At 43.8% G+C, this 491,439-nt stretch overlaps 8 protein-coding genes, 1 long non-coding RNA gene, 469 other non-coding genes and 2 pseudogenes across 479 annotated transcripts; 25 read left to right on the top strand and 455 right to left on the bottom strand.

The window, feature by feature from the left end:
• Positions 1-23,976: 23,976 nt before the first annotated feature.
• On the bottom strand, positions 23,977-24,058 carry trnas-gcu (transfer RNA serine (anticodon GCU)). The gene has a single exon. It is a non-coding gene; the product is annotated as a tRNA-Ser (tRNA).
• Positions 24,059-24,593: 535 nt separating this feature from the next.
• trnas-gcu (transfer RNA serine (anticodon GCU)) lies at positions 24,594-24,675 on the bottom strand. Its single transcript has one exon. It is a non-coding gene; the product is annotated as a tRNA-Ser (tRNA).
• A 535-nt stretch (positions 24,676-25,210) lies between these two features.
• On the bottom strand, positions 25,211-25,292 carry trnas-gcu (transfer RNA serine (anticodon GCU)). The gene has a single exon. It is a non-coding gene; the product is annotated as a tRNA-Ser (tRNA).
• Positions 25,293-25,824: 532 nt separating this feature from the next.
• trnas-gcu (transfer RNA serine (anticodon GCU)) lies at positions 25,825-25,906 on the bottom strand. Its single transcript has one exon. It is a non-coding gene; the product is annotated as a tRNA-Ser (tRNA).
• An 809-nt stretch (positions 25,907-26,715) lies between these two features.
• trnas-gcu (transfer RNA serine (anticodon GCU)) lies at positions 26,716-26,797 on the bottom strand. Its single transcript has one exon. It is a non-coding gene; the product is annotated as a tRNA-Ser (tRNA).
• Positions 26,798-27,332: 535 nt separating this feature from the next.
• trnas-gcu (transfer RNA serine (anticodon GCU)) lies at positions 27,333-27,414 on the bottom strand. The gene has a single exon. It is a non-coding gene; the product is annotated as a tRNA-Ser (tRNA).
• Positions 27,415-27,949: 535 nt separating this feature from the next.
• On the bottom strand, positions 27,950-28,031 carry trnas-gcu (transfer RNA serine (anticodon GCU)). The gene has a single exon. It is a non-coding gene; the product is annotated as a tRNA-Ser (tRNA).
• Positions 28,032-28,839: 808 nt separating this feature from the next.
• On the bottom strand, positions 28,840-28,921 carry trnas-gcu (transfer RNA serine (anticodon GCU)). The gene has a single exon. It is a non-coding gene; the product is annotated as a tRNA-Ser (tRNA).
• Positions 28,922-29,729: 808 nt separating this feature from the next.
• trnas-gcu (transfer RNA serine (anticodon GCU)) lies at positions 29,730-29,811 on the bottom strand. Its single transcript has one exon. It is a non-coding gene; the product is annotated as a tRNA-Ser (tRNA).
• A 535-nt stretch (positions 29,812-30,346) lies between these two features.
• Positions 30,347-30,428, bottom strand: trnas-gcu (transfer RNA serine (anticodon GCU)). Its single transcript has one exon. It is a non-coding gene; the product is annotated as a tRNA-Ser (tRNA).
• An 836-nt stretch (positions 30,429-31,264) lies between these two features.
• On the bottom strand, positions 31,265-31,346 carry trnas-gcu (transfer RNA serine (anticodon GCU)). Its single transcript has one exon. It is a non-coding gene; the product is annotated as a tRNA-Ser (tRNA).
• A 535-nt stretch (positions 31,347-31,881) lies between these two features.
• Positions 31,882-31,963, bottom strand: trnas-gcu (transfer RNA serine (anticodon GCU)). Its single transcript has one exon. It is a non-coding gene; the product is annotated as a tRNA-Ser (tRNA).
• Positions 31,964-32,771: 808 nt separating this feature from the next.
• Positions 32,772-32,853, bottom strand: trnas-gcu (transfer RNA serine (anticodon GCU)). The gene has a single exon. It is a non-coding gene; the product is annotated as a tRNA-Ser (tRNA).
• Positions 32,854-33,388: 535 nt separating this feature from the next.
• Positions 33,389-33,470, bottom strand: trnas-gcu (transfer RNA serine (anticodon GCU)). Its single transcript has one exon. It is a non-coding gene; the product is annotated as a tRNA-Ser (tRNA).
• A 535-nt stretch (positions 33,471-34,005) lies between these two features.
• On the bottom strand, positions 34,006-34,087 carry trnas-gcu (transfer RNA serine (anticodon GCU)). Its single transcript has one exon. It is a non-coding gene; the product is annotated as a tRNA-Ser (tRNA).
• An 808-nt stretch (positions 34,088-34,895) lies between these two features.
• Positions 34,896-34,977, bottom strand: trnas-gcu (transfer RNA serine (anticodon GCU)). The gene has a single exon. It is a non-coding gene; the product is annotated as a tRNA-Ser (tRNA).
• An 808-nt stretch (positions 34,978-35,785) lies between these two features.
• trnas-gcu (transfer RNA serine (anticodon GCU)) lies at positions 35,786-35,867 on the bottom strand. Its single transcript has one exon. It is a non-coding gene; the product is annotated as a tRNA-Ser (tRNA).
• A 535-nt stretch (positions 35,868-36,402) lies between these two features.
• On the bottom strand, positions 36,403-36,484 carry trnas-gcu (transfer RNA serine (anticodon GCU)). Its single transcript has one exon. It is a non-coding gene; the product is annotated as a tRNA-Ser (tRNA).
• Positions 36,485-37,019: 535 nt separating this feature from the next.
• On the bottom strand, positions 37,020-37,101 carry trnas-gcu (transfer RNA serine (anticodon GCU)). Its single transcript has one exon. It is a non-coding gene; the product is annotated as a tRNA-Ser (tRNA).
• Positions 37,102-37,937: 836 nt separating this feature from the next.
• On the bottom strand, positions 37,938-38,019 carry trnas-gcu (transfer RNA serine (anticodon GCU)). The gene has a single exon. It is a non-coding gene; the product is annotated as a tRNA-Ser (tRNA).
• A 535-nt stretch (positions 38,020-38,554) lies between these two features.
• trnas-gcu (transfer RNA serine (anticodon GCU)) lies at positions 38,555-38,636 on the bottom strand. Its single transcript has one exon. It is a non-coding gene; the product is annotated as a tRNA-Ser (tRNA).
• An 808-nt stretch (positions 38,637-39,444) lies between these two features.
• Positions 39,445-39,526, bottom strand: trnas-gcu (transfer RNA serine (anticodon GCU)). The gene has a single exon. It is a non-coding gene; the product is annotated as a tRNA-Ser (tRNA).
• A 535-nt stretch (positions 39,527-40,061) lies between these two features.
• Positions 40,062-40,143, bottom strand: trnas-gcu (transfer RNA serine (anticodon GCU)). The gene has a single exon. It is a non-coding gene; the product is annotated as a tRNA-Ser (tRNA).
• Positions 40,144-40,951: 808 nt separating this feature from the next.
• Positions 40,952-41,033, bottom strand: trnas-gcu (transfer RNA serine (anticodon GCU)). Its single transcript has one exon. It is a non-coding gene; the product is annotated as a tRNA-Ser (tRNA).
• A 535-nt stretch (positions 41,034-41,568) lies between these two features.
• trnas-gcu (transfer RNA serine (anticodon GCU)) lies at positions 41,569-41,650 on the bottom strand. Its single transcript has one exon. It is a non-coding gene; the product is annotated as a tRNA-Ser (tRNA).
• A 1,081-nt stretch (positions 41,651-42,731) lies between these two features.
• On the bottom strand, positions 42,732-42,813 carry trnas-gcu (transfer RNA serine (anticodon GCU)). Its single transcript has one exon. It is a non-coding gene; the product is annotated as a tRNA-Ser (tRNA).
• Positions 42,814-43,621: 808 nt separating this feature from the next.
• Positions 43,622-43,703, bottom strand: trnas-gcu (transfer RNA serine (anticodon GCU)). Its single transcript has one exon. It is a non-coding gene; the product is annotated as a tRNA-Ser (tRNA).
• A 535-nt stretch (positions 43,704-44,238) lies between these two features.
• trnas-gcu (transfer RNA serine (anticodon GCU)) lies at positions 44,239-44,320 on the bottom strand. Its single transcript has one exon. It is a non-coding gene; the product is annotated as a tRNA-Ser (tRNA).
• An 808-nt stretch (positions 44,321-45,128) lies between these two features.
• trnas-gcu (transfer RNA serine (anticodon GCU)) lies at positions 45,129-45,210 on the bottom strand. The gene has a single exon. It is a non-coding gene; the product is annotated as a tRNA-Ser (tRNA).
• Positions 45,211-45,745: 535 nt separating this feature from the next.
• Positions 45,746-45,827, bottom strand: trnas-gcu (transfer RNA serine (anticodon GCU)). The gene has a single exon. It is a non-coding gene; the product is annotated as a tRNA-Ser (tRNA).
• A 1,080-nt stretch (positions 45,828-46,907) lies between these two features.
• On the bottom strand, positions 46,908-46,989 carry trnas-gcu (transfer RNA serine (anticodon GCU)). The gene has a single exon. It is a non-coding gene; the product is annotated as a tRNA-Ser (tRNA).
• Positions 46,990-47,797: 808 nt separating this feature from the next.
• trnas-gcu (transfer RNA serine (anticodon GCU)) lies at positions 47,798-47,879 on the bottom strand. Its single transcript has one exon. It is a non-coding gene; the product is annotated as a tRNA-Ser (tRNA).
• Positions 47,880-48,414: 535 nt separating this feature from the next.
• trnas-gcu (transfer RNA serine (anticodon GCU)) lies at positions 48,415-48,496 on the bottom strand. The gene has a single exon. It is a non-coding gene; the product is annotated as a tRNA-Ser (tRNA).
• A 535-nt stretch (positions 48,497-49,031) lies between these two features.
• trnas-gcu (transfer RNA serine (anticodon GCU)) lies at positions 49,032-49,113 on the bottom strand. The gene has a single exon. It is a non-coding gene; the product is annotated as a tRNA-Ser (tRNA).
• Positions 49,114-49,648: 535 nt separating this feature from the next.
• Positions 49,649-49,730, bottom strand: trnas-gcu (transfer RNA serine (anticodon GCU)). The gene has a single exon. It is a non-coding gene; the product is annotated as a tRNA-Ser (tRNA).
• Positions 49,731-50,265: 535 nt separating this feature from the next.
• Positions 50,266-50,347, bottom strand: trnas-gcu (transfer RNA serine (anticodon GCU)). Its single transcript has one exon. It is a non-coding gene; the product is annotated as a tRNA-Ser (tRNA).
• Positions 50,348-50,882: 535 nt separating this feature from the next.
• Positions 50,883-50,964, bottom strand: trnas-gcu (transfer RNA serine (anticodon GCU)). The gene has a single exon. It is a non-coding gene; the product is annotated as a tRNA-Ser (tRNA).
• Positions 50,965-51,499: 535 nt separating this feature from the next.
• Positions 51,500-51,581, bottom strand: trnas-gcu (transfer RNA serine (anticodon GCU)). The gene has a single exon. It is a non-coding gene; the product is annotated as a tRNA-Ser (tRNA).
• An 808-nt stretch (positions 51,582-52,389) lies between these two features.
• trnas-gcu (transfer RNA serine (anticodon GCU)) lies at positions 52,390-52,471 on the bottom strand. Its single transcript has one exon. It is a non-coding gene; the product is annotated as a tRNA-Ser (tRNA).
• Positions 52,472-53,006: 535 nt separating this feature from the next.
• Positions 53,007-53,088, bottom strand: trnas-gcu (transfer RNA serine (anticodon GCU)). Its single transcript has one exon. It is a non-coding gene; the product is annotated as a tRNA-Ser (tRNA).
• A 535-nt stretch (positions 53,089-53,623) lies between these two features.
• Positions 53,624-53,705, bottom strand: trnas-gcu (transfer RNA serine (anticodon GCU)). Its single transcript has one exon. It is a non-coding gene; the product is annotated as a tRNA-Ser (tRNA).
• Positions 53,706-54,240: 535 nt separating this feature from the next.
• Positions 54,241-54,322, bottom strand: trnas-gcu (transfer RNA serine (anticodon GCU)). Its single transcript has one exon. It is a non-coding gene; the product is annotated as a tRNA-Ser (tRNA).
• A 535-nt stretch (positions 54,323-54,857) lies between these two features.
• Positions 54,858-54,939, bottom strand: trnas-gcu (transfer RNA serine (anticodon GCU)). The gene has a single exon. It is a non-coding gene; the product is annotated as a tRNA-Ser (tRNA).
• An 808-nt stretch (positions 54,940-55,747) lies between these two features.
• Positions 55,748-55,829, bottom strand: trnas-gcu (transfer RNA serine (anticodon GCU)). The gene has a single exon. It is a non-coding gene; the product is annotated as a tRNA-Ser (tRNA).
• A 535-nt stretch (positions 55,830-56,364) lies between these two features.
• trnas-gcu (transfer RNA serine (anticodon GCU)) lies at positions 56,365-56,446 on the bottom strand. Its single transcript has one exon. It is a non-coding gene; the product is annotated as a tRNA-Ser (tRNA).
• A 535-nt stretch (positions 56,447-56,981) lies between these two features.
• trnas-gcu (transfer RNA serine (anticodon GCU)) lies at positions 56,982-57,063 on the bottom strand. Its single transcript has one exon. It is a non-coding gene; the product is annotated as a tRNA-Ser (tRNA).
• Positions 57,064-57,871: 808 nt separating this feature from the next.
• On the bottom strand, positions 57,872-57,953 carry trnas-gcu (transfer RNA serine (anticodon GCU)). The gene has a single exon. It is a non-coding gene; the product is annotated as a tRNA-Ser (tRNA).
• Positions 57,954-58,488: 535 nt separating this feature from the next.
• trnas-gcu (transfer RNA serine (anticodon GCU)) lies at positions 58,489-58,570 on the bottom strand. Its single transcript has one exon. It is a non-coding gene; the product is annotated as a tRNA-Ser (tRNA).
• An 808-nt stretch (positions 58,571-59,378) lies between these two features.
• Positions 59,379-59,460, bottom strand: trnas-gcu (transfer RNA serine (anticodon GCU)). The gene has a single exon. It is a non-coding gene; the product is annotated as a tRNA-Ser (tRNA).
• Positions 59,461-60,268: 808 nt separating this feature from the next.
• trnas-gcu (transfer RNA serine (anticodon GCU)) lies at positions 60,269-60,350 on the bottom strand. The gene has a single exon. It is a non-coding gene; the product is annotated as a tRNA-Ser (tRNA).
• Positions 60,351-60,886: 536 nt separating this feature from the next.
• Positions 60,887-60,968, bottom strand: trnas-gcu (transfer RNA serine (anticodon GCU)). Its single transcript has one exon. It is a non-coding gene; the product is annotated as a tRNA-Ser (tRNA).
• An 808-nt stretch (positions 60,969-61,776) lies between these two features.
• Positions 61,777-61,858, bottom strand: trnas-gcu (transfer RNA serine (anticodon GCU)). Its single transcript has one exon. It is a non-coding gene; the product is annotated as a tRNA-Ser (tRNA).
• Positions 61,859-62,394: 536 nt separating this feature from the next.
• trnas-gcu (transfer RNA serine (anticodon GCU)) lies at positions 62,395-62,476 on the bottom strand. The gene has a single exon. It is a non-coding gene; the product is annotated as a tRNA-Ser (tRNA).
• Positions 62,477-63,012: 536 nt separating this feature from the next.
• On the bottom strand, positions 63,013-63,094 carry trnas-gcu (transfer RNA serine (anticodon GCU)). Its single transcript has one exon. It is a non-coding gene; the product is annotated as a tRNA-Ser (tRNA).
• Positions 63,095-63,902: 808 nt separating this feature from the next.
• Positions 63,903-63,984, bottom strand: trnas-gcu (transfer RNA serine (anticodon GCU)). The gene has a single exon. It is a non-coding gene; the product is annotated as a tRNA-Ser (tRNA).
• Positions 63,985-64,519: 535 nt separating this feature from the next.
• trnas-gcu (transfer RNA serine (anticodon GCU)) lies at positions 64,520-64,601 on the bottom strand. Its single transcript has one exon. It is a non-coding gene; the product is annotated as a tRNA-Ser (tRNA).
• Positions 64,602-65,136: 535 nt separating this feature from the next.
• trnas-gcu (transfer RNA serine (anticodon GCU)) lies at positions 65,137-65,218 on the bottom strand. The gene has a single exon. It is a non-coding gene; the product is annotated as a tRNA-Ser (tRNA).
• A 535-nt stretch (positions 65,219-65,753) lies between these two features.
• Positions 65,754-65,835, bottom strand: trnas-gcu (transfer RNA serine (anticodon GCU)). Its single transcript has one exon. It is a non-coding gene; the product is annotated as a tRNA-Ser (tRNA).
• Positions 65,836-66,916: 1,081 nt separating this feature from the next.
• trnas-gcu (transfer RNA serine (anticodon GCU)) lies at positions 66,917-66,998 on the bottom strand. The gene has a single exon. It is a non-coding gene; the product is annotated as a tRNA-Ser (tRNA).
• A 535-nt stretch (positions 66,999-67,533) lies between these two features.
• On the bottom strand, positions 67,534-67,615 carry trnas-gcu (transfer RNA serine (anticodon GCU)). The gene has a single exon. It is a non-coding gene; the product is annotated as a tRNA-Ser (tRNA).
• An 808-nt stretch (positions 67,616-68,423) lies between these two features.
• trnas-gcu (transfer RNA serine (anticodon GCU)) lies at positions 68,424-68,505 on the bottom strand. Its single transcript has one exon. It is a non-coding gene; the product is annotated as a tRNA-Ser (tRNA).
• Positions 68,506-69,040: 535 nt separating this feature from the next.
• On the bottom strand, positions 69,041-69,122 carry trnas-gcu (transfer RNA serine (anticodon GCU)). Its single transcript has one exon. It is a non-coding gene; the product is annotated as a tRNA-Ser (tRNA).
• An 808-nt stretch (positions 69,123-69,930) lies between these two features.
• Positions 69,931-70,012, bottom strand: trnas-gcu (transfer RNA serine (anticodon GCU)). The gene has a single exon. It is a non-coding gene; the product is annotated as a tRNA-Ser (tRNA).
• An 808-nt stretch (positions 70,013-70,820) lies between these two features.
• Positions 70,821-70,902, bottom strand: trnas-gcu (transfer RNA serine (anticodon GCU)). Its single transcript has one exon. It is a non-coding gene; the product is annotated as a tRNA-Ser (tRNA).
• Positions 70,903-71,437: 535 nt separating this feature from the next.
• Positions 71,438-71,519, bottom strand: trnas-gcu (transfer RNA serine (anticodon GCU)). The gene has a single exon. It is a non-coding gene; the product is annotated as a tRNA-Ser (tRNA).
• An 808-nt stretch (positions 71,520-72,327) lies between these two features.
• Positions 72,328-72,409, bottom strand: trnas-gcu (transfer RNA serine (anticodon GCU)). The gene has a single exon. It is a non-coding gene; the product is annotated as a tRNA-Ser (tRNA).
• Positions 72,410-72,944: 535 nt separating this feature from the next.
• Positions 72,945-73,026, bottom strand: trnas-gcu (transfer RNA serine (anticodon GCU)). The gene has a single exon. It is a non-coding gene; the product is annotated as a tRNA-Ser (tRNA).
• Positions 73,027-73,834: 808 nt separating this feature from the next.
• On the bottom strand, positions 73,835-73,916 carry trnas-gcu (transfer RNA serine (anticodon GCU)). Its single transcript has one exon. It is a non-coding gene; the product is annotated as a tRNA-Ser (tRNA).
• A 535-nt stretch (positions 73,917-74,451) lies between these two features.
• On the bottom strand, positions 74,452-74,533 carry trnas-gcu (transfer RNA serine (anticodon GCU)). Its single transcript has one exon. It is a non-coding gene; the product is annotated as a tRNA-Ser (tRNA).
• A 535-nt stretch (positions 74,534-75,068) lies between these two features.
• On the bottom strand, positions 75,069-75,150 carry trnas-gcu (transfer RNA serine (anticodon GCU)). Its single transcript has one exon. It is a non-coding gene; the product is annotated as a tRNA-Ser (tRNA).
• Positions 75,151-75,686: 536 nt separating this feature from the next.
• Positions 75,687-75,768, bottom strand: trnas-gcu (transfer RNA serine (anticodon GCU)). The gene has a single exon. It is a non-coding gene; the product is annotated as a tRNA-Ser (tRNA).
• Positions 75,769-76,576: 808 nt separating this feature from the next.
• trnas-gcu (transfer RNA serine (anticodon GCU)) lies at positions 76,577-76,658 on the bottom strand. Its single transcript has one exon. It is a non-coding gene; the product is annotated as a tRNA-Ser (tRNA).
• Positions 76,659-77,193: 535 nt separating this feature from the next.
• Positions 77,194-77,275, bottom strand: trnas-gcu (transfer RNA serine (anticodon GCU)). Its single transcript has one exon. It is a non-coding gene; the product is annotated as a tRNA-Ser (tRNA).
• Positions 77,276-78,083: 808 nt separating this feature from the next.
• trnas-gcu (transfer RNA serine (anticodon GCU)) lies at positions 78,084-78,165 on the bottom strand. The gene has a single exon. It is a non-coding gene; the product is annotated as a tRNA-Ser (tRNA).
• Positions 78,166-78,700: 535 nt separating this feature from the next.
• trnas-gcu (transfer RNA serine (anticodon GCU)) lies at positions 78,701-78,782 on the bottom strand. The gene has a single exon. It is a non-coding gene; the product is annotated as a tRNA-Ser (tRNA).
• A 535-nt stretch (positions 78,783-79,317) lies between these two features.
• On the bottom strand, positions 79,318-79,399 carry trnas-gcu (transfer RNA serine (anticodon GCU)). The gene has a single exon. It is a non-coding gene; the product is annotated as a tRNA-Ser (tRNA).
• A 536-nt stretch (positions 79,400-79,935) lies between these two features.
• On the bottom strand, positions 79,936-80,017 carry trnas-gcu (transfer RNA serine (anticodon GCU)). Its single transcript has one exon. It is a non-coding gene; the product is annotated as a tRNA-Ser (tRNA).
• Positions 80,018-80,825: 808 nt separating this feature from the next.
• trnas-gcu (transfer RNA serine (anticodon GCU)) lies at positions 80,826-80,907 on the bottom strand. Its single transcript has one exon. It is a non-coding gene; the product is annotated as a tRNA-Ser (tRNA).
• An 807-nt stretch (positions 80,908-81,714) lies between these two features.
• On the bottom strand, positions 81,715-81,796 carry trnas-gcu (transfer RNA serine (anticodon GCU)). Its single transcript has one exon. It is a non-coding gene; the product is annotated as a tRNA-Ser (tRNA).
• Positions 81,797-82,331: 535 nt separating this feature from the next.
• trnas-gcu (transfer RNA serine (anticodon GCU)) lies at positions 82,332-82,413 on the bottom strand. The gene has a single exon. It is a non-coding gene; the product is annotated as a tRNA-Ser (tRNA).
• An 808-nt stretch (positions 82,414-83,221) lies between these two features.
• On the bottom strand, positions 83,222-83,303 carry trnas-gcu (transfer RNA serine (anticodon GCU)). Its single transcript has one exon. It is a non-coding gene; the product is annotated as a tRNA-Ser (tRNA).
• A 535-nt stretch (positions 83,304-83,838) lies between these two features.
• Positions 83,839-83,920, bottom strand: trnas-gcu (transfer RNA serine (anticodon GCU)). The gene has a single exon. It is a non-coding gene; the product is annotated as a tRNA-Ser (tRNA).
• Positions 83,921-84,455: 535 nt separating this feature from the next.
• On the bottom strand, positions 84,456-84,537 carry trnas-gcu (transfer RNA serine (anticodon GCU)). Its single transcript has one exon. It is a non-coding gene; the product is annotated as a tRNA-Ser (tRNA).
• An 808-nt stretch (positions 84,538-85,345) lies between these two features.
• Positions 85,346-85,427, bottom strand: trnas-gcu (transfer RNA serine (anticodon GCU)). The gene has a single exon. It is a non-coding gene; the product is annotated as a tRNA-Ser (tRNA).
• Positions 85,428-85,962: 535 nt separating this feature from the next.
• On the bottom strand, positions 85,963-86,044 carry trnas-gcu (transfer RNA serine (anticodon GCU)). The gene has a single exon. It is a non-coding gene; the product is annotated as a tRNA-Ser (tRNA).
• Positions 86,045-86,852: 808 nt separating this feature from the next.
• On the bottom strand, positions 86,853-86,934 carry trnas-gcu (transfer RNA serine (anticodon GCU)). The gene has a single exon. It is a non-coding gene; the product is annotated as a tRNA-Ser (tRNA).
• A 535-nt stretch (positions 86,935-87,469) lies between these two features.
• On the bottom strand, positions 87,470-87,551 carry trnas-gcu (transfer RNA serine (anticodon GCU)). The gene has a single exon. It is a non-coding gene; the product is annotated as a tRNA-Ser (tRNA).
• A 535-nt stretch (positions 87,552-88,086) lies between these two features.
• On the bottom strand, positions 88,087-88,168 carry trnas-gcu (transfer RNA serine (anticodon GCU)). Its single transcript has one exon. It is a non-coding gene; the product is annotated as a tRNA-Ser (tRNA).
• An 808-nt stretch (positions 88,169-88,976) lies between these two features.
• On the bottom strand, positions 88,977-89,058 carry trnas-gcu (transfer RNA serine (anticodon GCU)). Its single transcript has one exon. It is a non-coding gene; the product is annotated as a tRNA-Ser (tRNA).
• Positions 89,059-89,593: 535 nt separating this feature from the next.
• Positions 89,594-89,675, bottom strand: trnas-gcu (transfer RNA serine (anticodon GCU)). The gene has a single exon. It is a non-coding gene; the product is annotated as a tRNA-Ser (tRNA).
• Positions 89,676-90,210: 535 nt separating this feature from the next.
• Positions 90,211-90,292, bottom strand: trnas-gcu (transfer RNA serine (anticodon GCU)). Its single transcript has one exon. It is a non-coding gene; the product is annotated as a tRNA-Ser (tRNA).
• An 808-nt stretch (positions 90,293-91,100) lies between these two features.
• trnas-gcu (transfer RNA serine (anticodon GCU)) lies at positions 91,101-91,182 on the bottom strand. Its single transcript has one exon. It is a non-coding gene; the product is annotated as a tRNA-Ser (tRNA).
• Positions 91,183-91,717: 535 nt separating this feature from the next.
• trnas-gcu (transfer RNA serine (anticodon GCU)) lies at positions 91,718-91,799 on the bottom strand. The gene has a single exon. It is a non-coding gene; the product is annotated as a tRNA-Ser (tRNA).
• Positions 91,800-92,335: 536 nt separating this feature from the next.
• Positions 92,336-92,417, bottom strand: trnas-gcu (transfer RNA serine (anticodon GCU)). The gene has a single exon. It is a non-coding gene; the product is annotated as a tRNA-Ser (tRNA).
• Positions 92,418-93,225: 808 nt separating this feature from the next.
• On the bottom strand, positions 93,226-93,307 carry trnas-gcu (transfer RNA serine (anticodon GCU)). The gene has a single exon. It is a non-coding gene; the product is annotated as a tRNA-Ser (tRNA).
• A 535-nt stretch (positions 93,308-93,842) lies between these two features.
• trnas-gcu (transfer RNA serine (anticodon GCU)) lies at positions 93,843-93,924 on the bottom strand. Its single transcript has one exon. It is a non-coding gene; the product is annotated as a tRNA-Ser (tRNA).
• An 808-nt stretch (positions 93,925-94,732) lies between these two features.
• On the bottom strand, positions 94,733-94,814 carry trnas-gcu (transfer RNA serine (anticodon GCU)). Its single transcript has one exon. It is a non-coding gene; the product is annotated as a tRNA-Ser (tRNA).
• Positions 94,815-95,349: 535 nt separating this feature from the next.
• Positions 95,350-95,431, bottom strand: trnas-gcu (transfer RNA serine (anticodon GCU)). Its single transcript has one exon. It is a non-coding gene; the product is annotated as a tRNA-Ser (tRNA).
• Positions 95,432-95,966: 535 nt separating this feature from the next.
• trnas-gcu (transfer RNA serine (anticodon GCU)) lies at positions 95,967-96,048 on the bottom strand. The gene has a single exon. It is a non-coding gene; the product is annotated as a tRNA-Ser (tRNA).
• Positions 96,049-96,856: 808 nt separating this feature from the next.
• trnas-gcu (transfer RNA serine (anticodon GCU)) lies at positions 96,857-96,938 on the bottom strand. The gene has a single exon. It is a non-coding gene; the product is annotated as a tRNA-Ser (tRNA).
• A 535-nt stretch (positions 96,939-97,473) lies between these two features.
• Positions 97,474-97,555, bottom strand: trnas-gcu (transfer RNA serine (anticodon GCU)). Its single transcript has one exon. It is a non-coding gene; the product is annotated as a tRNA-Ser (tRNA).
• Positions 97,556-98,361: 806 nt separating this feature from the next.
• trnas-gcu (transfer RNA serine (anticodon GCU)) lies at positions 98,362-98,445 on the bottom strand. Its single transcript has one exon. It is a non-coding gene; the product is annotated as a tRNA-Ser (tRNA).
• A 535-nt stretch (positions 98,446-98,980) lies between these two features.
• trnas-gcu (transfer RNA serine (anticodon GCU)) lies at positions 98,981-99,062 on the bottom strand. Its single transcript has one exon. It is a non-coding gene; the product is annotated as a tRNA-Ser (tRNA).
• A 535-nt stretch (positions 99,063-99,597) lies between these two features.
• Positions 99,598-99,679, bottom strand: trnas-gcu (transfer RNA serine (anticodon GCU)). The gene has a single exon. It is a non-coding gene; the product is annotated as a tRNA-Ser (tRNA).
• Positions 99,680-100,214: 535 nt separating this feature from the next.
• On the bottom strand, positions 100,215-100,296 carry trnas-gcu (transfer RNA serine (anticodon GCU)). The gene has a single exon. It is a non-coding gene; the product is annotated as a tRNA-Ser (tRNA).
• Positions 100,297-100,831: 535 nt separating this feature from the next.
• Positions 100,832-100,913, bottom strand: trnas-gcu (transfer RNA serine (anticodon GCU)). The gene has a single exon. It is a non-coding gene; the product is annotated as a tRNA-Ser (tRNA).
• Positions 100,914-101,721: 808 nt separating this feature from the next.
• Positions 101,722-101,803, bottom strand: trnas-gcu (transfer RNA serine (anticodon GCU)). The gene has a single exon. It is a non-coding gene; the product is annotated as a tRNA-Ser (tRNA).
• Positions 101,804-102,338: 535 nt separating this feature from the next.
• Positions 102,339-102,420, bottom strand: trnas-gcu (transfer RNA serine (anticodon GCU)). Its single transcript has one exon. It is a non-coding gene; the product is annotated as a tRNA-Ser (tRNA).
• Positions 102,421-102,955: 535 nt separating this feature from the next.
• Positions 102,956-103,037, bottom strand: trnas-gcu (transfer RNA serine (anticodon GCU)). Its single transcript has one exon. It is a non-coding gene; the product is annotated as a tRNA-Ser (tRNA).
• Positions 103,038-103,845: 808 nt separating this feature from the next.
• trnas-gcu (transfer RNA serine (anticodon GCU)) lies at positions 103,846-103,927 on the bottom strand. The gene has a single exon. It is a non-coding gene; the product is annotated as a tRNA-Ser (tRNA).
• A 535-nt stretch (positions 103,928-104,462) lies between these two features.
• Positions 104,463-104,544, bottom strand: trnas-gcu (transfer RNA serine (anticodon GCU)). The gene has a single exon. It is a non-coding gene; the product is annotated as a tRNA-Ser (tRNA).
• Positions 104,545-105,352: 808 nt separating this feature from the next.
• On the bottom strand, positions 105,353-105,434 carry trnas-gcu (transfer RNA serine (anticodon GCU)). Its single transcript has one exon. It is a non-coding gene; the product is annotated as a tRNA-Ser (tRNA).
• Positions 105,435-106,242: 808 nt separating this feature from the next.
• trnas-gcu (transfer RNA serine (anticodon GCU)) lies at positions 106,243-106,324 on the bottom strand. The gene has a single exon. It is a non-coding gene; the product is annotated as a tRNA-Ser (tRNA).
• Positions 106,325-106,726: 402 nt separating this feature from the next.
• trnaa-agc (transfer RNA alanine (anticodon AGC)) lies at positions 106,727-106,799 on the top strand. Its single transcript has one exon. It is a non-coding gene; the product is annotated as a tRNA-Ala (tRNA).
• A 333-nt stretch (positions 106,800-107,132) lies between these two features.
• trnas-gcu (transfer RNA serine (anticodon GCU)) lies at positions 107,133-107,214 on the bottom strand. Its single transcript has one exon. It is a non-coding gene; the product is annotated as a tRNA-Ser (tRNA).
• Positions 107,215-107,749: 535 nt separating this feature from the next.
• trnas-gcu (transfer RNA serine (anticodon GCU)) lies at positions 107,750-107,831 on the bottom strand. Its single transcript has one exon. It is a non-coding gene; the product is annotated as a tRNA-Ser (tRNA).
• Positions 107,832-108,366: 535 nt separating this feature from the next.
• On the bottom strand, positions 108,367-108,448 carry trnas-gcu (transfer RNA serine (anticodon GCU)). Its single transcript has one exon. It is a non-coding gene; the product is annotated as a tRNA-Ser (tRNA).
• An 808-nt stretch (positions 108,449-109,256) lies between these two features.
• Positions 109,257-109,338, bottom strand: trnas-gcu (transfer RNA serine (anticodon GCU)). The gene has a single exon. It is a non-coding gene; the product is annotated as a tRNA-Ser (tRNA).
• Positions 109,339-109,873: 535 nt separating this feature from the next.
• On the bottom strand, positions 109,874-109,955 carry trnas-gcu (transfer RNA serine (anticodon GCU)). Its single transcript has one exon. It is a non-coding gene; the product is annotated as a tRNA-Ser (tRNA).
• Positions 109,956-110,490: 535 nt separating this feature from the next.
• trnas-gcu (transfer RNA serine (anticodon GCU)) lies at positions 110,491-110,572 on the bottom strand. Its single transcript has one exon. It is a non-coding gene; the product is annotated as a tRNA-Ser (tRNA).
• Positions 110,573-111,107: 535 nt separating this feature from the next.
• On the bottom strand, positions 111,108-111,189 carry trnas-gcu (transfer RNA serine (anticodon GCU)). Its single transcript has one exon. It is a non-coding gene; the product is annotated as a tRNA-Ser (tRNA).
• An 808-nt stretch (positions 111,190-111,997) lies between these two features.
• On the bottom strand, positions 111,998-112,079 carry trnas-gcu (transfer RNA serine (anticodon GCU)). The gene has a single exon. It is a non-coding gene; the product is annotated as a tRNA-Ser (tRNA).
• A 535-nt stretch (positions 112,080-112,614) lies between these two features.
• trnas-gcu (transfer RNA serine (anticodon GCU)) lies at positions 112,615-112,696 on the bottom strand. The gene has a single exon. It is a non-coding gene; the product is annotated as a tRNA-Ser (tRNA).
• A 535-nt stretch (positions 112,697-113,231) lies between these two features.
• trnas-gcu (transfer RNA serine (anticodon GCU)) lies at positions 113,232-113,313 on the bottom strand. The gene has a single exon. It is a non-coding gene; the product is annotated as a tRNA-Ser (tRNA).
• A 535-nt stretch (positions 113,314-113,848) lies between these two features.
• trnas-gcu (transfer RNA serine (anticodon GCU)) lies at positions 113,849-113,930 on the bottom strand. The gene has a single exon. It is a non-coding gene; the product is annotated as a tRNA-Ser (tRNA).
• Positions 113,931-114,738: 808 nt separating this feature from the next.
• On the bottom strand, positions 114,739-114,820 carry trnas-gcu (transfer RNA serine (anticodon GCU)). The gene has a single exon. It is a non-coding gene; the product is annotated as a tRNA-Ser (tRNA).
• A 535-nt stretch (positions 114,821-115,355) lies between these two features.
• trnas-gcu (transfer RNA serine (anticodon GCU)) lies at positions 115,356-115,437 on the bottom strand. The gene has a single exon. It is a non-coding gene; the product is annotated as a tRNA-Ser (tRNA).
• Positions 115,438-116,245: 808 nt separating this feature from the next.
• trnas-gcu (transfer RNA serine (anticodon GCU)) lies at positions 116,246-116,327 on the bottom strand. Its single transcript has one exon. It is a non-coding gene; the product is annotated as a tRNA-Ser (tRNA).
• Positions 116,328-116,862: 535 nt separating this feature from the next.
• Positions 116,863-116,944, bottom strand: trnas-gcu (transfer RNA serine (anticodon GCU)). Its single transcript has one exon. It is a non-coding gene; the product is annotated as a tRNA-Ser (tRNA).
• Positions 116,945-117,752: 808 nt separating this feature from the next.
• On the bottom strand, positions 117,753-117,834 carry trnas-gcu (transfer RNA serine (anticodon GCU)). The gene has a single exon. It is a non-coding gene; the product is annotated as a tRNA-Ser (tRNA).
• A 535-nt stretch (positions 117,835-118,369) lies between these two features.
• Positions 118,370-118,451, bottom strand: trnas-gcu (transfer RNA serine (anticodon GCU)). Its single transcript has one exon. It is a non-coding gene; the product is annotated as a tRNA-Ser (tRNA).
• Positions 118,452-119,259: 808 nt separating this feature from the next.
• Positions 119,260-119,341, bottom strand: trnas-gcu (transfer RNA serine (anticodon GCU)). Its single transcript has one exon. It is a non-coding gene; the product is annotated as a tRNA-Ser (tRNA).
• Positions 119,342-120,149: 808 nt separating this feature from the next.
• On the bottom strand, positions 120,150-120,231 carry trnas-gcu (transfer RNA serine (anticodon GCU)). The gene has a single exon. It is a non-coding gene; the product is annotated as a tRNA-Ser (tRNA).
• A 402-nt stretch (positions 120,232-120,633) lies between these two features.
• trnaa-agc (transfer RNA alanine (anticodon AGC)) lies at positions 120,634-120,706 on the top strand. Its single transcript has one exon. It is a non-coding gene; the product is annotated as a tRNA-Ala (tRNA).
• Positions 120,707-121,039: 333 nt separating this feature from the next.
• trnas-gcu (transfer RNA serine (anticodon GCU)) lies at positions 121,040-121,121 on the bottom strand. The gene has a single exon. It is a non-coding gene; the product is annotated as a tRNA-Ser (tRNA).
• A 535-nt stretch (positions 121,122-121,656) lies between these two features.
• On the bottom strand, positions 121,657-121,738 carry trnas-gcu (transfer RNA serine (anticodon GCU)). The gene has a single exon. It is a non-coding gene; the product is annotated as a tRNA-Ser (tRNA).
• A 535-nt stretch (positions 121,739-122,273) lies between these two features.
• On the bottom strand, positions 122,274-122,355 carry trnas-gcu (transfer RNA serine (anticodon GCU)). The gene has a single exon. It is a non-coding gene; the product is annotated as a tRNA-Ser (tRNA).
• Positions 122,356-123,163: 808 nt separating this feature from the next.
• Positions 123,164-123,245, bottom strand: trnas-gcu (transfer RNA serine (anticodon GCU)). Its single transcript has one exon. It is a non-coding gene; the product is annotated as a tRNA-Ser (tRNA).
• A 535-nt stretch (positions 123,246-123,780) lies between these two features.
• trnas-gcu (transfer RNA serine (anticodon GCU)) lies at positions 123,781-123,862 on the bottom strand. The gene has a single exon. It is a non-coding gene; the product is annotated as a tRNA-Ser (tRNA).
• Positions 123,863-124,397: 535 nt separating this feature from the next.
• On the bottom strand, positions 124,398-124,479 carry trnas-gcu (transfer RNA serine (anticodon GCU)). Its single transcript has one exon. It is a non-coding gene; the product is annotated as a tRNA-Ser (tRNA).
• Positions 124,480-125,014: 535 nt separating this feature from the next.
• On the bottom strand, positions 125,015-125,096 carry trnas-gcu (transfer RNA serine (anticodon GCU)). Its single transcript has one exon. It is a non-coding gene; the product is annotated as a tRNA-Ser (tRNA).
• An 808-nt stretch (positions 125,097-125,904) lies between these two features.
• trnas-gcu (transfer RNA serine (anticodon GCU)) lies at positions 125,905-125,986 on the bottom strand. Its single transcript has one exon. It is a non-coding gene; the product is annotated as a tRNA-Ser (tRNA).
• A 535-nt stretch (positions 125,987-126,521) lies between these two features.
• trnas-gcu (transfer RNA serine (anticodon GCU)) lies at positions 126,522-126,603 on the bottom strand. The gene has a single exon. It is a non-coding gene; the product is annotated as a tRNA-Ser (tRNA).
• An 808-nt stretch (positions 126,604-127,411) lies between these two features.
• trnas-gcu (transfer RNA serine (anticodon GCU)) lies at positions 127,412-127,493 on the bottom strand. Its single transcript has one exon. It is a non-coding gene; the product is annotated as a tRNA-Ser (tRNA).
• A 402-nt stretch (positions 127,494-127,895) lies between these two features.
• Positions 127,896-127,968, top strand: trnaa-agc (transfer RNA alanine (anticodon AGC)). The gene has a single exon. It is a non-coding gene; the product is annotated as a tRNA-Ala (tRNA).
• A 333-nt stretch (positions 127,969-128,301) lies between these two features.
• trnas-gcu (transfer RNA serine (anticodon GCU)) lies at positions 128,302-128,383 on the bottom strand. The gene has a single exon. It is a non-coding gene; the product is annotated as a tRNA-Ser (tRNA).
• A 535-nt stretch (positions 128,384-128,918) lies between these two features.
• trnas-gcu (transfer RNA serine (anticodon GCU)) lies at positions 128,919-129,000 on the bottom strand. Its single transcript has one exon. It is a non-coding gene; the product is annotated as a tRNA-Ser (tRNA).
• Positions 129,001-129,808: 808 nt separating this feature from the next.
• trnas-gcu (transfer RNA serine (anticodon GCU)) lies at positions 129,809-129,890 on the bottom strand. Its single transcript has one exon. It is a non-coding gene; the product is annotated as a tRNA-Ser (tRNA).
• Positions 129,891-130,425: 535 nt separating this feature from the next.
• On the bottom strand, positions 130,426-130,507 carry trnas-gcu (transfer RNA serine (anticodon GCU)). The gene has a single exon. It is a non-coding gene; the product is annotated as a tRNA-Ser (tRNA).
• A 535-nt stretch (positions 130,508-131,042) lies between these two features.
• On the bottom strand, positions 131,043-131,124 carry trnas-gcu (transfer RNA serine (anticodon GCU)). The gene has a single exon. It is a non-coding gene; the product is annotated as a tRNA-Ser (tRNA).
• Positions 131,125-131,659: 535 nt separating this feature from the next.
• trnas-gcu (transfer RNA serine (anticodon GCU)) lies at positions 131,660-131,741 on the bottom strand. Its single transcript has one exon. It is a non-coding gene; the product is annotated as a tRNA-Ser (tRNA).
• An 808-nt stretch (positions 131,742-132,549) lies between these two features.
• On the bottom strand, positions 132,550-132,631 carry trnas-gcu (transfer RNA serine (anticodon GCU)). Its single transcript has one exon. It is a non-coding gene; the product is annotated as a tRNA-Ser (tRNA).
• Positions 132,632-133,166: 535 nt separating this feature from the next.
• trnas-gcu (transfer RNA serine (anticodon GCU)) lies at positions 133,167-133,248 on the bottom strand. Its single transcript has one exon. It is a non-coding gene; the product is annotated as a tRNA-Ser (tRNA).
• A 535-nt stretch (positions 133,249-133,783) lies between these two features.
• trnas-gcu (transfer RNA serine (anticodon GCU)) lies at positions 133,784-133,865 on the bottom strand. The gene has a single exon. It is a non-coding gene; the product is annotated as a tRNA-Ser (tRNA).
• A 535-nt stretch (positions 133,866-134,400) lies between these two features.
• On the bottom strand, positions 134,401-134,482 carry trnas-gcu (transfer RNA serine (anticodon GCU)). The gene has a single exon. It is a non-coding gene; the product is annotated as a tRNA-Ser (tRNA).
• An 808-nt stretch (positions 134,483-135,290) lies between these two features.
• On the bottom strand, positions 135,291-135,372 carry trnas-gcu (transfer RNA serine (anticodon GCU)). The gene has a single exon. It is a non-coding gene; the product is annotated as a tRNA-Ser (tRNA).
• A 535-nt stretch (positions 135,373-135,907) lies between these two features.
• On the bottom strand, positions 135,908-135,989 carry trnas-gcu (transfer RNA serine (anticodon GCU)). The gene has a single exon. It is a non-coding gene; the product is annotated as a tRNA-Ser (tRNA).
• Positions 135,990-136,797: 808 nt separating this feature from the next.
• trnas-gcu (transfer RNA serine (anticodon GCU)) lies at positions 136,798-136,879 on the bottom strand. Its single transcript has one exon. It is a non-coding gene; the product is annotated as a tRNA-Ser (tRNA).
• A 535-nt stretch (positions 136,880-137,414) lies between these two features.
• trnas-gcu (transfer RNA serine (anticodon GCU)) lies at positions 137,415-137,496 on the bottom strand. The gene has a single exon. It is a non-coding gene; the product is annotated as a tRNA-Ser (tRNA).
• Positions 137,497-138,031: 535 nt separating this feature from the next.
• Positions 138,032-138,113, bottom strand: trnas-gcu (transfer RNA serine (anticodon GCU)). Its single transcript has one exon. It is a non-coding gene; the product is annotated as a tRNA-Ser (tRNA).
• A 535-nt stretch (positions 138,114-138,648) lies between these two features.
• On the bottom strand, positions 138,649-138,730 carry trnas-gcu (transfer RNA serine (anticodon GCU)). The gene has a single exon. It is a non-coding gene; the product is annotated as a tRNA-Ser (tRNA).
• An 808-nt stretch (positions 138,731-139,538) lies between these two features.
• On the bottom strand, positions 139,539-139,620 carry trnas-gcu (transfer RNA serine (anticodon GCU)). Its single transcript has one exon. It is a non-coding gene; the product is annotated as a tRNA-Ser (tRNA).
• A 535-nt stretch (positions 139,621-140,155) lies between these two features.
• On the bottom strand, positions 140,156-140,237 carry trnas-gcu (transfer RNA serine (anticodon GCU)). The gene has a single exon. It is a non-coding gene; the product is annotated as a tRNA-Ser (tRNA).
• Positions 140,238-140,772: 535 nt separating this feature from the next.
• Positions 140,773-140,854, bottom strand: trnas-gcu (transfer RNA serine (anticodon GCU)). Its single transcript has one exon. It is a non-coding gene; the product is annotated as a tRNA-Ser (tRNA).
• Positions 140,855-141,662: 808 nt separating this feature from the next.
• trnas-gcu (transfer RNA serine (anticodon GCU)) lies at positions 141,663-141,744 on the bottom strand. Its single transcript has one exon. It is a non-coding gene; the product is annotated as a tRNA-Ser (tRNA).
• Positions 141,745-142,279: 535 nt separating this feature from the next.
• trnas-gcu (transfer RNA serine (anticodon GCU)) lies at positions 142,280-142,361 on the bottom strand. The gene has a single exon. It is a non-coding gene; the product is annotated as a tRNA-Ser (tRNA).
• A 535-nt stretch (positions 142,362-142,896) lies between these two features.
• Positions 142,897-142,978, bottom strand: trnas-gcu (transfer RNA serine (anticodon GCU)). Its single transcript has one exon. It is a non-coding gene; the product is annotated as a tRNA-Ser (tRNA).
• Positions 142,979-143,513: 535 nt separating this feature from the next.
• Positions 143,514-143,595, bottom strand: trnas-gcu (transfer RNA serine (anticodon GCU)). The gene has a single exon. It is a non-coding gene; the product is annotated as a tRNA-Ser (tRNA).
• Positions 143,596-144,403: 808 nt separating this feature from the next.
• On the bottom strand, positions 144,404-144,485 carry trnas-gcu (transfer RNA serine (anticodon GCU)). The gene has a single exon. It is a non-coding gene; the product is annotated as a tRNA-Ser (tRNA).
• Positions 144,486-145,020: 535 nt separating this feature from the next.
• On the bottom strand, positions 145,021-145,102 carry trnas-gcu (transfer RNA serine (anticodon GCU)). The gene has a single exon. It is a non-coding gene; the product is annotated as a tRNA-Ser (tRNA).
• A 535-nt stretch (positions 145,103-145,637) lies between these two features.
• On the bottom strand, positions 145,638-145,719 carry trnas-gcu (transfer RNA serine (anticodon GCU)). The gene has a single exon. It is a non-coding gene; the product is annotated as a tRNA-Ser (tRNA).
• A 535-nt stretch (positions 145,720-146,254) lies between these two features.
• Positions 146,255-146,336, bottom strand: trnas-gcu (transfer RNA serine (anticodon GCU)). Its single transcript has one exon. It is a non-coding gene; the product is annotated as a tRNA-Ser (tRNA).
• Positions 146,337-146,871: 535 nt separating this feature from the next.
• trnas-gcu (transfer RNA serine (anticodon GCU)) lies at positions 146,872-146,953 on the bottom strand. The gene has a single exon. It is a non-coding gene; the product is annotated as a tRNA-Ser (tRNA).
• A 535-nt stretch (positions 146,954-147,488) lies between these two features.
• trnas-gcu (transfer RNA serine (anticodon GCU)) lies at positions 147,489-147,570 on the bottom strand. The gene has a single exon. It is a non-coding gene; the product is annotated as a tRNA-Ser (tRNA).
• A 535-nt stretch (positions 147,571-148,105) lies between these two features.
• trnas-gcu (transfer RNA serine (anticodon GCU)) lies at positions 148,106-148,187 on the bottom strand. Its single transcript has one exon. It is a non-coding gene; the product is annotated as a tRNA-Ser (tRNA).
• An 808-nt stretch (positions 148,188-148,995) lies between these two features.
• On the bottom strand, positions 148,996-149,077 carry trnas-gcu (transfer RNA serine (anticodon GCU)). The gene has a single exon. It is a non-coding gene; the product is annotated as a tRNA-Ser (tRNA).
• Positions 149,078-149,612: 535 nt separating this feature from the next.
• On the bottom strand, positions 149,613-149,694 carry trnas-gcu (transfer RNA serine (anticodon GCU)). The gene has a single exon. It is a non-coding gene; the product is annotated as a tRNA-Ser (tRNA).
• Positions 149,695-150,502: 808 nt separating this feature from the next.
• Positions 150,503-150,584, bottom strand: trnas-gcu (transfer RNA serine (anticodon GCU)). The gene has a single exon. It is a non-coding gene; the product is annotated as a tRNA-Ser (tRNA).
• Positions 150,585-151,119: 535 nt separating this feature from the next.
• Positions 151,120-151,201, bottom strand: trnas-gcu (transfer RNA serine (anticodon GCU)). The gene has a single exon. It is a non-coding gene; the product is annotated as a tRNA-Ser (tRNA).
• An 808-nt stretch (positions 151,202-152,009) lies between these two features.
• On the bottom strand, positions 152,010-152,091 carry trnas-gcu (transfer RNA serine (anticodon GCU)). The gene has a single exon. It is a non-coding gene; the product is annotated as a tRNA-Ser (tRNA).
• Positions 152,092-152,626: 535 nt separating this feature from the next.
• Positions 152,627-152,708, bottom strand: trnas-gcu (transfer RNA serine (anticodon GCU)). The gene has a single exon. It is a non-coding gene; the product is annotated as a tRNA-Ser (tRNA).
• A 535-nt stretch (positions 152,709-153,243) lies between these two features.
• trnas-gcu (transfer RNA serine (anticodon GCU)) lies at positions 153,244-153,325 on the bottom strand. The gene has a single exon. It is a non-coding gene; the product is annotated as a tRNA-Ser (tRNA).
• A 535-nt stretch (positions 153,326-153,860) lies between these two features.
• Positions 153,861-153,942, bottom strand: trnas-gcu (transfer RNA serine (anticodon GCU)). The gene has a single exon. It is a non-coding gene; the product is annotated as a tRNA-Ser (tRNA).
• An 808-nt stretch (positions 153,943-154,750) lies between these two features.
• On the bottom strand, positions 154,751-154,832 carry trnas-gcu (transfer RNA serine (anticodon GCU)). The gene has a single exon. It is a non-coding gene; the product is annotated as a tRNA-Ser (tRNA).
• A 535-nt stretch (positions 154,833-155,367) lies between these two features.
• trnas-gcu (transfer RNA serine (anticodon GCU)) lies at positions 155,368-155,449 on the bottom strand. Its single transcript has one exon. It is a non-coding gene; the product is annotated as a tRNA-Ser (tRNA).
• Positions 155,450-156,257: 808 nt separating this feature from the next.
• On the bottom strand, positions 156,258-156,339 carry trnas-gcu (transfer RNA serine (anticodon GCU)). Its single transcript has one exon. It is a non-coding gene; the product is annotated as a tRNA-Ser (tRNA).
• Positions 156,340-156,874: 535 nt separating this feature from the next.
• trnas-gcu (transfer RNA serine (anticodon GCU)) lies at positions 156,875-156,956 on the bottom strand. Its single transcript has one exon. It is a non-coding gene; the product is annotated as a tRNA-Ser (tRNA).
• A 535-nt stretch (positions 156,957-157,491) lies between these two features.
• Positions 157,492-157,573, bottom strand: trnas-gcu (transfer RNA serine (anticodon GCU)). Its single transcript has one exon. It is a non-coding gene; the product is annotated as a tRNA-Ser (tRNA).
• Positions 157,574-158,381: 808 nt separating this feature from the next.
• On the bottom strand, positions 158,382-158,463 carry trnas-gcu (transfer RNA serine (anticodon GCU)). The gene has a single exon. It is a non-coding gene; the product is annotated as a tRNA-Ser (tRNA).
• A 402-nt stretch (positions 158,464-158,865) lies between these two features.
• On the top strand, positions 158,866-158,938 carry trnaa-agc (transfer RNA alanine (anticodon AGC)). The gene has a single exon. It is a non-coding gene; the product is annotated as a tRNA-Ala (tRNA).
• Positions 158,939-159,271: 333 nt separating this feature from the next.
• Positions 159,272-159,353, bottom strand: trnas-gcu (transfer RNA serine (anticodon GCU)). Its single transcript has one exon. It is a non-coding gene; the product is annotated as a tRNA-Ser (tRNA).
• Positions 159,354-159,482: 129 nt separating this feature from the next.
• Positions 159,483-159,555, top strand: trnaa-agc (transfer RNA alanine (anticodon AGC)). The gene has a single exon. It is a non-coding gene; the product is annotated as a tRNA-Ala (tRNA).
• A 333-nt stretch (positions 159,556-159,888) lies between these two features.
• On the bottom strand, positions 159,889-159,970 carry trnas-gcu (transfer RNA serine (anticodon GCU)). The gene has a single exon. It is a non-coding gene; the product is annotated as a tRNA-Ser (tRNA).
• Positions 159,971-160,372: 402 nt separating this feature from the next.
• On the top strand, positions 160,373-160,445 carry trnaa-agc (transfer RNA alanine (anticodon AGC)). The gene has a single exon. It is a non-coding gene; the product is annotated as a tRNA-Ala (tRNA).
• Positions 160,446-160,778: 333 nt separating this feature from the next.
• On the bottom strand, positions 160,779-160,860 carry trnas-gcu (transfer RNA serine (anticodon GCU)). Its single transcript has one exon. It is a non-coding gene; the product is annotated as a tRNA-Ser (tRNA).
• Positions 160,861-161,395: 535 nt separating this feature from the next.
• Positions 161,396-161,477, bottom strand: trnas-gcu (transfer RNA serine (anticodon GCU)). The gene has a single exon. It is a non-coding gene; the product is annotated as a tRNA-Ser (tRNA).
• Positions 161,478-162,012: 535 nt separating this feature from the next.
• trnas-gcu (transfer RNA serine (anticodon GCU)) lies at positions 162,013-162,094 on the bottom strand. Its single transcript has one exon. It is a non-coding gene; the product is annotated as a tRNA-Ser (tRNA).
• A 535-nt stretch (positions 162,095-162,629) lies between these two features.
• Positions 162,630-162,711, bottom strand: trnas-gcu (transfer RNA serine (anticodon GCU)). The gene has a single exon. It is a non-coding gene; the product is annotated as a tRNA-Ser (tRNA).
• Positions 162,712-163,519: 808 nt separating this feature from the next.
• On the bottom strand, positions 163,520-163,601 carry trnas-gcu (transfer RNA serine (anticodon GCU)). The gene has a single exon. It is a non-coding gene; the product is annotated as a tRNA-Ser (tRNA).
• A 402-nt stretch (positions 163,602-164,003) lies between these two features.
• On the top strand, positions 164,004-164,076 carry trnaa-agc (transfer RNA alanine (anticodon AGC)). Its single transcript has one exon. It is a non-coding gene; the product is annotated as a tRNA-Ala (tRNA).
• Positions 164,077-164,409: 333 nt separating this feature from the next.
• trnas-gcu (transfer RNA serine (anticodon GCU)) lies at positions 164,410-164,491 on the bottom strand. The gene has a single exon. It is a non-coding gene; the product is annotated as a tRNA-Ser (tRNA).
• Positions 164,492-164,620: 129 nt separating this feature from the next.
• Positions 164,621-164,693, top strand: trnaa-agc (transfer RNA alanine (anticodon AGC)). The gene has a single exon. It is a non-coding gene; the product is annotated as a tRNA-Ala (tRNA).
• A 333-nt stretch (positions 164,694-165,026) lies between these two features.
• On the bottom strand, positions 165,027-165,108 carry trnas-gcu (transfer RNA serine (anticodon GCU)). The gene has a single exon. It is a non-coding gene; the product is annotated as a tRNA-Ser (tRNA).
• A 402-nt stretch (positions 165,109-165,510) lies between these two features.
• trnaa-agc (transfer RNA alanine (anticodon AGC)) lies at positions 165,511-165,583 on the top strand. Its single transcript has one exon. It is a non-coding gene; the product is annotated as a tRNA-Ala (tRNA).
• Positions 165,584-165,916: 333 nt separating this feature from the next.
• trnas-gcu (transfer RNA serine (anticodon GCU)) lies at positions 165,917-165,998 on the bottom strand. Its single transcript has one exon. It is a non-coding gene; the product is annotated as a tRNA-Ser (tRNA).
• A 129-nt stretch (positions 165,999-166,127) lies between these two features.
• Positions 166,128-166,200, top strand: trnaa-agc (transfer RNA alanine (anticodon AGC)). The gene has a single exon. It is a non-coding gene; the product is annotated as a tRNA-Ala (tRNA).
• Positions 166,201-166,533: 333 nt separating this feature from the next.
• Positions 166,534-166,615, bottom strand: trnas-gcu (transfer RNA serine (anticodon GCU)). The gene has a single exon. It is a non-coding gene; the product is annotated as a tRNA-Ser (tRNA).
• A 535-nt stretch (positions 166,616-167,150) lies between these two features.
• Positions 167,151-167,232, bottom strand: trnas-gcu (transfer RNA serine (anticodon GCU)). The gene has a single exon. It is a non-coding gene; the product is annotated as a tRNA-Ser (tRNA).
• A 535-nt stretch (positions 167,233-167,767) lies between these two features.
• trnas-gcu (transfer RNA serine (anticodon GCU)) lies at positions 167,768-167,849 on the bottom strand. Its single transcript has one exon. It is a non-coding gene; the product is annotated as a tRNA-Ser (tRNA).
• Positions 167,850-168,657: 808 nt separating this feature from the next.
• trnas-gcu (transfer RNA serine (anticodon GCU)) lies at positions 168,658-168,739 on the bottom strand. The gene has a single exon. It is a non-coding gene; the product is annotated as a tRNA-Ser (tRNA).
• A 535-nt stretch (positions 168,740-169,274) lies between these two features.
• Positions 169,275-169,356, bottom strand: trnas-gcu (transfer RNA serine (anticodon GCU)). Its single transcript has one exon. It is a non-coding gene; the product is annotated as a tRNA-Ser (tRNA).
• Positions 169,357-169,891: 535 nt separating this feature from the next.
• trnas-gcu (transfer RNA serine (anticodon GCU)) lies at positions 169,892-169,973 on the bottom strand. The gene has a single exon. It is a non-coding gene; the product is annotated as a tRNA-Ser (tRNA).
• Positions 169,974-170,648: 675 nt separating this feature from the next.
• trnaa-agc (transfer RNA alanine (anticodon AGC)) lies at positions 170,649-170,721 on the top strand. The gene has a single exon. It is a non-coding gene; the product is annotated as a tRNA-Ala (tRNA).
• Positions 170,722-171,054: 333 nt separating this feature from the next.
• trnas-gcu (transfer RNA serine (anticodon GCU)) lies at positions 171,055-171,136 on the bottom strand. Its single transcript has one exon. It is a non-coding gene; the product is annotated as a tRNA-Ser (tRNA).
• A 129-nt stretch (positions 171,137-171,265) lies between these two features.
• On the top strand, positions 171,266-171,338 carry trnaa-agc (transfer RNA alanine (anticodon AGC)). Its single transcript has one exon. It is a non-coding gene; the product is annotated as a tRNA-Ala (tRNA).
• A 333-nt stretch (positions 171,339-171,671) lies between these two features.
• trnas-gcu (transfer RNA serine (anticodon GCU)) lies at positions 171,672-171,753 on the bottom strand. The gene has a single exon. It is a non-coding gene; the product is annotated as a tRNA-Ser (tRNA).
• Positions 171,754-172,288: 535 nt separating this feature from the next.
• trnas-gcu (transfer RNA serine (anticodon GCU)) lies at positions 172,289-172,370 on the bottom strand. Its single transcript has one exon. It is a non-coding gene; the product is annotated as a tRNA-Ser (tRNA).
• A 535-nt stretch (positions 172,371-172,905) lies between these two features.
• trnas-gcu (transfer RNA serine (anticodon GCU)) lies at positions 172,906-172,987 on the bottom strand. Its single transcript has one exon. It is a non-coding gene; the product is annotated as a tRNA-Ser (tRNA).
• Positions 172,988-173,795: 808 nt separating this feature from the next.
• trnas-gcu (transfer RNA serine (anticodon GCU)) lies at positions 173,796-173,877 on the bottom strand. The gene has a single exon. It is a non-coding gene; the product is annotated as a tRNA-Ser (tRNA).
• A 535-nt stretch (positions 173,878-174,412) lies between these two features.
• On the bottom strand, positions 174,413-174,494 carry trnas-gcu (transfer RNA serine (anticodon GCU)). The gene has a single exon. It is a non-coding gene; the product is annotated as a tRNA-Ser (tRNA).
• Positions 174,495-175,302: 808 nt separating this feature from the next.
• On the bottom strand, positions 175,303-175,384 carry trnas-gcu (transfer RNA serine (anticodon GCU)). The gene has a single exon. It is a non-coding gene; the product is annotated as a tRNA-Ser (tRNA).
• An 808-nt stretch (positions 175,385-176,192) lies between these two features.
• trnas-gcu (transfer RNA serine (anticodon GCU)) lies at positions 176,193-176,274 on the bottom strand. The gene has a single exon. It is a non-coding gene; the product is annotated as a tRNA-Ser (tRNA).
• Positions 176,275-176,809: 535 nt separating this feature from the next.
• Positions 176,810-176,891, bottom strand: trnas-gcu (transfer RNA serine (anticodon GCU)). The gene has a single exon. It is a non-coding gene; the product is annotated as a tRNA-Ser (tRNA).
• A 535-nt stretch (positions 176,892-177,426) lies between these two features.
• On the bottom strand, positions 177,427-177,508 carry trnas-gcu (transfer RNA serine (anticodon GCU)). Its single transcript has one exon. It is a non-coding gene; the product is annotated as a tRNA-Ser (tRNA).
• Positions 177,509-178,043: 535 nt separating this feature from the next.
• Positions 178,044-178,125, bottom strand: trnas-gcu (transfer RNA serine (anticodon GCU)). The gene has a single exon. It is a non-coding gene; the product is annotated as a tRNA-Ser (tRNA).
• Positions 178,126-178,933: 808 nt separating this feature from the next.
• On the bottom strand, positions 178,934-179,015 carry trnas-gcu (transfer RNA serine (anticodon GCU)). Its single transcript has one exon. It is a non-coding gene; the product is annotated as a tRNA-Ser (tRNA).
• A 129-nt stretch (positions 179,016-179,144) lies between these two features.
• trnaa-agc (transfer RNA alanine (anticodon AGC)) lies at positions 179,145-179,217 on the top strand. The gene has a single exon. It is a non-coding gene; the product is annotated as a tRNA-Ala (tRNA).
• A 333-nt stretch (positions 179,218-179,550) lies between these two features.
• trnas-gcu (transfer RNA serine (anticodon GCU)) lies at positions 179,551-179,632 on the bottom strand. Its single transcript has one exon. It is a non-coding gene; the product is annotated as a tRNA-Ser (tRNA).
• Positions 179,633-180,167: 535 nt separating this feature from the next.
• trnas-gcu (transfer RNA serine (anticodon GCU)) lies at positions 180,168-180,249 on the bottom strand. The gene has a single exon. It is a non-coding gene; the product is annotated as a tRNA-Ser (tRNA).
• A 535-nt stretch (positions 180,250-180,784) lies between these two features.
• Positions 180,785-180,866, bottom strand: trnas-gcu (transfer RNA serine (anticodon GCU)). Its single transcript has one exon. It is a non-coding gene; the product is annotated as a tRNA-Ser (tRNA).
• Positions 180,867-181,674: 808 nt separating this feature from the next.
• trnas-gcu (transfer RNA serine (anticodon GCU)) lies at positions 181,675-181,756 on the bottom strand. The gene has a single exon. It is a non-coding gene; the product is annotated as a tRNA-Ser (tRNA).
• A 535-nt stretch (positions 181,757-182,291) lies between these two features.
• On the bottom strand, positions 182,292-182,373 carry trnas-gcu (transfer RNA serine (anticodon GCU)). The gene has a single exon. It is a non-coding gene; the product is annotated as a tRNA-Ser (tRNA).
• Positions 182,374-182,908: 535 nt separating this feature from the next.
• Positions 182,909-182,990, bottom strand: trnas-gcu (transfer RNA serine (anticodon GCU)). Its single transcript has one exon. It is a non-coding gene; the product is annotated as a tRNA-Ser (tRNA).
• A 535-nt stretch (positions 182,991-183,525) lies between these two features.
• On the bottom strand, positions 183,526-183,607 carry trnas-gcu (transfer RNA serine (anticodon GCU)). Its single transcript has one exon. It is a non-coding gene; the product is annotated as a tRNA-Ser (tRNA).
• Positions 183,608-184,142: 535 nt separating this feature from the next.
• Positions 184,143-184,224, bottom strand: trnas-gcu (transfer RNA serine (anticodon GCU)). Its single transcript has one exon. It is a non-coding gene; the product is annotated as a tRNA-Ser (tRNA).
• Positions 184,225-185,032: 808 nt separating this feature from the next.
• On the bottom strand, positions 185,033-185,114 carry trnas-gcu (transfer RNA serine (anticodon GCU)). Its single transcript has one exon. It is a non-coding gene; the product is annotated as a tRNA-Ser (tRNA).
• Positions 185,115-185,649: 535 nt separating this feature from the next.
• Positions 185,650-185,731, bottom strand: trnas-gcu (transfer RNA serine (anticodon GCU)). The gene has a single exon. It is a non-coding gene; the product is annotated as a tRNA-Ser (tRNA).
• Positions 185,732-186,812: 1,081 nt separating this feature from the next.
• Positions 186,813-186,894, bottom strand: trnas-gcu (transfer RNA serine (anticodon GCU)). The gene has a single exon. It is a non-coding gene; the product is annotated as a tRNA-Ser (tRNA).
• Positions 186,895-187,702: 808 nt separating this feature from the next.
• On the bottom strand, positions 187,703-187,784 carry trnas-gcu (transfer RNA serine (anticodon GCU)). Its single transcript has one exon. It is a non-coding gene; the product is annotated as a tRNA-Ser (tRNA).
• Positions 187,785-188,319: 535 nt separating this feature from the next.
• trnas-gcu (transfer RNA serine (anticodon GCU)) lies at positions 188,320-188,401 on the bottom strand. The gene has a single exon. It is a non-coding gene; the product is annotated as a tRNA-Ser (tRNA).
• Positions 188,402-189,209: 808 nt separating this feature from the next.
• trnas-gcu (transfer RNA serine (anticodon GCU)) lies at positions 189,210-189,291 on the bottom strand. The gene has a single exon. It is a non-coding gene; the product is annotated as a tRNA-Ser (tRNA).
• Positions 189,292-190,099: 808 nt separating this feature from the next.
• trnas-gcu (transfer RNA serine (anticodon GCU)) lies at positions 190,100-190,181 on the bottom strand. Its single transcript has one exon. It is a non-coding gene; the product is annotated as a tRNA-Ser (tRNA).
• A 536-nt stretch (positions 190,182-190,717) lies between these two features.
• On the bottom strand, positions 190,718-190,799 carry trnas-gcu (transfer RNA serine (anticodon GCU)). Its single transcript has one exon. It is a non-coding gene; the product is annotated as a tRNA-Ser (tRNA).
• Positions 190,800-191,335: 536 nt separating this feature from the next.
• On the bottom strand, positions 191,336-191,417 carry trnas-gcu (transfer RNA serine (anticodon GCU)). Its single transcript has one exon. It is a non-coding gene; the product is annotated as a tRNA-Ser (tRNA).
• An 808-nt stretch (positions 191,418-192,225) lies between these two features.
• trnas-gcu (transfer RNA serine (anticodon GCU)) lies at positions 192,226-192,307 on the bottom strand. Its single transcript has one exon. It is a non-coding gene; the product is annotated as a tRNA-Ser (tRNA).
• Positions 192,308-192,843: 536 nt separating this feature from the next.
• trnas-gcu (transfer RNA serine (anticodon GCU)) lies at positions 192,844-192,925 on the bottom strand. Its single transcript has one exon. It is a non-coding gene; the product is annotated as a tRNA-Ser (tRNA).
• A 535-nt stretch (positions 192,926-193,460) lies between these two features.
• On the bottom strand, positions 193,461-193,542 carry trnas-gcu (transfer RNA serine (anticodon GCU)). The gene has a single exon. It is a non-coding gene; the product is annotated as a tRNA-Ser (tRNA).
• A 535-nt stretch (positions 193,543-194,077) lies between these two features.
• trnas-gcu (transfer RNA serine (anticodon GCU)) lies at positions 194,078-194,159 on the bottom strand. Its single transcript has one exon. It is a non-coding gene; the product is annotated as a tRNA-Ser (tRNA).
• A 535-nt stretch (positions 194,160-194,694) lies between these two features.
• trnas-gcu (transfer RNA serine (anticodon GCU)) lies at positions 194,695-194,776 on the bottom strand. The gene has a single exon. It is a non-coding gene; the product is annotated as a tRNA-Ser (tRNA).
• A 534-nt stretch (positions 194,777-195,310) lies between these two features.
• trnas-gcu (transfer RNA serine (anticodon GCU)) lies at positions 195,311-195,392 on the bottom strand. The gene has a single exon. It is a non-coding gene; the product is annotated as a tRNA-Ser (tRNA).
• An 808-nt stretch (positions 195,393-196,200) lies between these two features.
• On the bottom strand, positions 196,201-196,282 carry trnas-gcu (transfer RNA serine (anticodon GCU)). The gene has a single exon. It is a non-coding gene; the product is annotated as a tRNA-Ser (tRNA).
• Positions 196,283-196,817: 535 nt separating this feature from the next.
• trnas-gcu (transfer RNA serine (anticodon GCU)) lies at positions 196,818-196,899 on the bottom strand. Its single transcript has one exon. It is a non-coding gene; the product is annotated as a tRNA-Ser (tRNA).
• An 808-nt stretch (positions 196,900-197,707) lies between these two features.
• trnas-gcu (transfer RNA serine (anticodon GCU)) lies at positions 197,708-197,789 on the bottom strand. The gene has a single exon. It is a non-coding gene; the product is annotated as a tRNA-Ser (tRNA).
• A 535-nt stretch (positions 197,790-198,324) lies between these two features.
• trnas-gcu (transfer RNA serine (anticodon GCU)) lies at positions 198,325-198,406 on the bottom strand. The gene has a single exon. It is a non-coding gene; the product is annotated as a tRNA-Ser (tRNA).
• Positions 198,407-199,214: 808 nt separating this feature from the next.
• trnas-gcu (transfer RNA serine (anticodon GCU)) lies at positions 199,215-199,296 on the bottom strand. The gene has a single exon. It is a non-coding gene; the product is annotated as a tRNA-Ser (tRNA).
• A 535-nt stretch (positions 199,297-199,831) lies between these two features.
• trnas-gcu (transfer RNA serine (anticodon GCU)) lies at positions 199,832-199,913 on the bottom strand. The gene has a single exon. It is a non-coding gene; the product is annotated as a tRNA-Ser (tRNA).
• An 808-nt stretch (positions 199,914-200,721) lies between these two features.
• trnas-gcu (transfer RNA serine (anticodon GCU)) lies at positions 200,722-200,803 on the bottom strand. The gene has a single exon. It is a non-coding gene; the product is annotated as a tRNA-Ser (tRNA).
• A 535-nt stretch (positions 200,804-201,338) lies between these two features.
• On the bottom strand, positions 201,339-201,420 carry trnas-gcu (transfer RNA serine (anticodon GCU)). The gene has a single exon. It is a non-coding gene; the product is annotated as a tRNA-Ser (tRNA).
• An 808-nt stretch (positions 201,421-202,228) lies between these two features.
• Positions 202,229-202,310, bottom strand: trnas-gcu (transfer RNA serine (anticodon GCU)). The gene has a single exon. It is a non-coding gene; the product is annotated as a tRNA-Ser (tRNA).
• A 535-nt stretch (positions 202,311-202,845) lies between these two features.
• Positions 202,846-202,927, bottom strand: trnas-gcu (transfer RNA serine (anticodon GCU)). The gene has a single exon. It is a non-coding gene; the product is annotated as a tRNA-Ser (tRNA).
• Positions 202,928-203,735: 808 nt separating this feature from the next.
• Positions 203,736-203,817, bottom strand: trnas-gcu (transfer RNA serine (anticodon GCU)). The gene has a single exon. It is a non-coding gene; the product is annotated as a tRNA-Ser (tRNA).
• Positions 203,818-204,625: 808 nt separating this feature from the next.
• trnas-gcu (transfer RNA serine (anticodon GCU)) lies at positions 204,626-204,707 on the bottom strand. The gene has a single exon. It is a non-coding gene; the product is annotated as a tRNA-Ser (tRNA).
• Positions 204,708-205,242: 535 nt separating this feature from the next.
• trnas-gcu (transfer RNA serine (anticodon GCU)) lies at positions 205,243-205,324 on the bottom strand. Its single transcript has one exon. It is a non-coding gene; the product is annotated as a tRNA-Ser (tRNA).
• Positions 205,325-205,859: 535 nt separating this feature from the next.
• Positions 205,860-205,941, bottom strand: trnas-gcu (transfer RNA serine (anticodon GCU)). The gene has a single exon. It is a non-coding gene; the product is annotated as a tRNA-Ser (tRNA).
• Positions 205,942-206,476: 535 nt separating this feature from the next.
• trnas-gcu (transfer RNA serine (anticodon GCU)) lies at positions 206,477-206,558 on the bottom strand. The gene has a single exon. It is a non-coding gene; the product is annotated as a tRNA-Ser (tRNA).
• Positions 206,559-207,093: 535 nt separating this feature from the next.
• On the bottom strand, positions 207,094-207,175 carry trnas-gcu (transfer RNA serine (anticodon GCU)). Its single transcript has one exon. It is a non-coding gene; the product is annotated as a tRNA-Ser (tRNA).
• A 1,081-nt stretch (positions 207,176-208,256) lies between these two features.
• Positions 208,257-208,338, bottom strand: trnas-gcu (transfer RNA serine (anticodon GCU)). The gene has a single exon. It is a non-coding gene; the product is annotated as a tRNA-Ser (tRNA).
• Positions 208,339-209,146: 808 nt separating this feature from the next.
• trnas-gcu (transfer RNA serine (anticodon GCU)) lies at positions 209,147-209,228 on the bottom strand. The gene has a single exon. It is a non-coding gene; the product is annotated as a tRNA-Ser (tRNA).
• Positions 209,229-209,763: 535 nt separating this feature from the next.
• trnas-gcu (transfer RNA serine (anticodon GCU)) lies at positions 209,764-209,845 on the bottom strand. The gene has a single exon. It is a non-coding gene; the product is annotated as a tRNA-Ser (tRNA).
• A 1,081-nt stretch (positions 209,846-210,926) lies between these two features.
• On the bottom strand, positions 210,927-211,008 carry trnas-gcu (transfer RNA serine (anticodon GCU)). Its single transcript has one exon. It is a non-coding gene; the product is annotated as a tRNA-Ser (tRNA).
• A 1,081-nt stretch (positions 211,009-212,089) lies between these two features.
• On the bottom strand, positions 212,090-212,171 carry trnas-gcu (transfer RNA serine (anticodon GCU)). Its single transcript has one exon. It is a non-coding gene; the product is annotated as a tRNA-Ser (tRNA).
• Positions 212,172-212,979: 808 nt separating this feature from the next.
• trnas-gcu (transfer RNA serine (anticodon GCU)) lies at positions 212,980-213,061 on the bottom strand. Its single transcript has one exon. It is a non-coding gene; the product is annotated as a tRNA-Ser (tRNA).
• Positions 213,062-213,869: 808 nt separating this feature from the next.
• On the bottom strand, positions 213,870-213,951 carry trnas-gcu (transfer RNA serine (anticodon GCU)). The gene has a single exon. It is a non-coding gene; the product is annotated as a tRNA-Ser (tRNA).
• A 535-nt stretch (positions 213,952-214,486) lies between these two features.
• On the bottom strand, positions 214,487-214,568 carry trnas-gcu (transfer RNA serine (anticodon GCU)). Its single transcript has one exon. It is a non-coding gene; the product is annotated as a tRNA-Ser (tRNA).
• Positions 214,569-215,102: 534 nt separating this feature from the next.
• trnas-gcu (transfer RNA serine (anticodon GCU)) lies at positions 215,103-215,184 on the bottom strand. The gene has a single exon. It is a non-coding gene; the product is annotated as a tRNA-Ser (tRNA).
• A 534-nt stretch (positions 215,185-215,718) lies between these two features.
• Positions 215,719-215,800, bottom strand: trnas-gcu (transfer RNA serine (anticodon GCU)). Its single transcript has one exon. It is a non-coding gene; the product is annotated as a tRNA-Ser (tRNA).
• Positions 215,801-216,335: 535 nt separating this feature from the next.
• trnas-gcu (transfer RNA serine (anticodon GCU)) lies at positions 216,336-216,417 on the bottom strand. Its single transcript has one exon. It is a non-coding gene; the product is annotated as a tRNA-Ser (tRNA).
• Positions 216,418-217,225: 808 nt separating this feature from the next.
• trnas-gcu (transfer RNA serine (anticodon GCU)) lies at positions 217,226-217,307 on the bottom strand. The gene has a single exon. It is a non-coding gene; the product is annotated as a tRNA-Ser (tRNA).
• A 535-nt stretch (positions 217,308-217,842) lies between these two features.
• Positions 217,843-217,924, bottom strand: trnas-gcu (transfer RNA serine (anticodon GCU)). The gene has a single exon. It is a non-coding gene; the product is annotated as a tRNA-Ser (tRNA).
• Positions 217,925-218,458: 534 nt separating this feature from the next.
• Positions 218,459-218,540, bottom strand: trnas-gcu (transfer RNA serine (anticodon GCU)). The gene has a single exon. It is a non-coding gene; the product is annotated as a tRNA-Ser (tRNA).
• Positions 218,541-219,074: 534 nt separating this feature from the next.
• On the bottom strand, positions 219,075-219,156 carry trnas-gcu (transfer RNA serine (anticodon GCU)). The gene has a single exon. It is a non-coding gene; the product is annotated as a tRNA-Ser (tRNA).
• Positions 219,157-219,691: 535 nt separating this feature from the next.
• Positions 219,692-219,773, bottom strand: trnas-gcu (transfer RNA serine (anticodon GCU)). The gene has a single exon. It is a non-coding gene; the product is annotated as a tRNA-Ser (tRNA).
• A 535-nt stretch (positions 219,774-220,308) lies between these two features.
• Positions 220,309-220,390, bottom strand: trnas-gcu (transfer RNA serine (anticodon GCU)). The gene has a single exon. It is a non-coding gene; the product is annotated as a tRNA-Ser (tRNA).
• Positions 220,391-220,836: 446 nt separating this feature from the next.
• trnas-gcu (transfer RNA serine (anticodon GCU)) lies at positions 220,837-220,918 on the bottom strand. The gene has a single exon. It is a non-coding gene; the product is annotated as a tRNA-Ser (tRNA).
• Positions 220,919-221,450: 532 nt separating this feature from the next.
• On the bottom strand, positions 221,451-221,532 carry trnas-gcu (transfer RNA serine (anticodon GCU)). The gene has a single exon. It is a non-coding gene; the product is annotated as a tRNA-Ser (tRNA).
• A 535-nt stretch (positions 221,533-222,067) lies between these two features.
• Positions 222,068-222,149, bottom strand: trnas-gcu (transfer RNA serine (anticodon GCU)). The gene has a single exon. It is a non-coding gene; the product is annotated as a tRNA-Ser (tRNA).
• A 535-nt stretch (positions 222,150-222,684) lies between these two features.
• trnas-gcu (transfer RNA serine (anticodon GCU)) lies at positions 222,685-222,766 on the bottom strand. Its single transcript has one exon. It is a non-coding gene; the product is annotated as a tRNA-Ser (tRNA).
• A 535-nt stretch (positions 222,767-223,301) lies between these two features.
• On the bottom strand, positions 223,302-223,383 carry trnas-gcu (transfer RNA serine (anticodon GCU)). Its single transcript has one exon. It is a non-coding gene; the product is annotated as a tRNA-Ser (tRNA).
• Positions 223,384-223,918: 535 nt separating this feature from the next.
• On the bottom strand, positions 223,919-224,000 carry trnas-gcu (transfer RNA serine (anticodon GCU)). The gene has a single exon. It is a non-coding gene; the product is annotated as a tRNA-Ser (tRNA).
• Positions 224,001-224,446: 446 nt separating this feature from the next.
• trnas-gcu (transfer RNA serine (anticodon GCU)) lies at positions 224,447-224,528 on the bottom strand. Its single transcript has one exon. It is a non-coding gene; the product is annotated as a tRNA-Ser (tRNA).
• Positions 224,529-225,060: 532 nt separating this feature from the next.
• On the bottom strand, positions 225,061-225,142 carry trnas-gcu (transfer RNA serine (anticodon GCU)). The gene has a single exon. It is a non-coding gene; the product is annotated as a tRNA-Ser (tRNA).
• A 535-nt stretch (positions 225,143-225,677) lies between these two features.
• On the bottom strand, positions 225,678-225,759 carry trnas-gcu (transfer RNA serine (anticodon GCU)). Its single transcript has one exon. It is a non-coding gene; the product is annotated as a tRNA-Ser (tRNA).
• Positions 225,760-226,291: 532 nt separating this feature from the next.
• Positions 226,292-226,373, bottom strand: trnas-gcu (transfer RNA serine (anticodon GCU)). The gene has a single exon. It is a non-coding gene; the product is annotated as a tRNA-Ser (tRNA).
• Positions 226,374-226,908: 535 nt separating this feature from the next.
• Positions 226,909-226,990, bottom strand: trnas-gcu (transfer RNA serine (anticodon GCU)). The gene has a single exon. It is a non-coding gene; the product is annotated as a tRNA-Ser (tRNA).
• Positions 226,991-227,525: 535 nt separating this feature from the next.
• trnas-gcu (transfer RNA serine (anticodon GCU)) lies at positions 227,526-227,607 on the bottom strand. The gene has a single exon. It is a non-coding gene; the product is annotated as a tRNA-Ser (tRNA).
• Positions 227,608-228,142: 535 nt separating this feature from the next.
• Positions 228,143-228,224, bottom strand: trnas-gcu (transfer RNA serine (anticodon GCU)). Its single transcript has one exon. It is a non-coding gene; the product is annotated as a tRNA-Ser (tRNA).
• A 535-nt stretch (positions 228,225-228,759) lies between these two features.
• trnas-gcu (transfer RNA serine (anticodon GCU)) lies at positions 228,760-228,841 on the bottom strand. Its single transcript has one exon. It is a non-coding gene; the product is annotated as a tRNA-Ser (tRNA).
• A 535-nt stretch (positions 228,842-229,376) lies between these two features.
• Positions 229,377-229,458, bottom strand: trnas-gcu (transfer RNA serine (anticodon GCU)). The gene has a single exon. It is a non-coding gene; the product is annotated as a tRNA-Ser (tRNA).
• A 535-nt stretch (positions 229,459-229,993) lies between these two features.
• trnas-gcu (transfer RNA serine (anticodon GCU)) lies at positions 229,994-230,075 on the bottom strand. The gene has a single exon. It is a non-coding gene; the product is annotated as a tRNA-Ser (tRNA).
• A 534-nt stretch (positions 230,076-230,609) lies between these two features.
• Positions 230,610-230,691, bottom strand: trnas-gcu (transfer RNA serine (anticodon GCU)). The gene has a single exon. It is a non-coding gene; the product is annotated as a tRNA-Ser (tRNA).
• A 534-nt stretch (positions 230,692-231,225) lies between these two features.
• trnas-gcu (transfer RNA serine (anticodon GCU)) lies at positions 231,226-231,307 on the bottom strand. Its single transcript has one exon. It is a non-coding gene; the product is annotated as a tRNA-Ser (tRNA).
• A 535-nt stretch (positions 231,308-231,842) lies between these two features.
• On the bottom strand, positions 231,843-231,924 carry trnas-gcu (transfer RNA serine (anticodon GCU)). Its single transcript has one exon. It is a non-coding gene; the product is annotated as a tRNA-Ser (tRNA).
• Positions 231,925-232,459: 535 nt separating this feature from the next.
• On the bottom strand, positions 232,460-232,541 carry trnas-gcu (transfer RNA serine (anticodon GCU)). Its single transcript has one exon. It is a non-coding gene; the product is annotated as a tRNA-Ser (tRNA).
• A 446-nt stretch (positions 232,542-232,987) lies between these two features.
• Positions 232,988-233,069, bottom strand: trnas-gcu (transfer RNA serine (anticodon GCU)). The gene has a single exon. It is a non-coding gene; the product is annotated as a tRNA-Ser (tRNA).
• Positions 233,070-233,601: 532 nt separating this feature from the next.
• Positions 233,602-233,682, bottom strand: trnas-gcu (transfer RNA serine (anticodon GCU)). Its single transcript has one exon. It is a non-coding gene; the product is annotated as a tRNA-Ser (tRNA).
• Positions 233,683-234,217: 535 nt separating this feature from the next.
• On the bottom strand, positions 234,218-234,299 carry trnas-gcu (transfer RNA serine (anticodon GCU)). Its single transcript has one exon. It is a non-coding gene; the product is annotated as a tRNA-Ser (tRNA).
• A 532-nt stretch (positions 234,300-234,831) lies between these two features.
• On the bottom strand, positions 234,832-234,913 carry trnas-gcu (transfer RNA serine (anticodon GCU)). The gene has a single exon. It is a non-coding gene; the product is annotated as a tRNA-Ser (tRNA).
• A 535-nt stretch (positions 234,914-235,448) lies between these two features.
• On the bottom strand, positions 235,449-235,530 carry trnas-gcu (transfer RNA serine (anticodon GCU)). Its single transcript has one exon. It is a non-coding gene; the product is annotated as a tRNA-Ser (tRNA).
• A 535-nt stretch (positions 235,531-236,065) lies between these two features.
• Positions 236,066-236,147, bottom strand: trnas-gcu (transfer RNA serine (anticodon GCU)). The gene has a single exon. It is a non-coding gene; the product is annotated as a tRNA-Ser (tRNA).
• A 535-nt stretch (positions 236,148-236,682) lies between these two features.
• Positions 236,683-236,764, bottom strand: trnas-gcu (transfer RNA serine (anticodon GCU)). The gene has a single exon. It is a non-coding gene; the product is annotated as a tRNA-Ser (tRNA).
• Positions 236,765-237,299: 535 nt separating this feature from the next.
• Positions 237,300-237,381, bottom strand: trnas-gcu (transfer RNA serine (anticodon GCU)). The gene has a single exon. It is a non-coding gene; the product is annotated as a tRNA-Ser (tRNA).
• A 446-nt stretch (positions 237,382-237,827) lies between these two features.
• Positions 237,828-237,909, bottom strand: trnas-gcu (transfer RNA serine (anticodon GCU)). Its single transcript has one exon. It is a non-coding gene; the product is annotated as a tRNA-Ser (tRNA).
• A 532-nt stretch (positions 237,910-238,441) lies between these two features.
• Positions 238,442-238,523, bottom strand: trnas-gcu (transfer RNA serine (anticodon GCU)). Its single transcript has one exon. It is a non-coding gene; the product is annotated as a tRNA-Ser (tRNA).
• Positions 238,524-239,058: 535 nt separating this feature from the next.
• Positions 239,059-239,140, bottom strand: trnas-gcu (transfer RNA serine (anticodon GCU)). The gene has a single exon. It is a non-coding gene; the product is annotated as a tRNA-Ser (tRNA).
• A 532-nt stretch (positions 239,141-239,672) lies between these two features.
• Positions 239,673-239,754, bottom strand: trnas-gcu (transfer RNA serine (anticodon GCU)). Its single transcript has one exon. It is a non-coding gene; the product is annotated as a tRNA-Ser (tRNA).
• Positions 239,755-240,289: 535 nt separating this feature from the next.
• On the bottom strand, positions 240,290-240,371 carry trnas-gcu (transfer RNA serine (anticodon GCU)). The gene has a single exon. It is a non-coding gene; the product is annotated as a tRNA-Ser (tRNA).
• A 535-nt stretch (positions 240,372-240,906) lies between these two features.
• On the bottom strand, positions 240,907-240,988 carry trnas-gcu (transfer RNA serine (anticodon GCU)). Its single transcript has one exon. It is a non-coding gene; the product is annotated as a tRNA-Ser (tRNA).
• Positions 240,989-241,523: 535 nt separating this feature from the next.
• Positions 241,524-241,605, bottom strand: trnas-gcu (transfer RNA serine (anticodon GCU)). Its single transcript has one exon. It is a non-coding gene; the product is annotated as a tRNA-Ser (tRNA).
• A 535-nt stretch (positions 241,606-242,140) lies between these two features.
• trnas-gcu (transfer RNA serine (anticodon GCU)) lies at positions 242,141-242,222 on the bottom strand. Its single transcript has one exon. It is a non-coding gene; the product is annotated as a tRNA-Ser (tRNA).
• Positions 242,223-242,668: 446 nt separating this feature from the next.
• On the bottom strand, positions 242,669-242,750 carry trnas-gcu (transfer RNA serine (anticodon GCU)). Its single transcript has one exon. It is a non-coding gene; the product is annotated as a tRNA-Ser (tRNA).
• A 532-nt stretch (positions 242,751-243,282) lies between these two features.
• On the bottom strand, positions 243,283-243,364 carry trnas-gcu (transfer RNA serine (anticodon GCU)). The gene has a single exon. It is a non-coding gene; the product is annotated as a tRNA-Ser (tRNA).
• Positions 243,365-243,899: 535 nt separating this feature from the next.
• Positions 243,900-243,981, bottom strand: trnas-gcu (transfer RNA serine (anticodon GCU)). The gene has a single exon. It is a non-coding gene; the product is annotated as a tRNA-Ser (tRNA).
• Positions 243,982-244,513: 532 nt separating this feature from the next.
• trnas-gcu (transfer RNA serine (anticodon GCU)) lies at positions 244,514-244,595 on the bottom strand. Its single transcript has one exon. It is a non-coding gene; the product is annotated as a tRNA-Ser (tRNA).
• Positions 244,596-245,130: 535 nt separating this feature from the next.
• trnas-gcu (transfer RNA serine (anticodon GCU)) lies at positions 245,131-245,212 on the bottom strand. Its single transcript has one exon. It is a non-coding gene; the product is annotated as a tRNA-Ser (tRNA).
• A 532-nt stretch (positions 245,213-245,744) lies between these two features.
• Positions 245,745-245,826, bottom strand: trnas-gcu (transfer RNA serine (anticodon GCU)). Its single transcript has one exon. It is a non-coding gene; the product is annotated as a tRNA-Ser (tRNA).
• A 535-nt stretch (positions 245,827-246,361) lies between these two features.
• trnas-gcu (transfer RNA serine (anticodon GCU)) lies at positions 246,362-246,443 on the bottom strand. Its single transcript has one exon. It is a non-coding gene; the product is annotated as a tRNA-Ser (tRNA).
• A 532-nt stretch (positions 246,444-246,975) lies between these two features.
• Positions 246,976-247,057, bottom strand: trnas-gcu (transfer RNA serine (anticodon GCU)). The gene has a single exon. It is a non-coding gene; the product is annotated as a tRNA-Ser (tRNA).
• A 535-nt stretch (positions 247,058-247,592) lies between these two features.
• Positions 247,593-247,674, bottom strand: trnas-gcu (transfer RNA serine (anticodon GCU)). Its single transcript has one exon. It is a non-coding gene; the product is annotated as a tRNA-Ser (tRNA).
• Positions 247,675-248,206: 532 nt separating this feature from the next.
• trnas-gcu (transfer RNA serine (anticodon GCU)) lies at positions 248,207-248,288 on the bottom strand. Its single transcript has one exon. It is a non-coding gene; the product is annotated as a tRNA-Ser (tRNA).
• Positions 248,289-248,823: 535 nt separating this feature from the next.
• trnas-gcu (transfer RNA serine (anticodon GCU)) lies at positions 248,824-248,905 on the bottom strand. The gene has a single exon. It is a non-coding gene; the product is annotated as a tRNA-Ser (tRNA).
• Positions 248,906-249,437: 532 nt separating this feature from the next.
• trnas-gcu (transfer RNA serine (anticodon GCU)) lies at positions 249,438-249,519 on the bottom strand. Its single transcript has one exon. It is a non-coding gene; the product is annotated as a tRNA-Ser (tRNA).
• Positions 249,520-250,054: 535 nt separating this feature from the next.
• On the bottom strand, positions 250,055-250,136 carry trnas-gcu (transfer RNA serine (anticodon GCU)). The gene has a single exon. It is a non-coding gene; the product is annotated as a tRNA-Ser (tRNA).
• Positions 250,137-250,668: 532 nt separating this feature from the next.
• trnas-gcu (transfer RNA serine (anticodon GCU)) lies at positions 250,669-250,750 on the bottom strand. The gene has a single exon. It is a non-coding gene; the product is annotated as a tRNA-Ser (tRNA).
• A 535-nt stretch (positions 250,751-251,285) lies between these two features.
• Positions 251,286-251,367, bottom strand: trnas-gcu (transfer RNA serine (anticodon GCU)). The gene has a single exon. It is a non-coding gene; the product is annotated as a tRNA-Ser (tRNA).
• Positions 251,368-251,899: 532 nt separating this feature from the next.
• On the bottom strand, positions 251,900-251,981 carry trnas-gcu (transfer RNA serine (anticodon GCU)). Its single transcript has one exon. It is a non-coding gene; the product is annotated as a tRNA-Ser (tRNA).
• Positions 251,982-252,516: 535 nt separating this feature from the next.
• trnas-gcu (transfer RNA serine (anticodon GCU)) lies at positions 252,517-252,598 on the bottom strand. Its single transcript has one exon. It is a non-coding gene; the product is annotated as a tRNA-Ser (tRNA).
• Positions 252,599-253,133: 535 nt separating this feature from the next.
• Positions 253,134-253,215, bottom strand: trnas-gcu (transfer RNA serine (anticodon GCU)). The gene has a single exon. It is a non-coding gene; the product is annotated as a tRNA-Ser (tRNA).
• Positions 253,216-253,750: 535 nt separating this feature from the next.
• trnas-gcu (transfer RNA serine (anticodon GCU)) lies at positions 253,751-253,832 on the bottom strand. The gene has a single exon. It is a non-coding gene; the product is annotated as a tRNA-Ser (tRNA).
• Positions 253,833-254,367: 535 nt separating this feature from the next.
• On the bottom strand, positions 254,368-254,449 carry trnas-gcu (transfer RNA serine (anticodon GCU)). Its single transcript has one exon. It is a non-coding gene; the product is annotated as a tRNA-Ser (tRNA).
• A 535-nt stretch (positions 254,450-254,984) lies between these two features.
• On the bottom strand, positions 254,985-255,066 carry trnas-gcu (transfer RNA serine (anticodon GCU)). The gene has a single exon. It is a non-coding gene; the product is annotated as a tRNA-Ser (tRNA).
• An 810-nt stretch (positions 255,067-255,876) lies between these two features.
• trnas-gcu (transfer RNA serine (anticodon GCU)) lies at positions 255,877-255,958 on the bottom strand. Its single transcript has one exon. It is a non-coding gene; the product is annotated as a tRNA-Ser (tRNA).
• A 535-nt stretch (positions 255,959-256,493) lies between these two features.
• trnas-gcu (transfer RNA serine (anticodon GCU)) lies at positions 256,494-256,575 on the bottom strand. Its single transcript has one exon. It is a non-coding gene; the product is annotated as a tRNA-Ser (tRNA).
• Positions 256,576-257,383: 808 nt separating this feature from the next.
• trnas-gcu (transfer RNA serine (anticodon GCU)) lies at positions 257,384-257,465 on the bottom strand. The gene has a single exon. It is a non-coding gene; the product is annotated as a tRNA-Ser (tRNA).
• A 535-nt stretch (positions 257,466-258,000) lies between these two features.
• On the bottom strand, positions 258,001-258,082 carry trnas-gcu (transfer RNA serine (anticodon GCU)). The gene has a single exon. It is a non-coding gene; the product is annotated as a tRNA-Ser (tRNA).
• Positions 258,083-258,890: 808 nt separating this feature from the next.
• On the bottom strand, positions 258,891-258,972 carry trnas-gcu (transfer RNA serine (anticodon GCU)). Its single transcript has one exon. It is a non-coding gene; the product is annotated as a tRNA-Ser (tRNA).
• Positions 258,973-259,507: 535 nt separating this feature from the next.
• trnas-gcu (transfer RNA serine (anticodon GCU)) lies at positions 259,508-259,589 on the bottom strand. The gene has a single exon. It is a non-coding gene; the product is annotated as a tRNA-Ser (tRNA).
• An 808-nt stretch (positions 259,590-260,397) lies between these two features.
• trnas-gcu (transfer RNA serine (anticodon GCU)) lies at positions 260,398-260,479 on the bottom strand. Its single transcript has one exon. It is a non-coding gene; the product is annotated as a tRNA-Ser (tRNA).
• Positions 260,480-261,014: 535 nt separating this feature from the next.
• On the bottom strand, positions 261,015-261,096 carry trnas-gcu (transfer RNA serine (anticodon GCU)). Its single transcript has one exon. It is a non-coding gene; the product is annotated as a tRNA-Ser (tRNA).
• An 810-nt stretch (positions 261,097-261,906) lies between these two features.
• On the bottom strand, positions 261,907-261,988 carry trnas-gcu (transfer RNA serine (anticodon GCU)). Its single transcript has one exon. It is a non-coding gene; the product is annotated as a tRNA-Ser (tRNA).
• A 535-nt stretch (positions 261,989-262,523) lies between these two features.
• On the bottom strand, positions 262,524-262,605 carry trnas-gcu (transfer RNA serine (anticodon GCU)). The gene has a single exon. It is a non-coding gene; the product is annotated as a tRNA-Ser (tRNA).
• An 808-nt stretch (positions 262,606-263,413) lies between these two features.
• trnas-gcu (transfer RNA serine (anticodon GCU)) lies at positions 263,414-263,495 on the bottom strand. Its single transcript has one exon. It is a non-coding gene; the product is annotated as a tRNA-Ser (tRNA).
• Positions 263,496-264,030: 535 nt separating this feature from the next.
• trnas-gcu (transfer RNA serine (anticodon GCU)) lies at positions 264,031-264,112 on the bottom strand. The gene has a single exon. It is a non-coding gene; the product is annotated as a tRNA-Ser (tRNA).
• Positions 264,113-264,920: 808 nt separating this feature from the next.
• Positions 264,921-265,002, bottom strand: trnas-gcu (transfer RNA serine (anticodon GCU)). The gene has a single exon. It is a non-coding gene; the product is annotated as a tRNA-Ser (tRNA).
• Positions 265,003-265,537: 535 nt separating this feature from the next.
• On the bottom strand, positions 265,538-265,619 carry trnas-gcu (transfer RNA serine (anticodon GCU)). Its single transcript has one exon. It is a non-coding gene; the product is annotated as a tRNA-Ser (tRNA).
• A 2,704-nt stretch (positions 265,620-268,323) lies between these two features.
• Positions 268,324-268,405, bottom strand: trnas-gcu (transfer RNA serine (anticodon GCU)). Its single transcript has one exon. It is a non-coding gene; the product is annotated as a tRNA-Ser (tRNA).
• A 535-nt stretch (positions 268,406-268,940) lies between these two features.
• trnas-gcu (transfer RNA serine (anticodon GCU)) lies at positions 268,941-269,022 on the bottom strand. Its single transcript has one exon. It is a non-coding gene; the product is annotated as a tRNA-Ser (tRNA).
• Positions 269,023-269,557: 535 nt separating this feature from the next.
• Positions 269,558-269,639, bottom strand: trnas-gcu (transfer RNA serine (anticodon GCU)). Its single transcript has one exon. It is a non-coding gene; the product is annotated as a tRNA-Ser (tRNA).
• An 808-nt stretch (positions 269,640-270,447) lies between these two features.
• Positions 270,448-270,529, bottom strand: trnas-gcu (transfer RNA serine (anticodon GCU)). The gene has a single exon. It is a non-coding gene; the product is annotated as a tRNA-Ser (tRNA).
• Positions 270,530-271,337: 808 nt separating this feature from the next.
• On the bottom strand, positions 271,338-271,419 carry trnas-gcu (transfer RNA serine (anticodon GCU)). Its single transcript has one exon. It is a non-coding gene; the product is annotated as a tRNA-Ser (tRNA).
• Positions 271,420-271,954: 535 nt separating this feature from the next.
• On the bottom strand, positions 271,955-272,036 carry trnas-gcu (transfer RNA serine (anticodon GCU)). The gene has a single exon. It is a non-coding gene; the product is annotated as a tRNA-Ser (tRNA).
• Positions 272,037-272,844: 808 nt separating this feature from the next.
• trnas-gcu (transfer RNA serine (anticodon GCU)) lies at positions 272,845-272,926 on the bottom strand. Its single transcript has one exon. It is a non-coding gene; the product is annotated as a tRNA-Ser (tRNA).
• An 808-nt stretch (positions 272,927-273,734) lies between these two features.
• Positions 273,735-273,816, bottom strand: trnas-gcu (transfer RNA serine (anticodon GCU)). Its single transcript has one exon. It is a non-coding gene; the product is annotated as a tRNA-Ser (tRNA).
• A 535-nt stretch (positions 273,817-274,351) lies between these two features.
• On the bottom strand, positions 274,352-274,433 carry trnas-gcu (transfer RNA serine (anticodon GCU)). Its single transcript has one exon. It is a non-coding gene; the product is annotated as a tRNA-Ser (tRNA).
• Positions 274,434-275,241: 808 nt separating this feature from the next.
• Positions 275,242-275,323, bottom strand: trnas-gcu (transfer RNA serine (anticodon GCU)). Its single transcript has one exon. It is a non-coding gene; the product is annotated as a tRNA-Ser (tRNA).
• A 535-nt stretch (positions 275,324-275,858) lies between these two features.
• Positions 275,859-275,940, bottom strand: trnas-gcu (transfer RNA serine (anticodon GCU)). Its single transcript has one exon. It is a non-coding gene; the product is annotated as a tRNA-Ser (tRNA).
• A 535-nt stretch (positions 275,941-276,475) lies between these two features.
• On the bottom strand, positions 276,476-276,557 carry trnas-gcu (transfer RNA serine (anticodon GCU)). The gene has a single exon. It is a non-coding gene; the product is annotated as a tRNA-Ser (tRNA).
• An 808-nt stretch (positions 276,558-277,365) lies between these two features.
• On the bottom strand, positions 277,366-277,447 carry trnas-gcu (transfer RNA serine (anticodon GCU)). Its single transcript has one exon. It is a non-coding gene; the product is annotated as a tRNA-Ser (tRNA).
• An 808-nt stretch (positions 277,448-278,255) lies between these two features.
• Positions 278,256-278,337, bottom strand: trnas-gcu (transfer RNA serine (anticodon GCU)). Its single transcript has one exon. It is a non-coding gene; the product is annotated as a tRNA-Ser (tRNA).
• Positions 278,338-278,872: 535 nt separating this feature from the next.
• On the bottom strand, positions 278,873-278,954 carry trnas-gcu (transfer RNA serine (anticodon GCU)). The gene has a single exon. It is a non-coding gene; the product is annotated as a tRNA-Ser (tRNA).
• A 535-nt stretch (positions 278,955-279,489) lies between these two features.
• On the bottom strand, positions 279,490-279,571 carry trnas-gcu (transfer RNA serine (anticodon GCU)). Its single transcript has one exon. It is a non-coding gene; the product is annotated as a tRNA-Ser (tRNA).
• An 808-nt stretch (positions 279,572-280,379) lies between these two features.
• Positions 280,380-280,461, bottom strand: trnas-gcu (transfer RNA serine (anticodon GCU)). Its single transcript has one exon. It is a non-coding gene; the product is annotated as a tRNA-Ser (tRNA).
• A 535-nt stretch (positions 280,462-280,996) lies between these two features.
• On the bottom strand, positions 280,997-281,078 carry trnas-gcu (transfer RNA serine (anticodon GCU)). The gene has a single exon. It is a non-coding gene; the product is annotated as a tRNA-Ser (tRNA).
• A 535-nt stretch (positions 281,079-281,613) lies between these two features.
• Positions 281,614-281,695, bottom strand: trnas-gcu (transfer RNA serine (anticodon GCU)). Its single transcript has one exon. It is a non-coding gene; the product is annotated as a tRNA-Ser (tRNA).
• Positions 281,696-282,230: 535 nt separating this feature from the next.
• On the bottom strand, positions 282,231-282,312 carry trnas-gcu (transfer RNA serine (anticodon GCU)). The gene has a single exon. It is a non-coding gene; the product is annotated as a tRNA-Ser (tRNA).
• A 715-nt stretch (positions 282,313-283,027) lies between these two features.
• On the bottom strand, positions 283,028-283,109 carry trnas-gcu (transfer RNA serine (anticodon GCU)). Its single transcript has one exon. It is a non-coding gene; the product is annotated as a tRNA-Ser (tRNA).
• Positions 283,110-283,638: 529 nt separating this feature from the next.
• On the bottom strand, positions 283,639-283,720 carry trnas-gcu (transfer RNA serine (anticodon GCU)). Its single transcript has one exon. It is a non-coding gene; the product is annotated as a tRNA-Ser (tRNA).
• A 535-nt stretch (positions 283,721-284,255) lies between these two features.
• On the bottom strand, positions 284,256-284,337 carry trnas-gcu (transfer RNA serine (anticodon GCU)). Its single transcript has one exon. It is a non-coding gene; the product is annotated as a tRNA-Ser (tRNA).
• Positions 284,338-284,872: 535 nt separating this feature from the next.
• On the bottom strand, positions 284,873-284,954 carry trnas-gcu (transfer RNA serine (anticodon GCU)). Its single transcript has one exon. It is a non-coding gene; the product is annotated as a tRNA-Ser (tRNA).
• Positions 284,955-293,771: 8,817 nt separating this feature from the next.
• On the bottom strand, positions 293,772-293,853 carry trnas-gcu (transfer RNA serine (anticodon GCU)). Its single transcript has one exon. It is a non-coding gene; the product is annotated as a tRNA-Ser (tRNA).
• Positions 293,854-294,382: 529 nt separating this feature from the next.
• On the bottom strand, positions 294,383-294,464 carry trnas-gcu (transfer RNA serine (anticodon GCU)). Its single transcript has one exon. It is a non-coding gene; the product is annotated as a tRNA-Ser (tRNA).
• A 716-nt stretch (positions 294,465-295,180) lies between these two features.
• Positions 295,181-295,262, bottom strand: trnas-gcu (transfer RNA serine (anticodon GCU)). Its single transcript has one exon. It is a non-coding gene; the product is annotated as a tRNA-Ser (tRNA).
• Positions 295,263-295,978: 716 nt separating this feature from the next.
• Positions 295,979-296,060, bottom strand: trnas-gcu (transfer RNA serine (anticodon GCU)). The gene has a single exon. It is a non-coding gene; the product is annotated as a tRNA-Ser (tRNA).
• A 716-nt stretch (positions 296,061-296,776) lies between these two features.
• On the bottom strand, positions 296,777-296,858 carry trnas-gcu (transfer RNA serine (anticodon GCU)). Its single transcript has one exon. It is a non-coding gene; the product is annotated as a tRNA-Ser (tRNA).
• Positions 296,859-297,574: 716 nt separating this feature from the next.
• trnas-gcu (transfer RNA serine (anticodon GCU)) lies at positions 297,575-297,656 on the bottom strand. The gene has a single exon. It is a non-coding gene; the product is annotated as a tRNA-Ser (tRNA).
• A 529-nt stretch (positions 297,657-298,185) lies between these two features.
• On the bottom strand, positions 298,186-298,267 carry trnas-gcu (transfer RNA serine (anticodon GCU)). The gene has a single exon. It is a non-coding gene; the product is annotated as a tRNA-Ser (tRNA).
• A 529-nt stretch (positions 298,268-298,796) lies between these two features.
• On the bottom strand, positions 298,797-298,878 carry trnas-gcu (transfer RNA serine (anticodon GCU)). The gene has a single exon. It is a non-coding gene; the product is annotated as a tRNA-Ser (tRNA).
• A 528-nt stretch (positions 298,879-299,406) lies between these two features.
• Positions 299,407-299,488, bottom strand: trnas-gcu (transfer RNA serine (anticodon GCU)). The gene has a single exon. It is a non-coding gene; the product is annotated as a tRNA-Ser (tRNA).
• Positions 299,489-300,017: 529 nt separating this feature from the next.
• trnas-gcu (transfer RNA serine (anticodon GCU)) lies at positions 300,018-300,099 on the bottom strand. Its single transcript has one exon. It is a non-coding gene; the product is annotated as a tRNA-Ser (tRNA).
• Positions 300,100-300,808: 709 nt separating this feature from the next.
• Positions 300,809-300,890, bottom strand: trnas-gcu (transfer RNA serine (anticodon GCU)). The gene has a single exon. It is a non-coding gene; the product is annotated as a tRNA-Ser (tRNA).
• Positions 300,891-301,419: 529 nt separating this feature from the next.
• On the bottom strand, positions 301,420-301,501 carry trnas-gcu (transfer RNA serine (anticodon GCU)). Its single transcript has one exon. It is a non-coding gene; the product is annotated as a tRNA-Ser (tRNA).
• Positions 301,502-302,216: 715 nt separating this feature from the next.
• On the bottom strand, positions 302,217-302,298 carry trnas-gcu (transfer RNA serine (anticodon GCU)). The gene has a single exon. It is a non-coding gene; the product is annotated as a tRNA-Ser (tRNA).
• Positions 302,299-303,014: 716 nt separating this feature from the next.
• On the bottom strand, positions 303,015-303,096 carry trnas-gcu (transfer RNA serine (anticodon GCU)). The gene has a single exon. It is a non-coding gene; the product is annotated as a tRNA-Ser (tRNA).
• Positions 303,097-303,625: 529 nt separating this feature from the next.
• Positions 303,626-303,707, bottom strand: trnas-gcu (transfer RNA serine (anticodon GCU)). Its single transcript has one exon. It is a non-coding gene; the product is annotated as a tRNA-Ser (tRNA).
• A 529-nt stretch (positions 303,708-304,236) lies between these two features.
• Positions 304,237-304,318, bottom strand: trnas-gcu (transfer RNA serine (anticodon GCU)). The gene has a single exon. It is a non-coding gene; the product is annotated as a tRNA-Ser (tRNA).
• Positions 304,319-304,852: 534 nt separating this feature from the next.
• Positions 304,853-304,934, bottom strand: trnas-gcu (transfer RNA serine (anticodon GCU)). The gene has a single exon. It is a non-coding gene; the product is annotated as a tRNA-Ser (tRNA).
• Positions 304,935-305,463: 529 nt separating this feature from the next.
• On the bottom strand, positions 305,464-305,545 carry trnas-gcu (transfer RNA serine (anticodon GCU)). Its single transcript has one exon. It is a non-coding gene; the product is annotated as a tRNA-Ser (tRNA).
• Positions 305,546-306,073: 528 nt separating this feature from the next.
• Positions 306,074-306,155, bottom strand: trnas-gcu (transfer RNA serine (anticodon GCU)). Its single transcript has one exon. It is a non-coding gene; the product is annotated as a tRNA-Ser (tRNA).
• A 529-nt stretch (positions 306,156-306,684) lies between these two features.
• On the bottom strand, positions 306,685-306,766 carry trnas-gcu (transfer RNA serine (anticodon GCU)). Its single transcript has one exon. It is a non-coding gene; the product is annotated as a tRNA-Ser (tRNA).
• A 709-nt stretch (positions 306,767-307,475) lies between these two features.
• On the bottom strand, positions 307,476-307,557 carry trnas-gcu (transfer RNA serine (anticodon GCU)). Its single transcript has one exon. It is a non-coding gene; the product is annotated as a tRNA-Ser (tRNA).
• A 529-nt stretch (positions 307,558-308,086) lies between these two features.
• trnas-gcu (transfer RNA serine (anticodon GCU)) lies at positions 308,087-308,168 on the bottom strand. Its single transcript has one exon. It is a non-coding gene; the product is annotated as a tRNA-Ser (tRNA).
• Positions 308,169-308,883: 715 nt separating this feature from the next.
• On the bottom strand, positions 308,884-308,965 carry trnas-gcu (transfer RNA serine (anticodon GCU)). Its single transcript has one exon. It is a non-coding gene; the product is annotated as a tRNA-Ser (tRNA).
• A 716-nt stretch (positions 308,966-309,681) lies between these two features.
• trnas-gcu (transfer RNA serine (anticodon GCU)) lies at positions 309,682-309,763 on the bottom strand. Its single transcript has one exon. It is a non-coding gene; the product is annotated as a tRNA-Ser (tRNA).
• Positions 309,764-310,292: 529 nt separating this feature from the next.
• On the bottom strand, positions 310,293-310,374 carry trnas-gcu (transfer RNA serine (anticodon GCU)). The gene has a single exon. It is a non-coding gene; the product is annotated as a tRNA-Ser (tRNA).
• A 529-nt stretch (positions 310,375-310,903) lies between these two features.
• Positions 310,904-310,985, bottom strand: trnas-gcu (transfer RNA serine (anticodon GCU)). The gene has a single exon. It is a non-coding gene; the product is annotated as a tRNA-Ser (tRNA).
• Positions 310,986-311,519: 534 nt separating this feature from the next.
• On the bottom strand, positions 311,520-311,601 carry trnas-gcu (transfer RNA serine (anticodon GCU)). The gene has a single exon. It is a non-coding gene; the product is annotated as a tRNA-Ser (tRNA).
• Positions 311,602-312,130: 529 nt separating this feature from the next.
• On the bottom strand, positions 312,131-312,212 carry trnas-gcu (transfer RNA serine (anticodon GCU)). The gene has a single exon. It is a non-coding gene; the product is annotated as a tRNA-Ser (tRNA).
• A 528-nt stretch (positions 312,213-312,740) lies between these two features.
• On the bottom strand, positions 312,741-312,822 carry trnas-gcu (transfer RNA serine (anticodon GCU)). The gene has a single exon. It is a non-coding gene; the product is annotated as a tRNA-Ser (tRNA).
• A 529-nt stretch (positions 312,823-313,351) lies between these two features.
• Positions 313,352-313,433, bottom strand: trnas-gcu (transfer RNA serine (anticodon GCU)). The gene has a single exon. It is a non-coding gene; the product is annotated as a tRNA-Ser (tRNA).
• Positions 313,434-314,142: 709 nt separating this feature from the next.
• Positions 314,143-314,224, bottom strand: trnas-gcu (transfer RNA serine (anticodon GCU)). Its single transcript has one exon. It is a non-coding gene; the product is annotated as a tRNA-Ser (tRNA).
• A 529-nt stretch (positions 314,225-314,753) lies between these two features.
• trnas-gcu (transfer RNA serine (anticodon GCU)) lies at positions 314,754-314,835 on the bottom strand. The gene has a single exon. It is a non-coding gene; the product is annotated as a tRNA-Ser (tRNA).
• A 715-nt stretch (positions 314,836-315,550) lies between these two features.
• trnas-gcu (transfer RNA serine (anticodon GCU)) lies at positions 315,551-315,632 on the bottom strand. The gene has a single exon. It is a non-coding gene; the product is annotated as a tRNA-Ser (tRNA).
• A 716-nt stretch (positions 315,633-316,348) lies between these two features.
• trnas-gcu (transfer RNA serine (anticodon GCU)) lies at positions 316,349-316,430 on the bottom strand. Its single transcript has one exon. It is a non-coding gene; the product is annotated as a tRNA-Ser (tRNA).
• A 529-nt stretch (positions 316,431-316,959) lies between these two features.
• Positions 316,960-317,041, bottom strand: trnas-gcu (transfer RNA serine (anticodon GCU)). Its single transcript has one exon. It is a non-coding gene; the product is annotated as a tRNA-Ser (tRNA).
• A 529-nt stretch (positions 317,042-317,570) lies between these two features.
• On the bottom strand, positions 317,571-317,652 carry trnas-gcu (transfer RNA serine (anticodon GCU)). The gene has a single exon. It is a non-coding gene; the product is annotated as a tRNA-Ser (tRNA).
• Positions 317,653-318,180: 528 nt separating this feature from the next.
• Positions 318,181-318,262, bottom strand: trnas-gcu (transfer RNA serine (anticodon GCU)). The gene has a single exon. It is a non-coding gene; the product is annotated as a tRNA-Ser (tRNA).
• Positions 318,263-318,790: 528 nt separating this feature from the next.
• On the bottom strand, positions 318,791-318,872 carry trnas-gcu (transfer RNA serine (anticodon GCU)). Its single transcript has one exon. It is a non-coding gene; the product is annotated as a tRNA-Ser (tRNA).
• A 529-nt stretch (positions 318,873-319,401) lies between these two features.
• trnas-gcu (transfer RNA serine (anticodon GCU)) lies at positions 319,402-319,483 on the bottom strand. The gene has a single exon. It is a non-coding gene; the product is annotated as a tRNA-Ser (tRNA).
• A 709-nt stretch (positions 319,484-320,192) lies between these two features.
• Positions 320,193-320,274, bottom strand: trnas-gcu (transfer RNA serine (anticodon GCU)). Its single transcript has one exon. It is a non-coding gene; the product is annotated as a tRNA-Ser (tRNA).
• Positions 320,275-320,803: 529 nt separating this feature from the next.
• trnas-gcu (transfer RNA serine (anticodon GCU)) lies at positions 320,804-320,885 on the bottom strand. Its single transcript has one exon. It is a non-coding gene; the product is annotated as a tRNA-Ser (tRNA).
• A 715-nt stretch (positions 320,886-321,600) lies between these two features.
• Positions 321,601-321,682, bottom strand: trnas-gcu (transfer RNA serine (anticodon GCU)). The gene has a single exon. It is a non-coding gene; the product is annotated as a tRNA-Ser (tRNA).
• A 716-nt stretch (positions 321,683-322,398) lies between these two features.
• Positions 322,399-322,480, bottom strand: trnas-gcu (transfer RNA serine (anticodon GCU)). Its single transcript has one exon. It is a non-coding gene; the product is annotated as a tRNA-Ser (tRNA).
• Positions 322,481-323,009: 529 nt separating this feature from the next.
• Positions 323,010-323,091, bottom strand: trnas-gcu (transfer RNA serine (anticodon GCU)). The gene has a single exon. It is a non-coding gene; the product is annotated as a tRNA-Ser (tRNA).
• A 529-nt stretch (positions 323,092-323,620) lies between these two features.
• On the bottom strand, positions 323,621-323,702 carry trnas-gcu (transfer RNA serine (anticodon GCU)). Its single transcript has one exon. It is a non-coding gene; the product is annotated as a tRNA-Ser (tRNA).
• A 715-nt stretch (positions 323,703-324,417) lies between these two features.
• trnas-gcu (transfer RNA serine (anticodon GCU)) lies at positions 324,418-324,499 on the bottom strand. Its single transcript has one exon. It is a non-coding gene; the product is annotated as a tRNA-Ser (tRNA).
• Positions 324,500-325,028: 529 nt separating this feature from the next.
• On the bottom strand, positions 325,029-325,110 carry trnas-gcu (transfer RNA serine (anticodon GCU)). The gene has a single exon. It is a non-coding gene; the product is annotated as a tRNA-Ser (tRNA).
• A 715-nt stretch (positions 325,111-325,825) lies between these two features.
• On the bottom strand, positions 325,826-325,907 carry trnas-gcu (transfer RNA serine (anticodon GCU)). Its single transcript has one exon. It is a non-coding gene; the product is annotated as a tRNA-Ser (tRNA).
• Positions 325,908-326,436: 529 nt separating this feature from the next.
• trnas-gcu (transfer RNA serine (anticodon GCU)) lies at positions 326,437-326,518 on the bottom strand. The gene has a single exon. It is a non-coding gene; the product is annotated as a tRNA-Ser (tRNA).
• A 529-nt stretch (positions 326,519-327,047) lies between these two features.
• trnas-gcu (transfer RNA serine (anticodon GCU)) lies at positions 327,048-327,129 on the bottom strand. Its single transcript has one exon. It is a non-coding gene; the product is annotated as a tRNA-Ser (tRNA).
• Positions 327,130-327,844: 715 nt separating this feature from the next.
• On the bottom strand, positions 327,845-327,926 carry trnas-gcu (transfer RNA serine (anticodon GCU)). The gene has a single exon. It is a non-coding gene; the product is annotated as a tRNA-Ser (tRNA).
• Positions 327,927-328,455: 529 nt separating this feature from the next.
• Positions 328,456-328,537, bottom strand: trnas-gcu (transfer RNA serine (anticodon GCU)). The gene has a single exon. It is a non-coding gene; the product is annotated as a tRNA-Ser (tRNA).
• A 716-nt stretch (positions 328,538-329,253) lies between these two features.
• On the bottom strand, positions 329,254-329,335 carry trnas-gcu (transfer RNA serine (anticodon GCU)). Its single transcript has one exon. It is a non-coding gene; the product is annotated as a tRNA-Ser (tRNA).
• Positions 329,336-329,864: 529 nt separating this feature from the next.
• On the bottom strand, positions 329,865-329,946 carry trnas-gcu (transfer RNA serine (anticodon GCU)). Its single transcript has one exon. It is a non-coding gene; the product is annotated as a tRNA-Ser (tRNA).
• Positions 329,947-330,661: 715 nt separating this feature from the next.
• On the bottom strand, positions 330,662-330,743 carry trnas-gcu (transfer RNA serine (anticodon GCU)). Its single transcript has one exon. It is a non-coding gene; the product is annotated as a tRNA-Ser (tRNA).
• Positions 330,744-331,272: 529 nt separating this feature from the next.
• Positions 331,273-331,354, bottom strand: trnas-gcu (transfer RNA serine (anticodon GCU)). The gene has a single exon. It is a non-coding gene; the product is annotated as a tRNA-Ser (tRNA).
• Positions 331,355-332,069: 715 nt separating this feature from the next.
• trnas-gcu (transfer RNA serine (anticodon GCU)) lies at positions 332,070-332,151 on the bottom strand. Its single transcript has one exon. It is a non-coding gene; the product is annotated as a tRNA-Ser (tRNA).
• A 529-nt stretch (positions 332,152-332,680) lies between these two features.
• On the bottom strand, positions 332,681-332,762 carry trnas-gcu (transfer RNA serine (anticodon GCU)). The gene has a single exon. It is a non-coding gene; the product is annotated as a tRNA-Ser (tRNA).
• A 715-nt stretch (positions 332,763-333,477) lies between these two features.
• trnas-gcu (transfer RNA serine (anticodon GCU)) lies at positions 333,478-333,559 on the bottom strand. Its single transcript has one exon. It is a non-coding gene; the product is annotated as a tRNA-Ser (tRNA).
• A 529-nt stretch (positions 333,560-334,088) lies between these two features.
• On the bottom strand, positions 334,089-334,170 carry trnas-gcu (transfer RNA serine (anticodon GCU)). The gene has a single exon. It is a non-coding gene; the product is annotated as a tRNA-Ser (tRNA).
• A 715-nt stretch (positions 334,171-334,885) lies between these two features.
• trnas-gcu (transfer RNA serine (anticodon GCU)) lies at positions 334,886-334,967 on the bottom strand. The gene has a single exon. It is a non-coding gene; the product is annotated as a tRNA-Ser (tRNA).
• A 529-nt stretch (positions 334,968-335,496) lies between these two features.
• Positions 335,497-335,578, bottom strand: trnas-gcu (transfer RNA serine (anticodon GCU)). The gene has a single exon. It is a non-coding gene; the product is annotated as a tRNA-Ser (tRNA).
• Positions 335,579-336,107: 529 nt separating this feature from the next.
• Positions 336,108-336,189, bottom strand: trnas-gcu (transfer RNA serine (anticodon GCU)). Its single transcript has one exon. It is a non-coding gene; the product is annotated as a tRNA-Ser (tRNA).
• Positions 336,190-336,718: 529 nt separating this feature from the next.
• On the bottom strand, positions 336,719-336,800 carry trnas-gcu (transfer RNA serine (anticodon GCU)). Its single transcript has one exon. It is a non-coding gene; the product is annotated as a tRNA-Ser (tRNA).
• Positions 336,801-337,516: 716 nt separating this feature from the next.
• On the bottom strand, positions 337,517-337,598 carry trnas-gcu (transfer RNA serine (anticodon GCU)). The gene has a single exon. It is a non-coding gene; the product is annotated as a tRNA-Ser (tRNA).
• A 529-nt stretch (positions 337,599-338,127) lies between these two features.
• trnas-gcu (transfer RNA serine (anticodon GCU)) lies at positions 338,128-338,209 on the bottom strand. The gene has a single exon. It is a non-coding gene; the product is annotated as a tRNA-Ser (tRNA).
• Positions 338,210-338,924: 715 nt separating this feature from the next.
• Positions 338,925-339,006, bottom strand: trnas-gcu (transfer RNA serine (anticodon GCU)). Its single transcript has one exon. It is a non-coding gene; the product is annotated as a tRNA-Ser (tRNA).
• A 716-nt stretch (positions 339,007-339,722) lies between these two features.
• On the bottom strand, positions 339,723-339,804 carry trnas-gcu (transfer RNA serine (anticodon GCU)). Its single transcript has one exon. It is a non-coding gene; the product is annotated as a tRNA-Ser (tRNA).
• A 716-nt stretch (positions 339,805-340,520) lies between these two features.
• trnas-gcu (transfer RNA serine (anticodon GCU)) lies at positions 340,521-340,602 on the bottom strand. Its single transcript has one exon. It is a non-coding gene; the product is annotated as a tRNA-Ser (tRNA).
• Positions 340,603-341,137: 535 nt separating this feature from the next.
• Positions 341,138-341,219, bottom strand: trnas-gcu (transfer RNA serine (anticodon GCU)). Its single transcript has one exon. It is a non-coding gene; the product is annotated as a tRNA-Ser (tRNA).
• Positions 341,220-341,747: 528 nt separating this feature from the next.
• Positions 341,748-341,829, bottom strand: trnas-gcu (transfer RNA serine (anticodon GCU)). The gene has a single exon. It is a non-coding gene; the product is annotated as a tRNA-Ser (tRNA).
• A 529-nt stretch (positions 341,830-342,358) lies between these two features.
• trnas-gcu (transfer RNA serine (anticodon GCU)) lies at positions 342,359-342,440 on the bottom strand. Its single transcript has one exon. It is a non-coding gene; the product is annotated as a tRNA-Ser (tRNA).
• Positions 342,441-343,156: 716 nt separating this feature from the next.
• Positions 343,157-343,238, bottom strand: trnas-gcu (transfer RNA serine (anticodon GCU)). Its single transcript has one exon. It is a non-coding gene; the product is annotated as a tRNA-Ser (tRNA).
• Positions 343,239-343,767: 529 nt separating this feature from the next.
• On the bottom strand, positions 343,768-343,849 carry trnas-gcu (transfer RNA serine (anticodon GCU)). The gene has a single exon. It is a non-coding gene; the product is annotated as a tRNA-Ser (tRNA).
• A 715-nt stretch (positions 343,850-344,564) lies between these two features.
• Positions 344,565-344,646, bottom strand: trnas-gcu (transfer RNA serine (anticodon GCU)). Its single transcript has one exon. It is a non-coding gene; the product is annotated as a tRNA-Ser (tRNA).
• Positions 344,647-345,181: 535 nt separating this feature from the next.
• Positions 345,182-345,263, bottom strand: trnas-gcu (transfer RNA serine (anticodon GCU)). The gene has a single exon. It is a non-coding gene; the product is annotated as a tRNA-Ser (tRNA).
• A 7,614-nt stretch (positions 345,264-352,877) lies between these two features.
• trnas-gcu (transfer RNA serine (anticodon GCU)) lies at positions 352,878-352,959 on the bottom strand. The gene has a single exon. It is a non-coding gene; the product is annotated as a tRNA-Ser (tRNA).
• A 716-nt stretch (positions 352,960-353,675) lies between these two features.
• On the bottom strand, positions 353,676-353,757 carry trnas-gcu (transfer RNA serine (anticodon GCU)). Its single transcript has one exon. It is a non-coding gene; the product is annotated as a tRNA-Ser (tRNA).
• Positions 353,758-354,285: 528 nt separating this feature from the next.
• On the bottom strand, positions 354,286-354,367 carry trnas-gcu (transfer RNA serine (anticodon GCU)). The gene has a single exon. It is a non-coding gene; the product is annotated as a tRNA-Ser (tRNA).
• A 716-nt stretch (positions 354,368-355,083) lies between these two features.
• On the bottom strand, positions 355,084-355,165 carry trnas-gcu (transfer RNA serine (anticodon GCU)). Its single transcript has one exon. It is a non-coding gene; the product is annotated as a tRNA-Ser (tRNA).
• A 528-nt stretch (positions 355,166-355,693) lies between these two features.
• Positions 355,694-355,775, bottom strand: trnas-gcu (transfer RNA serine (anticodon GCU)). The gene has a single exon. It is a non-coding gene; the product is annotated as a tRNA-Ser (tRNA).
• A 716-nt stretch (positions 355,776-356,491) lies between these two features.
• trnas-gcu (transfer RNA serine (anticodon GCU)) lies at positions 356,492-356,573 on the bottom strand. Its single transcript has one exon. It is a non-coding gene; the product is annotated as a tRNA-Ser (tRNA).
• A 529-nt stretch (positions 356,574-357,102) lies between these two features.
• On the bottom strand, positions 357,103-357,184 carry trnas-gcu (transfer RNA serine (anticodon GCU)). The gene has a single exon. It is a non-coding gene; the product is annotated as a tRNA-Ser (tRNA).
• A 715-nt stretch (positions 357,185-357,899) lies between these two features.
• On the bottom strand, positions 357,900-357,981 carry trnas-gcu (transfer RNA serine (anticodon GCU)). Its single transcript has one exon. It is a non-coding gene; the product is annotated as a tRNA-Ser (tRNA).
• Positions 357,982-358,697: 716 nt separating this feature from the next.
• On the bottom strand, positions 358,698-358,779 carry trnas-gcu (transfer RNA serine (anticodon GCU)). Its single transcript has one exon. It is a non-coding gene; the product is annotated as a tRNA-Ser (tRNA).
• A 716-nt stretch (positions 358,780-359,495) lies between these two features.
• On the bottom strand, positions 359,496-359,577 carry trnas-gcu (transfer RNA serine (anticodon GCU)). The gene has a single exon. It is a non-coding gene; the product is annotated as a tRNA-Ser (tRNA).
• A 529-nt stretch (positions 359,578-360,106) lies between these two features.
• trnas-gcu (transfer RNA serine (anticodon GCU)) lies at positions 360,107-360,188 on the bottom strand. The gene has a single exon. It is a non-coding gene; the product is annotated as a tRNA-Ser (tRNA).
• A 529-nt stretch (positions 360,189-360,717) lies between these two features.
• Positions 360,718-360,799, bottom strand: trnas-gcu (transfer RNA serine (anticodon GCU)). The gene has a single exon. It is a non-coding gene; the product is annotated as a tRNA-Ser (tRNA).
• A 716-nt stretch (positions 360,800-361,515) lies between these two features.
• Positions 361,516-361,597, bottom strand: trnas-gcu (transfer RNA serine (anticodon GCU)). The gene has a single exon. It is a non-coding gene; the product is annotated as a tRNA-Ser (tRNA).
• A 529-nt stretch (positions 361,598-362,126) lies between these two features.
• On the bottom strand, positions 362,127-362,208 carry trnas-gcu (transfer RNA serine (anticodon GCU)). The gene has a single exon. It is a non-coding gene; the product is annotated as a tRNA-Ser (tRNA).
• Positions 362,209-362,337: 129 nt separating this feature from the next.
• trnaa-agc (transfer RNA alanine (anticodon AGC)) lies at positions 362,338-362,410 on the top strand. Its single transcript has one exon. It is a non-coding gene; the product is annotated as a tRNA-Ala (tRNA).
• Positions 362,411-363,248: 838 nt separating this feature from the next.
• abcc1 (ATP binding cassette subfamily C member 1 (ABCC1 blood group)) lies at positions 363,249-382,074 on the top strand. Its single transcript, XM_037477460.2, has 31 exons — positions 363,249-363,420; positions 364,136-364,312; positions 364,930-365,058; positions 366,376-366,513; positions 366,590-366,715; positions 366,955-367,016; positions 367,548-367,679; positions 367,919-368,143; positions 368,696-368,873; positions 369,130-369,291; positions 369,830-369,922; positions 370,127-370,330; positions 370,738-370,884; positions 371,318-371,405; positions 371,497-371,566; positions 372,139-372,265; positions 372,838-373,014; positions 373,446-373,613; positions 374,299-374,473; positions 374,587-374,647; positions 374,972-375,095; positions 375,181-375,388; positions 375,724-376,034; positions 376,187-376,386; positions 376,474-376,600; positions 377,053-377,154; positions 377,913-378,059; positions 379,445-379,603; positions 379,888-380,054; positions 380,245-380,439; positions 380,619-382,074. Exons 1-31 carry the CDS (start codon positions 363,373-363,375, stop codon positions 380,725-380,727), a joined length of 4,536 nt encoding a protein of 1,511 aa, XP_037333357.2. The 5' UTR covers positions 363,249-363,372; the 3' UTR covers positions 380,728-382,074.
• A 2,279-nt stretch (positions 382,075-384,353) lies between these two features.
• Positions 384,354-392,391, top strand: scaf1 (SR-related CTD-associated factor 1). The gene is made up of 6 exons (XM_037477461.2): positions 384,354-384,522; positions 385,817-389,320; positions 389,948-390,030; positions 390,338-390,640; positions 391,424-391,552; positions 391,713-392,391. The coding sequence occupies exons 2-6, from the start codon at positions 385,891-385,893 to the stop codon at positions 391,860-391,862; spliced, it is 4,095 nt and encodes a 1,364-aa protein (XP_037333358.2). The 5' UTR covers positions 384,354-384,522; positions 385,817-385,890; the 3' UTR covers positions 391,863-392,391.
• Positions 392,392-393,095: 704 nt separating this feature from the next.
• snrnp70 (small nuclear ribonucleoprotein 70 (U1)) lies at positions 393,096-400,456 on the top strand. The gene is made up of 10 exons (XM_037475501.2): positions 393,096-393,303; positions 393,684-393,837; positions 393,925-393,987; positions 394,782-394,836; positions 394,929-394,993; positions 395,087-395,149; positions 395,273-395,354; positions 398,387-398,488; positions 398,997-399,096; positions 399,184-400,456. The coding sequence occupies exons 2-10, from the start codon at positions 393,691-393,693 to the stop codon at positions 399,974-399,976; spliced, it is 1,470 nt and encodes a 489-aa protein (XP_037331398.2). The 5' UTR covers positions 393,096-393,303; positions 393,684-393,690; the 3' UTR covers positions 399,977-400,456.
• A 192-nt stretch (positions 400,457-400,648) lies between these two features.
• Positions 400,649-404,710, top strand: lin7b (lin-7 homolog B (C. elegans)). The gene is made up of 6 exons (XM_037475502.2): positions 400,649-400,904; positions 401,549-401,667; positions 402,247-402,318; positions 402,770-402,979; positions 403,644-403,807; positions 404,047-404,710. Exons 1-6 carry the CDS (start codon positions 400,832-400,834, stop codon positions 404,066-404,068), a joined length of 660 nt encoding a protein of 219 aa, XP_037331399.1. The 5' UTR covers positions 400,649-400,831; the 3' UTR covers positions 404,069-404,710.
• A 10,751-nt stretch (positions 404,711-415,461) lies between these two features.
• Positions 415,462-420,014, top strand: pyya (peptide YYa). Of its 2 annotated transcripts, none has more exons than XM_037475748.2 (4): positions 415,462-415,569; positions 417,211-417,398; positions 419,564-419,644; positions 419,731-420,014. In XM_037475748.2, the coding sequence occupies exons 2-4, from the start codon at positions 417,217-417,219 to the stop codon at positions 419,753-419,755; spliced, it is 288 nt and encodes a 95-aa protein (XP_037331645.1). In that variant the 5' UTR covers positions 415,462-415,569; positions 417,211-417,216; the 3' UTR covers positions 419,756-420,014. The 2 variants fall into 2 exon arrangements, with proteins under 2 accessions (XP_037331645.1, XP_037331646.1); XM_037475749.2 differs by having other exon boundaries at positions 415,468-415,569; positions 417,188-417,398.
• A 3,003-nt stretch (positions 420,015-423,017) lies between these two features.
• LOC134132980 (piggyBac transposable element-derived protein 4-like) lies at positions 423,018-440,337 on the top strand. The gene is made up of 6 exons (XM_062566159.1): positions 423,018-423,092; positions 437,146-437,490; positions 437,628-437,749; positions 437,833-437,918; positions 438,426-439,079; positions 439,220-440,337. Exons 5-6 carry the CDS (start codon positions 438,887-438,889, stop codon positions 440,320-440,322), a joined length of 1,296 nt encoding a protein of 431 aa, XP_062422143.1. The 5' UTR covers positions 423,018-423,092; positions 437,146-437,490; positions 437,628-437,749; positions 437,833-437,918; positions 438,426-438,886; the 3' UTR covers positions 440,323-440,337.
• Positions 440,338-444,771: 4,434 nt separating this feature from the next.
• LOC134132994 (dihydropyrimidine dehydrogenase [NADP(+)]-like) lies at positions 444,772-445,961 on the top strand. Its single transcript, XM_062566216.1, has 4 exons — positions 444,772-445,001; positions 445,166-445,220; positions 445,671-445,792; positions 445,881-445,961. The coding sequence occupies exons 1-4, from the start codon at positions 444,849-444,851 to the stop codon at positions 445,959-445,961; spliced, it is 411 nt and encodes a 136-aa protein (XP_062422200.1). The 5' UTR covers positions 444,772-444,848.
• A 1,485-nt stretch (positions 445,962-447,446) lies between these two features.
• Positions 447,447-451,500, top strand: LOC134133024 (dihydropyrimidine dehydrogenase [NADP(+)]-like; annotated as a pseudogene).
• A 3,375-nt stretch (positions 451,501-454,875) lies between these two features.
• LOC134133034 (uncharacterized) lies at positions 454,876-455,710 on the top strand. The gene is made up of 3 exons (XR_009957163.1): positions 454,876-454,981; positions 455,432-455,553; positions 455,642-455,710. It is a non-coding gene; the product is annotated as an uncharacterized LOC134133034 (long non-coding RNA).
• A 722-nt stretch (positions 455,711-456,432) lies between these two features.
• LOC134132993 (dihydropyrimidine dehydrogenase [NADP(+)]-like) lies at positions 456,433-459,102 on the top strand. The gene is made up of 4 exons (XM_062566215.1): positions 456,433-458,142; positions 458,307-458,361; positions 458,812-458,933; positions 459,022-459,102. The coding sequence occupies exons 1-4, from the start codon at positions 457,990-457,992 to the stop codon at positions 459,100-459,102; spliced, it is 411 nt and encodes a 136-aa protein (XP_062422199.1). The 5' UTR covers positions 456,433-457,989.
• Positions 459,103-460,587: 1,485 nt separating this feature from the next.
• LOC134133027 (dihydropyrimidine dehydrogenase [NADP(+)]-like) lies at positions 460,588-464,657 on the top strand (annotated as a pseudogene).
• Positions 464,658-491,439: the final 26,782 nt, after the last annotated feature.

Raw genomic sequence — 491,439 nt, 5'->3', positions numbered from 1 at the left:
GACAAGAAGCAGCAAAGTGGCCCGCCGCACCGCAATAAAGGCACAGTCTGTTAGAGAGGCGGCGTAGTTTCTCCTCCGGCTGAAGGCGAATGCCACCCAGCTGCATGGGCTCAGGTTCGGGAGCAAAAGGGGGAAATGACTCTCGAGGTGTCGGGGCAGCAGCGCGGGCTCGTCGCCGTTGTAAGCATCGATCGAGGCAAATTGCCAGTTTGATCAGCGTGTCGAGGTCGGCTGGTGAACCACGAGCGTAAATCTCCTCCTTGAGATCTATGTTCAACCCCTCTAAAAAATGGGCCACTAAGGCGGGTTCGTTCCATTCGCTGGTAGTGGAAAGAGTTCGGAACTCTATAGCGAAGTCGGACCTCTTTCCCTGACGAATGGTGGTCAAGAGACGCGATGCCTCGCGTCCAAAGATTGACTGGTGAAATACTTTTATCATCATCTCCTCCTTGAAGAGGAGGAAGCGTCTGCAACAGGGGCCTCCAGCCTCCCAAACTGAGGTTCCCCATTCACGACCGCGCCCGGTTAGTAAGGAAATCACATAGGCAATGCAGGCTTGGTCTTCAGCATACGTTCGCGGTTGCAGAGAGAAGGCTACCTCATACTGCGTCAGGAATGCTCTGCCTTCCGCTGGCTCTCCAGCATAACATGGGGGGTTATTGATGCGAGGCTCCAGAGAGTTAATGGAGACTCGGAACGGGTCTGGGTGAGGGAAGTCTAAAATAAGGGTTTTTAATGTTCTACAGAAACAGCGAGCAGAGCTCGATGGCACAAAAATAGAACAAAAATGCACTCTCTTGGAGACCAGCTAGGAAATAGGCAGAACAGAAAATAATCCTCTGGATAGAGGAATCCCCTCCTTGAGGAGAGAAGCTCGATCGGAGCCCGTAGGGTGCAACTCACCGCGGCACGACGCTGGAGACTGGACGAGCAAGGCTTGGCTGTGCGCAAAACAGAAGTGGTCAGGGGCTGCTTTACAGGACAAGGGCTAGACATACAATAATCCAACAAGACACAAAGGGAACACATGCTAGATATAGACAGGGTGATTAGACATGACGAGAAACAGGTGTAACAGCAAACGGTGCGGGCACTGATTGAAATGAGCGGCAGGTGGATGGAAAGGCTATGAGAGAAGTGGGTGTGTGCGCTAAGGTGAGACTAATGGGCAAATGAGTGTGTCAATGAATGTATATGGCAGAGGGGAAGAGAGAGAGACCCGGATCCTGACACTCACACACAAAATATCTTAAATATGCAGTGAACCTGTTGATAAAGAGCTGCACACACTATCAGGAGCAAATGTAGATAAAACTGAATACTGAGAATAACATTGCTCACACGCAAAACATCCTAAATATGCAGTGAACCTGTTGCTAAAGAGCTGCACACACTATCAGGAGAAAATGTAGATAAAACAGAATATTGAGAATAACATGTCTCACACACAAAAAATTCTAAGAATGCAGTGAACTCGGGAACAGCGGGAGGCTGTGTATTAAGCTCCCTTTCTTTGCTGTTGCTAAATAGCTTGAAACAGGTCTGTGCATGTATAACTGCACGAAAGAATACTCCTGTCACAAATAAACATTGTCATATTGCTTTGATTAAAGTCTCCAGTCTAGTCCTTGTCTTGCTCGCACGACAGAATGTAATTTTAGGACTTTTTCAGACGAGAAGATAGTTGTTAAAGTAACATTTCTGCAGTTGGTTTGTCAACATTCAGCCTTCGTAACAATCTGCTCGGTGAATGTGGGAGATGTGAGGTGTAGTTAACGGACCGCCAGGCCCTCCAACACCAGGCGGTCAGCCTTATCTCATCCCGCAGAGAGTTTTCTGTGAAATTTTCCGCTGGTTTCACGTCCTCGTAGCGGTTATACATGAGATATAACTATACTATAACTGGGCTGAGTTACTTTTAATGTGGTGTCAGAGATTGACGTTGTTTATCGGTAACGTTACGTCTGTTGGAGTTTAGATTCATAACTTCATATTTAAATGTAACTTCTACGTTTTGTCTGTATCCAGAGTGCAGCTTGTTATTGTCTATCATTGTGCATTCAAACTAATGATGTTTTATTTAAAGAGGAGACCGTCATTGAGACTCTAAACTGGCAGCAGGACTTCAGCTTCAAAGAAACCCTGAAGCTCTGAATTATAATAATAATAATAAAAAATCACATATGAATTTTGTTGTGCTGTCAATTCTAGGACTTATAAATGTGACTCGGAGAGCGGATAAAGTGTAAAAGAATGGGTCGCTTTATTTCAAGCTTAACAAGAGCAATGAATCCCGGCAGTTAAACGTGCACGGTCCTAAGAGTGAATATCCAACCTAGGGCATGAATATTCAGAAAAAGGCGCTTAGACTTGCGCAGGGCTTTTCATGGTTGTTTTTTTATGGAGCCCCATTGGTTAAAGCAAAAGCTGCAGGCGGAGCGTTTTCTAGCTGTACACGGCCTGGTTGGAGCATTGGGTATTCTCCACCCACACTGGCTCGTCCCTCCGACGGCGTTACTGTTGAGCAACTGGTTATTGAGAGTTTTTCTGTTCAGTTGGGAGTGTGTGTGTGTGTGACCTTGAGATTCCTCATCGCTGTGTGTACTGTTATCAACATGTCACGCATGAATGCACTTGCCTCCGTGAACCCTCTCACCCTCCCAGTAGTTTCCCACTTCTCTGGATCTCGGAGTGTATGTATATAAAAGTCAATGTTTATATCGTTAAGCATTAGCTGAGTACATAGTTATCTATTGCTTGGCTCGCAGAATGTTAATACATCAGATAAAAGCATAAAACAAAAGTATAAAATACCCCACAAATTATTGTATATTTCTCTGTAAGAAATGTAATGAGCCGCATACTAAAAACAGCAATACATGAACAAAATCAATATTAGCTGACAAAGTCATTTTCTTGTATTTTATTGTAGAGTGATGGGCTGTTTGTGTTACTTTTATTGGTAAAACGTATGGATTATGATTAGTTTGTACATTAAATATTAATTGAAAACAGTAAATTTAAACTTACGCGTTGACCAGAGCAGCAGTTTTCCCCCATGCCGTTCCTCCGTATTTTGCTGCAGTGGCGGTGTTGCTTGTTTTGTAACTACAGGTTCATACTCACCGTACGCTTGCATTAATATTTCCAGCTCAATAGCCGTGAAGTCAATGGTTTTTGGTTGTTGCCATAGTAAATCGTAGTATCATAGCTCCATTCATGCAGCCTTTATACTTTGGTGGTGCACGCGCTTAACTCTGAGTCGAGCTGATTTTGTCAAGAATAAATAGTGGTAAGTTATAACTTAACAGCATAAGGGTTTGTGGTATTCTATTTCTGAAGGCACTTTAACCAGTGTGTGCAAGTATTGCTGATGTTGATCACTGCATAAACCTTGACTGTTTTTTGCTATTATGCCTATTTCTTGTGATAAATCATATTTGTAGGTTATCCTATCCTTTGTTCCCTTTTTTTAAATGTGTCTGTGTCTTTAGTTTTATTTTTGTATTATGTTTTGTATAAACTATGTGAGAATCATATTGCATCTCTGTAAGTGCAAGTTACAGTTATATTTTTCAATGTTATCATTTTGCTGGCAGTAGAGTGGATCATGCCCTTTCCCAGCTAACACAAGATTGACTTGGGAACTCAAATTAGTGCCCAACACCTGCCCAAAGTTCCAGTTTGTCAAGGCTAATGTCAAGCCATGCTATAATATATAACGTGACTGTCTCCTGACCCCGACAGCTTTTAACTTGTGATTTGTGTTAAAGTAACCTTTCGAGCCAAATACTGTTATGAAATGTAATTATGAAAGTAAAAACTTTTGTAACCAGAGTTGATAAAAGGACGCTAACACAGGCAAATTAGCCATGCACTGCTATAGGCATGACCCGGACAGACGTTGATCATCATGGTAAACATTGGTTAAAGGGTCGCCAAAATTACCATTAATGCTGACATATCCGGGAACCCAATTCTGGCCTTTCACAATAAAATATCCCGCTTCATTACTTCCAAGTAGCGCAATGGCTACAAAATAAGACAGGAAATAAACCGAAACCGTGGAGTCGGGGCGCGAGTCGGGGACACCGAGTTTGGGTCAAGGTCAGGCATCTGGGGGCCACAATCGGCGGAGTCGAACTCAGGTGTCAGGGAGCCGGAACGGGCGGAGTCGGGAAGCCAGAACATCCTGCCTATAGCAAGATAAGCGTAGACAGGATGTTTAGACCAACAATAGAGACGGGATCCCTGCGGTCGTCTTCTACAGGTTCCGCAGGGTCACACAGCAAAGGAAGTGGCTCTTGACTTGCTTTGCTTCCTGCTGGCTCTGTGGGAAATGCTTTTTTTCATATTAGACTCACTGCCAACATTCTTTCCAACATTCTGAAGTGATAAGAACAGGAACACCTCCAACATATTGACCTTTTTGGAAATATTTGCTTGGCTCTCTAGTTTCAGATATTATTTCTCACTGATACTTATTATTAGGTATAGTTTAAGTAGAATGTACTTGTATAGCGATTTATAGTCTTTGATTAGCACTTTAAAACTACAAAGCTACAGGAATAAGTTGAGGTCAAGTGTCATGCTCACAGGCACATCAACATGGACACTAGCAGAGCCGGGTATCAAAGCGCTGATTCTCTGATTGAAGGACACCCCAAGTACAATACATATACAACTTTCGATTTTGCATTTTTTACCTATGATATTGTGTGTTAAATTCCATGTGAGGGTTTGTCTTGAAAAACGATGTTAACATGCGTTTGTCTCAATCTATAGTTTAAAATCGTCTTCGATACAGCATGAGTCAGTTGTAGTGGCGGGCGTGGTTTGGCTCGGCTGCAGAGGGGACAGAGAGGGGGAGTGGCTCAGGGAACGGTGCCATGAGGAGGCGTAATTGGCCTCAGCTGCAGTCAATCTAATGAATTGCATCTCTCCCTGTACTTATAACAGTAGTAGCGAGCCGCTGGGCACCTGAAAGGCAGTCAAGATGAGGGCTCTGGACGCCGGGAGGGCAAATACTGCTGCAACTGATAAATAAAGCTGTTGAAAGCCAACAATCATGATTTACTTAATCTACCTGTAACCCCAGAGAAGCCACGTGCGTTACATCAGTCATAGACCATTTGGAAAGCATGCTTCTATTTATTGATTGGGAAAAAATGGCCACAAGCAAAAGCACAACCAAATGCCGATCTCGAGGCTTCAAAATGGCGGTACAGAACCCAATGGTGACAGACAGTCCATGGTTATGGGAGAAGTACTGAACTTTTTTCTATGAAAAGTAGGTTTCTCATAAATTGACTGTACCTCAGCCACAGTGAATGTGTCCAGCTCACACAACAAACTGCTTAGTTATAAAATAAATCTGTGTGAATAAAACAATAAAAGATCATTCTATGAATAAACTCCTCATTACATCACATTGAACAGTCATTTTCATTTCCTGTAATATGTACAAATTCTAATAATTATTATTACAAATAACCAGTGGCCTGCTGAAGGTCAGATGTTCAAAGGGGATTTTGTGCAAAAGATTGTGTTGGTGTAACGGAACTTTCCTACTTAGAACATACTCCTACATAGCATAGGGTTTTAATGGGTAAGTTCTTTTATTGTTTCTCTACAGGGTTCGTACGGTCATGGAAAACCTGGAAAAGTCGTGGAACTTTGTTATATTTTATGTTCATGTGGTTCATTTATCTGCAGATACGTGACTTCATTTGCATATGAAAATGGCGAGCTTGTTTGATTCTGCATTCATGACATCAGAACATCGAGACACACAAGGAGTGTCAATTTTTCGAATTGGGCATAGATGCCCGCCAAGGATGAACTGGTGGACCTCAGGTCAATTTCTCAGTGACATCACAAAACAAGGTCTTGGTCATAATTTGCGAATTTGTATTTTAACAATTTCACATCAATAGGATAAAATCATTTTTGGACATGGATGTGAACTGCAGTTTAACGTTAGCGTGGCTAAACCATTTCCTAACAATAACAAGTCCCGTCATGGACATCGCCTACTGCACTTGACCATTTACATTATTCACATTTTCAATCATCAGTTTCCTGAAATGGGAAATTTCGGACTACTTTCAAAATTTCAGATGTGACGAATCTCAATATGGAGGGAGAGTGTCTTACTTTTTCTCACAGGCAAAAGCCCAGTTGTTGCGTAACGCCTTTCAGCAGGGCTCTCTTCTTTGATTGCTATTGGATAGCAGCTGACCTGAGAATAACCCCCACTGTTGGCTGTAAATATTTAAGTACGCTGGTAGGAAGAAGGCTTCACGCACAGATTTGGGAATGTTTATACACTGCAGAATGGAGAACTGCACTGCTACAATTTGTTAACACAGACACACACAAAGCAGCTACTAGCACAGGCCTCTGGATCTTGTATCATTCAGAAACCCTTTCACACAAAAGCAGACAAAAACACACATCTGTTCCCACTTGAGCTCTATAGATAGCTCTTTAGATTGAGCCTGAGCCTGTGCTCTCCATACATTACATATTTTTTTCTTCCAGTATTAGCCCCATCTAGTCAACTCATCAGAAATGCTGGAAAGGCAGAATGTGCCTTATTCAGTGTATCGTCCTCCCATGTACACATTTGAGCCAGTCCATGTAGGGGAAGTTTGACCTCCACTACAAATATTATAAGAACCAGACCTGGCCTTCAGTCAGTAAATAGGATGATGAGCTCCCATCTCCCAACTTCTGTGATCCTAATTTCCCATAGCACCCAAGGGGATTTCAGAAGATATAATATTTATATTCACCAAATATTCCTGTTTTTTGTTTTGTCCAAGACAATTTTCCCAATAAGCTCTTAACATACACAACACTATTGTCACGACCGGACAATGGTCCTGAACCCAAATGCACAACTCGTACGACGAGGTTCACCAAAAAAAAATCAAAGTTTGTTAATTAAAAGGGGCAAGAGCCGATGAAATGAAAATCGCTCGTGGGAGAGGAAAAAAACCTACACTAAATCAAAGAACAAAAACAAATCTAGAATATAAACTCTAGCTGAGGCGAGGAGTGACACGGTACCATGACCTGGGACAAGACGAACTGGCACAGGACAAAGGGAGACTCAGACAATATATTACAAACACAGGGTAGGGGCACAGATGGAAACAATCAGGGGCAGGGCAGACAATCAGACAGACACATGAGGAAGGTTAATTTTCCAAATAAAACAAACTCACAAAACAGACACGAGACAGCTTCACTAACATAATTTCCTGGACATGACAACTATAAAAGATGTGGAAATTTTGATTAGTGTAAAACAATCCCATGCCGTAACCTCTGTTCCAGCTGTTTCCCAGACCCACTTATCTTGAATTTGCTCTGCATATATTTCAGTTTAGAAATTGTAACAAAAAGCGAGCCAGTAGCTCCAGAAGTTGTGAAGATTGCTTGACAGCTTCACAACTGCTGTTGTAATAAAACACAATAATCCATATCAGGCAAAAGAAGTGAACGTTTGCTAGGCCGACCAAATAGTTTTTTAAAGTTAGACAGTGTAAGAACAACAATGACTGTTGCCATTAAGTGGATAGAACGCTGCATTCACTTTGTCATCGGATGGTCCCCTTTTCTGAGCTGGGAAGTTGTTCTTCCCATTAGATCTACAGTATACAAATATCTTCCTGCTATTGTGTGCTGATGTGGAAACGCTATGAAGAACATGTGATATGGCCAATACCTCAACAGATGGTCCCATTACCTGAGCTGGTGGGTTTGTTCTTCCCATATATCTATCTAGGGTTACGAGATCAACATGTATATCTCTGTTTCAAATTGTCAACAGGTGCAAATCTTGCCTACAGAAATGAGTTGTATATGAATGTATATACTATTTTGCTTGGTTTGAAATCAATTGTACTGTAAGCATTTTTAATGAATGCAATAAAAAAGATTAACACCACTTTTTTTTATATGCTTATTTCTTTGTCTGCTTGTTCGCATTTTGTATTGGATTGGGTTTGTATGTTCATGTGGAAACCCAACAAACCAGCTGGGATTTGATGTATTTTTACCGTACACCCATTGAATGTTTCGGTTCCCTGGTGCTAAGTAAATGAACAGTTTGTGCATGTTCCCAGATGTATTCAATGTAATTCTTTGCTGAAATGCATTAGCGATCTCGTCCAAAGACATCCTCTTTCCCAGGACCCTCAAATCAGACTCCGCCTGCAAAATATTTAAGCAGTGGAGATAAAAAGGAATCTAAATCCGGAAATATTTTCTGAGATTGATGGGGGATTGTGATTTTATAATGTCTAAATGAATTCATTGTTTTCTTAAATGGATTACATTTACTTTTATGTTTTCCCTACTTTCCATGGTGGAAAGAACCGGGAGAGAACAAAGACACTCAATCCACTGCAGCAGATTTATAACTGTGGTGTTATGAACCTCAGTCTGCTGCTTTCCTCCATCTACTCATTTTACAGAGCAGACTGCAGTGTCTGGTTTTTCTCCTCTGGACTTTTGTAATTTCAGCCTCCCCTTTATGATTTCCATCCAAATAAATGTTTATACATCAGATAATGTCCATTTATACAAACCTTTTGGATCGAGGAGAAAAAGACGTAAAGGCTTATTGAGGTACTTTCTGTGGTGTCAATTTGTAGATTAAGCCCTTGCGAGAAATCAAAATTATCTTAAACTTTATGATTAAGTATTAATACAGAAATCATCAAATGACTCAATTCAACTGAAAATGGACAGATTGTTCCTTTTCCCTCAGAGAAGCGGGAAGATCTGACCAAGCTTCTTCGGGAGAATAGAAGCTTTAATACATTTCAGAGAGGTTTACAGAAGGGAATTTCATTGGGAAACCCAGATGTCGTCAGAAAAAACCCCGTCCGTCCCTTTATGTGACCCAGGCAGTCATGTGCTGACAGACAGAAGGAAAAGTACACATGCGTCCCAGCTGTAAAAACAGAGTTTGCGTCACACGGAGTTCCTGAGAGACTCCTGATGTGCAGATCAACAAATTCTCCCCCAACAACTTACATTCTGACCAGAAGAGGGAGCTGCTTATCACACAGTCCAGCTGACAGTGTTTTACAATCACTTTGATACTATTTTCAGAACCTTGATGTCATTTTTCAAAACGCATAACAGTCTTCACTTGTAACACAGTGTAGCATCCCTTCAACCTTGAATAAACAGACTTGGGTGTGTTTCCTGACTGGTGTGCATAGCACCAACACCGTGAAAACTAAAAAGGGGAAACAACAAAGGAAATTTATCATCACCTGGGTTGACCAGTTGTAAATTGCTCTAAATAATAAAGACGGTCCTGCATGTTGTCAGTTTTGGCTTCTATGCCCTGCTCAAAGGCTTTGATGAAAGATCTGAAATGAAGAGGATTGCCATCAAAAATGGGAATAGTCACAGGTGGTAGGCGGGACATTCTTTGCTGTGCAACAAGCATTTCAGTAATCTGGTTGTGCTTTCTCATTACCTCAGCAAGAGCACTGCTTCCAGCATCAACAAGGTCTTTTGGGGGAATATGCACTGGACTACGTCCTGTTTTAAGTCTAGGTGATGGTTGGGGTAAGCTGCCTGGGGGAAATGATAAAGGAGCCATTTTCAAATTAACAGGGGGTTTCTTTGGTCTTTCCACTGTTCTCAAAAGGTTTTTGCACTGTTGCGAGTGGTACAAACTCAGTAGCGGCTGTGACCAAGCTACTTGATGTTCTTTGAGCTCCAACATCACTCTCTTGCTGGTCTTGCATGGAGGAAAAAACTTGTAATTTTGCATCAGCTACGGCCAAGTCTGTTTTTAAAGCCAACGCCTCTTTGCGTGCTTTTAGCTGATGCTCCTCTAATTCCAGCGCATGCCTTTCCTGCAATGCTTGCGCTTTCACACGTATAGTAGCGCATTCTATCTCGGCCTGCATTTGTGCCAAAGAGGCTCCCGATGTTCTACTTCCTCTGCTGGAGGCTTTGCTGACAGCAGTCGACACTTTACGGGACGCTTTGTCAGGTGTTTTAGCAGAGGATTTGGCATCGCCAACTGCACCATTGCCGTGTGCCTTTAGAGACGAGCCTACTTGGGAAATGCTGTCCTCTGACTGAATATCATCTGGTGTTTCAACACCATCGCTCATCCATGCTTGCGTTTGTTCAATAAACGCCTTCAAATTAATTAACTTTGGCTCATACCAGTAGGTATGGTCAGCTTCTCGCTCATCTTCACTCACTATCAAACTCTGAACTGCAACTTGCAATTCCATAAATTCTTCCAAATAATGATTAAACGTTTCCATGTGCTTACTAACTAATTCTTTTGATTCTCCTGCTTGTGTACAAGTCTCAATTTCATTACGTTTTCTTGTTAGAAAGCTGAGTTTGCCTCTCCGGGTTCCAAGTAACTTAAAAAGTTCACGTTCTTCTTCAATGGTTTTTTCATCGTCCTCCATTTAAAGCTCAATTCTTTTTCCAGCAATTCAAAATTCAAAATTAAATTCACTTCAATGTCCAATTCAAAATTTCCAACTTATATCCACTTTATTTCCTTAAATCAGTGCTTCAAAGTCCAGCCCAACACATTGGGTTATTCTCAAACATTTCACTGCATTACTCACAAGCTTACGATGTATCCAAGTTCATTCCACCTCCATATCCATTGGTCGATCTTCGTCCTACATTCCAAGTAGTTCTCTAGTAATCCATGAAGTTTTTTGACTTAAATGTGGTGGCCTTTCTATCTTTCCAAATTTTTCAATTCCCAGATCCAGTCAAGGCCGTGGGTCTGGTCAGCAGGCAGTGGATTAAGCACACTCTGTACTTTAAAGAATATATCCATTTATTTTGGCTTTACAAAAAGGGTGAACATAAACGAGTTGTAAAATCAAACAATAAAGCAAAGTTAACCTCAGTAAACAAAAAGCTCTAAACTTGTACCGAGACGTGGTCAAAAAACTGTATCCTTTTACCTGCCTATACACCCAACATTTGATTCCAGTTCCATTCAACTTCCCATGGCTGGCCAGGTGACACCACTTTTAATTCATCCAGGTGAGACTAAAACGAGCTGTCCAGGTGCTATGCATTAATGGGCGGTTCAGGTGACAAATCATCCTTAAGCGCAAGGAAATGACACTCAAATAATCAAATAAGGAAACAAATACAATTACGTAACACAAAAATGTTAAATATGAAAGAATGTCCAAAACGGCTACAACAAAGCTTTTGTCTCATTTAAAATTAGAAATGGTATATATAATATTGAGCACTATATATATATATATATATATATATATATATATATAATCAGTCATAAAATAATTAGCTTTATCATTTTAGGAGGAGGAGGAGGTTGGATACAGTAACAAAAATATTAAAATATTTGAATGCGCACACACACCTACCGTTTGTCTTGTTACTCAAACATCAAGAGGCTGATAATCAATGTAGTGGTCCCCGTACAGCAAGCTCCTGACCACACATCAAAGATCTTACAGAACTATACAATAATTCATATGTGGAATTTTTTTATTCATTATTATTATAATTCAGAGCTTCAGGGTTTCTTTGAAGCTGAAGTTTTGCTGCCGATTTAGAGTCTCGATGACGGTCCCTTCATGTCCTTTAATTAAAACATCGTTAGTTTTAATGCACAATGATGGAGAATAAACAAGCTGCACTCTGCGGATACAGACAAGACGTTAAAGTTACATTTAAACATAAAGTTATGAATCTAAACTCTGTCCTCAAACAGACGTAACCGGTGGACAACATCAGTCTCTGACATCACATTAAAACGTATGAAGACTCGTTATAGTACAGTTAAATCTCATGTTTAACCGCTACGGAGACGTGAAAACTGGCGGAGCATTTCACAGAAGACTCGCCGAAAACAGGCTGCTCTGTGCGGGCTGAGATGAGCTGACCGCCCGGTGCTGGAGGGTCTGACGGTCCGTCAACTACACCTCACATCTCCATCCATCAGAAGATTGTTAGAAGGCTGAATGTTGACAAACATTTGCTTTAACAACAAAAGTTGCTTTAACAACTAACTTCAGTCATAAAATTTCATTACGTTACTTAAATAGTAGTATTTTTAAATTTCGACATAAAGTTGTGTTTATTTCCCTCTATCTTTGTTGCCTGTTGCTGAGGTGAAATGCATTCTGGAATATTTGGCTCTCACAAGAAAAGACGAGCCTGCTCCGATGCATGCCCGGTAAAATGGGCGGGGCGAGTCACATCCGGGTATTATGACCGTTCTCCGCCAGATGCGGACTTTAGAATTGGAACAGTACTCGGGCTGCGACTGATGACGTTTCACGAGTCCACGAGAACAAAAGTTCACACAAGAACGCATACTGAGAAAGGGCCACTGTCTTTCTGCCCTTGAGCATCTTGTTAATGATCGCAGGTGCTCTGTTACCAAGGTTACTCAGACACACGCTGCAGTATCTCTCTGTGACTCACATCTGTTCCATATTAGCTGATGGTGCAGTCTGACAGGACCTGAAGGTACTCAGGTATTAAGGCTGGTGCATGGTTCTGCGTCTGCGTCTTTACGCGCAGTTCTATCGACGGACTTATTTCAATTCATGGTTCTAAATGCTTGCATGTGTTGCAAAACAATCCCCTGCCAGAATCCCCTTTTTCACGAAGGCGACCTAGAGAATGATGTCTTTGTGTGTGGAAATCGTTTGTTTATTTATGTATCAGAGACTTTTTTGCCCCATGCATTGCCACTGCTGCTTTTTATTGTCTTTTTTTCATGGTCTCCCTCCATGAATTGGAGGCCACCCGCACATCCTTATAGTGTCTGAGTGTTCATTTTTATGTATTTATGTACATAGCACATAAACACAGATACATCAATAAAACCAACACATAAGACAATCATATTAAAAGCAATTAAAACAGAGTGTACAACTTTCCTAGTAAGTAGATACTTTTAATCGGTCCGCGATTGTTTGCCAGGCTTTTTCTCTGTTATTTTCATGATCAGTTGCTGCTCAGTGGGTGAGAAAAGTGCTGCGTGCGTGCATCAGTGAATCTGTGATTGATACCGTGGTCTACTTAAGAAAGCCGTGGACGTGCACTTATCCCAGTTATGTGCACCTGAATCTACTTAGCGACTCCTTCTCAGCCAGACTTGGCAAACGTGCAACAGATTGAGCCACGACGAGCGGGTCACACTATGTCCAGCGGCGCTTTATCACTTAGCTTCGATTTCTTTATTCTACTTTTGTGCAATACCTCCCAGGACTCACTGTTAGCCTAGTTAGTGGTATTATGTGGGTAAGGTGAGGCAAAATTAAAGGTTTTGAAATAATGTTTTGGTGCCAAACGAAACTGCTGAAAACGTTGGTAAAGCCCACTGAATCAGTTTTGGCAAAGATAAAAATCTTTGTGCCTAGTCATATGATGCACCCAATCCTAGATTACAGTCTCACCTGTGATCAATAATTGATCAATCAAAGAGTGGGTGTGTATAAAAAGAACCCCAGCACACCAGGGGGGTATTTCAGAAAGAAGGTTTGTTGTGTGTGGCCATGACATCACTAATGTTCACTCATAAAACCATTGTCTATCTAATCTTGTCTCTCTTCACTGGCACACTTGCAGGTGGTTTCCCCAGTAATCACCTGCGACAGCAATCTTCTACATAAAGGAGCCAGGCTCTGTGTGCCAGGGGAAAAAAGAGGGATACCGACCAGACAACAGCTCACAATGCTCATTCACTTAGCCTTTTGGTTTAGTTAGCAGTTTCTTTAGTTTGGCCTAGAGATGGCCGGTAGTTGAACTTTTCGTTAGTCAGGTTAGGGATGGTCTTTTACGGTACTATTCTATTGACATTTAACCGTAAGATCGTAGCAGCCTATAGTTATGAATATTTGAGTTTGTTTTGAGACCGCAACATATTGGTGGCTCGTCCGGGATCCGACTTGGTTATTTGCATGGCAGGCCTAAGTTAGTATATATTCCTAATCAGGACATCGCTTCATTGGAGTGTCAGTTTGGCCCTGTTTGCTGGTCTACGTCTCAGGGTTTGGCCCCTCTGCCTTTATTGTATGTCTTTGTTGCCTGAAGCCTATCTTGCTTTTGTGTTTTGTGCTCTTTAAAGTGGAGTTTATTTTGGAGAATTTTGTTAAGCAGCCTTCCCTTGACGTTTTTTCATAAATGCACAAAGGATAACCTAATTGATATTGCTAATCACTACAACATCAAAGTATTGAGCACTAAAGCAAAGATGATAAAGCCTCAGGTATGTACAGCGACTCGTTTTCCTGAGGCCATCTCGTTGCGTTCTATTACAGCTCCAGTTGTTGTTGTTAAATCCTTGGTAAAGTTCTTCTCTGTTTTTGGCCTCCCTCGGGTGGTCCAATCGGACCAGGGTTCTAACTTCACGTTGCAGGTTGTGTGTGTTCGAGCGCTTATCACCCAGAAAGCCAGGGAGCCATAGAGCGATTCCATAGGACGTTAAAATCGTTGGGCACCTACTGCTTTGAGTTTGACAAGGACTGGGACGAGGGCGTCCATCTCCTCCTCTTTGCCGCTTGTTAAGTGGTACAGGAGTCCCTCGGCTTTAGTCCTGCCGAAGTAGTGTTCGCACACACGGTCAGAGGGCCCCTGAGGCTTGTTCCAGAGAAGTGGTTGGGTGACAGTGAACCTCAGAACCTACTTGACTATGTGTCTAAATTCCGTTTTTCAGACTCCATCACGCTTGTGAATTGGCTAAAGAGAATATGACTGTTGCACAGGAAAATATGAAGAGATGGTTTGACAAAGATGCGAAAAGCAGGAGTTTCAGTCCCGGGGATAAGGTCCTAGTTTTGTTGCCCATTCCTGGTTCTGCTTTGCAGGAGCGATATAGTGGCCCTTCCCTGGTTGGAGATCGAGATTACATCATTGACATCCCTATGTGTCCTATTAATATGTTGAAGCCTTATTTTTGCAGGGAGTCTCAGTCTGGTTCCTATCCTTTTGATGGTGTTGAAGCCGGTGTGGCATCTCCAGTGTCCAGTGGAATTGATGATCCCAACATGGTAACGCTGGCACTGTCTAGCAACGTCAGTGTTCCTCCTCCTGACCTTAAGGATGACCAGGATGATATTGTAGGTATCTCCAGTGATATACCTCATGGACAACTTAGGAATTCAGAAAATCTCACTAGACTTTATGATTGTCTTCCAAATTTGTTTCTCATGCAACTCTCTTCTCAGATGTGCCGCATGTACGCATGTGTTACAATATGAAATTGATGTTGGTAGCTCCCCACCAATTAAACAACACGCATATCACGTTAATCCTGACAAAAGGTTCCATCTCCTGAGGCAGGTGGACTATATGCTGGAAAAGGGCATAGCTATACCTAGCACAAGCACTTAGAGTTCACCCTGTGTCTTGGCTGCAAAGTCTGATGGCTCACCGTTTACCGGAAGGTGAACGGGGTCACGAAGCCTGACTGTTATCCTCTGCCTAGGATAGACGACTGTGTTGATAAAATATGCCAAATATGTCTCAAAAGGCTACAGTGACATACCTTGGCAAGATTGTGGGTCGGGGTCAAGTTAAGCCTGTCCATTCTAAAGTGGAAGCAATGCTCTTGTTTCCTCCTCCTGTTACTCGCCATGGTCTAATGCGGTTTTTAGGGATGACGGGATACTAGCGCAGCTTCTGCAAGAACTTTTCTCCCGGGGCATCCTCATTAACAGACTTCAGCCCAAAATTGCGCTACAAATGGTCTGAGAGCTGTCAGCATTCTTTTGATGGTGTGAAACCCTTGCTAAGCAGTCCTCCAATTCTCACTGCACCTGCGTTCGATCGGCCATTTAAGCTTACTGTGGATGCCAGTGATGCGGGTGCGGTCCTACTTCAGGATCGGGCTTGCACTCGGGCTGGGACGGGCGTCGTTGCTGCGGCCCAGCGCGGAGGTCCAGGACGTGGGGGTCGTAGGTGGCGTGGAGGAGGGCGGCCAGCTCCAGCACCTGATCCCCGCGTGCGATGAGGACTGGAGGCTGGACGTTGGTCTCCCACTGCGAGTCCCAAGCGGGGTCTGGAGAGAGCGGCGAGGGCAGTAACCAGAACGCCGCCCGGAGCCTGCTGGTGAGCCGGGGTTGGCGTTACGCCTGGCAGCCAGCTGCACGCTGCGGGGGCCCCCCAAAGCAAGACGAGCTCAGACGCAGGAGTTTCCAGAAGGTGCTCTTTATTCACCACAAAATCAAAAGCCAAAGGACGTGCACCAATGACGTCTAGACATAGACAATGACGCGACAAGGGACAACACGCACACAGGGCTTAAATACACTAGGGAGGTGCAGGTGATTGGACACAGGTGGAAACTATCAGGCAATCACAGGACAAGGCAGGAAGTGAAGTTACCCAGGGACACAAGAGACATGAAAACTACAAAATAAGACATGAAGCAGAACCAAACCGTGACAGCACATACCTCTCCGCCTACGCCTTGTTTGTAGTTTCCAATCTCCGTCAATCCGCTTGCACATGTGGCATCGATGTTGCCTGGATTGAGAATGGCAATGTTGGCAATGTTTATCCAGTTCCAATACTTTTACAGGCTCTATTTTCACTCATAGAGCGCAGTTCTCACTTAATGTAATGGAAATCCTTGCTTCAGGAATCAGGAATCAGGAAACGTTTATTGCCATAATATGTTGTACATACATGGAAATTGTCTTGGCGGAAGGTGCATGAAGACAGTACAATAAAGACGACATAGTGCAAATAAGATAAAAATAAAATAAAAGTATAATCAAATATAAGCTATGGGTTAGTACGCTAAAAACTAAAGCATGGGTTAGTAAGTTAGTGGAGATAAGATACAATTAGGAATAAAAATAAGGATAAAGTGCACCAGCTAAACAAAGTGACGGGTGACAAGTGAAAGTGACACAGTGATGAATGAGCATGGGAGTCAGAGTCAGTCAGGGGGGGCCCGGGCTCTGTTGATGAGCCCGACTGCCGAAGGGAAGAAACTGTTCGTGTGGCAGGAGTTTGCTTTACCTTTAGCCTTCTTACCAACAAATGTATCTCTGCCATCATGCACAGGTTTTTACGCAGACACAAGACACATCTTTGCAGACACAAAGATTTTACAGTGGTTATTGTAGTTGAGGTTTTGCGTTTATTGCCGTTGAGTAGTATAAACAGATGAACATACCGGTTTATTTGACTCTGTGTTCTGGTGAGAACTGTGGCCCTTTCTCATTACCTAATATTGAGCACGATATACTGTATATATATATATCTATATATATATATAGTCATAAAATAACTAGGCAAAATATCGAAATTGATCGGATCAAATTTGTTATACAGTCGAACATCTTTTAAAGCAGATGAAGAGGAGCAGCTGTAGTTTGTGGTGCTGCTGAACTTTACTGGGTTACACTGACAGGTGTACATCTAATTTGTATTCATATTGGATGGAAGAAACACAAAACGTTACTGAGGTGAACATTTAATTCAGGGCTATTGTATTACACACTGCAATATCTTTATAATGGTTTCATAAAGGAGGACGTTGGGTACAGTAACAACAAGTAAACAGTAAATATTTTACTGGATAGTAACACATTCCACACACACCTACCGTTTGTCTTCTTGTTACTCAAACATCAAGGGGTTGATAATCAGTGTAGTGGTCCTCGTACAGTTAAATGCACAAACAACACTATAAATTAAAAGATGTCCCTGAACCTCTTATGTGTCTCTACATTAATAGTAAGTAACTCCACAGACCTTCCGGTAAAAGGAATTGGACCTTTTATTTTTAAACGGTAAAAAGGGGATGTTTCTGTGTTTTGAGTGTGAGCTTGACAGTATGGCTACAGATCTTGTTACGAACAAACGTGAATTTATTCAAAACTGTATTGGCAAAAAGCTCTTACGGTGGTGTTTTTACGCTGACTTTCGAGGATGGTATTGCACGGAATGGAAGAAAATAAACCACCAGCAGTAAGTGCCATGTCTCTTCATATACGGGATCCGTTGCAGCCTCACTGTATTTTATGTATATCATATAATGATCAACAGACTCTGGGACAGGACCCTCACTGGCTGTAACAGTGATCTAGTGAAAAGTAATTAACTAAACAAAACCAAATAAACAACAAAATAGAGACACACAAAACAGGAACAAAAATATAACAAAGCAAAAACAGCAGTTTTCCTAATTCCCCACGTGAACATTGTTCTCTCTCCACCTGGTTTGGGCCTCCCTGGGGCACTGGTGTCACCAATGGCCAACTCCTTATTTATAAAACATGGATAACACTTAAAACATGAATTAATCTTCAGTCTAACGGTTTCCAGCAAAAGCACTGTGGATACTACCTGATGCAACGGTAGATTTTGTATTGCTAAAAAAAGAAGAGCAAGGACAGAGGAGGTACGTTTAATTTGCATACAAAACAGACCCACATTGACAGTTACCACAGTAATGTTCTGTATTTTACTGACGCATCAAATAATTTAGTAAACAAGGTAGGAATGACAGTAATTATTTCCGGCAATTCATTTAAAAAAAGGTAAAATATACATTGGCAGCTGGGGGATTTTTTTGAAAGGTGCAGCCAGCCCCTTCTGCTACATCAGCAATCTCTCCATTCAGCTCACTTCTCCCTCATGCATACTCTTTTTTTTGAGATTTCATCAACCGGAATACTTGTTATCAAGTGTCAATTGATTTTCAACCAACCATATTTTCTCACATATCATTGTGGTGGCGGGCGTGGTCTCTGCTCGGCTGCAGGGGGGAGGCGGCTCGGGGAACGGCGCCAGGTGAGAACTATCATTATCAGGCAGAGGCTGACTGGTGTGGTTGTGCTTAAAACCCCAGTAGGAGAACCATCAGGAGGCGGGCGAGCACGGAGCAAGCAGCACGGAGCGAGCGACGCCTCAGTGAGAGACAACTGGCAGATGAGAAATAATAAAAACGGTCATCTCGTGATTTACTGTGCGGACCTCGTTATTCCCGGAACCCTTCCCCAGAACCCAGACCGGTTACAATCATTTTCTTAACACATTTTCAGCCTGATGTCCTCCTCTTCAACTGGAGTCCCACCATCTAAATCCCCATCATCGTCCCTATCCATTTTCTGATTTGCCTTCCTAACCCAGTCTCAAACTAGTTTTTGCCAAAGGCCAGATCCAAAAAGTCACCATATGCCTCTCGAAATCACCAACCGGTGCGCTCGTTCTGAAAACCTGTCGACACAGACAAGCTCCCGTGCAAACGGCCGCGTGCTCCTGTCCCAAACATCCAGTTCCATTCTTCTTCTAGTTCTTCACGCCGGTTGTCTTCCACTTTGTTGGTGCATTACCACTACCTTCTGCTCATTAGAGTGGATCCAAAACATAGAGAGTGAATGCAACAATATACTTCCAACAGATACATTACATGTCATTTAGCTGACGCTTTTATCCACTTAGCGACTTACGATAAGTGCATTTCCACATAGAGATACAAACTCAGAAGAACAAGTAACAAGAAAGTACAATTTTCATCAAATAAGCAGTTTCGAAATATGTTATAGAAAGTGCCATAATAAGTACAATTTAAGCGCTATGATTTGTTAGTGCTACGGTTTGCTAGTGTTTTAGTCAAGGTAGAGCCTAAAGAGGTGTGTCTTGAGTTTTCGGCGGAAGATGTAGAGGCTCTCTGCAGTCCTGATGTCATCAAAGAGCTCATTCCACCATCTGGGAGCCAGGACAGCAAAGAGTCGCGATCTTGCCGAGTGCTTTTCTCTCAGGGATGAAAGAGCAAGCAGCTTGGCAGATGCAGATCGGAGTGTGCGGGTTGGGATGTAGGGTTTCACCATGTCCTGGATGTAGACTGGTCCCGATCCATTCACAGCATGGTACGTCGAACCAATGTTTTGAACTGGATGCGAGCAGCCACTGGTAACCAATGAAGAGAATGGAGAAGTGGTGTGGTGTCGGAGTATTTCGGAAGGTTGAAGACCAGTCGAGCTGCTGCATTCTGGATGAGCTGAAGTGGTTGAATGGCGGTAGCAGGGAGACCTGCCATGAGAGAGTTACAGTAGTCAAGGCGGGAGATGACAAGAGCCTGAATCAGTACCTGTGCCGCCTTCTGAGTGAGAAGGGGTCGTATTCTCCTGATCTTGTAGAGCGTGTATCTACAGGATCGTGTTGTCGCTGTGATGTTGGCAGTCAGGGAGAGTTGGGAGTCAAGTGTCACACTGAGGTTCCTAGCAATCAGAGGGGGCGTTAACACGGAGTCGCTGAAGTTAACAGTCAGGTCCTGAGTGGAAGAGTTTTCTCCGGGGAAGAAAAGTAGTTTGGTCTTGTCAGGGTTGATCTTCAGGTGATGAGCGGACATCCACTAGTAGATGTCAGTCAGACATGCAGAGATCCTTGCCACCACCTGAGAGTCCGAGTCGGGGAAGGAGAGAATTAGTTGGGTGTCGTCGGCATAGCTGTGATACAAAAAAATCACGCGAGCGAATGACGGAGCCAAGAGAGTTGGTGTAGATTGAGAAGAGGAAGGGACCCAGGACGGAGGCCTGAGGAACTCCAGTAGTAAGAGGACAAGGTTCGGACACTGATCCTCTCCAAGTTACCCGATAGGTGCGGCCGTCAAGGTAGGATGAGAGAAGAGAGAGCGCGGAGCCTGTGACACCAAGTTCCTGAAGGGCGGAGATAAGGATCTGGTGGCTTACTGTGTTTAATGCTGCAGAAAGGTCCAGAAGGATGAGAACGGAGGAGAGAGAGGCAGCTCTAGCAGCGTGGAGAGCAGTTTCTGTGGAATAGCCCGCCTTGAAGCCTGACTGATGGGGGTCAAGGAGGTTGTTACGGTGGACATAGGAGGAGAGTTGGTTAAAGATGGCTCGTTCAATAGTTTTGGACAGAAAGGGAAGAAGAGATACCGGTCTGTAGTTGTTTTCTTCAGATGGTTTGAGGGTGGGTTTCTTCAGGAGTAGGTTAACTCTTGCCTCCTTCAGAGAGTTGGGGAAACAGATAACAGAGCATTGTTAATGAGACAGGTGAGGAAAAGGAAGAAGATCGGGGGCGATTGACTGTAGAATGTGGGATGGAATGGGGTCGAGGGGGCAGGTGGTGTGACGGGCAGAGGTTACCAAGGTAAGAACTTTGTTAGGAGACAGGGGTGTGAAACAGGGAAGCGAGACAAGAAAAGAGACAAGTCCTTGGTCCGATGCAAGTAGAAGATCATTTGTAATTTTCACCAGTCCCGTTTCTGTGCTGTGATGCACTCGCAATCCTGACTGGAAATCCTCGAACAAAGCATTGTTTTGTAGAAAGTCACATAATTAATTTGTGACAGATTTCTCAAGGATCTTAGCGAGGAAGGGAAGATTAGAGATGGGTCTGTAGTTAGCCAACACCTCTGGAGCTAGAGTAGGTTTCTTAAGAAGAGGTTTAATTACAGCTACCTTGAAGGACTGTGGTACATGTCCTGTCAACAAACAAAGACAGATTCATAATATCCAGAAGGGATGTGTTAATTAACAGAAAAACTTCCTTAAGCAGCTTAGTTGGAAGCGGATCCAGGAGACAAGTGGAAGAGTTGGATTTCAAAATTGAAAAGATTGACTGATTGAAAAGTCAGTTCATCAAGGTTGATGGAAGAGAAACCATTCAAGTAGGTATCGGGGCCCACGGCTGCGTCCAAGATTCCTACATCCGAGGACGGGTCAGCACTGGTTGGGGGCAGCAATTTTCTCTTTGATGGTCAGAATCTTATTATTGAAGAAGTTCATAAAGTTTATATTGAAATAATGGAATTCGGTGGGGAGGGCGGGTTGGGAGACAGAATGTTTGTTATTTCAACCAAAAAGAACGGACTTGCGTTCCCGCGAGAATAGACTCGGGAGACAAACTTGGGAGTCCTGACTCACGGGTTCGGGAGAACAGACATTTCTGCAATTGGAACAGCGGCTTACTTTATGACGTCACCACGTTTTAATTTAGTTTTTGACTTAAGTATTTTACTATTAACAAGCTTTTGTTTCATTTAAAATTAGAAATGGTATAATAATGAGCACATATATATATAATTTATAATCAGTCAAATATTTAGCTTCATCATTTTAGGAGGAGGAGGAGGTTGGATACAGTAACAAAAAATAAACAGTAAATATTTTAATGCACATACACCTACCATTTGTCTTGTTTGTTACTCAAACATCAAGAGGCTGATAATCAGTGTAGTGGTCCTCGTACAGCAAGCTGCTGACCACACATCAAAGATCTTACAGAGAACTATACAATAATTCATATGTGGAATTTTTATTATTATAATTCAGAGCTTCTTTGAAACTTAAGTTCTGCTGCTGGTTTAGAGTCTCAATGACGGTCTCCTAATGTCCTTTAATTAAAACATTGTTAGTTTTAATGCACAATGATATAAAATATCAAGCTGAACTCTGTGGATACAGACAAGATGTTAAAGTTCATCAAGTTCATCATAAACATCAGTCTCTGACACCACATTAAAACGTATGAAGACTTGTTATAGTATACCGTAAATCCTCAAATAAAGACCGGGATTCAATAAGTGGCCGGGCTTCAGATAGTAGCCGGCGGCGTGGTCGATACAGACAAAAAGAAGCCGGGCCCAAATACAGGCCGGGGGTAAAAAATTAAAATGTAAAACTAATATTTCATGAATACATGTTCTACTTATGTTTAATGTTATTGGCTAATTTCATGGACTGTTGAAAAAAAGACATTTTACCACGTAGGCCTACTAGGCGAATTTGTTATTGTTCATGAATCCGGCAGCGGGGGGGAGGAGAACCGCACGCAAGTAGCCCAGGATGAGGAGAACGACGAGGAGGAGCTGCTTAATAATGAAATTGTTGTTCTCGATAATGAGGCTGGGGAAGAGGATGTTGAGGGGAACGCCAAATAGCTGTACAAATGTTGCCTCATTACTGGTGAGCTTCGGATGTAGACCTAAGTATTATGTTTAGATGTAGACCTATTTTGCAAGGTCCATTTAGTTCGGAGTTAGTTTGCTCCATTTGACCATAGCTTAATGGCTATGCCCATTCAGATGTTGCTGATGAATTTGGTAGTTGCGTAATATGAAAGACCTAGTCTAAGTCCTGGCCATTTGGTTTAATTTTGGTTGTCTCCTGTTTGTTCTGTGATTACTGTCCTTTGACAAGACCAGATATTTATTGTTACGTTGACACTGCAAATAAAGCGCTATACGCGATAAACTTTTGGCCGAGTGAAAATGTTGACTTGCTTGATTGTAATTGAGAATATTGGAAAATATCTGCAATTAACGATGCATCTTTGACACTATGGTTTATTACTGATTCATTTCAAAATGGTTAGTCTCCAGAAAGTTAATTAGCTAGAGGTCTCCCGGTTTCATTCTACCGGTAGACCTATCGGTGAATGGTTGCAGGAAGTGCTGAACGCATATGCAATGAATGAGATTAGCCTACTGTAATTATGCCAATTATTTTATTTTAATAATACAATTATACAACAGAAGATACCGGTAAGTAAGAAATACAAGCCGGCCCCAAATACAGGCCGGTGCGCTGTGCAGCCTATGTAAATAAAAGCCCCCACCACTATTTGAGGATTTACGGTAGTTATGTAGCAGGTCAAACCAATGGATGGATAGGACAAGGAGATAGTGACAATAATCAGCAAAGGCCCAAACACTCGGCCGCCAAGTCTTACTTTAGACTAGGTTTTTACGAATATTTAGTTGATTTCGACCGTCTTATTGACCAAACAATTTTTCTCAATCACCTTAAAGGTGTTGTAAAAATGTATGTTGATGGGTTGAGAAGAATACTCTGTTACATTACAGGGTTGGCTTTAGATGAGGTCTTGACAATCTGAGCCCTTTGCTCCAACCAAATTGGAACTAGGGCAACAGATGTGAATTTCGTGGTGGTGACTTGTAAATGTATTTGGTCAAAAAGAAGAGGAATGCGACGAGAATGGGATTCGAACCCATGTGTGCAGAGCACAATGGATTAGCAGTCCATCGCCTTAACCACTCGGCCACCTCGTCTTGTTTGGTCTGAGCTTGCGGCATTTTATGGTAATTATCGTAGCATGTTTTCATTGTCCTGGGAGGTTTTAAAAGCAATTAAATGCAGTGTCAGCCTTATGGCAATTCGACCCACGCGCTCTGTGTAGAGGGGGATTAGCTCAAATGGTAGAGCGCTCGCTTAGCATGCGAGAAGTAGCGGGATCGATGCCCGCATCCTCCATTATTCCTAATTTTCAGACAAGGAGATAGTGACAATAATCAGCAAAGGCCAAAACACTCGGCCGCCAAGTCTTACTTTAGACTAGGTTTTTACGAACATTTAGTTGATTTCGACCGTCTTATTGACCAAACAATTTTTCTCAATCACCTTAAAGGTGTTGTAAAAACGTATGTTGATGGGTTGAGAAGAATACTCTGTTACATTACAGGGTTGGCTTTAGATGAGGTGTGGACAATCTGAGCCCTTTGCTCCAACCAAATTGGAACTAGGGCAACAGATGTGAATTTCGTGGTGGTGACTTGTAAATGTATTTGGTCAAAAAGAAGAGGAATGCGACGAGAATGGGATTCGAACCCATGCGTGCAGAGCACAATGGATTAGCAGTCCATCGCCTTAACAACTCGGCCACCTCGTCTTGTTTGGTCTGAGCTTGCGGCATAATTTGATAATTATCGTAGCATGTGTTCATTGTCCTGGGAGGGTTTAAAAGTGTTTAAATGCAGTGTCAGCCTTATGGCAATTCGACCCAAGCGCTCTGTGTAGAGGGGGATTAGGTCAAATGGTAGAGCGCTCGCTTAGCATGCGAGAAGTAGCAGGATCGATGCCCGCATTCTCCATAATTTCTAATTTTTAGACAAGGAGATAGTGGCAATAATCAGCAAAGGCCAAAACACTCGGCCGCCAAGTCTTACTTTAGACTAGGTTTTTACGAACATTTAGTTGATTTCGACCGTCTTATTGACCAAACAATTTTTCTCAATCACCTTAAAGGTGTTGTAAAAACGTATGTTGATGGGTTGAGAAGAATACTCTGTTACATTACAGGGTTGGCTTTAGATGAGGTGTGGACAATCTGAGCCCTTTGCTCCAACCAAATTGGAACTAGGGCAACAGATGTGAATTTCGTGGTGGTGACTTGTAAATGTATTTGGTCAAATAAAAGTGGAATGCGACGAGAATGGGATTCGAACCCATGCGTGCAGAGCACAATGGATTAGCAGTCCATCGCCTTAACCACTCGGCCACCTCGTCTTGTTTGGTCTGAGCTTGCGGCATAATTTGATAATTATCGTAGCATGTTTTTATTGTCCTGGGAGGTTTTAAAAGTGTTAAAATGAAGTGTCAGCCTTATGGCAATTCGACCCAAGCGCTCTGTGTAGAGGGGGATTAGCTCAAATGGTAGAGCGCTCGCTTAGCATGCGAGAAGTAGCGGGATCGATGCCCGCATTCTCCATTATTTCTAATTTTTAGACAAGGAGATAGTGGCAATAATCAGCAAAGGCCAAAACACTCGGCTGCCAAGTCTTACTTTAGACTAGGTTTTTACGAACATTTAGTTGATTTCGACCGTCTTATTGACTAAACAATCTTTCTCAATCAACTTAAAGGTGTTGTAAAAACGTATGTTGATGGGTTGAGAAGAATCCTCTGTTACATTACAGGGTTGGCTTTAGATGAGGTTTTGACAATCTGAGCCCTTTGCTGCAACCAAATTGGAACTAGGGCAACAGATGTGAATTTCGTGGTGGTGACTTGTAAATGTATTTGGTCAAAAAGAAGAATGCGACGAGAATGGGATTCGAACCCATGCGTGCAGAGCACAATGGATTAGCAGTCCATCGCCTTAACCACTCGGCCACCTCGTCTTGTTTGGTCTGAGCTTGCGGCATAATTTGATAATTATCGTAGCATGTGTTCATTGTCCTGGGAGGTTTTAAAAGTGTTAAAATGCAGTGTCAGCCTTATGGCAATACGACCCAAGCGCTCTGTGTAGAGGGGGATTAGCTCAAATGGTAGAGCGCTCGCTTAGCATGCGAGAAGTAGCGGGATCGATGCCCGCATCCTCCATTATTCCTAATTTTTAGACAAGGAGATAGTGACAAGAAATCAGCAAAGGCCAAAACACTCGGCCGCCAAGTCTTGTTTAATAGGAGCTTGCGGCATAATTTGATAATTATCGTAGCATGTTTTTATTGTCCTGGGAGGTTTTAAAAGTGTTAAAATGAAGTGTCAGCCTTATGGCAATTCGACCCAAGCGCTCTGTGTAGAGGGGGATTAGCTCAAATGGTAGAGCGCTCGCTTAGCATGCGAGAAGTAGCGGGATCGATGCCCGCATTCTCCATTATTTCTAATTTTTAGACAAGGAGATAGTGGCAATAATCAGCAAAGGCCAAAACACTCGGCTGCCAAGTCTTACTTTAGACTAGGTTTTTACGAACATTTAGTTGATTTCGACCGTCTTATTGACTAAACAATCTTTCTCAATCAACTTAAAGGTGTTGTAAAAACGTATGTTGATGGGTTGAGAAGAATCCTCTGTTACATTACAGGGTTGGCTTTAGATGAGGTTTTGACAATCTGAGCCCTTTGCTGCAACCAAATTGGAACTAGGGCAACAGATGCGAATTTCGTGGTGGTGACTTGTAAATGTATTTGGTCAAAAAGAAGAGGAATGCGACGAGAATGGGATTCGAACCCATGCGTGCAGAGCACAATGGATTAGCAGTCCATCGCCTTAACAACTCGGCCACCTCGTCTTGTTTGGTCTGAGCTTGCGGCATAATTTGATAATTATCGTAGCATGTGTTCATTGTCCTGGGAGGGTTTAAAAGTGTTTAAATGCAGTGTCAGCCTTATGGCAATTCGACCCAAGCGCTCTGTGTAGAGGGGGATTAGGTCAAATGGTAGAGCGCTCGCTTAGCATGCGAGAAGTAGCAGGATCGATGCCCGCATTCTCCATAATTTCTAATTTTCAGACAAGGAGATAGTGACAATAATCAGCAAAGGCCAAAACACTCGGCCGCCAAGTCTTACTTTAGACTAGGTTTTTACGAACATTTAGTTGATTTCGACCGTCTTATTGACCAAACAATTTTCTTCAATCACCTTAAAGGTGTTGTAAAAACGTATGTTGATGGGTTGAGAAGAATCCTCTGTTACATTACAGGGTTGGCTTTAGATGAGGTCTTGACAATCTGAGCCCTTTGCTCCAACCAAATTGGAACTAGGGCAACAGATGTGAATTTCGTGGTGGTGACTTGTAAATGTATTTGGTCAAATAAAAGTGGAATGCGACGAGAATGGGATTCGAACCCATGCGTGCAGAGCACAATGGATTAGCAGTCCATCGCCTTAACCACTCGGCCACCTCGTCTTGTTTGGTCTGAGCTTGCGGCATAATTTGATAATTATCGTAGCATGTGTTCATTGTCCTGGGAGGGTTTAAAAGTGTTTAAATGCAGTGTCAGCCTTATGGCAATTCGACCCAAGCGCTCTGTGTAGAGGGGGATTAGCTCAAATGGTAGAGCGCTCGCTTAGCATGCGAGAAGTAGCAGGATCGATGCCCGCATTCTCCATAATTTCTAATTTTCAGACAAGGAGATAGTGACAATAATCAGCAAAGGCCAAAACACTCGGCCGCCAAGTCTTACTTTAGACTAGGTTTTTACGAACATTTAGTTGATTTCGACCGTCTTATTGACCAAACAATTTTCTTCAATCACCTTAAAGGTGTTGTAAAAACGTATGTTGATGGGTTGAGAAGAATCCTCTGTTACATTACAGGGTTGGCTTTAGATGAGGTCTTGACAATCTGAGCCCTTTGCTCCAACCAAATTGGAACTAGGGCAACAGATGTGAATTTCGTGGTGGTGACTTGTAAATGTATTTGGTCAAAAAGAAGAGGAATGCGACGAGAATGGGATTCGAACCCATGCGTGCAGAGCACAATGGATTAGCAGTCCATCGCCTTAACCACTCGGCTACCTCGTCTTGTTTGGTCTGAGCTTGCGGCATTTTATGGTAATTATCGTAGCAGGTGTTCATTGTCCTGGGAGGTTTTAAAAGCGTTTAAATGCAGTGTCAGCCTTATAGCAATTCGACCCAAGCGCTCTGTGTAGAGGGGGATTAGCTCAAATGGTAGAGCGCTCGCTTAGCATGCGAGAAGTAGCGGGATCGATGCCCGCATCCTCCATTATTCCTAATTTTTAGACAAGGAGATAGTGACAATAATCAGCAAAGGCCAAAACACTCGGCCGCCAAGTCTTGTTTAATAGGAGCTTGCGGCATAATTTGATAATTATCGTAGCATGTTTTTATTGTCCTGGGAGGTTTTAAAAGTGTTAAAATGAAGTGTCAGCCTTATGGCAATTCGACCCAAGCGCTCTGTGTAGAGGGGGATTAGCTCAAATGGTAGAGCGCTCGCTTAGCATGCGAGAAGTAGCGGGATCGATGCCCGCATTCTCCATTATTTCTAATTTTTAGACAAGGAGATAGTGGCAATAATCAGCAAAGGCCAAAACACTCGGCTGCCAAGTCTTACTTTAGACTAGGTTTTTACGAACATTTAGTTGATTTCGACCGTCTTATTGACTAAACAATCTTTCTCAATCAACTTAAAGGTGTTGTAAAAACGTATGTTGATGGGTTGAGAAGAATCCTCTGTTACATTACAGGGTTGGCTTTAGATGAGGTTTTGACAATCTGAGCCCTTTGCTGCAACCAAATTGGAACTAGGGCAACAGATGTGAATTTCGTGGTGGTGACTTGTAAATGTATTTGGTCAAAAAGAAGAGGAATGCGACGAGAATGGGATTCGAACCCATGCGTGCAGAGCACAATGGATTAGCAGTCCATCGCCTTAACCACTCGGCCACCTCGTCTTGTTTGGTCTGAGCTTGCGGCATAATTTGATAATTATCGTAGCATGTGTTCATTGTCCTGGGAGGTTTTAAAAGTGTTAAAATGCAGTGTCAGCCTTATGGCAATACGACCCAGGCGCTCTGTGTAGAGGGGGATTAGCTCAAATGGTAGAGCGCTCGCTTAGCATGCGAGAAGTAGCGGGATCGATGCCCGCATCCTCCATTATTCCTAATTTTTAGACAAGGAGATAGTGACAATAATCAGCAAAGGCCAAAACACTCGGCCGCCAAGTCTTGTTTAATAGGAGCTTGCGGCATAATTTGATAATTATCGTAGCATGTTTTTATTGTCCTGGGAGGTTTTAAAAGTGTTAAAATGAAGTGTCAGCCTTATGGCAATTCGACCCAAGCGCTCTGTGTAGAGGGGGATTAGCTCAAATGGTAGAGCGCTCGCTTAGCATGCGAGAAGTAGCGGGATCGATGCCCGCATTCTCCATTATTTCTAATTTTTAGACAAGGAGATAGTGGCAATAATCAGCAAAGGCCAAAACACTCGGCTGCCAAGTCTTACTTTAGACTAGGTTTTTACGAACATTTAGTTGATTTCGACCGTCTTATTGACTAAACAATCTTTCTCAATCAACTTAAAGGTGTTGTAAAAACGTATGTTGATGGGTTGAGAAGAATCCTCTGTTACATTACAGGGTTGGCTTTAGATGAGGTTTTGACAATCTGAGCCCTTTGCTGCAACCAAATTGGAACTAGGGCAACAGATGTGAATTTCGTGGTGGTGACTTGTAAATGTATTTGGTCAAAAAGAAGAGGAATGCGACGAGAATGGGATTCGAACCCATGCGTGCAGAGCACAATGGATTAGCAGTCCATCGCCTTAACAACTCGGCCACCTCGTCTTGTTTGGTCTGAGCTTGCGGCATAATTTGATAATTATCGTAGCATGTGTTCATTGTCCTGGGAGGGTTTAAAAGTGTTTAAATGCAGTGTCAGCCTTATGGCAATTCGACCCAAGCGCTCTGTGTAGAGGGGGATTAGCTCAAATGGTAGAGCGCTCGCTTAGCATGCGAGAAGTAGCAGGATCGATGCCCGCATTCTCCATAATTTCTAATTTTCAGACAAGGAGATAGTGACAATAATCAGCAAAGGCCAAAACACTCGGCCGCCAAGTCTTACTTTAGACTAGGTTTTTACGAACATTTAGTTGATTTCGACCGTCTTATTGACCAAACAATTTTCTTCAATCACCTTAAAGGTGTTGTAAAAACGTATGTTGATGGGTTGAGAAGAATCCTCTGTTACATTACAGGGTTGGCTTTAGATGAGGTCTTGACAATCTGAGCCCTTTGCTCCAACCAAATTGGAACTAGGGCAACAGATGTGAATTTCGTGGTGGTGACTTGTAAATGTATTTGGTCAAATAAAAGTGGAATGCGACGAGAATGGGATTCGAACCCATGCGTGCAGAGCACAATGGATTAGCAGTCCATCGCCTTAACCACTCGGCCACCTCGTCTTGTTTGGTCTGAGCTTGCGGCATAATTTGATAATAATCGTAGCATGTGTTCATTGTCCTGGGAGGGTTTAAAAGTGTTTAAATGCAGTGTCAGCCTTATGGCAATTCGACCCAAGCGCTCTGTGTAGAGGGGGATTAGCTCAAATGGTAGAGCGCTCGCTTAGCATGCGAGAAGTAGCGGGATCGATGCCCGCATCCTCCATTATTCCTAATTTTCAGACAAGGAGATAGTGACAATAATCAGCAAAGGCCAAAACACTCGGCCGCCAAGTCTTACTTTAGACTAGGTTTTTACGAACATTTTGTTGATTTCGACCGTCTTATTGACCAAACAATTTTTCTCAATCACCTTAAAGGTGTTGTAAAAATGTATGTTGATGGGTTGAGAAGAATACTCTGTTACATTACAGGGTTGGCTTTAGATGAGGTGTGGACAATCTGAGCCCTTTGCTCCAACCAAATTGGAAGTAGGGCAACAGATGTGAATTTCGTGGTGGTGACTTGTAAATGTATTTGGTCAAATAAAAGTGGAATGCGACGAGAATGGGATTCGAACCCATGCGTGCAGAGCACAATGGATTAGACTAGGTTTTTACGAACATTTAGTTGATTTCGACCGTCTTATTGACCAAACAATTTTCTTCAATCACCTTAAAGGTGTTGTAAAAACGTATGTTGATGGGTTGAGAAGAATCCTCTGTTACATTACAGGGTTGGCTTTAGATGAGGTGTGGACAATCTGAGCCCTTTGCTCCAACCAAATTGGAACTAGGGCAACAGATGTGAATTTCGTGGTGGTGACTTGTAAATGTATTTGGTCAAATAAAAGTGGAATGCGACGAGAATGGGATTCGAACCCATGCGTGCAGAGCACAATGGATTAGCAGTCCATCGCCTTAACCACTCGGCCACCTCGTCTTGTTTGGTCTGAGCTTGCGGCATTTTATGGTAATTATCGTAGCAGGTGTTCATTGTCCTGGGAGGTTTTAAAAGCGTTTAAATGCAGTGTCAGCCTTATAGCAATTCGACCCAAGCGCTCTGTGTAGAGGGGGATTAGCTCAAATGGTAGAGCGCTCGCTTAGCATGCGAGAAGTAGCGGGATCGATGCCCGCATTCTCCATTATTCCTAATTTTTAGACAAGGAGATAGTGACAATAATCAGCAAAGGCCAAAACACTCGGCCGCCAAGTCTTACTTTAGACTAGGTTTTTACGAACATTTAGTTGATTTCGACCGTCTTATTGACCAAACAATTTTTCTCAATCACCTTAAAGGTGTTGTAAAAACGTATGTTGATGGGTTGAGAAGAATACTCTGTTACATTACAGGGTTGGCTTTAGATGAGGTCTTGACAATCTGAGCCCTTTGCTCCAACCAAATTGGAACTAGGGCAACAGATGTGAATTTCGTGGTGGTGACTTGTAAATGTATTTGGTCAAAAAGAAGAGGAATGCGACAAGAATGGGATTCGAACCCATGCGTGCAGAGCACAATGGATTAGCAGTCCATCGCCTTAACAACTCGGCCACCTCGTCTTGTTTGGTCTGAGCTTGAGGCATAATTTGATAATTATCGTAGCATGTGTTCATTGTCCTGGGAGGGTTTAAAAGTGTTTAAATGCAGTGTCAGCCTTATGGCAATTCGACCCAAGCGCTCTGTGTAGAGGGGGATTAGCTCAAATGGTAGAGCGCTCGCTTAGCATGCGAGAAGTAGCGGGATCGATGCCCGCATTCTCCATTATTCCTAATTTTTAGACAAGGAGATAGTGACAATAATCAGCAAAGGCCAAAACACTCGGCCGCCAAGTCTTGTTTAATAGGAGCTTGCGGCATAATTTGATAATTATCGTAGCATGTTTTTATTGTCCTGGGAGGTTTTAAAAGTGTTAAAATGCAGTGTCAGCCTTATGGCAATTCGACCCAAGCGCTCTGTGTAGAGGGGGATTAGCTCAAATGGTAGAGCGCTCGCTTAGCATGCGAGAAGTAGCGGGATCGATGCCCGCATCCTCCATTATTCCTAATTTTCAGACAAGGAGATAGTGACAATAATCAGCAAAGGCCAAAACACTCGGCCGCCAAGTCTTACTTTAGACTAGGTTTTTACAAACATTTAGTTGATTTCGACCGTCTTATTGACCAAACAATGTTTCTCAATCACCTTAAAGGTGTTGTAAAAACGTATGTTGTTATGTTGAGAAGAATACTCTGTTACATTACAGGGTTGGCTTTAGATGAGGTCTTGACAATCTGAGCCCTTTGCTCCAACCAAATTGGAACTAGGGCAACAGATGTGAATTTCGTGGTGGTGACTTGTAAATGTATTTGGTCAAATAAAAGTGGAATGCGACGAGAATGGGATTCGAACCCATGCGTGCAGAGCACAATGGATTAGCAGTCCATCGCCTTAACAACTCGGCCACCTCGTCTTGTTTGGTCTGAGCTTGCGGCATAATTTGATAATTATCGTAGCATGTGTTCATTGTCCTGGGAGGGTTTAAAAGTGTTTAAATGCAGTGTCAGCCTTATGGCAATTCGACCCAAGCGCTCTGTGTAGAGGGGGATTAGGTCAAATGGTAGAGCGCTCGCTTAGCATGCGAGAAGTAGCAGGATCGATGCCCGCATTCTCCATAATTTCTAATTTTCAGACAAGGAGATAGTGACAATAATCAGCAAAGGCCAAAACACTCGGCCGCCAAGTCTTACTTTAGACTAGGTTTTTACGAACATTTAGTTGATTTCGACCGTCTTATTGACCAAACAATTTTCTTCAATCACCTTAAAGGTGTTGTAAAAACGTATGTTGATGGGTTGAGAAGAATCCTCTGTTACATTACAGGGTTGGCTTTAGATGAGGTCTTGACAATCTGAGCCCTTTGCTCCAACCAAATTGGAACTAGGGCAACAGATGTGAATTTCGTGGTGGTGACTTGTAAATGTATTTGGTCAAATAAAAGTGGAATGCGACGAGAATGGGATTCGAACCCATGCGTGCAGAGCACAATGGATTAGCAGTCCATCGCCTTAACCACTCGGCCACCTCGTCTTGTTTGGTCTGAGCTTGCGGCATAATTTGATAATTATCGTAGCATGTGTTCATTGTCCTGGGAGGGTTTAAAAGTGTTTAAATGCAGTGTCAGCCTTATGGCAATTCGACCCAAGCGCTCTGTGTAGAGGGGGATTAGCTCAAATGGTAGAGCGCTCGCTTAGCATGCGAGAAGTAGCAGGATCGATGCCCGCATTCTCCATAATTTCTAATTTTCAGACAAGGAGATAGTGACAATAATCAGCAAAGGCCAAAACACTCGGCCGCCAAGTCTTACTTTAGACTAGGTTTTTACGAACATTTAGTTGATTTCGACCGTCTTATTGACCAAACAATTTTCTTCAATCACCTTAAAGGTGTTGTAAAAACGTATGTTGATGGGTTGAGAAGAATCCTCTGTTACATTACAGGGTTGGCTTTAGATGAGGTCTTGACAATCTGAGCCCTTTGCTCCAACCAAATTGGAACTAGGGCAACAGATGTGAATTTCGTGGTGGTGACTTGTAAATGTATTTGGTCAAAAAGAAGAGGAATGCGACGAGAATGGGATTCGAACCCATGCGTGCAGAGCACAATGGATTAGCAGTCCATCGCCTTAACCACTCGGCTACCTCGTCTTGTTTGGTCTGAGCTTGCGGCATTTTATGGTAATTATCGTAGCAGGTGTTCATTGTCCTGGGAGGTTTTAAAAGCGTTTAAATGCAGTGTCAGCCTTATAGCAATTCGACCCAAGCGCTCTGTGTAGAGGGGGATTAGCTCAAATGGTAGAGCGCTCGCTTAGCATGCGAGAAGTAGCGGGATCGATGCCCGCATCCTCCATTATTCCTAATTTTTAGACAAGGAGATAGTGACAATAATCAGCAAAGGCCAAAACACTCGGCCGCCAAGTCTTGTTTAATAGGAGCTTGCGGCATAATTTGATAATTATCGTAGCATGTTTTTATTGTCCTGGGAGGTTTTAAAAGTGTTAAAATGAAGTGTCAGCCTTATGGCAATTCGACCCAAGCGCTCTGTGTAGAGGGGGATTAGCTCAAATGGTAGAGCGCTCGCTTAGCATGCGAGAAGTAGCGGGATCGATGCCCGCATTCTCCATTATTTCTAATTTTTAGACAAGGAGATAGTGGCAATAATCAGCAAAGGCCAAAACACTCGGCTGCCAAGTCTTACTTTAGACTAGGTTTTTACGAACATTTAGTTGATTTCGACCGTCTTATTGACTAAACAATCTTTCTCAATCAACTTAAAGGTGTTGTAAAAACGTATGTTGATGGGTTGAGAAGAATCCTCTGTTACATTACAGGGTTGGCTTTAGATGAGGTTTTGACAATCTGAGCCCTTTGCTGCAACCAAATTGGAACTAGGGCAACAGATGTGAATTTCGTGGTGGTGACTTGTAAATGTATTTGGTCAAAAAGAAGAGGAATGCGACGAGAATGGGATTCGAACCCATGCGTGCAGAGCACAATGGATTAGCAGTCCATCGCCTTAACCACTCGGCCACCTCGTCTTGTTTGGTCTGAGCTTGCGGCATAATTTGATAATTATCGTAGCATGTGTTCATTGTCCTGGGAGGTTTTAAAAGTGTTAAAATGCAGTGTCAGCCTTATGGCAATACGACCCAGGCGCTCTGTGTAGAGGGGGATTAGCTCAAATGGTAGAGCGCTCGCTTAGCATGCGAGAAGTAGCGGGATCGATGCCCGCATCCTCCATTATTCCTAATTTTTAGACAAGGAGATAGTGACAATAATCAGCAAAGGCCAAAACACTCGGCCGCCAAGTCTTGTTTAATAGGAGCTTGCGGCATAATTTGATAATTATCGTAGCATGTTTTTATTGTCCTGGGAGGTTTTAAAAGTGTTAAAATGAAGTGTCAGCCTTATGGCAATTCGACCCAAGCGCTCTGTGTAGAGGGGGATTAGCTCAAATGGTAGAGCGCTCGCTTAGCATGCGAGAAGTAGCGGGATCGATGCCCGCATTCTCCATTATTTCTAATTTTTAGACAAGGAGATAGTGGCAATAATCAGCAAAGGCCAAAACACTCGGCTGCCAAGTCTTACTTTAGACTAGGTTTTTACGAACATTTAGTTGATTTCGACCGTCTTATTGACTAAACAATCTTTCTCAATCAACTTAAAGGTGTTGTAAAAACGTATGTTGATGGGTTGAGAAGAATCCTCTGTTACATTACAGGGTTGGCTTTAGATGAGGTTTTGACAATCTGAGCCCTTTGCTGCAACCAAATTGGAACTAGGGCAACAGATGTGAATTTCGTGGTGGTGACTTGTAAATGTATTTGGTCAAAAAGAAGAGGAATGCGACGAGAATGGGATTCGAACCCATGCGTGCAGAGCACAATGGATTAGCAGTCCATCGCCTTAACAACTCGGCCACCTCGTCTTGTTTGGTCTGAGCTTGCGGCATAATTTGATAATTATCGTAGCATGTGTTCATTGTCCTGGGAGGGTTTAAAAGTGTTTAAATGCAGTGTCAGCCTTATGGCAATTCGACCCAAGCGCTCTGTGTAGAGGGGGATTAGCTCAAATGGTAGAGCGCTCGCTTAGCATGCGAGAAGTAGCAGGATCGATGCCCGCATTCTCCATAATTTCTAATTTTCAGACAAGGAGATAGTGACAATAATCAGCAAAGGCCAAAACACTCGGCCGCCAAGTCTTACTTTAGACTAGGTTTTTACGAACATTTAGTTGATTTCGACCGTCTTATTGACCAAACAATTTTCTTCAATCACCTTAAAGGTGTTGTAAAAACGTATGTTGATGGGTTGAGAAGAATCCTCTGTTACATTACAGGGTTGGCTTTAGATGAGGTCTTGACAATCTGAGCCCTTTGCTCCAACCAAATTGGAACTAGGGCAACAGATGTGAATTTCGTGGTGGTGACTTGTAAATGTATTTGGTCAAAAAGAAGAGGAATGCGACGAGAATGGGATTCGAACCCATGCGTGCAGAGCACAATGGATTAGCAGTCCATCGCCTTAACAACTCGGCCACCTCGTCTTGTTTGGTCTGAGCTTGCGGCATAATTTGATAATTATCGTAGCATGTGTTCATTGTCCTGGGAGGGTTTAAAAGTGTTTAAATGCAGTGTCAGCCTTATGGCAATTCGACCCAAGCGCTCTGTGTAGAGGGGGATTAGCTCAAATGGTAGAGCGCTCGCTTAGCATGCGAGAAGTAGCAGGATCGATGCCCGCATTCTCCATAATTTCTAATTTTCAGACAAGGAGATAGTGACAATAATCAGCAAAGGCCAAAACACTCGGCCGCCAAGTCTTACTTTAGACTAGGTTTTTACGAACATTTAGTTGATTTCGACCGTCTTATTGACCAAACAATTTTCTTCAATCACCTTAAAGGTGTTGTAAAAACGTATGTTGATGGGTTGAGAAGAATCCTCTGTTACATTACAGGGTTGGCTTTAGATGAGGTCTTGACAATCTGAGCCCTTTGCTCCAACCAAATTGGAACTAGGGCAACAGATGTGAATTTCGTGGTGGTGACTTGTAAATGTATTTGGTCAAATAAAAGTGGAATGCGACGAGAATGGGATTCGAACCCATGCGTGCAGAGCACAATGGATTAGCAGTCCATCGCCTTAACCACTCGGCCACCTCGTCTTGTTTGGTCTGAGCTTGCGGCATAATTTGATAATAATCGTAGCATGTGTTCATTGTCCTGGGAGGGTTTAAAAGTGTTTAAATGCAGTGTCAGCCTTATGGCAATTCGACCCAAGCGCTCTGTGTAGAGGGGGATTAGCTCAAATGGTAGAGCGCTCGCTTAGCATGCGAGAAGTAGCGGGATCGATGCCCGCATCCTCCATTATTCCTAATTTTCAGACAAGGAGATAGTGACAATAATCAGCAAAGGCCAAAACACTCGGCCGCCAAGTCTTACTTTAGACTAGGTTTTTACGAACATTTTGTTGATTTCGACCGTCTTATTGACCAAACAATTTTTCTCAATCACCTTAAAGGTGTTGTAAAAATGTATGTTGATGGGTTGAGAAGAATACTCTGTTACATTACAGGGTTGGCTTTAGATGAGGTGTGGACAATCTGAGCCCTTTGCTCCAACCAAATTGGAAGTAGGGCAACAGATGTGAATTTCGTGGTGGTGACTTGTAAATGTATTTGGTCAAATAAAAGTGGAATGCGACGAGAATGGGATTCGAACCCATGCGTGCAGAGCACAATGGATTAGACTAGGTTTTTACGAACATTTAGTTGATTTCGACCGTCTTATTGACCAAACAATTTTCTTCAATCACCTTAAAGGTGTTGTAAAAACGTATGTTGATGGGTTGAGAAGAATCCTCTGTTACATTACAGGGTTGGCTTTAGATGAGGTGTGGACAATCTGAGCCCTTTGCTCCAACCAAATTGGAACTAGGGCAACAGATGTGAATTTCGTGGTGGTGACTTGTAAATGTATTTGGTCAAATAAAAGTGGAATGCGACGAGAATGGGATTCGAACCCATGCGTGCAGAGCACAATGGATTAGCAGTCCATCGCCTTAACCACTCGGCCACCTCGTCTTGTTTGGTCTGAGCTTGCGGCATTTTATGGTAATTATCGTAGCAGGTGTTCATTGTCCTGGGAGGTTTTAAAAGCGTTTAAATGCAGTGTCAGCCTTATAGCAATTCGACCCAAGCGCTCTGTGTAGAGGGGGATTAGCTCAAATGGTAGAGCGCTCGCTTAGCATGCGAGAAGTAGCGGGATCGATGCCCGCATTCTCCATTATTCCTAATTTTTAGACAAGGAGATAGTGACAATAATCAGCAAAGGCCAAAACACTCGGCCGCCAAGTCTTACTTTAGACTAGGTTTTTACGAACATTTAGTTGATTTCGACCGTCTTATTGACCAAACAATTTTTCTCAATCACCTTAAAGGTGTTGTAAAAACGTATGTTGATGGGTTGAGAAGAATACTCTGTTACATTACAGGGTTGGCTTTAGATGAGGTCTTGACAATCTGAGCCCTTTGCTCCAACCAAATTGGAACTAGGGCAACAGATGTGAATTTCGTGGTGGTGACTTGTAAATGTATTTGGTCAAAAAGAAGAGGAATGCGACAAGAATGGGATTCGAACCCATGCGTGCAGAGCACAATGGATTAGCAGTGCATCGCCTTAACAACTCGGCCACCTCGTCTTGTTTGGTCTGAGCTTGAGGCATAATTTGATAATTATCGTAGCATGTGTTCATTGTCCTGGGAGGGTTTAAAAGTGTTTAAATGCAGTGTCAGCCTTATGGCAATTCGACCCAAGCGCTCTGTGTAGAGGGGGATTAGCTCAAATGGTAGAGCGCTCGCTTAGCATGCGAGAAGTAGCGGGATCGATGCCCGCATTCTCCATTATTCCTAATTTTTATACAAGGAGATAGTGACAATAATCAGCAAAGGCCAAAACACTCGGCCGCCAAGTCTTGTTTAATAGGAGCTTGCGGCATAATTTGATAATTATCGTAGCATGTTTTTATTGTCCTGGGAGGTTTTAAAAGTGTTAAAATGCAGTGTCAGCCTTATGGCAATTCGACCCAAGCGCTCTGTGTAGAGGGGGATTAGCTCAAATGGTAGAGCGCTCGCTTAGCATGCGAGAAGTAGCGGGATCGATGCCCGCATCCTCCATTATTCCTAATTTTCAGACAAGGAGATAGTGACAATAATCAGCAAAGGCCAAAACACTCGGCCGCCAAGTCTTACTTTAGACTAGGTTTTTACAAACATTTAGTTGATTTCGACCGTCTTATTGACCAAACAATGTTTCTCAATCACCTTAAAGGTGTTGTAAAAACGTATGTTGTTATGTTGAGAAGAATACTCTGTTACATTACAGGGTTGGCTTTAGATGAGGTCTTGACAATCTGAGCCCTTTGCTCCAACCAAATTGGAACTAGGGCAACAGATGTGAATTTCGTGGTGGTGACTTGTAAATGTATTTGGTCAAATAAAAGTGGAATGCGACGAGAATGGGATTCGAACCCATGCGTGCAGAGCACAATGGATTAGCAGTCCATCGCCTTAACCACTCGGCCACCTCGTCTTGTTTGGTCTAAGTTTGCGGCATTTTATGGTAATTATCGTAGCATGTTTTCATTGTCCTAGGAGGTTTTAAAAGCGTTTAAATGCAGTGTCAGCCTTATGGCAATTCGACCCAAGCGCTCTGTGTAGAGGGGGATTAGCTCAAATGGTAGAGCGCTCGCTTAGCATGCGAGAAGTAGCGGGATCGATGCCCGCATCCTCCATTATTCCTAATTTTCAGACAAGGAGATAGTGACAATAATCAGCAAAGGCCAAAACACTCGGCCGCCAAGTCTTACTTTAGACTAGGTTTTTACAAACATTTAGTTGATTTCGACCGTCTTATTGACCAAACAATTTTTCTCAATCACCTTAAAGGTGTTGTAAAAACGTATGTTGATGGGTTGAGAAGAATACTCTGTTACATTACAGGGTTGGCTTTAGATGAGGTCTTGACAATCTGAGCCCTTTGCTCCAACCAAATTGGAACTAGGGCAACAGATGTGAATTTCGTGGTGGTGACTTGTAAATGTATTTGGTCAAAAAGAAGAGGAATGCGACAAGAATGGGATTCGAACCCATGCGTGCAGAGCACATTGGATTAGCAGTCCATCGCCTTAACAACTCGGCCACCTCGTCTTGTTTGGTCTGAGCTTGAGGCATAATTTGATAATTATCGTAGCATGTGTTCATTGTCCTGGGAGGGTTTAAAAGTGTTTAAATGCAGTGTCAGCCTTATGGCAATTCGACCCAAGCGCTCTGTGTAGAGGGGGATTAGCTCAAATGGTAGAGCGCTCGCTTAGCATGCGAGAAGTAGCGGGATCGATGCCCGCATTCTCCATTATTCCTAATTTTTAGACAAGGAGATAGTGACAATAATCAGCAAAGGCCAAAACACTCGGCCGCCAAGTCTTGTTTAATAGGAGCTTGCGGCATAATTTGATAATTATCGTAGCATGTTTTTATTGTCCTGGGAGGTTTTAAAAGTGTTAAAATGCAGTGTCAGCCTTATGGCAATTCGACCCAAGCGCTCTGTGTAGAGGGGGATTAGCTCAAATGGTAGAGCGCTCGCTTAGCATGCGAGAAGTAGCGGGATCGATGCCCGCATCCTCCATTATTCCTAATTTTCAGACAAGGAGATAGTGACAATAATCAGCAAAGGCCAAAACACTCGGCCGCCAAGTCTTACTTTAGACTAGGTTTTTACAAACATTTAGTTGATTTCGACCGTCTTATTGACCAAACAATGTTTCTCAATCACCTTAAAGGTGTTGTAAAAACGTATGTTGTTATGTTGAGAAGAATACTCTGTTACATTACAGGGTTGGCTTTAGATGAGGTCTTGACAATCTGAGCCCTTTGCTCCAACCAAATTGGAACTAGGGCAACAGATGTGAATTTCGTGGTGGTGACTTGTAAATGTATTTGGTCAAATAAAAGTGGAATGCGACGAGAATGGGATTCGAACCCATGCGTGCAGAGCACAATGGATTAGCAGTCCATCGCCTTAACCACTCGGCCACCTCGTCTTGTTTGGTCTAATTTTGCGGCATTTTATGGTAATTATCGTAGCATGTTTTCATTGTCCTAGGAGGTTTTAAAAGCGTTTAAATGCAGTGTCAGCCTTATGGCAATTCGACCCCAGCGCTCTGTGTAGAGGGGGATTAGCTCAAATGGTAGAGCGCTCGCTTAGCATGCGAGAAGTAGCGGGATCGAGGCCCGCATCCTCCATTATTCCTAATTTTCAGACAAGGAGATAGTGACAATAATCAGCAAAGGCCAAAACACTCGGCCGCCAAGTCTTACTTTAGACTAGGTTTTTACAAACATTTAGTTGATTTCGACCGTCTTATTGACCAAACAATTTTTCTCAATCACCTTAAAGGTGTTGTAAAAACGTATGTTGATGGGTTGAGAAGAATACTCTGTTACATTACAGGGTTGGCTTTAGATGAGGTCTTGACAATCTGAGCCCTTTGCTCCAACCAAATTGGAACTAGGGCAACAGATGTGAATTTCGTGGTGGTGACTTGTAAATGTATTTGGTCAAAAAGAAGAGGAATGCGACAAGAATGGGATTCGAACCCATGCGTGCAGAGCACAATGGATTAGCAGTCCATCGCCTTAACAACTCGGCCACCTCGTCTTGTTTGGTCTGAGCTTGAGGCATAATTTGATAATTATCGTAGCATGTGTTCATTGTCCTGGGAGGGTTTAAAAGTGTTTAAATGCAGTGTCAGCCTCATGGCAATTCGACCCAAGCGCTCTGTGTAGAGGGGGATTAGCTCAAATGGTAGAGCGCTCGCTTAGCATGCGAGAAGTAGCGGGATCGATGCCCGCATTCTCCATTATTCCTAATTTTTAGACAAGGAGATAGTGACAATAATCAGCAAAGGCCAAAACACTCGGCCGCCAAGTCTTGTTTAATAGGAGCTTGCGGCATAATTTGATAATTATCGTAGCATGTTTTTATTGTCCTGGGAGGTTTTAAAAGTGTTAAAATGCAGTGTCAGCCTTATGGCAATTCGACCCAAGCGCTCTGTGTAGAGGGGGATTAGCTCAAATGGTAGAGCGCTCGCTTAGCATGCGAGAAGTAGCGGGATCGATGCCCGCATTCTCCATTATTCCTAATTTTTAGACAAGGAGATAGTGACAAAAATCAGCAAAGGCCAAAACACTCGGCCGCCAAGTCTTGTTTAATAGGAGCTTGCGGCATAATTTGATAATTATCGTAGCATGTTTTTATTGTCCTGGGAGGTTTTAAAAGTGTTAAAATGCAGTGTCAGCCTTATGGCAATTCGACCCAAGCGCTCTGTGTAGAGGGGGATTAGCTCAAATGGTAGAGCGCTCGCTTAGCATGCGAGAAGTAGCGGGATCGATGCCCGCATCCTCCATTATTCCTAATTTTCAGACAAGGAGATAGTGACAATAATCAGCAAAGGCCAAAACACTCGGCCGCCAAGTCTTACTTTAGACTAGGTTTTTACAAACATTTAGTTGATTTCGACCGTCTTATTGACCAAACAATGTTTCTCAATCACCTTAAAGGTGTTGTAAAAACGTATGTTGTTATGTTGAGAAGAATACTCTGTTACATTACAGGGTTGGCTTTAGATGAGGTCTTGACAATCTGAGCCCTTTGCTCCAACCAAATTGGAACTAGGGCAACAGATGTGAATTTCGTGGTGGTGACTTGTAAATGTATTTGGTCAAAAAGAAGAGGAATGCGACAAGAATGGGATTCGAACCCATGCGTGCAGAGCACAATGGATTAGCAGTCCATCGCCTTAACAACTCGGCCACCTCGTCTTGTTTGGTCTGAGCTTGAGGCATAATTTGATAATTATCGTAGCATGTGTTCATTGTCCTGGGAGGGTTTAAAAGTGTTTAAATGCAGTGTCAGCCTTATGGCAATTCGACCCAAGCGCTCTGTGTAGAGGGGGATTAGCTCAAATGGTAGAGCGCTCGCTTAGCATGCGAGAAGTAGCGGGATCGATGCCCGCATTCTCCATTATTCCTAATTTTTAGACAAGGAGATAGTGACAATAATCAGCAAAGGCCAAAACACTCGGCCGCCAAGTCTTGTTTAATAGGAGCTTGCGGCATAATTTGATAATTATCGTAGCATGTTTTTATTGTCCTGGGAGGTTTTAAAAGTGTTAAAATGCAGTGTCAGCCTTATGGCAATTCGACCCAAGCGCTCTGTGTAGAGGGGGATTAGCTCAAATGGTAGAGCGCTCGCTTAGCATGCGAGAAGTAGCGGGATCGATGCCCGCATCCTCCATTATTCCTAATTTTCAGACAAGGAGATAGTGACAATAATCAGCAAAGGCCAAAACACTCGGCCGCCAAGTCTTACTTTAGACTAGGTTTTTACAAACATTTAGTTGATTTCGACCGTCTTATTGACCAAACAATGTTTCTCAATCACCTTAAAGGTGTTGTAAAAACGTATGTTGTTATGTTGAGAAGAATACTCTGTTACATTACAGGGTTGGCTTTAGATGAGGTCTTGACAATCTGAGCCCTTTGCTCCAACCAAATTGGAACTAGGGCAACAGATGTGAATTTCGTGGTGGTGACTTGTAAATGTATTTGGTCAAATAAAAGTGGAATGCGACGAGAATGGGATTCGAACCCATGCGTGCAGAGCACAATGGATTAGCAGTCCATCGCCTTAACCACTCGGCCACCTCGTCTTGTTTGGTCTAATTTTGCGGCATTTTATGTTAATTATCGTAGCATGTTTTCATTGTCCTAGGAGGTTTTAAAAGCGTTTAAATGCAGTGTCAGCCTTATGGCAATTCGACCCCAGCGCTCTGTGTAGAGGGGGATTAGCTCAAATGGTAGAGCGCTCGCTTAGCATGCGAGAAGTAGCGGGATCGAGGCCCGCATCCTCCATTATTCCTAATTTTCAGACAAGGAGATAGTGACAATAATCAGCAAAGGCCAAAACACTCGGCCGCCAAGTCTTACTTTAGACTAGGTTTTTACAAACATTTAGTTGATTTCGACCGTCTTATTGACCAAACAATTTTTCTCAATCACCTTAAAGGTGTTGTAAAAACGTATGTTGATGGGTTGAGAAGAATACTCTGTTACATTACAGGGTTGGCTTTAGATGAGGTCTTGACAATCTGAGCCCTTTGCTCCAACCAAATTGGAACTAGGGCAACAGATGTGAATTTCGTGGTGGTGACTTGTAAATGTATTTGGTCAAAAAGAAGAGGAATGCGACGAGAATGGGATTCGGACCCATGCGTGCAGAGCACAATGGATTAGCAGTCCATCGCCTTAACCACTCGGCCACCTCGTCTTGTTTGCTCTGAGCTTGCGGCATAATTTGATAATCATCGTAGCATGTGTTCATTGTCCTGGGAGGGTTTAAAAGTGTTTAAATGCAGTGTCAGCCTTATGGCAATTCGACCCAAGCGCTCTGTGTAGAGGGGGATTAGCTCAAATGGTAGAGCGCTCGCTTAGCATGCGAGAAGTAGCGGGATCGATGCCCGCATTCTCCATTATTCCTAATTTTTAGACAAGGAGATAGTGACAATAATCAGCAAAGGCCAAAACACTCGGCCGCCAAGTCTTGTTTAATAGGAGCTTGCGGCATAATTTGATAATTATCGTAGCATGTTTTTATTGTCCTGGGAGGTTTTAAAAGTGTTAAAATGCAGTGTCAGCCTTATGGCAATTCGACCCAAGCGCTCTGTGTAGAGGGGGATTAGCTCAAATGGTAGAGCGCTCGCTTAGCATGCGAGAAGTAGCGGGATCGATGCCCGCATCCTCCATTATTCCTAATTTTCAGACAAGGAGATAGTGACAATAATCAGCAAAGGCCAAAACACTCGGCCGCCAAGTCTTACTTTAGACTAGGTTTTTACAAACATTTAGTTGATTTCGACCGTCTTATTGACCAAACAATGTTTCTCAATCACCTTAAAGGTGTTGTAAAAACGTATGTTGTTATGTTGAGAAGAATACTCTGTTACATTACAGGGTTGGCTTTAGATGAGGTCTTGACAATCTGAGCCCTTTGCTCCAACCAAATTGGAACTAGGGCAACAGATGTGAATTTCGTGGTGGTGACTTGTAAATGTATTTGGTCAAATAAAAGTGGAATGCGACGAGAATGGGATTCGAACCCATGCGTGCAGAGCACAATGGATTAGCAGTCCATCGCCTTAACCACTCGGCCACCTCGTCTTGTTTGGTCTAATTTTGCGGCATTTTATGGTAATTATCGTAGCATGTTTTCATTGTCCTAGGAGGTTTTAAAAGCGTTTAAATGCAGTGTCAGCCTTATGGCAATTCGACCCCAGCGCTCTGTGTAGAGGGGGATTAGCTCAAATGGTAGAGCGCTCGCTTAGCATGCGAGAAGTAGCGGGATCGAGGCCCGCATCCTCCATTATTCCTAATTTTCAGACAAGGAGATAGTGACAATAATCAGCAAAGGCCAAAACACTCGGCCGCCAAGTCTTACTTTAGACTAGGTTTTTACAAACATTTAGTTGATTTCGACCGTCTTATTGACCAAACAATTTTTCTCAATCACCTTAAAGGTGTTGTAAAAACGTATGTTGATGGGTTGAGAAGAATACTCTGTTACATTACAGGGTTGGCTTTAGATGAGGTCTTGACAATCTGAGCCCTTTGCTCCAACCAAATTGGAACTAGGGCAACAGATGTGAATTTCGTGGTGGTGACTTGTAAATGTATTTGGTCAAAAAGAAGAGGAATGCGACAAGAATGGGATTCGAACCCATGCGTGCAGAGCACAATGGATTAGCAGTCCATCGCCTTAACAACTCGGCCACCTCGTCTTGTTTGGTCTGAGCTTGAGGCATAATTTGATAATTATCGTAGCATGTGTTCATTGTCCTGGGAGGGTTTAAAAGTGTTTAAATGCAGTGTCAGCCTCATGGCAATTCGACCCAAGCGCTCTGTGTAGAGGGGGATTAGCTCAAATGGTAGAGCGCTCGCTTAGCATGTGAGAAGTAGCGGGATCGATGCCCGCATTCTCCATTATTCCTAATTTTTAGACAAGGAGATAGTGACAATAATCAGCAAAGGCCAAAACACTCGGCCGCCAAGTCTTGTTTAATAGGAGCTTGCGGCATAATTTGATAATTATCGTAGCATGTTTTTATTGTCCTGGGAGGTTTTAAAAGTGTTAAAATGCAGTGTCAGCCTTATGGCAATTCGACCCAAGCGCTCTGTGTAGAGGGGGATTAGCTCAAATGGTAGAGCGCTCGCTTAGCATGCGAGAAGTAGCGGGATCGATGCCCGCATTCTCCATTATTCCTAATTTTTAGACAAGGAGATAGTGACAAAAATCAGCAAAGGCCAAAACACTCGGCCGCCAAGTCTTGTTTAATAGGAGCTTGCGGCATAATTTGATAATTATCGTAGCATGTTTTTATTGTCCTGGGAGGTTTTAAAAGTGTTAAAATGCAGTGTCAGCCTTATGGCAATTCGACCAAGCGCTCTGTGTAGAGGGGGATTAGCTCAAATGGTAGAGCGCTCGCTTAGCATGCGAGAAGTAGCGGGATCGATGCCCGCATCCTCCATTATTCCTAATTTTCAGACAAGGAGATAGTGACAATAATCAGCAAAGGCCAAAACACTCGGCCGCCAAGTCTTACTTTAGACTAGGTTTTTACAAACATTTAGTTGATTTCGACCGTCTTATTGACCAAACAATGTTTCTCAATCACCTTAAAGGTGTTGTAAAAACGTATGTTGTTATGTTGAGAAGAATACTCTGTTACATTACAGGGTTGGCTTTAGATGAGGTCTTGACAATCTGAGCCCTTTGCTCCAACCAAATTGGAACTAGGGCAACAGATGTGAATTTCGTGGTGGTGACTTGTAAATGTATTTGGTCAAAAAGAAGAGGAATGCGACAAGAATGGGATTCGAACCCATGCGTGCAGAGCACAATGGATTAGCAGTCCATCGCCTTAACAACTCGGCCACCTCGTCTTGTTTGGTCTGAGCTTGAGGCATAATTTGATAATTATCGTAGCATGTGTTCATTGTCCTGGGAGGGTTTAAAAGTGTTTAAATGCAGTGTCAGCCTTATGGCAATTCGACCCAAGCGCTCTGTGTAGAGGGGGATTAGCTCAAATGGTAGAGCGCTCGCTTAGCATGCGAGAAGTAGCGGGATCGATGCCCGCATTCTCCATTATTCCTAATTTTTAGACAAGGAGATAGTGACAATAATCAGCAAAGGCCAAAACACTCGGCCGCCAAGTCTTGTTTAATAGGAGCTTGCGGCATAATTTGATAATTATCGTAGCATGTTTTCATTGTCCTAGGAGGTTTTAAAAGCGTTTAAATGCAGTGTCAGCCTTATGGCAATTCGACCCCAGCGCTCTGTGTAGAGGGGGATTAGCTCAAATGGTAGAGCGCTCGCTTAGCATGCGAGAAGTAGCGGGATCGATGCCCGCATCCTCCATTATTCCTAATTTTCAGACAAGGAGATAGTGACAATAATCAGCAAAGGCCAAAACACTCGGCCGCCAAGTCTTACTTTAGACTAGGTTTTTACAAACATTTAGTTGATTTCGACCGTCTTATTGACCAAACCATGTTTCTCAATCACCTTAAAGGTGTTGTAAAAACGTATGTTGATGGGTTGAGAAGAATACTCTGTTACATTACAGGGTTGGCTTTAGATGAGGTCTTGACAATCTGAGCCCTTTGCTCCAACCAAATTGGAACTAGGGCAACAGATGTGAATTTCGTGGTGGTGACTTGTAAATGTATTTGGTCAAAAAGAAGAGGAATGCGACGAGAATGGGATTCGGACCCATGCGTGCAGAGCACAATGGATTAGCAGTCCATCGCCTTAACCACTCGGCCACCTCGTCTTGTTTGCTCTGAGCTTGCGGCATAATTTGATAATCATCGTAGCATGTGTTCATTGTCCTGGGAGGGTTTAAAAGTGTTTAAATGCAGTGTCAGCCTTATGGCAATTCGACCCAAGCGCTCTGTGTAGAGGGGGATTAGCTCAAATGGTAGAGCGCTCCCTTAGCATGCGAGAAGTAGCGGGATCGATGCCCGCATTCTCCATTATTCCTAATTTTTAGACAAGGAGATAGTGACAATAATCAGCAAAGGCCAAAACACTCGGCTGCCAAGTCTTACTTTAGACTAGGTTTTTACGAACATTTAGTTGATTTCGACCGTCTTATTGACCAAACAATTTTTCTCAATCACCTTAAAGGTGTTGTAAAAATGTATGTTGATGGGTTGAGAAGAATACTCTGTTACATTACAGGGTTGGCTTTAGATGAGGTGTGGACAATCTGAGCCCTTTGCTCCAACCAAATTGGAACTAGGGCAACAGATGTGAATTTCGTGGTGGTGACTTGTAAATGTATTTGGTCAAAAAGAAGAGGAATGCGACGAGAATGGGATTCGAACCCATACGTGCAGAGCACAATGGATTAGCAGTCCATCGCCTTAACCACTCGGCCACCTCGTCTTGTTTGGTCCGAGCTTGCGGCATAATTTGATAATAATCGTAGCATGTGTTCATTGTCCTGGGAGGGTTTAAAAGTGTTTAAATGCAGTGTCAGCCTTATGGCAATTCGACCCACGCGCTCTGCGTAGAGGGGGGTTAGCTCAAATGGTAGAGCGCTCGCTTAGCATGCGAGAAGTAGCGGGATCGATGCCCGCATCCTCCATTATTCCTAATTTTCAGACAAGGAGATAGTGACAATAATCAGCAAAGGCCAAAACACTCGGCCGCCAAGTCTTACTTTAGACTAGGTTTTTACGAACATTTAGTTGATTTCGACCGTCTTATTGACCAAACAATTTTTCTCAATCACCTTAAAGGTGTTGTAAAAATGTATGTTGATGAGTTGAGAAGAATACTCTGTTACATTACAGGGTTGGCTTTAGATGAGGTCTTGACAATCTGAGCCCTTTGCTCCAACCAAATTGGAACTAGGGCAACAGATGTGAATTTCGTGGTGGTGACTTGTAAATGTATTTGGTCAAAAAGAAGAGGAATGCGACGAGAATGGGATTCGAACCCATGCGTGCAGAGCACAATGGATTAGCAGTCCATCGCCTTAACCACTCGGCCACCTCGTCTTGTTTGGTCTGAGCTTGCGGCATTTTATGGTAATTATCGTAGCATGTTTTCATTGTCCTGGGAGGTTTTAAAAGTGTTAAAATGCAGTGTCAGCCTTATGGCAATTCGACCCAAGCGCTCTGTGTAGAGGGGGATTAGCTCAAATGGTAGAGCGCTCGCTTAGCATGCGAGAAGTAGCGGGATAGATGCCCGCATCCTCCATTATTCCTAATTTTCAGACAAGGAGATAGTGACAATAATCAGCAAAGGCCAAAACACTCGGCCGCCAAGTCTTACTTTAGACTAGGTTTTTACAAACATTTAGTTGATTTCGACCGTCTTATTGACCAAACAATTTTTCTCAATCACCTTAAAGGTGTTGTAAAAATGTATGTTGATGGGTTGAGAAGAATACTCTGTTACATTACAGGGTTGGCTTTAGATGAGGTCTTGACAATCTGAGCCCTTTGCTCCAACCAAATTGGAACTAGGGCAACAGATGTGAATTTCGTGGTGGTGACTTGTAAATGTATTTGGTCAAATAAAAGTGGAATGCGACGAGAATGGGATTCGAACCCATGCGTGCAGAGCACAATGGATTAGCAGTCCATCGCCTTAACCACTCGGCCACCTCGTCTTGTTTGGTCTGAGCTTGCGGCATAATTTGATATTAATCGTAGCATGTGTTCATTGTCCTGGGAGGGTTTAAAAGTGTTTAAATGCAGTGTCAGCCTTATGGCAATTCGACCCAAGCGCTCTGTGTAGAGGGGGATTAGCTCAAATGGTAGAGCGCTCGCTTAGCATGCGAGAAGTAGCGGGATCAATGCCAGCATCCTCCATTATTCCTAATTTTTAGACAAGGAGATAGTGACAATAATCAGCAAAGGCCAAAACACTCGGCCGCCAAGTCTTACTTTAGACTAGGTTTTTTCAAACAGTTAGTTGATTTCGACCGTCTTATTGACCAAACAATGTTTCTCAATCACCTTAAAGGTGTTGTAAAAACGTATGTTGATGGGTTGAGAAGAATACTCTGTTACATTACAGGGTTGGCTTTAGATGAGGTCTTGACAATCTGAGCCCTTTGCTCCAACCAAATTGGAACTAGGGCAACAGATGTGAATTTCGTGGTGGTGACTTATAAATGTATTTGGTCAAAAAGAAGAGGAATGCGACGAGAATGGGATTCGAACCCATGCGTGCAGAGCACAATGGATTAGCAGTCCATCGCCTTAACCACTCGGCCACCTCGTCTTGTTTGGTCTGAGCTTGCGGCATAATTTGATATTAATCGTAGCATGTGTTCATTGTCCTGGGAGGGTTTAAAAGTGTTTAAATGCAGTGTCAGCCTTATGGCAATTCGACCCAAGCGCTCTGTGTAGAGGGGGATTAGCTCAAATGGTAGAGCGCTCGCTTAGCATGCGAGAAGTAGCGGGATCAATGCCAGCATCCTCCATTATTCCTAATTTTTAGACAAGGAGATAGTGACAATAATCAGCAAAGGCCAAAACACTCGGCCGCCAAGTCTTACTTTAGACTAGGTTTTTACAAACATTTAGTTGATTTCGACCGTCTTATTGACCAAACAATTTTTCTCAATCACCTTAAAGGTGTTGTAAAAATGTATGTTGATGGGTTGAGAAGAATACTCTGTTACATTACAGGGTTGGCTTTAGATGAGGTCTTGACAATCTGAGCCCTTTGCTCCAACCAAATTGGAACTAGGGCAACAGATGTGAATTTCGTGGTGGTGACTTGTAAATGTATTTGGTCAAATAAAAGTGGAATGCGACGAGAATGGGATTCGAACCCATGCGTGCAGAGCACAATGGATTAGCAGTCCATCGCCTTAACCACTCGGCCACCTCGTCTTGTTTGGTCTGAGCTTGCGGCATAATTTGATATTAATCGTAGCATGTGTTCATTGTCCTGGGAGGGTTTAAAAGTGTTTAAATGCAGTGTCAGCCTTATGGCAATTCGACCCAAGCGCTCTGTGTAGAGGGGGATTAGCTCAAATGGTAGAGCGCTCGCTTAGCATGCGAGAAGTAGCGGGATCGATGCCCGCATCCTCCATTATTCCTAATTTTCAGACAAGGAGATAGTGACAATAATCAGCAAAGGCCAAAACACTCGGCCGCCAAGTCTTACTTTAGACTAGGTTTTTACAAACATTTAGTTGATTTCGACCGTCTTATTGACCAAACAATGTTTCTCAATCACCTTAAAGGTGTTGTAAAAACGTATGTTGTTATGTTGAGAAGAATACTCTGTTACATTACAGGGTTGGCTTTAGATGAGGTCTTGACAATCTGAGCCCTTTGCTCCAACCAAATTGGAACTAGGGCAACAGATGTGAATTTCGTGGTGGTGACTTGTAAATGTATTTGGTCAAAAAGAAGAGGAATGCGACAAGAATGGGATTCGAACCCATGCGTGCAGAGCACAATGGATTAGCAGTCCATCGCCTTAACAACTCGGCCACCTCGTCTTGTTTGGTCTGAGCTTGAGGCATAATTTGATAATTATCGTAGCATGTGTTCATTGTCCTGGGAGGGTTTAAAAGTGTTTAAATGCAGTGTCAGCCTTATGGCAATTCGACCCAAGCGCTCTGTGTAGAGGGGGATTAGCTCAAATGGTAGAGCGCTCGCTTAGCATGCGAGAAGTAGTGGGATCGATGCCCGCATTCTCCATTATTCCTAATTTTTAGACAAGGAGATAGTGACAATAATCAGCAAAGGCCAAAACACTCGGCCGCCAAGTCTTGTTTAATAGGAGCTTGCGGCATAATTTGATAATTATCGTAGCATGTTTTCATTGTCCTAGGAGGTTTTAAAAGCGTTTAAATGCAGTGTCAGCCTTATGGCAATTCGACCCCAGCGCTCTGTGTAGAGGGGGATTAGCTCAAATGGTAGAGCGCTCGCTTAGCATGCGAGAAGTAGCGGGATCGATGCCCGCATCCTCCATTATTCCTAATTTTCAGACAAGGAGATAGTGACAATAATCAGCAAAGGCCAAAACACTCGGCCGCCAAGTCTTACTTTAGACTAGGTTTTTACAAACATTTAGTTGATTTCGACCGTCTTATTGACCAAACCATGTTTCTCAATCACCTTAAAGGTGTTGTAAAAACGTATGTTGATGGGTTGAGAAGAATACTCTGTTACATTACAGGGTTGGCTTTAGATGAGGTCTTGACAATCTGAGCCCTTTGCTCCAACCAAATTGGAACTAGGGCAACAGATGTGAATTTCGTGGTGGTGACTTGTAAATGTATTTGGTCAAAAAGAAGAGGAATGCGACGAGAATGGGATTCGGACCCATGCGTGCAGAGCACAATGGATTAGCAGTCCATCGCCTTAACCACTCGGCCACCTCGTCTTGTTTGCTCTGAGCTTGCGGCATAATTTGATAATCATCGTAGCATGTGTTCATTGTCCTGGGAGGGTTTAAAAGTGTTTAAATGCAGTGTCAGCCTTATGGCAATTCGACCCAAGCGCTCTGTGTAGAGGGGGATTAGCTCAAATGGTAGAGCGCTCCCTTAGCATGCGAGAAGTAGCGGGATCGATGCCCGCATTCTCCATTATTCCTAATTTTTAGACAAGGAGATAGTGACAATAATCAGCAAAGGCCAAAACACTCGGCTGCCAAGTCTTACTTTAGACTAGGTTTTTACGAACATTTAGTTGATTTCGACCGTCTTATTGACCAAACAATTTTTCTCAATCACCTTAAAGGTGTTGTAAAAATGTATGTTGATGGGTTGAGAAGAATACTCTGTTACATTACAGGGTTGGCTTTAGATGAGGTGTGGACAATCTGAGCCCTTTGCTCCAACCAAATTGGAACTAGGGCAACAGATGTGAATTTCGTGGTGGTGACTTGTAAATGTATTTGGTCAAAAAGAAGAGGAATGCGACGAGAATGGGATTCGAACCCATGCGTGCAGAGCACAATGGATTAGCAGTCCATCGCCTTAACCACTCGGCCACCTCGTCTTGTTTGGTCCGAGCTTGCGGCATAATTTGATAATAATCGTAGCATGTGTTCATTGTCCTGGGAGGGTTTAAAAGTGTTTAAATGCAGTGTCAGCCTTATGGCAATTCGACCCACGCGCTCTGCGTAGAGGGGGGTTAGCTCAAATGGTAGAGCGCTCGCTTAGCATGCGAGAAGTAGCGGGATCGATGCCCGCATCCTCCATTATTCCTAATTTTCAGACAAGGAGATAGTGACAATAATCAGCAAAGGCCAAAACACTCGGCCGCCAAGTCTTACTTTAGACTAGGTTTTTACGAACATTTAGTTGATTTCGACCGTCTTATTGACCAAACAATTTTTCTCAATCACCTTAAAGGTGTTGTAAAAATGTATGTTGATGAGTTGAGAAGAATACTCTGTTACATTACAGGGTTGGCTTTAGATGAGGTCTTGACAATCTGAGCCCTTTGCTCCAACCAAATTGGAACTAGGGCAACAGATGTGAATTTCGTGGTGGTGACTTGTAAATGTATTTGGTCAAAAAGAAGAGGAATGCGACGAGAATGGGATTCGAACCCATGCGTGCAGAGCACAATGGATTAGCAGTCCATCGCCTTAACCACTCGGCCACCTCGTCTTGTTTGGTCTGAGCTTGCGGCATTTTATGGTAATTATCGTAGCATGTTTTCATTGTCCTGGGAGGTTTTAAAAGTGTTAAAATGCAGTGTCAGCCTTATGGCAATTCGACCCAAGCGCTCTGTGTAGAGGGGGATTAGCTCAAATGGTAGAGCGCTCGCTTAGCATGCGAGAAGTAGCGGGATAGATGCCCGCATCCTCCATTATTCCTAATTTTCAGACAAGGAGATAGTGACAATAATCAGCAAAGGCCAAAACACTCGGCCGCCAAGTCTTACTTTAGACTAGGTTTTTACAAACATTTAGTTGATTTCGACCGTCTTATTGACCAAACAATTTTTCTCAATCACCTTAAAGGTGTTGTAAAAATGTATGTTGATGGGTTGAGAAGAATACTCTGTTACATTACAGGGTTGGCTTTAGATGAGGTCTTGACAATCTGAGCCCTTTGCTCCAACCAAATTGGAACTAGGGCAACAGATGTGAATTTCGTGGTGGTGACTTGTAAATGTATTTGGTCAAATAAAAGTGGAATGCGACGAGAATGGGATTCGAACCCATGCGTGCAGAGCACAATGGATTAGCAGTCCATCGCCTTAACCACTCGGCCACCTCGTCTTGTTTGGTCTGAGCTTGCGGCATAATTTGATATTAATCGTAGCATGTGTTCATTGTCCTGGGAGGGTTTAAAAGTGTTTAAATGCAGTGTCAGCCTTATGGCAATTCGACCCAAGCGCTCTGTGTAGAGGGGGATTAGCTCAAATGGTAGAGCGCTCGCTTAGCATGCGAGAAGTAGCGGGATCAATGCCAGCATCCTCCATTATTCCTAATTTTTAGACAAGGAGATAGTGACAATAATCAGCAAAGGCCAAAACACTCGGCCGCCAAGTCTTACTTTAGACTAGGTTTTTTCAAACAGTTAGTTGATTTCGACCGTCTTATTGACCAAACAATGTTTCTCAATCACCTTAAAGGTGTTGTAAAAACGTATGTTGATGGGTTGAGAAGAATACTCTGTTACATTACAGGGTTGGCTTTAGATGAGGTCTTGACAATCTGAGCCCTTTGCTCCAACCAAATTGGAACTAGGGCAACAGATGTGAATTTCGTGGTGGTGACTTATAAATGTATTTGGTCAAAAAGAAGAGGAATGCGACGAGAATGGGATTCGAACCCATGCGTGCAGAGCACAATGGATTAGCAGTCCATCGCCTTAACCACTCGGCCACCTCGTCTTGTTTGGTCTGAGCTTGCGGCATTTTATGGTAATTATCGTAGCATGTTTTCATTGTCCTGGGAGGTTTTAAAAGTGTTAAAATGCAGTGTCAGCCTTATGGCAATTCGACCCAAGCGCTCTGTGTAGAGGGGGATTAGCTCAAATGGTAGAGCGCTCGCTTAGCATGCGAGAAGTAGCGGGATCGATGCCCGCATCCTCCATTATTCCTAATTTTCAGACAAGGAGATAGTGACAATAATCAGCAAAGGCCAAAACACTCGGCCGCCAAGTCTTGTTTGGTCTGAGCTTGCGGCATTTTATGGTAATTATCGTAGCAGGTGTTCATTGTCCTGGGAGGTTTTAAAAGCGTTTAAATGCAGTGTCAGCCTTATGGCAATTCGACCCAAGCGCTCTGTGTAGAGGGGGATTAGCTCAAATGGTAGAGCGCTCGCTTAGCATGCGAGAAGTAGCGGGATCGATGCCCGCATCCTCCATTATTCCTAATTTTCAGACAAGGAGATAGTGACAATAACCAGCAAAGGCCAAAACACTCGGCCGCCAAGTCTTACTTTAGACTAGGTTTTTACGAACATTTAGTTGATTTCGACCGTCTTATTGACCAAACAATTTTTCTCAATCACCTTAAAGGTGTTGTAAAAATGTATGTTGATGAGTTGAGAAGAATACTCTGTTACATTACAGGGTTGGCTTTAGATGAGGTCTTGACAATCTGAGCCCTTTGCTCCAACCAAATTGGAACTAGGGCAACAGATGTGAATTTCGTGGTGGTGACTTGTAAATGTATTTGGTCAAAAAGAAGAGGAATGCGACGAGAATGGGATTCGAACCCATGCGTGCAGAGCACAATGGATTAGCAGTCCATCGCCTTAACCACTCGGCCACCTCGTCTTGTTTGGTCTGAGCTTGCGGCATTTTATGGTAATTATCGTAGCATGTTTTCATTGTCCTGGGAGGTTTTAAAAGTGTTAAAATGCAGTGTCAGCCTTATGGCAATTCGACCCAAGCGCTCTGTGTAGAGGGGGATTAGCTCAAATGGTAGAGCGCTCGCTTAGCATGCGAGAAGTAGCGGGATAGATGCCCGCATCCTCCATTATTCCTAATTTTCAGACAAGGAGATAGTGACAATAATCAGCAAAGGCCAAAACACTCGGCCGCCAAGTCTTACTTTAGACTAGGTTTTTACAAACATTTAGTTGATTTCGACCGTCTTATTGACCAAACAATTTTTCTCAATCACCTTAAAGGTGTTGTAAAAATGTATGTTGATGGGTTGAGAAGAATACTCTGTTACATTACAGGGTTGGCTTTAGATGAGGTCTTGACAATCTGAGCCCTTTGCTCCAACCAAATTGGAACTAGGGCAACAGATGTGAATTTCGTGGTGGTGACTTGTAAATGTATTTGGTCAAATAAAAGTGGAATGCGACGAGAATGGGATTCGAACCCATGCGTGCAGAGCACAATGGATTAGCAGTCCATCGCCTTAACCACTCGGCCACCTCGTCTTGTTTGGTCTGAGCTTGCGGCATAATTTGATATTAATCGTAGCATGTGTTCATTGTCCTGGGAGGGTTTAAAAGTGTTTAAATGCAGTGTCAGCCTTATGGCAATTCGACCCAAGCGCTCTGTGTAGAGGGGGATTAGCTCAAATGGTAGAGCGCTCGCTTAGCATGCGAGAAGTAGCGGGATCAATGCCAGCATCCTCCATTATTCCTAATTTTTAGACAAGGAGATAGTGACAATAATCAGCAAAGGCCAAAACACTCGGCCGCCAAGTCTTACTTTAGACTAGGTTTTTTCAAACAGTTAGTTGATTTCGACCGTCTTATTGACCAAACAATGTTTCTCAATCACCTTAAAGGTGTTGTAAAAACGTATGTTGATGGGTTGAGAAGAATACTCTGTTACATTACAGGGTTGGCTTTAGATGAGGTCTTGACAATCTGAGCCCTTTGCTCCAACCAAATTGGAACTAGGGCAACAGATGTGAATTTCGTGGTGGTGACTTATAAATGTATTTGGTCAAAAAGAAGAGGAATGCGACGAGAATGGGATTCGAACCCATGCGTGCAGAGCACAATGGATTAGCAGTCCATCGCCTTAACCACTCGGCCACCTCGTCTTGTTTGGTCTGAGCTTGCGGCATTTTATGGTAATTATCGTAGCATGTTTTCATTGTCCTGGGAGGTTTTAAAAGTGTTAAAATGCAGTGTCAGCCTTATGGCAATTCGACCCAAGCGCTCTGTGTAGAGGGGGATTAGCTCAAATGGTAGAGCGCTCGCTTAGCATGCGAGAAGTAGCGGGATCGATGCCCGCATCCTCCATTATTCCTAATTTTCAGACAAGGAGATAGTGACAATAATCAGCAAAGGCCAAAACACTCGGCCGCCAAGTCTTGTTTGGTCTGAGCTTGCGGCATTTTATGGTAATTATCGTAGCAGGTGTTCATTGTCCTGGGAGGTTTTAAAAGCGTTTAAATGCAGTGTCAGCCTTATGGCAATTCGACCCAAGCGCTCTGTGTAGAGGGGGATTAGCTCAAATGGTAGAGCGCTCGCTTAGCATGCGAGAAGTAGCGGGATCGATGCCCGCATCCTCCATTATTCCTAATTTTCAGACAAGGAGATAGTGACAATAACCAGCAAAGGCCAAAACACTCGGCCGCCAAGTCTTACTTTAGACTAGGTTTTTACGAACATTTAGTTGATTTCGACCGTCTTATTGACCAAACAATTTTTCTCAATCACCTTAAAGGTGTTGTAAAAACGTATGTTGATGGGTTGAGAAGAATACTCTGTTACATTACAGGGTTGGCTTTAGATGAGGTGTGGACAATCTGAGCCCTTTGCTTCAACCAAATTGGAACTAGGGCAACAGATGTGAATTTGGTGGTGGTGACTTGTAAATGTATTTGGTCAAATAAAAGTTGAATGCGACGAGAATGGGATTCGAACCCATGCGTGCAGAGCACAATGGATTAGCAGTCCATCGCCTTAACCACTCGGCCACCTCGTCTTGTTTGGTCTGAGCTTGCGGCATTTTATGGTAATTATCGTAGCATGTTTTCATTGTCCTGGGAGGGTTTAAAAGTGTTTAAATGCAGTGTCAGCCTTATGGCAATTCGACCCACGCGCTCTGCGTAGAGGGGGGTTAGCTCAAATGGTAGAGCGCTCGCTTAGCATGCGAGAAGTAGCGGGATCGATGCCCGCATCCTCCATTATTCCTAATTTTCAGACAAGGAGATAGTGACAATAATCAGCAAAGGCCAAAACACTCGGCCGCCAAGTCTTACTTTAGACTAGGTTTTTACGAACATTTAGTTGATTTCGACCGTCTTATTGACCAAACCATTTTTCTCAATCACCTTAAAGGTGTTGTAAAAATGTATGTTGATGGGTTGAGAAGAATACTCTGTTACATTACAGGGTTGGCTTTAGAAGAGGTGTGGACAATCTGAGCCCTTTGCTCCAACCAAATTGGAACTAGGGCAACAGATGTGAATTTCGTGGTGGTGAATTGTAAATGTATTTGGTCAAATTAAAGTGGAATGCGACGAGAATGGGATTCGAACCCATGCGTGCAGAGCACAATGGATTAGCAGTCCATCGCCTTAACCACTCGGCCACCTCGTCTTGTTTGGTCTGAGCTTGCGGCATAATTTGATAATAATCGTAGCATGTGTTCATTGTCCTGGGAGGGTTTAAAAGTGTTTAAATGCAGTGTCAGCCTTATGGCAATTCGACCCACGCGCTCTGCGTAGAGGGGGGTTAGCTCAAATGGTAGAGCGCTCGCTTAGCATGCGAGAAGTAGCAGGATCGATGCCCGCATCCTCCATTATTCCTAATTTTCAGACAAGGAGATAGTGACAATAATCAGCAAAGGCCAAAACACTCGGCCGCCAAGTCTTGTTTGGTCTGAGCTTGCGGCATTTTATGGTAATTATCGTAGCAGGTGTTCATTGTCCTGGGAGGTTTTAAAAGCGTTTAAATGCAGTGTCAGCCTTATGGCAATTCGACCCAAGCGCTCTGTGTAGAGGGGGATTAGCTCAAATGGTAGAGCGCTCGCTTAGCATGCGAGAAGTAGCGGGATCGATGCCCGCATCCTCCATTATTCCTAATTTTCAGACAAGGAGATAGTGACAATAACCAGCAAAGGCCAAAACACTCGGCCGCCAAGTCTTACTTTAGACTAGGTTTTTACGAACATTTAGTTGATTTCGACCGTCTTATTGACCAAACAATTTTTCTCAATCACCTTAAAGGTGTTGTAAAAATGTATGTTGATGGGTTGAGAAGAATACTCTGTTACATTACAGGGTTGGCTTTAGATGAGGTCTTGACAATCTGAGCCCTTTGCTCCAACCAAATTGGAACTAGGGCAACAGATGTGAATTTCGTGGTGGTGACTTGTAAATGTATTTGGTCAAATAAAAGTGGAATGCGACGAGAATGGGATTCGAACCCATGCGTGCAGAGCACAATGGATTAGCAGTCCATCGCCTTAACCACTCGGCCACCTCGTCTTGTTTGGTCTGAGCTTGCGGCATAATTTGATAATAATCGTAGCATGTGTTCATTGTCCTGGGAGGGTTTAAAAGTGTTTAAATGCAGTGTCAGCCTTATGGCAATTCGACCCACGCGCTCTGCGTAGAGGGGGGTTAGCTCAAATGGTAGAGCGCTCGCTTAGCATGCGAGAAGTAGCGGGATCGATGCCCGCATCCTCCATTATTCCTAATTTTCAGACAAGGAGATAGTGACAATAATCAGCAAAGGCCAAAACACTCGGCCGCCAAGTCTTGTTTGGTCTGAGCTTGCGGCATTTTATGGTAATTATCGTAGCAGGTGTTCATTGTCCTGGGAGGTTTTAAAAGCGTTTAAATGCAGTGTCAGCCTTATGGCAATTCGACCCAAGCGCTCTGTGTAGAGGGGGATTAGCTCAAATGGTAGAGCGCTCGCTTAGCATGCGAGAAGTAGCGGGATCGATGCCCGCATCCTCCATTATTCCTAATTTTCAGACAAGGAGATAGTGACAATAACCAGCAAAGGCCAAAACACTCGGCCGCCAAGTCTTACTTTAGACTAGGTTTTTACGAACATTTAGTTGATTTCGACCGTCTTATTGACCAAACAATTTTTCTCAATCACCTTAAAGGTGTTGTAAAAATGTATGTTGATGGGTTGAGAAGAATACTCTGTTACATTACAGGGTTGGCTTTAGATGAGGTCTTGACAATCTGAGCCCTTTGCTCCAACCAAATTGGAACTAGGGCAACAGATGTGAATTTCGTGGTGGTGACTTGTAAATGTATTTGGTCAAATAAAAGTGGAATGCGACGAGAATGGGATTCGAACCCATGCGTGCAGAGCACAATGGATTAGCAGTCCATCGCCTTAACCACTCGGCCACCTCGTCTTGTTTGGTCTGAGCTTGCGGCATTTTATGGTAATTATCGTAGCATGTTTTCATTGTCCTAGGAGGTTTTAAAAGCGTTTAAATGCATGTGTCAGGCTTATGGCAATTCGACCCAAGCGCTCTGTGTAGAGGGGGATTAGCTCAAATGGTAGAGCGCTCGCTTAGCATGCGAGAAGTAGCGGGATCGATGCCCGCATTCTCCATTATTTCTAATTTTTAGACAAGGAGATAGTGGCAATAATCAGCAAAGGCCAAAACACTCGGCTGCCAAGTCTTACTTTAGACTAGGTTTTTACGAACATTTAGTTGATTTCGACCGTCTTATTGACTAAACAATCTTTCTCAATCAACTTAAAGGTGTTGTAAAAACGTATGTTGATGGGTTGAGAAGAATCCTCTGTTACATTACAGGGTTGGCTTTAGATGAGGTGTGGACAATCTGAGCCCTTTGCTCCAACCAAATTGGAACTAGGGCAACAGATGTGAATTTCGTGGTGGTGACTTGTAAATGTATTTGGTCAAATAAAAGTGGAATGCGACGAGAATGGGATTCGAACCCATGCGTGCAGAGCACAATGGATTAGCAGTCCATCGCCTTAACCACTCGGCCACCTCGTCTTGTTTGGTCTGAGCTTGCGGCATAATTTGATATTAATCGTAGCATGTGTTCATTGTCCTGGGAGGGTTTAAAAGTGTTTAAATGCAGTGTCAGCCTTATGGCAATTCGACCCAAGCGCTCTGTGTAGAGGGGGATTAGCTCAAATGGTAGAGCGCTCGCTTAGCATGCGAGAAGTAGCGGGATCGATGCCCGCATTCTCCATTATTCCTAATTTTTAGACAAGGAGATAGTGACAATAATCAGCAAAGGCCAAAACACTCGGCCGCCAAGTCTTGTTTAATAGGAGCTTGCGGCATAATTTGATAATTATCGTAGCATGTTTTTATTGTCCTGGGAGGTTTTAAAAGTGTTAAAATGCAGTGTCAGCCTTATGGCAATTCGACCCAAGCGCTCTGTGTAGAGGGGGATTAGCTCAAATGGTAGAGCGCTCGCTTAGCATGCGAGAAGTAGCGGGATCGATGCCCGCATCCTCCATTATTCCTAATTTTCAGACAAGGAGATAGTGACAATAATCAGCAAAGGCCAAAACACTCGGCCGCCAAGTCTTACTTTAGACTAGGTTTTTAAAAACATTTAGTTGATTTCGACCGTCTTATTGACCAAACAATGTTTCTCAATCACCTTAAAGGTGTTGTAAAAACGTATGTTGATGGGTTGAGAAAAATACTCTGTTACATTACAGGGTTGGCTTTAGATGAGGTCTTGACAATCTGAGCCCTTTGCTCCAACCAAATTGGAACTAGGGCAACAGATGTGAATTTCGTGGTGGTGACTTGTAAATGTATTTGGTCAAAAAGAAGAGGAATGCGACGAGAATGGGATTCGAACCCATGCGTGCAGAGCACAATGGATTAGCAGTCCATCGCCTTAACCCCTCGGCCACCTCGTCTTGTTTGGTCTGAGCTTGCGGCATTTTATGGTAATTATCGTAGCATGTTTTCATTGTCCTAGGAGGTTTTAAAAGCGTTTAAATGCATGTGTCAGGCTTATGGCAATTCGACCCAAGCGCTCTGTGTAGAGGGGGATTAGCTCAAATGGTAGAGCGCTCGCTTAGCATGCGAGAAGTAGCGGGATCGATGCCCGCATTCTCCATTATTTCTAATTTTTAGACAAGGAGATAGTGGCAATAATCAGCAAAGGCCAAAACACTCGGCTGCCAAGTCTTACTTTAGACTAGGTTTTTACGAACATTTAGTTGATTTCGACCGTCTTATTGACTAAACAATCTTTCTCAATCAACTTAAAGGTGTTGTAAAAACGTATGTTGATGGGTTGAGAAGAATCCTCTGTTACATTACAGGGTTGGCTTTAGATGAGGTGTGGACAATCTGAGCCCTTTGCTCCAACCAAATTGGAACTAGGGCAACAGATGTGAATTTCGTGGTGGTGACTTGTAAATGTATTTGGTCAAATAAAAGTGGAATGCGACGAGAATGGGATTCGAACCCATGCGTGCAGAGCACAATGGATTAGCAGTCCATCGCCTTAACCACTCGGCCACCTCGTCTTGTTTGGTCTGAGCTTGCGGCATTTTATGGTAATTATCGTAGCATGTTTTCATTGTCCTAGGAGGTTTTAAAAGCGTTTAAATGCATGTGTCAGGCTTATGGCAATTCGACCCAAGCGCTCTGTGTAGAGGGGGATTAGCTCAAATGGTAGAGCGCTCGCTTAGCATGCGAGAAGTAGCGGGATCGATGCCCGCATTCTCCATTATTTCTAATTTTTAGACAAGGAGATAGTGGCAATAATCAGCAAAGGCCAAAACACTCGGCTGCCAAGTCTTACTTTAGACTAGGTTTTTACGAACATTTAGTTGATTTCGACCGTCTTATTGACCAAACAATGTTTCTCAATCACCTTAAAGGTGTTGTAAAAACGTATGTTGATGGGTTGAGAAGAATACTCTGTTACATTACAGGGTTGGCTTTAGATGAGGTCTTGACAATCTGAGCCCTTTGCTCCAACCAAATTGGAACTAGGGCAACAGATGTGAATTTCGTGGTGGTGACTTGTAAATGTATTTGGTCAAAAAGAAGAGGAATGCGACGAGAATGGGATTCGAACCCATGCGTGCAGAGCACAATGGATTAGCAGTCCATCGCCTTAACAACTCGGCCACCTCGTCTTGTTTGGTCTGAGCTTGAGGCATAATTTGATAATTATCGTAGCATGTGTTCATTGTCCTGGGAGGGTTTAAAAGTGTTTAAATGCAGTGTCAGCCTTATGGCAATTCGACCCAAGCGCTCTGTGTAGAGGGGGATTAGCTCAAATGGTAGAGCGCTCGCTTAGCATGCGAGAAGTAGCGGGATCGATGCCCGCATTCTCCATTATTCCTAATTTTTAGACAAGGAGATAGTGACAATAATCAGCAAAGGCCAAAACACTCGGCCGCCAAGTCTTGTTTAATAGGAGCTTGCGGCATAATTTGATAATTATCGTAGCATGTTTTTATTGTCCTGGGAGGTTTTAAAAGTGTTAAAATGCAGTGTCAGCCTTATGGCAATTCGACCCAAGCGCTCTGTGTAGAGGGGGATTAGCTCAAATGGTAGAGCGCTCGCTTAGCATGCGAGAAGTAGCGGGATCGATGCCCGCATCCTCCATTATTCCTAATTTTCAGACAAGGAGATAGTGACAATAATCAGCAAAGGCCAAAACACTCGGCCGCCAAGTCTTACTTTAGATTAGGTTTTTACAAACATTTAGTTGATTTCGACCGTCTTATTGACCAAACAATGTTTCTCAATCACCTTAAAGGTGTTGTAAAAACGTATGTTGATGGGTTGAGAAGAATACTCTGTTACATTACAGGGTTGGCTTTAGATGAGGTCTTGACAATCTGAGCCCTTTGCTCCAACCAAATTGGAACTAGGGCAACAGATGTGAATTTCGTGGTGGTGACTTGTAAATGTATTTGGTCAAAAAGAAGAGGAATGCGACGAGAATGGGATTCGAACCCATGCGTGCAGAGCACAATGGATTAGCAGTCCATCGCCTTAACCACTCGGCCACCTCGTCTTGTTTGGTCTGACCTTGCGGCATAATTTGATAATAATCGTAGCATGTGTTCATTGTCCTGGGAGGGTTTAAAAGTGTTTAAATGCAGTGTCAGCCTTATGGCAATTCGACCCACGCGCTCTGTGTAGAGGGGGATTAGCTCAAATGGTAGAGCGCTCGCTTAGCATGCGAGAAGTAGCGGGATCGATGCCCGCATCCTCCATTATTCCTAATTTTCAGACAAGGAGATAGTGACAATAATCAGCAAAGGCCAAAACACTCGGCCGCCAAGTCTTACTTTAGACTAGGTTTTTACGAACATTTAGTTGATTTCGACCGTCTTATTGACCAAACAATTTTTCTCAATCACCTTAAAGGTGTTGTAAAAACGTATGTTGATGGGTTGAGAAGAATACTCTGTTACATTACAGGGTTGGCTTTAGATGAGGTGTGGACAATCTGAGCCCTTTGCTCCAACCAAATTGGAACTAGGGCAACAGATGTGAATTGCGTAGTGGTGACTTGTAAATGTATTTGGTCAAATAAAAGTGGAATGCGACGAGAATGGGATTCGAACCCATGCGTGCAGAGCACAATGGATTAGCAGTCCATCGCCTTAACCACTCGGCCACCTCGTCTTGTTTGGTCTGACCTTGCGGCATAATTTGATAATAATCGTAGCATGTGTTCATTGTCCTGGGAGGGTTTAAAAGTGTTTAAATGCAGTGTCAGCCTTATGGCAATTCGACCCACGCGCTCTGTGTAGAGGGGGATTAGCTCAAATGGTAGAGCGCTCGCTTAGCATGCGAGAAGTAGCGGGATCGATGCCCGCATCCTCCATTATTCCTAATTTTCAGACAAGGAGATAGTGACAATAATCAGCAAAGGCCAAAACACTCGGCCGCCAAGTCTTACTTTAGACTAGGTTTTTACGAACATTTAGTTGATTTCGACCGTCTTATTGACCAAACAATTTTTCTCAATCACCTTAAAGGTGTTGTAAAAACGTATGTTGATGGGTTGAGAAGAATACTCTGTTACATTACAGGGTTGGCTTTAGATGAGGTGTGGACAATCTGAGCCCTTTGCTTCAACCAAATTGGAACTAGGGCAACAGATGTGAATTTCGTGGTGGTGACTTGTAAATGTATTTGGTCAAATAAAAGTGGAATGCGACGAGAATGGGATTCGAACCCATGCGTGCAGAGCACAATGGATTAGCAGTCCATCGCCTTAACCACTCGGCCACCTCGTCTTGTTTGGTCTGAGCTTGCGGCATAATTTGATAATAATCGTAGCATGTGTTCATTGTCCTGGGAGGGTTTAAAAGTGTTTAAATGCAGTGTCAGCCTTATGGCAATTCGACCCACGCGCTCTGCGTAGAGGGGGGTTAGCTCAAATGGTAGAGCGCTCGCTTAGCATGCGAGAAGTAGCGGGATCGATGCCCGCATCCTCCATTATTCCTAATTTTCAGACAAGGAGATAGTGACAATAATCAGCAAAGGCCAAAACACTCGGCCGCCAAGTCTTACTTTAGACTAGGTTTTTACGAACATTTAGTTGATTTCGACCGTCTTATTGACCAAACAATTTTTCTCAATCACCTTAAAGGTGTTGTAAAAATGTATGTTGATGGGTTGAGAAGAATACTCTGTTACATTACAGGGTTGGCTTTAGATGAGGTGTGGACAATCTGAGCCCTTTGCTCCAACCAAATTGGAACTAGGGCAACAGATGTGAATTTCGTGGTGGTGACTTGTAAATGTATTTGGTCAAATAAAAGTGGAATGCGACGAGAATGGGATTCGAACCCATGCGTGCAGAGCACAATGGATTAGCAGTCCATCGCCTTAACAACTCGGCCACCTCGTCTTGTTTGGTCTGAGCTTGAGGCATAATTTGATAATTATCGTAGCATGTGTTCATTGTCCTGGGAGGGTTTAAAAGTGTTTAAATGCAGTGTCAGCCTTATGGCAATTCGACCCAAGCGGTCTGTGTAGAGGGGGATTAGCTCAAATGGTAGAGCGCTCGCTTAGCGTGCGAGAAGTAGCGGGATCGATGCCCGCATTCTCCATTATTCCTAATTTTTAGACAAGGAGATAGTGACAATAATCAGCAAAGGCCAAAACACTCGGCCGCCAAGTCTTGTTCAATAGGAGCTTGCGGCATAATTTGATAATTATCGTAGCATGTTTTTATTGTCCTGGGAGGTTTTAAAAGTGTTAAAATGCAGTGTCAGCCTTATGGCAATTCGACCCAAGCGCTCTGTGTAGAGGGGGATTAGCTCAAATGGTAGAGCGCTCGCTTAGCATGCGAGAAGTAGCGGGATCGATGCCCGCATTCTCCATTATTCCTAATTTTTAGACAAGGAGATAGTGACAATAATCAGCAAAGGCCAAAACACTCGGCCGCCAAGTCTTGTTTAATAGGAGCTTGCGGCATAATTTGATAATTATCGTAGCATGTTTTTATTGTCCTGGGAGGTTTTAAAAGTGTTAAAATGCAGTGTCAGCCTTATGGCAATTCGACCCAAGCGCTCTGTGTAGAGGGGGATTAGCTCAAATGGTAGAGCGCTCGCTTAGCATGCGAGAAGTAGCGGGATCGATGCCCGCATCCTCCATTATTCCTAATTTTCAGACAAGGAGATAGTGACAATAATCAGCAAAGGCCAAAACACTCGGCCGCCAAGTCTTACTTTAGATTAGGTTTTTACAAACATTTAGTTGATTTCGACCGTCTTATTGACCAAACAATGTTTCTCAATCACCTTAAAGGTGTTGTAAAAACGTATGTTGATGGGTTGAGAAGAATACTCTGTTACATTACAGGGTTGGCTTTAGATGAGGTCTTGACAATCTGAGCCCTTTGCTCCAACCAAATTGGAACTAGGGCAACAGATGTGAATTTCGTGGTGGTGACTTGTAAATGTATTTGGTCAAAAAGAAGAGGAATGCAACGAGAATGGGATTCGAACCCATGCGTGCAGAGCACAATGGATTAGCAGTCCATCGCCTTAACCACTCGGCCACCTCGTCTTGTTTGGTCTGACCTTGCGGCATAATTTGATAATAATCGTAGCATGTGTTCATTGTCCTGGGAGGGTTTAAAAGTGTTTAAATGCAGTGTCAGCCTTATGGCAATTCGACCCACGCGCTCTGTGTAGAGGGGGATTAGCTCAAATGGTAGAGCGCTCGCTTAGCATGCGAGAAGTAGCGGGATCGATGCCCGCATCCTCCATTATTCCTAATTTTCAGACAAGGAGATAGTGACAATAATCAGCAAAGGCCAAAACACTCGGCCGCCAAGTCTTACTTTAGACTAGGTTTTTACGAACATTTAGTTGATTTCGACCGTCTTATTGACCAAACAATTTTTCTCAATCACCTTAAAGGTGTTGTAAAAACGTATGTTGATGGGTTGAGAAGAATACTCTGTTACATTACAGGGTTGGCTTTAGATGAGGTGTGGACAATCTGAGCCCTTTGCTCCAACCAAATTGGAACTAGGGCAACAGATGTGAATTGCGTAGTGGTGACTTGTAAATGTATTTGGTCAAATAAAAGTGGAATGCGACGAGAATGGGATTCGAACCCATGCGTGCAGAGCACAATGGATTAGCAGTCCATCGCCTTAACCACTCGGCCACCTCGTCTTGTTTGGTCTGACCTTGCGGCATAATTTGATAATAATCGTAGCATGTGTTCATTGTCCTGGGAGGGTTTAAAAGTGTTTAAATGCAGTGTCAGCCTTATGGCAATTCGACCCACGCGCTCTGTGTAGAGGGGGATTAGCTCAAATGGTAGAGCGCTCGCTTAGCATGCGAGAAGTAGCGGGATCGATGCCCGCATCCTCCATTATTCCTAATTTTCAGACAAGGAGATAGTGACAATAATCAGCAAAGGCCAAAACACTCGGCCGCCAAGTCTTGTTCAATAGGAGCTTGCGGCATAATTTGATAATTATCGTAGCATGTTTTTATTGTCCTGGGAGGTTTTAAAAGTGTTAAAATGCAGTGTCAGCCTTATGGCAATTCGACCCAAGCGCTCTGTGTAGAGGGGGATTAGCTCAAATGGTAGAGCGCTCGCTTAGCATGCGAGAAGTAGCGGGATCGATGCCCGCATCCTCCATTATTCCTAATTTTCAGACAAGGAGATAGTGACAATAATCAGCAAAGGCCAAAACACTCGGCCGCCAAGTCTTACTTTAGATTAGGTTTTTACAAACATTTAGTTGATTTCGACCGTCTTATTGACCAAACAATGTTTCTCAATCACCTTAAAGGTGTTGTAAAAACGTATGTTGATGGGTTGAGAAGAATACTCTGTTACATTACAGGGTTGGCTTTAGATGAGGTCTTGACAATCTGAGCCCTTTGCTCCAACCAAATTGGAACTAGGGCAACAGATGTGAATTTCGTGGTGGTGACTTGTAAATGTATTTGGTCAAAAAGAAGAGGAATGCGACGAGAATGGGATTCGAACCCATGCGTGCAGAGCACAATGGATTAGCAGTCCATCGCCTTAACCACTCGGCCACCTCGTCTTGTTTGGTCTGACCTTGCGGCATAATTTGATAATAATCGTAGCATGTGTTCATTGTCCTGGGAGGGTTTAAAAGTGTTTAAATGCAGTGTCAGCCTTATGGCAATTCGACCCACGCGCTCTGTGTAGAGGGGGATTAGCTCAAATGGTAGAGCGCTCGCTTAGCATGCGAGAAGTAGCGGGATCGATGCCCGCATCCTCCATTATTCCTAATTTTCAGACAAGGAGATAGTGACAATAATCAGCAAAGGCCAAAACACTCGGCCGCCAAGTCTTACTTTAGACTAGGTTTTTACGAACATTTAGTTGATTTCGACCGTCTTATTGACCAAACAATTTTTCTCAATCACCTTAAAGGTGTTGTAAAAATGTATGTTGATGGGTTGAGAAGAATACTCTGTTACATTACAGGGTTGGCTTTAGATGAGGTGTGGACAATCTGAGCCCTTTGCTCCAACCAAATTGGAACTAGGGCAACAGATGTGAATTTCGTGGTGGTGACTTGTAAATGTATTTGGTCAAATAAAAGTGGAATGCGACGAGAATGGGATTCGAACCCATGCGTGCAGAGCACAATGGATTAGCAGTCCATCGCCTTAACAACTCGGCCACCTCGTCTTGTTTGGTCTGACCTTGCGGCATAATTTGATAATAATCGTAGCATGTGTTCATTGTCCTGGGAGGGTTTAAAAGTGTTTAAATGCAGTGTCAGCCTTATGGCAATTCGACCCACGCGCTCTGTGTAGAGGGGGATTAGCTCAAATGGTAGAGCGCTCGCTTAGCATGCGAGAAGTAGCGGGATCGATGCCCGCATCCTCCATTATTCCTAATTTTCAGACAAGGAGATAGTGACAATAATCAGCAAAGGCCAAAACACTCGGCCGCCAAGTCTTGTTCAATAGGAGCTTGCGGCATAATTTGATAATTATCGTAGCATGTTTTTATTGTCCTGGGAGGTTTTAAAAGTGTTAAAATGCAGTGTCAGCCTTATGGCAATTCGACCCAAGCGCTCTGTGTAGAGGGGGATTAGCTCAAATGGTAGAGCGCTCGCTTAGCATGCGAGAAGTAGCGGGATCGATGCCCGCATCCTCCATTATTCCTAATTTTCAGACAAGGAGATAGTGACAATAATCAGCAAAGGCCAAAACACTCGGCCGCCAAGTCTTACTTTAGATTAGGTTTTTACAAACATTTAGTTGATTTCGACCGTCTTATTGACCAAACAATGTTTCTCAATCACCTTAAAGGTGTTGTAAAAACGTATGTTGATGGGTTGAGAAGAATACTCTGTTACATTACAGGGTTGGCTTTAGATGAGGTCTTGACAATCTGAGCCCTTTGCTCCAACCAAATTGGAACTAGGGCAACAGATGTGAATTTCGTGGTGGTGACTTGTAAATGTATTTGGTCAAAAAGAAGTGGAATGCGACGAGAATGGGATTCGAACCCATGCGTGCAGAGCACAATGGATTAGCAGTCCATCGCCTTAACAACTCGGCCACCTCGTCTTGTTTGGTCTGACCTTGCGGCATAATTTGATAATAATCGTAGCATGTGTTCATTGTCCTGGGAGGGTTTAAAAGTGTTTAAATGCAGTGTCAGCCTTATGGCAATTCGACCCACGCGCTCTGTGTAGAGGGGGATTAGCTCAAATGGTAGAGCGCTCGCTTAGCATGCGAGAAGTAGCGGGATCGATGCCCGCATCCTCCATTATTCCTAATTTTCAGACAAGGAGATAGTGACAATAATCAGCAAAGGCCAAAACACTCGGCCGCCAAGTCTTGTTCAATAGGAGCTTGCGGCATAATTTGATAATTATCGTAGCATGTTTTTATTGTCCTGGGAGGTTTTAAAAGTGTTAAAATGCAGTGTCAGCCTTATGGCAATTCGACCCAAGCGCTCTGTGTAGAGGGGGATTAGCTCAAATGGTAGAGCGCTCGCTTAGCATGCGAGAAGTAGCGGGATCGATGCCCGCATCCTCCATTATTCCTAATTTTCAGACAAGGAGATAGTGACAATAATCAGCAAAGGCCAAAACACTCGGCCGCCAAGTCTTACTTTAGATTAGGTTTTTACAAACATTTAGTTGATTTCGACCGTCTTATTGACCAAACAATGTTTCTCAATCACCTTAAAGGTGTTGTAAAAACGTATGTTGATGGGTTGAGAAGAATACTCTGTTACATTACAGGGTTGGCTTTAGATGAGGTCTTGACAATCTGAGCCCTTTGCTCCAACCAAATTGGAACTAGGGCAACAGATGTGAATTTCGTGGTGGTGACTTGTAAATGTATTTGGTCAAAAAGAAGAGGAATGCGACGAGAATGGGATTCGAACCCATGCGTGCAGAGCACAATGGATTAGCAGTCCATCGCCTTAACCACTCGGCCACCTCGTCTTGTTTGGTCTGACCTTGCGGCATAATTTGATAATAATCGTAGCATGTGTTCATTGTCCTGGGAGGGTTTAAAAGTGTTTAAATGCAGTGTCAGCCTTATGGCAATTCGACCCACGCGCTCTGTGTAGAGGGGGATTAGCTCAAATGGTAGAGCGCTCGCTTAGCATGCGAGAAGTAGCGGGATCGATGCCCGCATCCTCCATTATTCCTAATTTTCAGACAAGGAGATAGTGACAATAATCAGCAAAGGCCAAAACACTCGGCCGCCAAGTCTTACTTTAGACTAGGTTTTTACGAACATTTAGTTGATTTCGACCGTCTTATTGACCAAACAATTTTTCTCAATCACCTTAAAGGTGTTGTAAAAATGTATGTTGATGGGTTGAGAAGAATACTCTGTTACATTACAGGGTTGGCTTTAGATGAGGTGTGGACAATCTGAGCCCTTTGCTCCAACCAAATTGGAACTAGGGCAACAGATGTGAATTTCGTGGTGGTGACTTGTAAATGTATTTGGTCAAATAAAAGTGGAATGCGACGAGAATGGGATTCGAACCCATGCGTGCAGAGCACAATGGATTAGCAGTCCATCGCCTTAACAACTCGGCCACCTCGTCTTGTTTGGTCTGAGCTTGAGGCATAATTTGATAATTATCGTAGCATGTGTTCATTGTCCTGGGAGGGTTTAAAAGTGTTTAAATGCAGTGTCAGCCTTATGGCAATTCGACCCAAGCGGTCTGTGTAGAGGGGGATTAGCTCAAATGGTAGAGCGCTCGCTTAGCGTGCGAGAAGTAGCGGGATCGATGCCCGCATTCTCCATTATTCCTAATTTTTAGACAAGGAGATAGTGACAATAATCAGCAAAGGCCAAAACACTCGGCCGCCAAGTCTTGTTCAATAGGAGCTTGCGGCATAATTTGATAATTATCGTAGCATGTTTTTATTGTCCTGGGAGGTTTTAAAAGTGTTAAAATGCAGTGTCAGCCTTATGGCAATTCGACCCAAGCGCTCTGTGTAGAGGGGGATTAGCTCAAATGGTAGAGCGCTCGCTTAGCATGCGAGAAGTAGCGGGATCGATGCCCGCATCCTCCATTATTCCTAATTTTCAGACAAGGAGATAGTGACAATAATCAGCAAAGGCCAAAACACTCGGCCGCCAAGTCTTACTTTAGATTAGGTTTTTACAAACATTTAGTTGATTTCGACCGTCTTATTGACCAAACAATGTTTCTCAATCACCTTAAAGGTGTTGTAAAAACGTATGTTGATGGGTTGAGAAGAATACTCTGTTACATTACAGGGTTGGCTTTAGATGAGGTCTTGACAATCTGAGCCCTTTGCTCCAACCAAATTGGAACTAGGGCAACAGATGTGAATTTCGTGGTGGTGACTTGTAAATGTATTTGGTCAAAAAGAAGAGGAATGCGACGAGAATGGGATTCGAACCCATGCGTGCAGAGCACAATGGATTAGCAGTCCATCGCCTTAACCACTCGGCCACCTCGTCTTGTTTGGTCTGACCTTGCGGCATAATTTGATAATAATCGTAGCATGTGTTCATTGTCCTGGGAGGGTTTAAAAGTGTTTAAATGCAGTGTCAGCCTTATGGCAATTCGACCCACGCGCTCTGTGTAGAGGGGGATTAGCTCAAATGGTAGAGCGCTCGCTTAGCATGCGAGAAGTAGCGGGATCGATGCCCGCATCCTCCATTATTCCTAATTTTCAGACAAGGAGATAGTGACAATAATCAGCAAAGGCCAAAACACTCGGCCGCCAAGTCTTACTTTAGACTAGGTTTTTACGAACATTTAGTTGATTTCGACCGTCTTATTGACCAAACAATTTTTCTCAATCACCTTAAAGGTGTTGTAAAAACGTATGTTGATGGGTTGAGAAGAATACTCTGTTACATTACAGGGTTGGCTTTAGATGAGGTGTGGACAATCTGAGCCCTTTGCTCCAACCAAATTGGAACTAGGGCAACAGATGTGAATTGCGTAGTGGTGACTTGTAAATGTATTTGGTCAAATAAAAGTGGAATGCGACGAGAATGGGATTCGAACCCATGCGTGCAGAGCACAATGGATTAGCAGTCCATCGCCTTAACCACTCGGCCACCTCGTCTTGTTTGGTCTGACCTTGCGGCATAATTTGATAATAATCGTAGCATGTGTTCATTGTCCTGGGAGGGTTTAAAAGTGTTTAAATGCAGTGTCAGCCTTATGGCAATTCGACCCACGCGCTCTGTGTAGAGGGGGATTAGCTCAAATGGTAGAGCGCTCGCTTAGCATGCGAGAAGTAGCGGGATCGATGCCCGCATCCTCCATTATTCCTAATTTTCAGACAAGGAGATAGTGACAATAATCAGCAAAGGCCAAAACACTCGGCCGCCAAGTCTTGTTCAATAGGAGCTTGCGGCATAATTTGATAATTATCGTAGCATGTTTTTATTGTCCTGGGAGGTTTTAAAAGTGTTAAAATGCAGTGTCAGCCTTATGGCAATTCGACCCAAGCGCTCTGTGTAGAGGGGGATTAGCTCAAATGGTAGAGCGCTCGCTTAGCATGCGAGAAGTAGCGGGATCGATGCCCGCATCCTCCATTATTCCTAATTTTCAGACAAGGAGATAGTGACAATAATCAGCAAAGGCCAAAACACTCGGCCGCCAAGTCTTACTTTAGATTAGGTTTTTACAAACATTTAGTTGATTTCGACCGTCTTATTGACCAAACAATGTTTCTCAATCACCTTAAAGGTGTTGTAAAAACGTATGTTGATGGGTTGAGAAGAATACTCTGTTACATTACAGGGTTGGCTTTAGATGAGGTCTTGACAATCTGAGCCCTTTGCTCCAACCAAATTGGAACTAGGGCAACAGATGTGAATTTCGTGGTGGTGACTTGTAAATGTATTTGGTCAAAAAGAAGAGGAATGCGACGAGAATGGGATTCGAACCCATGCGTGCAGAGCACAATGGATTAGCAGTCCATCGCCTTAACCACTCGGCCACCTCGTCTTGTTTGGTCTGACCTTGCGGCATAATTTGATAATAATCGTAGCATGTGTTCATTGTCCTGGGAGGGTTTAAAAGTGTTTAAATGCAGTGTCAGCCTTATGGCAATTCGACCCACGCGCTCTGTGTAGAGGGGGATTAGCTCAAATGGTAGAGCGCTCGCTTAGCATGCGAGAAGTAGCGGGATCGATGCCCGCATCCTCCATTATTCCTAATTTTCAGACAAGGAGATAGTGACAATAATCAGCAAAGGCCAAAACACTCGGCCGCCAAGTCTTACTTTAGACTAGGTTTTTACGAACATTTAGTTGATTTCGACCGTCTTATTGACCAAACAATTTTTCTCAATCACCTTAAAGGTGTTGTAAAAACGTATGTTGATGGGTTGAGAAGAATACTCTGTTACATTACAGGGTTGGCTTTAGATGAGGTGTGGACAATCTGAGCCCTTTGCTCCAACCAAATTGGAACTAGGGCAACAGATGTGAATTGCGTAGTGGTGACTTGTAAATGTATTTGGTCAAATAAAAGTGGAATGCGACGAGAATGGGATTCGAACCCATGCGTGCAGAGCACAATGGATTAGCAGTCCATCGCCTTAACCACTCGGCCACCTCGTCTTGTTTGGTCTGACCTTGCGGCATAATTTAATAATTATCGTAGCATGTTTTTATTGTCCTGGGAGGTTTTAAAAGTGTTAAAATGCAGTGTCAGCCTTATGGCAATTCGACCCAAGCGCTCTGTGTAGAGGGGGATTAGCTCAAATGGTAGAGCGCTCGCTTAGCATGCGAGAAGTAGCGGGATCGATGCCCGCATCCTCCATTATTCCTAATTTTCAGACAAGGAGATAGTGACAATAATCAGCAAAGGCCAAAACACTCGGCCGCCAAGTCTTACTTTAGACTAGGTTTTTACGAACATTTAGTTGATTTCGACCGTCTTATTGACCAAACAATTTTTCTCAATCACCTTAAAGGTGTTGTAAAAATGTATGTTGATGGGTTGAGAAGAATACTCTGTTACATTACAGGGTTGGCTTTAGATGAGGTGTGGACAATCTGAGCCCTTTGCTCCAACCAAATTGGAACTAGGGCAACAGATGTGAATTTCGTGGTGGTGACTTGTAAATGTATTTGGTCAAATAAAAGTGGAATGCGACGAGAATGGGATTCGAACCCATGCGTGCAGAGCACAATGGATTAGCAGTCCATCGCCTTAACCACTCGGCCACCTCGTCTTGTTTGGTCTGAGCTTGCGGCATTTTATGGTAATTATCGTAGCATGTTTTCATTGTCCTAGGAGGTTTTAAAAGCGTTTAAATGCATGTGTCAGGCTTATGGCAATTCGACCCAAGCGCTCTGTGTAGAGGGGGATTAGCTCAAATGGTAGAGCGCTCGCTTAGCATGCGAGAAGTAGCGGGATCGATGCCCGCATTCTCCATTATTTCTAATTTTTAGACAAGGAGATAGTGGCAATAATCAGCAAAGGCCAAAACACTCGGCTGCCAAGTCTTACTTTAGACTAGGTTTTTACGAACATTTAGTTGATTTCGACCGTCTTATTGACCAAACAATGTTTCTCAATCACCTTAAAGGTGTTGTAAAAACGTATGTTGATGGGTTGAGAAGAATACTCTGTTACATTACAGGGTTGGCTTTAGATGAGGTCTTGACAATCTGAGCCCTTTGCTCCAACCAAATTGGAACTAGGGCAACAGATGTGAATTTCGTGGTGGTGACTTGTAAATGTATTTGGTCAAAAAGAAGAGGAATGCGACGAGAATGGGATTCGAACCCATGCGTGCAGAGCACAATGGATTAGCAGTCCATCGCCTTAACAACTCGGCCACCTCGTCTTGTTTGGTCTGAGCTTGAGGCATAATTTGATAATTATCGTAGCATGTGTTCATTGTCCTGGGAGGGTTTAAAAGTGTTTAAATGCAGTGTCAGCCTTATGGCAATTCGACCCAAGCGCTCTGTGTAGAGGGGGATTAGCTCAAATGGTAGAGCGCTCGCTTAGCATGCGAGAAGTAGCGGGATCGATGCCCGCATTCTCCATTATTCCTAATTTTTAGACAAGGAGATAGTGACAATAATCAGCAAAGGCCAAAACACTCGGCCGCCAAGTCTTGTTTAATAGGAGCTTGCGGCATAATTTGATAATTATCGTAGCATGTTTTTATTGTCCTGGGAGGTTTTAAAAGTGTTAAAATGCAGTGTCAGCCTTATGGCAATTCGACCCAAGCGCTCTGTGTAGAGGGGGATTAGCTCAAATGGTAGAGCGCTCGCTTAGCATGCGAGAAGTAGCGGGATCGATGCCCGCATCCTCCATTATTCCTAATTTTCAGACAAGGAGATAGTGACAATAATCAGCAAAGGCCAAAACACTCGGCCGCCAAGTCTTACTTTAGATTAGGTTTTTACAAACATTTAGTTGATTTCGACCGTCTTATTGACCAAACAATGTTTCTCAATCACCTTAAAGGTGTTGTAAAAACGTATGTTGATGGGTTGAGAAGAATACTCTGTTACATTACAGGGTTGGCTTTAGATGAGGTCTTGACAATCTGAGCCCTTTGCTCCAACCAAATTGGAACTAGGGCAACAGATGTGAATTTCGTGGTGGTGACTTGTAAATGTATTTGGTCAAAAAGAAGAGGAATGCGACGAGAATGGGATTCGAACCCATGCGTGCAGAGCACAATGGATTAGCAGTCCATCGCCTTAACCACTCGGCCACCTCGTCTTGTTTGGTCTGACCTTGCGGCATAATTTGATAATAATCGTAGCATGTGTTCATTGTCCTGGGAGGGTTTAAAAGTGTTTAAATGCAGTGTCAGCCTTATGGCAATTCGACCCACGCGCTCTGTGTAGAGGGGGATTAGCTCAAATGGTAGAGCGCTCGCTTAGCATGCGAGAAGTAGCGGGATCGATGCCCGCATCCTCCATTATTCCTAATTTTCAGACAAGGAGATAGTGACAATAATCAGCAAAGGCCAAAACACTCGGCCGCCAAGTCTTACTTTAGACTAGGTTTTTACGAACATTTAGTTGATTTCGACCGTCTTATTGACCAAACAATTTTTCTCAATCACCTTAAAGGTGTTGTAAAAACGTATGTTGATGGGTTGAGAAGAATACTCTGTTACATTACAGGGTTGGCTTTAGATGAGGTGTGGACAATCTGAGCCCTTTGCTCCAACCAAATTGGAACTAGGGCAACAGATGTGAATTGCGTAGTGGTGACTTGTAAATGTATTTGGTCAAATAAAAGTGGAATGCGACGAGAATGGGATTCGAACCCATGCGTGCAGAGCACAATGGATTAGCAGTCCATCGCCTTAACCACTCGGCCACCTCGTCTTGTTTGGTCTGACCTTGCGGCATAATTTGATAATAATCGTAGCATGTGTTCATTGTCCTGGGAGGGTTTAAAAGTGTTTAAATGCAGTGTCAGCCTTATGGCAATTCGACCCACGCGCTCTGTGTAGAGGGGGATTAGCTCAAATGGTAGAGCGCTCGCTTAGCATGCGAGAAGTAGCGGGATCGATGCCCGCATCCTCCATTATTCCTAATTTTCAGACAAGGAGATAGTGACAATAATCAGCAAAGGCCAAAACACTCGGCCGCCAAGTCTTGTTCAATAGGAGCTTGCGGCATAATTTGATAATTATCGTAGCATGTTTTTATTGTCCTGGGAGGTTTTAAAAGTGTTAAAATGCAGTGTCAGCCTTATGGCAATTCGACCCAAGCGCTCTGTGTAGAGGGGGATTAGCTCAAATGGTAGAGCGCTCGCTTAGCATGCGAGAAGTAGCGGGATCGATGCCCGCATCCTCCATTATTCCTAATTTTCAGACAAGGAGATAGTGACAATAATCAGCAAAGGCCAAAACACTCGGCCGCCAAGTCTTACTTTAGATTAGGTTTTTACAAACATTTAGTTGATTTCGACCGTCTTATTGACCAAACAATGTTTCTCAATCACCTTAAAGGTGTTGTAAAAACGTATGTTGATGGGTTGAGAAGAATACTCTGTTACATTACAGGGTTGGCTTTAGATGAGGTCTTGACAATCTGAGCCCTTTGCTCCAACCAAATTGGAACTAGGGCAACAGATGTGAATTTCGTGGTGGTGACTTGTAAATGTATTTGGTCAAAAAGAAGAGGAATGCGACGAGAATGGGATTCGAACCCATGCGTGCAGAGCACAATGGATTAGCAGTCCATCGCCTTAACCACTCGGCCACCTCGTCTTGTTTGGTCTGACCTTGCGGCATAATTTGATAATAATCGTAGCATGTGTTCATTGTCCTGGGAGGGTTTAAAAGTGTTTAAATGCAGTGTCAGCCTTATGGCAATTCGACCCACGCGCTCTGTGTAGAGGGGGATTAGCTCAAATGGTAGAGCGCTCGCTTAGCATGCGAGAAGTAGCGGGATCGATGCCCGCATCCTCCATTATTCCTAATTTTCAGACAAGGAGATAGTGACAATAATCAGCAAAGGCCAAAACACTCGGCCGCCAAGTCTTACTTTAGACTAGGTTTTTACGAACATTTAGTTGATTTCGACCGTCTTATTGACCAAACAATTTTTCTCAATCACCTTAAAGGTGTTGTAAAAACGTATGTTGATGGGTTGAGAAGAATACTCTGTTACATTACAGGGTTGGCTTTAGATGAGGTGTGGACAATCTGAGCCCTTTGCTCCAACCAAATTGGAACTAGGGCAACAGATGTGAATTGCGTAGTGGTGACTTGTAAATGTATTTGGTCAAATAAAAGTGGAATGCGACGAGAATGGGATTCGAACCCATGCGTGCAGAGCACAATGGATTAGCAGTCCATCGCCTTAACCACTCGGCCACCTCGTCTTGTTTGGTCTGACCTTGCGGCATAATTTAATAATTATCGTAGCATGTTTTTATTGTCCTGGGAGGTTTTAAAAGTGTTAAAATGCAGTGTCAGCCTTATGGCAATTCGACCCAAGCGCTCTGTGTAGAGGGGGATTAGCTCAAATGGTAGAGCGCTCGCTTAGCATGCGAGAAGTAGCGGGATCGATGCCCGCATCCTCCATTATTCCTAATTTTCAGACAAGGAGATAGTGACAATAATCAGCAAAGGCCAAAACACTCGGCCGCCAAGTCTTACTTTAGACTAGGTTTTTACGAACATTTAGTTGATTTCGACCGTCTTATTGACCAAACAATTTTTCTCAATCACCTTAAAGGTGTTGTAAAAATGTATGTTGATGGGTTGAGAAGAATACTCTGTTACATTACAGGGTTGGCTTTAGATGAGGTGTGGACAATCTGAGCCCTTTGCTCCAACCAAATTGGAACTAGGGCAACAGATGTGAATTTCGTGGTGGTGACTTGTAAATGTATTTGGTCAAATAAAAGTGGAATGCGACGAGAATGGGATTCGAACCCATGCGTGCAGAGCACAATGGATTAGCAGTCCATCGCCTTAACCACTCGGCCACCTCGTCTTGTTTGGTCTGAGCTTGCGGCATTTTATGGTAATTATCGTAGCATGTTTTCATTGTCCTAGGAGGTTTTAAAAGCGTTTAAATGCATGTGTCAGGCTTATGGCAATTCGACCCAAGCGCTCTGTGTAGAGGGGGATTAGCTCAAATGGTAGAGCGCTCGCTTAGCATGCGAGAAGTAGCGGGATCGATGCCCGCATTCTCCATTATTTCTAATTTTTAGACAAGGAGATAGTGGCAATAATCAGCAAAGGCCAAAACACTCGGCTGCCAAGTCTTACTTTAGACTAGGTTTTTACGAACATTTAGTTGATTTCGACCGTCTTATTGACCAAACAATGTTTCTCAATCACCTTAAAGGTGTTGTAAAAACGTATGTTGATGGGTTGAGAAGAATACTCTGTTACATTACAGGGTTGGCTTTAGATGAGGTCTTGACAATCTGAGCCCTTTGCTCCAACCAAATTGGAACTAGGGCAACAGATGTGAATTTCGTGGTGGTGACTTGTAAATGTATTTGGTCAAAAAGAAGAGGAATGCGACGAGAATGGGATTCGAACCCATGCGTGCAGAGCACAATGGATTAGCAGTCCATCGCCTTAACAACTCGGCCACCTCGTCTTGTTTGGTCTGAGCTTGAGGCATAATTTGATAATTATCGTAGCATGTGTTCATTGTCCTGGGAGGGTTTAAAAGTGTTTAAATGCAGTGTCAGCCTTATGGCAATTCGACCCAAGCGCTCTGTGTAGAGGGGGATTAGCTCAAATGGTAGAGCGCTCGCTTAGCATGCGAGAAGTAGCGGGATCGATGCCCGCATTCTCCATTATTCCTAATTTTTAGACAAGGAGATAGTGACAATAATCAGCAAAGGCCAAAACACTCGGCCGCCAAGTCTTGTTTAATAGGAGCTTGCGGCATAATTTGATAATTATCGTAGCATGTTTTTATTGTCCTGGGAGGTTTTAAAAGTGTTAAAATGCAGTGTCAGCCTTATGGCAATTCGACCCAAGCGCTCTGTGTAGAGGGGGATTAGCTCAAATGGTAGAGCGCTCGCTTAGCATGCGAGAAGTAGCGGGATCGATGCCCGCATCCTCCATTATTCCTAATTTTCAGACAAGGAGATAGTGACAATAATCAGCAAAGGCCAAAACACTCGGCCGCCAAGTCTTACTTTAGATTAGGTTTTTACAAACATTTAGTTGATTTCGACCGTCTTATTGACCAAACAATGTTTCTCAATCACCTTAAAGGTGTTGTAAAAACGTATGTTGATGGGTTGAGAAGAATACTCTGTTACATTACAGGGTTGGCTTTAGATGAGGTGTGGACAATCTGAGCCCTTTGCTCCAACCAAATTGGAACTAGGGCAACAGATGTGAATTGCGTAGTGGTGACTTGTAAATGTATTTGGTCAAAAAGAAGAGGAATGCGACGAGAATGGGATTCGAACCCATGCGTGCAGAGCACAATGGATTAGCAGTCCATCGCCTTAACAACTCGGCCACCTCGTCTTGTTTGGTCTGAGCTTGAGGCATAATTTGATAATTATCGTAGCATGTGTTCATTGTCCTGGGAGGGTTTAAAGTGTTTAAATGCAGTGTCAGCCTTATGGCAATTCGACCCAAGCGCTCTGTGTAGAGGGGGATTAGCTCAAATGGTAGAGCGCTCGCTTAGCATGCGAGAAGTAGCGGGATCGATGCCCGCATTCTCCATTATTCCTAATTTTTAGACAAGGAGATAGTGACAATAATCAGCAAAGGCCAAAACACTCGGCCGCCAAGTCTTGTTTAATAGGAGCTTGCGGCATAATTTGATAATTATCGTAGCATGTTTTTATTGTCCTGGGAGGTTTTAAAAGTGTTAAAATGCAGTGTCAGCCTTATGGCAATTCGACCCAAGCGCTCTGTGTAGAGGGGGATTAGCTCAAATGGTAGAGCGCTCGCTTAGCATGCGAGAAGTAGCGGGATCGATGCCCGCATCCTCCATTATTCCTAATTTTCAGACAAGGAGATAGTGACAATAATCAGCAAAGGCCAAAACACTCGGCCGCCAAGTCTTACTTTAGATTAGGTTTTTACAAACATTTAGTTGATTTCGACCGTCTTATTGACCAAACAATGTTTCTCAATCACCTTAAAGGTGTTGTAAAAACGTATGTTGATGGGTTGAGAAGAATACTCTGTTACATTACAGGGTTGGCTTTAGATGAGGTCTTGACAATCTGAGCCCTTTGCTCCAACCAAATTGGAACTAGGGCAACAGATGTGAATTTCGTGGTGGTGACTTGTAAATGTATTTGGTCAAAAAGAAGAGGAATGCGACGAGAATGGGATTCGAACCCATGCGTGCAGAGCACAATGGATTAGCAGTCCATCGCCTTAACCACTCGGCCACCTCGTCTTGTTTGGTCTGACCTTGCGGCATAATTTGATAATAATCGTAGCATGTGTTCATTGTCCTGGGAGGGTTTAAAAGTGTTTAAATGCAGTGTCAGCCTTATGGCAATTCGACCCACGCGCTCTGTGTAGAGGGGGATTAGCTCAAATGGTAGAGCGCTCGCTTAGCATGCGAGAAGTAGCGGGATCGATGCCCGCATCCTCCATTATTCCTAATTTTCAGACAAGGAGATAGTGACAATAATCAGCAAAGGCCAAAACACTCGGCCGCCAAGTCTTACTTTAGACTAGGTTTTTACGAACATTTAGTTGATTTCGACCGTCTTATTGACCAAACAATTTTTCTCAATCACCTTAAAGGTGTTGTAAAAACGTATGTTGATGGGTTGAGAAGAATACTCTGTTACATTACAGGGTTGGCTTTAGATGAGGTGTGGACAATCTGAGCCCTTTGCTCCAACCAAATTGGAACTAGGGCAACAGATGTGAATTGCGTAGTGGTGACTTGTAAATGTATTTGGTCAAATAAAAGTGGAATGCGACGAGAATGGGATTCGAACCCATGCGTGCAGAGCACAATGGATTAGCAGTCCATCGCCTTAACCACTCGGCCACCTCGTCTTGTTTGGTCTGACCTTGCGGCATAATTTGATAATAATCGTAGCATGTGTTCATTGTCCTGGGAGGGTTTAAAAGTGTTTAAATGCAGTGTCAGCCTTATGGCAATTCGACCCACGCGCTCTGTGTAGAGGGGGATTAGCTCAAATGGTAGAGCGCTCGCTTAGCATGCGAGAAGTAGCGGGATCGATGCCCGCATCCTCCATTATTCCTAATTTTCAGACAAGGAGATAGTGACAATAATCAGCAAAGGCCAAAACACTCGGCCGCCAAGTCTTGTTCAATAGGAGCTTGCGGCATAATTTGATAATTATCGTAGCATGTTTTTATTGTCCTGGGAGGTTTTAAAAGTGTTAAAATGCAGTGTCAGCCTTATGGCAATTCGACCCAAGCGCTCTGTGTAGAGGGGGATTAGCTCAAATGGTAGAGCGCTCGCTTAGCATGCGAGAAGTAGCGGGATCGATGCCCGCATCCTCCATTATTCCTAATTTTCAGACAAGGAGATAGTGACAATAATCAGCAAAGGCCAAAACACTCGGCCGCCAAGTCTTACTTTAGATTAGGTTTTTACAAACATTTAGTTGATTTCGACCGTCTTATTGACCAAACAATGTTTCTCAATCACCTTAAAGGTGTTGTAAAAACGTATGTTGATGGGTTGAGAAGAATACTCTGTTACATTACAGGGTTGGCTTTAGATGAGGTCTTGACAATCTGAGCCCTTTGCTCCAACCAAATTGGAACTAGGGCAACAGATGTGAATTTCGTGGTGGTGACTTGTAAATGTATTTGGTCAAAAAGAAGAGGAATGCGACGAGAATGGGATTCGAACCCATGCGTGCAGAGCACAATGGATTAGCAGTCCATCGCCTTAACCACTCGGCCACCTCGTCTTGTTTGGTCTGACCTTGCGGCATAATTTGATAATAATCGTAGCATGTGTTCATTGTCCTGGGAGGGTTTAAAAGTGTTTAAATGCAGTGTCAGCCTTATGGCAATTCGACCCACGCGCTCTGTGTAGAGGGGGATTAGCTCAAATGGTAGAGCGCTCGCTTAGCATGCGAGAAGTAGCGGGATCGATGCCCGCATCCTCCATTATTCCTAATTTTCAGACAAGGAGATAGTGACAATAATCAGCAAAGGCCAAAACACTCGGCCGCCAAGTCTTACTTTAGACTAGGTTTTTACGAACATTTAGTTGATTTCGACCGTCTTATTGACCAAACAATTTTTCTCAATCACCTTAAAGGTGTTGTAAAAACGTATGTTGATGGGTTGAGAAGAATACTCTGTTACATTACAGGGTTGGCTTTAGATGAGGTGTGGACAATCTGAGCCCTTTGCTCCAACCAAATTGGAACTAGGGCAACAGATGTGAATTGCGTAGTGGTGACTTGTAAATGTATTTGGTCAAATAAAAGTGGAATGCGACGAGAATGGGATTCGAACCCATGCGTGCAGAGCACAATGGATTAGCAGTCCATCGCCTTAACCACTCGGCCACCTCGTCTTGTTTGGTCTGACCTTGCGGCATAATTTGATAATAATCGTAGCATGTGTTCATTGTCCTGGGAGGGTTTAAAAGTGTTTAAATGCAGTGTCAGCCTTATGGCAATTCGACCCACGCGCTCTGCGTAGAGGGGGGTTAGCTCAAATGGTAGAGCGCTCGCTTAGCATGCGAGAAGTAGCGGGATCGATGCCCGCATCCTCCATTATTCCTAATTTTCAGACAAGGAGATAGTGACAATAATCAGCAAAGGCCAAAACACTCGGCCGCCAAGTCTTACTTTAGACTAGGTTTTTACGAACATTTAGTTGATTTCGACCGTCTTATTGACCAAACAATTTTTCTCAATCACCTTAAAGGTGTTGTAAAAATGTATGTTGATGGGTTGAGAAGAATACTCTGTTACATTACAGGGTTGGCTTTAGATGAGGTGTGGACAATCTGAGCCCTTTGCTCCAACCAAATTGGAACTAGGGCAACAGATGTGAATTTCGTGGTGGTGACTTGTAAATGTATTTGGTCAAATAAAAGTGGAATGCGACGAGAATGGGATTCGAACCCATGCGTGCAGAGCACAATGGATTAGCAGTCCATCGCCTTAACAACTCGGCCACCTCGTCTTGTTTGGTCTGAGCTTGAGGCATAATTTGATAATTATCGTAGCATGTGTTCATTGTCCTGGGAGGGTTTAAAAGTGTTTAAATGCAGTGTCAGCCTTATGGCAATTCGACCCAAGCGCTCTGTGTAGAGGGGGATTAGCTCAAATGGTAGAGCGCTCGCTTAGCATGCGAGAAGTAGCGGGATCGATGCCCGCATTCTCCATTATTCCTAATTTTTAGACAAGGAGATAGTGACAATAATCAGCAAAGGCCAAAACACTCGGCCGCCAAGTCTTGTTTAATAGGAGCTTGCGGCATAATTTGATAATTATCGTAGCATGTTTTTATTGTCCTGGGAGGTTTTAAAAGTGTTAAAATGCAGTGTCAGCCTTATGGCAATTCGACCCAAGCGCTCTGTGTAGAGGGGGATTAGCTCAAATGGTAGAGCGCTCGCTTAGCATGCGAGAAGTAGCGGGATCGATGCCCGCATCCTCCATTATTCCTAATTTTCAGACAAGGAGATAGTGACAATAATCAGCAAAGGCCAAAACACTCGGCCGCCAAGTCTTACTTTAGATTAGGTTTTTACAAACATTTAGTTGATTTCGACCGTCTTATTGACCAAACAATGTTTCTCAATCACCTTAAAGGTGTTGTAAAAACGTATGTTGATGGGTTGAGAAGAATACTCTGTTACATTACAGGGTTGGCTTTAGATGAGGTCTTGACAATCTGAGCCCTTTGCTCCAACCAAATTGGAACTAGGGCAACAGATGTGAATTTCGTGGTGGTGACTTGTAAATGTATTTGGTCAAAAAGAAGAGGAATGCGACGAGAATGGGATTCGAACCCATGCGTGCAGAGCACAATGGATTAGCAGTCCATCGCCTTAACCACTCGGCCACCTCGTCTTGTTTGGTCTGACCTTGCGGCATAATTTGATAATAATCGTAGCATGTGTTCATTGTCCTGGGAGGGTTTAAAAGTGTTTAAATGCAGTGTCAGCCTTATGGCAATTCGACCCACGCGCTCTGTGTAGAGGGGGATTAGCTCAAATGGTAGAGCGCTCGCTTAGCATGCGAGAAGTAGCGGGATCGATGCCCGCATCCTCCATTATTCCTAATTTTCAGACAAGGAGATAGTGACAATAATCAGCAAAGGCCAAAACACTCGGCCGCCAAGTCTTACTTTAGACTAGGTTTTTACGAACATTTAGTTGATTTCGACCGTCTTATTGACCAAACAATTTTTCTCAATCACCTTAAAGGTGTTGTAAAAACGTATGTTGATGGGTTGAGAAGAATACTCTGTTACATTACAGGGTTGGCTTTAGATGAGGTGTGGACAATCTGAGCCCTTTGCTCCAACCAAATTGGAACTAGGGCAACAGATGTGAATTGCGTAGTGGTGACTTGTAAATGTATTTGGTCAAATAAAAGTGGAATGCGACGAGAATGGGATTCGAACCCATGCGTGCAGAGCACAATGGATTAGCAGTCCATCGCCTTAACCACTCGGCCACCTCGTCTTGTTTGGTCTGACCTTGCGGCATAATTTGATAATAATCGTAGCATGTGTTCATTGTCCTGGGAGGGTTTAAAAGTGTTTAAATGCAGTGTCAGCCTTATGGCAATTCGACCCACGCGCTCTGTGTAGAGGGGGATTAGCTCAAATGGTAGAGCGCTCGCTTAGCATGCGAGAAGTAGCGGGATCGATGCCCGCATCCTCCATTATTCCTAATTTTCAGACAAGGAGATAGTGACAATAATCAGCAAAGGCCAAAACACTCGGCCGCCAAGTCTTGTTCAATAGGAGCTTGCGGCATAATTTGATAATTATCGTAGCATGTTTTTATTGTCCTGGGAGGTTTTAAAAGTGTTAAAATGCAGTGTCAGCCTTATGGCAATTCGACCCAAGCGCTCTGTGTAGAGGGGGATTAGCTCAAATGGTAGAGCGCTCGCTTAGCATGCGAGAAGTAGCGGGATCGATGCCCGCATCCTCCATTATTCCTAATTTTCAGACAAGGAGATAGTGACAATAATCAGCAAAGGCCAAAACACTCGGCCGCCAAGTCTTACTTTAGATTAGGTTTTTACAAACATTTAGTTGATTTCGACCGTCTTATTGACCAAACAATGTTTCTCAATCACCTTAAAGGTGTTGTAAAAACGTATGTTGATGGGTTGAGAAGAATACTCTGTTACATTACAGGGTTGGCTTTAGATGAGGTCTTGACAATCTGAGCCCTTTGCTCCAACCAAATTGGAACTAGGGCAACAGATGTGAATTTCGTGGTGGTGACTTGTAAATGTATTTGGTCAAAAAGAAGAGGAATGCGACGAGAATGGGATTCGAACCCATGCGTGCAGAGCACAATGGATTAGCAGTCCATCGCCTTAACCACTCGGCCACCTCGTCTTGTTTGGTCTGACCTTGCGGCATAATTTGATAATAATCGTAGCATGTGTTCATTGTCCTGGGAGGGTTTAAAAGTGTTTAAATGCAGTGTCAGCCTTATGGCAATTCGACCCACGCGCTCTGTGTAGAGGGGGATTAGCTCAAATGGTAGAGCGCTCGCTTAGCATGCGAGAAGTAGCGGGATCGATGCCCGCATCCTCCATTATTCCTAATTTTCAGACAAGGAGATAGTGACAATAATCAGCAAAGGCCAAAACACTCGGCCGCCAAGTCTTACTTTAGACTAGGTTTTTACGAACATTTAGTTGATTTCGACCGTCTTATTGACCAAACAATTTTTCTCAATCACCTTAAAGGTGTTGTAAAAACGTATGTTGATGGGTTGAGAAGAATACTCTGTTACATTACAGGGTTGGCTTTAGATGAGGTGTGGACAATCTGAGCCCTTTGCTCCAACCAAATTGGAACTAGGGCAACAGATGTGAATTGCGTAGTGGTGACTTGTAAATGTATTTGGTCAAATAAAAGTGGAATGCGACGAGAATGGGATTCGAACCCATGCGTGCAGAGCACAATGGATTAGCAGTCCATCGCCTTAACCACTCGGCCACCTCGTCTTGTTTGGTCTGACCTTGCGGCATAATTTGATAATAATCGTAGCATGTGTTCATTGTCCTGGGAGGGTTTAAAAGTGTTTAAATGCAGTGTCAGCCTTATGGCAATTCGACCCACGCGCTCTGCGTAGAGGGGGGTTAGCTCAAATGGTAGAGCGCTCGCTTAGCATGCGAGAAGTAGCGGGATCGATGCCCGCATCCTCCATTATTCCTAATTTTCAGACAAGGAGATAGTGACAATAATCAGCAAAGGCCAAAACACTCGGCCGCCAAGTCTTACTTTAGACTAGGTTTTTACGAACATTTAGTTGATTTCGACCGTCTTATTGACCAAACAATTTTTCTCAATCACCTTAAAGGTGTTGTAAAAATGTATGTTGATGGGTTGAGAAGAATACTCTGTTACATTACAGGGTTGGCTTTAGATGAGGTGTGGACAATCTGAGCCCTTTGCTCCAACCAAATTGGAACTAGGGCAACAGATGTGAATTTCGTGGTGGTGACTTGTAAATGTATTTGGTCAAATAAAAGTGGAATGCGACGAGAATGGGATTCGAACCCATGCGTGCAGAGCACAATGGATTAGCAGTCCATCGCCTTAACAACTCGGCCACCTCGTCTTGTTTGGTCTGAGCTTGAGGCATAATTTGATAATTATCGTAGCATGTGTTCATTGTCCTGGGAGGGTTTAAAAGTGTTTAAATGCAGTGTCAGCCTTATGGCAATTCGACCCAAGCGCTCTGTGTAGAGGGGGATTAGCTCAAATGGTAGAGCGCTCGCTTAGCATGCGAGAAGTAGCGGGATCGATGCCCGCATTCTCCATTATTCCTAATTTTTAGACAAGGAGATAGTGACAATAATCAGCAAAGGCCAAAACACTCGGCCGCCAAGTCTTGTTTAATAGGAGCTTGCGGCATAATTTGATAATTATCGTAGCATGTTTTTATTGTCCTGGGAGGTTTTAAAAGTGTTAAAATGCAGTGTCAGCCTTATGGCAATTCGACCCAAGCGCTCTGTGTAGAGGGGGATTAGCTCAAATGGTAGAGCGCTCGCTTAGCATGCGAGAAGTAGCGGGATCGATGCCCGCATCCTCCATTATTCCTAATTTTCAGACAAGGAGATAGTGACAATAATCAGCAAAGGCCAAAACACTCGGCCGCCAAGTCTTACTTTAGATTAGGTTTTTACAAACATTTAGTTGATTTCGACCGTCTTATTGACCAAACAATGTTTCTCAATCACCTTAAAGGTGTTGTAAAAACGTATGTTGATGGGTTGAGAAGAATACTCTGTTACATTACAGGGTTGGCTTTAGATGAGGTCTTGACAATCTGAGCCCTTTGCTCCAACCAAATTGGAACTAGGGCAACAGATGTGAATTTCGTGGTGGTGACTTGTAAATGTATTTGGTCAAAAAGAAGAGGAATGCGACGAGAATGGGATTCGAACCCATGCGTGCAGAGCACAATGGATTAGCAGTCCATCGCCTTAACCACTCGGCCACCTCGTCTTGTTTGGTCTGACCTTGCGGCATAATTTGATAATAATCGTAGCATGTGTTCATTGTCCTGGGAGGGTTTAAAAGTGTTTAAATGCAGTGTCAGCCTTATGGCAATTCGACCCACGCGCTCTGTGTAGAGGGGGATTAGCTCAAATGGTAGAGCGCTCGCTTAGCATGCGAGAAGTAGCGGGATCGATGCCCGCATCCTCCATTATTCCTAATTTTCAGACAAGGAGATAGTGACAATAATCAGCAAAGGCCAAAACACTCGGCCGCCAAGTCTTACTTTAGACTAGGTTTTTACGAACATTTAGTTGATTTCGACCGTCTTATTGACCAAACAATTTTTCTCAATCACCTTAAAGGTGTTGTAAAAACGTATGTTGATGGGTTGAGAAGAATACTCTGTTACATTACAGGGTTGGCTTTAGATGAGGTGTGGACAATCTGAGCCCTTTGCTCCAACCAAATTGGAACTAGGGCAACAGATGTGAATTGCGTAGTGGTGACTTGTAAATGTATTTGGTCAAATAAAAGTGGAATGCGACGAGAATGGGATTCGAACCCATGCGTGCAGAGCACAATGGATTAGCAGTCCATCGCCTTAACCACTCGGCCACCTCGTCTTGTTTGGTCTGACCTTGCGGCATAATTTGATAATAATCGTAGCATGTGTTCATTGTCCTGGAAGGGTTTAAAAGTGTTTAAATGCAGTGTCAGCCTTATGGCAATTCGACCCACGCGCTCTGCGTAGAGGGGGGTTAGCTCAAATGGTAGAGCGCTCGCTTAGCATGCGAGAAGTAGCGGGATCGATGCCCGCATCCTCCATTATTCCTAATTTTCAGACAAGGAGATAGTGACAATAATCAGCAAAGGCCAAAACACTCGGCCGCCAAGTCTTACTTTAGACTAGGTTTTTACGAACATTTAGTTGATTTCGACCGTCTTATTGACCAAACAATTTTTCTCAATCACCTTAAAGGTGTTGTAAAAATGTATGTTGATGGGTTGAGAAGAATACTCTGTTACATTACAGGGTTGGCTTTAGATGAGGTGTGGACAATCTGAGCCCTTTGCTCCAACCAAATTGGAACTAGGGCAACAGATGTGAATTTCGTGGTGGTGACTTGTAAATGTATTTGGTCAAATAAAAGTGGAATGCGACGAGAATGGGATTCGAACCCATGCGTGCAGAGCACAATGGATTAGCAGTCCATCGCCTTAACAACTCGGCCACCTCGTCTTGTTTGGTCTGAGCTTGAGGCATAATTTGATAATTATCGTAGCATGTGTTCATTGTCCTGGGAGGGTTTAAAAGTGTTTAAATGCAGTGTCAGCCTTATGGCAATTCGACCCAAGCGCTCTGTGTAGAGGGGGATTAGCTCAAATGGTAGAGCGCTCGCTTAGCATGCGAGAAGTAGCGGGATCGATGCCCGCATTCTCCATTATTCCTAATTTTTAGACAAGGAGATAGTGACAATAATCAGCAAAGGCCAAAACACTCGGCCGCCAAGTCTTGTTTAATAGGAGCTTGCGGCATAATTTGATAATTATCGTAGCATGTTTTTATTGTCCTGGGAGGTTTTAAAAGTGTTAAAATGCAGTGTCAGCCTTATGGCAATTCGACCCAAGCGCTCTGTGTAGAGGGGGATTAGCTCAAATGGTAGAGCGCTCGCTTAGCATGCGAGAAGTAGCGGGATCGATGCCCGCATCCTCCATTATTCCTAATTTTCAGACAAGGAGATAGTGACAATAATCAGCAAAGGCCAAAACACTCGGCCGCCAAGTCTTACTTTAGACTAGGTTTTTACGAACATTTAGTTGATTTCGACCGTCTTATTGACCAAACAATTTTTCTCAATCACCTTAAAGGTGTTGTAAAAACGTATGTTGATGGGTTGAGAAGAATACTCTGTTACATTACAGGGTTGGCTTTAGATGAGGTGTGGACAATCTGAGCCCTTTGCTCCAACCAAATTGGAACTAGGGCAACAGATGTGAATTGCGTAGTGGTGACTTGTAAATGTATTTGGTCAAATAAAAGTGGAATGCGACGAGAATGGGATTCGAACCCATGCGTGCAGAGCACAATGGATTAGCAGTCCATCGCCTTAACCACTCGGCCACCTCGTCTTGTTTGGTCTGACCTTGCGGCATAATTTAATAATTATCGTAGCATGTTTTTATTGTCCTGGGAGGTTTTAAAAGTGTTAAAATGCAGTGTCAGCCTTATGGCAATTCGACCCAAGCGCTCTGTGTAGAGGGGGATTAGCTCAAATGGTAGAGCGCTCGCTTAGCATGCGAGAAGTAGCGGGATCGATGCCCGCATCCTCCATTATTCCTAATTTTCAGACAAGGAGATAGTGACAATAATCAGCAAAGGCCAAAACACTCGGCCGCCAAGTCTTACTTTAGACTAGGTTTTTACGAACATTTAGTTGATTTCGACCGTCTTATTGACCAAACAATTTTTCTCAATCACCTTAAAGGTGTTGTAAAAATGTATGTTGATGGGTTGAGAAGAATACTCTGTTACATTACAGGGTTGGCTTTAGATGAGGTGTGGACAATCTGAGCCCTTTGCTCCAACCAAATTGGAACTAGGGCAACAGATGTGAATTTCGTGGTGGTGACTTGTAAATGTATTTGGTCAAATAAAAGTGGAATGCGACGAGAATGGGATTCGAACCCATGCGTGCAGAGCACAATGGATTAGCAGTCCATCGCCTTAACCACTCGGCCACCTCGTCTTGTTTGGTCTGAGCTTGCGGCATTTTATGGTAATTATCGTAGCATGTTTTCATTGTCCTAGGAGGTTTTAAAAGCGTTTAAATGCATGTGTCAGGCTTATGGCAATTCGACCCAAGCGCTCTGTGTAGAGGGGGATTAGCTCAAATGGTAGAGCGCTCGCTTAGCATGCGAGAAGTAGCGGGATCGATGCCCGCATTCTCCATTATTTCTAATTTTTAGACAAGGAGATAGTGGCAATAATCAGCAAAGGCCAAAACACTCGGCTGCCAAGTCTTACTTTAGACTAGGTTTTTACGAACATTTAGTTGATTTCGACCGTCTTATTGACCAAACAATGTTTCTCAATCACCTTAAAGGTGTTGTAAAAACGTATGTTGATGGGTTGAGAAGAATACTCTGTTACATTACAGGGTTGGCTTTAGATGAGGTCTTGACAATCTGAGCCCTTTGCTCCAACCAAATTGGAACTAGGGCAACAGATGTGAATTTCGTGGTGGTGACTTGTAAATGTATTTGGTCAAAAAGAAGAGGAATGCGACGAGAATGGGATTCGAACCCATGCGTGCAGAGCACAATGGATTAGCAGTCCATCGCCTTAACAACTCGGCCACCTCGTCTTGTTTGGTCTGAGCTTGAGGCATAATTTGATAATTATCGTAGCATGTGTTCATTGTCCTGGGAGGGTTTAAAAGTGTTTAAATGCAGTGTCAGCCTTATGGCAATTCGACCCAAGCGCTCTGTGTAGAGGGGGATTAGCTCAAATGGTAGAGCGCTCGCTTAGCATGCGAGAAGTAGCGGGATCGATGCCCGCATTCTCCATTATTCCTAATTTTTAGACAAGGAGATAGTGACAATAATCAGCAAAGGCCAAAACACTCGGCCGCCAAGTCTTGTTTAATAGGAGCTTGCGGCATAATTTGATAATTATCGTAGCATGTTTTTATTGTCCTGGGAGGTTTTAAAAGTGTTAAAATGCAGTGTCAGCCTTATGGCAATTCGACCCAAGCACTCTGTGTAGAGGGGGATTAGCTCAAATGGTAGAGCGCTCGCTTAGCATGCGAGAAGTAGTGGGATCGATGCCCGCATCCTCCATTATTCCTAATTTTCAGACAAGGAGATAGTGACAATAATCAGCAAAGGCCAAAACACTCGGCCGCCAAGTCTTACTTTAGATTAGGTTTTTACAAACATTTAGTTGATTTCGACCGTCTTATTGACCAAACAATGTTTCTCAATCACCTTAAAGGTGTTGTAAAAACGTATGTTGATGGGTTGAGAAGAATACTCTGTTACATTACAGGGTTGGCTTTAGATGAGGTCTTGACAATCTGAGCCCTTTGCTCCAACCAAATTGGAACTAGGGCAACAGATGTGAATTTCGTGGTGGTGACTTGTAAATGTATTTGGTCAAAAAGAAGAGGAATGCGACGAGAATGGGATTCGAACCCATGCGTGCAGAGCACAATGGATTAGCAGTCCATCGCCTTAACCACTCGGCCACCTCGTCTTGTTTGGTCTGACCTTGCGGCATAATTTGATAATAATCGTAGCATGTGTTCATTGTCCTGGGAGGGTTTAAAAGTGTTTAAATGCAGTGTCAGCCTTATGGCAATTCGACCCACGCGCTCTGTGTAGAGGGGGATTAGCTCAAATGGTAGAGCGCTCGCTTAGCATGCGAGAAGTAGCGGGATCGATGCCCGCATCCTCCATTATTCCTAATTTTCAGACAAGGAGATAGTGACAATAATCAGCAAAGGCCAAAACACTCGGCCGCCAAGTCTTACTTTAGACTAGGTTTTTACGAACATTTAGTTGATTTCGACCGTCTTATTGACCAAACAATTTTTCTCAATCACCTTAAAGGTGTTGTAAAAACGTATGTTGATGGGTTGAGAAGAATACTCTGTTACATTACAGGGTTGGCTTTAGATGAGGTGTGGACAATCTGAGCCCTTTGCTCCAACCAAATTGGAACTAGGGCAACAGATGTGAATTGCGTAGTGGTGACTTGTAAATGTATTTGGTCAAATAAAAGTGGAATGCGACGAGAATGGGATTCGAACCCATGCGTGCAGAGCACAATGGATTAGCAGTCCATCGCCTTAACCACTCGGCCACCTCGTCTTGTTTGGTCTGACCTTGCGGCATAATTTGATAATAATCGTAGCATGTGTTCATTGTCCTGGGAGGGTTTAAAAGTGTTTAAATGCAGTGTCAGCCTTATGGCAATTCGACCCACGCGCTCTGTGTAGAGGGGGATTAGCTCAAATGGTAGAGCGCTCGCTTAGCATGCGAGAAGTAGCGGGATCGATGCCCGCATCCTCCATTATTCCTAATTTTCAGACAAGGAGATAGTGACAATAATCAGCAAAGGCCAAAACACTCGGCCGCCAAGTCTTGTTCAATAGGAGCTTGCGGCATAATTTGATAATTATCGTAGCATGTTTTTATTGTCCTGGGAGGTTTTAAAAGTGTTAAAATGCAGTGTCAGCCTTATGGCAATTCGACCCAAGCGCTCTGTGTAGAGGGGGATTAGCTCAAATGGTAGAGCGCTCGCTTAGCATGCGAGAAGTAGCGGGATCGATGCCCGCATCCTCCATTATTCCTAATTTTCAGACAAGGAGATAGTGACAATAATCAGCAAAGGCCAAAACACTCGGCCGCCAAGTCTTACTTTAGATTAGGTTTTTACAAACATTTAGTTGATTTCGACCGTCTTATTGACCAAACAATGTTTCTCAATCACCTTAAAGGTGTTGTAAAAACGTATGTTGATGGGTTGAGAAGAATACTCTGTTACATTACAGGGTTGGCTTTAGATGAGGTCTTGACAATCTGAGCCCTTTGCTCCAACCAAATTGGAACTAGGGCAACAGATGTGAATTTCGTGGTGGTGACTTGTAAATGTATTTGGTCAAAAAGAAGAGGAATGCGACGAGAATGGGATTCGAACCCATGCGTGCAGAGCACAATGGATTAGCAGTCCATCGCCTTAACCACTCGGCCACCTCGTCTTGTTTGGTCTGACCTTGCGGCATAATTTGATAATAATCGTAGCATGTGTTCATTGTCCTGGGAGGGTTTAAAAGTGTTTAAATGCAGTGTCAGCCTTATGGCAATTCGACCCACGCGCTCTGTGTAGAGGGGGATTAGCTCAAATGGTAGAGCGCTCGCTTAGCATGCGAGAAGTAGCGGGATCGATGCCCGCATCCTCCATTATTCCTAATTTTCAGACAAGGAGATAGTGACAATAATCAGCAAAGGCCAAAACACTCGGCCGCCAAGTCTTACTTTAGACTAGGTTTTTACGAACATTTAGTTGATTTCGACCGTCTTATTGACCAAACAATTTTTCTCAATCACCTTAAAGGTGTTGTAAAAACGTATGTTGATGGGTTGAGAAGAATACTCTGTTACATTACAGGGTTGGCTTTAGATGAGGTGTGGACAATCTGAGCCCTTTGCTCCAACCAAATTGGAACTAGGGCAACAGATGTGAATTGCGTAGTGGTGACTTGTAAATGTATTTGGTCAAATAAAAGTGGAATGCGACGAGAATGGGATTCGAACCCATGCGTGCAGAGCACAATGGATTAGCAGTCCATCGCCTTAACCACTCGGCCACCTCGTCTTGTTTGGTCTGACCTTGCGGCATAATTTGATAATAATCGTAGCATGTGTTCATTGTCCTGGGAGGGTTTAAAAGTGTTTAAATGCAGTGTCAGCCTTATGGCAATTCGACCCACGCGCTCTGCGTAGAGGGGGGTTAGCTCAAATGGTAGAGCGCTCGCTTAGCATGCGAGAAGTAGCGGGATCGATGCCCGCATCCTCCATTATTCCTAATTTTCAGACAAGGAGATAGTGACAATAATCAGCAAAGGCCAAAACACTCGGCCGCCAAGTCTTACTTTAGACTAGGTTTTTACGAACATTTAGTTGATTTCGACCGTCTTATTGACCAAACAATTTTTCTCAATCACCTTAAAGGTGTTGTAAAAATGTATGTTGATGGGTTGAGAAGAATACTCTGTTACATTACAGGGTTGGCTTTAGATGAGGTGTGGACAATCTGAGCCCTTTGCTCCAACCAAATTGGAACTAGGGCAACAGATGTGAATTTCGTGGTGGTGACTTGTAAATGTATTTGGTCAAATAAAAGTGGAATGCGACGAGAATGGGATTCGAACCCATGCGTGCAGAGCACAATGGATTAGCAGTCCATCGCCTTAACAACTCGGCCACCTCGTCTTGTTTGGTCTGAGCTTGAGGCATAATTTGATAATTATCGTAGCATGTGTTCATTGTCCTGGGAGGGTTTAAAAGTGTTTAAATGCAGTGTCAGCCTTATGGCAATTCGACCCAAGCGCTCTGTGTAGAGGGGGATTAGCTCAAATGGTAGAGCGCTCGCTTAGCATGCGAGAAGTAGCGGGATCGATGCCCGCATTCTCCATTATTCCTAATTTTTAGACAAGGAGATAGTGACAATAATCAGCAAAGGCCAAAACACTCGGCCGCCAAGTCTTGTTTAATAGGAGCTTGCGGCATAATTTGATAATTATCGTAGCATGTTTTTATTGTCCTGGGAGGTTTTAAAAGTGTTAAAATGCAGTGTCAGCCTTATGGCAATTCGACCCAAGCGCTCTGTGTAGAGGGGGATTAGCTCAAATGGTAGAGCGCTCGCTTAGCATGCGAGAAGTAGCGGGATCGATGCCCGCATCCTCCATTATTCCTAATTTTCAGACAAGGAGATAGTGACAATAATCAGCAAAGGCCAAAACACTCGGCCGCCAAGTCTTACTTTAGATTAGGTTTTTACAAACATTTAGTTGATTTCGACCGTCTTATTGACCAAACAATGTTTCTCAATCACCTTAAAGGTGTTGTAAAAACGTATGTTGATGGGTTGAGAAGAATACTCTGTTACATTACAGGGTTGGCTTTAGATGAGGTCTTGACAATCTGAGCCCTTTGCTCCAACCAAATTGGAACTAGGGCAACAGATGTGAATTTCGTGGTGGTGACTTGTAAATGTATTTGGTCAAAAAGAAGAGGAATGCGACGAGAATGGGATTCGAACCCATGCGTGCAGAGCACAATGGATTAGCAGTCCATCGCCTTAACCACTCGGCCACCTCGTCTTGTTTGGTCTGACCTTGCGGCATAATTTGATAATAATCGTAGCATGTGTTCATTGTCCTGGGAGGGTTTAAAAGTGTTTAAATGCAGTGTCAGCCTTATGGCAATTCGACCCACGCGCTCTGTGTAGAGGGGGATTAGCTCAAATGGTAGAGCGCTCGCTTAGCATGCGAGAAGTAGCGGGATCGATGCCCGCATCCTCCATTATTCCTAATTTTCAGACAAGGAGATAGTGACAATAATCAGCAAAGGCCAAAACACTCGGCCGCCAAGTCTTACTTTAGACTAGGTTTTTACGAACATTTAGTTGATTTCGACCGTCTTATTGACCAAACAATTTTTCTCAATCACCTTAAAGGTGTTGTAAAAACGTATGTTGATGGGTTGAGAAGAATACTCTGTTACATTACAGGGTTGGCTTTAGATGAGGTGTGGACAATCTGAGCCCTTTGCTCCAACCAAATTGGAACTAGGGCAACAGATGTGAATTGCGTAGTGGTGACTTGTAAATGTATTTGGTCAAATAAAAGTGGAATGCGACGAGAATGGGATTCGAACCCATGCGTGCAGAGCACAATGGATTAGCAGTCCATCGCCTTAACCACTCGGCCACCTCGTCTTGTTTGGTCTGACCTTGCGGCATAATTTGATAATAATCGTAGCATGTGTTCATTGTCCTGGGAGGGTTTAAAAGTGTTTAAATGCAGTGTCAGCCTTATGGCAATTCGACCCACGCGCTCTGTGTAGAGGGGGATTAGCTCAAATGGTAGAGCGCTCGCTTAGCATGCGAGAAGTAGCGGGATCGATGCCCGCATCCTCCATTATTCCTAATTTTCAGACAAGGAGATAGTGACAATAATCAGCAAAGGCCAAAACACTCGGCCGCCAAGTCTTGTTCAATAGGAGCTTGCGGCATAATTTGATAATTATCGTAGCATGTTTTTATTGTCCTGGGAGGTTTTAAAAGTGTTAAAATGCAGTGTCAGCCTTATGGCAATTCGACCCAAGCGCTCTGTGTAGAGGGGGATTAGCTCAAATGGTAGAGCGCTCGCTTAGCATGCGAGAAGTAGCGGGATCGATGCCCGCATCCTCCATTATTCCTAATTTTCAGACAAGGAGATAGTGACAATAATCAGCAAAGGCCAAAACACTCGGCCGCCAAGTCTTACTTTAGATTAGGTTTTTACAAACATTTAGTTGATTTCGACCGTCTTATTGACCAAACAATGTTTCTCAATCACCTTAAAGGTGTTGTAAAAACGTATGTTGATGGGTTGAGAAGAATACTCTGTTACATTACAGGGTTGGCTTTAGATGAGGTCTTGACAATCTGAGCCCTTTGCTCCAACCAAATTGGAACTAGGGCAACAGATGTGAATTTCGTGGTGGTGACTTGTAAATGTATTTGGTCAAAAAGAAGAGGAATGCTACGAGAATGGGATTCGAACCCATGCGTGCAGAGCACAATGGATTAGCAGTCCATCGCCTTAACCACTCGGCCACCTCGTCTTGTTTGGTCTGACCTTGCGGCATAATTTGATAATAATCGTAGCATGTGTTCATTGTCCTGGGAGGGTTTAAAAGTGTTTAAATGCAGTGTCAGCCTTATGGCAATTCGACCCACGCGCTCTGTGTAGAGGGGGATTAGCTCAAATGGTAGAGCGCTCGCTTAGCATGCGAGAAGTAGCGGGATCGATGCCCGCATCCTCCATTATTCCTAATTTTCAGACAAGGAGATAGTGACAATAATCAGCAAAGGCCAAAACACTCGGCCGCCAAGTCTTACTTTAGACTAGGTTTTTACGAACATTTAGTTGATTTCGACCGTCTTATTGACCAAACAATTTTTCTCAATCACCTTAAAGGTGTTGTAAAAACGTATGTTGATGGGTTGAGAAGAATACTCTGTTACATTACAGGGTTGGCTTTAGATGAGGTGTGGACAATCTGAGCCCTTTGCTCCAACCAAATTGGAACTAGGGCAACAGATGTGAATTGCGTAGTGGTGACTTGTAAATGTATTTGGTCAAATAAAAGTGGAATGCGACGAGAATGGGATTCGAACCCATGCGTGCAGAGCACAATGGATTAGCAGTCCATCGCCTTAACCACTCGGCCACCTCGTCTTGTTTGGTCTGACCTTGCGGCATAATTTGATAATAATCGTAGCATGTGTTCATTGTCCTGGGAGGGTTTAAAAGTGTTTAAATGCAGTGTCAGCCTTATGGCAATTCGACCCACGCGCTCTGCGTAGAGGGGGGTTAGCTCAAATGGTAGAGCGCTCGCTTAGCATGCGAGAAGTAGCGGGATCGATGCCCGCATCCTCCATTATTCCTAATTTTCAGACAAGGAGATAGTGACAATAATCAGCAAAGGCCAAAACACTCGGCCGCCAAGTCTTACTTTAGACTAGGTTTTTACGAACATTTAGTTGATTTCGACCGTCTTATTGACCAAACAATTTTTCTCAATCACCTTAAAGGTGTTGTAAAAATGTATGTTGATGGGTTGAGAAGAATACTCTGTTACATTACAGGGTTGGCTTTAGATGAGGTCTTGACAATCTGAGCCCTTTGCTCCAACCAAATTGGAACTAGGGCAACAGATGTGAATTTCGTGGTGGTGACTTGTAAATGTATTTGGTCAAAAAGAAGAGGAATGCGACGAGAATGGGATTCGAACCCATGCGTGCAGAGCACAATGGATTAGCAGTCCATCGCCTTAACCACTCGGCCACCTCGTCTTGTTTGGTCTGACCTTGCGGCATAATTTGATAATAATCGTAGCATGTGTTCATTGTCCTGGGAGGGTTTAAAAGTGTTTAAATGCAGTGTCAGCCTTATGGCAATTCGACCCACGCGCTCTGTGTAGAGGGGGATTAGCTCAAATGGTAGAGCGCTCGCTTAGCATGCGAGAAGTAGCGGGATCGATGCCCGCATCCTCCATTATTCCTAATTTTCAGACAAGGAGATAGTGACAATAATCAGCAAAGGCCAAAACACTCGGCCGCCAAGTCTTACTTTAGACTAGGTTTTTACGAACATTTAGTTGATTTCGACCGTCTTATTGACCAAACAATTTTTCTCAATCACCTTAAAGGTGTTGTAAAAACGTATGTTGATGGGTTGAGAAGAATACTCTGTTACATTACAGGGTTGGCTTTAGATGAGGTGTGGACAATCTGAGCCCTTTGCTCCAACCAAATTGGAACTAGGGCAACAGATGTGAATTGCGTAGTGGTGACTTGTAAATGTATTTGGTCAAATAAAAGTGGAATGCGACGAGAATGGGATTCGAACCCATGCGTGCAGAGCACAATGGATTAGCAGTCCATCGCCTTAACCACTCGGCCACCTCGTCTTGTTTGGTCTGACCTTGCGGCATAATTTGATAATAATCGTAGCATGTGTTCATTGTCCTGGGAGGGTTTAAAAGTGTTTAAATGCAGTGTCAGCCTTATGGCAATTCGACCCACGCGCTCTGCGTAGAGGGGGGTTAGCTCAAATGGTAGAGCGCTCGCTTAGCATGCGAGAAGTAGCGGGATCGATGCCCGCATCCTCCATTATTCCTAATTTTCAGACAAGGAGATAGTGACAATAATCAGCAAAGGCCAAAACACTCGGCCGCCAAGTCTTACTTTAGACTAGGTTTTTACGAACATTTAGTTGATTTCGACCGTCTTATTGACCAAACAATTTTTCTCAATCACCTTAAAGGTGTTGTAAAAATGTATGTTGATGGGTTGAGAAGAATACTCTGTTACATTACAGGGTTGGCTTTAGATGAGGTGTGGACAATCTGAGCCCTTTGCTCCAACCAAATTGGAACTAGGGCAACAGATGTGAATTTCGTGGTGGTGACTTGTAAATGTATTTGGTCAAATAAAAGTGGAATGCGACGAGAATGGGATTCGAACCCATGCGTGCAGAGCACAATGGATTAGCAGTCCATCGCCTTAACAACTCGGCCACCTCGTCTTGTTTGGTCTGAGCTTGAGGCATAATTTGATAATTATCGTAGCATGTGTTCATTGTCCTGGGAGGGTTTAAAAGTGTTTAAATGCAGTGTCAGCCTTATGGCAATTCGACCCAAGCGCTCTGTGTAGAGGGGGATTAGCTCAAATGGTAGAGCGCTCGCTTAGCATGCGAGAAGTAGCGGGATCGATGCCCGCATTCTCCATTATTCCTAATTTTTAGACAAGGAGATAGTGACAATAATCAGCAAAGGCCAAAACACTCGGCCGCCAAGTCTTGTTTAATAGGAGCTTGCGGCATAATTTGATAATTATCGTAGCATGTTTTTATTGTCCTGGGAGGTTTTAAAAGTGTTAAAATGCAGTGTCAGCCTTATGGCAATTCGACCCAAGCGCTCTGTGTAGAGGGGGATTAGCTCAAATGGTAGAGCGCTCGCTTAGCATGCGAGAAGTAGCGGGATCGATGCCCGCATCCTCCATTATTCCTAATTTTCAGACAAGGAGATAGTGACAATAATCAGCAAAGGCCAAAACACTCGGCCGCCAAGTCTTACTTTAGATTAGGTTTTTACAAACATTTAGTTGATTTCGACCGTCTTATTGACCAAACAATGTTTCTCAATCACCTTAAAGGTGTTGTAAAAACGTATGTTGATGGGTTGAGAAGAATACTCTGTTACATTACAGGGTTGGCTTTAGATGAGGTCTTGACAATCTGAGCCCTTTGCTCCAACCAAATTGGAACTAGGGCAACAGATGTGAATTTCGTGGTGGTGACTTGTAAATGTATTTGGTCAAAAAGAAGAGGAATGCGACGAGAATGGGATTCGAACCCATGCGTGCAGAGCACAATGGATTAGCAGTCCATCGCCTTAACCACTCGGCCACCTCGTCTTGTTTGGTCTGACCTTGCGGCATAATTTGATAATAATCGTAGCATGTGTTCATTGTCCTGGGAGGGTTTAAAAGTGTTTAAATGCAGTGTCAGCCTTATGGCAATTCGACCCACGCGCTCTGTGTAGAGGGGGATTAGCTCAAATGGTAGAGCGCTCGCTTAGCATGCGAGAAGTAGCGGGATCGATGCCCGCATCCTCCATTATTCCTAATTTTCAGACAAGGAGATAGTGACAATAATCAGCAAAGGCCAAAACACTCGGCCGCCAAGTCTTACTTTAGACTAGGTTTTTACGAACATTTAGTTGATTTCGACCGTCTTATTGACCAAACAATTTTTCTCAATCACCTTAAAGGTGTTGTAAAAACGTATGTTGATGGGTTGAGAAGAATACTCTGTTACATTACAGGGTTGGCTTTAGATGAGGTGTGGACAATCTGAGCCCTTTGCTCCAACCAAATTGGAACTAGGGCAACAGATGTGAATTGCGTAGTGGTGACTTGTAAATGTATTTGGTCAAATAAAAGTGGAATGCGACGAGAATGGGATTCGAACCCATGCGTGCAGAGCACAATGGATTAGCAGTCCATCGCCTTAACCACTCGGCCACCTCGTCTTGTTTGGTCTGACCTTGCGGCATAATTTGATAATAATCGTAGCATGTGTTCATTGTCCTGGGAGGGTTTAAAAGTGTTTAAATGCAGTGTCAGCCTTATGGCAATTCGACCCACGCACTCTGCGTAGAGGGGGGTTAGCTCAAATGGTAGAGCGCTCGCTTAGCATGCGAGAAGTAGCGGGATCGATGCCCGCATCCTCCATTATTCCTAATTTTCAGACAAGGAGATAGTGACAATAATCAGCAAAGGCCAAAACACTCGGCCGCCAAGTCTTACTTTAGACTAGGTTTTTACGAACATTTAGTTGATTTCGACCGTCTTATTGACCAAACAATTTTTCTCAATCACCTTAAAGGTGTTGTAAAAATGTATGTTGATGGGTTGAGAAGAATACTCTGTTACATTACAGGGTTGGCTTTAGATGAGGTGTGGACAATCTGAGCCCTTTGCTCCAACCAAATTGGAACTAGGGCAACAGATGTGAATTTCGTGGTGGTGACTTGTAAATGTATTTGGTCAAATAAAAGTGGAATGCGACGAGAATGGGATTCGAACCCATGCGTGCAGAGCACAATGGATTAGCAGTCCATCGCCTTAACAACTCGGCCACCTCGTCTTGTTTGGTCTGAGCTTGAGGCATAATTTGATAATTATCGTAGCATGTGTTCATTGTCCTGGGAGGGTTTAAAAGTGTTTAAATGCAGTGTCAGCCTTATGGCAATTCGACCCAAGCGCTCTGTGTAGAGGGGGATTAGCTCAAATGGTAGAGCGCTCGCTTAGCATGCGAGAAGTAGCGGGATCGATGCCCGCATTCTCCATTATTCCTAATTTTTAGACAAGGAGATAGTGACAATAATCAGCAAAGGCCAAAACACTCGGCCGCCAAGTCTTGTTTAATAGGAGCTTGCGGCATAATTTGATAATTATCGTAGCATGTTTTTATTGTCCTGGGAGGTTTTAAAAGTGTTAAAATGCAGTGTCAGCCTTATGGCAATTCGACCCAAGCGCTCTGTGTAGAGGGGGATTAGCTCAAATGGTAGAGCGCTCGCTTAGCATGCGAGAAGTAGCGGGATCGATGCCCGCATCCTCCATTATTCCTAATTTTCAGACAAGGAGATAGTGACAATAATCAGCAAAGGCCAAAACACTCGGCCGCCAAGTCTTACTTTAGATTAGGTTTTTACAAACATTTAGTTGATTTCGACCGTCTTATTGACCAAACAATGTTTCTCAATCACCTTAAAGGTGTTGTAAAAACGTATGTTGATGGGTTGAGAAGAATACTCTGTTACATTACAGGGTTGGCTTTAGATGAGGTCTTGACAATCTGAGCCCTTTGCTCCAACCAAATTGGAACTAGGGCAACAGATGTGAATTTCGTGGTGGTGACTTGTAAATGTATTTGGTCAAAAAGAAGAGGAATGCAACGAGAATGGGATTCGAACCCATGCGTGCAGAGCACAATGGATTAGCAGTCCATCGCCTTAACCACTCGGCCACCTCGTCTTGTTTGGTCTGACCTTGCGGCATAATTTGATAATAATCGTAGCATGTGTTCATTGTCCTGGGAGGGTTTAAAAGTGTTTAAATGCAGTGTCAGCCTTATGGCAATTCGACCCACGCGCTCTGTGTAGAGGGGGATTAGCTCAAATGGTAGAGCGCTCGCTTAGCATGCGAGAAGTAGCGGGATCGATGCCCGCATCCTCCATTATTCCTAATTTTCAGACAAGGAGATAGTGACAATAATCAGCAAAGGCCAAAACACTCGGCCGCCAAGTCTTACTTTAGACTAGGTTTTTACGAACATTTAGTTGATTTCGACCGTCTTATTGACCAAACAATTTTTCTCAATCACCTTAAAGGTGTTGTAAAAACGTATGTTGATGGGTTGAGAAGAATACTCTGTTACATTACAGGGTTGGCTTTAGATGAGGTGTGGACAATCTGAGCCCTTTGCTCCAACCAAATTGGAACTAGGGCAACAGATGTGAATTGCGTAGTGGTGACTTGTAAATGTATTTGGTCAAATAAAAGTGGAATGCGACGAGAATGGGATTCGAACCCATGCGTGCAGAGCACAATGGATTAGCAGTCCATCGCCTTAACCACTCGGCCACCTCGTCTTGTTTGGTCTGACCTTGCGGCATAATTTGATAATAATCGTAGCATGTGTTCATTGTCCTGGGAGGGTTTAAAAGTGTTTAAATGCAGTGTCAGCCTTATGGCAATTCGACCCAAGCGCTCTGTGTAGAGGGGGATTAGCTCAAATGGTAGAGCGCTCGCTTAGCGTGCGAGAAGTAGCGGGATCGATGCCCGCATTCTCCATTATTCCTAATTTTTAGACAAGGAGATAGTGACAATAATCAGCAAAGGCCAAAACACTCGGCCGCCAAGTCTTGTTCAATAGGAGCTTGCGGCATAATTTGATAATTATCGTAGCATGTTTTTATTGTCCTGGGAGGTTTTAAAAGTGTTAAAATGCAGTGTCAGCCTTATGGCAATTCGACCCAAGCGCTCTGTGTAGAGGGGGATTAGCTCAAATGGTAGAGCGCTCGCTTAGCATGCGAGAAGTAGCGGGATCGATGCCCGCATCCTCCATTATTCCTAATTTTCAGACAAGGAGATAGTGACAATAATCAGCAAAGGCCAAAACACTCGGCCGCCAAGTCTTACTTTAGATTAGGTTTTTACAAACATTTAGTTGATTTCGACCGTCTTATTGACCAAACAATTTTTCTCAATCACCTTAAAGGTGTTGTAAAAACGTATGTTGATGGGTTGAGAAGAATACTCTGTTACATTACAGGGTTGGCTTTAGATGAGGTGTGGACAATCTGAGCCCTTTGCTCCAACCAAATTGGAACTAGGGCAACAGATGTGAATTGCGTAGTGGTGACTTGTAAATGTATTTGGTCAAATTAAAGTGGAATGCGACGAGAATGGGATTCGAACCCATGCGTGCAGAGCACAATGGATTAGCAGTCCATCGCCTTAACCACTCGGCCACCTCGTCTTGTTTGGTCTGAGCTTGCGGCATAATTTGATAATAATCGTAGCATGTGTTCATTGTCCTGGGAGGGTTTAAAAGTGTTTAAATGCAGTGTCAGCCTTATGGCAATTCGACCCACGCGCTCTGCGTAGAGGGGGGTTAGCTCAAATGGTAGAGCGCTCGCTTAGCATGCGAGAAGTAGCGGGATCGATGCCCGCATCCTCCATTATTCCTAATTTTCAGACAAGGAGATAGTGACAATAATCAGCAAAGGCCAAAACACTCGGCCGCCAAGTCTTGTTTGGTCTGAGCTTGCGGCATTTTATGGTAATTATCGTAGCAGGTGTTCATTGTCCTGGGAGGTTTTAAAAGCGTTTAAATGCAGTGTCAGCCTTATGGCAATTCGACCCAAACGCTCTGTGTAGAGGGGGATTAGCTCAAATGGTAGAGCGCTCGCTTAGCATGCGAGAAATAGCGGGATCGATGCCCGCATCCTCCATTATTCCTAATTTTGAGACAAGGAGATAGTGACAATAACCAGCAAAGGCCAAAACACTCGGCCGCCAAGTCTTACTTTAGACTAGGTTTTTACGAACATTTAGTTGATTTCGACCGTCTTATTGACCAAACAATTTTTCTCAATCACCTTAAAGGTGTTGTAAAAATGTATGTTGATGGGTTGAGAAGAATACTCTGTTACATTACAGGGTTGGCTTTAGATGAGGTGTGGACAATCTGAGCCCTTTGCTCCAACCAAATTGGAACTAGGGCAACAGATGTGAATTTCGTGGTGGTGACTTGTAAATGTATTTGGTCAAATAAAAGTGGAATGCGACGAGAATGGGATTCGAACCCATGCGTGCAGAGCACAATGGATTAGCAGTCCATCGCCTTAACAACTCGGCCACCTCGTCTTGTTTGGTCTGAGCTTGAGGCATAATTTGATAATTATCGTAGCATGTGTTCATTGTCCTGGGAGGGTTTAAAAGTGTTTAAATGCAGTGTCAGCCTTATGGCAATTCGACCCAAGCGCTCTGTGTAGAGGGGGATTAGCTCAAATGGTAGAGCGCTCGCTTAGCATGCGAGAAGTAGCGGGATCGATGCCCGCATTCTCCATTATTCCTAATTTTTAGACAAGGAGATAGTGACAATAATCAGCAAAGGCCAAAACACTCGGCCGCCAAGTCTTGTTTAATAGGAGCTTGCGGCATAATTTGATAATTATCGTAGCATGTTTTCATTGTCCTGGGAGGTTTTAAAAGTGTTAAAATGCAGTGTCAGCCTTATGGCAAATCAACCCAAGCGCTCTGTGTAGAGGGGGATTAGCTCAAATGGTAGAGCGCTCGCTTAGCATGCGAGAGGTAGCGGGATCGATGCCCGCATCCTCCATTATTCCTAATTTTCAGACAAGGAGATAGTGACAATAATCAGCAAAGGCCAAAACACTCGGCCGCCAAGTCTTACTTTAGAATAGGTTTTTACAAACATTTAGTTGATTTCGACCGTCTTATTGACCAAACAATTTTTCTCAATCACCTTAAAGGTGTTGTAAAAACGTATGTTGATGGGTTGAGAAGAATACTCTGTTACATTACAGGGTTGGCTTTAGATGAGGTCTTGACAATCTGAGCCCTTTGCTCCAACCAAATTGGAACTAGGGCAACAGATGTGAATTTCGTGGTGGTGACTTGTAAATGTATTTGGTCAAAAAGAAGAGGAATGCGACGAGAATGGGATTCGAACCCATGCGTGCAGAGCACAATGGATTAGCAGTCCATCGCCTTAACCACTCGGCCACCTCGTCTTGTTTGGTCTGAGCTTGTGGCATTTTATGGTAATTATCGTAGCATGTGTTCATTGTCCTGGGAGGGTTTAAAAGTGTTTAAATGCAGTGTCAGCCTTATGGCAATTCGACCCACGCGCTCTGTGTAGAGGGGGATTAGCTCAAATGGTAGAGCGCTCGCTTAGCATGCGAGAAGTAGCGGGATCGATGCCCGCATCCTCCATTATTCCTAATTTTCAGACAAGGAGATAGTGACAATAATCAGCAAAGGCCAAAACACTCGGCCGCCAAGTCTTACTTTAGACTAGGTTTTTACGAACATTTAGTTGATTTCGACCGTCTTATTGACCAAACAATTTTTCTCAATCACCTTAAAGGTGTTGTAAAAACGTATGTTGATGGGTTGAGAAGAATACTCTGTTACATTACAGGGTTGGCTTTAGATGAGGTGTGGACAATCTGAGCCCTTTGCTCCAACCAAATTGGAACTAGGGCAACAGATGTGAATTTCGTGGTGGTGACTTGTAAATGTATTTGGTCAAATAAAAGTGGAATGCGACGAGAATGGGATTCGAACCCATGCGTGCAGAGCACAATGGATTAGCAGTCCATCGCCTTAACCACTCGGCCACCTCGTCTTGTTTGGTCTGAGCTTGCGGCATAATTTGATAATAATCGTAGCATGTGTTCATTGTCCTGGGAGGGTTTAAAAGTGTTTAAATGCAGTGTCAGCCTTATGGCAATTCGACCCACGCGCTCTGCGTAGAGGGGGGTTAGCTCAAATGGTAGAGCGCTCGCTTAGCATGCGAGAAGTAGCGGGATCGATGCCCGCATCCTCCATTATTCCTAATTTTCAGACAAGGAGATAGTGACAATAATCAGCAAAGGCCAAAACACTCGGCCGCCAAGTCTTACTTTAGACTAGGTTTTTACGAACATTTAGTTGATTTCGACCGTCTTATTGACCAAACAATTTTTCTCAATCACCTTAAAGGTGTTGTAAAAATGTATGTTGATGGGTTGAGAAGAATACTCTGTTACATTACAGGGTTGGCTTTAGATGAGGTGTGGACAATCTGAGCCCTTTGCTCCAACCAAATTGGAACTAGGGCAACAGATGTGAATTTCGTGGTGGTGACTTGTAAATGTATTTGGTCAAATAAAAGTGGAATGCGACGAGAATGGGATTCGAACCCATGCGTGCAGAGCACAATGGATTAGCAGTCCATCGCCTTAACAACTCGGCCACCTCGTCTTGTTTGGTCTGAGCTTGAGGCATAATTTGATAATTATCGTAGCATGTGTTCATTGTCCTGGGAGGGTTTAAAAGTGTTTAAATGCAGTGTCAGCCTTATGGCAATTCGACCCAAGCGGTCTGTGTAGAGGGGGATTAGCTCAAATGGTAGAGCGCTCGCTTAGCGTGCGAGAAGTAGCGGGATCGATGCCCGCATTCTCCATTATTCCTAATTTTTAGACAAGGAGATAGTGACAATAATCAGCAAAGGCCAAAACACTCGGCCGCCAAGTCTTGTTCAATAGGAGCTTGCGGCATAATTTGATAATTATCGTAGCATGTTTTTATTGTCCTGGGAGGTTTTAAAAGTGTTAAAATGCAGTGTCAGCCTTATGGCAATTCGACCCAAGCGCTCTGTGTAGAGGGGGATTAGCTCAAATGGTAGAGCGCTCGCTTAGCATGCGAGAAGTAGCGGGATCGATGCCCGCATCCTCCATTATTCCTAATTTTCAGACAAGGAGATAGTGACAATAATCAGCAAAGGCCAAAACACTCGGCCGCCAAGTCTTACTTTAGATTAGGTTTTTACAAACATTTAGTTGATTTCGACCGTCTTATTGACCAAACAATGTTTCTCAATCACCTTAAAGGTGTTGTAAAAACGTATGTTGATGGGTTGAGAAGAATACTCTGTTACATTACAGGGTTGGCTTTAGATGAGGTCTTGACAATCTGAGCCCTTTGCTCCAACCAAATTGGAACTAGGGCAACAGATGTGAATTTCGTGGTGGTGACTTGTAAATGTATTTGGTCAAAAAGAAGAGGAATGCGACGAGAATGGGATTCGAACCCATGCGTGCAGAGCACAATGGATTAGCAGTCCATCGCCTTAACCACTCGGCCACCTCGTCTTGTTTGGTCTGACCTTGCGGCATAATTTGATAATAATCGTAGCATGTGTTCATTGTCCTGGGAGGGTTTAAAAGTGTTTAAATGCAGTGTCAGCCTTATGGCAATTCGACCCACGCGCTCTGTGTAGAGGGGGATTAGCTCAAATGGTAGAGCGCTCGCTTAGCATGCGAGAAGTAGCGGGATCGATGCCCGCATCCTCCATTATTCCTAATTTTCAGACAAGGAGATAGTGACAATAATCAGCAAAGGCCAAAACACTCGGCCGCCAAGTCTTACTTTAGACTAGGTTTTTACGAACATTTAGTTGATTTCGACCGTCTTATTGACCAAACAATTTTTCTCAATCACCTTAAAGGTGTTGTAAAAACGTATGTTGATGGGTTGAGAAGAATACTCTGTTACATTACAGGGTTGGCTTTAGATGAGGTGTGGACAATCTGAGCCCTTTGCTCCAACCAAATTGGAACTAGGGCAACAGATGTGAATTGCGTAGTGGTGACTTGTAAATGTATTTGGTCAAATAAAAGTGGAATGCGACGAGAATGGGATTCGAACCCATGCGTGCAGAGCACAATGGATTAGCAGTCCATCGCCTTAACCACTCGGCCACCTCGTCTTGTTTGGTCTGACCTTGCGGCATAATTTGATAATTATCGTAGCATGTTTTTATTGTCCTGGGAGGTTTTAAAAGTGTTAAAATGCAGTGTCAGCCTTATGGCAATTCGACCCAAGCGCTCTGTGTAGAGGGGGATTAGCTCAAATGGTAGAGCGCTCGCTTAGCATGCGAGAAGTAGCGGGATCGATGCCCGCATCCTCCATTATTCCTAATTTTCAGACAAGGAGATAGTGACAATAATCAGCAAAGGCCAAAACACTCGGCCGCCAAGTCTTACTTTAGACTAGGTTTTTACGAACATTTAGTTGATTTCGACCGTCTTATTGACCAAACAATTTTTCTCAATCACCTTAAAGGTGTTGTAAAAATGTATGTTGATGGGTTGAGAAGAATACTCTGTTACATTACAGGGTTGGCTTTAGATGAGGTGTGGACAATCTGAGCCCTTTGCTCCAACCAAATTGGAACTAGGGCAACAGATGTGAATTTCGTGGTGGTGACTTGTAAATGTATTTGGTCAAATAAAAGTGGAATGCGACGAGAATGGGATTCGAACCCATGCGTGCAGAGCACAATGGATTAGCAGTCCATCGCCTTAACCACTCGGCCACCTCGTCTTGTTTGGTCTGAGCTTGCGGCATAATTTGATAATAATCGTAGCATGTGTTCATTGTCCTGGGAGGGTTTAAAAGTGTTTAAATGCAGTGTCAGCCTTATGGCAATTCGACCCACGCGCTCTGCGTAGAGGGGGGTTAGCTCAAATGGTAGAGCGCTCGCTTAGCATGCGAGAAGTAGCGGGATCGATGCCCGCATCCTCCATTATTCCTAATTTTCAGACAAGGAGATAGTGACAATAATCAGCAAAGGCCAAAACACTCGGCCGCCAAGTCTTACTTTAGACTAGGTTTTTACGAACATTTAGTTGATTTCGACCGTCTTATTGACCAAACAATTTTTCTCAATCACCTTAAAGGTGTTGTAAAAATGTATGTTGATGGGTTGAGAAGAATACTCTGTTACATTACAGGGTTGGCTTTAGATGAGGTGTGGACAATCTGAGCCCTTTGCTCCAACCAAATTGGAACTAGGGCAACAGATGTGAATTTCGTGGTGGTGACTTGTAAATGTATTTGGTCAAATAAAAGTGGAATGCGACGAGAATGGGATTCGAACCCATGCGTGCAGAGCACAATGGATTAGCAGTCCATCGCCTTAACAACTCGGCCACCTCGTCTTGTTTGGTCTGAGCTTGAGGCATAATTTGATAATTATCGTAGCATGTGTTCATTGTCCTGGGAGGGTTTAAAAGTGTTTAAATGCAGTGTCAGCCTTATGGCAATTCGACCCAAGCGGTCTGTGTAGAGGGGGATTAGCTCAAATGGTAGAGCGCTCGCTTAGCGTGCGAGAAGTAGCGGGATCGATGCCCGCATTCTCCATTATTCCTAATTTTTAGACAAGGAGATAGTGACAATAATCAGCAAAGGCCAAAACACTCGGCCGCCAAGTCTTGTTCAATAGGAGCTTGCGGCATAATTTGATAATTATCGTAGCATGTTTTTATTGTCCTGGGAGGTTTTAAAAGTGTTAAAATGCAGTGTCAGCCTTATGGCAATTCGACCCAAGCGCTCTGTGTAGAGGGGGATTAGCTCAAATGGTAGAGCGCTCGCTTAGCATGCGAGAAGTAGCGGGATCGATGCCCGCATCCTCCATTATTCCTAATTTTCAGACAAGGAGATAGTGACAATAATCAGCAAAGGCCAAAACACTCGGCCGCCAAGTCTTACTTTAGATTAGGTTTTTACAAACATTTAGTTGATTTCGACCGTCTTATTGACCAAACAATGTTTCTCAATCACCTTAAAGGTGTTGTAAAAACGTATGTTGATGGGTTGAGAAGAATACTCTGTTACATTACAGGGTTGGCTTTAGATGAGGTCTTGACAATCTGAGCCCTTTGCTCCAACCAAATTGGAACTAGGGCAACAGATGTGAATTTCGTGGTGGTGACTTGTAAATGTATTTGGTCAAAAAGAAGAGGAATGCGACGAGAATGGGATTCGAACCCATGCGTGCAGAGCACAATGGATTAGCAGTCCATCGCCTTAACCACTCGGCCACCTCGTCTTGTTTGGTCTGACCTTGCGGCATAATTTGATAATAATCGTAGCATGTGTTCATTGTCCTGGGAGGGTTTAAAAGTGTTTAAATGCAGTGTCAGCCTTATGGCAATTCGACCCACGCGCTCTGTGTAGAGGGGGATTAGCTCAAATGGTAGAGCGCTCGCTTAGCATGCGAGAAGTAGCGGGATCGATGCCCGCATCCTCCATTATTCCTAATTTTCAGACAAGGAGATAGTGACAATAATCAGCAAAGGCCAAAACACTCGGCCGCCAAGTCTTACTTTAGACTAGGTTTTTACGAACATTTAGTTGATTTCGACCGTCTTATTGACCAAACAATTTTTCTCAATCACCTTAAAGGTGTTGTAAAAACGTATGTTGATGGGTTGAGAAGAATACTCTGTTACATTACAGGGTTGGCTTTAGATGAGGTGTGGACAATCTGAGCCCTTTGCTCCAACCAAATTGGAACTAGGGCAACAGATGTGAATTGCGTAGTGGTGACTTGTAAATGTATTTGGTCAAATAAAAGTGGAATGCGACGAGAATGGGATTCGAACCCATGCGTGCAGAGCACAATGGATTAGCAGTCCATCGCCTTAACCACTCGGCCACCTCGTCTTGTTTGGTCTGACCTTGCGGCATAATTTGATAATTATCGTAGCATGTTTTTATTGTCCTGGGAGGTTTTAAAAGTGTTAAAATGCAGTGTCAGCCTTATGGCAATTCGACCCAAGCGCTCTGTGTAGAGGGGGATTAGCTCAAATGGTAGAGCGCTCGCTTAGCATGCGAGAAGTAGCGGGATCGATGCCCGCATCCTCCATTATTCCTAATTTTCAGACAAGGAGATAGTGACAATAATCAGCAAAGGCCAAAACACTCGGCCGCCAAGTCTTACTTTAGACTAGGTTTTTACGAACATTTAGTTGATTTCGACCGTCTTATTGACCAAACAATTTTTCTCAATCACCTTAAAGGTGTTGTAAAAATGTATGTTGATGGGTTGAGAAGAATACTCTGTTACATTACAGGGTTGGCTTTAGATGAGGTGTGGACAATCTGAGCCCTTTGCTCCAACCAAATTGGAACTAGGGCAACAGATGTGAATTTCGTGGTGGTGACTTGTAAATGTATTTGGTCAAATAAAAGTGGAATGCGACGAGAATGGGATTCGAACCCATGCGTGCAGAGCACAATGGATTAGCAGTCCATCGCCTTAACCACTCGGCCACCTCGTCTTGTTTGGTCTGAGCTTGCGGCATAATTTGATAATAATCGTAGCATGTGTTCATTGTCCTGGGAGGGTTTAAAAGTGTTTAAATGCAGTGTCAGCCTTATGGCAATTCGACCCACGCGCTCTGCGTAGAGGGGGGTTAGCTCAAATGGTAGAGCGCTCGCTTAGCATGCGAGAAGTAGCGGGATCGATGCCCGCATCCTCCATTATTCCTAATTTTCAGACAAGGAGATAGTGACAATAATCAGCAAAGGCCAAAACACTCGGCCGCCAAGTCTTACTTTAGACTAGGTTTTTACGAACATTTAGTTGATTTCGACCGTCTTATTGACCAAACAATTTTTCTCAATCACCTTAAAGGTGTTGTAAAAATGTATGTTGATGGGTTGAGAAGAATACTCTGTTACATTACAGGGTTGGCTTTAGATGAGGTGTGGACAATCTGAGCCCTTTGCTCCAACCAAATTGGAACTAGGGCAACAGATGTGAATTTCGTGGTGGTGACTTGTAAATGTATTTGGTCAAATAAAAGTGGAATGCGACGAGAATGGGATTCGAACCCATGCGTGCAGAGCACAATGGATTAGCAGTCCATCGCCTTAACAACTCGGCCACCTCGTCTTGTTTGGTCTGAGCTTGAGGCATAATTTGATAATTATCGTAGCATGTGTTCATTGTCCTGGGAGGGTTTAAAAGTGTTTAAATGCAGTGTCAGCCTTATGGCAATTCGACCCAAGCGGTCTGTGTAGAGGGGGATTAGCTCAAATGGTAGAGCGCTCGCTTAGCGTGCGAGAAGTAGCGGGATCGATGCCCGCATTCTCCATTATTCCTAATTTTTAGACAAGGAGATAGTGACAATAATCAGCAAAGGCCAAAACACTCGGCCGCCAAGTCTTGTTCAATAGGAGCTTGCGGCATAATTTGATAATTATCGTAGCATGTTTTTATTGTCCTGGGAGGTTTTAAAAGTGTTAAAATGCAGTGTCAGCCTTATGGCAATTCGACCCAAGCGCTCTGTGTAGAGGGGGATTAGCTCAAATGGTAGAGCGCTCGCTTAGCATGCGAGAAGTAGCGGGATCGATGCCCGCATCCTCCTTTATTCCTAATTTTCAGACAAGGAGATAGTGACAATAATCAGCAAAGGCCAAAACACTCGGCCGCCAAGTCTTACTTTAGATTAGGTTTTTACAAACATTTAGTTGATTTCGACCGTCTTATTGACCAAACAATGTTTCTCAATCACCTTAAAGGTGTTGTAAAAACGTATGTTGATGGGTTGAGAAGAATACTCTGTTACATTACAGGGTTGGCTTTAGATGAGGTCTTGACAATCTGAGCCCTTTGCTCCAACCAAATTGGAACTAGGGCAACAGATGTGAATTTCGTGGTGGTGACTTGTAAATGTATTTGGTCAAAAAGAAGAGGAATGCGACGAGAATGGGATTCGAACCCATGCGTGCAGAGCACAATGGATTAGCAGTCCATCGCCTTAACCACTCGGCCACCTCGTCTTGTTTGGTCTGACCTTGCGGCATAATTTGATAATAATCGTAGCATGTGTTCATTGTCCTGGGAGGGTTTAAAAGTGTTTAAATGCAGTGTCAGCCTTATGGCAATTCGACCCACGCGCTCTGTGTAGAGGGGGATTAGCTCAAATGGTAGAGCGCTCGCTTAGCATGCGAGAAGTAGCGGGATCGATGCCCGCATCCTCCATTATTCCTAATTTTCAGACAAGGAGATAGTGACAATAATCAGCAAAGGCCAAAACACTCGGCCGCCAAGTCTTACTTTAGACTAGGTTTTTACGAACATTTAGTTGATTTCGACCGTCTTATTGACCAAACAATTTTTCTCAATCACCTTAAAGGTGTTGTAAAAACGTATGTTGATGGGTTGAGAAGAATACTCTGTTACATTACAGGGTTGGCTTTAGATGAGGTGTGGACAATCTGAGCCCTTTGCTCCAACCAAATTGGAACTAGGGCAACAGATGTGAATTGCGTAGTGGTGACTTGTAAATGTATTTGGTCAAATAAAAGTGGAATGCGACGAGAATGGGATTCGAACCCATGCGTGCAGAGCACAATGGATTAGCAGTCCATCGCCTTAACCACTCGGCCACCTCGTCTTGTTTGGTCTGACCTTGCGGCATAATTTGATAATTATCGTAGCATGTTTTTATTGTCCTGGGAGGTTTTAAAAGTGTTAAAATGCAGTGTCAGCCTTATGGCAATTCGACCCAAGCGGTCTGTGTAGAGGGGGATTAGCTCAAATGGTAGAGCGCTCGCTTAGCGTGCGAGAAGTAGCGGGATCGATGCCCGCATTCTCCATTATTCCTAATTTTTAGACAAGGAGATAGTGACAATAATCAGCAAAGGCCAAAACACTCGGCCGCCAAGTCTTGTTCAATAGGAGCTTGCGGCATAATTTGATAATTATCGTAGCATGTTTTTATTGTCCTGGGAGGTTTTAAAAGTGTTAAAATGCAGTGTCAGCCTTATGGCAATTCGACCCAAGCGCTCTGTGTAGAGGGGGATTAGCTCAAATGGTAGAGCGCTCGCTTAGCATGCGAGAAGTAGCGGGATCGATGCCCGCATCCTCCATTATTCCTAATTTTCAGACAAGGAGATAGTGACAATAATCAGCAAAGGCCAAAACACTCGGCCGCCAAGTCTTACTTTAGATTAGGTTTTTACAAACATTTAGTTGATTTCGACCGTCTTATTGACCAAACAATGTTTCTCAATCACCTTAAAGGTGTTGTAAAAACGTATGTTGATGGGTTGAGAAGAATACTCTGTTACATTACAGGGTTGGCTTTAGATGAGGTCTTGACAATCTGAGCCCTTTGCTCCAACCAAATTGGAACTAGGGCAACAGATGTGAATTTCGTGGTGGTGACTTGTAAATGTATTTGGTCAAAAAGAAGAGGAATGCGACGAGAATGGGATTCGAACCCATGCGTGCAGAGCACAATGGATTAGCAGTCCATCGCCTTAACCACTCGGCCACCTCGTCTTGTTTGGTCTGACCTTGCGGCATAATTTGATAATAATCGTAGCATGTGTTCATTGTCCTGGGAGGGTTTAAAAGTGTTTAAATGCAGTGTCAGCCTTATGGCAATTCGACCCACGCGCTCTGCGTAGAGGGGGGTTAGCTCAAATGGTAGAGCGCTCGCTTAGCATGCGAGAAGTAGCGGGATCGATGCCCGCATCCTCCATTATTCCTAATTTTCAGACAAGGAGATAGTGACAATAATCAGCAAAGGCCAAAACACTCGGCCGCCAAGTCTTACTTTAGACTAGGTTTTTACGAACATTTAGTTGATTTCGACCGTCTTATTGACCAAACAATTTTTCTCAATCACCTTAAAGGTGTTGTAAAAATGTATGTTGATGGGTTGAGAAGAATACTCTGTTACATTACAGGGTTGGCTTTAGATGAGGTGTGGACAATCTGAGCCCTTTGCTCCAACCAAATTGGAACTAGGGCAACAGATGTGAATTTCGTGGTGGTGACTTGTAAATGTATTTGGTCAAATAAAAGTGGAATGCGACGAGAATGGGATTCGAACCCATGCGTGCAGAGCACAATGGATTAGCAGTCCATCGCCTTAACAACTCGGCCACCTCGTCTTGTTTGGTCTGAGCTTGAGGCATAATTTGATAATTATCGTAGCATGTGTTCATTGTCCTGGGAGGGTTTAAAAGTGTTTAAATGCAGTGTCAGCCTTATGGCAATTCGACCCAAGCGCTCTGTGTAGAGGGGGATTAGCTCAAATGGTAGAGCGCTCGCTTAGCATGCGAGAAGTAGCGGGATCGATGCCCGCATTCTCCATTATTCCTAATTTTTAGACAAGGAGATAGTGACAATAATCAGCAAAGGCCAAAACACTCGGCCGCCAAGTCTTGTTTAATAGGAGCTTGCGGCATAATTTGATAATTATCGTAGCATGTTTTTATTGTCCTGGGAGGTTTTAAAAGTGTTAAAATGCAGTGTCAGCCTTATGGCAATTCGACCCAAGCGCTCTGTGTAGAGGGGGATTAGCTCAAATGGTAGAGCGCTCGCTTAGCATGCGAGAAGTAGCGGGATCGATGCCCGCATCCTCCATTATTCCTAATTTTCAGACAAGGAGATAGTGACAATAATCAGCAAAGGCCAAAACACTCGGCCGCCAAGTCTTACTTTAGATTAGGTTTTTACAAACATTTAGTTGATTTCGACCGTCTTATTGACCAAACAATGTTTCTCAATCACCTTAAAGGTGTTGTAAAAACGTATGTTGATGGGTTGAGAAGAATACTCTGTTACATTACAGGGTTGGCTTTAGATGAGGTCTTGACAATCTGAGCCCTTTGCTCCAACCAAATTGGAACTAGGGCAACAGATGTGAATTTCGTGGTGGTGACTTGTAAATGTATTTGGTCAAAAAGAAGAGGAATGCAACGAGAATGGGATTCGAACCCATGCGTGCAGAGCACAATGGATTAGCAGTCCATCGCCTTAACCACTCGGCCACCTCGTCTTGTTTGGTCTGACCTTGCGGCATAATTTGATAATAATCGTAGCATGTGTTCATTGTCCTGGGAGGGTTTAAAAGTGTTTAAATGCAGTGTCAGCCTTATGGCAATTCGACCCACGCGCTCTGTGTAGAGGGGGATTAGCTCAAATGGTAGAGCGCTCGCTTAGCATGCGAGAAGTAGCGGGATCGATGCCCGCATCCTCCATTATTCCTAATTTTCAGACAAGGAGATAGTGACAATAATCAGCAAAGGCCAAAACACTCGGCCGCCAAGTCTTACTTTAGACTAGGTTTTTACGAACATTTAGTTGATTTCGACCGTCTTATTGACCAAACAATTTTTCTCAATCACCTTAAAGGTGTTGTAAAAACGTATGTTGATGGGTTGAGAAGAATACTCTGTTACATTACAGGGTTGGCTTTAGATGAGGTGTGGACAATCTGAGCCCTTTGCTCCAACCAAATTGGAACTAGGGCAACAGATGTGAATTGCGTAGTGGTGACTTGTAAATGTATTTGGTCAAATAAAAGTGGAATGCGACGAGAATGGGATTCGAACCCATGCGTGCAGAGCACAATGGATTAGCAGTCCATCGCCTTAACCACTCGGCCACCTCGTCTTGTTTGGTCTGACCTTGCGGCATAATTTGATAATAATCGTAGCATGTGTTCATTGTCCTGGGAGGGTTTAAAAGTGTTTAAATGCAGTGTCAGCCTTATGGCAATTCGACCCAAGCGCTCTGTGTAGAGGGGGATTAGCTCAAATGGTAGAGCGCTCGCTTAGCGTGCGAGAAGTAGCGGGATCGATGCCCGCATTCTCCATTATTCCTAATTTTTAGACAAGGAGATAGTGACAATAATCAGCAAAGGCCAAAACACTCGGCCGCCAAGTCTTGTTCAATAGGAGCTTGCGGCATAATTTGATAATTATCGTAGCATGTTTTTATTGTCCTGGGAGGTTTTAAAAGTGTTAAAATGCAGTGTCAGCCTTATGGCAATTCGACCCAAGCGCTCTGTGTAGAGGGGGATTAGCTCAAATGGTAGAGCGCTCGCTTAGCATGCGAGAAGTAGCGGGATCGATGCCCGCATCCTCCATTATTCCTAATTTTCAGACAAGGAGATAGTGACAATAATCAGCAAAGGCCAAAACACTCGGCCGCCAAGTCTTACTTTAGATTAGGTTTTTACAAACATTTAGTTGATTTCGACCGTCTTATTGACCAAACAATTTTTCTCAATCACCTTAAAGGTGTTGTAAAAACGTATGTTGATGGGTTGAGAAGAATACTCTGTTACATTACAGGGTTGGCTTTAGATGAGGTGTGGACAATCTGAGCCCTTTGCTCCAACCAAATTGGAACTAGGGCAACAGATGTGAATTGCGTAGTGGTGACTTGTAAATGTATTTGGTCAAATTAAAGTGGAATGCGACGAGAATGGGATTCGAACCCATGCGTGCAGAGCACAATGGATTAGCAGTCCATCGCCTTAACCACTCGGCCACCTCGTCTTGTTTGGTCTGAGCTTGCGGCATAATTTGATAATAATCGTAGCATGTGTTCATTGTCCTGGGAGGGTTTAAAAGTGTTTAAATGCAGTGTCAGCCTTATGGCAATTCGACCCACGCGCTCTGCGTAGAGGGGGGTTAGCTCAAATGGTAGAGCGCTCGCTTAGCATGCGAGAAGTAGCGGGATCGATGCCCGCATCCTCCATTATTCCTAATTTTCAGACAAGGAGATAGTGACAATAATCAGCAAAGGCCAAAACACTCGGCCGCCAAGTCTTGTTTGGTCTGAGCTTGCGGCATTTTATGGTAATTATCGTAGCAGGTGTTCATTGTCCTGGGAGGTTTTAAAAGCGTTTAAATGCAGTGTCAGCCTTATGGCAATTCGACCCAAACGCTCTGTGTAGAGGGGGATTAGCTCAAATGGTAGAGCGCTCGCTTAGCATGCGAGAAATAGCGGGATCGATGCCCGCATCCTCCATTATTCCTAATTTTGAGACAAGGAGATAGTGACAATAACCAGCAAAGGCCAAAACACTCGGCCGCCAAGTCTTACTTTAGACTAGGTTTTTACGAACATTTAGTTGATTTCGACCGTCTTATTGACCAAACAATTTTTCTCAATCACCTTAAAGGTGTTGTAAAAATGTATGTTGATGGGTTGAGAAGAATACTCTGTTACATTACAGGGTTGGCTTTAGATGAGGTGTGGACAATCTGAGCCCTTTGCTCCAACCAAATTGGAACTAGGGCAACAGATGTGAATTTCGTGGTGGTGACTTGTAAATGTATTTGGTCAAATAAAAGTGGAATGCGACGAGAATGGGATTCGAACCCATGCGTGCAGAGCACAATGGATTAGCAGTCCATCGCCTTAACAACTCGGCCACCTCGTCTTGTTTGGTCTGAGCTTGAGGCATAATTTGATAATTATCGTAGCATGTGTTCATTGTCCTGGGAGGGTTTAAAAGTGTTTAAATGCAGTGTCAGCCTTATGGCAATTCGACCCAAGCGCTCTGTGTAGAGGGGGATTAGCTCAAATGGTAGAGCGCTCGCTTAGCATGCGAGAAGTAGCGGGATCGATGCCCGCATTCTCCATTATTCCTAATTTTTAGACAAGGAGATAGTGACAATAATCAGCAAAGGCCAAAACACTCGGCCGCCAAGTCTTGTTTAATAGGAGCTTGCGGCATAATTTGATAATTATCGTAGCATGTTTTCATTGTCCTGGGAGGTTTTAAAAGTGTTAAAATGCAGTGTCAGCCTTATGGCAAATCGACCCAAGCGCTCTGTGTAGAGGGGGATTAGCTCAAATGGTAGAGCGCTCGCTTAGCATGCGAGAGGTAGCGGGATCGATGCCCGCATCCTCCATTATTCCTAATTTTCAGACAAGGAGATAGTGACAATAATCAGCAAAGGCCAAAACACTCGGCCGCCAAGTCTTACTTTAGAATAGGTTTTTACAAACATTTAGTTGATTTCGACCGTCTTATTGACCAAACAATTTTTCTCAATCACCTTAAAGGTGTTGTAAAAACGTATGTTGATGGGTTGAGAAGAATACTCTGTTACATTACAGGGTTGGCTTTAGATGAGGTCTTGACAATCTGAGCCCTTTGCTCCAACCAAATTGGAACTAGGGCAACAGATGTGAATTTCGTGGTGGTGACTTGTAAATGTATTTGGTCAAAAAGAAGAGGAATGCGACGAGAATGGGATTCGAACCCATGCGTGCAGAGCACAATGGATTAGCAGTCCATCGCCTTAACCACTCGGCCACCTCGTCTTGTTTGGTCTGAGCTTGTGGCATTTTATGGTAATTATCGTAGCATGTGTTCATTGTCCTGGGAGGGTTTAAAAGTGTTTAAATGCAGTGTCAGCCTTATGGCAATTCGACCCACGCGCTCTGTGTAGAGGGGGATTAGCTCAAATGGTAGAGCGCTCGCTTAGCATGCGAGAAGTAGCGGGATCGATGCCCGCATCCTCCATTATTCCTAATTTTCAGACAAGGAGATAGTGACAATAATCAGCAAAGGCCAAAACACTCGGCCGCCAAGTCTTACTTTAGACTAGGTTTTTACGAACATTTAGTTGATTTCGACCGTCTTATTGACCAAACAATTTTTCTCAATCACCTTAAAGGTGTTGTAAAAACGTATGTTGATGGGTTGAGAAGAATACTCTGTTACATTACAGGGTTGGCTTTAGATGAGGTGTGGACAATCTGAGCCCTTTGCTTCAACCAAATTGGAACTAGGGCAACAGATGTGAATTTCGTGGTGGTGACTTGTAAATGTATTTGGTCAAATAAAAGTGGAATGCGACGAGAATGGGATTCGAACCCATGCGTGCAGAGCACAATGGATTAGCAGTCCATCGCCTTAACCACTCGGCCACCTCGTCTTGTTTGGTCTGAGCTTGCGGCATAATTTGATAATAATCGTAGCATGTGTTCATTGTCCTGGGAGGGTTTAAAAGTGTTTAAATGCAGTGTCAGCCTTATGGCAATTCGACCCACGCGCTCTGCGTAGAGGGGGGTTAGCTCAAATGGTAGAGCGCTCGCTTAGCATGCGAGAAGTAGCGGGATCGATGCCCGCATCCTCCATTATTCCTAATTTTCAGACAAGGAGATAGTGACAATAATCAGCAAAGGCCAAAACACTCGGCCGCCAAGTCTTACTTTAGACTAGGTTTTTACGAACATTTAGTTGATTTCGACCGTCTTATTGACCAAACAATTTTTCTCAATCACCTTAAAGGTGTTGTAAAAATGTATGTTGATGGGTTGAGAAGAATACTCTGTTACATTACAGGGTTGGCTTTAGATGAGGTGTGGACAATCTGAGCCCTTTGCTCCAACCAAATTGGAACTAGGGCAACAGATGTGAATTTCGTGGTGGTGACTTGTAAATGTATTTGGTCAAATAAAAGTGGAATGCGACGAGAATGGGATTCGAACCCATGCGTGCAGAGCACAATGGATTAGCAGTCCATCGCCTTAACAACTCGGCCACCTCGTCTTGTTTGGTCTGAGCTTGAGGCATAATTTGATAATTATCGTAGCATGTGTTCATTGTCCTGGGAGGGTTTAAAAGTGTTTAAATGCAGTGTCAGCCTTATGGCAATTCGACCCAAGCGGTCTGTGTAGAGGGGGATTAGCTCAAATGGTAGAGCGCTCGCTTAGCGTGCGAGAAGTAGCGGGATCGATGCCCGCATTCTCCATTATTCCTAATTTTTAGACAAGGAGATAGTGACAATAATCAGCAAAGGCCAAAACACTCGGCCGCCAAGTCTTGTTCAATAGGAGCTTGCGGCATAATTTGATAATTATCGTAGCATGTTTTTATTGTCCTGGGAGGTTTTAAAAGTGTTAAAATGCAGTGTCAGCCTTATGGCAATTCGACCCAAGCGCTCTGTGTAGAGGGGGATTAGCTCAAATGGTAGAGCGCTCGCTTAGCATGCGAGAAGTAGCGGGATCGATGCCCGCATCCTCCATTATTCCTAATTTTCAGACAAGGAGATAGTGACAATAATCAGCAAAGGCCAAAACACTCGGCCGCCAAGTCTTACTTTAGATTAGGTTTTTACAAACATTTAGTTGATTTCGACCGTCTTATTGACCAAACAATGTTTCTCAATCACCTTAAAGGTGTTGTAAAAACGTATGTTGATGGGTTGAGAAGAATACTCTGTTACATTACAGGGTTGGCTTTAGATGAGGTCTTGACAATCTGAGCCCTTTGCTCCAACCAAATTGGAACTAGGGCAACAGATGTGAATTTCGTGGTGGTGACTTGTAAATGTATTTGGTCAAAAAGAAGAGGAATGCGACGAGAATGGGATTCGAACCCATGCGTGCAGAGCACAATGGATTAGCAGTCCATCGCCTTAACCACTCGGCCACCTCGTCTTGTTTGGTCTGACCTTGCGGCATAATTTGATAATAATCGTAGCATGTGTTCATTGTCCTGGGAGGGTTTAAAAGTGTTTAAATGCAGTGTCAGCCTTATGGCAATTCGACCCACGCGCTCTGTGTAGAGGGGGATTAGCTCAAATGGTAGAGCGCTCGCTTAGCATGCGAGAAGTAGCGGGATCGATGCCCGCATCCTCCATTATTCCTAATTTTCAGACAAGGAGATAGTGACAATAATCAGCAAAGGCCAAAACACTCGGCCGCCAAGTCTTACTTTAGACTAGGTTTTTACGAACATTTAGTTGATTTCGACCGTCTTATTGACCAAACAATTTTTCTCAATCACCTTAAAGGTGTTGTAAAAACGTATGTTGATGGGTTGAGAAGAATACTCTGTTACATTACAGGGTTGGCTTTAGATGAGGTGTGGACAATCTGAGCCCTTTGCTCCAACCAAATTGGAACTAGGGCAACAGATGTGAATTGCGTAGTGGTGACTTGTAAATGTATTTGGTCAAATAAAAGTGGAATGCGACGAGAATGGGATTCGAACCCATGCGTGCAGAGCACAATGGATTAGCAGTCCATCGCCTTAACCACTCGGCCACCTCGTCTTGTTTGGTCTGACCTTGCGGCATAATTTGATAATTATCGTAGCATGTTTTTATTGTCCTGGGAGGTTTTAAAAGTGTTAAAATGCAGTGTCAGCCTTATGGCAATTCGACCCAAGCGCTCTGTGTAGAGGGGGATTAGCTCAAATGGTAGAGCGCTCGCTTAGCATGCGAGAAGTAGCGGGATCGATGCCCGCATCCTCCATTATTCCTAATTTTCAGACAAGGAGATAGTGACAATAATCAGCAAAGGCCAAAACACTCGGCCGCCAAGTCTTACTTTAGACTAGGTTTTTACGAACATTTAGTTGATTTCGACCGTCTTATTGACCAAACAATTTTTCTCAATCACCTTAAAGGTGTTGTAAAAATGTATGTTGATGGGTTGAGAAGAATACTCTGTTACATTACAGGGTTGGCTTTAGATGAGGTGTGGACAATCTGAGCCCTTTGCTCCAACCAAATTGGAACTAGGGCAACAGATGTGAATTTCGTGGTGGTGACTTGTAAATGTATTTGGTCAAATAAAAGTGGAATGCGACGAGAATGGGATTCGAACCCATGCGTGCAGAGCACAATGGATTAGCAGTCCATCGCCTTAACCACTCGGCCACCTCGTCTTGTTTGGTCTGAGCTTGCGGCATAATTTGATAATAATCGTAGCATGTGTTCATTGTCCTGGGAGGGTTTAAAAGTGTTTAAATGCAGTGTCAGCCTTATGGCAATTCGACCCACGCGCTCTGCGTAGAGGGGGGTTAGCTCAAATGGTAGAGCGCTCGCTTAGCATGCGAGAAGTAGCGGGATCGATGCCCGCATCCTCCATTATTCCTAATTTTCAGACAAGGAGATAGTGACAATAATCAGCAAAGGCCAAAACACTCGGCCGCCAAGTCTTACTTTAGACTAGGTTTTTACGAACATTTAGTTGATTTCGACCGTCTTATTGACCAAACAATTTTTCTCAATCACCTTAAAGGTGTTGTAAAAATGTATGTTGATGGGTTGAGAAGAATACTCTGTTACATTACAGGGTTGGCTTTAGATGAGGTGTGGACAATCTGAGCCCTTTGCTCCAACCAAATTGGAACTAGGGCAACAGATGTGAATTTCGTGGTGGTGACTTGTAAATGTATTTGGTCAAATAAAAGTGGAATGCGACGAGAATGGGATTCGAACCCATGCGTGCAGAGCACAATGGATTAGCAGTCCATCGCCTTAACAACTCGGCCACCTCGTCTTGTTTGGTCTGAGCTTGAGGCATAATTTGATAATTATCGTAGCATGTGTTCATTGTCCTGGGAGGGTTTAAAAGTGTTTAAATGCAGTGTCAGCCTTATGGCAATTCGACCCAAGCGGTCTGTGTAGAGGGGGATTAGCTCAAATGGTAGAGCGCTCGCTTAGCGTGCGAGAAGTAGCGGGATCGATGCCCGCATTCTCCATTATTCCTAATTTTTAGACAAGGAGATAGTGACAATAATCAGCAAAGGCCAAAACACTCGGCCGCCAAGTCTTGTTCAATAGGAGCTTGCGGCATAATTTGATAATTATCGTAGCATGTTTTTATTGTCCTGGGAGGTTTTAAAAGTGTTAAAATGCAGTGTCAGCCTTATGGCAATTCGACCCAAGCGCTCTGTGTAGAGGGGGATTAGCTCAAATGGTAGAGCGCTCGCTTAGCATGCGAGAAGTAGCGGGATCGATGCCCGCATCCTCCATTATTCCTAATTTTCAGACAAGGAGATAGTGACAATAATCAGCAAAGGCCAAAACACTCGGCCGCCAAGTCTTACTTTAGATTAGGTTTTTACAAACATTTAGTTGATTTCGACCGTCTTATTGACCAAACAATGTTTCTCAATCACCTTAAAGGTGTTGTAAAAACGTATGTTGATGGGTTGAGAAGAATACTCTGTTACATTACAGGGTTGGCTTTAGATGAGGTCTTGACAATCTGAGCCCTTTGCTCCAACCAAATTGGAACTAGGGCAACAGATGTGAATTTCGTGGTGGTGACTTGTAAATGTATTTGGTCAAAAAGAAGAGGAATGCGACGAGAATGGGATTCGAACCCATGCGTGCAGAGCACAATGGATTAGCAGTCCATCGCCTTAACCACTCGGCCACCTCGTCTTGTTTGGTCTGACCTTGCGGCATAATTTGATAATAATCGTAGCATGTGTTCATTGTCCTGGGAGGGTTTAAAAGTGTTTAAATGCAGTGTCAGCCTTATGGCAATTCGACCCACGCGCTCTGTGTAGAGGGGGATTAGCTCAAATGGTAGAGCGCTCGCTTAGCATGCGAGAAGTAGCGGGATCGATGCCCGCATCCTCCATTATTCCTAATTTTCAGACAAGGAGATAGTGACAATAATCAGCAAAGGCCAAAACACTCGGCCGCCAAGTCTTACTTTAGACTAGGTTTTTACGAACATTTAGTTGATTTCGACCGTCTTATTGACCAAACAATTTTTCTCAATCACCTTAAAGGTGTTGTAAAAATGTATGTTGATGGGTTGAGAAGAATACTCTGTTACATTACAGGGTTGGCTTTAGATGAGGTGTGGACAATCTGAGCCCTTTGCTCCAACCAAATTGGAACTAGGGCAACAGATGTGAATTTCGTGGTGGTGACTTGTAAATGTATTTGGTCAAATTAAAGTGGAATGCGACGAGAATGGGATTCGAACCCATGCGTGCAGAGCACAATGGATTAGCAGTCCATCGCCTTAACCACTCGGCCACCTCGTCTTGTTTGGTCTGAGCTTGCGGCATAATTTGATAATAATCGTAGCATGTGTTCATTGTCCTGGGAGGGTTTAAAAGTGTTTAAATGCAGTGTCAGCCTTATGGCAATTCGACCCACGCGCTCTGCGTAGAGGGGGGTTAGCTCAAATGGTAGAGCGCTCGCTTAGCATGCGAGAAGTAGCGGGATCGATGCCCGCATCCTCCATTATTCCTAATTTTCAGACAAGGAGATAGTGACAATAATCAGCAAAGGCCAAAACACTCGGCCGCCAAGTCTTGTTTGGTCTGAGCTTGCGGCATTTTATGGTAATTATCGTAGCAGGTGTTCATTGTCCTGGGAGGTTTTAAAAGCGTTTAAATGCAGTGTCAGCCTTATGGCAATTCGACCCAAACGCTCTGTGTAGAGGGGGATTAGCTCAAATGGTAGAGCGCTCGCTTAGCATGCGAGAAGTAGCGGGATCGATGCCCGCATCCTCCATTATTCCTAATTTTGAGACAAGGAGATAGTGACAATAACCAGCAAAGGCCAAAACACTCGGCCGCCAAGTCTTACTTTAGACTAGGTTTTTACGAACATTTAGTGGATTTCGACGGTCTTATTGACCAAACAATTTTTCTCAATCACCTTAAAGGTGTTGTAAAAATGTATGTTGATGGGTTGAGAAGAATACTCTGTTACATTACAGGGTTGGCTTTAGATGAGGTGTGGACAATCTGAGCCCTTTGCTCCAACCAAATTGGAACTAGGGCAACAGATGTGAATTTCGTGGTGGTGACTTGTAAATGTATTTGGTCAAATAAAAGTGGAATGCGACGAGAATGGGATTCGAACCCATGCGTGCAGAGCACAATGGATTAGCAGTCCATCGCCTTAACAACTCGGCCACCTCGTCTTGTTTGGTCTGAGCTTGAGGCATAATTTGATAATTATCGTAGCATGTGTTCATTGTCCTGGGAGGGTTTAAAAGTGTTTAAATGCAGTGTCAGCCTTATGGCAATTCGACCCAAGCGCTCTGTGTAGAGGGGGATTAGCTCAAATGGTAGAGCGCTCGCTTAGCATGCGAGAAGTAGCTGGATCGATGCCCGCATTCTCCATTATTCCTAATTTTTAGACAAGGAGATAGTGACAATAATCAGCAAAGGCCAAAACACTCGGCCGCCAAGTCTTGTTTAATAGGAGCTTGCGGCATAATTTGATAATTATCGTAGCATGTTTTCATTGTCCTGGGAGGTTTTAAAAGTGTTAAAATGCAGTGTCAGCCTTATGGCAAATCGACCCAAGCGCTCTGTGTAGAGGGGGATTAGCTCAAATGGTAGAGCGCTCGCTTAGCATGCGAGAGGTAGCGGGATCGATGCCCGCATCCTCCATTATTCCTAATTTTCAGACAAGGAGATAGTGACAATAATCAGCAAAGGCCAAAACACTCGGCCGCCAAGTCTTACTTTAGAATAGGTTTTTACAAACATTTAGTTGATTTCGACCGTCTTATTGACCAAACAATTTTTCTCAATCACCTTAAAGGTGTTGTAAAAACGTATGTTGATGGGTTGAGAAGAATACTCTGTTACATTACAGGGTTGGCTTTAGATGAGGTCTTGACAATCTGAGCCCTTTGCTCCAACCAAATTGGAACTAGGGCAACAGATGTGAATTTCGTGGTGGTGACTTGTAAATGTATTTGGTCAAAAAGAAGAGGAATGCGACGAGAATGGGATTCGAACCCATGCGTGCAGAGCACAATGGATTAGCAGTCCATCGCCTTAACCACTCGGCCACCTCGTCTTGTTTGGTCTGAGCTTGTGGCATTTTATGGTAATTATCGTAGCATGTTTTCATTGTCCTGGGAGGTTTTAAAAGTGTTAAAATGCAGTGTCAGCCTTATGGCAATTCGACCCATGCGCTCTGCGTAGAGGGGGGTTAGCTCAAATGGTAGAGCGCTCGCTTAGCATGCGAGAAGTAGCGGGATCGATGCCCGCATCCTCCATTATTCCTAATTTTCAGACAAGGAGATAGTGACAATAATCAGCAAAGGCCAAAACACTCGGCCGCCAAGTCTTACTTTAGACTAGGTTTTTACGAACATTTAGTTGATTTCGACCGTCTTATTGACCAAACAATTTTTCTCAATCACCTTAAAGGTGTTGTAAAAATGTATGTTGATGGGTTGAGAAGAATACTCTGTTACATTACAGGGTTGGCTTTAGATGAGGTGTGGACAATCTGAGCCCTTTGCTCCAACCAAATTGGAACTAGGGCAACAGATGTGAATTTCGTGGTGGTGACTTGTAAATGTATTTGGTCAAATAAAAGTGGAATGCGACGAGAATGGGATTCGAACCCATGCGTGCAGAGCACAATGGATTAGCAGTCCATCGCCTTAACAACTCGGCCACCTCGTCTTGTTTGGTCTGAGCTTGAGGCATAATTTGATAATTATCGTAGCATGTGTTCATTGTCCTGGGAGGGTTTAAAAGTGTTTAAATGCAGTGTCAGCCTTATGGCAATTCGACCCAAGCGGTCTGTGTAGAGGGGGATTAGCTCAAATGGTAGAGCGCTCGCTTAGCGTGCGAGAAGTAGCGGGATCGATGCCCGCATTCTCCATTATTCCTAATTTTTAGACAAGGAGATAGTGACAATAATCAGCAAAGGCCAAAACACTCGGCCGCCAAGTCTTGTTCAATAGGAGCTTGCGGCATAATTTGATAATTATCGTAGCATGTTTTTATTGTCCTGGGAGGTTTTAAAAGTGTTAAAATGCAGTGTCAGCCTTATGGCAATTCGACCCAAGCGCTCTGTGTAGAGGGGGATTAGCTCAAATGGTAGAGCGCTCGCTTAGCATGCGAGAAGTAGCGGGATCGATGCCCGCATCCTCCATTATTCCTAATTTTCAGACAAGGAGATAGTGACAATAATCAGCAAAGGCCAAAACACTCGGCCGCCAAGTCTTACTTTAGATTAGGTTTTTACAAACATTTAGTTGATTTCGACCGTCTTATTGACCAAACAATGTTTCTCAATCACCTTAAAGGTGTTGTAAAAACGTATGTTGATGGGTTGAGAAGAATACTCTGTTACATTACAGGGTTGGCTTTAGATGAGGTCTTGACAATCTGAGCCCTTTGCTCCAACCAAATTGGAACTAGGGCAACAGATGTGAATTTCGTGGTGGTGACTTGTAAATGTATTTGGTCAAAAAGAAGAGGAATGCGACGAGAATGGGATTCGAACCCATGCGTGCAGAGCACAATGGATTAGCAGTCCATCGCCTTAACCACTCGGCCACCTCGTCTTGTTTGGTCTGACCTTGCGGCATAATTTGATAATAATCGTAGCATGTGTTCATTGTCCTGGGAGGGTTTAAAAGTGTTTAAATGCAGTGTCAGCCTTATGGCAATTCGACCCACGCGCTCTGTGTAGAGGGGGATTAGCTCAAATGGTAGAGCGCTCGCTTAGCATGCGAGAAGTAGCGGGATCGATGCCCGCATCCTCCATTATTCCTAATTTTCAGACAAGGAGATAGTGACAATAATCAGCAAAGGCCAAAACACTCGGCCGCCAAGTCTTACTTTAGACTAGGTTTTTACGAACATTTAGTTGATTTCGACCGTCTTATTGACCAAACAATTTTTCTCAATCACCTTAAAGGTGTTGTAAAAACGTATGTTGATGGGTTGAGAAGAATACTCTGTTACATTACAGGGTTGGCTTTAGATGAGGTGTGGACAATCTGAGCCCTTTGCTCCAACCAAATTGGAACTAGGGCAACAGATGTGAATTGCGTAGTGGTGACTTGTAAATGTATTTGGTCAAATAAAAGTGGAATGCGACGAGAATGGGATTCGAACCCATGCGTGCAGAGCACAATGGATTAGCAGTCCATCGCCTTAACCACTCGGCCACCTCGTCTTGTTTGGTCTGACCTTGCGGCATAATTTGATAATTATCGTAGCATGTTTTTATTGTCCTGGGAGGTTTTAAAAGTGTTAAAATGCAGTGTCAGCCTTATGGCAATTCGACCCAAGCGCTCTGTGTAGAGGGGGATTAGCTCAAATGGTAGAGCGCTCGCTTAGCATGCGAGAAGTAGCGGGATCGATGCCCGCATCCTCCATTATTCCTAATTTTCAGACAAGGAGATAGTGACAATAATCAGCAAAGGCCAAAACACTCGGCCGCCAAGTCTTACTTTAGACTAGGTTTTTACGAACATTTAGTTGATTTCGACCGTCTTATTGACCAAACAATTTTTCTCAATCACCTTAAAGGTGTTGTAAAAATGTATGTTGATGGGTTGAGAAGAATACTCTGTTACATTACAGGGTTGGCTTTAGATGAGGTGTGGACAATCTGAGCCCTTTGCTCCAACCAAATTGGAACTAGGGCAACAGATGTGAATTTCGTGGTGGTGACTTGTAAATGTATTTGGTCAAATAAAAGTGGAATGCGACGAGAATGGGATTCGAACCCATGCGTGCAGAGCACAATGGATTAGCAGTCCATCGCCTTAACCACTCGGCCACCTCGTCTTGTTTGGTCTGAGCTTGCGGCATAATTTGATAATAATCGTAGCATGTGTTCATTGTCCTGGGAGGGTTTAAAAGTGTTTAAATGCAGTGTCAGCCTTATGGCAATTCGACCCACGCGCTCTGCGTAGAGGGGGGTTAGCTCAAATGGTAGAGCGCTCGCTTAGCATGCGAGAAGTAGCGGGATCGATGCCCGCATCCTCCATTATTCCTAATTTTCAGACAAGGAGATAGTGACAATAATCAGCAAAGGCCAAAACACTCGGCCGCCAAGTCTTACTTTAGACTAGGTTTTTACGAACATTTAGTTGATTTCGACCGTCTTATTGACCAAACAATTTTTCTCAATCACCTTAAAGGTGTTGTAAAAATGTATGTTGATGGGTTGAGAAGAATACTCTGTTACATTACAGGGTTGGCTTTAGATGAGGTGTGGACAATCTGAGCCCTTTGCTCCAACCAAATTGGAACTAGGGCAACAGATGTGAATTTCGTGGTGGTGACTTGTAAATGTATTTGGTCAAATAAAAGTGGAATGCGACGAGAATGGGATTCGAACCCATGCGTGCAGAGCACAATGGATTAGCAGTCCATCGCCTTAACAACTCGGCCACCTCGTCTTGTTTGGTCTGAGCTTGAGGCATAATTTGATAATTATCGTAGCATGTGTTCATTGTCCTGGGAGGGTTTAAAAGTGTTTAAATGCAGTGTCAGCCTTATGGCAATTCGACCCAAGCGGTCTGTGTAGAGGGGGATTAGCTCAAATGGTAGAGCGCTCGCTTAGCGTGCGAGAAGTAGCGGGATCGATGCCCGCATTCTCCATTATTCCTAATTTTTAGACAAGGAGATAGTGACAATAATCAGCAAAGGCCAAAACACTCGGCCGCCAAGTCTTGTTCAATAGGAGCTTGCGGCATAATTTGATAATTATCGTAGCATGTTTTTATTGTCCTGGGAGGTTTTAAAAGTGTTAAAATGCAGTGTCAGCCTTATGGCAATTCGACCCAAGCGCTCTGTGTAGAGGGGGATTAGCTCAAATGGTAGAGCGCTCGCTTAGCATGCGAGAAGTAGCGGGATCGATGCCCGCATCCTCCATTATTCCTAATTTTCAGACAAGGAGATAGTGACAATAATCAGCAAAGGCCAAAACACTCGGCCGCCAAGTCTTACTTTAGATTAGGTTTTTACAAACATTTAGTTGATTTCGACCGTCTTATTGACCAAACAATGTTTCTCAATCACCTTAAAGGTGTTGTAAAAACGTATGTTGATGGGTTGAGAAGAATACTCTGTTACATTACAGGGTTGGCTTTAGATGAGGTCTTGACAATCTGAGCCCTTTGCTCCAACCAAATTGGAACTAGGGCAACAGATGTGAATTTCGTGGTGGTGACTTGTAAATGTATTTGGTCAAAAAGAAGAGGAATGCGACGAGAATGGGATTCGAACCCATGCGTGCAGAGCACAATGGATTAGCAGTCCATCGCCTTAACCACTCGGCCACCTCGTCTTGTTTGGTCTGACCTTGCGGCATAATTTGATAATAATCGTAGCATGTGTTCATTGTCCTGGGAGGGTTTAAAAGTGTTTAAATGCAGTGTCAGCCTTATGGCAATTCGACCCACGCGCTCTGTGTAGAGGGGGATTAGCTCAAATGGTAGAGCGCTCGCTTAGCATGCGAGAAGTAGCGGGATCGATGCCCGCATCCTCCATTATTCCTAATTTTCAGACAAGGAGATAGTGACAATAATCAGCAAAGGCCAAAACACTCGGCCGCCAAGTCTTACTTTAGACTAGGTTTTTACGAACATTTAGTTGATTTCGACCGTCTTATTGACCAAACAATTTTTCTCAATCACCTTAAAGGTGTTGTAAAAACGTATGTTGATGGGTTGAGAAGAATACTCTGTTACATTACAGGGTTGGCTTTAGATGAGGTGTGGACAATCTGAGCCCTTTGCTCCAACCAAATTGGAACTAGGGCAACAGATGTGAATTGCGTAGTGGTGACTTGTAAATGTATTTGGTCAAATAAAAGTGGAATGCGACGAGAATGGGATTCGAACCCATGCGTGCAGAGCACAATGGATTAGCAGTCCATCGCCTTAACCACTCGGCCACCTCGTCTTGTTTGGTCTGACCTTGCGGCATAATTTGATAATTATCGTAGCATGTTTTTATTGTCCTGGGAGGTTTTAAAAGTGTTAAAATGCAGTGTCAGCCTTATGGCAATTCGACCCAAGCGCTCTGTGTAGAGGGGGATTAGCTCAAATGGTAGAGCGCTCGCTTAGCATGCGAGAAGTAGCGGGATCGATGCCCGCATCCTCCATTATTCCTAATTTTCAGACAAGGAGATAGTGACAATAATCAGCAAAGGCCAAAACACTCGGCCGCCAAGTCTTACTTTAGACTAGGTTTTTACGAACATTTAGTTGATTTCGACCGTCTTATTGACCAAACAATTTTTCTCAATCACCTTAAAGGTGTTGTAAAAATGTATGTTGATGGGTTGAGAAGAATACTCTGTTACATTACAGGGTTGGCTTTAGATGAGGTGTGGACAATCTGAGCCCTTTGCTCCAACCAAATTGGAACTAGGGCAACAGATGTGAATTTCGTGGTGGTGACTTGTAAATGTATTTGGTCAAATAAAAGTGGAATGCGACGAGAATGGGATTCGAACCCATGCGTGCAGAGCACAATGGATTAGCAGTCCATCGCCTTAACCACTCGGCCACCTCGTCTTGTTTGGTCTGAGCTTGCGGCATAATTTGATAATAATCGTAGCATGTGTTCATTGTCCTGGGAGGGTTTAAAAGTGTTTAAATGCAGTGTCAGCCTTATGGCAATTCGACCCACGCGCTCTGCGTAGAGGGGGGTTAGCTCAAATGGTAGAGCGCTCGCTTAGCATGCGAGAAGTAGCGGGATCGATGCCCGCATCCTCCATTATTCCTAATTTTCAGACAAGGAGATAGTGACAATAATCAGCAAAGGCCAAAACACTCGGCCGCCAAGTCTTACTTTAGACTAGGTTTTTACGAACATTTAGTTGATTTCGACCGTCTTATTGACCAAACAATTTTTCTCAATCACCTTAAAGGTGTTGTAAAAATGTATGTTGATGGGTTGAGAAGAATACTCTGTTACATTACAGGGTTGGCTTTAGATGAGGTGTGGACAATCTGAGCCCTTTGCTCCAACCAAATTGGAACTAGGGCAACAGATGTGAATTTCGTGGTGGTGACTTGTAAATGTATTTGGTCAAATAAAAGTGGAATGCGACGAGAATGGGATTCGAACCCATGCGTGCAGAGCACAATGGATTAGCAGTCCATCGCCTTAACAACTCGGCCACCTCGTCTTGTTTGGTCTGAGCTTGAGGCATAATTTGATAATTATCGTAGCATGTGTTCATTGTCCTGGGAGGGTTTAAAAGTGTTTAAATGCAGTGTCAGCCTTATGGCAATTCGACCCAAGCGGTCTGTGTAGAGGGGGATTAGCTCAAATGGTAGAGCGCTCGCTTAGCGTGCGAGAAGTAGCGGGATCGATGCCCGCATTCTCCATTATTCCTAATTTTTAGACAAGGAGATAGTGACAATAATCAGCAAAGGCCAAAACACTCGGCCGCCAAGTCTTGTTCAATAGGAGCTTGCGGCATAATTTGATAATTATCGTAGCATGTTTTTATTGTCCTGGGAGGTTTTAAAAGTGTTAAAATGCAGTGTCAGCCTTATGGCAATTCGACCCAAGCGCTCTGTGTAGAGGGGGATTAGCTCAAATGGTAGAGCGCTCGCTTAGCATGCGAGAAGTAGCGGGATCGATGCCCGCATCCTCCTTTATTCCTAATTTTCAGACAAGGAGATAGTGACAATAATCAGCAAAGGCCAAAACACTCGGCCGCCAAGTCTTACTTTAGATTAGGTTTTTACAAACATTTAGTTGATTTCGACCGTCTTATTGACCAAACAATGTTTCTCAATCACCTTAAAGGTGTTGTAAAAACGTATGTTGATGGGTTGAGAAGAATACTCTGTTACATTACAGGGTTGGCTTTAGATGAGGTCTTGACAATCTGAGCCCTTTGCTCCAACCAAATTGGAACTAGGGCAACAGATGTGAATTTCGTGGTGGTGACTTGTAAATGTATTTGGTCAAAAAGAAGAGGAATGCGACGAGAATGGGATTCGAACCCATGCGTGCAGAGCACAATGGATTAGCAGTCCATCGCCTTAACCACTCGGCCACCTCGTCTTGTTTGGTCTGACCTTGCGGCATAATTTGATAATAATCGTAGCATGTGTTCATTGTCCTGGGAGGGTTTAAAAGTGTTTAAATGCAGTGTCAGCCTTATGGCAATTCGACCCACGCGCTCTGTGTAGAGGGGGATTAGCTCAAATGGTAGAGCGCTCGCTTAGCATGCGAGAAGTAGCGGGATCGATGCCCGCATCCTCCATTATTCCTAATTTTCAGACAAGGAGATAGTGACAATAATCAGCAAAGGCCAAAACACTCGGCCGCCAAGTCTTACTTTAGACTAGGTTTTTACGAACATTTAGTTGATTTCGACCGTCTTATTGACCAAACAATTTTTCTCAATCACCTTAAAGGTGTTGTAAAAACGTATGTTGATGGGTTGAGAAGAATACTCTGTTACATTACAGGGTTGGCTTTAGATGAGGTGTGGACAATCTGAGCCCTTTGCTCCAACCAAATTGGAACTAGGGCAACAGATGTGAATTGCGTAGTGGTGACTTGTAAATGTATTTGGTCAAATAAAAGTGGAATGCGACGAGAATGGGATTCGAACCCATGCGTGCAGAGCACAATGGATTAGCAGTCCATCGCCTTAACCACTCGGCCACCTCGTCTTGTTTGGTCTGACCTTGCGGCATAATTTGATAATTATCGTAGCATGTTTTTATTGTCCTGGGAGGTTTTAAAAGTGTTAAAATGCAGTGTCAGCCTTATGGCAATTCGACCCAAGCGGTCTGTGTAGAGGGGGATTAGCTCAAATGGTAGAGCGCTCGCTTAGCGTGCGAGAAGTAGCGGGATCGATGCCCGCATTCTCCATTATTCCTAATTTTTAGACAAGGAGATAGTGACAATAATCAGCAAAGGCCAAAACACTCGGCCGCCAAGTCTTGTTCAATAGGAGCTTGCGGCATAATTTGATAATTATCGTAGCATGTTTTTATTGTCCTGGGAGGTTTTAAAAGTGTTAAAATGCAGTGTCAGCCTTATGGCAATTCGACCCAAGCGCTCTGTGTAGAGGGGGATTAGCTCAAATGGTAGAGCGCTCGCTTAGCATGCGAGAAGTAGCGGGATCGATGCCCGCATCCTCCATTATTCCTAATTTTCAGACAAGGAGATAGTGACAATAATCAGCAAAGGCCAAAACACTCGGCCGCCAAGTCTTACTTTAGATTAGGTTTTTACAAACATTTAGTTGATTTCGACCGTCTTATTGACCAAACAATGTTTCTCAATCACCTTAAAGGTGTTGTAAAAACGTATGTTGATGGGTTGAGAAGAATACTCTGTTACATTACAGGGTTGGCTTTAGATGAGGTCTTGACAATCTGAGCCCTTTGCTCCAACCAAATTGGAACTAGGGCAACAGATGTGAATTTCGTGGTGGTGACTTGTAAATGTATTTGGTCAAAAAGAAGAGGAATGCGACGAGAATGGGATTCGAACCCATGCGTGCAGAGCACAATGGATTAGCAGTCCATCGCCTTAACCACTCGGCCACCTCGTCTTGTTTGGTCTGACCTTGCGGCATAATTTGATAATAATCGTAGCATGTGTTCATTGTCCTGGGAGGGTTTAAAAGTGTTTAAATGCAGTGTCAGCCTTATGGCAATTCGACCCACGCGCTCTGTGTAGAGGGGGATTAGCTCAAATGGTAGAGCGCTCGCTTAGCATGCGAGAAGTAGCGGGATCGATGCCCGCATCCTCCATTATTCCTAATTTTCAGACAAGGAGATAGTGACAATAATCAGCAAAGGCCAAAACACTCGGCCGCCAAGTCTTACTTTAGACTAGGTTTTTACGAACATTTAGTTGATTTCGACCGTCTTATTGACCAAACAATTTTTCTCAATCACCTTAAAGGTGTTGTAAAAACGTATGTTGATGGGTTGAGAAGAATACTCTGTTACATTACAGGGTTGGCTTTAGATGAGGTGTGGACAATCTGAGCCCTTTGCTCCAACCAAATTGGAACTAGGGCAACAGATGTGAATTGCGTAGTGGTGACTTGTAAATGTATTTGGTCAAATAAAAGTGGAATGCGACGAGAATGGGATTCGAACCCATGCGTGCAGAGCACAATGGATTAGCAGTCCATCGCCTTAACCACTCGGCCACCTCGTCTTGTTTGGTCTGACCTTGCGGCATAATTTGATAATTATCGTAGCATGTTTTTATTGTCCTGGGAGGTTTTAAAAGTGTTAAAATGCAGTGTCAGCCTTATGGCAATTCGACCCAAGCGCTCTGTGTAGAGGGGGATTAGCTCAAATGGTAGAGCGCTCGCTTAGCATGCGAGAAGTAGCGGGATCGATGCCCGCATCCTCCATTATTCCTAATTTTCAGACAAGGAGATAGTGACAATAATCAGCAAAGGCCAAAACACTCGGCCGCCAAGTCTTACTTTAGACTAGGTTTTTACGAACATTTAGTTGATTTCGACCGTCTTATTGACCAAACAATTTTTCTCAATCACCTTAAAGGTGTTGTAAAAATGTATGTTGATGGGTTGAGAAGAATACTCTGTTACATTACAGGGTTGGCTTTAGATGAGGTGTGGACAATCTGAGCCCTTTGCTCCAACCAAATTGGAACTAGGGCAACAGATGTGAATTTCGTGGTGGTGACTTGTAAATGTATTTGGTCAAATAAAAGTGGAATGCGACGAGAATGGGATTCGAACCCATGCGTGCAGAGCACAATGGATTAGCAGTCCATCGCCTTAACCACTCGGCCACCTCGTCTTGTTTGGTCTGAGCTTGCGGCATAATTTGATAATAATCGTAGCATGTGTTCATTGTCCTGGGAGGGTTTAAAAGTGTTTAAATGCAGTGTCAGCCTTATGGCAATTCGACCCACGCGCTCTGCGTAGAGGGGGGTTAGCTCAAATGGTAGAGCGCTCGCTTAGCATGCGAGAAGTAGCGGGATCGATGCCCGCATCCTCCATTATTCCTAATTTTCAGACAAGGAGATAGTGACAATAATCAGCAAAGGCCAAAACACTCGGCCGCCAAGTCTTACTTTAGACTAGGTTTTTACGAACATTTAGTTGATTTCGACCGTCTTATTGACCAAACAATTTTTCTCAATCACCTTAAAGGTGTTGTAAAAATGTATGTTGATGGGTTGAGAAGAATACTCTGTTACATTACAGGGTTGGCTTTAGATGAGGTGTGGACAATCTGAGCCCTTTGCTCCAACCAAATTGGAACTAGGGCAACAGATGTGAATTTCGTGGTGGTGACTTGTAAATGTATTTGGTCAAATAAAAGTGGAATGCGACGAGAATGGGATTCGAACCCATGCGTGCAGAGCACAATGGATTAGCAGTCCATCGCCTTAACAACTCGGCCACCTCGTCTTGTTTGGTCTGAGCTTGAGGCATAATTTGATAATTATCGTAGCATGTGTTCATTGTCCTGGGAGGGTTTAAAAGTGTTTAAATGCAGTGTCAGCCTTATGGCAATTCGACCCAAGCGGTCTGTGTAGAGGGGGATTAGCTCAAATGGTAGAGCGCTCGCTTAGCGTGCGAGAAGTAGCGGGATCGATGCCCGCATTCTCCATTATTCCTAATTTTTAGACAAGGAGATAGTGACAATAATCAGCAAAGGCCAAAACACTCGGCCGCCAAGTCTTGTTCAATAGGAGCTTGCGGCATAATTTGATAATTATCGTAGCATGTTTTTATTGTCCTGGGAGGTTTTAAAAGTGTTAAAATGCAGTGTCAGCCTTATGGCAATTCGACCCAAGCGCTCTGTGTAGAGGGGGATTAGCTCAAATGGTAGAGCGCTCGCTTAGCATGCGAGAAGTAGCGGGATCGATGCCCGCATCCTCCTTTATTCCTAATTTTCAGACAAGGAGATAGTGACAATAATCAGCAAAGGCCAAAACACTCGGCCGCCAAGTCTTACTTTAGATTAGGTTTTTACAAACATTTAGTTGATTTCGACCGTCTTATTGACCAAACAATGTTTCTCAATCACCTTAAAGGTGTTGTAAAAACGTATGTTGATGGGTTGAGAAGAATACTCTGTTACATTACAGGGTTGGCTTTAGATGAGGTCTTGACAATCTGAGCCCTTTGCTCCAACCAAATTGGAACTAGGGCAACAGATGTGAATTTCGTGGTGGTGACTTGTAAATGTATTTGGTCAAAAAGAAGAGGAATGCGACGAGAATGGGATTCGAACCCATGCGTGCAGAGCACAATGGATTAGCAGTCCATCGCCTTAACCACTCGGCCACCTCGTCTTGTTTGGTCTGACCTTGCGGCATAATTTGATAATAATCGTAGCATGTGTTCATTGTCCTGGGAGGGTTTAAAAGTGTTTAAATGCAGTGTCAGCCTTATGGCAATTCGACCCACGCGCTCTGTGTAGAGGGGGATTAGCTCAAATGGTAGAGCGCTCGCTTAGCATGCGAGAAGTAGCGGGATCGATGCCCGCATCCTCCATTATTCCTAATTTTCAGACAAGGAGATAGTGACAATAATCAGCAAAGGCCAAAACACTCGGCCGCCAAGTCTTACTTTAGACTAGGTTTTTACGAACATTTAGTTGATTTCGACCGTCTTATTGACCAAACAATTTTTCTCAATCACCTTAAAGGTGTTGTAAAAACGTATGTTGATGGGTTGAGAAGAATACTCTGTTACATTACAGGGTTGGCTTTAGATGAGGTGTGGACAATCTGAGCCCTTTGCTCCAACCAAATTGGAACTAGGGCAACAGATGTGAATTGCGTAGTGGTGACTTGTAAATGTATTTGGTCAAATAAAAGTGGAATGCGACGAGAATGGGATTCGAACCCATGCGTGCAGAGCACAATGGATTAGCAGTCCATCGCCTTAACCACTCGGCCACCTCGTCTTGTTTGGTCTGACCTTGCGGCATAATTTGATAATTATCGTAGCATGTTTTTATTGTCCTGGGAGGTTTTAAAAGTGTTAAAATGCAGTGTCAGCCTTATGGCAATTCGACCCAAGCGCTCTGTGTAGAGGGGGATTAGCTCAAATGGTAGAGCGCTCGCTTAGCATGCGAGAAGTAGCGGGATCGATGCCCGCATCCTCCATTATTCCTAATTTTCAGACAAGGAGATAGTGACAATAATCAGCAAAGGCCAAAACACTCGGCCGCCAAGTCTTACTTTAGACTAGGTTTTTACGAACATTTAGTTGATTTCGACCGTCTTATTGACCAAACAATTTTTCTCAATCACCTTAAAGGTGTTGTAAAAATGTATGTTGATGGGTTGAGAAGAATACTCTGTTACATTACAGGGTTGGCTTTAGATGAGGTGTGGACAATCTGAGCCCTTTGCTCCAACCAAATTGGAACTAGGGCAACAGATGTGAATTTCGTGGTGGTGACTTGTAAATGTATTTGGTCAAATAAAAGTGGAATGCGACGAGAATGGGATTCGAACCCATGCGTGCAGAGCACAATGGATTAGCAGTCCATCGCCTTAACAACTCGGCCACCTCGTCTTGTTTGGTCTGAGCTTGAGGCATAATTTGATAATTATCGTAGCATGTGTTCATTGTCCTGGGAGGGTTTAAAAGTGTTTAAATGCAGTGTCAGCCTTATGGCAATTCGACCCAAGCGGTCTGTGTAGAGGGGGATTAGCTCAAATGGTAGAGCGCTCGCTTAGCGTGCGAGAAGTAGCGGGATCGATGCCCGCATTCTCCATTATTCCTAATTTTTAGACAAGGAGATAGTGACAATAATCAGCAAAGGCCAAAACACTCGGCCGCCAAGTCTTGTTCAATAGGAGCTTGCGGCATAATTTGATAATTATCGTAGCATGTTTTTATTGTCCTGGGAGGTTTTAAAAGTGTTAAAATGCAGTGTCAGCCTTATGGCAATTCGACCCAAGCGCTCTGTGTAGAGGGGGATTAGCTCAAATGGTAGAGCGCTCGCTTAGCATGCGAGAAGTAGCGGGATCGATGCCCGCATCCTCCATTATTCCTAATTTTCAGACAAGGAGATAGTGACAATAATCAGCAAAGGCCAAAACACTCGGCCGCCAAGTCTTACTTTAGATTAGGTTTTTACAAACATTTAGTTGATTTCGACCGTCTTATTGACCAAACAATGTTTCTCAATCACCTTAAAGGTGTTGTAAAAACGTATGTTGATGGGTTGAGAAGAATACTCTGTTACATTACAGGGTTGGCTTTAGATGAGGTCTTGACAATCTGAGCCCTTTGCTCCAACCAAATTGGAACTAGGGCAACAGATGTGAATTTCGTGGTGGTGACTTGTAAATGTATTTGGTCAAAAAGAAGAGGAATGCGACGAGAATGGGATTCGAACCCATGCGTGCAGAGCACAATGGATTAGCAGTCCATCGCCTTAACCACTCGGCCACCTCGTCTTGTTTGGTCTGACCTTGCGGCATAATTTGATAATAATCGTAGCATGTGTTCATTGTCCTGGGAGGGTTTAAAAGTGTTTAAATGCAGTGTCAGCCTTATGGCAATTCGACCCACGCGCTCTGTGTAGAGGGGGATTAGCTCAAATGGTAGAGCGCTCGCTTAGCATGCGAGAAGTAGCGGGATCGATGCCCGCATCCTCCATTATTCCTAATTTTCAGACAAGGAGATAGTGACAATAATCAGCAAAGGCCAAAACACTCGGCCGCCAAGTCTTACTTTAGACTAGGTTTTTACGAACATTTAGTTGATTTCGACCGTCTTATTGACCAAACAATTTTTCTCAATCACCTTAAAGGTGTTGTAAAAACGTATGTTGATGGGTTGAGAAGAATACTCTGTTACATTACAGGGTTGGCTTTAGATGAGGTGTGGACAATCTGAGCCCTTTGCTCCAACCAAATTGGAACTAGGGCAACAGATGTGAATTGCGTAGTGGTGACTTGTAAATGTATTTGGTCAAATAAAAGTGGAATGCGACGAGAATGGGATTCGAACCCATGCGTGCAGAGCACAATGGATTAGCAGTCCATCGCCTTAACCACTCGGCCACCTCGTCTTGTTTGGTCTGACCTTGCGGCATAATTTGATAATTATCGTAGCATGTTTTTATTGTCCTGGGAGGTTTTAAAAGTGTTAAAATGCAGTGTCAGCCTTATGGCAATTCGACCCAAGCGCTCTGTGTAGAGGGGGATTAGCTCAAATGGTAGAGCGCTCGCTTAGCATGCGAGAAGTAGCGGGATCGATGCCCGCATCCTCCATTATTCCTAATTTTCAGACAAGGAGATAGTGACAATAATCAGCAAAGGCCAAAACACTCGGCCGCCAAGTCTTACTTTAGACTAGGTTTTTACGAACATTTAGTTGATTTCGACCGTCTTATTGACCAAACAATTTTTCTCAATCACCTTAAAGGTGTTGTAAAAATGTATGTTGATGGGTTGAGAAGAATACTCTGTTACATTACAGGGTTGGCTTTAGATGAGGTGTGGACAATCTGAGCCCTTTGCTCCAACCAAATTGGAACTAGGGCAACAGATGTGAATTTCGTGGTGGTGACTTGTAAATGTATTTGGTCAAAAAGAAGAGGAATGCGACGAGAATGGGATTCGAACCCATGCGTGCAGAGCACAATGGATTAGCAGTCCATCGCCTTAACCACTCGGCCACCTCGTCTTGTTTGGTCTGACCTTGCGGCATAATTTGATAATAATCGTAGCATGTGTTCATTGTCCTGGGAGGGTTTAAAAGTGTTTAAATGCAGTGTCAGCCTTATGGCAATTCGACCCACGCGCTCTGCGTAGAGGGGGGTTAGCTCAAATGGTAGAGCGCTCGCTTAGCATGCGAGAAGTAGCGGGATCGATGCCCACATCCTCCATTATTCCTAATTTTCAGACAAGGAGATAGTGACAATAATCAGCAAAGGCCAAAACACTCGGCCGCCAAGTCTTACTTTAGACTAGGTTTTTACGAACATTTAGTTGATTTCGACCGTCTTATTGACCAAACAATTTTTCTCAATCACCTTAAAGGTGTTGTAAAAATGTATGTTGATGGGTTGAGAAGAATACTCTGTTACATTACAGGGTTGGCTTTAGATGAGGTGTGGACAATCTGAGCCCTTTGCTCCAACCAAATTGGAACTAGGGCAACAGATGTGAATTTCGTGGTGGTGACTTGTAAATGTATTTGGTCAAATAAAAGTGGAATGCGACGAGAATGGGATTCGAACCCATGCGTGCAGAGCACAATGGATTAGCAGTCCATCGCCTTAACAACTCGGCCACCTCGTCTTGTTTGGTCTGAGCTTGAGGCATAATTTGATAATTATCGTAGCATGTGTTCATTGTCCTGGGAGGGTTTAAAAGTGTTTAAATGCAGTGTCAGCCTTATGGCAATTCGACCCAAGCGGTCTGTGTAGAGGGGGATTAGCTCAAATGGTAGAGCGCTCGCTTAGCGTGCGAGAAGTAGCGGGATCGATGCCCGCATTCTCCATTATTCCTAATTTTTAGACAAGGAGATAGTGACAATAATCAGCAAAGGCCAAAACACTCGGCCGCCAAGTCTTGTTCAATAGGAGCTTGCGGCATAATTTGATAATTATCGTAGCATGTTTTTATTGTCCTGGGAGGTTTTAAAAGTGTTAAAATGCAGTGTCAGCCTTATGGCAATTCGACCCAAGCGCTCTGTGTAGAGGGGGATTAGCTCAAATGGTAGAGCGCTCGCTTAGCATGCGAGAAGTAGCGGGATCGATGCCCGCATCCTCCTTTATTCCTAATTTTCAGACAAGGAGATAGTGACAATAATCAGCAAAGGCCAAAACACTCGGCCGCCAAGTCTTACTTTAGATTAGGTTTTTACAAACATTTAGTTGATTTCGACCGTCTTATTGACCAAACAATGTTTCTCAATCACCTTAAAGGTGTTGTAAAAACGTATGTTGATGGGTTGAGAAGAATACTCTGTTACATTACAGGGTTGGCTTTAGATGAGGTCTTGACAATCTGAGCCCTTTGCTCCAACCAAATTGGAACTAGGGCAACAGATGTGAATTTCGTGGTGGTGACTTGTAAATGTATTTGGTCAAAAAGAAGAGGAATGCGACGAGAATGGGATTCGAACCCATGCGTGCAGAGCACAATGGATTAGCAGTCCATCGCCTTAACCACTCGGCCACCTCGTCTTGTTTGGTCTGACCTTGCGGCATAATTTGATAATAATCGTAGCATGTGTTCATTGTCCTGGGAGGGTTTAAAAGTGTTTAAATGCAGTGTCAGCCTTATGGCAATTCGACCCACGCGCTCTGTGTAGAGGGGGATTAGCTCAAATGGTAGAGCGCTCGCTTAGCATGCGAGAAGTAGCGGGATCGATGCCCGCATCCTCCATTATTCCTAATTTTCAGACAAGGAGATAGTGACAATAATCAGCAAAGGCCAAAACACTCGGCCGCCAAGTCTTACTTTAGACTAGGTTTTTACGAACATTTAGTTGATTTCGACCGTCTTATTGACCAAACAATTTTTCTCAATCACCTTAAAGGTGTTGTAAAAACGTATGTTGATGGGTTGAGAAGAATACTCTGTTACATTACAGGGTTGGCTTTAGATGAGGTGTGGACAATCTGAGCCCTTTGCTCCAACCAAATTGGAACTAGGGCAACAGATGTGAATTGCGTAGTGGTGACTTGTAAATGTATTTGGTCAAATAAAAGTGGAATGCGACGAGAATGGGATTCGAACCCATGCGTGCAGAGCACAATGGATTAGCAGTCCATCGCCTTAACCACTCGGCCACCTCGTCTTGTTTGGTCTGACCTTGCGGCATAATTTGATAATAATCGTAGCATGTGTTCATTGTCCTGGGAGGGTTTAAAAGTGTTTAAATGCAGTGTCAGCCTTATGGCAATTCGACCCACGCGCTCTGTGTAGAGGGGGATTAGCTCAAATGGTAGAGCGCTCGCTTAGCATGCGAGAAGTAGCGGGATCGATGCCCGCATCCTCCATTATTCCTAATTTTCAGACAAGGAGATAGTGACAATAATCAGCAAAGGCCAAAACACTCGGCCGCCAAGTCTTACTTTAGATTAGGTTTTTACAAACATTTAGTTGATTTCGACCGTCTTATTGACCAAACAATGTTTCTCAATCACCTTAAAGGTGTTGTAAAAACGTATGTTGATGGGTTGAGAAGAATACTCTGTTACATTACAGGGTTGGCTTTAGATGAGGTCTTGACAATCTGAGCCCTTTGCTCCAACCAAATTGGAACTAGGGCAACAGATGTGAATTTCGTGGTGGTGACTTGTAAATGTATTTGGTCAAAAAGAAGAGGAATGCGACGAGAATGGGATTCGAACCCATGCGTGCAGAGCACAATGGATTAGCAGTCCATCGCCTTAACCACTCGGCCACCTCGTCTTGTTTGGTCTGACCTTGCGGCATAATTTGATAATAATCGTAGCATGTGTTCATTGTCCTGGGAGGGTTTAAAAGTGTTTAAATGCAGTGTCAGCCTTATGGCAATTCGACCCACGCGCTCTGTGTAGAGGGGGATTAGCTCAAATGGTAGAGCGCTCGCTTAGCATGCGAGAAGTAGCGGGATCGATGCCCGCATCCTCCATTATTCCTAATTTTCAGACAAGGAGATAGTGACAATAATCAGCAAAGGCCAAAACACTCGGCCGCCAAGTCTTACTTTAGACTAGGTTTTTACGAACATTTAGTTGATTTCGACCATCTTATTGACCAAACAATTTTTCTCAATCACCTTAAAGGTGTTGTAAAAACGTATGTTGATGGGTTGAGAAGAATACTCTGTTACATTACAGGGTTGGCTTTAGATGAGGTGTGGACAATCTGAGCCCTTTGCTCCAACCAAATTGGAACTAGGGCAACAGATGTGAATTGCGTAGTGGTGACTTGTAAATGTATTTGGTCAAATAAAAGTGGAATGCGACGAGAATGGGATTCGAACCCATGCGTGCAGAGCACAATGGATTAGCAGTCCATCGCCTTAACCACTCGGCCACCTCGTCTTGTTTGGTCTGACCTTGCGGCATAATTTGATAATTATCGTAGCATGTTTTTATTGTCCTGGGAGGTTTTAAAAGTGTTAAAATGCAGTGTCAGCCTTATGGCAATTCGACCCAAGCGCTCTGTGTAGAGGGGGATTAGCTCAAATGGTAGAGCGCTCGCTTAGCATGCGAGAAGTAGCGGGATCGATGCCCGCATCCTCCATTATTCCTAATTTTCAGACAAGGAGATAGTGACAATAATCAGCAAAGGCCAAAACACTCGGCCGCCAAGTCTTACTTTAGACTAGGTTTTTACGAACATTTAGTTGATTTCGACCGTCTTATTGACCAAACAATTTTTCTCAATCACCTTAAAGGTGTTGTAAAAATGTATGTTGATGGGTTGAGAAGAATACTCTGTTACATTACAGGGTTGGCTTTAGATGAGGTGTGGACAATCTGAGCCCTTTGCTCCAACCAAATTGGAACTAGGGCAACAGATGTGAATTTCGTGGTGGTGACTTGTAAATGTATTTGGTCAAATAAAAGTGGAATGCGACGAGAATGGGATTCGAACCCATGCGTGCAGAGCACAATGGATTAGCAGTCCATCGCCTTAACAACTCGGCCACCTCGTCTTGTTTGGTCTGAGCTTGAGGCATAATTTGATAATTATCGTAGCATGTGTTCATTGTCCTGGGAGGGTTTAAAAGTGTTTAAATGCAGTGTCAGCCTTATGGCAATTCGACCCAAGCGGTCTGTGTAGAGGGGGATTAGCTCAAATGGTAGAGCGCTCGCTTAGCGTGCGAGAAGTAGCGGGATCGATGCCCGCATTCTCCATTATTCCTAATTTTTAGACAAGGAGATAGTGACAATAATCAGCAAAGGCCAAAACACTCGGCCGCCAAGTCTTACTTTAGACTAGGTTTTTACGAACATTTAGTTGATTTCGACCGTCTTATTGACCAAACAATTTTTCTCAATCACCTTAAAGGTGTTGTAAAAATGTATGTTGATGGGTTGAGAAGAATACTCTGTTACATTACAGGGTTGGCTTTAGATGAGGTGTGGACAATCTGAGCCCTTTGCTCCAACCAAATTGGAACTAGGGCAACAGATGTGAATTTCGTGGTGGTGACTTGTAAATGTATTTGGTCAAATAAAAGTGGAATGCGACGAGAATGGGATTCGAACCCATGCGTGCAGAGCACAATGGATTAGCAGTCCATCGCCTTAACCACTCGGCCACCTCGTCTTGTTTGGTCTGAGCTTGCGGCATAATTTGATAATAATCGTAGCATGTGTTCATTGTCCTGGGAGGGTTTAAAAGTGTTTAAATGCAGTGTCAGCCTTATGGCAATTCGACCCACGCGCTCTGCGTAGAGGGGGGTTAGCTCAAATGGTAGAGCGCTCGCTTAGCATGCGAGAAGTAGCGGGATCGATGCCCGCATCCTCCATTATTCCTAATTTTCAGACAAGGAGATAGTGACAATAATCAGCAAAGGCCAAAACACTCGGCCGCCAAGTCTTACTTTAGACTAGGTTTTTACGAACATTTAGTTGATTTCGACCGTCTTATTGACCAAACAATTTTTCTCAATCACCTTAAAGGTGTTGTAAAAATGTATGTTGATGGGTTGAGAAGAATACTCTGTTACATTACAGGGTTGGCTTTAGATGAGGTGTGGACAATCTGAGCCCTTTGCTCCAACCAAATTGGAACTAGGGCAACAGATGTGAATTTCGTGGTGGTGACTTGTAAATGTATTTGGTCAAATAAAAGTGGAATGCGACGAGAATGGGATTCGAACCCATGCGTGCAGAGCACAATGGATTAGCAGTCCATCGCCTTAACAACTCGGCCACCTCGTCTTGTTTGGTCTGAGCTTGAGGCATAATTTGATAATTATCGTAGCATGTGTTCATTGTCCTGGGAGGGTTTAAAAGTGTTTAAATGCAGTGTCAGCCTTATGGCAATTCGACCCAAGCGCTCTGTGTAGAGGGGGATTAGCTCAAATGGTAGAGCGCTCGCTTAGCATGCGAGAAGTAGCGGGATCGATGCCCGCATTCTCCATTATTCCTAATTTTTAGACAAGGAGATAGTGACAATAATCAGCAAAGGCCAAAACACTCGGCCGCCAAGTCTTGTTTAATAGGAGCTTGCGGCATAATTTGATAATTATCGTAGCATGTTTTTATTGTCCTGGGAGGTTTTAAAAGTGTTAAAATGCAGTGTCAGCCTTATGGCAATTCGACCCAAGCGCTCTGTGTAGAGGGGGATTAGCTCAAATGGTAGAGCGCTCGCTTAGCATGCGAGAAGTAGCGGGATCGATGCCCGCATCCTCCATTATTCCTAATTTTCAGACAAGGAGATAGTGACAATAATCAGCAAAGGCCAAAACACTCGGCCGCCAAGTCTTACTTTAGATTAGGTTTTTACAAACATTTAGTTGATTTCGACCGTCTTATTGACCAAACAATGTTTCTCAATCACCTTAAAGGTGTTGTAAAAACGTATGTTGATGGGTTGAGAAGAATACTCTGTTACATTACAGGGTTGGCTTTAGATGAGGTCTTGACAATCTGAGCCCTTTGCTCCAACCAAATTGGAACTAGGGCAACAGATGTGAATTTCGTGGTGGTGACTTGTAAATGTATTTGGTCAAATAAAAGTGGAATGCGACGAGAATGGGATTCGAACCCATGCGTGCAGAGCACAATGGATTAGCAGTCCATCGCCTTAACCACTCGGCCACCTCGTCTTGTTTGGTCTGACCTTGCGGCATAATTTGATAATAATCGTAGCATGTGTTCATTGTCCTGGGAGGGTTTAAAAGTGTTTAAATGCAGTGTCAGCCTTATGGCAATTCGACCCACGCGCTCTGTGTAGAGGGGGATTAGCTCAAATGGTAGAGCGCTCGCTTAGCATGCGAGAAGTAGCGGGATCGATGCCCGCATCCTCCATTATTCCTAATTTTCAGACAAGGAGATAGTGACAATAATCAGCAAAGGCCAAAACACTCGGCCGCCAAGTCTTACTTTAGACTAGGTTTTTACGAACATTTAGTTGATTTCGACCGTCTTATTGACCAAACAATTTTTCTCAATCACCTTAAAGGTGTTGTAAAAACGTATGTTGATGGGTTGAGAAGAATACTCTGTTACATTACAGGGTTGGCTTTAGATGAGGTGTGGACAATCTGAGCCCTTTGCTCCAACCAAATTGGAACTAGGGCAACAGATGTGAATTGCGTAGTGGTGACTTGTAAATGTATTTGGTCAAATAAAAGTGGAATGCGACGAGAATGGGATTCGAACCCATGCGTGCAGAGCACAATGGATTAGCAGTCCATCGCCTTAACCACTCGGCCACCTCGTCTTGTTTGGTCTGACCTTGCGGCATAATTTGATAATAATCGTAGCATGTGTTCATTGTCCTGGGAGGGTTTAAAAGTGTTTAAATGCAGTGTCAGCCTTATGGCAATTCGACCCACGCGCTCTGTGTAGAGGGGGATTAGCTCAAATGGTAGAGCGCTCGCTTAGCATGCGAGAAGTAGCGGGATCGATGCCCGCATCCTCCATTATTCCTAATTTTCAGACAAGGAGATAGTGACAATAATCAGCAAAGGCCAAAACACTCGGCCGCCAAGTCTTGTTTAATAGGAGCTTGCGGCATAATTTGATAATTATCGTAGCATGTTTTTATTGTCCTGGGAGGTTTTAAAAGTGTTAAAATGCAGTGTCAGCCTTATGGCAATTCGACCCAAGCGCTCTGTGTAGAGGGGGATTAGCTCAAATGGTAGAGCGCTCGCTTAGCATGCGAGAAGTAGCGGGATCGATGCCCGCATCCTCCATTATTCCTAATTTTCAGACAAGGAGATAGTGACAATAATCAGCAAAGGCCAAAACACTCGGCCGCCAAGTCTTACTTTAGACTAGGTTTTTACGAACATTTAGTTGATTTCGACCGTCTTATTGACCAAACAATTTTTCTCAATCACCTTAAAGGTGTTGTAAAAACGTATGTTGATGGGTTGAGAAGAATACTCTGTTACATTACAGGGTTGGCTTTAGATGAGGTGTGGACAATCTGAGCCCTTTGCTCCAACCAAATTGGAACTAGGGCAACAGATGTGAATTGCGTAGTGGTGACTTGTAAATGTATTTGGTCAAATAAAAGTGGAATGCGACGAGAATGGGATTCGAACCCATGCGTGCAGAGCACAATGGATTAGCAGTCCATCGCCTTAACCACTCGGCCACCTCGTCTTGTTTGGTCTGACCTTGCGGCATAATTTGATAATAATCGTAGCATGTGTTCATTGTCCTGGGAGGGTTTAAAAGTGTTTAAATGCAGTGTCAGCCTTATGGCAATTCGACCCACGCGCTCTGTGTAGAGGGGGATTAGCTCAAATGGTAGAGCGCTCGCTTAGCATGCGAGAAGTAGCGGGATCGATGCCCGCATCCTCCATTATTCCTAATTTTCAGACAAGGAGATAGTGACAATAATCAGCAAAGGCCAAAACACTCGGCCGCCAAGTCTTACTTTAGACTAGGTTTTTACGAACATTTAGTTGATTTCGACCGTCTTATTGACCAAACAATTTTTCTCAATCACCTTAAAGGTGTTGTAAAAATGTATGTTGATGGGTTGAGAAGAATACTCTGTTACATTACAGGGTTGGCTTTAGATGAGGTGTGGACAATCTGAGCCCTTTGCTCCAACCAAATTGGAACTAGGGCAACAGATGTGAATTTCGTGGTGGTGACTTGTAAATGTATTTGGTCAAATAAAAGTGGAATGCGACGAGAATGGGATTCGAACCCATGCGTGCAGAGCACAATGGATTAGCAGTCCATCGCCTTAACAACTCGGCCACCTCGTCTTGTTTGGTCTGAGCTTGAGGCATAATTTGATAATTATCGTAGCATGTGTTCATTGTCCTGGGAGGGTTTAAAAGTGTTTAAATGCAGTGTCAGCCTTATGGCAATTCGACCCAAGCGGTCTGTGTAGAGGGGGATTAGCTCAAATGGAAGAGCGCTCGCTTAGCGTGCGAGAAGTAGCGGGATCGATGCCCGCATTCTCCATTATTCCTAATTTTTAGACAAGGAGATAGTGACAATAATCAGCAAAGGCCAAAACACTCGGCCGCCAAGTCTTGTTCAATAGGAGCTTGCGGCATAATTTGATAATTATCGTAGCATGTTTTTATTGTCCTGGGAGGTTTTAAAAGTGTTAAAATGCAGTGTCAGCCTTATGGCAATTCGACCCAAGCGCTCTGTGTAGAGGGGGATTAGCTCAAATGGTAGAGCGCTCGCTTAGCATGCGAGAAGTAGCGGGATCGATGCCCGCATCCTCCATTATTCCTAATTTTCAGACAAGGAGATAGTGACAATAATCAGCAAAGGCCAAAACACTCGGCCGCCAAGTCTTACTTTAGATTAGGTTTTTACAAACATTTAGTTGATTTCGACCGTCTTATTGACCAAACAATGTTTCTCAATCACCTTAAAGGTGTTGTAAAAACGTATGTTGATGGGTTGAGAAGAATACTCTGTTACATTACAGGGTTGGCTTTAGATGAGGTCTTGACAATCTGAGCCCTTTGCTCCAACCAAATTGGAACTAGGGCAACAGATGTGAATTTCGTGGTGGTGACTTGTAAATGTATTTGGTCAAAAAGAAGAGGAATGCGACGAGAATGGGATTCGAACCCATGCGTGCAGAGCACAATGGATTAGCAGTCCATCGCCTTAACCACTCGGCCACCTCGTCTTGTTTGGTCTGACCTTGCGGCATAATTTGATAATAATCGTAGCATGTGTTCATTGTCCTGGGAGGGTTTAAAAGTGTTTAAATGCAGTGTCAGCCTTATGGCAATTCGACCCACGCGCTCTGTGTAGAGGGGGATTAGCTCAAATGGTAGAGCGCTCGCTTAGCATGCGAGAAGTAGCGGGATCGATGCCCGCATCCTCCATTATTCCTAATTTTCAGACAAGGAGATAGTGACAATAATCAGCAAAGGCCAAAACACTCGGCCGCCAAGTCTTACTTTAGACTAGGTTTTTACGAACATTTAGTTGATTTCGACCGTCTTATTGACCAAACAATTTTTCTCAATCACCTTAAAGGTGTTGTAAAAACGTATGTTGATGGGTTGAGAAGAATACTCTGTTACATTACAGGGTTGGCTTTAGATGAGGTGTGGACAATCTGAGCCCTTTGCTCCAACCAAATTGGAACTAGGGCAACAGATGTGAATTGCGTAGTGGTGACTTGTAAATGTATTTGGTCAAATAAAAGTGGAATGCGACGAGAATGGGATTCGAACCCATGCGTGCAGAGCACAATGGATTAGCAGTCCATCGCCTTAACCACTCGGCCACCTCGTCTTGTTTGGTCTGACCTTGCGGCATAATTTGATAATTATCGTAGCATGTTTTTATTGTCCTGGGAGGTTTTAAAAGTGTTAAAATGCAGTGTCAGCCTTATGGCAATTCGACCCAAGCGCTCTGTGTAGAGGGGGATTAGCTCAAATGGTAGAGCGCTCGCTTAGCATGCGAGAAGTACCGGGATCGATGCCCGCATCCTCCATTATTCCTAATTTTCAGACAAGGAGATAGTGACAATAATCAGCAAAGGCCAAAACACTCGGCCGCCAAGTCTTACTTTAGACTAGGTTTTTACGAACATTTAGTTGATTTCGACCGTCTTATTGACCAAACAATTTTTCTCAATCACCTTAAAGGTGTTGTAAAAATGTATGTTGATGGGTTGAGAAGAATACTCTGTTACATTACAGGGTTGGCTTTAGATGAGGTGTGGACAATCTGAGCCCTTTGCTCCAACCAAATTGGAACTAGGGCAACAGATGTGAATTTCGTGGTGGTGACTTGTAAATGTATTTGGTCAAATAAAAGTGGAATGCGACGAGAATGGGATTCGAACCCATGCGTGCAGAGCACAATGGATTAGCAGTCCATCGCCTTAACCACTCGGCCACCTCGTCTTGTTTGGTCTGAGCTTGCGGCATAATTTGATAATAATCGTAGCATGTGTTCATTGTCCTGGGAGGGTTTAAAAGTGTTTAAATGCAGTGTCAGCCTTATGGCAATTCGACCCACGCGCTCTGCGTAGAGGGGGGTTAGCTCAAATGGTAGAGCGCTCGCTTAGCATGCGAGAAGTAGCGGGATCGATGCCCGCATCCTCCATTATTCCTAATTTTCAGACAAGGAGATAGTGACAATAATCAGCAAAGGCCAAAACACTCGGCCGCCAAGTCTTACTTTAGACTAGGTTTTTACGAACATTTAGTTGATTTCGACCGTCTTATTGACCAAACAATTTTTCTCAATCACCTTAAAGGTGTTGTAAAAATGTATGTTGATGGGTTGAGAAGAATACTCTGTTACATTACAGGGTTGGCTTTAGATGAGGTGTGGACAATCTGAGCCCTTTGCTCCAACCAAATTGGAACTAGGGCAACAGATGTGAATTTCGTGGTGGTGACTTGTAAATGTATTTGGTCAAATAAAAGTGGAATGCGACGAGAATGGGATTCGAACCCATGCGTGCAGAGCACAATGGATTAGCAGTCCATCGCCTTAACAACTCGGCCACCTCGTCTTGTTTGGTCTGAGCTTGAGGCATAATTTGATAATTATCGTAGCATGTGTTCATTGTCCTGGGAGGGTTTAAAAGTGTTTAAATGCAGTGTCAGCCTTATGGCAATTCGACCCAAGCGCTCTGTGTAGAGGGGGATTAGCTCAAATGGTAGAGCGCTCGCTTAGCATGCGAGAAGTAGCGGGATCGATGCCCGCATTCTCCATTATTCCTAATTTTTAGACAAGGAGATAGTGACAATGATCAGCAAAGGCCAAAACACTCGGCCGCCAAGTCTTGTTTAATAGGAGCTTGCGGCATAATTTGATAATTATCGTAGCATGTTTTTATTGTCCTGGGAGGTTTTAAAAGTGTTAAAATGCAGTGTCAGCCTTATGGCAATTCGACCCAAGCGCTCTGTGTAGAGGGGGATTAGCTCAAATGGTAGAGCGCTCGCTTAGCATGCGAGAAGTAGCGGGATCGATGCCCGCATCCTCCATTATTCCTAATTTTCAGACAAGGAGATAGTGACAATAATCAGCAAAGGCCAAAACACTCGGCCGCCAAGTCTTACTTTAGATTAGGTTTTTACAAACATTTAGTTGATTTCGACCGTCTTATTGACCAAACAATGTTTCTCAATCACCTTAAAGGTGTTGTAAAAACGTATGTTGATGGGTTGAGAAGAATACTCTGTTACATTACAGGGTTGGCTTTAGATGAGGTCTTGACAATCTGAGCCCTTTGCTCCAACCAAATTGGAACTAGGGCAACAGATGTGAATTTCGTGGTGGTGACTTGTAAATGTATTTGGTCAAAAAGAAGAGGAATGCGACGAGAATGGGATTCGAACCCATGCGTGCAGAGCACAATGGATTAGCAGTCCATCGCCTTAACCACTCGGCCACCTCGTCTTGTTTGGTCTGACCTTGCGGCATAATTTGATAATAATCGTAGCATGTGTTCATTGTCCTGGGAGGGTTTAAAAGTGTTTAAATGCAGTGTCAGCCTTATGGCAATTCGACCCACGCGCTCTGTGTAGAGGGGGATTAGCTCAAATGGTAGAGCGCTCGCTTAGCATGCGAGAAGTAGCGGGATCGATGCCCGCATCCTCCATTATTCCTAATTTTCAGACAAGGAGATAGTGACAATAATCAGCAAAGGCCAAAACACTCGGCCGCCAAGTCTTACTTTAGACTAGGTTTTTACGAACATTTAGTTGATTTCGACCGTCTTATTGACCAAACAATTTTTCTCAATCACCTTAAAGGTGTTGTAAAAATGTATGTTGATGGGTTGAGAAGAATACTCTGTTACATTACAGGGTTGGCTTTAGATGAGGTGTGGACAATCTGAGCCCTTTGCTCCAACCAAATTGGAACTAGGGCAACAGATGTGAATTTCGTGGTGGTGACTTGTAAATGTATTTGGTCAAATTAAAGTGGAATGCGACGAGAATGGGATTCGAACCCATGCGTGCAGAGCACAATGGATTAGCAGTCCATCGCCTTAACCACTCGGCCACCTCGTCTTGTTTGGTCTGAGCTTGCGGCATAATTTGATAATAATCGTAGCATGTGTTCATTGTCCTGGGAGGGTTTAAAAGTGTTTAAATGCAGTGTCAGCCTTATGGCAATTCGACCCACGCGCTCTGCGTAGAGGGGGGTTAGCTCAAATGGTAGAGCGCTCGCTTAGCATGCGAGAAGTAGCGGGATCGATGCCCGCATCCTCCATTATTCCTAATTTTCAGACAAGGAGATAGTGACAATAATCAGCAAAGGCCAAAACACTCGGCCGCCAAGTCTTGTTTGGTCTGAGCTTGCGGCATTTTATGGTAATTATCGTAGCAGGTGTTCATTGTCCTGGGAGGTTTTAAAAGCGTTTAAATGCAGTGTCAGCCTTATGGCAATTCGACCCAAGCGCTCTGTGTAGAGGGGGATTAGCTCAAATGGTAGAGCGCTCGCTTAGCATGCGAGAAGTAGCGGGATCGATGCCCGCATCCTCCATTACTCCTAATTTTCAGACAAGGAGATAGTGACAATAATCAGCAAAGGCCAAAACACTCGGCCGCCAAGTCTTACTTTAGACTAGGTTTTTACGAACATTTAGTTGATTTCGACCGTCTTATTGACCAAACAATTTTTCTCAATCACCTTAAAGGTGTTGTAAAAACGTATGTTGATGGGTTGAGAAGAATACTCTGTTACATTACAGGGTTGGCTTTAGATGAGGTGTGGACAATCTGAGCCCTTTGCTCCAACCAAATTGGAACTAGGGCAACAGATGTGAATTGCGTAGTGGTGACTTGTAAATGTATTTGGTCAAATAAAAGTGGAATGCGACGAGAATGGGATTCGAACCCATGCGTGCAGAGCACAATGGATTAGCAGTCCATCGCCTTAACCACTCGGCCACCTCGTCTTGTTTGGTCTGACCTTGCGGCATAATTTGATAATAATCGTAGCATGTGTTCATTGTCCTGGGAGGGTTTAAAAGTGTTTAAATGCAGTGTCAGCCTTATGGCAATTCGACCCACGCGCTCTGTGTAGAGGGGGATTAGCTCAAATGGTAGAGCGCTCGCTTAGCATGCGAGAAGTAGCGGGATCGATGCCCGCATCCTCCATTATTCCTAATTTTCAGACAAGGAGATAGTGACAATAATCAGCAAAGGCCAAAACACTCGGCCGCCAAGTCTTACTTTAGACTAGGTTTTTACGAACATTTAGTTGATTTCGACCGTCTTATTGACCAAACAATTTTTCTCAATCACCTTAAAGGTGTTGTAAAAACGTATGTTGATGGGTTGAGAAGAATACTCTGTTACATTACAGGGTTGGCTTTAGATGAGGTGTGGACAATCTGAGCCCTTTGCTTCAACCAAATTGGAACTAGGGCAACAGATGTGAATTTCGTGGTGGTGACTTGTAAATGTATTTGGTCAAATAAAAGTGGAATGCGACGAGAATGGGATTCGAACCCATGCGTGCAGAGCACAATGGATTAGCAGTCCATCGCCTTAACCACTCGGCCACCTCGTCTTGTTTGGTCTGAGCTTGCGGCATAATTTGATAATAATCGTAGCATGTGTTCATTGTCCTGGGAGGGTTTAAAAGTGTTTAAATGCAGTGTCAGCCTTATGGCAATTCGACCCACGCGCTCTGCGTAGAGGGGGGTTAGCTCAAATGGTAGAGCGCTCGCTTAGCATGCGAGAAGTAGCGGGATCGATGCCCGCATCCTCCATTATTCCTAATTTTCAGACAAGGAGATAGTGACAATAATCAGCAAAGGCCAAAACACTCGGCCGCCAAGTCTTACTTTAGACTAGGTTTTTACGAACATTTAGTTGATTTCGACCGTCTTATTGACCAAACAATTTTTCTCAATCACCTTAAAGGTGTTGTAAAAATGTATGTTGATGGGTTGAGAAGAATACTCTGTTACATTACAGGGTTGGCTTTAGATGAGGTGTGGACAATCTGAGCCCTTTGCTCCAACCAAATTGGAACTAGGGCAACAGATGTGAATTTCGTGGTGGTGACTTGTAAATGTATTTGGTCAAATTAAAGTGGAATGCGACGAGAATGGGATTCGAACCCATGCGTGCAGAGCACAATGGATTAGCAGTCCATCGCCTTAACCACTCGGCCACCTCGTCTTGTTTGGTCTGAGCTTGCGGCATAATTTGATAATAATCGTAGCATGTGTTCATTGTCCTGGGAGGGTTTAAAAGTGTTTAAATGCAGTGTCAGCCTTATGGCAATTCGACCCACGCGCTCTGCGTAGAGGGGGGTTAGCTCAAATGGTAGAGCGCTCGCTTAGCATGCGAGAAGTAGCGGGATCGATGCCCGCATCCTCCATTATTCCTAATTTTCAGACAAGGAGATAGTGACAATAATCAGCAAAGGCCAAAACACTCGGCCGCCAAGTCTTGTTTGGTCTGAGCTTGCGGCATTTTATGGTAATTATCGTAGCAGGTGTTCATTGTCCTGGGAGGTTTTAAAAGCGTTTAAATGCAGTGTCAGCCTTATGGCAATTCGACCCAAACGCTCTGTGTAGAGGGGGATTAGCTCAAATGGTAGAGCGCTCGCTTAGCATGCGAGAAGTAGCGGGATCGATGCCCGCATCCTCCATTATTCCTAATTTTGAGACAAGGAGATAGTGACAATAACCAGCAAAGGCCAAAACACTCGGCCGCCAAGTCTTACTTTAGACTAGGTTTTTACGAACATTTAGTGGATTTCGACGGTCTTATTGACCAAACAATTTTTCTCAATCACCTTAAAGGTGTTGTAAAAATGTATGTTGATGGGTTGAGAAGAATACTCTGTTACATTACAGGGTTGGCTTTAGATGAGGTGTGGACAATCTGAGCCCTTTGCTCCAACCAAATTGGAACTAGGGCAACAGATGTGAATTTCGTGGTGGTGACTTGTAAATGTATTTGGTCAAATAAAAGTGGAATGCGACGAGAATGGGATTCGAACCCATGCGTGCAGAGCACAATGGATTAGCAGTCCATCGCCTTAACAACTCGGCCACCTCGTCTTGTTTGGTCTGAGCTTGAGGCATAATTTGATAATTATCGTAGCATGTGTTCATTGTCCTGGGAGGGTTTAAAAGTGTTTAAATGCAGTGTCAGCCTTATGGCAATTCGACCCAAGCGCTCTGTGTAGAGGGGGATTAGCTCAAATGGTAGAGCGCTCGCTTAGCATGCGAGAAGTAGCTGGATCGATGCCCGCATTCTCCATTATTCCTAATTTTTAGACAAGGAGATAGTGACAATAATCAGCAAAGGCCAAAACACTCGGCCGCCAAGTCTTGTTTAATAGGAGCTTGCGGCATAATTTGATAATTATCGTAGCATGTTTTCATTGTCCTGGGAGGTTTTAAAAGTGTTAAAATGCAGTGTCAGCCTTATGGCAAATCGACCCAAGCGCTCTGTGTAGAGGGGGATTAGCTCAAATGGTAGAGCGCTCGCTTAGCATGCGAGAGGTAGCGGGATCGATGCCCGCATCCTCCATTATTCCTAATTTTCAGACAAGGAGATAGTGACAATAATCAGCAAAGGCCAAAACACTCGGCCGCCAAGTCTTACTTTAGAATAGGTTTTTACAAACATTTAGTTGATTTCGACCGTCTTATTGACCAAACAATTTTTCTCAATCACCTTAAAGGTGTTGTAAAAACGTATGTTGATGGGTTGAGAAGAATACTCTGTTACATTACAGGGTTGGCTTTAGATGAGGTCTTGACAATCTGAGCCCTTTGCTCCAACCAAATTGGAACTAGGGCAACAGATGTGAATTTCGTGGTGGTGACTTGTAAATGTATTTGGTCAAAAAGAAGAGGAATGCGACGAGAATGGGATTCGAACCCATGCGTGCAGAGCACAATGGATTAGCAGTCCATCGCCTTAACCACTCGGCCACCTCGTCTTGTTTGGTCTGAGCTTGTGGCATTTTATGGTAATTATCGTAGCATGTTTTCATTGTCCTGGGAGGTTTTAAAAGTGTTAAAATGCAGTGTCAGCCTTATGGCAATTCGACCCATGCGCTCTGTGTAGAGGGGGATTAGCTCAAATGGTAGAGCGCTCGCTTAGCATGCGAGAGGTAGCGGGATCGATGCCCGCATCCTCCATTATTCCTAATTTTCAGACAAGGAGATAGTGACAATAATCAGCAAAGGCCAAAACACTCGGCCGCCAAGTCTTACTTTAGACTAGGTTTTTACAAACATTTAGTTGATTTCGACCGTCTTATTGACCAAACAATTTTTCTCAATCACCTTAAAGGTGTTGTAAAAACGTATGTTGATGGGTTGAGAAGAATACTCTGTTACATTACAGGGTTGGCTTTAGATGAGGTGTGGACAATCTGAGCCCTTTGCTCCAACCAAATTGGAACTAGGGCAACAGATGTGAATTGCGTAGTGGTGACTTGTAAATGTATTTGGTCAAATAGAAGTGGAATGCGACGAGAATGGGATTCGAACCCATGCGTGCAGAGCACAATGGATTAGCAGTCCATCGCCTTAACCACTCGGCCACCTCGTCTTGTTTGGTCTGACCTTGCGGCATAATTTGATAATAATCGTAGCATGTGTTCATTGTCCTGGGAGGGTTTAAAAGTGTTTAAATGCAGTGTCAGCCTTATGGCAATTCGACCCACGCGCTCTGCGTAGAGGGGGATTAGCTCAAATGGTAGAGCGCTCGCTTAGCATGCGAGAAGTAGCGGGATCGATGCCCGCATCCTCCATTATTCCTAATTTTCAGACAAGGAGATAGTGACAATAATCAGCAAAGGCCAAAACACTCGGCCGCCAAGTCTTGTTTAATAGGAGCTTGCGGCATAATTTGATAATTATCGTAGCATGTTTTCATTGTCCTGGGAGGTTTTAAAAGTGTTAAAATGCAGTGTCAGCCTTATGGCAAATCGACCCAAGCGCTCTGTGTAGAGGGGGATTAGCTCAAATGGTAGAGCGCTCGCTTAGCATGCGAGAGGTAGCGGGATCGATGCCCGCATCCTCCATTATTCCTAATTTTCAGACAAGGAGATAGTGACAATAATCAGCAAAGGCCAAAACACTCGGCCGCCAAGTCTTACTTTAGAATAGGTTTTTACAAACATTTAGTTGATTTCGACCGTCTTATTGACCAAACAATTTTTCTCAATCACCTTAAAGGTGTTGTAAAAACGTATGTTGATGGGTTGAGAAGAATACTCTGTTACATTACAGGGTTGGCTTTAGATGAGGTCTTGACAATCTGAGCCCTTTGCTCCAACCAAATTGGAACTAGGGCAACAGATGTGAATTTCGTGGTGGTGACTTGTAAATGTATTTGGTCAAAAAGAAGAGGAATGCGACGAGAATGGGATTCGAACCCATGCGTGCAGAGCACAATGGATTAGCAGTCCATCGCCTTAACCACTCGGCCACCTCGTCTTGTTTGGTCTGAGCTTGTGGCATTTTATGGTAATTATCGTAGCATGTTTTCATTGTCCTGGGAGGTTTTAAAAGCGTTTAAATGCAGTGTCAGCCTTATGGCAATTCGACCCAAGCGCTCTGTGTAGAGGGGGATTAGCTCAAATGGTAGAGCGCTCGCTTAGCATGCGAGAAGTAGCGGGATCGATGCCCGCATCCTCCATTATTCCTAATTTTCAGACAAGGAGATAGTGACAATAATCAGCAAAGGCCAAAACACTCGGCCGCCAAGTCTTACTTTAGACTAGGTTTTTACGAACATTTAGTTGATTTCGACCGTCTTATTGACCAAACAATTTTTCTCAATCACCTTAAAGGTGTTGTAAAAACGTATGTTGATGGGTTGAGAAGAATACTCTGTTACATTACAGGGTTGGCTTTAGATGAGGTGTGGACAATCTGAGCCCTTTGCTCCAACCAAATTGGAACTAGGGCAACAGATGTGAATTGCGTAGTGGTGACTTGTAAATGTATTTGGTCAAATAAAAGTGGAATGCGACGAGAATGGGATTCGAACCCATGCGTGCAGAGCACAATGGATTAGCAGTCCATCGCCTTAACCACTCGGCCACCTCGTCTTGTTTGGTCTGACCTTGCGGCATAATTTGATAATAATCGTAGCATGTGTTCATTGTCCTGGGAGGGTTTAAAAGTGTTTAAATGCAGTGTCAGCCTTATGGCAATTCGACCCACGCGCTCTGTGTAGAGGGGGATTAGCTCAAATGGTAGAGCGCTCGCTTAGCATGCGAGAAGTAGCGGGATCGATGCCCGCATCCTCCATTATTCCTAATTTTCAGACAAGGAGATAGTGACAATAATCAGCAAAGGCCAAAACACTCGGCCGCCAAGTCTTACTTTAGACTAGGTTTTTACGAACATTTAGTTGATTTCGACCGTCTTATTGACCAAACAATTTTTCTCAATCACCTTAAAGGTGTTGTAAAAACGTATGTTGATGGGTTGAGAAGAATACTCTGTTACATTACAGGGTTGGCTTTAGATGAGGTGTGGACAATCTGAGCCCTTTGCTTCAACCAAATTGGAACTAGGGCAACAGATGTGAATTTCGTGGTGGTGACTTGTAAATGTATTTGGTCAAATAAAAGTGGAATGCGACGAGAATGGGATTCGAACCCATGCGTGCAGAGCACAATGGATTAGCAGTCCATCGCCTTAACCACTCGGCCACCTCGTCTTGTTTGGTCTGAGCTTGCGGCATAATTTGATAATAATCGTAGCATGTGTTCATTGTCCTGGGAGGGTTTAAAAGTGTTTAAATGCAGTGTCAGCCTTATGGCAATTCGACCCACGCGCTCTGCGTAGAGGGGGGTTAGCTCAAATGGTAGAGCGCTCGCTTAGCATGCGAGAAGTAGCGGGATCGATGCCCGCATCCTCCATTATTCCTAATTTTCAGACAAGGAGATAGTGACAATAATCAGCAAAGGCCAAAACACTCGGCCGCCAAGTCTTACTTTAGACTAGGTTTTTACGAACATTTAGTTGATTTCGACCGTCTTATTGACCAAACAATTTTTCTCAATCACCTTAAAGGTGTTGTAAAAATGTATGTTGATGGGTTGAGAAGAATACTCTGTTACATTACAGGGTTGGCTTTAGATGAGGTGTGGACAATCTGAGCCCTTTGCTCCAACCAAATTGGAACTAGGGCAACAGATGTGAATTTCGTGGTGGTGACTTGTAAATGTATTTGGTCAAATTAAAGTGGAATGCGACGAGAATGGGATTCGAACCCATGCGTGCAGAGCACAATGGATTAGCAGTCCATCGCCTTAACCACTCGGCCACCTCGTCTTGTTTGGTCTGAGCTTGCGGCATAATTTGATAATAATCGTAGCATGTGTTCATTGTCCTGGGAGGGTTTAAAAGTGTTTAAATGCAGTGTCAGCCTTATGGCAATTCGACCCACGCGCTCTGCGTAGAGGGGGGTTAGCTCAAATGGTAGAGCGCTCGCTTAGCATGCGAGAAGTAGCGGGATCGATGCCCGCATCCTCCATTATTCCTAATTTTCAGACAAGGAGATAGTGACAATAATCAGCAAAGGCCAAAACACTCGGCCGCCAAGTCTTGTTTGGTCTGAGCTTGCGGCATTTTATGGTAATTATCGTAGCAGGTGTTCATTGTCCTGGGAGGTTTTAAAAGCGTTTAAATGCAGTGTCAGCCTTATGGCAATTCGACCCAAACGCTCTGTGTAGAGGGGGATTAGCTCAAATGGTAGAGCGCTCGCTTAGCATGCGAGAAGTAGCGGGATCGATGCCCGCATCCTCCATTATTCCTAATTTTGAGACAAGGAGATAGTGACAATAACCAGCAAAGGCCAAAACACTCGGCCGCCAAGTCTTACTTTAGACTAGGTTTTTACGAACATTTAGTGGATTTCGACGGTCTTATTGACCAAACAATTTTTCTCAATCACCTTAAAGGTGTTGTAAAAATGTATGTTGATGGGTTGAGAAGAATACTCTGTTACATTACAGGGTTGGCTTTAGATGAGGTGTGGACAATCTGAGCCCTTTGCTCCAACCAAATTGGAACTAGGGCAACAGATGTGAATTTCGTGGTGGTGACTTGTAAATGTATTTGGTCAAATAAAAGTGGAATGCGACGAGAATGGGATTCGAACCCATGCGTGCAGAGCACAATGGATTAGCAGTCCATCGCCTTAACAACTCGGCCACCTCGTCTTGTTTGGTCTGAGCTTGAGGCATAATTTGATAATTATCGTAGCATGTGTTCATTGTCCTGGGAGGGTTTAAAAGTGTTTAAATGCAGTGTCAGCCTTATGGCAATTCGACCCAAGCGCTCTGTGTAGAGGGGGATTAGCTCAAATGGTAGAGCGCTCGCTTAGCATGCGAGAAGTAGCTGGATCGATGCCCGCATTCTCCATTATTCCTAATTTTTAGACAAGGAGATAGTGACAATAATCAGCAAAGGCCAAAACACTCGGCCGCCAAGTCTTGTTTAATAGGAGCTTGCGGCATAATTTGATAATTATCGTAGCATGTTTTCATTGTCCTGGGAGGTTTTAAAAGTGTTAAAATGCAGTGTCAGCCTTATGGCAAATCGACCCAAGCGCTCTGTGTAGAGGGGGATTAGCTCAAATGGTAGAGCGCTCGCTTAGCATGCGAGAGGTAGCGGGATCGATGCCCGCATCCTCCATTATTCCTAATTTTCAGACAAGGAGATAGTGACAATAATCAGCAAAGGCCAAAACACTCGGCCGCCAAGTCTTACTTTAGAATAGGTTTTTACAAACATTTAGTTGATTTCGACCGTCTTATTGACCAAACAATTTTTCTCAATCACCTTAAAGGTGTTGTAAAAACGTATGTTGATGGGTTGAGAAGAATACTCTGTTACATTACAGGGTTGGCTTTAGATGAGGTCTTGACAATCTGAGCCCTTTGCTCCAACCAAATTGGAACTAGGGCAACAGATGTGAATTTCGTGGTGGTGACTTGTAAATGTATTTGGTCAAAAAGAAGAGGAATGCGACGAGAATGGGATTCGAACCCATGCGTGCAGAGCACAATGGATTAGCAGTCCATCGCCTTAACCACTCGGCCACCTCGTCTTGTTTGGTCTGAGCTTGTGGCATTTTATGGTAATTATCGTAGCATGTTTTCATTGTCCTGGGAGGTTTTAAAAGTGTTAAAATGCAGTGTCAGCCTTATGGCAATTCGACCCATGCGCTCTGTGTAGAGGGGGATTAGCTCAAATGGTAGAGCGCTCGCTTAGCATGCGAGAGGTAGCGGGATCGATGCCCGCATCCTCCATTATTCCTAATTTTCAGACAAGGAGATAGTGACAATAATCAGCAAAGGCCAAAACACTCGGCCGCCAAGTCTTACTTTAGACTAGGTTTTTACAAACATTTAGTTGATTTCGACCGTCTTATTGACCAAACAATTTTTCTCAATCACCTTAAAGGTGTTGTAAAAACGTATGTTGATGGGTTGAGAAGAATACTCTGTTACATTACAGGGTTGGCTTTAGATGAGGTGTGGACAATCTGAGCCCTTTGCTCCAACCAAATTGGAACTAGGGCAACAGATGTGAATTGCGTAGTGGTGACTTGTAAATGTATTTGGTCAAATAGAAGTGGAATGCGACGAGAATGGGATTCGAACCCATGCGTGCAGAGCACAATGGATTAGCAGTCCATCGCCTTAACCACTCGGCCACCTCGTCTTGTTTGGTCTGACCTTGCGGCATAATTTGATAATAATCGTAGCATGTGTTCATTGTCCTGGGAGGGTTTAAAAGTGTTTAAATGCAGTGTCAGCCTTATGGCAATTCGACCCACGCGCTCTGCGTAGAGGGGGATTAGCTCAAATGGTAGAGCGCTCGCTTAGCATGCGAGAAGTAGCGGGATCGATGCCCGCATCCTCCATTATTCCTAATTTTCAGACAAGGAGATAGTGACAATAATCAGCAAAGGCCAAAACACTCGGCCGCCAAGTCTTGTTTAATAGGAGCTTGCGGCATAATTTGATAATTATCGTAGCATGTTTTCATTGTCCTGGGAGGTTTTAAAAGTGTTAAAATGCAGTGTCAGCCTTATGGCAAATCGACCCAAGCGCTCTGTGTAGAGGGGGATTAGCTCAAATGGTAGAGCGCTCGCTTAGCATGCGAGAGGTAGCGGGATCGATGCCCGCATCCTCCATTATTCCTAATTTTCAGACAAGGAGATAGTGACAATAATCAGCAAAGGCCAAAACACTCGGCCGCCAAGTCTTACTTTAGAATAGGTTTTTACAAACATTTAGTTGATTTCGACCGTCTTATTGACCAAACAATTTTTCTCAATCACCTTAAAGGTGTTGTAAAAACGTATGTTGATGGGTTGAGAAGAATACTCTGTTACATTACAGGGTTGGCTTTAGATGAGGTCTTGACAATCTGAGCCCTTTGCTCCAACCAAATTGGAACTAGGGCAACAGATGTGAATTTCGTGGTGGTGACTTGTAAATGTATTTGGTCAAAAAGAAGAGGAATGCGACGAGAATGGGATTCGAACCCATGCGTGCAGAGCACAATGGATTAGCAGTCCATCGCCTTAACCACTCGGCCACCTCGTCTTGTTTGGTCTGAGCTTGTGGCATTTTATGGTAATTATCGTAGCATGTTTTCATTGTCCTGGGAGGTTTTAAAAGTGTTAAAATGCAGTGTCAGCCTTATGGCAATTCGACCCATGCGCTCTGTGTAGAGGGGGATTAGCTCAAATGGTAGAGCGCTCGCTTAGCATGCGAGAGGTAGCGGGATCGATGCCCGCATCCTCCATTATTCCTAATTTTCAGACAAGGAGATAGTGACAATAATCAGCAAAGGCCAAAACACTCGGCCGCCAAGTCTTACTTTAGACTAGGTTTTTACAAACATTTAGTTGATTTCGACCGTCTTATTGACCAAACAATTTTTCTCAATCACCTTAAAGGTGTTGTAAAAACGTATGTTGATGGGTTGAGAAGAATACTCTGTTACATTACAGGGTTGGCTTTAGATGAGGTGTGGACAATCTGAGCCCTTTGCTCCAACCAAATTGGAACTAGGGCAACAGATGTGAATTGCGTAGTGGTGACTTGTAAATGTATTTGGTCAAATAGAAGTGGAATGCGACGAGAATGGGATTCGAACCCATGCGTGCAGAGCACAATGGATTAGCAGTCCATCGCCTTAACCACTCGGCCACCTCGTCTTGTTTGGTCTGACCTTGCGGCATAATTTGATAATAATCGTAGCATGTGTTCATTGTCCTGGGAGGGTTTAAAAGTGTTTAAATGCAGTGTCAGCCTTATGGCAATTCGACCCACGCGCTCTGCGTAGAGGGGGATTAGCTCAAATGGTAGAGCGCTCGCTTAGCATGCGAGAAGTAGCGGGATCGATGCCCGCATCCTCCATTATTCCTAATTTTCAGACAAGGAGATAGTGACAATAATCAGCAAAGGCCAAAACACTCGGCCGCCAAGTCTTACTTTAGACTAGGTTTTTACGAACATTTAGTTGATTTCGACCGTCTTATTGACCAAACAATTTTTCTCAATCACCTTAAAGGTGTTGTAAAAACGTATGTTGATGGGTTGAGAAGAATACTCTGTTACATTACAGGGTTGGCTTTAGATGAGGTGTGGACAATCTGAGCCCTTTGCTTCAACCAAATTGGAACTAGGGCAACAGATGTGAATTTCGTGGTGGTGACTTGTAAATGTATTTGGTCAAATAAAAGTGGAATGCGACGAGAATGGGATTCGAACCCATGCGTGCAGAGCACAATGGATTAGCAGTCCATCGCCTTAACCACTCGGCCACCTCGTCTTGTTTGGTCTGAGCTTGCGGCATAATTTGATAATAATCGTAGCATGTGTTCATTGTCCTGGGAGGGTTTAAAAGTGTTTAAATGCAGTGTCAGCCTTATGGCAATTCGACCCACGCGCTCTGCGTAGAGGGGGGTTAGCTCAAATGGTAGAGCGCTCGCTTAGCATGCGAGAAGTAGCGGGATCGATGCCCGCATCCTCCATTATTCCTAATTTTCAGACAAGGAGATAGTGACAATAATCAGCAAAGGCCAAAACACTCGGCCGCCAAGTCTTACTTTAGACTAGGTTTTTACGAACATTTAGTTGATTTCGACCGTCTTATTGACCAAACAATTTTTCTCAATCACCTTAAAGGTGTTGTAAAAATGTATGTTGATGGGTTGAGAAGAATACTCTGTTACATTACAGGGTTGGCTTTAGATGAGGTGTGGACAATCTGAGCCCTTTGCTCCAACCAAATTGGAACTAGGGCAACAGATGTGAATTTCGTGGTGGTGACTTGTAAATGTATTTGGTCAAATTAAAGTGGAATGCGACGAGAATGGGATTCGAACCCATGCGTGCAGAGCACAATGGATTAGCAGTCCATCGCCTTAACCACTCGGCCACCTCGTCTTGTTTGGTCTGAGCTTGCGGCATAATTTGATAATAATCGTAGCATGTGTTCATTGTCCTGGGAGGGTTTAAAAGTGTTTAAATGCAGTGTCAGCCTTATGGCAATTCGACCCACGCGCTCTGCGTAGAGGGGGGTTAGCTCAAATGGTAGAGCGCTCGCTTAGCATGCGAGAAGTAGCGGGATCGATGCCCGCATCCTCCATTATTCCTAATTTTCAGACAAGGAGATAGTGACAATAATCAGCAAAGGCCAAAACACTCGGCCGCCAAGTCTTGTTTGGTCTGAGCTTGCGGCATTTTATGGTAATTATCGTAGCAGGTGTTCATTGTCCTGGGAGGTTTTAAAAGCGTTTAAATGCAGTGTCAGCCTTATGGCAATTCGACCCAAACGCTCTGTGTAGAGGGGGATTAGCTCAAATGGTAGAGCGCTCGCTTAGCATGCGAGAAGTAGCGGGATCGATGCCCGCATCCTCCATTATTCCTAATTTTGAGACAAGGAGATAGTGACAATAACCAGCAAAGGCCAAAACACTCGGCCGCCAAGTCTTACTTTAGACTAGGTTTTTACGAACATTTAGTTGATTTCGACCGTCTTATTGACCAAACAATTTTTCTCAATCACCTTAAAGGTGTTGTAAAAATGTATGTTGATGGGTTGAGAAGAATACTCTGTTACATTACAGGGTTGGCTTTAGATGAGGTGTGGACAATCTGAGCCCTTTGCTCCAACCAAATTGGAACTAGGGCAACAGATGTGAATTTCGTGGTGGTGACTTGTAAATGTATTTGGTCAAATAAAAGTGGAATGCGACGAGAATGGGATTCGAACCCATGCGTGCAGAGCACAATGGATTAGCAGTCCATCGCCTTAACCACTCGGCCACCTCGTCTTGTTTGGTCTGACCTTGCGGCATAATTTGATAATAATCGTAGCATGTGTTCATTGTCCTGGGAGGGTTTAAAAGTGTTTAAATGCAGTGTCAGCCTTATGGCAATTCGACCCACGCGCTCTGTGTAGAGGGGGATTAGCTCAAATGGTAGAGCGCTCGCTTAGCATGCGAGAAGTAGCGGGATCGATGCCCGCATCCTCCATTATTCCTAATTTTCAGACAAGGAGATAGTGACAATAATCAGCAAAGGCCAAAACACTCGGCCGCCAAGTCTTACTTTAGACTAGGTTTTTACGAACATTTAGTTGATTTCGACCGTCTTATTGACCAAACAATTTTTCTCAATCACCTTAAAGGTGTTGTAAAAACGTATGTTGATGGGTTGAGAAGAATACTCTGTTACATTACAGGGTTGGCTTTAGATGAGGTGTGGACAATCTGAGCCCTTTGCTTCAACCAAATTGGAACTAGGGCAACAGATGTGAATTTCGTGGTGGTGACTTGTAAATGTATTTGGTCAAATAAAAGTGGAATGCGACGAGAATGGGATTCGAACCCATGCGTGCAGAGCACAATGGATTAGCAGTCCATCGCCTTAACCACTCGGCCACCTCGTCTTGTTTGGTCTGAGCTTGCGGCATAATTTGATAATAATCGTAGCATGTGTTCATTGTCCTGGGAGGGTTTAAAAGTGTTTAAATGCAGTGTCAGCCTTATGGCAATTCGACCCACGCGCTCTGCGTAGAGGGGGGTTAGCTCAAATGGTAGAGCGCTCGCTTAGCATGCGAGAAGTAGCGGGATCGATGCCCGCATCCTCCATTATTCCTAATTTTCAGACAAGGAGATAGTGACAATAATCAGCAAAGGCCAAAACACTCGGCCGCCAAGTCTTACTTTAGACTAGGTTTTTACGAACATTTAGTTGATTTCGACCGTCTTATTGACCAAACAATTTTTCTCAATCACCTTAAAGGTGTTGTAAAAATGTATGTTGATGGGTTGAGAAGAATACTCTGTTACATTACAGGGTTGGCTTTAGATGAGGTGTGGACAATCTGAGCCCTTTGCTCCAACCAAATTGGAACTAGGGCAACAGATGTGAATTTCGTGGTGGTGACTTGTAAATGTATTTGGTCAAATTAAAGTGGAATGCGACGAGAATGGGATTCGAACCCATGCGTGCAGAGCACAATGGATTAGCAGTCCATCGCCTTAACCACTCGGCCACCTCGTCTTGTTTGGTCTGAGCTTGCGGCATAATTTGATAATAATCGTAGCATGTGTTCATTGTCCTGGGAGGGTTTAAAAGTGTTTAAATGCAGTGTCAGCCTTATGGCAATTCGACCCACGCGCTCTGCGTAGAGGGGGGTTAGCTCAAATGGTAGAGCGCTCGCTTAGCATGCGAGAAGTAGCGGGATCGATGCCCGCATCCTCCATTATTCCTAATTTTCAGACAAGGAGATAGTGACAATAATCAGCAAAGGCCAAAACACTCGGCCGCCAAGTCTTGTTTGGTCTGAGCTTCCGGCATTTTATGGTAATTATCGTAGCAGGTGTTCATTGTCCTGGGAGGTTTTAAAAGCGTTTAAATGCAGTGTCAGCCTTATGGCAATTCGACCCACGCGCTCTGCGTAGAGGGGGGTTAGCTCAAATGGTAGAGCGCTCGCTTAGCATGCGAGAAGTAGCGGGATCGATGCCCGCATTCTCCATTATTCCTAATTTTTAGACAAGGAGATAGTGACAATAATCAGCAAAGGCCAAAACACTCGGCCGCCAAGTCTTGTTTAATAGGAGCTTGCGGCATAATTTGATAATTATCGTAGCATGTTTTCATTGTCCTGGGAGGTTTTAAAAGTGTTAAAATGCAGTGTCAGCCTTATGGCAAATCGACCCAAGCGCTCTGTGTAGAGGGGGATTAGCTCAAATGGTAGAGCGCTCGCTTAGCATGCGAGAGGTAGCGGGATCGATGCCCGCATCCTCCATTATTCCTAATTTTCAGACAAGGAGATAGTGACAATAATCAGCAAAGGCCAAAACACTCGGCCGCCAAGTCTTACTTTAGAATAGGTTTTTACAAACATTTAGTTGATTTCGACCGTCTTATTGACCAAACAATTTTTCTCAATCACCTTAAAGGTGTTGTAAAAACGTATGTTGATGGGTTGAGAAGAATACTCTGTTACATTACAGGGTTGGCTTTAGATGAGGTCTTGACAATCTGAGCCCTTTGCTCCAACCAAATTGGAACTAGGGCAACAGATGTGAATTTCGTGGTGGTGACTTGTAAATGTATTTGGTCAAAAAGAAGAGGAATGCGACGAGAATGGGATTCGAACCCATGCGTGCAGAGCACAATGGATTAGCAGTCCATCGCCTTAACCACTCGGCCACCTCGTCTTGTTTGGTCTGAGCTTGTGGCATTTTATGGTAATTATCGTAGCATGTTTTCATTGTCCTGGGAGGTTTTAAAAGTGTTAAAATGCAGTGTCAGCCTTATGGCAATTCGACCCATGCGCTCTGTGTAGAGGGGGATTAGCTCAAATGGTAGAGCGCTCGCTTAGCATGCGAGAGGTAGCGGGATCGATGCCCGCATCCTCCATTATTCCTAATTTTCAGACAAGGAGATAGTGACAATAATCAGCAAAGGCCAAAACACTCGGCCGCCAAGTCTTACTTTAGACTAGGTTTTTACAAACATTTAGTTGATTTCGACCGTCTTATTGACCAAACAATTTTTCTCAATCACCTTAAAGGTGTTGTAAAAACGTATGTTGATGGGTTGAGAAGAATACTCTGTTACATTACAGGGTTGGCTTTAGATGAGGTGTGGACAATCTGAGCCCTTTGCTCCAACCAAATTGGAACTAGGGCAACAGATGTGAATTGCGTAGTGGTGACTTGTAAATGTATTTGGTCAAATAAAAGTGGAATGCGACGAGAATGGGATTCGAACCCATGCGTGCAGAGCACAATGGATTAGCAGTCCATCGCCTTAACCACTCGGCCACCTCGTCTTGTTTGGTCTGACCTTGCGGCATAATTTGATAATAATCGTAGCATGTGTTCATTGTCCTGGGAGGGTTTAAAAGTGTTTAAATGCAGTGTCAGCCTTATGGCAATTCGACCCACGCGCTCTGCGTAGAGGGGGATTAGCTCAAATGGTAGAGCGCTCGCTTAGCATGCGAGAAGTAGCGGGATCGATGCCCGCATCCTCCATTATTCCTAATTTTCAGACAAGGAGATAGTGACAATAATCAGCAAAGGCCAAAACACTCGGCCGCCAAGTCTTACTTTAGACTAGGTTTTTACGAACATTTAGTTGATTTCGACCGTCTTATTGACCAAACAATTTTTCTCAATCACCTTAAAGGTGTTGTAAAAACGTATGTTGATGGGTTGAGAAGAATACTCTGTTACATTACAGGGTTGGCTTTAGATGAGGTGTGGACAATCTGAGCCCTTTGCTTCAACCAAATTGGAACTAGGGCAACAGATGTGAATTTCGTGGTGGTGACTTGTAAATGTATTTGGTCAAATAAAAGTGGAATGCGACGAGAATGGGATTCGAACCCATGCGTGCAGAGCACAATGGATTAGCAGTCCATCGCCTTAACCACTCGGCCACCTCGTCTTGTTTGGTCTGAGCTTGCGGCATAATTTGATAATAATCGTAGCATGTGTTCATTGTCCTGGGAGGGTTTAAAAGTGTTTAAATGCAGTGTCAGCCTTATGGCAATTCGACCCACGCGCTCTGCGTAGAGGGGGGTTAGCTCAAATGGTAGAGCGCTCGCTTAGCATGCGAGAAGTAGCGGGATCGATGCCCGCATCCTCCATTATTCCTAATTTTCAGACAAGGAGATAGTGACAATAATCAGCAAAGGCCAAAACACTCGGCCGCCAAGTCTTACTTTAGACTAGGTTTTTACGAACATTTAGTTGATTTCGACCGTCTTATTGACCAAACAATTTTTCTCAATCACCTTAAAGGTGTTGTAAAAATGTATGTTGATGGGTTGAGAAGAATACTCTGTTACATTACAGGGTTGGCTTTAGATGAGGTGTGGACAATCTGAGCCCTTTGCTCCAACCAAATTGGAACTAGGGCAACAGATGTGAATTTCGTGGTGGTGACTTGTAAATGTATTTGGTCAAATTAAAGTGGAATGCGACGAGAATGGGATTCGAACCCATGCGTGCAGAGCACAATGGATTAGCAGTCCATCGCCTTAACCACTCGGCCACCTCGTCTTGTTTGGTCTGAGCTTGCGGCATAATTTGATAATAATCGTAGCATGTGTTCATTGTCCTGGGAGGGTTTAAAAGTGTTTAAATGCAGTGTCAGCCTTATGGCAATTCGACCCACGCGCTCTGCGTAGAGGGGGGTTAGCTCAAATGGTAGAGCGCTCGCTTAGCATGCGAGAAGTAGCGGGATCGATGCCCGCATCCTCCATTATTCCTAATTTTCAGACAAGGAGATAGTGACAATAATCAGCAAAGGCCAAAACACTCGGCCGCCAAGTCTTGTTTGGTCTGAGCTTGCGGCATTTTATGGTAATTATCGTAGCAGGTGTTCATTGTCCTGGGAGGTTTTAAAAGCGTTTAAATGCAGTGTCAGCCTTATGGCAATTCGACCCAAACGCTCTGTGTAGAGGGGGATTAGCTCAAATGGTAGAGCGCTCGCTTAGCATGCGAGAAGTAGCGGGATCGATGCCCGCATCCTCCATTATTCCTAATTTTGAGACAAGGAGATAGTGACAATAACCAGCAAAGGCCAAAACACTCGGCCGCCAAGTCTTACTTTAGACTAGGTTTTTACGAACATTTAGTTGATTTCGACCGTCTTATTGACCAAACAATTTTTCTCAATCACCTTAAAGGTGTTGTAAAAATGTATGTTGATGGGTTGAGAAGAATACTCTGTTACATTACAGGGTTGGCTTTAGATGAGGTGTGGACAATCTGAGCCCTTTGCTCCAACCAAATTGGAACTAGGGCAACAGATGTGAATTTCGTGGTGGTGACTTGTAAATGTATTTGGTCAAATAAAAGTGGAATGCGACGAGAATGGGATTCGAACCCATGCGTGCAGAGCACAATGGATTAGCAGTCCATCGCCTTAACAACTCGGCCACCTCGTCTTGTTTGGTCTGAGCTTGAGGCATAATTTGATAATTATCGTAGCATGTGTTCATTGTCCTGGGAGGGTTTAAAAGTGTTTAAATGCAGTGTCAGCCTTATGGCAATTCGACCCACGCGCTCTGTGTAGAGGGGGATTAGCTCAAATGGTAGAGCGCTCGCTTAGCATGCGAGAAGTAGCGGGATCGATGCCCGCATCCTCCATTATTCCTAATTTTCAGACAAGGAGATAGTGACAATAATCAGCAAAGGCCAAAACACTCGGCCGCCAAGTCTTACTTTAGACTAGGTTTTTACGAACATTTAGTTGATTTCGACCGTCTTATTGACCAAACAATTTTTCTCAATCACCTTAAAGGTGTTGTAAAAATGTATGTTGATGGGTTGAGAAGAATACTCTGTTACATTACAGGGTTGGCTTTAGATGAGGTGTGGACAATCTGAGCCCTTTGCTCCAACCAAATTGGAACTAGGGCAACAGATGTGAATTTCGTGGTGGTGACTTGTAAATGTATTTGGTCAAATTAAAGTGGAATGCGACGAGAATGGGATTCGAACCCATGCGTGCAGAGCACAATGGATTAGCAGTCCATCGCCTTAACCACTCGGCCACCTCGTCTTGTTTGGTCTGAGCTTGCGGCATAATTTGATAATAATCGTAGCATGTGTTCATTGTCCTGGGAGGGTTTAAAAGTGTTTAAATGCAGTGTCAGCCTTATGGCAATTCGACCCACGCGCTCTGCGTAGAGGGGGGTTAGCTCAAATGGTAGAGCGCTCGCTTAGCATGCGAGAAGTAGCGGGATCGATGCCCGCATCCTCCATTATTCCTAATTTTCAGACAAGGAGATAGTGACAATAATCAGCAAAGGCCAAAACACTCGGCCGCCAAGTCTTGTTTGGTCTGAGCTTGCGGCATTTTATGGTAATTATCGTAGCAGGTGTTCATTGTCCTGGGAGGTTTTAAAAGCGTTTAAATGCAGTGTCAGCCTTATGGCAATTCGACCCAAACGCTCTGTGTAGAGGGGGATTAGCTCAAATGGTAGAGCGCTCGCTTAGCATGCGAGAAGTAGCGGGATCGATGCCCGCATCCTCCATTATTCCTAATTTTGAGACAAGGAGATAGTGACAATAACCAGCAAAGGCCAAAACACTCGGCCGCCAAGTCTTACTTTAGACTAGGTTTTTACGAACATTTAGTTGATTTCGACCGTCTTATTGACCAAACAATTTTTCTCAATCACCTTAAAGGTGTTGTAAAAATGTATGTTGATGGGTTGAGAAGAATACTCTGTTACATTACAGGGTTGGCTTTAGATGAGGTGTGGACAATCTGAGCCCTTTGCTCCAACCAAATTGGAACTAGGGCAACAGATGTGAATTTCGTGGTGGTGACTTGTAAATGTATTTGGTCAAATAAAAGTGGAATGCGACGAGAATGGGATTCGAACCCATGCGTGCAGAGCACAATGGATTAGCAGTCCATCGCCTTAACAACTCGGCCACCTCGTCTTGTTTGGTCTGAGCTTGAGGCATAATTTGATAATTATCGTAGCATGTGTTCATTGTCCTGGGAGGGTTTAAAAGTGTTTAAATGCAGTGTCAGCCTTATGGCAATTCGACCCAAGCGCTCTGTGTAGAGGGGGATTAGCTCAAATGGTAGAGCGCTCGCTTAGCATGCGAGAAGTAGCGGGATCGATGCCCGCATTCTCCATTATTCCTAATTTTTAGACAAGGAGATAGTGACAATAATCAGCAAAGGCCAAAACACTCGGCCGCCAAGTCTTGTTTAATAGGAGCTTGCGGCATAATTTGATAATTATCGTAGCATGTTTTCATTGTCCTGGGAGGTTTTAAAAGTGTTAAAATGCAGTGTCAGCCTTATGGCAAATCGACCCAAGCGCTCTGTGTAGAGGGGGATTAGCTCAAATGGTAGAGCGCTCGCTTAGCATGCGAGAAGTAGCGGGATCGATGCCCGCATTCTCCATTATTTCTAATTTTTAGACAAGGAGATAGTGGCAATAATCAGCAAAGGCCAAAACACTCGGCTGCCAAGTCTTACTTTAGACTAGGTTTTTACGAACATTTAGTTGATTTCGACCGTCTTATTGACTAAACAATCTTTCTCAATCAACTTAAAGGTGTTGTAAAAACGTATGTTGATGGGTTGAGAAGAATCCTCTGTTACATTACAGGGTTGGCTTTAGATGAGGTGTGGACAATCTGAGCCCTTTGCTCCAACCAAATTGGAACTAGGGCAACAGATGTGAATTGCGTAGTGGTGACTTGTAAATGTATTTGGTCAAATAAAAGTGGAATGCGACGAGAATGGGATTCGAACCCATGCGTGCAGAGCACAATGGATTAGCAGTCCATCGCCTTAACCACTCGGCCACCTCGTCTTGTTTGGTCTGACCTTGCGGCATAATTTGATAATAATCGTAGCATGTGTTCATTGTCCTGGGAGGGTTTAAAAGTGTTTAAATGCAGTGTCAGCCTTATGTCAATTCGACCCACGCGCTCTGTGTAGAGGGGGATTAGCTCAAATGGTAGAGCGCTCGCTTAGCATGCGAGAAGTAGCGGGATCGATGCCCGCATCCTCCATTATTCCTAATTTTCAGACAAGGAGATAGTGACAATAATCAGCAAAGGCCAAAACACTCGGCCGCCAAGTCTTACTTTAGACTAGGTTTTTACGAACATTTAGTTGATTTCGACCGTCTTATTGACCAAACAATTTTTCTTAATCACCTTAAAGGTGTTGTAAAAACGTATGTTGATGGGTTGAGAAGAATACTCTGTTACATTACAGGGTTGGCTTTAGATGAGGTGTGGACAATCTGAGCCCTTTGCTCCAACCAAATTGGAACTAGGGCAACAGATGTGAATTGCGTAGTGGTGACTTGTAAATGTATTTGGTCAAATAAAAGTGGAATGCGACGAGAATGGGATTCGAACCCATGCGTGCAGAGCACAATGGATTAGCAGTCCATCGCCTTAACCACTCGGCCACCTCGTCTTGTTTGGTCTGACCTTGCGGCATAATTTGATAATAATCGTAGCATGTGTTCATTGTCCTGGGAGGGTTTAAAAGTGTTTAAATGCAGTGTCAGCCTTATGGCAATTCGACCCACGCGCTCTGCGTAGAGGGGGATTAGCTCAAATGGTAGAGCGCTCGCTTAGCATGCGAGAAGTAGCGGGATCGATGCCCGCATCCTCCATTATTCCTAATTTTCAGACAAGGAGATAGTGACAATAATCAGCAAAGGCCAAAACACTCGGCCGCCAAGTCTTACTTTAGACTAGGTTTTTACGAACATTTAGTTGATTTCGACCGTCTTATTGACCAAACAATTTTTCTCAATCACCTTAAAGGTGTTGTAAAAACGTATGTTGATGGGTTGAGAAGAATACTCTGTTACATTACAGGGTTGGCTTTAGATGAGGTGTGGACAATCTGAGCCCTTTGCTTCAACCAAATTGGAACTAGGGCAACAGATGTGAATTTCGTGGTGGTGACTTGTAAATGTATTTGGTCAAATAAAAGTGGAATGCGACGAGAATGGGATTCGAACCCATGCGTGCAGAGCACAATGGATTAGCAGTCCATCGCCTTAACCACTCGGCCACCTCGTCTTGTTTGGTCTGAGCTTGCGGCATAATTTGATAATAATCGTAGCATGTGTTCATTGTCCTGGGAGGGTTTAAAAGTGTTTAAATGCAGTGTCAGCCTTATGGCAATTCGACCCACGCGCTCTGCGTAGAGGGGGGTTAGCTCAAATGGTAGAGCGCTCGCTTAGCATGCGAGAAGTAGCGGGATCGATGCCCGCATCCTCCATTATTCCTAATTTTCAGACAAGGAGATAGTGACAATAATCAGCAAAGGCCAAAACACTCGGCCGCCAAGTCTTACTTTAGACTAGGTTTTTACGAACATTTAGTTGATTTCGACCGTCTTATTGACCAAACAATTTTTCTCAATCACCTTAAAGGTGTTGTAAAAATGTATGTTGATGGGTTGAGAAGAATACTCTGTTACATTACAGGGTTGGCTTTAGATGAGGTGTGGACAATCTGAGCCCTTTGCTCCAACCAAATTGGAACTAGGGCAACAGATGTGAATTTCGTGGTGGTGACTTGTAAATGTATTTGGTCAAATTAAAGTGGAATGCGACGAGAATGGGATTCGAACCCATGCGTGCAGAGCACAATGGATTAGCAGTCCATCGCCTTAACCACTCGGCCACCTCGTCTTGTTTGGTCTGAGCTTGCGGCATAATTTGATAATAATCGTAGCATGTGTTCATTGTCCTGGGAGGGTTTAAAAGTGTTTAAATGCAGTGTCAGCCTTATGGCAATTCGACCCACGCGCTCTGCGTAGAGGGGGGTTAGCTCAAATGGTAGAGCGCTCGCTTAGCATGCGAGAAGTAGCGGGATCGATGCCCGCATCCTCCATTATTCCTAATTTTCAGACAAGGAGATAGTGACAATAATCAGCAAAGGCCAAAACACTCGGCCGCCAAGTCTTGTTTGGTCTGAGCTTGCGGCATTTTATGGTAATTATCGTAGCAGGTGTTCATTGTCCTGGGAGGTTTTAAAAGCGTTTAAATGCAGTGTCAGCCTTATGGCAATTCGACCCAAACGCTCTGTGTAGAGGGGGATTAGCTCAAATGGTAGAGCGCTCGCTTAGCATGCGAGAAGTAGCGGGATCGATGCCCGCATCCTCCATTATTCCTAATTTTGAGACAAGGAGATAGTGACAATAACCAGCAAAGGCCAAAACACTCGGCCGCCAAGTCTTACTTTAGACTAGGTTTTTACGAACATTTAGTTGATTTCGACCGTCTTATTGACCAAACAATTTTTCTCAATCACCTTAAAGGTGTTGTAAAAATGTATGTTGATGGGTTGAGAAGAATACTCTGTTACATTACAGGGTTGGCTTTAGATGAGGTGTGGACAATCTGAGCCCTTTGCTCCAACCAAATTGGAACTAGGGCAACAGATGTGAATTTCGTGGTGGTGACTTGTAAATGTATTTGGTCAAATAAAAGTGGAATGCGACGAGAATGGGATTCGAACCCATGCGTGCAGAGCACAATGGATTAGCAGTCCATCGCCTTAACCACTCGGCCACCTCGTCTTGTTTGGTCTGAGCTTGTGGCATTTTATGGTAATTATCGTAGCATGTTTTCATTGTCCTGGGAGGTTTTAAAAGTGTTAAAATGCAGTGTCAGCCTTATGGCAATTCGACCCATGCGCTCTGTGTAGAGGGGGATTAGCTCAAATGGTAGAGCGCTCGCTTAGCATGCGAGAGGTAGCGGGATCGATGCCCGCATCCTCCATTATTCCTAATTTTCAGACAAGGAGATAGTGACAATAATCAGCAAAGGCCAAAACACTCGGCCGCCAAGTCTTACTTTAGACTAGGTTTTTACAAACATTTAGTTGATTTCGACCGTCTTATTGACCAAACAATTTTTCTCAATCACCTTAAAGGTGTTGTAAAAACGTATGTTGATGGGTTGAGAAGAATACTCTGTTACATTACAGGGTTGGCTTTAGATGAGGTGTGGACAATCTGAGCCCTTTGCTCCAACCAAATTGGAACTAGGGCAACAGATGTGAATTGCGTAGTGGTGACTTGTAAATGTATTTGGTCAAATAAAAGTGGAATGCGACGAGAATGGGATTCGAACCCATGCGTGCAGAGCACAATGGATTAGCAGTCCATCGCCTTAACCACTCGGCCACCTCGTCTTGTTTGGTCTGACCTTGCGGCATAATTTGATAATAATCGTAGCATGTGTTCATTGTCCTGGGAGGGTTTAAAAGTGTTTAAATGCAGTGTCAGCCTTATGGCAATTCGACCCACGCGCTCTGCGTAGAGGGGGATTAGCTCAAATGGTAGAGCGCTCGCTTAGCATGCGAGAAGTAGCGGGATCGATGCCCGCATCCTCCATTATTCCTAATTTTCAGACAAGGAGATAGTGACAATAATCAGCAAAGGCCAAAACACTCGGCCGCCAAGTCTTACTTTAGACTAGGTTTTTACGAACATTTAGTTGATTTCGACCGTCTTATTGACCAAACAATTTTTCTCAATCACCTTAAAGGTGTTGTAAAAACGTATGTTGATGGGTTGAGAAGAATACTCTGTTACATTACAGGGTTGGCTTTAGATGAGGTGTGGACAATCTGAGCCCTTTGCTTCAACCAAATTGGAACTAGGGCAACAGATGTGAATTTCGTGGTGGTGACTTGTAAATGTATTTGGTCAAATAAAAGTGGAATGCGACGAGAATGGGATTCGAACCCATGCGTGCAGAGCACAATGGATTAGCAGTCCATCGCCTTAACCACTCGGCCACCTCGTCTTGTTTGGTCTGAGCTTGCGGCATAATTTGATAATAATCGTAGCATGTGTTCATTGTCCTGGGAGGGTTTAAAAGTGTTTAAATGCAGTGTCAGCCTTATGGCAATTCGACCCACGCGCTCTGCGTAGAGGGGGGTTAGCTCAAATGGTAGAGCGCTCGCTTAGCATGCGAGAAGTAGCGGGATCGATGCCCGCATCCTCCATTATTCCTAATTTTCAGACAAGGAGATAGTGACAATAATCAGCAAAGGCCAAAACACTCGGCCGCCAAGTCTTACTTTAGACTAGGTTTTTACGAACATTTAGTTGATTTCGACCGTCTTATTGACCAAACAATTTTTCTCAATCACCTTAAAGGTGTTGTAAAAATGTATGTTGATGGGTTGAGAAGAATACTCTGTTACATTACAGGGTTGGCTTTAGATGAGGTGTGGACAATCTGAGCCCTTTGCTCCAACCAAATTGGAACTAGGGCAACAGATGTGAATTTCGTGGTGGTGACTTGTAAATGTATTTGGTCAAATTAAAGTGGAATGCGACGAGAATGGGATTCGAACCCATGCGTGCAGAGCACAATGGATTAGCAGTCCATCGCCTTAACCACTCGGCCACCTCGTCTTGTTTGGTCTGAGCTTGCGGCATAATTTGATAATAATCGTAGCATGTGTTCATTGTCCTGGGAGGGTTTAAAAGTGTTTAAATGCAGTGTCAGCCTTATGGCAATTCGACCCACGCGCTCTGCGTAGAGGGGGGTTAGCTCAAATGGTAGAGCGCTCGCTTAGCATGCGAGAAGTAGCGGGATCGATGCCCGCATCCTCCATTATTCCTAATTTTCAGACAAGGAGATAGTGACAATAATCAGCAAAGGCCAAAACACTTGGCCGCCAAGTCTTGTTTGGTCTGAGCTTGCGGCATTTTATGGTAATTATCGTAGCAGGTGTTCATTGTCCTGGGAGGTTTTAAAAGCGTTTAAATGCAGTGTCAGCCTTATGGCAATTCGACCCAAGCGCTCTGTGTAGAGGGGGATTAGCTCAAATGGTAGAGCGCTCGCTTAGCATGCGAGAAGTAGCGGGATCGATGCCCGCATCCTCCATTATTCCTAATTTTCAGACAAGGAGATAGTGACAATAACCAGCAAAGGCCAAAACACTCGGCCGCCAAGTCTTACTTTAGACTAGGTTTTTACGAACATTTAGTTGATTTCGACCGTCTTATTGACCAAACAATTTTTCTCAATCACCTTAAAGGTGTTGTAAAAATGTATGTTGATGGGTTGAGAAGAATACTCTGTTACATTACAGGGTTGGCTTTAGATGAGGTCTTGACAATCTGAGCCCTTTGCTCCAACCAAATTGGAACTAGGGCAACAGATGTGAATTTCGTGGTGGTGACTTGTAAATGTATTTGGTCAAATAAAAGTGGAATGCGACGAGAATGGGATTCGAACCCATGCGTGCAGAGCACAATGGATTAGCAGTCCATCGCCTTAACCACTCGGCCACCTCGTCTTGTTTGGTCTGAGCTTGCGGCATTTTATGGTAATTATCGTAGCATGTTTTCATTGTCCTAGGAGGTTTTAAAAGCGTTTAAATGCAGTGTCAGGCTTATGGCAATTCGACCCAAGCGCTCTGTGTAGAGGGGGATTAGCTCAAATGGTAGAGCGCTCGCTTAGCATGCGAGAAGTAGCGGGATCGATGCCCGCATTCTCCATTATTTCTAATTTTTAGACAAGGAGATAGTGGCAATAATCAGCAAAGGCCAAAACACTCGGCTGCCAAGTCTTACTTTAGACTAGGTTTTTACGAACATTTAGTTGATTTCGACCGTCTTATTGACTAAACAATCTTTCTCAATCAACTTAAAGGTGTTGTAAAAACGTATGTTGATGGGTTGAGAAGAATCCTCTGTTACATTACAGGGTTGGCTTTAGATGAGGTGTGGACAATCTGAGCCCTTTGCTCCAACCAAATTGGAACTAGGGCAACAGATGTGAATTGCGTAGTGGTGACTTGTAAATGTATTTGGTCAAATAAAAGTGGAATGCGACGAGAATGGGATTCGAACCCATGCGTGCAGAGCACAATGGATTAGCAGTCCATCGCCTTAACCACTCGGCCACCTCGTCTTGTTTGGTCTGACCTTGCGGCATAATTTGATAATAATCGTAGCATGTGTTCATTGTCCTGGGAGGGTTTAAAAGTGTTTAAATGCAGTGTCAGCCTTATGTCAATTCGACCCACGCGCTCTGTGTAGAGGGGGATTAGCTCAAATGGTAGAGCGCTCGCTTAGCATGCGAGAAGTAGCGGGATCGATGCCCGCATCCTCCATTATTCCTAATTTTCAGACAAGGAGATAGTGACAATAATCAGCAAAGGCCAAAACACTCGGCCGCCAAGTCTTACTTTAGACTAGGTTTTTACGAACATTTAGTTGATTTCGACCGTCTTATTGACCAAACAATTTTTCTTAATCACCTTAAAGGTGTTGTAAAAACGTATGTTGATGGGTTGAGAAGAATACTCTGTTACATTACAGGGTTGGCTTTAGATGAGGTGTGGACAATCTGAGCCCTTTGCTTCAACCAAATTGGAACTAGGGCAACAGATGTGAATTTCGTGGTGGTGACTTGTAAATGTATTTGGTCAAATAAAAGTGGAATGCGACGAGAATGGGATTCGAACCCATGCGTGCAGAGCACAATGGATTAGCAGTCCATCGCCTTAACCACTCGGCCACCTCGTCTTGTTTGGTCTGAGCTTGCGGCATAATTTGATAATAATCGTAGCATGTGTTCATTGTCCTGGGAGGGTTTAAAAGTGTTTAAATGCAGTGTCAGCCTTATGGCAATTCGACCCACGCGCTCTGCGTAGAGGGGGGTTAGCTCAAATGGTAGAGCGCTCGCTTAGCATGCGAGAAGTAGCGGGATCGATGCCCGCATCCTCCATTATTCCTAATTTTCAGACAAGGAGATAGTGACAATAATCAGCAAAGGCCAAAACACTCGGCCGCCAAGTCTTACTTTAGACTAGGTTTTTACGAACATTTAGTTGATTTCGACCGTCTTATTGACCAAACAATTTTTCTCAATCACCTTAAAGGTGTTGTAAAAATGTATGTTGATGGGTTGAGAAGAATACTCTGTTACATTACAGGGTTGGCTTTAGATGAGGTGTGGACAATCTGAGCCCTTTGCTCCAACCAAATTGGAACTAGGGCAACAGATGTGAATTTCGTGGTGGTGACTTGTAAATGTATTTGGTCAAATTAAAGTGGAATGCGACGAGAATGGGATTCGAACCCATGCGTGCAGAGCACAATGGATTAGCAGTCCATCGCCTTAACCACTCGGCCACCTCGTCTTGTTTGGTCTGAGCTTGCGGCATAATTTGATAATAATCGTAGCATGTGTTCATTGTCCTGGGAGGGTTTAAAAGTGTTTAAATGCAGTGTCAGCCTTATGGCAATTCGACCCACGCGCTCTGCGTAGAGGGGGGTTAGCTCAAATGGTAGAGCGCTCGCTTAGCATGCGAGAAGTAGCGGGATCGATGCCCGCATCCTCCATTATTCCTAATTTTCAGACAAGGAGATAGTGACAATAATCAGCAAAGGCCAAAACACTCGGCCGCCAAGTCTTACTTTAGACTAGGTTTTTACGAACATTTAGTTGATTTCGACCGTCTTATTGACCAAACAATTTTTCTCAATCACCTTAAAGGTGTTGTAAAAACGTATGTTGATGGGTTGAGAAGAATACTCTGTTACATTACAGGGTTGGCTTTAGATGAGGTGTGGACAATCTGAGCCCTTTGCTTCAACCAAATTGGAACTAGGGCAACAGATGTGAATTTCGTGGTGGTGACTTGTAAATGTATTTGGTCAAATAAAAGTGGAATGCGACGAGAATGGGATTCGAACCCATGCGTGCAGAGCACAATGGATTAGCAGTCCATCGCCTTAACCACTCGGCCACCTCGTCTTGTTTGGTCTGAGCTTGCGGCATAATTTGATAATAATCGTAGCATGTGTTCATTGTCCTGGGAGGGTTTAAAAGTGTTTAAATGCAGTGTCAGCCTTATGGCAATTCGACCCACGCGCTCTGCGTAGAGGGGGGTTAGCTCAAATGGTAGAGCGCTCGCTTAGCATGCGAGAAGTAGCGGGATCGATGCCCGCATCCTCCATTATTCCTAATTTTCAGACAAGGAGATAGTGACAATAATCAGCAAAGGCCAAAACACTCGGCCGCCAAGTCTTGTTTGGTCTGAGCTTGCGGCATTTTATGGTAATTATCGTAGCAGGTGTTCATTGTCCTGGGAGGTTTTAAAAGCGTTTAAATGCAGTGTCAGCCTTATGGCAATTCGACCCAAGCGCTCTGTGTAGAGGGGGATTAGCTCAAATGGTAGAGCGCTCGCTTAGCATGCGAGAAGTAGCGGGATCGATGCCCGCATCCTCCATTATTCCTAATTTTCAGACAAGGAGATAGTGACAATAACCAGCAAAGGCCAAAACACTCGGCCGCCAAGTCTTACTTTAGACTAGGTTTTTACGAACATTTAGTTGATTTCGACCGTCTTATTGACCAAACAATTTTTCTCAATCACCTTAAAGGTGTTGTAAAAATGTATGTTGATGGGTTGAGAAGAATACTCTGTTACATTACAGGGTTGGCTTTAGATGAGGTCTTGACAATCTGAGCCCTTTGCTCCAACCAAATTGGAACTAGGGCAACAGATGTGAATTTCGTGGTGGTGACTTGTAAATGTATTTGGTCAAATAAAAGTGGAATGCGACGAGAATGGGATTCGAACCCATGCGTGCAGAGCACAATGGATTAGCAGTCCATCGCCTTAACCACTCGGCCACCTCGTCTTGTTTGGTCTGAGCTTGCGGCATTTTATGGTAATTATCGTAGCATGTTTTCATTGTCCTAGGAGGTTTTAAAAGCGTTTAAATGCAGTGTCAGGCTTATGGCAATTCGACCCAAGCGCTCTGTGTAGAGGGGGATTAGCTCAAATGGTAGAGCGCTCGCTTAGCATGCGAGAAGTAGCGGGATCGATGCCCGCATTCTCCATTATTTCTAATTTTTAGACAAGGAGATAGTGGCAATAATCAGCAAAGGCCAAAACACTCGGCTGCCAAGTCTTACTTTAGACTAGGTTTTTACGAACATTTAGTTGATTTCAACCGTCTTATTGACTAAACAATCTTTCTCAATCAACTTAAAGGTGTTGTAAAAACGTATGTTGATGGGTTGAGAAGAATCCTCTGTTACATTACAGGGTTGGCTTTAGATGAGGTGTGGACAATCTGAGCCCTTTGCTCCAACCAAATTGGAACTAGGGCAACAGATGTGAATTTCGTGGTGGTGACTTGTAAATGTATTTGGTCAAATAAAAGTGGAATGCGACGAGAATGGGATTCGAACCCATGCGTGCAGAGCACAATGGATTAGCAGTCCATCGCCTTAACCACTCGGCCACCTCGTCTTGTTTGGTCTGAGCTTGCGGCATAATTTGATATTAATCGTAGCATGTGTTCATTGTCCTGGGAGGGTTTAAAAGTGTTTAAATGCAGTGTCAGCCTTATGGCAATTCGACCCAAGCGCTCTGTGTAGAGGGGGATTAGCTCAAATGGTAGAGCGCTCGCTTAGCATGCGAGAAGTAGCGGGATCGATGCCCGCATCCTCCATTATTCCTAATTTTCAGACAAGGAGATAGTGACAATAATCAGCAAAGGCCAAAACACTCGGCCGCCAAGTCTTGTTTGGTCTGAGCTTGCGGCATTTTATGGTAATTATCGTAGCAGGTGTTCATTGTCCTGGGAGGTTTTAAAAGCGTTTAAATGCAGTGTCAGCCTTATGGCAATTCGACCCACGCGCTCTGTGTAGAGGGGGATTAGCTCAAATGGTAGAGCGCTCGCTTAGCATGCGAGAAGTAGCGGGATCGATGCCCGCATCCTCCATTATTCCTAATTTTCAGACAAGGAGATAGTGACAATAATCAGCAAAGGCCAAAACACTCGGCCGCCAAGTCTTGTTTGGTCTGAGCTTGCGGCATTTTATGGTAATTATCGTAGCAGGTGTTCATTGTCCTGGGAGGTTTTAAAAGCGTTTAAATGCAGTGTCAGCCTTATGGCAATTCGACCCACGCGCTCTGTGTAGAGGGGGATTAGCTCAAATGGTAGAGCGCTCGCTTAGCATGCGAGAAGTAGCGGGATCGATGCCCGCATCCTCCATTATTCCTAATTTTCAGACAAGGAGATAGTGACAATAATCAGCAAAGGCCAAAACACTCGGCCGCCAAGTCTTACTTTAGACTAGGTTTTTTCAAACATTTAGTTGATTTCGACCGTCTTATTGACCAAACAATGTTTCTCAATCACCTTAAAGGTGTTGTAAAAACGTATGTTGATGGGTTGAGAAGAATACTCTGTTACATTACAGGGTTGGCTTTAGATGAGGTCTTGACAATCTGAGCCCTTTGCTCCAACCAAATTGGAACTAGGGCAACAGATGTGAATTTCGTGGTGGTGACTTGTAAATGTATTTGGTCAAAAAGAAGAGGAATGCGACGAGAATGGGATTCGAACCCATGCGTGCAGAGCACAATGGATTAGCAGTCCATCGCCTTAACCACTCGGCCACCTCGTCTTGTTTGGTCTGAGCTTGCGGCATTTTATGGTAATTATCGTAGCATGTTTTCATTGTCCTGGGAGGTTTTAAAAGTGTTAAAATGCAGTGTCAGCCTTATGGCAATTCGACCCAAGCGCTCTGTGTAGAGGGGGATTAGCTCAAATGGTAGAGCGCTCGCTTAGCATGCGAGAAGTAGCGGGATCGATGCCCGCATCCTCCATTATTCCTAATTTTCAGACAAGGAGATAGTGACAATAATCAGCAAAGGCCAAAACACTCGGCCGCCAAGTCTTGTTTGGTCTGAGCTTGCGGCATTTTATGGTAATTATCGTAGCAGGTGTTCATTGTCCTGGGAGGTTTTAAAAGCGTTTAAATGCAGTGTCAGCCTTATGGCAATTCGACCCACGCGCTCTGTGTAGAGGGGGATTAGCTCAAATGGTAGAGCGCTCGCTTAGCATGCGAGAAGTAGCGGGATCGATGCCCGCATCCTCCATTATTCCTAATTTTCAGACAAGGAGATAGTGACAATAATCAGCAAAGGCCAAAACACTCGGCCGCCAAGTCTTACTTTAGACTAGGTTTTTACGATCATTTAGTTGATTTCGACCGTCTTATTGACCAAACAATTTTTCTCAATCACCTTAAAGGTGTTGTAAAAATGTATGTTGATGTGTTGAGAAGAATCCTCTGTTACATTACAGGGTTGGCTTTAGATGAGGTGTGGACAATCTGAGCCCTTTGCTCCAACCAAATTGGAACTAGGGCAACAGATGTGAATTTCGTGGTGGTGACTTGTAAATGTATTTGGTCAAATAAAAGTGGAATGCGACGAGAATGGGATTCGAACCCATGCGTGCAGAGCACAATGGATTAGCAGTCCATCGCCTTAACCACTCGGCCACCTCGTCTTGTTTGGTCTGAGCTTGCGGCATAATTTGATATTAATCGTAGCATGTGTTCATTGTCCTGGGAGGGTTTAAAAGTGTTTAAATGCAGTGTCAGCCTTATGGCAATTCGACCCACGCGCTCTGCGTAGAGGGGGGTTAGCTCAAATGGTAGAGCGCTCGCTTAGCATGCGAGAAGTAGCGGGATCAATGCCAGCATCCTCCATTATTCCTAATTTTTAGACAAGGAGATAGTGACAATAATCAGCAAAGGCCAAAACACTCGGCCGCCAAGTCTTACTTTAGACTAGGTTTTTTCAAACATTTAGTTGATTTCGACCGTCTTATTGACCAAACAATGTTTCTCAATCACCTTAAAGGTGTTGTAAAAACGTATGTTGATGGGTTGAGAAGAATACTCTGTTACATTACAGGGTTGGCTTTAGATGAGGTCTTGACAATCTGAGCCCTTTGCTCCAACCAAATTGGAACTAGGGCAACAGATGTGAATTTCGTGGTGGTGACTTGTAAATGTATTTGGTCAAAAAGAAGAGGAATGCGACGAGAATGGGATTCGAACCCATGCGTGCAGATGACAATGGATTAGCAGTCCATCGCCTTAACCACTCGGCCACCTCGTCTTGTTTGGTCTGAGCTTGCGGCATTTTATGGTAATTATCGTAGCATGTTTTCATTGTCCTGGGAGATTTTAAAAGTGTTAAAATGCAGTGTCAGCCTTATGGCAATTCGACCCAAGCGCTCTGTGTAGAGGGGGATTAGCTCAAATGGTAGAGCGCTCGCTTAGCATGCGAGAAGTAGCGGGATCGATGCCCGCATCCTCCATTATTCCTAATTTTCAGACAAGGAGATAGTGACAATAATCAGCAAAGGCCAAAACACTCGGCTGCCAAGTCTTGTTTAATAGGAGCTTGCGGCATAATTTGATAATTATCGTAGCATGTTTTTATTGTCCTGGGAGGTTTTAAAAGTGTTAAAATGCAGTGTCAGCCTTATGGCAATTCGACCCACGCGCACTGTGTAGAGGGGGATTAGCTCAAATGGTAGAGCGCTCGCTTAGCATGCGAGAAGTAGCGGGATCGATGCCCGCATCCTCCATTATTCCTAATTTTCAGACAAGGAGATAGTGACAATAATCAGCAAAGGCCAAAACACTCGGCCGCCAAGTCTTACTTTAGACTAGGTTTTTACAAACATTTAGTTGATTTCGACCGTCTTATTGACCAAACAATGTTTCTCAATCACCTTAAAGGTGTTGTAAAAACGTATGTTGTTGGGTTGAGAAGAATACTCTGTTACATTACAGGGTTGGCTTTAGATGAGGTCTTGACAATCTGAGCCCTTTGCTCCAACCAAATTGGAACTAGGGCAACAGATGTGAATTTCGTGGTGGTGACTTGTAAATGTATTTGGTCTAATAAAAGTGGCATGCGACGAGAATGGGATTCGAACCCATGCGTGCAGAGCACAATGGATTAGCAGTCCATCGCCTTAACCACTCGGCCACCTCGTCTTGTTTGGTCTGAGCTTGCGGCATAATTTAATAATAATCGTAGCATGTGTTCATTGTCCTGGGAGGGTTTAAAAGTGTTTAAATGCAGTGTCAGCCTTATGGCAATTCGACCCACGCGCTCTGCGTAGAGGGGGGTTAGCTCAAATGGTAAAGCGCTCGCTTAGCATGCGAGAAGTAGCGGGATCGATGCCCGCATCCTCCATTATTCCTAATTTTCAGACAAGGAGATAGTGACAATAATCAGCAAAGGCCAAAACACTCGGCCGCCAAGTCTTGTTTGGTCTGAGCTTGCGGCATTTTATGGTAATTATCGTAGCAGGTGTTCATTGTCCTGGGAGGTTTTAAAAGCGTTTAAATGCAGTGTCAGCCTTATGGCAATTCGACCCAAGCGCTCTGTGTAGAGGGGGATTAGCTCAAATGGTAGAGCGCTCGCTTAGCATGCGAGAAGTAGCGGGATCGATGCCCGCATCCTCCATTATTCCTAATTTTCAGACAAGGAGATAGTGACAATAATCAGCAAAGGCCAAAACACTCGGCCGCCAAGTCTTACTTTAGACTAGGTTTTTACGAACATTTAGTTGATTTCGACCGTCTTATTGACCAAACAATTTTTCTCAATCACCTTAAAGGTGTTGTAAAAATGTATGTTGATGGGTTGAGAAGAATACTCTGTTACATTACAGGGTTGGCTTTAGATGAGGTGTGGACAATCTGAGCCCTTTGCTCCAACCAAATTGGAACTAGGGCAACAGATGTGAATTTCGTGGTGGTGACTTGTAAATGTATTTGGTCAAAAAGAAGAGGAATGCGACGAGAATGGGATTCGAACCCATGCGTGCAGAGCACAATGGATTAGCAGTCCATCGCCTTAACCACTCGGCCACCTCGTCTTGTTTGGTCTGAGCTTGCGGCATAATTTGATAATTATCGTAGCATGTGTTCATTGTCCTGGGGAGGTTTTAAAAGTGTTAAAATGCAGTGTCAGCCTTATGGCAATTCGACCCAAGCGCTCTGTGTAGAGGGGGATTAGCTCAAATGGTAGAGCGCTCGCTTAGCATGCGAGAAGAAGCGGGATCGATGCCCGCATTCTCCATTATTTCTAATTTTTAGACAAGGAGATAGTGACAATAATCAGCAAAGGCCAAAACACTCGGCTGCCAAGTCTTACTTTAGACTAGGTTTTTACGAGCATTTAGTTGATTTCGACCTTCTTATTGACCAAACAATCTTTCTCAATCACTTTAAAGGTGTTGTAAAAACGTATGTTGATGGGTTGAGAAGAATCCTCTGTTACATTACAGGGTTGGCTTTAGATGAGGTGTGGACAATCTGAGCCCTTTGCTCCAACCAAATTGGAACTAGGGCAACAGATGTGAATTTCGTGGTGGTGACTTGTAAATGTATTTGGTCAAAAAGAAGAGGAATGCGCTGAGAATGGGATTCGAACCCATGCGTGCAGAGCACAATGGATTAGCAGTCCATCGCCTTAACCACTCGGCCACCTCGTCTTGTTTGGTTTGAGCTTGCGGCATAATTTGATAATTATCGTAGCATGTGTTTATTGTCCTGGGGAGGTTTTAAAAGTGTTAAAATGCAGTGTCAGCCTTATGGCAATTCGACCCAAGCGCTCTGTGTAGAGGGGGATTAGCTCAAATGGTAGAGCGCTCGCTTAGCATGCGAGAAGAAGCGGGATCGATGCCCGCATTCTCCATTATTTCTAATTTTTAGACAAGGAGATAGTGACAATAATCAGCAAAGGCCAAAACACTCGGCTGCCAAGTCTTACTTTAGACTAGGTTTTTACGAACATTTAGTTGATTTCGACCTTCTTATTGACCAAACAATCTTTCTCAATCACCTTAAAGGTGTTGTAAAAACGTATGTTGATGGGTTGAGAAGAATCCTCTGTTACATTACAGGGTTGGCTTTAGATGAGGTCTTGACAATCTGAGCCCTTTGCTCTAACCAAATTGGAACTAGGGCAACAGATGTGAATTTCGTGGTGGTGACTTGTAAATGTATTTGGTCAAAAAGAAGAGGAATGCGACGAGAATGGGATTCGAACCCATGCGTGCAGAGCACAATGGATTAGCAGTCCATCGCCTTAACCACTCGGCCACCTCGTCTTGTTTGGTCTGAGCTTGCGGCATAATTTGATAATTATCGTAGCATGTGTTCATTGTCCTGGGAGGTTTTAAAAGTGTTAAAATGCAGTGTCAGCCTTATGGCAATTCGACCCAAGCGCTCTGTGTAGAGGGGGATTAGCTCAAATGGTAGAGCGCTCGCTTAGCATGCGAGAAGTAGCGGGATCGATGCCCGCATTCTCCATTATTTCTAATTTTTAGACAAGGAGATAGTGACAATAATCAGCAAAGGCCAAAACACTCGGCCGCCAAGTCTTGTTTGGTCTGAGCTTGCGGCATTTTATGGTAATTATCGTAGCAGGTGTTCATTGTCCTGGGAGGTTTTAAAAGCGTTTAAATGCAGTGTCAGCCTTATGGCAATTCGACCCAAGCGCTCTGTGTAGAGGGGGATTAGCTCAAATGGTAGAGCGCTCGCTTAGCATGCGAGAAGAAGCGGGATCGATGCCCGCATTCTCCATTATTTCTAATTTTTAGACAAGGAGATAGTGACAATAATCAGCAAAGGCCAAAACACTCGGCTGCCAAGTCTTACTTTAGACTAGGTTTTTACGAGCATTTAGTTGATTTCGACCTTCTTATTGACCAAACAATCTTTCTCAATCACTTTAAAGGTGTTGTAAAAACGTATGTTGATGGGTTGAGAAGAATCCTCTGTTACATTACAGGGTTGGCTTTAGATGAGGTGTGGACAATCTGAGCCCCTTGCTCCAACCAAATTGGAACTAGGGCAACAGATGTGAATTTCGTGGTGGTGACTTGTAAATGTATTTGGTCAAAAAGAAGAGGAATGCGACGAGAATGGGATTCGAACCCATGCGTGCAGAGCACAATGGATTAGCAGTCCATCGCCTTAACCACTCGGCCACCTCGTCTTGTTTGGTCTGAGCTTGCGGCATAATTTGATAATTATCGTAGCATGTGTTCATTGTCCTGGGGAGGTTTTAAAAGTGTTAAAATGCAGTGTCAGCCTTATGGCAATTCGACCCAAGCGCTCTGTGTAGAGGGGGATTAGCTCAAATGGTAGAGCGCTCGCTTAGCATGCGAGAAGAAGCGGGATCGATGCCCGCATTCTCCATTATTTCTAATTTTTAGACAAGGAGATAGTGACAATAATCAGCAAAGGCCAAAACACTCGGCTGCCAAGTCTTACTTTAGACTAGGTTTTTACGAACATTTAGTTGATTTCGACCTTCTTATTGACCAAACAATCTTTCTCAATCACCTTAAAGGTGTTGTAAAAACGTATGTTGATGGGTTGAGAAGAATCCTCTGTTACATTACAGGGTTGGCTTTAGATGAGGTCTTGACAATCTGAGCCCTTTGCTCCAACCAAATTGGAACTAGGGCAACAGATGTGAATTTCGTGGTGGTGACTTGTAAATGTATTTGGTCAAAAAGAAGAGGAATGCGACAAGAATGGGATTCGAACCCATGCGTGCAGAGCACAATGGATTAGCAGTCCATCGCCTTAACCACTCGGCCACCTCGTCTTGTTTGGTCTGAGCTTGCGGCATAATTTGATAATTATCGTAGCATGTGTTCATTGTCCTGGGAGGTTTGAAAAGCGTTTAAATGCAGTGTCAGCCTTATGGCAATTCGACCCAAGCGCTCTGTGTAGAGGGGGATTAGCTCAAATGGTAGAGCGCTCGCTTAGCATGCGAGAAGTAGCGTGATCGATGCCCGCATTCTCCATTATTCCTAATTTTTAGACAAGGAGATAGTGACAATAATCAGCAAAGGCCAAAACACTCGGCTGCCAAGTCTTACTTTAGACTAGGTTTTTACGAACATTTAGTTGATTTCGACCGTCTTATTGACCAAACAATTTTTCTCAATCACCTTAAAGGTGTTGTAAAAACGTATGTTGATGGGTTGAGAAGAATACTCTGTTACATTACAGGGTTGGCTTTAGATGAGGTCTTGACAATCTGAGCCCTTTGCTCCAACCAAATTGGAACTAGGGCAACAGATGTGAATTTCGTGGTGGTGACTTGTAAATGTATTTGGTCAAAAAGAAGAGGAATGCGACGAGAATGGGATTCGAACCCATGCGTGCAGAGCACAATGGATTAGCAGTCCATCGCCTTAACAACTCGGCCACCTCGTCTTGTTTGGTCTGAGCTTGACGCATAATTTGATAATTATCGTAGCATGTGTTCATTGTCCTGGGAGGGTTTAAAAGTGTTTAAATGCAGTGTCAGCCTTATGGCAATTCGACCCAAGCGCTCTGTGTAGAGGGGGATTAGCTCAAATGGTAGAGCGCTCGCTTAGCATGCGAGAAGTAGCGGGATCGATGCCCGCATCCTCCATTATTCCTAATTTTCAGACAAGGAGATAGTGACAATAATCAGCAAAGGCCAAAACACTCGGCCGCCAAGTCTTACTTTAGACTAGGTTTTTACAAACATTTAGTTGATTTCGACCGTCTTATTGACCAAACAATTTTTCTCAATCACCTTAAAGGTGTTGTAAAAACGTATGTTGATGGGTTGAGAAGAATACTCTGTTACATTACAGGGTTGGCTTTAGATGAGGTCTTGACAATCTGAGCCCTTTGCTCCAACCAAATTGGAACTAGGGCAACAGATGTGAATTTCGTGGTGGTGACTTGTAAATGTATTTGGTCAAATAAAAGTGGAATGCGACGAGAATGGGATTCGAACCCATGCGTGCAGAGCACAATGGATTAGCAGTCCATCGCCTTAACCACTCGGCCACCTCGTCTTGTTTGGTCTGAGCTTGCGGCATAATTTGATAATTATCGTAGCATGTGTTCATTGTCCTGGGAGGGTTTAAAAGTGTTTAAATGCAGTGTCAGCCTTATGGCAATTCGACCCACGCGCTCTGTGTAGAGGGGGATTAGCTCAAATGGTAGAGCGCTCGCTTAGCATGCGAGAAGTAGCGGGATCGATGCCCGCATCCTCCATTATTCCTAATTTTCAGACAAGGAGATAGTGACAATAATCAGCAAAGGCCAAAACACTCGGCCGCCAAGTCTTACTTTAGACTAGGTTTTTACAAACATTTAGTTGATTTCGACCGTCTTATTGACCAAACAATGTTTCTCAATCACCTTAAAGGTGTTGTAAAAACGTATGTTGATGGGTTGAGAAGAATACTCTGTTACATTACAGGGTTGGCTTTAGATGAGGTCTTGACAATCTGAGCCCTTTGCTCCAACCAAATTGGAACTAGGGCAACAGATGTGAATTTCGTGGTGGTGACTTGTAAATGTATTTGGTCAAAAAGAAGAGGAATGCGACGAGAATGGGATTCGAACCCATGCGTGCAGAGCACAATGGATTAGCAGTCCATCGCCTTAACCACTCGGCCACCTCGTCTTGTTTGGTCTGAGCTTGCGGCATTTTATGGTAATTATCGTAGCATGTATTCATTGTCCTGGGAGGTTTTAAAAGTGTTAAATGCAGTGTCAGCCTTATAGCAATTCGACCCAAGCGCTCTGTGTAGAGGTGGATTAGCTCAAATGGTAGAGCGCTCGCTTAGCATGCGAGAAGTAGCGGGATAGATGCCCGCATCCTCCATTATTCCTAATTTTCAGACAAGGAGATAGTGACAATAATCAGCAAAGGCCAAAACACTCGGCCGCCAAGTCTTACTTTAGACTAGGTTTTTACAAACATTTAGTTGATTTCGACCGTCTTATTGACTAAACAATCTTTCTCAATCAACTTAAAGGTGTTGTAAAAACGTATGTTGATGGGTTGAGAAGAATACTCTGTTACATTACAGGGTTGGCTTTAGATGAGGTGTGGACAATCTGAGCCCTTTGCTTCAACCAAATTGGAACTAGGGCAACAGATGTGAATTTCGTGGTGGTGACTTGTAAATGTATTTGGTCAAATAAAAGTGGAATGCGACGAGAATGGGATTCGAACCCATGCGTGCAGAGCACAATGGATTAGCAGTCCATCGCCTTAACAACTCGGCCACCTCGTCTTGTTTGGTCTGAGCTTGAGGCATAATTTGATAATTATCGTAGCATGTGTTCATTGTCCTGGGAGGGTTTAAAAGTGTTTAAATGCAGTGTCAGCCTTATGGCAATTCGACCCACGCGCTCTGTGTAGAGGGGGATTAGCTCAAATGGTAGAGCGCTCGCTTAGCATGCGAGAAGTAGCGGGATCGATGCCCGCATCCTCCATTATTCCTAATTTTCAGACAAGGAGATAGTGACAATAATCAGCAAAGGCCAAAACACTCGGCCGCCAAGTCTTGTTTGGTCTGAGCTTGCGGCATTTTATGGTAATTATCGTAGCAGGTGTTCATTGTCCTGGGAGGTTTTAAAAGCGTTTAAATGCAGTGTCAGCCTTATGGCAATTCGACCCAAGCGCTCTGTGTAGAGGGGGATTAGCTCAAATGGTAGAGCGCTCGCTTAGCATGCGAGAAGTAGCGGGATAGATGCCCGCATCCTCCATTATTCCTAATTTTCAGACAAGGAGATAGTGACAATAATCAGCAAAGGCCAAAACACTCGGCCGCCAAGTCTTACTTTAGACTAGGTTTTTACAAACATTTAGTTGATTTCGACCGTCTTATTGACCAAACAATTTTTCTCACTCACCTTAAAGGTGTTGTAAAAACGTATGTTGATGGGTTGAGAAGAATACACTGTTACATTACAGGGTTGGCTTTAGATGAGGTGTGGACAATCTGAGCCCTTTGCTCCAACCAAATTGGAACTAGGGCAACAGATGTGAATTTCGTGGTGGTGACTTGTAAATGTATTTGGTCAAATAAAAGTGGAATGCGACGAGAATGGGATTCGAACCCATGCGTGCAGAGCACAACGGATTAGCAGTCCATCGCCTTAACCACTCGGCCACCTCGTCTTGTTTGGTCTGAGCTTGCGGCATTTTATGGTAATAATCGTAGCATTTGTTCATTGTCCTGGGAGGGTTTAAAAGTGTTTAAATGCAGTGTCAGCCTTATGGCAATTCGACCCAAGCGCTCTGTGTAGAGGGGGATTAGCTCAAATGGTAGAGCGCTCGCTTAGCATGCGAGAAGTAGCGGGATAGATGCCCGCATCCTCCATTATTCCTAATTTTCAGACAAGGAGATAGTGACAATAATCAGCAAAGGCCAAAACACTCGGCCGCCAAGTCTTACTTTAGACTAGGTTTTTACAAACATTTAGTTGATTTCGACCGTCTTATTGACCAAACAATGTTTCTCAATCACCTTAAAGGTGTTGTAAAAACGTATGTTGATGGGTTGAGAAGAATACTCTGTTACATTACAGGGTTGGCTTTAGATGAGGTCTTGACAATCTGAGCCCTTTGCTCCAACCAAATTGGAACTAGGGAAACAGATGTGAATTTCGTGGTGGTGACTTGTAAATGTATTTGGTCAAATAAAAGTGGAATGCGACGAGAATGGGATTCGAACCCAAGCGTGCAGAGCACAATGGATTAGCAGTCCATCGGCTTAACCACTCGGCCACCTCGTCTTGTTTGGTCTGAGCTTGCGGCATAATTTGATTATAATCGTAGCATGTGTTCATTGTCCTGGGAGGGTTTAAAAGCGTTTAAATGCAGTGTCAGCCTTATGGCAATTCGACCCACGCGCTCTGTGTAGAGGGGGATTAGCTCAAATGGTAGAGCGCTCGCTTAGCATGCGAGAAGAAGCGGGATCGATGCCCGCATTCTCCATTATTCCTAATTTTTAGACAAGGAGATAGTGACAATAATCAGCAAAGGCCAAAACACTCGGCCGCCAAGTCTTGTTTAATAGGAGCTTGCGGCATAATTTGATAATTATCGTAGCATGTTTTTATTGTCCTGGGAGGTTTTAAAAGTGTTAAAATGCAGTGTCAGCCTTATGGCAATTCGACCCAAGCGCTCTGTGTAGAGGGGGATTAGCTCAAATGGTAGAGCGCTCGCTTAGCATGCGAGAAGTAGCGGGATCGATGCCCGCATCCTCCATTATTCCTAATTTTCAGACAAGAAGATAGTGACAATAATCAGCAAAGGCCAAAACACTCGGCCGCCAAGTCTTACTTTAGACTAGGTTTTTACGAACATTTAGTTGATTTCGACCGTCTTATTGACCAAACAATTTATCTCAATCACCTTAAAGGTGTTGTAAAAATGTATGTTGATGGGTTGAGAAGAATACTCTGTTACATTACAGGGTTGGCTTTAGATGAGGTCTTGACAATCTGAGCCCTTTGCTCCAACCAAATTGGAACTAGGGCAACAGATGTGAATTTCGTGGTGGTGACTTGTAAATGTATTTGGTCAAAAAGAAGAGGAATGCGACGAGAATGGGATTCGAACCCATGCGTGCAGAGCACAATGGATTAGCAGTCCATCGCCTTAACCACTCGGCCACCTCGTCTTGTTTGGTCTGAGCTTGCGGCATTTTATGGTAATTATCGTAGCATGTTTTCATTTTCCTAGGAGGTTTTAAAAGCGTTTAAATGCAGTGTCAGGCTTATGGCAATTCGACCCAAGCGCTCTGTGTAGAGGGGGATTAGCTCAAATGGTAGAGCGCTCGCTTAGCATGCGAGAAGTAGCGGGATCGATGCCCGCATTCTCCATTATTTCTAATTTTTAGACAAGGAGATAGTGGCAATAATCAGCAAAGGCCAAAACACTCGGCTGCCAAGTCTTACTTTAGACTAGGTTTTTACGAACATTTAGTTGATTTCGACCGTCTTATTGACTAAACAATCTTTCTCAATGAACTTAAAGGTGTTGTAAAAACGTATGTTGATGGGTTGAGAAGAATCCTCTGTTACATTACAGGGTTGGCTTTAGATGAGGTGTGGACAATCTGAGCCCTTTGCTCCAACCAAATTGGAACTAGGGCAACAGATGTGAATTTCGTGGTGGTGACTTGTAAATGTATTTGGTCAAATAAAAGTGGAATGCGACGAGAATGGGATTCGAACCCATGCGTGCAGAGCACAATGGATTAGCAGTCCATCGCCTTAACCACTCGGCCACCTCGTCTTGTTTGGTCTGAGCTTGCGGCATAATTTGATAATTATCGTAGCATGTGTTCATTGTCCTGGGAGGGTTTAAAAGTGTTTAAATGCAGTGTCAGCCTTATGGCAATTCGACCCAAGCGCTCTGTGTAGAGGGGGATTAGCTCAAATGGTAGAGCGCTCGCTTAGCATGCGAGAAGTAGCGGGATCGATGCCCGCATCCTCCATTATTCCTAATTTTTAGACAAGGAGATAGTGACAATAATCAGCAAAGGCCAAAACACTCGGCCGCCAAGTCTTGTTTAATAGGAGCTTGCGGCATAATTTGATAATTATCGTAGCATGTTTTTATTGTCCTGGGAGGTTTTAAAAGTGTTAAAATGCAGTGTCAGCCTTATGGCAATTCGACCCAAGCGCTCTGTGTAGAGGGGGATTAGCTCAAATGGTAGAGCGCTCGCTTAGCATGCGAGAAGTAGCGGGATCGATGCCCGCATCCTCCATTATTCCTAATTTTCAGACAAGAAGATAGTGACAATAATCAGCAAAGGCCAAAACACTCGGCCGCCAAGTCTTACTTTAGACTAGGTTTTTACGAACATTTAGTTGATTTCGACCGTCTTATTGACCAAACAATTTATCTCAATCACCTTAAAGGTGTTGTAAAAATGTATGTTGATGGGTTGAGAAGAATACTCTGTTACATTACAGGGTTGGCTTTAGATGAGGTCTTGACAATCTGAGCCCTTTGCTCCAACCAAATTGGAACTAGGGCAACAGATGTGAATTTCGTGGTGGTGACTTGTAAATGTATTTGGTCAAAAAGAAGAGGAATGCGACGAGAATGGGATTCGAACCCATGCGTGCAGAGCACAATGGATTAGCAGTCCATCGCCTTAACCACTCGGCCACCTCGTCTTGTTTGGTCTGAGCTTGCGGCATTTTATGGTAATTATCGTAGCATGTTTTCATTTTCCTAGGAGGTTTTAAAAGCGTTTAAATGCAGTGTCAGGCTTATGGCAATTCGACCCAAGCGCTCTGTGTAGAGGGGGATTAGCTCAAATGGTAGAGCGCTCGCTTAGCATGCGAGAAGTAGCGGGATCGATGCCCGCATTCTCCATTATTTCTAATTTTTAGACAAGGAGATAGTGGCAATAATCAGCAAAGGCCAAAACACTCGGCTGCCAAGTCTTACTTTAGACTAGGTTTTTACGAACATTTAGTTGATTTCGACCGTCTTATTGACTAAACAATCTTTCTCAATGAACTTAAAGGTGTTGTAAAAACGTATGTTGATGGGTTGAGAAGAATCCTCTGTTACATTACAGGGTTGGCTTTAGATAAGGTGTGGACAATCTGAGCCCTTTGCTCCAACCAAATTGGAACTAGGGCAACAGATGTGAATTTCGTGGTGGTGACTTGTAAATGTATTTGGTCAAATAAAAGTGGAATGCGACGAGAATGGGATTCGAACCCATGCGTGCAGAGCACAATGGATTAGCAGTCCATCGCCTTAACCACTCGGCCACCTCGTCTTGTTTGGTCTGAGCTTGCGGCATAATTTGATAATAATCGTAGCATGTGTTCATTGTCCTGGGAGGGTTTAAAAGTGTTTAAATGCAGTGTCAGCCTTATGGCAATTCGACCCACGCGCTCTGCGTAGAGGGGGGTTAGCTCAAATGGTAGAGCGCTCGCTTAGCATGTGAGAAGTAGCGGGATCGATGCCCGCATCCTCCATTATTCCTAATTTTCAGACAAGGAGATAGTGACAATAATCAGCAAAGGCCAAAACACTCGGCCGCCAAGTCTTGTTTGGTCTGAGCTTGCGGCTTTTTATGGTAATTATCGTAGCAGGTGTTCATTGTCCTGGGAGGTTTTAAAAGCGTTTAAATGCAGTGTCAGCCTTATGGCAATTCGACCCAAGCGCTCTGTGTAGAGGGGGATTAGCTCAAATGGTAGAGCGCTCGCTTAGCATGCGAGAAGTAGCGGGATCGATGCCCGCATCCTCCATTATTCCTAATTTTCAGACAAGGAGGTAGTGACAATAATCAGCAAAGGCCAAAACACTCGGCCGCCAAGTCTTACTTTAGACTAGGTTTTTACGAACATTTAGTTGATTTCGACCGTCTTATTGACCAAACAATTTTTCTCAATCACCTTAAAGGTGTTGTAAAAATGTATGTTGATGGGTTGAGAAGAATCCTCTGTTACATTACAGGGTTGGCTTTAGATGAGGTGTGGACAATCTGAGCCCTTTGCTCCAACCAAATTGGAACTAGGGCAACAGATGTGAATTTCGTGGTGGTGACTTGTAAATGTATTTGGTCAAATAAAAGTGGAATGCGACAAGAATGGGATTCGAACCCATGCGTGCAGAGCACAATGGATTAGCAGTCCATCGCCTTAACCACTCGGCCACCTCGTCTTGTTTGGTCTGAGCTTGCGGCATTTTATGGTAATTATCGTAGCATGTTTTCATTGTCCTAGGAGGTTTTAAAAGCGTTTAAATGCAGTGTCAGGCTTATGGCAATTCGACCCAAGCGCTCTGTGTAGAGGGGGATTAGCTCAAATGGTAGAGCGCTCGCTTAGCATGCGAGAAGTAGCGGGATCGATGCCCGCATTCTCCATTATTTCTAATTTTTAGACAAGGAGATAGTGGCAATAATCAGCAAAGGCCAAAACACTCGGCTGCCAAGTCTTACTTTAGACTAGGTTTTTACGAACATTTAGTTGATTTCGACCGTCTTATTGACTAAACAATCTTTCTCAATGAACTTAAAGGTGTTGTAAAAACGTATGTTGATGGGTTGAGAAGAATCCTCTGTTACATTACAGGGTTGGCTTTAGATGAGGTGTGGACAATCTGAGCCCTTTGCTCCAACCAAATTGGAACTAGGGCAACAGATGTGAATTTCGTGGTGGTGACTTGTAAATGTATTTGGTCAAATAAAAGTGGAATGCGACGAGAATGGGATTCGAACCCATGCGTGCAGAGCACAATGGATTAGCAGTCCATCGCCTTAACCACTCGGCCACCTCGTCTTGTTTGGTCTGAGCTTGCGGCATAATTTGATAATAATCGTAGCATGTGTTCATTGTCCTGGGAGGGTTTAAAAGTGTTTAAATGCAGTGTCAGCCTTATGGCAATTCGACCCACGCGCTCTGTGTAGAGGGGGATTAGCTCAAATGGTAGAGCGCTCGCTTAGCATGCGAGAAGTAGCGGGATCGATGCCCGCATTCTCCATTATTCCTAATTTTTAGACAAGGAGATAGTGACAATAATCAGCAAAGGCCAAAACACTCGGCCGCCAAGTCTTGTTTAATAGGAGCTTGCGGCATAATTTGATAATTATCGTAGCATGTTTTTATTGTCCTGGGAGGTTTTAAAAGTGTTAAAATGCAGTGTCAGCCTTATGGCAATTCGACCCAAGCGCTCTGTGTAGAGGGGGATTAGCTCAAATGGTAGAGCGCTCGCTTAGCATGCGAGAAGTAGCGGGATCGATGCCCGCATCCTCCATTATTCCTAATTTTCAGACAAGAAGATAGTGACAATAATCAGCAAAGGCCAAAACACTCGGCCGCCAAGTCTTACTTTAGACTAGGTTTTTACGAACATTTAGTTGATTTCGACCGTCTTATTGACCAAACAATTTATCTCAATCACCTTAAAGGTGTTGTAAAAATGTATGTTGATGGGTTGAGAAGAATACTCTGTTACATTACAGGGTTGGCTTTAGATGAGGTCTTGACAATCTGAGCCCTTTGCTCCAACCAAATTGGAACTAGGGCAACAGATGTGAATTTCGTGGTGGTGACTTGTAAATGTATTTGGTCAAAAAGAAGAGGAATGCGACGAGAATGGGATTCGAACCCATGCGTGCAGAGCACAATGGATTAGCAGTCCATCGCCTTAACCACTCGGCCACCTCGTCTTGTTTGGTCTGAGCTTGCGGCATTTTATGGTAATTATCGTAGCATGTTTTCATTTTCCTAGGAGGTTTTAAAAGCGTTTAAATGCAGTGTCAGGCTTATGGCAATTCGACCCAAGCGCTCTGTGTAGAGGGGGATTAGCTCAAATGGTAGAGCGCTCGCTTAGCATGCGAGAAGTAGCGGGATCGATGCCCGCATTCTCCATTATTTCTAATTTTTAGACAAGGAGATAGTGGCAATAATCAGCAAAGGCCAAAACACTCGGCTGCCAAGTCTTACTTTAGACTAGGTTTTTACGAACATTTAGTTGATTTCGACCGTCTTATTGACTAAACAATCTTTCTCAATGAACTTAAAGGTGTTGTAAAAACGTATGTTGATGGGTTGAGAAGAATCCTCTGTTACATTACAGGGTTGGCTTTAGATGAGGTGTGGACAATCTGAGCCCTTTGCTCCAACCAAATTGGAACTAGGGCAACAGATGTGAATTTCGTGGTGGTGACTTGTAAATGTATTTGGTCAAATAAAAGTGGAATGCGACGAGAATGGGATTCGAACCCATGCGTGCAGAGCACAATGGATTAGCAGTCCATCGCCTTAACCACTCGGCCACCTCGTCTTGTTTGGTCTGAGCTTGCGGCATAATTTGATAATAATCGTAGCATGTGTTCATTGTCCTGGGAGGGTTTAAAAGTGTTTAAATGCAGTGTCAGCCTTATGGCAATTCGACCCACGCGCTCTGTGTAGAGGGGGATTAGCTCAAATGGTAGAGCGCTCGCTTAGCATGCGAGAAGTAGCGGGATCGATGCCCGCATTCTCCATTATTCCTAATTTTTAGACAAGGAGATAGTGACAATAATCAGCAAAGGCCAAAACACTCGGCCGCCAAGTCTTGTTTAATAGGAGCTTGCGGCATAATTTGATAATTATCGTAGCATGTTTTTATTGTCCTGGGAGGTTTTAAAAGTGTTAAAATGCAGTGTCAGCCTTATGGCAATTCGACCCAAGCGCTCTGTGTAGAGGGGGATTAGCTCAAATGGTAGAGCGCTCGCTTAGCATGCGAGAAGTAGCGGGATCGATGCCCGCATCCTCCATTATTCCTAATTTTCAGACAAGAAGATAGTGACAATAATCAGCAAAGGCCAAAACACTCGGCCGCCAAGTCTTACTTTAGACTAGGTTTTTACGAACATTTAGTTGATTTCGACCGTCTTATTGACCAAACAATTTATCTCAATCACCTTAAAGGTGTTGTAAAAATGTATGTTGATGGGTTGAGAAGAATACTCTGTTACATTACAGGGTTGGCTTTAGATGAGGTCTTGACAATCTGAGCCCTTTGCTCCAACCAAATTGGAACTAGGGCAACAGATGTGAATTTCGTGGTGGTGACTTGTAAATGTATTTGGTCAAAAAGAAGAGGAATGCGACGAGAATGGGATTCGAACCCATGCGTGCAGAGCACAATGGATTAGCAGTCCATCGCCTTAACCACTCGGCCACCTCGTCTTGTTTGGTCTGAGCTTGCGGCATTTTATGGTAATTATCGTAGCATGTTTTCATTTTCCTAGGAGGTTTTAAAAGCGTTTAAATGCAGTGTCAGCCTTATGGCAATTCGACCCACGCGCTCTGAGTAGAGGGGGGTTAGCTCAAATGGTAGAGCGCTCGCTTAGCATGCGAGAAGTAGCGGGATCGATGCCCGCATCCTCCATTATTCCTAATTTTCAGACAAGGAGATAGTGACAATAATCAGCAAAGGCCAAAACACTCGGCCGCCAAGTCTTGTTTGGTCTGAGCTTGCGGCATTTTATGGTAATTATCGTAGCATGTTTTCATTGTCCTAGGAGGTTTTAAAAGCGTTTAAATGCAGTGTCAGGCTTATGGCAATTCGACCCAAGCGCTCTGTGTAGAGGGGGATTAGCTCAAATGGTAGAGCGCTCGCTTAGCATGCGAGAAGTAGCAGGATCGATGCCCGCATTCTCCATTATTTCTAATTTTTAGACAAGGAGATAGTGGCAATAATCAGCAAAGGCCAAAACACTCGGCTGCCAAGTCTTACTTTAGACTAGGTTTTTACGAACATTTAGTTGATTTCGACCGTCTTATTGACTAAACAATCTTTCTCAATCAACTTAAAGGTGTTGTAAAAACGTATGTTGATGGGTTGAGAAGAATCCTCTGTTACATTACAGGGTTGGCTTTAGATGAGGTGTGGACAATCTGAGCCCTTTGCTCCAACCAAATTGGAACTAGGGCAACAGATGTGAATTTCGTGGTGGTGACTTGTAAATGTATTTGGTCAAATAAAAGTGGAATGCGACGAGAATGGGATTCGAACCCATGCGTGCAGAGCACAATGGATTAGCAGTCCATCGCCTTAACCACTCGGCCACCTCGTCTTGTTTGGTCTGAGCTTGCGGCATAATTTGATAATAATCGTAGCATGTGTTCATTGTCCTGGGAGGGTTTAAAAGTGTTTAAATGCAGTGTCAGCCTTATGGCAATTCGACCCAAGCGCTCTGTGTAGAGGGGGATTAGCTCAAATGGTAGAGCGCTCGCTTAGCATGCGAGAAGTAGTGGGATCGATGCCCGCATCCTCCATTATTCCTAATTTTCAGACAAGGAGATAGTGACAATAATCAGCAAAGGCCAAAACACTCGGCCGCCAAGTCTTACTTTAGACTAGGTTTTTACGAACATTTAGTTGATTTCGACCGTCTTATTGACCAAACAATTTTTCTCAATCACCTTAAAGGTGTTGTAAAAATGTATGTTGATGGGTTGAGAAAAATACTCTGTTACATTACAGGGTTGGCTTTAGATGAGGTCTTGACAATCTGAGCCCTTTGCTCCAACCAAATTGGAACTAGGGCAACAGATGTGAATTTCGTGGTGGTGACTTGTAAATGTATTTGGTCAAATAAAAGTGGAATGCGACAAGAATGGGATTCGAACCCATGCGTGCAGAGCACAATGGATTAGCAGTCCATCGCCTTAACCACTCGGCCACCTCGTCTTGTTTGGTCTGAGCTTGCGGCATTTTATGGTAATTATCGTAGCATGTTTTCATTGTCCTGGGAGGTTTTAAAAGTGTTAAAATGCAGTGTCAGCCTTATGGCAATTCGACCCAAGCGCTCTGTGTAGAGGGGGATTAGCTCAAATGGTAGAGCGCTCGCTTAGCATGCGAGAAGTAGCGGGATCGATGCCCGCATCCTCCATTATTCCTAATTTTCAGACAAGGAGATAGTGACAATAATCAGCAAAGGCCAAAACACTCGGCCGCCAAGTCTTACTTTAGACTAGGTTTTTACGAACATTTAGTTGATTTCGACCGTCTTATTGACCAAACAATTTTTCTCAATCACCTTAAAGGTGTTGTAAAAATGTATGTTGATGGGTTGAGAAGAATACTCTGTTACATTACAGGGTTGGCTTTAGATGAGGTCTTGACAATCTGAGCCCTTTGCTCCAACCAAATTGGAACTAGGGCAACAGATGTGAATTTCGTGGTGGTGACTTGTAAATGTATTTGGTCAAATAAAAGTGGAATGCGACAAGAATGGGATTCGAACCCATGCGTGCAGAGCACAATGTATTAGCAGTCCATCGCCTTAACCACTCGGCCACCTCGTCTTGTTTGGTCTGAGCTTGCGGCATTTTATGGTAATTATCGTAGCATGTTTTCATTGTCCTGGGAGGTTTTAAAAGCGTTTAAATGCAGTGTCAGCCTTATGGCAATTCGACCCAAGCGCTCTGTGTAGAGGGGGATTAGCTCAAATGGTAGAGCGCTCGCTTAGCATGCGAAAAGTAGCGGGATCGATGCCCGCATTCTCCATTATTTCTAATTTTTAGACAAGGAGATAGTGGCAATAATCAGCAAAGGCCAAAACACTCGGCTGCCAAGTCTTACTTTAGACTAGGTTTTTACGAACATTTAGTTGATTTCGACCGTCTTATTGACTAAACAATCTTTCTCAATCAACTTAAAGGTGTTGTAAAAACGTATGTTGATGGGTTGAGAAGAATCCTCTGTTACATTACAGGGTTGGCTTTAGATGAGGTGTGGACAATCTGAGCCCTTTGCTCCAACCAAATTGGAACTAGGGCAACAGATGTGAATTTCGTGGTGGTGACTTGTAAATGTATTTGGTCAAATAAAATTGGAATGCGACGAGAATGGGATTCGAACCCATGCGTGCAGAGCACAATGGATTAGCAGTCCATCGCCTTAACCACTCGGCCACCTCGTCTTGTTTGGTCTGAGCTTGCGGCATAATTTGATAATAATCGTAGCATGTGTTCATTGTCCTGGGAGGGTTTAAAAGTGTTTAAATGCAGTGTCAGCCTTATGGCAATTCGACCCAAGCGCTCTGTGTAGAGGGGGATTAGCTCAAATGGTAGAGCGCTCGCTTAGCATGCGAGAAGTAGCGGGATCAATGCCCGCATCCTCCATTATTCCTAATTTTTAGACAAGGAGATAGTGACAATAATCAGCAAAGGCCAAAACACTCGGCCGCCAAGTCTTACTTTAGACTAGGTTTTTACAAACATTTAGTTGATTTCGACCGTCTTATTGACCAAACAATGTTTCTCAATCACCTTAAAGGTGTTGTAAAAACGTATGTTGATGGGTTGAGAAGATTACTCTGTTACATTACAGGGTTGGCTTTAGATGAGGTCTTGACAATCTGAGCCCTTTGCTCCAACCAAATTGGAACTAGGACAACAGATGTGAATTTCGTGGTGGTGACTTGTAAATGTATTTGGTCAAATAGAAGAGGAATGCGACGAGAATGGGATTCGAACCCATGCGTGCAGAGCACAATGGATTAGCAGTCCATCGCCTTAACCACTCGGCCACCTCGTCTTGTTTGGTCTGAGCTTGCGGCATAATTTTATAATTATCGTAGCATGTGTTCATTGTCCTGGGAGGGTTTAAAAGTGTTTAAATGCAGTGTCAGCCTTATGGCAATTCGACCCAAGCGCTCTGTGTAGAGGGGGATTAGCTCAAATGGTAGAGCGCTCGCTTAGCATAAGAGAAGTAGCGGGATCGATGCCCGCATTCTCCATTATTCCTAATTTTTAGACAAGGAGATAGTGACAAAAATCAGCAAAGGCCAAAACACTCGGCCGCCAAGTCTTGTTTAATAGGAGCTTGCGGCATAATTTGATAATTATCGTAGCATGTTTTTATTGTCCTGGGAGGTTTTAAAAGTGTTAAAATGCAGTGTCAGCCTTATGGCAATTCAACCCAAGCGCTCTGTGTAGAGGGGGATTAGCTCAAATGGTAGAGCGCTCGCTTAGCATGCGAGAAGTAGCGGGATCGATGCCCGCATCCTCCATTATTCCTAATTTTCAGACAAGGAGATAGTGACAATAATCAGCAAAGGCCAAAACACTCGGCCGCCAAGTCTTGTTTAATAGGAGCTTGCGGCATTTTATGGTAATTATCGTAGCATGTTTTTATTGTCCTGGGAGGTTTTAAAAGTGTTAAAATGCAGTGTCAGCCTTATGGCAATTCGACCCAAGCGCTCTGTGTAGAGGGGGATTAGCTCAAATGGTAGAGCGCTCGCTTAGCATGCGAGAAGTAGCGGGATCGATGCCCGCATCCTCCATTATTCCTAATTTTCAGACAAGGAGATAGTGACAATAATCAGCAAAGGCCAAAACACTCGGCCGCCAAGTCTTACTTTAGACTAGGTTTTTACAAACATTTAGTTGATTTCGACCGTCTTATTGACCAAACAATGTTTCTCAATCACCTTAAAGGTGTTGTAAAAACGTATGTTGATGGGTTGAGAAGAATACTCTGTTACATTACAGGGTTGGCTTTAGATGAGGTCTTGACAATCTGAGCCCTTTGCTCCAACCAAATTGGAACTAGGGCAACAGATGTGAATTTCGTGGTGGTGACTTGTAAATGTATTTGGTCAAATAGAAGAGGAATGCGACGAGAATGGGATTCGAACCCATGCGTGCAGAGCACAATGGATTAGCAGTCCATCGCCTTAACCACTCGGCCACCTCGTCTTGTTTGGTCTGAGCTTGCGGCATAATTTTATAATTATCGTAGCATGTGTTCATTGTCCTGGGAGGGTTTAAAAGTGTTTAAATGCAGTGTCAGCCTTATGGCAATTCGACCCAAGCGCTCTGTGTAGAGGGGGATTAGCTCAAATGGTAGAGCGCTCGCTTAGCATGCGAGAAGTAGCGGGATCGATGCCCGCATTCTCCATTATTCCTAATTTTTAGACAAGGAGATAGTGACAAAAATCAGCAAAGGCCAAAACACTCGGCCGCCAAGTCTTGTTTAATAGGAGCTTGCGGCATAATTTGATAATTATCGTAGCATGTTTTTATTGTCCTGGGAGGTTTTAAAAGTGTTAAAATGCAGTGTCAGCCTTATGGCAATTCAACCCAAGCGCTCTGTGTAGAGGGGGATTAGCTCAAATGGTAGAGCGCTCGCTTAGCATGCGAGAAGTAGCGGGATCGATGCCCGCATCCTCCATTATTCCTAATTTTCAGACAAGGAGATAGTGACAATAATCAGCATAGGCCAAAACACTCGGCCGCCAAGTCTTACTTTAGACTAGGTTTTTACAAACATTTAGTTGATTTCGACCGTCTTATTGACCAAACAATGTTTCTCAATCACCTTAAAGGTGTTGTAAAAACGTATGTTGATGGGTTGAGAAGAATACTCTGTTACATTACAGGGTTGGCTTTAGATGAGGTCTTGAAAATCTGAGCCCTTTGCTCCAACCAAATTGGAACTAGGGCAACAGATGTGAATTTCGTGGTGGTGACTTGTAAATGTATTTGGTCAAATAAAAGTGGAATGCGACGAGAATGGGATTCGAACCCATGCGTGCAGAGCACAATGGATTAGCAGTCCATCGCCTTAACCACTCGGCCACCTCGTCTTGTTTGGTCTGAGCTTGCGGCATAATTTGATAATAATCGTAGCATGTGTTCATTGTCCTGGGAGGGTTTAAAAGTGTTTAAATGCAGTGTCAGCCTTATGGCAATTCGACCCAAGCGCTCTGTGTAGAGGGGGATTAGCTCAAATGGTAGAGCGCTCGCTTAGCATGCGAGAAGTAGCGGGATCAATGCCCGCATCCTCCATTATTCCTAATTTTTAGACAAGGAGATAGTGACAATAATCAGCAAAGGCCAAAACACTCGGCCGCCAAGTCTTACTTTAGACTAGGTTTTTACAAACATTTAGTTGATTTCGACCGTCTTATTGACCAAACAATGTTTCTCAATCACCTTAAAGGTGTTGTAAAAACGTATGTTGATGGGTTGAGAAGATTACTCTGTTACATTACAGGGTTGGCTTTAGATGAGGTCTTGACAATCTGAGCCCTTTGCTCCAACCAAATTGGAACTAGGACAACAGATGTGAATTTCGTGGTGGTGACTTGTAAATGTATTTGGTCAAATAGAAGAGGAATGCGACGAGAATGGGATTCGAACCCATGCGTGCAGAGCACAATGGATTAGCAGTCCGTCGCCTTAACCACTCGGCCACCTCGTCTTGTTTGGTCTGAGCTTGCGGCATAATTTTATAATTATCGTAGCATGTGTTCATTGTCCTGGGAGGGTTTAAAAGTGTTTAAATGCAGTGTCAGCCTTATGGCAATTCGACCCAAGCGCTCTGTGTAGAGGGGGATTAGCTCAAATGGTAGAGCGCTCGCTTAGCATGCGAGAAGTAGCGGGATCGATGCCCGCATTCTCCATTATTCCTAATTTTTAGACAAGGAGATAGTGACAAAAATCAGCAAAGGCCAAAACACTCGGCCGCCAAGTCTTGTTTAATAGGAGCTTGCGGCATAATTTGATAATTATCGTAGCATGTTTTTATTGTCCTGGGAGGTTTTAAAAGTGTTAAAATGCAGTGTCAGCCTTATGGCAATTCAACCCAAGCGCTCTGTGTAGAGGGGGATTAGCTCAAATGGTAGAGCGCTCGCTTAGCATGCGAGAAGTAGCGGGATCGATGCCCGCATCCTCCATTATTCCTAATTTTCAGACAAGGAGATAGTGACAATAATCAGCAAAGGCCAAAACACTCGGCCGCCCAGTCTTGTTTAATAGGAGCTTGCGGCATTTTATGGTAATTATCGTAGCATGTTTTTATTGTCCTGGGAGGTTTTAAAAGTGTTAAAATGCAGTGTCAGCCTTATGGCAATTCGACCCAAGCGCTCTGTGTAGAGGGGGATTAGCTCAAATGGTAGAGCGCTCGCTTAGCATGCGAGAAGTAGCGGGATCGATGCCCGCATCCTCCATTATTCCTAATTTTCAGACAAGGAGATAGTGACAATAATCAGCAAAGGCCAAAACACTCGGCCGCCAAGTCTTACTTTAGACTAGGTTTTTACAAACATTTAGTTGATTTCGACCGTCTTATTGACCAAACAATGTTTCTCAATCACCTTAAAGGTGTTGTAAAAACGTATGTTGATGGGTTGAGAAGAATACTCTGTTACATTACAGGGTTGGCTTTAGATGAGGTCTTGACAATCTGAGCCCTTTGCTCCAACCAAATTGGAACTAGGGCAACAGATGTGAATTTCGTGGTGGTGACTTGTAAATGTATTTGGTCAAATAGAAGAGGAATGCGACGAGAATGGGATTCGAACCCATGCGTGCAGAGCACAATGGATTAGCAGTCCATCGCCTTAACCACTCGGCCACCTCGTCTTGTTTGGTCTGAGCTTGCGGCATAATTTTATAATTATCGTAGCATGTGTTCATTGTCCTGGGAGGGTTTAAAAGTGTTTAAATGCAGTGTCAGCCTTATGGCAATTCGACCCAAGCGCTCTGTGTAGAGGGGGATTAGCTCAAATGGTAGAGCGCTCGCTTAGCATGCGAGAAGTAGCGGGATCAATGCCCGCATTCTCCATTATTCCTAATTTTTAGACAAGGAGATAGTGACAAAAATCAGCAAAGGCCAAAACACTCGGCCGCCAAGTCTTGTTTAATAGGAGCTTGCGGCATAATTTGATAATTATCGTAGCATGTTTTTATTGTCCTGGGAGGTTTTAAAAGTGTTAAAATGCAGTGTCAGCCTTATGGCAATTCAACCCAAGCGCTCTGTGTAGAGGGGGATTAGCTCAAATGGTAGAGCGCTCGCTTAGCATGCGAGAAGTAGCGGGATCGATGCCCGCATCCTCCATTATTCCTAATTTTCAGACAAGGAGATAGTGACAATAATCAGCAAAGGCCAAAACACTCGGCCGCCAAGTCTTGTTTAATAGGAGCTTGCGGCATTTTATGGTAATTATCGTAGCATGTTTTTATTGTCCTGGGAGGTTTTAAAAGTGTTAAAATGCAGTGTCAGCCTTATGGCAATTCGACCCAAGCGCTCTGTGTAGAGGGGGATTAGCTCAAATGGTAGAGCGCTCGCTTAGCATGCGAGAAGTAGCGGGATCGATGCCCGCATCCTCCATTATTCCTAATTTTCAGACAAGGAGATAGTGACAATAATCAGCAAAGGCCAAAACACTCGGCCACCAAGTCTTACTTTAGACTAGGTTTTTACAAACATTTAGTTGATTTCGACCGTCTTATTGACCAAACAATGTTTCTCAATCACCTTAAAGGTGTTGTAAAAACGTATGTTGATGGGTTGAGAAGAATACTCTGTTACATTACAGGGTTGGCTTTAGATGAGGTCTTGACAATCTGAGCCCTTTGCTCCAACCAAATTGGAACTAGGGCAACAGATGTGAATTTCGTGGTGGTGACTTGTAAATGTATTTGGTCAAATAGAAGAGGAATGCGACGAGAATGGGATTCGAACCCATGCGTGCAGAGCACAATGGATTAGCAGTCCATCGCCTTAACCACTCGGCCACCTCGTCTTGTTTGGTCTGAGCTTGCGGCATAATTTTATAATTATCGTAGCATGTGTTCATTGTCCTGGGAGGGTTTAAAAGTGTTTAAATGCAGTGTCAGCCTTATGGCAATTCGACCCAAGCGCTCTGTGTAGAGGGGGATTAGCTCAAATGGTAGAGCGCTCGCTTAGCATGCGAGAAGTAGCGGGATCGATGCCCGCATTCTCCATTATTCCTAATTTTTAGACAAGGAGATAGTGACAAAAATCAGCAAAGGCCAAAACACTCGGCCGCCAAGTCTTGTTTAATAGGAGCTTGCGGCATAATTTGATAATTATCGTAGCATGTTTTTATTGTCCTGGGAGGTTTTAAAAGTGTTAAAATGCAGTGTCAGCCTTATGGCAATTCAACCCAAGCGCTCTGTGTAGAGGGGGATTAGCTCAAATGGTAGAGCGCTCGCTTAGCATGCGAGAAGTAGCGGGATCGATGCCCGCATCCTCCATTATTCCTAATTTTCAGACAAGGAGATAGTGACAATAATCAGCATAGGCCAAAACACTCGGCCGCCAAGTCTTACTTTAGACTAGGTTTTTACAAACATTTAGTTGATTTCGACCGTCTTATTGACCAAACAATGTTTCTCAATCACCTTAAAGGTGTTGTAAAAACGTATGTTGATGGGTTGAGAAAAATACTCTGTTACATTACAGGGTTGGCTTTAGATGAGGTCTTGACAATCTGAGCCCTTTGCTCCAACCAAATTGGAACTAGGGCAACAGATGTGAATTTCGTGGTGGTGACTTGTAAATGTATTTGGTCAAATAAAAGTGGAATGCGACGAGAATGGGATTCGAACCCATGCGTGCAGAGCACAATGGATTAGCAGTCCATCGCCTTAACCACTCGGCCACCTCGTCTTGTTTGGTCTGAGCTTGCGGCATAATTTGATAATAATCGTAGCATGTGTTCATTGTCCTGGGAGGGTTTAAAAGTGTTTAAATGCAGAGTCAGCCTTATGGCAATTCGACCCACGCGCTCTGCGTAGAGGGGGGTTAGCTCAAATGGTAGAGCGCTCGCTTAGCATGCGAGAAGTAGCGGGATCGATGCCCGCATCCTCCATTATTCCTAATTTTCAGACAAGGAGATAGTGACAATAATCAGCAAAGGCCAAAACACTCGGCCGCCAAGTCTTGTTTAATAGGAGCTTGCGGCATTTTATGGTAATTATCGTAGCATGTTTTTATTGTCCTGGGAGGTTTTAAAAGTGTTAAAATGCAGTGTCAGCCTTATGGCAATTCGACCCAAGCGCTCTGTGTAGAGGGGGATTAGCTCAAATGGTAGAGCGCTCGCTTAGCATGCGAGAAGTAGCGGGATCGATGCCCGCATCCTGCATTATTCCTAATTTTCAGACAAGGAGATAGTGACAATAATCAGCAAAGGCCAAAACACTCGGCCGCCAAGTCTTACTTTAGACTAGGTTTTTACAAACATTTAGTTGATTTCGACCGTCTTATTGACCAAACAATGTTTCTCAATCACCTTAAAGGTGTTGTAAAAACGTATGTTGATGGGTTGAGAAGAATACTCTGTTACATTACAGGGTTGGCTTTAGATGAGGTCTTGACAATCTGAGCCCTTTGCTCCAACCAAATTGGAACTAGGGCAACAGATGTGAATTTCGTGGTGGTGACTTGTAAATGTATTTGGTCAAAAAGAAGAGGAATGCGACGAGAATGGGATTCAAACCCATGCGTGCAGAGCACAATGGATTAGCAGTCCATCGCCTTAACCACTCGGCCACCTCGTCTTGTTTGGTCTGAGCTTGCGGCATAATTTGATAATTATCGTAGCATGTGTTCATTGTCCTGGGAGGGTTTAAAAGTGTTTAAATGCAGTGTCAGCCTTATGGCAATTCGACCCAAGCGCTCTGTGTAGAGGGGGATTAGCTCAAATGGTAGAGCGCTCGCTTAGCATGCGAGAAGTAGCGGGATCGATGCCCGCATGCTCCATTATTCCTAATTTTCAGACAAGGAGATAGTGACAATAATCAGCAAAGGCCAAAACACTCGGCCGCCAAGTCTTACTTTAGACTAGGTTTTTACAAACATTTAGTTGATTTCGACCGTCTTATTGACCAAACAATGTTTCTCAATCACCTTAAAGGTGTTGTAAAAACGTATGTTGATGGGTTGAGAAGAATACTCTGTTACATTACAGGGTTGGCTTTAGATGAGGTCTTGACAATCTGAGCCCTTTGCTCCAACCAAATTGGAACTAGGGCAACAGATGTAAATTTCGTGGTGGTGACTTGTAAATGTATTTGGTCAAAAAGAAGAGGAATGCGACGAGAATGGGATTCGAACCCATGCGTGCAGAGCACAATGGATTAGCAGTCCATCGCCTTAACCACTCGGCCACCTCGTCTTGTTTGGTCTGAGCTTGCGGCATTTTATGGTAATTATCGTAGCATGTTTTCATTGTCCTGGGAGGTTTTAAAAGTGTTAAATGCAGTGTCAGCCTTATGGCAATTCGACCCAAGCGCTCTGTGTAGAGGGGGATTAGCTCAAATGGTAGAGCGCTCGCTTAGCATGCGAGAAGTAGCGGGATCGATGCCCGCATGCTCCATTATTCCTAATTTTCAGACAAGGAGATAGTGACAATAATCAGCAAAGGCCAAAACACTCGGCCGCCAAGTCTTACTTTAGACTAGGTTTTTACAAACATTTAGTTGATTTCGACCGTCTTATTGACCAAACAATGTTTCTCAATCACCTTAAAGGTGTTGTAAAAACGTATGTTGATGGGTTGAGAAGAATACTCTGTTACATTACAGGGTTGGCTTTAGATGAGGTCTTGACAATCTGAGCCCTTTGCTCCAACCAAATTGGAACTAGGGCAACAGATGTAAATTTCGTGGTGGTGACTTGTAAATGTATTTGGTCAAAAAGAAGAGGAATGCGACGAGAATGGGATTCGAACCCATGCGTGCAGAGCACAATGGATTAGCAGTCCATCGCCTTAACCACTCGGCCACCTCGTCTTGTTTGGTCTGAGCTTGCGGCATTTTATGGTAATTATCGTAGCATGTTTTCATTGTCCTGGGAGGTTTTAAAAGTGTTAAATGCAGTGTCAGCCTTATGGCAATTCGACCCAAGCGCTCTGTGTAGAGGGGGATTAGCTCAAATGGTAGAGCGCTCGCTTAGCATGCGAGAAGTAGCGGGATAGATGCCCGCATCCTCCATTATTCCTAATTTTCAGACAAGGAGATAGTGACAATAATCAGCAAAGGCCAAAACACTCGGCCGCCAAGTCTTACTTTAGACTAGGTTTTTACAAACATTTAGTTGATTTCGACCGTCTTATTGACCAAACAATGTTTCTCAATCACCTTAAAGGTGTTGTAAAAACGTATGTTGATGGGTTGAGAAGAATACTCTGTTACATTACAGGGTTGGCTTTAGATGAGGTCTTGACAATCTGAGCCCTTTGCTCCAACCAAATTGGAACTAGGGCAACAGATGTGAATTTCGTGGTGGTGACTTGTAAATGTATTTGGTCAAAAAGAAGAGGAATGCGACGAGAATGGGATTCGAACCCATGCGTGCAGAGCACAATGGATTAGCAGTCCATCGCCTTAACCACTCGGCCACCTCGTCTTGTTTGGTCTGAGCTTGCGGCATTTTATGGTAATTATCGTAGCATGTTTTCATTGTCCTGGGAGGTTTTAAAAGTGTTAAAATGCAGTGTCAGCCTTATGGCAATTCAACCCAAGCGCTCTGTGTAGAGGGGGATTAGCTCAAATGGTAGAGCGCTCGCTTAGCATGCGAGAAGTAGCGGGATAGATGCCCGCATCCTCCATTATTCCTAATTTTCAGACAAGGAGATAGTGACAATAATCAGCATAGGCCAAAACACTCGGCCGCCAAGTCTTACTTTAGACTAGGTTTTTACAAACATTTAGTTGATTTCGACCGTCTTATTGACCAAACAATGTTTCTCAATCACCTTAAAGGTGTTGTAAAAACGTATGTTGATGGGTTGAGAAAAATACTCTGTTACATTACAGGGTTGGCTTTAGATGAGGTCTTGACAATCTGAGCCCTTTGCTCCAACCAAATTGGAACTAGGGCAACAGATGTGAATTTCGTGGTGGTGACTTGTAAATGTATTTGGTCAAATAAAAGTGGAATGCGACGAGAATGGGATTCGAACCCATGCGTGCAGAGCACAATGGATTAGCAGTCCATCGCCTTAACCACTCGGCCACCTCGTCTTGTTTGGTCTGAGCTTGCGGCATAATTTGATAATAATCGTAGCATGTGTTCATTGTCCTGGGAGGGTTTAAAAGTGTTTAAATGCAGAGTCAGCCTTATGGCAATTCGACCCACGCGCTCTGCGTAGAGGGGGGTTAGCTCAAATGGTAGAGCGCTCGCTTAGCATGCGAGAAGTAGCGGGATCGATGCCCGCATCCTCCATTATTCCTAATTTTCAGACAAGGAGATAGTGACAATAATCAGCAAAGGCCAAAACACTCGGCCGCCAAGTCTTGTTTAATAGGAGCTTGCGGCATTTTATGGTAATTATCGTAGCATGTTTTTATTGTCCTGGGAGGTTTTAAAAGTGTTAAAATGCAGTGTCAGCCTTATGGCAATTCGACCCAAGCGCTCTGTGTAGAGGGGGATTAGCTCAAATGGTAGAGCGCTCGCTTAGCATGCGAGAAGTAGCGGGATCGATGCCCGCATCCTGCATTATTCCTAATTTTCAGACAAGGAGATAGTGACAATAATCAGCAAAGGCCAAAACACTCGGCCGCCAAGTCTTACTTTAGACTAGGTTTTTACAAACATTTAGTTGATTTCGACCGTCTTATTGACCAAACAATGTTTCTCAATCACCTTAAAGGTGTTGTAAAAACGTATGTTGATGGGTTGAGAAGAATACTCTGTTACATTACAGGGTTGGCTTTAGATGAGGTCTTGACAATCTGAGCCCTTTGCTCCAACCAAATTGGAACTAGGGCAACAGATGTGAATTTCGTGGTGGTGACTTGTAAATGTATTTGGTCAAAAAGAAGAGGAATGCGACGAGAATGGGATTCAAACCCATGCGTGCAGAGCACAATGGATTAGCAGTCCATCGCCTTAACCACTCGGCCACCTCGTCTTGTTTGGTCTGAGCTTGCGGCATAATTTGATAATTATCGTAGCATGTGTTCATTGTCCTGGGAGGGTTTAAAAGTGTTTAAATGCAGTGTCAGCCTTATGGCAATTCGACCCAAGCGCTCTGTGTAGAGGGGGATTAGCTCAAATGGTAGAGCGCTCGCTTAGCATGCGAGAAGTAGCGGGATCGATGCCCGCATGCTCCATTATTCCTAATTTTCAGACAAGGAGATAGTGACAATAATCAGCAAAGGCCAAAACACTCGGCCGCCAAGTCTTACTTTAGACTAGGTTTTTACAAACATTTAGTTGATTTCGACCGTCTTATTGACCAAACAATGTTTCTCAATCACCTTAAAGGTGTTGTAAAAACGTATGTTGATGGGTTGAGAAGAATACTCTGTTACATTACAGGGTTGGCTTTAGATGAGGTCTTGACAATCTGAGCCCTTTGCTCCAACCAAATTGGAACTAGGGCAACAGATGTAAATTTCGTGGTGGTGACTTGTAAATGTATTTGGTCAAAAAGAAGAGGAATGCGACGAGAATGGGATTCGAACCCATGCGTGCAGAGCACAATGGATTAGCAGTCCATCGCCTTAACCACTCGGCCACCTCGTCTTGTTTGGTCTGAGCTTGCGGCATTTTATGGTAATTATCGTAGCATGTTTTCATTGTCCTGGGAGGTTTTAAAAGTGTTAAATGCAGTGTCAGCCTTATGGCAATTCGACCCAAGCGCTCTGTGTAGAGGGGGATTAGCTCAAATGGTAGAGCGCTCGCTTAGCATGCGAGAAGTAGCGGGATCGATGCCCGCATGCTCCATTATTCCTAATTTTCAGACAAGGAGATAGTGACAATAATCAGCAAAGGCCAAAACACTCGGCCGCCAAGTCTTACTTTAGACTAGGTTTTTACAAACATTTAGTTGATTTCGACCGTCTTATTGACCAAACAATGTTTCTCAATCACCTTAAAGGTGTTGTAAAAACGTATGTTGATGGGTTGAGAAGAATACTCTGTTACATTACAGGGTTGGCTTTAGATGAGGTCTTGACAATCTGAGCCCTTTGCTCCAACCAAATTGGAACTAGGGCAACAGATGTAAATTTCGTGGTGGTGACTTGTAAATGTATTTGGTCAAAAAGAAGAGGAATGCGACGAGAATGGGATTCGAACCCATGCGTGCAGAGCACAATGGATTAGCAGTCCATCGCCTTAACCACTCGGCCACCTCGTCTTGTTTGGTCTGAGCTTGCGGCATTTTATGGTAATTATCGTAGCATGTTTTCATTGTCCTGGGAGGTTTTAAAAGTGTTAAATGCAGTGTCAGCCTTATGGCAATTCGACCCAAGCGCTCTGTGTAGAGGGGGATTAGCTCAAATGGTAGAGCGCTCGCTTAGCATGCGAGAAGTAGCGGGATAGATGCCCGCATCCTCCATTATTCCTAATTTTCAGACAAGGAGATAGTGACAATAATCAGCAAAGGCCAAAACACTCGGCCGCCAAGTCTTACTTTAGACTAGGTTTTTACAAACATTTAGTTGATTTCGACCGTCTTATTGACCAAACAATGTTTCTCAATCACCTTAAAGGTGTTGTAAAAACGTATGTTGATGGGTTGAGAAGAATACTCTGTTACATTACAGGGTTGGCTTTAGATGAGGTCTTGACAATCTGAGCCCTTTGCTCCAACCAAATTGGAACTAGGGCAACAGATGTGAATTTCGTGGTGGTGACTTGTAAATGTATTTGGTCAAAAAGAAGAGGAATGCGACGAGAATGGGATTCGAACCCATGCGTGCAGAGCACAATGGATTAGCAGTCCATCGCCTTAACCACTCGGCCACCTCGTCTTGTTTGGTCTGAGCTTGCGGCATTTTATGGTAATTATCGTAGCATGTTTTCATTGTCCTGGGAGGTTTTAAAAGTGTTAAAATGCAGTGTCAGCCTTATGGCAATTCAACCCAAGCGCTCTGTGTAGAGGGGGATTAGCTCAAATGGTAGAGCGCTCGCTTAGCATGCGAGAAGTAGCGGGATAGATGCCCGCATCCTCCATTATTCCTAATTTTCAGACAAGGAGATAGTGACAATAATCAGCAAAGGCCAAAACACTCGGCCGCCAAGTCGTACTTTTGACTAGGTTTTTACAAACATTTAGTTGATTTCGACCGTCTTATTGACCAAACAATTTTTCTCAATCACCTTAAAAGTGTTGTAAAAACGTATGTTGATGGGTTGAGAAGAATACTCTGTTACATTACAGGGTTGGCTTTAGATGAGGTGTGGACAATCTGAGCCCTTTGCTCCAACCAAATTGGAACTAGGGCAACAGATGTGAATTTCGTGGTGGTGACTTGTAAATGTATTTGGTCAAATAAAAGTGGAATGCGACGAGAATGGGATTCGAACCCATGCGTGCAGAGCACAATGGATTAGCAGTCCATCGCCTTAACCACTCGGCCACCTCGTCTTGTTTGGTCTGAGCTTGCGGCATAATTTGATAATTATCGTAGCATGTGTTCATTGTCCTGGGAGGGTTTAAAAGTGTTTAAATGCAGTGTCAGCCTTATGGCAATTCGACCCACGCGCTCTGTGTAGAGGGGGATTAGCTCAAATGGTAGAGCGCTCGCTTAGCATGCGAGAAGTAGCGGGATCGATGCCCGCATGCTCCATTATTCCTAATTTTCAGACAAGGAGATAGTGACAATAATCAGCAAAGGCCAAAACACTCGGCCGCCAAGTCTTACTTTAGACTAGGTTTTTACAAACATTTAGTTGATTTCGACCGTCTTATTGACCAAACAATGTTTCTCAATCACCTTAAAGGTGTTGTAAAAACGTATGTTGATGGGTTGAGAAGAATACTCTGTTACATTACAGGGTTGGCTTTAGATGAGGTCTTGACAATCTGAGCCCTTTGCTCCAACCAAATTGGAACTAGGGCAACAGATGTAAATTTCGTGGTGGTGACTTGTAAATATATTTGGTCAAAAAGAAGAGGAATGCGACGAGAATGGGATTCGAACCCATGCGTGCAGAGCACAATGGATTAGCAGTCCATCGCCTTAACCACTCGGCCACCTCGTCTTGTTTGGTCTGAGCTTGCGGCATTTTATGGTAATTATCGTAGCATGTTTTCATTGTCCTGGGAGGTTTTAAAAGTGTTAAATGCAGTGTCAGCCTTATGGCAATTCGACCCAAGCGCTCTGCGTAGAGGGGGGTTAGCTCAAATGGTAGAGCGCTCGCTTAGCATGCGAGAAGTAGCGGGATCTTACTTTAGACTAGGTTTTTACGAACATTTAGTTGATTTCGACCGTCTTATTGACCAAACAATTTTTCTCAATCACCTTAAAGGTGTTGTAAAAATGTATGTTGATGGGTTGAGAAGAATACTCTGTTACATTACAGGGTTGGCTTTAGATGAGGTGTGGACAATCTGAGCCCTTTGCTCCAACCAAATTGGAACTAGGGCAACAGATGTGAATTTTGTGGTGGTGACTTGTAAATGTATTTGGTCAAATAAAAGTGGAATGCGACGAGAATGGGATTCGAACCCAAGCGTGCAGAGCACAATGGATTAGCAGTCCATCGGCTTAACCACTCGGCCACCTCGTCTTGTTTGGTCTGAGCTTGCGGCATAATTTGATTATAATCGTAGCATGTGTTCATTGTCCTGGGAGGGTTTAAAAGTGTTTAAATGCAGTGTCAGCCTTATGGCAATTCGACCCACGTGCTCTGTGTAGAGGGGGATTAGCTCAAATGGTAGAGCGCTCGCTTAGCATGCGAGAAGTAGCGGGATCGATGCCCGCATCCTCCATTATTCCTAATTTTCAGACAAGGAGATAGTGACAATAATCAGCAAAGGCCAAAACACTCGACCGCCAAGTCTTACTTTAGACTAGGTTTTTACGAACATTTTGTTGATTTCGACCGTCTTATTGACCAAACAATTTTTCTCAATCACCTTAAAGGTGTTGTAAAAATGTATGTTGATGGGTTGAGAAGAATACTCTGTTACATTACAGGGTTGGCTTTAGATGAGGTGTGGACAATCTGAGCCCTTTGCTCCAACCAAATTGGAAGTAGGGCAACAGATGTGAATTTCGTGGTGGTGACTTGTAAATGTATTTGGTCAAAAAGAAGAATGCGACAAGAATGGGATTCGAACCCATGCGTGCAGAGCACAATGGATTAGCAGTCCATCGCCTTAACCACTCGGCCACCTCGTCTTGTTTGGTCTGAGCTTGCGGCATAATTTGATAATTATCGTAGCATGTGTTCATTGTCCTGGGAGGTTTTAAAAGTGTTAAAATGCAGTGTCAGCCTTATGGCAGTACGACCCAAGCGCTCTGTGTAGAAGGGGATTAGCTCAAATGGTAGAGCGCTCGCTTAGCATGCGAGAAGTAGCAGGATCGATGCCCGCATTCTCCATTATTTCTAATTTTCAGACAAGGAGATAATGACAATAATCAGCAAAGGCCAAAACACTCGGCCGCCAAGTCTTACTTTAGACTAGGTTTTTACGAACATTTAGTTGATTTTGACCGTCTTATTGACCAAACAATTTTTCTCAATCACCTTAAAGGTGTTGTAAAAATGTATGTTGATGGGTTGAGAAGAATACTCTGTTACATTACAGGGTTGGCTTTAGATGAGGTGTGGACAATCTGAGCCCTTTGCTTCAACCAAATTGGAACTAGGGCAACAGATGTGAATTTCGTGGTGGTGACTTGTAAATGTATTTGGTCAAATAAAAGTGGAATGCGACGAGAATGGGATTCGAACCCAAGCGTGCAGAGCACAATGGATTAGCAGTCCATCGGCTTAACCACTCGGCCACCTCGTCTTGTTTGGTCTGAGCTTGCGGCATAATTTGATTATAATCGTAGCATGTGTTCATTGTCCTGGGAGGGTTTAAAAGTGTTTAAATGCAGTGTCAGCCTTATGGCAATTCGACCCACGCGCTCTGTGTAGAGGGGGATTAGCTCAAATGGTAGAGCGCTCGCTTAGCATGCGAGAAGTAGCGGGATAGATGCCCGCATCCTCCATTATTCCTAATTTTCAGACAAGGAGATAGTGACAATAATCAGCAAAGGCCAAAACACTCGGCCGCCAAGTCTTACTTTAGACTAGGTTTTTACAAACATTTAGTTGATTTCGACCGTCTTATTGACCAAACAATGTTTCTCAATCACCTTAAAGGTGTTGTAAAAACGTATGTTGATGGGTTGAGAAGAATACTCTGTTACATTACAGGGTTGGCTTTAGATGAGGTCTTGACAATCTGAGCCCTTTGCTCCAACCAAATTGGAACTAGGGCAACAGATGTGAATTTCGTGGTGGTGACTTGTAAATGTATTTGGTCAAAAAGAAGAGGAATGCGACGAGAATGGGATTCGAACCCATGCGTGCAGAGCACAATGGATTAGCAGTCCATCGCCTTAACCACTCGGCCACCTCGTCTTGTTTGGTCTGAGCTTGCGGCATTTTATGGTAATTATCGTAGCATGTTTTCATTGTCCTGGGAGGTTTTAAAAGTGTTAAAATGCAGTGTCAGCCTTATGGCAATTCAACCCAAGCGCTCTGTGTAGAGGGGGATTAGCTCAAATGGTAGAGCGCTCGCTTAGCATGCGAGAAGTAGCGGGATAGATGCCCGCATCCTCCATTATTCCTAATTTTCAGACAAGGAGATAGTGACAATAATCAGCAAAGGCCAAAACACTCGGCCGCCAAGTCGTACTTTTGACTAGGTTTTTACAAACATTTAGTTGATTTCGACCGTCTTATTGACCAAACAATTTTTCTCAATCACCTTAAAAGTGTTGTAAAAACGTATGTTGATGGGTTGAGAAGAATACTCTGTTACATTACAGGGTTGGCTTTAGATGAGGTGTGGACAATCTGAGCCCTTTGCTCCAACCAAATTGGAACTAGGGCAACAGATGTGAATTTCGTGGTGGTGACTTGTAAATGTATTTGGTCAAATAAAAGTGGAATGCGACGAGAATGGGATTCGAACCCATGCGTGCAGAGCACAATGGATTAGCAGTCCATCGCCTTAACCACTCGGCCACCTCGTCTTGTTTGGTCTGAGCTTGCGGCATAATTTGATAATTATCGTAGCATGTGTTCATTGTCCTGGGAGGGTTTAAAAGTGTTTAAATGCAGTGTCAGCCTTATGGCAATTCGACCCACGCGCTCTGTGTAGAGGGGGATTAGCTCAAATGGTAGAGCGCTCGCTTAGCATGCGAGAAGTAGCGGGATCGATGCCCGCATGCTCCATTATTCCTAATTTTCAGACAAGGAGATAGTGACAATAATCAGCAAAGGCCAAAACACTCGGCCGCCAAGTCTTACTTTAGACTAGGTTTTTACAAACATTTAGTTGATTTCGACCGTCTTATTGACCAAACAATGTTTCTCAATCACCTTAAAGGTGTTGTAAAAACGTATGTTGATGGGTTGAGAAGAATACTCTGTTACATTACAGGGTTGGCTTTAGATGAGGTCTTGAAAATCTGAGCCCTTTGCTCCAACCAAATTGGAACTAGGGCAACAGATGTAAATTTCGTGGTGGTGACTTGTAAATATATTTGGTCAAAAAGAAGAGGAATGCGACGAGAATGGGATTCGAACCCATGCGTGCAGAGCACAATGGATTAGCAGTCCATCGCCTTAACCACTCGGCCACCTCGTCTTGTTTGGTCTGAGCTTGCGGCATTTTATGGTAATTATCGTAGCATGTTTTCATTGTCCTGGGAGGTTTTAAAAGTGTTAAATGCAGTGTCAGCCTTATGGCAATTCGACCCAAGCGCTCTGCGTAGAGGGGGGTTAGCTCAAATGGTAGAGCGCTCGCTTAGCATGCGAGAAGTAGCGGGATCTTACTTTAGACTAGGTTTTTACGAACATTTAGTTGATTTCGACCGTCTTATTGACCAAACAATTTTTCTCAATCACCTTAAAGGTGTTGTAAAAATGTATGTTGATGGGTTGAGAAGAATACTCTGTTACATTACAGGGTTGGCTTTAGATGAGGTGTGGACAATCTGAGCCCTTTGCTCCAACCAAATTGGAACTAGGGCAACAGATGTGAATTTTGTGGTGGTGACTTGTAAATGTATTTGGTCAAATAAAAGTGGAATGCGACGAGAATGGGATTCGAACCCAAGCGTGCAGAGCACAATGGATTAGCAGTCCATCGGCTTAACCACTCGGCCACCTCGTCTTGTTTGGTCTGAGCTTGCGGCATAATTTGATTATAATCGTAGCATGTGTTCATTGTCCTGGGAGGGTTTAAAAGTGTTTAAATGCAGTGTCAGCCTTATGGCAATTCGACCCACGTGCTCTGTGTAGAGGGGGATTAGCTCAAATGGTAGAGCGCTCGCTTAGCATGCGAGAAGTAGCGGGATCGATGCCCGCATCCTCCATTATTCCTAATTTTCAGACAAGGAGATAGTGACAATAATCAGCAAAGGCCAAAACACTCGGCCGCCAAGTCTTACTTTAGACTAGGTTTTTACGAACATTTTGTTGATTTCGACCGTCTTATTGACCAAACAATTTTTCTCAATCACCTTAAAGGTGTTGTAAAAATGTATGTTGATGGGTTGAGAAGAATACTCTGTTACATTACAGGGTTGGCTTTAGATGAGGTGTGGACAATCTGAGCCCTTTGCTCCAACCAAATTGGAAGTAGGGCAACAGATGTGAATTTCGTGGTGGTGACTTGTAAATGTATTTGGTCAAAAAGAAGAATGCGACAAGAATGGGATTCGAACCCATGCGTGCAGAGCACAATGGATTAGCAGTCCATCGCCTTAACCACTCGGCCACCTCGTCTTGTTTGGTCTGAGCTTGCGGCATAATTTGATAATTATCGTAGCATGTGTTCATTGTCCTGGGAGGTTTTAAAAGTGTTAAAATGCAGTGTCAGCCTTATGGCAGTACGACCCAAGCGCTCTGTGTAGAAGGGGATTAGCTCAAATGGTAGAGCGCTCGCTTAGCATGCGAGAAGTAGCAGGATCGATGCCCGCATTCTCCATTATTTCTAATTTTCAGACAAGGAGATAATGACAATAATCAGCAAAGGCCAAAACACTCGGCCGCCAAGTCTTACTTTAGACTAGGTTTTTACGAACATTTAGTTGATTTTGACCGTCTTATTGACCAAACAATTTTTCTCAATCACCTTAAAGGTGTTGTAAAAATGTATGTTGATGGGTTGAGAAGAATACTCTGTTACATTACAGGGTTGGCTTTAGATGAGGTGTGGACAATCTGAGCCCTTTGCTTCAACCAAATTGGAACTAGGGCAACAGATGTGAATTTCGTGGTGGTGACTTGTAAATGTATTTGGTCAAATAAAAGTGGAATGCGACGAGAATGGGATTCGAACCCAAGCGTGCAGAGCACAATGGATTAGCAGTCCATCGGCTTAACCACTCGGCCACCTCGTCTTGTTTGGTCTGAGCTTGCGGCATAATTTGATTATAATCGTAGCATGTGTTCATTGTCCTGGGAGGGTTTAAAAGTGTTTAAATGCAGTGTCAGCCTTATGGCAATTCGACCCACGCGCTCTGTGTAGAGGGGGATTAGCTCAAATGGTAGAGCGCTCGCTTAGCATGCGAGAAGTAGCGGGATCGATGCCCGCATCCTCCATTATTCCTAATTTTCAGACAAGGAGATAGTGACAATAATCAGCAAAGGCCAAAACACTCGGCCGCCAAGTCTTACTTTAGACTAGGTTTTTACGAACATTTTGTTGATTTCGACCGTCTTATTGACCAAACAATTTTTCTCAATCACCTTAAAGGTGTTGTAAAAATGTATGTTGATGGGTTGAGAAGAATACTCTGTTACATTACAGGGTTGGCTTTAGATGAGGTGTGGACAATCTGAGCCCTTTGCTCCAACCAAATTGGAAGTAGGGCAACAGATGTGAATTTCGTGGTGGTGACTTGTAAATGTATTTGGTCAAAAAGAAGAATGCGACAAGAATGGGATTCGAACCCATGCGTGCAGAGCACAATGGATTAGCAGTCCATCGCCTTAACCACTCGGCCACCTCGTCTTGTTTGGTCTGAGCTTGCGGCATAATTTGATAATTATCGTAGCATGTGTTCATTGTCCTGGGAGGTTTTAAAAGTGTTAAAATGCAGTGTCAGCCTTATGGCAGTACGACCCAAGCGCTCTGTGTAGAAGGGGATTAGCTCAAATGGTAGAGCGCTCGCTTAGCATGCGAGAAGTAGCAGGATCGATGCCCGCATTCTCCACTATTTCTAATTTTCAGACAAGGAGATAATGACAATAATCAGCAAAGGCCAAAACACTCGGCCGCCAAGTCTTACTTTAGACTAGGTTTTTACGAACATTTAGTTGATTTCGACCGTCTTATTGACCAAACAATTTTTCTCAATCACCTTAAAGGTGTTGTAAAAATGTATGTTGATGGGTTGAGAAGAATACTCTGTTACATTACAGGGTTGGCTTTAGATGAGGTGTGGACAATCTGAGCCCTTTGCTTCAACCAAATTGGAACTAGGGCAACAGATGTGAATTTCGTGGTGGTGACTTGTAAATGTATTTGGTCAAATAAAAGTGGAATGCGACGAGAATGGGATTCGAACCCAAGCGTGCAGAGCACAATGGATTAGCAGTCCATCGGCTTAACCACTCGGCCACCTCGTCTTGTTTGGTCTGAGCTTGCGGCATAATTTGATTATAATCGTAGCATGTGTTCATTGTCCTGGGAGGGTTTAAAAGTGTTTAAATGCAGTGTCAGCCTTATGGCAATTCGACCCACGCGCTCTGTGTAGAGGGGGATTAGCTCAAATGGTAGAGCGCTCGCTTAGCATGCGAGAAGTAGCGGGATCGATGCCCGCATCCTCCATTATTCCTAATTTTCAGACAAGGAGATAGTGACAATAATCAGCAAAGGCCAAAACACTCGGCCGCCAAGTCTTACTTTAGACTAGGTTTTTACGAACATTTTGTTGATTTCGACCGTCTTATTGACCAAACAATTTTTCTCAATCACCTTAAAGGTGTTGTAAAAATGTATGTTGATGGGTTGAGAAGAATACTCTGTTACATTACAGGGTTGGCTTTAGATGAGGTGTGGACAATCTGAGCCCTTTGCTCCAACCAAATTGGAACTAGGGCAACAGATGTGAATTTCGTGGTGGTGACTTGTAAATGTATTTGGTCAAAAAGAAGAGGAATGCGACGAGAATGGGATTCGAACCCATGCGTGCAGAGCTCAATGGATTAGCAGTCCATCGCCTTAACCACTCGGCCACCTCGTCTTGTTTGGTCTGAGCTTGCGGCATTTTATGGTAATTATCGTAGCATGTTTTCATTGTCCTGGGAGGTTTTAAAAGTGTTAAAATGCAGTGTCAGCCTTATGGCAATTCGACCCAAGCGCTCTGTGTAGAGGGGGATTAGCTCAAATGGTAGAGCGCTCGCTTAGCATGCGAGAAGTAGCGGGATCGATGCCCGCATCCTCCATTATTCCTAATTTTCAGACAAGGAGATAGTGACAATAATCAGCAAAGGCCAAAACACTCGGCCGCCAAGTCTTACTTTAGACTAGGTTTTTACGAACATTTAGTTGATTTCGACCGTCTTATTGACCAAACAATTTTTCTCAATCACCTTAAAGGTGTTGTAAAAACGTATGTTGATGGGTTGAGAAGAATACTCTGTTACATTACAGGGTTGGCTTTAGATGAGGTGTGGACAATCTGAGCCCTTTGCTTCAACCAAATTGGAACTAGGGCAACAGATGTGAATTTCGTGGTGGTGACTTGTAAATGTATTTGGTCAAATAAAAGTGGAATGCGACGAGAATGGGATTCGAACCCATGCGTGCAGAGCACAATGGATTAGCAGTCCATCGCCTTAACCACTCGGCCACCTCGTCTTGTTTGGTCTGAGCTTGCGGCATAATTTGATAATAATCGTAGCATGTGTTCATTGTCCTGGGAGGGTTTAAAAGTGTTTAAATGCAGAGTCAGCCTCATGGCAATTCGACCCACGCGCTCTGCGTAGAGGGGGGTTAGCTCAAATGGTAGAGCGCTCGCTTAGCATGCGAGAAGTAGCGGGATCGATGCCCGCATCTTCCATTATTCCTAATTTTCAGACAAGGAGATAGTGACAATAATCAGCAAAGGCCAAAACACTCGGCCGCCAAGTCTTACTTTAGACTAGGTTTTTACGAACATTTAGTTGATTTCGACCGTCTTATTGACCAAACAATTTTTCTCAATCACCTTAAAGGTGTTGTAAAAACGTATGTTGATGGGTTGAGAAGAATACTCTGTTACATTACAGGGTTGGCTTTAGATGAGGTGTGGACAATCTGAGCCCTTTGCTTCAACCAAATTGGAACTAGGGCAACAGATGTGAATTTCGTGGTGGTGACTTGTAAATGTATTTGGTCAAATAAAAGTGGAATGCGACGAGAATGGGATTCGAACCCATGCGTGCAGAGCACAATGGATTAGCAGTCCATCGCCTTAACCACTCGGCCACCTCGTCTTGTTTGGTCTGAGCTTGCGGCATAATTTGATAATAATCGTAGCATGTGTTCATTGTCCTGGGAGGGTTTAAAAGTGTTTAAATGCAGAGTCAGCCTTATGGCAATTCGACCCACGCGCTCTGCGTAGAGGGGGGTTAGCTCAAATGGTAGAGCGCTCGCTTAGCATGCGAGAAGTAGCGGGATCGATGCCCGCATCTTCCATTATTCCTAATTTTCAGACAAGGAGATAGTGACAATAATCAGCAAAGGCCAAAACACTCGGCCGCCAAGTCGTACTTTTGACTAGGTTTTTACAAACATTTAGTTGATTTCGACCGTCTTATTGACCAAACAATTTTTCTCAATCACCTTAAAAGTGTTGTAAAAACGTATGTTGATGGGTTGAGAAGAATACTCTGTTACATTACAGGGTTGGCTTTAGATGAGGTGTGGACAATCTGAGCCCTTTGCTCCAACCAAATTGGAACTAGGGCAACAGATGTGAATTTCGTGGTGGTGACTTGTAAATGTATTTGGTCAAATAAAAGTGGAATGCGACGAGAATGGGATTCGAACCCATGCGTGCAGAGCACAATGGATTAGCAGTCCATCGCCTTAACCACTCGGCCACCTCGTCTTGTTTGGTCTGAGCTTGCGGCATAATTTGATAATTATCGTAGCATGTGTTCATTGTCCTGGGAGGGTTTAAAAGTGTTTAAATGCAGTGTCAGCCTTATGGCAATTCGACCCACGCGCTCTGTGTAGAGGGGGATTAGCTCAAATGGTAGAGCGCTCGCTTAGCATGCGAGAAGTAGCGGGATCGATGCCCGCATGCTCCATTATTCCTAATTTTCAGACAAGGAGATAGTGACAATAATCAGCAAAGGCCAAAACACTCGGCCGCCAAGTCTTACTTTAGACTAGGTTTTTACAAACATTTAGTTGATTTCGACCGTCTTATTGACCAAACAATGTTTCTCAATCACCTTAAAGGTGTTGTAAAAACGTATGTTGATGGGTTGAGAAGAATACTCTGTTACATTACAGGGTTGGCTTTAGATGAGGTCTTGACAATCTGAGCCCTTTGCTCCAACCAAATTGGAACTAGGGCAACAGATGTAAATTTCGTGGTGGTGACTTGTAAATATATTTGGTCAAAAAGAAGAGGAATGCGACGAGAATGGGATTCGAACCCATGCGTGCAGAGCACAATGGATTAGCAGTCCATCGCCTTAACCACTCGGCCACCTCGTCTTGTTTGGTCTGAGCTTGCGGCATTTTATGGTAATTATCGTAGCATGTTTTCATTGTCCTGGGAGGTTTTAAAAGTGTTAAATGCAGTGTCAGCCTTATGGCAATTCGACCCAAGCGCTCTGTGTAGAGGGGGATTAGCTCAAATGGTAGAGCGCTCGCTTAGCATGCGAGAAGTAGCGGGATCGATGCCCGCATGCTCCATTATTCCTAATTTTCAGACAAGGAGATAGTGACAATAATCAGCAAAGGCCAAAACACTCGGCCGCCAAGTCTTACTTTAGACTAGGTTTTTACAAACATTTAGTTGATTTCGACCGTCTTATTGACCAAACAATGTTTCTCAATCACCTTAAAGGTGTTGTAAAAACGTATGTTGATGGGTTGAGAAGAATACTCTGTTACATTACAGGGTTGGCTTTAGATGAGGTCTTGACAATCTGAGCCCTTTGCTCCAACCAAATTGGAACTAGGGCAACAGATGTAAATTTCGTGGTGGTGACTTGTAAATGTATTTGGTCAAAAAGAAGAGGAATGCGACGAGAATGGGATTCGAACCCATGCGTGCAGAGCACAATGGATTAGCAGTCCATCGCCTTAACCACTCGGCCACCTCGTCTTGTTTGGTCTGAGCTTGCGGCATTTTATGGTAATTATCGTAGCATGTTTTCATTGTCCTGGGAGGTTTTAAAAGTGTTAAATGCAGTGTCAGCCTTATGGCAATTCGACCCAAGCGCTCTGTGTAGAGGGGGATTAGCTCAAATGGTAGAGCGCTCGCTTAGCATGCGAGAAGTAGCGGGATAGATGCCCGCATCCTCCATTATTCCTAATTTTCAGACAAGGAGATAGTGACAATAATCAGCAAAGGCCAAAACACTCGGCCGCCAAGTCTTACTTTAGACTAGGTTTTTACAAACATTTAGTTGATTTCGACCGTCTTATTGACCAAACAATGTTTCTCAATCACCTTAAAGGTGTTGTAAAAACGTATGTTGATGGGTTGAGAAGAATACTCTGTTACATTACAGGGTTGGCTTTAGATGAGGTCTTGACAATCTGAGCCCTTTGCTCCAACCAAATTGGAACTAGGGCAACAGATGTGAATTTCGTGGTGGTGACTTGTAAATGTATTTGGTCAAAAAGAAGAGGAATGCGACGAGAATGGGATTCGAACCCATGCGTGCAGAGCACAATGGATTAGCAGTCCATCGCCTTAACCACTCGGCCACCTCGTCTTGTTTGGTCTGAGCTTGCGGCATTTTATGGTAATTATCGTAGCATGTTTTCATTGTCCTGGGAGGTTTTAAAAGTGTTAAAATGCAGTGTCAGCCTTATGGCAATTCAACCCAAGCGCTCTGTGTAGAGGGGGATTAGCTCAAATGGTAGAGCGCTCGCTTAGCATGCGAGAAGTAGCGGGATAGATGCCCGCATCCTCCATTATTCCTAATTTTCAGACAAGGAGATAGTGACAATAATCAGCAAAGGCCAAAACACTCGGCCGCCAAGTCGTACTTTTGACTAGGTTTTTACAAACATTTAGTTGATTTCGACCGTCTTATTGACCAAACAATTTTTCTCAATCACCTTAAAAGTGTTGTAAAAACGTATGTTGATGGGTTGAGAAGAATACTCTGTTACATTACAGGGTTGGCTTTAGATGAGGTGTGGACAATCTGAGCCCTTTGCTCCAACCAAATAGGAACTAGGGCAACAGATGTGAATTTCGTGGTGGTGACTTGTAAATGTATTTGGTCAAATAAAAGTGGAATGCGACGAGAATGGGATTCGAACCCATGCGTGCAGAGCACAATGGATTAGCAGTCCATCGCCTTAACCACTCGGCCACCTCGTCTTGTTTGGTCTGAGCTTGCGGCATAATTTGATAATTATCGTAGCATGTGTTCATTGTCCTGGGAGGGTTTAAAAGTGTTTAAATGCAGTGTCAGCCTTATGGCAATTCGACCCACGCGCTCTGTGTAGAGGGGGATTAGCTCAAATGGTAGAGCGCTCGCTTAGCATGCGAGAAGTAGCGGGATCGATGCCCGCATGCTCCATTATTCCTAATTTTCAGACAAGGAGATAGTGACAATAATCAGCAAAGGCCAAAACACTCGGCCGCCAAGTCTTACTTTAGACTAGGTTTTTACAAACATTTAGTTGATTTCGACCGTCTTATTGACCAAACAATGTTTCTCAATCACCTTAAAGGTGTTGTAAAAACGTATGTTGATGGGTTGAGAAGAATACTCTGTTACATTACAGGGTTGGCTTTAGATGAGGTCTTGACAATCTGAGCCCTTTGCTCCAACCAAATTGGAACTAGGGCAACAGATGTAAATTTCGTGGTGGTGACTTGTAAATATATTTGGTCAAAAAGAAGAGGAATGCGACGAGAATGGGATTCGAACCCATGCGTGCAGAGCACAATGGATTAGCAGTCCATCGCCTTAACCACTCGGCCACCTCGTCTTGTTTGGTCTGAGCTTGCGGCATTTTATGGTAATTATCGTAGCATGTTTTCATTGTCCTGGGAGGTTTTAAAAGTGTTAAATGCAGTGTCAGCCTTATGGCAATTCGACCCAAGCGCTCTGCGTAGAGGGGGGTTAGCTCAAATGGTAGAGCGCTCGCTTAGCATGCGAGAAGTAGCGGGATCTTACTTTAGACTAGGTTTTTACGAACATTTAGTTGATTTCGACCGTCTTATTGACCAAACAATTTTTCTCAATCACCTTAAAGGTGTTGTAAAAATGTATGTTGATGGGTTGAGAAGAATACTCTGTTACATTACAGGGTTGGCTTTAGATGAGGTGTGGACAATCTGAGCCCTTTGCTCCAACCAAATTGGAACTAGGGCAACAGATGTGAATTTTGTGGTGGTGACTTGTAAATGTATTTGGTCAAATAAAAGTGGAATGCGACGAGAATGGGATTCGAACCCAAGCGTGCAGAGCACAATGGATTAGCAGTCCATCGGCTTAACCACTCGGCCACCTCGTCTTGTTTGGTCTGAGCTTGCGGCATAATTTGATTATAATCGTAGCATGTGTTCATTGTCCTGGGAGGGTTTAAAAGTGTTTAAATGCAGTGTCAGCCTTATGGCAATTCGACCCACGTGCTCTGTGTAGAGGGGGATTAGCTCAAATGGTAGAGCGCTCGCTTAGCATGCGAGAAGTAGCGGGATCGATGCCCGCATCCTCCATTATTCCTAATTTTCAGACAAGGAGATAGTGACAATAATCAGCAAAGGCCAAAACACTCGGCCGCCAAGTCTTACTTTAGACTAGGTTTTTACGAACATTTTGTTGATTTCGACCGTCTTATTGACCAAACAATTTTTCTCAATCACCTTAAAGGTGTTGTAAAAATGTATGTTGATGGGTTGAGAAGAATACTCTGTTACATTACAGGGTTGGCTTTAGATGAGGTGTGGACAATCTGAGCCCTTTGCTCCAACCAAATTGGAAGTAGGGCAACAGATGTGAATTTCGTGGTGGTGACTTGTAAATGTATTTGGTCAAAAAGAAGAATGCGACAAGAATGGGATCGAACCCATGCGTGCAGAGCACAATGGATTAGCAGTCCATCGCCTTAACCACTCGGCCACCTCGTCTTGTTTGGTCTGAGCTTGCGGCATAATTTGATAATTATCGTAGCATGTGTTCATTGTCCTGGGAGGTTTTAAAAGTGTTAAAATGCAGTGTCAGCCTTATGGCAGTACGACCCAAGCGCTCTGTGTAGAAGGGGATTAGCTCAAATGGTAGAGCGCTCGCTTAGCATGCGAGAAGTAGCAGGATCGATGCCCGCATTCTCCATTATTTCTAATTTTCAGACAAGGAGATAATGACAATAATCAGCAAAGGCCAAAACACTCGGCCGCCAAGTCTTACTTTAGACTAGGTTTTTACGAACATTTAGTTGATTTTGACCGTCTTATTGACCAAACAATTTTTCTCAATCACCTTAAAGGTGTTGTAAAAATGTATGTTGATGGGTTGAGAAGAATACTCTGTTACATTACAGGGTTGGCTTTAGATGAGGTGTGGACAATCTGAGCCCTTTGCTTCAACCAAATTGGAACTAGGGCAACAGATGTGAATTTCGTGGTGGTGACTTGTAAATGTATTTGGTCAAATAAAAGTGGAATGCGACGAGAATGGGATTCGAACCCAAGCGTGCAGAGCACAATGGATTAGCAGTCCATCGGCTTAACCACTCGGCCACCTCGTCTTGTTTGGTCTGAGCTTGCGGCATAATTTGATTATAATCGTAGCATGTGTTCATTGTCCTGGGAGGGTTTAAAAGTGTTTAAATGCAGTGTCAGCCTTATGGCAATTCGACCCACGCGCTCTGTGTAGAGGGGGATTAGCTCAAATGGTAGAGCGCTCGCTTAGCATGCGAGAAGTAGCGGGATCGATGCCCGCATCCTCCATTATTCCTAATTTTCAGACAAGGAGATAGTGACAATAATCAGCAAAGGCCAAAACACTCGGCCGCCAAGTCTTACTTTAGACTAGGTTTTTACGAACATTTTGTTGATTTCGACCGTCTTATTGACCAAACAATTTTTCTCAATCACCTTAAAGGTGTTGTAAAAATGTATGTTGATGGGTTGAGAAGAATACTCTGTTACATTACAGGGTTGGCTTTAGATGAGGTGTGGACAATCTGAGCCCTTTGCTCCAACCAAATTGGAAGTAGGGCAACAGATGTGAATTTCGTGGTGGTGACTTGTAAATGTATTTGGTCAAAAAGAAGAATGCGACAAGAATGGGATTCGAACCCATGCGTGCAGAGCACAATGGATTAGCAGTCCATCGCCTTAACCACTCGGCCACCTCGTCTTGTTTGGTCTGAGCTTGCGGCATAATTTGATAATTATCGTAGCATGTGTTCATTGTCCTGGGAGGTTTTAAAAGTGTTAAAATGCAGTGTCAGCCTTATGGCAGTACGACCCAAGCGCTCTGTGTAGAAGGGGATTAGCTCAAATGGTAGAGCGCTCGCTTAGCATGCGAGAAGTAGCAGGATCGATGCCCGCATTCTCCACTATTTCTAATTTTCAGACAAGGAGATAATGACAATAATCAGCAAAGGCCAAAACACTCGGCCGCCAAGTCTTACTTTAGACTAGGTTTTTACGAACATTTAGTTGATTTCGACCGTCTTATTGACCAAACAATTTTTCTCAATCACCTTAAAGGTGTTGTAAAAATGTATGTTGATGGGTTGAGAAGAATACTCTGTTACATTACAGGGTTGGCTTTAGATGAGGTGTGGACAATCTGAGCCCTTTGCTTCAACCAAATTGGAACTAGGGCAACAGATGTGAATTTCGTGGTGGTGACTTGTAAATGTATTTGGTCAAATAAAAGTGGAATGCGACGAGAATGGGATTCGAACCCAAGCGTGCAGAGCACAATGGATTAGCAGTCCATCGGCTTAACCACTCGGCCACCTCGTCTTGTTTGGTCTGAGCTTGCGGCATAATTTGATAATAATCGTAGCATGTGTTCATTGTCCTGGGAGGGTTTAAAAGTGTTTAAATGCAGAGTCAGCCTCATGGCAATTCGACCCACGCGCTCTGCGTAGAGGGGGGTTAGCTCAAATGGTAGAGCGCTCGCTTAGCATGCGAGAAGTAGCGGGATCGATGCCCGCATCTTCCATTATTCCTAATTTTCAGACAAGGAGATAGTGACAATAATCAGCAAAGGCCAAAACACTCGGCCGCCAAGTCTTACTTTAGACTAGGTTTTTACGAACATTTAGTTGATTTCGACCGTCTTATTGACCAAACAATTTTTCTCAATCACCTTAAAGGTGTTGTAAAAACGTATGTTGATGGGTTGAGAAGAATACTCTGTTACATTACAGGGTTGGCTTTAGATGAGGTGTGGACAATCTGAGCCCTTTGCTTCAACCAAATTGGAACTAGGGCAACAGATGTGAATTTCGTGGTGGTGACTTGTAAATGTATTTGGTCAAATAAAAGTGGAATGCGACGAGAATGGGATTCGAACCCATGCGTGCAGAGCACAATGGATTAGCAGTCCATCGCCTTAACCACTCGGCCACCTCGTCTTGTTTGGTCTGAGCTTGCGGCATAATTTGATAATAATCGTAGCATGTGTTCATTGTCCTGGGAGGGTTTAAAAGTGTTTAAATGCAGAGTCAGCCTTATGGCAATTCGACCCACGCGCTCTGCGTAGAGGGGGGTTAGCTCAAATGGTAGAGCGCTCGCTTAGCATGCGAGAAGTAGCGGGATCGATGCCCGCATCTTCCATTATTCCTAATTTTCAGACAAGGAGATAGTGACAATAATCAGCAAAGGCCAAAACACTCGGCCGCCAAGTCGTACTTTTGACTAGGTTTTTACAAACATTTAGTTGATTTCGACCGTCTTATTGACCAAACAATTTTTCTCAATCACCTTAAAAGTGTTGTAAAAACGTATGTTGATGGGTTGAGAAGAATACTCTGTTACATTACAGGGTTGGCTTTAGATGAGGTGTGGACAATCTGAGCCCTTTGCTCCAACCAAATAGGAACTAGGGCAACAGATGTGAATTTCGTGGTGGTGACTTGTAAATGTATTTGGTCAAATAAAAGTGGAATGCGACGAGAATGGGATTCGAACCCATGCGTGCAGAGCACAATGGATTAGCAGTCCATCGCCTTAACCACTCGGCCACCTCGTCTTGTTTGGTCTGAGCTTGCGGCATAATTTGATAATTATCGTAGCATGTGTTCATTGTCCTGGGAGGGTTTAAAAGTGTTTAAATGCAGTGTCAGCCTTATGGCAATTCGACCCACGCGCTCTGTGTAGAGGGGGATTAGCTCAAATGGTAGAGCGCTCGCTTAGCATGCGAGAAGTAGCGGGATCGATGCCCGCATGCTCCATTATTCCTAATTTTCAGACAAGGAGATAGTGACAATAATCAGCAAAGGCCAAAACACTCGGCCGCCAAGTCTTACTTTAGACTAGGTTTTTACAAACATTTAGTTGATTTCGACCGTCTTATTGACCAAACAATGTTTCTCAATCACCTTAAAGGTGTTGTAAAAACGTATGTTGATGGGTTGAGAAGAATACTCTGTTACATTACAGGGTTGGCTTTAGATGAGGTCTTGACAATCTGAGCCCTTTGCTCCAACCAAATTGGAACTAGGGCAACAGATGTAAATTTCGTGGTGGTGACTTGTAAATATATTTGGTCAAAAAGAAGAGGAATGCGACGAGAATGGGATTCGAACCCATGCGTGCAGAGCACAATGGATTAGCAGTCCATCGCCTTAACCACTCGGCCACCTCGTCTTGTTTGGTCTGAGCTTGCGGCATTTTATGGTAATTATCGTAGCATGTTTTCATTGTCCTGGGAGGTTTTAAAAGTGTTAAATGCAGTGTCAGCCTTATGGCAATTCGACCCAAGCGCTCTGCGTAGAGGGGGGTTAGCTCAAATGGTAGAGCGCTCGCTTAGCATGCGAGAAGTAGCGGGATCTTACTTTAGACTAGGTTTTTACGAACATTTAGTTGATTTCGACCGTCTTATTGACCAAACAATTTTTCTCAATCACCTTAAAGGTGTTGTAAAAATGTATGTTGATGGGTTGAGAAGAATACTCTGTTACATTACAGGGTTGGCTTTAGATGAGGTGTGGACAATCTGAGCCCTTTGCTCCAACCAAATTGGAACTAGGGCAACAGATGTGAATTTTGTGGTGGTGACTTGTAAATGTATTTGGTCAAATAAAAGTGGAATGCGACGAGAATGGGATTCGAACCCAAGCGTGCAGAGCACAATGGATTAGCAGTCCATCGGCTTAACCACTCGGCCACCTCGTCTTGTTTGGTCTGAGCTTGCGGCATAATTTGATTATAATCGTAGCATGTGTTCATTGTCCTGGGAGGGTTTAAAAGTGTTTAAATGCAGTGTCAGCCTTATGGCAATTCGACCCACGTGCTCTGTGTAGAGGGGGATTAGCTCAAATGGTAGAGCGCTCGCTTAGCATGCGAGAAGTAGCGGGATCGATGCCCGCATCCTCCATTATTCCTAATTTTCAGACAAGGAGATAGTGACAATAATCAGCAAAGGCCAAAACACTCGGCCGCCAAGTCTTACTTTAGACTAGGTTTTTACGAACATTTTGTTGATTTCGACCGTCTTATTGACCAAACAATTTTTCTCAATCACCTTAAAGGTGTTGTAAAAATGTATGTTGATGGGTTGAGAAGAATACTCTGTTACATTACAGGGTTGGCTTTAGATGAGGTGTGGACAATCTGAGCCCTTTGCTCCAACCAAATTGGAAGTAGGGCAACAGATGTGAATTTCGTGGTGGTGACTTGTAAATGTATTTGGTCAAAAAGAAGAATGCGACAAGAATGGGATTCGAACCCATGCGTGCAGAGCACAATGGATTAGCAGTCCATCGCCTTAACCACTCGGCCACCTCGTCTTGTTTGGTCTGAGCTTGCGGCATAATTTGATAATTATCGTAGCATGTGTTCATTGTCCTGGGAGGTTTTAAAAGTGTTAAAATGCAGTGTCAGCCTTATGGCAGTACGACCCAAGCGCTCTGTGTAGAAGGGGATTAGCTCAAATGGTAGAGCGCTCGCTTAGCATGCGAGAAGTAGCAGGATCGATGCCCGCATTCTCCATTATTTCTAATTTTCAGACAAGGAGATAATGACAATAATCAGCAAAGGCCAAAACACTCGGCCGCCAAGTCTTACTTTAGACTAGGTTTTTACGAACATTTAGTTGATTTTGACCGTCTTATTGACCAAACAATTTTTCTCAATCACCTTAAAGGTGTTGTAAAAATGTATGTTGATGGGTTGAGAAGAATACTCTGTTACATTACAGGGTTGGCTTTAGATGAGGTGTGGACAATCTGAGCCCTTTGCTTCAACCAAATTGGAACTAGGGCAACAGATGTGAATTTCGTGGTGGTGACTTGTAAATGTATTTGGTCAAATAAAAGTGGAATGCGACGAGAATGGGATTCGAACCCAAGCGTGCAGAGCACAATGGATTAGCAGTCCATCGGCTTAACCACTCGGCCACCTCGTCTTGTTTGGTCTGAGCTTGCGGCATAATTTGATTATAATCGTAGCATGTGTTCATTGTCCTGGGAGGGTTTAAAAGTGTTTAAATGCAGTGTCAGCCTTATGGCAATTCGACCCACGCGCTCTGTGTAGAGGGGGATTAGCTCAAATGGTAGAGCGCTCGCTTAGCATGCGAGAAGTAGCGGGATCGATGCCCGCATCCTCCATTATTCCTAATTTTCAGACAAGGAGATAGTGACAATAATCAGCAAAGGCCAAAACACTCGGCCGCCAAGTCTTACTTTAGACTAGGTTTTTACGAACATTTTGTTGATTTCGACCGTCTTATTGACCAAACAATTTTTCTCAATCACCTTAAAGGTGTTGTAAAAATGTATGTTGATGGGTTGAGAAGAATACTCTGTTACATTACAGGGTTGGCTTTAGATGAGGTGTGGACAATCTGAGCCCTTTGCTCCAACCAAATTGGAAGTAGGGCAACAGATGTGAATTTCGTGGTGGTGACTTGTAAATGTATTTGGTCAAAAAGAAGAATGCGACAAGAATGGGATTCGAACCCATGCGTGCAGAGCACAATGGATTAGCAGTCCATCGCCTTAACCACTCGGCCACCTCGTCTTGTTTGGTCTGAGCTTGCGGCATAATTTGATAATTATCGTAGCATGTGTTCATTGTCCTGGGAGGTTTTAAAAGTGTTAAAATGCAGTGTCAGCCTTATGGCAGTACGACCCAAGCGCTCTGTGTAGAAGGGGATTAGCTCAAATGGTAGAGCGCTCGCTTAGCATGCGAGAAGTAGCAGGATCGATGCCCGCATTCTCCACTATTTCTAATTTTCAGACAAGGAGATAATGACAATAATCAGCAAAGGCCAAAACACTCGGCCGCCAAGTCTTACTTTAGACTAGGTTTTTACGAACATTTAGTTGATTTCGACCGTCTTATTGACCAAACAATTTTTCTCAATCACCTTAAAGGTGTTGTAAAAATGTATGTTGATGGGTTGAGAAGAATACTCTGTTACATTACAGGGTTGGCTTTAGATGAGGTGTGGACAATCTGAGCCCTTTGCTTCAACCAAATTGGAACTAGGGCAACAGATGTGAATTTCGTGGTGGTGACTTGTAAATGTATTTGGTCAAATAAAAGTGGAATGCGACGAGAATGGGATTCGAACCCAAGCGTGCAGAGCACAATGGATTAGCAGTCCATCGGCTTAACCACTCGGCCACCTCGTCTTGTTTGGTCTGAGCTTGCGGCATAATTTGATAATAATCGTAGCATGTGTTCATTGTCCTGGGAGGGTTTAAAAGTGTTTAAATGCAGAGTCAGCCTCATGGCAATTCGACCCACGCGCTCTGCGTAGAGGGGGGTTAGCTCAAATGGTAGAGCGCTCGCTTAGCATGCGAGAAGTAGCGGGATCGATGCCCGCATCTTCCATTATTCCTAATTTTCAGACAAGGAGATAGTGACAATAATCAGCAAAGGCCAAAACACTCGGCCGCCAAGTCTTACTTTAGACTAGGTTTTTACGAACATTTAGTTGATTTCGACCGTCTTATTGACCAAACAATTTTTCTCAATCACCTTAAAGGTGTTGTAAAAACGTATGTTGATGGGTTGAGAAGAATACTCTGTTACATTACAGGGTTGGCTTTAGATGAGGTGTGGACAATCTGAGCCCTTTGCTTCAACCAAATTGGAACTAGGGCAACAGATGTGAATTTCGTGGTGGTGACTTGTAAATGTATTTGGTCAAATAAAAGTGGAATGCGACGAGAATGGGATTCGAACCCATGCGTGCAGAGCACAATGGATTAGCAGTCCATCGCCTTAACCACTCGGCCACCTCGTCTTGTTTGGTCTGAGCTTGCGGCATAATTTGATAATAATCGTAGCATGTGTTCATTGTCCTGGGAGGGTTTAAAAGTGTTTAAATGCAGAGTCAGCCTTATGGCAATTCGACCCACGCGCTCTGCGTAGAGGGGGGTTAGCTCAAATGGTAGAGCGCTCGCTTAGCATGCGAGAAGTAGCGGGATCGATGCCCGCATCTTCCATTATTCCTAATTTTCAGACAAGGAGATAGTGACAATAATCAGCAAAGGCCAAAACACTCGGCCGCCAAGTCGTACTTTTGACTAGGTTTTTACAAACATTTAGTTGATTTCGACCGTCTTATTGACCAAACAATTTTTCTCAATCACCTTAAAAGTGTTGTAAAAACGTATGTTGATGGGTTGAGAAGAATACTCTGTTACATTACAGGGTTGGCTTTAGATGAGGTGTGGACAATCTGAGCCCTTTGCTCCAACCAAATTGGAACTAGGGCAACAGATGTGAATTTCGTGGTGGTGACTTGTAAATGTATTTGGTCAAATAAAAGTGGAATGCGACGAGAATGGGATTCGAACCCATGCGTGCAGAGCACAATGGATTAGCAGTCCATCGCCTTAACCACTCGGCCACCTCGTCTTGTTTGGTCTGAGCTTGCGGCATAATTTGATAATTATCGTAGCATGTGTTCATTGTCCTGGGAGGGTTTAAAAGTGTTTAAATGCAGTGTCAGCCTTATGGCAATTCGACCCACGCGCTCTGTGTAGAGGGGGATTAGCTCAAATGGTAGAGCGCTCGCTTAGCATGCGAGAAGTAGCGGGATCGATGCCCGCATGCTCCATTATTCCTAATTTTCAGACAAGGAGATAGTGACAATAATCAGCAAAGGCCAAAACACTCGGCCGCCAAGTCTTACTTTAGACTAGGTTTTTACAAACATTTAGTTGATTTCGACCGTCTTATTGACCAAACAATGTTTCTCAATCACCTTAAAGGTGTTGTAAAAACGTATGTTGATGGGTTGAGAAGAATACTCTGTTACATTACAGGGTTGGCTTTAGATGAGGTCTTGACAATCTGAGCCCTTTGCTCCAACCAAATTGGAACTAGGGCAACAGATGTAAATTTCGTGGTGGTGACTTGTAAATATATTTGGTCAAAAAGAAGAGGAATGCGACGAGAATGGGATTCGAACCCATGCGTGCAGAGCACAATGGATTAGCAGTCCATCGCCTTAACCACTCGGCCACCTCGTCTTGTTTGGTCTGAGCTTGCGGCATTTTATGGTAATTATCGTAGCATGTTTTCATTGTCCTGGGAGGTTTTAAAAGTGTTAAATGCAGTGTCAGCCTTATGGCAATTCGACCCAAGCGCTCTGCGTAGAGGGGGGTTAGCTCAAATGGTAGAGCGCTCGCTTAGCATGCGAGAAGTAGCGGGATCTTACTTTAGACTAGGTTTTTACGAACATTTAGTTGATTTCGACCGTCTTATTGACCAAACAATTTTTCTCAATCACCTTAAAGGTGTTGTAAAAATGTATGTTGATGGGTTGAGAAGAATACTCTGTTACATTACAGGGTTGGCTTTAGATGAGGTGTGGACAATCTGAGCCCTTTGCTCCAACCAAATTGGAACTAGGGCAACAGATGTGAATTTTGTGGTGGTGACTTGTAAATGTATTTGGTCAAATAAAAGTGGAATGCGACGAGAATGGGATTCGAACCCAAGCGTGCAGAGCACAATGGATTAGCAGTCCATCGGCTTAACCACTCGGCCACCTCGTCTTGTTTGGTCTGAGCTTGCGGCATAATTTGATTATAATCGTAGCATGTGTTCATTGTCCTGGGAGGGTTTAAAAGTGTTTAAATGCAGTGTCAGCCTTATGGCAATTCGACCCACGTGCTCTGTGTAGAGGGGGATTAGCTCAAATGGTAGAGCGCTCGCTTAGCATGCGAGAAGTAGCGGGATCGATGCCCGCATCCTCCATTATTCCTAATTTTCAGACAAGGAGATAGTGACAATAATCAGCAAAGGCCAAAACACTCGGCCGCCAAGTCTTACTTTAGACTAGGTTTTTACGAACATTTTGTTGATTTCGACCGTCTTATTGACCAAACAATTTTTCTCAATCACCTTAAAGGTGTTGTAAAAATGTATGTTGATGGGTTGAGAAGAATACTCTGTTACATTACAGGGTTGGCTTTAGATGAGGTGTGGACAATCTGAGCCCTTTGCTCCAACCAAATTGGAAGTAGGGCAACAGATGTGAATTTCGTGGTGGTGACTTGTAAATGTATTTGGTCAAAAAGAAGAATGCGACAAGAATGGGATTCGAACCCATGCGTGCAGAGCACAATGGATTAGCAGTCCATCGCCTTAACCACTCGGCCACCTCGTCTTGTTTGGTCTGAGCTTGCGGCATAATTTGATAATTATCGTAGCATGTGTTCATTGTCCTGGGAGGTTTTAAAAGTGTTAAAATGCAGTGTCAGCCTTATGGCAGTACGACCCAAGCGCTCTGTGTAGAAGGGGATTAGCTCAAATGGTAGAGCGCTCGCTTAGCATGCGAGAAGTAGCAGGATCGATGCCCGCATTCTCCATTATTTCTAATTTTCAGACAAGGAGATAATGACAATAATCAGCAAAGGCCAAAACACTCGGCCGCCAAGTCTTACTTTAGACTAGGTTTTTACGAACATTTAGTTGATTTTGACCGTCTTATTGACCAAACAATTTTTCTCAATCACCTTAAAGGTGTTGTAAAAATGTATGTTGATGGGTTGAGAAGAATACTCTGTTACACTACAGGGTTGGCTTTAGATGAGGTGTGGACAATCTGAGCCCTTTGCTTCAACCAAATTGGAACTAGGGCAACAGATGTGAATTTCGTGGTGGTGACTTGTAAATGTATTTGGTCAAATAAAAGTGGAATGCGACGAGAATGGGATTCGAACCCAAGCGTGCAGAGCACAATGGATTAGCAGTCCATCGGCTTAACCACTCGGCCACCTCGTCTTGTTTGGTCTGAGCTTGCGGCATAATTTGATTATAATCGTAGCATGTGTTCATTGTCCTGGGAGGGTTTAAAAGTGTTTAAATGCAGTGTCAGCCTTATGGCAATTCGACCCACGCGCTCTGTGTAGAGGGGGATTAGCTCAAATGGTAGAGCGCTCGCTTAGCATGCGAGAAGTAGCGGGATCGATGCCCGCATCCTCCATTATTCCTAATTTTCAGACAAGGAGATAGTGACAATAATCAGCAAAGGCCAAAACACTCGGCCGCCAAGTCTTACTTTAGACTAGGTTTTTACGAACATTTTGTTGATTTCGACCGTCTTATTGACCAAACAATTTTTCTCAATCACCTTAAAGGTGTTGTAAAAATGTATGTTGATGGGTTGAGAAGAATACTCTGTTACATTACAGGGTTGGCTTTAGATGAGGTGTGGACAATCTGAGCCCTTTGCTCCAACCAAATTGGAAGTAGGGCAACAGATGTGAATTTCGTGGTGGTGACTTGTAAATGTATTTGGTCAAAAAGAAGAATGCGACAAGAATGGGATTCGAACCCATGCGTGCAGAGCACAATGGATTAGCAGTCCATCGCCTTAACCACTCGGCCACCTCGTCTTGTTTGGTCTGAGCTTGCGGCATAATTTGATAATTATCGTAGCATGTGTTCATTGTCCTGGGAGGTTTTAAAAGTGTTAAAATGCAGTGTCAGCCTTATGGCAGTACGACCCAAGCGCTCTGTGTAGAAGGGGATTAGCTCAAATGGTAGAGCGCTCGCTTAGCATGCGAGAAGTAGCAGGATCGATGCCCGCATTCTCCACTATTTCTAATTTTCAGACAAGGAGATAATGACAATAATCAGCAAAGGCCAAAACACTCGGCCGCCAAGTCTTACTTTAGACTAGGTTTTTACGAACATTTAGTTGATTTCGACCGTCTTATTGACCAAACAATTTTTCTCAATCACCTTAAAGGTGTTGTAAAAATGTATGTTGATGGGTTGAGAAGAATACTCTGTTACATTACAGGGTTGGCTTTAGATGAGGTGTGGACAATCTGAGCCCTTTGCTTCAACCAAATTGGAACTAGGGCAACAGATGTGAATTTCGTGGTGGTGACTTGTAAATGTATTTGGTCAAATAAAAGTGGAATGCGACGAGAATGGGATTCGAACCCAAGCGTGCAGAGCACAATGGATTAGCAGTCCATCGGCTTAACCACTCGGCCACCTCGTCTTGTTTGGTCTGAGCTTGCGGCATAATTTGATTATAATCGTAGCATGTGTTCATTGTCCTGGGAGGGTTTAAAAGTGTTTAAATGCAGTGTCAGCCTTATGGCAATTCGACCCACGCGCTCTGTGTAGAGGGGGATTAGCTCAAATGGTAGAGCGCTCGCTTAGCATGCGAGAAGTAGCGGGATCGATGCCCGCATCCTCCATTATTCCTAATTTTCAGACAAGGAGATAGTGACAATAATCAGCAAAGGCCAAAACACTCGGCCGCCAAGTCTTACTTTAGACTAGGTTTTTACGAACATTTTGTTGATTTCGACCGTCTTATTGACCAAACAATTTTTCTCAATCACCTTAAAGGTGTTGTAAAAATGTATGTTGATGGGTTGAGAAGAATACTCTGTTACATTACAGGGTTGGCTTTAGATGAGGTGTGGACAATCTGAGCCCTTTGCTCCAACCAAATTGGAAGTAGGGCAACAGATGTGAATTTCGTGGTGGTGACTTGTAAATGTATTTGGTCAAAAAGAAGAATGCGACAAGAATGGGATTCGAACCCATGCGTGCAGAGCACAATGGATTAGCAGTCCATCGCCTTAACCACTCGGCCACCTCGTCTTGTTTGGTCTGAGCTTGCGGCATTTTATGGTAATTATCGTAGCAGGTGTTCATTGTCCTGGGAGGTTTTAAAAGCGTTTAAATGCAGTGTCAGCCTTATGGCAATTCGACCCAAGCGCTCTGTGTAGAGGGGGATTAGCTCAAATGGTAGAGCGCTCGCTTAGCATGCGAGAAGTAGCGGGATCGATGCCCGCATTCTCCATTATTTCTAATTTTTAGACAAGGAGATAGTGACAATAATCAGCAAAGGCCAAAACACTCGGCCGCCAAGTCTTACTTTAGACTAGGTTTTTACAAACATTTAGTTGATTTCGACCGTCTTATTGACCAAACAATTTTTCTCAATCACCTTAAAGGTGTTGTAAAAACGTATGTTGATGGGTTGAGAAGAATACTCTGTTACATTACAGGGTTGGCTTTAGATGAGGTGTGGACAATCTGAGCCCTTTGCTCCAACCAAATTGGAACTAGGGCAACAGATGTGAATTTCGTGGTGGTGACTTGTAAATGTATTTGGTCAAATAAAAGTGGAATGCGACGAGAATGGGATTCGAACCCAAGCGTGCAGAGCACAATGGATTAGCAGTCCATCGGCTTAACCACTCGGCCACCTCGTCTTGTTTGGTCTGAGCTTGCGGCATAATTTGATTATAATCGTAGCATGTGTTCATTGTCCTGGGAGGGTTTAAAAGTGTTTAAATGCAGTGTCAGCCTTATGGCAATTCGACCCACGCGCTCTGTGTAGAGGGGGATTAGCTTAAATGGTAGAGCGCTCGCTTAGCATGTGAGAAGTAGCGGGATCGATGCCCGCATCCTCCATTATTCCTAATTTTCAGACAAGGAGATAGTGACAATAATCAGCAAAGGCCAAAACACTCGGCAGCCAAGTCTTACTTTAGACTAGGTTTTTACGAACATTTAGTTGATTTCGACCGTCTTATTGACCAAACAATTTTCTTCAATCACCTTAAAGGTGTTGTAAAAATGTATGTTGATGGGTTGAGAAGAATACTCTGTTACATTACAGGGTTGGCTTTAGATGAGGTGTGGACAATCTGAGCCCTTTGCTCCAACCAAATTGGAAGTAGGGCAACAGATGTGAATTTCGTGGTGGTGACTTGTAAATGTATTTGGTCAAAAAGAAGAATGCGACAAGAATGGGATTCGAACCCATGCGTGCAGAGCACAATGGATTAGCAGTCCATCGCCTTAACCACTCGGCCACCTCGTCTTGTTTGGTCTGAGCTTGCGGCATAATTTGATAATTATCGTAGCATGTGTTCATTGTCCTGGGAGGTTTTAAAAGTGTTAAAATGCAGTGTCAGCCTTATGGCAATACGACCCAAGCGCTCTGTGTAGAAGGGGATTAGCTCAAATGGTAGAGCGCTCGCTTAGCATGCGAGAAGTAGCAGGATCGATGCCCGCATTCTCCATTATTTCTAATTTTCAGACAAGGAGATAATGACAATAATCAGCAAAGGCCAAAACACTCGGCCGCCAAGTCTTACTTTAGACTAGGTTTTTACGAACATTTAGTTGATTTCGACCGTCTTATTGACCAAACAATTTTTCTCAATCACCTTAAAGGTGTTGTAAAAATGTATGTTGATGGGTTGAGAAGAATACTCTGTTACATTACAGGGTTGGCTTTAGATGAGGTGTGGACAATCTGAGCCCTTTGCTTCAACCAAATTGGAACTAGGGCAACAGATGTGAATTTCGTGGTGGTGACTTGTAAATGTATTTGGTCAAATAAAAGTGGAATGCGACGAGAATGGGATTCGAACCCAAGCGTGCAGAGCACAATGGATTAGCAGTCCATCGGCTTAACCACTCGGCCACCTCGTCTTGTTTGGTCTGAGCTTGCGGCATAATTTGATTATAATCGTAGCATGTGTTCATTGTCCTGGGAGGGTTTAAAAGTGTTTAAATGCAGTGTCAGCCTTATGGCAATTCGACCCACGCGCTCTGTGTAGAGGGGGATTAGCTCAAATGGTAGAGCGCTCGCTTAGCATGCGAGAAGTAGCGGGATCGATGCCCGCATCCTCCATTATTCCTAATTTTCAGACAAGGAGATAGTGACAATAATCAGCAAAGGCCAAAACACTCGGCCGCCAAGTCTTACTTTAGACTAGGTTTTTACGAACATTTTGTTGATTTCGACCGTCTTATTGACCAAACAATTTTTCTCAATCACCTTAAAGGTGTTGTAAAAATGTATGTTGATGGGTTGAGAAGAATACTCTGTTACATTACAGGGTTGGCTTTAGATGAGGTGTGGACAATCTGAGCCCTTTGCTCCAACCAAATTGGAAGTAGGGCAACAGATGTGAATTTCGTGGTGGTGACTTGTAAATGTATTTGGTCAAAAAGAAGAATGCGACAAGAATGGGATTCGAACCCATGCGTGCAGAGCACAATGGATTAGCAGTCCATCGCCTTAACCACTCGGCCACCTCGTCTTGTTTGGTCTGAGCTTGCGGCATAATTTGATAATTATCGTAGCATGTGTTCATTGTCCTGGGAGGTTTTAAAAGTGTTAAAATGCAGTGTCAGCCTTATGGCAGTACGACCCAAGCGCTCTGTGTAGAAGGGGATTAGCTCAAATGGTAGAGCGCTCGCTTAGCATGCGAGAAGTAGCAGGATCGATGCCCGCATTCTCCACTATTTCTAATTTTCAGACAAGGAGATAATGACAATAATCAGCAAAGGCCAAAACACTCGGCCGCCAAGTCTTACTTTAGACTAGGTTTTTACGAACATTTAGTTGATTTCGACCGTCTTATTGACCAAACAATTTTTCTCAATCACCTTAAAGGTGTTGTAAAAATGTATGTTGATGGGTTGAGAAGAATACTCTGTTACATTACAGGGTTGGCTTTAGATGAGGTGTGGACAATCTGAGCCCTTTGCTTCAACCAAATTGGAACTAGGGCAACAGATGTGAATTTCGTGGTGGTGACTTGTAAATGTATTTGGTCAAATAAAAGTGGAATGCGACGAGAATGGGATTCGAACCCAAGCGTGCAGAGCACAATGGATTAGCAGTCCATCGGCTTAACCACTCGGCCACCTCGTCTTGTTTGGTCTGAGCTTGCGGCATAATTTGATTATAATCGTAGCATGTGTTCATTGTCCTGGGAGGGTTTAAAAGTGTTTAAATGCAGTGTCAGCCTTATGGCAATTCGACCCACGCGCTCTGTGTAGAGGGGGATTAGCTCAAATGGTAGAGCGCTCGCTTAGCATGCGAGAAGTAGCGGGATCGATGCCCGCATCCTCCATTATTCCTAATTTTCAGACAAGGAGATAGTGACAATAATCAGCAAAGGCCAAAACACTCGGCCGCCAAGTCTTACTTTAGACTAGGTTTTTACGAACATTTTGTTGATTTCGACCGTCTTATTGACCAAACAATTTTTCTCAATCACCTTAAAGGTGTTGTAAAAATGTATGTTGATGGGTTGAGAAGAATACTCTGTTACATTACAGGGTTGGCTTTAGATGAGGTGTGGACAATCTGAGCCCTTTGCTCCAACCAAATTGGAAGTAGGGCAACAGATGTGAATTTCGTGGTGGTGACTTGTAAATGTATTTGGTCAAAAAGAAGAATGCGACAAGAATGGGATTCGAACCCATGCGTGCAGAGCACAATGGATTAGCAGTCCATCGCCTTAACCACTCGGCCACCTCGTCTTGTTTGGTCTGAGCTTGCGGCATTTTATGGTAATTATCGTAGCAGGTGTTCATTGTCCTGGGAGGTTTTAAAAGCGTTTAAATGCAGTGTCAGCCTTATGGCAATTCGACCCAAGCGCTCTGTGTAGAGGGGGATTAGCTCAAATGGTAGAGCGCTCGCTTAGCATGCGAGAAGTAGCGGGATCGATGCCCGCATTCTCCATTATTTCTAATTTTTAGACAAGGAGATAGTGACAATAATCAGCAAAGGCCAAAACACTCGGCCGCCAAGTCTTACTTTAGACTAGGTTTTTACAAACATTTAGTTGATTTCGACCGTCTTATTGACCAAACAATTTTTCTCAATCACCTTAAAGGTGTTGTAAAAACGTATGTTGATGGGTTGAGAAGAATACTCTGTTACATTACAGGGTTGGCTTTAGATGAGGTGTGGACAATCTGAGCCCTTTGCTCCAACCAAATTGGAACTAGGGCAACAGATGTGAATTTCGTGGTGGTGACTTGTAAATGTATTTGGTCAAATAAAAGTGGAATGCGACGAGAATGGGATTCGAACCCAAGCGTGCAGAGCACAATGGATTAGCAGTCCATCGGCTTAACCACTCGGCCACCTCGTCTTGTTTGGTCTGAGCTTGCGGCATAATTTGATTATAATCGTAGCATGTGTTCATTGTCCTGGGAGGGTTTAAAAGTGTTTAAATGCAGTGTCAGCCTTATGGCAATTCGACCCACGCGCTCTGTGTAGAGGGGGATTAGCTTAAATGGTAGAGCGCTCGCTTAGCATGTGAGAAGTAGCGGGATCGATGCCCGCATCCTCCATTATTCCTAATTTTCAGACAAGGAGATAGTGACAATAATCAGCAAAGGCCAAAACACTCGGCAGCCAAGTCTTACTTTAGACTAGGTTTTTACGAACATTTAGTTGATTTCGACCGTCTTATTGACCAAACAATTTTCTTCAATCACCTTAAAGGTGTTGTAAAAATGTATGTTGATGGGTTGAGAAGAATACTCTGTTACATTACAGGGTTGGCTTTAGATGAGGTGTGGACAATCTGAGCCCTTTGCTCCAACCAAATTGGAAGTAGGGCAACAGATGTGAATTTCGTGGTGGTGACTTGTAAATGTATTTGGTCAAAAAGAAGAATGCGACAAGAATGGGATTCGAACCCATGCGTGCAGAGCACAATGGATTAGCAGTCCATCGCCTTAACCACTCGGCCACCTCGTCTTGTTTGGTCTGAGCTTGCGGCATAATTTGATAATTATCGTAGCATGTGTTCATTGTCCTGGGAGGTTTTAAAAGTGTTAAAATGCAGTGTCAGCCTTATGGCAATACGACCCAAGCGCTCTGTGTAGAAGGGGATTAGCTCAAATGGTAGAGCGCTCGCTTAGCATGCGAGAAGTAGCAGGATCGATGCCCGCATTCTCCATTATTTCTAATTTTCAGACAAGGAGATAATGACAATAATCAGCAAAGGCCAAAACACTCGGCCGCCAAGTCTTACTTTAGACTAGGTTTTTACGAACATTTAGTTGATTTCGACCGTCTTATTGACCAAACAATTTTTCTCAATCACCTTAAAGGTGTTGTAAAAATGTATGTTGATGGGTTGAGAAGAATACTCTGTTACATTACAGGGTTGGCTTTAGATGAGGTGTGGACAATCTGAGCCCTTTGCTTCAACCAAATTGGAACTAGGGCAACAGATGTGAATTTCGTGGTGGTGACTTGTAAATGTATTTGGTCAAATAAAAGTGGAATGCGACGAGAATGGGATTCGAACCCAAGCGTGCAGAGCACAATGGATTAGCAGTCCATCGGCTTAACCACTCGGCCACCTCGTCTTGTTTGGTCTGAGCTTGCGGCATAATTTGATTATAATCGTAGCATGTGTTCATTGTCCTGGGAGGGTTTAAAAGTGTTTAAATGCAGTGTCAGCCTTATGGCAATTCGACCCACGCGCTCTGTGTAGAGGGGGATTAGCTCAAATGGTAGAGCGCTCGCTTAGCATGCGAGAAGTAGCGGGATCGATGCCCGCATCCTCCATTATTCCTAATTTTCAGACAAGGAGATAGTGACAATAATCAGCAAAGGCCAAAACACTCGGCCGCCAAGTCTTACTTTAGACTAGGTTTTTACGAACATTTTGTTGATTTCGACCGTCTTATTGACCAAACAATTTTTCTCAATCACCTTAAAGGTGTTGTAAAAATGTATGTTGATGGGTTGAGAAGAATACTCTGTTACATTACAGGGTTGGCTTTAGATGAGGTGTGGACAATCTGAGCCCTTTGCTCCAACCAAATTGGAAGTAGGGCAACAGATGTGAATTTCGTGGTGGTGACTTGTAAATGTATTTGGTCAAAAAGAAGAATGCGACAAGAATGGGATTCGAACCCATGCGTGCAGAGCACAATGGATTAGCAGTCCATCGCCTTAACCACTCGGCCACCTCGTCTTGTTTGGTCTGAGCTTGCGGCATAATTTGATAATTATCGTAGCATGTGTTCATTGTCCTGGGAGGTTTTAAAAGTGTTAAAATGCAGTGTCAGCCTTATGGCAATACGACCCAAGCGCTCTGTGTAGAGGGGGATTAGCTCAAATGGTAGAGCGCTCGCTTAGCATGCGAGAAGTAGCAGGATCGATGCCCGCATTCTCCATTATTTCTAATTTTCAGACAAGGAGATAATGACAATAATCAGCAAAGGCCAAAACACTCGGCCGCCAAGTCTTACTTTAGACTAGGTTTTTACGAACATTTAGTTGATTTCGACCGTCTTATTGACCAAACAATTTTCTTCAATCACCTTAAAGGTGTTGTAAAAACGTATGTTGATGGGTTGAGAAGAATCCTCTGTTACATTACAGGGTTGGCTTTAGATGAGGTCTTGACAATCTGAGCCCTTTGCTCCAACCAAATTGGAACTAGGGCAACAGATGTGAATTTCGTGGTGGTGACTTGTAAATGTATTTGGTCAAAAAGAAGAGGAATGCGACGAGAATGGGATTCGAACCCATGCGTGCAGAGCACAATGGATTAGCAGTCCATCGCCTTAACCACTCGGCCACCTCGTCTTGTTTGGTCTGAGCTTGCGGCATTTTATGGTAATTATCGTAGCAGGTGTTCATTGTCCTGGGAGGTTTTAAAAGCGTTTAAATGCAGTGTCAGCCTTATGGCAATTCGACCCAAGCGCTCTGTGTAGAGGGGGATTAGCTCAAATGGTAGAGCGCTCGCTTAGCATGCGAGAAGTAGCGGGATCGATGCCCGCATTCTCCATTATTTCTAATTTTTAGACAAGGAGATAGTGACAATAATCAGCAAAGGCCAAAACACTCGGCCGCCAAGTCTTACTTTAGACTAGGTTTTTACAAACATTTAGTTGATTTCGACCGTCTTATTGACCAAACAATTTTTCTCAATCACCTTAAAGGTGTTGTAAAAACGTATGTTGATGGGTTGAGAAGAATACTCTGTTACATTACAGGGTTGGCTTTAGATGAGGTGTGGACAATCTGAGCCCTTTGCTCCAACCAAATTGGAACTAGGGCAACAGATGTGAATTTCGTGGTGGTGACTTGTAAATGTATTTGGTCAAATAAAAGTGGAATGCGACGAGAATGGGATTCGAACCCAAGCGTGCAGAGCACAATGGATTAGCAGTCCATCGGCTTAACCACTCGGCCACCTCGTCTTGTTTGGTCTGAGCTTGCGGCATAATTTGATTATAATCGTAGCATGTGTTCATTGTCCTGGGAGGGTTTAAAAGTGTTTAAATGCAGTGTCAGCCTTATGGCAATTCGACCCACGCGCTCTGTGTAGAGGGGGATTAGCTCAAATGGTAGAGCGCTCGCTTAGCATGTGAGAAGTAGCGGGATCGATGCCCGCATCCTCCATTATTCCTAATTTTCAGACAAGGAGATAGTGACAATAATCAGCAAAGGCCAAAACACTCGGCAGCCAAGTCTTACTTTAGACTAGGTTTTTACGAACATTTAGTTGATTTCGACCGTCTTATTGACCAAACAATTTTCTTCAATCACCTTAAAGGTGTTGTAAAAATGTATGTTGATGGGTTGAGAAGAATACTCTGTTACATTACAGGGTTGGCTTTAGATGAGGTCTTGACAATCTGAGCCCTTTGCTCCAACCAAATTGGAACTAGGGCAACAGATGTGAATTTCGTGGTGGTGACTTGTAAATGTATTTGGTCAAAAAGAAGAGGAATGCGACGAGAATGGGATTCGAACTTATGCGTGCAGAGCACAATGGATTAGCAGTCCATCGCCTTAACAACTCGGCCACCTCGTCTTGTTTGGTCTGAGCTTGAGGCATAATTTGATAATTATCGTAGCATGTGTTCATTGTCCTGGGAGGGTTTAAAAGTGTTTAAATGCAGTGTCAGCCTTATGGCAATTCGACCCAAGCGCTCTGTGTAGAGGGGGATTAGCTCAAATGGTAGAGCGCTCGCTTAGCATGCGAGAAGTAGCGGGATCGATGCTCGCATTCTCCATTATTCCTAATTTTTAGACAAGGAGATAGTGACAATAATCAGCAAAGGCCAAAACACTCGGCCGCCAAGTCTTACTTTAGACTAGGTTTTTACAAACATTTAGTTGATTTCGACCGTCTTATTGACCAAACAATTTTTCTCAATCACCTTAAAGGTGTTGTAAAAACGTATGTTGATGGGTTGAGAAGAATACTCTGTTACATTACAGGGTTGGCTTTAGATGAGGTGTGGACAATCTGAGCCCTTTGCTCCAACCAAATTGGAACTAGGGCAACAGATGTGAATTTCGTGGTGGTGACTTGTAAATGTATTTGGTCAAATAAAAGTGGAATGCGACGAGAATGGGATTCGAACCCATGCGTGCAGAGCACAATGGATTAGCAGTCCATCGCCTTAACCACTCGGCCACCTCGTCTTGTTTGGTCTGAGCTTGCGGCATAATTTGATAATAATTGTAGCATGTGTTCATTGTCCTGGGAGGGTTTAAAAGTGTTTAAATGCAGTGTCAGCCTTATGGCAATTCGACCCAAGCGCTCTGTGTAGAGGGGGATTAGCTCAAATGGTAGAGCGCTCGCTTAGCATGCGAGAAGTAGTGGGATCGATGCCCGCATCCTCCATTATTCCTAATTTTCAGACAAGGAGATAGTGACAATAATCAGCAAAGGCCAAAACACTCGGCCGCCAAGTCTTACTTTAGACTAGGTTTTTACGAACATTTAGTTGATTTCGACCGTCTTATTGACCAAACAATTTTTCTCAATCACCTTAAAGGTGTTGTAAAAATGTATGTTGATGGGTTGAGAAGAATACTCTGTTACATTACAGGGTTGGCTTTAGATGAGGTGTGGACAATCTGAGCCCTTTGCTCCAACCAAATTGGAACTAGGGCAACAGATGTGAATTTCGTGGTGGTGACTTGTAAATGTATTTGGTCAAATAAAAGTGGAATGCGACGAGAATGGGATTCGAACCCATGCGTGCAGAGCACAATGGATTAGCAGTCCATCGCCTTAACCACTCGGCCACCTCGTCTTGTTTGGTCTGAGCTTGCGGCATAATTTGATAATAATCGTAGCATGTGTTCATTGTCCTGGGAGGGTTTAAAAGTGTTTAAATGCAGTGTCAGCCTTATGGCAAAATTCGACCCACGCGCTCTGAGTAGAGGGGGGTTAGCTCAAATGGTAGAGCGCTCGCTTAGCATGCGAGAAGTAGCGGGATCGATGCCCGCATCCTCCATTATTCCTAATTTTCAGACAAGGAGATAGTGACAATAATCAGCAAAGGCCAAAACACTCGGCCGCCAAGTCTTGTTTGGTCTGAGCTTGCGGCATTTTATGGTAATTATCGTAGCATGTTTTCATTTTCCTAGGAGGTTTTAAAAGCGTTTAAATGCAGTGTCAGGCTTATGGCAATTCGACCCAAGCGCTCTGTGTAGAGGGGGATTAGCTCAAATGGTAGAGCGCTCGCTTAGCATGCGAGAAGTAGCGGGATCGATGGCCGCATTCTCCATTATTTCTAATTTTTAGACAAGGAGATAGTGGCAATAATCAGCAAAGGCCAAAACACTCGGCTGCCAAGTCTTACTTTAGACTAGGTTTTTACGAACATTTAGTTGATTTCGACCGTCTTATTGACTAAACAATCTTTCTCAATCAACTTAAAGGTGTTGTAAAAACGTATGTTGATGGGTTGAGAAGAATCCTCTGTTACATTACAGGGTTGGCTTTAGATGAGGTGTGGACAATCTGAGCCCTTTGCTCCAACCAAATTGGAACTAGGGCAACAGATGTGAATTTCGTGGTGGTGACTTGTAAATGTATTTGGTCAAATAAAAGTGGAATGCGACGAGAATGGGATTCGAACCCATGCGTGCAGAGCACAATGGATTAGCAGTCCATCGCCTTAACCACTCGGCCACCTCGTCTTGTTTGGTCTGAGCTTGCGGCATAATTTGATAATAATTGTAGCATGTGTTCATTGTCCTGGGAGGGTTTAAAAGTGTTTAAATGCAGTGTCAGCCTTATGGCAATTCGACCCAAGCGCTCTGTGTAGAGGGGGATTAGCTCAAATGGTAGAGCGCTCGCTTAGCATGCGAGAAGTAGTGGGATCGATGCCCGCATCCTCCATTATTCCTAATTTTCAGACAAGGAGATAGTGACAATAATCAGCAAAGGCCAAAACACTCGGCCGCCAAGTCTTACTTTAGACTAGGTTTTTACGAACATTTAGTTGATTTCGACCGTCTTATTGACCAAACAATTTTTCTCAATCACCTTAAAGGTGTTGTAAAAATGTATGTTGATGGGTTGAGAAGAATACTCTGTTACATTACAGGGTTGGCTTTAGATGAGGTGTGGACAATCTGAGCCCTTTGCTCCAACCAAATTGGAACTAGGGCAACAGATGTGAATTTCGTGGTGGTGACTTGTAAATGTATTTGGTCAAATAAAAGTGGAATGCGACGAGAATGGGATTCGAACCCATGCGTGCAGAGCACAATGGATTAGCAGTCCATCGCCTTAACCACTCGGCCACCTCGTCTTGTTTGGTCTGAGCTTGCGGCATAATTTGATAATAATCGTAGCATGTGTTCATTGTCCTGGGAGGGTTTAAAAGTGTTTAAATGCAGTGTCAGCCTTATGGCAATTCGACCCACGCGCTCTGAGTAGAGGGGGGTTAGCTCAAATGGTAGAGCGCTCGCTTAGCATGCGAGAAGTAGCGGGATCGATGCCCGCATCCTCCATTATTCCTAATTTTCAGACAAGGAGATAGTGACAATAATCAGCAAAGGCCAAAACACTCGGCCGCCAAGTCTTGTTTGGTCTGAGCTTGCGGCATTTTATGGTAATTATCGTAGCATGTTTTCATTGTCCTAGGAGGTTTTAAAAGCGTTTAAATGCAGTGTCAGGCTTATGGCAATTCGACCCAAGCGCTCTGTGTAGAGGGGGATTAGCTCAAATGGTAGAGCGCTCGCTTAGCATGCGAGAAGTAGCGGGATCGATGCCCGCATTCTCCATTATTTCTAATTTTTAGACAAGGAGATAGTGGCAATAATCAGCAAAGGCCAAAACACTCGGCTGCCAAGTCTTACTTTAGACTAGGTTTTTACGAACATTTAGTTGATTTCGACCGTCTTATTGACTAAACAATCTTTCTCAATCAACTTAAAGGTGTTGTAAAAACGTATGTTGATGGGTTGAGAAGAATCCTCTGTTACATTACAGGGTTGGCTTTAGATTAGGTGTGGACAATCTGAGCCCTTTGCTCCAACCAAATTGGAACTAGGGCAACAGATGTGAATTTCGTGGTGGTGACTTGTAAATGTATTTGGTCAAATAAAAGTGGAATGCGACGAGAATGGGATTCGAACCCATGCGTGCAGAGCACAATGGATTAGCAGTCCATCGCCTTAACCACTCGGCCACCTCGTCTTGTTTGGTCTGAGCTTGCGGCATAATTTGATAATAATCGTAGCATGTGTTCATTGTCCTGGGAGGGTTTAAAAGTGTTTAAATGCAGTGTCAGCCTTATGGCAATTCGACCCACACGCTCTGCGTAGAGGGGGGTTAGCTCAAATGGTAGAGCGCTCGCTTAGCATGCGAGAAGTAGCGGGATCGATGCCCGCATCCTCTATTATTCCTAATTTTCAGACAAGGAGATAGTGACAATAATCAGCAAAGGCCAAAACACTCGGCTGCCAAGTCTTACTTTAGACTAGGTTTTTACGAACATTTAGTTGATTTCGACCGTCTTATTGACCAAACAATTTTTCTCAATCACCTTAAAGGTGTTGTAAAAATGTATGTTGATGGGTTGAGAAGAATACTCTGTTACATTACAGGGTTGGCTTTAGATGTGGTGTGGACAATCTGAGCCCTTTGCTCCAACCAAATTGGAACTAGGGCAACAGATGTGAATTTCGTGGTGGTGACTTGTAAATGTATTTGGTCAAATAAAAGTGGAATGCGACGAGAATGGGATTCGAACCCATGCGTGCAGAGCACAATGGATTAGCAGTCCATCGCCTTAACCACTCGGCCACCTCGTCTTGTTTGGTCTGAGCTTGCGGCATAATTTGATAATAATCGTAGCATGTGTTCATTGTCCTGGGAGGGTTTAAAAGTGTTTAAATGCAGTGTCAGCCTTATGGCAATTCGACCCACGCGCTCTGCGTAGAGGGGGGTTAGCTCAAATGGTAGAGCGCTCGCTTAGCATGCGAGAAGTAGCGGGATCGATGCCCGCATCCTCCATTATTCCTAATTTTCAGACAAGGAGATAGTGACAATAATCAGCAAAGGCCAAAACACTCGGCCGCCAAGTCTTGTTTGGTCTGAGCTTGCGGCATTTTATGGTAATTATCGTAGCAGGTGTTCATTGTCCTGGGAGGTTTTAAAAGCGTTTAAATGCAGTGTCAGCCTTATGGCAATTCGACCCAAGCGCTCTGTGTAGAGGGGGATTAGCTCAAATGGTAGAGCGCTCGCTTAGCATGCGAGAAGTAGCGGGATCGATGCCCGCATTCTCCATTATTTCTAATTTTTAGACAAGGAGATAGTGGCAATAATCAGCAAAGGCCAAAACACTCGGCTGCCAAGTCTTACTTTAGACTAGGTTTTTACGAACATTTAGTTGATTTCGACCGTCTTATTGACTAAACAATCTTTCTCAATCAACTTAAAGGTGTTGTAAAAACGTATGTTGATGGGTTGAGAAGAATCCTCTGTTACATTACAGGGTTGGCTTTAGATGAGGTGTGGAAAATCTGAGCCCTTTGCTCCAACCAAATTGGAACTAGGGCAACAGATGTGAATTTCGTGGTGGTGACTTGTAAATGTATTTGGTCAAATAAAAGTGGAATGCGACGAGAATGGGATTCGAACCCATGCGTGCAGAGCACAATGGATTAGCAGTCCATCGCCTTAACCACTCGGCCACCTCGTCTTGTTTGGTCTGAGCTTGCGGCATAATTTGATAATAATCGTAGCATGTGTTCATTGTCCTGGGAGGGTTTAAAAGTGTTTAAATGCAGTGTCAGCCTTATGGCAATTCGACCCAAGCGCTCTGTGTAGAGGGGGATTAGCTCAAATGGTAGAGCGCTCGCTTAGCATGCGAGAAGTAGCGGGATCAATGCCCGCATCCTCCATTATTCCTAATTTTTAGACAAGGAGATAGTGACAATAATCAGCAAAGGCCAAAACACTCGGCCGCCAAGTCTTACTTTAGACTAGGTTTTTACAAACATTTAGTTGATTTCGACCGTCTTATTGACCAAACAATGTTTCTCAATCACCTTAAAGGTGTTGTAAAAACGTATGTTGATGGGTTGAGAAGATTACTCTGTTACATTACAGGGTTGGCTTTAGATGAGGTCTTGACAATCTGAGCCCTTTGCTCCAACCAAATTGGAACTAGGGCAACAGATGTGAATTTCGTGGTGGTGACTTGTAAATGTATTTGGTCAAATAGAAGAGGAATGCGACGAGAATGGGATTCGAACCCATGCGTGCAGAGCACAATGGATTAGCAGTCCATCGCCTTAACCACTCGGCCACCTCGTCTTGTTTGGTCTGAGCTTGCGGCATAATTTGATAATAATCGTAGCATGTGTTCATTGTCCTGGGAGGGTTTAAAAGTGTTTAAATGCAGAGTCAGCCTTATGGCAATTCGACCCACGCGCTCTGCGTAGAGGGGGGTTAGCTCAAATGGTAGAGCGCTCGCTTAGCATGCGAGAAGTAGCGGGATCGATGCCCGCATCCTCCATTATTCCTAATTTTCAGACAAGGAGATAGTGACAATAATCAGCAAAGGCCAAAACACTCGGCCGCCAAGTCTTGTTTAATAGGAGCTTGCGGCATTTTATGGTAATTATCGTAGCATGTTTTTATTGTCCTGGGAGGTTTTAAAAGTGTTAAAATGCAGTGTCAGCCTTATGGCAATTCGACCCAAGCGCTCTGTGTAGAGGGGGATTAGCTCAAATGGTAGAGCGCTCGCTTAGCATGCGAGAAGTAGCGGGATCGATGCCCGCATCCTCCATTATTCCTAATTTTCAGACAAGGAGATAGTGACAATAATCAGCAAAGGCCAAAACACTCGGCCGCCAAGTCTTACTTTAGACTAGGTTTTTACAAACATTTAGTTGATTTCGACCGTCTTATTGACCAAACAATGTTTCTCAATCACCTTAAAGGTGTTGTAAAAACGTATGTTGATGGGTTGAGAAGAATCCTCTGTTACATTACAGGGTTGGCTTTAGATGAGGTGTGGACAATCTGAGCCCTTTGCTCCAACCAAATTGGAACTAGGGCAACAGATGTGAATTTCGTGGTGGTGACTTGTAAATGTATTTGGTCAAATAAAAGTGGAATGCGACGAGAATGGGATTCGAACCCATGCGTGCAGAGCACAATGGATTAGCAGTCCATCGCCTTAACCACTCGGCCACCTCGTCTTGTTTGGTCTGAGCTTGCGGCATAATTTGATAATAATTGTAGCATGTGTTCATTGTCCTGGGAGGGTTTAAAAGTGTTTAAATGCAGTGTCAGCCTTATGGCAATTCGACCCAAGCGCTCTGTGTAGAGGGGGATTAGCTCAAATGGTAGAGCGCTCGCTTAGCATGCGAGAAGTAGTGGGATCGATGCCCGCATCCTCCATTATTCCTAATTTTCAGACAAGGAGATAGTGACAATAATCAGCAAAGGCCAAAACACTCGGCCGCCAAGTCTTACTTTAGACTAGGTTTTTACGAACATTTAGTTGATTTCGACCGTCTTATTGACCAAACAATTTTTCTCAATCACCTTAAAGGTGTTGTAAAAATGTATGTTGATGGGTTGAGAAGAATACTCTGTTACATTACAGGGTTGGCTTTAGATGAGGTGTGGACAATCTGAGCCCTTTGCTCCAACCAAATTGGAACTAGGGCAACAGATGTGAATTTCGTGGTGGTGACTTGTAAATGTATTTGGTCAAATAAAAGTGGAATGCGACGAGAATGGGATTCGAACCCATGCGTGCAGAGCACAATGGATTAGCAGTCCATCGCCTTAACCACTCGGCCACCTCGTCTTGTTTGGTCTGAGCTTGCGGCATAATTTGATAATAATCGTAGCATGTGTTCATTGTCCTGGGAGGGTTTAAAAGTGTTTAAATGCAGTGTCAGCCTTATGGCAAAATTCGACCCACGCGCTCTGAGTAGAGGGGGGTTAGCTCAAATGGTAGAGCGCTCGCTTAGCATGCGAGAAGTAGCGGGATCGATGCCCGCATCCTCCATTATTCCTAATTTTCAGACAAGGAGATAGTGACAATAATCAGCAAAGGCCAAAACACTCGGCCGCCAAGTCTTGTTTGGTCTGAGCTTGCGGCATTTTATGGTAATTATCGTAGCATGTTTTCATTGTCCTAGGAGGTTTTAAAAGCGTTTAAATGCAGTGTCAGGCTTATGGCAATTCGACCCAAGCGCTCTGTGTAGAGGGGGATTAGCTCAAATGGTAGAGCGCTCGCTTAGCATGCGAGAAGTAGCGGGATCGATGCCCGCATTCTCCATTATTTCTAATTTTTAGACAAGGAGATAGTGGCAATAATCAGCAAAGGCCAAAACACTCGGCTGCCAAGTCTTACTTTAGACTAGGTTTTTACGAACATTTAGTTGATTTCGACCGTCTTATTGACTAAACAATCTTTCTCAATCAACTTAAAGGTGTTGTAAAAACGTATGTTGATGGGTTGAGAAGAATCCTCTGTTACATTACAGGGTTGGCTTTAGATTAGGTGTGGACAATCTGAGCCCTTTGCTCCAACCAAATTGGAACTAGGGCAACAGATGTGAATTTCGTGGTGGTGACTTGTAAATGTATTTGGTCAAATAAAAGTGGAATGCGACGAGAATGGGATTCGAACCCATGCGTGCAGAGCACAATGGATTAGCAGTCCATCGCCTTAACCACTCGGCCACCTCGTCTTGTTTGGTCTGAGCTTGCGGCATAATTTGATAATAATCGTAGCATGTGTTCATTGTCCTGGGAGGGTTTAAAAGTGTTTAAATGCAGTGTCAGCCTTATGGCAATTCGACCCACACGCTCTGCGTAGAGGGGGGTTAGCTCAAATGGTAGAGCGCTCGCTTAGCATGCGAGAAGTAGCGGGATCGATGCCCGCATCCTCTATTATTCCTAATTTTCAGACAAGGAGATAGTGACAATAATCAGCAAAGGCCAAAACACTCGGCTGCCAAGTCTTACTTTAGACTAGGTTTTTACGAACATTTAGTTGATTTCGACCGTCTTATTGACCAAACAATTTTTCTCAATCACCTTAAAGGTGTTGTAAAAATGTATGTTGATGGGTTGAGAAGAATACTCTGTTACATTACAGGGTTGGCTTTAGATGTGGTGTGGACAATCTGAGCCCTTTGCTCCAACCAAATTGGAACTAGGGCAACAGATGTGAATTTCGTGGTGGTGACTTGTAAATGTATTTGGTCAAATAAAAGTGGAATGCGACGAGAATGGGATTCGAACCCATGCGTGCAGAGCACAATGGATTAGCAGTCCATCGCCTTAACCACTCGGCCACCTCGTCTTGTTTGGTCTGAGCTTGCGGCATAATTTGATAATAATCGTAGCATGTGTTCATTGTCCTGGGAGGGTTTAAAAGTGTTTAAATGCAGTGTCAGCCTTATGGCAATTCGACCCACGCGCTCTGCGTAGAGGGGGGTTAGCTCAAATGGTAGAGCGCTCGCTTAGCATGCGAGAAGTAGCGGGATCGATGCCCGCATCCTCCATTATTCCTAATTTTCAGACAAGGAGATAGTGACAATAATCAGCAAAGGCCAAAACACTCGGCCGCCAAGTCTTGTTTGGTCTGAGCTTGCGGCATTTTATGGTAATTATCGTAGCAGGTGTTCATTGTCCTGGGAGGTTTTAAAAGCGTTTAAATGCAGTGTCAGCCTTATGGCAATTCGACCCAAGCGCTCTGTGTAGAGGGGGATTAGCTCAAATGGTAGAGCGCTCGCTTAGCATGCGAGAAGTAGCGGGATCGATGCCCGCATTCTCCATTATTTCTAATTTTTAGACAAGGAGATAGTGGCAATAATCAGCAAAGGCCAAAACACTCGGCTGCCAAGTCTTACTTTAGACTAGGTTTTTACGAACATTTAGTTGATTTCGACCGTCTTATTGACTAAACAATCTTTCTCAATCAACTTAAAGGTGTTGTAAAAACGTATGTTGATGGGTTGAGAAGAATCCTCTGTTACATTACAGGGTTGGCTTTAGATGAGGTGTGGAAAATCTGAGCCCTTTGCTCCAACCAAATTGGAACTAGGGCAACAGATGTGAATTTCGTGGTGGTGACTTGTAAATGTATTTGGTCAAATAAAAGTGGAATGCGACGAGAATGGGATTCGAACCCATGCGTGCAGAGCACAATGGATTAGCAGTCCATCGCCTTAACCACTCGGCCACCTCGTCTTGTTTGGTCTGAGCTTGCGGCATAATTTGATAATAATCGTAGCATGTGTTCATTGTCCTGGGAGGGTTTAAAAGTGTTTAAATGCAGTGTCAGCCTTATGGCAATTCGACCCAAGCGCTCTGTGTAGAGGGGGATTAGCTCAAATGGTAGAGCGCTCGCTTAGCATGCGAGAAGTAGCGGGATCAATGCCCGCATCCTCCATTATTCCTAATTTTTAGACAAGGAGATAGTGACAATAATCAGCAAAGGCCAAAACACTCGGCCGCCAAGTCTTACTTTAGACTAGGTTTTTACAAACATTTAGTTGATTTCGACCGTCTTATTGACCAAACAATGTTTCTCAATCACCTTAAAGGTGTTGTAAAAACGTATGTTGATGGGTTGAGAAGATTACTCTGTTACATTACAGGGTTGGCTTTAGATGAGGTCTTGACAATCTGAGCCCTTTGCTCCAACCAAATTGGAACTAGGGCAACAGATGTGAATTTCGTGGTGGTGACTTGTAAATGTATTTGGTCAAATAGAAGAGGAATGCGACGAGAATGGGATTCGAACCCATGCGTGCAGAGCACAATGGATTAGCAGTCCATCGCCTTAACCACTCGGCCACCTCGTCTTGTTTGGTCTGAGCTTGCGGCATAATTTGATAATAATCGTAGCATGTGTTCATTGTCCTGGGAGGGTTTAAAAGTGTTTAAATGCAGAGTCAGCCTTATGGCAATTCGACCCACGCGCTCTGCGTAGAGGGGGGTTAGCTCAAATGGTAGAGCGCTCGCTTAGCATGCGAGAAGTAGCGGGATCGATGCCCGCATCCTCCATTATTCCTAATTTTCAGACAAGGAGATAGTGACAATAATCAGCAAAGGCCAAAACACTCGGCCGCCAAGTCTTGTTTAATAGGAGCTTGCGGCATTTTATGGTAATTATCGTAGCATGTTTTTATTGTCCTGGGAGGTTTTAAAAGTGTTAAAATGCAGTGTCAGCCTTATGGCAATTCGACCCAAGCGCTCTGTGTAGAGGGGGATTAGCTCAAATGGTAGAGCGCTCGCTTAGCATGCGAGAAGTAGCGGGATCGATGCCCGCATCCTCCATTATTCCTAATTTTCAGACAAGGAGATAGTGACAATAATCAGCAAAGGCCAAAACACTCGGCCGCCAAGTCTTACTTTAGACTAGGTTTTTACAAACATTTAGTTGATTTCGACCGTCTTATTGACCAAACAATGTTTCTCAATCACCTTAAAGGTGTTGTAAAAACGTATGTTGATGGGTTGAGAAGAATACTCTGTTACATTACAGGGTTGGCTTTAGATGAGGTCTTGACAATCTGAGCCCTTTGCTCCAACCAAATTGGAACTAGGGCAACAGATGTGAATTTCGTGGTGGTGACTTGTAAATGTATTTGGTCAAAAAGAAGAGGAATGCGACGAGAATGGGATTCGAACCCATGCGTGCAGAGCACAATGGATTAGCAGTCCATCGCCTTAACCACTCGGCCACCTCCTCTTGTTTGGTCTGAGCTTGCGGCATAATTTGATAATAATCGTAGCATGTGTTCATTGTCCTGGGAGGGTTTAAAAGTGTTTAAATGCAGTGTCAGCCTTATGGCAATTCGACCCAAGCGCTCTGTGTAGAGGGGGATTAGCTCAAATGGTAGAGCGCTCGCTTAGCATGCGAGAAGTAGTGGGATCGATGCCCGCATCCTCCATTATTCCTAATTTTCAGACAAGGAGATAGTGACAATAATCAGCAAAGGCCAAAACACTCGGCCGCCAAGTCTTACTTTAGACTAGGTTTTTACGAACATTTAGTTGATTTCGACCGTCTTATTGACCAAACAATTTTTCTAAATCACCTTAAAGGTGTTGTAAAAATGTATGTTGATGGGTTGAGAAGAATACTCTGTTACATTACAGGGTTGGCTTTAGATGAGGTGTGGACAATCTGAGCCCTTTGCTCCAACCAAATTGGAACTAGGGCAACAGATGTGAATTTCGTGGTGGTGACTTGTAAATGTATTTGGTCAAATAAAAGTGGAATGCGACGAGAATGGGATTCGAACCCATGCGTGCAGAGCACAATGGATTAGCAGTCCATCGCCTTAACCACTCGGCCACCTCGTCTTGTTTGGTCTGAGCTTGCGGCATAATTTGATAATAATCGTAGCATGTGTTCATTGTCCTGGGAGGGTTTAAAAGTGTTTAAATGCAGTGTCAGCCTTATGGCAATTCGACCCACGCGCTCTGAGTAGAGGGGGGTTAGCTCAAATGGTAGAGCGCTCGCTTAGCATGCGAGAAGTAGCGGGATCGATGCCCGCATCCTCCATTATTCCTAATTTTCAGACAAGGAGATAGTGACAATAATCAGCAAAGGCCAAAACACTCGGCCGCCAAGTCTTGTTTAATAGGAGCTTGCGGCATTTTATGGTAATTATCGTAGCATGTTTTTATTGTCCTGGGAGGTTTTAAAAGTGTTAAAATGCAGTGTCAGCCTTATGGCAATTCGACCCAAGCGCTCTGTGTAGAGGGGGATTAGCTCAAATGGTAGAGCGCTCGCTTAGCATGCGAGAAGTAGCGGGATCGATGCCCGCATCCTCCATTATTCCTAATTTTCAGACAAGGAGATAGTGACAATAATCAGCAAAGGCCAAAACACTCGGCCGCCAAGTCTTACTTTAGACTAGGTTTTTACAAACATTTAGTTGATTTCGACCGTCTTATTGACCAAACAATGTTTCTCAATCACCTTAAAGGTGTTGTAAAAACGTATGTTGATGGGTTGAGAAGAATACTCTGTTACATTACAGGGTTGGCTTTAGATGAGGTCTTGACAATCTGGGGCCTGTTTCAATAAGGAGGTTCAACCAACTCTGAGTTAAAACTTGAACTCTGAGTTGACTTACCCTGAGATGGGAAACTCTGAGTTTTCGGTTACAGAACAGCTGAAATGAGTTAGTTCAATCAACTCTGAGTTGACCTACTCTGAGTTAAGCGCGTGCACCACAACTATAAAAAGCCATTATCAATGGAGCGCAGATATTACGAGTCACCATGGCAACAGCGCCAGACAAAAAGAGGTCTTCATATTTTTCACCAGCAGAACTGGATGTGCTTATGCAAGCATATGGAGAGTACGAACATATATTTTAAAAAAAAGCAACACGGCTGCAGCGGCGAAGGACAGAGAGTTAGCTTGGGAGAAAATAGCTGCTCGAGTCAATGCGTAAGTTTACATTTGAATTACTGTTATACAGTGTTGTGTGTAATTAATTTCTATGTAATCTAAAAACTGTAATTTAATTCCGTAATTTAAAGTAAAATCTGATGTAATTGCATTAAATGCTGCATAAACTATAAAGCAATTCTGTATAAAACAATAGTGGATTTAACATCAAATTTTAAAAGATATATTTTTTCAAGAATAATTCATGCAATTGTATAATGTTTATTTGAAAGCATTAAAAGTGCAGTTTCTTGTCTCTCCTTGTATTGTTCAAGTGGTTGAAGTTGATATGGGATTTAGAAAGTAATTAGTAATAAGTAGACCAATACTTTCTAGAGATAGTCATTATTACATTAATCTAATTACACTGTTGAAGAAGCCAGTTGTAGTTAGTAATATAAGTGACTTGCCCAACTGTTATAATATCAGAAGTGAAACTGGAAGAAGAGTGTGTTATTCAACCTAATTTTAATTTTCATGTAGGTGCAATCCTGCACATTAATACTGTGGATGGACCTCCTGTTGACATAGTCCGCTTCATTTTCGGAAGGTGCAATGATGGGAATATGTGTGCCATCAATGCATCCAACCACATTCGGAAATCCTAAAAGGAATTCTATTATTAGTTTACTTCCAGGGGTCGCAGCAATATGCTCTTAACTGAACGTCATTTATCAGGTTAGCCTCATTTAAACCGATTTATACATCACTGACCTGCAATCCTGTGAAACTCCTCTTTGATGGCTTTCACGGGTTTGTGCCCAGGAAACAGCACAAAAATTTGGAGAAAGCGCTTAAGAGCGAGGCACACTTTCCATACAACTCTGCAAACAGTAGCCTTACTGATATGTTCTGCATCCCCAATGTTATACAGAAAACTACCATTTGCAAAGAAACGTAATGCAACGCAAAGCATCTGCTCGGATGTTAGAGCACGGCCGCGATGTCTGATGTTTCTGATGTAAGGATGGATGAGATTATGGATGTATCTTATTGACTGTAAAGAAAAACGGTACCGCTCAAATAAAAATGTATATGGATATGACAAAAAATCCACTCTGGGTCTCAAAATCCTCTCCCGACGTAAATGCAACTCCCTACGGATTAATGCAGCCTCTTCATCCACAGGATCGTCCATAAAAGGACATGCCATTTCATTCACTTGATTTGATGCGCTCTGCGTGACTGAAATGTGCGCAATGAATGAATACCGAAAGAATGAATGAGGTGATTAAATACCACTTCCTCTTTAAAAAAGGGGAGGAGACGAAATAAACTCTGGGTTTCCCGAAGAAAACCTGCTCCCGACCAGGTTAGGTTCACAGAGTAAGTTGCCATGGTAACTGACTCTGAGTATAAGTTACCTCTCTTTCTGAAACAGGCTTGACTTACTCTGCTTTCTCAGGTTTAACATACCTCCCATTCTGAAACAGAAAACTCAGAGTTTCCCTCATTTCAGGGTTAACATACTCAGAGTTTTCACTTAACCTCCTTTCTGAAACAGGCCCCTGAGCCCTTTGCTCCAACCAAATTGGAACTAGGGCAACAGATGTGAATTTCGTGGTGGTGACTTGTAAATGTATTTGGTCAAAAAGAAGAGGAATGCGACGAGAATGGGATTCGACCCCATGCGTGCAGAGCACAATGGATTAGCAGTCCATCGCCTTAACCACTCGGCCACCTCGTCTTGTTTGGTCTGAGTTTGCGGCATTTTATGGTAATTATCGTAGCATGTTTTCATTGTCCTAGGAGGTTTTAAAAGCGTTTAAATGCAGTGTCAGCCTTATGGCAATTCGACCCAAGCGCTCTGTGTAGAGGGGGATTAGCTCAAATAGTAGAGCGCTCGCTTAGCATGCGAGAAGTAGCGGGATCGATGCCCGCATCCTCCATTATTCCTAATTTTCAGACAAGGAGATAGTGACAATAATCAGCAAAGGCCAAAACACTCGGCCGCCAAGTCTTACTTTAGACTAGGTTTTTACAAACATTTAGTTGATTTCGACCGTCTTATTGACCAAACAATGTTTCTCAATCACCTTAAAGGTGTTGTAAAAACGTATGTTGATGGGTTGAGAAGAATACTCTGTTACATTACAGGGTTGGCTTTAGATGAGGTCTTGACAATCTGAGCCCTTTGCTCCAACAAAATTGGAACTAGGGCAACAGATGTGAATTTCGTGGTGGTGACTTGTAAATGTATTTGGTCAAAAAGAAGAGGAATGCGACGAGAATGGGATTCGAACCCATGCGTGCAGAGCACAATGGATTAGCAGTCCATCGCCTTAACCACTCGGCCACCTCGTCTTGTTTGGTCTGAGCTTGCGGCATAATTTGATAATAATCGTAGCATGTGTTCATTGTCCTGGGAGGGTTTAAAAGTGTTTAAATGCAGTGTCAGCCTTATGGCAATTCGACCCACACGCTCTGCGTAGAGGGGGGTTAGCTCAAATGGTAGAGCGCTCGCTTAGCATGCGAGAAGAAGCGGGATCGATGCCCGCATCCTCTATTATTCCTAATTTTCAGACAAGGAGATAGTGACAATAATCAGCAAAGGCCAAAACACTCGGCTGCCAAGTCTTACTTTAGACTAGGTTTTTACGAACATTTAGTTGATTTCGACCGTCTTATTGACCAAACAATTTTTCTCAATCACCTTAAAGGTGTTGTAAAAATGTATGTTGATGGGTTGAGAAGAATACTCTGTTACATTACAGGGTTGGCTTTAGATGTGGTGTGGACAATCTGAGCCCTTTGCTCCAACCAAATTGGAACTAGGGCAACAGATGTGAATTTCGTGGTGGTGACTTGTAAATGTATTTGGTCAAATAGAAGAGGAATGCGACGAGAATGGGATTCGAACCCATGCGTGCAGAGCACAATGGATTAGCAGTCCATCGCCTTAACCACTCGGCCACCTCGTCTTGTTTGGTCTGAGCTTGCGGCATAATTTGATAATAATCGTAGCATGTGTTCATTGTCCTGGGAGGGTTTAAAAGTGTTTAAATGCAGTGTCAGCCTTATGGCAATTCGACCCACGCGCTCTGAGTAGAGGGGGGTTAGCTCAAATGGTAGAGCGCTCGCTTAGCATGCGAGAAGTAGCGGGATCGATGCCCGCATCCTCCATTATTCCTAATTTTCAGACAAGGAGATAGTGACAATAATCAGCAAAGGCCAAAACACTCGGCCGCCAAGTCTTGTTTGGTCTGAGCTTGCGGCATTTTATGGTAATTATCGTAGCAGGTGTTCATTGTCCTGGGAGTTTTTAAAAGTGTTTAAATGCAGTGTCAGCCTTATGGCAATTCGACCCAAGCGCTCTGTGTAGAGGGGGATTAGCTCAAATGGTAGAGCGCTCGCTTAGCATGCGAGAAGTAGCGGGATCGATGCCCGCATTCTCCATTATTTCTAATTTTTAGACAAGGATATAGTGGCAATAATCAGCAAAGGCCAAAACACTCGGCTGCCAAGTCTTACTTTAGACTAGGTTTTTACGAACATTTAGTTGATTTCGACCGTCTTATTGACTAAACAATCTTTCTCAATCAACTTAAAGGTGTTGTAAAAACGTATGTTGATGGGTTGAGAAGAATCCTCTGTTACATTACAGGGTTGGCTTTAGATGAGGTGTGGAAAATCTGAGCCCTTTGCTCCAACCAAATTGGAACTAGGGCAACAGATGTGAATTTCGTGGTGGTGACTTGTAAATGTATTTGGTCAAATAAAAGTGGAATGCGACGAGAATGGGATTCGAACCCATGCGTGCAGAGCACAATGGATTAGCAGTCCATCGCCTTAACCACTCGGCCACCTCGTCTTGTTTGGTCTGAGCTTGCGGCATAATTTGATAATAATCGTAGCATGTGTTCATTGTCCTGGGAGGGTTTAAAAGTGTTTAAATGCAGTGTCAGCCTTATGGCAATTCGACCCACGCGCTCTGAGTAGAGGGGGGTTAGCTCAAATGGTAGAGCGCTCGCTTAGCATGCGAGAAGTAGCGGGATCGATGCCCGCATCCTCCATTATTCCTAATTTTCAGACAAGGAGATAGTGACAATAATCAGCAAAGGCCAAAACACTCGGCCGCCAAGTCTTGTTTGGTCTGAGCTTGCGGCATTTTATGGTAATTATCGTAGCAGGTGTTCATTGTCCTGGGAGTTTTTAAAAGTGTTTAAATGCAGTGTCAGCCTTATGGCAATTCGACCCAAGCGCTCTGTGTAGAGGGGGATTAGCTCAAATGGTAGAGCGCTCGCTTAGCATGCGAGAAGTAGCGGGATCGATGCCCGCATTCTCCATTATTTCTAATTTTTAGACAAGGATATAGTGGCAATAATCAGCAAAGGCCAAAACACTCGGCTGCCAAGTCTTACTTTAGACTAGGTTTTTACGAACATTTAGTTGATTTCGACCGTCTTATTGACTAAACAATCTTTCTCAATCAACTTAAAGGTGTTGTAAAAACGTATGTTGATGGGTTGAGAAGAATCCTCTGTTACATTACAGGGTTGGCTTTAGATGAGGTGTGGAAAATCTGAGCCCTTTGCTCCAACCAAATTGGAACTAGGGCAACAGATGTGAATTTCGTGGTGGTGACTTGTAAATGTATTTGGTCAAATAAAAGTGGAATGCGACGAGAATGGGATTCGAACCCATGCGTGCAGAGCACAATGGATTAGCAGTCCATCGCCTTAACCACTCGGCCACCTCGTCTTGTTTGGTCTGAGCTTGCGGCATAATTTGATAATAATCGTAGCATGTGTTCATTGTCCTGGGAGGGTTTAAAAGTGTTTAAATGCAGTGTCAGCCTTATGGCAATTCGACCCACACGCTCTGCGTAGAGGGGGGTTAGCTCAAATGGTAGAGCGCTCGCTTAGCATGCGAGAAGAAGCGGGATCGATGCCCGCATCCTCTATTATTCCTAATTTTCAGACAAGGAGATAGTGACAATAATCAGCAAAGGCCAAAACACTCGGCTGCCAAGTCTTACTTTAGACTAGGTTTTTACGAACATTTAGTTGATTTCGACCGTCTTATTGACCAAACAATTTTTCTCAATCACCTTAAAGGTGTTGTAAAAATGTATGTTGATGGGTTGAGAAGAATACTCTGTTACATTACAGGGTTGGCTTTAGATGTGGTGTGGACAATCTGAGCCCTTTGCTCCAACCAAATTGGAACTAGGGCAACAGATGTGAATTTCGTGGTGGTGACTTGTAAATGTATTTGGTCAAATAAAAGTGGAATGCGACGAGAATGGGATTCGAACCCATGCGTGCAGAGCACAATGGATTAGCAGTCCATCGCCTTAACCACTCGGCCACCTCGTCTTGTTTGGTCTGAGCTTGCGGCATAATTTGATAATAATCGTAGCATGTGTTCATTGTCCTGGGAGGGTTTAAAAGTGTTTAAATGCAGTGTCAGCCTTATGGCAATTCGACCCACGCGCTCTGCGTAGAGGGGGGTTAGCTCAAATGGTAGAGCGCTCGCTTAGCATGCGAGAAGTAGCGGGATCGATGCCCGCATCCTCCATTATTCCTAATTTTCAGACAAGGAGATAGTGACAATAATCAGCAAAGGCCAAAACACTCGGCCGCCAAGTCTTGTTTGGTCTGAGCTTGCGGCATTTTATGGTAATTATCGTAGCAGGTGTTCATTGTCCTGGGAGGTTTTAAAAGCGTTTAAATGCAGTGTCAGCCTTATGGCAATTCGACCCAAGCGCTCTGTCTAGAGGGGGATTAGCTCAAATGGTAGAGCGCTCGCTTAGCATGCGAGAAGTAGCGGGATCGATGCCCGCATTCTCCATTATTTCTAATTTTTAGACAAGGAGATAGTGGCAATAATCAGCAAAGGCCAAAACACTCGGCTGCCAAGTCTTACTTTAGACTAGGTTTTTACGAACATTTAGTTGATTTCGACCGTCTTATTGACTAAACAATCTTTCTCAATCAACTTAAAGGTGTTGTAAAAACGTATGTTGATGGGTTGAGAAGAATCCTCTGTTACATTACAGGGTTGGCTTTAGATGAGGTGTGGAAAATCTGAGCCCTTTGCTCCAACCAAATTGGAACTAGGGCAACAGATGTGAATTTCGTGGTGGTGACTTGTAAATGTATTTGGTCAAATAAAAGTGGAATGCGACGAGAATGGGATTCGAACCCATGCGTGCAGAGCACAATGGATTAGCAGTCCATCGCCTTAACCACTCGGCCACCTCGTCTTGTTTGGTCTGAGCTTGCGGCATAATTTGATAATAATCGTAGCATGTGTTCATTGTCCTGGGAGGGTTTAAAAGTGTTTAAATGCAGTGTCAGCCTTATGGCAATTCGACCCACGCGCTCTGAGTAGAGGGGGGTTAGCTCAAATGGTAGAGCGCTCGCTTAGCATGCGAGAAGTAGCGGGATCGATGCCCGCATCCTCCATTATTCCTAATTTTCAGACAAGGAGATAGTGACAATAATCAGCAAAGGCCAAAACACTCGGCCGCCAAGTCTTGTTTGGTCTGAGCTTGCGGCATTTTATGGTAATTATCGTAGCAGGTGTTCATTGTCCTGGGAGTTTTTAAAAGTGTTTAAATGCAGTGTCAGCCTTATGGCAATTCGACCCAAGCGCTCTGTGTAGAGGGGGATTAGCTCAAATGGTAGAGCGCTCGCTTAGCATGCGAGAAGTAGCGGGATCGATGCCCGCATTCTCCATTATTTCTAATTTTTAGACAAGGAGATAGTGGCAATAATCAGCAAAGGCCAAAACACTCGGCTGCCAAGTCTTACTTTAGACTAGGTTTTTACGAACATTTAGTTGATTTCGACCGTCTTATTGACTAAACAATCTTTCTCAATCAACTTAAAGGTGTTGTAAAAACGTATGTTGATGGGTTGAGAAGAATCCTCTGTTACATTACAGGGTTGGCTTTAGATGAGGTGTGGAAAATCTGAGCCCTTTGCTCCAACCAAATTGGAACTAGGGCAACAGATGTGAATTTCGTGGTGGTGACTTGTAAATGTATTTGGTCAAATAAAAGTGGAATGCGACGAGAATGGGATTCGAACCCATGCGTGCAGAGCACAATGGATTAGCAGTCCATCGCCTTAACCACTCGGCCACCTCGTCTTGTTTGGTCTGAGCTTGCGGCATAATTTGATAATAATCGTAGCATGTGTTCATTGTCCTGGGAGGGTTTAAAAGTGTTTAAATGCAGTGTCAGCCTTATGGCAATTCGACCCAAGCGCTCTGTGTAGAGGGGGATTAGCTCAAATGGTAGAGCGCTCGCTTAGCATGCGAGAAGTAGCGGGATCAATGCCCGCATCCTCCATTATTCCTAATTTTTAGACAAGGAGATAGTGACAATAATCAGCAAAGGCCAAAACACTCGGCCGCCAAGTCTTACTTTAGACTAGGTTTTTACAAACATTTAGTTGATTTCGACCGTCTTATTGACCAAACAATGTTTCTCAATCACCTTAAAGGTGTTGTAAAAACGTATGTTGATGGGTTGAGAAGATTACTCTGTTACATTACAGGGTTGGCTTTAGATGAGGTCTTGACAATCTGAGCCCTTTGCTCCAACCAAATTGGAACTAGGGCAACAGATGTGAATTTCGTGGTGGTGACTTGTAAATGTATTTGGTCAAATAGAAGAGGAATGCAACGAGAATTGGATTCGAACCCATGCGTGCAGAGCACAATGGATTAGCAGTCCATCGCCTTAACCACTCGGCCACCTCGTCTTGTTTGGTCTGAGCTTGCGGCATAATTTGATAATAATCGTAGCATGTGTTCATTGTCCTGGGAGGGTTTAAAAGTGTTTAAATGCAGAGTCAGCCTTATGGCAATTCGACCCACGCGCTCTGCGTAGAGGGGGGTTAGCTCAAATGGTAGAGCGCTCGCTTAGCATGCGAGAAGTAGCGGGATCGATGCCCGCATCCTCCATTATTCCTAATTTTCAGACAAGGAGATAGTGACAATAATCAGCAAAGGCCAAAACACTCGGCCGCCAAGTCTTGTTTAATAGGAGCTTGCGGCATTTTATGGTAATTATCGTAGCATGTTTTTATTGTCCTGGGAGGTTTTAAAAGTGTTAAAATGCAGTGTCAGCCTTATGGCAATTCGACCCAAGCGCTCTGTGTAGAGGGGGATTAGCTCAAATGGTAGAGCGCTCGCTTAGCATGCGAGAAGTAGCGGGATCGATGCCCGCATCCTCCATTATTCCTAATTTTCAGACAAGGAGATAGTGACAATAATCAGCAAAGGCCAAAACACTCGGCCGCCAAGTCTTACTTTAGACTAGGTTTTTACAAACATTTAGTTGATTTCGACCGTCTTATTGACCAAACAATGTTTCTCAATCACCTTAAAGGTGTTGTAAAAACGTATGTTGATGGGTTGAGAAGAATACTCTGTTACATTACAGGGTTGGCTTTAGATGAGGTCTTGACAATCTGAGCCCTTTGCTCCAACCAAATTGGAACTAGGGCAACAGATGTGAATTTCGTGGTGGTGACTTGTAAATGTATTTGGTCAAAAAGAAGAGGAATGCGACGAGAATGGGATTCGAACCCATGCGTGCAGAGCACAATGGATTAGCAGTCCATCGCCTTAACCACTCGGCCACCTCGTCTTGTTTGGTCTGAGCTTGCGGCATAATTTGATAATAATCGTAGGATGTGTTCATTGTCCTGGGAGGGTTTAAAAGTGTTTAAATGCAGTGTCAGCCTTATGGCAATTCGACCCAAGCGCTCTGTGTAGAGGGGGATTAGCTCAAATGGTAGAGCGCTCGCTTAGCATGCGAGAAGAAGCGGGATCGATGCCCGCATCCTCCATTATTCCTAATTTTCAGACAAGGAGATAGTGACAATAATCAGCAAAGGCCAAAACACTCGGCCGCCAAGTCTTACTTTAGACTAGGTTTTTACAAACATTTAGTTGATTTCGACCGTCTTATTGACCAAACAATGTTTCTCAATCACCTTAAAGGTGTTGTAAAAACGTATGTTGATGGGTTGAGAAGAATACTCTGTTACATTACAGGGTTGGCTTTAGATGAGGTCTTGACAATCTGAGCCCTTTGCTCCAACCAAATTGGAACTAGGGCAACAGATGTGAATTTCGTGGTGGTGACTTGTAAATGTATTTGGTCAAAAAGAAGAGGAATGCGACGAGAATGGGATTCGAACCCATGCGTGCAGAGCACAATGGATTAGCAGTCCATCGCCTTAACCACTCGGCCACCTCCTCTTGTTTGGTCTGAGCTTGCGGCATAATTTGATAATAATCGTAGCATGTGTTCATTGTCCTGGGAGGGTTTAAAAGTGTTTAAATGCAGTGTCAGCCTTATGGCAATTCGACCCAAGCGCTCTGTGTAGAGGGGGATTAGCTCAAATGGTAGAGCGCTCGCTTAGCATGCGAGAAGTAGTGGGATCGATGCCCGCATCCTCCATTATTCCTAATTTTCAGACAAGGAGATAGTGACAATAATCAGCAAAGGCCAAAACACTCGGCCGCCAAGTCTTACTTTAGACTAGGTTTTTACGAACATTTAGTTGATTTCGACCGTCTTATTGACCAAACAATTTTTCTAAATCACCTTAAAGGTGTTGTAAAAATGTATGTTGATGGGTTGAGAAGAATACTCTGTTACATTACAGGGTTGGCTTTAGATGAGGTGTGGACAATCTGAGCCCTTTGCTCCAACCAAATTGGAACTAGGGCAACAGATGTGAATTTCGTGGTGGTGACTTGTAAATGTATTTGGTCAAATAAAAGTGGAATGCGACGAGAATGGGATTCGAACCCATGCGTGCAGAGCACAATGGATTAGCAGTCCATCGCCTTAACCACTCGGCCACCTCGTCTTGTTTGGTCTGAGCTTGCGGCATAATTTGATAATAATCGTAGCATGTGTTCATTGTCCTGGGAGGGTTTAAAAGTGTTTAAATGCAGTGTCAGCCTTATGGCAATTCGACCCACGCGCTCTGAGTAGAGGGGGGTTAGCTCAAATGGTAGAGCGCTCGCTTAGCATGCGAGAAGTAGCGGGATCGATGCCCGCATCCTCCATTATTCCTAATTTTCAGACAAGGAGATAGTGACAATAATCAGCAAAGGCCAAAACACTCGGCCGCCAAGTCTTGTTTGGTCTGAGCTTGCGGCATTTTATGGTAATTATCGTAGCAGGTGTTCATTGTCCTGGGAGTTTTTAAAAGTGTTTAAATGCAGTGTCAGCCTTATGGCAATTCGACCCAAGCGCTCTGTGTAGAGGGGGATTAGCTCAAATGGTAGAGCGCTCGCTTAGCATGCGAGAAGTAGCGGGATCGATGCCCGCATTCTCCATTATTTCTAATTTTTAGACAAGGAGATAGTGGCAATAATCAGCAAAGGCCAAAACACTCGGCTGCCAAGTCTTACTTTAGACTAGGTTTTTACGAACATTTAGTTGATTTCGACCGTCTTATTGACTAAACAATCTTTCTCAATCAACTTAAAGGTGTTGTAAAAACGTATGTTGATGGGTTGAGAAGAATCCTCTGTTACATTACAGGGTTGGCTTTAGATGAGGTGTGGAAAATCTGAGCCCTTTGCTCCAACCAAATTGGAACTAGGGCAACAGATGTGAATTTCGTGGTGGTGACTTGTAAATGTATTTGGTCAAATAAAAGTGGAATGCGACGAGAATGGGATTCGAACCCATGCGTGCAGAGCACAATGGATTAGCAGTCCATCGCCTTAACCACTCGGCCACCTCGTCTTGTTTGGTCTGAGCTTGCGGCATAATTTGATAATAATCGTAGCATGTGTTCATTGTCCTGGGAGGGTTTAAAAGTGTTTAAATGCAGTGTCAGCCTTATGGCAATTCGACCCACGCGCTCTGAGTAGAGGGGGGTTAGCTCAAATGGTAGAGCGCTCGCTTAGCATGCGAGAAGTAGCGGGATCGATGCCCGCATCCTCCATTATTCCTAATTTTCAGACAAGGAGATAGTGACAATAATCAGCAAAGGCCAAAACACTCGGCCGCCAAGTCTTGTTTGGTCTGAGCTTGCGGCATTTTATGGTAATTATCGTAGCAGGTGTTCATTGTCCTGGGAGTTTTTAAAAGTGTTTAAATGCAGTGTCAGCCTTATGGCAATTCGACCCAAGCGCTCTGTGTAGAGGGGGATTAGCTCAAATGGTAGAGCGCTCGCTTAGCATGCGAGAAGTAGCGGGATCGATGCCCGCATTCTCCATTATTTCTAATTTTTAGACAAGGAGATAGTGGCAATAATCAGCAAAGGCCAAAACACTCGGCTGCCAAGTCTTACTTTAGACTAGGTTTTTACGAACATTTAGTTGATTTCGACCGTCTTATTGACTAAACAATCTTTCTCAATCAACTTAAAGGTGTTGTAAAAACGTATGTTGATGGGTTGAGAAGAATCCTCTGTTACATTACAGGGTTGGCTTTAGATGAGGTGTGGAAAATCTGAGCCCTTTGCTCCAACCAAATTGGAACTAGGGCAACAGATGTGAATTTCGTGGTGGTGACTTGTAAATGTATTTGGTCAAATAAAAGTGGAATGCGACGAGAATGGGATTCGAACCCATGCGTGCAGAGCACAATGGATTAGCAGTCCATCGCCTTAACCACTCGGCCACCTCGTCTTGTTTGGTCTGAGCTTGCGGCATAATTTGATAATAATCGTAGCATGTGTTCATTGTCCTGGGAGGGTTTAAAAGTGTTTAAATGCAGTGTCAGCCTTATGGCAATTCGACCCAAGCGCTCTGTGTAGAGGGGGATTAGCTCAAATGGTAGAGCGCTCGCTTAGCATGCGAGAAGTAGCGGGATCAATGCCCGCATCCTCCATTATTCCTAATTTTTAGACAAGGAGATAGTGACAATAATCAGCAAAGGCCAAAACACTCGGCCGCCAAGTCTTACTTTAGACTAGGTTTTTACAAACATTTAGTTGATTTCGACCGTCTTATTGACCAAACAATGTTTCTCAATCACCTTAAAGGTGTTGTAAAAACGTATGTTGATGGGTTGAGAAGATTACTCTGTTACATTACAGGGTTGGCTTTAGATGAGGTCTTGACAATCTGAGCCCTTTGCTCCAACCAAATTGGAACTAGGGCAACAGATGTGAATTTCGTGGTGGTGACTTGTAAATGTATTTGGTCAAATAGAAGAGGAATGCAACGAGAATTGGATTCGAACCCATGCGTGCAGAGCACAATGGATTAGCAGTCCATCGCCTTAACCACTCGGCCACCTCGTCTTGTTTGGTCTGAGCTTGCGGCATAATTTGATAATAATCGTAGCATGTGTTCATTGTCCTGGGAGGGTTTAAAAGTGTTTAAATGCAGAGTCAGCCTTATGGCAATTCGACCCACGCGCTCTGCGTAGAGGGGGGTTAGCTCAAATGGTAGAGCGCTCGCTTAGCATGCGAGAAGTAGCGGGATCGATGCCCGCATCCTCCATTATTCCTAATTTTCAGACAAGGAGATAGTGACAATAATCAGCAAAGGCCAAAACACTCGGCCGCCAAGTCTTACTTTAGACTAGGTTTTTACAAACATTTAGTTGATTTCGACCGTCTTATTGACCAAACAATGTTTCTCAATCACCTTAAAGGTGTTGTAAAAACGTATGTTGATGGGTTGAGAAGAATACTCTGTTACATTACAGGGTTGGCTTTAGATGAGGTCTTGACAATCTGAGCCCTTTGCTCCAACAAAATTGGAACTAGGGCAACAGATGTGAATTTCGTGGTGGTGACTTGTAAATGTATTTGGTCAAATAAAAGTGGAATGCGACGAGAATGGGATTCGAACCCATGCGTGCAGAGCACAATGGATTAGCAGTCCATCGCCTTAACCACTCGGCCACCTCGTCTTGTTTGGTCTGAGCTTGCGGCATTTTATGGTAATTATCGTAGCATGTTTTCATTGTCCTAGGAGGTTTTAAAAGCGTTTAAATGCAGTGTCAGGCTTATGGCAATTCGACCCAAGCGCTCTGTGTAGAGGGGGATTAGCTCAAATGGTAGAGCGCTCGCTTAGCATGCGAGAAGTAGCGGGATCGATGCCCGCATTCTCCATTATTCCTAATTTTTAGACAAGGAGATAGTGACAATAATCAGCAAAGGCCAAAACACTCGGCCGCCAAGTCTTGTTTAATAGGAGCTTGCGGCATAATTTGATAATCATCGTAGCATGTTTTTATTGTCCTGGGAGGTTTTAAAAGTGTTAAAATGCAGTGTCAGCCTTATGGCAATTCGACCCAAGTGCTCTGTGTAGAGGGGGATTAGCTCAAATGGTAGAGCGCTCGCTTAGCATGCGAGAAGTAGCGGAATCGATGCCCGCATCCTCCATTATTCCTAATTTTCAGACAAGGAGATAGTGACAATAATCAGCAAAGGCCAAAACACTCGGCCGCCAAGTCTTACTTTAGACTAGGTTTTTACAAACATTTAGTTGATTTCGACCGTCTTATTGACCAAACAATGTTTCTCAATCACCTTAAAGGTGTTGTAAAAACGTATGTTGATGGGTTGAGAAGAATACTCTGTTACATTACAGGGTTGGCTTTAGATGAGGTCTTGACAATCTGAGCCCTTTGCTCCAACCAAATTGGAACTAGGGCAACAGATGTGAATTTCGTGGTGGTGACTTGTAAATGTATTTGGTCAAAAAGAAGAGGAATGCGACGAGAATGGGATTCGAACCCATGCGTGCAGAGCACAATGGATTAGCAGTCCATCGCCTTAACCACTCGGCCACCTCGTCTTGTTTGGTCTGAGTTTGCGGCATTTTATGGTAATTATCGTAGCATGTTTTCATTGTCCTAGGAGGTTTTAAAAGCGTTTAAATGCAGTGTCAGCCTTATGGCAATTCGACCCAAGCGCTCTGTGTAGAGGGGGATTAGCTCAAATAGTAGAGCGCTCGCTTAGCATGCGAGAAGTAGCGGGATCGATGCCCGCATCCTCCATTATTCCTAATTTTCAGACAAGGAGATAGTGACAATAATCAGCAAAGGCCAAAACACTCGGCCGCCAAGTCTTACTTTAGACTAGGTTTTTACAAACATTTAGTTGATTTCGACCGTCTTATTGACCAAACAATGTTTCTCAATCACCTTAAAGGTGTTGTAAAAACGTATGTTGATGGGTTGAGAAGAATACTCTGTTACATTACAGGGTTGGCTTTAGATGAGGTCTTGACAATCTGAGCCCTTTGCTCCAACCAAATTGGAACTAGGGCAACAGATGTGAATTTCGTGGTGGTGACTTGTAAATGTATTTGGTCAAAAAGAAGAGGAATGCGACGAGAATGGGATTCGAACCCATGCGTGCAGAGCACAATGGATTAGCAGTTCATCGCCTTAACCACTCGGCCACCTCGTCTTGTTTGGTCTGAGCTTGCGGCATTTTATGGTAATTATCGTAGCATGTTTTCATTGTCCTGGGAGGTTTTAAAAGTGTTAAAATGCAGTGTCAGCCTTATGGCAATTCGACCCAAGCGCTCTGTGTAGAGGGGGATTAGCTCAAATGGTAGAGCGCTCGCTTAGCATGCGAGAAGTAGTGGGATCGATGCCCGCATCCTCCATTATTCCTAATTTTCAGACAAGGAGATAGTGACAATAATCAGCAAAGGCCAAAACACTCGGCCGCCAAGTCTTACTTTAGACTAGGTTTTTACGAACATTTAGTTGATTTCGACCGTCTTATTGACCAAACAATTTTTCTCAATCACCTTAAAGGTGTTGTAAAAACGTATGTTGATGGGTTGAGAAGAATACTCTGTTACATTACAGGGTTGGCTTTAGATGAGGTCTTGACAATCTGAGCCCTTTGCTCCAACCAAATAGGAACTAGGGCAACAGATGTGAATTTCGTGGTGGTGACTTGTAAATGTATTTGGTCAAAAAGAAGAGGAATGCGACGAGAATGGGATTCGAACCCATGCGTGCAGAGCACAATGGATTAGCAGTCCATCGCCTTAACCACTCGGCCACCTCGTCTTGTTTGGTCTGAGCTTGCGGCATAATTCGATAATTATCGTAGCATGTTTTCATTGTCCTGGGAGGTTTTAAAAGCGTTTAAATGCAGTGTCAGCCTTATGGCAATTCGACCCAAGGGCTTTGAGTAGAGGGGGATTAGCTCAAATGGTAGAGCGCTCGCTTAGCATGCGAGAAGTAGTGGGATCGATGCCCGCATCCTCCATTATTCCTAATTTTCAGACAAGGAGATAGTGACAATAATCAGCAAAGGCCAAAACACTCGGCCGCCAAGTCTTACTTTAGACTAGGTTTTTACGAACATTTAGTTGATTTCGACCGTCTTATTGACCAAACAATTTTTCTCAATCACCTTAAAGGTGTTGTAAAAACGTATGTTGATGGGTTGAGAAGAATACTCTGTTACATTACAGGGTTGGCTTTAGATGAGGTCTTGACAATCTGAGCCCTTTGCTCCAACCAAATAGGAACTAGGGCAACAGATGTGAATTTCGTGGTGGTGACTTGTAAATGTATTTGGTCAAAAAGAAGAGGAATGCGACGAGATTGGGATTCGAACCCATGCGTGCAGAGCACAATGGATTAGCAGTCCATCGCCTTAACCACTCGGCCACCTCGTCTTGTTTGGTCTGAGCTTGCGGCATAATTCGATAATTATCGTAGCATGTTTTCATTGTCCTGGGAGGTTTTAAAAGCGTTTAAATGCAGTGTCAGCCTTATGGCAATTCGACCCAAGGGCTTTGAGTAGAGGGGGATTAGCTCAAATGGTAGAGCGCTCGCTTAGCATGCGAGAAGTAGCAGGATCGATGCCCGCATCCTCCATTATTCCTAATTTTCAGACAAGGAGATAGTGACAATAATCAGCAAAGGCCCAAACACTCGGACGCCAAGTCTTACTTTACACTACGTTTTTAGGAACATTTAGTTGATTTCGACCCTCTAATTGACCAAATCATTTTTCTCAATCACCTTAAAGGTGTTGTAAAAATGTATGTTGAGGGGTGGAGAAGAGCAGCTATGTTTATCCTACCTAGATGCAGAGGGAAACTAGCTCAAATTGTGGAGCGCTTGCTAACCATAGGAGAGGTGTTGTGATCAACAGGAGCATTCTTCAAGTGAGTTTGAAGACATTTTGCCTGTGACTGGTGGAAAACAATAAGATTAAATGAAAAAAGATAGCTTGGAATTGGAATCCTTTGTTGCATTACAGGGTTGGCTTTGGATGAGGTCTTGACAATCTGAGCCCTTTGCTCCAACCAAATTGGAACTAGGGCAACAGATGTGAATTTTGTGGTGGTGACTTGTAAATGTATTTGGTCAAATCAAAGTGGAATGCAACGAGAATGGGATTCGAACCCATGCGTGCAGAGCACAATAGATTAGCAGTCCATCGCCTTAACCACTCGGCCACCTCGTCTTGTTTGGTCTGAGCTTGCGGCATAATTTGATAATTATCGTAGCATGTTTTCATTGTCCTGGGAGGTTTTAAAAGCGTTTAAATGCAGTGTCAGCCTTATGGCAATTCCACCCAAGCGCTCTGTGTAGAGGGGGATTAGCTCAAATGGTAGAGCGCTCGCTTAGCATGCGAGAAGTAGCGGGATCAATGCCTGCATTCTCCATTATTCCTAATTTGTAGAGATAGTGACAATAATCAGCAAAGGCCCAAACATTCGGCCGCCAAGTCTTGCTTCACACTACGTTTTTACAAACATTTAGTTGATTTCGACCGTCTTATTGACCAAATCATTTTTCTCAATCACCTTAAAGGTGTTGTAAAAACGTATGTTGATGGGTGGAGAAGAATCCTCTGTTACATTACAGGGTTGGCTTTGGATGAGGTTTTGACAATCTGAGCCCTTTGCTCCAACCAAATTGGAACTAGGGCAACAGATGTGAATTTCATGGTGGTGACTTGTAAATTTATTTGGTCAAATAGAAGAGGAATGCGACGAGAATGGGATTCGAACCCATGCGTGCAGAGCACAATGGATTAGCAGTCCATCGCCTTAACCACTCGGCCACCTCGTCTTGTTTAATAGGATCTTGCGGCATAATTTGATCATTATCGTAGCATGTTTTCATTGTCCTGGGAGGTTTTAAAAGCGTTTAAATGCAGTGTCAGCCTTATGGCAATTCCAGCCAAGGGCTTTGTGTAGAGGGGGATTAGCTCAAATGGTAGAGCGCTCGCTTAGCATGCGAGAAGTAGCGGGATTGATGCCCGCATCCTCCATTATTCCTAATTTTCAGACAAGAAGATAGTGACAATAATCAGCAAAGGCCTAAACACTCGGACGCCAAGTCTTACTTTACTCTACGTTTTTAGGAACATTTAGTTGATTTCGACCCTCTAATTGACCAAATCATTTTTCTCAATCACCTTAAAGGTGTTGTAAAAACGTATGTTGATGGGTGGAGAAGAATCCTCTGTTACATTACAGGGTTGGCTTTGGATGAGGTTTTGACAATCTGAGCCCTTTGCTCCAACCAAATTGGAACTAGTGCAACAGATGTGAATTTCGTGGTGGTGACTTGTAAATTTATTTGGTCAAATAGAAGAGGAATGCGACGAGAATGGGATTCGAACCCATGCGTGCAGAGGACAATGGATTAGCAGTCCATCGCCTTAACCACTCGGCCACCTCGTCTTGTTTAATAGGATCTTGCGGCATAATTTGATCATTATCGTAGCATGTTTTCATTGTCCTGGGAGGTTTTAAAAGCGTTTAAATGCAGTGTCAGCCTTATGGCAATTCCACCCAAGCGCTCTGTGTAGAGGGGGATTAGCTCAAATGGTAGAGCGCTCGCTTGGCATGCGAGAAGTAGCGGGATCGATGCCCGCATCCTCCATTATTCCTAATTTTCAGACAAGGAGATAGTGACAATAATCAGCAAAGGCCCAAACACTCGGACGCCAAGTCTTACTTTACTCTACGTTTTTAGGAACATTTAGTTGATTTCGACCCTCTAATTGACCAAATCATTTTTCTCAATCACCTTAAAGGTGTTGTAAAAACGTATGTTGATGGGTGGAGAAGAATCCTCTGTTACATTACAGGGTTGGCTTTGGATGAGGTTTTGACAATCTGAGCCCTTTGCTCCAACCAAATTGGAACTAGGGCAACAGATGTGAATTTCGTGGTGGTGACTTGTAAATTTATTTGGTCAAATAGAAGAGGAATGCGACGAGAATGGGATTCGAACCCATGCGTGCAGAGCACAATGGATTAGCAGTCCATCGCCTTAACCACTCGGCCACCTCGTCTTGTTTAATAGGATCTTGCGGCATAATTTGATCATTATCGTAGCATGTTTTCATTGTCCTGGGAGGTTTTAAAAGCGTTTAAATGCAGTGTCAGCCTTATGGCAATTCCACCCAAGCGCTCTGTGTAGAGGGGGATTAGCTCAAATGGTAGAGCGCTCGCTTAGCATGCGAGAAGTAGCGGGATCGATGCCCGCATCCTCCATTATTCCTAATTTTCAGACAAGGAGATAGTGACAATAATCAGCAAAGGCCCAAACACTCGGACGCCAAGTCTTACTTTTGATAATCAAAAGCTTTTTTCTTAGTGCTGAGTTAGAAATTGTTTTCCTGTCCTGCTGAAGAATTCAAGTCAGAGACAGTCTGGCAGGATGGGGGTTCCTGTCTGGACTTGATTTAAGAGTCGGGACCCGCACGGACAAACAGAGGTTTCTCTGTGTTTATTGATAAGGGGATCGGTTTCTGTTCTGATTTAGGAAGCACGATCAGCGGGTCAACCAGCAGATGTGTAAGATAAGGAGGGAGGTTCACACCACACCCCAACCAACACTCAACCATTGTTCTTTGTTTACGTTAGGCAAGGTGGTCTGGACATTGGATGTGACCGGATCCTTAGAGGCGGGGGGAGAAGGTTCATCCCCTACGCCAGCTTAGGGCCAATAGAAATCTTTTCTTTGTCTTTTGGGTTATAAAACATGATGTTCTTGCTGATGTTAGAGTGTGTGTTCTTCTGGCCTGCGGGCCGGTAGGATTGCTCCTGCCTTTGCAAATGCAGCGCTTATACTTGACCTGTGATCTGATGAATAAATCTACCAGAACGAGAGAAGTAGTTTGGCTGAATTCTTCCAGACGTCCCCATCCAGGCTTCCAATTTTTGAACACGAGCCTCTCTTTTTGAAATTACTAACAATTTTGGTGACGTCCCGACGTGATTGGCTGACCTGGATGAAGATCGAGGGGGCATCCGTTTTCCGGAACAGGCAGAAGGCCGGCGGCGTGGTTCAGCGTTGACAACAAAGGAGCGCGCTACAGAATGGGTGAGCAGACGAGCCCCTTTTTGTTCTAAAGGAATGAAAAGTCTGCGATTGGACAAATCTAAAATAATTGTTGTCAACTGCAGAATACGTCTCTGTCCTATAAGACCACTAAATTTAAACTAAATTCCGAAATTTTCTGATGATCACATGTAAAGTATAAGCACATAATCACATTGAATTCAACATTAGGGAAAGTGAATGAGTGTCCATAGGGTAGGGAATTTAATTAAATATATACTCAGTAGAAATCCAGAGTTCGCGTCCCTCTGGTGATCGCAGTCCTACTGGCGGTTTAATGGAAGTGTAGGGACATAGGGTAGAGCTTTAGTTAATTAAATACAGGGTTTAAAAAGGAACGACGGTGCTCATTTGAGCTATCGAAGGTCGACCCTCAGTCATTAGAAATCCAGAATTGAAGTTGGTGGACCTCCTGGTGATCGCAGATCGTTACGTTTGCATGCAGTAAGGCTGGCGATTCAGTGTAAGAGTAGGGACTCAGCGGGTAGGGAACTTTAGGTAATTATATAGAGTTTAAAAAGGAATGACGGGGCTTACTTGAGTTCCCTGAGGTCGACTCTTAGTCGGTAGAAATCCAGAGTTGAAACGGTCCCTTTGGTGATTGCAGTTGCACGTATGTATGTCGTGGACTGGCAGTTTAGATCAGAGCAGGGTTTAAATTTATGTTAATCATTAGTCAGAAGAAAACCCAAGTTGAAAGGTACCTCTGGTCCTGCAGCCCCATTAGTGTGATATGGGGACTGGCAGGTTAGAATATTAGATGACGAAATAAGGACACAGGGAAAGATTTGTTATTTTTCATACTGGGAAATGTGTGGGTGGTTGGTGTAACTCCTGGTGTTTTACCGAACCTGGAAGCTGTGGATCAGGACTTAAAAAAAAGGACTGAGAATCTGACAGTGAAAAGTGTTTGACCGGATTACACATCTGTGGGGATATGTATTAAAGGGTAAAAGGGAAAATCATAGTTAAATGATGGTGATACAAACATGAGAGAAATAAAACAATATAGGTGAACTGGTGTTATAAGCCTCAACAATCGAGCGCTGTATTCCTCTAATACAGTAGAAGCTTCTTGATTGGGTTCACAGTATTGGGCATTGTGTCCTTTCTCTGGTGTTCTAAAGCCATGTGTGAACAAATAAAATAACCTGTGAAACTGTGAGGAAAACAGATGAAACGATAATGATATGGGATGGATGCAAAGTAGGCACTCTGGGTCTATTTAAGATCTATGAGAGATTTATGAAAAGAAAAAATTTAAATTAAAAAAGGAAACATGTAACAGAAATAAGTGGAGTGGGACTAGAGATGCAGGAAGGCTGCAGCTGCGGAGCCCCTTATCATGATGAGACAGAGACTCAGCCAGCAGGGTGCTGCAGCCGGCTGCGGAGCCAGCACACACACAAGCACACGCAGTGCTAGGAGCTAAAGGGAGACAATGTGGAAAGAAGATAAATTCTTTTAAAGTTGTGTGATTATTGATGCCGACAGAGTTTCACACAGGCAGTTAGAAAAGTTCAGTGCAAGAAGTGAATTAGATAGACGTAGCAAAAGAAAAAGATATAAAATAAAAATTGATTGTAATGGTTTAATGATTTTGTGTCATTTGGGGTTCACATAAATCAGTTAGTTTGACGAATCAGAATAAATTAATATGTTAACACCCCTTATGGGTGAGACACGCACAAGCGTCGGTGCAGTTAGGGATTGTAGATCCAACAACAGGTTTACAAACAAAACAACAATTGGAGATATCAAAATTGTTTGGTTGTCCTGTTTTTTCAGAGTGAATAAAGTTGTTATAATGAAGCATGAATGACTTCTATGTGAATGAGTTTCTAGGACTCCAAGCTATTACCCCAATGTTGATTTAACTATATGAGGTCAACAACAGGTTATTAAGAACTGTAACTAAATGTGGAAATGTGGTAGAACATTTCTGGGAGAAACAAGTTGGGTATTTGAAAGACAGACCCCAGCCGGAGCCTGTCAATTAGAGTAATCTAAACACACCACAAGGTCACGGGATGGTCAGAAAAGGCCCCAACTCGTAGCTTGAGGAAAACAGCAATCAATCACCCGGTTCGGACAGAACAAGCATGAGACAGGGTGATGTTATCGAGGAAACTCGGCCAGATCAGAACCTGCATCAAAGTAATGATTTGAAACCTAAGAAGTGATGAGAAATGAGGAGAGTAGGTGTATATAGTGTCAGTCGTTTGGTATTAATGTTTGTAGTTTTAGTCTCCTACACTCAGAGATGAGCTGTAAATCGTTGAGTGCTGATATTGAGTGTATAGTGCACGATACACTTGATACAGTATCTTGATGATGGAAGCAAATGTCTGATCAAGGAATATTGATACTAGCAGGACATGAAATATGGAAACTTAGTTACAGACTGTCGTCTTGTAATGGTCCAACAAGTAAAAAGTATTACACACTGCATTTGACTGCTAAACATGAGAGATCTGTACTCTATCAGTGTTGAATGCATGAATGAGTGAATGTATTGGATCCCAACTTGGACATGAGCTAAGTTGTGTTTGCAAGTAACAGATATGCCTTCCTTTTGCTTTTGGGCCGAAAAGCAGTAAAAGTGGAGACACTCAGGCTGCTGTAGGATAGGAAGTCCTGACCAGATGGGTCGGCTGCAAACTGAATTTATCGTCTCTTGGTCCTATTGTTTATTTCACTGGTGGTTTGGGATTAACCTTCTGATACATTGTTTAAAACTGTGGGTTTTAGTGATTGATACAACTGCAGATGTCCATCCACTAGTGATAGTAGTTCACAAGTTTAGAGCAAATCGACTGTAATGGTGGGGACCATTGGATGGTTTATTTAGATGGAAGGAAAATAGGGAAGTAAGTAAGTGAAGAAGAGATTGAAGTTGAAAGGTTATGAGAGAAACACACAAGTGTTTGAGAGTATGACAGAGGGTAAAGTGATGTGTAAGAAGGTTAAGGACGTTGAAGAGTTTTACAGCAATGAAAGAACTGAAGTAAAATGCAGGAAGGAAGATATGCTAGAAGACACATAATAGATCTTGTTGAAGGGTTTTATGGGAGTAACAAGGTCACAGCAGTCAGAAGATGCGTGGGAGAAACGGTGGGGCCATTAAGGCTGGACAAAGAGATGCTGCTCACTTGGAGCAACTCAAGCAAATTCTTGAACCACACACACACACACACACACACACACACACACACACACACACACATACTGTTGAATGAAATGAATCTTAAATGTAAGTATTCTTCAGTGATGTGATTAAGTCTATGTAGTTTTCTTAAATATTAGGACATAAAGAGGATATTTTTTCCTTTTTAGTTTAGATGAATTGGCTCATCACTACTGTAATGTCAGAAGTTACGCAAACAATTGGATTGTAGATGGGATTTTACAAACAGATTGATCAAATATATTCCAACTTTTAGATGGATAACACACAACAGGTGCTGATCGGGTTTCAACAGGAAACAACGAATGCCCTGACCTATTTTATTTTTAAGTGCAACACTTAAATCGAGGATTTAACGTAGAATGATTAGAAAAATAAAAATGAACATTTTTAAACAAACGTAGTAGAGCGAGAAGGGAAATTCGTTTTGGGGATAAACACAAAATTTGAAATATCGCCTAAGAGGTCTTGAGGTTATTTGGATATTAGATTTAACTTCCTAGGGGCATATTTTTAACCATGTTTTAAATTGATACAGGCCTCAACAGGAGTGATGGAGATGCGTGTACAGTTTTGCTGTGCTACTTACTACAAAAGAGAGAAATATTGAGCATGGATTGATTGTGCAAAACACAATCCTCAAGTTTAAATGACCAGAATTAAATTAAATTACACAGATACGTTATGATACAATTTGAAAATTAAAACTAAAGATCTTTAACCCTAACCCTTCTAGATTGATTGAATTGTGTTCAACAAAACAGTAGATGTTTTAACAAGTAAAGAGAGAAATTAAACCAAGGCTTTAGATACCGGAGAGTAAGAACAAATTTGTCTTTGTGATGAATGTACAACATTGTTTCTTATCAGCCACAGTTAGCAGGACTAATGAATAAACTACAATTAAATAAAAATTAAGAAAATGAGCTAATTGTAAGATAATTGGGTTGCGAAGCTCTGGCCAAGGATCAGACTTTAATATCCCAAGAAGGTGAATTGGGTGAGAGTGAGCACCAATTCAGCCTTTATCCAGATAACCCTCCCTTCTCCTAAAGCGCCGTCTACCAGCAACCAGACGCATACCCTCCTCCACAGGCTCTCTGTCCCTAACTTTATGCCTCGTACAAGCAGGACTACAACACATGACGGGGGCCCCACTGTACGGTGCTACAGCCAACCGAGAAGACAGTGGGGAGGGGCAACCGAGGCCGAGGTAAGATCAATGAGGGGCAGTTTAGACAAAGAAAAATAATTGTTTCTGTTGTGGGCAGTCTGGAAATTGTTCCAGGGCATGCTCCTAATCACCTAAAGGCCAGAGGCCTCAGTCCAACACAGCTCGAGACCCTCATTATGTCCATCCACCACAAGCACCATACACACTATAATAGATGCCATAGTGGTGCCCAGATCCGATGGCTGATGGTAACCTGTTTCCAGAACCCGAGGTTACTCTGACGATCAATGGAAGACATTACAGATGTATGCTGGATTCTGGTGCTATTCCACAGTGAACATGCCATCTGCCACCATCAAGGAATGCTGTGCCGGATTTTTGGGCCAATCAGAGGAGTGGCTGCTTTCTATCCACGCCCCACTCTGACAGCCAGCTGCTGCAAGCTGAAGTCCAGCAGACACAGACAGAGGCAGACGTCTGGTGGGAGAGAGTGGAAGACTAAGACCAACCTGATCTACATGAGACTGTTCACTGTTGGAGCTCCTGATTCAAGGTGTTCCACCGGACTGAACATTGCACAATTAACTGTTTGTCTTCTCCTGAGGAGGACTATGATATCCTGTGGATTACGACTGGAGTTTGAATGGACACCTAACGTCTGTGACATCTTTGTGGGGAAAACAAGGCGTAGCAGATGCGCTACGGGAGACGTTGGCTCCTCACATCACCTTGATCATCCAAAGCAGAGGAGAAGCTGAGAACATGGGGTCAATCGTTAAAGGCAGGGGTTGATGCCACGGACTGGGAGCCCACTACAAATGTTAAACTATTGCACACATATTTGAAGTAAACTCATACCAGAGAAACACATGTGAAACCACATACTGACAATGGAAACACAACTCATGGTAGATTTCTTGACACATTTTGGACGAAAGGGGAGCTTGATTGATGTGGGATTGATTCCAATTGCAACGGTGGTAATTGAATTAAAAAAGTAAAATGGAACGGTCCAAATTAACCGTCCTTAGTACCCTTTAAGGGATAATAAGCAGTAGGGATAGAAATAAATTGAAGGATTGCTGGATGCAGGCGTTTTGGAAAAGACGAGGTTCCCCTGGAATACCTTGATTAATCGGGTCCCTAGAACCAGAAGCCCGACTATCATACGGTGCACGATTTGAGTCTTAAGTTGTGGTGTCAACACACTATGACGCCCCAAATTCTATGTTTAACACTATGTTTAATGCAATAGGCTCTGATAAGAGATGTTTCACCTGCATTAACCTGGCAGATGTTTTTTCTGTGTCCTAACTGACAAATTGTAACTGTTTTATCTGGGTGTTTATGAAAAGAACAGATTTGTGGTTTCTGTTCTGTTTCAAAAGGGGGTGTGTAGAACAGGTTAAAGAATTAAGATTTTGATGCAATATAGTGGCAAATTAGATAATATGGAAATATGGCACCCCACTTGTGTAAGGAACATAGCTAAAAAACTAAAATAGACCAGTTAATAATGGAACACGAGACTGTTATACGTACATCACATGGGATAAAAGGCGTTTTTATAGTCAAATATGTTGACACTCTCCTTTTAAATAACTCTGCCCCAGATGGATCCTTTACTAGAGCATTAAATAGATTAAGAGCCATGTCCTTTAAATAAGCTGAACACTCTGGCATAGACAATCCCATTAATAATTGGTTAAGTCAACATTTTGGACAATGGAAGGGTTTGATAATGTCACTGTTTTTGTACTATAGTATAGCATAGTAGCCTTCACCCTTTGTGGATACTAGATCCCTGTATCAGACAATTATGTCTTTAATGCATCACAACTGCAGTAGATGCTAAAATGCCCCTGCCATACAAGATGGTTTTGTTACATGAAAGGATCCAATTGTTAGGGCTGTGGGAGAATGGAGGAGATTGATATTGCAAGAACCGACTTCAATGGACCTGAAGAAGACACCCCGTTAGGGTCAACGTCCCTGAATAGATAATCTGCTAACTGTTGCACACATCATATATAGTGGATGCATGCACGTAGGTGGTGTGATAGTTTTTGGGGCTGGGATGTATTCTGTGTCTATTATACTCAGTTTAGATGTGATATAGATTTCTTAGTATTTCTTGTGATGTATAGAAATTTCCATAACTGCTGCATACACCCTCTACACTGATATAGGTTTTAGTGTCTTGTTTTTTTTATGTTTAGAGGATTTCCATTTCTGCTGCATTCACCCGTACTCACTGATATAGGTTTTTAGTGCTTAGATTAGTAGTTTCTTTTGATTTTTTGGTTTACATAATGAATTATGTAAAAAGGGGGAATTGATAATCAAAAGCTTTTTTCTTAGTGCTGAGTTAGAAATTGTTTTCCTGTCCTGCTGAAGAATTCAAGTCAGAGACAGTCTGGCAGGATGGGGGTTCCTGTCTGGACTTGATTTAAGAGTCGGGACCCGCACGGACAAACAGAGGTTTCTCTGTGTTTATTGATAAGGGGATCGGTTTCTGTTCTGATTTAGGAAGCAAGATCAGCGGGTCAACCAGCAGATGTGTAAGATAAGGAGGGAGGTTCACACCACACCCCAACCAACACTCAACCATTGTTCTTTGTTTACGTTAGGCAAGGTGGTCTGGACATTGGATGTGACCGGATCCTTAGAGGCGGGGGGAGAAGGTTCATCCCCTACGCCAGCTTAGGGCCAATAGAAATCTTTTCTTTGTCTTTTGGGTTATAAAACATGATGTTCTTGCTGATGTTAGAGTGTGTGTTCTTCTGGCCTGCGGGCCGGTAGGATTGCTCCTGCCTTTGCAAATGCAGCGCTTATACTTGACCTGTGATCTGATGAATAAATCTACCAGAACGAGAGAAGTAGTTTGGCTGAATTCTTCCAGACGTCCCCATCCAGGCTTCCAATTTTTGAACACGAGCCTCTCTTTTTGAAATTACTAACAACTTTACACTACGTTTTTAGGAACATTTAGTTGATTTCGACCCTCTAATTGACCAAATCATTTTTCTCAATCACCTTAAAGGTGTTGTAAAAATGTATGTTGAGGGGTGGAGAAGAGCAGCTATGTTTATCCTACCTAGATGCAGAGGGAAACTAGCTCAAATTGTGGAGCGCTTGCTAACCATAGGAGAGGTGTTGTGATCAACAGGAGCATTCTTCAAGTGAGTTTGAAGACATTTTGCCTGTGACTGGTGGAAAACAATAAGATTAAATGAAAAAAACGATAGCTGGGAATTGGAATCCTTTGTTGCATTACAGGGTTGGCTTTGGATGAGGTCTTGACAATCTGAGCCCTTTGCTCCAACCAAATTGGAACTAGGGCAAAAGATGTGAATTTCAAGGTGGTGACTTGTAAATGTATTTGGTCAAATAAAAGTGGAATCCGACGAGAATGGGATTCGAACCCATGCGTGCAGAGCACAATGGATTAGCAGTCCATCGCCTTAACCACTCGGCCACCTCGTCTTGTTTGGTCTGAGCTTGCGGCATAATTTGATATTTATCGTAGCATGTTTTCATTGTCCTGGGAGGTTTTAAAAGCGTTTAAATGCAGTGTCAGCCTTATGGCAATTCCACAGAAGCGCTCTGTGTAGAGGGGGATTAGCTCAAATGGTAGAGCGCTCGCTTAGCATGCGAGAAGTAGCAGGATCGATGCCCGCATTCTCCATTATTCCTAATTTGTAGAGATAGTGACAATAATCAGCAAAGGCCCAAACATTCGGCCGCCAAGTCTTACTTCACACTACGTTTTTACAAACATTTAGTTGATTTCGACCGTCTTATTGACCAAATCATTTTTCTCAATCACCTTAAAGGTGTTGTAAAAACGTATGTTGATGGGTGGAGAAGAATCCTCTGTTACATTACAGGGTTGGCTTTGGATGAGGTTTTGACAATCTGAGCCCTTTGCTCCAACCAAATTGGAACTAGGGCAACAGATGTGAATTTCGTGGTGGTGACTTGTAAATTTATTTGGTCAAATAGAAGAGGAATGCGACGAGAATGGGATTCGAACCCATGCGTTCAGAGCACAATGGATTAGCAGTCCATCGCCTTAACCACTCGGCCACCTTGTCTTGTTTAATAGGATCTTGCGGCATAATTTGATCATTATCGTAGCATGTTTTCATTGTCCTGGGAGGTTTTAAAAGCGTTTAAATGCAGTGTCAGCCTTATGGCAATTCGACCCAAGGGTTTTGTGTAGAGGGGGATTAGCTCAAATGGTAGAGCGCTCGCTTAGCATGCGAGAAGTAGCGGGATCGATGCCCGCATCCTCCATTATTCCTAATTTTCAGACAAGGAGATAGTGACAATAATCAGCAAAGGCCCAAACACTCGGACGCCAAGTGTTACTTTACACTACGTTTTTAGGAACATTTAGTTTATTTCGACCCTCTAATTGACCAAATCATTTTTCTCAATCACCTTAAAGGTGTTGTAAAAATGTATGTTGACGGGTGGAGAAGAGCAGCTATGTTTATCCTACCTAGATGCAGAGGGAAACTAGCTCAAATTGTGGAGCGCTTGCTAACCATAGGAGAGGTGTTGTGATCAACAGGAGCATTCTTCAAGTGAGATTGAAGACATTTTGCCTGTGACTGGTGGAAAACAATAAGATTAAATGAAAAAACGATAGCTGGGAATTGGAATCCTTTGTTGCATTACAGGGTTGGCTTTGGATGAGGTCTTGACAATCTGAGCCCTTTGCTCCAACCAAATTGGAACTAGGGCAAAAGATGTGAATTTCAAGGTGGTGACTTGTAAATGTATTTGGTCAAATAAAAGTGCAATGCGACGAGAATGGGATTCGAACCCATGCGTGCAGAGCACAATGGATTAGCAGTCCATCGCCTTAACCACTCGGCCACCTCGTCTTGTTTTGTCTGAGCTTGCGGCATAATTTGATAATTATCGTAGCATGTTTTCATTGTCCTGGGAGGTTTTAAAAGCGTTTAAATGCAGTGTCAGCCTTATGGCAATTCCACCCAAGCGCTCTGTGTAGAGGGGGATTAGCTCAAATGGTAGAGCGCTCGCTTAGCATGCGAGAAGTAGCGGGATCGATGCCCGCATCCTCCATCATTCCTAATTTTCAGACAAGGAGATAGTGACAATAATCAGCAAAGGCCCAAACACTCGGACGCCAAGTCTTACTTTACTCTACGTTTTTAGGAACATTTAGTTGATTTCGACCCTCTAATTGACCAAATCATTTTTCTCAATCACCTTAAAGGTGTTGTAAAAATGTATGTTGAGGGGTGGAGAAGAGCAGCTATGTTTATCCTACCTAGATGCAGAGGGAAACTAGCTCAAATTGTGGAGCGCTTGCTAACCATAGGAGAGGTGTTGTGATCAACAGGAGCATTCTTCAAGTGAGTTTAAAGACATTTTGCCTGTGACTGGTGGAAAACAATAAGATTAAATGAAAAAACGATAGCTGGGAATTGGAATCCTTTGTTGCATTACAGGGTTGGCTTTGGATGAGGTCTTGACAATCTGAGCCCTTTGCTCCAACCAAATTGGAACTAGGGCAAAAGATGTGAATTTCAAGGTGGTGACTTGTAAATGTATTTGGTCAAATAAAAGTGCAATGCGACGAGAATGGGATTCGAACCCATGCGTGCAGAGCACAATGGATTAGCAGTCCATCGCCTTAACCACTCGGCCACCTCGTCTTGTTTTGTCTGAGCTTGCGGCATAATTTGATAATTATCGTAGCATGTTTTCATTGTCCTGGGAGGTTTTAAAAGCGTTTAAATGCAGTGTCAGCCTTATGGCAATTCCACCCAAGCGCTCTGTGTAGAGGGGGATTAGCTCAAATGGTAGAGCGCTCGCTTAGCATGCGAGAAGTAGCGGGATCGATGCCCGCATCCTCCATTATTCCTAATTTTCAGACAAGGAGATAGTGACAATAATCAGCAAAGGCCCAAACACTCGGACGCCAAGTCTTACTTTACTCTACGTTTTTAGGAACATTTAGTTGATTTCGACCCTCTAATTGACCAAATCATTTTTCTCAATCACCTTAAAGGTGTTGTAAAAATGTATGTTGAGGGGTGGAGAAGAGCAGCTATGTTTATCCTACCTAGATGCAGAGGGAAACTAGCTCAAATTGTGGAGCGCTTGCTAACCATAGGAGAGGTGTTGTGATCAACAGGAGCATTCTTCAAGTGAGTTTGAAGACATTTTGCCTGTGACTGGTGGAAAACAATAAGATTAAATGAAAAAACGATAGCTGGGAATTGGAATCCTTTGTTGCATTACAGGGTTGGCTTTGGATGAGGTCTTGACAATCTGAGCCCTTTGCTCCAACCAAATTGGAACTAGGGCAAAAGATGTGAATTTCAAGGTGGTGACTTGTAAATGTATTTGGTCAAATAAAAGTGCAATGCGACGAGAATGGGATTCGAACCGATGCGTGCAGAGCACAATGGATTAGCAGTCCATCGCCTTAACCACTCGGCCACCTCGTCTTGTTTTGTCTGAGCTTGCGGCATAATTTGATAATTATCGTAGCATGTTTTCATTGTCCTGGGAGGTTTTAAAAGCGTTTAAATGCAGTGTCAGCCTTATGGCAATTCCACCCAAGCGCTCTGTGTAGAGGGGGATTAGCTCAAATGGTAGAGCGCTCGCTTAGCATGCGAGAAGTAGCGGGATCGATGCCCGCATCCTCCATTATTCCTAATTTTCAGACAAGGAGATAGTGACAATAATCAGCAAAGGCCCAAACACTCGGACGCCAAGTCTTACTTTACTCTACGTTTTTAGGAACATTTAGTTGATTTCGACCCTCTAATTGACCAAATCATTTTTCTCAATCACCTTAAAGGTGTTGTAAAAATGTATGTTGAGGGGTGGAGAAGAGCAGCTATGTTTATCCTACCTAGATGCAGAGGGAAACTAGCTCAAATTGTGGAGCGCTTGCTAACCATAGGAGAGGTGTTGTGATCAACAGGAGCATTCTTCAAGTGAGTTTGAAGACATTTTGCCTGTGACTGGTGGAAAACAATAAGATTAAATGAAAAAACGATAGCTGGGAATTGGAATCCTTTGTTGCATTACAGGGTTGGCTTTGGATGAGGTCTTGACAATCTGAGCCCTTTGCTCCAACCAAATTGGAACTAGGGCAAAAGATGTGAATTTCAAGGTGGTGACTTGTAAATGTATTTGGTCAAATAAAAGTGCAATGCGACGAGAATGGGATTCGAACCGATGCGTGCAGAGCACAATGGATTAGCAGTCCATCGCCTTAACCACTCGGCCACCTCGTCTTGTTTTGTCTGAGCTTGCGGCATAATTTGATAATTATCGTAGCATGTTTTCATTGTCCTGGGAGGTTTTAAAAGCGTTTAAATGCAGTGTCAGCCTTATGGCAATTCCACCCAAGCGCTCTGTGTAGAGGGGGATTAGCTCAAATGGTAGAGCGCTCGCTTAGCATGCGAGAAGTAGCAGGATCGATGCCCGCATTCTCCATTATTCCTATTTTGTAGAGATAGTGACAATAATCAGCAAAGGCCCAAACATTCGGCCGCCAAGTCTTACTTCACACTACGTTTTTACAAACATTTAGTTGATTTCGACCGTCTTATTGACCAAATCATTTTTCTCAATCACCTTAAAGGTGTTGTAAAAACGTATGTTGATGGGTGGAGAAGAATCCTCTGTTACATTACAGGGTTGGCTTTGGATGAGGTTTTGACAATCTGAGCCCTTTGCTCCAACCAAATTGGAACTAGGGCAACAGATGTGAATTTCGTGGTGGTGACTTGTAAATTTATTTGGTCAAATAGAAGAGGAATGCGACGAGAATGGGATTCGAACCCATGCGTGCAGAGCACAATGGATTAGCAGTCTATCGCCTTAACCACTCGGCCACCTCGTCTTGTTTAATAGGATCTTGCGGCATAATTTGATCATTATCGTAGCATGTTTTTATTGTCCTGGGAGGATTTAAAAGCGTTTAAATGCAGTGTCAGCCTTATGGCAATTCCACCCAAGCGCTCTGTGTAGAGGGGGATTAGCTCAAATGGTAGAGCGCTCGCTTAGCATGCGAGAAGTAGCGGGATCGATGCCCGCATTCTCCATTATTCCTAATTTGTAGAGATAGTGACAATAATCAGCAAAGGCCCAAACATTCGGCCGTCAAGTCTTACTTTACACTACGTTTTTACAAACATTTAGTTGATTTCGACCGTCTTATTGACCAAATCATTTTTCTCAATCACCTTAAAGGTGTTGTAAAAACGTATGTTGATGGGTGGAGAAGAATCCTCTGTTACATTACAGGGTTGGCTTTGGATGAGGTTTTGACAATCTGAGCCCTTTGCTCCAACCAAATTGGAACTAGGGCAACAGATGTGAATTTCGTGGTGGTGACTTGTAAATTTATTTGGTCAAATAGAAGAGGAATGCGACGAGAATGGGATTCGAACCCATGCGTGCAGAGCACAATGGATTAGCAGTCCATCGCCTTAACCACTCGGCCACCTCGTCTTGGTAATAGGATTTTGCGGCATAATTTGATAATTATCGTAGCATGTTTTCATTGTCCTGGGAGGTTTTAAAAGCGTTTAAATGCAGTGTCAGCCTTATGGCAATTCCAGCCAAGGGCTTTGTGTAGAGGGGGATTAGCTCAAATGGTAGAGCGCTCGCTTAGCATGCGAGAAGTAGCGGGATCGATGCCCGCATCCTCCATTATTCCTAATTTGTAGAGATAGTGACAATAATCAGCAAAGGCCCAAACATTCGGCCGTCAAGTCTTACTTTACACTACGTTTTTACAAACATTTAGTTGATTTCGACCGTCTTATTGACCAAATCATTTTTCTCAATCACCTTAAAGGTGTTGTAAAAACGTATGTTGATGGGTGGAGTAGAATCCTCTGTTACATTACAGGGTTGGCTTTGGATGAGGTTTTGACAATCTGAGCCCTTTGCTCCAACCAAATTGGAACTAGGGCAACAGATGTGAATTTCGTGGTGGTGACTTGTAAATTTATTTGGTCAAATCTAAGTGGAATGCGACGAGAATGGGATTCGAACTCATGCGTGCAGAGAACAATGGATTAGCAGTCCATCGCCTTAACCACTCAGCCACCTCGTCTTGTTTGGTCTGAGCTTGCGGCATAATTTGATAATTATCGTAGCATGTTTTCATTGTCCTGGGAGGATTTAAAAGCGTTTAAATGCAGTGTCAGCCTTATGGCAATTCCACCCAAGCGCTCTGTGTAGAGGGGGATTAGCTCAAATGGTAGAGCGCTCGCTTAGCATGCGAGAAGTAGCGGGATCGATGCCCGCATTCTCCATTATTCCTAATTTGTAGAGATAGTGACAATAATCAGCAAAGGCCCAAACATTCGGCCGTCAAGTCTTACTTTACACTACGTTTTTACAAACATTTAGTTGATTTCGACCGTCTTATTGACCAAATCATTTTTCTCAATCACCTTAAAGGTGTTGTAAAAACGTATGTTGATGGGTGGAGAAGAATCCTCTGTTACATTACAGGGTTGGCTTTGGATGAGGTTTTGACAATCTGAGCCCTTTGCTCCAACCAAATTGGAACTAGGGCAACAGATGTGAATTTCGTGGTGGTGACTTGTAAATTTATTTGGTCAAATAGAAGAGGAATGCGACGAGAATGGGATTCGAACCCATGCGTGCAGAGCACAATGGATTAGCAGTCCATCGCCTTAACCACTCGGCCACCTCGTCTTGGTAATAGGATTTTGCGGCATAATTTGATAATTATCGTAGCATGTTTTCATTGTCCTGGGAGGTTTTAAAAGCGTTTAAATGCAGTGTCAGCCTTATGGCAATTCCAGCCAAGGGCTTTGTGTAGAGGGGGATTAGCTCAAATGGTAGAGCGCTCGCTTAGCATGCGAGAAGTAGCGGGATCGATGCCCGCATCCTCCATTATTCCTAATTTGTAGAGATAGTGACAATAATCAGCAAAGGCCCAAACATTCGGCCGTCAAGTCTTACTTTACACTACGTTTTTAGGAACATTTAGTTGATTTCGACCCTCTAATTGACCAAATCATTTTTCTCAATCACCTTAAAGGTGTTGTAAAAATGTATGTTGAGGGGTGGAGAAGAGCAGCTATGTTCATCCTACCTAGATGCAGAGGGAAACTAGCTCAAATTGTGGAGCGCTTGCTAACCATAGGAGAGGTGTTGTGGTCAACAGGAGCATTCTTCAAGTGAGTTTGAAGACATTTTGCCTGTGACTGGTGGAAAACAATAAGATTAAATGAAAAAACGATAGCTGGGAATTGGAATCCTTTGTTGCATCACAGGGTTGGCTTTGGATGAGGTCTTGACAATCTGAGCCCTTTGCTCCAACCAAATTGGAACTAGGGCAAAAGATGTGAATTTCAAGGTGGTGACTTGTAAATGTATTTGGTCAAATAAAAGTGGAATGCGACGAGAATGGGATTCGAACCCATGTGTGCAGAGCACAATGGATTAGCAGTCCATCGCCTTAACCACTCGGCCACCTCGTCTTGTTTGGTCTGAGCTTGCGGCATAATTTGATAATTATCGTAGCATGTTTTCATTGTCCTGGGAGGTTTTAAAAGCGTTTAAATGCAGTGTCAGCCTTATGGCAATTCCACCCAAGCGCTCTGTGTAGAGGGGGATTAGCTCAAATGGTAGAGCGCTCGCTTAGCATGCGAGAAGTAGCGGGATCGATGCCCGCATTCTCCATTATTCCTAATTTGTAGAGATAGTGACAATAATCAGCAAAGGCCCAAACATTCGGCCGCCAAGTCTTACTTTACACTACGTTTTTACAAACATTTAGTTGATTTCGACCGTCTTATTGACCAAATCATTTTTCTCAATCACCTTAAAGGTGTTGTAAAAACGTATGTTGATGGGTGGAGAAGAATCCTCTGTTACATTACAGGGTTGGCTTTGGATGAGGTTTTGACAATCTGAGACCTTTGCTCCAACCAAATTGGAACTAGGGCAACAGATGTGAATTTCGTGGTGGTGACTTGTAAATTTATTTGGTCAAATAGAAGAGGAATGCGACGAGAATGGGATTCGAACCCATGCGTGCAGAGCTCAACGGATTAGCAGTCCATAGCCTTAACCACTCTGCCACCTCGTCTTGGTAATAGGATTTTGCGGCATAATTTGATAATTATCGTAGTATGTTTTCATTGTCCTGGGAGGTTTTAAAAGCGTTTAAATGCAGTGTCAGCCTTATGGCAATTCCACCCAAGCGCTCTGTGTAGAGGGGGATTAGCTCAAATGGTAGAGCGCTCGCTTAGCATGCGAGAAGTAGCGGGATCGATGCCCGCATCCTCCATTATTCCTAATTTTCAGACAAGGAGATAGTGACAATAATCAGCAAAGGCCCAAACACTCGGACGCCAAGTCTTACTTTACTCTACGTTTTTAGGAACATTTAGTTGATTTCGACCCTCTAATTGACCAAATCATTTTTCTCAATCACCTTAAAGGTGTTGTAAAAATGTATGTTGAGGGGTGGAGAAGAGCAGCTATGTTTATCCTACCTAGATGCAGAGGGAAACTAGCTCAACTTGTGGAGCGCTTGCTAACCATAGGAGAGGTGTTGTGATCAACAGGAGCATTCTTCAAGTGAGTTTGAAGACATTTTGCCTGTGACTGGTGGAAAACAATAAGATTAAATGAAAAAACGATAGCTGGGAATTGGAATCCTTTGTTGCATTACAGGGTTGGCTTTGGATGAGGTCTTGACAATCTGAGCCCTTTGCTCCAACCAAATTGGAACTAGGTCAAAAGATGTGAATTTCAAGGTGGTGACTTGTAAATGTATTTGGTCAAATAAAAGTGCAATGCGACGAGAATGGGATTCAAACCCATGCGTGCAGAGCACAATGGATTAGCAGTCCATCGCCTTAACCACTCGGCCACCTCGTCTTGTTTTGTCTGAGCTTGCGGCATAATTTGATAATTATCGTAGCATGTTTTCATTGTCCTGGGAGGTTTTAAAAGCGTTTAAATGCAGTGTCAGCCTTATGGCAATTCCAGCCAAGGGCTTTGTGTAGAGGGGGATTAGCTCAAATGGTAGAGCGCTCGCTTAGCATGCGAGAAGTAGCGGGATCGATGCCCGCATCCTCCATTATTCCTAATTTTCAGACAAGGAGATAGTGACAATAATCAGCAAAGGCCCAAACACTCGGACGCCAAGTCTTACTTTACACTACGTTTTTAGGAACATTTAGTTGATTTCGACCCTCTAATTGACCAAATCATTTTTCTCAATCACCTTAAAGGTGTTGTAAAAATGTATGTTGAGGGGTGGAGAAGAGCAGCTATGTTCATCCTACCTAGATGCAGAGGGAAACTAGCTCAAATTGTGGAGCGCTTGCTAACCATAGGAGAGGTGTTGTGGTCAACAGGAGCATTCTTCAAGTGAGTTTGAAGACATTTTGCCTGTGACTGGTGGAAAACAATAAGATTAAATGAAAAAACGATAGCTGGGAATTGGAATCCTTTGTTGCATTACAGGGTTGGCTTTGGATGAGGTCTTGACAATCTGAGCCCTTTGCTCCAACCAAATTGGAACTAGGGCAAAAGATGTGAATTTCAAGGTGGTGACTTGTAAATGTATTTGGTCAAATAAAAGTGCAATGCGACGAGAATGGGATTCGAACCCATGCGTGCAGAGCACAATGGATTAGCAGTCCATCGCCTTAACCACTCGGCCACCTCGTCTTGTTTTGTCTGAGCTTGCGGCATAATTTGATAATTATCGTAGCATGTTTTCATTGTCCTGGGAGGTTTTAAAAGCGTTTAAATGCAGTGTCAGCCTTATGGCAATTCCACCCAAGCGCTTTGTGTAGAGGGGGATTAGCTCAAATGGTAGAGCGCTCGCTTAGCATGCGAGAAGTAGCGGGATCGATGCCCGCATCCTCCATTATTCCTAATTTGTAGAGATAGTGACAATAATCAGCAAAGGCCCAAACATTCGGCCGTCAAGTTTTACTTTACACTACGTTTTTACAAACATTTAGTTGATTTCGACCGTCTTATTGACCAAATCATTTTTCTCAATCACCTTAAAGGTGTTGTAAAAACGTATGTTGATGGGTGGAGTAGAATCCTCTGTTACATTACAGGGTTGGCTTTGGATGAGGTTTTGACAATCTGAGCCCTTTGCTCCAACCAAATTGGAACTAGGGCAACAGATGTGAATTTCGTGGTGGTGACTTGTAAATTTATTTGGTCAAATCAAAGTGGAATGCGACGAGAATGGGATTCGAACTCATGCGTGCAGAGAACAATGGATTAGCAGTCCATCGCCTTAACCACTCAGCCACCTCGTCTTGTTTGGTCTGAGCTTGCGGCATAATTTGATAATTATCGTAGCATGTTTTCATTGTCCTGGGAGGATTTAAAAGCGTTTAAATGCAGTGTCAGCCTTATGGCAATTCCACCCAAGCGCTCTGTGTAGAGGGGGATTAGCTCAAATGGTAGAGCGCTCGCTTAGCATGCGAGAAGTAGCGGGATCGATGCCCGCATTCTCCATTATTCCTAATTTGTAGAGATAGTGACAATAATCAGCAAAGGCCCAAACATTCGGCCGTCAAGTCTTACTTTACACTACGTTTTTACAAACATTTAGTTGATTTCGACCGTCTTATTGACCAAATCATTTTTCTCAATCACCTTAAAGGTGTTGTAAAAACGTATGTTGATGGGTGGAGAAGAATCCTCTGTTACATTACAGGGTTGGCTTTGGATGAGGTTTTGACAATCTGAGCCCTTTGCTCCAACCAAATTGGAACTAGGGCAACAGATGTGAATTTCGTGGTGGTGACTTGTAAATTTATTTGGTCAAATAGAAGAGGAATGTGACGAGAATGGGATTCGAACCCATGCGTGCAGAGCACAATGGATTAGCAGTCCATCGCCTTAACCACTCGGCCACCTCGTCTTGGTAATAGGATTTTGCGGCATAATTTGATAATTATCGTAGCATGTTTTCATTGTCCTGGGAGGTTTTAAAAGCGTTTAAATGCAGTGTCAGCCTTATGGCAATTCCAGCCAAGGGCTTTGTGTAGAGGGGGATTAGCTCAAATGGTAGAGCGCTCGCTTAGCATGCGAGAAGTAGCGGGATCGATGCCCGCATCCTCCATTATTCCTAATTTTCAGACAAGGAGATAGTGACAATAATCAGCAAAGGCCCAAACACTCGGACGCCAAGTCTTACTTTACACTACGTTTTTAGGAACATTTAGTTGATTTCGACCCTCTAATTGACCAAATCATTTTTCTCAATCACCTTAAAGGTGTTGTAAAAACGTATGTTGATGGGTGGAGTAGAATCCTCTGTTACATTACAGGGTTGGCTTTGGATGAGGTTTTGACAATCTGAGCCCTTTGCTCCAACCAAATTGGAACTAGGGCAACAGATGTGAATTTCGTGGTGGTGACTTGTAAATTTATTTGGTCAAATAGAAGAGGAATGCGACGAGAATGGGATTCGAACCCATGCGTGCAGAGCACAATGGATTAGCAGTCTATCGCCTTAACCACTCGGCCACCTCGTCTTGTTTAATAGGATCTTGCGGCATAATTTGATCATTATCGTAGCATGTTTTTATTGTCCTGGGAGGATTTAAAAGCGTTTAAATGCAGTGTCAGCCTTATGGCAATTCCACCCAAGCGCTCTGTGTAGAGGGGGATTAGCTCAAATGGTAGAGCGCTCGCTTAGCATGCGAGAAGTAGCGGGATCGATGCCCGCATTCTCCATTATTCCTAATTTGTAGAGATAGTGACAATAATCAGCAAAGGCCCAAACATTCGGCCGTCAAGTCTTACTTTACACTACGTTTTTACAAACATTTAGTTGATTTCGACCGTCTTATTGACCAAATCATTTTTCTCAATCACCTTAAAGGTGTTGTAAAAACGTATGTTGATGGGTGGAGAAGAATCCTCTGTTACATTACAGGGTTGGCTTTGGATGAGGTTTTGACAATCTGAGCCCTTTGCTCCAACCAAATTGGAACTAGGGCAACAGATGTGAATTTCGTGGTGGTGACTTGTAAATTTATTTGGTCAAATAGAAGAGGAATGCGACGAGAATGGGATTCGAACCCATGCGTGCAGAGCACAATGGATTAGCAGTCCATCGCCTTAACCACTCGGCCACCTCGTCTTGGTAATAGGATTTTGCGGCATAATTTGATAATTATCGTAGCATGTTTTCATTGTCCTGGGAGGTTTTAAAAGCGTTTAAATGCAGTGTCAGCCTTATGGCAATTCCAGCCAAGGGCTTTGTGTAGAGGGGGATTAGCTCAAATGGTAGAGCGCTCGCTTAGCATGCGAGAAGTAGCGGGATCGATGCCCGCATCCTCCATTATTCCTAATTTGTAGAGATAGTGACAATAATCAGCAAAGGCCCAAACATTCGGCCGTCAAGTCTTACTTTACACTACGTTTTTACAAACATTTAGTTGATTTCGACCGTCTTATTGACCAAATCATTTTTCTCAATCACCTTAAAGGTGTTGTAAAAACGTATGTTGATGGGTGGAGTAGAATCCTCTGTTACATTACAGGGTTGGCTTTGGATGAGGTTTTGACAATCTGAGCCCTTTGCTCCAACCAAATTGGAACTAGGGCAACAGATGTGAATTTCGTGGTGGTGACTTGTAAATTTATTTGGTCAAATCTAAGTGGAATGCGACGAGAATGGGATTCGAACTCATGCGTGCAGAGAACAATGGATTAGCAGTCCATCGCCTTAACCACTCAGCCACCTCGTCTTGTTTGGTCTGAGCTTGCGGCATAATTTGATAATTATCGTAGCATGTTTTCATTGTCCTGGGAGGATTTAAAAGCGTTTAAATGCAGTGTCAGCCTTATGGCAATTCCACCCAAGCGCTCTGTGTAGAGGGGGATTAGCTCAAATGGTAGAGCGCTCGCTTAGCATGCGAGAAGTAGCGGGATCGATGCCCGCATTCTCCATTATTCCTAATTTGTAGAGATAGTGACAATAATCAGCAAAGGCCCAAACATTCGGCCGTCAAGTCTTACTTTACACTACGTTTTTACAAACATTTAGTTGATTTCGACCGTCTTATTGACCAAATCATTTTTCTCAATCACCTTAAAGGTGTTGTAAAAACGTATGTTGATGGGTGGAGAAGAATCCTCTGTTACATTACAGGGTTGGCTTTGGATGAGGTTTTGACAATCTGAGCCCTTTGCTCCAACCAAATTGGAACTAGGGCAACAGATGTGAATTTCGTGGTGGTGACTTGTAAATTTATTTGGTCAAATAGAAGAGGAATGCGACGAGAATGGGATTCGAACCCATGCGTGCAGAGCACAATGGATTAGCAGTCCATCGCCTTAACCACTCGGCCACCTCGTCTTGGTAATAGGATTTTGCGGCATAATTTGATAATTATCGTAGCATGTTTTCATTGTCCTGGGAGGTTTTAAAAGCGTTTAAATGCAGTGTCAGCCTTATGGCAATTCCAGCCAAGGGCTTTGTGTAGAGGGGGATTAGCTCAAATGGTAGAGCGCTCGCTTAGCATGCGAGAAGTAGCGGGATCGATGCCCGCATCCTCCATTATTCCTAATTTGTAGAGATAGTGACAATAATCAGCAAAGGCCCAAACATTCGGCCGTCAAGTCTTACTTTACACTACGTTTTTAGGAACATTTAGTTGATTTCGACCCTCTAATTGACCAAATCATTTTTCTCAATCACCTTAAAGGTGTTGTAAAAATGTATGTTGAGGGGTGGAGAAGAGCAGCTATGTTCATCCTACCTAGATGCAGAGGGAAACTAGCTCAAATTGTGGAGCGCTTGCTAACCATAGGAGAGGTGTTGTGGTCAACAGGAGCATTCTTCAAGTGAGTTTGAAGACATTTTGCCTGTGACTGGTGGAAAACAATAAGATTAAATGAAAAAACGATAGCTGGGAATTGGAATCCTTTGTTGCATCACAGGGTTGGCTTTGGATGAGGTCTTGACAATCTGAGCCCTTTGCTCCAACCAAATTGGAACTAGGGCAAAAGATGTGAATTTCAAGGTGGTGACTTGTAAATGTATTTGGTCAAATAAAAGTGGAATGCGACGAGAATGGGATTCGAACCCATGTGTGCAGAGCACAATGGATTAGCAGTCCATCGCCTTAACCACTCGGCCACCTCGTCTTGTTTGGTCTGAGCTTGCGGCATAATTTGATAATTATCGTAGCATGTTTTCATTGTCCTGGGAGGTTTTAAAAGCGTTTAAATGCAGTGTCAGCCTTATGGCAATTCCACCCAAGCGCTCTGTGTAGAGGGGGATTAGCTCAAATGGTAGAGCGCTCGCTTAGCATGCGAGAAGTAGCGGGATCGATGCCCGCATTCTCCATTATTCCTAATTTGTAGAGATAGTGACAATAATCAGCAAAGGCCCAAACATTCGGCCGCCAAGTCTTACTTTACACTACGTTTTTACAAACATTTAGTTGATTTCGACCGTCTTATTGACCAAATCATTTTTCTCAATCACCTTAAAGGTGTTGTAAAAACGTATGTTGATGGGTGGAGAAGAATCCTCTGTTACATTACAGGGTTGGCTTTGGATGAGGTTTTGACAATCTGAGACCTTTGCTCCAACCAAATTGGAACTAGGGCAACAGATGTGAATTTCGTGGTGGTGACTTGTAAATTTATTTGGTCAAATAGAAGAGGAATGCGACGAGAATGGGATTCGAACCCATGCGTGCAGAGCTCAACGGATTAGCAGTCCATAGCCTTAACCACTCTGCCACCTCGTCTTGGTAATAGGATTTTGCGGCATAATTTGATAATTATCGTAGTATGTTTTCATTGTCCTGGGAGGTTTTAAAAGCGTTTAAATGCAGTGTCAGCCTTATGGCAATTCCACCCAAGCGCTCTGTGTAGAGGGGGATTAGCTCAAATGGTAGAGCGCTCGCTTAGCATGCGAGAAGTAGCGGGATCGATGCCCGCATCCTCCATTATTCCTAATTTTCAGACAAGGAGATAGTGACAATAATCAGCAAAGGCCCAAACACTCGGACGCCAAGTCTTACTTTACTCTACGTTTTTAGGAACATTTAGTTGATTTCGACCCTCTAATTGACCAAATCATTTTTCTCAATCACCTTAAAGGTGTTGTAAAAATGTATGTTGAGGGGTGGAGAAGAGCAGCTATGTTTATCCTACCTAGATGCAGAGGGAAACTAGCTCAACTTGTGGAGCGCTTGCTAACCATAGGAGAGGTGTTGTGATCAACAGGAGCATTCTTCAAGTGAGTTTGAAGACATTTTGCCTGTGACTGGTGGAAAACAATAAGATTAAATGAAAAAACGATAGCTGGGAATTGGAATCCTTTGTTGCATTACAGGGTTGGCTTTGGATGAGGTCTTGACAATCTGAGCCCTTTGCTCCAACCAAATTGGAACTAGGTCAAAAGATGTGAATTTCAAGGTGGTGACTTGTAAATGTATTTGGTCAAATAAAAGTGCAATGCGACAAGAATGGGATTCAAACCCATGCGTGCAGAGCACAATGGATTAGCAGTCCATCGCCTTAACCACTCGGCCACCTCGTCTTGTTTTGTCTGAGCTTGCGGCATAATTTGATAATTATCGTAGCATGTTTTCATTGTCCTGGGAGGTTTTAAAAGCGTTTAAATGCAGTGTCAGCCTTATGGCAATTCCAGCCAAGGGCTTTGTGTAGAGGGGGATTAGCTCAAATGGTAGAGCGCTCGCTTAGCATGCGAGAAGTAGCGGGATCGATGCCCGCATCCTCCATTATTCCTAATTTTCAGACAAGGAGATAGTGACAATAATCAGCAAAGGCCCAAACACTCGGACGCCAAGTCTTACTTTACACTACGTTTTTAGGAACATTTAGTTGATTTCGACCCTCTAATTGACCAAATCATTTTTCTCAATCACCTTAAAGGTGTTGTAAAAATGTATGTTGAGGGGTGGAGAAGAGCAGCTATGTTCATCCTACCTAGATGCAGAGGGAAACTAGCTCAAATTGTGGAGCGCTTGCTAACCATAGGAGAGGTGTTGTGGTCAACAGGAGCATTCTTCAAGTGAGTTTGAAGACATTTTGCCTGTGACTGGTGGAAAACAATAAGATTAAATGAAAAAACGATAGCTGGGAATTGGAATCCTTTGTTGCATTACAGGGTTGGCTTTGGATGAGGTCTTGACAATCTGAGCCCTTTGCTCCAACCAAATTGGAACTAGGGCAAAAGATGTGAATTTCAAGGTGGTGACTTGTAAATGTATTTGGTCAAATAAAAGTGCAATGCGACGAGAATGGGATTCGAACCCATGCGTGCAGAGCACAATGGATTAGCAGTCCATCGCCTTAACCACTCGGCCACCTCGTCTTGTTTTGTCTGAGCTTGCGGCATAATTTGATAATTATCGTAGCATGTTTTCATTGTCCTGGGAGGTTTTAAAAGCGTTTAAATGCAGTGTCAGCCTTATGGCAATTCCACCCAAGCGCTTTGTGTAGAGGGGGATTAGCTCAAATGGTAGAGCGCTCGCTTAGCATGCGAGAAGTAGCGGGATCGATGCCCGCATCCTCCATTATTCCTAATTTGTAGAGATAGTGACAATAATCAGCAAAGGCCCAAACATTCGGCCGTCAAGTTTTACTTTACACTACGTTTTTACAAACATTTAGTTGATTTCGACCGTCTTATTGACCAAATCATTTTTCTCAATCACCTTAAAGGTGTTGTAAAAACGTATGTTGATGGGTGGAGTAGAATCCTCTGTTACATTACAGGGTTGGCTTTGGATGAGGTTTTGACAATCTGAGCCCTTTGCTCCAACCAAATTGGAACTAGGGCAACAGATGTGAATTTCGTGGTGGTGACTTGTAAATTTATTTGGTCAAATCAAAGTGGAATGCGACGAGAATGGGATTCGAACTCATGCGTGCAGAGAACAATGGATTAGCAGTCCATCGCCTTAACCACTCAGCCACCTCGTCTTGTTTGGTCTGAGCTTGCGGCATAATTTGATAATTATCGTAGCATGTTTTCATTGTCCTGGGAGGATTTAAAAGCGTTTAAATGCAGTGTCAGCCTTATGGCAATTCCACCCAAGCGCTCTGTGTAGAGGGGGATTAGCTCAAATGGTAGAGCGCTCGCTTAGCATGCGAGAAGTAGCGGGATCGATGCCCGCATTCTCCATTATTCCTAATTTGTAGAGATAGTGACAATAATCAGCAAAGGCCCAAACATTCGGCCGTCAAGTCTTACTTTACACTACGTTTTTACAAACATTTAGTTGATTTCGACCGTCTTATTGACCAAATCATTTTTCTCAATCACCTTAAAGGTGTTGTAAAAACGTATGTTGATGGGTGGAGAAGAATCCTCTGTTACATTACAGGGTTGGCTTTGGATGAGGTTTTGACAATCTGAGCCCTTTGCTCCAACCAAATTGGAACTAGGGCAACAGATGTGAATTTCGTGGTGGTGACTTGTAAATTTATTTGGTCAAATAGAAGAGGAATGTGACGAGAATGGGATTCGAACCCATGCGTGCAGAGCACAATGGATTAGCAGTCCATCGCCTTAACCACTCGGCCACCTCGTCTTGGTAATAGGATTTTGCGGCATAATTTGATAATTATCGTAGCATGTTTTCATTGTCCTGGGAGGTTTTAAAAGCGTTTAAATGCAGTGTCAGCCTTATGGCAATTCCAGCCAAGGGCTTTGTGTAGAGGGGGATTAGCTCAAATGGTAGAGCGCTCGCTTAGCATGCGAGAAGTAGCGGGATCGATGCCCGCATCCTCCATTATTCCTAATTTTCAGACAAGGAGATAGTGACAATAATCAGCAAAGGCCCAAACACTCGGACGCCAAGTCTTACTTTACACTACGTTTTTAGGAACATTTAGTTGATTTCGACCCTCTAATTGACCAAATCATTTTTCTCAATCACCTTAAAGGTGTTGTAAAAACGTATGTTGATGGGTGGAGTAGAATCCTCTGTTACATTACAGGGTTGGCTTTGGATGAGGTTTTGACAATCTGAGCCCTTTGCTCCAACCAAATTGGAACTAGGGCAACAGATGTGAATTTCGTGGTGGTGACTTGTAAATTTATTTGGTCAAATAGAAGAGGAATGCGACGAGAATGGGATTCGAACCCATGCGTGCAGAGCACAATGGATTAGCAGTCTATCGCCTTAACCACTCGGCCACCTCGTCTTGTTTAATAGGATCTTGCGGCATAATTTGATCATTATCGTAGCATGTTTTTATTGTCCTGGGAGGATTTAAAAGCGTTTAAATGCAGTGTCAGCCTTATGGCAATTCCACCCAAGCGCTCTGTGTAGAGGGGGATTAGCTCAAATGGTAGAGCGCTCGCTTAGCATGCGAGAAGTAGCGGGATCGATGCCCGCATTCTCCATTATTCCTAATTTGTAGAGATAGTGACAATAATCAGCAAAGGCCCAAACATTCGGCCGTCAAGTCTTACTTTACACTACGTTTTTACAAACATTTAGTTGATTTCGACCGTCTTATTGACCAAATCATTTTTCTCAATCACCTTAAAGGTGTTGTAAAAACGTATGTTGATGGGTGGAGAAGAATCCTCTGTTACATTACAGGGTTGGCTTTGGATGAGGTTTTGACAATCTGAGCCCTTTGCTCCAACCAAATTGGAACTAGGGCAACAGATGTGAATTTCGTGGTGGTGACTTGTAAATTTATTTGGTCAAATAGAAGAGGAATGCGACGAGAATGGGATTCGAACCCATGCGTGCAGAGCACAATGGATTAGCAGTCCATCGCCTTAACCACTCGGCCACCTCGTCTTGGTAATAGGATTTTGCGGCATAATTTGATAATTATCGTAGCATGTTTTCATTGTCCTGGGAGGTTTTAAAAGCGTTTAAATGCAGTGTCAGCCTTATGGCAATTCCAGCCAAGGGCTTTGTGTAGAGGGGGATTAGCTCAAATGGTAGAGCGCTCGCTTAGCATGCGAGAAGTAGCGGGATCGATGCCCGCATCCTCCATTATTCCTAATTTGTAGAGATAGTGACAATAATCAGCAAAGGCCCAAACATTCGGCCGTCAAGTCTTACTTTACACTACGTTTTTACAAACATTTAGTTGATTTCGACCGTCTTATTGACCAAATCATTTTTCTCAATCACCTTAAAGGTGTTGTAAAAACGTATGTTGATGGGTGGAGTAGAATCCTCTGTTACATTACAGGGTTGGCTTTGGATGAGGTTTTGACAATCTGAGCCCTTTGCTCCAACCAAATTGGAACTAGGGCAACAGATGTGAATTTCGTGGTGGTGACTTGTAAATTTATTTGGTCAAATCTAAGTGGAATGCGACGAGAATGGGATTCGAACTCATGCGTGCAGAGAACAATGGATTAGCAGTCCATCGCCTTAACCACTCAGCCACCTCGTCTTGTTTGGTCTGAGCTTGCGGCATAATTTGATAATTATCGTAGCATGTTTTCATTGTCCTGGGAGGATTTAAAAGCGTTTAAATGCAGTGTCAGCCTTATGGCAATTCCACCCAAGCGCTCTGTGTAGAGGGGGATTAGCTCAAATGGTAGAGCGCTCGCTTAGCATGCGAGAAGTAGCGGGATCGATGCCCGCATTCTCCATTATTCCTAATTTGTAGAGATAGTGACAATAATCAGCAAAGGCCCAAACATTCGGCCGTCAAGTCTTACTTTACACTACGTTTTTACAAACATTTAGTTGATTTCGACCGTCTTATTGACCAAATCATTTTTCTCAATCACCTTAAAGGTGTTGTAAAAACGTATGTTGATGGGTGGAGAAGAATCCTCTGTTACATTACAGGGTTGGCTTTGGATGAGGTTTTGACAATCTGAGCCCTTTGCTCCAACCAAATTGGAACTAGGGCAACAGATGTGAATTTCGTGGTGGTGACTTGTAAATTTATTTGGTCAAATAGAAGAGGAATGCGACGAGAATGGGATTCGAACCCATGCGTGCAGAGCACAATGGATTAGCAGTCCATCGCCTTAACCACTCGGCCACCTCGTCTTGGTAATAGGATTTTGCGGCATAATTTGATAATTATCGTAGCATGTTTTCATTGTCCTGGGAGGTTTTAAAAGCGTTTAAATGCAGTGTCAGCCTTATGGCAATTCCAGCCAAGGGCTTTGTGTAGAGGGGGATTAGCTCAAATGGTAGAGCGCTCGCTTAGCATGCGAGAAGTAGCGGGATCGATGCCCGCATCCTCCATTATTCCTAATTTGTAGAGATAGTGACAATAATCAGCAAAGGCCCAAACATTCGGCCGTCAAGTCTTACTTTACACTACGTTTTTAGGAACATTTAGTTGATTTCGACCCTCTAATTGACCAAATCATTTTTCTCAATCACCTTAAAGGTGTTGTAAAAATGTATGTTGAGGGGTGGAGAAGAGCAGCTATGTTCATCCTACCTAGATGCAGAGGGAAACTAGCTCAAATTGTGGAGCGCTTGCTAACCATAGGAGAGGTGTTGTGGTCAACAGGAGCATTCTTCAAGTGAGTTTGAAGACATTTTGCCTGTGACTGGTGGAAAACAATAAGATTAAATGAAAAAACGATAGCTGGGAATTGGAATCCTTTGTTGCATCACAGGGTTGGCTTTGGATGAGGTCTTGACAATCTGAGCCCTTTGCTCCAACCAAATTGGAACTAGGGCAAAAGATGTGAATTTCAAGGTGGTGACTTGTAAATGTATTTGGTCAAATAAAAGTGGAATGCGACGAGAATGGGATTCGAACCCATGTGTGCAGAGCACAATGGATTAGCAGTCCATCGCCTTAACCACTCGGCCACCTCGTCTTGTTTGGTCTGAGCTTGCGGCATAATTTGATAATTATCGTAGCATGTTTTCATTGTCCTGGGAGGTTTTAAAAGCGTTTAAATGCAGTGTCAGCCTTATGGCAATTCCACCCAAGCGCTCTGTGTAGAGGGGGATTAGCTCAAATGGTAGAGCGCTCGCTTAGCATGCGAGAAGTAGCGGGATCGATGCCCGCATTCTCCATTATTCCTAATTTGTAGAGATAGTGACAATAATCAGCAAAGGCCCAAACATTCGGCCGCCAAGTCTTACTTTACACTACGTTTTTACAAACATTTAGTTGATTTCGACCGTCTTATTGACCAAATCATTTTTCTCAATCACCTTAAAGGTGTTGTAAAAACGTATGTTGATGGGTGGAGAAGAATCCTCTGTTACATTACAGGGTTGGCTTTGGATGAGGTTTTGACAATCTGAGACCTTTGCTCCAACCAAATTGGAACTAGGGCAACAGATGTGAATTTCGTGGTGGTGACTTGTAAATTTATTTGGTCAAATAGAAGAGGAATGCGACGAGAATGGGATTCGAACCCATGCGTGCAGAGCTCAACGGATTAGCAGTCCATAGCCTTAACCACTCTGCCACCTCGTCTTGGTAATAGGATTTTGCGGCATAATTTGATAATTATCGTAGTATGTTTTCATTGTCCTGGGAGGTTTTAAAAGCGTTTAAATGCAGTGTCAGCCTTATGGCAATTCCACCCAAGCGCTCTGTGTAGAGGGGGATTAGCTCAAATGGTAGAGCGCTCGCTTAGCATGCGAGAAGTAGCGGGATCGATGCCCGCATCCTCCATTATTCCTAATTTTCAGACAAGGAGATAGTGACAATAATCAGCAAAGGCCCAAACACTCGGACGCCAAGTCTTACTTTACTCTACGTTTTTAGGAACATTTAGTTGATTTCGACCCTCTAATTGACCAAATCATTTTTCTCAATCACCTTAAAGGTGTTGTAAAAATGTATGTTGAGGGGTGGAGAAGAGCAGCTATGTTTATCCTACCTAGATGCAGAGGGAAACTAGCTCAACTTGTGGAGCGCTTGCTAACCATAGGAGAGGTGTTGTGATCAACAGGAGCATTCTTCAAGTGAGTTTGAAGACATTTTGCCTGTGACTGGTGGAAAACAATAAGATTAAATGAAAAAACGATAGCTGGGAATTGGAATCCTTTGTTGCATTACAGGGTTGGCTTTGGATGAGGTCTTGACAATCTGAGCCCTTTGCTCCAACCAAATTGGAACTAGGTCAAAAGATGTGAATTTCAAGGTGGTGACTTGTAAATGTATTTGGTCAAATAAAAGTGCAATGCGACAAGAATGGGATTCAAACCCATGCGTGCAGAGCACAATGGATTAGCAGTCCATCGCCTTAACCACTCGGCCACCTCGTCTTGTTTTGTCTGAGCTTGCGGCATAATTTGATAATTATCGTAGCATGTTTTCATTGTCCTGGGAGGTTTTAAAAGCGTTTAAATGCAGTGTCAGCCTTATGGCAATTCCAGCCAAGGGCTTTGTGTAGAGGGGGATTAGCTCAAATGGTAGAGCGCTCGCTTAGCATGCGAGAAGTAGCGGGATCGATGCCCGCATCCTCCATTATTCCTAATTTTCAGACAAGGAGATAGTGACAATAATCAGCAAAGGCCCAAACACTCGGACGCCAAGTCTTACTTTACACTACGTTTTTAGGAACATTTAGTTGATTTCGACCCTCTAATTGACCAAATCATTTTTCTCAATCACCTTAAAGGTGTTGTAAAAATGTATGTTGAGGGGTGGAGAAGAGCAGCTATGTTCATCCTACCTAGATGCAGAGGGAAACTAGCTCAAATTGTGGAGCGCTTGCTAACCATAGGAGAGGTGTTGTGGTCAACAGGAGCATTCTTCAAGTGAGTTTGAAGACATTTTGCCTGTGACTGGTGGAAAACAATAAGATTAAATGAAAAAACGATAGCTGGGAATTGGAATCCTTTGTTGCATTACAGGGTTGGCTTTGGATGAGGTCTTGACAATCTGAGCCCTTTGCTCCAACCAAATTGGAACTAGGGCAAAAGATGTGAATTTCAAGGTGGTGACTTGTAAATGTATTTGGTCAAATAAAAGTGCAATGCGACGAGAATGGGATTCGAACCCATGCGTGCAGAGCACAATGGATTAGCAGTCCATCGCCTTAACCACTCGGCCACCTCGTCTTGTTTTGTCTGAGCTTGCGGCATAATTTGATAATTATCGTAGCATGTTTTCATTGTCCTGGGAGGTTTTAAAAGCGTTTAAATGCAGTGTCAGCCTTATGGCAATTCCACCCAAGCGCTTTGTGTAGAGGGGGATTAGCTCAAATGGTAGAGCGCTCGCTTAGCATGCGAGAAGTAGCGGGATCGATGCCCGCATCCTCCATTATTCCTAATTTGTAGAGATAGTGACAATAATCAGCAAAGGCCCAAACATTCGGCCGTCAAGTTTTACTTTACACTACGTTTTTACAAACATTTAGTTGATTTCGACCGTCTTATTGACCAAATCATTTTTCTCAATCACCTTAAAGGTGTTGTAAAAACGTATGTTGATGGGTGGAGTAGAATCCTCTGTTACATTACAGGGTTGGCTTTGGATGAGGTTTTGACAATCTGAGCCCTTTGCTCCAACCAAATTGGAACTAGGGCAACAGATGTGAATTTCGTGGTGGTGACTTGTAAATTTATTTGGTCAAATCAAAGTGGAATGCGACGAGAATGGGATTCGAACTCATGCGTGCAGAGAACAATGGATTAGCAGTCCATCGCCTTAACCACTCAGCCACCTCGTCTTGTTTGGTCTGAGCTTGCGGCATAATTTGATAATTATCGTAGCATGTTTTCATTGTCCTGGGAGGATTTAAAAGCGTTTAAATGCAGTGTCAGCCTTATGGCAATTCCACCCAAGCGCTCTGTGTAGAGGGGGATTAGCTCAAATGGTAGAGCGCTCGCTTAGCATGCGAGAAGTAGCGGGATCGATGCCCGCATTCTCCATTATTCCTAATTTGTAGAGATAGTGACAATAATCAGCAAAGGCCCAAACATTCGGCCGTCAAGTCTTACTTTACACTACGTTTTTACAAACATTTAGTTGATTTCGACCGTCTTATTGACCAAATCATTTTTCTCAATCACCTTAAAGGTGTTGTAAAAACGTATGTTGATGGGTGGAGAAGAATCCTCTGTTACATTACAGGGTTGGCTTTGGATGAGGTTTTGACAATCTGAGCCCTTTGCTCCAACCAAATTGGAACTAGGGCAACAGATGTGAATTTCGTGGTGGTGACTTGTAAATTTATTTGGTCAAATAGAAGAGGAATGTGACGAGAATGGGATTCGAACCCATGCGTGCAGAGCACAATGGATTAGCAGTCCATCGCCTTAACCACTCGGCCACCTCGTCTTGGTAATAGGATTTTGCGGCATAATTTGATCATTATCGTAGCATGTTTTTATTGTCCTGGGAGGATTTAAAAGCGTTTAAATGCAGTGTCAGCCTTATGGCAATTCCACCCAAGCGCTCTGTGTAGAGGGGGATTAGCTCAAATGGTAGAGCGCTCGCTTAGCATGCGAGAAGTAGCGGGATCGATGCCCGCATTCTCCATTATTCCTAATTTGTAGAGATAGTGACAATAATCAGCAAAGGCCCAAACATTCGGCCGTCAAGTCTTACTTTACACTACGTTTTTACAAACATTTAGTTGATTTCGACCGTCTTATTGACCAAATCATTTTTCTCAATCACCTTAAAGGTGTTGTAAAAACGTATGTTGATGGGTGGAGAAGAATCCTCTGTTACATTACAGGGTTGGCTTTGGATGAGGTTTTGACAATCTGAGCCCTTTGCTCCAACCAAATTGGAACTAGGGCAACAGATGTGAATTTCGTGGTGGTGACTTGTAAATTTATTTGGTCAAATAGAAGAGGAATGCGACGAGAATGGGATTCGAACCCATGCGTGCAGAGCACAATGGATTAGCAGTCCATCGCCTTAACCACTCGGCCACCTCGTCTTGGTAATAGGATTTTGCGGCATAATTTGATAATTATCGTAGCATGTTTTCATTGTCCTGGGAGGTTTTAAAAGCGTTTAAATGCAGTGTCAGCCTTATGGCAATTCCAGCCAAGGGCTTTGTGTAGAGGGGGATTAGCTCAAATGGTAGAGCGCTCGCTTAGCATGCGAGAAGTAGCGGGATCGATGCCCGCATCCTCCATTATTCCTAATTTGTAGAGATAGTGACAATAATCAGCAAAGGCCCAAACATTCGGCCGTCAAGTCTTACTTTACACTACGTTTTTACAAACATTTAGTTGATTTCGACCGTCTTATTGACCAAATCATTTTTCTCAATCACCTTAAAGGTGTTGTAAAAACGTATGTTGATGGGTGGAGTAGAATCCTCTGTTACATTACAGGGTTGGCTTTGGATGAGGTTTTGACAATCTGAGCCCTTTGCTCCAACCAAATTGGAACTAGGGCAACAGATGTGAATTTCGTGGTGGTGACTTGTAAATTTATTTGGTCAAATCTAAGTGGAATGCGACGAGAATGGGATTCGAACTCATGCGTGCAGAGAACAATGGATTAGCAGTCCATCGCCTTAACCACTCAGCCACCTCGTCTTGTTTGGTCTGAGCTTGCGGCATAATTTGATAATTATCGTAGCATGTTTTCATTGTCCTGGGAGGATTTAAAAGCGTTTAAATGCAGTGTCAGCCTTATGGCAATTCCACCCAAGCGCTCTGTGTAGAGGGGGATTAGCTCAAATGGTAGAGCGCTCGCTTAGCATGCGAGAAGTAGCGGGATCGATGCCCGCATTCTCCATTATTCCTAATTTGTAGAGATAGTGACAATAATCAGCAAAGGCCCAAACATTCGGCCGTCAAGTCTTACTTTACACTACGTTTTTACAAACATTTAGTTGATTTCGACCGTCTTATTGACCAAATCATTTTTCTCAATCACCTTAAAGGTGTTGTAAAAACGTATGTTGATGGGTGGAGAAGAATCCTCTGTTACATTACAGGGTTGGCTTTGGATGAGGTTTTGACAATCTGAGCCCTTTGCTCCAACCAAATTGGAACTAGGGCAACAGATGTGAATTTCGTGGTGGTGACTTGTAAATTTATTTGGTCAAATAGAAGAGGAATGCGACGAGAATGGGATTCGAACCCATGCGTGCAGAGCACAATGGATTAGCAGTCCATCGCCTTAACCACTCGGCCACCTCGTCTTGGTAATAGGATTTTGCGGCATAATTTGATAATTATCGTAGCATGTTTTCATTGTCCTGGGAGGTTTTAAAAGCGTTTAAATGCAGTGTCAGCCTTATGGCAATTCCAGCCAAGGGCTTTGTGTAGAGGGGGATTAGCTCAAATGGTAGAGCGCTCGCTTAGCATGCGAGAAGTAGCGGGATCGATGCCCGCATCCTCCATTATTCCTAATTTGTAGAGATAGTGACAATAATCAGCAAAGGCCCAAACATTCGGCCGTCAAGTCTTACTTTACACTACGTTTTTAGGAACATTTAGTTGATTTCGACCCTCTAATTGACCAAATCATTTTTCTCAATCACCTTAAAGGTGTTGTAAAAATGTATGTTGAGGGGTGGAGAAGAGCAGCTATGTTCATCCTACCTAGATGCAGAGGGAAACTAGCTCAAATTGTGGAGCGCTTGCTAACCATAGGAGAGGTGTTGTGGTCAACAGGAGCATTCTTCAAGTGAGTTTGAAGACATTTTGCCTGTGACTGGTGGAAAACAATAAGATTAAATGAAAAAACGATAGCTGGGAATTGGAATCCTTTGTTGCATCACAGGGTTGGCTTTGGATGAGGTCTTGACAATCTGAGCCCTTTGCTCCAACCAAATTGGAACTAGGGCAAAAGATGTGAATTTCAAGGTGGTGACTTGTAAATGTATTTGGTCAAATAAAAGTGGAATGCGACGAGAATGGGATTCGAACCCATGTGTGCAGAGCACAATGGATTAGCAGTCCATCGCCTTAACCACTCGGCCACCTCGTCTTGTTTGGTCTGAGCTTGCGGCATAATTTGATAATTATCGTAGCATGTTTTCATTGTCCTGGGAGGTTTTAAAAGCGTTTAAATGCAGTGTCAGCCTTATGGCAATTCCACCCAAGCGCTCTGTGTAGAGGGGGATTAGCTCAAATGGTAGAGCGCTCGCTTAGCATGCGAGAAGTAGCGGGATCGATGCCCGCATTCTCCATTATTCCTAATTTGTAGAGATAGTGACAATAATCAGCAAAGGCCCAAACATTCGGCCGCCAAGTCTTACTTTACACTACGTTTTTACAAACATTTAGTTGATTTCGACCGTCTTATTGACCAAATCATTTTTCTCAATCACCTTAAAGGTGTTGTAAAAACGTATGTTGATGGGTGGAGAAGAATCCTCTGTTACATTACAGGGTTGGCTTTGGATGAGGTTTTGACAATCTGAGACCTTTGCTCCAACCAAATTGGAACTAGGGCAACAGATGTGAATTTCGTGGTGGTGACTTGTAAATTTATTTGGTCAAATAGAAGAGGAATGCGACGAGAATGGGATTCGAACCCATGCGTGCAGAGCTCAACGGATTAGCAGTCCATAGCCTTAACCACTCTGCCACCTCGTCTTGGTAATAGGATTTTGCGGCATAATTTGATAATTATCGTAGTATGTTTTCATTGTCCTGGGAGGTTTTAAAAGCGTTTAAATGCAGTGTCAGCCTTATGGCAATTCCACCCAAGCGCTCTGTGTAGAGGGGGATTAGCTCAAATGGTAGAGCGCTCGCTTAGCATGCGAGAAGTAGCGGGATCGATGCCCGCATCCTCCATTATTCCTAATTTTCAGACAAGGAGATAGTGACAATAATCAGCAAAGGCCCAAACACTCGGACGCCAAGTCTTACTTTACTCTACGTTTTTAGGAACATTTAGTTGATTTCGACCCTCTAATTGACCAAATCATTTTTCTCAATCACCTTAAAGGTGTTGTAAAAATGTATGTTGAGGGGTGGAGAAGAGCAGCTATGTTTATCCTACCTAGATGCAGAGGGAAACTAGCTCAACTTGTGGAGCGCTTGCTAACCATAGGAGAGGTGTTGTGATCAACAGGAGCATTCTTCAAGTGAGTTTGAAGACATTTTGCCTGTGACTGGTGGAAAACAATAAGATTAAATGAAAAAACGATAGCTGGGAATTGGAATCCTTTGTTGCATTACAGGGTTGGCTTTGGATGAGGTCTTGACAATCTGAGCCCTTTGCTCCAACCAAATTGGAACTAGGTCAAAAGATGTGAATTTCAAGGTGGTGACTTGTAAATGTATTTGGTCAAATAAAAGTGCAATGCGACGAGAATGGGATTCAAACCCATGCGTGCAGAGCACAATGGATTAGCAGTCCATCGCCTTAACCACTCGGCCACCTCGTCTTGTTTTGTCTGAGCTTGCGGCATAATTTGATAATTATCGTAGCATGTTTTCATTGTCCTGGGAGGTTTTAAAAGCGTTTAAATGCAGTGTCAGCCTTATGGCAATTCCAGCCAAGGGCTTTGTGTAGAGGGGGATTAGCTCAAATGGTAGAGCGCTCGCTTAGCATGCGAGAAGTAGCGGGATCGATGCCCGCATCCTCCATTATTCCTAATTTTCAGACAAGGAGATAGTGACAATAATCAGCAAAGGCCCAAACACTCGGACGCCAAGTCTTACTTTACACTACGTTTTTAGGAACATTTAGTTGATTTCGACCCTCTAATTGACCAAATCATTTTTCTCAATCACCTTAAAGGTGTTGTAAAAATGTATGTTGAGGGGTGGAGAAGAGCAGCTATGTTCATCCTACCTAGATGCAGAGGGAAACTAGCTCAAATTGTGGAGCGCTTGCTAACCATAGGAGAGGTGTTGTGGTCAACAGGAGCATTCTTCAAGTGAGTTTGAAGACATTTTGCCTGTGACTGGTGGAAAACAATAAGATTAAATGAAAAAACGATAGCTGGGAATTGGAATCCTTTGTTGCATTACAGGGTTGGCTTTGGATGAGGTCTTGACAATCTGAGCCCTTTGCTCCAACCAAATTGGAACTAGGGCAAAAGATGTGAATTTCAAGGTGGTGACTTGTAAATGTATTTGGTCAAATAAAAGTGCAATGCGACGAGAATGGGATTCGAACCCATGCGTGCAGAGCACAATGGATTAGCAGTCCATCGCCTTAACCACTCGGCCACCTCGTCTTGTTTTGTCTGAGCTTGCGGCATAATTTGATAATTATCGTAGCATGTTTTCATTGTCCTGGGAGGTTTTAAAAGCGTTTAAATGCAGTGTCAGCCTTATGGCAATTCCACCCAAGCGCTTTGTGTAGAGGGGGATTAGCTCAAATGGTAGAGCGCTCGCTTAGCATGCGAGAAGTAGCGGGATCGATGCCCGCATCCTCCATTATTCCTAATTTGTAGAGATAGTGACAATAATCAGCAAAGGCCCAAACATTCGGCCGTCAAGTTTTACTTTACACTACGTTTTTACAAACATTTAGTTGATTTCGACCGTCTTATTGACCAAATCATTTTTCTCAATCACCTTAAAGGTGTTGTAAAAACGTATGTTGATGGGTGGAGTAGAATCCTCTGTTACATTACAGGGTTGGCTTTGGATGAGGTTTTGACAATCTGAGCCCTTTGCTCCAACCAAATTGGAACTAGGGCAACAGATGTGAATTTCGTGGTGGTGACTTGTAAATTTATTTGGTCAAATCAAAGTGGAATGCGACGAGAATGGGATTCGAACTCATGCGTGCAGAGAACAATGGATTAGCAGTCCATCGCCTTAACCACTCAGCCACCTCGTCTTGTTTGGTCTGAGCTTGCGGCATAATTTGATAATTATCGTAGCATGTTTTCATTGTCCTGGGAGGATTTAAAAGCGTTTAAATGCAGTGTCAGCCTTATGGCAATTCCACCCAAGCGCTCTGTGTAGAGGGGGATTAGCTCAAATGGTAGAGCGCTCGCTTAGCATGCGAGAAGTAGCGGGATCGATGCCCGCATTCTCCATTATTCCTAATTTGTAGAGATAGTGACAATAATCAGCAAAGGCCCAAACATTCGGCCGTCAAGTCTTACTTTACACTACGTTTTTACAAACATTTAGTTGATTTCGACCGTCTTATTGACCAAATCATTTTTCTCAATCACCTTAAAGGTGTTGTAAAAACGTATGTTGATGGGTGGAGAAGAATCCTCTGTTACATTACAGGGTTGGCTTTGGATGAGGTTTTGACAATCTGAGCCCTTTGCTCCAACCAAATTGGAACTAGGGCAACAGATGTGAATTTCGTGGTGGTGACTTGTAAATTTATTTGGTCAAATAGAAGAGGAATGTGACGAGAATGGGATTCGAACCCATGCGTGCAGAGCACAATGGATTAGCAGTCCATCGCCTTAACCACTCGGCCACCTCGTCTTGGTAATAGGATTTTGCGGCATAATTTGATAATTATCGTAGCATGTTTTCATTGTCCTGGGAGGTTTTAAAAGCGTTTAAATGCAGTGTCAGCCTTATGGCAATTCCAGCCAAGGGCTTTGTGTAGAGGGGGATTAGCTCAAATGGTAGAGCGCTCGCTTAGCATGCGAGAAGTAGCGGGATCGATGCCCGCATCCTCCATTATTCCTAATTTTCAGACAAGGAGATAGTGACAATAATCAGCAAAGGCCCAAACACTCGGACGCCAAGTCTTACTTTACACTACGTTTTTAGGAACATTTAGTTGATTTCGACCCTCTAATTGACCAAATCATTTTTCTCAATCACCTTAAAGGTGTTGTAAAAATGTATGTTGAGGGGTGGAGAAGAGCAGCTATGTTCATCCTACCTAGATGCAGAGGGAAACTAGCTCAAATTGTGGAGCGCTTGCTAACCATAGGAGAGGTGTTGTGGTCAACAGGAGCATTCTTCAAGTGAGTTTGAAGACATTTTGCCTGTGACTGGTGGAAAACAATAAGATTAAATGAAAAAACGATAGCTGGGAATTGGAATCCTTTGTTGCATCACAGGGTTGGCTTTGGATGAGGTCTTGACAATCTGAGCCCTTTGCTCCAACCAAATTGGAACTAGGGCAAAAGATGTGAATTTCAAGGTGGTGACTTGTAAATGTATTTGGTCAAATAAAAGTGGAATGCGACGAGAATGGGATTCGAACCCATGCGTGCAGAGCACAATGGATTAGCAGTCCATCGCCTTAACCACTCAGCCACCTCGTCTTGTTTGGTCTGAGCTTGCGGCATAATTTGATAATTATCGTAGCATGTTTTCATTGTCCTGGGAGGTTTTAAAAGCGTTTAAATGCAGTGTCAACCTTATGGCAATTCCACCCAAGCGCTCTGTGTAGAGGGGGATTAGCTCAAATGGTAGAGCGCTCGCTTAGCATGCGAGAAGTAGCGGGATCGATGCCCGCATTCTCCATTATTCCTAATTTGTAGAGATAGTGACAATAATCAGCAAAGGCCCAAACATTCGGCCGCCAAGTCTTACTTTACACTACGTTTTTACAAACATTTAGTTGATTTCGACCGTCTTATTGACCAAATCATTTTTCTCAATCACCTTAAAGGTGTTGTAAAAACGTATGTTGATGGGTGGAGAAGAATCCTCTGTTACATTACAGGGTTAGCTTTGGATGAGGTTTTGACAATCTGAGCCCTTTGCTCCAACCAAATTGGAACTAGGGCAACAGATGTGAATTTCGTGGTGGTGACTTGTAAATTTATTTGGTCAAATAGAAGAGGAATGCGACGAGAATGGGATTCGAACCCATGCGTGCAGAGCACAATGGATTAGCAGTTCATCGCCTTAACCACTCGGCCACCTCGTCTTGGTAATAGGATTTTGCGGCATAATTTGATAATTATCGTAGCATGTTTTCATTGTCCTGGGAGGTTTTAAAAGCGTTTAAATGCAGTGTCAGCCTTATGGCAATTCGACCCAAGGGCTTGGTGTGGAGGGGGATTAGCTCAAATGGTAGAGCGCTCGCTTAGCATGCGAGAAGTAGCGGGATCGATGCCCGCATCCTCCATTATTCCTAATTTTCAGACAAGGAGATAGTTACAATAATCAGCAAAGGCCCAAACACTCGGACGCCAAGTCTTACTTTACTCTAAGTTTTTAGGAACATTTAGTTGATTTCGACCCTCTAATTGACCAAATCATTTTTCTCAATCACCTTAAAGGTGTTGTAAAAATGTATGTTGAGGGGTGGAGAAGAGCAGCTATGTTTATCCTACCTAGATCCAGAGGGAAACTAGCTCAAATTGTGGAGCGCTTGCTAACCATAGGAGAGGTGTTGTGATCAACAGGAGCATTCTTCAAGTGAGTTTGAAGACATTTTGCCTGTGACTGGTGGAAAACAATAAGATTAAATGAAAAAACGATAGCTGGGAATTGGAATCCTTTGTTGCATTACAGGGTTGGCTTTGGATGAGGTCTTGACAATCTGAGCCCTTTGCTCCAACCGAATTGGAACTAGGGCAAAAGATGTGAATTTCAAGGTGGTGACTTGTAAATGTATTTGGTCAAATAAAAGTGCAATGCGACGAGAATGGGATTCGAACCCATGCGTGCAGAGCACAATGGATTAGCAGTCCATCGCCTTAACCACTCGGCCACCTCGTCTTGTTTTGTCTGAGCTTGCGGCATAATTTGATAATTATCGTAGCATGTTTTCATTGTCCTGGGAGGTTTTAAAAGCGTTTAAATGCAGTGTCAGCCTTATGGCAATTCCACCCAAGCGCTCTGTGTAGAGGGGGATTAGCTCAAATGGTAGAGCGCTCGCTTAGCATGCGAGAAGTAGCGGGATCGATGCCCGCATTCTCCATTATTCCTAATTTGTAGAGATAGTGACAATAATCAGCAAAGGCCCAAACATTCGGCCGCCAAGTCTTACTTTACACTACGTTTTTACAAACATTTAGTTGATTTCGACCGTCTTATTGACCAAATCATTTTTCTCAATCACCTTAAAGGTGTTGTAAAAACGTATGTTGATGGGTGGAGTAGAATCCTCTGTTACATTACAGGGTTGGCTTTGGATGAGGTTTTGACAATCTGAGCCCTTTGCTCCAACCAAATTGGAACTAGGGCAACAGATGTGAATTTCGTGGTGGTGACTTGTAAATTTATTTGGTCAAATCAAAGTGGAATGCGACGAGAATGGGATTCGAACTCATGCGTGCAGAGAACAATGGATTAGCAGTCCATCGCCTTAACCACTCAGCCACCTCGTCTTGTTTGGTCTGAGCTTGCGGCATAATTTGATAATTATCGTAGCATGTTTTCATTGTCCTGGGAGGATTTAAAAGCGTTTAAATGCAGTGTCAGCCTTATGGCAATTCCACCCAAGCGCTCTGTGTAGAGGGGGATTAGCTCAAATGGTAGAGCGCTCGCTTAGCATGCGAGAAGTAGCGGGATCGATGCCCGCATTCTCCATTATTCCTAATTTGTAGAGATAGTGACAATAATCAGCAAAGGCCCAAACATTCGGCCGTCAAGTCTTACTTTACACTACGTTTTTACAAACATTTAGTTGATTTCGACCGTCTTATTGACCAAATCATTTTTCTCAATCACCTTAAAGGTGTTGTAAAAACGTATGTTGATGGGTGGAGAAGAATCCTCTGTTACATTACAGGGTTGGCTTTGGATGAGGTTTTGACAATCTGAGCCCTTTGCTCCAACCAAATTGGAACTAGGGCAACAGATGTGAATTTCATGGTGGTGACTTGTAAATTTATTTGGTCAAATAGAAGAGGAATGTGACGAGAATGGGATTCGAACCCATGCGTGCAGAGCACAATGGATTAGCAGTCCATCGCCTTAACCACTCGGCCACCTCGTCTTGGTAATAGGATTTTGCGGCATAATTTGATAATTATCGTAGCATGTTTTCATTGTCCTGGGAGGTTTTAAAAGCGTTTAAATGCAGTGTCAGCCTTATGGCAATTCCAGCCAAGGGCTTTGTGTAGAGGGGGATTAGCTCAAATGGTAGAGCGCTCGCTTAGCATGCGAGAAGTAGCGGGATCGATGCCCGCATCCTCCATTATTCCTAATTTTCAGACAAGGAGATAGTGACAATAATCAGCAAAGGCCCAAACACTCGGACGCCAAGTCTTACTTTACACTACGTTTTTAGGAACATTTAGTTGATTTCGACCCTCTAATTGACCAAATCATTTTTCTCAATCACCTTAAAGGTGTTGTAAAAATGTATGTTGAGGGGTGGAGAAGAGCAGCTATGTTCATCCTACCTAGATGCAGAGGGAAACTAGCTCAAATTGTGGAGCGCTTGCTAACCATAGGAGAGGTGTTGTGGTCAACAGGAGCATTCTTCAAGTGAGTTTGAAGACATTTTGCCTGTGACTGGTGGAAAACAATAAGATTAAATGAAAAAACGATAGCTGGGAATTGGAATCCTTTGTTGCATCACAGGGTTGGCTTTGGATGAGGTCTTGACAATCTGAGCCCTTTGCTCCAACCAAATTGGAACTAGGGCAAAAGATGTGAATTTCAAGGTGGTGACTTGTAAATGTATTTGGTCAAATAAAAGTGGAATGCGACGAGAATGGGATTCGAACCCATGCGTGCAGAGCACAATGGATTAGCAGTCCATCGCCTTAACCACTCGGCCACCTCGTCTTGTTTGGTCTGAGCTTGCGGCATAATTTGATAATTATCGTAGCATGTTTTCATTGTCCTGGGAGGTTTTAAAAGCGTTTAAATGCAGTGTCAACCTTATGGCAATTCCACCCAAGCGCTCTGTGTAGAGGGGGATTAGCTCAAATGGTAGAGCGCTCGCTTAGCATGCGAGAAGTAGCGGGATCGATGCCCGCATTCTCCATTATTCCTAATTTGTAGAGATAGTGACAATAATCAGCAAAGGCCCAAACATTCGGCCGCCAAGTCTTACTTTACACTACGTTTTTACAAACATTTAGTTGATTTCGACCGTCTTATTGACCAAATCATTTTTCTCAATCACCTTAAAGGTGTTGTAAAAACGTATGTTGATGGGTGGAGAAGAATCCTCTGTTACATTACAGGGTTGGCTTTGGATGAGGTTTTGACAATCTGAGCCCTTTGCTCCAACCAAATTGGAACTAGGGCAACAGATGTGAATTTCGTGGTGGTGACTTGTAAATTTATTTGGTCAAATCAAAGTGGAATGCGACGAGAATGGGATTCGAACTCATGCGTGCAGAGAACAATGGATTAGCAGTCCATCGCCTTAACCACTCAGCCACCTCGTCTTGTTTGGTCTGAGCTTGCGGCATAATTTGATAATTATCGTAGCATGTTTTCATTGTCCTGGGAGGTTTTAAAAGCGTTTAAATGCAGTGTCAGCCTTATGGCAATTCGACCCAAGGGCTTGGTGTGGAGGGGGATTAGCTCAAATGGTAGAGCGCTCGCTTAGCATGCGAGAAGTAGCGGGATCGATGCCCGCATCCTCCATTATTCCTAATTTTCAGACAAGGAGATAGTTACAATAATCAGCAAAGGCCCAAACACTCGGACGCCAAGTCTTACTTTACTCTAAGTTTTTAGGAACATTTAGTTGATTTCGACCCTCTAATTGACCAAATCATTTTTCTCAATCACCTTAAAGGTGTTGTAAAAATGTATGTTGAGGGGTGGAGAAGAGCAGCTATGTTTATCCTACCTAGATCCAGAGGGAAACTAGCTCAAATTGTGGAGCGCTTGCTAACCATAGGAGAGGTGTTGTGATCAACAGGAGCATTCTTCAAGTGAGTTTGAAGACATTTTGCCTGTGACTGGTGGAAAACAATAAGATTAAATGAAAAAACGATAGCTGGGAATTGGAATCCTTTGTTGCATTACAGGGTTGGCTTTGGATGAGGTCTTGACAATCTGAGCCCTTTGCTCCAACCAAATTGGAACTAGGGCAAAAGATGTGAATTTTAAGGTGGTGACTTGTAAATGTATTTGGTCAAATAAAAGTGCAATGCGACGAGAATGGGATTCGAACCCATGCGTGCAGAGCACAATGGATTAGCAGTCCATCGCCTTAACCACTCGGCCACCTCGTCTTGTTTTGTCTGAGCTTGCGGCATAATTTGATAATTATCGTAGCATGTTTTCATTGTCCTGGGAGGTTTTAAAAGCGTTTAAATGCAGTGTCAGCCTTATGGCAATTCCACCCAAGCGCTCTGTGTAGAGGGGGATTAGCTCAAATGGTAGAGCGCTCGCTTAGCATGCGAGAAGTAGCGAGATCGATGCCCGCATTCTCCATTATTCCTAATTTGTAGAGATAGTGACAATAATCAGCAAAGGCCCAAACATTCGGCCGCCAAGTCTTACTTTACACTACGTTTTTACAAACATTTAGTTGATTTCGACCGTCTTATTGACCAAATCATTTTTCTCAATCACCTTAAAGGTGTTGTAAAAACGTATGTTGATGGGTGGAGAAGAATCCTCTGTTACATTACAGGGTTGGCTTTGGATGAGGTTTTGACAATCTGAGCCCTTTGCTCCAACCAAATTGGAACTAGGGCAACAGATGTGAATTTCGTGGTGGTGACTTGTAAATTTATTTGGTCAAATAGAAGAGGAATGCGACGAGAATGGGATTCGAACCCATGCGTGCAGAGCACAATGGATTAGCAGTCCATCGCCTTAACCACTCGGCCACCTCGTCTTGGTAATAGGATTTTGCGGCATAATTTGATAATTATCGTAGCATGTTTTCATTGTCCTGGGAGGTTTTAAAAGCGTTTAAATGCAGTGTCAGCCTTATGGCAATTCCAGCCAAGGGCTTTGTGTAGAGGGGGATTAGCTCAAATGGTAGAGCGCTCGCTTAGCATGCGAGAAGTAGCGGGATCGATGCCCGCATCCTCCATTATTCCTAATTTTCAGACAAGGAGATAGTGACAATAATCAGCAAAGGCCCAAACACTCGGACGCCAAGTCTTACTTTACACTACGTTTTTAGGAACATTTAGTTGATTTCGACCCTCTAATTGACCAAATCATTTTTCTCAATCACCTTAAAGGTGTTGTAAAAATGTATGTTGAGGGGTGGAGAAGAGCAGCTATGTTCATCCTACCTAGATGCAGAGGGAAACTAGCTCAAATTGTGGAGCGCTTGCTAACCATAGGAGAGGTGTTGTGGTCAACAGGAGCATTCTTCAAGTGAGTTTGAAGACATTTTGCCTGTGACTGGTGGAAAACAATAAGATTAAATGAAAAAACGATAGCTGGGAATTGGAATCCTTTGTTGCATCACAGGGTTGGCTTTGGATGAGGTCTTGACAATCTGAGCCCTTTGCTCCAACCAAATTGGAACTAGGGCAAAAGATGTGAATTTCAAGGTGGTGACTTGTAAATGTATTTGGTCAAATAAAAGTGGAATGCGACGAGAATGGGATTCGAACCCATGCGTGCAGAGCACAATGGATTAGCAGTCCATCGCCTTAACCACTCGGCCACCTCGTCTTGTTTGGTCTGAGCTTGCGGCATAATTTGATAATTATCGTAGCATGTTTTCATTGTCCTGGGAGGTTTTAAAAGCGTTTAAATGCAGTGTCAGCCTTATGGCAATTCCACCCAAGCGCTCTGTGTAGAGGGGGATTAGCTCAAATGGTAGAGCGCTCGCTTAGCATGCGAGAAGTAGCGGGATCGATGCCCGCATTCTCCATTATTCCTAATTTGTAGAGATAGTGACAATAATCAGCAAAGGCCCAAACATTCGGCCGCCAAGTCTTACTTTACACTACGTTTTTACAAACATTTAGTTGATTTCGACCGTCTTATTGACCAAATCATTTTTCTCAATCACCTTAAAGGTGTTGTAAAAACGTATGTTGATGGGTGGAGAAGAATCCTCTGTTACATTACAGGGTTGGCTTTGGATGAGGTTTTGACAATCTGAGACCTTTGCTCCAACCAAATTGGAACTAGGGCAACAGATGTGAATTTCGTGGTGGTGACTTGTAAATTTATTTGGTCAAATAGAAGAGGAATGCGACGAGAATGGGATTCGAACCCATGCGTGCAGAGCACAATGGATTAGCAGTTCATCGCCTTAACCACTCGGCCACCTCGTCTTGGTAATAGGATTTTGCGGCATAATTTGATAATTATCGTAGCATGTTTTCATTGTCCTGGGAGGTTTTAAAAGCGTTTAAATGCAGTGTCAGCCTTATGGCAATTCGACCCAAGGGCTTGGTGTGGAGGGGGATTAGCTCAAATGGTAGAGCGCTCGCTTAGCATGCGAGAAGTAGCGGGATCGATGCCCGCATCCTCCATTATTCCTAATTTTCAGACAAGGAGATAGTTACAATAATCAGCAAAGGCCCAAACACTCGGACGCCAAGTCTTACTTTACTCTAAGTTTTTAGGAACATTTAGTTGATTTCGACCCTCTAATTGACCAAATCATTTTTCTCAATCACCTTAAAGGTGTTGTAAAAATGTATGTTGAGGGGTGGAGAAGAGCAGCTATGTTTATCCTACCTAGATCCAGAGGGAAACTAGCTCAAATTGTGGAGCGCTTGCTAACCATAGGAGAGGTGTTGTGATCAACAGGAGCATTCTTCAAGTGAGTTTGAAGACATTTTGCCTGTGACTGGTGGAAAACAATAAGATTAAATGAAAAAACGATAGCTGGGAATTGGAATCCTTTGTTGCATTACAGGGTTGGCTTTGGATGAGGTCTTGACAATCTGAGCCCTTTGCTCCAACCGAATTGGAACTAGGGCAAAAGATGTGAATTTCAAGGTGGTGACTTGTAAATGTATTTGGTCAAATAAAAGTGCAATGCGACGAGAATGGGATTCGAACCCATGCGTGCAGAGCACAATGGATTAGCAGTCCATCGCCTTAACCACTCGGCCACCTCGTCTTGTTTTGTCTGAGCTTGCGGCATAATTTGATAATTATCGTAGCATGTTTTCATTGTCCTGGGAGGTTTTAAAAGCGTTTAAATGCAGTGTCAGCCTTATGGCAATTCCACCCAAGCGCTCTGTGTAGAGGGGGATTAGCTCAAATGGTAGAGCGCTCGCTTAGCATGCGAGAAGTAGCGAGATCGATGCCCGCATTCTCCATTATTCCTAATTTGTAGAGATAGTGACAATAATCAGCAAAGGCCCAAACATTCGGCCGCCAAGTCTTACTTTACACTACGTTTTTACAAACATTTAGTTGATTTCGACCGTCTTATTGACCAAATCATTTTTCTCAATCACCTTAAAGGTGTTGTAAAAACGTATGTTGATGGGTGGAGAAGAATCCTCTGTTACATTACAGGGTTGGCTTTGGATGAGGTTTTGACAATCTGAGCCCTTTGCTCCAACCAAATTGGAACTAGGGCAACAGATGTGAATTTCGTGGTGGTGACTTGTAAATTTATTTGGTCAAATAGAAGAGGAATGCGACGAGAATGGGATTCGAACCCATGCGTGCAGAGCACAATGGATTAGCAGTCCATCGCCTTAACCACTCGGCCACCTCGTCTTGGTAATAGGATTTTGCGGCATAATTTGATAATTATCGTAGCATGTTTTCATTGTCCTGGGAGGTTTTAAAAGCGTTTAAATGCAGTGTCAGCCTTATGGCAATTCCAGCCAAGGGCTTTGTGTAGAGGGGGATTAGCTCAAATGGTAGAGCGCTCGCTTAGCATGCGAGAAGTAGCGGGATCGATGCCCGCATCCTCCATTATTCCTAATTTTCAGACAAGGAGATAGTGACAATAATCAGCAAAGGCCCAAACACTCGGACGCCAAGTCTTACTTTACACTACGTTTTTAGGAACATTTAGTTGATTTCGACCCTCTAATTGACCAAATCATTTTTCTCAATCACCTTAAAGGTGTTGTAAAAATGTATGTTGAGGGGTGGAGAAGAGCAGCTATGTTCATCCTACCTAGATGCAGAGGGAAACTAGCTCAAATTGTGGAGCGCTTGCTAACCATAGGAGAGGTGTTGTGGTCAACAGGAGCATTCTTCAAGTGAGTTTGAAGACATTTTGCCTGTGACTGGTGGAAAACAATAAGATTAAATGAAAAAACGATAGCTGGGAATTGGAATCCTTTGTTGCATCACAGGGTTGGCTTTGGATGAGGTCTTGACAATCTGAGCCCTTTGCTCCAACCAAATTGGAACTAGGGCAAAAGATGTGAATTTCAAGGTGGTGACTTGTAAATGTATTTGGTCAAATAAAAGTGGAATGCGACGAGAATGGGATTCGAACCCATGCGTGCAGAGCACAATGGATTAGCAGTCCATCGCCTTAACCACTCGGCCACCTCGTCTTGTTTGGTCTGAGCTTGCGGCATAATTTGATAATTATCGTAGCATGTTTTCATTGTCCTGGGAGGTTTTAAAAGCGTTTAAATGCAGTGTCAGCCTTATGGCAATTCCACCCAAGCGCTCTGTGTAGAGGGGGATTAGCTCAAATGGTAGAGCGCTCGCTTAGCATGCGAGAAGTAGCGGGATCGATGCCCGCATTCTCCATTATTCCTAATTTGTAGAGATAGTGACAATAATCAGCAAAGGCCCAAACATTCGGCCGCCAAGTCTTACTTTACACTACGTTTTTACAAACATTTAGTTGATTTCGACCGTCTTATTGACCAAATCATTTTTCTCAATCACCTTAAAGGTGTTGTAAAAACGTATGTTGATGGGTGGAGAAGAATCCTCTGTTACATTACAGGGTTGGCTTTGGATGAGGTTTTGACAATCTGAGACCTTTGCTCCAACCAAATTGGAACTAGGGCAACAGATGTGAATTTCGTGGTGGTGACTTGTAAATTTATTTGGTCAAATAGAAGAGGAATGCGACGAGAATGGGATTCGAACCCATGCGTGCAGAGCACAATGGATTAGCAGTTCATCGCCTTAACCACTCGGCCACCTCGTCTTGGTAATAGGATTTTGCGGCATAATTTGATAATTATCGTAGCATGTTTTCATTGTCCTGGGAGGTTTTAAAAGCGTTTAAATGCAGTGTCAGCCTTATGGCAATTCGACCCAAGGGCTTGGTGTGGAGGGGGATTAGCTCAAATGGTAGAGCGCTCGCTTAGCATGCGAGAAGTAGCGGGATCGATGCCCGCATCCTCCATTATTCCTAATTTTCAGACAAGGAGATAGTTACAATAATCAGCAAAGGCCCAAACACTCGGACGCCAAGTCTTACTTTACTCTAAGTTTTTAGGAACATTTAGTTGATTTCGACCCTCTAATTGACCAAATCATTTTTCTCAATCACCTTAAAGGTGTTGTAAAAATGTATGTTGAGGGGTGGAGAAGAGCAGCTATGTTTATCCTACCTAGATCCAGAGGGAAACTAGCTCAAATTGTGGAGCGCTTGCTAACCATAGGAGAGGTGTTGTGATCAACAGGAGCATTCTTCAAGTGAGTTTGAAGACATTTTGCCTGTGACTGGTGGAAAACAATAAGATTAAATGAAAAAACGATAGCTGGGAATTGGAATCCTTTGTTGCATTACAGGGTTGGCTTTGGATGAGGTCTTGACAATCTGAGCCCTTTGCTCCAACCGAATTGGAACTAGGGCAAAAGATGTGAATTTCAAGGTGGTGACTTGTAAATGTATTTGGTCAAATAAAAGTGCAATGCGACGAGAATGGGATTCGAACCCATGCGTGCAGAGCACAATGGATTAGCAGTCCATCGCCTTAACCACTCGGCCACCTCGTCTTGTTTTGTCTGAGCTTGCGGCATAATTTGATAATTATCGTAGCATGTTTTCATTGTCCTGGGAGGTTTTAAAAGCGTTTAAATGCAGTGTCAGCCTTATGGCAATTCCACCCAAGCGCTCTGTGTAGAGGGGGATTAGCTCAAATGGTAGAGCGCTCGCTTAGCATGCGAGAAGTAGCGGGATCGATGCCCGCATTCTCCATTATTCCTAATTTGTAGAGATAGTGACAATAATCAGCAAAGGCCCAAACATTCGGCCGCCAAGTCTTACTTTACACTACGTTTTTACAAACATTTAGTTGATTTCGACCGTCTTATTGACCAAATCATTTTTCTCAATCACCTTAAAGGTGTTGTAAAAACGTATGTTGATGGGTGGAGTAGAATCCTCTGTTACATTACAGGGTTGGCTTTGGATGAGGTTTTGACAATCTGAGCCCTTTGCTCCAACCAAATTGGAACTAGGGCAACAGATGTGAATTTCGTGGTGGTGACTTGTAAATTTATTTGGTCAAATCAAAGTGGAATGCGACGAGAATGGGATTCGAACTCATGCGTGCAGAGAACAATGGATTAGCAGTCCATCGCCTTAACCACTCAGCCACCTCGTCTTGTTTGGTCTGAGCTTGCGGCATAATTTGATAATTATCGTAGCATGTTTTCATTGTCCTGGGAGGATTTAAAAGCGTTTAAATGCAGTGTCAGCCTTATGGCAATTCCACCCAAGCGCTCTGTGTAGAGGGGGATTAGCTCAAATGGTAGAGCGCTCGCTTAGCATGCGAGAAGTAGCGGGATCGATGCCCGCATTCTCCATTATTCCTAATTTGTAGAGATAGTGACAATAATCAGCAAAGGCCCAAACATTCGGCCGTCAAGTCTTACTTTACACTACGTTTTTACAAACATTTAGTTGATTTCGACCGTCTTATTGACCAAATCATTTTTCTCAATCACCTTAAAGGTGTTGTAAAAACGTATGTTGATGGGTGGAGAAGAATCCTCTGTTACATTACAGGGTTGGCTTTGGATGAGGTTTTGACAATCTGAGCCCTTTGCTCCAACCAAATTGGAACTAGGGCAACAGATGTGAATTTCGTGGTGGTGACTTGTAAATTTATTTGGTCAAATCAAAGTGGAATGCGACGAGAATGGGATTCGAACCCATGCGTGCAGAGAACAATGGATTAGCAGTCCATCGCCTTAACCACTCAGCCACCTCGTCTTGTTTGGTCTGAGCTTGCGGCATAATTTGATAATTATCGTAGCATGTTTTCATTGTCCTGGGAGGATTTAAAAGCGTTTAAATGCAGTGTCAGCCTTATGGCAATTCCACCCAAGCGCTCTGTGTAGAGGGGGATTAGCTCAAATGGTAGAGCGCTCGCTTAGCATGCGAGAAGTAGCGGGATCGATGCCCGCATTCTCCATTATTCCTAATTTGTAGAGATAGTGACAATAATCAGCAAAGGCCCAAACATTCGGCCGTCAAGTCTTACTTTACACTACGTTTTTACAAACATTTAGTTGATTTCGACCGTCTTATTGACCAAATCATTTTTCTCAATCACCTTAAAGGAGTTGTAAAAACGTATGTTGATGGGTGGAGAAGAATCCTCTGTTACATTACAGGGTTGGCTTTGGATGAGGTTTTGACAATCTGAGCCCTTTGCTCCAACCAAATTGGAACTAGGGCAACAGATGTGAATTTCGTGGTGGTGACTTGTAAATTTATTTGGTCAAATAGAAGAGGAATGCGACGAGAATGGGATTCGAACCCATGCGTGCAGAGCACAATGGATTAGCAGTCCATCGCCTTAACCACTCGGCCACCTCGTCTTGTTTTGTCTGAGCTTGCGGCATAATTTGATAATTATCGTAGCACGTTTTCATTGTCCTGGGAGGTTTTAAAAGCGTTTAAATGCAGTGTCAGCCTTATGGCAATTCCAGCCAAGGGCTTTGTGTAGAGGGGGATTAGCTCAAATGGTAGAGCGCTCGCTTAGCATGCGAGAAGTAGCGGGATCGATGCCCGCATCCTCCATTATTCCTAAATTTCAGACAAGGAGATAGTGACAATAATCAGCAAAGGCCCAAACACTCGGACGCCAAGTCTTACTTTACACTACGTTTTTAGGAACATTTAGTTGATTTCGACCCTCTAATTGACCAAATCATTTTTCTCAATCACCTTAAAGGTGTTGTAAAAATGTATGTTGAGGGGTGGAGAAGAGCAGCTATGTTCATCCTACCTAGATGCAGAGGGAAACTAGCTCAAATTGTGGAGCGCTTGCTAACCATAGGAGAGGTGTTGTGGTCAACAGGAGCATTCTTCAAGTGAGTTTGAAGACATTTTGCCTGTGACTGGTGGAAAACAATAAGATTAAATGAAAAAACGATAGCTGGGAATTGGAATCCTTTGTTGCATCACAGGGTTGGCTTTGGATGAGGTCTTGACAATCTGAGCCCTTTGCTCCAACCAAATTGGAACTAGGGCAAAAGATGTGAATTTCAAGGTGGTGACTTGTAAATGTATTTGGTCAAATAAAAGTGGAATGCGACGAGAATGGGATTCGAACCCATGCGTGCAGAGCACAATGGATTAGCAGTCCATCGCCTTAACCACTCGGCCACCTCGTCTTGTTTGGTCTGAGGTTGCGGCATAATTTGATAATTATCGTAGCATGTTTTCATTGTCCTGGGAGGTTTTAAAAGCGTTTAAATGCAGTGTCAGCCTTATGGCAATTCCACCCAAGCGCTCTGTGTAGAGGGGGATTAGCTCAAATGGTAGAGCGCTCGCTTAGCATGCGAGAAGTAGCGGGATCGATGCCCGCATTCTCCATTATTCCTAATTTGTAGAGATAGTGACAATAATCAGCAAAGGCCCAAACATTCGGCCGCCAAGTCTTACTTTACACTACGTTTTTACAAACATTTAGTTGATTTCGACCGTCTTATTGACCAAATCATTTTTCTCAATCACCTTAAAGGTGTTGTAAAAACGTATGTTGATCGGTGGAGAAGAATCCTCTGTTACATTACAGGGTTGGCTTTGGATGAGGTTTTGACAATCTGAGCCCTTTGCTCCAACCAAATTGGAACTAGGGCAACAGATGTGAATTTCGTGGTGGTGACTTGTAAATTTATTTGGTCAAATAGAAGAGGAATGCGACGAGAATGGGATTCGAACCCATGCGTGCAGAGCACAATGGATTAGCAGTCCATCGCCTTAACCACTCGGCCACCTCGTCTTGGTAATAGGATTTTGCGGCATAATTTGATAATTATCGTAGCATGTTTTCATAGTCCTGGGAGGTTTTAAAAGCGTTTAAATGCAGTGTCAGCCTTATGGCAATTCGACCCAAGGGCTTGTTGTGGAGGGGGATTAGCTCAAATGGTAGAGCTTTCGCTTAGCATGCGAGAAGTAGCGGGATCGATGCCCGCATCCTCCATTATTCCTAATTTTCAGACAAGGAGATAGTGACAATAATCAGCAAAGGCCCAAACACTTGGACGCCAAGTCTTACTTTACACTACGTTTTTAGGAACATTTAGTTGATTTCGACCCTCTAATTGACCAAATCATTTTTCTCAATCACCTTAAAGGTGTTGTAAAAATGTATGTTGAGGGGTGGAGAAGAGCAGCTATGTTTATCCTACCTAGATGCAGAGCGAAACTAGCTCAAATTGTGGAGCGCTTGCTAACCATAGGAGAGGTGTTGTGATCAACAGGAGCATTCTTCAAGTGAGTTTGAAGACATTTTGCCTGTGACTGGTGGAAAACAATAAGATTAAATAAAAAAACTATAGCTGGGAATTGGAATGCTTTGTTGCATTACAGGGTTGGCTTTGGATGAGGTCTTGACAATCTGAGCCCTTTGCTCCAACCAAATTGGAACTAGGGCAACAGATGTGAATTTCGTGGTGGTGACTTGTAAATGTATTTGGTCAAATAAAAGTGGAATTCGACGAGAATGGTATTCAAACCCATGCGTGCAGAGCACAATAGATTAGCAGGCCATCGCCTTAACCACTCGGCCACCTCGTCTTGTTTTGTCTGAGCTTGCAGCATAATTTGATAATTATCGTAGCATGTTTTCATTGTCCTGGGAGGTTTTAAAAGCGTTTAAATGCAGTGTCAGCCTTATGGCAATTCCACCCAAGCGCTCTGTGTAGAGGGGGATTAGCTCAAATGGTAGAGCGCTCGCTTAGCATGCGAGAAGTAGCGGGATCGATGCCCGCATCCTCCATTATTCCTAATTTTCAGACAAGGAGATAGTGACAATAATCAGCAAAGGCCCAAACACTCGGACGCCAAGTCTTACTTTACTCTACGTTTTTAGGAACATTTAGTTGATTTCAACCCTCTAATTGACCAAATCATTTTTCTCAATCACCTTAAAGGTGTTGTAAAAATGTATGTTGAGGGGTGGAGAAGAGCAGCTATGTTTATCCTACCTAGATGCAGAGGGAAACTAGCTCAACTTGTGGAGCGCTTGCTAACCATAGGAGAGGTGTTGTGATCAACAGGAGCATTCTTCAAGTGAGTTTGAAGACATTTTGCCTGTGACTGGTGGAAAACAATAAGATTAAATGAAAAAACGATAGCTGGGAATTGGAATCCTTTGTTGCATTACAGGGTTGGCTTTGGATGAGGTCTTGACAATCTGAGCCCTTTGCTCCAACCAAATTGGAACTAGGTCAAAAGATGTGAATTTCAAGGTGGTGACTTGTAAATGTATTTGGTCAAATAAAAGTGCAATGCGACGAGAATGGGATTCAAACCCATGCGTGCAGAGCACAATGGATTAGCAGTCCATCGCCTTAACCACTCGGCCACCTCGTCTTGTTTTGTCTGAGCTTGCGGCATAATTTGATAATTATCGTAGCATGTTTTCATTGTCCTGGGAGGTTTTAAAAGCGTTTAAATGCAGTGTCAGCCTTATGGCAATTCCAGCCAAGGGCTTTGTGTAGAGGGGGATTAGCTCAAATGGTAGAGCGCTCGCTTAGCATGCGAGAAGTAGCGGGATCGATGCCCGCATCCTCCATTATTCCTAATTTTCAGACAAGGAGATAGTGACAATAATCAGCAAAGGCCCAAACACTCGGACGCCAAGTCTTACTTTACACTACGTTTTTAGGAACATTTAGTTGATTTCGACCCTCTAATTGACCAAATCATTTTTCTCAATCACCTTAAAGGTGTTGTAAAAATGTATGTTGAGGGGTGGAGAAGAGCAGCTATGTTCATCCTACCTAGATGCAGAGGGAAACTAGCTCAAATTGTGGAGCGCTTGCTAACCATAGGAGAGGTGTTGTGGTCAACAGGAGCATTCTTCAAGTGAGTTTGAAGACATTTTGCCTGTGACTGGTGGAAAACAATAAGATTAAATGAAAAAACGATAGCTGGGAATTGGAATCCTTTGTTGCATCACAGGGTTGGCTTTGGATGAGGTCTTGACAATCTGAGCCCTTTGCTCCAACCAAATTGGAACTAGGGCAAAAGATGTGAATTTCAAGGTGGTGACTTGTAAATGTATTTGGTCTAATAAAAGTGGAATGCGACGAGAATGGGATTCGAACCCATGCGTGCAGAGCACAATGGATTAGCAGTCCATCGCCTTAACCACTCGGCCACCTCGTCTTGTTTGGTCTGAGCTTGCGGCATAATTTGATAATTATCGTAGCATGTTTTCATTGTCCTGGGAGGTTTTAAAAGCGTTTAAATGCAGTGTCAGCCTTATGGCAATTCCACCCAAGCGCTCTGTGTAGAGGGGGATTAGCTCAAATGGTAGAGCGCTCGCTTAGCATGCGAGAAGTAGCGGGATCGATGCCCGCATCCTCCATTATTCCTAATTTTCAGACAAGGAGATAGTGACAATAATCAGCAAAGGCCCAAACACTCGGACGCCAAGTCTTACTTTACTCTACGTTTTTAGGAACATTTAGTTGATTTGGACCCTCTAATTGACCAAATCATTTTTCTCAATCACCTTAAAGGTGTTGTAAAAACGTATGTTGATGGGTGGAGAAGAATCCTCTGTTACATTACAGGGTTGGCTTTGGATGAGGTTTTGACAATCTGAGCCCTTTGCTCCAACCAAATTGGAACTAGGGCAACAGATGTGAATTTCGTGGTGGTGACTTGTAAATTTATTTGGTCAAATAGAAGAGGAATGCGACGAGAATGGGATTCGAACCCATGCGTGCAGAGCAAAATGGATTAGCAGTCTATCGCCTTAACCACTCGGCCACCTCGTCTTGTTTAATAGGATCTTGCGGCATAATTTGATCATTATCGTAGCATGTTTTCATTGTCCTGGGAGGTTTTAAAAGCGTTTAAATGCAGTGTCAGCCTTATGGCAATTCGACCCAAGGGCTTTGAGTAGAGGGGGATTAGCTCAAATGGTAGAGCGCTCGCTTAGCATGCGAGAAGTAGCGGGATCGATGCCCGCACTCTCCATTATTCCTAATTTGTAGAGATAGTGACAATAATCAGCAAAGGCCCAAACATTCGGCCGTCAAGTCTTACTTTACACTACGTTTTTACAAACATTTAGTTGATTTCGACCGTCTTATTGACCAAATCATTTTTCTCAATCACCTTAAAGGTGTTGTAAAAACGTATGTTGATGGGTGGAGTAGAATCCTCTGTTACATTACAGGGTTGGCTTTGGATGAGGTTTTGACAATCTGAGCCCTTTGCTCCAACAAATTGGAACTAGGGCAACAGATGTGAATTTCGTGGTGGTGACTTGTAAATTTATTTGGTCAAATCAAAGTGGAATGCGACGAGAATGGGATTCGAACCCATGCGTGCAGAGAACAATGGATTAGCAGTCCATCGCCTTAACCACTCAGCCACCTCGTCTTGTTTGGTCTGAGCTTGCGGCATAATTTGATAATTATCGTAGCATGTTTTCATTGTCCTGGGAGGATTTAAAAGCGTTTAAATGCAGTGTCAGCCTTATGGCAATTCCACCCAAGCGCTCTGTGTAGAGGGGGATTAGCTCAAATGGTAGAGCGCTCGCTTAGCATGCGAGAAGTAGCGGGATCGATGCCCGCATTCTCCATTATTCCTAATTTGTAGAGATAGTGACAATAATCAGCAAAGGCCCAAACATTCGGCCGTCAAGTCTTACTTTACACTACGTTTTTACAAACATTTAGTTGATTTCGACCGTCTTATTGACCAAATCATTTTTCTCAATCACCTTAAAGGAGTTGTAAAAACGTATGTTGATGGGTGGAGAAGAATCCTCTGTTACATTACAGGGTTGGCTTTGGATGAGGTTTTGACAATCTGAGCCCTTTGCTCCAACCAAATTGGAACTAGGGCAACAGATGTGAATTTCGTGGTGGTGACTTGTAAATTTATTTGGTCAAATAGAAGAGGAATGCGACGAGAATGGGATTCGAACCCATGCGTGCAGAGCACAATGGATTAGCAGTCCATCGCCTTAACCACTCGGCCACCTCGTCTTGTTTTGTCTGAGCTTGCGGCATAATTTGATAATTATCGTAGCACGTTTTCATTGTCCTGGGAGGTTTTAAAAGCGTTTAAATGCAGTGTCAGCCTTATGGCAATTCCAGCCAAGGGCTTTGTGTAGAGGGGGATTAGCTCAAATGGTAGAGCGCTCGCTTAGCATGCGAGAAGTAGCGGGATCGATGCCCGCATCCTCCATTATTCCTAAATTTCAGACAAGGAGATAGTGACAATAATCAGCAAAGGCCCAAACACTCGGACGCCAAGTCTTACTTTACACTACGTTTTTAGGAACATTTAGTTGATTTCGACCCTCTAATTGACCAAATCATTTTTCTCAATCACCTTAAAGGTGTTGTAAAAATGTATGTTGAGGGGTGGAGAAGAGCAGCTATGTTCATCCTACCTAGATGCAGAGGGAAACTAGCTCAAATTGTGGAGCGCTTGCTAACCATAGGAGAGGTGTTGTGGTCAACAGGAGCATTCTTCAAGTGAGTTTGAAGACATTTTGCCTGTGACTGGTGGAAAACAATAAGATTAAATGAAAAAACGATAGCTGGGAATTGGAATCCTTTGTTGCATCACAGGGTTGGCTTTGGATGAGGTCTTGACAATCTGAGCCCTTTGCTCCAACCAAATTGGAACTAGGGCAAAAGATGTGAATTTCAAGGTGGTGACTTGTAAATGTATTTGGTCAAATAAAAGTGGAATGCGACGAGAATGGGATTCGAACCCATGCGTGCAGAGCACAATGGATTAGCAGTCCATCGCCTTAACCACTCGGCCACCTCGTCTTGTTTGGTCTGAGGTTGCGGCATAATTTGATAATTATCGTAGCATGTTTTCATTGTCCTGGGAGGTTTTAAAAGCGTTTAAATGCAGTGTCAGCCTTATGGCAATTCCACCCAAGCGCTCTGTGTAGAGGGGGATTAGCTCAAATGGTAGAGCGCTCGCTTAGCATGCGAGAAGTAGCGGGATCGATGCCCGCATTCTCCATTATTCCTAATTTGTAGAGATAGTGACAATAATCAGCAAAGGCCCAAACATTCGGCCGCCAAGTCTTACTTTACACTACGTTTTTACAAACATTTAGTTGATTTCGACCGTCTTATTGACCAAATCATTTTTCTCAATCACCTTAAAGGTGTTGTAAAAACGTATGTTGATCGGTGGAGAAGAATCCTCTGTTACATTACAGGGTTGGCTTTGGATGAGGTTTTGACAATCTGAGCCCTTTGCTCCAACCAAATTGGAACTAGGGCAACAGATGTGAATTTCGTGGTGGTGACTTGTAAATTTATTTGGTCAAATAGAAGAGGAATGCGACGAGAATGGGATTCGAACCCATGCGTGCAGAGCACAATGGATTAGCAGTCCATCGCCTTAACCACTCGGCCACCTCGTCTTGGTAATAGGATTTTGCGGCATAATTTGATAATTATCGTAGCATGTTTTCATAGTCCTGGGAGGTTTTAAAAGCGTTTAAATGCAGTGTCAGCCTTATGGCAATTCGACCCAAGGGCTTGTTGTGGAGGGGGATTAGCTCAAATGGTAGAGCTTTCGCTTAGCATGCGAGAAGTAGCGGGATCGATGCCCGCATCCTCCATTATTCCTAATTTTCAGACAAGGAGATAGTGACAATAATCAGCAAAGGCCCAAACACTTGGACGCCAAGTCTTACTTTACACTACGTTTTTAGGAACATTTAGTTGATTTCGACCCTCTAATTGACCAAATCATTTTTCTCAATCACCTTAAAGGTGTTGTAAAAATGTATGTTGAGGGGTGGAGAAGAGCAGCTATGTTTATCCTACCTAGATGCAGAGCGAAACTAGCTCAAATTGTGGAGCGCTTGCTAACCATAGGAGAGGTGTTGTGATCAACAGGAGCATTCTTCAAGTGAGTTTGAAGACATTTTGCCTGTGACTGGTGGAAAACAATAAGATTAAATAAAAAAACTATAGCTGGGAATTGGAATGCTTTGTTGCATTACAGGGTTGGCTTTGGATGAGGTCTTGACAATCTGAGCCCTTTGCTCCAACCAAATTGGAACTAGGGCAACAGATGTGAATTTCGTGGTGGTGACTTGTAAATGTATTTGGTCAAATAAAAGTGGAATTCGACGAGAATGGTATTCAAACCCATGCGTGCAGAGCACAATAGATTAGCAGGCCATCGCCTTAACCACTCGGCCACCTCGTCTTGTTTTGTCTGAGCTTGCGGCATAATTTGATAATTATCATAGCATGTTTTCATTGTCCTGGGAGGTTTTAAAAGCGTTTAAATGCAGTGTCAGCCTTATGGCAATTCCAGCCAAGGGCTTTGTGTAGAGGGGGATTAGCTCAAATGGTAGAGCGCTCGCTTAGCATGCGAGAAGTAGCGGGATCGATGCCCGCATCCTCCATTATTCCTAATTTTCAGACAAGGAGATAGTGACAATAATCAGCAAAGGCCCAAACACTCGGACGCCAAGTCTTACTTTACTCTACGTTTTTAGGAACATTTAGTTGATTTCGACCCTCTAATTGACCAAATCATTTTTCTCAATCACTTTAAAGGTGTTGTAAAAACGTATGTTGATGGGTGGAGAAGAATCCTCTGTTACATTACAGGGTTGGCTTTGGATGAGGTTTTGACAATCTGAGCCCTTTGCTCCAACCAAATTGGAACTAGGGCAACAGATGTGAATTTCGTGGTGGTGACTTGTAAATTTATTTGGTCAAATAGAAGAGGAATGCGACGAGAATGGGATTCGAACCCATGCGTGCAGAGCACAATGGATTAGCAGTCCATCGCCTTAACCACTCGGCCACCTCGTCGTGTTTAATAGGATCTTGCGGCATAATTTGATCATTATCGTAGCATGTTTTCATTGTCCTGGGAGGTTTTAAAAGCGTTTAAATGCAGTGTCAGCCTTATGGCAATTCGACCCAAGGGCTTTGAGTAGAGGGGGATTAGCTCAAATGGTAGAGCGCTCGCTTAGCATGCGAGAAGTAGCGGGATCGATGCCCGCATCCTCCATTATTCCTAATTTTCAGACAAGGAGATAGTGACAATAATCAGCAAAGGCCCAAACACTCGGACGCCAAGTCTTACTTTACACTACGTTTTTAGGAACATTTAGTTTATTTCGACCCTCTAATTGACCAAATCATTTTTCTCAATCACCTTAAAGGTGTTGTAAAAATGTATGTTGAGGGGTGGAGAAGAGCAGCTATGTTTATCCTACTGTCACGCCCGGCTATGCCGTGCTGGGTGTGCTCACTCCCTTCATGTAGAGAATATGGTTGGGCCGTCTCTCCCCTCCCAATCTGAAGGGGGAGCTGTGGAATCCTGGCCCATCTGACAGCAGCTGATGGGCGGGACTGTTTAAGAGGATCGCCTGCCAATGCCGCTCTCTCTCTCTCTCTGGACCCCTCCCGACTCGACTCTACTCGGCTCTGGGCTGTGCGTCGCTGCTCGGTCGTCCAGGACGGCAGCAGCACTTTTTGCTCTTCTTTGCTTTTCCTTTCAGGACGCCTAGGTTACACTTTGCAGATTCGCACTACACCTTTTGGTTTCTCATTTACTGATTACACACCTTTATTAATGAAAGTTATGATTTCGTCATAGGAAATGACGTTTTGAATAAACTATAATTTGATTGAACTAAACAACTGTGTGGTCTCCCCTATGTCACTGCTACTGCGAGCCAGGTAGTCGTGACATATGGGGGCTCGTCCGAACCGTTTAAGTCCTGAGTGGTAGACGAACCTACTATAATTCGCAGTTCTGTGTAGGCTTAGTTGCGTGGGTAGAGTTACGTCATTGGTTCACATTTTGATGAATAAAACGTACTGTCGATCAGCTGATAGTAGTAGTAGTATAATCAGCTGACATGCGTTGTTTGGTTATGGGGAGTTCCGCGTCGATTGTTTAGTTCACGAGTTGAAAGTTATTTTAGTACCGTGATCGCTAAAATTACTTGTTTGATAATGGCAAAAGTTGGGAGGATTTATGCAGATTAGAAAGATGTAACCACATATTGTTTACGGAGTTTGAAGGGCGAAGTGTGTTTGTAAGGAGACTTGTGTTGCAGGGTGGCACTAAACGGAGCCTGTTTTATCCCCATTTAGTGCGCTTCGGCGTTGTGGGTTTAGGTTGCGGGTCACTGAAGTCCGGACGAGGGCACCGCCGTGGAGCACCGGCTGAATTGACTTTTGTCGGGACAGTACGATTCCATCGGTATTGGTGAGTAAATTAGCCTTGTTCTTGGACTTAGTGTGAAGATAGGGGAATAGGTAGGGGGTAAATGTTTAGGGGGAAACTCCGGTGTTGTCCTGTAACATGAGCTTTCCGTTTCGCTCGATTTAGTCCGTGTGGTTGTTTGGTAACCCGAAGAACGTCGGAGTTTTTGTTTGTTTGGCTAGATGTGTGGCTAGTAGAGTTAATGTATATAGACCATAGCCTGGTTGGATGGTTGATGGGTGACTTATCATTTAAGTTGAAATAATGAGTGCACTTGATACGTTTTTGGCTGCTCCTTCAGTGGCTTTGCTTGCGGCGTTGAACATTAAACAGTTGAATAGTGTGGCTAAGCATTATGAGATTGATGTAACACTACCGAAGGGAGCTAAGAAGCAGGAGCTGCTTGACCTGGTTCGTGTGAGTTTGGTAAATAAGAACGTGCTACCGGACGTGAAAGGGCCAGAGCGCGGTGGTCAGGAAGCATCGGATTCAGACAGTGAGCTGGGTTCAGACAGTGAGCTTACTTTGAAAAAATCCAGCGTATTAACATTTGAACAGCAAGTAAAATTGTTAAATCTGAAACACGAATTGCAAGAAAAACGAGAGACGTTGAAATTGGAGCGAGAATTTGAAAGGAAAAAATTTGACAATGAATTAGCTCAAAGAAAGCTTGATAACGAATTGGACTGTATAAGAATAGAAGCTGCACAGAAAGACAAAGATCGTGAGTTGGAATGGGGAAAGCTTAAAAATTTAGAGCATGAACGTGAAATTGAGCGTACTAGGCTGCAACTAGCAGCTGAAGGCAAACTTGGGAAACCGCAGCAGTCAGGTTTGGGCGCTATGATCAAGTTCTTGCCTAAATTTAATGAGCAGGATCCAGATGTGTTTTTTTCGTTATTTGAGAATATTGCTACTGAGCAAAATTGGAGTGACGAGGATAAAATTGTACTGTTACAAACCACTTTAGTTGGCCGTGCTCAGAAGGCATTTGTGGCTTTACCGTCTTCTGAAAAGGGGGTCTATCAGTGCGTTAAGGCAGCAGTCTTAAAATGCTATGAGTTAATCCCTGAGGCTTATAGACAGCGCTTTCGATCATGGAAAAAATCGGACAAGCAAACTTACGCTGAATGGGCGAGGGAATTGACCAGTTTTTACCAACGTTGGCTTACAGCTGAACAGGTGGACTCGTTTGAGGAGTTGTGTGATCTTATGATTTTAGAACAACTAAAGAACACTGTGCCTGATCGAATTGCCACTTATATTAGCGAACATAAAGTGAAAACAGCAACCGAAGCCGCGGTTCTTGCCGATAATTTTTCTCTCATTCACAAAACTCCAGTTCGTGATTTTAGTTTGCGTCCAAACACGAACTACAAAGAACGTCGCTATAGTCGGGTTAATACGGACGCATCCGTGTTTTCCACTTCACTGGCACGTGGTAAACCATCAGATTTCGATCTTAAAACAGACTGTAATTATTGTTTTGGGAAAAATCATTGGAAAAAAAATTGTCCGGCGTTGTTGGAGCGTAACAGGGGGAAGGTTGAAGGAGTAAAAGTTGGCCTTTGCGCTTCTTCTGTTCCGGCGATACGCTCAGAGAGGAAAACTAAGAAAGTCCCAGCAAAGACATTGGATCGTGCACAATGTACAGTATCGATTGAAAAAGGGTTGAGCAATGTACAAGGTGATGAGCTTGAATTTCCTGCATCTTGTATAACAGATTATGCACCATTTGTCACAGAGGGATTTGTGGCATTGGTTGGAGACTCGCATCGCGTTCCAGTGAAAATTCTGCGTGATACGGGTGCATCAGAAAGTTTCATCTGTAAATCTGTCTTGCCTTTCTCGTCTCAGTCTGATACAGGAAACTGTGTATTAATACGGGGAATTGGTCTCCAGTCGTTTCCAGTACCACTGCACAAAATTCAGTTATTTTCGGGTTTTGTGAGCGGGGAAGTAACTATTGCTGTTCGTCCTTCTTTACCTATTGAGGGAATTGATCTGATTGTGGGTAATAATTTTGCTCATGACTGTGTTTTTCCTGATCAGGTTTCACCATCTCCGGTGGTTAAGACCGGGCCTTCGTCAGTGGATGAGTCCGATAAGAGTCAAAGAGACTTTCCAGAGGTTTTTACGGCATGCGCTGTGACGCGCGCTATGGCAAATAAGCAGAATGCCAACTCGTCTGAGGTATCGAAGCACATGTCTGCTCATGTGTTTATCCCACAGTTACCAGTACCGTTGTCTCGATGGGACATTGCTGAGGCTCAAAAGAGTGATCAGAGCTTAGTGAAATATTTTGAGTTGACGTCAGATGACAAGTTAGATCGCTGTTATTTTGTGAAGGATGGATTGTTGCTAAGAAGGTGGTCACCTACTCCAGGTATTGATGGGGGAGATCAGATTTTGCAGGTGGTGATGCCTGAGAAGTTTCGGGAAGTGGCACTAAAAACAGCGCATGGGGAAACAGCAGGTCATTTTGGTGTGAAGAAAACATACCAGCAGTTGTTGAAACATTGTTATTGGCCACGGATAAAGAGGGACGTTGCACGGTTTATACGAACGTGTCATGTCTGTCAAATGGCGGGTAAGCAAAATTCTGTCATTAAGCCTGCGCCTTTACAACCCATTGTGTCTGTTGGTAAGCCTTTTGAACATTTGATCATTGACTGTGTGGGCCCTTTACCCCAGTCAAAATCAGGATGTGTTTATCTGTTTACCATCATGTGCCAGGCGACACGATATCCTGCTGCTTATGCTTTGAGGAGCATTACTACAAGGGCTGTGGTGAAAGCATTGTCGCAATTTGTTTCAATATTTGGTCTTCCCAGAGTGATCCAAAGCGATCGGGGTTCAAATTTTACATCGAAAACATTTGCAGCAGCCTTAAAACAGCTGCATATCCAGCATAACTTGAGCAGTGCATACCACGCACAAAGTCAAGGAGTGTTGGAGAGGTTCCACGCCACCCTTAAGTCTCTATTACGGGCTTACTGCATAGAGATGAAACGCGACTGGGAGGAGGGTCTACCATGGCTAATGTTGGCGGCTAGAGCAGTGGTGCAAGAAAGCACAGGTTTTAGTCCCAACGAACTAGTATTTGGTCACAAGGTTCGTACCCCATTGTCTGTGTGGTCAAGTGATATGGAGTCATTTGAACCACCTAAGAGTTTGTCTAGTTATGTGTATGGTTTCCGACGCAGGTTGCTGTTAGCATGTAAAATGGCAACCGAAAATTTGACTGTCGCTCAAATAAAAATGAAGAGAAATTATGACTGTAAAACAGAAGCTCGTGTCTTTAGCCCAGGGGATCAGGTGGTGGCATTGTTGCCTATACCTGGGTCTCCTTTTGGTGCAAAGTATTCAGGGCCTTACAGTGTGGTTCGAAAAGTGTCAGAGACTAATTATGTGGTTGCTACGCCTGACCGTAGGCGGGCAACACAGTTATGTCATATCAATTTACTTAAGCCATACTATGCATCGGCACAGTCTCCTAGTGGTAAGAGAAAATCACCTGTGTTAGTTGTGTCAAGCACGTCTGTAGCCGATGCAGAGTTGGAGGATGATGTACAGGGCCCTGACTATTCTATGTTGCATGCTCGTCTCAATAATTCAGAGACGTTGGCCAAATTAGAGGGAAGTTTGGACCATTTGGATTTGCAGCAGCAAGCAGAATTGAAAGCGCTAATCTTTGAATTTTCTTGTCTGTTTGCAGATACTCCCACCTGCACAACTTTAATTGAGCATGACATAGACGTGGGTGATGCTAAGCCAATCCGTCAGAGGTTTTACCGAACTGGTCCTGATAAGCGTAAGAGTCTGGATGATAGTATCCAATATCTTCTTGAGAATGGCCTTGCGGTACAGTCCTACTCGAGCTGGGCTTCGCCCTGCTTATTAGTCAAAAAACCGGATCATACATACAGGTTTTGCACGGACTACAGAAAAGTAAATGGCGTGACAAAACCAGACTCTTACCCACTGCCTAGAATTGAAGATTGTGTTGACCAAGTCGGTGCAGCACGTTATGTGAGCAAGTTTGACTTGCTAAAAGGGTATTACCAGGTTCCACTTACTCCCAGGGCACAAGAGATCTCGGCCTTTATCACGTCGTCGGGACTCTATTCTTATACGAGAATGGCTTTTGGATTGCGCAACGCCCCCTCCAGTTTCCAGCGGCTCATGAATCGAGTCGTTGGGGGACTGGAGGGATGTGCGGTGTATATTGATGATGTTGTCTGTTATTCGGACACCTGGACAGTCCACCTTGCCCGCATACGTTCATTATTTGAGCGTTTGGCGGCTGCAAACCTCACTGTGAACTTAGCAAAGTGCGAGTTCGCCCAAGCTACAGTGGTGTATCTGGGGAAGGTGGTGGGACAGGGGAACGTTCGGCCAGTGAGAGCAAAGGTCCTGGCCATTGACAAATTTTCACGGCCTGTCACTAAGAAAGAATTAATGCGCTTTCTAGGGATGATAGGGTATTACAGGAGTTTTTGCTGTAATTTTTCATCTGTTGTTGCCCCACTAACTAACCTACTGAAGGGTTCAGTTAAATTTGATTGGACTAATGAGTGCCAACGTGCATTCGAAAACGCCAAGTCTCTCCTGAGTTCTGCACCTGTCCTGGCTGCTCCTAGGCTGGAGGAGCCCTTCCAGCTTCAAGTAGATGCCAGCCAGGTAGGGGCAGGTGCCGTCCTCCTTCAAAAGGATGACAATGGAATAGATAGACCAGTTTCCTATTTTTCTCGGAAATTTAATTGTCACCAATTGAACTATTCTACAATCGAAAAGGAGGCCCTGGCCCTCATTTGGGCACTCCAACATTTTGATGTTTATGTTGGTGGTGGGCTACACCCTGTGGTGGTCTTTTCTGATCACAATCCTCTTACTTTCCTGTCTTCTCTTCAGAACACTAACCAGCGCCTCATGCGCTGGGCTCTTTTTCTACAGCCGTATAACTTGTCTGTTAGGCACATCAAGGGATCCGAGAACGTCATGGCTGATGCCTTGTCGCGGGCCCTTTATGACTAAGTGGTGTCTATCCCCTCTCCGGTCTGTTTTTTTTCTCTCCTGTCTCCCAACTTTCCATTCTTAAATTGCTATCCAGGCGCCAGGATTTGCTGGGTGGAAGGGTGGGGGGGGGGGGGGGGGGGGGGGGTGGTATATTGGGTGGGCTGAGGGGGGGGGAATGATTTTGGAAATTTATAGTTGTGGCTGTTGTATTAAGAGATAATAAAGAGTTTGGTTTAGTCTAACCTTAGGATCTCTGGGTAAGTAGTTAAACGGGTAAGGGGGTGTAGTCACTTATAGTTTTTGGGTTTAGGTTTAGTTCTCAGTATTGACTAGGGGGTAATGAGTAGAATGTAGTTCTACAGAGTCCCATATGGGTCTCTGTTTTGTGGGGGGAGTGATGTCACGCCCGGCTATGCCGTGCTGGGTGTGCTCACTCCCTTCATGTAGAGAATATGGTTGGGCCGTCTCTCCCCTCCCAATCTGAAGGGGGAGCTGTGGAATCCTGGCCCATCTGACAGCAGCTGATGGGCGGGACTGTTTAAGAGGATCGCCTGCCAATGCCGCTCTCTCTCTCTCTCTGGACCCCTCCCGACTCGACTCTACTCGGCTCTGGGCTGTGCGTCGCTGCTCGGTCGTCCAGGACGGCAGCAGCACTTTTTGCTCTTCTTTGCTTTTCCTTTCAGGACGCCTAGGTTACACTTTGCAGATTCGCACTACACCTTTTGGTTTCTCATTTACTGATTACACACCTTTATTAATGAAAGTTATGATTTCGTCATAGGAAATGACGTTTTGAATAAACTATAATTTGATTGAACTAAACAACTGTGTGGTCTCCCCTATGTCACTGCTACTGCGAGCCAGGTAGTCGTGACACCTACCTAGATGCAGAGGGAAACTAGCTCAAATTGTGGAGCGCTTGCTAACCATAGGAGAGGTGTTGTGATCAACAGGAGCATTCTTCAAGTGAGTTTGAAGACATTTTGCCTGTGACTGGTGGAAAACAATAAGATTAAATGAAAAAACGATAGCTGGGAATTGGAATCCTTTGTTGCATTACAGGGTTGGCTTTGGATGAGGTCTTGACAATCTGAGCCCTTTGCTCCAACCAAATTGGAACTAGGGCAAAAGATGTGAATTTCAAGGTGGTGACTTGTAAATGTATTTGGTCAAATAAAAGTGCAGGGCGACGAGAATGGGATTCGAACCCATGCGTGCAGAGCACAATGGATTAGCAGTCCATCGCCTTAACCACTCGGCCACCTCGTCTTGTTTTGTCTGAGCTTGCGGCATAATTTGATAATTATCGTAGCATGTTTTCATTGTCCTGGGAGGTTTTAAAAGCGTTTAAATGCAGTGTCAGCCTTATGGCAATTCCACCCAAGCGCTCTGTGTAGAGGGGGATTAGCTCAAATGGTAGAGCGCTCGCTTAGCATGCGAGAAGTAGCGGGATCGATGCCCGCATCCTCCATTATTCCTAATTTTCAGACAAGGAGATAGTGACAATAATCAGCAAAGGCCCAAACACTCGGACGCCAAGTCTTACTTTACTCTACGTTTTTAGGAACATTTAGTTGATTTCGACCCTCTAATTGACCAAATCATTTTTCTCAATCACCTTAAAGGTGTTGTAAAAATGTATGTTGAGGGGTGGAGAAGAGCAGCTATGTTTATCCTACCTAGATGCAGAGGGAAACTAGCTCAAATTGTGGAGCGCTTGCTAACCATAGGAGAGGTGTTGTGATCAACAGGAGCATTCTTCAAGTGAGTTTGAAGACATTTTGCCTGTGACTGGTGGAAAACAATAAGATTAAATGAAAAAACGATAGCTGGGAATTGGAATCCTTTGTTGCATTACAGGGTTGGCTTTGGATGAGGTCTTGACAATCTGAGCCCTTTGCTCCAACCAAATTGGAACTAGGGCAAAAGATGTGAATTTCAAGGTGGTGACTTGTAAATATATTTGGTCAAATAAAAGTGCAATGCGACGAGAATGGGATTCGAACCCATGCGTGCAGAGCACAATGGATTAGCAGTCCATCGCCTTAACCACTCGGCCACCTCGTCTTGTTTTGTCTGAGCTTGCGGCATAATTTGATAATTATCGTAGCATGTTTTCATTGTCCTGGGAGGTTTTAAAAGCGTTTAAATGCAGTGTCAGCCTTATGGCAATTCCACCCACGGCTTTGTGTAGAGGGGGATTAGCTCAAATGGTAGAGCGCTCGCTTAGCATGCGAGAAGTAGCGGGATCGATGCCCGCATTCTCCATTATTCCTAATTTGTAGAGATAGTGACAATAATCAGCAAAGGCCCAAACATTCGGCCGTCAAGTCTTACTTTACACTACGTTTTTACAAACATTTAGTTGATTTCGACCGTCTTATTGACCAAATCATTTTTCTCAATCACCTTAAAGGTGTTGTAAAAACGTATGTTGATGGGTGGAGAAGAATCCTCTGTTACATTACAGGGTTGGCTTTGGATGAGGTTTTGACAATCTGAGCCCTTTGCTCCAACCAAATTGGAACTAGGGCAACAGATGTGAATTTCGTGGTGGTGACTTGTAAATTTATTTGGTCAAATAGAAGAGGAATGCGACGAGAATGGGATTCGAACCCATGCGTGCAGAGCACAATGGATTAGCAGTCCATCGCCTTAACCACTCGGCCACCTCGTCTTGTTTTGTCTGAGCTTGCGGCATAATTTGATAATTATCGTAGCATGTTTTCATTGTCCTGGGAGGTTTTAAAAGCGTTTAAATGCAGTGTCAGCCTTATGGCAATTCCAGCCAAGGGCTTTGTGTAGAGGGGGATTAGCTCAAATGGTAGAGCGCTCGCTTAGCATGCGAGAAGTAGTGGGATCGATGCCCGCATCCTCCATTATTCCTAATTTTCAGACAAGGAGATAGTGACAATAATCAGCAAAGGCCCAAACACTCGGACGCCAAGTCTTACTTTACACTACGTTTTTAGGAACATTTAGTTGATTTCGACCCTCTAATTGACCAAATCATTTTTCTCAATCACCTTAAAGGTGTTGTAAAAATGTATGTTGAGGGGTGGAGAAGAGCAGCTATGTTCATCCTACCTAGATGCAGAGGGAAACTAGCTCAAATTGTGGAGCGCTTGCTAACCATAGGAGAGGTGTTGTGGTCAACAGGAGCATTCTTCAAGTGAGTTTGAAGACATTTTGCCTGTGACAGGTGGAAAACAATAAGATTAAATGAAAAAACGATAGCTGGGAATTGGAATCCTTTGTTGCATTACAGGGTTGGCTTTGGATGAGGTCTTGACAATCTGAGCCCTTTGCTCCAACCAAATTGGAACTAGGGCAAAAGATGTGAATTTCAAGGTGGTGACTTGTAAATGTATTTGGTCAAATAAAAGTGCAATGCGACGAGAATGGGATTCGAACCCATGCGTGCAGAGCACAATGGATTAGCAGTCCATCGCCTTAACCACTCGGCCACCTCGTCTTGTTTTGTCTGAGCTTGCGGCATAATTTGATAATTATCGTAGCATGTTTTCATTGTCCTGGGAGGTTTTAAAAGCGTTTAAATGCAGTGTCAGCCTTATGGCAATTCCACCCACGGCTTTGTGTAGAGGGGGATTAGCTCAAATGGTAGAGCGCTCGCTTAGCATGCGAGAAGTAGCGGGATCGATGCCCGCATTCTCCATTATTCCTAATTTGTAGAGATAGTGACAATAATCAGCAAAGGCCCAAACATTCGGCCGTCAAGTCTTACTTTACACTACGTTTTTACAAACATTTAGTTGATTTCGACCGTCTTATTGACCAAATCATTTTTCTCAATCACCTTAAAGGTGTTGTAAAAACGTATGTTGATGGGTGGAGAAGAATCCTCTGTTACATTACAGGGTTGGCTTTGGATGAGGTTTTGACAATCTGAGCCCTTTGCTCCAACCAAATTGGAACTAGGGCAACAGATGTGAATTTCGTGGTGGTGACTTGTAAATTTATTTGGTCAAATAGAAGAGGAATGCGACGAGAATGGGATTCGAACCCATGCGTGCAGAGCACAATGGATTAGCAGTCCATCGCCTTAACCACTCGGCCACCTCGTCTTGTTTTGTCTGAGCTTGCGGCATAATTTGATAATTATCGTAGCATGTTTTCATTGTCCTGGGAGGTTTTAAAAGCGTTTAAATGCAGTGTCAGCCTTATGGCAATTCCAGCCAAGGGCTTTGTGTAGAGGGGGATTAGCTCAAATGGTAGAGCGCTCGCTTAGCATGCGAGAAGTAGCGGGATCGATGCCCGCATCCTCCATTATTCCTAATTTTCAGACAAGGAGATAGTGACAATAATCAGCAAAGGCCCAAACACTCGGACGCCAAGTCTTACTTTACACTACGTTTTTAGGAACATTTAGTTGATTTCGACCCTCTAATTGACCAAATCATTTTTCTCAATCACCTTAAAGGTGTTGTAAAAATGTATGTTGAGGGGTGGAGAAGAGCAGCTATGTTCATCCTACCTAGATGCAGAGGGAAACTAGCTCAAATTGTGGAGCGCTTGCTAACCATAGGAGAGGTGTTGTGGTCAACAGGAGCATTCTTCAAGTGAGTTTGAAGACATTTTGCCTGTGACTGGTGGAAAACAATAAGATTAAATGAAAAAACGATAGCTGGGAATTGGAATCCTTTGTTGCATCACAGGGTTGGCTTTGGATGAGGTCTTGACAATCTGAGCCCTTTGCTCCAACCAAATTGGAACTAGGGCAAAAGATGTGAATTTCAAGGTGGTGACTTGTAAATGTATTTGGTCAAATAAAAGTGGAATGCGACGAGAATGGGATTCGAACCCATGCGTGCAGAGCACAATGGATTAGCAGTCCATCGCCTTAACCACTCGGCCACCTCGTCTTGTTTGGTCTGAGCTTGCGGCATAATTTGATAATTATCGTAGCATGTTTTCATTGTCCTGGGAGGTTTTAAAAGCGTTTAAATGCAGTGTCAGCCTTATGGCAATTCCACCCAAGCGCTCTGTGTAGAGGGGGATTAGCTCAAATGGTAGAGCGCTCGCTTAGCATGCGAGAAGTAGCGGGATCGATGCCCGCATTCTCCATTATTCCTAATTTGTAGAGATAGTGACAATAATCAGCAAAGGCCCAAACATTCGGCCGCCAAGTCTTACTTTACACTACGTTTTTACAAACATTTAGTTGATTTCGACCGTCTTATTGACCAAATCATTTTTCTCAATCACCTTAAAGGTGTTGTAAAAAAGTATGTTGATGGGTGGAGAAGAATCCTCTGTTACATTACAGGGTTGGCTTTGGATGAGGTTTTGACAATCTGAGCCCTTTGCTCCAACCAAATTGGAACTAGGGCAACAGATGTGAATTTCGTGGTGGTGACTTGTAAATTTATTTGGTCAAATAGAAGAGGAATGCGACGAGAATGGGATTCGAACCCATGCGTGCAGAGCACAATGGATTAGCAGTCCATCGCCTTAACCACTCGGCCACCTCGTCTTGGTAATAGGATTTTGCGGCATAATTTGATAATTATCGTAGCATGTTTTCATAGTCCTGGGAGGTTTTAAAAGCGTTTAAATGCAGTGTCAGCCTTATGGCAATTCGACCCAAGGGCTTGTTGTGGAGGGGGATTAGCTCAAATGGTAGAGCGCTCGCTTAGCATGCGAGAAGTAGCGGGATCGATGCCCGCATCCTCCATTATTCCTAATTTTCAGACAAGGAGATAGTGACAATAATCAGCAAAGGCCCAAACACTTGGACGCCAAGTCTTACTTTACACTACGTTTTTAGGAACATTTAGTTGATTTCGACCCTCTAATTGACCAAATCATTTTTCTCAATCACCTTAAAGGTGTTGTAAAAATGTATGTTGAGGGGTGGAGAAGAGCAGCTATGTTTATCCTACCTAGATGCAGAGCGAAACTAGCTCAAATTGTGGAGCGCTTGCTAACCATAGGAGAGGTGTTGTGATCAACAGGAGCATTCTTCAAGTGAGTTTGAAGACATTTTGCCTGTGACTGGTGGAAAACAATAAGATTAAATAAAAAAACTATAGCTGGGAATTGGAATGCTTTGTTGCATTACAGGGTTGGCTTTGGATGAGGTCTTGACAATCTGAGCCCTTTGCTCCAACCAAATTGGAACTAGGGCAACAGATGTGAATTTCGTGGTGGTGACTTGTAAATTTATTTGGTCAAATAGAAGAGGAATGCGACGAGAATGGGATTCGAACCCATGCGTGCAGAGCACAATGGATTAGCAGTCCATCGCCTTAACCACTCGGCCACCTCGTCTTGGTTAATAGGATCTTGGGGCATAATTTGATAATTATCGTAGCATGTTTTCATTGTCCTGGGAGGTTTTAAAAGCGTTTAAATGCAGTGTCAGCCTTATGGCAATTCGACCCAAGAGCTTTGTGTGGAGGGGGATTAGCTCAAATGGTAGAGCGCTCGCTTAGCATGCGAGAAGTAGCGGGATCGATGCCCGCATCCTCCATTATTCCTAATTTTCAGACAAGGAGATAGTGACAATAATCAGCAAAGGCCCAAACACTCGGACGCCAAGTCGCACTTTAAACTACGTTTTTAGGAACATTTAGTTGATTTCGACCCTCTAATTGACCAAATCATTTTTCTCAATCACCTTAAAGGTGTTGTAAAAATGTATGTTGAGGGGTGGAGAAGAGCAGCTATGTTTATCCTACCTAGATGCAGAGGGAAACTAGCTCAAATTGTGGAGCGCTTGCTAACCATAGGAGAGGTGTTGTGATCAACAGGAGCATTCTTCAAGTGAGTTTGAAGACATTTTGCCTGTGACTGGTGGAAAACAATAAGATTAAATGAAAAAACGATAGCTGGGAATTGGAATCCTTTGTTGCATTACAGGGTTGGCTTTGGATGAGGTCTTGACAATCTGAGCCCTTTGCTCCAACCAAATTGGAACCAGGGCAACAGATGTGAATTTCGTGGTGGTGACTTGTAAATGTATTTGGTCAAATCAAAGTGGAATGCGACAAGAATGGGATTCGAACCCATGCTTGCAGCGCACAATGGATTAGCAGTCCATCGCCTTAACCACTCGGCCACCTCGTCTTGTTTGGTCTGAGCTTGCGGCATAATTTGATGATTATCGTAGCATGTTTTCATTGTCCTGGGAGGTTTTAAAAGCGTTTAAATGCAGTGTCAGCCTTATGGCAATTCCAGCCAAGGGCTTTGTGTAGAGGGGGATTAGCTCAAATGGTAGAGCGCTCGCTTAGCATGCGAGAAGTAGCGGGATCGATGCCCGCATCCTCCATTATTCCTAATTTTCAGACAAGGAGATAGTGACAATAATCAGCAAAGGCCCAAACACTCGGACGCCAAGTCTTACTTTACACTACGTTTTTAGGAACATTTAGTTGATTTTGACCCTCTAATTGACCAAATCATTTTTCTCAATCACCTTAAAGGTGTTGTAAAAATGTATGTTGAGGGGTGGAGAAGAGCAGCTATGTTCATCCTACCTAGATGCAGAGGGAAACTAGCTCAAATTGTGGAGCGCTTGCTAACCATAGGAGAGGTGTTGTGGTCAACAGGAGCATTCTTCAAGTGAGTTTGAAGACATTTTGCCTGTGACTGGTGGAAAACAATAAGATTAAATGAAAAAACGATAGCTTGGAATTGGAATCCTTTGTTGCATCACAGGGTTGGCTTTGGATGAGGTCTTGACAATCTGAGCCCTTTGCTCCAACCAAATTGGAACTAGGGCAAAAGATGTGAATTTCAAGGTGGTGACTTGTAAATGTATTTGGTCAAATAAAAGTGGAATGCGACGAGAATGGGATTCGAACCCATGCGTGCAGAGCACAATGGATTAGCAGTCCATCGCCTTAACCACTCGGCCACCTCGTCTTGTTTGGTCTGAGCTTGCGGCATAATTTGATAATTATCGTAGCATGTTTTCATTGTCCTGGGAGGTTTTAAAAGCGTTTAAATGCAGTGTCAGCCTTATGGCAATTCCACCCAAGCGCTCTGTGTAGAGGGGGATTAGCTCAAATGGTAGAGCGCTCGCTTAGCATGCGAGAAGTAGCGGGATCGATGCCCGCATTCTCCATTATTCTTAATTTGTAGAGATAGTGACAATAATCAGCAAAGGCCCAAACATTCGGCCGTCAAGTCTTACTTTACACTACGTTTTTACAAACATTTAGTTGATTTCGACCGTCTTATTGACCAAATCATTTTTCTCAATCACCTTAAAGGTGTTGTAAAAACGTATGTTGATGGGTGGAGAAGAATCCTCTGTTACATTACAGGGTTGGCTTTGGATGAGGTTTTGACAATCTGAGCCCTTTGCTCCAACCAAATTGGAACTAGGGCAACAGATGTGAATTTCGTGGTGGTGACTTGTAAATTTATTTGGTCAAATCAAAGTGGAATGCGACGAGAATGGGATTCGAACCCATGCGTGCAGAGCACAATGGATTAGCAGTCCATCGCCTTAACCACTCAGCCACCTCGTCTTGTTTGGTCTGAGCTTGCGGCATAATTTCATAATTATCGTAGCATGTTTTCATTGTCCTGGGAGGATTTAAAAGCGTTTAAATGCAGTGTCAGCCTTATGGCAATTCCACCCAAGCGCTCTGTGTAGAGGGGGATTAGCTCAAATGGTAGAGCGCTCGCTTAGCATGCGAGAAGTAGCGGGATCGATGCCCGCATTCTCCATTATTCCTAATTTGTAGAGATAGTGACAATAATCAGCAAAGGCCCAAACATTCGGCCGCCAAGTCTTACTTCACACTACATTTTTACAAACATTTAGTTGATTTCGACCATCTTATTGACCAAATCATTTTTCTCAATCACCTTAAAGGTGTTGTAAAAACGTATGTTGATGGGTGGAGAAGAATCCTCTGTTACATTACAGGGTTGGCTTTGGATGAGGTTTTGACAATCTGAGCCCTTTGCTCCAACCAAATTGGAACTAGGGCAACAGATGTGAATTTCGTGGTGGTGACTTGTAAATTTATTTGGTCAAATAGAAGAGGAATGCGACGAGAATGGGATTCGAACCCATGCGTGCAGAGCACAATGGATTAGCAGTCCATCGCCTTAACCACTCGGCCACCTCGTCTTGGTTAATAGGATCTTGGGGCATAATTTGATAATTATCGTAGCATGTTTTCATTGTCCTGGGAGGTTTTAAAAGCGTTTAAATGCAGTGTCAGCCTTATGGCAATTCCAGCCAAGGGCTTTGTGTAGAGGGGGATTAGCTCAAATGGTAGAGCGCTCGCTTAGCATGCGAGAAGTAGCGGGATCGATGCCCGCATCCTCCATTATTCCTAATTTTCAGACAAGGAGATAGTGACAATAATCAGCAAAGGCCCAAACACTCGGACGCCAAGTCTTACTTTACACTACGTTTTTAGGAACATTTAGTTGATTTTGACCCTCTAATTGACCAAATCATTTTTCTCAATCACCTTAAAGGTGTTGTAAAAATGTATGTTGAGGGGTGGAGAAGAGCAGCTATGTTCATCCTACCTAGATGCAGAGGGAAACTAGCTCAAATTGTGGAGCGCTTGCTAACCATAGGAGAGGTGTTGTGGTCAACAGGAGCATTCTTCAAGTGAGTTTGAAGACATTTTGCCTGTGACTGGTGGAAAACAATAAGATTAAATGAAAAAACGATAGCTTGGAATTGGAATCCTTTGTTGCATCACAGGGTTGGCTTTGGATGAGGTCTTGACAATCTGAGCCCTTTGCTCCAACCAAATTGGAACTAGGGCAAAAGATGTGAATTTCAAGGTGGTGACTTGTAAATGTATTTGGTCAAATAAAAGTGGAATGCGACGAGAATGGGATTCGAACCCATGCGTGCAGAGCACAATGGATTAGCAGTCCATCGCCTTAACCACTCGGCCACCTCGTCTTGTTTGGTCTGAGCTTGCGGCATAATTTGATAATTATCGTAGCATGTTTTCATTGTCCTGGGAGGTTTTAAAAGCGTTTAAATGCAGTGTCAGCCTTATGGCAATTCCACCCAAGCGCTCTGTGTAGAGGGGGATTAGCTCAAATGGTAGAGCGCTCGCTTAGCATGCGAGAAGTAGCGGGATCGATGCCCGCATTCTCCATTATTCCTAATTTGTAGAGATAGTGACAATAATCAGCAAAGGCCCAAACATTCGGCCGTCAAGTCTTACTTTACACTACATTTTTACAAACATTTAGTTGATTTCGACCGTCTTATTGACCAAATCATTTTTCTCAATCACCTTAAAGGTGTTGTAAAAACGTATGTTGATGGGTGGAGAAGAATCCTCTGTTACATTACAGGGTTGGCTTTGGATGAGGTTTTGACAATCTGAGCCCTTTGCTCCAACCAAATTGGAACTAGGGCAACAGATGTGAATTTCGTGGTGGTGACTTGTAAATTTATTTGGTCAAATCAAAGTGGAATGCGACGAGAATGGGATTCGAACCCATGCGTGCAGAGCACAATGGATTAGCAGTCCATCGCCTTAACCACTCAGCCACCTCGTCTTGTTTGGTCTGAGCTTGCGGCATAATTTGATAATTATCGTAGCATGTTTTCATTGTCCTGGGAGGATTTAAAAGCGTTTAAATGCAGTGTCAGCCTTATGGCAATTCCACCCAAACGCTCTGTGTAGAGGGGGATTAGCTCAAATGGTAGAGCGCTCGCTTAGCATGCGAGAAGTTGCGGGATCGATGCCCGCATTCTCCATTATTCCTAATTTGTAGAGATAGTGACAATAATCAGCAAAGGCCCAAACATTCGGACGCCAAGTCTTACTTTACACTACGTTTTTACAAACATTTATTTGATTTCGACCGTCTTATTGACCAAATCATTTTTCTCAATCACCTTAAAGGTGTTGTAAAAATGTATGTTGATGGGTGGAGAAGAATCCTCTGTTACATTACAGGGTTGGCTTTAGATGAGGTTTTGACAATCAGAGCGGCATAATTTGATAATTGGCAATATCGTAGCATGTTTTCACTGTGCTTATTATTATTATTATTACTTGTTAGTATTGGACACGGCTACAATCCGAAGCCGAAGGTGTATTGGGTGTTCGCTCCTTTAGCTTGATGCACGCTCCTGATCTCGAATCTCGAATCGATTGCTCTACCTTACTGTATATTGGTATCTCACGGTTACATTTTTTGGGTTGAATATTGTAACCATCATTTTTTTTTTGCGGCTGAATATTTTACAGTGATTTTTTTTTGTTTTTTGCTGTGTTTTAATGTTGAAAAACATTCAGGTACATCATTTCAATGCATAATTATTCAGTGCTAGAATTTCAATCACCTTTTTCTTTCAACCCTGGATGACACAGATTTACTTCCATATTTCGTTTAGAGTTTGTATCATTATGGTTGAAATGCACTTAATGTAAGTCGCTTTGGATAAAATCGTCAGCTAAATGTCATGTAATGTAATGATGCAAGACTTTTGCTCTCAAATAGTATGTTATACTACGTTGTCCGGTGGACACGTGGAGCCACAGTGTTGCGCACGGCACATCAGGGGGCGCTGTATCCCTACCACGTGATTTGTAAACAACCAACGAAGAAGACGAAAGAGCAACCTTCCGCTTTAACTGCGGCTTATCAAACAACAGCGTTCCTTGCATAACACTCGGACCAGTCGCGTCTTGGACTGCTGCTGCGTCGGCGCGGATGGGGCTTGACAGGTTCTGCAGTGTGGACAGTTCCGATCCATTCTGGGTGAGCTGATTTCCGCTTTGTCCTTTATGTCACGGCTAGGTCCAGCGACCGGCACATGCTCACACCGCTTTTTCCCGGTCGGAGACAACGTTGTCTCCATGTTGTCCCTGTGTAGTCCCCAAGTTGTCCTCATGTTCTCTCTGCGTGGTCCCCAAGTTGTCCCCGTCAACACAGTGCTGTGTCTCTGACTGTGCATCCCATTCAGCGTCTTGCAGCCCTCTTGAGGGTTAATGGATCTGGTCTTACTAGAGAACGCACCCAAAGCACTCTGGCACTAACGTGAGTTCCAAACTCTGGTTCTGAGGGCTTCTACCAACGAAGGGCCCCCTCCGTGCCTGAATGCCGTTGTCTTCAGTCTTGCATGGTCTTCTGATCCCAGGAGCACTTGAGCTTTAAAGGACTGCTATGGAGGATCATTTCGTAAACTAAACCCAAGTGCTGTGCCTCAGCGACCCGCTCCTCCGGTCGTTGAGCATTGCTCTTGTTTTGGTTTTACACAGCATGGACATGTGTGTCTGCAGCTTTTATAAGGATGTTATGTATAACGCTGTTACTCTGCCCCTAGTGGCCAAGATACAACACTGCAGTTCTGAAAGGAAACTTGAGATCATCTCTCTTTTGGTATCTGACGGCGAATGACAGCAATGGGGGCATTTTTCAGTTCTAATATCATATATGTGTATATACATGTTTTGTTTCTTCTTTCCTCTACCAGGATTGGAACCGTACATGGTACACCAGTAACCCAGACTTCACGCAGTGCTTCCAGAACACTGTGCTGGTGTGGCTGCCATGCCTTTACCTCTGGATATGTGCCCCGCTCTACTTTATCTACCTCCGTAGCCACGATCACGGCTACATACGCATGAGTCACATCAACAAAGCTAAAACTGTGAGTGAGTGAGCCGATTCTACTACACCAGGGATTTGTCTTAGCTCGTGTGAATTACATTCCATGATTGAGGATGTACCAAACCTTTGTACCCATGTTAAGTATATTTTTGCTTTATTGTGGACTTGGGGGTGGCACTTATAGAACCCCCTTGTTACTTTTATCCATTAAGGCCTTTTTTGGCCCAACATTGGGGTTGAAGAATTTAAATTTGTGCTATTTTAGGTTCTATACACATTTGAAACAGATCCATCTGAAAATTAGTTGCAGAAACTAAAGACCGTGAACGTAAATCTTCCTTAATCCCGTTAATGTTTTACATTGTAGGAGGAAGTGCAGTTCAACGATGACCCCTATTAACTTTTGTTTTGGTTGATATGTGTTTTTTCCTTTAGTCATTTGCCCCTTGTTCTTTCTCATGTCTGTGTACAGAATCAGGGCTGAAGAAGATCTCCTGTCTAGCACACATCATGTGTAGCACTGACAATATGCAAACATAACCTTTTCTTAGTGTCTAACTTAAGGAGGGCTCTCTCTAACAACACTAGACCATTTTGATGCTGGTCAAGATCACGGGTTATCGAACACAAACCTGTAAGATGTTCTTCTCTCCACAGGCTGTTGGCCTTCTCCTGTGGATCGTCTGCTGGTCAGATGTTTTTTTTTCTTTCTGGGAAAGAAGTTCTGGTAGCCATGTCCTGGCACCTGTCCACCTCATCAGTCCTACCGTGCTGGGCTTTACCATGGTGAGAGATTGTCTTTGTCATTCATATGGACCTGTGGTCACCCTCCAACCTCAGCCTGAGGTAGAGCAACGCTCTGTTTGGATTCAGCATACTAGTGTTTTGGATCCTACATATTCTCTTTGGGGCTTTTTTTTCAGTAGACCTTGTTTTATGTATTTCCTTGAATATTTGAGTCCAGATGTTGTTTTGGTTACATTTTATTTATATGGTTGTGAAGTATGAAGGTATAATTAAATCGAAATAGTAGTGTAGTTAATTTGCATTTAGTAAAGAGCAGCACAATGTGTTTTTCACAGTTCGACCAACCAAAGGAATGCAGCAGGACAGGCTAAAAGGTTACAGTCCAATCCTCACTTATCTAGAGTGTGTCCATAGCGACACGGTGTCTGGAGGACAAAATACATGAGACATGCTCCTCTTTGAGTTCTTCTGATACTGATGTTGGCAGTACCACACATTCTGTGTTTTACTCACTGGGTCACGACTATAACGGCACATCAAAAAGTGCTATTAAAATTAGCATGGAGTATTAGTATTCAGCCCTGCAATGGAGTATTAGTATTCAGCCCTGGGATGGAGTATTAGTATTCAGCCCTGGGATGGAGTATTAGTATTCAGAACTGGGATGGAGTATTGGTATTCAGCGCCGGGATGGAGTATTGGTATTCAGCGCCGGGATGGAGTATTGGTATTCAGCCCTGGGATGGAGTATTGGTATTCAGCGCCGGGATGGAGTATTTGTATTCAGCGCCGGGATGGAGTAATGGTATTCAGCCCTGGGATGGAGTATTAGTATTCAGCGCCGGGATGGAGGATTGGTATTCCGGGCTGGAATGGAGTATTAGTATCCGTATATCGCCCTATTTCTACTATGTATAAGTCATCCAGTGGAAGTCCCTAGTGTTCCCAGACAGGTTGGGATACATTGTACCTCCTTTGTGGTTTTAGTGAATTAAAGAAAACCAAAATAACGCACTTCCATGTGTAAATAATGAGATCTGGAATTCAATAAAAAACTTCACTGAGTTAAAGCTGGCGCCAAAGTCTAAATTAGGAAATGAGAAATTCATAATGCTTAGACACCAGGTAGCAAAATAACTTAGAAAAGCAAAAGCTAGTTTTTGTATTAAAATGAATGATGACGCAATGTAAGTTGCTTTGGATAAAAGCGTCAACTGAATGACTTGTATTGTAATGTAATTTTAGGCGGCCAGGGACAGCAGATGGAAATGAGCCTCTTTGGCTAACTTACAGTACAACTGTTGATTGGTGTGCATTGTCCCTGCAAAATAAATCGAATGGTGTGTTTTGCTCCAGTTGCTGGCCACCTTGTTAATCCAGTACGAACGGATGAAAGGGGTCCAGTCCTCCGGAGTGATGCTGCTTTACTGGATGCTGGCGCTGTTGTGTGCCACAGTCACCTTCAGGTCCAAGATCTTCCAGGCCCTGGACCAGGTCAGCTTGACTCCATTCGGCTGAAAATATGTAACTAAGTTCCACAGGATCAAAGGCTGATTAGTTTTGATTTTAGCCTTCGACTGTGTGTGTGTGGAGGTACACCACCTTCTACACCTACTACGCTCTGCTGCTGGTTTCTCTGTCCCTTTCCTGCCTGACGGACCAGCTGCCCCTCTTCTCCGAAGCCGTCAAAGACTCGGTGAGATTGCATTGAGGTGTATGTTTGGCTGTACAGTCCCATCTTTTCTCAACATGATCGGCCCACTCTTATGCAAATTTATGCATGTTTAGTCTGAGTTAATGCAGTCACACTGAAAATATGTGTTTTGTGTCTGACTCATCGGTTATTTAAAATCTGGGTCCATGGCAAGCGCCACTTGAAGATGGACATTTAAAAGCCTCATTCTGTAATCAACATGAGCGTCTTTGTGTCTGTAGAACCCATGCCCTGAGCCTGGAGCTAATTTTCTCTCCCGAATAACCTTCTGGTGGATCACCAGGTAAGCAAACACTTGATGTCTGAGTGGTGTGACAAAGACAACAGAGACTTTAGAGCCAGTAGCTGCTGTGTCCGCTCAGAAAATGAGATTATTGGGAAGATCCAAACCGGCAGAATGATTACATTCCTTTAGGAAATACTTGATACTACTCTGTCAGATGCCTGACCACAGTCTTCACAGATAAGTCACCAATCTGGTCATGATAGTGATGGTGGGAGAATGATTTCCTCTAGTGTTTGATTATCATTCACTAACAAGTTTTTCATTATGGGTGGTTTTTTCCCTTGACGGTGTAAAGTTGTCTTCTCTAGGGAAACCGATGACACTAGTGTGTTTTTCTTTGTTCAAAAGCCCTTTTTGCAGCTTTTACATAGACTGGAACATTGTAATGGTGGTTGCCCTCCCTACTAATTCACCCGTGTACTGCTAAACAAGCTGTGTCTCATTGTCCAGGGCATCTGGCTGTGTGCACCCAGCCTTGCAGATGTGTGTCATGTTGTCATGTTTATATGCTCCACTTGTCTCCTCCAGGTTGATGGTGACGGGCTACAGGCGTCCTCTTGAGGAAAAGGACCTGTGGTCTCTGAACTCTGAGGACCGCTCCCATAGAGTGGTCCCAGAGCTGGTGTGCCGCTGGAATGTAGAGTGCCAAAAGGTCAAAGGGTCAGCAACCACTTTAAAGCAACACATTGTTACACTGGTTAGATTTCATATACATGTTGGTACACAGGGGTTGATACAATGTTTTGGGCAGCAGCTTGAGTCTGAAAAGTCGTGTTTTATTCACATCTCTCATCTAGTAAGAAAAATATCTCACCAATCATGAATATCCTGTTGACACACTATTTAATTTAGAATATATTATTAAAGCAGTGTGCCATTCATCCAATCTTTCCTTCCAGGACGGCGCAGAGAACTTTGTACTCCCCCAAAGAAGCCCCACCCACTGAGGGCAAAGAGGGCCGCGCTGTGGATGAGTCAGAGGTGTTAATTGTAAAGGCCCAGAAAGCAAAAGAGCCCTCCCTTTTCTGGGCTCTGTGCCTCACCTTCGGGCCCTACTTTCTCATCTCCTGCCTCTACAAGATCATCCAGGACGTCCTCATGTTCGTTGGGCCGGAGATCCTCCGGTGAGAGCGTTTCTATCGGATATATACAAACTATTAATAACGTTGCCTTGGAGCAATCTGTTTCATATGCATTGAGGTTCATACATTTATACACACTCAAAAACTAATAAATGAGTTAATATAAATGTTTGAATCAGGCAAAGGCCTCCAAATAAAGGCCACCTTTCAATGCAGACTGGGTCATTGGGGACCAAGAGAACCGCTCACCTAGACACGACCTCCAACCAACGGTGCTCAGAGGGACACCGGTACGGTGGATTCTCCTAGGGCGGCACCGAGCAGATATTAAAGGGCTCGGCCCTTAATGACGCCATCAAGCGTTGACCCTAATATTCATTGTGCTTTATGATTTATCTTCGGGATTTCCGAGTCTGGAAAGTGGGCTTTGGCTCGGTTCTGGACCCAGGTGGGTGACGCTAGAGTGAATTGGCAGCAAAGTCCTCCCTCACTGAAGTGTGAGGCCTGAGATGATCAACGTTGTGTTGGGGATTTCATTACAGCCAAGCGTTGATCCAGCACTAATCCTCCTCTTGTTCGCTCCTCCCCGGCCAGGCTGCTGATCCGCTTTGTCAACAACTCCAGCGCCCCCTCCTGGCATGGTTACTTCTACACGGCTCTGCTCTTCATATGTACCTGTGTGCAGTCGCTCATCCTCCAGAAGTACTTTCACGTCTGCTTTGTCTCGGGCATGCGTCTGCGCACTGCCATTATAGGAGCCGTCTACAGGAAGGTACGGCAACTTTGGAATGCTTTATTTAGATTAGAGAACTACAGTAAAGAATATGAACCATTTAACAAACAAGCACATGTTTAATTCCGGCTGGGACTCCGCTCTTTTGACATGGCTTATTATCCATTGTGATACTTTTCGTACGATCCAAAACTCTTTCAGCAACCTGAAATATTGTCTATTGCACTGACTTAACTAGTCCCTGGTCAGGTGCACACTCTGGCTGTGAATCTACAGTGTGACTCTGCTCCTGCAGGCCTTGGTAATAAGCAGCGAAGCGCGCCGCACCTCCACGGTGGGAGAGATCGTCAACCTGATGTCGGTGGACGCTCAGCGCTTCATGGACCTCATCACTTACATCAACATGATCTGGTCCGCCCCCCTGCAGGTGGTGCTGGCCCTGTACTTCCTCTGGCAGGTAGGCCAACAGGCAGCTGTAGACTGTCACACTGCTCCATGCAGGAGGCAGCATGTAGGGCAAGCGTTGGCAGGCTGCTTTGCTGGGACACTCGACTAAACAAAAAGCATTCAGCTACATGAAGCTTCTTTGTACAGCACAAGGCTTAAAGACAACGGGCCGCAGTGTAACAATAAAGAGACTCGAAAAGCTCTGCTTGCTTAGTTCAAGTAATAAACGATCACAGTGGTTCATTCTCTTTTGTGTATAAAGCTTTTCACTTTTCTCTTTTTATAAAGGAGGCAAACCTATGAGACACAGCAGTTTTATAATGATTCATGTTCTTACTCTGTCGCATGAAGAGGTAACTGGTGCCACATGGCTGGATCTGCTGTAGTGTGCTAGGGGGCCCTCTGTCGTAGGACTTAGTTCACGTGTTGTCATCGGTTTAAATGAAGGTGTGGTTGGCAGCATGGTGTTTGGACAGAACAACATGACTGGCTGCAGGGGGCATACAACCAGAAGGCAGTAACCCTCTTGGTCATCTGTTGCTGTGCAGAACCTGGGTCCGTCCGTGCTAGCTGGAGTGGCTGTAATGGTTCTCATGGTTCCAATCAATGCCTTCATCGCCATGAAAACCAAAACCTACCAGGTAGGACACACACACACTCCAGCCATACAACACTCTGCAGCGCTCATGTTCAGAGGGCGTATCCTACCGAGCTGTCGTTCTTTTCAGTCATACTTTGTGGACCGCACGCACAGAGCTTCTACTCAACCAGGTTCCTGCGGATCCCAGTCAAGCTTGTGTCTGATTTGAGTTTGTTTCTTGAAATATTTTGTGTCTGTTGGCCAGGTTGCTCAGATGAAGAGTAAAGACAGTCGCATCAAGCTGATGAATGAGATGCTGAATGGCATCAAGGTGCTGAAGCTGTACGCCTGGGAGCTGGCCTTCAAGGACAAGGTCTCAGCGATCAGAGAGAGTGAGCTGCAGGTGCTGAAGAAGGCCGCCTACCTGGGCGCCGTGTCAACCTTCACCTGGATCTGTGCCCCTTTTCTGGTGGGTCAGCGTCGCATCATGTTGCAGTCAATTCACCGAGCAAAAGTGTGTGTGTGTGTGTGTGTGTGTGTGTGTGTGAAAAAGCGCACACACAAATATGTTTGTCAACAATAACCGGTATCGGACAAAGTACAGAATATATACATGACCACCGATTGAAAATGACTGGTCCAATTAAAGGCCAGTGAATAAAAACTGCTTTACTGCTGTTATTGGTGAACATCAGCAGAAGAGAACATTTAATAATCAATTATTTTCTATTTTTTGTTGCAGCCCTACTATTATTCCAAACTTTAGGGGGAGAAGGACTTTGACTTTCATTTGCAGATAATTAGATAAGCAATGTGAATATATTACATATAGTATAATGAAGCTCTCTCTCTCCCTCCTGCTTTGTATGTGCACAGGTTGCCCTGTCGACCTTCACTGTGTACGTGCTGATTGACGAGCACAACGTGCTCGATGCCCAGAAGGCCTTCGTGTCACTGGCCCTCTTCAACATCCTGCGCTTTCCTCTCAACATGCTGCCGATGGTCATCAGTAGCATGGTGCAGGTTAGTGAGCCTCCCCGAAGGGCTCCCTTGTACCGCTGTCGGACTCATATTGTTTGGTTTTCAGTAAGATGAGTAAAGGGAATATCACATGGAACTCGGCTGACAAGATATGAGGCCTTCACCTCACGCCCTCTGCAGAGATGGAGATGATAAGTGTTCCATTGCTAGTATCATATAATCATGTCCTGGTTGATGTTGTCTCTGTAATGGAACACTTTGCAGGTGAGATAGCACAGAGTCCTAACCAAATAACTTAATTCCCTCTGCTCATATCTCCTCATGCGCTTAAGTTTTGGTTGTATTATTATAATGATTTGGTTTATTCTTATTATCTTTAGCTCTGGGCTCCTCGAGCCTTCACACAAACACTTAGCCCCGGTTCCATTACACCTGTAGATGTGAGCGTGTCTTTCTCCCTCCGTGTCTCCTCCAGGCCAGTGTGTCCTTGAAGCGGCTGAGGGTGTTTCTTTCTCACGCAGAGCTGCAGGAAGACAGCGTCGAGCACAAAGCAGCAGTCGGCAGTGAGTTCTTATCTCCTGCTGTTCTGTCACTCCCTCTGCTCTACATTTTTGTGTGCGTGTACTAATATATTTGGCCATCTCTTGCTCCCAGCCTCACACAGTGTCTCCATAGTGGACGGCGTTTTCAGCTGGTCCAGAGCGGAGTCCCCGACGCTCAAGAGGTTTGTATCACCTGTGAACACCAGCTCGGGCACACTACTTCAATTTAAAAGATTCACAAGGTTCATATTCTATCCATTTAAAACATCACTCTTAATGTTTTAAATGGACACCAACACATTGTGAATGAAGGGATTTTGCTACTCTCTTCCATGATGACATCATTTTATAAATTTAAATACAAGAAATGTGTGGCAGAAAGTTATTTTTATTCCTAAATATTATATATAGCTAGCTGTATAAAGTGATAAAGAACGCATTAATGCAACAGAGGAGCATTTTAGCCCGACTAGAATGATCCTCTGTTCTGGGGCTGCACGGTTTGGCCAATAATCCATATCACGGTATTAAGAAACATTCAGTATCACGGCATTGTATATCACGGTAAGTAAATACATTAATTGATTGCTTAACCAGACCAGCTGTTCGCCGCTAGCAACTGGCTGGCGAGTTAGCTCGTTAGCGTGTGACCTTGTGGCTGCTAGTGTTGTTCTGCTTAAATGGCAGTCTAACAGGTTGTCAGTCGTCTCTTAATTATGAAATGAAGCAGATGATCCTCCACATGTGTCTGCAGGCTGAATGTGTCCATCCCAGAAGGTTCCCTAGTGGCTGTGGTGGGACATGTGGGTTCAGGAAAGTCCTCGCTGCTGTCGGCCCTGCTCGGAGAGATGGACAAGCTAGAAGGAAGTGTGGCTGTCAAGGTGGCTGTGCTGTCTCTGTCACAACAAACGTTTACATCTTCATCCTTAACTCAAAAAGCCACACACACCAACATGGAGACCAGGGGTGCCCAATAGGTCGAAGACAGTGCCAGTCGATCGCCTGCCATTGCTAAGAATTCCGACACATGAACGGTCGACCGCAGGGAGCTAACTGAAACCAATGCTAATTAGCGATCCTTGCTAAAGGTGTGGGCACCCCTGATGAAGACAGAAATTACAACTACTTGGTTGCAGATGGAGCTGCTAAAATCGACCTCTGACAACACGTTGTTGATAAGGATACTGAACAGTCTGGATCCGGATTCTTTGTCTAGCTCAATTAATCTCTTAGCTGAACTAACGTCATTCCTAGCTGGACATTAGCCGCGGATGTCACTTAGGAGTGGGGCTAAGTCATGATATCATACTGCTTTTCTTTCAATGTGAGTGGCTCGGACCATTTCAGTCTACCAATGAGGTGCGGGTACATCAAACACCGTGGTCCATCCTCTGGGCAACAGGAATGTGCTGCGTCTGGCACATGATATGATATTTAGTTTGTCTCCCTGCAGGGTTCAGTGGCCTACGTTCCTCAGCAAGCCTGGATCCAGAACGCCACTCTGAAAGACAACATCACGTTCGGTCAGGAGAGGAGAGAGGCCTGGTATCAGCGTGTGGTGGAGGCCTGTGCCCTTCAGCCTGACATTGAGATCCTTCCAGCTGGAGACGAGACAGAGATAGGAGAGAAGGTACCTGTGGCCCACAGTCGGTTTATCTGCAGAGTGGTACCACATGCAGGGTGTCCATCCAAGTCATGTGTGAGCAGTGGGCTCCCTCGTGTCCAGCGCTTCTACTGCTGCGCTGCTACAGTCTGGCCTTTCTGCCTACATTGACGTTATCTAAAGCATATGCTCAATTTTTTGGGCGATTAATGGGTCCTAGCACCTCTGGGCAAATCCGGGGGGGGGGGGGGGGGGGGGGGTGCGCTGAGAACGTCTGTTGTTTGTAATGCAATCCTGGAAATTATGTATTGCGAATACTTTATATCCTGCACCCCCGGTGGACGCTAGACGGCACGTGCATTCCAGTGCTCTGTTTGAAGGATTTTTACCGTTAATCCCATTAGATGATGAAGATGGTTGTGTCTCTCCTTTAATGTTGTGTGTGTGTGTGTGTATAGGGAGTGAATCTGTCCGGAGGCCAGAAGCAGCGGGTGAGCCTGGCTCGGGCCGTGTACTGTGACCGGGCTCTCTACCTGCTGGACGACCCGCTGTCTGCTGTGGACGCTCACGTAGGCAAACACATCTTTGACCAGGTGGTCGGCCCACAGGGACTGTTGAAGGACAAGGTGTGTATGATCCCAAGCCTAACAACGGGAAACAACCACACATTTTCAATTTGCTTATGGGTAATTAGTCAGACGGATTTGATATTGGTGTTATAGTATGAATAATGTCAGCCAAAACAATACAAAGGGTTTAAAGCTCTGTCAAATAACAACTCTTAAAATGCACTACTTAAACTACAAGGCGTACGGAGAACTTAAGCCTAAAGATTAAATATAGATACCTGTTAAATGAGAGATATGAAACAACTTTTAGAAAACTCTTGGTCCTCCAACCTCACAGGATGTCGTTGATTAGTCAAAACAGATCACCGCTCACGGTTTGGGTCACTTGTGATCAACCAGTATTTATATGAACTAATGCATTATTATAAATATTTTCTTTTTTTTATAGTGTAATCATCAATGTGCAATAAAGGTTTGCCTATGTCCTTTTTTACTGAGGTATAAGTACATATTACCTGACTTTTCCACTTAAGTTGATAATTTATTTTTCTCAACATAGCAAAACAAATGTATATCTCTTGGGTATCTCTTCTAGGCCGATCTTAGTGCTTATAAAGCCCGGGGAAAGATGTGCCTAGATGTGAAATAAATGTCATTAACTTTGCTAAATGATTATGATAGTGAGCAATAAGAGTAAATCTGAATCAGGCATAACCACAAATGCATGTTCTAATGTGTGCAGACTCGCGTGCTGGTGACACATGGACTGAGCTACCTGCCTCAGACAGACCTCATACTGGTCCTGGTGGAGGGAGAGATCACGGAGATGGGCTCCTACCAGCATCTTATGGCCACAGAGGGAGCCTTCGCTGAGTTCCAGCGGACGTACGCTGCTGTCGAGCACACCGACCACGATGGTGACCTTCTGCACGCTTCACTAACGTTATCAACAGCCAGGCTGAGAATGAAGACACTTAATGTTAAGGAGGAATCCTTTTGTCACTAAATGTTTTTTCTTAACGACATTTAGAAACTGTGCCAAAGAGTGGAACTAAAGCATCGGAGAACTGCAGCACTACTGCTCTTGCTGGGTGAGTGAAGATGGACTTTAGATTCACACTCCATACCTCAATATATAGTTAGTGGGAGGACAGTCATTGTGACAACAATATTACAGAAGGTTATCCTGATTGTCTCTAACTTGTTAGTATTATAAAACCTAATTGTCACAAATTTGTGGTAAATTACTTGTTTCAGTATGTTCAAAGGTGAACTTTCTTCAAATCTCTGGTTGTGCAAAACCTTCTTTCAGAAATATGTTACCGAATCTGGCAGTACACTCCTCTGTTCGAACAGGGCTACTGGATAAATTGGCTGAATATTTCTTTCTCTATTGGTGCATGGGTATGCAACAGTCCAGAAGTGAGCAGCGTGTCTAAACTGGGCCAGACTGGGGGGGAGGACAAGGTGCTGGGCAAGAAAGCCAAGCAGCCCGAGGTGGGCAAGCTGACGGAGGCCGACAAGGCCAGCACCGGACAGGTAGGTGGAAGCTGTTGAACATCAGCCTGTATCACGAAGGTCCCGACGACTGCGTGACCACAGCTCGTCTCCTCCGCCTCCCCAGGTCAAGCTCTCTGTGTTCGCGTCTTATCTGAAAGCCATCGGAGTGCTTCTGTCCTGCATCAGTCTGCTGATGTTTCTGGCGCAGCACCTGGGCTCCCTGTCGTCCAACTACTGGCTCAGCCTGTGGACCGACGACCCTGTGGTCAATGGCACTCAGCCCAACCGGCGGATGAGGCTGGGGGTGTACGGTGGCCTTGGCTTGTTCCAAGGTGAGGATGGGGAGGAGATGTAGATGCAGTTAACAAAACAATCTGAGAAGCTGAAGGGAGATTCCAATCGTTCGGACCCACCATAAGAAAAGCAAAGACATCTGTCAGGTTTCTTTGTCCTTCACAGCCATTGTAATAAGTTACTCAGTCAGAGAGGAGCATCTGTAGACTGTATTTCACCCGAGAGCCGATGAGCCCGTCATAGTTTAGTCTAGCAAGTGGGAAGGTATGATTGACAGTGCAGAAGAATACCCACTTGTTGAGGACTCTAAACCTGTTTTTGACTTTCATCAAAAGGCTATGTTGATGTGACCCACTGGATGTGCTCTTTGTAGGCTTGGCGGTCTTGGGTTACTCCCTCTCCGGGTCCATTGGGGGCATCCTGGCGTCCCGCTGCCTCCACCAGTCCATGCTGTACGATGTCCTGCGCTCCCCCATGTCCTTCTTTGAGCGAACCCCCAGCGGCAACCTGGTGAACCGTTTTGCCAAGGAAATAGACACTATAGACTCAGTGATCCCCAGCATAATCAAGATGTTCATGGGCTCCATGTTTAATGTGGTGGGCTCTTGCATCATCATCCTGATCGCCACACCACTGGTGGCTATCATCATCCCGTTTCTTGGGGTGCTCTACTTTTTTGTGCAGGTTGGTTGATTTTTCAGATGGCAAACTCCTTTTTTTTTTTTTTTTTTTTTTTTCCTCTTGGTGTATTTCCTCACATGTCAGTGCCCTGAAGCCTGGGTAGTATCCGTTAAATGTTCCTTCACGGGTTGAAGTTGTCCAACATCTGTGTCCAGAGGTTTTATGTGGCGTCGTCTCGCCAACTGAAGCGTCTGGAGTCCGTGAGCCGTTCACCCATCTACACCCACTTCAACGAAACCCTGCTGGGCACCTCTGTCATTCGGGCCTTTGGGGAGCAGAAGCGCTTTATCTGTGAGAGTGACCAGCGCGTGGACCTCAACCAGAAGGCGTACTACCCCGGCATCGTAGCAAACAGGTTATGGACGCTCACCCCACACACACACACAGAACACCCTTTGTGCTTTCCAATACAGATCTTCTGTCAATGGATCTGTTTGTGTAGGTGGCTAGCGGTTCGTTTGGAGTTTGTAGGAAACTGTATCGTGTCATTTGCTGCCTTGTTCGCCGTCATAGCCAGGGAGAGCCTGAGTCCAGGCATCATGGGGCTGTCTATCTCCTACGCCCTCCAGGTAAACACTCGAACTCAACAGCTCACACATACAAATGTATATCTGTTGGTTATCCAAGGCCAGTGGGATTTCCTACAAACATTTCTAGGAGCGCAATGCATTCACTTGAGATCATCATCTCAGAGTAAAACATTCATTAGCGGCTGTATTTTGGCTCTGATGTGAGGCTTTGTTTATTGACTTTACGTTGGCTCCTGGGCCCATTCTGATCTGCTGGACCTCATTTAGTTTCTCAGTGCTGGATTCAGCATAACAGGCAGGACATGTCTCAAGTAAATGACAACTTATCTCTAGATTTTTACTGTACTCTAGCCTGTATAATTATTTTTTCACATAAACGCAAATATTGCAATCGATCTTCCATCCTGATGACTTTCCCCTCCATGCATCTGTTTGGATGTACAGATCTGAGAGAACCTGTCCTCTGTCCTGTCCCTCTCTCCCATCTGCAGCTGACTGCCTCCCTCACCTGGCTGGTGAGGATGTCTTCTGAGGTGGAGACGAATATAGTAGCTGTGGAGAGAGTGAAGGAGTACAGTGACACAGAGAAAGAGGTACATAGAAGCTCGCCGTGGTGCAGGATGGAAAAAGCACTTAGTGTGTAGCCCTGGAAACTGCTCTAGAATCTCTTTTGTTGTTTTACAAATCTATATGTAGCTGTATACAAGACATAAAAATGGTTTTGGTCTCCAAATGGGCCCACCGCAGGATTTCAACTTTCAAATGCCCACATCCCAATGTGAATAAATATTGGTATGCATGTTCAGGTGTTTTACTTCAGCTTCCCAGATCTGCTCACATTTGCTTTATAAATATATAAATATTTGTGACAGCTTTTGTATTTAGTCACAGATTGTTAAAGGTGTGCACCAATCAGGTTACACTTATTGTTTTGAGAATATTTTCAAACTCCACCCAGATCCACCAATGCATGCTGCGTTTAAGGACTAGTGGCAAACTGGGACATCTGGCCTCCGATGGAATCCTGTTTCTTTTGCCCTTTTAATTACAACACGTATATTCTATTAAGAGTATAGTGAGTGGAGCTGGAGGCGCTGTAAACTTTGGAGAGACTTCATAATCCCAGCGTTTGAATTGAGTTGAGTTCCCTACTTAAAGATGCTACACATAACTACCAAACTCTGTACAAAGTATTTGGAACAAGCTTGTTGATCAGGTAAAACAATAAGGTGGCTTTAAGATCTAATAATTGAAAGATTAGCTACTTGATGGGAATGTAGCTGATTAGACTTCTGATTTAAGTCCCATTTGGGTGGTATGCTTCTTAATATTGGTGTCCTGTGATCACCAGGCGGAGTGGAAACAGGAACCCTCCCGCCTCCCCCCAGGGTGGCCCACTGAGGGCTGCATAGACATCAGAGGGCTCGGCCTGCGCTACCGCCCTGATCTGGATCTCGCCATTCGCAACATCACCCTCCTCATAAACCGAGGAGAGAAGGTCTGCTTCATGTCGATGCGGTGGTCTACTTACAGGGACTTGTTTAGATTGTGTGTGAGAGCCAGTGTTCATTTTGGCAGCTATTTTTGATTTAGTGTTTTAGACAAAAATGCATGTTGGTTTTAGTCATTTTAATCCTTCTTAGTTTTAGTCCCATCTAATGGCCGTATTAAACTCCTTCCCTTCTCAGGCCCAGGGACCCCCTGTGTTGTGTCTACAACTGCATAATAGTCTAGCTTACAGTACTTAGGTTGTGCATTAGTTATCCCTCCTACAATAGGTCTATAGCAGGGGGGGGGGGGCAAACTTTTTGACTCGCGGGCCACAATGGGTTCTAAAATTTGACCGAGGGGCCAGGAACAAATGGATGAAGTGTTTGTGTGAGCTGATATAAATGACATGTGAAAAATCATTACATGAAATTATTTGCCTTTTAATAAGTAGCAAAGCACTTATTTGCAAGGATATTTACCAAATTTACAAGGGTGTAAAGCTCCACACACTTCATGAGGACAAGGGACCTTTGTGTCTTTGTTTACTCGCGATGCTTTTGACATGTCCAACGGGGCATTGCATCTGTGTTGTGAGTGTGTACAGGCTGTGTGGCCCCTAACATCCCCTGCTTCCACTTCCCTTAAGGTGGGGATTGTGGGGTCATGGTCCTTTATTGTTTCCACTGTGAAAAGCCTCCACCTGTTATGTGTGCTCACGCGTTCTTTGTTGCTTAGTAACAAACGTACGGTGGCAGAGACGGTTTAACAGTCTTCTCAAGACGTGGCTTGTGAACTGGTTGAAGTGCGCGTGTCTCCAAACGCTGTCTACTGTCCCCAGAGAACGGAGCAGCCAGGTCTGCATGAACATCTCTGCTGGCCAACCAGCCCCGAGCTGTTTAACGGGTCTTCGTCTCCACACACATCGGTCTCTGGAGTTCCTCGTCTTTAGCCTGCTAATAGTTAGCTAAACTGAGACAGCGCAGCTAAACCAAGGAAGCACACTCACCAAAGTGTAAAATAGTAGTCACGGTCCGTATTGGTGACAAGAACCACCGCTGCCCCCACAGTGACCGAGTGGTCTGGGTCCGTGGATGATGTCATCATGACACTTAATAACCGCCGTTACGGCCCGCTGTGCAGGGTCCATATGTTGCCTGTGTCTGTTAGCGAAAGTTAGCATAGATTTAGTCATTGTTTTTATTTTTTAAGATCCGTTTTCGTCTCGTCTGTCATCAGGAAAAAGTTTGTTAACAAATATTTTTTGTCATAGTTTTCCTCAACAAAATGAACACTGGCGTAAGCAAGATTGTCTGTGACCGTGTCATCCGTGTTGTGAGTGTGTACACAACCACAGTGTGGCCCCTAACATCCGCTGCTTCCACTTCCCTTAAGGTGGGGATTGTGGGGCGCACTGGAGCAGGAAAATCCTCCCTAACGCTGGCGCTGTTCCGGATAATTGAGGCATCTGAGGGTCACATCTTCATCGACGGGGTGGACATTGCTCTGCTGGGCCTCCACGAGCTCCGTTCCAGAATCACCATAATACCACAGGTCTGTGCAGAGATGAACAGCATCTGAAGAACATGCATGGTTTGAAGTTAAATAGGAAAATGATGAGGAAGGGAGGAAGGAGGAAGAACAGCTGTGTTAGTGTCCATTCACATTGTCGCCCTCGTTGGATCACATGCGACCCACAGATGTTGCACGTGGCAGAACTCCCCATCGGGCTCTGGTGCCGGGGTGCAGCCTCAGTCCCTCTGACAGCTTGGTAGCAGCCTTGTAGAAGAGCCCTGGAACTGCTGCTCAGCTTGCCCCCTGTTCTCCCTTCTCCTCAGGATCCAGTGCTGTTTTCAGGCTCCCTGAGGATGAACCTGGATCCTTTCGACTGCTACTCCGATGAGGAAGTGTGGAGGGCCCTGGAGTTATCCCACCTCAAGAGCTTTGTGTCCAGCCTTCCAAACAAACTCAGTCATGAGTGTAGTGAAGGAGGAGAGAACCTTAGGTATACCCGCTTTGTACCATCAGGAACCGCAAAGGACCAGACGTTTGTTTGTGAGAGGCACACGCATGCTGCTTTCTTTCATTCAACTAACTTAATGCTTGCTTCCTCAGTTTTGGCACGTTTTAAAAAAAACTACATAGGGAGCGCCCCTCTCTTTCAGCTGGCTTACGCCTCTGTGTCCTCACTGCAGTGTTGGCCAGCGGCAGCTGCTGTGCTTGGCCAGAGCTCTGCTGAGGAAGACCAAGATCCTCGTCCTAGATGAGGCCACAGCTGCCGTGGACATGGAGACGGACAACTTGATCCAGTCCACCATTCGTTCTCAGTTTGAGGACTGCACCGTCCTGACGATAGCTCATCGCCTTAACACGGTCATGGACTACACCAGGTAATGTACACCCAGGGTTTCCCCTACCATTCAATACGGGGGGGGGGGGGGGTGTTATGGATGTCCCATATTAGTTTGTCCTTATCATTTGATAAGATGTGGACGTACCTGCAGAGCAGATGATAACATACAGGTGAATAAGGCTTTGTTCTAAATATTGCGGATTCTGGCTCTCTTAGGGTCCTGGTGTTGGACAGGGGAGAGATGGCAGAGTTTGACTCTCCCCACAATCTCCTTGCACAAAGAGGAGCCTTTTACAAGATGGCCAAGGACGCCGGGCTGGTCTGAAGCTGGAGGTGCTCCTCCATGCCCAGCTCCTCCTCTGACCTCTCCTCCTCAGGGCTCCCCGTCATGGATTTCCTGAGTTAAGAGGGAGGGGCAGATAGAGAATGGGGAGAGTTACTTTTTAAGCGGGGTCGTTGATGAGAACCACACTTCAGCTTTACTACACAATTCTGTGCTGCCTGTCCCGAACAAACCTGATTGTTAGCAGTTAGCCCCGGGGGACGTCTGTATCTTCCCGTCCCCTTCACTGCTGTGAACCAGGGGGACAAGTTCTAACAGGGAACAAGTGGAATATAGCTTTTATTTTGTCAGAGCATTATGTCTATGCTGAAACAAGGAGTCAAAAGGATTCCCTGGCGTGTGTCTGCTGGTTGTAGTAACCAGTCCTTAGTCAACATAGGACAAAGAGTGTTGTCCTGCAAGGACAGAATCAGTTTTGAAACATTAGGGCTAATAGAGAAGCAGGTACTCGGCGCATTCAACCGGGCTTCGGGTGGTTCTGAACAAACGGAAAACTTACTTATGCTTCGTCCAAATTCCATAACTCATCCGTCATGTCAATGTACAGTATGTGCTGTATACTTATCTTTTGTAGAATGCTGTTTTTTTAAATTAAGATTTAAGAAACCAGCAACCCTCCCAGTCACACATAGAAACAGGAAATAATACCAGACCGTACGTCTTCTCCTTCTGAAGCGCTAATAAGATGTCTGCAGTGCAGGTTGGGGAATGACTCCAAATTGTGTGACTGTTAGGTGTCCGTCTCCATGTTTTATCCCTGTCGTCCTGTTGAACCCCGCCCTCGCCCCGTGTCGGCTGGCTCTGTTAAGCTCAGTGTGAGCTCCTGGGGAGGGATTCTTCTGAGAGACGCGTGGTTGAGCCTCAGAAAGCGGGTGTGCCAGCTAAATGGGTCAGCGAAGCTGTTCCACTGATTTCATAAACCCAAGCTGTAGGGGTCTGTAACATCAACAAATAAATCGTACGAAGACTACAAACGCACAAACTCTGTTGGATAATTGCAACTTGACTGTTTGGACAAGTTTTTTTTGTCCAGCACAGATGTTTATTTATTATGTTTGGTCATTCAGCAAAAGCTTTACGTGTGTGTGTGTTCATGCAAACTGTTTAGTTAAGATGTTCTACTGCTTTCTATTTTGTTAAGCTCTGTTCTGTTAGAGTAACTCTAATGAGGTCACGATGTGCTGAATGTACACCAAATGGACAATGTTCTCTTGTTTTTTCATGGGTTTTTTGTATGTACCCATTAAGTATATTTGTTTACAGTTGCCATGACACCTCAAACAAATGCATGCATGCCAATGAATAAAAAATAAATAAAATACTTATGTTTCCAATGTCTCACTTCAGCAGGGAGTGTTCAGTCGTCAGATTGTGATAGGTCTTCTGGGCCGAGCCTGAAAGAAATGGCGCTAGTAGTAAGTAGGTGTTGTGTTTCAAAAATGAAGAAACCCCAGACGGACAGAAGAAATCTTGGAATGAAAAGCTCAGCTGCGGAGCCGCTGGTCTCTGCAATCAGTCCACAGGGAAGTCCTTTTTACCCCCCCCCCCCCCCGCCCTGTGGAATGACTTTTCTAAGAGGAAATGAGTGACCGTTTCTCCAAAAATCTCAAACCATGATTGAGAAATGATTTAAAGCACTAAACGTAGGAAAGTCTTGGCTTTAATATATTACTATAACTAATGGTATTCATACTAGAGCTAATAGTACTACTACCAACACTACTGCTTTTTTCTACTGAAACTAAATCTCCCACTAGTTGTTTTTTTTTTTTAATTTACATTAGTGTGTATTGCGTTTCTTGGAGTGAGGGCTGACAATCTAGAGCACATGTGTCAAAATCAAGGCCCGCGAGTGCTTGTAGCAGCGTCCGAATCTGGTTAAAACAAATATTTCTCTCTTGCCCTCACAGCCACAATATTCAATCTTCAGGCTTCATTATGGCGGCAAATTACTGTCAAAATCTGAGAGCCAGATCAGGTTCATGCGCATGCGTAAATCAAATATTCACGAGTAAAAGTTGGCCTTGAGAGAGCAAATGTCCACCAGCTATTTGCTCGCTCGCAAAACCTGAATCTGCATGCTCGAGAAGATGTTTTGTATGAAGTCTGAATCTGTGAATATCTATCTTTTTGGAAAATAGAAACTGATTTGAAATCCAAATTATGAGATACGGTATGTGCAGATTCAGACTTCATTTTGCCAATACGGACGGTCTTCAGCACTGTGAAGCGCTGGTGGTAGGGCAGCGGGGTAGATGGATGAGGTAGGATGGAGAGCTAGATGAATCCTTGTCCTGCATAATTCATTAAATATTGTCAAAGGAGTTTTGGAATCATGCTGAATTTATTTTGATTTGTTAGTTGGTTTGATTACATGCAAATGTTGATATAACTATTTAATCACACCAAGTAGTCACATTATGATCTTCCGGACCTTTGCTTCCAGAAGTTTTCTCTAAATCGATTTTCACATTTTAGCGCTTTAGAGAGACAGCGGGATGAAGAGACTGCGATGGACATACAGAATGAACAACTTAAAAGTATAATACGTTCAATTCATACGACGGAAATTATTCAAATACACATTATGTCCTTATATGCGTTCATGATCATCAAAAGACTCCTCCTTTAAGTTTATGTTGCGTTGTACATGTAGTGGCCATTTATCATACAAATCCTTTAACCAAAGGGCCACTGCTGCACCCAGTTGGTTTCCTTTCACGCAGTGAGAAAGCATATTGTCCAGGCAATCTTCTCTTGTTGTTTCTCGTTTACTTACAACCAAAATCCACCAAACACATATAATAAACTCAGCTGCTTTCCTATGCAGTGCTCCGTCTCACTGTCTTACTGGTAAAAACTATTCGTCACCTAGGTGCATGCTGGTCCCACCTGGCTATGCCCCTAAGTAACCTCCAGGTGCCTACAGCATCACTCCATTAGTGATCCAATTACCCAAACTATATTTTTAGAATAAATAACTATAATAGCTCCTACAGTACTGTTTTTGCTGATCTGCTGTAAAGCAAATGGTATTGTAACGGACTGTTGTTTTCATGTTCATGTTCTACAGTATATATTTGGATGATGCGGTTAAATTGTGCTTTTAGTCATCTTGTACAAATTTATTTAATTTAGATTTAATTTAACTGTAAATGTAAAACACTGAGAATAAATATGCAAATCTCTGATTATGGAGTGAATATTTGATGTGTTATGATAGCACATGTTAAAATTAAAATCATTTTCTATTGGAACAATAACATAATCGAAATGGAAGTTAACAATGTACCTACAGCTCTATTAAAAAGAACTTGCAGTTCCCTTTGGGTTTGTTTGCATATTTCAAACGTAATGAATGAATGAACATGGTGATGTCTTATTACATGATACATTCAGGCTTAAGTTAGATTCAATAACTTGATCGTGCCAATTGTAATGCAAGTCCCTCTTTAATGCTTGAAATCTAAAGACAAGAATAGATAAAATGGTATTTGTCCTATGAATTGCTGGTCCTCCTGTATTTGTCATATAGTCTCCATCTGTCTGGGTGGTGTTTCGCGTGGATGATGCGCGCGGACCGGACCGACTGAACTATGTTTCCCGGCAGTCTTTGTCGTCCGGTGTGAGGAGGGAGCAAGATGGCGGCGGTTGGTGGAATGGGGAGGCGATGTCTGCTCTAGATCTGCAACAACACATTAATACTGCGTTCTAACGGCTGACTACCTGTGATGCCAGAAGGTGGCTTTGGCAGAGCTGCAGACTAGCGGACTACGGGTAAGTCGCTCTCCCTTGGCCGACCTCAATGTTAGCCACAGTAGAACATACCAGGTAAGCTAGCTGGCTGACGTTCTCTCAACACATAAAGTGAACTACTGCTTACATATGCTAACATGGTAGCTACGTCTTTTAATAGCCGCATTGTAGTAATCCATGACCCCCACCAAACACAGCTCAAACATATTCGGTCAGACAGCCAGTGGCGTAATGTCAACCCGAAGCCTCAACGTGTAGCTAAAGCTTTAGCTAGCTAAGAAGTTACGCTAACATCGGTCACGGAGTCCACGCCGGTATTGGTCCAGCTAACGGTGTGTATCGAACATGGACACGAGGCGGGGACCGACACAGCCACACATTACACGAGCACGAATTAGACAGTGCATAGCCACACACTACACAGCACATAGCTACACGACATACAGTCGCACAACACACACAATTAGACAACACAAAGCAGAGTGGGAGGAGCCTGCCGTGTGTCCAGCTAGGTGCTGAGTGTTGTGTGTGTGTGTGTGTGTGCGCGTGTGTGTGTGTATTGAAGCCTATGACCCCCTGAAGAAATGCAGTGTGTCGAAGGGATCAATCCCTCCTATCGAAGCTCACATGAGGGATCCTCCTCTCACCTCAGGGCTGGTCTGCTCTTTGAGGGGGTTACAATGAACGCTGAAACAGCTACAGATTTATTATTTAGATAAATAAAACATGTAGGTAGTACGCTGTACGCTCTTGTGGTCTGTCACTGGCGCTGATGCTAACTTCTCGGCCCCTTTGACCGGCAGGCGAGATGCAACCAAGGGTGGAAACAATGAAATTGTGCCTTGAGTTAAGGAGTCTAGAGCCTTTTTGTTTAATTTACCATCCCCCAATACTTTCTTCGAGTACGCTTCACAATGTAACTGAACAGAACCAAGGTTCTCCTCCTGTCAGTTTGGACCTTGATTGTTCAATGTAAAATAATAATTGATTGGAGACTAGAAAATCATGAATACAGATGTCCGGATGTTTTGATTGATTATTTGCAGATAACAATTGTCAAACTTGTTGAACTGTGTAATTAAAATCCAAATCCAGTTCAAATCCATGAAGATCTCAGATGGGATTCGTACGGATACTGAATCAACGGTGGTTTGTTACACTATTTATTGTAATTGATCCAAATGAAACAGCCCAGCTAAATCATCCTCTTCGTGGAAGTGATATCAAGGACCACCGTTTTTGCTTCTGTTCTTAACTTTTCCAATAGTTGTTCATGATTAGGTAAAGACTGCATGTTTCCTGTCCTTTCTACTAGGTTTATTCCTGGATTCTATTTTCAAGTATGGTGACCATCGTCCAGGACTTCTGCTTCTCTAGTTTTCCTGGCCCATGGACTTGACTCCAGCTTCAGGCTTCAAACGGAGGCCTGCTGCCTCCTTTTCCCCAAGTGGAGTTGGAGAGACTACCAGGAGCCATCCTCTCTGCTCGCCCTCTTTTTCCCCGTCATCGCCATCATCTGATCCGTCTTCACCCGTATCCACATCCTCCTCTGTCTGCGGCAACTCGTCAGTTCATCAGAACCATGTAAAAGTTCAGACCCAGGGGTCGGAGGTGGCCAGGGTGTCCTCCACTTCTGCCTCTCTAGCGACACGGTCTCTCTCCACACTTGCATCCAACACCACCTCCTCCTCAGAACTCTTCCCTCACAGTTCAGTTCAGCTAAGGCTTGATTGTGAAGAAGTAGGCCCGAAAAGGGAGATGTATGACCCTTTCCATCCAACTGAGGGAGTGAAGGAGGAGGAGGAAGGAGAAGGCGAGAAATACGACCCTTTTGACCCCACTGGTTCCCCGGCATCAGACGACGATGATGCTGATAACAATAGAAGGGGCAAAGTGAGGGGGGTGAAGCGAAATGCTGCAAGTGATGAGGAAAAAGATGAAGAACCTCCAGATTCCACTGATGCCTTAAGTGACCAGAACAGCTCCCCCCGCCGGTCTGCCCAGATCCCCCTGAGACGGAGAGTGAAATGTGGCTCTGCCAAAGCCAGGGATCAGAGGTTTGATCACTCTGATCACTCTGAGATTGAGGAAGGGGAGATAGTTGGGCTAGCTGACAGAGGTGGAGGCAATCCGAGACCAGCTGGAGAAATCCCCTCCGTGCATTCTCCCAGCGTTTCCTTCTTCGGATCAAAGCCAGAACGCATCCTCCGGGTGCTGGATGGGGATGGTTTTGTGTCCGTACGCACAGAGAGCAACTGGGAGGTGGACATGGAGCCTGAGGATGAACCTGTGGTAGGTGTGGAGGATCTGAGAAGGAAGTTGGTCAGCAGGCGGAAAGAAAGGTATCTCTCCTTTCCTGCTCCCTCTCCCCTCTCTCCTCAGCCACCGCCTCCCTCCCATCCTCCAGCTTCTGCACCCTCTTCCCCTCTCACACCTAAGATAGAAAAAGTCACCAAGAACCGCACCAAGTCCTCCAAGAGTTCCAAGGACTCTGACCGACAGAAAAGCAAGGATAGAAAAGCTGGGGAGAAGGAAGAAAGAAGAAAAAAGAGCAGGAAGGACAAAGCGGGAGATGGGGAGAGGAGCAAAGAAAAGGAGCGAGGACACAAGACCGGAAAGGAAGTTAAAGGAAGGAGGAGCAGCAGGAGTAGTAGCCGTAAGAGGAAGAAAAGACAGCACGGCAGTCCAGAGGCCTCAAGATCCTGCAACTCTACAGGAAGAGGGGACCAGACTAGAACCCCTTTCTCAAGCCAATCCCAAGAAAGACCTAAAGAGAAGGAAGGAGAGAAACACAGAAGTAGAGACAGGGGAAGAGAGAGGGACCGGGATCGAGACAGGGAGCAAAGTCGGACGAGTAGCCATAGAAGAGATGAAAGAGACAGAGATTCTTGCTCTAGAAAGGATGAGATGGAGAAGAAGGGAAGACAACATTCAAGCAGCAGAGAGCGAGACATTTCAAAGAGGTCCAAAAGAACCAGGGAAACGAGGGAAGGCGACAGAGACAGGCACCGTGACAGGGAACGGCGTCGGGACGGCCGTCCTGTTGTCCCGCCATCCATCCAAGACCTAAATGGCGCTGATCTATTTGCCATCAAGAGAACTATCACAGTCACCACAACCACAACCACCACCACCGTACCCGGCTCCCCGAGACTCGCCCCACCCTCGCCATGTCGACCCTTGCAGGACTCTGACAAGCCCCACAAGAGGAAGAAGAAGAGGAAATGGCACTCAGCTGGAGAGATGGATGACCGTGGAAGTTGTCACAGCCAATCACAGTCAATCTCACCACCAAGGTATCACAGCTACGAGTCAGACCGCTATTCGGACAAATTGGAGATAGACGTGTTGTCTTTGGATGGTGAGGCTTTAGATTCAGACTACCCATCTCTTGAGGATACACCCCCTGCTGCCCTGCCACCAGAACCACCAGTGCCCAGTCCTAAACCTAAAGCTGTCCCCAAGACTGGAAGACATCACCCGAAAAAGAAATCTCACACATTAAAGAAAATTGACCAGGCCTCCTCTTCCTCTAAAGGCAAATGTCTCTCCTCACTGACAGTCACCTCAGGCTCTGCTACCGCCTCCTCGGGCCTCCCTTCAGCAAAGCGAGCCAGAAAGACTGGAAAAGACAAAGACCGGGACAAAGGTAGCAGAAAGGATTTGTGCCACTCTGGTAAATACAAGAGAGAGAGCGGCGGCAGTCGGAAAGGCAAGCTTCAGTCCAAGGTGTCCGTGCTGGTGCGTGAGGGAGTGAGCAGCACCACGGGGACTTCCGTTGGCTCTGGAAAGCTGGGCATGGACCTATTAGGGCCAGGAGGTGCAGTAGGGGGTACCGGGGGCTCTGTGGTGGGTGGCTCGATTGCAGTAGTGTTTTGCAGAGACAATGAGAGCAGGTCTCCGTTCCTCAAACCCTGCTCGGAGCCGCTGTCACTAGGCAACCGCAGTAAAGATCTGGCCAGTATGGGGAAGCGAAGCAGCCTTGCTGCGCCCCCCTCCTCCCTAACCAGTTCTGCAGGACGGAAACCCAAGAAAACCAAACCAAGCTCCATTACATCCACCTCCTCCTCTGCCTCCTCCCCCTCTTCATCTCTGGCAACCAAGCGCCGCCGTCGCCTGGCCAAGAAGACAAGAGAGAAGGGTGGAGCTGTGGGGAGGGTGGTTGGAGAAGACGACCCAACAAAAGGCCAGTCTGAGGGCTGGGGGGGGCCGTCTTTAGAGGTTCAGTCTGCCATCGGAGATGGGAACAAGTCAGTCAGTCCTCACACTAGCCAAGCCGGCCCTGCACCCTGTTCTTCCTCCTCTTCCTCCTCCTCCTCCTCTACAAGTGTGCTCCCACCTTCCTCTTCACCCCCACGTACACCTCCACCCTCTATTGCTCCCCTGCGTGACACCAGGGAGTCTTCTCCAGACTCTCAGACTGTGGACAGCAGCTGTAAGACTCCAGACCCTTCTTTCTTATCCGAGGACTGTCCAACCCAGACCAGCCCCACTCTGTTGCCATCCAGTCCGTCCAGCCTGTCCACCCCCCAGGGAGCTGTCCTCAGCGTTGCCTTGTCCACAGCCACTGCTAAACCGCCTCCTCCAGATGATGCGCCCAAATCCCTGCCCTCACCTCCATGCTCGTCCTCTTCAGCAGGCTGTGGTTTCACTTCCCTTTCTTTGCCTCCGTCTTCGTCCGACCCCTCCTCCTCCTCCTCTGTGTCCTCCTCCTCTGTTAGTAAGCCCCCTCCTCATCCTCCTCCCCCTCTAGCAGCGCCTGGCCTGCCCTGGAGTCTGCAGACTGGGGTGGACTGCACAACTGGAGGAGTCCTAGCGTGTGAGTAGCCTAAGTTGATGTACAGAAATGTTCCCACTTTGAAGGGGCTGGAAGGTCTTTATCCATAGTGCTGGAAATGTGAGATAACATTGCTGAAAAGGTAGTTTAATAATGCTCATTTAAACAAATTTATAATGCAAATGCAGTACAACGGCAAATAAACTCATAGAAATGTTTTTCCTGTGCCGATGTGAGCTTTTCGGGAGAGTGCATGTTGCATGTGTACAGACTGCACCCCGCTCGCTACAAGCCCGGCAAAGTATCGCAGACAAGTGAAAAAGTGTAATGTTGGGAAAAGGTCTAGACCTATTATAAGTGCCTCATCACTCCAAACAATCACATTCTGTTTCTTTAAATGTGCCTGCTAGTAGGGTTCATGGAATGCATCATCCAATGAGATCTTGCAAGCAAAAATAGTTATCTCAACTCTTTCGGAATAAGTAGATAAAAACAGTATCTATTACTGCTTATGGAAATAAACCAGGAAAGCTTCGTATTAGGTTTTGATCATTGAGCTCAGAGATGAATCACCTTGTCATTTTTAATGTTTATCAATTCATGTGTAGCCATATACATACATGCACCTATCCTTATTCTTAAAATTCTTATGCTTATTCTCCTGTTCAGTGACGGCTCTGCTCTTTAAGATGGAGGAGGCCAACATCGCCAGCAGAGCGAAAGCACAAGAGTTCATTCAAGCAACGAGTCAGGTCAGAGGGGCCGCCTCATTCTGCTCAGCCTTCATTTGAAATGTTTTCTAAAATGTTATTAGGAGCACCTTTTGTGGGTAATGTCTTTTTATTATGGGGGGGGGGACTGTGATGAGTGGGGAGCTCAGTCGTCCTCCAACCAGAGGGTTGGCGGTTCGTTGCCGGCTAACCAGCATGTCCACGTGTGAATTCAAATGGCTCTTATCATAGCGGGCGTATGCACTACTTCTATGTCATTTCACTCAGTGAGCAACCTTCCTAATCCAATCGAGCCCTTAGCTGACTGCCTTCACTTTGTCTCATGCAGATCCTCTCACAGGCCAATCAGAGCCAGTCCCAGCAGTTGGCTCCTCCTTCCTCTGCCTCCTCCTCACAGATCCCTCCCCCGCCCTCTCTCCCGCCGCCTCCTGGTCTGAGCCCAGCGCAGTTCATCCTCCACGGCTCCCTTCCATTGGTTGGCTGCACCAAGACCCCACCCTCTCTCCTGCACCACCCCACAGGTGGTGGCTGTGCACAGACTCCACCCTCCATCATGCCCATGGAGCTCTCAGGAGTTACTGGGAGTTGTGGTGACACTGGATGGGGCAATGAGAATAAAGACCCTGATAAGGTGAGTTTAGCTTCAACCGAATATTTTGGTCTCAGCCACAATCATTTCAGTCAGTAGTGTCATCATTGCATAATGTGGAAATAATCTGACAGTTTCCTACATTTATTAAAGAAGTTAATACTGAAACCATTTGTGAGGGAAAGTGTTTTACTGATTTAGCATTTGGATGACAAGCTAAAGTAAACATGGGGGTGAGTAAACAAAGAACGTTAAATGGACTGTACTTGTGTAGGAGCGGTCAGTAAAATCAATGTGCATTCTTTGTTGTGTCACTTCAATATTCCTTTTATTGAGTGGTCAGAGACAATAATACTCATTATGAACAGAAATTTGTTTCATGTCATAATCCGTAATGCGGTTGAAAATAGTTTCCCTTTGAATATCTATCTATATCTATTTAGAGATATTTTAGTTTGTACAAACTGCAGTCTTTCCTGTGCCCTTTCAAAGCTTTAGGTCTTTTGTCCACTTGGCTTCCTAATTGCTGGGAGGTTTGTTTTGACATATTAGGGCAATAACGTTTTCTTAGGGGGAGAGAAAAAACATTTCATGATGTATAACTTTACAATTTTAAGATTGTGTTTTGCAGATTTTTCTGGGGAAAGTTTGTCATGTTCAGGGGCTTTTGTAAAGATGAAGTTACCACGACTTGACGTTTTCTTTACGGCTTCTGGCTATGATTTTTGAAAGAAAATATCCTTTTCAACTCATTTGAATTTACTGAAAATGTCATTATCGTTATTGTGCCATGAATTTAACATTTGTTTCCCCTGAATTGCCCAGTACCTAAAGAAACTGCACACCCAGGAGCGGGCAGTGGAGGAGGTGAAGCTTGCCATCAAACCTTACTATCAGCGCAAAGACATCAATAAGGACGATTACAAAGACATCCTCAGGAAAGCAGTGCACAAGGTCAGCCTGAGCACACATAGTTAAACCAGCGCATGTCTTGCCTCATGTGTTCATTGTAGTTGGGCAAGGTGACAGGATTAGTAATCCATACTAACAACAAGCCCAGCTGGCTGAGAGAAAACGGTACAAACTACATCCATGCTCTCTGTCCACGTCTCAGATCTGCCACAGCCGCACAGGAGAAATCAACCCGGTGAAAGTCAGCAACCTCGTTAAGCTCTACGTCCAGCGCTACAAATACTTCCGGAAACACGGCCGCAGAATGGATGAGGAAGACCGCGATGACAGGGAGCTGCATTCCTCTGCCTGATGGGATGTTTTTTAAATGCTCTCCCACAGCCTTCTGCTCACATTCTGGGCAATCCACTGATTGTTTTTATCTTTTTTTTAAAATGTTTTTTTAGCCCACGTTGTCCATACCATGACGTGTTATTATCTCTCTGATGTCACTGTAATTGTCTCCCATAGAAGATGTATCATGTATACAGAGGATGCTGTGTGATCTACTACAGTCCAGTACACCCATCTCCCATGAACACTGCCTTTGGATTTTGATGACAGTCTCCATAAGAAGCTTGGCTATGGATGGCACTGACTGCTGAGCTATTTTTTCAACCGCATTGAATTAGCTCATTGAATCATGTTACTTTATCCACCCCCCCCCCCCCCCATCACAATGTGTATGAAAGTCCAACAACAGATGTTGTACCATAGTGTAAGAACACTACCCTCCCCATCTCTGTATGATGGTTCTGTTGTGTGTGTGCATGTGAGGTTGAAAGAGTTGTTTAATCTCTTTCTGACATGCCCAACAAAATATAAATGTTGCTTGAAAACCATTTTTCAATATTAATTGAGTCTGTTGTCTGTATTTACATTTTATATTATAGTGAACTTCTTGGATAAAACTTCTTGATGCATCACAAACATTGGGTATAAAAGGCTGTAGCTTTATGCTAAACATAAGTAACAGTTACACATATATATATTCAGATGAGCTGATGAATTTGACCCTGACTGCAGCAGCCATCCTTCCTGCCACGACGTCCACAGACGGACCTTCATGCCACCTCTAATCGCCCGAGAATACTTGGAATTGAGTGTAATGTAGCTGAAGCAAGAAGGGTGTAACTCCCCATACAATATGGTTTCACAGTTTGACTTTAAATCTACATATGTATCACAATTAACTTGACTTAAGGGAGTGTTATAAATGTCCCACTTAATTAGATTGCATGGGACATCGCCGGAATGTGTCATACAGGTGCTGTGACTCCATGTTGAGTGAATATTATTAAACATAGTTTTAGTATTTTGCCTCCCAAAACGCTCACGTTCTGAATCCATTTTCCTCAATGTACAAAATGTGCTCCAACATACAACCTTCAAATTTTTACTGTGAACAAAACAATGAAATCTAGAATTTCATTCTGTACGGGCAGGTTAGGCACACTGCACTTGTATCGCGGTGTTATATCCCCATTGAACCATCTTGGGGTTGGATGGGTTTGCTTTACGGGAGGTTTACGTCAGATGACATCGATTTACGGCATCCCGCCATTTTACTTTTCACAAACACAAGCAGCTATTCAGCTTGCACACATTCAGATACTTGTCGCCATACGGCCTCGGCACCCCGAAGCTTCTTGTTTTCGACTCTCGCTTGAGTAGGTTGGTCCAGAAGAACTACATCGCGCTCTGGTTCGCGTGGTTCATGGTCTGACATTTTGGAAGACATTGGAGGAGATAAGGTGAGAAGCGCGCTCGTGCTCGAGGCTCCTTGTTAGCATTGTTAGCATGCTAGCTAGCGAAACGGGCATTACTGGATTTCCAATGCTACACTGTTAAGGTGGTAGTCGGTGTTACAGCTATTATCGTGTAACTTGGAGATTACGCACACGGTTTGTGCTCTATGCAGGATTTTATAAAGCATGTGGTTTGGGCAAATTCCAACTGTTTCCTTTTGAACACGTGCTATTAGGGAAGTGGTGTGAATAATGTGACTAACGGGAGACTTTCTCCTAAGCTTCCGGCTTCTGTTGCTTTTACGTTACGGGTTGATTCTGTATTCTTTTTTGATGTGTCCGGGTGTTTAGTATGGTAAGAACTCTATAGGATGTGCTTATTATAGGTGAAGGATGACGCAGTTTTTACCCCCGAACCTGCTGGCCCTGTTCGCTCCGCGGGACCCCATCCCCTTCCTGCCCCAGTTGGAGAAGCTGCCCCACGAGAAACACCACAACCAGCCGTACAGCGGCATTGCACCGTTTATCAGGCACTTCGAGGTGAATATATCTAATGTTCTATAGTCACTGCACACTGTGACTTATGATTAGCATCTCAATGTCACCCCCCCCATCCTTTGTGATCAGGATCCAAGAGATGCTCCCCCACCGACAAGGGCAGAGACGCGTGATGAACGGCTAGAGCGGAAGGTGACTCATTCATTTATACTTTTATTAAAAACTCTTATCCTTCTGTGAAGATGGGATGCTCCCCATCCCCATGTGTACAAACAACAATAAACCAAATCTTAGGCACATGGCGGGTCTGTTAGGTCATAGGTACATTGTATCTACTTATACTGAAATGTAATTTTCCAGCCTGTGCGCTCTGTCTGCTGGTGCTCACCTGTGTGTGTGTGTGTGTGTGTGTGTGTGTGTGTGTGTGTGTGTGTGTGTGTGTGTGCGCGCACACATATCCTCCATGTGCCAATTGGGGCGGAACTCCTCCGTGCACAGAGGACCATAGAGAATTGTAACAGTGAAAACAAACGTAGAGACGTTGATATACAGGTCAAACTCGAAAAATTAGAATATCGTGCAAAAGCTCATTACTTTCAGTAATTCAACTTAAAAGGTGAAACTTATATATTATATAGACTCATTACATGCAACGTGATATATTTCAAGCATTTATTTGATATCATTTTGATTATGGCTATATATATATATATATATATTCGTTTCACCTTTTAAGTTGAATTACTGAAAGTTATGAGCTTTTGCTCCATATTCTAATTTTTTTTCTGTATTCTTGGTATTGGCTGACTTTGTATTATGAGATGTACACATCTGCACGCGACTAGAACTAACTAGAAGCTGTTTGATTTCACTGCTTGTAGAGTTGTTCTTGACAGTGATCACAAGGCAGACCATCCGTCTCTGAGCTTTGCTGTTAACCGGAAGGATCAAGGATCAACCTATTTATTTATCTTTTACTTTTGCAGAGGCGAGAGAAGATTGAGAGGAGACAAACCGTGGTGGAGACGGAACTCAAGCTTTGTAAGATCTCAGTGACGTGCTTTCCAAGCTTTTTATCACTGTTTATGGTTTGTTTGCTTAAACTAAAGGCATGTCTCTCTCTATTATCTCAGGGGACCCCCATAACGACCCCAATGCACAAGGGGATGCCTTCAAAACATTGTTTGTTGCACGAGTGGTGAGTGTGTCAAAACTAATGAGTGAATTGTCAGATGTGTATAGATTAAGCAAATTGTTTTGTTGGTGTCTAATGGTATAATCTCTGCTTTAGAACTATGATACGACAGAGTCCAAACTTCGCCGTGAGTTTGAGGTCTATGGCCCCATCAAGCGGGTACGTTCACTGGTAACTTGTGTCACCATTGGCCTGTGAGGAATGGCCCATTTAGGATTATTCAATTTATATGAGCCGCTACACAATACAGCCGACTAATGTCTCCATTGCGCTTTGTTCCAGATTTACATCGTCTACAACAAGAGGACGGCAAAGCCCCGGGGCTATGCATTCATAGAGTATGAGCATGAGCGAGACATGCATTGTGAGTATCAACGCATTATTGCTCCCATGCTTATGAAGACATGCAGGGGGGGGGTTATTGTATTGAACTCCCTGTCCATTTATTCTATGTGGGTACTGTGGGTACGATACTGGGGTGTCAGCAATCTCTCAACCTAATGAAGAAAAAATAAGAGTGCCTCTAAATGTTGAAATCAGAGTCTGGTGGTTGCCTGATGTGTGTTTGATGCGTGTCATCAGTTGACTGGTTGCGTAGGGAAAACACTTTATTCAGTAGGACATCCTGGAAAAAGAGGGATGACCAGGAAGTAGGACTGTGTTTGATCTGTGAACCTGAACATCTTTGCCTGTCAAGCGGCACATTGTCTTTTAACAGTTAGGCATTGTAGCTCTGGAAGAGCAGCTCTCCTGGTTGGACTGTGATGGTAAGCACAAGGTCACACTGCTCGCCAAGCACTGAAATGAGATTTATCCTTTTGTAGATCGTAGCTATGGCTATAGCTATGTTTGTCAAAGTGTTTATTGGTTGTCTTCAACCCTGGTCATGGTGAGATTAGTTAAATACACAACACTAGAGCCAGCGAGTAATGGAGTACTCTCTTGCACAAATGATTGGAGCTATCTTATGCAATGGCACCATTCTGGGATATTAGTTTAATTGGCTCTTTTAGACCAGAGTTGCTGAATCGCAGCAAACGTGTAGTCACAGTGGTGGGTGGATGAGGGGGGGTGTTGGGCTAAACAGTATATTAACTGTGTGTTGTTCTCATTGCCACTGCAGCCGCCAATCTGTGATGGCTATTGGCCAGAGCTGGCTGGCAGATGATGATGGTTATGATACATCTACACCCTACTACCACAGCTCAGTATATGGTTGGTATAATGGGTTTGTATGATGGGTAAGATTTCTTTCCACCCTCCATCTCCTACATAGGGAAGAGGAGCTACGTTCAATGGGTAAAGCGTTTTTTTTGCAAGCCTTAAAGTGCTTAAAGTGCAATTACTACCACTTGGATTTTAGGGCTTTGACCATTGAACGCATCCCTGACCACTAGTGTAATACATGTTGCCCAATGATTCTGCCCTTTGTCAAAGCCACCTCAGGTTATTTTAGGCTCCTCAATAGCATTAACGGTGCTTCGTGGGGGGGTGGGTGTATGATTAACTGCAGAATATTTAGCAGCTTTTCAGAATCTCTGCATTTCAGGGATGTGTGAAGCAGGGTCAGCAGGGAAAGACCTAGGTGAAGCATTCAACTATTGTAGGTATTTCAATGACTGAGGTATTCTGTAAATGTATTCAACCTGCTGACTCATTGTACTGTGTCAGTTAGGATACTTTATTAGGCACTGCAAGATGCAAATAATTGAAGCTGAGCATGAACAAACATGAGGCAGTGATGATGATGATGATAATGTTTGGGCAGGGCAATACATTTATATTAAATGATAGGAGATTAGATATGGTCTTGGATTGTTATATTTGGGACATCGGCGGTCTTTTTTTCTCGCTGCACTCGATATTTAGTAAAAGCAACAAAGGTCGACCCTACAATATTGATGCAACGTCTTTTTGTTTGTCCCTCGCTGTGTCTCCGTCCTAAACAGCGCGGCGCCAGTTCACAAATACAAATGTTCAAATCTTAGTCGATGCCATATACTGAGCTGGCTTTAATAGAAATGGCAGATGAGGGAAATTTTTTTGGCGATTCATACATAATTTATATTTATAACTTCAGGTAGAGACAAGTCTAATGTAGCCCTGCACATTGATTCATAACAATAAGGTTACATATTTCCAAAGCAACGCTTCAGTGTGTGTCATGTCAGTTAACAAGACATCGGACCTGATATCTGAGGCCTGCTAGTGGCTCGGTTCATCAGTTGGGTGGGGTTGTAATAAGTCAACCCCTGTAAGGATGGAAACTCCATTTTCTGTTTTTCTTTGCTTTTTTTCAGTTGATCAGTTTTGGTAGGACTGGTGGGGGTTTGGTAAGGCCCCATCATGGATGATATGTTGTCATCCTCGGCGAAGGAAGATAGTGGGGCGGGGGGGGTTCTGGTAAGGCCCCCAATAAGAGGTGTTGCGATGGTATGTACTGGTGCCGGTGGATTTTGGTACGGCTAAAGACTGGGGCAGAGTAAGGCCCATGTGTGAGGGACTATGGTAAGACTGTATGATACGAGTGGGGGAGTTTGGTAAGGCCCTCAGAATGTGCATGTGGGGATTTGGTAAGGCCCTCAGACTGTGTGCTACCACTGACGGGTTCTGGTAAGGCCCCCTTCCTAGACGCCAGTCAGCAAACATCACTACGTCAGGCCAGTGTAGCTGCCAGGACGAGCCACCTGCCTCCCGCCAGATCGTCTTCTAACATGCATCAAAATACTGTGGTGTGGGACACCAACCGCTGCAGATGTGCTTCTTATTGCTGCATGGAGCTTGAATCGTGCTCCACTAGATTCAACCTGCTAAACCAACCATTACGTGTGCAAGGCAAACTTATTTTCCTGACCAGAGACTTGAGCTTCAACACGCTTCATTCTGAAGCTGTTATGGTTTTGTACATTTCACAGAAATGACATTTCTCCGAAACATAAGATGGTAAGGGGTCACAGCAGGGATTTTAATTCAAGCAGCTTATCCTTGACGTATAAGGAGTGGCTGTCTGTAGGTTAGTGTTTTCATTCCGTCAGTCAGACCTGCACCAGAGAGCCAGCCTGTATGAACCATGCAGAGAACTAGCTTGCAAAGTAATAATTGTATGACTGCTGCGTGATTCTCCTTGCGACAACTTAGCCTGGATACAATATAATTTTACTTTAAACTGAGAGCTGAGGTTTTGAAATGATGCAGTTAAAAGTGTAACTTATCAATGACTCATCGGGTGGAAGGAAGTCTGCTCCCATTATCCTTCGGCTTTTGCCCAGAGAGCAGCCATCTCGGCCTCGCCTGCTCCTGGTCAGTATAATGACGCACTGTTTGTTTCCTTGGCCACATTGATAGTCGTATTCCTTTCTCACCTCTTTCTTCCCTCTCCCCATTCGTCTTCTCCAGCCGCCTATAAGCATGCAGATGGGAAGAAGATTGACGGCAGGAGAGTGCTGGTTGACGTGGAACGTGGACGCACTGTAAAGGGATGGCACCCTCGCAGACTGGGTCAGCTGCCTCTTGTTACTCTTATTGCTGCAAAGCTCTGTTTGGTTCCATATGGGTCGAACAGCCAGAGGCACGTTGCTGTGTCAGCTAGCAGGCGAAATACGACGCAGCACACTTAATTGGATAAATTAAGATACGTTTCTTTTTTTAACTGCCCAGCCAGTGAGAAGCAATTACAGGGCACACACACAGAGGGAAGGAAGATACAAAGCACTAGGTGTCTCTTCTGTGGTAGGACTGAGACTGTGCCACCCACACATGCTTTTCCTCAAACAATGATTGGCTTCCTTTATTAAACATACGTACTGTCAACATTGGCACTGTTGACAGTGATGGAGTGAACACTGGCCTCTCTCAGGGTATACACCGCTGTAGAAGCACATCATGCGTTCTTTTTGAAACACAGCTGTTGTCTTTCTGAAGTGGCTGGGTTGCACTTTCTGTAACCTGTGTTGACTTTGTCTTGTGGCCTGTACTGGTTTATCTCATGCTGGTATTCCTTCACTAGGTGGTGGACTGGGGGGCACTAGAAGAGGTGGAGCAGATGTCAACATCAAGCACTCGGGCCGGGACGATGCATCACGTTATGACGAGCGTCCCATAGTAGGGTGAGTTCTTCGGGCAAAGGGGTGTGATCTGGTGTGACACGTGTGGACTACTGCTGTGTCTAACAGAACTCTGTCCTGACTGTCCAGTGATCGGGAACCTCGGGAACCTCGGGAACCCCGGGAGCGCAGGGAGCGCAGCCGGGAACGCGACCGGGACAAAGACAAGGACAAGGAGAGGGAGCGCCGACGAACCCGATCCCCTCGATCCCGCGAGCGCCGTCGCCGTACTCGATCCCGCGAGCGAGAGAGGGAGAGAGAGAGACCGATAGGAGGTGTTGGTGGAGGAGGAGCAGGAGAGGAGGTCAGTGCTAGTGGCGGCCGGCGTCGAGAGCGGGAGAAGGACCGCGGGGGGGCTGTGGGAGGAGACAGCAGGAGTAGGGAGAGGAGTCGAGAACGAAAGAGAAGGAGCAGGAGCAGGGATCGCAAGAAGGAGCGGGAGAGAGGAGGCAAGGGGCCGGAAGGGGAGGAGGTCGGCCAGATAGACGGAGCTCCTGAAGGCGGTGAGCGCATCCTGGAGGAAAACGAAGGAGAAGTGGGTGAAGGCACGGAGGAGCGTAGGGACAGAGACAGAGACAGGGAGCGCAGGCGGAGCCACAGGGACAGAGAGAGGCGCAGGGGGGACCGGGACAGAGACAGGGAACATAAGAGGGAGCGGGGGGAGAGGGACAGGGGGGATCGCAGGGAGGAGCGCCACGGATCCCAACGAGACAACATGGGGCCTCAAGATGAAGGGGCCAACGAGGAGGGGGGAACAGCGCCTCCACACATGGAGGAGTACAGTCAGGATGGCATGATGGACCAGCAGTCGGTGCCATCGGCTGACGGCTACGTCTCCAGTGAAAATGGCTACAAGATGGAGGCCCCAGGAGACGAGTACTGAGACGTCCCCCTCATAAATAAGTTGCTTCATACTCTGCCCTTCACTTTTACTATCTCATAGGAAGCCTTCCCTCCAGCTAGGCTCCTCCTCTTAATACTGTTGCACGCACAGTTGATGCGTTGAACTAATTTGGTCCTTTCTGCATTGCCCAACTAATCCGTGCCACTTGTTATCAGATTATTGATTCACATGTTTTTTTCCCTTTCCACTTGGTTTGGTAAGAACTGTAGGAACACACGCTCTATTTGTTTTTTAGAAGGGTGGATTGTGTTTTTTCATTTCCAGATTGAATAAACCGATTTATACTCCTTTGACAAATATCCCCTCAGTGTATGTCCAAGATGGAGATGAAGTATTGTGAGACAACTGAGGGCTGCTCTGTTTGTTCATTCTGGAATGATTTCTTTTAATTGTCTGCTGTTGGTATGTTAGATTTGCAAGTTAATTTTAATAAAGATGTGGCTTAAAGCCAAAACTACATGTGTGTATTTGTGTATGCATTTCCTCACCCATCATGTGACCTGTGGAGTATGATGTGTCACGTTAGAAGGGTAACCTTCCGTTGTTCAGATTCAGTAAGTGCATATATAGCACTGACATGGTAGTACAGCTCCACACGGTGTCCACAGTAGAGGTACATGAATGGATTACAGTGATTTAATCTATGGTGTACATTGAGAACATGAATGGACTCCGATGCTCCGGCGTAGCGGCTTGGTGTGACGTAGTGTGTTTGCATAACGCATCCACAGCAGCCCTTGCATTCTGTCCGTGCGCGTGGAGGATGGAGGCTGCATCGCTGCTCGTGTAAGCGCCGGTAAAAAGGCCTTCATCCTGGACGCGGAGGATTTCACCATGATGTCCTACTACCACCCAGCCAAGGACGCGGACATGGCGGCGCTGACCGAGCCGCTGTGCCTGGAGAGAGGTAAGCGACGGGACGGCGCACCTGGTCTTTGTGTCAAGTGACGCTAGCGGCGCTACCATCGCTCGTGCGCTCTTGTAGTCATACGGCCGTTATTTCGGGTAACTCATCCACGCGCCGTTAGCTGGTCAACCACCGCACGAGACCGGCCGCGCGAGCCATCTTCTCCGTTACTGCCTGCTGGAATGGAACTATGTCTGATGTAAAGCATCGCGCTGCGTATTAAGTGACTCCTCTACGTCGGTCGGGGGCCACTATGGGGTCTATGCAGACTGCCCCCCAGTGTGAGCAACACATATAATGATCATTAAAACGCTGCCGTTCCCCCTGTCGATGCGCGCCCAGGAGGTGAGGACCAGGCCGCTGCTGGTTGAAGGTGGCTCAGGAGGAGGGAGCTTACTGTGAGAAGCTGTTGGCTTGTGAAGGCCTCCTGTGTTCCACACATGTGCAGCCCTCTGGAGAAACGTTCTGGTATCAGACAAAAGAGTTGAAATAGAACAAAATCACATTTTCTTTATTGTGCTTTTTGGACTATGGTATGTTCCTTATCGCCCACGGTAACGTGTCGGCCTGCGAGGCCTGCTCAGCCCTTCGGTAATCCTGTGTGTGTGTGTGTGTGTGTGTGTGTGTGTGTGTGTGTGTGTTAGATGTGTGCAGGGTGATCGAGCTGCTGGACCGGCTGCAGCGGAGCGGGGAGCTTCCTCCCCCCAAACTCCAGGCCCTGCAGAGAGTCTTGCAGAGTAAATTCTGTGCTGCCATCAGAGAGGTACGGATGTACAGCAGGAAGTTGGGAGAAGTCTGCTGGCAAAAAGAAGTACTGGCCCATTGGGTCCGTCTGTATGGACTCACCACCATTACTCCCCAAAACTGTCAGCATCAGTGGGCGGGTCCAGAGAATGCTGGGAGACATTTGGCTTGGTTGACAGGCAGATTTCTTAAACCATCATTTCAACATCGGTCCAAATAGGGAAATTCTAACAAATGACCACACATTCCAGTAGTCTATATTTAAATAAGCAGGGTTTCTGCTCAGAGCAAGCAGCCATGTTGCTACAGTAGCCCAGAACAGACAACCCTAAAAGCAGCTCTAGAAAGGCCTGTCCGTCTCCTACTTGGAGACCAGGGGACACAGGAAGAAGTTCAGCTCGCTGCCATCAGGCTTACGGCTGCATGCATCCAAATCACACACACTGCGCATTGATTTCAGAGATCTATTCATTCAAACATCAATTCTTGAAATGTTAGTGTAAATGAATAATATACCAAGCTTCTTTTTTGTATTGTACTGAATGTCTAATATTTTCCAGTGCTTTTCACGTAACACTTGTTTGCTGGTGTGACTCAGGTTTATGAGCAGCTGTATGACACTCTAGACATTGTTGGAGGACCGGAGGTGCGAGCACAGGCAACTGCCAAGGTATTACATGCAAACAAATGACTAAACACCACTTTGCTATTGCACAAAATCAATTGTATAAGAGACGTTCAGGTACTATTTCAATTAAACTAGCGCAGAGAGGTAATTCATAGGCTGAGAGGCTGTCTCGTTGCTCACCTGCTATTTTGATCCAGTAGCACAAACGGCAAAGGTGCTTTGTCGGTTGAATCGGGGGTGAGATGAGGAGGAAATTAATTTAATTTCTCAAATTGGATGCTGCTGCTTTCAGATGCTAATTTCCACTAGCTATAGCGTTTTTACATTTTAAAGGATAGGATCATATGTTTAAAGCATAAAGTAACACCGATGTACCCATTTATACATTAAAACACTTTTTGCTTCATATTTTACGTAACCATTACAGCAAGTCAAACCTATTTCAATATTGTATTGTTTTAAGTCTGACTTGAAAAATGGCCTTCCCAAACAGGCCACAGTGGCAGCATTTGCAGCCAGCGAGGGCCACGCTCACCCAAGGGTGGTGGAGCTGCCAAAGACAGAAGAGGGCCTGGGCTTCAACATCATGGGGGGCAAAGAGCAAAACTCCCCCATCTACATCTCCAGAGTGATCCCAGGGGGTGTGGCCGACCGCCAAGGAGGGCTGAAGAGAGGGGACCAGCTGCTGTCTGTCAACGGAGTGGTAAGAAGCTCGGACACACACTCAGACAAGTTTATTTTAATGACACAACATTGTAATCAATTGCCTCAAAACCTGGGTTGGCATCAAGGACACCACATGTATAAAGATCATACTAATTACTCTTCTTCCACAACTCACACAATTACCTGTGGTGTATCACAAGGTTTGATTTTAGGCCCACGTATACTTTCTATTAACGTGGTTCCACTCGGCCAAATCCTCCAATGACCTCATTTCTATGCAGACAACACACATATAGTGAACGTGGTCCCCTGTCTGCTTATTAAAAAAGTCTGAGGCTCCCTGTTAGTTTTAGAATTGGTTTTAAGATTCTGCTGGTCACTTCATGTCTGCGTTTGGCCCCAAGCTTCATTGTTGAAATGTTAGCCCCGTATGAGGCTTCTTGGAGGCTTAAATCAAAGGGTGACCGTGGCCATGAGAGCCTCTCCACTTTGGATAAGGCTCCCCATGATGGATATTGAATTGATTGTCAACATGTACTGAAGATCCCTTCAAAAGGGTGAAAGGTGGCACGTACAATTCAGTTGACCCAAATTAACCTAAGTAAAATAACAAATTAAAGTGTAAACCACGTTTGAATGGTGTGCAGCAGACCTTTGGCCCCTAATAACGTGTGGTCTGAGACTCTCGTGTGTCCATGCAGAGCGTGGAGGGGGAGCACCACGAGAAGGCCGTGGAGCTGCTGAAAGCCGCCCAGGGTTCGGTCAAGCTGGTGGTCCGCTATACCCCTAAAGTCCTGGAGGAAATGGAGGCTCGCTTTGAAAAGATGAGGAGCGCCCGAAGACGACAGCAGCACACCAGCTACTCGTGAGTCTCCACTGTCGGCATCACCCTGTCAGCCTGCCCCAAAACAAAGGACAAATTCTCTAACTCCCCTCCATCGAGATCTGAACTCAATATGGAGATGAAAGTGGGGGGAGCTGGCATATGTCTCTTATGTGAAGGACAGCTTGGGCGGGACGATGAACCTTTCAAGGAACCGATTGGTGAATCGGTGAGTATATTTGACTGGCATGCAGCCTAATTCTCTCTCTATCTCCTTGCAGATCTCTGGAGTCCAGGGGCTAGCTGATCCAAGGCCTCCATCCACCTTATCGTCAAACCCTCCTGCCTCTTCTGTTCTAGTCATAGACGAGACCCTATTTGCCCTATTTCTTCGAGTAGTGCAGAGTAAGCTTGTTAGACTGTAATATCACCTCTTCAGTGTAGAACCACCCACAGCATGCTATTCCAGAAGGGCACGGTATTCTCTATAGTGTGGGGCTTAACTAGAACGTAGCGTCTTATTTTCTCAAGTGTACACTCAGCCGTGTCCAGTGTCTGTAGTTAGACCTCAGTAGCAGAGGAAGCATGTTGAAACACGGTCTCCATTGGATGTCCCAGCTAGAGGGCTAACCATTAGCAGTATGAAGAACTACCTTAGTAGCTGGCAAGTGTTATCTCAGTTAAAGTATTAAAGTATTAAAAAACATAATTCATTTGTGTATTCATTGATTTGCATAATTATTTATGAAATAAAGTCTTAACTCTTGTGTTCAGTCAACTTTCCTTTTGAATATGGGTTAAGTTCCTGGTTTGAGCAAATAAACCGTTTATGATTCTGATTCTAATGATGTATAATGTTCCAGTAAACACAGTTGGAGTTGGCTGTGAAGTAGACATGAAATTATTTTTAAATGAATAATCACATTTGTGAAACCTTGTTTTCTATATGTGATAACTGGTTTTCTTCTTTGAATGTGCTGACGGACAGAGGCAAGTCCAATTGCGGTACTGATAGTATGATGATACTTTAGCTGGTCATATTCCTCATTAAGATAGCTAATTGACACCTTTACTTTTAAACATAACTGATTAAGCAGCTTTTTCTCTTTTTTTTAGAGCCTTTCTTACTGCTATAGGTCGCTGCCCTACCTGTGACCACAGCCTTAATGAACCCAGAAGGGGCAGGAGCATTTCTGAACCCAAAAGGTTTGAAGTTGTAAATAAGAAACTTCTTGGGAGTGACAAGACCAAGACCTGATTTAGCCAGGAGAGACTTGTAGTAATGGTGTTGACTTTCTTTAGAAAGACAAGCAGTTTGGTTGAATTAGTACACCAGAAGCCTTTTACAAGATTAGGTAGGCTTTTTCTACATCATGCCTTAAGGACTGTTGTAATCAAATATTGCTTCTCTGGAAAAAAAAGGGGGGGGGGGGGGGGGGGGGGGGGGGACTAAAAGTGCTTCTCTATACATTCCATAGTTTTTGAATTGCTATGTTGGTGATACCAAATTCAACAGCTGATGGAAGATTGGATTTATAACCGATTGAATAGGAGTGCCCAAGAACCAGCTCAGCTGGACTTAACCCAAGAAACTACTGTCAAGGTGTCACCAGGGGGACATTGTGGTTTCTGTAAATTATTGGTTCATTATATTTTAGTATGGTTTGTTTTATATTACATTTTAGCATAACTTGTTTAATCACATTTTACCATGGTTTGTTTTATTACATTTTAGCATGGTTTGTTTTTATTACATTTTAGCATGGTTTGTTTTATTACATTTTAGCATGTTTTGTTTTATCACATTTTAGCATGGTTTGTTTCATTACATTTTTATGTATTAACCCACCTTTCAGTAAACTACATGCACCTGGAGGGACTAATCAATTACAGAGAGCCCTGGCCAACCGCATTGCACAATGAAATGTCCTCCCCTCTCCAATTAACACAGCTGCTATAAAGGACACTAAGCACGGCACGAGAGAAGAAAAAGAGAGGCCGCAGGAAGGAGAAGCCACAGTGGAATCAAGCGAGAGGACGGCAACACAGCGGACGAGCAGGCAGGGTGCAAACGAGCGAGAGGAACAAGGCGGACTGGACACCTCAGGAAAGGAACGGATCGGAAACTAGAAGAAAGGGCAGGACGGATCAGCATCAGTGGCTGGTCGAATTCTTAATCTTTTATAGCACTTTGTTCCAGCTGGACTTTCAATACAATTGTAGTTGTTTATGGGTTTTTAGTTGATAATAAAATCCTCCTTTTAACCACACTTTTAAGTCTTGTGATCCATGCTGTTCTTCCTCTGATGAAAAAGAACCTGTTTTTATGGAGACCGAGACTCCGCAACTAGGTGGCGTTGCTGGTACCTTTTTTTATAAATGTATCCTATTTTTTAGTAGATTTTAAGTCCGCCGCCTCACAGGGCTGACAAAGGCCATCTAGTAGAGAGGGTAGCGGTCTGGACCCAGGCTGCTCCATGTCCCACCCAACCTCTAACTGCTCTTTGGGCGCCCTTACTGTAGCACACTGCTGCACAGTGGGATGGGTTACATCAATGCAATGAAGACCCCTGAATCCCTCTCAGCACATAGAGTCCCAGACCCACAGAGTACTCTCTGCCCCGCCGCTCCAACACCACCCGTCCAGCCACCCCAACAACACCCGCCCCAACACCAGCAACTCCAACACCACCCGCCACACCCGCTCCAACACCACCCGCCCAGCCACCCCAACAACACCCGCTCCAACACCACCCATCCCAGGTTCAGGGTGAAGAAGGAATAATTATAAATATCTTTACAGTTTTTTATTGTCATAAAATAAAGTATGTTAATGTTAAGTTGTTTATCTTCTGATAATTTCCATGAAATAGATTCTAAATATTTATTCCTTTTATTATTCAAATAATTTGTCATAAACCACAAATGGTGGTTACTTTACATCCAGCGTAAATATATTTTTGTTGGGTTATTGACCAATACTAATTATTTTGACCTTGTTGCATCATTTTTATATTTTGGTTGTTTCGGCAGTTATTTTTTTCTTTTAAATGCTGGGTAATCTATTGATCAAAAATGTTATCCATGTTAAATCTTAGTGTCCTGCCTTGACAAAACATGCCTTAGTTTTACCTTAAAAATTTTGCAAATTACATTTAAATGACTATTTTTCAATATATCTGTGAGGGAAACAATGTGAATTTACACATGAAGCAATAATGTAAAAGTGCATACAGGTAAGGGCCTTGTGATTAGAGACAGGTGTGTTTGGATGGGGAGATAACAGTTATTGACTTTGTCTTAGCCTAAATGATCCGATCCTGTAACACAGGACCATTGGTATCTCTGATTACAAGACATGCAGCACATTGGATATTTTTTAAAGTCACTAAAATAATTCAAAAACTGCCTTCCCTGAAGTAGTATTGAGAGTGTACAGTTTGAAGTGCTGGCTTTCTCTAATGTTTGATTTGAATTTGTATAGAGATATTATATTGTCTCTGGAAATATTCTGCAATCTAACAAGTACACACAGGACATCACACAAGCTCGTTTGTAAAGGCATGTTCCTGATGCTGGTACCTTTTACTTAGCCCACCAGTACTTTTCCCTCCAACAGAGGGAGCCAGAGTCCACAAATAAAAGCCTCCACACATGAACAGATTCAGTTCATAAATCTTAAAAGATCTTAAAACTCTTTCTTTCTTTCTTTCTCTCTTTCTCTCTTTCTCTCTCTCTCTCTCTCTCTCTGGAGGGCTCTGTTCATTAGTCTCCATAATTTGAACTTGCGACCTTAAATGTACAGGAATATGTTTTTTTTCACGGAAACCACAGATGCCACCCAATGAATGTCTTCAAAGAGAGAATGCCAGAAAATGTTTTTTTTCCGCAATTAACTACTTCCCGTCCCTTCTCGATTGCATTTTCCTGTAAACACTCCTGAACAACATGTTGTGTGACCTACTTCTTTTTGAGGGTAACACAATCCAGCAGTAGGTTAATGGACTGGTCCCCCATAGGAGCCCAGAGGTCCAGCCTGATTCAAATGGCGTTATTGCCAAAGTGTGGATGAGGTCATTGCGGCTGACTCAGTAAACTGGGATACTGAAAGCTGACAAGCTGGGCTCCAGGTAACCAGTTTGACTGTGCGTTTGTACATGTGTTGCTACATAGGGAGAATCATTTTGAGCAATGTAAGTCTGTATAAGTCTGAGCTGTGAGTGGGAACTCCAGGCACAGTTGTAAATACCAGTCATCTACTAAAATAGCAATTCATGTGAACAATCCAAGAACTCAATCAGTTTATGAAGCATTATCATTGAGAGTGTAAATGCGCAATCCTCATAAAATGATGGTTGCTACGACGATGATGTGCATCACTCTGACAACATCTTGAATTTGGAGCCGGTGATGTTGAAATTGTTGATAAGCGTTTATTAGTCAAGATATTTGCCTCACTGGGCTGTCTTGCATCCAGTTGCTCATCTAATACCTTACAGGAGAAAAAACTCCCCAAAAAAACCTCTTTGGGGAGAAATTTGGGAGAAATCCATAAAGGAAAGCAATTAGCTTCCGTCCCCAGGTTTTAACATTGATAAACATGCTAATGTAATAACTACTATCTAACATCACACAAACTACAATTATAACACTAAATATTTCTACATGTATTCTAATTTCTACCATTAGATGTGCTCTACTGCTTAAATCCCTAACAAAAAACATGTTAAGTTTATGAATTTGATTTATGTAAATTCAACCTCAAGAGGGTAGAAAGCTAGTTTCCGTAGCTGAAAACATGAAAGAAGAGAACAATTCCAAATACGTACGGAAGAAATAGAAAGAAAAAGACGGTATTTTTAAGTAACCTTTCTGCTAAAGACGCGTGTTCGGGCCTCTACTAGCATGTTGTAACACAGAATGAGGATTCACATACGTCTTACAGAGATAAACTGATGGGCACGGAGAAGCCACCACAATCCCTCTGAGAATCAGGGTAATGTCTTACAGCTGGAGGCAGAGTGTGCAGGTTAGGGGGAATCTTCTTTTCCACACTTCATCCAGCGAGGGACACATTTGTGTACATTGACACTACTACGACACTACTGTGTCGGCTGGTGTACTGGAGTGTAGAGTTTTCAAATTGGGCTTGACATCGGAGGGTCCATGGATATCAGCAGATCATGCCATGCTCCATTAGCCGGCACACGCACATCTGTGGATCGACAGCATTACGTTTTGTAAAGTGGGTGTGAGACGGGGCATTCTGGGATTTCACTCCTAACCCGCTCCAAAGGAATGAAGTGGTCAATAGAATTCACCAATGCACGTTTTAAACGAGGATTTACAGCGAATCATAGGTCAGGTCAGTTTCTTTTTATAGCATCAAGTAACTCATTAAAACCAAACTCATCAGAATAATGAATAATGAATGAATGCTTGAGATCACCAAGAACTACTGAGATAGACAATCTTTGGGAGACTTGGTGAATGTCTGTATTTGAATGGGTATGCATGCTTAAATGAGCAGGAGGCACCTTGCATGGGAGCCCCTGCTGTTAGTGTTAGTGCAGTGGTCAGAAGAATAGAAAGTCACTTTGAGAGTACAAGTCCATTAGCATTTCACTTGGCTTAAGGGGGCAGGGTTTTTGACCTACTCCATCCTGTCATCAAGACTCTTTGAGTTCACTTTTACAGCGCAGTTATATTTCTTCTTAACAGTGTGTTGTTGAAACTCATATGTCAGTTACTGTGGTTACAGGTGCCAGGATACCCAGTGGGTAAGAACGAAGATGAAATACTATTGAATATGAACATACTGTGTAGGCACACAGAAGAGGAGACATGGCACAATAACCCCTGTCGCTGTGGGGTGTCCAGTTGTAAAGCCACATCACTTCCCACAGCTGAATCCCACATGACTAATGCACAGCATTCATCCTACATGCTTCATTTTGTAATCTCTCCCTCGCCATCCTGGTAAAACGCAGGCCATCACTGCCAAATGTGACTGATGACTTAAATAAACATTGCATCAGTATACCCGACCTGGAGGACATACTTCAAGGCCTGCTCAATACAAAACAACGTATTACAGACATTCTGTATGCCTCATCAATCCATCAAAAAGAAAAAATAACAACCATCTCAGTTTTGACAGACTTCTTTGACAGATTGTCATGGTCAAGAATTATTCTGCTTGTGCTCTGCTTCATTCACAGTATTGTGAAGGAAAGGTAAGACACCGTATTTGATTTCCTCTGGAAAGCCCAGTGGAGAGAACCAGTTATTGTGATGCATTCTTTGGCGAAGATGTCCAACTAATGGCAGTAGAGTTGTGACCTGCTGGCCAATGATTCATCAAAGGTGGCCAATCAGCATCACCATGTTCTGTTGCTCTTCACACGTTACAAGAACATTTCTGTAAACAAGCAAGTTGGCTTCTGCTGGCTTTGATGCTGCATTTTACTCATGTCCTTATTATACACTGTAAAACTAAATAGACCTATTGTAGTACTTTGCATGAAACAACAGAATCTCTGGTTGGTGTCTATCCCAGAATGCAATGGTTAGTATTGTGAAAGATACAATGGACAGAGCCCTACATTAGAAGGAGATTTAGTAAAAAGTAGTAGATATTGACAGAAGTTTATTATTTGCCCCCAAAGATGCCCTGGCTGTTATTTTTAACACTACTCCCAATATGGAGCAATGAGTGGGCAACTATCCTGACCTAGTCACAAATATGACACGTTAACAAAAAAACAAATGCAGCGTTCTCTGGTGAGCTTCAGTTTCAAGTTAAACTCTTTGCCACCACAATGCATCACGGCACGCTAAAACAAGCTGGATGGTACCCGGCTGTCCGTCAAACCTCTCCTCTCAAGCTCATATTTCACTCCCATTAACGCTAAAACGGGACATGACAAAGGTTTTCTTTTGAATTCTCCTTTAGTTTGTATGTCTAGTAGACAAGAGTATGTGTTGTTAATTGTTGAGGTGCCGATATTAAAAGAGGCTATTAGAGACTCATGACAGTACATTGTTAATCAAAAGGACTAGATAATGAAGTTAGCAGTGAGATACAATTCAATTTACTGCATGAACGAAAACAAAAGTGCAATAATATGAAATTTGATCTCATTATTCTTTGCTTTTTTGGTGTCTTTAGTCATTTCTTAAATGATCCGGGAGACGTTTTAAGATATCTTGGGATTTAACTGGAATATACTGAATCCGTAGCTTCAGAGAAGGAACTTCTCGTAATACACACACACACACACACACACACACACCACCGTGTGTGTTGGTCTTTCCTGCTATGGCTCGTTATCAGTAAAGTCTGCCTGTCATATTATTCTGACAGCAGCAGCGATACAGATCACAGACAAATCAAAAATACCTAATAGACTCTGAAAGGCACCTGAACAGCAAGACAAGTGATGGTATTCAATGTGTGTGTGCGTGTGTGTGTGTCTGCGTACATACACGTGTTTACAATAGTCAAGATATCTGTGTTTCTGGAACCTGCTCATGTTGGAAGTATGTGTGAGTGTGTGAGGCAACGTGACAGCAGTGTGTGTTTTATCAGGGCTGGTGAAATGTTTCCTGTCACTCTTCCTCCCGCGTCCAGCGATACTGACCTTTACAAGGCTGCGATTGACGCAATCTGATGCAAACACAAATATGCGAAAACACACTGATACAGAAACGCTGACCTGCTCTTTCTCACACATTTAGAATTTAATAATTTAATAAAAATGTAATACATTTATTTTACACATAGACACTCTTTAATAGGCACACACAATCATTAGAAAATGAAAACACTCTTCAATAACAAAACTTTGTGTAAAACAAAATACACTGCAACAGCCTCGTATAATAAGATGTACGGCGAGGCTGAAATTTATGTACTGCCATTCGGCATGCAGTATAAGAGTACCATTACATTGTTGTATTTGTACTTTTCTGCTGTATTTGAAAAACAACAAAGACCTTCATAAAACACTAATGTGAAATGCTTTCCAATTAGATACCGTTTAGACATCATGGAATAATTGTGGGTCTGTGATGTTGTGTGTGTGTGTGCGCACGCGTATGGGTGCTTGTCCACATGCGTCAGGGCTTCAGGGCTGCTCTACAGCAGGTGCCCCAAAAGACAGACAGTTAGCCCAGGGCTGAGCGAGATGAAGAACCAGCTGCCACCTTTAATCTGCATCCAGACCCTCTAAGGACTGCAGTCTGACTCATCCTCTGCTCCCAAATAACAAAGCCACACTAGTGGTGACAGTTCACTCAAAAAAGTAATTTCCCAGCCACAAGCAGTGGACTTCCTCACAAAGGGAAGACAATCCATGCTGTATTAGGCTAACCACTATCGATGCATTGCAATCAATCATCCAAGACTATTTGACCAATTAGTTGTTTAATTAAGGCATCTTAAACGTGGCTCCCAGAGAGACACATACACACACACACACACACGCCGATGTTCTGGTTTCTCTAAACAGTCATTGCACATCAGTTAAACACACACATGTGCAGACACAAAGTATGGCAGTTGACTCTGGACTATGGTTGAGTGTTAATCTTGGACGTTGTTGCACAGCTTTTATTGAGTTTCCGACTAATGAAAGATAATTATTACGGTGGATGAATATGGAGTCAAATGCAGGGCAAAAGTTTTGATCATTTGAAAAACAAATGCGAACCTGAAAGTTTAAGTTTTTGTCTTCAACATTGAAAAAAACATGTATTCAAAATAAAAATATGTGGACAAAAAGTATTTCTGGGTTGAATATAGTTCTGACTCTTCTTTCATTCTTCACATATATATATTTTTATATTTGCGGTATCATATTTTTCAGTTGCAGATCTTATATTTTCAAGTTTTTAATAACTGAGAGGGGCGTGGCGTCATGTCATGAGTGACAGCTTAACCACTGAACGCAGTGCGATGGCGTCTCAGATCGGTAAAGCTCTCAGGATATTCACAGATTTGGACTTCCCGGTTCCATATCTCTGTAACCATGGTGATGTAGACAACCAGCTACAACCATAAGTAACCATCATTTACCAACAGGTACGGTCCGGGAGCTGGATGCATCACGTTGGTCCTATTGTGCACCCCCAGTGGGACGCGTGCGCAGGGGCCGTGTGCAAAGCGACATCGCTACAAATGTCAAACAAACAGAAAACAAAAAATTACCGAAGCAAAGGATTTTAGCTTCACTTTTTCTAGGCAAGACAAAAAGTGTGTTTGACTGATTGTGTGCATCCCAGAAAAAGAGAATAGAATGGGAGAGAAGGGACATTTAATACAATCTTTAAATTTGAATTGTCCACTCTGATCTGGCTCACTAACAATTAAAGGTAAAATGAAACTTTTATATGTATATTCTAATAGGTTCTATATTACAGTGAGAAAATTGTCTTTGCTCTAACCTAATCATAATCCAGCTGAATAATTGCATTCCGGCGATGGTATTTCACGCTTTGGAGCGGATATGTGGCTGAGTCTTTTTTGTCTCTGCTGGTATTAGAACGAATAGAATTTTGTGTTATGTCTTTAGTCTTATATTTACTTTATGTGTGCTTTGCAGGTTGGCCTTCCTTCAAAGACAAACCAGTTACTCACTGTCCCATGTTTCTCATAGTCTGTGTGATGTGAAATGTGTGCAAGATAGGTTTACTCATCCCTTGCCTCGGATGAGAATGAGTATGCAAGGGCGCCATCAATTCTTTTTAAGGCGGGTTTTGTGCTGGTGTGGCATTTCATAGACTGTACTTTGGAAGTTCATGGCTGAGGTTTCCTTTGTTAAATTCCCCAAGGACAGTAACCAAGGAGTCCGGATTGGTCCGCAGTGCAGAGAAGCTTTGTTTTTCAAGGGAATTGTCGTATCCGAATCAAAGATTGTTGACAGTGCTGCTGTAGACCAGAGCAATGCCATTTAGAGAATTTACAGAATTCATTATTCACTCATTAATGTGAATTATGGTGGAAATGCATTTATTGTAAGTCGCTTTGGATAAAAGCGTCAGCTAAATGACATGTAATGTAATGTAATACCAGGAAGTCTCACATGCTCCAGGTTTTGATGTACGTACGGGATGCTTGGACCTTGGTTAGCTGGTAGGTTTCATCTGGCTTGATAGATTGAAATGATTGGGTATAAACTGCATTATAATTAAAGTCTATTGTTTTTTTCCCCCTGATGGTACCACCTAAAAGAAGCATATACAAGCTGAATAGAGATGAAGCACAGAACCTTCTGGAACTCAATTACTTGCTTTGGCAAACTGTGATCAATCAGACAAATAGAACTTGAACCATCAAAAGGATGTTCCTTTCAGTATGACAGAATGTGATGGCCAATGATGTTGACTGCAGCACTGAAGTCCAACCAGACGAGAACAGAGACCAGTCCAGCCATAACAAAGGTTATTGGATAGTCAAACTCAATGCCATCTACCAAAAAGATGAGAACTAAACTCCAGGTCAGAATTATTGAATATGTACACATCAACGAATAGAACACTTAATACATGGATTTTCCGTCAGTATTATAATTCATGTCTTGGCTTGATTTAAATATGACTCCCTGCGCAGCATCTAGAGGAATGTAAATTTGAATTGTTCATTCCTGTGATTTTATGATGACAAATCCTACTGTCCATAAATGCTACTAGCTACTTAGCGAAGGTAGATGCCCTGAAAATCCCCATTAGACTTATAGGGCCTAACAGGGCCTCAAACAAAATGAAAAAAAAGGAGCACCAGACTCCAATTCCAAAATACTTCTCAAGTGGCTTCAGTTCAGCAGGGAGTGAAACCAAAGTGAGCGATCATGTGAAGTGGATAAAAAAGATGAAGAGCTGCTAGATACATTTTCCAAGTGTGTGTGTGCGAGTGTTAGTGGAGACACATTTTGCCTCTATATTGTTCCCTGCCTCAATGGCTAACATCTGTCTCCGAGCATGTCCACCATCACTCTGTGTCACATACTAACGTGTGGAAATGTTACCCATTGTCCTCAGTGTTAAAGCTTGCGGCTCAGTCACAATGTGGGATGTGGGCGTACGTAGGAGGCACCAACGACCCCTGCAACCACGACTTCCATTTCCCTTCAAGTGTCTCTTTTTTTTATTTGATAAGAAAGCACTTATTTGTAAAAGAATCAACATAAACATTCAAAAATAGTAATAAAAAGGAAAACATGACTGCTGAGTTACATTTGCGAAGAGCTGCCTTGGATTTTAGCATTCAAGTCAGAGTCAACCATACCTTGATGGATTGGTGACCTTCCAAATCATTCTTGATTTTTCTTTATTCTCCTTTGTTGTTGATCGTACTGTAAAGGAAAATAGAACGAGGATGGACAAAGTTTGTGTTCGATGATGTATGAGTTAGTGTTTTCTGAAAGAAGCAGACAAAAATCAACTATTTCCTTTCTTTTTTTCCCAACTGGTCGTGGCCCAATACATCACCTGGTAACTCTATCAAAAACCCCCGACTGACCTCGTGATGCATCATATCTCCATCATCATCATCATCACCATCTGACGCATTCTGCCTTTACACCCCCGCTTCTGCTTCACACACACAAGCATGCATGCGTACACACGCGCAGGACACACTCTACGTTGTAACCCCTCCCTCCTCCGGTGCCGCAAAAACTATATAAATCCCCTCTGTCGGAGTTGAAAACAAAGAGACTGTTCAGAGTGAGAAGAAACCAATCCACAACGTCACAGATTGACCTCTGCCACGCCTCCACCTGTAACCTCCACATCTCCTCAAAGTAAGTCTTTTTAACACGTCCTTTTCCTTTATGCGCATTAACGCGGTTCCAATACGCTGAGATATGCGCACCTTATTCCAAAAGGAAGAATGGTGTTTTCATGCATGTATCATGCTTTCACTTATGACAAATGATACCGTACAAATTATTGTAGACTGAAAAATATGATGACACATTTAAACTGCCATGACCTCTGTCGAAATGTTTAGTTTAGCTGATGTTTTTTTTTATTCATCGCCTCTCACTATTGGTTTGAGATGATGGTACCTAATACAGATTGCAGAGTTTCTCATTTGGAAACAAAGAAAGACACTTTTTGAGACTACTAACTCCAGTGTTAAATGTCCAGCTGTAGCTATGGGCTGGAGTTTGTGCGTTTAGTCTCAGGGGAAGTAAGAGCCCCCCCCCGCCCCCCAGGTGCTGCTGGGAGTGCGTTCAGCATCGCAGACAGCGCCATGGGATGCAAAACAAATCCAGACCTCGTTCGGCGCCACATGACAAGATACATGACAGCATATCTCATCAAATCTCCATAGTTCATCTCTTCTCACAGTGACATCCCATTACTGTAGACATGTCTGGTTGTCATTCTCCTATTTGAACTCAAAATACTACACCTGCAGCAGTAGAAAGAAGCGCAAAGGTAAGCCCGGATGGCTCTGCTTCAGGTCTGAGACAATGAATGCATTTAATATAACGCCTGTCTGCAGCTACATTTCTTATTGACGGCGGGTTACAATTTATACTTTTATCAAATAGACTGCATTTATTTTCTACAAATTCAGTTTCCTCATTGTTAAAAACAACTACTAAAAGCGTTATTTTGAATTATTTTAGGCTGTTGGTCAGCAGCTGGGGCGAAGTTTGAAATGTAATTGGTTGTTCTGTATTTTTCCATTTGATATTCATTAAGATCATTAAGATATTATTCTTCTAATTCCTTTTTAATTCAGTGTCATGTGTTCTATTTGGAGATACGTCAAATTGGGAGTTTTAGCCTTACTGAAAATGATAACATTAATGACAAAAGCACAACGGTAATATCAGTAGTTAATCTCATAAAAGACATGACTGCATCATAATACACACAGATGGAAATGAAGCGTTTGCAATATCAGAGTATTATCAAATCATCTTAAATGTGTGGCATTTAAGTCAATTCCATAATGAACCTCTGATTCCCTGAGAGTATGTGATGGTGGTTATTTTCCATCTCTGGAGTCAATCCATTGTCTTCATCTTCCTCAGGAACGAACCACTCGGACACTTAGTCAATCCAAAGGTTTCAGTTTATTGGTTTTTGTTTTTACATGTTACACAATAAACTTCCCTCGGAAAACAAGGAGAGGTTACATATACATCCAATGTCTTTATCGACCCTCAGACCGCCGCTCTCTGTTCTTAATTCAAGGTTTCAGAGACGATGGGATTCCTTTATGCAAACGTAAATAAATCTCTTCTGGGCTGTGACTTTTTAAGAATGTTTTATTTTAACTATTATATTACTATCTAACTATCTATTTTAACAAAATCATTAGAAAGATAAATAAATAACCAGTGGACTTATGAGAAAGAATTTCCCTTGAGCTAACTCAAAGCTTTGCTTAAAGTCCACAAGTCTTCTTATCCTCCCATCTCCAGAAGGCCATGATGCAGAAGCCATGGACAGCACTGGTGGCCTTGGTGCTCTGCGTGCTGGTGTGTCTGGGAACACTGGCGGACGCCTACCCCCCTAAACCTGAAAACCCCGGAGAAGACGCTCCCCCGGAGGAACTGGCCAAATACTACACCGCCTTGAGACATTACATCAATCTGATCACCAGGCAGCGGTATGCACACACACCCATTCTGTTTGGTTAACTGACATCATCATGGTGTCGCTCTCAGGTTGGTTTAGATCGGGGACTCTAGATATTAGAGATAGTAAGAGATAAGAGATATTAGTGTGGGGGGAGGAGGACGGATTTTTGATGAATCAATGCACTTCAAAGACTCCAAACTTTGTTTTGATCCTTCAAAATGTTTGAATAAAGTGGTGTGTGCACATCTCATTCGGTCCAGGAAGCTCATCAGAACACACATGTTTAATTGGCTGTGATTGGTAAATGAATTTCATTCAAAACCCGAAGCTCTGTTGATGTGTGATGCAACTCCCCATCTATCGCCCCCCAACCCTTCACCCCGCACATGGCAGCTTCGTGCATTAGATTACTGGCCACCACCTCCAGGCATCAGAGCAATAAAAGAGAGGAGGAGCCCCGTATTCAGTTAGCTTGGTCTGAGTCGAGGCCTTCTGCTCTCAGGAATAAAGTCTCTCATCAGATGCCATTTTTATTGATCTGTTCTTACTCCTGAATGCCAAGTAGATCGTTGATATTTGGATACTTGGTTTAAAGAACCAATAAAAAGTTATTGGTTTCAGTAGAAGCGTTTTACATTTCACTGAAGAGCTGCAGATGAAGACATATATTTGATAGAGGTAACTAATGGCAATATGAAGGCATGACTAAATCAAGTAATGTGCTGAGGAATGTGATGGTTTTGGTGACACCAGCTACGATTGATGGATCTAGGTAGTCATAACTATATCATGCAGTTCATAGCATGGTATAAATAGTACAATGTCTTGGAAATCAGAGCAGAGAGAACCTGTCCTGGGTATTCTTTCTGGAAAAGTGGGGGTTAAGTAACCTTACAATTTGTACATATGTTAAGCTGATTTGATTGTTTTACAACATGGTAAAGAAAATATCTTTCATACTTTCAATACATTAAATTCAAATTAGCAGGAAATAACAAAAAAGGATGTCCAGCTATTTATTTGTTGGAAATTAGAATGTCTTTGCGACTCGGATGTAATGGAAAAACAGGAGAAGCACATACTGGTGTTATTTATTTGAATGAAGAAATATAATCACGATTACTGTATTTGGGAGAATAAAACGGGCCAAATTGTTTAGAAACAGCAAGAAAAACAGTCCGTGGAAAGCACACCAACATTGGCCAACGTGAACACACCAAATGGAAGAAAGACACCCAGACGGACGGAGGAAGAGCGACTCTGGGGATATGTGCGTGCTGCTGGGCCATTAGGATCCGGATGCGTGGCACGGCGTGACAGCGGAGACACGGCTGTTTGATATCTGTCCCACAGGACAAGCTGCTCGCACAGCCCCCCCGCGTGTGTAACCAAGCATAATATTGGGTGCTGGAGGCATGGAGGGAGGTGGAACAGGTGGTTAATGGCAAATTAGAGGAACTGCAGGCCGAGGTGCAGGGGTTGTGTTGAAAAGTGCTGTCTCCCGCACAGACTGAGACACAAAGACACAGGCACACACACACGCCATAGGAAGTAAACCGTGTGCTTCACGGCTGTGTGCTTTTGCATTTGCAGCTCTCTTGGATCCCTTATCATGAGAACGATCGGCCGCTCTCGCATGCACAGGTGGAATCTGACCGCCAAATGAAACCATTAGGATTGAACGGAAGTAGGTAAAGCAGTAGAGAGTTAGAGCAGTTATCGTGTCTCTGTCTCTGTCGGACTCCACCTGCTCCATCACCTGCTTCTTATGCAGATCTTAACAGCTCCTTCTAAGCAAACAAAAGCAATTGTTAGTTTCATGGCATACGCTGATAAAAACATAATGACTAATCCTGTTAAATCGTATGCACTGCTCCTATAAGATGGAATTGAAGATATTGGAGACATTCTGATGTTGACCTGATGGTGGCAACAGGGTTTCATCCAAAAGTTGTCGAGACCTTGAGTGTGAACTGGGGTGGCACAGGAGGAAAAGTCTGAGATTTATCACCAAAGTTGGAACCAAGAATGCACAAACACCTGTGTGCCAATCTTTGGAATGGACGTTGAGATCTTTCACTGAATAAGTGAAAGGTCTGTAGATAAAGTCAGCGGATCACCACAGTTAGTTGGCTTTGCATTCTGGTCAAACTGCATCAAATGGCTAAAAGCTCTCCTTCCCCCTCTTCCCAGGTATGGGAAGCGTTCAACTCAAGAGGATGTGGTGGCAGAGCTGCTGTTTGGTGGCGACAGCAGCAGAGACCAGAGATCAAGGTCAAGACCTTCAGGAGTCATGTGACCTGTACAGGGTCCATATAGATATTGATGAGTTACACATCCTCCCTTGTGTTCTCTCACAGATACGATGACTCCTACATGTGGTGACTCCGCTGCCCCTCTCCCACTGACCGGAACGCAAGCTGTCTTCGTCTCTCATGTCTCTGTCTTACAACTGTCTCATTACAACACAATTGTACATAATTTACTATTCAAATTAATAAATAAATAAGTATATATATGAGATTAGAGCTGTGTGTTTGTGTGATCAATTAAAGTCCCTCTGAGGTCCAGCATTATTTAGAGTAGGAAAATCTTGCTTTACTGTTGCTACTGTAAAAGCCAACCGAATAAATGAATATAACCATCCTGTGTGCTTCAGATGTGTTAATGGTGGTTTGTTTGGGGATTTGTGTAATAAAGTACTCTCTGAAACTGGAAAGGACCTCTTACTCGTTCTAAGTCGTCATTAAGCTTTATTTTTTGTATCGTTTTCGTTAGAAAAAATTCTAAATTAAACGATGTGGCTGGGGGAATTGGGTATTTTCTTACATACATGTCCATGTATTTAAATTACTATTTTTTAGTCTTTTCATTTGTGTTAAAAGCGAAGTGTGCCACCTACAGGTGAGGTGGGCGCTCCTATGAGTTGGTGTGAATGGAGCATAGTTACGGCCTCTGCCCTGTGACTGTGATGGTGAATGGAATCATCAGGCATCCAAACAACTGCTACTTATCATTTTTATTTACAGTCAATAACAAGTAAGTGAACAACAAATGGCTCCTGGTTTTCTGTTTGGAGGCAAGGCTGCGAGTCACACAACTGGACCCCATCTCCCACTGGGGTTAAAACTAATAGGACGCATAAATAGGGCCCAAAGGAAACAGGAGCGAGAATTAGCGGTGACACTACAAAAAGACCAAAATCGTCTCTCTGTACTTTCTGACCTGCCCGCTCAGCTGCAAGCCCATTGGCTCATATTGATACCATACATCTTTAAACAAAAACAACTATATGAAGCTATTGCAATTGTAAAAAAAAGTTTGAATGATGTACACACACCTCTTCTTTACCTTGAGTAAAAACACTAACCCATTTGTAGCACTTTAATTGTACTTATATTAGCTCTTATCTGTAATCAGCTTATTTGATGAAATTGCACCTTCTTGTTCCTTGTTCTTGTGGGTTTGAATCCCTATGGTGCACTTATTGTAAGTCGCTTTGGATAAAAGTGTCTGCTCAATGACATGTAATGTAATGTAATGTGATGCATCAGGGCCCTTGTGCCTGCTCATTGGGCCTCGCACGTCCCTTCCTCTCACTTTCTTAGTCTCATTTGTCTTTTTCTCAATATTTCTATATCTTCATCTCGTCTTTTTTTGTAATTTGTGCACAGACTGTAAAGCCTTCTAATTTGCGATGGGCTATGCAAAATGGTTGATTGGTGCTCATAAACTGGTTTGGCCTTAAACAGGTGTTGAAATATAATCCATCTAACAACTAATTGAGTCCCTGGCTACCAGTGATCCATTACCTTACCATTGAATGAGTGTCAGCATTGTGTTCCACTCGTTCGTTAGCTCAAACTGCTGCGGTCATTTTGGTCATTTGTTTGAGTTTTGTGTAAAAGAGAAGGAAGTTAAAATGAAGAAAAGGGGAGAAGATGTCACACGCTTTGTTTGTTTCAGGTAAGTGATCAAAGTTTCACCATCATTGAAGCACTTTTATATTAATGAGACATGTTGATAGAATAAACCAGTTTGATAAAGTGCTAATGTAATATCATGTAGTGATAATTAATAAATGTTAACTACTGTAAGAGAAACCTTGAAGTTGACCGATGATTCTGTTTTAAAGGATCATTGATAAGATAATATTGACTATTTAAAATAAAACAAAGAAAGATGGATTGATTATAAAAAAAAACATTAACATGACAAGACAAACCATCCGGTTAATTATTGACAAATTTGAAATTAGTTTTTCATTGGTTACAAAGAGTGTGGCGCCCTCTTTAGGTGGAATGTGCTCATTACTTTATTACAGGGAGAGTGACTTCTTCCGTCTACAACTTTATCTTAAATTATAATTGTCTTGTATCATTGTTGATTTAATGAAACTGATTTAGTAAAGCAAATATATAACTGTTTCCCAGATGAAGATGTGATCCTTTAACTCCTGCGTCCTCCTTGTCCTCTTCCACTGTAGACATCGACGCCAGAGAAAGGAGAAGAATGCCCACTTCTTCAAAGACAAAACACTTATTAACGATAAATAAATTGTCAACTATTTCATAAAATCGTTTCATTACCTTACTTCACATTGGATTCATTTCACCAATAAGTATAGTAGTAAATATATTTGAAACATGAACATGATTTCCTCCACTTTACTATAAGTGATTAAATCATTTTGGAATTGTTTTATCAATAAACAAATAAATTTATTTAATTTAATGATGAAATTGAACTATTTTTGTAATCAAATTGTTTTATATTTGTTCTACAATCAAACAGCACAACCAAAGGCCCAAATGAGCAAAGACTCTCCTGTTGTAAAGAGTGTTACACTGACCCGCTCTGTGGGATAACCATCATCATCATTTGTTTTGAAGTACTTCTGGTACAGAGACAAGAAAACCTCTAAACCTCTGAAAACACAAGATTATGTTCTCCTCCACGGGGGAAGAATCTCTCCCTCCATCCACTACCACGCCTCTTGGTGGCGTTAAAGTAAAGCAAGATTGTACTGAGGTACAGTACATTGAGAGCAGTGGAAAACCTGATCACAAGTGCAAATATACGTAGCCAATAATGTCGGTAGTGCTTCTGGTTGTATTGATTGAACTAAACCACGTGTGACTTTACGTGCTGGTTTCTAAAACAGCTCCAAAGAGACACTGGCATCACTCAAGGCACGTGTCTGTCTTCCACCACCTCTGCTTATGGGACCACTATTACTACAAGTAGGTTCAAATGTGTAGACATCCAATTATTATGCACAATATATCCACGGGTAGAGTCTACTTTCACAAAAAAGTACTCAAGATGTGATCCACGGGGCTGTCAATAGAATATCTTTGGAGACATTTGTCACACAAAAAAACTGGCAACAAAATGCAGAAAACGTTTTCATTTTCACCTCAAATTGACTTCACTTATTCTGAAAGTCCGGCATCCTGTCTCTAGATTGACAGCAACAATGGAGGAAACCTGTTCAACATTAGTCTCAGTGGACACATGCATTTCTATTGGATCTGACCTTCATAACACAGCGTTTGGTAACAGCCTGGGTGGAGAATGATTGGTGGAAAGTCCATGGGTAAGTCACGTGTCTTTCTAACGGGACAGGAGACCGCGAGTCTAAGCTCAGATCGATATGGATGTTCCTCATGAAGCTGCAATGATAGCTGTTTCTGCAGAGGAGGAATGTTGGTGCTCTGAGGTAAGACCAGTTCTCACCTGGAACCCGAACGTGGTTGCCATGGTTACCGCAGCGCATCTTTTGAACATTACAGCGTCACACAGAACTCACATCTATCAGTCAGAGAAGCAGGCAATTCTACCCTCTCCCGACAAAACCTTCAAGCTGCGAGTCTTTGCATCCACAAGTCTACTTGTGACCTACTGACAACGTTCAAAGAAGGTTTTGCAGGACACAAGTGAGATTTATGCACCTTCTAAGCGACTGTTGTTTCATGGATTCTACCGTTGCCTCTGTAGCTCAAAATACACCGATGTTTATGCTAATATTTGTATCATATTTGAAATAATTAGTGCAACGTAAAGTACTTCGATTGACTTGTGAGTGTTGTGAGAAAGTTGAAGTGTATTTAAACTAAAGCCGCTAACTTGGTTAGCTTGATAGAGCCGACCGTTTAGCCTTTTAACGTTAGCTTGAAGTGAGAAATGCTACTAAAGATGTTGAAATATTTCACGTTATAGAACTTGTACGTGAAACTGATCAATAAGTGGTGCAAACACGACAATAGATTTATTTCGTTTTTCACTGGGTTCACAATTCCCACGTTTCCTTCATACTAGTGATGTTTTTCTTTTATTAAGAGGCTCTTTTCCACCTCGTTCAGAAGCCTGTCACTTTGATGACTAATAAAACCATGAGCAGCAGAGAGTACAACAAGCACAAAAGGATATTTGTTCTCCTCAACGTGCTGACATGTTAGTGACGTTTAGTGTGAATGTTAGATGGACTCTGTGTAGACTGGAATAAAGCTTCCTGACTGATTCATAATGTACACACATGGAAATGCAAAAAACAGCTGATAGACATGTGTATAATCTTCTATATTTACACTGCTGAGTCCTCCACATGCTATATATATTTATATATATATATATCAGAGCAGGTCAGGGGTCATTTTAATTATATTACTGTATCATTGGTGACTCTGCTAATGCGTTTGATATGGAATGCCGTTTTAGTCAAAATTAAATAAATGACCAAATACACGGTAATGCATAATGACACAGCATTTCATGATAAATAAATGAATAAATACACGGTAATGCATAATGACACGTACTCGGTAATGCATAATGACACGTACTCGGTAATGCATAATGACACGTACTCGGTAATGCATAATGACACGTACTCGGTAATGCATAATGACACAGCATTTCATTTCACGTTCTTATATGCAAATCAGGGGGCGTGGCTATCTATCACATTCAGAACAGACGACAGAGCCGTGTGCCGTCGACACCGCTAGCGAACGCGGAAGCACCCCCCTCCCCCTAGCATGCTAGCATTAGCGGATCAAATCGATCAACATGGGTTATCTGCAGATACTATTTTGACACATATTGAGGGTTTTTTGGAAATACTAGGGCTTGCGGTTCCCACTTCGGCAGCTCTAGACTGCGGTCAACTCAGGCGACACTCGGATATCCGTGGTCAACTCAGCCGACACTTGAATTTTAGTGCACGTTTATGCTGACATTTACGGTACAATTTCTCAAAGTTTGGTCCGGTTACTTGCTCAATACCGTAAATGTCAGCATAAACGTGCACTAAAATTCAAGTGTCGGCTGAGTTGACCACGGATATCCGAGTGTCGCCTGAGTTGACCGCAGTCTAGAGCTGCCGAAGTGGGAACCGCAAGCCCTAGTATTTCCAAAAAACCCTCAATATGTGTCAAAATAGTATCTGCAGATAACCCATGTTGATCGATTTGATCCGCTAATGCTAGCATGCTAGGGGGAGGGGGGTGCTTCCGCGTTCGCTAGCGGTGTCGACGGCACACGGCTCTGTCGTCTGTTCTGAATGTGATAGATAGCCACGCCCCCTGATTTGCATATAAGAACGTGAAATGAAATGCTGTGTCATTATGCATTACCGAGTACGTGTCATTATGCATTACCGAGTACGTGTCATTATGCATTACCGAGTACGTGTCATTATGCATTACCGAGTACGTGTCATTATGCATTACCGTGTATTTATTCATTTATTTATCATGAAATGCTGTGTCATTATGCATTACCGTGTATTTGGTCATTCATTTAATTTTGACTAAAACGGCATTCCATAGTTTGATACCAGCAGCAAGTAGATACACTGTAAAAAAAAATCCGTAAAAAAACGGATAAAGTCCTGGCAGAAAATTACCAGGAATTTATCCGTTAATATCACAGACACTTCTGTTAATCCTAGAAAGGATTATTCCGTATATTTACAGTATATTCTGTTTATTCACAGACACTTCTGTTTATCCTAGAACGGATTATTCCGTATATTTACAGTATATTCTGTTTATTCACAGACACTTCTGTTTATCCTAGAACGGATTATTCCGTATATTTACAGTATATTCTGTTTATTCAGACACTTCTGTTTATCCTAGAACGGATTATTCTGTATATTTACAGTATATTCTGTTTATTCACAGACACTTCTGTTTATCCTAGAACGGATTATTCTGTATATTTACAGTATATTCTGTTTATTCACAGACACATCTGTTTATCCTAGAACGGATTATTCCGTATATTTACAGTATATTCTGTTTATTCACAGACACTTCTGTTTATCCTAGAACGGATTATTCCGTATATTTACAGTATATTCTGTTTATTCACAGACACATCTGTTTATCCTAGAACGGATTATTCCGTATATTTACAGTATACCCTCAGTAGCATTTGCTACCAAGAAATGTCTTCACCACAGAAAAATCTGTACAATTTCTATGGGCAGTTTCTTTAAATCTGAAACATAAAATTCTGAATAGGCAGCCTACATTTTCTGGTATTCCACTCTAATGCTAAAATACAATGACAAATGGTATCCATCACAAGACCAAGGTCATGTAATGAGTTAAAATAACTAAACATCGAATACAGCAACATGATCAAATACAATCACAACATATATAAATTCAACATGTTTATTTTTTATGCCATGAAGGATATGCATAAAAGTGCATTCAATGGCTACATATTAGCCATATTCATAAAGTGCATTCCGGGGATCATCATGAGATCTGAGAACTTGTATAGGTTTAAACACATAACAGACAAACAATGCATCGAACGAAAATTCACCAAAACTATGTGCGAAGCACCATTAAAAAGTGCTCATTTTGTATAAAATTGTTTAAATAGCAACAAAGTAAACAACGATACATTCATTAATAACATGACAATAATGGTTTTGCACCAAAAGGTGGTCAGAAACAAGTAAAACAGCTTTTCCACTTTCTTTTAAACATTTCCAAATACATGGCAAAACAGCTCAATTTGCCATCCATGGATTCTCAAAGTTGTTTAGTTCAAACAGGAACTTCAGCAGTCTTGGAGGAATGTGCTGGTGTTTGGTCCCCTTCTTCTCGGCCTTTGACCCTCACTCAGGATTTATTCCCAGGAAAACTCTTAAAGAAATGGATTTTGTTTTAAGCAACACACGTAATGAAATGCATGAAACCAACCGAGTAACACGCAGAGCATGTTGAGATGGAAAAATCCTTGTAAATCCAATTTGAATATTGTTCCATAACAGGACAACTACTAGAATAAATTAACGTGAAGGAGTACACCTTTTCAGCTGTTGTGCGACCGCTTTCTAAACCTGCGTGTTTTCCGTGAAAAGATACAGGCAATGAAATTTTCTGTTCACATTAACGGCGCATTTAAAAATCCGGTGCCAACAGAGCACCTGTGCCCGGTATCTACCGGACGAAATAGCAACTAGGATTACAGTGCAACTTAAATGTCTGCGTTGCGCTCTGACGCTTTAAAAAGGATGTGGTTAGAGGTTAGGGTGCAGGGAACAACTGATTGGCTCATGGAGGCATGTGATCAGAGTGGTTTTATGGAGCTTTGGAGAAGAAAAAAAAAACTGATACAGAGCATTCTATGCACCGATTAAATAATTTTAAATATTGCTCGATCACGTGAATTTGATTATGGGAAGCCAAAATAATTATTGTAATTAAAATTTGATTAATTATGGAGCCCTAATTTGTAAATCATATAACCGTGTATTTACAATGTCCAACAGCAACACAATATGCTCCATACATAACATTAAAAAAAAAAAAAAAAAAGAGTTTCTTACCTTTGTATGAATTCCAGGGTGATTGACATCTCCTTTGGGTATTTTATGTTTAATACATAAAACAATGAGAAAGCGTAGCTCAGGGCCACAATGACGGAGTTGATATGGTCATTGACCACTTCCTGATCGACAGCGATCTTGAATCGTTGATCACCTTAAAACAGATATATTTAGATATTAGAAGATTAAAAATATAAACAAAAAAAATAACAAGGCACATTCACTTCAGAAACCCACTGAAAACATAATTATTTAGATCTGGCTAGCTTACATTATTATTTTTACAAGTGGTGTTGCCTTTGTTCAACAAACCCTCCTCATTCTACAGCAACTATTAAACCGGATCCAACAGTAACTAATAGACCCTCCTCCTCCTACACTAATATTTATCAGGACTTTTACTCCACCACATTTACACTGGATTAAGTATTTTAACCATGTAGCTTAAATTGACTGGCGCTTTGCACAGAGAGTAAAGAGTTGAAAAAAGTAAAGAGTTAGAGTTAACAGTAAAGATTAAGTGAAATCCATAACATGCGTGCCTAAATATTATACAGACTACATACCCATGATAAGGATGCAAGGTGTGCTTGGGATGCTCAGTCCAGCAGCATTTGACTCCTGTTGTTGGAAAATGAAATATCAAAGAAACACAAACGTCATGAACTATGTTTCCAATATATATCTGCAAAACAAAAACAACATAATAAAAAGTATACACCTACCTCACTTTGGTAGAAAAGGAGATCGGGCTTTTCTTTGAAGAACTTTGCAATGCCTGAGATCAGTTGTACTGGATCTTCACCTGGTGGCATCTTCATCCCATTTGAGTCTAGGTAGTCTTTGATGCTCTTTCCCTTCATGGACATTTCCTCTGCCAGCTTTGTTTGCACTGGTAAGCCAATGAGGGTACATGTGTGGTCAAACAGGTGAACAGCTTCAAAAAGGAAGGGCCACTCTTCCTGTACTGTTTTTACAGTGCTTCCTTTGTTTATTGTTGCACGCTGGATGGAATATGTTTCAGTCATCAATTTGCGAACACACAACTCCTGAAGATGATGGGTTTTGAAGGCACTTTTCAAGTCATCTTGTTAAGACTCTAGTTCTGCTACATCCTCAACAGCAGGCTGCCACTCCACACACCCATAACGATCAGAGAGGGTAGACTTTTTCCTTTCTGCGTCTTCACCCTCTGCTGCCTTCTTAGTTGAGCTGAAGGTAAATGGCCTTCTAATATTTTCAAGTCTGTTTTCTAGCTGTATGAACAGAGCATCATATCCTGTTCCAATGACTTTACTTCCATTGAGCTCTCTGTCTTGAAAAGAGCAGGGATGTTGTCCTACAATCTTCTTGGCAATCTCCCGCAGCTTTGCTCTTCCAGGCCTGCCACGCACTTTACTGAGTACATCGTCAATGACTATCCGAACCAGCTCTCTTCTCTCTTTAGGCATCGGCCTTTTCTTTTCACTTAAGGCAAGCATGAGTTTTGGGGGCATTTTGTGCCATGGGACATCATATGTCTCCCGGGATGGAGAATCCTCCATGGGACCAGTTGTCGGAGGTAGAGTTTGGGGCGGATGGACATTGTGTTGCAGAGATGTCGAAGCCAAGCCAAGTACAGCTGGTGACTCTATGGATAACATACAACAACATAGATGTTACATTTACACAGATTTAAGTTATAACAATTTCGGTATGGTATGAATAAATGCATGTTACGAGCTGTATGTTTTACCCCACTACATTTTCATTTTTTTAAGAGGGCAGCAGAACACTGATACAAATTTTACATACAATTGTGATGCTTTTGGACAAAAAGTCTACGTCTGTAAAAATGGTAACCTGTGGATTATAGGACATACATAAATATTTGGTTAATAAATGTAAAAACGTACCTGCAGTGAAAGCTTGAATTAGTCGTCTCTGCTGAATGGGTGGCAGAATTCCATCGACATCCTCCGTCTTGACAAAGTTAAGGTCATCTACATTGTTTACTCCAATCTCCTCCAGTCTTGCCATGAGTCAGTCTATTACATGATTATTGAGCGATGTTATAGCTTTCTGAACTAATTCTTTCACAAGCTCCATAGTGGCATATGCTTGAGTGGGATGAGTAACCTTGCACCTCTGTGGTAAAAAGAAAGTGGAGCATAGTCATTAAGCTTGTCAAGATCTTCACAAATAAGCTTATTGGAACTATTATATTATGTCAATTTCATAGACGCCAAGCTCAGGTACCCAGCTGGCAGTTTTCCCCCGCACCAAAAGCAGGACAGTTGTTTCACTTTTGATAACAATGCTTGCTATTTCCCCCAACTGCAGTTGTCTTTTGGTATATCTCTGTACGACAAGCATACCATTTGCATATGAAGTGCCTTTAACTTGCACTTTATCTGTAACAACGGAGTTAGATGAGTTAAGTCCAAAGTCTGAAACTGCTGCCCTTATGCCACCATCATAGAGCTCAGGATAAAAGCTAGTGGAGTTTGACACCTGAAACTGGGGGCTGAAAAAACTGCCCTGACTCTGATAAGCCTGAAACAGCTGATGTCTATCAGCGAGTGACTTAGTGACATTTCTGAAGTTTCGACTTGACCTGATACATCTTTTGAAATAGCTATGCTTACTTTCAAAGCGCATGGTCCAAGTATGTATGAGTGGACCAAACTGTAGACTCAAGTCTGCATAATGAAGAAGATAGTGGTGTTTTGGTCTCAGATTTGAATGTGGGAATAACTCTTGCCTCATTTCCACATACTCTTCAGTCAGTACCTTCATGTAAGCAATCTGAGACTCTGAGAGGCTAGGTGCACCGACAAATTCAACCAACTCCCTCAGAAGAAGTACCAGCTGCCAGACAGCATTGTCAGCATCTTCAATTCTGTCATGTACCAAAATAGGCAGGAACCGCAATAGCCACCTGTTTTGGGCTGCATGGCCTCCAAGCCTTTTTCCTTTGTTTGGAATTGCATTTGGCTTGTTGCTGCTTTCTCCTGGAAATAATTTGAGTCTGTCATTTAGTGACTTGTAACAGAACCACTTTTCTTTAACTAAGCACTGCAAACACATCGCCAGGTCATAGTCCACAACACCCTCGAACAAGTCATGTGCTAAACATGGCGGCAGCCCAGGCTGACACACGTGGAAATGTGAGAGTTTGTTGAAAACACTGTTGCCTTTAATGCCCTTATGCATGGTCACTTCAGGGTGAACTGCACAGACTCATTATAATCAGCAGGATCTCTATGAGTGAAAACTGTGAGCGGGTTAGACAGAAACTCATCTTTTGTGACTAGACAGTATCTACAGAAATACTGAGCAAAACTGAAATTTTCTGTAAACCCACCAATCATGTGGGAGCCCAGATTATCTCCCATTATGCATGCAACAGTACCTCTGTATATCTTATCCTCAAAAGATATGCCCTTTTCCTCCAGCTCACACAAGTCTGACACAAGCTCACCAAAAACTTTATCCACTCCAAAATATTTACAGTCTTTCTCTGTACAGAGCAGTACCAACTGGATTTGATCAACAGTTGATCTGATGTGAGGATCGAAATTTCCAAGAGTGAAGTACACAGCTAAAACTTTGTGCTTTTGCTTGGCAGATCCAAGAGGATTAGCCACCTCGAAAGCGTCTTGAAATAGCATCACCTTTAAAGAATGTGGGTCTGTGACAAACATTGAATTAGATCCAATGGCATGCCCATCAGTGAAATCACAAAGTGTACCATCTTCAACATGAATAGGGTTAAAACTCTGCTGAGTTTCACTTCCCTTTTTCAACATTGCTCTAAGACTATCCAGTAATGGAATGTAATGATAGTATCTCCTCTGACCTCTATCATTGTAGCCAAGTGTCACTTCAACAGGGTGAACATAGTTAAAGTGCGTCTTGTAATACTGCAGCCTTCGATGGTGTGTAGTTAAAGGACCACTTGCATGCAAGGCCTCATGCATAGGGCTCCGCTCATATACACTCTTCCCCAGACATGTTAATGTTTCTGTTGGAACACCATACTGTTCAAGTTCTTGAGCTAGCACATCCATTGTATACTCCTGTTGAATATCCTGGAGAGTTTTCATCTCATTTGCTATCTCTGTAATTGTGGAGGCTGGGACTAAATACTTTGCCTGCAAACCCAAGTAAAACTGAGCTAGATTTTCTGTGTAGGCATCTTGCACTTTATCATTCTCAGCAGCCTTACTTTGGTCTACTTCAACATCATTACTTTCGTCTGCATTACTCACATCAATTCCTTCATTCTCTGCAACATGTGCCCTCTCACCTGGAAAATACTGTTCTGCAGGTTCACACAGATGAACAGGTGCTATCTGGGTGACACTCCACCCTCTGTGATATCTGGACAGATGAGATGAAAACGATGTTTTTACATTAAATGTCTTAGAACATCCATTAAAGGGACAAGTTACAGTCAGACCCTCTTGTATGTGGTCACTCAAGTGAGACACAAGCCGTTTAACATCTGCACATTGTCTGCTGCAAAAATTGAAGAAACACTTCAACTGCACAGACACACTCCGGTTCTAAGTTTTTCTGAAATCTGTGTCTGGGTGTGTTCGTGACATGTGAACAGCAAGGCAGTTATATGAGGAAAAGCTTCTTCCACAATCTTTATGGCCACATGATAAAAGTACATTATTTAGATGTCTGTGTGATCTGCAGTGCTTCAGGTATTCTGTCAATGAGAAGCATCTAAACTCACAGACATTACAAGCCAACATGACGGCACTCGTTAACCGGCGTCACCGGCGTTAACTATCTTTAGCCGGCCCAACTAGCCAAAACCGAGGGCTAATGGCTAAGCTATCATTAGGGGCTAAACTTTAGCTAGTCCCTTGTCTTGCTAACAGGTGTTCGCTGGTTAGCTAGCTTCTAATTCTCACGGAGTGAAGATCGTTTCAGAGCGGCATTCAGCTGGGCATTAGCCTGATAGCGGTGTGTGGAGACTGAGGAAACCGCCTTCACAATACCTGCTATTTCCGTTCGTTATCCTATGAACCGAGAGAACAACGGGGGCTCAGAAACTGCACTAAAAGCTCAGCCCCCGAATAGAAGGTTACATTCTGCTTATCCCGGTAAGGTAGCTAACATTAAAGACAGGCTGGACAACTTTCTAATTACAGAACAATACATAATACTTTATTTTTAGTTAAAGGAAATATAGTTTATACCACAGAAGTGCAATAAGGTTTTCCCAACTCCGGTAAACGTCCGTTGATAACCGCTTCGTCATTGAGATGTTAGCGCGCGCGGCGCTTCATGCTCCCACAATGCAATGCGTCCTTTAAAAATACGGTTAAAACTACTGTAAAAAAATATAACGGAAAATTCCTTCACATTAACATGGTACATTGTACCTTATATTTACGGACTTTTCTTACAGTGTATGTGTAAGACCTCCTTCAGTAACAACACTGAACCAATCGCAAACACTTTTATTTTACTGCGGGTTCTTCTGTTATTCTTCTGTTAGTGGATAATTTATTGCATGACAATTACTTTGAATCCACTCCTACCACTCTTTTATGCACCATGTGATGTGAGAAAGCACAGTGTGCATCAGTGGGCTGAAGGTTGTGTTGTTGTTTCTAGAGATGCAGGGTTCTTTCACCATTTTAAAAGTAAAATTGAATGCTTTTTAAGACCTCAAGAAATATAATTTAAGACCACAAAATTGTATCAATTCTTTGGAATAGGCTACTCAATTTATTGCCTCATACAATGGAAATCAATACTTAAATCACAATTCGGCATATTTAAACTACATAAACCACATCTACCAACAGTTATATAAACCTTAAGCTCTGTGCTAATGTGTTGTTAACTGTGGTGTTTACACCACTCGCATATGAGCTTTAAACCGCACTGACATTACTCAATTTTACACCACACTTAGTATGAATAATAGTATGCGACACAGTCGTAAACGTTACTTACATTGAAATGAAACCAACATGTCCTCGGCTCTGGTGTGACCCGTGAACACCGACCCATAGAAGAGGGAAATGACGTAGTGTGTGCCAGTCTCATCATCAGTAGTCCAGAACCGCAAATGAAGGTCCATTTGTTTGTTCTTTGACGTTTTATTCAAACTTTCGTCAAACATAACGTTATATGGCTTCTCACGCTGCACGGTAGCTCCTTCTTGATGAATGACGTGATGCCATATTTGGCGACATACGCAGTTTTATTTTCACCACAGGTGAATGACTTTGCAAGCTGCGAATCAGGGAACATGGCAGCAAAGATGTCACGTATGTCCTCATTAGATTTAAATGAATTGTGCCTCGTCACAGTATAGAGAACCCACAGTACCTCTGGGTGTCTGGCAGTGAAATGAAACTTGTTATAGCCGACTGAGGTGGCGTCTGAACTAGTAGCATCGTTAGGTCGAGCTGCAAACAATGCAGGGATTAACCTGGACCCGCTTTGACTAGCTGCTGCAACGTACCACTGGTGCTTTCCTCCTTTCATGTGCGACTCGACGGCTTTGAGCCCCATGGTTCCTGTACGAGCAGATTGGTATTTGTTATTGATTAGTGTGTCACACTATATATGGTAGGAACCTTTGGGGCCTCGACAGGTGATTTCTGATGGGACTAAGAACAAATGCGTTTTGACCGCTGTGGAACGCTGTGAAAGTTGTGGTATGCAGTAAAATAAATTGTAATCCTGGGTGCTGTAATTGGAGGGACGAGCTTTCCCTGATGCAAATAAACGGACATAGGTGCATATCAACCACAGGCAAGTGAACTCTTATTTATCCCTCGAGGCAACGGCAGCGCGTCAACTAAAGTTTCCGATCAAAACGCCTCAGTAGCTTAAAGCATAGGCTTGGCTCCTACAGTCCCTAATGAAAAGGTCTTTTTGCAGAATTTACTCATCGCCTCATTGTTATTTTCAGTCGGCACCAACCACCTCCTAAATGCATCCTTTTCCATCCACTTGTCGTTAAATTGACACTTTCCCATCTTTGCATTTTGAACCTCACCACAACAACCGCGTAATGGCGGTAAGCATGCGCAGACCGACATCAGCGTCTGTAGCCGACCTACCGTAATAAGCTATTGGATCGCGGAGACTCTCATTTCACACCTGTTTCACACGTACTAAATTAATAAGCAATTAGATGTTTACGGTGGCCGCTGTGCTTCCCTATCATCATTAAGCACACCGGCTGAAAATGTAATACCTACAGCAACTTTACGGTAAATTTAAGACCTTAATTTCACGGATTTTAATTTAATTTTAAGACTTTTTAAGGACCCGCGGGAACCCTGGATAGGGTTGGAGGGTGTCCGGTACTAGAAAGGTACCGCGGTACCCTTATGTTTAAAACGGTACGGTTCTGACTATTTTTAGTACCGGTACTTTATTAAAAAAGCGCACCCAGTGTTCCGCTCCCTGTCCGGCTGCCTGCACGCATTGACTGGGTGGGCGGGGCTACCAGCTCATATGCAACAGGCAGCTGTCACTCACAGAGTCGTCTCAGGGAGACATGTCCTCATGTGCAGGAGCTGTTGCCGACCGCCCTCGGCTTGTTGAAAAAAAAGATGCCAGAAGTGACTAGATGCTAACATCGCTAACGAGACGTCTTGCTAGCGGCTAAACTTAGTGAAACTGTTGAAATCCGCTTGCTTTGTTTATGACAAACCAGCAAGTCAACGTGCAGCGTCACAGATGCGCCATTTACTGTCGGCGAGGTTGGAGATGAACCAGCACGGATTGTTTTTTTGCGTGTGTGGCGTGAGTGTGTGTGAAAACATGCAAAAGCATGTGTTACATGGGGAAACCGAATGAGATGGCAGCCTGTAGCTGTGTTTGTTAGCTTGACAACAACTTTCCTAACAGTCAAACATCAAGCAAGTGCAACACAAGACTAGGGCTGCAACAACAAATCGATTAAATCGATTACTAAAAGCGCTGGCAACGAATTTCCTTATTGATTCGTTGTGTCGTGCGACTATTACGTTTGAGTATTAAAAAAAAGTTGTGCGCGCCGCGCAGAGCAGAGAAAAAAAAAAGTTGAGCGCTCACGCAGCAGAACAGACAAAAAAAAGCTCCGCGCAGCAGAGCATTGCTAGGAAAAATAAATAAAGAGCAGCGGAGATATTGTTCTGAAACATGGCGGAGACAGAGAAATTAATGCGACCTAATTCCTCCAAGGTATGGGAACATTTCACTCTGAATAAATCAAAAAAGTGTGTTAATTGCAAGATATGCAAAAGCGACATGGCCTGGCACGGTAGCACCACGGCGATGATCCAGCACCTTAAACGTAAACATGTTGGAGTCCTTGATGAGGAAGGGAGTTCAACAGCAGGGTAAGTCACAAATTATCACTTTTGTTTCGTTTTGAAGTAATGAATGTAACGTCGCTCTTCTGGTGTTTACTCGTTATCCAGCTTAATAAGCATGACGATTTAGCGTTAGCTCGTTAATAACAGTATTAATCTAAAGCAGGGGTAGTAGGGTGGTAGTTAGCAAGACAAAAGACACGTTTTTATTCCCTTGCCTTTTTTGGCCCATTAATATTTCAATCTGTTGTCATGTATAAGCGATCAAAGTTCTCAGTAGTCTGTAAAAAATAAGTGATCTCTAAATTAGGCTATTATAGACAGTGGACTAAACGCTAACCATCTCATTCCAAGATCTTTTTATGTGAAGTGAACAAATCTGTTTTGTTTTGTGCTATTACACATACTAAGGGTGAATCTCATTTCTCTGTCTTACCCCTTCCCCTTACCCCTCCCCCTCGGTTTTGCGCTCCCGGACTCGGAGGCCGTCATCGAGAACCTGATCGCCGAAGACACGGGCCAGTACTGGTGCTTTTACTCGGGGCGCGAGCCCGGGTTCGACCTGTCCTTGGACCAGCGGGGAACCGGGTCGGTGCTCCTGGTGGTGGCGGCTGGCCCTCCTCCTTCTCAACATTCACGCAAGTTTCCCAAAAGGGCTGCGGGGGGTGTAACGCAGGCTAGCTAAACGCTTTTTATTTGTATTTTATGTGCTGTTCCCGACGACGACAGGTACGGCGAGCTGGGGCGACGGCTTGGCGGCCCTGGTGGCGAACGTGACCTGCGTCGGCGCGCTGCTTCTGGGAACCGCCGTCGTCATAGGGCTCCTCGCGTGGATCATCCACGAGGTAGTCCGAGTGGTGTGTGTGTGTGTGTGTGTGTGCGCGTGCAAGCTTTTCTCAATCCCTCACAACAACAACCGTTCCTGTGTGCGTGCGTCCGCAGACCCGGATGTGCCGAGCGGCCGAGCGCGCCCGGCGGCCCGACGACGCCGTTTACGAGGACATGCGGCCAACCGTCGTGCCCTGAAGATGAAGCGAGGGAGCGAGCGGGCGGCCACTTCTCACCGTCGCTTTCGCGTGACGCGAAGGAGCACCCTCGTGCGACACGTGTTTTCCACGTAAACGAGCACCCGTCCCCGTCGCTGCGACTTTGGAGTCCGTGTGCGTGCGTGCGTATGTGTGTGAAATAAAATAAAAAGGGGTAAAACCACAATGTCCACGTGTCGTTGCCTTGTGTAGCGTATGGCACGAGATTTGAGGGGCGTGTGACAATTTAATTCGCGGTGGCCACCTCGGTTCGCGTACCCTCGGTCGGGGTTCGCGTGGCCGATGACATCAATGTCGGTGACATACTAACGAATGCGCCCGCGGAAACGGTCGCGTGCTATTTACGGATCGCCTCGACGCCGGGAAGCGCTCTGCCGACATGTCGACTTTCTACCTGAGCCTCGCGGCGGCGGCGACCCTGTGCCTCTCCTGCGCGGCGGCCCCGCGCGGTCCCGGTGAGCGTCGCGTGCTTGTTTCTCTGTGTGCGCGCGCGCAGGCGAGGCGAGGCGAAATGATTTGGGGCGTGTGTTTTTTTTTAAATCAACGCAGGGCCCGACGAAGCGGTGTGGAGGAAGCCCGGAGAAGCCGTGACCGTCCGGTGCCGATCTTCCCATCCGAAGCACGAGTACCTGAGTCTGATGACGGGTCGCGGCGACGTAAGGGTCCTGTTCAAAGACGACCAGCCGGGCGGCGGCACCGTCGCCCCCGAATACCGAGGCAGACTTCGGTGCAGCGAAACGTTTCCGGACGTGGACGTCGTCATCGACCCCGTGACTCCCGCCGACGCGGGGCGGTACGAGTGTGTGTATTTGAAATACGATCGCCAACGGCGACCCGTGGAGTTGCGGGGCACGGGGTCGGTGTTCCTGGTCGTGCCGCAGCCGTCGTCGCCGGGTGAGCAAAAATATTGCACGCGCGCGAAACAGGACGTCGCGTCGAGGCCGAGCGAATGACCCGCTCTCGCGCTCTCTCTCTCTCTCTCTCTCTCTCTCTCTCTCTCTCTCTCTCTCTCTCTCTCGTGTCCGCGACAGGCGAGAGGTGTCGAGACGAGCGATGGGATGACATCCCCCCCCCTACGACACTGGCGACCTGCGCCTTTGTCGTCCTGGTCGTCGTCGTCGTCGCGTGGTGCTTCGCGTGGACGCTCCTGAAGGTAGGCGCCCGACCCAAAAAAAAAAAAGCTTCGCGACGCCGCGATGACAATCGCGCGCACTAACGCGTTCGTTTCCGACACAGGCGTGCAGGATGACGAAGGAAGCGCTGCGGCGGTGGCGGCAGCGGCAGGAGAGGAAGAAGCTGCAGCGGTTCCCCCTCGACGACGTGTACGAGGACATGAACGCGACGGTGGCGCGCTAGAGACATCGGCCGACCGGGGCAGAGAGAGAGAGAGAGAGAGAGAGAGAGAGAGAGGGAGAAATTCCAGCACCTCGGACAGACGCCACCCGCCACCCCCCCACCTGACTCTCTGTCCGCGCGTTTGCCTGCGGGTGACCAAGGAGTTACCAAGGAGGAGTTTGTGCAAAGTTCAGGGGGGTGTGGGACGCGGGGGCCCCTGTCCGAGGTGCTGGAATCTCTCTCTCTCTCTCTCTCTCTCTCCTCGCGCGCTCGCAGATAGAGCTTCAGGGGGGTGTGGGACGCGGGGGCCCCTGTCCGAGGTGCTGGAATTTCTCTCTCTCTCTCTCTCTCTCTCTCTCTCTCTCTCTCTCTCTCTCTCTCTCCTGGCGCGCTCGCAGATAGAGCTTCAGGGGGGTGTGGGACGCGGGGGCCCCTGTCCGAGGTGCTGGAATTTCTCTCTCTCTCTCTCTCTCTCTCTCCTCGCGCGCTCGCAGATAGAGCTTCAGGGGGGTGTGGGACGCGGGGGCCCCTGTCCGAGGTGCGAGGAGAAGAAGAAGAAGAACGCGCCGTGGGCGAAAGACCCGAGACCTGCACCTTTCCGTCCAAAAACGGCGAACTGACGTGGTCCTCGACGGCGCACGACAGACGGGGCGCGACCGACGAGCAGAGGCCGGGTCCGCCGACCCCCGGGCCCACGGAGGAAGCGGCGTCCCGCGCCACCGACATCGCCTCGACGTTCCGGCTGTTTGTGACGCCCGCGATAGAAGACATTGTCCTGGAGATGACCAACCTCGAAGGTCGCAGAAGATACGGGGACGACTGGAAAGGCATGGACCGGGTCGACCTGCGCGCCTACGTGGGCCTCCTGATCCTGGCGGGCGTGTACAGGTCCAGAGGGGAGGCCGCCGCCAGTCTGTGAGACGCGGAGAGCGGAAGGGCCATTTTCCGCGCCACGATGCCGCTGAAGGTCTTTCACGCGTACTCGACACTGTTGCGATTCGACGACCGCGAGACGAGGCGCGAGCGACGAGCGAGCAACAAACTGGCGGCCGTGCGAGACGTGTGGGACGCGTGGGTGCTCCGACTGCCGCTCCTCTACAACCCGGAGCCCAAGGTGACCGTGGACGAGCAGCTGGTTCCGTTCAGAGGTAAGCGGCGGCTGCGGCGCTTTTTTTTTCATTTTCTTGTAAAGATTCGCGAAAAGACAATACCGATGATGACGACGCTCTCTGTCTTGTCTCTCTCTGTCTCTCTCTCTCTCTCTCCTCGTAACCCCCCCGCCGCCAAGGGCGGTGTCCCTTCAGGCAGTACATGCCCAGCAAGCCGGCGAAATACGGAATCAAGACGTGGGTGGCGTGCGACGCCAGATCCAGCTACGCGTGGAAGATGCAAGTGTACACCGGCAAGCCGACGACGGGCGGCGGCGGCCCCGAGAGGAACCTGGGGATGAGGGTCGTGCTCGACGTCACGGAGGGCCTGGCGGGTCGCAACGTGACGTGCGACAATTACTTCACGTCCTACGAGCTGGCGCGCCGGCTCCTGGCCAGGGGGATCACCGTGGTCGGCACGGTTCGAAAGTACAAGCCCGAGCTTCCGCCCGCTCTGCTGGCGACGAGGGACAGGGCGGTGTTCTCTTCGATGTTTGCGTTCACGCCCACCACGGCCCTGGTGTCCTACGTGCCCAAGAAAAACCGCAACGTGGTGCTCATGAGCACGCGGCACGCCGAGGCCGAGGTCGGCGACCGCCCGGACGGGAAGCCCGCGATCATCCTGGACTACAACCGCAACAAGGGAGGCGTGGACAACCTGGACAAGGTGATCGGCACGTACAGCTGCAGGAGGATGACGGCCCGCTGGCCCCTGGTCGTGTTCCACAACGTCGTCGACGTGTCCGCCTACAACGCCTTTGTGATATGGCGAGAGGTCCGTCCCGACTGGATGTCCGGCAAGCGGAGCAAGCGCAGGTTCTTCCTCGAGCGGCTTGGAAAAGAGCTCGTGACGCCGCTCGTCGAGAGGAGGGCGTGTCTCCCCCGCACGGAAGCGTCCGCGGCGGTCGTGCGGGCCGCCCGGAGGGCGCGCGGTCGAGCCGAGGCGGAACGGGAGCCGGAAACGCGGGCGGCGTCCGTCGCCTCGGCTCTGTCCAGGGTGGCGAGCAAGAGGAAGAGGTGTCAGATTTGCCCGTCGAAGAAGGACAGCAAGACGCACACCGTCTGCTGCGCGTGCAGGAGGTACATCTGCCGGGGCTGCTCGCGCGCGTTCTGCCCCGCCTGCGCCGACCGGCGTGTCTCGAGCAACGGAGGCGGGGGGCGCGGAGACGGTGACGGCGGCGACGACGGAGGCGCGGCGCGCACCTGCGACTATTGGAGGACGACAAGGCGTGGAGGGGGGTGACGGCTGAACGCGTGCGTGCGTGCGTGCGTGCTACTACTAACGGAGGGCGGGGGTGAAGGCTGAATGCTTGACGTAATAAAAACACAATGGATGTACACACCAATCTGCATTGTCTTTATTCACATTTACACAAATACTTGACGGATACATACATATATATATATATATATATATATATATATATATATATATATATATATATAGTTTGCTTACTGTAGTAAAAGTTGCACCGTTTAACCAGTGAAATTCTAAATGAGTCTTCCTCGTCGACACGAACGCGGTCATAATACGCGGATGCGACTCGCGCCGCCCATTGTACCCACAATGCATCGGAGCAGGCTCGCCTGTTGTTGTGAGAGCCAAATATCCCAGAATGCATTTCAACCTAAGCGGCAGGCAACAGCGACCGACGGAGGAAAATAAACACACAGTCCGAGTTTTATAAATACTACTTTATTTAAGTAACGTTATGTAATTTTATGACTAAAGTTAGTTGTTAAAGCAAATGTTTGTCAACAGCCTTTAACGTAACAATCTGCCCCGTGGACGTGTAGTCATGACGGACCGTCAGACACCCTCCAGCGCCGGGAGGTCAGCTGATCATCTCGCAGCCCGCGGAGAGCGGCCTGTTTTCGTCGAGTCTGCTGTGAAATGCTCCGCCGGTCGTTTTCGCGTCTCCGTAGCGGTTTATACGTGAGACATAGCTGTACCACGACGAGTCTTGGTACGTTTTTAACGTGGTTTTAATTAAAGGACACGAGGTGAGCACCGCGCTCGAGAGTCTAAACTGGCGGAAGAGCTTCAAAGAAAATCTGAAGCTCTGAATTGTAAAAATAATGAATAAAAAAATCCACATATGGATTATTGTACTCTGTAAGATCTTTGATGTGCGGTCAGCGGCTTGCTGCACGAGGACCACTACGCTGATTATCAGCCTCTTGATGAGTAACAAGACAAACGGTAGGTGTGTGTGTGTGTGCATTAAAATATTTTAGTATAATAGTTTATTTTTTGTTACAACCTCCTTGATAAAGCTACCTATTTTACGACTGCTTATATATACAATTTCTGAGACAAAAAATGAGACAAAAGCTTGTTAATAGTAAAATATTTAAATCAAAAACTAAATTAAAGCGTATTAGCAAGACCAGCTGACGTGGTGACGTCATCAAGTCAGCTGCTGTTCCAATGGCGGAAATGACCGTTGATGGCTATGATGGCTGAACGCGTGACGTAAGCGCGTACGTACGTGCGTGCGACTGCCGGAGGGCGGGGGTGTATGATGGCTGAACGCGTGACGTAAGCGCGTACGTACGTGCGTGCGACTACCGGAGGGCGGGGTTGTATGATAGCTGAACGCGTGACGTAAGCGCGTACGTACGTACGTGCGACTGCCGGAGGGCGGGGGTGTATGATGGCTGAACGCGTGACGTAAGCGCGTACGTACGTACGACTACCGGAGGGCGGGGTTTTATGATAGCTGAACGCGTGACGTAAGCGCGTACGTACGTACGTGCGTGCGACTGCTGGAGGATGGGAGGACAACGGGAGGGTTAAAACAAAGTAAACCATCTAATGTAGGTACAGTCTTTATAGACATCATTATTATTCAATCCAGCGGCTAGTTGTTTTACAAATCCTATTAACATAAGGGATGAGAAATGCCATTTGTATTTGATCAAACCCTTTGAAGGTCCATGGTGCTGCCATATTGAGTACACCTAGTGGATTTAGGTAACTTAGTTAACTTCCTTGCTCAAGGAAAGAATGACCTGTTTTCCACTTTGTCATGTCAGGGATTTATATAACGTGCTGTAACTTTGTTGCTCCAGAATTACAGGGTTACCTGTTTGATTATAGCCAATCCGCTCCTCCAGACACCACTACAATACTGGGACCAGCCCAAACCATGAAAAACAGAAAAAAAGACCATTATCCCACCTTCAAAATATGTCAATATCATTTTGCCTGCAGTATATAGTGTAGCAAGGTATTCTTCAGTATTATTATAGTTACATTTTAGGGGACCCCCCAAGAGTCCTAAGTCATTTCGAACCCTGCGTAGAACCATCCAATAGATTAAATGGTTCTTAAGAAGTTCTTCGTAGAACCCACTGCCATTTAAGAACCTTTCTTTTCTGTGTGTTGGATTGTGTTTTTTTGGGAAATACAGATATTTTGAATGTTTTTTTGAATCGCTCTTAGTCAGGACTCTCCTGAGACCTGTTGTTGTCCTCGGGCCACAGAGACACCGGATCACAGGATCACTGAGCCACGCAAACTCCTCCACCGCGTTAAGGTGGCGATTCACGGGGGAGACTTTTTTTTTTTTATGTGGGAAACCTTAAAGGAGGGGAAAAACCCACGGCCGAATTGAAGCCAAGTTCATTCTCATTCATTGATAAATATCATGCAAAGGGGAAACTTGTTATTATGTTATATTATGCTATATGATATCAGCCCTATATTATGTTGTATATTAGTCCTATATTGTGTTATATATTAGTCCTATATTATGCTATATGACATTAGCCCTATATTATCTTCTATGATATTAGTCCTATATTATCGTCTATGATATTAGAAAAGGAAAAACACTTACCAGAGCACAGGGAATAAAAGTTTTCCCTTTGCATGACATTTAGCAATGAATGAGGAGGCGGCTCCCTGCCTGGACCTGGCAGGGGGGCTCTGTCAACCCCAGGTGTTATTGGGGTTGAAGCGTGGCTGGACGGGGACCGGGGGGTAGATGGATGAGCTGATGCAGTTGGAGATGAAGGAGTGATGACTACCTGGTGGGGTCTACTACGCGTCTGACTTCTCTCTTATTACCCCTGCATCTTACGCATCATTTTTTCCAACTCCGTACGCCGGCCCGGCATCTGTCACCCAAAAGGGTCTATCGTCTGTTTTTTAAAGTCGAGCAGCCAGAGCCTTTGTTTTGATCTTTAGCCGTTTGTGTTTTGCAGCCAACTGGTTGTTACTTCAGACTCCAAGAACTGTTGTCAGGCTCCCTGTCTGGTCCTGGCAGGGGGGCGCTGTCAACCCCAGGTGTTATTGGGGTTGAAGCGTGGCTGGACGGGGACCGGGGGGTAGATGGATGAGCTGATGCAGTTGGAGATGAAGGAGTGATGACTACCTGGTGGGGTCTACTACGCGTCTGACTTCTCTCTTATTACCCCTGCATCTTACGCATCATTTTTTCCAACTCCGTACGCCGGCCCGGCATCTGTCACCCAAAAGGGTCTATCGTCTGTTTTTTAAAGTCGAGCAGCCAGAGCCTTTGTTTTGATCTTTAGCCGTTTGTGTTTTGCAGCCAACTGGTTGTTACTTCAGACTCCAAGAACTGTTGTCAGGCTCCCTGTCTGGTCCTGGCAGGGGGGCGCTGTCAACCCCAGGTGTTATTGGGGTTGACAGCGTGGCTGGACGGGGACCGGGGGGTAGATGGATGAGTTGATGCAGTTGGAGATGAAGGAGTGATGACTACCTGGTGGGGTCTACTACACGTTTGACTTCTCTCTTATTACCCCTGCATCTTACGCGTCATTTTATTCCAACTCCGTACGCCGGCCCTGCATCCGTCACCCAAAAGGGTCTATCGTCTGTTTTTTAAAGTCGAGCAGCCAGAGCCTTCGTGAAGAATGCCAATGATCAATGATCACTCTGAAGTTCTTTGTGAGTGACACATGACTTGATGATGTCATCGCATTCCGTTGCCACGGAATCCTCCCCCCCTCCCCCTCCTGAACGTGGTGATGCATTCCCTGATTGCAGTAGCACGCAACAAAACCCACTATAGACTCACATATATATATATATATATATATATATTCTAAAATTACTTTAAAGAGAGAAAAAAATCTACTTTTGACCATGATAAAAATCCAGAGTATTTTTTTTCACCTTGCACACTATGTAAAAATTTGATGTCAGCGTACCAAAATACAAAGACAGTGTGTCTTAACATCTCTCTCCACTGACCACCAGGGGGCGACAGCTCTAGAGCAGTGTTCCCTTTACCATTTCATTTCGTGACTCTACTTCTCTCTTGATTTATTCCCTCAGTAAACATTAATCGCTGGTTTCAAGTCTTCTACAACAGGGCGTAAAGTTCATTTAGTACCTGGTCTTTTTAGTCAATTAGACCATGAAGCAGGGTATGCTCCACTGAGTGACAGGTTGCTGCCACTACCGGAGACGCTTCGCTTTCTCTACTTCACTCCTGCGCATTCCAAATATGATGAACTCTGTTCTTTGGTTGCAACAAAACAAACCGATGGGTGACGTAACAACAACTATGTTGACTTCTTGTATTCAGTCTATGCTTATAACCAACTGTAACCAAGGCAACCTACCACAAGCAGGTGTCATTTTTCAGTGCCCTGAAGTATTCAAGTGAGCTAAAAGCAAAGGTTGTCTCATTGCACTTTTACGTTTGAGATTTGTAGATACAACAGCAGTATCCTTTATGAGAGAGTTAAAGACACACGGTGTTCTCACTGAAGTAGCTCTCCATATAATCAACAATGTTTGCAGGTAATGCCATCAGACCCATTGCTCTCAGAGCAGTGTCCGCCATCGACAGAGCAATTCCTGGCTTCCCAGTCCTGGCCACCGGAGGCATCGACTCGGCAGAGAGCGGCCTACAGTTCCTCCACGCCGGGGCGTCAGTGTTACAGGTGACAAGTGTTACTAACTAATTCCCTCATGCAATATGTTCTTAATAACATATTGTGAAACATGTTAAAAACAACAAAAACAACTCTACACTGAATTGAAAAAAATGCAGTCACACGAAGCTAAATGAAATGCTACTTTATTGACTTGCTGTGTGTGATTACAGGTGTGCAGTGCAGTACAGAACCAGGACTTCACAGTGATCGAGGATTACTGTGTGGGTATGTCATTGTTTCTCTGTTCATACGTCCAGTTGGTTTTCGTGCAATTAATGCTTGGAATGTACCACCTCCTCATAACTCATACAGTCAATGAACAAATAAATAAGTGTATGTTCTACTTAGTGAAAAGACATGAAGCAGATTGAGCATATTGGACCTTGAAACAAGGTGATGTGTGCGATTCGAGCCGGCGTCAGCCATAACACGAGGCATTACCCACACACGTCTAATAGGATACAAATGTGCTGTGATGATGTTTTGGACTGGCGCTGTTTAAGCTGCAGATTTGAACAGTAAAACGCATGCATTCTTTGAAATCTAAATCAATGACTCATGGTCAACCTGTGCCTTTTTCAGCTCAACGGAATGGTATTTTTAGTATATTTAAGTGAAGATCACTCCTCCCATAGACTGCATGATGATGCCATCTGTGTGTATATTTGTGTTCAGGTCTGAAGGCCTTGTTGTACCTAAAGAGCGTGGAGCTGAAGGACTGGGACGGCCAGTCTCCTCCGACAGAGAGACACCAGAAGGGGAAACCAGTTCCCAGACTGGTGGACCTGGTGGGAAAGGTACCACCACTTTCTACCAATAATACTGCTGCAGTTTTACTACGTCAACCATCCTGCTGAATTACTCCTTGTGTGTTTGCGTGTGTAGAGCCTCCCGAGCTTTGGGCCGTACCTCCAGCAGAGGACAGACGCCATCGCAGAGTACAAGAGCCTTTGTTTTGATCTTTAGCCGTTTGTGTTTTGCAGCCAACTGGTTGTTACTTCAGACTCCAAGAACTGTTGTCAGGCTCCCTGTCTGGTCCTGGCAGGGGGGCGCTGTCAACCCCAGGTGTTATTGGGGTTGACAGCGTGGCTGGACGGGGACCGGGGGGTAGATGGATGAGTTGATGCAGTTGGAGATGAAGGAGTGATGACTACCTGGTGGGGTCTACTACACGTTTGACTTCTCTCTTATTACCCCTGCATCTTACGCGTCATTTTATTCCAACTCCGTACGCCGGCCCTGCATCCGTCACCCAAAAGGGTCTATCGTCTGTTTTTTAAAGTCGAGCAGCCAGAGCCTTCGTGAAGAATGCCAATGATCAATGATCACTCTGAAGTTCTTTGTGAGTGACACATGACTTGATGATGTCATCGCATTCCGTTGCCACGGAATCCTCCCCCCCTCCCCCTCCTGAACGTGGTGATGCATTCCCTGATTGCAGTAGCACGCAACAAAACCCACTATAGACTCACATATATATATATATATATATATATTCTAAAATTACTTTAAAGAGAGAAAAAAATCTACTTTTGACCATGATAAAAATCCAGAGTATTTTTTTTCACCTTGCACACTATGTAAAAATTGGATGTCAGCGTACCAAAATACAAAGACAGTGAAATTGCCAAAAATGTGTTTTTCACTCAATTCAAAATGGCGGAAAAAGACATGTCTACCGTATTTCATTTTAAATATTGACTAATCATTGACTTGATGGTTTCTTAAATGTATTTAACCCTGAAAACACATGCCCATTGAACAAAGTGTCTCTCCTTCCAGATGTGTGTTAAAGCAGGGTTCGTAATGAGGGGGTCCCGGACCCCCTATAAGTCATTAGGGACCCGCTATAAGAATTTATTTTTAGATTTTGGGGGGTCCCCGACAAATATTTTTAACATTAAAAATGATAGGTCTTTAGTGACGTTTTATATTTATAACAATAATTAATTCATTTCCTAACCCAAATGGGCAGCAATCAGGGCAGCCAATAGCATCACAGATAGTTGTTGTGCTCTATGACGCAGACACGTAGGTTACTGTTGAACGAAGCCTCACAAAGAGTGAAATCCCTCATGAAAATCCTGTAAGTGCTTCGATTATGTTTATATCTCCATAATAATTGCTTATTATGGTAAAATATTTGGAGTTGGTGTTCCTATATCAAAAGTTGCATTAACTAACTCAGATACCCAGTGTAACGTAATGATTAGAAGAGTGCGTTTATCAACGTTTCTTGCTGTACGTGTATGAAGCCAAACTGCCAGCTAACAGCTGACATGTAGCAGTTAGCTAGACGTGTTATTCAAAGCTAGCATGCCAACATAATTGTCCAGTCAGTGATTACGAAAGATAGCGAGGACTTAATTCAAGTCTGTGAGTTTTGAATGGGAAAATGTGTAGACCGAAAAGTTGTTCTTTTGGGGGGTTGGGGGGGGTGGGTCCGAGACCCGGTGCTAATACGGTACAGGTGTCTTAACGGCCGTTAACATGAAAAACATCAGACAGACCATTATCCCACCTTCAAAATATGTCAATATAATAGTGTAGCAAGGTAGTCTTCAGTATTTTTTATAGTTACATTTTAGGGGTAGTCATTTCGAACCCTGCATGTAGGGCCTTCTGCCTCGTAACAAGGTGGTGACCTCCTCTTCTGCAGAGTGTCTTAACATCTCTCTCCACTGACCACCAGGGGGCGACAGCTCTGGAGCAGTGTTCCCTTTACCATTTCATTTTGTGACTCTACTTCTCTCTTGATTTATTCCCTCAGTAAACATTAATCGCTGGTTTCAAGTCTTCTACAACAGGGCGTAAAGTTCATTTAGTACCTGGTCTTTTTAGTCAATTAGACCATGAAGCAGGGTATGCTCCACTGAGTGACAGGTTGCTGCCACTACCGGAGACGCTTCGCTTTCTCTACTTCACTCCTGCGCATTCCAAATATGATGAACTCTGTTCTTTGGTTGCAACAAAACAAACCGATGGGTGACGTAACAACAACTATGTTGACTTCTTGTATTCAGTCTATGCTTATAACCAACTGTAACCAAGGCAACCTACCACAAGCAGGTGTCATTTTTCAGTGCCCTGAAGTATTCAAGTGAGCTAAAAGCAAAGGTTGTCTCATTGCACTTTTACGTGTGAGATTTGTAGATACAACAGCAGTATCCTTTATGAGAGAGTTAAAGACACACGGTGTTCTCACTGAAGTAGCTCTCCATATAATCAACAATGTTTGCAGGTAATGCCATCAGACCCATTGCTCTCAGAGCAGTGTCCGCCATCGACAGAGCAATTCCTGGCTTCCCAGTCCTGGCCACCGGAGGCATCGACTCGGCAGAGAGCGGCCTACAGTTCCTCCACGCCGGGGCGTCAGTGTTACAGGTGACAAGTGTTACTAACTAATTCCCTCATGCAATATGTTCTTAATAACATATTGTGAAACATGTTAAAAACAACAAAAACAACTCTACACTGAATTGAAAAAAATGCAGTCACACGAAGCTAAATGAAATGCTACTTTATTGACTTGCTGTGTGTGATTACAGGTGTGCAGTGCAGTACAGAACCAGGACTTCACAGTGATCGAGGATTACTGTGTGGGTATGTCATTGTTTCTCTGTTCATACGTCCAGTTGGTTTTCGTGCAATTAATGCTTGGAATGTACCACCTCCTCATAACTCATACAGTCAATGAACAAATAAATAAGTGTATGTTCTACTTAGTGAAAAGACATGAAGCAGATTGAGCATATTGGACCTTGAAACAAGGTGATGTGTGCGATTCGAGCCGGCGTCAGCCATAACACGAGGCATTACCCACACACGTCTAATAGGATACAAATGTGCTGTGATGATGTTTTGGACTGGCGCTGTTTAAGCTGCAGATTTGAACAGTAAAACGCATGCATTCTTTGAAATCTAAATCAATGACTCATGGTCAACCTGTGCCTTTTTCAGCTCAACGGAATGGTATTTTTAGTATATTTAAGTGAAGATCACTCCTCCCATAGACTGCATGATGATGCCATCTGTGTGTATATTTGTGTTCAGGTCTGAAGGCCTTGTTGTACCTAAAGAGCCTGGAGCTGAAGGACTGGGACGGCCAGTCTCCTCCGACAGAGAGACACCAGAAGGGGAAACCAGTTCCCAGACTGGTGGACCTGGTGGGAAAGGTACCACCACTTTCTACCAATAATACTGCTGCAGTTTTACTACGTCAACCATCCTGCTGAATTACTCCTTGTGTGTTTGCGTGTGTAGAGCCTCCCGAGCTTTGGGCCGTACCTCCAGCAGAGGACAGACGCCATCGCAGAGTACAAGAAAAAGCTCTGAAACGTAGAAACAGACGTGAAGGACGTCGGCATCGGCCGCGTCAACGAGGCAAAAAAAACTGTCCCCGCGGTCAAGGTAAGACACTCCCTCTACTTGTTTTATTGTGCTTTGGGCGATGACATGCACTTTGAATGGCTGTGGGTACTGTGTGTGTGTGTTGTGCGTGTAGGACGTGATAGCCAGAGCGCTGCGCCACATCGGAGCGTACCAGGAGTTCAACAACATGGAGCAGGTACCTTTGTCCAGCGTGTTATTTCATACATACAAAAGTATATAATTTACAGAAAATGTCCATCATGCAAAGTTCTGTAACAATACTATAACGTCTAACTTGCGCTATGATTTTATTTTAAATACAGTCTATTGAAGTTGTATCAACATTTCTTTGAGGTCAACAACTGTCTAATACAATAAAGAAAGTTAAATCTAATAATAGCTCAACTATTTATATTGTGAACTATAATGGTTTAAATATAGATAACACATACTCTAACAATAAATTCAATCATCAAGGACTGGATTAAAAAAACTGTAAAAATACATAGCGGAAATATTTTGAACTTACTGTATTTACCTGGTTTATGAACAGTCAATTTGATGTTCCCCCCAAAAAGGCCCTGTATACTACCAAATAATAATCTCATCTTAATAATAAATAATAAAAGACATCCTTGTGTCGGGACTTTATCTGTTTATCTCGATTCAGCTTCATTCCTCTGTGATGACAGCACTGTGTGTGTTAGGGTGTTCTGATCATACTGGGCTCCTAACTGGTTTGTTTGAATCACAATGTTAGAGGTCCAGGGCCCGGATGCACCGCTCACTGGTTCTGGATCCTGACTGCAGCCCACCTATTAGGGCCCCTGCTATATGTATATATACGTACACACATTATTTGTGTGGCTCAAGGAGAGGCGCTGAACGGTGGGCCACGCCCCCTGGCCCTCTATTGGCCAGCCGCCACTACTCATGACCCTCCCCTGTCCTCAGGTCCAGGCTGTCATAGATGAGGAGATGTGTATCAACTGTGGAAAATGTTACATGACCTGCAACGACTCTGGATACCAGGTATGTCAGCGTCTGCCACTATTGTTTTGAAGACCTAACTGCCTCTTAAAGCGACTCCTTTGCTCTCTCACAGGCCATAACGTTTGACCCAGAGACCCACCTGCCCAGGGTGACCGACAGCTGCACGGGCTGCACTCTGTGCCTCAGCGTCTGTCCAATCATTGACTGCATCAAGATGGTTACCATGGCGAAACCCTACATACCCAAGAGGGGTGTGCCCATCAGCCCGGTCTTCTGAAGGGAGAGACATATTTAATCTAAACTGATGTTATGAAGTTGGGTTTTACGATTAGATTCATCTGCCACATAAGCTTTATCTCATTTGTGTTGTTCCATTTATGCAGATAACTGGGAGGAGTTCAGATGTGGTGGAAACATGACATATGTGTTTATCTACTTGATGGGAGTAATGTTTGGATTTATGAGAAATTTAGAATTTAACCAATTTAACCATTACAAGATCAGAATTTACAATTTATCCAAATAAACATGTCAATGATTTCATTATAATTCTGACTCAAATTGCAGTATTAATTTGTTCAGCGTTGTCGCATCCTCTTGCGAATACTTCATGTTCAATGTGATGATTTTAAATTCCAATGGGCATGTATGTTTTGTTGGTTAAAATACTGACAGCTAAACGGTGTAAAAGTGTGTCTGTGTTTCACAGTCTGTAGCTGCCGTTGTCTGAAAAACACAGATGTTGCGTTCACGTGAAATTTGCCTTGCCAGCTTTGTGCTGCATTCGAAGTTGTTGTAAAAGTACCCTTTTCCCATTGTTTTAGATATAAGTTATTGTTATTACATTATTATTAATTCATTTAATTTTGAGCTGAGTATCGTTTCTTTTTTTTACTAACTATAATATATATACTATATATAAAAACATTTTTGTGTTAGCACCCGGAAAATGTTGTGTTCCTCCTTTTTTTTTTCTTTTGGGGGGGTGGTTGTGATGGGGGTGTGTCAAGGGTAAATTGTGCCTTTGTTATACCATGGCTGTTGTTGGGTGAAATTATAGATGTATTGGTCAATTGGTCACTAACCTGATGAAGTTGTTAACAAATAAATAAAATATGTGCCTGGTCACTTAACATGTTGATTTCTAATAATGTGGTTACTATTGGATTATTGTCATATTAATGGCTTTCGGTCATGTTAGAATATCTTACTTTTTTTTAAACGTGTCCCTAAAGATTTTAGTTCAGGTTATACAGTAGATTGACTACTTTAAAACAAAGTAAACCATCTAATGTAGGTACAGTCTTTATAGACATCATTATTATTCAATCCAGCGGCTAGTTGTTTTACAAATCCTATTAACATAAGGGATGAGAAATGCCATTTGTATTTGATCAAACCCTTTGAAGGTGCATGGTGCTGCCATATTGAGTACACCTAGTGGATTTAGGTAACTTAGTTAACTTCCTTGCTCAAGGAAAGAATGACCTGTTTTCCACTTTGTCATGTCAGGGATTTATATAACGTGCTGTAACTTTGTTGCTCCAGAATTACAGGGTTACCTGTTTGATTATAGCCAATCCGCTCCTCCAGACACCACTACAATACTGGGACCAGCCCAAACCATGAAAAACAGAAAAAAAGACCATTATCCCACCTTCAAAATATGTCAATATCATTTTGCCTGCAGTATATAGTGTAGCAAGGTATTCTTCAGTATTATTATAGTTACATTTCAGGGGACCCCCCAAGAGTCCTAAGTCATTTCGAACCCTGCGTAGAACCATCCAATAGATTAAATGGTTCTTAAGAAGTTCTTCGTAGAACCCACTGCCATTTAAGAACCTTTCTTTTCTGTGTGTTGGATTGTGTTTTTTTGGGAAATACAGATATTTTGAATGTTTTTTTGAATCGCTCTTAGTCAGGACTCTCCTGAGACCTGTTGTTGTCCTCGGGCCACAGAGACACCGGATCACAGGATCACTGAGCCACGCAAACTCCTCCACCGCGTTAAGGTGGCGATTCACGGGGGAGACTTTTTTTTTTTTATGTGGGAAACCTTAAAGGAGGGGAAAAACCCACGGCCGAATTGAAGCCAAGTTCATTCTCATTCATTGATAAATATCATGCAAAGGGGAAACTTGTTATTATGTTATATTATGCTATATGATATCAGCCCTATATTATGTTGTATATTAGTCCTATATTGTGTTATATATTAGTCCTATATTATGCTATATGACATTAGCCCTATATTATCTTCTATGATATTAGTCCTATATTATCGTCTATGATATTAGAAAAGGAAAAACACTTACCAGAGCACAGGGAATAAAAGTTTTCCCTTTGCATGACATTTAGCAATGAATGAGGAGGCGGCTCCCTGCCTGGACCTGGCAGGGGGGCTCTGTCAACCCCAGGTGTTATTGGGGTTGAAGCGTGGCTGGACGGGGACCGGGGGGTAGATGGATGAGCTGATGCAGTTGGAGATGAAGGAGTGATGACTACCTGGTGGGGTCTACTACGCGTCTGACTTCTCTCTTATTACCCCTGCATCTTACGCATCATTTTTTCCAACTCCGTACGCCGGCCCGGCATCTGTCACCCAAAAGGGTCTATCGTCTGTTTTTTAAAGTCGAGCAGCCAGAGCCTTTGTTTTGATCTTTAGCCGTTTGTGTTTTGCAGCCAACTGGTTGTTACTTCAGACTCCAAGAACTGTTGTCAGGCTCCCTGTCTGGTCCTGGCAGGGGGGCGCTGTCAACCCCAGGTGTTATTGGGGTTGAAGCGTGGCTGGACGGGGACCGGGGGGTAGATGGATGAGCTGATGCAGTTGGAGATGAAGGAGTGATGACTACCTGGTGGGGTCTACTACGCGTCTGACTTCTCTCTTATTACCCCTGCATCTTACGCATCATTTTTTCCAACTCCGTACGCCGGCCCGGCATCTGTCACCCAAAAGGGTCTATCGTCTGTTTTTTAAAGTCGAGCAGCCAGAGCCTTTGTTTTGATCTTTAGCCGTTTGTGTTTTGCAGCCAACTGGTTGTTACTTCAGACTCCAAGAACTGTTGTCAGGCTCCCTGTCTGGTCCTGGCAGGGGGGCGCTGTCAACCCCAGGTGTTATTGGGGTTGACAGCGTGGCTGGACGGGGACCGGGGGGTAGATGGATGAGTTGATGCAGTTGGAGATGAAGGAGTGATGACTACCTGGTGGGGTCTACTACACGTTTGACTTCTCTCTTATTACCCCTGCATCTTACGCGTCATTTTATTCCAACTCCGTACGCCGGCCCTGCATCCGTCACCCAAAAGGGTCTATCGTCTGTTTTTTAAAGTCGAGCAGCCAGAGCCTTCGTGAAGAATGCCAATGATCAATGATCACTCTGAAGTTCTTTGTGAGTGACACATGACTTGATGATGTCATCGCATTCCGTTGCCACGGAATCCTCCCCCCCTCCCCCTCCTGAACGTGGTGATGCATTCCCTGATTGCAGTAGCACGCAACAAAACCCACTATAGACTCACATATATATATATATATATATATATATATATATATTCTAAAATTACTTTAAAGAGAGAAAAAAATCTACTTTTGACCATGATAAAAATCCAGAGTATTTTTTTTCACCTTGCACACTATGTAAAAATTTGATGTCAGCGTACCAAAATACAAAGACAGTGTGTCTTAACATCTCTCTCCACTGACCACCAGGGGGCGACAGCTCTAGAGCAGTGTTCCCTTTACCATTTCATTTCGTGACTCTACTTCTCTCTTGATTTATTCCCTCAGTAAACATTAATCGCTGGTTTCAAGTCTTCTACAACAGGGCGTAAAGTTCATTTAGTACCTGGTCTTTTTAGTCAATTAGACCATGAAGCAGGGTATGCTCCACTGAGTGACAGGTTGCTGCCACTACCGGAGACGCTTCGCTTTCTCTACTTCACTCCTGCGCATTCCAAATATGATGAACTCTGTTCTTTGGTTGCAACAAAACAAACCGATGGGTGACGTAACAACAACTATGTTGACTTCTTGTATTCAGTCTATGCTTATAACCAACTGTAACCAAGGCAACCTACCACAAGCAGGTGTCATTTTTCAGTGCCCTGAAGTATTCAAGTGAGCTAAAAGCAAAGGTTGTCTCATTGCACTTTTACGTTTGAGATTTGTAGATACAACAGCAGTATCCTTTATGAGAGAGTTAAAGACACACGGTGTTCTCACTGAAGTAGCTCTCCATATAATCAACAATGTTTGCAGGTAATGCCATCAGACCCATTGCTCTCAGAGCAGTGTCCGCCATCGACAGAGCAATTCCTGGCTTCCCAGTCCTGGCCACCGGAGGCATCGACTCGGCAGAGAGCGGCCTACAGTTCCTCCACGCCGGGGCATCAGTGTTACAGGTGACAAGTGTTACTAACTAATTCCCTCATGCAATATGTTCTTAATAACATATTGTGAAACATGTTAAAAACAACAAAAACAACTCTACACTGAATTGAAAAAAATGCAGTCACACGAAGCTAAATGAAATGCTACTTTATTGACTTGCTGTGTGTGATTACAGGTGTGCAGTGCAGTACAGAACCAGGACTTCACAGTGATCGAGGATTACTGTGTGGGTATGTCATTGTTTCTCTGTTCATACGTCCAGTTGGTTTTCGTGCAATTAATGCTTGGAATGTACCACCTCCTCATAACTCATACAGTCAATGAACAAATAAATAAGTGTATGTTCTACTTAGTGAAAAGACATGAAGCAGATTGAGCATATTGGACCTTGAAACAAGGTGATGTGTGCGATTCGAGCCGGCGTCAGCCATAACACGAGGCATTACCCACACACGTCTAATAGGATACAAATGTGCTGTGATGATGTTTTGGACTGGCGCTGTTTAAGCTGCAGATTTGAACAGTAAAACGCATGCATTCTTTGAAATCTAAATCAATGACTCATGGTCAACCTGTGCCTTTTTTAGCTCAACGGAATGGTATTTTTAGTATATTTAAGTGAAGATCACTCCTCCCATAGACTGCATGATGATGCCATCTGTGTGTATATTTGTGTTCAGGTCTGAAGGCCTTGTTGTACCTAAAGAGCCTGGAGCTGAAGGACTGGGACGGCCAGTCTCCTCCGACAGAGAGACACCAGAAGGGGAAACCAGTTCCCAGACTGGTGGACCTGGTGGGAAAGGTACCACCACTTTCTACCAATAATACTGCTGCAGTTTTACTACGTCAACCATCCTGCTGAATTACTCCTTGTGTGTTTGCGTGTGTAGAGCCTCCCGAGCTTTGGGCCGTACCTCCAGCAGAGGACAGACGCCATCGCAGAGTACAAGAGCCTTTGTTTTGATCTTTAGCCGTTTGTGTTTTGCAGCCAACTGGTTGTTACTTCAGACTCCAAGAACTGTTGTCAGGCTCCCTGTCTGGTCCTGGCAGGGGGGCGCTGTCAACCCCAGGTGTTATTGGGGTTGACAGCGTGGCTGGACGGGGACCGGGGGGTAGATGGATGAGTTGATGCAGTTGGAGATGAAGGAGTGATGACTACCTGGTGGGGTCTACTACACGTTTGACTTCTCTCTTATTACCCCTGCATCTTACGCGTCATTTTATTCCAACTCCGTACGCCGGCCCTGCATCCGTCACCCAAAAGGGTCTATCGTCTGTTTTTTAAAGTCGAGCAGCCAGAGCCTTCGTGAAGAATGCCAATGATCAATGATCACTCTGAAGTTCTTTGTGAGTGACACATGACTTGATGATGTCATCGCATTCCGTTGCCACGGAATCCTCCCCCCCTCCCCCTCCTGAACGTGGTGATGCATTCCCTGATTGCAGTAGCACGCAACAAAACCCACTATAGACTCACATATATATATATATATATATATATATTCTAAAATTACTTTAAAGAGAGAAAAAAATCTACTTTTGACCATGATAAAAATCCAGAGTATTTTTTTTCACCTTGCACACTATGTAAAAATTGGATGTCAGCGTACCAAAATACAAAGACAGTGAAATTGCCAAAAATGTGTTTTTCACTCAATTCAAAATGGCGGAAAAAGACATGTCTACCGTATTTCATTTTAAATATTGACTAATCATTGACTTGATGGTTTCTTAAATGTATTTAACCCTGAAAACACATGCCCATTGAACAAAGTGTCTCTCCTTCCAGATGTGTGTTAAAGCAGGGTTCGTAATGAGGGGGTCCCGGACCCCCTATAAGTCATTAGGGACCCGCTATAAGAATTTATTTTTAGATTTTGGGGGGTCCCCGACAAATATTTTTAACATTAAAAATGATAGGTCTTTAGTGACGTTTTATATTTATAACAATAATTAATTCATTTCCTAACCCAAATGGGCAGCAATCAGGGCAGCCAATAGCATCACAGATAGTTGTTGTGCTCTATGACGCAGACACGTAGGTTACTGTTGAACGAAGCCTCACAAAGAGTGAAATCCCTCATGAAAATCCTGTAAGTGCTTCGATTATGTTTATATCTCCATAATAATTGCTTATTATGGTAAAATATTTGGAGTTGGTGTTCCTATATCAAAAGTTGCATTAACTAACTCAGATACCCAGTGTAACGTAATGATTAGAAGAGTGCGTTTATCAACGTTTCTTGCTGTACGTGTATGAAGCCAAACTGCCAGCTAACAGCTGACATGTAGCAGTTAGCTAGACGTGTTATTCAAAGCTAGCATGCCAACATAATTGTCCAGTCAGTGATTACGAAAGATAGCGAGGACTTAATTCAAGTCTGTGAGTTTTGAATGGGAAAATGTGTAGACCGAAAAGTTGTTCTTTTGGGGGGTTGGGGGGGGTGGGTCCGAGACCCGGTGCTAATACGGTACAGGTGTCTTAACGGCCGTTAACATGAAAAACATCAGACAGACCATTATCCCACCTTCAAAATATGTCAATATAATAGTGTAGCAAGGTAGTCTTCAGTATTTTTTATAGTTACATTTTAGGGGTAGTCATTTCGAACCCTGCATGTAGGGCCTTCTGCCTCGTAACAAGGTGGTGACCTCCTCTTCTGCAGAGTGTCTTAACATCTCTCTCCACTGACCACCAGGGGGCGACAGCTCTGGAGCAGTGTTCCCTTTACCATTTCATTTTGTGACTCTACTTCTCTCTTGATTTATTCCCTCAGTAAACATTAATCGCTGGTTTCAAGTCTTCTACAACAGGGCGTAAAGTTCATTTAGTACCTGGTCTTTTTAGTCAATTAGACCATGAAGCAGGGTATGCTCCACTGAGTGACAGGTTGCTGCCACTACCGGAGACGCTTCGCTTTCTCTACTTCACTCCTGCGCATTCCAAATATGATGAACTCTGTTCTTTGGTTGCAACAAAACAAACCGATGGGTGACGTAACAACAACTATGTTGACTTCTTGTATTCAGTCTATGCTTATAACCAACTGTAACCAAGGCAACCTACCACAAGCAGGTGTCATTTTTCAGTGCCCTGAAGTATTCAAGTGAGCTAAAAGCAAAGGTTGTCTCATTGCACTTTTACGTGTGAGATTTGTAGATACAACAGCAGTATCCTTTATGAGAGAGTTAAAGACACACGGTGTTCTCACTGAAGTAGCTCTCCATATAATCAACAATGTTTGCAGGTAATGCCATCAGACCCATTGCTCTCAGAGCAGTGTCCGCCATCGACAGAGCAATTCCTGGCTTCCCAGTCCTGGCCACCGGAGGCATCGACTCGGCAGAGAGCGGCCTACAGTTCCTCCACGCCGGGGCGTCAGTGTTACAGGTGACAAGTGTTACTAACTAATTCCCTCATGCAATATGTTCTTAATAACATATTGTGAAACATGTTAAAAACAACAAAAACAACTCTACACTGAATTGAAAAAAATGCAGTCACACGAAGCTAAATGAAATGCTACTTTATTGACTTGCTGTGTGTGATTACAGGTGTGCAGTGCAGTACAGAACCAGGACTTCACAGTGATCGAGGATTACTGTGTGGGTATGTCATTGTTTCTCTGTTCATACGTCCAGTTGGTTTTCGTGCAATTAATGCTTGGAATGTACCACCTCCTCATAACTCATACAGTCAATGAACAAATAAATAAGTGTATGTTCTACTTAGTGAAAAGACATGAAGCAGATTGAGCATATTGGACCTTGAAACAAGGTGATGTGTGCGATTCGAGCCGGCGTCAGCCATAACACGAGGCATTACCCACACACGTCTAATAGGATACAAATGTGCTGTGATGATGTTTTGGACTGGCGCTGTTTAAGCTGCAGATTTGAACAGTAAAACGCATGCATTCTTTGAAATCTAAATCAATGACTCATGGTCAACCTGTGCCTTTTTCAGCTCAACGGAATGGTATTTTTAGTATATTTAAGTGAAGATCACTCCTCCCATAGACTGCATGATGATGCCATCTGTGTGTATATTTGTGTTCAGGTCTGAAGGCCTTGTTGTACCTAAAGAGCGTGGAGCTGAAGGACTGGGACGGCCAGTCTCCTCCGACAGAGAGACACCAGAAGGGGAAACCAGTTCCCAGACTGGTGGACCTGGTGGGAAAGGTACCACCACTTTCTACCAATAATACTGCTGCAGTTTTACTACGTCAACCATCCTGCTGAATTACTCCTTGTGTGTTTGCGTGTGTAGAGCCTCCCGAGCTTTGGGCCGTACCTCCAGCAGAGGACAGACGCCATCGCAGAGTACAAGAGCCTTTGTTTTGATCTTTAGCCGTTTGTGTTTTGCAGCCAACTGGTTGTTACTTCAGACTCCAAGAACTGTTGTCAGGCTCCCTGTCTGGTCCTGGCAGGGGGGCGCTGTCAACCCCAGGTGTTATTGGGGTTGACAGCGTGGCTGGACGGGGACCGGGGGGTAGATGGATGAGTTGATGCAGTTGGAGATGAAGGAGTGATGACTACCTGGTGGGGTCTACTACACGTTTGACTTCTCTCTTATTACCCCTGCATCTTACGCGTCATTTTATTCCAACTCCGTACGCCGGCCCTGCATCCGTCACCCAAAAGGGTCTATCGTCTGTTTTTTAAAGTCGAGCAGCCAGAGCCTTCGTGAAGAATGCCAATGATCAATGATCACTCTGAAGTTCTTTGTGAGTGACACATGACTTGATGATGTCATCGCATTCCGTTGCCACGGAATCCTCCCCCCCTCCCCCTCCTGAACGTGGTGATGCATTCCCTGATTGCAGTAGCACGCAACAAAACCCACTATAGACTCACATATATATATATATATATATATATATATATATATATATATTCTAAAATTACTTTAAAGAGAGAAAAAAATCTACTTTTGACCATGATAAAAATCCAGAGTATTTTTTTTCACCTTGCACACTATGTAAAAATTGGATGTCAGCGTACCAAAATACAAAGACAGTGAAATTGCCAAAAATGTGTTTTTCACTCAATTCAAAATGGCGGAAAAAGACATGTCTACCGTATTTCATTTTAAATATTGACTAATCATTGACTTGATGGTTTCTTAAATGTATTTAACCCTGAAAACACATGCCCATTGAACAAAGTGTCTCTCCTTCCAGATGTGTGTTAAAGCAGGGTTCGTAATGAGGGGGTCCCGGACCCCCTATAAGTCATTAGGGACCCGCTATAAGAATTTATTTTTAGATTTTGGGGGGTCCCCGACAAATATTTTTAACATTAAAAATGATAGGTCTTTAGTGACGTTTTATATTTATAACAATAATTAATTCATTTCCTAACCCAAATGGGCAGCAATCAGGGCAGCCAATAGCATCACAGATAGTTGTTGTGCTCTATGACGCAGACACGTAGGTTACTGTTGAACGAAGCCTCACAAAGAGTGAAATCCCTCATGAAAATCCTGTAAGTGCTTCGATTATGTTTATATCTCCATAATAATTGCTTATTATGGTAAAATATTTGGAGTTGGTGTTCCTATATCAAAAGTTGCATTAACTAACTCAGATACCCAGTGTAACGTAATGATTAGAAGAGTGCGTTTATCAACGTTTCTTGCTGTACGTGTATGAAGCCAAACTGCCAGCTAACAGCTGACATGTAGCAGTTAGCTAGACGTGTTATTCAAAGCTAGCATGCCAACATAATTGTCCAGTCAGTGATTACGAAAGATAGCGAGGACTTAATTCAAGTCTGTGAGTTTTGAATGGGAAAATGTGTAGACCGAAAAGTTGTTCTTTTGGGGGGTTGGGGGGGGTGGGTCCGAGACCCGGTGCTAATACGGTACAGGTGTCTTAACGGCCGTTAACATGAAAAACATCAGACAGACCATTATCCCACCTTCAAAATATGTCAATATAATAGTGTAGCAAGGTAGTCTTCAGTATTTTTTATAGTTACATTTTAGGGGTAGTCATTTCGAACCCTGCATGTAGGGCCTTCTGCCTCGTAACAAGGTGGTGACCTCCTCTTCTGCAGAGTGTCTTAACATCTCTCTCCACTGACCACCAGGGGGCGACAGCTCTAGAGCAGTGTTCCCTTTACCATTTCATTTCGTGACTCTACTTCTCTCTTGATTTATTCCCTCAGTAAACATTAATCGCTGGTTTCAAGTCTTCTACAACAGGGCGTAAAGTTCATTTAGTACCTGGTCTTTTTAGTCAATTAGACCATGAAGCAGGGTATGCTCCACTGAGTGACAGGTTGCTGCCACTACCGGAGACGCTTCGCTTTCTCTACTTCACTCCTGCGCATTCCAAATATGATGAACTCTGTTCTTTGGTTGCAACAAAACAAACCGATGGGTGACGTAACAACAACTATGTTGACTTCTTGTATTCAGTCTATGCTTATAACCAACTGTAACCAAGGCAACCTACCACAAGCAGGTGTCATTTTTCAGTGCCCTGAAGTATTCAAGTGAGCTAAAAGCAAAGGTTGTCTCATTGCACTTTTACGTGTGAGATTTGTAGATACAACAGCAGTATCCTTTATGAGAGAGTTAAAGACACACGGTGTTCTCACTGAAGTAGCTCTCCATATAATCAACAATGTTTGCAGGTAATGCCATCAGACCCATTGCTCTCAGAGCAGTGTCCGCCATCGACAGAGCAATTCCTGGCTTCCCAGTCCTGGCCACCGGAGGCATCGACTCGGCAGAGAGCGGCCTACAGTTCCTCCACGCCGGGGCGTCAGTGTTACAGGTGACAAGTGTTACTAACTAATTCCCTCATGCAATATGTTCTTAATAACATATTGTGAAACATGTTAAAAACAACAAAAACAACTCTACACTGAATTGAAAAAAATGCAGTCACACGAAGCTAAATGAAATGCTACTTTATTGACTTGCTGTGTGTGATTACAGGTGTGCAGTGCAGTACAGAACCAGGACTTCACAGTGATCGAGGATTACTGTGTGGGTATGTCATTGTTTCTCTGTTCATACGTCCAGTTGGTTTTCGTGCAATTAATGCTTGGAATGTACCACCTCCTCATAACTCATACAGTCAATGAACAAATAAATAAGTGTATGTTCTACTTAGTGAAAAGACATGAAGCAGATTGAGCATATTGGACCTTGAAACAAGGTGATGTGTGCGATTCGAGCCGGCGTCAGCCATAACACGAGGCATTACCCACACACGTCTAATAGGATACAAATGTGCTGTGATGATGTTTTGGACTGGCGCTGTTTAAGCTGCAGATTTGAACAGTAAAACGCATGCATTCTTTGAAATCTAAATCAATGACTCATGGTCAACCTGTGCCTTTTTCAGCTCAACGGAATGGTATTTTTAGTATATTTAAGTGAAGATCACTCCTCCCATAGACTGCATGATGATGCCATCTGTGTGTATATTTGTGTTCAGGTCTGAAGGCCTTGTTGTACCTAAAGAGCGTGGAGCTGAAGGACTGGGACGGCCAGTCTCCTCCGACAGAGAGACACCAGAAGGGGAAACCAGTTCCCAGACTGGTGGACCTGGTGGGAAAGGTACCACCACTTTCTACCAATAATACTGCTGCAGTTTTACTACGTCAACCATCCTGCTGAATTACTCCTTGTGTGTTTGCGTGTGTAGAGCCTCCCGAGCTTTGGGCCGTACCTCCAGCAGAGGACAGACGCCATCGCAGAGTACAAGAAAAAGCTCTGAAACGTAGAAACAGACGTGAAGGACGTCGGCATCGGCCGCGTCAACGAGGCAAAAAAAACTGTCCCCGCGGTCAAGGTAAGACACTCCCTCTACTTGTTTTATTGTGCTTTGGGCGATGACATGCACTTTGAATGGCTGTGGGTACTGTGTGTGTGTGTTGTGCGTGTAGGACGTGATAGCCAGAGCGCTGCGCCACATCGGAGCGTACCAGGAGTTCAACAACATGGAGCAGGTACCTTTGTCCAGCGTGTTATTTCATACATACAAAAGTATATAATTTACAGAAAATGTCCATCATGCAAAGTTCTGTAACAATACTATAACGTCTAACTTGCGCTATGATTTTATTTTAAATACAGTCTATTGAAGTTGTATCAACATTTCTTTGAGGTCAACAACTGTCTAATACAATAAAGAAAGTTAAATCTAATAATAGCTCAACTATTTATATTGTGAACTATAATGGTTTAAATATAGATAACACATACTCTAACAATAAATTCAATCATCAAGGACTGGATTAAAAAAACTGTAAAAATACATAGCGGAAATATTTTGAACTTACTGTATTTACCTGGTTTATGAACAGTCAATTTGATGTTCCCCCCAAAAAGGCCCTGTATACTACCAAATAATAATCTCATCTTAATAATAAATAATAAAAGACATCCTTGTGTCGGGACTTTATCTGTTTATCTCGATTCAGCTTCATTCCTCTGTGATGACAGCACTGTGTGTGTTAGGGTGTTCTGATCATACTGGGCTCCTAACTGGTTTGTTTGAATCACAATGTTAGAGGTCCAGGGCCCGGATGCACCGCTCACTGGTTCTGGATCCTGACTGCAGCCCACCTATTAGGGCCCCTGCTATATGTATATATACGTACACACATTATTTGTGTGGCTCAAGGAGAGGCGCTGAACGGTGGGCCACGCCCCCTGGCCCTCTATTGGCCAGCCGCCACTACTCATGACCCTCCCCTGTCCTCAGGTCCAGGCTGTCATAGATGAGGAGATGTGTATCAACTGTGGAAAATGTTACATGACCTGCAACGACTCTGGATACCAGGTATGTCAGCGTCTGCCACTATTGTTTTGAAGACCTAACTGCCTCTTAAAGCGACTCCTTTGCTCTCTCACAGGCCATAACGTTTGACCCAGAGACCCACCTGCCCAGGGTGACCGACAGCTGCACGGGCTGCACTCTGTGCCTCAGCGTCTGTCCAATCATTGACTGCATCAAGATGGTTACCATGGCGAAACCCTACATACCCAAGAGGGGTGTGCCCATCAGCCCGGTCTTCTGAAGGGAGAGACATATTTAATCTAAACTGATGTTATGAAGTTGGGTTTTACGATTAGATTCATCTGCCACATAAGCTTTATCTCATTTGTGTTGTTCCATTTATGCAGATAACTGGGAGGAGTTCAGATGTGGTGGAAACATGACATATGTGTTTATCTACTTGATGGGAGTAATGTTTGGATTTATGAGAAATTTAGAATTTAACCAATTTAACCATTACAAGATCAGAATTTACAATTTATCCAAATAAACATGTCAATGATTTCATTATAATTCTGACTCAAATTGCAGTATTAATTTGTTCAGCGTTGTCGCATCCTCTTGCGAATACTTCATGTTCAATGTGATGATTTTAAATTCCAATGGGCATGTATGTTTTGTTGGTTAAAATACTGACAGCTAAACGGTGTAAAAGTGTGTCTGTGTTTCACAGTCTGTAGCTGCCGTTGTCTGAAAAACACAGATGTTGCGTTCACGTGAAATTTGCCTTGCCAGCTTTGTGCTGCATTCGAAGTTGTTGTAAAAGTACCCTTTTCCCATTGTTTTAGATATAAGTTATTGTTATTACATTATTATTAATTCATTTAATTTTGAGCTGAGTATCGTTTCTTTTTTTTACTAACTATAATATATATACTATATATAAAAACATTTTTGTGTTAGCACCCGGAAAATGTTGTGTTCCTCCTTTTTTTTTTCTTTTGGGGGGGTGGTTGTGATGGGGGTGTGTCAAGGGTAAATTGTGCCTTTGTTATACCATGGCTGTTGTTGGGTGAAATTATAGATGTATTGGTCAATTGGTCACTAACCTGATGAAGTTGTTAACAAATAAATAAAATATGTGCCTGGTCACTTAACATGTTGATTTCTAATAATGTGGTTACTATTGGATTATTGTCATATTAATGGCTTTCGGTCATGTTAGAATATCTTACTTTTTTTTAAACGTGTCCCTAAAGATTTTAGTTCAGGTTATACAGTAGATTGACTACTTTAATGGTCATTTGGGGGAGTTTTTCAGTTTGCACGCAGGAATCAGACAGGGGTGTTCACTCTCAACACTGCTCTACATCCTTTATATGGAGCCCCTGGCGGCAGCCATTCGGGCTGACCCGGGTGTTAAAGGTTTCCTGATACCTGGCAGTGGAGGCCTACGAGTCAAACTGTCTCAGTACGCAGACAACACCACTCTGCTGCTGGACGGCGATGCTTGCCTAGTCCGATCATTGGAGATTTTCCAGAGTTTCGGTCGGGCGGCTAGCGCAAAATTAAATCATGCCAAGTTGTCGGTGAAGTACTTTGGGCGTTGGAAAGACGGGACCAAGGTACCAGGAGGGCTCCCGCTCTGAAAGGGACCCCTGAAGGTACTAGGGGTCAGCTTTGAGACAGCCCATAGTGCCACGGCCAACTGGAACAGGCGCTTTATGGCAGTGCAGAAGAAGCTTGCTCTCTGGAGGAGCAGAAGCCTGACTTTGATAGGGAAGGTGCTTGTTCTTGGCCGGGCTGACACTCCACCGGCTGACAGCGGAGGATGATGTCCAAGCATACCTGGAGGCCTCCGAGGCGACGGCGGAGGCGTGTGGCTGGCCGGAGGATGAGTGGCCGGTACTGCTGTTATCGCTCCTGACGGGGAAAGCGCAGACGGCGGCCATGGGACTCCCACCGGCGGCACGACGGGAGTATGCGGCCGTGCGGAAGGGCGCTGGGACTGCTCCCGGAGGACCACCGCCGCCAGTTTCGCGAGGCCAGGCTGGGGCCGGAGGACTGGCCGTTTGCATACGGCAGAGATGGGGACTCGAGTTGGACTCGAGTTGGAGACTCGGACTCGAGTGCGACTCGAGTCGCACACACGGTGACTTCCGACTCGACTTCAGACTCGTCCTCGAAAGACTTCAGACTCGACTCGGACTCGAGCTTTGGGACTCGTGAACAATGTTTAATTTTAGGAAAAATCTGATGAGCTCGCTATATCGCTCCCTCCGTTACCTGCCTACGTAACGCGTACATTGACACATATTGCTGGCTGCGCACGCGCGGCCACACACGAGAAAGATGTCGAATGCCGCTGCTGGGTGGCGCTGACGGGAAGGCGGTGGTGCCGCTGGTGCCGCTGGCGGTCCGACCGACGGTTCGCTGACGTCGGGACCTATGCGTTCCAGCGGCGGACCGTTTACTCTGCGATCTCCTTTAACTGTCTCTGTTCTGCTCACTGAAGCAAAACAATACGTGGACAAAAAATATCAGAGCCAAGAGCAGCGTGTGTAGTCAACTACTGCTGCTAACACATCCCGTCAGACCAGGATTATTTATTTATATCCGTTCATGAACTTTTCTCCTCGTTACCCTGGTAACCGCTGTCATTACAGACGGTTGCGTCGATTCTTACTGTTAAAATCTACGTACTTCCGGTTTAGCGGCTACGCTTCGTATTTTCATTTTATGGGAAAAACCACAAAAAAAAACATTAAGTAAAGAGTAAAGAAGGAGCAAAAAGTTGTTGGTATGTTTTTTTTACGGTAAAGGGGACGTTGATAAGAGATGGGAACTCGAGTTGGAGACTCGGGACTCAAGTGCGACTCGAGTCGCACACACGGTGACTTCAGACTCGTCCTCGAAAGACTTCAGACTCGACTCGGACTCGAGCTTTGGGACTCGTGAGCATCTCTGGCATACGGGCAGCGTCTCCAGGACGCCGCGGCCAGATGGTTGCTTCCGAACGGGCCGGGTGGGGCGCAGGCAGTAATGGAGAAGGTGGTGTTGGAGCAGCTTATGGTGGGGCTCCCGGAACGGACTGCGGCGTGGGTGCAGTATCACCGGCCCCGACCTTGGAGGCAGCGGTTACCCTGGCTGAGGACCATCTGGCGGTGCATCCCAGCAGGCGAGGAGGCAAAGGGGAAGCGTCGACCGCAACCCGACCAGGAGCCATACCGCGGGGAGGAAGACAGCCGGGGCCAGCGGATTGACCCACACCGGCCCCGCGACGGGCCGCGTTCCCCCTGGCATACTACCCACCGACCGCAGCAGACGGCGGCGCCATTCCCGACCCGCAGGGAGTGTCTCAAACGCCAGAGTAGGCGTGCTGGAGAGATTGTCCGCTGATGGAGGTGGGGCAGGTTGCTGGCGGGTTGCCAGCGCTCCAGCACCCTCCCCCGGCTCCAACCAACCAACTACACCCAGATATCCTTCTAAAGTTCCCTCCCAGCCATTGCCACTCCATTTGGGTGTTAGGGCATGGACATTGTGGGCCCTGTAGAAAGGAGCCAGTCTTGAAATCGCTTCATGCTAGTAATAACGGATTATGCTACCAGATATCCAGAAGTCTTTTCCCTGAAAACTGTCAAGGCAAAGTCCATTGCTTTTTGTTCGGTGCAGTTCTTGGCAAGGGTTGGGTTTCCAAAGGAAATCCTCACGACCAGAATACGAATTTCCTGTCCAAGTTACTGACAAATGTGTACAATTAATTTCATTTTGTATAGCCCAAAATCGCAAAGTACAAATTTGCCTCAGAGGGCTTTACAGTCTGTACACATGCAACATCCTCTGTCCCGAAACCAGGGTTCGAAATGAGGGGGGTCTGGCGGGGTCCCGGACCCCCTATAAGTCATTAGGGACCCCCTATAAGAATTTATTTTTAGATTTTGGGGGGTCCCCGACATTACATTTTAACATTAATAATGATTGTGAAAAGGTCTAGTGATGTTTTATATTCATAACAATAATTAATTAATTAATTTCCTAGCGCGATTGGGCAGCAATCAGGGCAGCTAATAGCATCACAGATTGTTGTTGTGGTCCTCCGGTGCAGACACGTAGGTTATTGTTGAACGAAGCCTCACAAAGAGTGAAATCCCTCATGAAAATGCTCTAGGTGCTTCGATTATGTTTATATCTCCATAATAATTGCTTATTATAGTAAAATATTTGGAGTTGGTGTTCCTATATCAAAAGTTGCATTAACTAACTTAGATACCCAGTGTAACGTAATGATTAGAAGAGTGCGTTTGTCAACGTTTCTTGCTGTATGTGTATGAAGCCAAACAATCTGCCAGCTAACAGCAGCACATTCACAAACATATTGCTGAAAATCTACAAAACGCATTGCAAATTCATTGCAGCGTTCACGATTGTGTAAGTGAGCACTACATCACAACCATGTATGAAAACATGTATTCAAGAAAATATATTTAAAAAAAGATCGGAGCGGTCAGGATTCGAACCCCGTGGGTCAAAACATCCTAAAGCTAACGAGGCCACTGCTATACACAGTGAGCTATGGCGATTCACAGGTTTTCCTGTGCGGTAAAGGTGTATTAGCGGCCGTTATCTACCGGACCGAATAGCAACTCTGATTTCAATGTCTTATTTATATGCCAGGAACAGTCTTTATAGACATCATTATTATTCAATCCAGCAGCTAGTTTTACAAATTCCATTAACATAAGGGATGAGAAACGCCATTTGTATTTGATAAAACCCTTTGAAGATGCATGGTGCTGCCATAATGAGTACACCTGGTGAATTTAGGTAACTTAGTTAACTTCCTTACTCAAGGAAAGAATAACCTGTTATCCACTTTGTCATGTCAGGGATTTATATAAGGTGATGTAACTTTGTTGCTCCAGAATTAGAGGGTTACCTGTTTGATTGTAGCCAATCCACTTCTCCAGACACCACTACAATACTGGGACTAGCCCAAACCATGAAAAAAATCCCAAGACCATTATCCCACCTTCAAAATATGTCAATATAATTTTGCCTGCAGTATACAGTGTAGCAAGGTAGTCTTCAGTATTTTTTTTAGTTACATTTTAGGGGACCCCCCAAGAGTCCTAAGTCATTTCGAACCCTGCCCGAAACCCTCACATCGGCACAGGAAAAACTCTCCAAAATATGAAAAAACCCTTCAATGGGGAAAAAAGGGAAGAAACCTTAGGGAGAACGTCAGAGGAGGGATCCCTCTACCGGGATTGACAGACTGCAATGGATGTCATGTGTACAGAATAAACAATGTAAAAGATGTAGAATACATGAAATTCCTCTAACAGAAATGATACAAGTAATTACAAGTAGCAGAACAAGTGTATGGCAGGACCACTGCAGGGACAACCACCATCAGATCGAACCACCATCCACAGAGGCTTCTGTGAGGAGGGAGTGTTATGGTTTGTCTCTGACCCCAAGTGCACGACACCAGACACAGCTTAAGTTCAGCCGGAAATATGGCGTAGTTTATTTTACAATCAAATCCGAGAAACAAACAAAAAATGAGAACTGCCTCCTTAATTGGCAGGGGTGGGGAAAACTGAAGAAGGCAACTCCAAAAACTCTCTTAGTCCGTGGGCGCTCTTAGTTCAAAAAGGGAAAACAAAAACTCACTCTCAATAATCACAGGAAAAACTCTGCGTTGGAAATCCAGAAGCATCTCCAAAAAGGAGCACAGGGGAAAACCGGCCTCCTTCTCTGGGAAAACACAGAGCACGAACTCGCGGCGAGCCACTGGCAGTTCTGATCTTTAACTCCCCCATAGGATGAGCTAACGAGCCGCAGCTGCGGTGATGAGCAGAGCGGCCTCAGGTGTGCTCCGGTGTGCCCCCAGCTCGTCCCCGCCGCCCGGCGTGTAACTCTCTGGCTGGTCGAGCCCTAACAGGGAGAGTAGAAAGATGTTGGTTTATGATGACAGTAATATGAAGCAGCAGCAGGTGTCAGCAGAGCCATGCCAGGAGTCAGAACCAGGGTGCGCACGGAACTACGATTCACGGAGACCTGCTAGGTGAGAAAGCACAACGAACTCCTGGAAAGAAGCTGAATTAGTGATGTACATTAATAAAACATGGATTATTTTGGAAGGAGAGTGAAAGTGTGACAGAGGGGCTCGGTGTGTCCTAAGAAGTCCCCCGGCAGTCTAAGCCTAGAGCAGCTTAACTAAGGGCTGGTCCAGGCTAACCTGAGCCAGCCCTAACTATAAGCAATATCAAAGAGGAACGTTTTAAGCTTTATCTTAAATGAGCTGACGGAGTCTGCCCCCCAGACTGAAAGTGGAAGCTGGTTCCACAAAAGAGGAGCTTGATAACTGAAGGCTCTGGCCCCCAACCTACTTTTTAAAACTCTAAGAACCACAAGTAGCCGAGCATCTACGGAGCGCAGATGCCTTGTAATACGGTGTAACAAGCTCTTTAAGATTAGACGGTGCCTCACCAGCAAGTGCCTTGTATGTGAGGAGAAGTACCTTAAATTCTCTTCTTGATTTAACAGGAAGCCAGTGCAGAGAAGTTAATACAGGAGTTATATGATCCCATTTATTAGTTCTTGTTAATACACGTGCTGCAGCATTCTGAATCAACTGGAGAAGTTTAAGTGATTTACAAGAGCAGCCTGATAAAGAATTACAGTAATCCAGTCTAGAAGTAACAAATGCGTGAACTAGTTTTTCTGCACTTTGAGACAGGAAGTTCCTGATTTTCGATATACTACGTAGATTAAAAAAGGCAGTTCTTCTTTATACGAGACTTGAAGGACATATCCTGGTCGAAGAGAACTCCAAGATTTCTGACGGTGCTGTTGGATACCAGAGCAATTCCATCCATAGAGACTGTATCACGTGGCAGCTGACTTCGAAGGCGCTCTGGGCCTATCATGATAACTTCCTTTTTCCGAGTTTAACATCAGGAAGTTGCAGGTCATCCAAGTGTTGATGTCTGCAAGACAATCCTGAAGTCTAACAAGCTGGTTGGTGTCTTCTGGCTTGATCGATAGATACAGTTGAGTATCGTCTGCACAACAATGGAAGTTTATGCTGCGTTTTTTGATAACGTCGCCCAAAGGAAGCATATAGAATCGGTCCAAGCACAGAACCTTATGGGACTCTGTGACCAACATTGGTGGTCCTCGGGGAATTATTGTGCATTTAAACGAACAGAAAGTGCAGACATTGTCGCGAGCCGCTGTGTTAGCAGATGAGTACGCTTTGACTATGTAGGGGTGGGTCGGTAGGGCTCCGGACACAGACACACGATGACAGGGTGGTCGGTTTAAATATATTTATTTTGTTTACTTCCGCTCGCAGGAACGCCGCTCGCTCGGTCGGTCTTCCCCCCCCTCGCTCGCCCCCGCCTCACTGCTATAAAGGGGAGAGCACACACACACACATGTCATTATCCCCAGGTGATTGTTATTATTTTCACCTGGCACTGTTCCCCGAGCCACTCCCCCTCTCTCTCCCACCTGCAGCCGGGCTGAAACCACGCCCGCCACCACATACCCCCACCGCCCGACTTAGGCCGGGGAGCCGTCCGGCCTAGCTTACTCCCCCCCCCCTCCCTCCAGCGGGCGGGAGAGGAAGTCCGCCACGACCATCTGCGTCCCCGGCCTATGGACCACCTTGAAGTTAAAAGGCTGCATGGCCAGATACCACCGAGTGATCCGGGCGTTAGTATCCTTCATGCGGTGGAGCCATTGGAGCGGGGCGTGGTCCGAACAGAGGGTGAATGAGCGTCCCAGGAGGTAGTAGCGCAGGGAGCCCACCGCCTGGTGGTCCAGGTCCCGGTGTGAATTCTCGCAGCTTGGCTCCTCTGTTGTACAGCCGCTGTTGTCGTTCCTGGGCCTGGAGCAAATTCTCTCGTGACATCCTACCCAGTGTGTGGAGCTTTGCTCGTAGGTCCAGGACGTACTGGATCTCGTTTTTCCCGGGGCTCGGACCTTCCTCCCAGCTTTCTTTAATAAGATCCAGCACCCCTCTTGGTGATCTGCCAAACAGAAGCTCAAAGGGGGAAAACCCGGTGGAGGCCTGGGGGACCTCCCGGACAGCAAACAACAGAGGGTCAAGCCATTTATCCCAATTACGTTCATCGTCGCTAATAAATTTACGAATCATGGACTTCAGCGTCCTATTCATCCGCTCCACCAACCCGTCAGTCTGGGGATGATAAACGCTGGTGCGGACGGACTTAATGCCCAGTAACCCGTAAAGTTCTCCCAGTGTGCGCGACATGAACGAGGTGCCCTGGTCTGTTAGAATCTCTTTCGGGATGCGCTCGAACGCTCGAACGGGACCTCCACCAGCGGTAGAGGCCGCAGCGGGGCACGCGGGATGGCTGGTGAATTGACTAGCTGACACTCCGGGCAGGACGCACACCAGCGGCGCGCGTCCGCCTGGATGCCTGGCCAATAAAATCGGGCCATTATCCGGTCTAGTGTTTTCCCGTATCCCATGTGACCCGCCATCGGATTATAGTGAGCCGCCTGGAAAATCATTTCCCGGCGGCTTTTCTGCACCAGCAACTGGGTGTTTTCCTGCCCCGTTCGAGTGTCACGACTCACTCTGTACAACCTGTCCCTAATCAGTGAGAAGTGCGGGTACGACAGTGCTACGTCAGGGCGCACCAAATGACCATCAATTTTTATCACCTGGTCGTAGGCTGAGCGTAGAGTATCGTCACGAGACTGCTCGAGTGGAAAATCTTCCATGGAGCGGAACTCGGGAACCGCCGGAGTCTCCTCGGGAGGCTCCGCCGGTTCCCCCCCTCCCCCGGCGGCGTCGGACGACCTCGCGTCACCGCTGAGCACAGCACAAATACCGCATGTCCCTGTCGGTCGTGAACGCACCCCCGCAGCCTCTCCCATTAGCGTGTTAAATCCCTCCCAATCCGTCCCCAAAATTACGGAGTGCGTCAGGTGGGAGCTAACCGCGACCTTTATTCTATATTTTCTCCCCTTGAACCTAAGTTCGACGGACACTATGGGATACTCATGAATGTCCCCGTGCACACACCTAATTTTCACCCGCGACGCTTCTACCAATGCCCCTGGCCGAACCAGGCTCTGATGTATCATGGACTGCGAGCAGCCCGAATCCACCATCGCCTGGCGTGTACCCCCCTGGATTCTTACCGGAACGCGGTACGTCGCTCCCGGGCCGGGGGAGGGTGATGGAGCGCCGGCGACCCGGATCACCTGCCCCACCTCCATCATCGTTAGCCAGTGGAGATCCGGACCCGCCGTGAAGGGCTGTGGGGTTAGACCACCAGGAAGAGAACCGGATGCGAGCACCGGCGTAATCAGTATGGACGATGTCGGTCGGCGGATATTATTCCTCCTCACCCGAGACATTGACAGTGATACGTGACTGGGCGGTCCCCGTATTGTATATGTATTTCTAAACCCCTTCAGTCTGGTGCTTGTGCTCCCCAGAGATCAGGAAAAAGGGCCATTGAGAGCTCTACGTGATAATGGTTCTATCTGGACCGTTACTGCCTTCTGCCTCATACTTGCAACTGCTATCATCATCATTATTACTATTTTAAATATTAATCATATTACAATTCCATACATAAATATGACTATTACTGTCTACTATTACCAACATTACCGTTTCCAAAACTCTTTGTACATTTCCTCCCCACAGGCTTCTCTGCTCTATCTGATGGTGGCTCAATCTGGTGGTGTTTCTATACTACCCTTTAACTGCCTGCTCCACCTTTTGGTAGAGCACATTTTGAGTCACTATATCTTATTGAAAAATATTACTTTACTAGAAGAAGGCCTATACTTTTAGAAGAAGGCCTTCTCAGCTAACCTCTTCGCAGGAAGTTAGCAAGACAAATTTTCCTCCGGACATGTGGACATTAATCTTTTTGACATACTTGAGGTCTAACTGAACAGAATTACGTAACAAGATATAAAAAAAATGAATAAGGGTAAAATAATTTCCTAAAAACATGCTTTACCAAACGGTTGAATTGTCAGTTCATAATGAAGGTAGCGAGTTGAGCTAATGTACATGAAAGTCAGTATTTGCATTGAAAAAAACCCACATCTGATTATGCTTTTTTGTAAATATGATATAGCTAATGTTATGTCATCTTATATATGCTAAAATTATTACTTTTTTTCTGGTTTACAAACAATAAATGGATGCGAAATCTTTTTACGGTGCAAGGCAACGCAATGTTTTGGCACTTGTACCAGAAAATCCTCAAGACTCTGATGCTGATCTGAGTGATGACGATGATCAAATTCAGGATCCTGATTATCAGCCCACACAAGCAGAAGAGACTGCTTTTGAATCCATGGATGAGGAAGAGGTTGCCTCAACAAGCACATCTTCTGCACTTCCTCCTTGCAAGAAGAGCAGAAAAGGGAAGAACGCCCTAAAAAAAGTTTCCTTGGAGGAGGCAGAGGACCCACCAGGGCCAAAGAAATGCACAAGGAGAATCTGGATGCATGAAGGCATTGAGGAATTCCAGGTTCCTGAAACAAGATTTGAACCCCTTGAGGCTGTAAAGACACCCTTCCAGTACTTCAAAATGCTCTTCACTGATCAGATGATTGAACATATTGCTCATCATACCAATCTGTACTCTGCCCATGAGTTGGGGGATCCAACCAAGACGAGCCCTGAAGAGATTGAAGATTTCCTCTCAATACTACTCTTAATGGGTGTCAAGTGCATTGGCACTGTCTGACCAAACCGCATTGGTGGAGCTACCTTGATGGTAGACAAACAGCTGATGAAGAAAGGACGTGGAGCTTTGATTACAGGTCTGCTTGCCTATTTCAACTGTCAAACGGTGGAGCAAAGAGGCCCATGCAAAGATAAATTTCTCGTGCCCATCACTCATCCCTGCCTACAATCAACTTATGGGAGGCATTGATCTTTCTGACATGCTGGTACACCTGTACAAGACCTCCGCCAAGTCAAGACGATGGTACATTCCCCTCTTTGGATACATCCTTGACCTGTGCATCTCAAATTCCTGGCTGGTCTACAAGAAGGATTGTGGCCTACTGAATGAGAAACCAATGCCTCTCAAAAGATTCTGCCTGGCAGTTGTCCACAGTTTGATGAGATTCAACAAGCCAGCACCCAAAGTTGGCCGCCCCTCGTCCTGCTCTCCACCACCTCAGTAGAAACGCTACACCCCAAGACCCTCACAACCACAACCAGATGTGCGTTACGACAATTGTTGACATTGGCCTCTTCACTGTGACAAGCGTGGGAGGTGCCACCTGTGTCCAAAGAGTGTCGACATGGAAATGTCAGAAATGCAACGTTTTCCTGTGTTTGAATGCAAACCAGCAATGCTTTGTAGCATACCATAAGAAATAAAGTGGATCTAATGCACAGATGAGGAGTATTCAGACTGAAATCTGAGAAATGCAAAGTTGTTTTCTTTCTTTGTGTTCGCTTTGTTTGAATGAAAAACAAGATGGCATATCACCAATTTTCAGAAGTGTGAAGTGTATCTTACATTTATGTTTATTACTGTCATAAGTTAGCATTGTATTCGACTAATTCTACTGTTTTGGTATTTGCATATCTATTTTACCCTTTACCCTAAAGTGACATCTCAACCGTTTGGTAGATGCCTGTATTTAAAGAACTGTGAGGTCTGTTAAAATGTCTTTTTTATTGTTGTTATTAATGCCCCAAAGAAGTAAAATATGCAAAGAAATAATTTTTTCATTACTTTTTTCTTTTCATTACTTTTTTCAATCATAAAAAAAGTTAGTTCAAATATGAATTTTAAACCAACAAACAATAATACAATTATATATACAAACTTTTTTCCTATCGCTCTATGCAGTGAATCTCATTGATGACATCATCTCTTCTTCCCTCAACTTCAAGAGTTCGGTAAAGTTAGCAAGATTCACGGATCGCAGATTTAGACTTCAGGGTTCAATAGCTTGTGTGTTAAACAACGTTAAAACATAAACGACACCTCTCTGTAACTAGTTATGTCGACAACCAGCTACATCTCGATTTAACTATAATTTGACCAAAACAGACCAGTGCACAAGCTGTACAAATCACATTGATCTGAACGAGTAGCCACGCGAGTGTGTCTGCAAAGTGCAATGCGGAAAGACATACTACAGAAAAATTCAATAACTTCACTATTATGAATGGTAGCACCACAAAAAGTATGGCATATACCCATGGGCTTGTACTTGTTGTACTACATCTTTTACCTTTTTTGAAAATGGCTATTCAGTATTTTTTATTAATATTTTTCAATATTTATTGCAAATAACGTTCAATAACTCCACGACCCCACATGATTAATTACACGAATGCTAGCACCACCAAAGTGATGGCTTATGCCCATGGGCTTGTACTTGTTGTACTACACCTTTTACTTTGTTTGAAAATGGCTTTTAATATTCTTCAATATTTTTGGCAAATAACGTTCAATAACTCCACTGTTAATAATGGTGTTGGGTTCTGAAGCTTCTGATCAAGGATCACTACTGTTACTTTCGGCCCTGCTGGACAGAGAAGTAAAAAAGTCCACTGGCTCGAGTTAAAAAATTATGGAAAATTTAATAACTAACAGAAGTAATAAGCAATACAGTTACAAAGTGAAATTAATGCTGCGAGCAGCGATGAACGGGCCTTCGCCTCCACTTGCATGTCGGAGGGGCAGCGGTCAGCCAGACTCGCGGGTCAAAAAGAGACTAAAGAGACAAAATGAATCACTCTTGGGGCTGGTATTCAAACCTCAGTCTGTGGTTTCATAAACGGAATCCACCAACACTAGGCCGTTGCCGAGGTGCAAAAGACCTGCAAAAAGTCAATGAAATGTAGGATCACCTTCGTCAAGGCAAAGGACGACAGCTAATCACACCACTTTTGCTCCATCAAGAAATATTAACCTTTTAACTACACACACTGGATGACCACGTGGCTGTCTTCCTGAAGAGAGCTTTGCTTAATGAATTAATAATTTTAGTAAGATATGCTTTTCCTCCAGGGCATTATATATTGGTAAATTCAAATTGAATCAGTTAAGCCATGTACTTTCAGCTAAAAGTAATATTGCAATCTTAAGGCAGAGGAGATTCCAGCAATGTTTGTCAATGGATTGTCAATTCAGGTTGATAACAAACTCAGGTCTACAGATTCCAAAGCATCAAGCCAACCTCTACAACACAGGACTTGTTGTGAATCAATGGTCAAAGCGTCACTAAAATATTTTGATCGCCCCCATTCCTTGATGAATAGCACCATGCATTGTTAGCCCTCCTTGCAGAGAAGGGTTGCAATGAGCAAAAAAAAAAATCAAGGTACATGTACGGTGTGGGTTGGTACGGCTGTGGACACAGGCACTCGACACCAGGGTGGTGAGTTATAATATTTTATTTATTCCGCTCACAAGAACACGCCGCTCGCTCGGTCGGTCTCTCACCCTCCTCGCTCCCCCGCCTCACTGTTGTATAGGGGAGAGCACACACACACATGATTATCCCCAGCTCATTATTTTCACCTGGCACTGTTCCCCGAGCCACTCCCCCTCTCTCCCACCTGCAGCCGGGCTGAAACCACGCCCGCCACCACAGTACACAATTGACACCGTGAGAAAGAATTGATCAGAACAGGTGCTGGAGGAGGTTAGATGAAATACCAAGCAAAATTCAAATGTGGAAGCATTAAAATCATAAGAAGTGGCTAAGTCTTATTATTATGGAAGCCAAGTTCAGTAAAGAATGGAGCATATTTAGTATCTCAAAAGCAACTTTGTTTTTGATATCAGCTAGATAAAAACTGTGCCTCTGAGAGGATTTGAACCATGGATCTAAACCACTAAAGGCATAGAGATATACACTACGCCACAGGCTCTACTCTGATTGGGCAATCAAAACGGGGATTTCCCCACATTGCATCAGGGCAGAGAATGCGATCTGTGGGGACTATATTTTGCAGCATTATTCAATAAACACAATTTGTGTAGTGCAAAACCTGAATAGAGGTTACTTTGAACAGAAATACATTACGTTATAGCTGGTGAACTCTCGCGATAACAATATAAACTCACGCGAGACTACGAGTGCGGCTGTGGCTCCGCTGTGGCAGAATACGTGTATTTAAATCCATAGATGTAATTATATTGAACTGTCCGTGTTATTTGTCTAGGTTAGATATGATGGACATCTAACTGTAGAAATTTGCATTGACCTAAGCCAATAGGTGGCGCTATACTTATATACTATATATATATATATATATATAATACTATAATATTATACTATATACTGCATGGGAATACTTATAGGCCTACACAATAATAATAATAATAATAATAAATCGAACTTGTATAGCACTTTTTTGGAGACTCAAAGACGCTTTACATGGGGGAAAAAACAAAAAAGGGGGTTTACGGAAAAGCTAGTTTGAACAGGTGGGTTTTGAGCACTGATTTGAAGGAAGGTAATGAGTCAGAGTTTCTAATGGGCTGTTGGAGTGAGTTCCAAAGGGTGGGGGCGGCGATGGCAAAGGCTCGGTCCCCCAGGGTTCGGCGGTTAGTGCGAATGATAGGGGTGAGGCGGTTGGTGCCTGCTGAGCGGAGGTGGCGGGTGGGCTGGTGTTGTTGCAGGAGCTCAGAGAGGTAGGGCGGAGCCAGGTTATGGAGGGACTTATAAGTGAGGAGGAGGAGCTTGTATTGAATCCGATATTGAACGGGGAGCCAGTGGAGCTGTTCGAGGACCGGGGTGATGTGTTCTCTGGACCGGGTATGGGTGAGGAGGCGGGCAGCAGAGTTCTGGATGTATTGCAGTTTTTGGAGATGAGTGGTGGGAAGTCCATAGAGGAGGCTATTGCAGTAGTCGAGTCTGGAAGAGATGAATGCGTGGATGAGGATTTCTGCTGTTGACTGGGTAAGGGAGGGGCGGAGGCGGGCAATGTTGCGGAGGTGGAAGAAGGATGTTTTAGTGATGTGGTTAATGTGCGTTTGGTATGAGAGTGGAATCCATTATGATGCAGAGGTTGCGTACAGAGGGGGAGGGGGTGACATTGTGACCGTCGATGTGCAGGGTAAAGTTCTGGACAGAGGAGAGGAGAGATTTGAGGCGTTCAGTTTTATTGCTGTTGAGTTTGAGAAAGTTATTGTCCATCCAGGTTTTGATGTCGGAGATACAGTCAGTGATGGTGGAGAGGATAACCGGGGTGATGGATTTGGTGGCGATGTAGAGTTGGGTATCGTCAGCATAGCAGTGAAAGTTGAGTCCATGGTGGCGGATGATCCGACCGAGGGGAAGCATGTAGATGGTTAATAGGAGGCGGCCGAGCACGGAACCTTGGGGGACGCCGTGGGTGACAGGGGAAGTGTGGGAGTTGCAGTTGTTGACAGAGACAAAGTGGTGACGGTCGGAGAGGTATGAAGTGAAACAGAGGAATGCTGTGCCGGAGATGCCGATTGATTGTAGACGGTGGAGGAGGATGGTATGGTTTATTGTGTCAAAAGCTGCAGAGAGGTCGAGGAGGAGGAGGATGGATATGGAACCAGAGTCAGCGGCGAGGAGGAGATCATTTGTAACTTTAAGAAGTGCTGTTTCTGTGCTGTGGTGTGAACGGAATCCGGATTGAAATTTTTCGAAGAGATGGGAGGAGTGGAGATGTTGGTGGAGTTGAGTTATGACGGCGCGTTCCAAAATTTTTGAAAGTAACGGGAGATTGGAGATGGGTCTGAAGTTGTCAGGGTTAAGGCCGGGTTTTTTCAGGAGGGGAGTGATGGAGGCAAGTTTGAGTGGGGATGGGACAGATCCAGAGGTAAGGGAAGTGTTGATGATGCTGGTGATGAGAGGGATTAGAGTTGGTATGCAGGTTTTAAGGAGGGAAGATGGAATCGGGTCAAGCTGAGAGTTGGAGAATTTCATGTTTGTGAGAAGTTTGGTGGTTTCGGAGGGAGACAGAGGAGAGAAGGAGGGAAGGCAATGGAGTGTGAGTGGAGCGTGTTCATGTTCAGAGGGAAGAGAAGCGGAGGAAGTGGATGCAAGTGAACAGTGTATGGTATGGATTTTAGTATGATAGGATGACAGGAAGTTATTGCATTTGTCAGTAGTGAATGTGGAGGTTATATTGTCCTTGGGTTTAGTCAGTTTTGCAAAAGTGGAGAATAGTGTGCGGGGATTGGAAGAATTTGAGTGGATGAGTTGTGAGTAGAAGTTGGACCACAAGCATCATGAATAAACATTTCTAGCCAGAAATATCAATGTTCCTTGGAGTTATAACATTTTTTATTTAGTCCAATATTGTCCAAACTGGACGCACGATCATGCCCAGGTAGTTTTATGAAAACTCTTGATTTTAATAAATTTTGACCCCACGGTTGTCAGGATCAACTTGCCAGATTTTGAAATGGATCGGATTTAAACTCTCGGAGGAGTTCGTTCGTTTGTAAATGCAAAAAATGAAGGAAAGTGCAAAAAATACAGAGAATCACTGTAGCGCCCCCTAATGTTCAAATATTCTGAGAAAATTTGGGGATGTTCTAAGACTCAATGTGAACATGTCCTAAAGATTTGGTGAGAATTGACGTTAGAAAAAGAAAAGTTATAGGCCTTTCAATTTTCAGGACACAACCCTACAAACTTCATTGGTCCATAACTTTAATGAAAAATGAGATATCAACATTCTTTCAATAACTTGGCATTGAGCCAATGATCATTTTGCCGAAGATTTGTAAGAATCGGACCAAGCGTCTGGGAGGAGTTCGCAAAATTGTGTTTTTCACAAAATTCAAAATGGCGGTCATAAAACGGTAGGCGCATTTGCTACCATAATTGACTTTTTTGTAGAGCACATCCAAGAGCACCGTGTGAAAAGGTTCCAGCTCAATTGGTAAAAGTGGGAAAAAATTTCCCCATAAGGAGCACTTTTTTTATCCCCTAATTGCGCGACCCCAAGAATATCTAAATTTTTCGCACTTCTGAACATGATGAAGTTCCCAAAAGTGCGATCGAAGTGGCGAAATAATAATAAGAAGAACTCGTGCAATATCAATAGGGCTTTCGCCGACTTTCAGTTGGCTCCGGCCCTAATAAATGAATTGTGTGTATTACTTCGCGAAATAGAGAAGTCCCCTGGTCCAAGTCTCATACGACCGTCAATACTGGTTCACAGGAGGATTCTGCCAGATCCTTCTCCAGCTCAACTCTTGCAATCTTCTGGGGGGGGGTGTCACTTGTGCTACAGGCGTATGTGATTTGCTGCACATTTGTGCCCAGCTCCTCCCTCGTGAATTCTTTTCTTCTCCAAGGCATCACATGAGTCCCTCCTGGCTCCATCTGATAGTCGTATCTGAAATCCCTCACTGATCTGACCGATCCCTGTTTACTTAATACTGCAGTACATCCAAGATCACACCTTTGGCTTAAAGCTTTATCATGTACACATAACATAGCATGCATAATAACATCACATTTCATCACATTTGAACCATTGTGTTTAACTCAGTTCTATGTGGTCCAAAATCAGAATGTTTGCCTCGCAGGGCTGTCTTACATCCTTTGTTCATTCACTACCCGACAAGAGAAAAAACTCCCAAAAAACCCTCTTTGGGGAGAAAGTTGGGAGAAATCCATAAAGGACAGAAATTGGCTTCTGTCCCCAGGTTTTAACATTTAATGTGTACAGTATTTATATGATTGTTTTAATGCATTCACTTCATCCAACATACAAATGTAATATGTACTATGTAACATCACACAAACTACAATTCTTTAACTAAACACAACTACATGTAATATACTTCCCACCGCTTGAATCCCTAACAATGGTAGCACCACCAAAGTCATGGCATACGCACATGGGCTTGTACCCATTGCACTACACCTTTTACTTTGTATGAAAAATGCTTCTGAGTAATTTTTATTAATAAAACTCAATATTTATGGCAAATAATGTTCAGTAACTAACTACACTGTTATGGATGGTAGCGCCACCAGAACCAGGCCATGGGCCTACTCTTGTAGTACCACAATAGCTTTTTTGATAAAAATGTCAATTTTGTTCAACAACCGTGATCACTCGATCCCAAGGTCTTTAAAAGGATTTGCTGACTGTAAAAAATGCAATATTGATGTCGACCATCCGACTAAATGTCAAGTGAGTGCAAGAGCAGATAAAGTGAGTACATATCGATAAATGTACAGTGTGAAATATACCCTGCCTGGCCAAAAAAAGTCATCACCAAAAAAAAAAGGTAGTGTATAGTTTATGCAGATATCTTAATTCACAAATATTACTGCCTGGCCAAAAATAAAGTCGCCACATGGATTTAACTAAGCAAACAGGTACGAGCTTCCAATTGGATAATTACAGCATGGGCAACAACAGTATGTACTCAAAGAATGAAGTCAGTTGACAACCTGAATTAATGAATGACCAGGTTATTCCATCAATTGATTTTTTCTTCCCTGGTCTTCTTGGTGTTGAGTGGCAGGTTCTGGTTGGCACACCACACAGAAGTGCTGGACCTCTTTCTGTAGGTTGACTCATCATTGTTGTGTTGTCTGCAAACTTGACCATAATGTTGGAACTATGTACAGGTCTGCAGTCGTAGGTGAAGAGGGAGTAGAGGAGAGGGCTCAGCACACAGCTCTGTGGAACACTGGTGTTGAGCATGAGGGTTGAGGGTATGTTGGTTCTCAACCTTGACATACTGTATTGGGGTATGTTAGTCAGGAAGTCTAGTATCTAGTTAGTGAGGGAGTTGTTGATGCCCAGATCCCTGCGTTTGGTGATCAGGGGATGATGGTGTTAATTGCTGAACTGAAATGATGAACAGCATTCTCACATATGTGTTATTATTGTCTAGGTGAGAAAGAGAAAAGTGAAGTGCCGTGGAGATGGCCGGGCCAGGCTGATTTTTCAACCTCCGCTGCCACATAAAACTGGCCTTAACAGCAGCCTCGCTTCATAATTTTTGCTTTAGTGAACATAGCCTGGTGTAACACCAGACTTCTATTTAACTGTAGTTTCTGTGGCCTTTGTAGATGCTTGTATCTGTTTTGGTGCTTTGTTTTATAGTGTCTTCTTGTGTTGTATTCTTTCATTACAGCCTCACTATCTCTGCAAAGAAGACACACAGCTTTTCCCTTTACATCAGCAAAACATATACTGTGCTTCCAACCTGTCTTGAAAACTCCAAATTCCACCTTTCATTTAGCCCTTTTTTGGGAAGAGGGATAGTTGAAAGTTGACACAGGTGGTATGTGATACAGACTGTGCGCGTTTGTGTTGATGCGTGCAATATACTGCCTGGCCAGCTCTAATAGTAAAATAGATTTTATCATGTGGGCCGAAGATAATTCATTCACAGGCCGGATGTGGCCCGTGGGCCTTGAGTTTGATACATGTGCTTTACACCATTACGGTACAGCAGCTAATACAGAACCCACAAAACACTTTCATACAAGTAAAAGTCAGTTTATGTTGTATTGAAATTTGTGGTCCCTGTGGGTTAAAGTGTACAGCTTGGTTCTTTATCCTCAATCAGGCTTCTAAGTACATTTTAAAGCCATGTTAGTTTTAAATACAGGGGAATTTAAGGGATAGAAAAAGAAAGAAGTCATGAGAAATTAGATAATTTTTGTCTGAATCATCCCATAAAGTTAAAAAACTCAGTTAAAAAAATTCTACTATGCATTAGGGCGGACAGTCGGATCGCCAGCGCCCCCCCCGAAGTGGACAGTATCTGAGTCTGAATGAGGCTTTTTGTGCCTGCTAAATTAGACAGTGGTTTTATGAGATGGACGGAGAGGGGTTCAACCACAACAAGTACATTTTCTGAAGGAACGACTCTCGGGTCTTTTGCACAGCTTCAAGCAAACTGTAGCATTGAAGCCAATGGTCTTATACTTCCAACTTTGGCACTGTTTGACCACACACAAGGAATGGGACAACGTTAAGGAAACACACATTTTTAACAGTGCAGATTGAAATAGCTGAAAATCAAATTCAAACAAAACACATAACTTCTTTATACAGTATTAATGATATTACTTTCTTTTTAATATAAATGGTACACCAGGTGTCTGAGTAAGATCCAACTGAACCCTTGTTTTAATTCTAGAGCCATTTTAAATATTTTTATCTGCATGTTTTTTGAATCCATTCGCATTAGTAATTCTCTCACCTGTACTACCTGTGATGTGCATTCATTCACCCCATGAGCAGTGATGCCAGGAATCTGGTCTAATCTGACCAGTGTTTTAGTAACGAGTAATCTAGTAACGTGTTAGTACGTCCAAACCAGTAATCAGATTAAAGTTGTCCAAGTCACAGTTGTCATTAATAGTAAAATATATATTTGATTTCTTGCGTCTCTGGGAGTCAAGCCACATAGCCTATGCTATGCGATTAAGTCATGTTTTCAGCATGAGGGTCACGTCACGTGTACATAGACCTACCACGCAGCAACACAAACAACAACTGAGCAGAGAGAGAGATCACATTTTCGAGTTGGAAATACTGAATGTATATGCGCACCCGCGTAGATCTGTCCGCCCCGCCGCCGGAGTGCGTACGGCCCGCCGCGTGACAGCCCGCCTTGTGACAGTCCGCCGGGTAACAGCCTCGTCAGCAGTACCGTTAGCCAGGGTTCGAAATGACTTAGGACTCTTGGGGGATCCCCTAAAATGTAACTATAAAAAATACTGAAGACTACCTTGCTACACTATATACTGCAGGCAAAATTATATTGACATATTTTTTTAAGGTGAGATAATGGTGTTGGGATGTTTTTCATGGTTTGGGCTAGTCCCAGTAGTGTAGTGGTGTCTGGAGAAGTGGATTGGCTATAATCAAACAGGTAACCCTCTCATTCTGGAGCAACAAAGTTACAGCACCTTGTATAAATCCCTGACATGACAAAGTGGATAACAGGTCATTCTTTGCTTGAGCAAAGAAGTTAACTAAGTTACCTAAATCCACCTGGTGTACTCATTATGGCAGCACCATGCACCTTCAAAGGGTTTGATCAAATACAAATGGCATTTCTCATCCCTTATGTTAATGGAATTTGTAAAACAATTAGCCACTGGATTGAATAATAATTATGTCTTTAAAGACTGTACCATTAGATGGTTTACTTTGTTTTAAAGTAGTCAATCTATAACCTGAACTAAAATCTTTAGGGACACGTTTAAAAAAAAAGTAAGATATTCTAACATGACAGAAAGCCATTAATATGACAATAATCCAATAGTAACCCCATTATTCAAAATCAACATGTTAAGTGACCAGTCACATATTTTATTTATTTGTTAACAACTTCATCAGTTAGTGTTAACTGGGGTTGGAGAGAAGACCTACAGGGCACCCCTGCTTCTTTTTTTTTAGTTAGTGAAAAAAAGGAAACAATAGTGAGCTCAACATTAAATGAATTAATAATGTAATAACAATAACTTATAACAAAAACTTATTTCACCAGTAAAGTACTGTTGAACGACAAAAACAATGGGAAATGGGTATTTTACAACAACTTTGAATGCAGCACAAGGCTGGCGAGGCGAATTTCAAGTGAACGCAACATCGGTTTGTTTTTCAGACAACGGCAGCTACACACTGTTCAGTGAAACACAGACACACTTTACACCGTTTAGCTGTCAGTATTTTAACCGTGGTTGCTCCATTGACATATTTAAAATATGTATATACTTCAGCTGCTAGCTAACCGTAGGCTAACGTTACCTGCTGTCCAGTGTAGTGTTTACTAGCGTCCCGTGCGGCGCTGTTTCACCTCCCTCTAACGTCCTTTTTCGGAGCATCAGGGAGAAGCGGGAGGCATTTAAGTGGCATCTAAATAAGGCACCGAAATCCGAGTTACTATTCGGTCTGGTAGATAACGGCCGTTAAGACACCTGTACCGTATTAGCACCGGGTCTCGAACCCTCCACCCCCCCAAAAAAAACCTCTTCGGATCTACACGATTCACGTAGATGACATTTTCCCATTCAAAACTCACAGACTTGAATTAAGTCCTCGCTATCTTTCGTAATCACTGACTGGACCATTAGGTCGGTTTGCTAGCTTTGAAAAACTAGTCTAGCTAACTGCTAACTGTCTGCTGTTAGCTGGCAGATTGTTTGGCTTATACACGTACAGCAAGAAACGTTGACAAACGCACTCTTCTAATCATCTAACTTAATGCAACTTTTGATATGGGAACACCAACTCCAATTTTACTATAATAAGCAATTATTATGGAGATATAAACATAATCGAAGCACTTACGGGATTTTCATTAGGGTTCTTTAGATTTCACTCTTTGTGAGGCTTCGTTTTTGCCGCGTTCAATGACCTACGTGGCTGCGTCACAGACTACTGTTTACTCCGGAGGACCACGACAACAATCTGTGACGCTATTAGCTGCCCTAATTGCTGCTCAATCGCGCTAGGAAATAAAGTAATTTTTTGTTATAAATATAAAACGTCACTAAAGACCTATAATTACACAATCATTTTTAATGTTAAAAATATTTTTTCGGGGACCCCCCAAAATCTAAAAATAAATTCTTATGGGGGGTCCCCAATGGCTTATGGGGGGTCCGGGACCCCCCCAGATCCCCCTCATTTCGAACCCTGCCGTTAGCCGGTCGGATTGTCAGGAGCACAGCAGCCCCCCGACTCGACTCATTTTAAAATCAAGTTATCTGTAAAGTAACTAAGTTACTTTTTAAATGAGTAATTAGTAGTCAGTAATCCAGTTAAGTTTTCAAAGTAACTGTGGCTTCACTGCCACATTCCTCATCCCCTCTGTCACGGTTTGGTTTCATGTCTCTCGTGTCCCTGGGTCAACTTCACTTCCTGCCTTGTCCTGTCTTCTCCTGTGATTGTCTGCCGTGTCCATGATTGTTTCCACCTGTGTCCAATCACCTGCACGTCCCCAGTGTATTCAAGCCCTATGTGTCATGTCTCCCTGGTTGCGTCATTGTTTGCACAACATGCAAACAGTGTTGTGTAGTGTCTCGCTCCATACCAAGCAGGTTGTATTGTATATTGTTGTTCCAGTTCCTTGTCTCATCTATGTTTTTTCCCCCCTCCTTGCCATTTTGGATTTTGAGTTTTTGGAAAATTGACTATAAAGGTCTTTTTTTTTTTGTTTTTACTTCCCATCGGGGGATCCAAGCGTGGAACTCAGGCGTGGGTTGAGCATCGAGCTGCGCCGTAACTTGTTGGAAAAACAATAAGGGAGGAAATTTAAAAAGAAGCATCGTTAGGAATTGTTAGACTTAGGATAGAGGTAGTGAGGGAGGAATTTTGCGGGAGTATCGGCCGACGGCCTGTATAGGTCCGGTACACGATACACCTGCAGAGTTTTCTATCATGGCAAACATGCAGGAGGATAGCAGTTGCAGTATGGATGGTTTGGATCAAGATGATGGAAGCTGGCAGATTAGGAGAATAAATAAAGCAAAGCGGACTAGAGGGATGAAAGAAAGTGAGGAGAAATGGAATGTTGTTGTTAGGTTTGAAGAGCCAGGGGTGAAGAGTTTGGATCCACTAAAACTGACAAAAATAATTAAGAATCAGGTTGGCGAGGTCAAGTATGCTAGAATTCTTAATGATGGAAATTTATTAATTGGATGCAACTCTGAAGAGCAGGCTGGAAGAGCGTTAAAGATGCAAGCTGTGGGGAAAGTAGTGGTAGTAAAGGCGGTGAAAGTGGGTGAGCAAGGTAGGGAAGGAGTGATCTATGGGATTCCTTTAGCAATTGAGGTAAAGGAGCTGGTTAAGCATTTAAAAGAAAGATGTGAATCTGTTCAGAGTGCAAAACGTCTAACCAAGGGGGTTGAGAAGAAAGAAACCGAGTCAGTTCTGATACAGTTTAACTCAAAAGAATTGCCCACAGAACTTTACTTTGGATTTATGAGATACAGGGTAAGAGAGTTCATGCATAAGCCAATGAGATGCTACAAGTGCCAAAAATTTGGCCATGTAGCTAAAATGTGTAAGGGGAAAAAAAGGTGTGCTAAATGTGGTGGGGAGCATGACTATGGAGAATGCGGTGAGGGGGTAATACCTAAATGCTGTAATTGTGGAGGGGAGCACAGTGCGGCCTTCTGGGGCTGTGAAGCAATGAGAAAGGAGACTGAGATTCAGAATGTGAAAAGGAAGGATAGGGTTCCTTATACAGAAGCAGTTAAAAGAGTGGAGCAAGCCAAGAGAAGTAATGAAGAAAGTGTTAGAGAGGAAATAGGAACAATGAATGCATGGACTCAGAGGCAGGAACGTGTTAGGGATGAGGAAAGGAAGGTGAGGAGGGATAGTAAGAGAGACTTGGTTATCTTTATTGCAGGGGTAATTAATGCAACAGCTGAAGCCAAATCCAAAACAGAAAGGATTCAAATCATTGCAAAGGCAGCAATGCAGCATTTGGGCATGCTAGACCTAAAATGGGAAGAAATAAGGGATTGTCTTGCCGTTCATTCAAGCCAAGAAATAGGTAAAGGGTGAGCATATCTATTATGTTCATTCTACATTGGAATGCAAGGAGCTTATTAGCAAATGGTCAAGATTTTAAACAATACATAGACAATAAAAGTGAAAAGCCCGATATAATGTGTATTCAGGAAACATGGCTAAAACCCAGATTTGACTTTGTTTTAAATAACTACGTTATCGTTAGACGAGATAGGGAGCAAAGTAGCGGTGGGGGGTGTGCCACCTTTATAAGGAAGGGTGTACCTTATAGGGTGTTGGGTACAGGGAAGGAACAAGAATATGTGGTAGTGGAAGTATGGGCAGATAGAAAGAAAATAGTAATAATAAATTATTATAATCCTTGTAAACAGCTAGAAGTAAAAGAAATGGAGGAAATAGAAGGCCAGGATAGGGATAATGTTGTATGGTGTGGAGATTTTAATGCTCACAACACATTGTGGGGGGGGGATAAGACAGATAATAATGGACAGGTGATTGAGGAGATAATGAATGAAAGGAAGTTAGTGTGTATGAATGATGGTAGAAAGACTAGGATAGATGTTAGATCGGGCAGGGAGTCAGTATTAGACCTTACACTTGTGTCTAGCAGGCTGGCTTTAAAATGTGAGTGGGAAGTGTATAAAGACGGCACTTTTGGAAGTGACCACTACCCAGTCATATGTAAACTGAATGTTGAGGTAAGGGGGAGCACAGAAGTTCGGTATGGAAGGTGGATGTTCAATAAGGCAGACTGGGAGAGATTTATAGAAATAAGTGATTCCTATTTTAGGTCAGATCAGGAAACAATGGATGTTGAAAGGAACGAAATCGAGGTGAGGAAGAGTATTTATATGGCTGCAAGTGCTACAATACCAAAAAGCTCAGGTAAACTTGTAAGGAAAGCGGTTCCATGGTGGTGTAGTGAATGTAAGGAGGTAGTTAAGGAGAGAAACAGAGCATTTAGAAGGTTAAAAAGAACTCATAACTTTCAACATATGATAGAGTATAAACAAGCACAGGCAGAAGTGAGAAGGACAATAAGGCAAAAGAAAAGAGCATTCTGGAGGGGATATTGTAGTAACATCGGAAGCAATACTAATATAAAGGATGTGTGGGGAATGATCAGGAAAATGGAAGGTAATAAGAGAGAGTGGAATTATCCAATTCTTTCAGATGGGGAGCAGCTGGCTATGTCGAACTTAGAGAAAGCAGAAATGATGGCGAGTACTTTGAGTAAGGTGCATAGTTCCAGTAATCTATCAGAAGAAGAAAGAATGGGTAGGGAAGAAACAAGGAGGGTATATGCTGAGAATATCCAAAAGAAAGGGAAGTTAGAGGATAAATATAATGTTCCATTTACAATGAGAGAGTTCAGAAATGCGTTAGATAAATGCAAGAATTCAGCCCCTGGCCAAGATGAAATATGCTATAGCATGGTAAGGCACTTAAGTAATAAAGGGATAGAGAAGGTTCTAAATCTATTTAATAAAGTGTGGGAGGAGGGAAAGATTCCTACTGGATGGAAAGAGGCAGTTATTTTACCAATAAGAAAACCGGGGAAAGATGCTAGTAATCCAGCAAGTTATAGACCAATAGCTTTAACGTCTCACTTGGGTAAATTAATGGAAAGATTGGTGAATGGAAGGCTTATGCACTTTATGGAAGAAAGGGGGCTGATGGCTAGCTGTCAGAGTGGATTTAGAAAAGGAAGAAGTACGATTGACTCAATCATATGTCTTGAGGATGAAATAAGGAAAGCTCAGGTAAAGAAAGAGACTGTTGTGGCAGTATTTATAGATGTGGAAAAAGCATATGATATGCTATGGGTAGAAGGTCTCTTAATCAAAATGCACATACTAGGAATTGGGGGAAATATGTTTAACTGGGTAATGGACTTCTTATATAATAGAAGCATTCAGGTGAAAATAGGAGGAGCAATATCTAGAAGGTGTTTCGTAGAAAATGGGACGCCACAAGGTAGTGTGGTGAGTCCATTGCTGTTCAATATAATGATTAATGATGTGTTTTCTAATGTTCAGCCAGGAATTGGAAAGTCATTATTCGCAGATGATGGTAGCTTATGGAAAAGGGGGAAAAATGTGAAATACACACTGAAGAAGGTGCAGGAAGCTCTGACGTCAGTAGAGGATTGGGGAAGGAAATGGGGTTTTAGATTTTCAATTGAGAAAACTAAATATATGTGTTTTACTAAGAGGAAAATATACGAAAATATAACCTTGAAGTTGTATGGTAAGAATTTGGAAAGGGTGCAAGGCTTTAAATTTCTTGGTGTGGTATTTGATCCTAGACTTACGTGGAGGAACCATGTGGCAAGTATAGTAGACAAATGTAAAAAGGTAATGAATGTAATGAGATGCCTGGCTGGAACAGAGTGGGGAGCAGACGTAGTCTCCTTGAAGCAAATATATATATATTTAATTAGAGCAAGAATTGAATATGGGTGCTTGGTGTATGGATCTGCAGCCAAGTCAGTGCTAGCCAGATTAGATGTAATCCAAGCTAAGGCATTGAGAATATGTACAGGAGCCGTGCGAACTTCTCCAGTATGTTCATTGCAGGTAGAAGCAGGAGAAATGCCATTAGATCTGCGAAGAAAGCAGCTTCAGGCGAATTATTGGGTAAATCTGATGGGTCAAAAGGGGGATCACCCAGTGAACAGTACAATTCAGACAAGCTGGGAAAGAGAGATGGCAAGACTGTCAAGTTTTGGATGGACAGGGGAGGCAGTGGCACAGGAAATGGCTATAAAAGATAAGAACTTTTGCCCAGGGGTAATGTGGCCGGCAGTTCCTATATGGCTATTAGAGGCCCCAAAAACCGATTTAGAGATACTTAAAATTAAGACGGATAATCCTGAGGCAAATTTAGTATATGCAGTCCAATGTCAGATAATGGAGAGATATCAGGAACATATTAGCATTTTTACAGATGGTTCGAAAGATCAAACAACCGGTGCCACAGGAGCAGCTTTTATTATTCAGAGGTGGAAGGTCCAAGATTTTAAGAGAACGTCAAATTTTTTAAGTGTATTCACAGTGGAATTATATGCAATCTTGATGGCAGTGCAATGGACTGAGCAGATTCAGAACCAAAAAGTATTGATATGTAGTGACTCTGTGTCAGCTATCAGTAGTATCGGGAAAGGGTCGTCAAAGAGGCGGCAAGACCTTGTATATGAGATTTTAATAGCAATTAGAGATGTGAAAAGGAGAGGGGTAGAAATTTCGTTTATGTGGGTTCCAGCTCATGTAGGCATTACATATAACGAAAAGGCTGATAAATTGGCGAAAAGGGCTGCTCAAAAAGAGGCTATAGAGGTAAATTTAAATCTATCTAAGGCAGAAGGTAAAAGTGTAGTGTGGCAGGAAACAATGCTAAAGTGGCAGCAAGTATGGGAGCAGGAAGCCAAAGGGAGGCATCTATT

This window comes from Pungitius pungitius, chromosome 12 (genome assembly GCF_949316345.1).
Source record: "Pungitius pungitius chromosome 12, fPunPun2.1, whole genome shotgun sequence".
Lineage (NCBI taxonomy): Eukaryota > Metazoa > Chordata > Actinopteri > Perciformes > Gasterosteidae > Pungitius > Pungitius pungitius.
This window is presented reverse-complemented; position numbering and strand designations above follow the sequence as displayed.

Coding starts and splice junctions, on each gene's coding strand:
- abcc1 (XM_037477460.2), top strand. CDS start 363,373: ATGGGGCTTGACAGGTTCTGCAGTGTGGACAGTTCCGATCCATTCTGG. Junction 367,017..367,547: donor ACCTTCTGGTGGATCACCAG/GTAAGCAAACAC, acceptor TGTCTCCTCCAG/GTTGATGGTGACGGGCTACA. Junction 369,292..369,829: donor CCCTGTACTTCCTCTGGCAG/GTAGGCCAACAG, acceptor GTTGCTGTGCAG/AACCTGGGTCCGTCCGTGCT.
- scaf1 (XM_037477461.2), top strand. CDS start 385,891: ATGGACTTGACTCCAGCTTCAGGCTTCAAACGGAGGCCTGCTGCCTCC. Junction 390,031..390,337: donor TCATTCAAGCAACGAGTCAG/GTCAGAGGGGCC, acceptor TGTCTCATGCAG/ATCCTCTCACAGGCCAATCA. Junction 390,641..391,423: donor AGAATAAAGACCCTGATAAG/GTGAGTTTAGCT, acceptor TGAATTGCCCAG/TACCTAAAGAAACTGCACAC.
- snrnp70 (XM_037475501.2), top strand. CDS start 393,691: ATGACGCAGTTTTTACCCCCGAACCTGCTGGCCCTGTTCGCTCCGCGG. Junction 393,838..393,924: donor CGTTTATCAGGCACTTCGAG/GTGAATATATCT, acceptor CTTTGTGATCAG/GATCCAAGAGATGCTCCCCC. Junction 394,837..394,928: donor GGAGACGGAACTCAAGCTTT/GTAAGATCTCAG, acceptor CTATTATCTCAG/GGGACCCCCATAACGACCCC.
- lin7b (XM_037475502.2), top strand. CDS start 400,832: ATGATGTCCTACTACCACCCAGCCAAGGACGCGGACATGGCGGCGCTG. Junction 400,905..401,548: donor GCCGCTGTGCCTGGAGAGAG/GTAAGCGACGGG, acceptor TGTGTGTGTTAG/ATGTGTGCAGGGTGATCGAG. Junction 403,808..404,046: donor CAGCAGCACACCAGCTACTC/GTGAGTCTCCAC, acceptor ATCTCCTTGCAG/ATCTCTGGAGTCCAGGGGCT.
- pyya (XM_037475748.2), top strand. CDS start 417,217: ATGATGCAGAAGCCATGGACAGCACTGGTGGCCTTGGTGCTCTGCGTG. Junction 417,399..419,563: donor AATCTGATCACCAGGCAGCG/GTATGCACACAC, acceptor CCCTCTTCCCAG/GTATGGGAAGCGTTCAACTC. Junction 419,645..419,730: donor AGCAGAGACCAGAGATCAAG/GTCAAGACCTTC, acceptor GTTCTCTCACAG/ATACGATGACTCCTACATGT.
- LOC134132980 (XM_062566159.1), top strand. CDS start 438,887: ATGCCGCTGAAGGTCTTTCACGCGTACTCGACACTGTTGCGATTCGAC. Junction 439,080..439,219: donor GCAGCTGGTTCCGTTCAGAG/GTAAGCGGCGGC, acceptor CCCGCCGCCAAG/GGCGGTGTCCCTTCAGGCAG.
- LOC134132994 (XM_062566216.1), top strand. CDS start 444,849: ATGTTTGCAGGTAATGCCATCAGACCCATTGCTCTCAGAGCAGTGTCC. Junction 445,002..445,165: donor CCGGGGCGTCAGTGTTACAG/GTGACAAGTGTT, acceptor GTGTGATTACAG/GTGTGCAGTGCAGTACAGAA. Junction 445,793..445,880: donor TGGTGGACCTGGTGGGAAAG/GTACCACCACTT, acceptor TTGCGTGTGTAG/AGCCTCCCGAGCTTTGGGCC.
- LOC134132993 (XM_062566215.1), top strand. CDS start 457,990: ATGTTTGCAGGTAATGCCATCAGACCCATTGCTCTCAGAGCAGTGTCC. Junction 458,362..458,811: donor GATCGAGGATTACTGTGTGG/GTATGTCATTGT, acceptor ATTTGTGTTCAG/GTCTGAAGGCCTTGTTGTAC. Junction 458,934..459,021: donor TGGTGGACCTGGTGGGAAAG/GTACCACCACTT, acceptor TTGCGTGTGTAG/AGCCTCCCGAGCTTTGGGCC.